Source organism: Lissotriton helveticus, chromosome 8 (genome assembly GCF_964261635.1).
Source record: "Lissotriton helveticus chromosome 8, aLisHel1.1, whole genome shotgun sequence".
In the NCBI taxonomy this organism is placed as follows: Eukaryota; Metazoa; Chordata; class Amphibia; order Caudata; family Salamandridae; genus Lissotriton; species Lissotriton helveticus.
Window position 1 is genome coordinate 1,338,830,403 of NC_136069.1, and position 498,276 is coordinate 1,339,328,678.

General features: G+C 45.7%; 1 protein-coding gene across 2 annotated transcripts; it reads left to right on the plus strand.

Moving 5' to 3' along the window:
* The first annotated feature begins 91,951 nt into the window (after positions 1-91,951).
* On the plus strand, positions 91,952-485,716 carry CCDC181 (coiled-coil domain containing 181). 2 transcript variants are annotated; one of them, XM_078658319.1, is made up of 7 exons: positions 91,952-92,086; positions 186,059-186,197; positions 367,405-368,364; positions 384,873-384,956; positions 422,206-422,352; positions 466,623-466,777; positions 472,170-485,716. In XM_078658319.1, exons 2-7 carry the CDS (start codon positions 186,072-186,074, stop codon positions 472,330-472,332), a joined length of 1,635 nt encoding a protein of 544 aa, XP_078514445.1. In that variant the 5' UTR covers positions 91,952-92,086; positions 186,059-186,071; the 3' UTR covers positions 472,333-485,716. The 2 variants fall into 2 exon arrangements, with proteins under 2 accessions (XP_078514445.1, XP_078514446.1); XM_078658320.1 differs by lacking the exon at positions 384,873-384,956.
* Positions 485,717-498,276: the final 12,560 nt, after the last annotated feature.

Genomic DNA, 498,276 nt, shown 5'->3' on the forward strand with positions numbered 1-498,276 from the left:
TCACTTATGTCCCATCTTGTTCCTACGGGAAGATAGGCTGGTATCACATGGGCCCAGCCTCCTCCATGTTACTCTATGGAGCAAGATAGCCTTACAGCAGTGAGCACACAAAATGGCTGCAGCCCACTACCAGGGCATGTTACCTGCACTAGCACATGCTCTACCTTATCCATACACTGCACCCTGCCCAGGGGGGTACCTTGAGCCTTCCATAGGGGTGACTGATGTGCACAGACAGGGAAGGGTTAGGCCTAGCCAGTGGGGACACTGGCCAGGCTGACATGGCAGTCACACAGGCTCTGCGCTGGCAGGCCTGAGTCACCATTTTAAAGCTACTCATGTGGGTGGCGCAATCTGCGCTGCAGGCCCACTAGTAGCATTTGTCATCACCAGCCCTGGCACACACAGTGCCCTTTACTAGGGACTTCGTGGTGATACAAATATGCCAATCAGGTATATTCAAACAATATCACAATTTACAGAGGGAGCACTTACACTCTGACACTGATCAGCAGTGGCAGAGTGTCCAAAGCATCTTAATCAGCAAAAACGAAATCCAGCACAGCATCAAAACACATGAGTCAGAGGCAAAAAGATGGGGGAAGAACCACGCCAAAAGGTGTCAGGTCTAACACGTGTCCCCTCCAGCTGAAAGTGGGGAGAACTACCCAACCTCTTGGGAGTCCTCATCACTAAGGCGGAAGAATCTGGACAGACCGTCAGCATTGGCGTGTTCTGTACCAGGGCGGTGCTCCACCGTAAAGTCCATCCCCTGTAGGGAAATGGACCACCTCAACAATTTTGGATTCTCACCCCTCATCTGCATTAACCATCTGAGGGGCCTGTGGTCGGTCTGAACACGGAAGTGAGTCCCAAACAGGTAGGGCCTCAGCTTCTTCAGAGCCCAGACCACAGCGAAAGCTTCTCTTTCTATGGCACTCCATTTCTGTTCCCTGGGGATTAGCCTCCGGCTAATGAAAGCCACAGGTTGGTCTCCTCCCTCATCATTGATCTGTGAGAGTACTGCTCCCACGCCTTGCTCTGAAGCGTCAGTTTGCACAATGAACTCACTGGAAAAGTCAGGTGCCTTAAGCACCGGTGCTGTGCACATGGCAGTTTTGAGGGTGTCAAAAGCAGTTTGACAGGCCTCAGTCCAATTCACTTTCCTGGGCTGATTTCTAGATGTCAGCTCTGTCAAAGGGGCCACAATGGTGCCATAGCCTTTGACAAACCGTCTGTAATACCCGGTGAGACCTAAGAAGGCTCTCACCTCAGTCTGGGTCTTGGGGGGTTCCCAAGCCAGAATGGTATCAATTTTTGCCTGTAGGGGCGCCACCTTGCCGCTCCCCACCTGGTGTCCCAAGTACACCACCGATCCCTGCCCTATCTGGCATTTACTGGCCTTGATAGTGAGGCCTGCCTTCTGCAGAGCCTTCAACACTTCAGTGAGGTGTTGCAGGTGTTCCTCCCAAGTGGAGCTGAACACAGCAATGTCATCCAGGTAGGCTGCGCTGAATTGCTCCAGCCCTGCCAGTACCTGGTTGACCAATCTCTGAAATGTGGCGGGAGCATTTTTCAACCCAAAGGGCATGACACGAAACTGGAAGTGTCCTTCTGGCGTTGAAAATGCTGACCTCTCCTTTGCCCCGTCAGTTAAGGCAATCTGCCAGTACCCTGAAGTTAGATCAAAAGTACTCAGGTACTGGGCAGCTCCCAACCGATCCACCAGCTCATCCGCTCTGGGGATGGGGTGCGCGTCAGTCTTCGTGACCGCATTGAGCCCACGGTAGTCCACGCAGAACCGAAGTTCTGGGGTGCCACCGGGGGTAGCAGCTTTCTTAGGCACTAAGACCACTGGGCTAGCCCAGGGGCTGCTGGAGGGCTCAATAACCCCAAGCGCCAACATCTTGGAAACTTCTTCCTTGATGCTAGCTCTGACCTTGTCAGCCACCCTGTAAAACTTCTGTTTCACAGGCATGCTGTCTCCAGTGTCCACGTCGTGGACGCACCACTTGGTGACACCTGGGGTCAGGGAGAACAGTGGGGCGAACTGACCCAAGACTTGGCGACAGTCCTCCTGCTGTTCTGGGGTCAGGGTGGGGGAGAGGACCACACCATCCACTGACCCATCTTGCTCCTTGACTGCCAGGAGGTCAGGGAGAGGATCACTATCCTCCTCCCCTCCAACATCTGTAGCCATGAGCATAGTTACTTCAGTCCTCTCAAAGTGGGGTTTGAGGCGGTTCACATGTAGCACTCTCAGGGGCTGCCTGGGAGTCTTCAGGTTAACCAAATAGGTAACCTCGCTCTTGCGCTCCACCACCTCATATGGGCCAGACCACTTGTCACGGAGCGCACAAGGCTCCACTGGTGCCATCACACACACCTTCTGACCCGGTTGGAACTCAACCAGAGAAGTGTTCTGGTCATACCACCTCTTCATTTCCTCCTGGCTAGCCTCCAGGTTCTCTTGAGCGAGCTTCCTGAAGCGCTTGGTCTGGTTGCGAATGGCCAGCACATAGCTGAACACATCCTGAGGGGTTTTCCCACAAGTTTTCTCCCACCCCTCCTTCACCAGAGCCAGAGGCCCTCTGACAGGGTGGCCATACAGCAACTCAAAGGGACTGAACCCTAAGGATTTCTGAGGCACCTCCCTGTAGGCAAACAACAGGCATGGCAACAAGACATCCCATTTCCGCCTCATGGGCTCCTCCAGGCCCATGATCATGCCCTTCAATGTGCGGTTGAATCTCTCAACCAAACCATTTCCTTGAGGGTGGTAAGGAGTGGTGAATTTGTATGTCACCCCACACTCACTCCACAGGGACTTCATATACTTAGAAATGAAGTTTGTCCCTCGGTCCGAAACGACCTCCTTCGGAAATCCCACCCGGGAAAAGATCCCCATCAGGGCACGGCCCACCACTGGGGCGGTGACTGTCCTGAGCGGAAGGGCTTCCGGGTACCGAGTGGCATGGTCCACCAAGACCAGGATAAACCTGTTGCCTAGGGCTGTCTTGGGATCCAGGGGCCCCACGATGTCAATGCCCACCCGCTCAAAAGGGGTGCTCACCACGGGAAAGGGTTGGAGGGGGGCCACGCGCTTCCCTCCACTCTTGCCACTGGCCTGACAAGTCTGGCAAGACTTACAGAAGGCAGAGACGTGCGTCTTCATCTGGGGCCAGTAAAAATGGGTGACAAGCCTGTGATAGGTCTTGTCTTGCCCCAGATGTCCTGCGAGAGGCACGTCATGAGCCAGACCCAGTAGGAAGTTCCTGAAGCGCTCCGGTACCACCAGCACACGGGCTGCACCGGGCTCAGCGAACTTAGGCTCACTGTAAAGTAAGTCATCCTCCCAGTAGATCAAATTGTCCTTGGACCCCAGGCCTATGGCCTGGTCGGCAGCCTGCTGCCGCACACCAATGAGAGAAGGGCACTCCTTCTGAGCCTGGCAGAATTCCTCCCTGGAGGGACCACCCTCTTGTTGCCACTGGGACAGCTCAGGCAATTCCCCTAGTTCGGCCACCTGCTCCCCTGTAGGTTCCGGGACATCCCCTTCCGGGTCTGCCTCCTCCTGGACCGTGGGAACAGTGGGGGCCGGTTTCCCGCGCCCTCTACCCCTTCCTCTCTTGGCAGGTCCCTGGGCCATTGTTCCAGGCTCCAGTTCTGCTAGACCGCCCTCTCTGGCTGTCATTGCACGGGTGGACACACAGATCCACGCAGGCAAACCCAACATCTCCAAGTGAGTCCTGTGCTCCACCTCCTTCCATGGGGAGCTCTCCAGGTCATTACCTAATAGACAATCTACAGGCAAGGCATCACTTACAACAATCTCCAAAATACCGGAGACTCCTCCCCATTCAAATGGAACTTTCGCCAACTTGCAGTAGCGCACTGAACTGTCAGCTGCCACCACAGGCCGGAGTACCTGGGGAACAATTTGCTCTTCAGACACCCACCGACACCTGACAGATGTCTCGCTGGCCCCTGTGTCTCTCAGAGCCTCCACCTCCTGTCCATTGATGGTCACCTTCTGCCCGTATTTCTTAGTGTTTTGGGGCAGCAAGGTTTCCTGGGCCATCTCTTGGTCTCCTAGAGAGACAAGGGTCATCAATGCTAACCCCTCCTCCCCACTAGAAATCAAATCCCCTCCCAAAGCTACACTGGCTATCGCCGGAGCTGGAGCTGGAGCACCAGTGGGTGCAGATTTCTTCTTTGGACAGTTTGGAGCAATGTGCCCCACCTCCCTACATGCATAGCAAGTGAGGGTCTTCTTGTCCTGCGGGCCCTTATGGGGCCAGGACTTCTTAGACTTGGGGGGTGGAGACACCTTCTCCTGGGAACTACTTTGGGGCCCTTTAGAAGACTCCTTTTGATTACCCGTGTCCCCCCCACTCTTCTGCTGGGGACCCTGTACACCTTTGGCTGGGGTACTTACCACCCCCTTGTGGACCCTGGTGCTAGTCCACCGGTCCGCCTCTTTAGCAAGCTCACTGGGATCAGTTAACTTACTATCCAAAAGATGCTGGCGCAGCTCTGGGACACATAAACTACTTAAGTTCTCCCTACTAATCAAGTGACACAACCCCACATAATCAGTAACTTTGCTGCCCTTCATCCAACCTTCCAGTGCACGCGTGTACATACTCACACACTCCACCCAAGTGCTTGAATCAAGCTTCTTGAAGTTCCTAAACTTCTGGCGGTACTGTTCTGCAGTGAGCCCATACCTGAGGCACAAAGCCTCCTTCATGGCGGAGTAGGATAAAGCATCCTTTGCATCTAAGGGTGCCAAAACATCCCTCCCTGAGGCCTCAAAATGCTTCCACAATCCTGCTCCCCAATTCTTCTCAGGCACCTCATTCATCTTTAAGGCAAGTTCATACGCTCTGAACCACGCATAAATATCCTCACCCCTCTGATAATTCTGTACCAGATCCTTTGGTATGTATACCTTACCCGCCTGTACTGGTTGTGCGCTGCCACCATTAGAACTGGACCCCCTCTCTTTATATTTGAAATCCAATTCCTTCATGCTCCTCTCATGAGCCAATTGGAGCTTCTTCTCCTCCAAAGCGAGAGCATGCCTTCTCTCCTGCGCCGCTCACTCCTGCGCCTCTTTCTCAACTTCTAGGCGCAGTCTCTTCTCATCGGCTTCTGCTCTGAGCTTCAAAAGCTCAATCTCATGGGCCCTAGCTCTCTGATTCTCCTCCACCTCCTCTGGAGAAATAATCCTACTGGAGTGGGTGCTACCGGCCCTAGACGCTGGCTTCGCCACTGGCAAATCACTAGGCAGAAAAACAATCTCCTGTGCGCCAACCTCTCCAATAGTAGCTTCTGGTTCACCATGTTTGGCCTCCCACCAGGCCCTCAGAGATGTCCGTAGCTCTTCCTTATTTGCGCCGCCCCTTACTGGGCATTCAAGCTGTCTGCAGACTTTTCTCAGTTGCTCCTTGTTATAGGTGAGCAACTCGTTGATGTCAAATTCCACTTCCACTTCTACATTCATGCTTTGCGCGTTCTGAGACATGGTACCTCCTACCCTTTTTCAACTAAAAAGGTTTCACCAAAAAGAAAAAATCTTGCGCAACCTGTTCCGCTAAACTAGACTAGTGATGTACAAGAAATCACTGCAGGTCAAGTGCAATTATTAGTTCAAAATCCGCACCGCGAGCCACCAATGTTAGAACCGGGAGTCTCTGGTTGGCAGAGGTAAGTACCTTAGCCCAAGTAGGGACCCCTGGTCCCGGTCAGGGCGACGGAATAACCCTCTGAGATAACCCCTGCTCACCCTCTAGGTAGCATGGCGCGAGCAGTCTAGGCTAAACAGAGGCAATGTGGATAACATTTGCACTTAACACAACAATAATCCCCAATCCACCACAAACTGAGACCACACAGGTAAGTATATTTTATAAAAATATATAACTTTATCTAGTTTCAGCAAGGTAAATAAGGCAGTTGCATGATAGTCACGTTGTCAGCAATGTAGCACTTAATCTTAATGGTTGCATTTAGTCAGGAAGTTTCTGTATATAAAAGAAATATAGTCTCAAGTCTCTAGTCCCTCGGTATCAAAAACGAGTAATACTGATTGACTTTATATTAGCTCTAAAAACGAGCAAGGAAAACAAGGTGGATGCCAACATGTGCCAGAGGAATCATCCCCTACCGCTGAGAAGCCTAAGCGCTACAAGCGCGTCTCACCCGAGGGCCGGGGGGGACTCCTTTTCCCTCCCCCGGCACTTCTCCTGCCTCAGGTGGACCTCGCTGGGGAGCGCTCACTCACGCTCGGGCCCGGCCGGTCTCAGCAGGCTCTCCGCCTGCTCTCAATCCTTCAGGGAGCGGCGGGGAGCAGAGACGGCAGGCCGGGTGCTCGAGCACTTCTCCAGATCCCTCGGCGAGGTCGGGTCAGTCTTCCCCGGTCCCGGCGGTGATCACGGCAATTCCTCGGCTCTCGCAGCAGCTTCAGCGAAGCCAGCCAATCCCGTCGCGGCGCTTCTGCCGAGCCCCCAGTGACGTCACCGCAGCTCTGGGGGAATCGGCCAATCCGGTCGCGGCACTTCTGCCGAGCCCTCCGCGACGTCACCGCAGCTTTGGGGGAATCGGATAATCCGGTCGCGGCACTTCTCTACCAGCCTCCGGCCACAGCCAATCACCGCACGGCCCCTTCGTGGATGCAAGCAGACCCTCGAGGTCGATTTCAGGGCCCGGGCCCGCGGCGGTGATGATGCGGGCAAGCGGAATTAACCCGCGCTGCGCTGGGGGAGCTTCAGAACCCCTCGGCCCCCACGAGCACGTGTCGATGAACACGCCGATCTCGGGGCAAAGCAGGCAGCGATCAGCGCGGCGCTCTCAATCAGAGCAGAGAGCAGCCAGCGCGCTATCCGGGACACACAGCCAGGCTTAGTCGAGCAGTCCCCGATGTTCACTGCACACAGCAGTTTCACGATCTCCTCGCCACCCAGCAGCTTCAGGGGGGGGCACAGCAGAGTCTTGCAGTCCTTGGGCAACCTTTATGTCCCTGGGTTGCAGACAGGGGGCCAGCTCTTCTCAGGCCCTTGGAGATTCAAGTTGCAGACACAGCACACAGCAGAGTCTTGGCATTTTCAAGTAGGCAGGGTCACAGCACACAGCAAAGTCCCTTTCTTCTCCTTAGCTTCCAGTCGGACAGCAGAACAGGTCAGCCCTTAGAGCACTCAGCAAGGCAGTCTTCCTTTAGTTCTCTAGCTGTCTTCCTTCCAGCCGAGGTTCCTTCTTGGTTGCAGAATTTCAGAATCTCATCTTCTGTAGTCAGGGGTCCTTTCCTTATACCCCTCAATGTCTTTGAAGTTCTTTGAAGTCTTTGTGCATGGAGGCCCTTAGTCCAGTCTAAACCAGTTCTGGGGGTTGCGGAGCACCGAGGTGTCTCTGGTTTTCTTCTTCCTATCAGCTTCAGGGCCAGAGGTGTCAGTTGACCATCAGGAGAGAGCTAACGTGGGGGAGGTAGGCAGGCGCAGCTCAGCACTTATCAGGCATTCCTTCCTCCCTCCTCCCAGGCAGGCAGATGTGCCCTTTCATCCCCGGGATGGCTCGACCCTCTCCTCGGGGGCTCTGCAGCCCCCCTGTCACACCCAAGCATTCCACAAACCCAGGCACACTGAAAGGTTTAGACAAGAGAACAGCCACTTTCTAAAAAGTGCTATTCTCCAACACAGGATTTAAAAACACCCTTCACTAAAAGATGTGTCATTAAATTCTGAGTTCAGGGATATCTTTCACTTATGTCCCATCTTGTTCCTACGGGAAGATAGGCTGGTATCACATGGGCCCAGCCTCCTCCATGTTACTCTATGGAGCAAGATAGCCTTACAGCAGTGAGCACACAAAATGGCTGCAGCCCACTACCAGGGCATGTTACCTGCACTAGCACATGCTCTCCATACACTGCACCCTGCCCAGGGGGGTACCTTGAGCCTTCCATAGGGGTGACTGATGTGCACAGACAGGGAAGGGTTAGGCCTAGCCAGTGGGGACACTGGCCAGGCTGACATGGCAGTCACTGATTGCACACAGGCTCTGCGCTGGCAGGCCTGAGTCACCATTTTAAAGCTACTCATGTGGGTGGCGCAATCTGCGCTGCAGGCCCACTAGTAGCATTTGTCATCACCAGCCCTGGCACACACAGTGCCCTTTACTAGGGACTTCGTGGTGATACAAATATGCCAATCAGGTATATTCAAACAATATCACAATTTACAGAGGGAGCACTTACACTCTGACACTGATCAGCAGTGGCAGAGTGTCCAAAGCATCTTAATCAGCAAAAATGAAATCCAGCACAGCATCAAAACACATGAGTCAGAGGCAAAAAGATGGGGAAAGAACCACGCCAAAAGGTGTCAGGTCTAACAAACATGTAGGGGCAGATTCCGTTGATGCAAAGTCACCAAAATTTACGAAAACCCATGCAGTATGTACTTTCTAGTCCAAGAGGTTTTTGCACTGGGAAGTCCCCTGAAAGTAACAAAGTGGGGCGTTCCCGCACTACCAACGGTGGTTTTTCATGCCAAGCTCTATCTACTAACATTTATAGACAAAGCATCGCACCAACAAATAACGCCAGCTCGAGGCCAGTCGGGAATTAACTTGGAGAAATACTTACACATTCCCCGAAACGTTTCAGATTGCATATGTGCTGCACTGTATAGGCACAAACAATGTTTGAAAAGTTGTGAAGTATGGAGAGGGGTAGAATGGAATAGGGTGGATTGAGGTAATACAGGTATTGTATTGAAAGGTTAACTTTAATTACACAACCTGGACTAGGCATCATGGACACACCTTTGCCCCTTGGTGCGGGTACCAGGCAGACTGATCTCCGGCAGAGGGGGGTGACAGCAGCTGCGCTGTTTCCCCCCTTGAGCAATGTAGCGCTGCAACACTGGTTGCTGCACTGCTCAACATTTAATAAATCTGCCCCATAGTGTCAGTTTGAGAACAAGAACAATGTTGAGTGGTCAGTGTTTCAATTTTTAGTGCAGCTGTACAGATGTTCAGAACCCTTAATGCCTTAATTCCATAATTTTTTAAAAGATGCAACTTTATTGATTATATCCTTTTCATCTTCTTTCTTGGAATTGTTGATGCAGTGACACTACCAGCAGCTTCTTTAGCTATCATTTCTTTTGAGCAATGCTCTTTATGTATATCCATTGTGTGTATTGTAACGTAAACCGTTTAATGTGAAGCGCCATGAGTCCTTCTCAGATATTGAGGCATATGTACAAGGAAATATCAGAGTACGAAGCTGCGCCAAAATGTAGGGATGCGCCCTATTTACAATACAGTGCACCCCTGTGTATTCCCTAGAGCTGGTGCTAAAATTAGCTGCCTAGCGCCAACGCAGGCACCTTTTTACAATAGTGCATGGGTGCCTGCTTTGCAGGTATGATTGTTTATGTGCAGGAAGGTATCCCTTCCTGCACATAAACAATCAATAATGGCAATTTATCACTTCTATGTGTGCCACAGAATGCAGCATACATAGAAGTGGCAAATCATAATTATTTAATGATTGTTCATGTGCAGGAAGAGACATCTTCCTGCAAATTAACAATCATTCATGGCGTTTTGCTCTTTATATTTGTGCTGCAGAATCAAGCACACATAGAAAAAGCAAAAACAAGGAGATATTAAAGTATTTCTCCTAGTATTGCCATTCTAGCGCCTGCACTTGCATGGTGTTAGTTTCTTGGTGATGCTTGAGGTTTACACATCCATGTAAATCTGGGGCAGCGTCAAAAAGCAATGGGTGTTGCAGTAGAACACCCGCAGCAACACCCCTTGTACTCCCCTTTCACACAGATACCTGCAGGAAAGGGTACCATATTTACAAAGCTGCGTTAAGCTACAAAAAGTTGATAAACGCCACTTTGTAAATATAGAACAGGGCATTGCGCCACAGGAACGTTGTTAAAAGTTACGTTCCTGTGGCGCGGTGCCCTTGTGAATATGCCCCACTGTTTGCAAGTATGTAACAATTTCTAAAACAAATAAGTAAATAAACCCACTACACCTTTTTGCTTTATCAATGAAAGCAATAAGAAACTATAATAAAATACGACGATTTGAATGCTTGGACCCATCCACTCATTGGGATTTGAATTATATTTGAGTAAACTCTCACAGTAGCACATCTTATTCCTAAAGTTTTACAAGAGAAGATCACAAGTGCACAGCTAACAACAGTGACACAGCACAAATTCTATTTACCGGCCTCGATTTGAACCGTGATACCCTCAGCCTTGGTCAGATGATCCTAAATATATAACAACACTTATCTAGAGTTACAAACCGCTGACACTCATGAGACCAGAGAGCAAGATTGTTGCCTCGAGATATTCTGATGAGCTGATCTTCAGATGCTGACTGAATAATAGAAGCGGTGACTGTCTTACACTCCCTCTTTCTATCTTGGTCTAACAGCAGAACAATTGGTGTCTATTCTAAAACCAGTGCTTTCACTTTCTGGCTTGGAAGGGTCAGACAGATTGTTCCCGTAGAGCAAAGTCACATTGTATGTTCCTTGCTGCTTGCTTTGACTATTATTTACCCTTATGTGATGGTGGGGCACTAGGCATCCGCTTAGTTCCCTTGTGACATGAAGTAGGTCACGCATTCATACAGACCACATAGCAAATTCAGAGCCCTCATGAGCGAGATTTTTTGAAAATAAGTCCCTTGCATTGTGTACATGTGTGTACCACACCCCTGAGTGACCTGAATGCATCTGAAAGTGTAACCTGATGTTTTGTTAACCTAACACGCTTATCTCAAGTGTACACTGAGGCCTGTCCAGAGTAAAGCCAAGGTCCAGAACCTGTTGTGTGACCTGGAGGGATATACCAAGTGTGCCTTCTTCAATGGCATGGGACTTCTGTCCAAATCCTGGGCAGTTGCTGCCGGTGCAGGTAAGCACTGTGTGGTGGTGGAGCGGGCGGGGGAAAGTCAACAGACAAGGTTTTATTTACTTATTTAATTTGACCTATTCCGTTGTCTGTCGACTCACCCCGCTCCGCACCCACCCCATCGCACTTACATGCGCTGGCCTCCACTGGTCCTGGGTTGTTGACATAAAGCGGTGGTGGCGGATTCTTCTCAATTGGTAGTCCAGGGCAGACCTTTTATTGCTTCCAGGGGGAGTTTGGCCTACTGGCTCCAATCATGTAGAGTTTCACTGAGATGTATCACTCCGACCCTCGTGCTAACATTCAGATTGTGTGTCAAGTAAATGCGTGCCGGGTGTATGTGTGCAACACATTTGATAGAAAGAATCCGTGCGGAATGAGTCTGACTGCTGGGATCCGGGTGATATGAATGGACGTTCTTAAACAAGGCACAATATGGAGGATGGCATACAGCTTCCTCAAAAAGTGGAAGCATAGTGTCTGCATTCCTGAAGCTAGAGGGCAGATACCCAGACAGTGAAGTGAGCAGGATGGAGATAGTACAGCCCTTAGAAATTTTGTGAAGGACCTTTTTGCAGGGGGTTACTGATGAGTCCTTCCTCAGAAATTCCATTTGGTAGATGCTAGATGCGAGGGGGGTTTCAGCAGTTTCTTTTGTAAAAGGTAAAGAAGCTTCTGGGCAAGGACCACCCCTTTTCTTTGATTACAGCCAGGTGCAGAGAATTCACACTTAAATGTGCCCATGTTTTAGATACTCTGGCTTGGAGCAAGCATCACAACTACCTGCTGTGAGAGCTATTACTTTGTACAAAGGTTGTATTTGCATTACAGTTAGTGTTAGAAATGTGGTTTAATATTTGGTGTGGTTGTGCGACCTTACTGTATAATAATGACACAAATCCATATCCAGTGCACATAGGTTTGTTTATAAAACCTTAACTCAGTCTTGGGTAGCTGTGGCACAGAGCAGTCAGGCCTTGTCAGTGGAACAAATGTAAACCATTAAGAAGTACCAACACAGTAAAATAATAAGAAAACATGGAACAATAAAAATCCAACAATAATTTATCTGAATAAGTTCTATTTTTATCTTTCAAAAGACACCTGAATAACAAAAACCTACTGGAGAGATCCAAAGACCTGTTTTTGAAAAGAAACAATAAATCACACCTTTTTCACACCTGGAGTCAGATTGAAAGAAAACCCAGGACAGAGATGTCTGACGAGTCCTGGTTAATGGCCTATACCCCTGGAGGCATAAGTAAGAAAGCACTTCTCAGGTGTCAGAGTGCAACTCAATACTCGACAATGGGACTACTAGCCTTACTACAGTAAAAACAACAATGCAGGGTTTTTACTGTCAGGAAATGTAAAAAACATCCTTCTTTTTAATATAATGTACCCTGCTATTAGTGCTCGTTAGGTCTACCTAAGGGGGAACTTACAAACATGAAAAAGGAAGGGCTGAAATTTTTCAGTGCCTTGAGGCTCTGACGGTGAGTAGCGTGCTTCACAATTCCCTAATTGATTGATTGAAATGGTAAAGTGGAGTTAGAAATTTAGACACCGCTTACCAGTCTGCAATGGCAAGCTGGGAGTCCTGCTTAGCTTTGTCACACACACCGTGGCCCACTAAGTGCTGCAGTCAACAAGGAACACTTATCTTACAGGCCCTAAGTACAGTAATTACCATATACTAGGGACCTCTCAGTAAGATAACTCAAGCTTATTGGGTGTAAACAAATGAAACATATGCTTTAAAGGGTCAGAGCACATTCACTGAGGCCTGCACAGAAGGCTTTTGTGTATTTCAGAGCCATTACACTAGATTCCAATAGTCAAAATGAGGGGGCAAAAAGTGGGGGTGAACCTGTAAAAAACTATTGTCTTACAGCCAGAAAGTTAAAGTAACATATTTTCCCTTTGGAACCACAGATCACCACAATACTTTATCCACTGTTATTCAGCCACACATACACTTGTCAAGGTCTCACACACCTTACATACATAACCCCAAGCCTAAGTAAATAAGGTACCTAGAAATTAAAGACTAAGAGACTCTAATTGAACTGTAAGGGTAAGTCAAACATTAGGAAAGTAACGTTGCTAGTATGAACTCTTTCGCCTCAAGATCAACCAAACTAACATATGGGCTGCCTAACATGGAGGTTTCTTTGTAAAGTTTCACCTGTCACTTTTGTATCCATGACTTGTATGCCAAAAAGATACCATGGATATTTGGGGCACCACAGAAATCAGGAATAGGACAAACGAGGTGATGGAACACTCAGCTAGTACCTGTGTGTGGGATCATCGAACCCCGTATTGAATTTGCATCAGTGTGTAGTATTATGTTTTGCAGAAAAATAAAAGTACTTCTCTACAAGAACTGGCCTGGACAATGAATTATGTCTATTGGTCAATTGCTGTGCTCTAGGTTTTCGGCCCTGAGAAGCATTTGACGGCTCGCCCTTGTTACCCTGAGTTGGGTGTGGAAGAGGTGTATTTTGCCCAGTTTGCAGAATCCTATTGTTGAACGTGGGCCTCTCTGCAAGGTCGTCTCCAAAACGTTTGCCTTCACCCCTTATGTTTTATGAATTTTTTTCTGTCGGCATTAGGACTCTGTGCACTTTAACACTGCTAATTAGTGCGTAAGTGCATATGCCCTCGCCTCTAAACATGGTAAAATTGGCTAACTTAAATTGCTTGTACCTGGTAAAGTGGCACTACATGTACCCAGGGCCTGTAAATTAAATGCTACTAGTGGATCTGCAGCACTTATTGTGCCACCCACCTAAGTAGCCTTTTACAAGATGTCTCAGCGTGCCACTGCAGCCTGTGGTTGCAGTTTTATCAAATTAAATGTTTTGACAGGCCTAAAGCTTCCTTTTAAATACATATAAATTACCCCTAAGGTAATCCCTAAACAGCCGATAGGGCATGGTGCATTCTATTTCATGAAGTAGGACGTGCTTTTAAGTTTTACATGTCCTGGTAGTGAAAAACTCCTAAATTCATTTTTCACTTCTGTAAGGCCTCCCTCTACCATAGGATAACACTGGGTTACCCTTTTACACTTAATAAGTGCTAGCGTTTGAATGGGAGCCAGTAGAAATGTCACATCTGAACTCATATGACTTGTAATTTAAAAGTATCTTTAATGGTAAAGTCAGATTTTAGATTACCATTTTGAAACTGCATCTTTTATAAAGTTGGAATTTTCCCACCCTAAACGTTCTGAGGTATTCTTGGAGTTTCCAGCTGCATTAAGTGGAAGCAAGCGGTTGTTACACCAATCCTAAAAAAGCCTACCCTAGACCCTAAGAAACCCGAAAATTACCGCCCAATCTCACTGCTGCCGTGGCCTGCTAAAGTTACCGAAGCCCACGTGAATAGGATCCTGGCCGACCATCTTGCCAAAGCGAACATCTTGGATCCCACGCAAAACGGATTTCGCTCAGGCCACAGTACAGAGACCGCCTTGCTTTATATGGTAGAACATCTGCGCTCTGTACTGGACACCGGACGAACAGCGGCACTCCTGTTGCTCGATCTGAGTGCCGCCTTCGATACGGTGTCCCATGAGATCTTGTTGCGGCGGTTAGAGGATGCTGGGATCGGGGGTATGGCTTTAGGGTGGTTCCGCTCCTTCCTTTCCAACAGATCTTTCCAGGTCACGATACCACCTGGTAAGTCCACCTCGCACCCGCTCACTACGGGTGTTCCACAGGGATCTTCACTGAGCCCCACTCTTTTTAATTTATATGTGAGTCCGCTGGCTGCGGTAGTCAAACGCTGGGGCCTGTCAATGGTGTCCTATGCGGACGACATGCAGCTGGCGGTCACACTAAGTGAGGACTCAGCTGTGGACGCCTTGAATTTCCGAGAGGGGTTGCGCGCGGTGTCCAATTGGATGAACCAAAATTGCCTCCAATTGAATACAAAGAAAACCGAGGTGATGGTGGTTGGGAAGCAACCTGGACGGTGGAGTGATAACTGGTGGCCCCCCGAACTAGGAATGATTCCGGCTCCCGTTATGGAGATAAAAAATCTCGGGGTATGGCTGGATACCACACTGAGTTTTACTTGCCAAACTAAGAGGGTAGCTGCCTCTTGTTTTGGTATACTCAGGGGCATCAGGCCAGTGCTTAAGTTTTTCGATGCCCCTACTAGACAGCTCGTGGTTCAGGCCTCTGTGCTGTCTAGGATAGATTATGCCAGCGCCCTCTTGGCAGGTACGAACAAGGCAGAACTCACACGGCTGCAGCGAGTGCAGAACTCCGCCGCAAGAGCGGTATTAGGACTGCCTAAACGCTGTTCAGCATCCAGAGCATTGCAATCACTCCATTGGTTGCCTGTGGCTCGCCGGATCGAGTTCAAGGTGCTCTGCCTAGCTTTTAAAATTTTGAAAGGTACGGCACCACCTATCTTGATGAACTTACTGACCCCTTATGTGCCCTCTCGTTCCTTGAGGTCGATGGGGCAGAATTTGTCTGTTGTTCCTCGCTTTCTGCTAAGCAGGATGGGCGGCCGCTCATTCCGAGTAGTGGCGGCGAAACTGTGGAACTCACTTCCCAGTGAAATTCGAGCTATGGAGGACTTACTCCTTTTTAGACGTGCTATTAAAACTGTCCTTTTTAACTAACTTCTCTGGATTCAGGTGCGCTCAATGATGTTGTGTTGACCTTTCCTTGGCGCCAGGACGCCCCTTTGCTGGGGTAGCTGTGCGCGGTACAAAAACCTATAACATAACATAACATAACATGTGTCTATTAATTGCTTCCCCATCAGGAATGTGTATTAGGGCCAGTCAGACAACAGTGCAACCTGTGTGTATCTAAAAGAGGGGAGTCCAGCCAGAATAGGAAGGGCACAGCTGTTCCCTGCCCCACTTATATTTCAAAGGGCTGCCTCCAGCACACTCACAAAGGAACTTGACACCAGCCTTTTGTCACCATAGACCTCTTGGAACCCTGGGCAGGGGAAGGAAGGAACTTTCCAGACCAGATGTGGACTAGAAGTTTCCCCCACTTCAAAGGGTGGCACCAGGTATAACTAGTGGACCTTCTGAGCCACTCATCAGTACACTCCTGTACCTGTAGACATTACAGAAGAAGAACTGCCTTGTTCCCCAGAGGAGTGCCCTGCTGCTTGAGGCATGCCTTATTCGTCTGAGGACTGCCCTGCTGCTACCAGATGACTGCCCTGCTGCTTGAGGCCTGCCATGTTCTTCAGAGGACAGTCCTGATGCTTGAGGCCTGCCCTGCTCTCTGAGAAGGAAGACTGGACCTGCTCCCTTCATCACAGGCTAACCTGAGTGACTCCAAGGGTCAGTTGTCTGACCTCCTGTTCTGAGTTACAGGGAAAACACAAGCTCCAGAGGGCTTCCTGCAACTGCCTAGCTATCCTGCTGCAAATGGACCTACATGAGCTGTACTGGCCTCTGCTGAAATGAGTTCCTCATCCCAAAAGGTGCATCCACAAGTCCTGCCCCCCTAGCTGGCGTCAGCTGAGCTCCTCCCTTGAAATCCTGACGTTTTGAACTTTGTGAGCCAGGCTTTAAGAAGATACCTTTTACACCCAAGTAACCTTTTCGCTGTCTCGCCCTCACTCCATTGCAGTTGGCTTCAACTTGTAACTCTGTCAAAATCTAGCACAATCAGATACCCACAGTTCGTGCTTTTTGCTTCTTGGCGCTATATGTGCATAACGCTTTAAAATTGTATATCTCCAGTTCTCCTAATTGGATTTTTGTAATTCTGGTCTCTTTTAATATATTAAATTTTACTCTATTTTTGTAAATGGGGGGGGGGGATTTTAATTGTGTCGTGTTTTCACTTTATTACTGTTTGTGTGCTGCATAAATACTTAACACAGTGACTCTAAGTTAAGCCGCCTGACTGCTTTTGTGCCAAGCTAACAGAGGGTTAAGCACAATTTAATTTAGCGACGTTTGCGGTTCACCCTGACAACAATTGTGGTTGCTGCTTGAAGGGGTTTTACCCCCTTAAATCAAAAAAAAAATTCTTACACATAGTATGATGGAAACCAGGACACCAGAGTCAAACAACCCCCAAATCCCCAAGTTTGTGGATATGTAGCTAGTTAGTCCTGTGATCCCTGAATGGAGTCTGAACAACAACAACTCTGTAATAGAGAATACTCTGTTGTAACACAGCCGATTCTTGTGATGCATTTATTAGAAACTATTTTGATCGGCTGAATCCAAACTGAAGAAATTAAAATTAAACTCCTGATTCTTCTTCTGTGGGTAAGAATCAAAATTTAACAGCCACTTGTCATATATCCGACTGAACAACATACATCATTCTTGAAGGGATAAATAAAGTGTATTTGATAATGTCACTGTGAAAAATATAACATAGAAATCAACTTGAACTGATCAGATTAAATTGTTCATGCTCCTAAATTCTAGGCCTTGAGAAAAGAGGCTTCTCCTACAACACGTGTAGGCTGCCTTTTGCTGTTTATGTGGACATTGTAGTCGCGAAAAGATGAAGTACGCCTTATAAATCTTATAATAAAGAATGTGGTGAACAACATAAGAGAATTTAGAGAAACAGGTATTGTTCCATTTAATTGGATTTCTACAAGATCTCCTAAAGGATACCATTCATTAGAAACTAGCACTCGCTTGTTACAATAGTTAAACTCACAGGTGTGTCAAAGCACTACTGTAGTAAAGATTTACTCACAATACCATCATGGCAGAATCATTCCAGATACTTTTATGGAATAACAGCCAAAAGCACGATTGAGGCACACTTATTTGCAGCACTTGGGTGAAACATTCACTGATAGAGTTTGTCGCATAAATTAGGTAAGACATATTTGTATCATGGAGCACCCTGGCTTTAAAGCCTTGGTCATGTAACACTCTGCTGTCTTACCTATTACCCTGGGCATCCTCCAGGGCTCTGGTGACATTTAGGCTGTTGTGTGGTTCTCCTTCTGTGCGCCTATGCAGCATTTCCATTCCTAGTGGTTGGTGTGGTGTATGCACACCATCGCATTTGGGAGATGTCATTTGTGGGCTAAACGTGATGATTCCCCAAAATAGGTTTGTGTACTTTGGTACAGCAACTAGCTGCTGACTGCTTGCTTTCAAAATAACATACAACACCATCTAGTGGGAAAATGCTAGGCACGCACCTATTTCTCAATGAAGTTTTCCTATGTTGTCCTGTGAAATACAATCGAGTGAGAGAAACCTAAGTGAAGACACTACTGTTTGCTAAATCCTTTGTGCTCTAAATTCCTCCTCCCCGTCATTTCCGCCTCAACCCAGCGCTTGGACGCCCACGGGCAGCAATCGCGCTCAATAAATATATTTTCATTTCATTTCATTTCATTTCATTTCATTTCATGTCAGTTTGGCCAGACTAAGATGGCCGTCCAAATTGACAACTACTTACACGTGACAATCCACCACTCCTCCTACACCCTCCCATGGTCCGGCCGCTCCCTGCGCATGCTGGCTCAGCCAGCAGCTGAAAAATAAAATGATATTAAGATATAGTTTTATTTTCCAGCTGCTGACTCAGAAGCAGTGGGGCGAGGCCATGCTTTGAGCTGCTCGCCTTCCTCATGCTCAATAACCTCTTTGCACATCATTCACTTGTTTCTTCTCATGTTTTATTTAATTTCTTGCCGCTTATTTAATGTTCGTTTTCCTGTGCCACTTTGGTTTGTTTTCCGCTGTCCTTATTTTTGTTTCTGTGAGAGTTTTTTAAGCTCTGCTTTATTTTTGATTCTCCAAGAGGTGGCGCGTTGGCTCGTGACACCTTTTTATGAGTTCCTTTTCTTGTCACCTGTTTTCTTGGGGTGCATGCAGAGTGAGATCCGGATCGAGATGCCCCCTTACTACAATTTCATCATGAAAAGATAAGGGCAATCTAAGGCCACTGCTTATCATTTTGTGTTAAATGTTTACAAAGCAGATTTTATTCCTTCCTTTGACGGGACTAAATCACAGAACGTTTCAGGGTGGACAGATTCCTGAAACTGTTTGGTAAAAAGCCTTAAACTTCTAAGTTTGCAAGTGTTTGGTAACTTTTGTAGGTCGGCCCTGTTATGTATAGCCTATTGTGTCCATTCCTGGACACCATATGTTTCTTTATGCGTGTCCCTGCGAGGATACCATACGGATGTGTTATCACCAGCTGTCCGTTATGTTTGACAGTTGACAGCTGGTGATCGGGTGAACAGCTGCTTCAGATTACGCTCCGTGCCGGAGCCTGTGTTGGCCTATGACAATAAAGAATCAAAAATTAGCTAGCATTCGCGCCAAGAATTTTCAATTCTATTAAGGACACGGAGGCGAGGATTATGCTTCTCATTCTTTACTGCAAACATCACAGCAGCCAATGAAAATGCGTATTTTCATTAAATAACAATAAACAAACTACATTTCCCATCATGACATGTATATAGGCATGCCCCCATAGTCCATAAGGACCCCTTGCGTGCGGCCATCTTCCTCTTTCTTTGTAGCGAACAAGTCCAAAATAACTTGAATAACATCATAACTCCTCCAACATGGAAGAAAGAACGTCCTCTTCAGGTTGAATATCCTGGCAGTCTTCTGCGTTTAGTCAGATTTCTTGTCTGATCCTGAAACAAAGGAGATGAAACCGTAACCACCGAAAACAACTGGGTGGGCAAGCTGTTACACATAACCAAGCCGGGTGGGATAATCCTCGCCTCTGTGTCCTTAATAGAATTGAAAATTCTTGGCGCGAATGCTAGCTAATTTTTGATTCTTATACAGGACCGGAGGCTTCAGATTATGCTAGTTTAACGCTCATTGAAAACAACAGAGGTAATATCCCCCACCGGCTTATAATAATAAGTCTTAAAGGTAAACTCTGAGGACCGGTCTGCGCTACGCATAATGTCCTGAATGCTGGAACCCAACATAAAAGATTGTGACGCCATAGCGCCTCTTACAGAATGAGCACCGAATATGGTGATGTCAATGCCAGCTTCTTTCATAACATAACGAAGCCATCTGGCGATGGTGGCGGTCGCCACCGCTTTAAAAGGTTTTTGCAATGCAATTAACAATTGTGAACAGCCCTGAGGCCTGATGGCCTTTGTGCATTCCTCATATGTCTTCAAACATCGTACCACACATAATTTCTCATTATCATTAAATGCATTATAACTAATATGACGTGACATTGTTTTGGTGCGTCCTGTAATGGTAAAGGAAACTCCTTCCGGAGTAAATACGCTACCTGTAACGTCCAGAGCTTGCACATCCGACGAACGTCTGCATGCTGAAAGGCAAAGTAGCATGGCCAATTTGGCTGATAATTGTTTCCTAGATAAAAGCGTGTTGACAGGCCATCCGTTAAACAATGCTAGAACCAGCGAAACATCCCACAAACCTGTGTACTTGGGTTTCGGTGGGTTGGCCACCCGAATACCTTTAAGCAACTTGCACACCACTGGGTGCATGCCTATCGGTTTCCCGTCTATCCGGGCATTGCCCGCTGAAATGGCGGAACGGAAATTGTTCACTGATCTATAAGCCAATCCTTCCGCTGCTTTATCCGATAAAAAATTCAACACGTGGGGTAAGTCTGCCCCCACGGGATCCAAGTGTCGTTCCACGCACCAATCCACCCAGTTTTTCCAGGCCGAGGAATACCACTTTCTTGTGGATGGTGCCCAGGCCTGTTTGATAAAATCGGAAGTCCTGCTAGAAACCCCTGGCAGTTGCCACTGTTCCCTGAAAGCCTCCAAGCCATCAGCTGAAGCCTGCCTTCCACTATCAGTGGATGTCGTTCCTGATGAGGGCCCAGCAACAGCAATTCCGACTCCGGAAGGAGTCTGGGGAGGTCGCAACTCCACTGCAATAACTTGGGGAACCTCGACTGGGACGTCCACCATGGCGTCATCATAACTATCTCTGGCCGTTGTCTGATCACCTGCGACATTACTCTGGGTATCAGCATGAAGGGGGGGAAGGCATATTGAATTGCCTTCGACCTATCCTGAAGAAAGGCATCGGTCGCATTCGCCAGAGGGTCCGGCCTCCAGCTGAAGAACCTCGGGAGTTGGTATGTTAACCTGGAGGCGAAGAGGTCTGTCTGGAATGGACCCCAAATTCTCTGTAGCCATTGAAAGACCTCTGGAAGCAACTTCCAGTCGCTGTAGTTCCTGAGGTACCTCGAGTTCCAATCCGCTACTTGATTGGACTGGCCCGGAAGATATTCCGCTATTACCGATATTTGATTCTTCAGGCAATAATGCCAAAAATCCATGGCTATCTGCACAAGAAGCGACGACCTCGTGCCGCCCAACTTGTTGATGTACCTCACTGCTGACACATTGTCCATGCGCAGGAGGATACAACAAGAGGTCTGCCTCGGGGATAACGTCCGAACGGCGAACGACCCTGCGAGCAGTTCTAAGCAATTTATATGCAAGGCAAGCTCCTGTGGAGATGTCTCCGCAGTGCGCCCCCCAGCCCCACTGGCTGGCGTCAGATTCGATTATGACTTCTGGTTGGGAGCCGAAAATCGCTCTTCCATTCCAGGCGTCCACATGGCCTAGCCACCATTGTAGCTCGGTCCGTACCTCCTCTGATAAAGGGATGATGTCCGAATAGGACAGTCCCTTCTGAAGATGCCTGATCTTTAGCCTTTGCAGGGACCTGTAGTGAAGAGGGCCCGGAAATATTGCTTGGACAGATTAGGCCAAAATCCCTACCACTCTGGCGATAGCCGGGAGAGTTACTGTCTGGTTGTTCAACAACTTCCGGATCTCCTTCTTGAGATCCTTCAGTTTAGCCTTTGGAAGGCACAGCTGGGCCGGCGTCGAGTCTATTGTGAAACCCAGGAACTCTATTACCTGAGTAGGAATGATCACTGATTTCTTTGGATTGATGACAAACCCTAATGTTTGCAGCAGCGTCGTCGTAAGGGCGAGGTGCTGCAGAATAACCTGTTGACTCTGTGCCATTATCAGGATGTCGTCCAGATAAATTATAAGACGTATCCGTCTCTCCCGTAGATGAGCCACAATCGGCTCCATTAACTTGGTGAAACACCAAGGAGCTGAGGAGAGCCCGAAAGGCAGAGCCAAATACTCGTACCATTGGCCGTTCCACCTGAACTGTAGGTACCTGCGATGCGGAGGGAAGATGGGAACGGATAGGTAAGCGTCCTTGAGGTCTAACCTGACCATCCAGTCCCCTTCCTGTAGCAAGTCCATTAAAAGATGGATACCCTCCATCTTGAAATGATTGTACGTTAGAAACTGATTGAAATCCTTGAGATTCAGAACCAATCTGTTTCCACCTCCTTTCTTTTGAACTATAAAGATGTTGCTGCAGAAGCCGTGAGGCCCTTGTACGACTGGAGCTATCGCACGCTTTTGCAGCAAACCCATGATCTCCGCCTCTATAAAACTGCGATCTTGTTGGGAAAAATGGAGATCTGCAGGCATATTTGACTGAGCAGGACGAGAATAAAACTCTAAGTGAAAACCCTGCACCGTCTGTAACACCCAGGTGTCCTGTGTTAAATCCTGCCACTGCCGAAGGCTGTGTTGAGTAAGACCCCCCAATGGAAGAAGAGAAAGGTCTGTAACGCTCACCTGTGTTCTGTTGAGCCTTGAAATTCGCCCTGTTGTTGGTGTTGGACTGGAAGCGTCCTCTGTTGAACCTCCCGCGGGATGGGTAGAAGGTCCCGCCTCTGGTGGAGTTGTAGTCGCTTCTGCCACAACCAAAGTCACCTCTGTGGGAGCCTTGGGGACCACCACGGCCTGACGAGAGACCCCCGCCTCGTCCGGCCCTGTTAAAAACACCTTGGCTAAGTGCTCTTTTGATCCCTGACTGTGCCTTATCCAAGGCTGTGAAGGTCCCTACGTACTTCGAGACGTCCTTAACAAACTTGTCGCAGAAGAGCTGACCTGCTGCTAGGGGCCCTGGCTCTGCGTCCACCAACTCGGTCAGATTACTGTCCATCTTGATCAAGAGGGATTTGCGCCTCTCGAATGATATGGCGCAGTTTGCGTTGCCAATGAGGCATATGGCCCGCTGGGTCCATCCTGCTAAAATGTCCGGATCTACCGGCTTGGACGATTCCTTGGCTGCTAAAGCCATCTCGAGAATCTTGGCCAAGGGGCCCACCACATCCAGCATCTTGTCCTGACATCCTCTCCATGCTCGGTCTAGACCTCGCTTAGGATCCTTAGAAATTTTTCGCAGAAAAGTCAGGAGGCTAGCGTCTATTTCAGGCTTTTCTGCTACCTTGTCCGGGAGATCCGGACGTGGACACTCTGATCTCAGGCGATTGCGCACCTCTCTTGGGAAACTCTTCCTAAGGTTTTCGTGAAGATAGGCCAAGACTGCGGTGGGAGGCACCCAGTCTGAGGATCTGGGGTGCATAATATCAGAAGGATCGAAGGTAAACCGTGTATTTGTAGGTATAGTCGCAGCCGGCTGCGCCGTTCGTGCCTTCTTCGGTGGAGGAGGCTCCTCCGAGGTATCCGTGTCGGTGTCAGTATTTGTGGTAGTAGTGTCTGTATCAGTGTCTGCGTGGGCCCTAAGCTTGGCTTTGGCCTCACCCTCCGAATAGGAGTGGTCGACTGCCCCACTGGCGGGCAACACAGAAAGTGCTTGCGCATGTGGCCACTGTGCAGCGTCCGAAGAGCCCTGACTAGATGTAGAAGCCTCTGCCTTCTTCTTCTGAGGCTTTTTATCATAGCCGTGCTTCTTAGCGAAGCCTTCGAGCTGCTTCCTAATAGTGCAAAGAGCTGCCGGCAGGGCTTGCTGTACCATTTGTGGGACCGTAGTCTCCATAGCCCTGTTCACAGAGGACTGGACCGAGGCGTCCAAGGCATTCACCAAATTGTCCTCCAAGACAGCCTCCTGCTGCCCGTCATAAGTCTCCTCCTCCGCAAACTCTTCTGGGCATTCTTCCCATTCAGCCATGTTCAGGCGTGAACTAGCATCCAACTTTATAGAATGGTATGAATCCCAGGGTACTGAGTCCCTTCATTTTATACACAAGGAGGGTCAAGGGGGGGGTCAGCCCACCAGCACACAAGATACAGTTAACCTAAGATCCCCTCAGCAAAGCTGTAATCACAAGGATCAGAGATCCAGGCCAATATCACCTTACAGAGAGTGTGTGCCCACTCTTTCCTGGCCAGAATTATGCAGCCTGGTGCAGGCGATCAGTAGGGCAGAGCGAGTACCGTTTTTGAAAGGTGCTCGTCAGTAGGGGTTTTGCGCCGTAGACACGCCGCCCAATCGCGCCTGAAACAAGCCCAAAACGAGCCCAAAATTCAGCGCTTTGGGGAGCGCGCTGCAGCTGTGAGCCATCCGGCAGCGTCAGCGTCACCGGGCGATTAGGGAAGCCCTTAGCGCATGCGCGAGTAGCGCGCCTCAGGTCGGAGATCGGGGACTGAACCGGGAAGACAGGCTCTGTGAGGAAATTGAGGTAACGGTCTGCCCCCGGTCAACGACCGCTAAATCCACACGCTAATAGCGTGAACCAAGTGCCAAAAGAAATGCAATGAAGCGGCGCTAAAGCGTCTGGTTTACCCAGCGCTCGCCTGTAATAACACCCGTCCCTCAATCGGAGTAGAATATCATAAGATCACAACAGTGCTAAATACGTAATAATAAAGTAGTAAATCGTTTTATCCTTAAATAGATAATTCAATAAGCATACAAACAAGCTAAACAGCAGATGGAGGGAACAAAGTGCACTTATCTCGCTGTGAGCAGCAAAGAAAGTGGAAGATGGCCGCACGCAAGGGGTTCTTATGGACTATGGGGCGTGCCAATATACATGTCATGATGGGAAATGTAGTTTGTTTATTGTTATTTAATGAAAATATGCATTTTCATTGGCTGCTGTGATGTTTGCAGTAAAGAATGAGAAGCATAATCTGAAGCCTCCGGTCCTGTAATAGAATTTGGCTGAACTTGTTCCAGCTTGGAGTTCTTTACAATGGTGACGAGGGCCAACACCGGAAACCACCTTCAAAAATAAATTAATTAATAACAAGAAGGCAGATCTACCGGAAAATTAAGAAAAAAGAAAAATAACTGTGGAAAAGAAGATACAAGGAATTCAACCTGCAACAAAAAAAACATCGGAAAAGTTACAAGCATAAAGGTTCGTAAGAAATTTATTTAAAAACAAACGTGGATGGTGACATCGTGATATGTGAAAGAAAAAAATAGAGAGTGATCAAAAAAAAGAAAAAAAAACGGAACGCAAATATCAGGAATTAATGATATGCAGACAAACCTATGAGGATGTTTTGAAACCGCACTTGCAAGAGATCGAAAAGCAAATACTACGATCTAAATCACTTCAGAAGGCTTGTGGCAGTTAAACGATCTTCAAAACTGTCAGCTGTGGGAAAACGTCATCAGCAGATGCAAATTGCGGCGTGACACGCTACGCAGGGAATCATCAAGCAACTGGAAGGAACAAAGGTTAGCAGTCTAGGTCAAACGTGACGTCAGACGCTAAAAACGTGCAGCCATTTTGAAGACTGAAGAATAAGTAAACAATCGGTCAATTTCACACATTGGAGACTCTGCGCATAAAAGTTTATCCTCATTACGATTTCAAAGAAAAAGGAAAGAAACACGGATAAAGCGCAAGTAAGTTCAAAGAAATACAAAAGTGCATATTGTATGAAAACATGGCAAAATAAACTTATAAAATGTAACAAGACATTTCAGTTGGGAGCAAGTACTCCGTGCTATACTCAAAGCAACAACAAAAAAACAAGAAATAAAAGGTGCATGCACTCTTACTTCAATAAGGAACAATACAATAAAATATTACAGTATAACCCAAAATTAGACTACAAATAAAGGGAAATAGAACTTATTTTATGTACTCAAAAGGACAATCTAGTACAGAACTTTTCTCCTCCATAGCAACATCTCCTAATCACTAGTTAAAAATGGCATCAGGTTACTTATGGAATCTATTCCCTCCACAGTCATTCCTACCAGGCAAGGATGAACCATTACTCAAATGGGAAGAATGGAGGGAGTATTTTGAAATTTACATATCGCAATTCGAAGATGACGGTGAATTTACATTAAAAAAAAATACAAACTCTTATTACATTGCCTAGGTGCCGGTGGAATAAAAGTATATAACAACATTAACAAAAAAACAAGAGGGGAGAGCGAGGATGATGTATATAAAAACGCAATCGACGACTTAAATAGATACTACAAACCAAACGTGTGCGTAGGAGTGGATAGATATAAGTTCTTCCACAGGAAGCAAGGTAAAGATGAATCAGTGGATGATTATGTGTCAGCACTTAGAAACTTGGCATTGAACTGTCGGTTCGGCGACTTGCATGACGAGTTCATCAGGGACCAGATTGTGATGCAAGGATCTAATGAAAACATCCAGGACAAATTATGGGCAAAGGGAGAATACCCTCTCCAAAACATGATAGACATGGCTAGGAAATCAGAACTAACTGGTCGTTGCGCAGAAGCTGTGATAGCGGAATGCAGTGAACAAAAAGAGAGTGCAACAGTCAACAGAGTGATGCAAGAAAAGCGTACACAAAGACAAACCTGGGGTAACAAGACAACCAAACCAGTATTCAACAGACAAACTAGCAGTAAAAGGAAACGTTGTTATAGGTGTGGCAACATATCACACTGGGCAGACGACAAAAAATGTCCAGCCAGAGGTGTGAAATGCATGTTCTGTGGAGTCATAGGACACTTCCAAAAGGCATGCAGGAGGAGAAATACATGATCCGTTAAACTCATCGACGATGAGGGTACTTGCCACCAAGAAACTTCAGATGAAGAAGACGTCAGTATGTGTGTGCTTAGTATTGAAGACGGACAAGTAAACAAGGTCACTACAAGTAAGACCACGAAGACTAAGAAACCAGTCTGCGAAATGACAATCCGGAGTGTAGGGATCAGCATTGTCACTTATTCAGGCTCACCCTACACGATTGTAAATAAAAAGGTATGGGAAGAAAAGTTCTCACCTCGTATTGGAGACCACCTAGAAAAGGCAGACATAACTATAAAGTCATTCACAGGTGAACCCATCAGTGTGTGTGGATTAAGAAAGCTCAAATTCACTTATAAAGGGAGAGAGTCCGATGGAAAACTGTATGTAGCAGCCGTTGTTCCATCAGTACTAGGATGGATGGATGGATCAGGGTGATCTAGGGAATCATCCTTGATCCCAGCAAGTCTGACCCTGTCCTAGTTGTAAAAAGCATGGACGACTACAACAAGACCTTGTTGGATATGTACCCTAAAGTATTCAATGGTAAGATTGGAGCATTAAAGGGATATCAACACAGGATCCAAGTAAAACCGCCGGCCATACCTGTCATGCACAAAACAAGGAACCTTCCATTTCACAATTAGAAAAACTACTAAAGGAAGGTATCATAGAACAGGTGGAAGCCAGTGAATGGGTTGCTCCTTTGGTCTTAGCAAAACGCCCCAACTGCAAGCTTAGGTTATGTGTGGACCTGCGTGACCTAAATCAAAACATAGTCGTGGAACAATTTCCCCTTCCCAAAATAAGTGAAATGCTGACGTCAACAAAGGGGATCAAATGGTTTTCAACGATAGACTTAAAGTCAGCATACCACCAGGTACCACTAATTCATGACAGCAGAAACCTCACTGCTTTCGTCACACCCTTTGGGTGTTTCCAGTTCACAAGGGTGCCATTTGGCCTAGCATCCGCGGCGGCCATGTTTCAAAGACTTATGAGCAATATTTTCAAAGGAATTTCAGGTATACTGATATTCCAAGACGACATCCTCGTAATGGGAAGGACTAGTGAAGGACACAATGAGAAAGTAAAACAGGTACAGGGAATATTGGAGGAAAAGGGGCTCGCTGCAGAGTACAGCAAATGCAAATTTGCCCGTGATTCAGTGGTTTACCTGGGACATGAGATCAAAGGTAATGGAACCAGCCCAAAGAAGGACTTACTTGATGCTATAAAGAATTCGCCAGTACCTAGAAACAAGGAAGAAATGCGGTCTTTCCTGGGTCTTGTCAAATTTTACACAAAATTCATCAGGAACTTTTCGAGTAAGACCTACAAGCTACGACAATTAATGAAAATGAGAAGCAAATGTGAGTGGAACGAAACCTGCCAACAAGCATTTGACACACTAAAAAAAGAATTATGCAACGCAATGCCCTTGCAAGGATTCAACCCTTTACTCAACAATACCATCACAACAGATGCAAGTTCAAAGGGACTAGGGGCAGTCCTAACGCAGAAAGACAGTAATGGAGTAGAATACACAATTGAATTTGCATCACGATCATTGATCCCAACGGAGGAAAAGTTCTCTGTCATCGAACGGGAGGCATTGGCGTGCGTATGGGCACTGGAACACTTTCGCAACTTTGTGTGGGGAAACCAAGTCACCCTATGCACTGATCATAAACCTCTCAGCAAGGTCTTCACGACAAAAGGCCTGTACAATGCCTCCCCCAGGTTAGCACGATTATCCATGCGCCTTTTCGATTACAATTACAACATACACTACGTTCCAGGGGTAAAAAACGTTGTTGCAGACTTTCTGATCAGATTACCAGTGAAAAGTAGGGAAACAGAAACATCAAACAAGATAGAGGAGTACTACATAGCCAGTCTAGAAGAATGTTTCCAGGGCATTTCAAAGGAAGAGTGGCTATCTGAACAAGAAAAAGACATTGACATACGCCAAGTAATCAATATGATGGCAGGAGGATGGACAAACAAAAACAACCTATCTGAGACTCAAAGACATTTTTATGAAGTAAGGAATGAACTGTCCCACGAGAATGGTTTACTTTTGAGATGGGGAAGAGTTGTTCCTCCTACCACTCTTACAAAGAAAATTTTGCACCTATGCCATGAAGGACAGTTAGGCATAGTAAAATGTAAAAACAGAGTGAAAGAAAACTACTGGAGGCCGGGTGTAAGCATAGAACTAGAAAGGACGGTCAGAGAATGTAGCATGTGCTTACACTCAGACAAAACCCAGATAACTTTCAGCCCACCTCTCCACCCCATCACTTGCCCCGCTATGCCTTGGGAAAGGGTGGGGGTGGACATTATGGGACCCATACAGGAACTTGATGAACAGTGGTATATAATTGTCATCATAGACCACTTTACAAAGTGGCCCGAAATTAAGTTCACTACCAGAGCTGATTCAAGAACGGTGGTAGAGTTCTTAGACAGAGTATTCATACGAGAAGGGCTCCCAAAACAAATTGTTAGTGATAATGGTCCACAGTTCGTATCTGATGCCTTCAAGGCATACATTTCTAGAAATCAAATAGAGCACAAAACCACATCAGTGTACCACCCATCAGGAAATGGTGGAGTGGAACGCTTCAACAGAGTTCTCAAGGGTATCATACAACTGTCCAACAGCAACAGACTGAGTTGGAAAAGAGAGATCCTCTAGACCTTGTGGGCCTACAGATTCACACCATGTGACACCAATGGGCACAGTCCATTTGCACTCATGCGAGGTAGGACACCACTCACCAAAGACAAAGTGGGGTGGACATTAGCAGCCAAAAGAGTGCACTGGTCTGCCGACCAGGTGAGGAAAAGAGTTGAGCGAGCACAGCACGATGTCAAAACCTGGTATGACACTAAACACAACTGCAAGTATGTGCATCTCTCTGTAGGAGACATGGTAAAGGTAAAGAAAAGTGGGCACATAGGGAAAGGGCAAGAAAAGTATTCCCCGCCCCTTACGGTAAACGAGGTGTATTGTAATTCTGCTCTTTTGAGCGATGGAGGAGTGTGGCACTTCTCTGCTCTCTCTCTGTGCAGATCATCTCCAGCACGGACATGACACCCCCTAAAGAATCGGGCAGTGAACAGGCATACACCAGTAAACGCGGCTATGCACTATCAGACTCTTCTGACGGTGAGCCTGACCTCGAAAATGTCAACCCAAGAGTTGAGACACTAAACAAGGCGACATCCACTACAATCCACAACACAGCCACAACTCAAAGCACAGACACAAGTAGGGTAGTAAGATTATTGCCTCCCATTCCAGAATGAAATCGGTCTCCTCAGATTGCTACAAGCAGATGTGGTAGGCGCGTGTTACCACCTTTAAAACTCAGTGACTATGTTTTTGATTAAGCCTAGGCTTTTGACTTAGATGTAATGTTCAGCATTATGGTTATATTTCCTTCTTCCCTCTTCCCTCCTACTCCCTTTCTGTTCTACATTCCTTCGGGGGAGGATGTGTTATGTATAGCCTATTGTGTCCATTCCTGGACACCATATGTTTCTTTACGCGTGTCCCTGCGAGGACACTGTACGGATGTGTTATCACCAGCTGTCCGTTATGTTTGACAGTTGACAGCTGGTGATCGGGTGAACAGCTGCTTCAGATTATGCTCCGTGACGGAGCCTGTGTTGGCCTATGATAATAAAGAATTTGGCTGAACTTGTTCCAGCTTGGAGTTCTTTACAGGCCCACACCGAAATTCCGACAGTCCCGCCCTCTCTTGTGACGGTATGTGCTTACTTGAGGCCCATTTCACAAAATCCAGTGGAAAATTTCCACTGCATGTTTACGCCTTCATCTGATATATAATTTTCATTTTAAAAACGTTTCCCATACGTGCTCCTGGGAAGTTACTTATGACTTTTTCCCAGTAGTACGCCTAGAATTGTGGGGGGAATTCCATTTTGGTCATTGGAAAATCCCTGACCAAGTGCATTCGCAATGACTTTTTAAAAATGTTCCCACATGGATTTTCTTCCCCAATAGAGTACCCACTTTTCCTACTCTCCACCAATTTGAGGGTGTGTCTCAATCTTACCTTCATAGTGATTTTTCACTTATCCTTCATAGGAGTACATTTCCAAACAAATCCAGGACAAGACAGTGCAGGCAAAAGGTCTGTGAATACCCAGAGGCACGTTTGGGGTTTTTCACAAATCCCTGAGGGATTTTCTACCCTTGAACAGCCAGGAAGCAGATTTACTCAAATGTGAGTACATTGTTTTAAAAGCAGAAATCAACTTTTATAAAAATACCAGGCATGGATTTTTGCCCACAAAACTGAACATAGGCGTGCCTAAGTTCAACCTATTAATGTAAATAGCTTTCAAAATTAGACCCATGGAAATTGTGCTAAAATGGTGAAAGTCTTTGCGTAGTAAATACTGTTTACAAATGTACGTTCAAAGGAACTTGGTGACACTGAGGTGCAGAAAAACATAAATGTATATTGCCCAGTATATATTTTGCCCAGCTTTTGTTAACGTCCCGTACACAGCTTCTACAATATGAGCTGGGATCTGTGTAGTCAATATAACCAATATACTAAACCATACGTTGACCTACATTGTGGGGTAGCCAAGCGTTACCACAACTTACAACACAGATAAAACAATTCAAATAAATTCAAGCTGCTGATACTATTGAGCTGTTAGAGTGACACCTCTTGCTACCTAATTCCCGTGCCCATACCACATACACCCTGACTCGCTAGAGTGCTGGAAAATAATTTCTCTGTACGAGGCTGAGTTGCTAAAACTAATGAGACGCCCACATTGTACTAAGTGTTACAAACAAGGGTGATTTTCACCGTTTTTTGTCTTCCATATGGAGGAAACGTGAAGGAAACAAAATGGAGACCGCCATCGACAGCAACATTAGCGCGACACCGACTCCCAGTGAGGGGGATAAACAGATATAAACTTGATCCCGATGACTGTCCATGTCAGAAGCCTGTTGGAGATGCAAAGATGGCACTGGCTCCTGAGGACACATGTTCTTCTCCTGTAAAATGGGTCAACTGCTATGGGGAAAAATTAACAACCTGTTACAGGACATCTTTGGGACACAAATCATGATCGATTTCCTCAACTACATTGGGGTCAACATATAGCACTTTAATCTCAGAAATATCTGAGCAAGACATACAGCTATTAGACCTAATTCTGTTGATGGCCACCAAGGTAGTACAGATGGAGTGGCAATTAAACTCGGTAGTCCCCTACAAAAAGGGTGGAATATGTTATGCTCTCCTAGAAGTGCCAGCAATATAATATATTCAAACTACATTCCACCAACGGCTCCAGATGCCTAGTGGATTCCCTAGACACATATCTACAGAAATGTAAACCTCCTTAGTTGGTATCAGAAGACAAAACCCAAGACAAACACCCAAACTCCTCCTCCTTGGCCGCCAGATGGTACCTAGATGTGGATAAGGAATTCTGACATCCTATTGACCTTACACACGTAAGCACTTTCCCTTCCCTTTCTTCTCTGTCCTAACTCTTCCCTCTTTTTCCTTCTCCTGTCCCTATCTTCATTCAGTATTCAGCTTTTAGTTTTTTGTTTTTCTACTTGGGCAGGTAGACTTCATCTGAGGGATATTTGCTGTCTTGATACTATTGGGGAATACCTTTAACCCACTTAGTGGTGCTTCTGTTAGGGCATAATTCCTGTCATAGCTTCATATCCTCACACTCCCCACTCTGAATGTAACATTTCATTTTAAGGATATCTTACGTTGCTCATAAAGTACTGTTTGTAATATACCAAGATAATATGATATGATGTATACTTTCACCCCTTGAGAAGAGTATTATGTTCGCTATTACCATTGTAATGTCAGAAAATTCAATTAAAATGTTTGGAACAGAAAAAAAAGAAAGTGAGAGCAAAACAACATTCTAAACATAATTGAAGTGAGTAGACTCCAAGGCGATAAATAGTACAAGATTCTAAGTGTTTATTAACACTACAAGTCTCCAAACCCTTATCTCATGTCCCTGTCATTCTCCAACTGTCATTCTGTCATCAGCCTCACACCAATATTCTAAATAGGCTTCCAAATGGATCATTAATTTTAAATGGAGATTAGGAGGAGGGGTGAGGGGGGGTAGGGGAAAAGCAATGATTAATCTAAATTGCAACAGATCTCCCTTCCCAGGAAGGGGAAATATCAAGGATTACAACAGTGAGAAGCCAAATAAATATACAGCTAAACCAAGGGGATTCTGAAAAACTATTTGTGAAATACTACAACAGCTGCACAACAATCTTGAAAAACTCACAGAAGATACTAATGGAGTGGCAGTTTAATACAGTTCATGATCTGCTTGTCAGTTGGGAGGGGGGACAATTACTAGAACTTTTCCTCCTGACAGTGGATTTAACCAGATGAATAGCAAGTGATAGGGAGGATTTACTTCCAGCTACATGCACCCCAGGACACTTGGCCAATCTGTCCGTGCTCCAGGCTTGCCTGTCCTCCAGAACTACCACATTCCACTTGAGCTGTTTTATCCTCAATTATTTAAAAAAAAGGCATAAAATGTATGAAAATGTTTATGTTGTTACTCGATGTGGGGTACTCTTGTGGTTCCCAAAATCCGGACCCTGTGGTTTTCCCGATATCGAGGTCCAATACCCGTGTCACAAAATCTCAACGTAACGAGACGATTTTAGTGTCTACGAACCGATAATGATTAGGACATCATTCCTATGTATTTGCGTTACAATCGAGGGTTGCCAACACCCCTAAATCACAGTTTCCGTCCCATCCCTTAAACTCCATTTTGTGAACGGCATCCATCTTGCATCTTGCCCTCATGATAAGTCAATTAAAGGTCGAGCTTGATCCAAATAGACACGTCCACCTTTCGTGACTTTCCCCTGACCTGTCCCAACTGACTCCACTGTCTTCGGCCAAACCTGCTTAGGCAGCTCCTCGCCCAGTGGCCGAATACGATAGCATCTACGCATAAACATTCCACGAACCATTCACTACATACAGCCCATGTTTCCTTCAAACACGCACCTGTCCCCGTATCTTGTTTATGGCCCTTTTATGGCTGGGTTGTACCTTCCTTTATTGGTGGTTCATCGATATCTGATGGGAGTTCCCGGTCCAACTGGGTAATCTATCAGCAAACTGGACATCTAAAATATGGGCTTGCTTACATGACTTCGCTCTTTGTATTGTTGTAGAAATATGTGTGTTGCCATACCATAAACTCAAGAATTCTTGCTTGAAGCCATATATTTGATATATAAGGAGACGGCTGGTTCTGTAAAAACGAACAGTCTCCCAAGAACCTACTCTCTGTGTGGTGTACTTCTGGGACACGTGTTACTTGGTAGCTACCAATAAAACTTGATCTTTGACTGCGACTAGAAGACTACGTGTTTCTGTGGTCCGGAACAAGGGAACTCAGAGGTCTTCGGGTGTTACCCCCTGACACCAGCGGGTTCCTAAAAACCTGTTACCTCAGTTGGCGCCAAACGTGGGGTGATATCAAGCGGTGACGGTCCAAGCCAGATGTTCGTGAGGAGCTTCGTGTGAAAATTCCGGAGGACGGCCAGCCACTTCAGTGACCCCTGTATGTCGACGTGGTTCCGAAGGTCTTTGCTGCGAGGTTCCCCGCGTCCCGACGGCTACGAAGGACTGCTGCCCTGACTATCGCCTTGTTTTGGACCCAGTGATCCTTGGTAGAGCGAAACGATAGACGAGTCTTCTAGCGACGTCATCGATCTTCAAATACTTCAGTTAAGTATAAGTGGAGCGTCTCCTAGTCCTTAGTTTGTTCTTAGTTTTTGGTATCCTTGAGATACGACTTGATTTGGAACTTGCAAGCCCCAAAGCCGAAGGACTCGTGTATTCACGAGAAATATCGTAACAGATAATCCTTTGAAGTTTGAAGCTAGACTAGCGAGCGAAGATGCCTGGTTTTAGCAGACTTAGAAACTTGTTTTGTCTTGGTTGTAGTAAGGACTCCCGATTGGAGGATTCCTGTCCGGTCCCTCCAATTGGAACTCCAACGTATGAACTCTATGTAAAGCACGGCGTAGGTCCTATAACATATAACGAGGTATGGATAAAATACACCCGCAAGGATGGTGTTTTAAAATGGCCCCAATATGGTAGTTTCGACCAAGAAATATTAGATAACTTAGAGGTCAAATTGTTCAAGAAGAAAGCCCGGCCGGCGATGTTTGACTCTTTCCGCTTATGGCGCAAGGAAGCCAAACAGAAAGAAATAAGATTAGCCAAAAAGAATAAAAGAGGTATGTCAATGGTGCAAGCTGCCGTTGCATACAGAGATAACGAGGAAGAGCAGGAGAGCGAACAGATGTTTAGGAGCAAGAAGCTAGCGATAGATAAATGTTACCCGATGTTGCCAAATAAGGGACAAGGTCAAAAGGAAGGATCCGAGAAGGATCCATTAATGTCCCACCTATTAAATTCTCCGCCACCCTATGCACAAAATGCCACAGCACCTCCGCAACCTTTCGTTGCACCTTTGGTAGCTGTAATACAGGCTCCTTTACCGCACTCACCGGCTACTCTTCAGCTGGCTCCTGTTTCTTTGGCACAGCCTCCTCAAGGCTCGCCGATCACATCTACTTCTCCTACCGTCCCTACTAAAATTTCGCCTAGTGCACCTTCTAGTCTCTCTGATACTCGTTCTACGAACATTTCTGTTTCTGCTTTGCGTGACTCTGTTCTACTACCAGCTATTCCTCCATTTTCACCTTCCGTCTGGCATAAAATGGCCAGCATTGTTACTAACTTTCCTTCACCACTTTTTTGGTCGCCTAAAACGACCCCTAACACGGAACGAAGACAATTACGAAGCCAAATGCCTGATTATCAGGAAAGGGAAACATTGAATAAGTTAGCACGAAATTGGGCTATGGATACAGCGAGATATGATGTAGAGTCTGTCATGAACGTTTTCCGTCAATGGGATGAACCAACGCAAAGATACGTCTTTGAGCAGATGTGTGTTTTCCTGTGTGAGGATTTGGAAGATAATGGTCAGAAGAGCAACCTGCAGGAGTTGTGTAGGTTACGATTTAAATTTGGGGAGGGTATGATAGTTGGTCCCGACGTTGAAAGAGCAGTAGAGATATTATTATCACATCGAAGTACAGGTGGTAATTCTGGGTCATCCTCTGACAGTGGTACGTATAGTAGGAAAAGAGCGAGACAGTACCCTATGAGAGAGGTTCCTCCGGTTTGGAGGGAAGGTGATGCAAACGCCGTTCCACCGGTTCTGCCTCATTTCCAGCGTGTTTGGGTACATGTCCCCTGGAAAAGATCCGAAGTTTTAGCGCTCAAGCAGACACTACCCGATCCCCGTAAAAACCCGACTGGGTATTATAAGGAGTTGTCCCAAACTGCAAGCTCATGTATAATGAATTTAGCGGATATAGACATGTTGTTTGGGAACATTGTTCCACATCCTTTATGGAGTAAGATACGTCATACGGATCATGACCAAGAATTAGGTGACTCATGGGCAAACATTGCGACTACAGATGCTAGACAAGTCGGTGGTTTCAAGCCTGAGCCGTTGATAGCTGAACTTCCTGGTAGAATTATTGCATACATGAAGACAATTATGCCTGAAGTACGTGTAAACTGGGACAAGCTATCCGCGTGCAAGCAGAAGAAAGACGAGAATGTGTCTGACTTCTTTACGAGATTTGAGGAAACCTTCACTGACCATAGTGGTCAGGATATGGCTACCGAGGGTGGCCAAAGACTGTTTGTAGACAAGTTTGTACACAATTTGCTTCCTGAATTGTGTGCTAAACTAAAAGACTCAGAAAGTGCTTGGGCTGTCTCTACGTCAGCGCAGATTCTAGCAACAGCCCAGTACTATGAAAATAGGCGTAAAGACGAATTAGACGAGGCAGACAAAAAGACGAAAGATTTGAAAACTAAAGTTCTTCTCCAACAGGCCTATCAGCCTCGTATGGCTAGCCAGCCTAATTATCAACAGAATCAGCAGTACTCTAGAGACGCGCGAGGAAACGAGCTTTCCCATCAGCGTCCTACGTATGGCCCGAATCAATGTGCGTATTGCAAAGAAGAGGGTCATTTTAGGAATAATTGTCCGGCTCTTGCACGACGTTTAAACGGTGCACAAGGTGTAAGGGGGAGAGGTGTTCAGCATGCCTCTAGAGGTAGAGGCCGTGGAAATTTCACTCAGAATGTAACTTCTTTCCCGCCTCAGAAATCCATGAATAGCTTTGATCAACAGGGTAATTCATCGTCCAAGTCAGCTCAGTACTATGCTGACGACTATTACACCGAACACGACAATGAGGGTAACGATCGCTAGGACAGCCACGGACAAAGAGAGGGAGTTGTTTCAGTTCCAGTAGATCAGGATGGACCTTATGTCGAGGTAATTACCTCAGGAGTGTCAGAGCCATTTCTGCTGGATACTGGTGCTAGAAAAAGTTCTATTATGCACTCAAAACTTCCTGGCGCACCTTTGTCTGGCGAAATGAATGTCTCAGTAGGCTTCTCTGGCGCCCCTGTTAGAAACCCGATCTCTAGTCCTATTTCCCTTTTTGTTGTGTGGAAAAGTAAATTTTGCCATGTTGTATGTGCCTACGTGTTCCCCATATTATGCTATATGTGCATGATCGATATGCATGTATACCCCTCTGATCGATTAAAGACGCAATTACAGTTGTGTCCATCTCTAGTATGCCAGTTTCCAGTCCTCGTGAAAACAACGAATATTAGGCTTATGTAAACCTACGTTGCCACATTTTACGGTGTGCACGTTAACTCATTGAATTGTCCCCGTTTCTAGGCCTCAAAAGGGCCCGGACACCAGATTCAGCTCCTGTCTCCTGAACCCTCTCCGAGGAGCGATACAGCCCCCACCTGCATCCCTGACCCTTCGCTTACTTCATGCCTCGCAGTGCCCGGCCCGGCCTGGCTCTGCCTCCCAGTCTGCCAAGAGTATGTTATGTTTCTAGTTATCAGTCCAGCCCTCCTTCTCTGCATTCCTAAGCTACTGCATCGCATCAATAGTTTCCGTCATGGTCTAGCCTTTATGTCTCCATGTAAGAGAAATACTGTATTAATATTCATAGAATATTCCTCGTACACGCAATACATGTAGAATTATGCATGCATCAGTCCTAATGTCTAGTAGCCTTTGCCCTGATAACTTTTGGATTCTATCAATATGTACTCCAAACACCAGATACCAGATATGCCTTAGGTACATGTCGCTCTGACACTCCAGACTTTAGTCTCCTCTTCTAGCGCAGAAGTCATAGCCCCCAGTTCTCCCTGGTAACACGTCATTGCCCGTTTGCGCGCACCACTAGGTTAGAGGTCCCAGCTGCTCAGGTAGCCCCCTCCATGTTTCCGCCCCGTTTATGACACTTCTGTTACGTTTACATCACATGTCTATGTATACGCCCTGTACACGCCTTCTTGTTACATCATTTTGCCCTTATCTTTCGCGACTGCTACGAGTCACGCCTATTGCTACGCCTACTGTATTGAATGTAATGCAATTGTTTTGATATATATACTATGAACTGTTACAAAAAGTTACCCAGTTTCCCTTGTCCCTTCCCTGGCAGCTGCCATCCCGTACTATTGCAGGCTGTCCTGTTCCTGTCCTTTATGCCTGATTAAAGCCTGTAGACTCAAGATACCTCGAATCCTGACTCTTATTTATTGAGCTATCTGTTTCATTCACTGTATTAAAAAATAGAACCGGTAATTAATTATTTATTTACCACATAATGGCGCCCGAATAGGGACTTGCCCTTTCCCCACGCGCCGGCGAAGCCACGCAGGCCCCCTGATCCTCTGCAGCCGTGACGGAACTCTACTGCGCACCGGCAGATATTTCTGCTTCAAGTATCCCTCAGGTCCACGGAGGAGACGGAGGTTGCGGTCCAGCATCCAGACGAGGCGGTAAGGAACGCGGCGAGTCCCGACCAGAGCCCAAGCCGAGAGTCCAAGGTCCGAGGTATCCGGAGGCCCACCTGTAACTGAAGTCCGAAGTTCGTAGTCCGTCGTCGTAGCAGTCCAGTCCAGTCCGAGGCCTTCCGTTCTTGCTGCCCGGTGAGTACCGTTGCTGGGGTAGTATCTAGACAGGGTCAATTCATTTGTCTCTGGTCCGTGGGTTTGGGTACACAGATCCAACACGAAGTGTTCACCTAGGTGGACGCGGGTCCTGACGTGTCTCTTTATGGGACCGGTAAGTTTCGCGCTGTTTTAGCAGTGCATCTAGTCATTCTAGTAAGTTCTGTTCTCGAGAAATTCATGTGTTCTGTCCAAACTGTTATTCTAAATGTTATTCCATGTGTTTTCAATGTCGTGGTATGAGTGATTTGTTTTTCCAGTTATTATTGTGTTTATCGTGTATTGTATTGTGTCCAGATTCCAGCCTAGACAATGCCTCTATTCTCGAAATTACGTCAGTTAAAAACCAGAAAAGGGTTATTAGAGGAAGCAGTTCCTGTCCCGCCTAGGGACAGTCCAGGTCATTTTATGTATCATAAGCATGGCTTAAGTGCCATATTATATCTAGACTTATGGGTGGATTACACCAAGGAATTAGAAGAGAAATATAGATGGCCCGTATCAGGTACGTGGGATGCCGAGTGCATCATGCGAGTAGAAGAAGCATTATGGAAAAAGAAATCCAGACAGTCCCAGAAAGATGCCATCGAGTTATGGCGCAAAGAATCTCATAAAAGAACCGAAAAAGAGATCAGAAAAACAGAATTAAGTAGGGAATCCTCAGAAAGAGCCCAAGAAAGGGAATTAATCGAAGTAGGTGAACAAGTTAAAGCAGAACAGTCAGACCGACAGAGAAATGCCCTTATTAAGGGTATGTATCCTCTTCTTGCCGAGGGCTTGCCAAAAGCAACCCCGGAAGCACCATGTAATTTTCCGCCGCCATTAGTTCCGACTAAGCTACGTCACAAACCGACCGCAGCTGATATATTTCTCTCGTCCTATTTGGACGACACAGTCCCAGCCTATGCTAATCCTGTTCCGCCTGCTCCTGTAAATAATGTAATTCCTGTTCCTCCAGCCACCGGGGCACCCGTTGCAGCACCTGTCACGGCACCCCCGGTCCAGCCTACAGTACATGTACCCGCCACATCAGTCACTCTGCCCGCACGTACAATGCCTGTCGACGATTCTAGTCTAGGAGCAACGGGGGGAAGTCCTCCTGGAACCCCGCCTCAACACAGACGTCTGACGCTACTTGAACTACATGAACGAGCGTTACAGCGTTCGCCCAAACTTCAGTCCGTTGCAGATATCAAGCGAGCCCTTACCGAATGCCGTTATGATCCAGTCCCAGGCGATGATGATATGGTCCTGTATTCATTGCGTGTAAGACGGGTGACCGAATATTTGGACACCCTGCCGAATATGAAAGGATATCTAGACAGAATATATCGTTTTATCCGTACCGGAGTAGATCCAGAAAGTATTGGCGACGCCATGGTTCAAAGAAAAGTCGAGACTCAGCTCATGCTTTTAAAGTTTCTAATTAATTGTTTAATAAGAGAACAAGATTATCCGGATAAAGATCCGGAAGAAATGAAAGTCCTGACCAGGTGGAGTGACCATATAGCCGAGGGAAGACACAAGACACAGAACTGTATAGAGAGTATGTACAAGAAAATCCGTAGGGAAATAATAAAGTTACACGAGAAACGAGAAGCAGCACAAGTAACCGAGAAAGAAGACGACTCTGATAATGAAGAACTAGACGACGAGAATCCCTCCAGAATAGCGTATGTAGGTAGAACTAGACTTCCCGACCGACATTCACGCCTAGATCACAAGAAAGTTTTCCCTCCTCCAGCACCAGAACAAGGTTCTCTTGAGCAAGTATTCCAAGCTACCAATCACATTCTGAAATCACGAATCGGTTATAGTGAACTTAGTACCATGCATGAACAAGAACTAGCCCGATCAGCAGTCCGGTGGACTACTGATTCTACCACTTTTCCAGACGAAATAGTGGCACAAATGTTTCTGAAACTGCCCCCAGCCGAGCAGCGACTGGTGGGTATGTATATGATCCAGCACCTCATTACACTGTATGAGGGACAGCATTCTGATCCAGGTCCGCTACATAATGTATTGAACGAGTTACTCCAGTATAGATGGAGAGGTCTAGGTACTGATTTAATTAGTATCATTCTAGAACAGCGCCACAAATATCGAACGTTTCTGAATCCGCATTTTGTTCATGTCTCACCTCCAGAAAGTAAATCATTTTACATAGATAGACAGCATCCGTTACGAGAAGTACACCCAGTTAGAGGAACGGGTGGTGAACTAGAACGAGTATTTGTTTACACCCCTATCACAAAGATGGAACTCTTAGAGATGAAAAAGTTAATTCCTTGTCACGACAAAGATCCAGCAGGGTTCCATCGAGAATTAAAAGACATGCTCCGTATGGGAGAATACACGTATCCTGATATCATTAAAATGTTAAAGGTCCTGTTGCCCGTAGGGGTATATGAAAAACTCAAGGAAAAAGAATGGGAGGTGGGAGAGAAAAAGATCGATTGGACAGCTTTAGAAGCTGAAGATAATTCACGAGTACCAGGTACCGGTCTTGGGGGTAAAGTTAAAGAATTGCCCGAGTTATTGATACAGGTTTTGCCAAGATTACTAGCCACGAAAAAGGAAGATTGGGATGCAATCTCAGCTTGTAAACAGAAACAAGATGAAGACACTAGTGATTTTTATTCTAGATTTGAAAAATGTTTTATTATTAACAGTGGTCTGAAAACAAGTAGTGAATCGTACCCTCATCTTTTTGTTACCAAACTGGTCGAGAATTCAAGTCCACAAGTTAAAAATCGAGTATTGAAAGTCGAAAGTAGTTGGCAAGCTAATACTCCGTCACAGATGTTACAAATGCTCCAGTATCACCAGAACAGAATCAGGGAAGAGCAGGAACACGTAGGCACGAAAGAAGACGTATGAAAGACACGAAGATGAAAGTATTAGTTGCACAATCTGTTCCACAAGACAGTCAGAAGAGGGGTCCGAATCAAGCCAGTCATCCTGCAGCTCCCGTTAAAGGGACTTGCAATTACTGTAAACAGCCAGGTCATTTTATAAACGAGTGTGCAGTTCTGAAACACAACATAGCTACTGGTAAGACTAAAGAGAGACCACGTCCGCCTAGACAAGAACAAGTTTCACAGACTTCTCAGCCACCACAGAATGCACAACAGACAGTCACGGTACCGCAGCCTATAGCTGCAACACAACACGTTACACAGCAGATGTACCAGTACGCACAGTCAGAGTATCCAGATTATCAGCCATATTCATGAAACAGCCTAGAGAGGGAGGTAGGCTTGCCTCTCATCGAGATACCTGTAGATCAAGAGGGTCCCTATGTGCACAGTCAAGTATTAGGGAAAGACAGAAAGTTTTTGATTGATACAGGGGCAAGTAGGACTACCATCAGTCATGACGAGGTTCCAGGGGCTCCGCTCTCAGGCTCTAAAAATGTTTCCCTTGGATTTTCAGGAAAGCCAATTGTTAATGAAATTTCGAAACCAGTTACTCTAGAAGTTGGTCCATTGTCCCGAACTACTGATTTGTTACTCACGAAGTCTTGTCCAGAAAATTTGTTAGGCATTAAGACATTGAAAGAATTAGGAGCAGTTATTTGCTGCTCCCCAGAAGGGGTCCGATTGTTTCTGAGAGACTTTAAAGGTCATTATGTATTACGTGATTTTGATCCGAGATTATTGAATGTACCACAGCAGTTATGGGCGCAAGGTCCAACTGATGTAGGTTGTATGCATATCACACCCCATCGTGTGACTCTCAAACAAGGTGTAGTTTTGCCACGAATCAGACAGTACAAATTGCCACCTGAGGCTGTAGCAGCCTTATCCAAAATTATTGACGAGCTTATTGCTCAAGGAGTGGTTGTAGAAACTGACTCCAACGTATGTAATTCTCCTATCATTCCAGTTCTGAAACGTACTGATCCAAATGCACCTCCAGTATATCGATTAGTGATTGATCTTCGGGAGCTTAATAAATGTATCATACCCCAGTATCCAGTAGTCCCAGATATTTCATCCCTTTTGACAGCCATTGATTCTGAAGCTACGTTCTTCACAGTTATCGATCTCAAGAATGCATTTTTCAGTGTCCCCATTCATCCAGACAGCCAGTACCTTTTCGGTTTTTGTTTAAATGGAAGGAGCTATAAATTCACGCGAGCTCCTCAAGGTTTCACAGAAAGTCCTAGTATTTACAGTCAAGCACTTAAGAGACAACTAGACAATATCCGCATGCCAACTGACACTGCCCTGCTCCAGTATGTCGATGATCTACTGATCACAGCCCGTTCTGAACGTGACTGCGAGTGTGCGTCACTTACAGTTCTGTATTTTCTGGCCGAGCAGAGGCACAAGGTGTCCCCTTCCAAATTACAATTCTGTGTCCAGCAAGTGGTATACTTGGGACACTTACTGTCCAAGTGGGGTAGGCAGTTGACACCAGACCGTATCCAGTTAATAGCGAGTCTTCCACAGCCCAAGACACAGAAGGAGGTACGAGCTTTTATCGGCCTCACTTCTTATTGCAGACAATGGATTCCTCAGTATGCATTTCTAGCCAAGTCACTGATACAGTTAACGACACAGGAGGCAGCCGTATCGACTGTCCTCCCTTGGACCCAGGAACATACACTTGTATTCAATGAATTAAAGAAAGCCTTATGTCAAGCACCTGTTCTAGCGACACCAAACTACAGTAAGCCTTTTACACTTTTTGTTACAGAACGTGATGGTACTGCATTATCTGTTCTCACACAAGATCAAGCAGGACAATACAAGCCCTGTGCTTATTTTTCTAGCACATTAGATCCAGTAGCCCAGGCTCTGCCTGCGTGCCTCAAGTCAGTTGCAGCCACAGCTCTAGCTATCAGACAAAGTGATTCCATAGTATTAGGACACTCCCTGACAGTACAAGTTCCACACTCCGTGGAAGTTCTTTTAAACCGAACACAGACTCAACACTTGACAATTGCACGTTTAACAGGTTATGAACTGACACTGTTCCAGCCACACATAGAAATCAGACGCTGCAACATTCTAAATCCTGCTACACTGTTACCGTCGGTTACTTCAAATCCTGCCACACATGACTGTGTGGAAGTTGTTAACACTATGTTGGATCAGGGTCAGACGGCGGCACTGATCCTTTTGGATCTTAGTGCCGCCTTTGATACGGTGTCCCATCAGATTCTCTTACATCGTCTGATGGAGGCTGGAGTTGGAGAGATGGCACTTGAGTGGTTCCGCTCTTTTCTTAAGGATCGAGGTTTCAAAGTGTCCACACCTCCTTTTGTCTCTGCTTCACGCCCTATTCTTCAGGGCGTTCCCCAAGGTTCGGCTCTTAGCCCCACTTTATTTAATTTATATGTTCAGCCTTTGGCGGAGGTAGCCCATAGTTTTGGTCTTTCCTTAGTGTCGTACGCTGATGACACGCAGCTGGCGGTGGCACTTAATGGTGACTCCAACATGGACGCCCCCACCTTCCAGTCAGCGTTAAAAGCTGTTTCTGGCTGGATGGCGAACAACCGACTTCAACTTAATGCCTCTAAGACCGAGGTCATTATTTTTGGTAAGGAAAGTGGACTATGGGGAGATCAATGGTGGCCTACTGATCTTGGCCCTGCTCCCACCCCCGTGAGTGAAGTCAGAAACCTCGGGGTGTGGTTTGATGATAAGCTTTCTTTTACCTCCCATACTAAACGCGTGGCTGGCGTATGTCTAGGTACTCTGCAATGTCTGAGACCTATTTTAAAATTTTTTGATGCTGAGACAAGACAGATTATAGTCCAAGCTCTGGTTCTTACCAGATTGGACTACGCCAACTCTCTGTTTTTGGGTTTAAATCAGGCCGAACTATCCCGCCTTCAGAGGGTCCAAAATGCGGCGGCTAGGATGCTTGTCGGCCTCCCGAAATTTGTCTCAGCTCGTCGAACTATTCAGAATCTCCACTGGCTACCGATTGAGCAAAGAGTTAAGTTCAAAGCCCTCTGCTTAACTTTTAAAATTCTTAAACTAGCTTCCCCTCCTATTCTCTCACAGACTATCCTGCACTATGTCCCTGCTAGAGCTCTTCGCTCTGCTGGATTGAACCTCGCCATGGTGCCGCGTTTTAAACGAGCTAGAACGGGTGGACGCTCGTTCTCAGTGCTGGCGGCTGCCCTCTGGAACTCTCTGCCAGCTCTACTCCGTTCAATCCCTGACTTGTTTCTTTTTAGGAAGGCTTTGAAGACCTTCCTCTTTTCCACAGTTTAGTCTTGTCTTCTTGCCTTCGCCTTCTCATATGTGTTGTGTTATCCAATTCTCCAAGCGCCGGGACGCCTCTTGGCTGCGGCATCCGTGCGCTATACAAAATAAAATAACATAACATAACATAACACTATGACAAAGCCAAGACAAGACCTGACAGATATTGCATTACCTGACCCCGACCTGACACTTTATGTGGATGGTTCATGTATGAGAACGAGTACAGGAGAACTAGTAGCCGCGTATGCAGTGACTACTGACACTGAAGTTATAGAGACACATCGTATTGACACCCTGTCTGCTCAAGCAGCAGAGCTAGTAGCTCTGACCCAAGCCTGCATACGTGCTAAGAACCTGAAAGTAAACATATATACAGATTCACGTTACGCATTCGGAGTTGTACACGACTTTGGAGTGCTCTGGCAGGAGAGAGATTTCATGACTTCTCATGGAACCAAGATTCAGCATGGTCTCCTCATTCAAGCTCTGTTAGATGCAATACATTTACCGACAGCTATCGCTATCATGAAGTGCAAAGCACATACGAAAGTCACTGACATCATTTCCCAAGGTAACGATCTAGCAGATCGAACAGCCAAGCTTACAGCTCAGACTCCAGACATTCCAGTTAACACGACACAGACACTCACTCCAGATCAGACTACTTGTATGACAGTTAAGGACCCTACACAAGATGTCATAGACATACAGTTACATGCTACTCCTGAAGAAATAAAGAAATGGTCCGAACAAGGAGGGGTCCAGACAGATCAAGGATGGTTGACGAAGGGAAAAGCCACATGGTTTCTCCCCGACTCTATGGTTCAAGTCATTATTAATACCGCACATAGTCCAGCACATCTAGGAGAAAAAGCTATGTTAGACAGTATTCAGAACCTTTGGTTCAACAAGCATTTACGAGCTGCAGCCAAGCAGAAAGTCCGTACCTGTATGATATGTTGTCAGTTCAATCCAGGTCAAAGTGTCCCGGTGGAACAAGGCGGATTCCAACCTCCTGACCACCCTTTTGAAGTCCTCCAGATGGATTATATTCAGATGGAGAGATGTCGAGGTTTCAAGTATGTCCTCGTAGTTGTATGCGCTTTGTCCAGGTGGACAGAAGCATATCCGGTTCCAGATTATACAGCCGCGACCACTGCCAGGCAGTTGGTTCGTGAGTTCTTTCCCCGCTATGGACTCCCTAGGGTCGTGTATTCAGATAACGGCCAACCATTCTCATCTGAGCTCATGAAACATGTTTCCCTTCTGTTAGGGTACCAGTGGAAGTTCCATTGTGTGCGCCATCCTGAAGCAGCCGGTCTCGTAGAGAGACATAATCAGACTTTGAAAATCCGCATTGCAAAAGTATGTAGAGAAAAAGGTGTAGACTGGCTAGTAGCTCTGCCAGTTGCTCTGTTCTATATGAGGATGGTTGCACATTCCAGATCAGGTCTGTCCCCGTATGAGGTCGTATTCGGCCGCCCCCCAAACATGTGGGGTACACCTAGACCCCGCAGTATTACAGATGTTTCCAGTAATATGCTGACAGATTACCTAGCTTCCTTGATGTCTGCCCTACACTCTTGTCGTTCACAGGTTGCCGCCGCATTTCCAGACAACACCGAGGTGAAACCGCATGAAGTCGTTCCTGGTGAACATGTTTTGGTCCGCAATTTGGATCGTTCAAGTCCGCTGGAGCCCCGTTGGAAAGAACCTCGAATGGTGTTGTTAACAACAAGGACCGCTGTCAAACTTGAAGGCAGGAAGGGGTGGGTCCACCTCAGCCATATAAAGAAGTTCCATGGATTACGACAAAAGACATTTGTTAAGGACTGCCTTGTTCCTAAAGACTGCCTAAAAACAGACTCTGAACTCAAGCCTCCCCTGTTAGAGAAAACTCCGCAGCAGGAGTATAAAGAAAAATTAAGGTCTAGTAAAATAAGTCAGCCAGTTTAATTGTCTAAGTCCCTCTCGGGTGAAACGGTTAGACAGGTTCCTGACATGTATGAGATAGACCCACACAGTGAGAGAGTTAGTCAAAACTCTAAAAGATGTATCATCGTTCTATTCTTCTTGTTATTTTTGAGTCTTATGGTTACCTGCACAAGTTATGCTTTACATTTATGTTTTCCAATTTCACATGTACATATGTTTTCTAATGCTACAATAGAGCACACATTTAGTGATCTGCCTCCTCACGAGCTATCCTATCGTCTTGCTATGCGCAATAACACATTCATTCGAATGTTACACTATTCACACCAGACCAGCAATGCCACTAATTGTTGGGTGTGTGGTCGACTCCCCCCTTTCCAGACACCGAAGGGAGTTCTGCCACTCTTTCCTTATCCGTTTTCACATAATGGTTCGTGTGGAGCATGGTCCACGTTAACGTCATCCTCCAATGATATGTCCCTTCTGAATAGAACATGTTTTCCAGACAAGCAGGGTCTCTCCCATAGAACAGGGTTAGATCTAGAAAATGAAGTATATGATTTAGGTAATTATTCTTCGAATTTTATGGTCCTGAATGTTCAGTCTGATACTACTCCAGATTTGCCTGCTATTTCAGTACTACCAGTCAAAGGCGAATTATGTGTCAGAAAACATGGTTCCGCACATGTAGGACATAGTGATTGTACTACTATTGTCAAGTATAGTGACAGTGGGAAATCTATTTTCAAAGCCTCACGTCATTCTTATTTTGTTTGTGGTCAGACCGCATATGTTCGTCTGCCCCTCGATTGGGATGGAACATGTTACATTGCCTTCCTACTGCCACCAGTTTTTCTAGCCCCATCCGATTATCACAGAAACACACATCTAGTACACGTCAGACCTAGAAGGGAGATCGAGTCCCCAATTGTCGATCAAACTGAAACTACTCTAGAACAGTATCAAGACTTCAACAAAGGTTTCTTTTTCTTTATAGGACCTATCCAGAATAGTAAGTTAATACGTAGGTTAACCAGAACCCTTGAAGCTGTAGTGAATGAGACTACTTCTGCTCTAGGTAACTTAACTGAAGAGCAATCTGCTATGAGATTTGTCGTGCTCCAAAATCGTCTCGTTCTTGACGTCATCCTGGCCGATAGAGGAGGAGCATGTAGAGTCATCGGATCTAGTTGCTGCATTTTCATTCCTAATAACGCGCCGTCTGTTTATTCAGCTATAACCAGACTTCATAAAATTGCCCATCAGTTACACCAGAATCCAGGCACCTGGACATGGTCCGGTTGGCTCTGGAGTATTATATCTGCCTGGGGATGGAAAGTATTGTCATTCCTAGGTATTGCAGTAATGATCATATTCAGTTGCTGCCTCTGTATACAATGTGGCCCTGTGATTTGCGGCATGTGCGCTACCTCTTGTATTCCTAGTCCTAAATCCCGTTCCAAGACAAATCGAGACGAGCAAATGATGCTATATGAAATGATAGATGGTATCATGAATATTGATGTTTCCTGATGGAAACGTAGGGCACAAGGAGGGAATGTGGAAAAGTAAATTTTGCCATGTTGTATGTGCCTACGTGTTCCCCATATTATGCTATATGTGCATGATCGATATGCATGTATACCCCTCTGATCGATTAAAGACGCAATTACAGTTGTGTCCATCTCTAGTATGCCAGTTTCCAGTCCTCGTGAAAACAACGAATATTAGGCTTATGTAAACCTACGTTGCCACATTTTACGGTGTGCACGTTAACTCATTGAATTGTCCCCGTTTCTAGGCCTCAAAAGGGCCCGGACACCAGATTCAGCTCCTGTCTCCTGAACCCTCTCCGAGGAGCGATACAGCCCCCACCTGCATCCCTGACCCTTCGCTTACTTCATGCCTCGCAGTGCCCGGCCCGGCCTGGCTCTGCCTCTCAGTCTGCCAAGAGTATGTTATGTTTCTAGTTATCAGTCCAGCCCTCCTTCTCTGCATTCCTAAGCTACTGCATCGCATCAATAGTTTCCGTCATGGTCTAGCCTTTATGTCTCCATGTAAGAGAAATACTGTATTAATATTCATAGAATATTCCTCGTACACGCAATACATGTAGAATTATGCATGCATCAGTCCTAATGTCTAGTAGCCTTTGCCCTGATAACTTTTGGATTCTATCAATATGTACTCCAAACACCAGATACCAGATATGCCTTAGGTACATGTCGCTCTGACACTCCAGACTTTAGTCTCCTCTTCTAGCGCAGAAGTCATAGCCCCCAGTTCTCCCTGGTAACACGTCATTGCCCGTTTGCGCGCACCACTAGGTTAGAGGTTCCAGCTGCTCAGGTAGCCCCCTCCATGTTTCCGCCCCGTTTATGACACTTCTGTTACGTTTACATCACATGTCTATGTATACGCCCTGTACACGCCTTCTTGTTACATAATTTTGCCCTTATCTTTCGCGACTGCTACGAGTCACGCCTATTGCTACGCCTACTGTATTGAATGTAATGCAATTGTTTTGATATATATACTATGAACTGTTACAAAAAGTTACCCAGTTTCCCTTGTCCCTTCCCTGGCAGCTGCCATCCCGTACTATTGCAGGCTGTCCTGTTCCTGTCCTTTATGCCTGATTAAAGCCTGTAGACTCAAGATACCTCGAATCCTGACTCTTATTTATTGAGCTATCTGTTTCATTCACTGTATTAAAAAATAGAACCGGTAATTAATTATTTATTTACCACAGTTGGCCCCTGTGAATTAGAAGCACCCCTCATTCTTACAACAGGTTGCGGTGAAAATTTGTTAGGATTGGATTTGCTAAAGAGGTTGTACGCGACTTTGTACTGTTCTCCCTCGGGAGTACAGCTTACTTTAGGGAGAAAAGTCATTTCTCCAATGTACTTGTCAAAAGAAGGTATCCCAACCGAATTGTCATCACTTCCAGATATACTATGGGCTAATGGTTCCAACGATGTAGGTCGTTTAGAGATAGCACCGTATGTCATAACTTTGAAAGCAAACGTCAGATTGCCACGTATTCCCCAATACAAAATTTCTAACGACTGCGAACAGGCATGGTTAACGATCGTTTATGATTTGATCGATAAAGATGTTATCGAGGAAACAACAGGAAACATTTGTAACAGTCCAGTTTTACCGGTCTTGAAACGTACTGATCCTTCACAGCCCCCTGTGTATAGGTTTGTGATTGACCTCCGAGAAGTAAATAAGGTAGTTATACCGCAGTTTCCAGTCGTCCCCGACATTACTGCTTTATTGACAATGGTTCCAGCTTCAGCAGCTTGGTTCTCGGTGATTGACCTGAAGAACGCTTTCTTCAGCATCCCGATCGCCGAAGAGAGTAGAGACCTTTTCGGCTTCAATTTAGGAGGACGAAGCTTCCGCTTCAAATGCGCTCCTCAAGGCTACTGCGAAAGTCCATCAATATTCAGTCAAGCTCTGAAAACACAACTAGACACAATTGTACTGCCAGATGGGTCAACATTGATTCAGTACATAGACGATCTACTGATCGCTGCAGACACTGAAGAGATTTGCAAGGAAGCTACGTTGTCGCTATTACGTCACCTATGTGACATGAAGCACAAAGTCTCCCTTTCAAAACTGCAATTTTGTCGACAAGAAGTAACCTACCTAGGTCACATCTTATCGAAGGAGGGAAGGAGACTGACACCAGAAAGAATACAGGCAATCACAGAACTAAGTGCCCCAAGGACACAGAGAGGTGTTCGAGCTTTTTGGGCATTACATCGTACTGTAGACAATGGATACCGAATTTCTCACTACTAGCCAAACCCTTACTGTCACTACTCCGCAAAGACACGCCTAAACCTATGCCTTGGTCTGAAGATTGTCAGACGAGTTTCCGCGAGTTGCGCGATGCATTGTGTTCGGCTCCTGTGTTGGGAAACCCCAACTACAGTAAGCCTTTTACATTGTATGTCCACGAAAAAGAAGGTTGTGCATTATCAGTCTTAGTGCAACTCTTTGGGGACAAACAGCGCCCATGCGCGTATTTTTCGGCAACTCTGGATCCAGTGGCTAAGGCACTGCCAAGTTGTCTAAGAGCAACAGCCGCAGCAGCTGTCTGCATTCGACAGTCTGCTGGATTAGTCATGAATAACACTTTGATCGTTATGGTTCCGCATGCAGTAGACATTTTACTAAATAGGACAAAGACACAACACCTTACTAGCGCTCGACTATCCAGTTACGAACTTACCCTGCTAGCAAGTCACATCCATATAAAGAGGTGTGATACACTCAATCCCGCTACGCTATTACCCATCCCGACAGAGACAGACAAGATTGACAAGCATGACTGCTGTTTCAGGACAGAGGAAGAGACAAAAGGGAGAGTAGACTTACAGGACACTCCCCTTCCCGAATGCAATGATACTCTATGGGTTGATGGTTCATGCTTCAAGTTGCCGAATGGTGATACGACTACAGCATATGCCGTAACGACGTTACACACCATTGTAGAGACTGCACGCATTCCCCACAGTTCTGCACAAGCTGCAGAGTTGATAGCGCTTACTAGAGCATGTGTGCTGGCGAAAGGAAAGCGAGTGAATGTGTACACTGACAGCCAATATGCCTTTGGTGTGGCTCACAGTTTTGGGAGATTATGGCGTGAACGTGGGTTCCTTACGTCCCATGGTGCAAAGATACAACATGGCCAGCTAGTCAATGAGCTCCTTGAGTCACTCACCTTGCCCCTACAAGTCGCCATTATAAAATGTAGTGCACACAGAAAGATTCAGGACGATGTTGGCCGTGGGAATGCATTTGCAGATGAGGTTGCGAAAGGAACTGCAAGGAACACAAGAGTCGGATGTATGTCATGGGTCCCGCTAGATGGATTGCTGATGTAGGAATGTGTGAGGACTGGTGTGAAAAAAATCCTAGGACATCTAAGAGGACAGTGTGAACAATCAGGTTAGATCAGTGGTCAAGAAGGAATAATTGAAAGATTAACAATGTTTATATAAAATATATATTTTTAATCAGTATTCTTAAAAATCATATTGTGTATGACCAAAAGGTCAAACCAATTGATAAGGGTAAAAGATGCTTCAATTACATACAGTTTTAATAAACATATAACATAAAACTCATATTCAATACAATGAAATTTATACACAAAAATACACGTAGTAAATCAAATAATAAAAGAGCATAAAAACTCGACGCGCGTTTCGGCAGTGAACCGCCTTCTTCAGGAGACACAGAATAAGTCCTGAAAATACATATATAAAAGGAAAAATATATATTAAAATATAATCCATATATATATAATCTTTTATTCACCTATCAGCTAATATATAGTTGGTGCAAATGGCTAAAAAACATGTTAAACAATATCAACATATCAAAACGACATTCCTTACTATCTAACTGACCCTACTTCACAATTTGTTCACTCAGTGCCAATGATTAGCAGAATGGTATCTGGCGATTGTACAGTATCTGACTGAGCAGGAACTGATCATAGATTGATCATTTGAAACAGGACCCGTCATATATCACAGGAGAACATAACTGATGACATCTTCATTGACAGCCATATATTTGCTATATTCAGAACTTTACATTTCGCCACCCCATTGGTGGCGGTTATAGATATATTGTGGATCGACTCCTCATACATATTTAGAGAGAATACAGTTAAAAGGCTCTCAATACATGATAAATTACTTACAACATTGGATGCTCTATCCATGCAGTAACAATGATGGAAGGTGAAATCCTCTGCAATTTTTGATAATTTTTGATAAGACTAGTGTGGATTAAGGATGGAAGTAGTCCTGGTAATAAAAGAAGGGACATAATTGAGAAGGGAACAAAAACTAAGATAAATTTATTAAAAATCGAGCCAGATGGGTCAAATGCACTGCGCAAGACATGTGGATAGCCCTGCAGTTTCAAGAAATAGATACTAGTATGGGAAACAAAGAAAGGATGGGAAATTTCAGTGTAAGAGAGCCTGTAGGTTGTAACACATTTAGTTACTAACTATTCATTTAAATGGCTATGGTTATATATTTACCTGATCTCCACAGTAATATTCTATAAGTAGAGAATGCTGCTAGGGATAAGCGATGTCTTGGACAGAGGCAGCAAGCTCATTCCTGTTCCAGATGTTGCTTTATCTAAATTCCAAGCACACTCTCATGGCTGGTAGGTGGGCGAAAGCGGGCGATATAAAGAAAGGAAAGAGAATATCGAGCGGAAGCTAATCAACGTTGTGTCTATATTTATATATATGATAAAAACTACATATTATTCTGGCCCAACACAGTTATAGTATTATGTTCGGGTGCGCAATGTAAATACCTGAGTATTTCCAGATGGAGCAGACGATGTATATAGCGAAACGGTAGATTGTTCTAAAAACGTTGATAGCAGTATTGCTGGTAATACAAATAAAAAAGAGCACAAGAAATAATATAAGAGGTAGGGAGACATGAGCTTGCTAATTGCTAGTAATGTCTTAGTTATTGCAGACTATATCCATTCATTGGAATTATATAGCGAAAGAGGATGTTAGGTGTCTCAGTTACCTTTGAAATATAAGCGATGTAAATGGTATCAATCTCGGTGCATATCGCCAGGTATTTGATGACTTGAAGAAAAGGTAAAAGACGTCTCTGCAAATAGAGTCACGATTGAGGGTCAGTTCAGTTAGAATCTAATTCCGTGATAAAGTATAATGCAAAAAGTCGACGAGCGCCCAGCGAAACGGGATTCCTACCTTGAATGAGTAGACGATAGACGGACAGCAGGGTGGTGCTGCTCCGACGCTTGTGGTGTGGGGACCCGACCTCCACACGAAAAGAAGATAGCCGCTGGGTAATTGGTATCCGATTTAAAGGGAATTCTTGGCGCGAAAATACCGGCATCGCTGCTGATGCCGATAGATCTAAAGGAAGGACTAATAGGGAGATAGAGGTCCTAAGCGTGTCCCAATCTAAAATGGCGCCTAAACACTCTCGGGTTTTCAATCATTTTCGAGTTTTCAGTAGTTTCTAGTATGATAGCGGTTCCCTATTTGATGGGTATATAACTTTTATAGAGCCAGGTCTTATTAGGCACAGTAGTGAGCTATTTGGAATATTCTTTTCAAAATTAAAATGGTCCATTTTGGTCAGCGATGTTGGTCCTATTTATCATTAGATATACATCTGTAGTGTAAACATATATCCATATATAGAAATGGGGGGCTAATATGAAAGAAACATAATTTACTACATATGTTTATCATTACTGATGCTGGTTAGTTTAAAGGTAGGACTAAGTAGAAGAGGGTGGTTTAACATGTATCCTATTTCAAGATGGTGCTAGGAAACACTCGAGATATCGTTCCATAGAACAAAGCGTCTCCATTAATCGGAGATATATGAGGTTTATTGGTCTGAATATTGTACATACCAATAGTTATGCAAGAGCCCTCAGAGTTTACAATGTTATAAATCCCAAAGATCGTTCAAATTAGGACAGATCCAATATGACTCTTTATTATTGGTCATGTCTATCAATAGATATATATGTATCAATTATATAAAAACCAACGCGAGGGGAGTGATATGGATCTCAGCTGATTCCTAGTTAGTAGCATAGAATGATTACATGATATTAATCATGTCTTTCATAAGATCAATATGTGTAAGACGCATAGGTATTAAGAAAAACCGTCGTAAGGAAGATATAGCTTTCTAAATAGGCCCAAAAATTCCTAGTTTCATGGCAAATTCGCAAGAAGGTGACACAGCAAACTAACCTAGAGGTGACTCAAAACAGGGTACTAAAGGATGGCATTCTCCCAGGGAATTTCGGCATTAAGGCCCTTCTTGAAAGTTCCCAGGGAGAAAATCCAAAAGACCTCCCTTTTCTTTCTGACTTGATCACCCCCTTTGTTATTTGGGAGTCTAATTTTTTCCAAAATTCGCCATTTAAAGTCATCTGGAGCATGGCGATTTTCATTAAAATGTTTCACTAAAGGGGCTAGTTGTTTATTTGTACGAATAGCTGACCTGTGTTCTGTAAGCCTGGTTTGGACCGATCTTGAGGTTTCGCCTACATAACCAAGCTGGCATGGGCACAAAATAAAATAAATACAGTTCATAGTTTTGCAGTTCCACATGTCTTGGGCAGAGGTCCGACAGCCATTATGTTAAAAAAACTCACCTTCAATGATGTTACTGCAGGATTTACAAGATGAGCATTTGACAGTGCCTCTAACAGGAAAGTTGTTACTGATTGATCTTTGCAGGAATTCTGATTGAACATTACTTGTCGTAAAACGAGAATGTACTATAAGATCTTTAAGGTTTTTGTTTCTCCTATGGGCAAAGATAGGCTTATCTAATTTACTACTGGTGGGGTTTGAATTAAGGATATGCCAATTTGAGTTGACAATGTGTCTAACTGTATTGTCAAGAGTGGAATGTTTTGTGATACATACCAGTTGATCATTGGTTGCGGGTGGCTTTGTTCTCAGGAGATGGTCGCGATCGTAGAATCTCGCTCGTTTATACGAGTCTCGTATCAACCTATGCGGGTACCCCCTATTTAGAAATTTCTGTCTCATCACTTTGGCCTGGATATCAAAGTCTGCTAAATTCGAACAATTTCTCCTGACTCGGAGAAATTGGGAGAAGGGGATACTCTCTCTTTGGCACCGCGGGTGGAAACTCTTGAAATGAAGAAGAGTATTTCTCGCTGTCGATTTAATGAACAAATCAACAATGAGTTTATTGTTTTGGTTCTTAATGATTATATCTAAGAATTCGACCTGTATTTCGCTATATTGAGCAGTGAATTTGAGGTTCACATCTGTCAGATTGATCCATTCAAGAAATTCATGGAGCGAATCTCTCCCATTGGTCCAGATAAAGAAGATGTCGTCTATATATCTGGACCAATGGGAGATAGATTCGTAGAAAGGGGCTATCTCATTGTGGATGAATCTAGTTTCAAAGGCTGCCATATAAATATTGGCAATAGAGGGGGCCACAGACGCCCCCATACTTACGCCCTTGACTTGGCGAAATAGGGAATTTCCAAACTCAACAATATTCTCAGAGAGGACAATCTGAAGCAGGTCTAGTAGGAAGTCTTTAGGACATAAGATGTTGAAGGTGTCAATAAACCAACTAGTCGCTGACACTGCTTCCTGCTGTGGGATGTTGCTGTACAGTGCCTCAATGTCCATCGTGACTAACAGGTCTTTATTGGGATCAAATGGTAAATTTTCTATTTTTGATATCATTGATCCTGTATCTCTAATATAAGAAGTGATTTTGGGCACGTGAGGACGTAAGTAGGAGTCAATAAACTTAGAGAGTGGTTCTGTATTGGTGCCTATCGTGGACACGATGGGTCTGTAGGGCGGATCTGTTTGGTCTTTATGAATCTTGGGCATGCCATAAATGCATGCTGTTTTATGTTGATGGCTGTTGAGGTAGTCAAATTCTTTTTGGTTGATATCTCCCGAGGTAAGTGCTGTTAGTGTAAGATTATGTATCTTTTTAGATGTGTGAGGACACCATTGAAAGCGTAAAATTAATACAAGCCGAGGCCACTGAGAACGAGATGAATGAATGGAGAGAAAGCACAGGTAGATTGGATGCGAATGGTTGTTGGGTCGAACTATCGGAACACCAGCGATGGTTACTACCTAATGCATACGTACTTGCAGTGGTAACGATGGCTCACGGAATGGCACACATCAATTCGAGAGGAATATGTAAACTATTGGCCCCAGTATGGCCCCAGTATGGCAGAATAGCAATATCCCAAAGTACGCAGAAAACGTGGTCAGAAAGTGTATGGTATGTTTGAAGTACAATCCCGGTAGGGGAACGCCAACTCCAGCTGGTCATTTTGCGCCTCCAACGTACCCGTTCGAGGTTTTGCAGCTAGATTTCATCCACATGGAGAGGTGCAACAACCTGAAATACGTTCTCGTTGTTGTTTGCGCCTTTTCAAGGTGGGTGGAAGCGTACCCCCTTAAGTATAACACCGCCTTATCGACTACCAAAGCCCTTGTCAAAGAGTTCTTCCCTAGATTTGGTATGCCTAGAATTGTCTGGAGTGATAACGGAAGTGAATTCGTAGGATGCGTGATGAAGAGAGTGTGTGAGTGTCTAGGCATACACCAAAAATTCCACGCTGCAAATCACCCCCAATCAGCTGGATTAGTAGAGTGCTACAATGGCACTCTAAAACTCAAACTAGCCAAAATCCAAGCCAGTACAGGTCTTAAATGGCCTGATGCCTTGCCTCTAGCACTTTTGTCAACCAGGACGACTATCCACTCCAGGTTAGGACTTAGCCCCCATGAAATCGTGTTTGGCCGCCCAGCCAACGTCTGGGGCGTGCCAAGACCCAAGAAACTGAGCGAGATAGAGCACCCCGTACTGCTTGACTATTTGTGCGAATTGACAACTAAATTGCGTGTTTTACACCAACAGGTTCACAGTTCTTCTCCACCAGCCTCTGACGATCCAGGTCACCTCATCGAACCCGGTTCGTGGGTTTTGTTGCGGAATTTTCAGCGCACCAACAACGGACAACCGAGGTGGACCGGACCGCACCTAGTACTACTTTCAACAAGATCTGCTGTTCGGGTTGAAGGCAAGAAAAACTGGGTACATGGGACCCACTGCAAACGGGTCCCTCTACCCCTTCCATATGACCGGTGGGTCAACAAAGGACTTGCTGACTCTGAGACAGAATCCGTACCTCGCTTCATCCCTTTCAGCGATGCCCGTTTGAAAGAAACTAGTACCGAAAAGGAGAGTGATCATATTTTGCAAGGACTTGTGTCACCATCTATGCAATTGGACACTACTGAACCTGAAACGCTGTTTGAAGATCACACCGTACCTGGGAAACGACGATACGACCTGCGGTCTAAACAAAAGAACTAATAAAGTGTGATCTAATGTAATTTCCTTTTCCCCCTAAGAACTATTTTTGAATTTTCAGCTCTCTCGTCCCAAGGGAACTAGCTCATTTTTGATTTTTCGAACCGCCATCCGGTTCTGCTGCTAGGGTCGCGGTTGAAGTCTGGGGAGTGCAACTGGGAAGTTCTAGGTCCACGGTTCTGATTGGTCCACGGGAGTTACCCCGGACTGAGCAGAGCGCGCTCCCTGGGAGAATCAATCAACCACCGCGGGCAGCAACTAGAGGATGGAGTTTCCAAGGGTAGAGAGACCTGTCAGACTCACGAACTTTGAAAAACAATTATGCACGATACTGTCCAGAAGGAGATTCCTGATATTATGTGTTTTAATGTTATGTAGCACACTTGTGTTTTTTACTAGTTATATGCTATTCGTTTTTAAAGTTACCTTTTCGAATGACACCCAGACACCACCTCCTCCCACTATTTCTCCACACTACTTTCACCCTTTACCTGAACACGAGTCTGCCCGAAGACTCGAATTTGTAAACAACTCTTTCATCCAGCTTCTACACCAACACCAGTCCATAATGAACACGTCAAACTGTTGGATATGCGGACTTATGCCACACACAACCGATAAGGGGATCCCATACTTCATTTTGCCCTTTAGCTACTATGGTTCTCTGTGGGCTTTCCAGACCCTGTTCTTATTCGCCCTAGAACCATACCCGACCCGTTCCGCTGCGAGCGATTCCAGTAACAAGGCGCTAATCGCAGGGATAAGGAACATGAGTAGGGATATCGACACCTATCTGACAATGCCCAAAGATGAACTGAGTCCCTACTCCCGTTGGAATGTGACTAAACATGGGGTTTACCTGGTCAAGAGCCAGGCAGCAAAGAAATCTCGCCCAGTTTGGATAGTTCCCCACCGAGGTCACTTATGTTTACAGGGTATTGGTAGGAACCCCACAGCACAGTTAGGAAAGAGCATTTGCACGGAAACATATGTATTTGCTTCCCGAACTTCCCCGATACTCTTGGCAGCTAAAGGCACGTATTTCGTTTGCCACGACCAAGCCTACATCGCATCCACCAACTACACCCTGCTGGGAGACCTCAACTTCCACCTCGACAATCAACTGGACCCCAACACCACATCCCTCCTGGACAACCTCCACAACATTGGACTCCGCCAGATCGTGACCGAGCCCACGCACTCAGCAGGACACACCCTCGACCCCCTCTTCACTACAGGAAACTCCATCACCTTCAGCCACACCACCGAACTCCCATGGACCGACCATCGTTGCGTCCACTTCACCTTCAGAACACCCACCATCCACAGACACCAGCACCTGCTTCCACAAAGAAACTGGACCAAAATCACCGATGACAAGCTCACCTCCTCACTCAACAACTCCACCCCAACCATCGCGGAAAACGACGACCCCAACACCGCAGCCCGAACCCTGCATAGATGGATCTCGGACAGCACCAACACCATAGCCCCCCTCAAGAAAAACAACAATACCCGTGCCAAGAAAGCCAGATGGTTTACCACCGAACTTCGAGAGTCCAGGCGCACATGCCGCCGCCTCGAAAAGGCCTGGAGAAACACCAAATCCACAGAAGCCCACAACAACTTCAGAGCCGCCACCAACGCCCACCATCAACTCATCAGAGAAACGAGGAAAAAAACGATTGAAGACAGAATCTCCACCCACGCACACAACAGCAAGGAACTCTTCAGCATCATCAAGGAGTTCGCCCAACCCACCAGCGAGTCTACCGACATCCCTCCCTCACAAGACCTCTGCGACAAACTCAGCATCTTTTTCCACCACAAAATCAAGAGCATCTACGACAACTTCGACGAAGACAACCAACACACTGAACCCTCACCAACCACCCCGACACCCGGAAACCAGCGATTGATGACTGGACAGCCCTCATCACCGAAGACACACTGAAGACAATGAAGTCAATCCACTCAGGGGCCCCCACAGACCCCTGCCCCCACCACATCTTCAACAGAGCCGCCAACACCATCGCACCCATGCTCCGCCAAACCATCAACCGCTCCCTGGCGACCGCCTCATTCCCCGACGACTGGAAACACGCCGAGGTCAACCCCCTCCTAAAGAAACCCTCAGCGGACCCCACCGACCTCAAAAACTACAGACCCATCTCCCTGCTCCCGTTCCCAGCGAAAGTCATCGAGAAAGCCATCAACAGCCAACTCGCCACATTCATTGAAGAACACAACATCCTCGACTCCTCCCAATCCGGCTTCAGAAAAAAACACAGTACGGAAACCGCCCTCCTCGCTGCAACAGACGACATCCGCACCTTACTGGACAAAGGAGAAACAGTAGCCCTCATCCTCCTCGACCTATCAGCGGCGTTCGACACAGTCTCCCACCGCACCCTAATACGCAGACTCTACGATGCAGGAATCCAGGACAAGGCCCTCGACTGGATCTGCTCCTTCCTCTCCAGCAGGACGCAGCGGGTCAGACTCCCCCCTTTCCTCTCGGACCCCATACCTATCACCTGCGGAGTCCCCCAGGGCTCCTCCCTCAGCCCGACGCTCTTCAACGTCTACATGGCTCCACTTGCCCCCATCGTCAGAACCTACGGACTCAACATCGTGTCATATGCAGACGACACCCAGCTCATCCTCTCCCTATCCAACGAGCCCAACACCGCCAGACGCAACTTTCGAGAAGGCATGGAAGCCGTCGCCAAATGGATGAAAAACAGCTGCCTAAAACTAAACACCAACAAAACAGAAGTACTCATCATGGGCCCAAACCCCGACGCCTGGAGTGACACCTGGTGGCCCACCGCCCTCGGAAACCCGCCAACCCCCACAGACCACGCACGCAACCTGGGAATCATCCTGGACTCCGAGCTCAAAATGGACCGTCAGATCAACTCTGTCTCGTCTTCCTGCTTCCACACCCTCCGCCTCCTTCGTAAGACCTTCAAATGGATCCCCCTCGAACACCGAAAGACAGTCACTCACGCCCTGGTCACCAGCAGACTCGACTACGGCAACACACTCTACGCCGGAATAAACAAAAACCTCATCCGCAAGCTACAGAACATCCAGAACGCCGCCGCAAGACTGGTCCTCAACCTGCCAAAACACTGCCACATCTCCCAGCACCTGCGCACACTCCACTGGCTCCCTGTCGAGGCGAGAATCACCTTTAAGATGCTCACCCATGCACACAAGGCCCTCCACGGCACCGGACCAGCATACCTGAACAGCCGACTCAAATTCCACGCACCCCAAAGGACCCTACGATCAGCCCAGCTTTCCTACGCTGTGGTCCCCCACACCAGAAAGACCAGATCGGGAGGCCGCTCCTTCTCCTTCCTCGCGGCCAAAGCATGGAACGCCCTTCCGCTCCACCTCAGACAGACAACATCGCTCCCCATCTTCGCAAGAAACCTCAAAACCTGGCTCTTCGACAGACCCCCTCCTTGATGGAATGGAACCTGCACCCCCCCAACCCCCCCCCACCCCTAGCGCCTTGAGACCCTTACGGGTGAGTAGTCGCGCTTTAACAAACTCCTGATTGATTGATTGATACACGTGGTTGCCCCCTGATTTCTCAGGTACATGTTTTATTTAATTTCTGCTGCCTCCTACCTACACGGCCCGAGCAGATTACCACCGGACAAGGACAGCTAGAGGTGTCGTGAGTAAAGACGACACCGCGGGTCAGGAATTCGCTGACTTCGCAAAGGGTTTTCTGCCATTTTGGGGGCCTATGGTGAACAGCAGGAATATTCGCCAGTTAGCGAGGGTAGTTGAATCCGCCGTGACTACAACGGCCGGAGCACTTGGCAATTTGACAACAGAGCTTCAGTCGGATCGACTTATGACCCTTCAGAACCGAATTGCCTTAGACATTATACTCGCCGATCGTGGTGGTGTGTGTAGAGTCATCCAATCCAGTTGTTGCATTTTCATCCCTGATAACGCACCAACAGTATACCAGGCCATCTCCAAACTACACGAAATATCTGGTTCCCTTCACATTGAGAAAGGGGATTGGTCCCTGCCGGGGTGGTTCTGGGAACTGATCACTGCCTGGGGATGGAAAACTTTGATTTTCATTGGGATGATCTTGGCACTTCTGTTCATGTTTTGCTTGTGTATACAGTGTGCTCCTGCACTATGTGGCCTCTGTGCTACCTCGTGTGTACGGAAGCCTGTGTCACAGGACGAGCTGAGTAACAGAATGATGCTCCAGCAACATCTCCACGAATTTCTTCATACCGATTTGGACTCAGATTAGCATGAGTTATTGCCTTATATGAGGGCAAAAGGAGGGTCTGTGGTTCCCAAAATCCGGACCCTGTGGTTTTCCCGATATCGAGGTCCAATACCCGTGTCACAAAATCTCAACGTAACGAGACGATTTTAGTGTCTACGAACCGATAATGATTAGGACATCATTCCTATGTATTTGCGTTACAATCGAGGGTTGCCAACACCCCTAAATCACAGTTTCCGTCCCATCCCTTAAACTCCATTTTGTGAACGGCATCCATCTTGCATCTTGCCCTCATGATAACTCAATTAAAGGTCGAGCTTGATCCAAATAGACACGTCCACCTTTCGTGACTTTCCCCTGACCTGTCCCAACTGACTCCACTGTCTTCGGCCAAACCTGCTTAGGCAGCTCCTCGCCCAGTGGCCGAATACGATAGCATCTACGCATAAACATTCCACGAACCATTCACTACATACAGCCCATGTTTCCTTCAAACACGCACCTGTCCCCGTATCTTGTTTATGGCCCTTTTATGGCTGGGTTGTACCTTCCTTTATTGGTGGCTCATCGATATCTGATGGGAGTTCCCGGTCCAACTGGGTAATCTATCAGCAAACTGGACATCTAAAATATGGGCTTGCTTACATGACTTCGCTCTTTGTATTGTTGTAGAAATATGTGTGTTGCCATACCATAAACTCAAGAATTCTTGCTTGAAGCCATATATTTGATATATAAGGAGACGGCTTGTTCTGTAAAAACGAACAGTCTCCCAAGAACCTACTCTCTGTGTGGTGTACTTCTGGGACACGTGTTACTTGGTAGCTACCAATAAAACTTGATCTTTGACTGCGACTAGAAGACTACGTGTTTCTGTGGTCCGGAACAAGGGAACTCAGAGGTCTTCGGGTGTTATCCCCTGACACCAGCGGGTTCCTAAAAACCCGTTACCTCAGTCTTGGGTGTATTTCCAACACAAAGCAGCGGTATCGTCATCGATAAACTCACAGCTAGACATCTCGTAGCCAGGGGCAAACAGGTACTTGAACAGTTCATCAGGATCTGTTATTAAGGTCGTTTTTGAAAGGTTCGTGCGCTGCGCAAATTTTCCCCATAAGGAGTTGAGACAGAGTTTGGCTAACTGCCGGCGTGCAGGATTGACCTCTATCAGATGGGGGCGTAAACGGATACCCTCGTGAGCGTAGTAGTCATCGATGTATTTCTGTTTTGCATCCTGACTAGTACACCATTCTGGATACCCTGAGGCCTCCTGTTTGTCTCTGAGAAACAAATTAATGTAGGGGGCAAAGAGCTGTGTTGTGGTGCTCTTAAAATGCCACACTTCCTGTACTCTACCAAGCCTGTACCCTTTCTCTAAGGCACCTCGATGCTACACCAGGTCCCTGTGAGCATCCTTTGTTCTTCGGTTTGTCTACAAACGTCAACCTCTTTAAACATCGCACATGTTCGACAGAGGGGGAACATCAGCTTACCAGCGACTCTGCATGGTAACACCGGAAAGTAAAGCTGCTTAGGAGGATAGATTTCACATTTGACAAGCCCAAAGTATTCGTATAGGGGCTTAAAATCCCTATAGATGATGGTGGGGTGACCCATGGGGTACAACTTCATTTTGTTCACAAAAGGGTACAGATTGGTGAAATCATAGTAGTGTATTTTCTCACCCTCACCAGTTGCCTTGTACAGTTGTATTATTTCAAGGAACAGTGGTCCCTAACACGTAGAAGATGGTTGGAAATAAATATAGATCAAGATTGATATCTATATAATCTGCCCAGCCGGACAGGGTTTAATAACACAAATACAGGTATAGTCATTCAATTTGGTACAGTATCAAAGTGGGACACAGCCTGTGTCCTATTACTGTATAGAGACAATTGTGACATACACGAACGAGTGAGGCAAGAACAGGCAGTCTGCATGTATTCCAAGTTTTTGCAGACGAATGCTACAAAGAGTACACTGTTGTGATTTAACCAATGATACAATCAAATCATCTAGTGTAAGGTGTCGACAAAGTTTCGATCCCCTTATGACATAGCGGGATCATCATCAGGACATTCAAGATTCATGCCTTTACATACGCATTGGTACGAGGTGTTCACGTCAATGAAGGTCAACTGTGAATATTACAGTAGCAGAGACCGCAACCGCAGGTCTGCTGCAATACGGGGAACTGGGAAGTAGCCCCGGGTTTCGTTGTTGGTCCAATTCCACAATGGGATTCAGGGTGTCGGTCCGATTCCACGATAGGATTCAGGGTGCCACGAGGAGCCAATGTTCCCTTGAGGCACAGGGTCAAGGCTGATTTGCATATGGCCATGTCTGACCTGGGGTGGTGTGGAGTGCAAAAAACGATGGATTTAGGCCCAGATCTCTGTACTGGGGTGAATGTATGACATTGTTCTGCATTCTGTCCATCAATTGTTGTTTTTGCATTTGTCACCCCGAGTGGGATGGGTATGCTCAGACATGAGTCCCATGCTCTCCACACCACTGGAGTCAAGCTATCCAGGCTGATGAAGGCTGATAGCCAGAAACCGGTCTTTGGATGCTTGATTCCGGTCCAGGAAAGACATGGCTTGGCAGTTCCGCCTGGACTGTTCCCATGAGGCATAGGGTCAAGGCTGATTTGCATATGGCCATGTCTGACCTGGGGTGGTGTGGAGTGCAAAAAACGATGGATTTAGGCCCAGATCTCTGTACTGGGGTGAATGTATAACATTGTTCTGCATTCTGTCCATCAATTGTTGTTTTTGCATTTGTCACCCCGAGTGGGATGGGTATGCTCAGACGTGAGTCCCATGCTCTCCACACCACTGGAGTCAAGCTATCCAGGCTGATGAAGGCTGATAGCCAGAAACCGGTCCTTGGATGCTTGATTCCGGTCCAGGAAAGACATGGCTTGGCAGTTCGGGCTGGACTGTTCCCATGAGGCACAGGGTCAAGGCTGATTTGCATATGGCCATGTCGACCTAGGGTTGTGTGGAGTGCAAAAAACGATGGATTTAGGCCCAGATATCTGTACAGGGGTGAATGTATGACATTGTTCTGCATTCTGTCCATCAATTGTTGTTTTTGCATTTGTCACCCCGAGTGGGATGGGTATGCTCAGACGTGAGTCCCATGCTCTCCACACCACTGGAGTCAAGCTATCCAGGCTGATGAAGGCTGATAGTCAGAAACCGGTCCTTGGATGCTTGATTCCGGTCCAGGAAAGACATGGCTTGGCAGTTCGGGCTGGACATTTCCCATGAGGCACAGGGTCAAGGCTGATTTGCATATGGCCATGTCTGACCTGGGGTGGTGTGGAGTGCAAAAAACGATGGATTTAGGCCCAGATCTCTGTACTGGGGTGAATGTATGACATTGTTCTGCATTCTGTCCATCAATTGTTGTTTTTGCATTTGTCACCCCGAGTGGGATGGGTATGCTCAGACGTGAGTCCCATGCTCTCCACACCACTGGAGTCAAGCTATCCAGGCTGATGAAGGCTGATAGCCAGAAACCGGTCCTTGGATGCTTGATTGCGGTCCAGGAAAGACATGGCTTGGCAGTTTGGGCTGGACTGTTCCCACGAGGCACAGGGTCAAGGCTGATTTGCATATGGCCATGTCTGACCTGGGGTGGTATGGAGTGCAAAAAACGATGGAATTAGGCCCAGATCTCTGTACTGGGGTGAATGTATGACATTGTTCTGTATTCTGTCCATCAATTGTTGTTTTTGCATTTGTCATCCCGAGTCGGATGGGTATGCTCAGACGTGAGTCCCATGCTCTCCACACCACTGGAGTCAAGCTATCCAGGCTGATGAAGGCTGATAGCCAGAAACCGGTCCTTGGATGCTTGATTGCGATCGAGGAAAGACATGGCTTAGCAGTTCGGGCTAACTGTTCCCATGAGGCACAGGGCCAAGGCTGATTTGCATATGGCCATGTCTGACCTGGGGTGGTGTGGAGTGTAAAAAACGATGGATTTAGGCCCAGATCTCTGTAGTGGGGTGAAGGTATGACATTGTTCTGCATTCTGTCCATCAATTGTTGTTTTTGCATTTGTCACCCCGAGTGGGATGGGTATGCTCAGACGTGAGTCCCATGCTCTCCACACCACTGGAGTCAAGTTATCCAGGCTGATGAAGCTGATAGCCAGAAACCGGTCCTTGGATGCTTGATTCCGGTCTAGGAAAGACATGGCTTGGCAGTTCGGGCTGGACTGTTCCCATGAGGCACAGGGTCAAGGCTGATTTGCATATGGCCATGTCTGACCTGGGGTGGTGTGGAGTCAGGGAGTGCAAAAAACGATGGATTAAGGCCCAGATATCTGTACAGGGGTGAATGTATGACATTGTTCTGTATTCTGTCCATCAATTGCTGTTTTTGCATTTGTCAACCCGAGTGGGATGGGTATGCTCAGACGTGAGTCCCATGCTCTCCACACCACTGGAGTCAAGCTATCCAGGCTGATGAAGGCTGATAGTCAGAAACCGGTCCTTGGATGCTTGATTCCGGTCCAGGAAAGACATGGCTTGGCAGTTCGGGCTGGACTGTTCCCATGAGGCACATGGTCAAGGCTGATTTGCATATGGCCATGTCTGACCTGGGGTGGTGTGGAGTGCAAAAAACGATGGATTTAGGCCCAGATCTCTGTACTGGGGTGAATGTATGACATTGTTCTGCATTCTGTCCATCAATTGTTGTTTTTGCATTTGTCACCCCGAGTGGGATGGGTATGCTCAGACGTGAGTCTCATGCTCTCCACACCACTGGAGTCAAGCTATCCAGGCTGATGAAGGCTGATAGCCAGAAACCGGTCCTTGGATGCTTGATTCCGGTCCAGGAAAGACATGGCTTGGCAGTTCGGGCTGGACTGTTCCCATGAGGCACAGGGTCAAGGCTGATTTGCATATGGCCATGTCTGACCTGGGGTGGTGTGGCGTGCAAAAAACGATGGATTTAGGCCCAGATCTCTGTTCTGGGGTGAATGTATGACATTGTTCTGCATTCTGTCCATCAATTGTTGTTTTTGCATTTGTCACCCCGAGTGGGATAGGTATGCCCAGACGTGAGTCCCATGCTCTCCACACCACTGAAGTCAAGCTATCCAGGCTGATGAAGGCTGATAGCCAGAAACCGGTCCTTGGATGCTTGATTCCGATCGAGGAAAGACATGGCTTGGCAGTTCAGGCTAACTGTTCCTCTGAGGGACAGGGCCAAGGCCGATTTGCATATGGCCATGTCTGACCTGGGGTGGTGTGGAGTGTAAAAAACGATGGATTTAGGCCCAGATCTCTGTACTGGGGTGAATGTATGACATTGTTCTGCATTCTGTCCATCAATTGTTTTTTTTGCATTTGTCACCCCGAGTGGGATGGATATGCTCAGACGTGAGTCCCATGCTCTCCACACCACTGGAGTCAGGTTATCCAGGCTGATGAAGCTGATAGCCAGAAACCGGTCCTTGGATGCTTGATTCCGGTCTAGGAAAGACATGGCTTGGCAGTTCGGGCTGGACTGTTCCCATGAGGCACAGGGTCAAGGCTGATTTGCATAAGGCCATGTCTGACCTGGGGTGGTGTGGAGTGAAAAAAACGATGGATATAGGCCCAGATCTCTGTACTGGGGTGAATGTATGACATTGTTCTGCATTCTGTCCATCAAATGTTGTTTTTGCATTTGTCACCCCGAGTGGGATGGGTATGCTCAGACGTGAGTCCCATGCTCTCCACACCACTGGAGTCAAGCTATCCAGGCTGATGAAGGCTGATAGCCAGAAACCGGTCCTTGGATGCTTGATTCCGGTCCAGGAAAGACATGGCTTGGCAGTTCGGGCTGGACTGTTCCCATGAGGCACAGGGTCAAGGCTGATTTGCATATGGCCATGTCGACCTGGGGTGGTGTGGAGTGCAAAAAACGATGGATTTAGGCCCAGATATATGTAGAGGGGTGAATGTATGACATTGTTCTGCATTCTGTCCATCAATTGTTGTTTTTGCATTTGTCACCCCGAGTGGGATGGGTATGCTCAGACGTGAGTCCCATGCTCTCCACACCACTGGAGTCAAGCTATCCAGGCTGATGAAGGCTGATAGCCAGAAACCGGTCCTTGGATGCTTGATTCCGGTCCAGGAAAGACATGGCTTGGCAGTTCGGGCTGGACTGTTCCCATGAGGCACAGGGTCAAGGCTGATTTGCATATGGCCATGTCGACCTGGGGTGGTGTGGAGTGCAAAAAACGATGGATTTAGGCCCAGATCTCTGTACTGGGGTGAATGTATGACATTGTTCTGCATTCTGTCCATCAATTGTTGTTTTTGCATTTGTCACCCCGAGTGGGATGGGTATGCTCAGAAGTGAGTCCCATGCTCTCCACACCACTGGAGTCAAGCTATCCAGGCTGATGAAGGCTGATAGCCAGAAACCGGTCCTTGGATGCTTGATTCCGGTCCAGGAAAGACATGGCTTGGCAGTTCGGGCTGGACTGTTCCCATGAGGCACAGGGTCAAGGCTGATTTGCATATGGCCATGTCGACCTGGGGTTGTGTGGAGTGCAAAAAACGATGGATTTAGGCCCAGATATCTGTACAGGGGTGAATGTATGACATTGTTCTGCATTCTGTCCATCAATTGTTGTTTTTGCATTTGTCACCCCGAGTGGGATGGGTATGCTCAGACGTGAGTCCCATGCTCTCCACACCACTGGAGTCAAGCTATCCAGGCTGATGAAGGCTGATAGTCAGAAACCGGTCCTTGGATGCTTGATTCCGGTCCAGGAAAGACATGGCTTGGCAGTTCGGGCTGGACATTTCCCATGAGGCACAGGGTCAAGGCTGATTTGCATATGGCCATGTCTGACCTGGGGTGGTGTGGAGTGCAAAAAACGATGGATTTAGGCCCAGATCTCTGTACTGGGGTGAATGTATGACATTGTTCTGCATTCTGTCCATCAATTGTTGTTTTTGCATTTGTCACCCCGAGTGGGATGGGTATGCTCAGACGTGAGTCCCATGCTCTCCACACCACTGGAGTCAAGCTATCCAGGCTGATGAAGGCTGATAGCCAGAAACCGGTCCTTGGATGCTTGATTGCGGTCCAGGAAAGACATGGCTTGGCAGTTTGGGCTGGACTGTTCCCACGAGGCACAGGGTCAAGGCTGATTTGCATATGGCCATGTCTGACCTGGGGTGGTATGGAGTGCAAAAAACGATGGAATTAGGCCCAGATCTCTGTACTGGGGTGAATGTATGACATTGTTCTGTATTCTGTCCATCAATTGTTGTTTTTGCATTTGTCATCCCGAGTCGGATGGGTATGCTCAGACGTGAGTCCCATGCTCTCCACACCACTGGAGTCAAGCTATCCAGGCTGATGAAGGCTGATAGCCAGAAACCGGTCCTTGGATGCTTGATTGCGATCGAGGAAAGACATGGCTTAGCAGTTCGGGCTAACTGTTCCCATGAGGCACAGGGCCAAGGCTGATTTGCATATGGCCATGTCTGACCTGGGGTGGTGTGGAGTGTAAAAAACGATGGATTTAGGCCCAGATCTCTGTAGTGGGGTGAAGGTATGACATTGTTCTGCATTCTGTCCATCAATTGTTGTTTTTGCATTTGTCACCCCGAGTGGGATGGGTATGCTCAGACGTGAGTCCCATGCTCTCCACACCACTGGAGTCAAGTTATCCAGGCTGATGAAGCTGATAGCCAGAAACCGGTCCTTGGATGCTTGATTCCGGTCTAGGAAAGACATGGCTTGGCAGTTCGGGCTGGACTGTTCCCATGAGGCACAGGGTCAAGGCTGATTTGCATATGGCCATGTCTGACCTGGGGTGGTGTGGAGTGCAAAAAACGATGGATTAAGGCCCAGATATCTGTACAGGGGTGAATGTATGACATTGTTCTGTATTCTGTCCATCAATTGCTGTTTTTGCATTTGTCAACCCGAGTGGGATGGGTATGCTCAGACGTGAGTCCCATGCTCTCCACACCACTGGAGTCAAGCTATCCAGGCTGATGAAGGCTGATAGTCAGAAACCGGTCCTTGGATGCTTGATTCCGGTCCAGGAAAGACATGGCTTGGCAGTTCGGGCTGGACTGTTCCCATGAGGCACATGGTCAAGGCTGATTTGCATATGGCCATGTCTGACCTGGGGTGGTGTGGAGTGCAAAAAACGATGGATTTAGGCCCAGATCTCTGTACTGGGGTGAATGTATGACATTGTTCTGCATTCTGTCCATCAATTGTTGTTTTTGCATTTGTCACCCCGAGTGGGATGGGTATGCTCAGACGTGAGTCTCATGCTCTCCACACCACTGGAGTCAAGCTATCCAGGCTGATGAAGGCTGATAGCCAGAAACCGGTCCTTGGATGCTTGATTCCGGTCCAGGAAAGACATGGCTTGGCAGTTCGGGCTGGACTGTTCCCATGAGGCACAGGGTCAAGGCTGATTTGCATATGGCCATGTCTGACCTGGGGTGGTGTGGCGTGCAAAAAACGATGGATTTAGGCCCAGATCTCTGTTCTGGGGTGAATGTATGACATTGTTCTGCATTCTGTCCATCAATTGTTGTTTTTGCATTTGTCACCCCGAGTGGGATAGGTATGCCCAGACGTGAGTCCCATGCTCTCCACACCACTGAAGTCAAGCTATCCAGGCTGATGAAGGCTGATAGCCAGAAACCGGTCCTTGGATGCTTGATTCCGATCGAGGAAAGACATGGCTTGGCAGTTCAGGCTAACTGTTCCTCTGAGGGACAGGGCCAAGGCCGATTTGCATATGGCCATGTCTGACCTGGGGTGGTGTGGAGTGTAAAAAACGATGGATTTAGGCCCAGATCTCTGTACTGGGGTGAATGTATGACATTGTTCTGCATTCTGTCCATCAAATGTTGTTTTTGCATTTGTCACCCCGAGTGGGATGGGTATGCTCAGACGTGAGTCCCATGCTCTCCACACCACTGGAGTCAAGCTATCCAGGCTGATGAAGGCTGATAGCCAGAAACCGGTCCTTGGATGCTTGATTCCGGTCCAGGAAAGACATGGCTTGGCAGTTCGGGCTGGACTGTTCCCATGAGGCACAGGGTCAAGGCTGATTTGCATATGGCCATGTCGACCTGGGGTGGTGTGGAGTGCAAAAAACGATGGATTTAGGCCCAGATATATGTAGAGGGGTGAATGTATGACATTGTTCTGCATTCTGTCCATCAATTGTTGTTTTTGCATTTGTCACCCCGAGTGGGTTGGGTATGCTCAGACGTGAGTCCCATGCTCTCCACACCACTGGAGTCAAGCTATCCAGGCTGATAGCCAGAAACCGGTCCTTGGATGCTTGATTCCGGTCCAGGAAAGACATGGCTTGGCAGTTCGGGCTGGACTGTTCCCATGAGGCAAAGGGTCAAGGCTGATTTGCATATGGCCATGTCTGACCTGGGGTGGTGTGGAGTGCAAAAAACGATGGATTTAGGCCCAGATCTCTGTACTGGGGTGAATGTATGACATTGTTCTGCATTCTGTCCATCAATTGTTGTTTTTGCATTTGTCACCCCGAGTGCGATGGGTATGCTCAGACATGAGTCCCATGCTCTCCACACCACTGGAGTCAAGCTATCCAGGCTGATGAAGGCTGATAGCCAGAAACCGGTCCTTGGATGCTTGATTCCGGTCCAGGAAAGACATGGCTTGGCAGTTCGGGCTGGACCGTTTCCATGAGGCACAGGGTCAAGGCTGATTTGCATATGGCCATGTCTGACCTGGGGTGGTGTGGAGTGCAAAAAACGATGGATTTAGGCCCAGATCTCTGTACTGGGGTGAATGTATGACATTGTTCTGCATTCTGTCCATCAATTGTTGTTTTTGCATTTGTTACCCCGAGTGGGATGGGTATGCTCAGACGTGAGTCCCATGCTCTCCACACCACTGGAGTCAAGTTATCCAGGCTGATGAAGCTGATAGCCAGAAACCGGTCCTTGGATGCTTGATTCCGGTCTAGGAAAGACATGGCTTGGCAGTTCGGGCTGGACTGTTTCCATGAGGCACAGGGTCAAGGCTGATTTGCATATGGCCATGTTGACCTGGGGTGGTGTGGTGTGCAAGAAACGATGGATTTAGGCCCAGATATCTGTACAGGGGTGAATGTATGACATTGTTCTGCATTCTGTCCATCAATTGTTGTTTTTGCATTTGTCACCCCGAGTGGGATGGGTATGCTCAGACGTGAGTCCCATGCTCTCCACACCACTGGAGTCAAGCTATCCAGGCTGATGAAGGCTGATAGTCAGAAACCGGTCCTTGGATGCTTGATTCCGGTCCAGGAAAGACATGGCTTGGCAGTTCGAGCTGGACTGTTCCCATGAGGCACAGGGTCAAGGCTGATTTGCATATGGCCATGTCTGACCTGGGGTGGTGTGGAGTGCAAAAAACGATGGATTTAGGCCCAGATCTCTGTACTGGGGTGAATGTATGACATTGTTCTGCATTCTGTCCATCAATTGTTGTTTTTGCATTTGTCACCCCGAGTGGGATGGGTATGCTCAGACGTGAGTACCATGCTCTCCACACCACTGGAGTCAAGCTATCCAGGCTGATGAAGGCTGATAGCCAGAAACCGGTCCTTGGATGTTTGATTCCGGTCCAGGAAAGACATGGCTTGGCAGTTCGGGCTGGACTGTTCCCATGAGGCACAGGGTCAAGGCTGATTTGCATATGGCCATGTCTGACCTGGGGTGGTGTGGAGTGCAAAAAACGATGGATTTAGGCCCAGATCTCTGTACTGGGGTGAATGTATGACATTGTTCTGTATTCTGTCCATCAATTGTTGTTTTTGCATTTGTCACCCCGAGTGGGATGGGTATGCTCAGACGTGAGTCCCATGCTCTCCACACCACTGGAGTCAAGCTATCCCGGCTGATGAAGGCTGATAGCCAGAAACCGGTCCTTGGATGCTTGATTCCGGTCCAGGAAAGACATGGCTTGGCAGTTCGGACTGGACTGTTCCCATGAGGCACAGGGTCAAGGCTGATTTGCATATGGCCATGTCTGACCTGGGGTGGTGCGGGCTCAGGGGTATTTTTTTTTTTTTAAAAGCGGCACAACATGGAACTCGGGCCACAGAGCCCGCGGGACACCAGGACCCCTCACCCTGAGCAGCGCCTGCCGCAAGCGGGCTCGGGGGTATTTTTTTTTTTAAAAAGCAGCGCAACATGGAACTCGGGCCACAGAGCCCCCGGGGCACCAGAACCCCTCACCCTTAGCAGCACCTGCCGCAAGAGGGTTCAGGGCTAATTTATTTTAGAAAACCGGCACACTCATGGCCCATCAACACATCGTCTGGACCCTGATACCCTGTGGACTCTTATGGACCCTGACCACCTGTGGACTTCTAACAGTTTTTAACCGGCCTGGACAACTAGCAGAAAATGATGCTGTCTGAGATAGTTCACCGTCAGTATAACCATAGGGTGAGTACAAACCTGTATTATTTTATTTATTTTATTTTGTTAGCTCTGGGACCCTTAAAGCAGTAGTAACCTCTGTAAAATGCTTCTATATGCTGTAAAATACACGTTTCCCTCTGCAGGTGCCCTCCTAAGGGCTATAACATTATGCACCTTAAATACAAACCCTGCAAACTCTGCGCCAGCCCAACAACTCCACCCCTATTAACATTAAATGCCTACACACATAGCTTTAAACTCAATGCATCAACAAAGCCTTTATTCACTTCATATACCAGCCCAATATGATGTAAACAGCCTTTAAAACTTGAGTTGCAAACATTTACACCCTCTAGCAGTACCCCCATTAAACAGACCCCATATGACAAAATGTTTCTATGACCTGCATAACCTTAAGGTCAGAACCAGGCGCCACAACCAAAACCAGCCTTTATTCACTTTAAATACATTTACATTACAATTCACGTCTTTTAAAAAACTTAATTGTCGCCATTATTCACATTAAACATATCACAGACCCTTAAAGATTAACAGTTTACAAACCAGCCTACATAGTACTATTTAGCATTTTTTTTAAAGTACAGCTTTGTTAAACCTGAATGTACACCCTAATACTTTAAATAACCCTTAAACATCCATCATTGCGTCATCCCTTATATACCTCCATTACAGTGTAGCAAGCTGCGTCAATCTGGGAGAAGTTGATCTGCTCCATTCTGGCCTTAAGTTCCTGGGGTTGGCTCTGTGCAGCAAAACAATCCAGGCAAGTCGCTCCCCAAGGGTTTTTGAAGGGTTGCTTGTGCAGGAATCCTTAAGGTACAGCAATACAATCCAGGCAGGTCACTCCTCAAGGGTTTTTTGAAATGGGTGTTTGGTCAGGAATCCTTAAGGTGCAGCAAAACAATCCACGCAAGTCGCTCCCCAAGGGTTTTTGAATGGGTGTTTGGGCAGGAATCCTTAAGGGGCCTTTTTATACTTGACCAGGCATGCTAATTAGCAGCCCCACACCCTTTATGGCTTGATGGAGGTTTAGAACGATGTCATGGGGGTCTTTGGGTGTGAACCTTTTCTATCCTTGTACAGTATAAGCAGTACAACATTTTATTACTTTGACAGCTATTACTCAAACTCAAGGCCTATCCCAGGAACAGTAGGGTTAGACACAGGTGCTTTGGTGGCCCTCGCAAAACTCTCTACACCTTCTTGACACTTTTTATAATGGGGCTCAGGCGTTAAAGCTGTTTGGTCATTCTCCTGGGAAGGTGGGATCCCGGGAACAAGATCTATCTCCAATCCTAAACCCCACCACCTGGCATTTTTTTTTTAAGGCCATAGTTTTTCCTGCCAGACCTGTCACTTTTAAGACCAGCCTGTCAATTGTCCCGCCAGGCATGTCCCTTTTGGGACTAGCCTGTCACTTTTCCTGCCAGGCATGTCACTTTTGGGAACCCTGTGCTTTGCGGTGTGTGTGAATTACATCCTACCAGCTGTCCCCCTGTTTCAGGGTCTCATGGGAAGCTTTGGCTCTACATGCCACCTGTCTTTTTTCGCATCTCAAAGCTCCTGGGTGGCTGTGGTTTATTATTTTATAAGGGGTTTGTATTAACCTATTTTTTGAGAATTGCCATAGGAAGGTTTGTGAGGACCCTTTACCACTTTGACACCTACATGCCATAGCCTTCCTCCCAGGCCCTGGGCTGGGGATTCAGGACTGCTCCGCAGCTGTTCAGCCAACAGCTGTCTGCAACCCCCAGTTTTAAACTGTCGCGATTCCCCGGCCGCTGATATACACTGACTGACTCAATTGCGGCGAACGATCCACCAGAAACTACATGCATGCTGTGCGGGTCACGTCGTACGTGACGTCGCTGAAACCCGGAAGCGTATTTGAGGAGGGCTCCGAGAGGACGCAGTGCCGATGATTCCAGTTCCGCGGCTCCTGCAGGCTCCTTGGTAACTCCGGTGATGCGGTAAGAGTTTTCTTGCCCCAGTTCAGCAGTGTGCTGCCTTTGGATACCAGGGCGAGATTATTGACATCCATTATTGGTCCACCTGAGTCCTTGGAGGAACGGTGATTCTTCCCAGGATAATGAGAAGGTAGCTTGCTCCTCTGTTGGTTGAGACCAGTTCTCGGGTCTCGTGCAGAGGAGATACTTTGGTTGAACACCTCTGTTGGATGAGACCGGTTCCCAGGTCTCGTGCAGAGGAGTTCCTTTTATGTTATTTTGTTGCTTCAAGTAGTACTCCAGTGGAATAGGTAATTTCGCTGCGAGACTGAAAGGGGGTCTAGGTACTTTGGGAACATAGATCCTAGATTAAGAGTATCTTATGCGAAAGAATCCGAATATGACTTTCATGCATTTACCGTCTTTGTGAAACAACATTAGGAACAAGAGATTATTGTTCCTGGTGCACAACCTCATAGCAATTTTTTTGTTTTGTTTTGTTTTGTTTTACTTCAGGAGAGAGATCAGAGAGGGTATGTTGCCACTTTTGGCTTGGCGTTAATAGCACATCATTCAAACACCATTGGTAGGTGTCAGGTGAATCTTAACATGCAGTATACACCAATGTAATGTTACCTTCATCCTATGTATATGTGACATGCCTTTTTGTCTTGCTCACCCTAAATACAGGAAGTGATCCCGCCACTGCCCTCTGTTCTCTTCTATGGTCTAGGTCTTACTTATCTTTTGTTTCAGGTGAGGTTAGAAAAGAGGGCTACCTCACATTCTAGCTGTTGTTGTAGTTAGCTGAGAATTGTGAACATTGTACTTACCCTGTGTACCTCTGTCTTCTTCAGATCTACCTCCCCGCAGTCCCTAGCCTTTCCTTCCCCCCGCTTGATTACCCCAAAAGTCTGCGTTGTTTCCTAAGACCGGACTTGGGGTTGTCTAGAGGTGGGCCCCTTATGAGCATCAACACAGCCCTGAGGATTACGTGTAGGAGCCTGACCGTATCATCGGCCCACGAATGTATTTCCTCCCGGTTGTGTTGATAGTAAGGATGGCCATCTTAGATGATGTGATGGCTGCTTTGGCACTAGTACAGGCTGAATTGTCCGCATCTCGGCAAGAGACTGCAGCTCTACAGACGAGGGTGGATTTATTGCAAAGAAACCCTTTTAACTTGGGTACCCCGCAGCCGGCATCAGTGGTGGTGGAGATGTCTTCCCAGGTCCCTTTGGCTCCACCAGAAGGGTTTCACAGGGATAGAAAAACGGTTCAGGTGTTCTTGACCCAGGTGTTGTTACACTTTACGTGCAAACCCAAATCATTTTTAACTAACCAGTCTAGGGTGGCCTTCTTGATTTCTTATTTGGGGGAGAAGCAGCGCAATGGCCGGTTCCCATAGTTAGGGGGGATGACCCTATGTTATACGACTGGGATAGTTTTCGAAATGATTACGAAAAAACGTTTGATCGTAGGGCAGAGACTTTTTCGGCCGAGAAAGACTTGTTTGAACTCAAACAAGGATCCTCGGATTTGGTGACTTACCTGAATCATTTCAGACAGCTAGTAGCCGAAACCGGCTGGCCCGTGGCTAAGCAATCCGTGATATTCTACCAAGGCCTCATGGAAGAATTGAAGGATGTGTTGGCCCAAATAGAACCCCAGCCACGTACATGTGCCGCTCTGATAGAACTAACACTCCGATTGGACCATCGCATGAGAGAATGGAAGGGTGACCACAAAAGGAAGGAGAAACCACCCCTCTCCATCGATCGCAGTTATACCATAGAAAAGGCAGACAGTAGACCTGAACCAATGTAAGTGGGAACGGTGAGAGCTTCTCTGACACTCAGCGAAAGAGACCATCGACGCAAGCAAGGCTTGTGTTTATACTGAGGCAAGAAGGGTCATTTCCTTAGGGAATGCCCTGTAAAGCCTAAATCAGGCCGGTTTCATTCCGGTCAATTGGCCACTGTTACTGCAGATAAGGCGGCGGGAAACAACAGTGCTTGAGTACATTGGAAGGGAATTCCTCAAGCGAAACCTCTATCCCTTCAATCAACCTTGATGTGTTTAGGGATTCAGAAAATTTCTTTATCCCTATAGAACTATGTCTAAAACATGAGAACCAACCCCTCATAGCCATGGTGGATTCGGGAGCCACCGGCTGTTTTATGGACAGAGATGAAGCCAAACGATTGGGATTGCCGCTTATTAAAAAGACTACACCAGAATTGGTGTATGCATTTGATGGACAAGAGCTCGAATCTGGTCCTATTCTTTACCATACCCAAGAATGCGAACTTACGTATGATGGTTGTCATCGGGAACTTATTACCTTCAATATCATTCAAGCCCCCCATTATGGAGAAATATTGGGGTTACCTTGGTTACAGAAACATGAACCTGTTATCAACTGGGCCAATAAAACATTGCTATTGCAGTCTGAGTTTTGCCAAGAACATTGCCTCGTGGTGTCCACTCGACCTTCGTTGGTGTTAGCCACCACGCATCACGTCGCTACGGCAGCAGAAAAGGAGGTAGTCCTTCCAGACCACTATCAGGCCTATCTCGAAGTCTTCAGCGAGGTTAAGGCAGAGGAGCTCCCTCCACATCGGGATTACGATTGTCGCATTGACTTGGTCCCAGGAGCGGTGGTACCGTGTGGTCGTATTTACGCCCTTACTCAACCCGAAAACCAGCACTTAAGGAGTTATCTGGACAAGCTCTTGGATTTAGGGTTCATTCGCCCATCTCGGTCACCGGCAGCATCTCCCCTGTTCTTTATCCCTAAGGCCAACAGGGAATTGAGGTGCTACATTGACTTTAGGGCATTGAATGCCGTTACAATCAGAACCAGTATCCTCTTCCCCTGATCCCAGTGTTGCTGGAACAAGTACGGGCGGTAGGCATCTATACAAAACTGGATCTAAGGGGAGCTTATCACCTTGTGCGCATGCGCCAAGGTGATGAATGGAAAACCGCCTTTAAGACACGGTATGGACTTTTTGAGTACCTTGTAATGCCCTTTGGGCTCTGTAATGCCCCTGCAGCGTTTCAATTTTTCCTCAATGAGGTCTTGAGGGAATACCTGGACATATTTGTAGTCGTATACATTGACGACATCCTCATTTATTCAGCCACAGAGGAAGAACACATTTGTCATGTTTGTCGAGTTTTGAAGGCATTGCAGATGAACCACCTGTTTTGTAAGCTCACTAAATGCGACTTCCATGTGACGACAGTAGAGTTCCTGGGGGTAATGCTCACCCCTTCTGGTCAAGTCATGGCAGAAAGGAAGGTCAAGGCCTTAACGGAATGGCCGCGTCCTAATAACATCAAAGACATCCAAAGCCTGTTGGGCTTTGCAAATTTCTACAGATTTCTACAGCATTTCTCGAACTTGGTGGTGCCCCTGACTCGCTTGACTCGGAAAAACACACCGTTTGTTTGGACATCAGAAGTACAACGGGCATTTGATCTTCTGAAAGAAGCATTTACCATGGCTCCTGTCCTTACTCATGCCAATCCTGAATTGCCATTTATCATGGAGGCAGATGCTTCCGAAATTGCAATCGGTGCGGTGCTATCACAGAGACACGGGACAACAGGATACCTCCATCCCATCGCTTATATGTCCCGAAAACTGAACTCAGCTGAACAAAACTACACGATAGCCGAAAAAGAGCTATTGGCTATAAAGGACGCCTTCATGGAATGGCGGCATTGGCTCATGGGGCATCTCATCAAGTCACGGTATTCACCGATCATCGCAACCTGCAATTTATGCGAGCAGCAAGACACCTCACTCCAAGACAACTTAGGTGGATGTTGTTTTTCGCTGAATTCAAATTCATAGTCACCTTCTGCCCTGGCATTGAGAATAAGAAGGCTGACGCGCTCACTCGTCGGGAAACCTCCTTGCAATCAGAAACGATTCCTGAAAGAGCGATCAGAGAACCCAATAATGTGTTATGCGTCGTACAGACCGATGACTTCCTGCACCAGATAAGGAAAGGGATACAAACGTTTGAATGGAGGAAATGGCTCAAATATCATCCCGAGTGGCGACTGTATCAAGGCCTTCACATGAAAGGAAGACAAGTTCTGCTGCCAAATGTAGCATTGAGGAAAGTGGCTTTCAATTGATGTCATGATCTTCCCTGTGCAGGCCATATGGGAGGATCAAAAACCTTGGAAAAGATGTTGAGGCAATTCTGGTGGCCTGCTATTCGTCCTGACGTACTGTCATGGGTACAGGACTGTAATACCTGTGTGCAAATGAAGACAGACCACCGCCAAGCATAGGGTTTACTCCAAATCATGCCGACGCCGGGGATGCCATGGCAAAGGATTTCAGTTGACTTTGTGGTAGGGTTGCCTAAGGATCAGGGAATGACAGCTATCTTAGTTGTCGTGGACTACTTATCCAATATGGGTCTTTCATTGCATGTAAGCAAGCCCCCACAGCAAGTCAGCTCGCTCATTTACTGCTAACTCATATAGTTCGTCTCCATGGTCTTCCTCAGGTCATTGTGTCTGATAGGGGGGGCCAATTCACAGCTAGGTTCTGGAAAACCTGGTGCACAAAACTACAGATTTCCTCCTCCCTTTCCACAAGTTTCCATCCCCAAACAGATGACCAAACCGAAAGGTTGAACCAAACGCTTAAGCAGTACCTGCGGTGCTTTGTCAATACCACCACTGATGCCTGGGTGGAATGATTGTGGGCGGCAGAAATAGCCTTTAACAATGTGTTCACTCATCCACCAAATATACCTCTTTTTTCTGCACTTATGGGTTTAATCCCCGGTTTACACCTTTGGTCTTGCCTTTAACTGATGCCAAAGTACCTGAGGTAGGCACAAGCTTGATACGCATTCGGAAGACACTAGTTGAGGCTAAGAAAAACCTAGTAAAGGCCAAAGAGAGGTACAACTCACACGCAGACAAACACCGCAGGCCCAGTCCGACATATAGACAGGGGGATTGGGTATGGTTATCAACCAGGCATATCAGGTTTCGGAAACACAGTGTGTTTAACCCCAAGTTTATAGGCCCTTATCGGGTAATAAGGCACATCAATCCTGTAGCGGAGAAACTGAAGCTCCCTGCGCATTTCCGGATTCATCTGGTTTTCCATGTGTCCCTGCTGAAACCTTCTAGAAAGCTGGTCAGAAAGCCTCCCAGTCCAATATGGGTCCAGCAGGATCAGGAATACGAGGTTAAGGGTATCTTGGATTCCAAGAGGGTGCGGGGTAAGTTGTGGTACCTGGTCTCTTGGAAGGGCTACAGTCGGGAGGAGGACTCTTGGGAGCCTGTCTCAGATGTGCATGCTCCTAGGTTGGTGGCCAAATTCCATAGGCTGCATCCGGATAGACCTTTCGGCAGTCAGTGATTGTCGGAGGGGGGATGAACTGTCGCGATTCCCCGGCCGCTGGTAGACACTGACTGCCTCAATTGTGGCGAACGATCCACCAGAAACTACAACTCCCGGCATGCTGTGCGGGTCACGTCGTACGTGACGTCGGGCAAACCCGGAAGCGTATTTGAGGAGGGCTCCGAGAGGACGCAGTGCCGATGATTCCAGTTCCGCGGCTCCTGCAGGCTCCTTGGTAACTCCGGTGATGCGGTAAGAGTTTTCTTGCCCCAGTTCAGCAGTGTGCTGCCTTTGGATACCAGGGCGAGATTATTGACGTCCATTATTGGTCCACCTGAGTCCTTGGAGGAACGGTGATTCTTCCCAGGATAGTGAGAAGGTAGCTTGCTCCTCTGTTGGTTGAGACCAGTTCTCGGGTCTCGTGCAGAGGAGATACTTTGGTTGAACACCTCTGTTGAATGAGACCGGTTCCCACGTCTCGTGCAGAGGAGTTCCTTTTATGTTCTTTCGTTGCTTCAAGTAGTACCCCAGTGGAATAGGTAATTTCGCTGCGAGACTGAAAGGGAGTTTAGGTACTTTGGGAACATCCTCCTTTAGTGAATATAGATCCTATATTAAGAGTATCTTATGCAATAGAATCCGAACATTACTTTCATGCATTTACCGTCTTTGTGGAAACAACATTAGGAACAAGAGATTATTGTTCCTGGTGCACAACCTCATAGCGATTGTTTAGTTTTGATTTACTTCAGGAGAGAGATCAGAGAGGGTATGTTGCCACTATTGGCTTGGCGTTAATAGCACATCATTCCAACACCATTGGTAGGTGTCAGGTGAATCTTAACATGCAGTATACACCGATGTAATGTTACCTTCATCCTATGTATATGTGACTTATGTCTTTTTGTCTTGCTCACCTTAAATACAGGAAGTGATCCCGCCACTGCCCTCTGCTCTCTTCTATGGTCTAGGCTTTACTTATCTTTTGTTTCAGGTGAGGTTAGGAAAGAAGGCTACCACACATTCTAGCTGTTATTGTACAACAACTCTCAACCTGAGCAACTCTAGAGAATATACAAAGTCCAATCAAAATAGCTTTCCAAAGGTTATGTTGTTTTCTGTATCTTCTTTATTTTCTCCAAAATAGATTAAGTCACTGGATACACTGGGTACAAATCATCAAATTATCTTCATGTACAAAATAGCCAACTGATCTTTGCCAACACGTGTTTTGTCTGGCTTTACAGCCAATTGACTTCGTCAGGGCTAAAAACAGATAGAATATACACTCAATTACCTTTTGTAAGTAAAACGCCAAATTTTTCATAGTACATTTTTTCTTGGTTAACAAGAATAGTAAAGATGACAAAAGAAATGAAAAATTGAGCAACTGATTATGACTAGGATAGACTTACAGGGAAGTGAAGTCTAGTGATGAATACTAATCAATAAATGGATAGAACCCTACGACTCCCAGTTTCGAAGATATCAAAGTGGTAGTTCGTTCAGGCTTAATAAGAAGGAGAAGTAGTAAGATAAATTCAACTGATGAAATGATAGATCAGATACTACCTCCACCAATGAAATAAAATAAAAATAAAAAAGTCCCTAAAGAAGGGGAGAAAACTGTGATGTGAATTTGATAGAACTGTGTGAACAAAAAACGTATCTGGATCATGTGAATACACCATTCTCGCGTGACAAGAGACCGATTCTTCAATTCCTATTAACATGATTTATGCGTAACTTACCAATCTCAATATCTTTTAGATAAGATCTCTTAAAAGATGATATTCTCAATATCAAGTTCCTATTGGGAAAAGTTTAATAGTATAACGTTTAGATTGCTGGTTCATTACAGTTGGAAATACCATATTTAGTTAGGTTCCGAAAACTACATGTTTAGCATACACAATTTAACTCTTTGAATGAATAGAATTAAGAAAATTAGTGCATCTCGATTGATACTGAGCAGTAATATATTTTATAAAACAAATAAATAGATTACAGCTTATATACATTTACGGTATCATATTTTAGGTGAAGAGTTTTAGATTGTGTATGCTAAACATGTAGTTTTCGTAACCTAACTAAATATGGTATTTCCAACTGTAATGAACCAGCAATCTAAACGTTATACTATTAAACTTTTCCCAATAGGAACTTGATATTGAGAATATCATCTTTTAAGAGATCTTATCTAAAAGATATTGAGATTGGTTACGCATAAATCATGTTAATAGGAATTGAAGAATCGGTCTCTTGTCACGTGAAAATGGTGTTATCACATGATCCAGATACGTTTTTTGTTCACACTGTTCTATCAAATTCACATCACAGTTTTCTCCCCTTCTTTAGGGACTTTTTTATTTTTATTTTATTTCATTGGTGGAGGTATTATCTGATCTATCATTTCATCAGTTGAATTTATCTTACTAATTCTCCTTCTTTTTAAGCCTGAACAAACTACCACTTTGATATCTTAGAAACTGGGAGTCGTAGGGTTCTATCCATTTATTGATTAGTATTCATCACTAGACTTCACTTTCCTGTAAGTCTATCCTAGTCATAATCAGTTGCTCAATTTTTCATTCCTTTTGTCATCTTTACTATTCTTGTTAACCAAGAAAAAATGTACTATGAAAAATTTGGCGTTTTACTTACAAAAGGTAATTGAGTGTATATTCTATCTGTTTTTAGCCCTGATGAAGTCAATTGGCTGTAAAGCCAGACGAAACACGTGTTGGCAAAGATCAGTTGGCTATTTTGTACATGAAGATAATTTGATGATTTATACCCAGTGTATCCAGTGACTGGATCTATTTTGGAGAAAATAAATAAGATACAGAAAACAACATAATCTTTGGAAAGCTATTTTGATTGGACTTTGTATATTCTCTAGAGTTGCTCAGGTTGAGAGTTGTTGTTGAAAACTTTTTTGGCATACTTTGTACACCTTTTTGTTACAACCCATGGCAGGAGTTGTATCTCTACCTTAGAGCATATGCTAGATTGGCTTACAAGCAATAGATTTTGATGTACACTAATTTTGCGTAGCGTTCCCTACTGCCATAAAATTGTATATAGCTGTTGTTGTAGTTAGCTGAGAATTGTGAACATTGTACTGACCCTGTGTACCTCTGTCTTCTTTAGATCTCCCTCCCCGCAGTCCCTACCCTTTCCTTCCCCTCGCTTGATTACCACAAAAGTCTGCGTTGTTTCCTAAGACCGGACTTGGGGTTGTCTAGAGGTGGGCCCCTTATGAGCATCAACACAGCCCTGAGGATTACGTGGAGGAGCCTGACATAAACATGCCCAGACATTTCCCTCCTACATGCACGCACTTTTCTACACACTTTTAAACACATACACAATTACCCCTGTTTTGCAGATAGACCTGTCACTTTTGGGACTAGCCCTACATGTCACCCTTTTTAAGACCAGAATGATTGCTGCCAGCAGTTTGCGGCCAGACAGTGATTGCTGCCAGCAGTTTGAGGCCAGGAATGTCATTTTTTTGGGACCAGCAGTTTAAGACCAGACCTGTCATTTTTTAAGACCAGACCTGTCACTTTTAAGACCAGCAGCTTAAGACCAGACCTGTCACTTTTGCGGCCAGAGTTTGAGGCAATGGTATCCCTACCTACTACTCATGTTTAACAACAACCAATGAAAAACATAGACTGGCGGGATGCAGGATTCATGGCATCCCAGACCATTGTAACAAAATCAATAAAGCTAAATGTAAGCTAAATATATACACTCTTACAAACCTTCATTCTTTATAGAAAACAAAACAAGAAAGAAAAATACATGAAATTAACAAAACAGTCTACACGAAAATCAAACACTTAAGCAATAAATAATATATAAGAATTGACATAATGAAATGCTTAATACAAAACAAAATCATTGTATTTGTTAGTTAAACCCAAAGTCATGGTAGCTCTCGTATTGTATACATCCAAATGGTTAGATATAGAACCGTCCTCCTCATTACACATGAACGACTGAATAATGAAGTCATTTGTACTATTGACTTCATGTCCACCTACTGATTCACAGCCAAAATCAGGATCACACAAATGAACTGGACCTGAACAAACATTCTCATTTATGTGCGCTAATTTAGAGCAAATCCACCAAGATCTATTGTTCAATAAAGGTGAAGTTCTGCCTACTTTTATCATTTTCAAAAGTTTTGAAAACGTTGACTTCCATTTGAAACATGCCAAGGCAAGTTGATTTTGACCCAATTTCCATTGCGTAACAGATTAGAAACATGTTTAACATTTGTGTTCATCGCCTTGATTTTAGTAAACACATTCTTTCTTACCTCATCATAAACACTTTTCTTGTCAACAATAGATGATTTATTTTGAAACCAACTAGGATTTGAACCCTGCTTTTTTTCTCCCTTTGAGTAAAAAGAATGGTGAAAATGGAATGGTACAGCGAGGTGTGCAATAGGATGAACAAACCAATTTATCAACATGTTCCTTGACATCAGTTCTTGCCTTAAGTGCTAGTGTATTCCTTCTACTAAGGTCTTATTAAATCTTTCCATGAGACCGTTTATATTTGTTGAATATAATGCAGAAATGTTATGTTTGACACCAACATTTGTCAAAAGATTTAGCAACTTCAACGATGAAAACTGCACACCGTTGTCTGACGTAATGGCACCAGGATATCCTTCTCTTCTGAAACATTAATTTTGACAATCAATCACTTCATCAGTGTGTGGTATCTCCCTGGAGAGGGCACGCTCTGCGCAGTGCAACGCGCGAAGGGACCTGGCGCATAGGTAGCTGCCTAAAATATTGAGTACCCTTCGGCAAGCTGTGAGGCTCAAGTGACTCAGACTGGCGCGTAACCGGTGTGCTACCACCTCTCCGTCAGGGAAGTCTCTTCTGCATCGGAAGCACACGCAGCTGGCGAGCGCACGTTTGGCTGCTCTTCTGTCACCTCTGACGGGGGTGTAAATAGGCACGGCAGGCGAGACGGATCATTACCTCACGTTATTGATACCCTGCATGTGCTTTGGCAGAGACATCAACTGGTTACATCGAGAACTGTTGGTGGTTTCAGCGGTGGGCAGTGGTTGTGAATGAAGGAGTTTTTGCCACCTCTATTGGAACAGTGCCGGCAGTAGGGAGATAACTTCGTGTTTTCACACCCTGAACTAGTGGTGACTCTTTATTTCTCTGCCTACATTTGGTCATGTGCTGAATACTCTCTGTTCCATGGTGCAAGGGCCGCACAGGACATATATGCAATTGTGTTATTATACTGCTGTTTAATATTTTCACTGAAAATTCAATGTCCCTTTCACCTATTCTTGTGGATGTGGACTCACAAGTACCTCTGTAGTTGGTTCTTAACAATTGTAAGTACAATATCCTTTTGATCCAGAGGGTTACATTGCCATAGCAAGTTAGTGGCTCTTAGTAGTGTTCCCTGATATACCTTCGTAGTACAGGCTTATTGTGCTCACCTACTACTCCTCAAGTCACACAAGGGGGTTAGTGCAGGCTTACAGGTTCTAAGCACACACTGAGACCGTTTGGCTTTAAACATGCAAAGTGTGACCCCTCCACCCTTTTTCTTAACCAACCCAGGTGACCCCACCATCCTATGGAAAAAATGGAAAAAAGTTTTTTTAAATTACGCCACTGTGTGTGGGCCTAACTTAGGGTTAGAGAGGAAGGTTGCTTTGTTAGCCTATTACCTGGGCGCAGAAGGGGAGGAAGTCCTAGATCATCTTCCGGATTTAGGGGCACAGGAGGCAAGAGGACTGAATGAGTTTGAAGTTAGCCTGAAGAAGTTAGATCTGCACTATCTCCCTAAGACTAGCACGATCATGGAGAGGTACCACTTTGGGAAGAGAGCACAGAAGGAAGGAGAGTCTATAGAAGATTTTGTGTCTGAATTGAGGAAATTGGCCGCCACGTGCAAGTTTGGGGGAGCGAGTGAAGAGAGGATTAGGGACCAGTTTGTCTTGACCTGTAGGATTGAACGAGTGCGTGAAGAGCTATGGCTTAAAGATGACCCGCCGTTGAGAGAGGTCCTCATCATAGCCAAACAGGTAGAGCACATGTTGCAGTGCGTCAAGGAGATTAAGCAGGATGCAGGGGAGAAGAAGAATGATGACAAGACCAATGTCAGTGAGGTGGTGTCTGAATGTGAGACTGTGTCTGTAGTTAAGGGTCAGAAGGCAGTGAGTAAGGAACAGAAGGAAGGCAGGCCTGGAGGTTTATTCAAAGGTACCTGCTACAGGTGTGGTAAACAAGGCCACTTAGCCAACGACAGGGAGTGTCCCGCCCTCCGATTCACATGTAACAAGTGTGGTAAGAAAGGCCATTTTAAACAATACTGCAAGAGTGGGCAGGGGGCCAGTCGTCAGAGTAGAGACAGAACCAATGTGGTGTGCGACGAGTTTGTGGTGCAAGTGAAAGAGTTGAAGGCACCTGGACCCAGAAGCCCCATGTGTGCAGAAATTACCGCACAGGTTGACGAAGATCAAGTCTATAGTCCCAAAGACACCATAAGAGTAGGAGAGGTAGAGCTAGAAGCATTGTTTGACTCCTGTTCCAGGATAACTATTATTAATGCCAAGGAGTTCTCACGCGTGTCTAAGGGGAGGATAATGTTGAAGAGGTTAGACCTGAGGCCAGGAGGGTATGCGGGGCGCCCCATCTCCATGAAAGGGTACTTTCTGAGCAAAATTTAGTACAGGAATAGGTCTACCGTGTCTAAAGTATATGTATCCACTGTAGGAGACAACATTTTGGGGTGGCGAGCTCAGAAGAGTTTGGGTGTGTATCTCAATCCCAACAGCAATCCCCAGATTTTGATACAGGAAATAAAAGAATGTGGGTCAGACATCACCAAAGAATTTGAAGAAGTGTTTAGGGAAGGGCTTGGTTGTTTGAAGAAGTACTGCCACAAAATTAAATTGAAGTCGAATGCCAAGCCTGTTGTGGCAAAAGTCAGAAGACTCCCCATAGCCATCCAGGAAGAGGTCAGATCCGAATTGGAAAAACTGTGTGAGGCCGGAGTAATTGAACCGGTGGAAGCGACTGAATGGTTGGCGCCCATCGTGGCAGCGAAGAAGAAGGATGGGTCAGTCCGGCTCTGCATTGATTTGAGGGCTCTCAATAAAGAGGTCGTCGTTGACCGATACCCCTTGCCGAACATCACCCAGATGATGAGCACGCTGGAGGGTGCCAAAGTGTTCTCAACCCTTGACCTCACCTCGGCCTATTTCCAAATAAAACTTCATGAGGAGTCTCAGGAACTCACTGCTTTTGTGACACCTATGGGCGCCTACAAGTTCAAAAGGATGCCGTTCGGTTTGGTCTCGGCGGCTGCCGTGTTCCAAAGAATCATGGGCAACATCCTGAAAGGCATCCCAGGCGTCATGTGTTACCAGGATGACGTGCTTGTCTTCGCTAAGAACCAAGTTGAGCACGATGAGAGGCTGAGATGTGTGCTGAGGAGGTTTTTGTCCCAAGGTCTTACTGTAAAGAAGAACAAATGTGTCTTCAGTTGTGCTGAGTTGGATTTCCTGGGTCACAAGATAACAACAGAAGGCATACGTCCCAAGGCAGAACTGCAGAACACCATCGTGAACCTGTCACCCCCCAAAAGCAAAGACGAGATCAAATCATTCATGGGGATGTTGGAGTTCTATGGAAAGTTCATAAGAAACTTGGCAGGCAGGACTTACGCCATCAGGTTATTGCTAAAAAAGGATAACGAATTCAAATGGAGCCAGGAATGCCAGAGCGAATTTGAGGATGTAAGGAGGGCTCTTGCAGAAGCTCCTAGTTTGAAATCGTACCTGCCCGGCCGGGCAACGATCCTCACCACTGATGCAAGTGCTAAAGGGTTAGGAGCTGTACTCACCCAGAAAGGCGTGGAAGGAGAAGAGACCGTAGCCTTCGCCTCGAGGTCACTCCAGAATTCCGAGAACAACTACTCAGTCATCGAAAAGGAGGCATTGGCGGTATCATGGGCTGTTGGAAAATTCAGAGACTTCCTGTGGGGTACGCAGTTCACCCTCCGAACTGACCACAAACCGTTGGTAGAAGTGTTCAGCAAAAAGGGTTTGGATGCTATCTCCAGCAGAATAAGGCGTTGGGTGGTCAGTCTCCAGGAGTACACATTTCATGTCGAGTATGTCCCTGGGACGCAAAATCTTGCAGCTGACTGCCTGTCCAGACTCGTCAGCGGTGTAGAAGCAAATGTAATGCGAGAGAAATCTGATGAAGAAGAAGAGGGATACATGGTTGAGAATGTCTGCGCCATTCAGAAGGCGTTGGGTGAAGATACGTGGAGAAAAGCGCAAGAAGAGGACAAGATCATGGAGGAAATTTGCAGAAGAGTGAGGGATGGTTGGAAGCACAGTGACAAAAGAGATGAAAAAATGCGTCCTTTTCAGGCCGTCAAGGACGAGTTAACCATTGTAGACGGATGCCTGTTCAGGGGGACTAGGCTCGTGCCACCTGCATCTGTGAGGGACAACCTGATCGAGATAGCTCACGAGGGACACTTGGGTATCACAAAGACCAAGCAAAGACTCAGGGAGAGCTACTGGTGGCCGAATATGGACCTGGTCACCGAAAGGAGAATCAGGGAGTGCATCCCGTGCTGCAATAGTGACAAGGTATTGAAGCAACAGACGCCACCCATGGTGTGTAGGCCGCTCCCGTCAGAACCTTGGAACGAGTTGGCTTTGGACATCGTAGGCCCGATGACTGGGGAGCTGCGGACACCGTACATTCTAGTGCTCATGGATTTGTATTCTCGGTGGCCGGAGATAAAACTCGTCAGTGAAGTCACAACCAAGACTGTCATCGGATTCTTACAGGAGGTATTTATCCGAGAGGGGCTCCCCAGCAACATCCTCACTGACAACGGTGTGCAACTGTGCTCAAAAGAGATGGAAGACTTCCTAGAAGAAAGAGGCATCAGACACAAGCGATGCGCTTTATACCACCCAGAGGCCAATGGTATGGTCGAACGTTTTAACAAGACCATCAAGGAGAGCATCCAGCTGGCAAAAGCAAGTGGCATAAGTTGGAAAGAAGAACTGTGGAGACGCCTGGAAGCTTACAGGTTCACCCCGCATCAGACGACGGGCGTCACCCCGTTCGAATTGCTCCGCGGGAGGACACCCAACACTAAGCTCGCTCCAGGGTGGATGGAATGGCACAAGGGGTGGTCAGACCGCGCCATAGAAAAGGATAGTCTGAGGAGGCAAGAACGAGCCATGAAATCGAGGAAAGAAGGTTATGACCAACGCAAGGCCACACGGGAGGTTGAGTTCAAAGTAGGTGACAATATCAAGATCAAAGCTCCCACCGGGAAGGCAAGCTGGTCAGAGTACAGCAGTCCCACGAAAGTCACAAAACTTTTCAAGAATGCAGTCAAAACCCGAGAGGGGAAAATATGGAACCTAGGGAGAGTTGTAAAGTACCACCCTCCAATAGAAGCCACTGAAGGTGCAAGGGAGGGGGAGTGTGGTTCCAGACTAGATAGTGGTTTCACTGTTAGGAGGCCGTCAGGTGTCCCTCACCCGGGCCACAGGCCCAACAGGAGAGTGACCAGACCTCCCAGGCGTTTTGATCAGTATGTGATGATGTAACTATTGGCATTCCGCCTTGAACAAAATGTAATGTTGTAATTATTACTTTCCTGCCTAATGTAAGCTTTTCTCTGTCTTGTTTTCTGCACATTGCCTTATCTAATGTTTTCCATGTCCGCAGGGAAGGGGGATGTGTGGTATCTCCCTCTTCATTCCCCCCCGGCGGCTCTGTTTACCTTGGTACTGCTCGCGGTGACATCACTCAGAATGTCACCGCGACCAGCGTTCGAAGGCGAGCGCCGGGGACACACTGAGGCGACATCGTACCTATAGGCTGTGGCTGAGGTCGCAGGTTCTCTGTACTTATTTCAATAAACATTCTGTTCACTCACGTGACGGCTCCGACTGTCATTTGAAGCCGTCACCACACAGTGTTAGGTTTTATAATCCATTTATACTCCACCCGTTTGGAAAAATTATCAATGAGCACCGACACATACGACTTTCTTTGAATAATACCTTAATATGGTCCCAGCAAATCAATTGCCAAATCCTTCCCCAGCTCTTCTGGTAAACTTTTCAGAATGACTCTACTCTTCTGCAATTTCAAAACGCTATCTGAGTTTGACACAAAGTGCAATTTTGATATATGCTACAACCTCAACATCCATTAATGGCCACCAGAACACATCCCTCAAATTGTAATAGGGCCAGACTGCTCCCATCATCTTTGCCAAAATGTGATAGCAAAGATGCGATAACTTCCAGAATAAAGTTGCAGCAGAGGTTTGGAGCACTCACACAAGAGACACAGGGTCTACAACAGTTTAGAATCCCTACTGAATTTTACATCAATTGAGCTAAATGCAAGCTAAAATATACTCTAATACTCTGTAGTGTATTAGAGTATATTTTAGCTTAACGAAGAAGTGATTGTCGAAAAGTCGAGATCCACCAACGAACCGAAGGCCCGCTTTTCAAGGAGCCCATTTCAGGTCTCAATTCCACCCTTACAAGGCCATCAATGCATACTTGTTTTAAATATATTTGTCTAAATGTCCTGCAGATTTTCCCTTCTGCACGCGCACCTTCTAACTAGAAATTAGCATCACAATAGATACATGTTCTTGCGATTCGTGCGCTCAACGAATCGTCGCCTCCGCTCCCTCGCGCTCTCAGAGCTCGCGAGACTCTGCGGCCACTCTGTCCCGGATCGCGTCACGTTTCCAGGGCGACCGGCGGCTTTGAGTGGAGCCGAGCGAGTGGCAGCTGCGCGGGGGTGAGGGGAGCAGAGGCGGAGGAAGAGCAGGCTTAGGAGCCCGCCGCGCGCGGTACCCGGCGGACCCTAACACCCTCAGCCGGGGGACGCTCGGCCAGGTTGGTATCTTAGGTGGCAGAGAGGCTGTATACTGCTGAGAGGGGTCTGTAGCTGAGAGCTCACCCGTTTGTCATTCATCACGGTTCACCTGTCTGGGCCGCGGGGCACAGACAGGTGATGCTCCAGCCGGGGTTGAGTGGAAGTACTGAGGGGCGCCTTAGGCCACCTCTGTCGTCTGTACTGTCCAAAGCGGTCTGTGACTCAGACAGCTAAGGGTTCCCTGGCAGCTAGAGCACGGCCCCTCTTATACTATGTGTTTTTTTCAGGAATTAACGAGGGTGCTTATATAACGACTGGAAGAGTGCCCCAGTATTATGACGGCGTGCTTCTTCCTGGATAGAGGCTCTGGTGTTTTCTGCACATAGAATTGCTGCTCTTTTTAGAATTCTTTTCTCTGTTAAATGTAACATTAATTACAATGTGCCATAACTGCATTACTTTTTATGGTTTGACTTGACAGCGCAGCTGTCACTAGCAATTATGTGAGCATCATTAGATAGGGGCTTAGGCTCCACCAATATGGGGTGACTTAGCAGTACATGTTTTGATTGGGCAGAAGTTGTGTCCTTACGCAAAAAGGGCTTGCCCTCCACACAGCTCTGTGATCAGTATGGCCTGGCTGGACAGCTCAGCTGTCCCCAGAGAATTGTGTGAGAATCACCAGGAGGGGATTTTTGGCACAATCCACATCTCCGGTTTCATGAGTACAGACCTTGTTTGCGTCACAAAAAAAGTGCTTGCCCTCCACACAGTTTGATCATTTTGTTTATCCAACTGCCTGAGCTTGAATTTTCAGGGGCACACAAATGACATTATAATGCTATTAAGGTGTCATGATAATAATAATAATAATAATCCATATTTGTAAAGCACTTTGATACCCTCACATGTGAGTAGCACACTTAAAATCTCCCTTATTCATTGACATATCACCTCCTAAGGTTTCAAGGCGCTGGGGGCTGTCGGGGAGATTACGGGCCAGATGTAGGAAGGGTATTACCGGTCGGTAACGGCCGAAATTAACTAATTTCGGCCGTTACCGACCGGTAATAGGCTTTTCTGATGTAGGGGCCGAAATTAACGGTTCGGTAATTTAAGGAATCGGTAAATTACCGATTTCTTAAATACCGATTCGGTCAATTACCAAATTCCTAATGTAGGGAGCACTTAAACGAGTGCTTATCCCATGTTAGGATTCGTTATTTACCACCAACTTCAGGTTGGTGGTAAATAACGAAAACACCCCAAAAAACAATTGTATGCAAATTGCTTCAGTGCCATGTTGCAGACATACATGCCCTTAGGGCATGTATGTCTGCAACATGTGCACCCATACACAATTGAGGGGTGCAACAGGGTGTCAAAGTGACACTCTGCCACCCTTCAATGTTTTCCCCCTTTTACTGAATCGGTATTTACCGATTCGGTAATTGACGTTCATTCCTATGGGCCTCCAGGCCCTTAGGAATGAATGGCAATTACCGAATCGGTAAATACCGATTCTGTAAATACTGAATCTTAACGATTCGGTAATTTTTACCGAATGATTTGCTACATAGCATTTACCAATTCGAAAATACCGAATCGGTAAAATTCGGTATTTTCGAATCGGTAAATGCTATTTACCTACATCTGGCCCTAAGTGAGCTAGTGCGCCGAGTCACTTGGTGCTGAGCTGCCGCCGGTGATCGAACTGTGAGCCCTGCACTCTAGAGTCAGCCGCTGTGACCACTGCACCACACTTCTCCCTATAGACGACTAGATAATTTATGCTGTTTTTCTCTTGCAGCAGCAATGGTGGGAGGAGGGCAGTCATTAACCTACATATTTTTATTTTAGGTTTGGCTTGACAGTGCAACTGGCACCTGACCTTCTAACCTACACTAATATTATTCGAAAGTTTTTTTCTTCCACACAAATACATGTCCCTTCCTGTGCTATTTACTTATAATGCTTCACAATACCATACAACATTCCTTTTTAAAGCCCGACCTGTCATTGTCAATGCTTGTTTATTTATTTGGTGTGAAGCGACCCATTATGAATGACTGTTGCGTTCTCAGTTGCCCCTTCCTCAATGACTGCAGCAATGCTAAACACTAAAATATTATGGAACACAAGCCTTCCCAACACTACAGACACTCCCAAACTATATTCCTGTTTTTTTGGCTGGCTCATTGCCTGTATAGAACGACACACAGGACTCTTTTTCAATGTTACAAAGGATAGTGCAATTTATGTTTTAAGCAGTCTTAACGTTGATCTGCCAGGTATGTTCGAGAATTGTTTTGGTAGTGTCGCTGATATAACGTTCATTTATCTCTTAAGGAAGATGTGTGTTTGGATTAACCGAGACTGAATGCTGCTAGTTGAATTTCTAATTCCATACAGTCCCACTACTTTTATATCCAGTTTCCTAGTTACATCACTCTCCATTTTGTTCTTAGAGCAGGGTCTATAAATATTCTATTCAGTGGTACTCCAGGAAGTTAATTGTTACATTGTGAGTCATCCTCACCCCTGTGCACTCCTACCATTCTGATTACAGAACCTCTACTTAAAAAGAACAATTTCACCTTGGCCTCTGCTAGAATCCCAAACAGGGGACTGTCATGTATACCTCGCAAGAGCTGTGATGCTGGAATTCAGACATGTAGTATGACTCCATTGATAAGCAGCAAATTGAGCTTTGTAAAATATTTCACAGGAGTGTTACTGACTGTGCCTTCTTAGGCTTGGCCTTAATAAAAATAGATACTGTACATGTTACACAATATATCGAATTTGGGATAGTCTACCTCCTGTTCCTTCTTTTACACAAAGGTATTCTTCAATTACTTAAGGTAATCCACGGATCCATGTCTCCTATTGAGCTGTTTGGTAGTGAGGGATTCATATTCCCTAGCAACTACTGTCTAAATGTTCAGACCAACCTTTATGAAAGGAGAGTACTGTTTGTCTTTCCTGAAGTACAAATAATCGTGTTGTTTGTAAATTGCATTTTTCTTATGTTTACTCATGCATTTCATCATTACATGATCCTTTTAATTCTTTTTGTACTTTACATTTGTGTTTCATTAATGGGGAATGTGGCATTAAATTCTCCCTTCCATGTTGTAATTGATTTAAATTAATACATTCATATTTTTTTGTAGTTAATTTGATTACAAGTCTCTTGGGTAGTTCGGAAAATTCGATGTGTTTCCATTTGGTAAAAATCTGATTGTGAATAATGGTATTCCTAGTTATTGATCAACGTCTAATGCTGCTTTGAGACATTCCAAATCCTTAGAAAAATATGGAAACATTTGGAATAAATACATTTTCCGATCTCTTGGGGAAAAGAAGTCAAATCTACAGCGAAAACGTAAGAAATCAAACTATATCAAACCAAACACAATCAGGTTCAGTTTTTATTATTACTGTATAAGGTTACAACGTATTGTAGCAAGACACCATACATTAACATTTGTAAGAATCAGTTCATATGGAAAATGTATAAATAGCAGTACATATTGCTGCCATCATGAGTTAGTCCCCTTCATAATTAACTATAAAATTATATCAAATGTAAAAGATAATTATATTTTGAAGAGCAGTACCTTTGAAAAGCAGATAATCGTCACAGCTGCTGTTAGTCCAAATTAAAGTTAGCTCCCCGCAATTACAACTATTTATTGCACTGAACTTCCATTGAATCACATTTTATTGCTTAGAAACTAAATAAAGAACGCACACCAATAAAGCATACTGTCTGTTGTCTTCATAGTTGCTGCCATGTTAGGAAATCCTTGGAATGCAGGTCACTCTTTAGATAGCGCATGCACGAATATAACAACACTGGATAAAACCACTGAAAATGCATTACTACAGCAGTAATAGATCAAATTAGGTTCTCTTATTTTTAACACATTCTTAAGGATTGTCGTGCAAGGTGTCTTAGATGTAACCTTACGAATCCTTGTCTTACAACATTGGTGAAGATGGGAACGTTGGTTATAAAATGTTGAGCTCGCTACAGTGTCCGAACTTTCACATAAACCAATAATAATTGTAGGCCCCAGTACAGGGGTTTTGTCAATGGCATTTCTATTCTTTTACTTGTTCTAGTGTAGAGCCCTTGATAACCCATCATTAACTACATTTCGTTGGCAAAACATCAATTTGTTTTGTTTTATTCATATTATTATCCAACTAGTTCTTCACCAGTTTATCATTGTGATGCTGTAGACCAATAGGTGTCTGGTTTAGGATAACAAAGTCGTCTGCATACATCGTTACAGGGAAGGAGAGTGATCATATCCTCCAAAATTTGCAGAAGTATTGTAGACTGTTTTAAAGTCAAGAGTAAGTAAGCCAAGTACAGTCTAAATTGAGTGGTTGCAATTATACAGCCTTGTTTTCATCCATTACTCTCCGTTATCCCATGTGCAGCTGTACCATCCTTTCAAATGCCTGAATTAGGTTCAAGTGTTCTACATTTGATCATAAGGTATCAACTTTTACCCACACCTTCATGACGTATCTGTCAGATGGGTTACTGACCTAATGGTAGCAGCCAGCTGAGTACCTTATGCATCGTTAATCCATAGTTGAAGTTAACTTTTACTCACAGGTGTTGCGTGCTGACGGTGTCAAATGCTGTTGAGTAGTTTATCATGAAGCAAAACACCTTCTTGCCTAAGTAGGTTGCCTTCTTAGCCAGACATAGTAATACCACTATGCAGTCCACTGTATGATCATGATAATTGAAATATGTAGTGTCTTAGTCCTCCCACATGCACTTTTCTCCTGAGCCCCAATTAAGCACTTTCATTTCAAATTCTCTGCTCTGTCCCACACATCTGATGTCTGCTACCTGTGTTTTAAAGCCAGTCATTGTATCCTCCCACACCTTGCATCATGTCCCTAGTGATAGTGGGTTGATGAGAGCTTCCTCTGGGTAACTTAGGCTGTGTGGGTTCCCTGCAAATCTGCATAATGCTAGTGTCCACCGTTCGGCTTAGCTGCAACCCACCTCAGCTGCAATTACAATAGGTTAGTATCTCAGTCTGTGCCAGAAGTGTTGGTGACCTATGCTATTAAGTGCTGCTGAGGTCAAGCCTCCTTGGCCATGGTCATTCCTCATTACTTTTCATCATGTTTTTGTAGGTTTTGACTCTGCTGGAAATGCAATGCAGGCATATGTCTGTGGTAAGTTTTGCAGTGATCCAAACCTTCAAAACTATAACAAAAATAATAATCTGCAGGACATTTTAAAAAATGTTCAAATTCTGCTGGAAAAACAAAAACTATTTTCCGCTGAAAATGGGTGCTTCAAATTTGAACTTTCCTCACTCCTCACTTACACAGCTAATTGAGATTAATGTAGTAGAAGAGGTTGAAACTGGAATTTTGAATTTTTTTAAGCCACCCTTGTTTTAGGAGACAAGGAACCTCATGTACAGGGGGTACATTATTTATCCAGGATCAATCCATTTGATAGTTCTGGGAGTGAGAGCACAACTGTCTGACAGTCCTTTTGTTACCAATGCTTTAAAATGTGCAGGGCTTTGGGTCAACTTAGAGGAGCTCATGCTTTTAACTTTTGACAATGTTTTGTTAACCAATCTGGTTCCTCTGTCCTGGCAGAGCGCATATATTGCCCCCATCCTAAAAAGGGGAGCAGGAAAGATCCAGCAAATATTGATTGATAACCCTGCTCGATGTGGATGCAATTGTTTTTGCCTCTTTAGTCCTTCAAGATCTCCAGGACTGAGCCTGTCAAGCCAATATAATTCCATGATTCCAGACTGGGTTCCATAAAAACACAGAGACAACGGATAGCATCATAGTACTGGCTCTCCTAATCCACTTGAAATTGACCAACTAACATGTGCTGCATGCCTGCTTTATAGATTATAAAAAGTTTATGATAGCATTGATAGGGCAAGGCTGTGGCAGAAATTAAGCAACTTGGGTCTCCCAACAAAAATATTCAATGCTATCATCGCAAATTGAACTAAGCGAGGAAGGCACCTTGTCTAGCAAAGTTACCATTAATAAAGGGCCAAAATAGGGATCTGTTTTAGCTCCTCTTCTTTTTAACATACTTCCTGCGGACCCAGCATCCGCTCTGACAAATACAAAATCGTGCCCCCAAGACTGAATAACCAGCCTTTATCTGTCATGCAGTATGCTGATGATTCTGTTCTGTTAGACAGGGCCGGACTGGGTACCAAAACTGGCCATGGCAAAGTGCTCGGCCGCCCCCCCGGGGTGGGGTTGCGAATGCACTCTTTGCCAGGGCCTGTTTTCAGACGATTTTGTTGCAGGGCCAATTTTGCAGCTATGCTGCTAAAACGGCCCGTAACAAAAACGGCCCCCAGGGGCCCAAAACCGGTCCCCCACCAGTGCGGCGCACAGGGGGATTGCCCGGTGCCCGCAACGGCCAGTCCGGTCCTGCTGTTAGACTTTTCAGCCACTGGACTGCAATCCTCACTTAACAACTTGCCCGTTTATTGCAGTACCAACGGGTTAGAAATAAATCCTGGAAAAAACGAAATGGTCACTTTTATAAGACTACATGAGCATCACTCTTGGTGGTGGAAATTTAGAGACCACATCATCGATAAGATAATCACATATAAACAAAACAATGAGTAGCTGGTGGCCTGGACCTTGATAATGAAGGAGAGTCTGTCCACTGACCTATTCTAAAGTGAAAACGTGTTGAGGAGAATTACTACCTCTAGTGCATGGTACTTCCTTAGATGAAAAAGTACCCATCAGTCATCTCTCGGTTCCGCCCTTGTCATCATTTGGGATTCCTTTCGCCAAGGAGAAAGGCCTTGCATTGATAGTAACAGCTAAGTGCGTAGATGAATCTCCCAGTGTGGCTACAAGTATGGGTGATGTAACCTAGTGGAGGTGACTGAGAAGCAGTGCGTGAAATAGTGGGTGAAAACATGAAAAATGTGGAAAAAGTATATATAAAAATTGGATAATAGAGAGCTAAACAATTTTATTAGGTGTCTCTCGTATTTCCAAATCTAAAAACCAGTGCGGGATCACAGCAGTTTTAAACAAATATCTGCTGTATTGATGTAACAGGTCAACATGTTTCTGCAGGTAATGGACCTCAGGAGGTGTCCTCTGCTTTCTTCAGGACCATAGCTTCGCTACTGCATAGTGATAAAAGTAAAGTGATCAGATCAATTAAATACACTTAAAGATATCACCTGGACGTCTTTGTAGAATAATCGTCCTTACTAAAAGGTAGGACGTAAAGGCTGCGCCTCACCTGGCTGCGGCTCAGGTAGCGAGAGCACCGCTCTTCCCGTCGGTACTCTGAGCGTCCCTCATCAATACAGCAGCACACCAGTGACTTCTGATAAAATATACTCAGCCCTGCACCTTGGTTAACATTTTAGAATTGTACTCTTTTTAAATTTTAAACATCCAACATGTACTTGCCTTACCTGAATTGTTTGTTCCAGAATCATGGACTCTGTGTTCTAAAGATTTGAATTGTTTTAATTAACTATCAAATGAAGATATTTATTATTATCTTCATGCTATTAATTTTCCCATTCTACAATGTATGAAGCTGTTCCATTGAATTGCATGAGGGACTATATTACATCTGAAGACATCTGAAAAGTACTCTGTCATCATACTCTTTGTTAAATTAGAAGCTTTATCTTCTGTGTGCATACCATACAGAAAGCAGTACTGTTTTTTGCTACTTTTTTTCAGCACTGGCAAGGTCAGTAAGGCTCTGGAGCGAACTGTTCTTTTTAGAACATGACCAAAACTGATTTGCATGTATCTGTTTGTTGTCTTGGGTGGCATAGTGAGCAGGGAAACCTTTAGCCTTTTGCCAATGGTTGAAATTAATTCGGACATTCTATTGAGCACTTTTTTTGTTTTTATAAGTGAGCAGGCTTAAGTGCACCAGGTACGGGCAGACAGGAGTCATATGATCTCTGTGCCACTGGACACAAGTTGTATCCCACTGGAAAGGCCTAAGTGGCTGAGAACCAGCCTGGGGTTGCTTGTATTCCCGTGTGAATGGGACCCTGGCTTGGCAGTTTGGGATAGAGCGTGATCAAGACTGATTTGTTTGTGGTTGGTCTGTCTTGAGTGGCATGGTAGGCAGGAAAACCATGAACTGGAATGTGGCTGAGATTAATTCAAGTTTTCCAGACCTGATTTATTTGTTCTTTTAAAACAGACTATATGAAGCCACTATGCATTTGGATATTATTCAATGATATAGGAAAGCTTCAGTTCCGATCTGATAAAGACAGCCAATAACTGGTCAGTGGAACCGACCATTATAATCTGTACAGAAACAAAGTGTGAGGCCCTTCAGGACATGGTGGCAAACATAAGGCCAGCTAACCGCCATCTGCAAATATACTGTAACTTGTCTAGACTATATTACACTGCACATTGTCTGTTTAGACATGGTTTGATAAGTTTATTGGTATGTCTCGGGTACATCACTCAATGCAATTTTATGTCATCTGTTTGTACAGCATCTAGGGCCTTCAAAGAAATAGAATTATCTGTGCCTGATCAGGTCGCCCACATGTAGCACCTCCCACCTCAGGCCATTTATTGGTGATTCTAACTGTCGGTATTTCTCTGGATTAGTGTAGCACCACAGTGATAGGCATGACCATATGCCAGCTTAATATTTATTTGGGTAAAATAATGTTGCCAAAAATATATGCCAATATCTATCAGACTTTTGTCCTTAAACGGTTTATCTCTGTTATCTCTGTTTCCCATCAGAGCCTCAGGATAGGGAGCGTTTGTGATTGTTAGTTTTAAGTATTTTGTTTCTTCCGAGTCAAGTCACCTTGCTAACCACTCCAGCTTGGCTGATAAATAATTCGCACCCAGAGGGTAAGCATGTTGAGTGACAAGGGATATAGTGCTGAAAGGGTGTTAAAAGGAAGCTTTGACTGGTCTTATAGATTGCTTAATGTAAAATTAGGATGCCTTAAATAAAATACATGTAGATGCAGGAAGACAGTGTAGGGATCCTATAAGACTGGATATATGTTCCCTGCTTGGAAGTCCTAAAACCAGTTCCTCAGCCATGTTGTGTAGTACTTGTAATTGATCAGTACTCTCTTTGAAAAGTCCACGATAGACTGTATTGGAATAAATCTGCCAGGAGAAATGAGAGCCTGTATGGATTAGAGACAAAACATGGGGACTAGAAGAAGAATTTGAAGGTGTTCCCATGGCTAGATAACCTTTGGAAGCAGGCTTGCTCAATTGGAGTGAAAGGATACATGTTGACGATGATCAACATTTTTCCCAGTGTCCTGGGTTTAGTGCACCATGGCTTGAGTCTGCCATCTACATGAGTATAACTACAGGACTGACCAAACAAGGGATTTGTCAGTGTTTAATTTTAAGTGATTGATAAGCATCCAGATAGCAAAGTCTTTCAGGCAGTTCTGAAACATGACTTGGGGTATGGATGAGTCCAAATGAAAAGACAGTATCAGTCGGATATCATCTGCATACCAATACAAATTAAATCCTTGAAGTGGAATAAGCTGAGCCAGTGGGCTTATTGAGACAATAGAGACAATAAACAATGTGGGGCAAGAGAGACATAAGACCTGATTTCGAGTACGGTGGACAGATTACTACGTCACAAACTTGACAGATAGCTCGTCTACTGTATTACAAGTGCATTATATCCAAAGGCATTTGCACTACGGCGGATGGGATATTGTTTGTGACAAGAGTACCCCTACGCTAAACTCTAAATCAGGCCCTTAGAGTTTATATTGCCCGACAGCTCTTTTATTTCATTTCTCCACCCTAAAAGTTTATGCTCATGGTTATCTTAATTCGTTTATGTGGCTCCCAGCATTATGACTTTCAACTCTGCTCTTCCCAAGGACCCTTTGCCAAACCATGATAAAATAAAAAATTGAGTAAAATGCTCCTATTTAACTATACCTTAACCTGAGTTGGGGATATATACTATTTTGTTGGATTAATAATGTTATTTGATGTAGTACGCAAAGGTTTTTTTAAATGTTATGCTCTGCTGTAATGTTTGATGCAAATCTGTGTATGTTCATTCTTCAGTTGCTCTGATTCTTACCTGGAGTTGTATCTTGTTACACTTGTCCATTCTATTTTTCACAAGTATTTTATAAATTGTTCTTTGATACATTCTTCTGAGTCTTATTGTGTGTCTGTTTTATTCTGTGTTGTTATTTAAGGGATTATGCAAGGAAACAAATAAAGCAGAGCTGGTTTGAGCAGTTTTGTCAGGGCTGCATTTGGTTCCCCAGTCCGGCTCTAGGTATAAACAGGCAGAAGTATTTCTGGAAAAATTGTAGCTGTAGTATTAAATAATAGGAACTCGGTTCTACATGAATTTATTTGATAACCCGGCAAAATTAGTGAAAGGTGCAATTCAGCCTAAAGCCATTGTATATTGTCTTGCTTTCCTGGTAGGAATAGTGCCATAGCATAAGGATACAGCTTCAATTTAGCCATCCCATTAATTGGTTGCATTATCATCTGAGATGTTCAAATCGCCATTAACAGTGGCTCTAGAAACATAAAAAAGAATGGGTGAAAGTGGACTCCTCTGTCGTGTACTTCTGATAGTTAATACAGATACTCGGAGCTTATTTTAAATGAAGCAGAAGAGCCCGTGTAAAGTGACCTTATTAACCTGGTGAGGTGGGGTAAAAGACGTATCCCATTCAGAATTGTGTAGAAACGGTCTCACTTCTCGAGGCCAAAATCCTTCTATGCATCTAATAATAAGATAACTGCATATTCTTCTTAAACAGTGAATTGATCTGCAGTTTAATAAAATATTCTGATTTAGGAGGAATGTTTTATTTGGGAATAAAACCATTTAGATCTAGATAGACGAACTTGGACTCATACATTGTTAGCTTGTTAATAATTAATTTAGCCAAGACTTGACGATCACTGTTTCAATATGATAGCTGGATAAGAAGCTTTTTTTTCTGACAGTGTTCCAGGCTTTAAACAGCTAAGTATTACCCCCAATTTAAATGCGGGAGGGTCGCTGCCACCCATTGAAAGAGTATAATTTAAGTTTTTATCAGGGTAACTAACTGTGTAGCAAATGCCTTTAAAAAATTCAACTGCTTGGCCATCTTCAAGTCATATGTTTACATTTAGGAGATCTGCTATTATATCTGTGATTTCCAGTTCAGAAAATACTGCACCAGGAAATTACTAGTCTCTGCAGGGAAACAAGGGATTGTAAGTTTATCTAGACATTTTTCAATTTCTCTACTTTAAATACTGTGTTTGGAATGGCAATGAGCGCTATAATATTGTTAAAGCACTAGTTCTATGTTTTCTTTTCCTTTAGCCAGGAGGCCATTATTATGATTGGTTATAGCCGATATTTCATTTCAGGTTTACCTCTATTTAGCAGTCCAGATGACTGCATTTGTGTTCCCTTTCATTTTTGCCCTACTCTACCCATATTTACAATATTCACTTTCATTCACCTTTTCCCTAACATGCTTTGTCCTTCTTTGTCCTTCTTTCTACCAGACTGGATAAACCCCTGTTCAGATTAACATAAGAAAGTTTTTGATTTCCCCAAATGCTGCCTTTTTTGTGTATGCATTGTTGCAGCATATGAAATTATCATCCCTCCTAGTGTGGAATTGAATGCTTCACAAACTAGCAAAACAGGAAAGCCAATACAGCACACCAATGCGTGTGTTCAAATAGATCAAGTAAGTAGATCTTTGTTACCAGTTAATCAGTCCATATAGTTCTGCAATTTTTCATAACTGGTATATACAGGACACGAAAGGCATTCCACACAATTCTTATCGTAGAGAGCGTATCCTTTATTAGTTCACTTTTCAAAATTGATTCCCAGCAAACAGAGCAGGCAACACAAGTCTGTACATGTAGGTACTAAGACTTTTTCAAGGCTGGAAAAACAGACATTAAACCAATCAAATAGAGTCCATATGGGTCGTCAATAATACAAATATTAATACAATTACAATGTTAATAAATAACTTAATGATGTTAGCAAAGTTAAAAATATTTCTCCAAATAAGACACTCAAAAATAAACTCTTCATATTAAAATAATACAGTACTTCTTATTACCACTGTATTGGAACCATGGATCTAAGAACAAAAGACAACTAGAGTAAAACTACATGTCTTTCACACATCCGACCTATTTATCAAAAAGGGAAAATGAAAGAAAAAGAGAAAAGAGCAGAGCAAGACACATAACACCAAAGTAATGGCACCAAAAGACAATAGGAGTGCACCCTCACTAACCCAAAACTTAATGTGTAACATATAATCACACCACCACCCATACTGTGTGTTAATTTAGAGACACCAACAATTATAGTACACCTGAAAGAACCTACCTAAAAACAGTCCACATTTGTAATGGGAAATGATTTGATCAGTAGACAATCCTCTTGATAAAGAAAAGTGAATTAGAAATATACTTTCTATAAAGAGAGATATGGATTGTATTAACATACAGAAGTTATAAATGCAGCACCAGTACAATGTTGGTGCTAAAACCCAAGAAATAAGAGTGTGGTAAATGTTTCCCAACATGATAATGTGTGGATCATTGCTGATATAGTAAAGACAAGGCAAAACAATATTATAATGCAAAACAAAATAATTTTGTATAGACAAAAGTATATTGAATGGACACACCATTGAGTATTTACGGGTGCCTAATCTAACAGAAGTAACTAAAATGATCGGAGCTCATGAAAACATGTTATTAAACATAACCCCAAACCAACAGTACCTACAAGTTAAACCAGTTGAGATGCAGTATCGAAGGTCCAAGACTCACCCCAAAATAAAACACTGTGCTGTACATCTGATATTGACCAGTAAAATGAAGGACTTCAAAAAGTAACAGGTACAACCTGAAACAGAAGTACGTGAAAAGGAAAAAATTTAACAAAAAATCTTTAACCAACAGTACAGAATATAATAATACATCTCTCCCCCCCAAAAACCAAAAGGTCACAAGTATGACCTAAAGCAAAAGTATGTGAAAAAGGAAAAAAGAAACGTGATCCCTAACCAAAAGTACAATATATAATAATAATTCTCTCACCCCAAAACACACTCCAGAATCAGATGCCTGGGGAGCACTGTAATTCCATCCAAAATAGTTAGCAGCGGCAATTGGATGTGAGCATGTCATACAAAATCATTGCGAAGATTACGAAAAATGAAAACCACGATTAGGAAAACGCCCAAAACAGAAAATATAACCCTCTATCCGGCTAGCTATTACTAGCATATAACAAAAAATGACACAATCATCAAAACTCACCAAATATAGTGTAAAAATACTATAGTGAAGAAGTAAAGTACTCAAGGGCAATCAATGGGGTCAATATCGTAGAGCTCAAATCATGGCAGTTTGTCTACGTATGTAAAAGCATATGTCTAAGACACCGTGGGTCAGACAATAGTACGTCCTGAGCCTGCAAAGATCAACATAGTTTCAGTCCCGTTGATTCTATGTGTTGAGCTAATGCTAAAAGGCATCTTAAACGAAAAAACGAGAAGCTTACCCGTTCCGATAGTAAAAAGCCGCCCCAACCCCACCGTACGTATCAGCGCTGGCACGAAAATCCAAACCTAGCATGCCGGTGCCGATCCCAAATAAAGGTGAAACACAGAAGTCACGTGATCACATAGTGCGTGTGAGCCATGCACGTCATTGTTCTAAATCTAATAACATAGAAGTACAGGGGTAAAGAGTAATAGCGTTAAGTAAATCACTGAAAGCATTTTGTAATATGTGACATCAAGGCAAGGAGCGCAAATCAAATAAAACACTAACTCCTAGACTGTATATACGTACAAATATGTCAACATTTTAAATGTAATAAAAGAATTAGGTAAACAAATATATAAAAACCTGTGAACTGCAGATATCTCAAAGACCAACGTTCTCAGCAGCATGTAGCAAAATGCACCATGGCCACCAAGACGCCCATTCGGGTAATACACACCGAAATTAATAAAAGAAAGCGAACAATGTGAGTCACTCAAATAAGGTGAGCCACCATATTGGAATTGTAAAAGTCATGTATGGCTAGAAGAGTAAAAGGATGCCAAAAATAGTGGCATACCTCAACTACAAATTGAAACGTCATATGACACTGGGTGCACCAATGTTGGACTATCAGATAATGAGATGCCTCCAAATAGGAGCATGTAGTTCCTATGTTCTAGCAAAACTAGAACAAAAAGCAGGGGAAAAGCAAATAGTATCAGTTGTGATGCACAAATGTTTAACACTAAAGAATGTGACTGCGTCAAAATGGTAAACCATAGAAGGAGCAGTTAAAGTCCCATTCCCAAGAACCATAAGAGACAGAATTAAAAAAGGAAGAAAGATTATCTAGCACCAGGACCAGAGATCTAACCAGTCCCACTACATCAATATATATTGATACAGTAACATGGGTAGATGTTAACACAGTAATCCAAATGCAGAGGATATCAGTACATGACAGCAAGACCCAAATATATCCATTGTCTCCTAATCATTTTCATCATATAAGTTGTTAAAAATACAGTGAAAACCAGTACGAATCCACAGTAAGAGCAATAAATATATATGAGGTTTGAATTACAAACAGTTTGATTATTGGTATTACCACTCCAATGGTAGAATTTCAATCGCATAGAAATACATGCATTTTCCTGTCAGTATTGAGGCCCCGATCGACTGACCTCCATTTAATGAGCCGCTTGGATTCCAGTTTCCTAAGGGCAGCAGTCTTGTCGTCGCCCCGGGGATCATCATCAACTACAGCTATACCATGAAAGCTCAAGCGTATCACTTCTGAGGACTTGCGTTGAGTTTTATAGTGTTCCGCTATTGGGTATGTGGCAGTGTTATTACGAATTGCTCTGATGTGCTCTTGGATTCGATCCTTGAGTGGTCTTATAGTGCTACCCACATAGATTAAATTGCATTGACACACTATACAATATACAACATATTTAGTGTTGCTATTAATAAAATGCATGATGTTGTGTGTTTGGTTGGTATTATACCTAAAACTAGTGATCTTGTTTTGTACAAATTGGCACACATTACACATCGTGCATTTGTAAAAACCTTTCGGTTTAGCTGGCAACCAAGTGTGAGATGGTTCTTTCCTGCTATAACCAACTTGGGAGGGACTCAAGATGTTTCTCAATGTTTTGCACCTTACATATGGATCCAAGTCATGGTCCAATCTCAGTAGGTGCCAATGTTTAAGCAGCGTTCTAAACACCTTTTTGCTTTGAGAGTGGGACTGTGTAATGACAGCTATTTGTTTCCTTTCTGGTTTGTTTCTTTTTTTGACATTGGGTTTAAGAAGCTCTGTACGTGTCAATCTGTTAATTCTGGGGTGGGCTTTAGTCAACGTATCCCTATTGTGCCCTCTATTCATAAATCGTTGTTTCAGACCTAACAATTCTTGTTGGAAATTCTCATTGGTACTACAGTTTCTTCTCAGGCGTGTCATCTCTCCATATGGGATCGCCTGTAGTTGAGAGACATGGTGTGCGCTACTGGCAGTAGTAGTAGAAGTACAGAATCACATGCCGTTTTCTTTCGAAAAAGTTTTGGCACCAACTCCTAATTATCTACAAAGAGTGTGACATCCAAAAAATCAATCTGTTCCTTACTGATGTTATATGTGAAACTAAGGTTGTTCTCATTGTTGTTCAAATGTGCAATACAGTCCTATAGGGTGTTGTTATTGCCCTCCCAAATCATCAGGATGTCCTCTATAAAACGACCCCAATAGATTATGTGGATAGTCAAGTCAGATGGGCAAGCTCTCCAAATAAGTTGTTCCTCATAGTAGCCCATATAGATATTGGCAAACGAAGGGGAAAATTTAGAACCCATGGCTACACCAGAGTGCTGTCTGTACCAATTGTCATTATGTTTGAAAAAATGATTATCCAAAGTTAATCTTGTGAGTTCAATGACCATTTTGGTGTGGTCATAAAATATTGCATCACGTTTGGATAAAAAGTATGTGAGAGCTTCCATTCCCTTATCGATTGGAATGCTAGTATATAATGCATTCACATCCAATGTCACTAGGGTGAGTTGTTCTGTCCAGACAAAGTGTTCCAATTTATTGAGCAATTAATGCTGGCAATTTGCGTACAATCGGTTGCAAATATACGTCAATATATTCAGATATACGTTCCGTGGATCCCCCTATGCCAGAAATAATAGGTCTCCCTGGTGGAGCTGTGAGATTTTTATGAATTTTTGGCAGAGTATATATATAGGCAGCTCTAGGAGTTGGATTGAACATGTATTTAAATTCGTTATCCGATAAGAGCTCCAAGTTGAGCCAATAACGTAATGTAGTCTCTATCTTTCTGTTCGTATTATGCATAGGATTGTGTAAAATCATGGTATAGGAGTTGCTATCAGACAATTGTCTCTCAATTTCCCCAAGGTAGTAATTCTTATCCATAATAACAATAATGTCCCCTTTGTCAGCCTCTTTTATAGTTACGTTAGAGTACTTAGTCAGTTGGTACAGGGCATTCCTCTCTTCTTTGGTCACATTATCCTTAAACCTAATAGGGGCCTGTGTTAGTCTATCCTCCAATTTATAGAGATCATTAGTTACAGCCTTGTAAAAACAATCTATCTATCTATCATGTTGTCAGGGGATAACACTGGTGTGAAAGTAGATTTATTTTTTAAGCCACTGTCCATATTCAAATAGGTCTCAATATGCAGATCTTGAAAGATTTCTTGTATACTTGGGACTGTAGCTTAATCCCTTCCTCAGTGCATCAATCTCTTAGTTACTTAATGGTTGTTTGGAAAGATTCACAATGGAGAGATCATCATTCATATTGGTCACAATAGTGTCCACAGGAGGCAAGCTATCATTAGATGACACACTTGAGTTGACAATCAATTATTTTGTGTGCGTCAAACTGATCTTGTTACCCTCTTGCTCCCTTTGGAGTCTGTTTTTTCTCCCCCACCCCAGTTCTTTTTTTCCAGGGGTTTTTTGGTTGTTGAAGCCCAGTCTCGTCCCTTTTCTGTATCTTTCTAGCTTCGATAAAAAAGGAGAAGAACCTGTAGCATTGACCTCATTAGGTATAGGCATTGACAATGGTTCACTTTGAGCCTCACTATTGTCACTTGTGATGCTCGAGAGATCAGACTTGCTAGCTGACACTTGTACGTCAGTTCTTTTCAGACTCAGATCTTTTGTACCTGCTCTAGGTTTAATCTCGTCAAATTTCTTGGCGAATGTGAAGATACGTCCATTTTTAAAGTCGTTTTAATTTCTCTTTAACTTGCGGATCTTTTTACCCCTGATGTATGACTGATGAGCACTCAAAACTTCTTTCAGTATCTTGAAGTTTTTTTCTGTTGCTTCCACTAGATTTATTCTTTTGATCTCATCCTCTACCTGTTCTATACCATTTAACAATTTTGCTCTTTTCCTTTCAGCATGATGGATGAGTATGTCCATCATGCCAAATGATGACGACGATATAAGATTTTCCCACTTTTGTAAGAGATCAGAGTCCAAATCCTCAAACGTAGGAAATATAATAACTCTCAATCCTCTAGGCACTTGCTTCAACTCTATATACTTCTTCAGAGTTGTAAGGTCCCACCATCTAGAGAGTTCAGATTTACGTAATCTCTCTAGTTTAGTGAATAGTTGTTTAACGGCCACATGCATCATTGTAGGATTTTGCATTTCCTAAATTGTGAAAATTAAGGAATCGCAATTTAGGAATTGCAAAATCCTATGCATCAACAAATCCTACATTTTTTTAGGATTTCTTAATTTTCGGAATTTGCGATTCCTTAATTGCGAATCGCAATTAAGGAATGGCATTACATTGATTCCTATGGGCCTAGAGGCCCATAGGAATCAATGCCGTTTTGCATTTTTTTTTTTGCAATTCACAATTTGTTGATGCATTGCAAGGGTGCAGAGGGGGGTCCAAAGGACCCCCCCCCTGCACCCCTGAAATGTATTTTAAAGTGCATGTTTCACACACACATGTCCTAAGGACATGTGTGTCTGTAACATGAAAGTTTAAAAAATGCATTTTTGAGCATTTCCATAACTTTTCGCAAATTACCACGAGGTTCAACCTCGTGGTAATTTGCACCCCCTAATTGCTAATTTTGGCAATTTGAAAAACAATCATGCATTGCTTTTAAGGAATTGCAAATTTGCGATTCCTTAAAAGCAATCGCATTTTTGGAAATCGTTAAAAAAAAATAAAAAACAAAAAAATAGCGATTTTCACAGTTGTGAAAAAAAAATAGCGATTTTCACAAAAATGTATGATGCATCCCAAAAACTTATTTAGGAATCGCAAACGGCCGAATTTACCGATTCGCACCGTTTGCACTTCCTAAATAGGTTGATGCATGTGGCCGTATGTCCCTGTGGTCTTTCTTCTAATGTAGGGCCATCATTGGATTGAATACCCTGTCCTGTAGAGATATCGTTAAACATTTTATATCTTTCATCATCGAATGATGCCATTTTGTCAAATATGACCCTGTATCAATCTCACTGATAAAATGCATGTTCAGTTCACGCCTACAAATGAATTGAGTGCCGGTATACACTTTAACAAACTTTCACAAACTAGGTAGTAGTGTTCCCTAAGAGGGAAACCGCACATCAATAAGAAGTGGTGTAAAATATATAACAGTAACAGGCGTGAATATTATATGAATTTGCTGTATGTACAGCAGGGTACTTAGCTGGCTAAGGTCACCCACTAACCAAAGGTGCAACCGGCATGTAAAACATGCATATACATAGCAAAACAGGAAAGCCAATAAAGCACACCAATGCGTGTACTCAAATAGATCAAGAAAGTAGATCTTTTTTATAAGTTGATCAGTCCATATAGTTCTGCAATTTTTCGTAACCGGTATACACAGGACACGAAAGGCATTCCACACAATTCTTATCATGGAGAGCGTATCCTTTATTAGTTCACTTTTCAAAATTGATTCCCAGCAAACAGAGCAGCCAACACGTGTTTCGTATGTACAAGTAGGTACTAAGACTTTTTCAAGGCTGGAAAAACAGACAATAAACCAATCAAATAGAGTCCATATCTGTCGTCAATAATACAAATATGAATACATTTACGATGTTAATAAATAACTCAATGATGTTAGCAAAGTTAAAAATATTTCTCCAAATAAGATCCTCAAAAATAAACTATTCATATTAAAATAATACAGTAATTCTTAGTAACACTGTATTGGAACCAAGGATCTAAGAACAAAAGACAATCAGAGTAAAACTACATGTCTTTCACACATCCAACCTATTTATCAAAAAGGAAAAGGAAATAAAAAGAGAAAAGAGCCGAGCAAGAAATATAACACCGAAGTAATGGCACCAAAAGACAATAAGAGTGCACCCTCACTAACCCAAAACTTAATGTGTAACATATAATCACACCACCACCCATTCTGTGCGTTAATTTAGAGACACTAACAATTCTAGTGCACCTGAAAGAACCTACCTAAAAATGGTCCAAATTTGTAATGAGAAATGATTTGATCAGTAGACAATCCTCTTGATAAAGAAAAGTGAAATAGAAATATACTTTCTATAAAGAGAGATATGGATTGTATTAACATACAGAAGTTATAAATGCAGCACCAGTTCAATGTTGGTGCTAAAACCCAAGAAATAAGAGTGTGGTAAATGTTTACCAACATGATAATATGTGGTTCATTGCTGATATAGTAAAACAATGCAAAACAATATTATAATGCAAAACAGAAGAATTTTGTATTGACAAAAGTAGATTTAATGAACACCCCATTGAGTATTTACTGGTGCCTAATCTAACAGAATTAACTAAAACGATCGGAGCTCATGATAACATGTTAATACATATAACCCTAAACCAACAGTACCTACAAGTTAAACCAGTTGAGCTGCAGTATTGAAGGTCCAAGACTCACCCCAAAATAAAACACTGTGCTGTACATCTAATGTTGACCAGTAAAATCAAGGACGTCAAAAAGTAACAGGTACAACCTGAAACAGAAGTACGTGAAAAGGAAAAAATTAAACAAAAAATCTTTAACCGACAGTACAGTATATAATAATCTCTTCTCCAAAAAAACAAAAGGTCACAAGTATGACCTAAAACAAAAGTACGTGAAAAAGACAAAAAGGAACTTGATAACTAACCAACAGTACTCTCGAGCGCTCGAGCCTGCCCAGGCGAGGTCGCCCCACTTACGCCGCTCCTGCCTGCTGCTGCCAGCACGCTGCCCTGCTGACGGCTGCGCACTTCCTGCTACCTCCGTTTTCGCCGCTGTCTGCCATCCACTGCGTGCCTGGTTACCCCTCAGTCGCCTGTTGTCACCCCTTTTTTTCTGTACCCTGCTGTGTGCCTTTTGTCTCCCCTGCCCGCCGCCTGTTTACCCTTTTTCCTTCTGTACCCCTCTCCCCCGCTTAGGCTGCCCTCCCCCTCCGGTGTGCTCCCTCTTGCCGCCTTCTTCCCGCCACTGCCCTCTGGCGTCTCCGCCCCCCCTCCTGCCCATTGGCCGCCCCGCTCCCGCCACCCAGCTGACCCGCCCTCCCGGCTCCTCACTTAAGGGGTCCCAACGCAGGGGTAAGGAGTGACCGCTCGAGCCTGCCCAGGCAAGGTCGCCCCACTTACGCCGCTCCTGCCTGCTGCTGCCAGCACGCTGCCCTGCTGACGGCTGCGCACTTCCTGCTACCTCCGTTTTCGCCACTGTGTGCCATCCACTGCGTGCCTGGTTACCCCTCAGTCGCCTGTTGTCACCCCTTTTTTTCTGTACCCTGCTGTGTGCCTGTTGTCTCCCCTGCCCGCTGCCTGTTTACCCTTTTTCCTTCTGTACCCCTCTCCCCCGCTTAGGCTGCCCTCCCCCTCCGGTGTGCTCCCTCTTGCCGCCTTCTTCCCGCCACTGCCCTCTGGCGTCTCCGCCCCCCCTCCTGCCCATTGGCCGCCCCGCTCCCGCCACCCAGCTGACCCGCCCTCCCGGCTCCTCACTTAAGGGGTCCCAACGCAGGGGTAAGGAGTGACCGCTCGAGTCTGCCCAGGCGAGGTCGCCCCACTTACGCCGCTCCTGCCTGCTGCTGCCAGCACGCTGCCCTGCTGACGGCTGCGCACTTCCTGCTACCTCTGTTTTCGCCGCTGTCTGCCATCCACTGCGTGCCTGGTTACCCCTCAGTCGCCTGTTGTCACCCTTTTTTTCTGTACCCTGCTGTGTGCCTGTTGTCTCCCCTGCCCGCCGCCTGTTTACCCTTTTTCCTTCTGTACCCCTCTCCCCCGCTTAGGCTGCCCTCCCCCTCCGGTGTGCTCCCTCTTGCCGCCTTCTTCCCGCCACTGCCCTCTGGCGTCTCCACCCCCCCTCCTGCCCATTGGCCGCCCCGCTCCCGCCACCCAGCTGACCCGCCCTCCCGGCTCCTCACTTAAGGGGTCCCAACGCAGGGGTAAGGAGTGACCGCTCGAGCCTGCCCAGGCGAGGTCGCCCCACTAACGACGCTCCTGCCTGCTGCTGCCAGCACGCTGCCCTGCTGACGGCTGCGCACTTCCTGCTACCTCCGTTTTCGCCGCTGTCTGCCATCCACTGCGTGCCTGGTTACCCCTCAGTCGCCTGTTGTCACCCCTTTTTTTCTGTACCCTGCTGTGTGCCTGTTGTCTCCCCTGCCCGCCGCCTGTTTACCCTTTTCCCTTCTGTTCCCCTCTCCCCCGCTTAGGCTGCCCTCCCCCTCCGGTGTGCTCCCTCTTGCCGCCTTCTTCCCGCCACTGCCCTCTGGCGTCTCCGCCCCCCCTCCTGCCCATTGGCCGCTCCGCTCCCGCCACCCAGCTGACCCGCCCTCCCGGCTCCTCACTTATGATGCCCCCAGAGCGACCGCGCAGCGGACGCGCGCAGCGGGAGCACCGATTGAGCGCCGAAGGTGCGCCAAAGGTAAGCCCGTCTGCGCCCGTCCGCGCCTGGACCGCGCCCAGTGCCAGGACCCCTGGCCCCCACCGACGGAAGCCGACCCGACGGACCTACGATGCCACCGAACTCAACGCACTCAACACCGGCCGAACCCCGGGTTGCTACCGAGCCACACCGAGACGCACCCACGGACCCTTCAGCTGCCACTCCTGCAAGTTCACCTGCAACCGGACCCACGCTACACCAGCACCCACCAAGCCGAACCACAGCAGCACCCACCTGAAGTGCATCCTGCTCAACACCCGCTCCGTCCACAGACACGCCGTCGAGCTCTGGAACCTGCTCGACACCACAGCCCCAGACGTCGCCTTCCTCACGGAAACCTGGATGAACGCCTCCTCAGCGCCCGACATCGCCATCGCCATCCCGGACGGCTACAAGATCATCCGGAGGGACCGCGTCAACCAGACAGGAGGAGGCATCGCCATCATCCACAGGAACACCATCCGCATCACGACCGACACCGACGATACCCTCGCACCCACCGAACACCTGCACTTCCAGATCCCCGTCAACCCCAAGACCACCCTCAGAGGCACCCTCATCTACAGACCCCCAGGACCACGCACACAATTCAGCGAAGACATCGCCGACTTCATCAGCCCACACGCCCTCCCCTCCGCCGACTACATCCTCCTTGGGGACCTCAACTTCCACCTGGAGAACAACAACGACCGCAACACCACCACCCTGCTGGACAACCTCGCCAACCTCGGACTCAAGCAACTGGTGACCACCCCACCCACTACGCCGGACACACACTCGACCCGGTCTTCTCTTCCAGCAAGGACATCGCCTTCAGCCACGCCACGGGACTCCACTGGACGGACCACAGCTGCGTCCACTTCAGCTTCAGAAGGACCACATTACACCATCACCAGCAACAGGTTCCCCACAGAAGCTGGAACAAGATCACTGCAGACCAGCTCGCTACTTCCCTGAGCAAGAACCCTCCCACCAGCACAACGAACCCCAGCCAAGCGGCCACCAACCTCACGAAATGGATCAGCAACTGCACAGACGACCTCGCCCCCCTGAAGACCCCGCCGAGCAGACCCGGCAGCAAGAAAGCCCCATGGTTTAACGATGAACTCAAGAGCTCCAAGAAGAACTGCAGAGCACTCGAGAAAACCTGGCGCAGAGACCCAACACCGGACAACATGACTGCCCTCAAGCTCACCACCCGAAAACACCACCAACTGATCCACGCCACCAAGAAAACCGCATTCAAGGAACGACTGGACAACAACGCACACAACAGCAAGGAACTCTTCAACATCGTGAAAGAGCTCTCCAACCCCAACGCCGGAAACAACGACATCACCCCTTCGCAAGACCTCTGCAACTCCCTCGCCTCCTACTTCCACAACAAGATCGCGGACATACACAACAGCTTCAGCACTCAACCGACGCACGCCACGACCGAACCACCGCCCCCCCACCACCACCCTCCGCGCCTGGAACCCGATCAGCACCGAAGACACCATCCGCACGATGAACTCCATCCACTCCGGATCTCGGACAGACCCCTGCCCTCAACAAGTCTTCAACAAGGCCGACGCTGTCATCGCACCCCACCTGCGGGACATCATCAACACCTCCTTCGACACCGCCACTTTCCCGGAGAGCTGGAAGCACGCCGAACTCAGCGCTCTACTTAAGAAACCATCAGCCGACCCCACCGACCTCAAGAACTACCGCCCCATCTCGCTGCTCCCGTTTCCGGCAAAAGTAATCGAGAAGACGGTCAACAAGCAACTGGCCGCCTTCCTCGAGACGAACGGTTCCCTCGACCTCTCGCAGTCTGGCTTCCGGGCCAACCACAGCACCGAGACCGCCCTGATCGCAGCTACCGATGACATCCGAGCCCTGCTCGACAACGGAGACACAGCGGCCCTCAACCTCCTGGACCTCTCCGTGGCCTTCGACACTGTCTGCCACCGTACCCTAGTACAGCGCCTCAGCAACGTCGGAATCCAGGAGAAGGCACTGGAGTGGATCATCTCCTTCCTCGCCGGAAGGACACAGAGACTCCGCCTCCCCCCGTTCAGATCGGAGGCCACCGAAGTCATCTGCGGCGTTCCTCAAGGCTCCTCGCTCAGCCCAACACTCTTCAACGTCTACATGAGCCCCCTCGCAGCCATCGCACGCCAGCACAACCTCAACATCATCTCCTACGCCGCCGACACCCAGCTGATCCTCTCCCTCACCAACGACCCCGCCACCGCCAGAGCCAACCTGCACGAAGGGATGACAGACGTAGCCAAATGGATGTCGAACAGCCGCTTGAAACTGAACTCGGACAAGACGGAAGTCCTCATCCTGGGATCATCACCCTCCGCCTGGGACGACTCCTGGTGGCCCCCCGCCCTGGGCAGCGCACCCAAACCCACAGACCACGCACGCAACCTGGGCTTCATCCTGGACTCCTCCCTCTCCATGACCAGACAAGTCAACGCCGTCTCCTCGTCGTGCTTCAACATCCTGCGCATGCTACGTAAGATCTTCCGATGGATCTCCACCGAGACCAGGAAGACGGTCACCCAGGCCCTTGTCACCAGCCGTCTGGACTACGGCAACTCCCTCTATGCCGGAACCACCGCCAAACTCCAGAAGAGACTCCAGCGGATCCAGAACACCTCAGCACGACTCATCCTGGACATCCCCCGCCGCAGCCACATCTCCGGACACCTGAGAGACCTGCACTGGCTCCCGGTCAACAAGAGAATCACCTTTCGGCTCCTCACCCACGCACACAAAGCCCTACACAACCAAGGCCCAGGATACCTCAACAGCCGCCTCAACTTCTACGCTCCCAAACGCCAACTTCGATCGACCAGCCACGCCCTCGCCGCCGCCCCCCGCATCCGAAGAGCCACCACAGGAGGAAGGTCCTTCTCCCACCTGGCCGCCAAGACTTGGAACTCCCTTCCGACCCACCTCCGCCTGACCCAAGACCACCTCGCCTTCAGGAAGCAGCTCAAGACCTGGCTGTTCGAGCAGTAGCGGACCCCCTCCCCCCAGCGCCTTGAGACCCTCCGGGTGAGTAGTGCGCTATATAAATGCTTTGATTGATTGATTGATTGATTGATTGATACAATATATAATAATAATTCTCTCACCCCAAAACACACTCCAGAAGTCAGATGCCTGGGGAGCACTGTAATTCCATCCAAAATAGTCAGCAGCGGCAATTGGATGTGAGCATGTCATACAAAATCATTGCGAAGTCTACGGAAAATGAAAACCACGATTAGGAAAAACGCCCAAAACAGAAAATATAACCCTCTATCTGGCTAGCTATTACTAGCATATAACAAAAAATAACACAGTCACCAAAACTCACCAAATAGAGTGTAAAAATACTGTAGAGAAGAAGTAACGTATTCAAGGGCAATTAATGGGGTCAATATCGTAGAGCTCAAATCATGGCAGTTCGTCTACTACAAAAGAAAACATCAATGACGAATTGTCCCAATACTCCCGAAAGTATATGTGAGTTATTAACCCGTGACCCAAAACTCACCGCTAGGAAATTATCCTGCTTGAAGAGACGAGATCACGTATGTAAAAGCATATGTCTAAGACATCGTGGGCCGGACAATAATACGTCCTGAGCCTGCAAAGATTAACATAGTTTCAGTCCCGTATATTCTATGTGTTGAGCTAATGCTAAAAGGCATCTGAAACAAAAAAACAAGAGGCTTACCTGTTCCGATAGTAAAAAGCTGCCCCAACCCCACTGCGCGTATCAGTGCTGACACAAAAATCCGAACCTAGCATGCCAGTGCTGATCCCAAATAGAGGTGAAACACAGAAGTCACGTGAGCACGTAGTGCGTGTGAGCCATGCACGTCATTGTTCTAAATCTAATAACATAGTATTGCTAGAAGACACGCCATCATGTACAGGGGTAAAGAGTAATAGAGTTAAGTAAACCACTGAAAGCATTTTGTAATGTGTCACATCAGGGCAAGGAGCGCAAGTCGAATAAAACACTAACGGCCTGATTCATGAAAAAGACAATCTGCGATTCTCAAATAGCGATTTACAGCGAATCGCAATTTGAAAAGCGCAGATCGGCATTCATCATAGTTAGCGAGAAAATAAAGCGATTCGCACACGGCGCTAAAAGCGTTAGCGAATTACTAAAATCGCTTGAAAATCGCAATTACCCTCAAAATCCGTGTCGATTTAGCGATAGCGCAAATAGCGAGATCGACAAATGCGATCTTGCAAGTAACGAGATCGCAAAAACGGGAAGTCGCATTTCGAGCACAGTGATGACATCACAACCAGGAAGCAGGCAGTTCCCACCCCCATTCAGAACTGTGAGGCTGATCTCGAGGCTGCAGCTGAACAGAGCTCCTTCCAGGACACCTCCAAACTTGCAAATCCAACCCATTTGTGACTGCAGCAATGCCAGAGGACCCAGCACCAGGGCCCAGTGACACCGGGCGCAAGAGGAAGCTCAAGTTCTCTGAGCAGGAGTTGGAGCACCTGATTGAGGGAGTGGTTGATAACCACTTCAAACTATTTGGGAAGGACTCCAGGAGGGTGCTGGAGATGGAGAGACGTCGAATCTGGCTTGGGATAGCTGCTAATGTCAACGCTGTGGGCGTGACATACAGGTCACTGGATGAGCTTAAAAAGAGGTGGTACGACCTCCGAGGTCGTGCCAAGGAGAGGGTGGCAGAGAGGCTGGGCGAGACCCAGGCTACTGGGGGCGGAGATCCTACAGTCCCTCCCAACACCCCCATGGAGGACCGCGTGGAGGACACTCTGGAGCCAGAGGCGTGCATAGGGGTCGTCAATCTGGACTCATCCCGACCCAGCCAAGACAGCCAAGGTAAGTGGCATGCGACTGCGACCCTGTCCCCTAACAATGGCCATGGCCCTATAGCCTCCCATAATAATCCCAAGTCATGCAAACCATGCACATTAGGTCATGCCCAAAAGCATTGTGGGACATGTAGTCTGCCCACAATGTACAAGAACCCCAATGCAGCCTCACATGTCCCAAAGTACGCAATGCCAAAGCCAGGCAGGGAATGTCATCCAGCATGCATGTAGCAACCGCACGTGTGACAGATACATGCAATTAATGTACGTCCAATTCCCCTCACAGGTGGCGCTGACAACAGCAGCGACAGCGACAGGCTGCTTATTGACGAGGCACCAGAGGATGCCGAGGAGGTGCCAACACCGACACTTCCTGCACCATCAGGCGCAGCACCTCTCCCCGCAGCCAGGGCAACACCAACTGCGCCAGCACCACCAGGTGCAGCACCTATCCCCGCAGCCAGGGCAAGACCAACTGCGCCAGCACCATCAGGCGCAACACCTATCCCCGCAGCCAGGGCAAGACCAACTGCGCCAGCACCATCAGGCGCAGCATCTATCCCCGCAGCCAGGGCAAGACCAACTGCGCCAGCACCATCCGGCGCTGCACCTTTGACAACCACAACTCCACCACCAGCTGGACCATCTACATCTGGTGCAGCTACTGTGGTCACAGTGCGCACACCCACTATGGACAGCCAGCAGAGCAGGCATGGCAGGGCTCGCCACCAGAACACAGCACGCAGCGGCAGGAGGGGGATGGCTGTGCGCGTGCCAGGCCTGAACATTGAGCGCCGGATGCTACGCATACACCAACTGCAGGCACGACAGCAAGGGGCTATTCAACTGCAGCTAAACAACATTGGCCGCAATGTGGCCAATGTGGGCGAGAGGATTGAGCGCATGACGACAGCCATGGAGGCCAACACTGCTGCGCTCATATCGCAGCGTAACTCCGCCCGCCGCCGCCACCGGCAGCTTCTTACGCAGCTGTCAGCCTACACCCGCTCTAACTATATAATCGGGAATGCCTCCTCCCAGCTCTCACGACGGTCCCTGGCGCAGCAGCAGCAGTTGATCCAATGCGTTGAGGATGTTGGACGAGTGTTGGAGCAGGTCACCACTGCCGTGCTGGCACTCCATCCTACTGGGCCAGGCAATGGGGTGGGGGGGACGACACCAGTGAGGGCACCTCTAGTGTCAGCAGCCTGTCTGCCTCACTGGTTGGTGTGTTACGCCGCAGCACCAGGCCCACTGCAGGGACACGTGCCGTCCCAGAGGAAGAGCCAGAGAGGCGTTTGGGTGTTGGGTGCTGCGCGCCGGAGGCGCAATTGAGTTTCATGTACATTGGCTGGGACATGCTGCTGATACAAGCATGTCCAGTGTTTTGTTAGGAGCAGTATGGCGCAATACTGCTAGCATTTGATGAATGGAGACATAACATTATTATTGTGCATTTAACAATAATATTTATTCCTGCATCATACATCTGCCTCCTGTCATTATTTCCATTGGCATGCAATTGTGATTTGTTGGGTGAGGGGAGTGGGTGCATTAGAAACTGTTCATTGTGATGTGGTTGCGGCGTCTGTGTCCTTCAGCTGGATTCTCCCCGGATGACGCACATGTGCAGGTGGCCGGTCGTCCCCTTCCGACTCACTGCCAGAGATCTCTACAGGTATCCGGCGCTCGGTAGCAATGTTGTGTAGTATTGCACACACAGCCACAATGCGGCAGCACACATCAGGACTGTAGTACATGGCCCCACCAGTCTTGTGCAGTATGCGGAATCTGCTTTTCAGTAGCCCAAATTATTATTATTATTATAGAGGCTTTTGTAGCGCGCTCTATTACTAAAAAGTATAGTATCCTGGCGCGAGAGAAAAGGGAGACAGATCGTATTACATGCGGAGTTAGAGAGACATCCATTAGGCAGTGATGGTAAAAAGGTGAGTTTTAAGGCCTTTCCTGAACGCCATGATGGATGGGGATGTTCTCAGATGAAGCGGAAGAGTATTCCAAGCTCTCGCTGCTCTGACAGAGATGGATTGGCCGCCGAGCCTGCTATATTTAAACTTTGGCACAGTCATTTGGTGGAGGTTGCTTGATCTAAGAGGGCGATTGGGAACATAAAGGGAAAATCTTTTTCTCAGATAAGCTGGACCCATTTGATGAAGTGCTCGGTATGCTAGCACGAGGATCTTAAATAAGATCCTTTGAGCCACTGGGAGCCAGTGAAGATCTCTGAGGGGTTGACGGACACTAGATCTTCTGGGTATGTTGAACAGCAGCCTAACCGCGGCATTTTGAATTACCTGGAGGCGGTGGATCAAATAGGCTGGGAGTCCGCAGTAGAGGGCATTCGCATAATCCAATCTGGATAGTATGAGAGCGCGAATGACCGTCTCCTTGGCCTCTCTCGGGAGCAGAGGGAGAAATCTGCGCAGGGTTTTGAGGGTGGAAAAGCAGATTCCAGTGAGTTTTTTCAGGTGGTCCTCAAATCTGAGATTGTTATTAAACCAGACTCCTAAATTTTTTGCAGGTCCACCAATGGATTTGGGACATGGGAGATCGGTGGGCCAGAGGGAGTCACTAAAGTTATCTGGGAAGGAGCCATACAGCAAGATTTCCGATTTACTCTCATTGCATTTGAGCTGGGCACACGCCAGCCAGCAGAAAACCGATGATAAACAGAATTGGACCCTCGACGTGTCCGAGTTGTTTTTGGGCCAGGTAAACAGAAGCTGAGTATCATCGGCATAAGCCATAATTTTGGCTCCTAGCTGTTCCGCAAGATAAATGAGGGGAGTCATATATATATTAAAAAGCAGGGGGCTTAGAGTAGACCCCTGTGGGACACCAGTAGAGAGTTTTTTGGGAGAGGAGGAGAAAGGTGGCATCCACACTTGCTGGGACCTGTTATCCAAGAAAGATGATAGCCAGCCAAGAGCTGAGCCCGTTATGCCTATGGCTGCTAGTCTGGTGAGTAAGAGGGAGTGAGGGACCGTATCGAAGGCGGCAGAGAGGTCCAATAAAATCAGAACCGCTCTGCCACCTCCGTCCAGACATTCCCGAATGGCCTCAGAAACCTCGACTAGAGCCGTTTCTGTGCTGAAAGCAGCTCTGAAGCCTGATTGCGCAGGGTGAAGAGCTTGAGAGCTTTCCACAAATTTGTTTAGCTGTGTGAATGCAACTTTTTCACATATCTTTGCCAGGGCCGGCAGTAATGATATGGGCCGGAAATTGGCAGGGGCCTTCGGGTCTAGGCCATTTTTTTTAAGAAGTGGAAGCAGTTTGGCCTGCTTCCAGCATGCCGGAACAGTGGCGGTGGAGAGAGAGAGGTTGACAATATGTGTCACCTCTTGGCCGACTGTATTAGCCAGGCCCGCAAGGACTCTGGCCGGGCAGGGGTCAGCGGGGGATCCTGATTGTAAAGTAGCGAGAATTTTAACAACCTCTGTTGTATCCACTGGAGTGAAGAGAGTAAACTGGTCCGTAGAGATGGGCATAATGGGGGAAGGAATAGTCATTGAAGCTGGAAAGTTGTTACATACAGTAAGCAAGTCATCTTGGATTTTTGCAATTTTGTCCACAAAAAACACAGAGAGTTCTTCACACCATTTTTCCGAAGAGGCTAGAAGAGGTTGAGTGGCACAAGGGGAAACAAAGCTTTTAACAATGGCAAAGATTTCCCTGCTGCTGTTGTTGGCCTTGGTTATGCGTCCGTTGTAATATAAACTTTTTGCTGATTTAATTGCTGCATAGTACCTCTTTTGAGCCGTTCTTAGTTCTTTCTTGGCCTCAGGGAGATAGGCTAGTCTCCAACGTCTTTCAAGTTTTTTACAACCTGATTTAAGATCGCGGAGAGTATTGGAGAACCACGGCTTAGAAGGGGTGGAGCGCACTCTACAGACACGACCTATTTTAGTTGAAGAAGCAACGCCGCCTTCAATCCATGAGTTGAATGAGCTAACGGCTGACTCAATTTCGGAGGGAAGTGTGGGGTGAGAGGTGTCAAGCTGATCGCAGAGCCTAGCTATGTTAATTTTCTGTGTGTGAGCAGCAGAGTGATTGGACTCAGCGGGGCGGGACAGGGGCCAGGTGAACCTTATCAGCATATGGTCAGACCAATTTACTATCTCAGGGTCAGACATATTTATGTCGAAGTTGGTACATAATAGGTCAAGAACGTGACCCCCTGAATGGGTGGGAGCTTTAATCCACTGTTTTAGCTGGGCCATCGCCAGAGCATCGTTTAGCCGAACTGTGTCCGGTAGATCTAGCTGATCCACGTGAATATTAAAGTCTCCCAGAAGGAGATATGTGGGGTATTTCAGGGCACGTGGGACTATCATGTCCTCTAGTGCCTCTAGAAATTTTCCTGCGTGGCCAGGTGGCCGGTACACCAGAGATCCACCTAAGGTGAAATGTGCCCCCAGAGTGAGAGAGAAGTGGAGCACCTCTGCATCAACTGAGGGGCCCATAGGATCCAGAGACAGAGTCCACTTATCTCTAAAAATGGCTGCTATACCACCTCCTCTGCCTAAGGGGCGATCTTGTCTAATGATTTTAAAGCCAGGTGGAATAGCCAATTCAATCACTGGATTGCATGACTCATTAAGCCACGTTTCTGTGACAAAAAGGAGATCAAACTCATTGTCACTTAGCAATTCAAATATGTCATTGAAATGTTTGACCAGTGATCTAGCATTGATCAAACCAGCCCGAAGACATGTCGAATCGGTGGGAAGCTGGATATGAGCAGTTAAGGTAGGTTGAAAGCGAAATTTGCATGCCTGGCAAATACGCTGAGATTAATCAGCCAGGTCCCAGCCATGCAAGCAGGGGCAAGAGTTAGCACTACATGTTAATAGATACTCACGAGTGTAGGAGACACGCGACCGATCAGCGACTGGGGGAGCAGCAACAGGGGGGCTGGCGCTGGCCACGTCCGGGACACGGACGGGCGCAGACGGGCTTGCCTTAGGCGCGCCTTCGGCGCGCAAACGGCGCTCCCGCTGCGCTCGTCCGCTGCGCTTGCGTGGGACACACATTTATGGAGAAAGAGGGTGGGCGTGGCCTATCGTGTGGGCGTGGCCTCGCGTTTCCCAGCGATGGCGTCCGTGTGCCGATTCCCTTCCCAACAGCGCTAAGATCCGCTGAATGTGGGTGTCTGCTTGGCAGGGGAAATAGTTGGAGTGGCTGGGGGTAAGTGCACAAGTTTAAAACATACAAGTTATTCACAGTTTTCAATTTTAAAAAAAGCGAGCGTGAGGACACCTCCGGCTTTCCGCCTCAGAGGTCAATCAATTCTATGGCCGGCGCTTTTACTCAGCGTTTACATAGAATGGGCGGTGGGCGTGGCCTATCGTGTGGGCGTGGCCTCGCGTTTCCCAGCGATGGCATCCGTGTGCCGATTCCCTTCCCAACAGCGCTAAAATCCGCTGAATGTGGGTGTCTGCTTGGCAGGGGAAATAGTTGGAGTGGCTGGGGGTAAGTGCACAAGTTTAAAACATACAAGTTATTCACAGTTTTCAATTTTAAAAAAAGCGAGCGTGAGGACACCTCCGGCTTTCCGCCTCAGAGGTCAATCAATTCTATGGCCGGCGCTTTTACTCAGCGTTTACATAGAATGGGCGGTGGGCGTGGCCTATCGTGTGGGCGTGGCCTCGCGTTTCCCAGCGATGGCGTCCGTGTGCCGATTCCCTTCCCAACAGCGCTAAAATCCGCTGAATGTGGGTGTCTGCTTGGCAGGGGAAATAGTTGGAGTGGCTGGGGGTAAGTGCACAAGTTTAAAACATACAAGTTATTCACAGTTTTCAATTTTAAAAAAAGCGAGCGTGAGGACACCTCCGGCTTTCCGCCTCAGAGGTCAATCAATTCTATGGCCGGCGCTTTTACTCAGCGTTTACATAGAATGGGCGGTGGGCGTGGCCTATCGTGTGGGCGTGGCCTCGCGTTTCCCAGCGATGGCGTCCGTGTGCCGATTCCCTTCCCAACAGCGCTAAAATCCGCTGAATGTGGGTGTCTGCTTGGCAGGGGAAATAGTTGGAGTGGCTGGGGGTAAGTGCACAAGTTTAAAACATACAAGTTATTCACAGTTTTCAATTTTAAAAAAAAGAGAGCGTGAGGACACCTCCGGCTTTCCGCCTCAGAGGTCAATCAATTCTATGGCCGGCGCTTTTACTCAGCGTTTACATAGAATGGGCGGTGGGCGTGGCCTATCGTGTGGGCGTGGCCTCGCGTTTCCCAGCGATGGCGTCCGTGTGCCGATTCCCTTCCCAACAGCGCTAAAATCCGCTGAATGTGGGTGTCTGCTTGGCAGGGGAAATAGTTGGAGTGGCTGGGGGTAAGTGCACAAGTTTAAAACATACAAGTTATTCACAGTTTTCAATTTAAAAAAAAGCGAGCGTGAGGACACCTCCGGCTTTCCGCCTCAGAGGTCAATCAATTCTATGGCCGGCGCTTTTACTCAGCGTTTACATAGAATGGGCGGTGGGCGTGGCCTATAGTGTGGGCGTGGCCTCGCGTTTCCCAGCGATGGCGTCCGTGTGCCGATTCCCTTCCCAACAGCTCTAAAATCCGCTGAATGTGGGTGTCTGCTTGGCAGGGGAAATAGTTGGAGTGGCTGGGGGTAAGTGCACAAGTTTAAAACATACAAGTTATTCACAGTTTTCAATTTTAAAAAAAGCGAGCGTGAGGACACCTCCGGCTTTCCGCCTCAGAGGTCAATCAAATGTCCGCTCAATGCAATTCCTTGTGCGTATATGTGCTACATTGTAACGCCGTTGCTGTGGTGTTGCAGGGTTGAGGTATGGGGTGAGCAGGTATTCACGGAGGGCGTAGCCACTATCACCTGCATGAGAGGAGCAGAGGGTGAGTGCATGTGCAGCGCAGATACTACATCACAGTGTGACATTGTGGGGCAAGTGTACTTACCAAGTAGGTGTCCTTCACCAAAGTCTCCCCTGGCCAGTCGTGTGTGGAGGCCGCTGTGCCGGAATATGAAGGAGTCATGTGTACTCCCCGGGTACTGTGCCACAATGTCCGTGATGTATGTCTTAGCATTGCAGACCATCTGGATGTTGAGGGAGTGGTAGGACTTGCGCTTGCGGTACGGCAGATGTGGATGTGAGTACAGTCAATGCATCCTATTACATGTGGGAACTGCGCAACATTGTAGAATTGCTGCTTGGTCACATCCAAATCCTGTTGGCTGGTGGGAAATTTGATGTGCTGGTGTAGCTGGGTCAGCATTGCGTCAAGGAAACTGTGTAGGCAGCGGGACATGGTGGGCTGGGATATCCCCCCAGCAGCCGCAACTATCCCCTGGAAGCTCCCGGAGACCAGGAGGTGCAGGCTACACAATACCTGGACATGTGTAGGCACGGCATTGGTCCGCCTTGTTGGGTGCTGCATCAGGGGGTCAAGGTCCTGTATTAGCTTGATAATCATTGCCCCATTCAGGCGGTACTTGGCATATATTTGCTCTCTGGTTTGGCCCAGCAGGGTGACCCGCTGGCGGAATATCCTCTCCTGGATTCTGCGTCTCCTCCGTGCTGCTCGCTGTAGCCTTCGCCGCCTGACCACCATGTACAGTCCTGGCATTGTGAAACTCCTAATGCTGCTGCTGCTTCTACTTATGTGTGTTTGGTCAGGCCTGCACCTGTTACTGATTGGGCAACGTTTTTTCGAGAAAAAAAAATTCCATGGCTTTGATGGTTACCACCTGCTTTGGGTTGTCCTTAACCACTTGGCTGCTAAGGCACATGATGCTCTTCCATTGACTTTCCATTGAAATCAATGGAAACTCCATGACGAGTTACCCTTGTCATTAGCACTGAAGGGGTTAATTTGCGCCTCGCAATAAGCGATTTTGGGGTTTTTCTCTAATTGCGATTTTTCATGAATACCGAATGCGATTGTATTGCGCAATCGCTGTTTTATTCCGAATCGCTAATGCTCTCCTGCCGGGATTCTGCGATTCTTTTAGCGATTTCGCTATTCTGTGATGAATGCCGATTTTGTTAATTGCGCTCGCAATAGCTTTTTCGCTGCTATTGCGAGCGCAATTTCGCTTCATGAATCAGGCCGTAACTCCTAGACTGTATATATGTACAAATATGTCAACATTTTAAATGTAATAAAAGAATTAGGTAAACAAATATAAAATATAAAATGACGTGCATGGCTCACACGCACATGTTTCACCTTTATTTGGGATTGGCACCGGTATGCTAGGTTCGGATTTTTGTGCCAGCGATGATCCGTGCGGTGTGGTTGAGGCGGCTTTTTACTATCGGAAAGGGTAAGCCTCTCGTTTTTTCGTTTAAGATGCCTTTTAGCATTAGCTCAACACATAGAATATACGGGACTGAAACTATGTTAATCTTTGCAGGCTCAGGATGTACTATTTTCCTGTCCACGGTGTCTTAGACATAAGCTTTTACATACGTGATCTCGTCTCTTCAAGAGGGATAATTTCCTATCAGTGAGTTTAAGGTCACGGGTTATTAACTCACATATACTTGCAGGAGTATTGGGACAATTCTTCATTGCTGTTTTCTTTTGTAGTAGACAAACTTAATATTTATATTATTGACGACCCATATGGACTTTATTTGATTGGTTTATTGTCTGTTTTTCCAGCCTTGAAAATGTCTTACAGCTAGATTCATCAAGCTTAAATCCGCTCGCAAAGGGGCAGATTCTCAGAATCTGCCCCTTTGCGACCGGTATTTTTGCATTTGGGATGCATCATCCCAAATGCAAAAATCGCTATTTAAGAATTCACTAAATTGCGATTCTTTGCATTTAAGGAATCTCAAATTGAGATTCCTTAAATGCAATGCATGAAAGTGAAAAAAATAGCGAATTCGCTATTAGGGCACGCAAATTTCCATTAAGTACAACTTCATGGTATTTGCAAAAACTTTGAAAAATGCACTTTTGTGCATTTTTCAAAGTTTCATGTTGCGCACACACATGCCCTAAGGGCATGTGTGTGCGCAACATATGTGCACATATCAATTTCAGGGGTGCAACAGGGTGTCCTTTGGACACCCCTGCACCCTTGAAATCGCAATCTCAATTTGCGAATCGCTAATTGCGATTAGCAAATTGAGATTGTCTTCCCACTCATTCCTATGGGCCCCTAGGCCCATAGGAATGAAAGGGGAGATATTCCTTAATTGCGACTCGCAATTTGCGAGTCGCAATTAAGGAATTATTAGAAATCGCTATTTTTTTAGTGATTTCTTGATGCATAGCATTTTGCTATTCCTTAATAGCGAATCGGTATTTTTCGCTATTAAGGAATAGCAAAATGTGTTCTTGATGAATCTGGGGGTTAGTACCTACTTGTACAGAAGAAACACGTGTTGGCTGCTCTGTTTGCTGGGAATCAATTTTGAAAAGTGAACTAATAAAGGATACGTTCTCTATGATAAGAATTGTGTGGCATGCCTTTCGTGTCCTGTATATACAGGTAATGAAAAATTGCAGAACTATATGGACTGATTAACTTGTAACAAAGATCTACTTACTTGATCTATTTGAACACACGCATTGGTGTGCTGTATTGTCTTTCCTGTTTTGCTATGTATGTGCATGTTTTACATGCCGATTGCACCTTTGGGTAGTGGGTGACCTAAGCCAGCTAAGCACCCTGCTGTACTTGCAGCAAATTCATATAATAATCACACCTGTTACTGTCATATATTTTACACCACTTCTTATTGATGTGCGTTTTTCCCTCTTAGGGAACACTACTACCTAGTTTGTGAATGCTTATTGGGTGAGTTATTATTATCGAGAAAAAACACTGTGGTATAAAATTCTGTATGTTCACAAGCAAATCTGGGTCTTGTATTAGATGTGCCCTCAATGTTCCTTGAGTACAAACTCTTGGGATATCTGTGGTACTCCTACAAATTCACTTTTATTCTCAGATCTGTTGGTGGGCCTTGCTTCTAATTTCTGTGAGGTTGTTTATTCAAGCCTGAGATGCTGACACAGAACCATGACCGTTTTCCAGCCCGACTGTGGCCCGCCTGCATATGACATAGGCCACCGGGAGAAGTAGTGCTGCAAGTAAACCTGGCAGCAACTCCCCACCTGAAGATCTGCTGCATCGGACCCACATAAGCTGCTTCCTCTGAGCAAGAGCACCAGAATGGGGAGCCTTCGAAATTGACCTAGATTTTTTCAGGAGCCAGTTCAACTACGGAAACACTCCGAGACTGAATTGTGGGTCACACACCGGAAATAAAGCCACTCACTAAGCCTCAGTGAGCCAGCACCTGTATATATTTCCTGTATTCCTGGGGCTATTTCCGTATTCATTAAAATAATCATAGCTGTTTCTTGTACCCCTGAAATGACAGCACAATCTATCATGAGCTCAACACTTTTGCCATTAATTACAAATACTTCCCTGGGTCTTGTCCCCTTGCCTTTCGTCATGCTGGTTCCTTCCACGCAAAGAATACGATCATCACAGACTTTTGCACCACACTCTTTTGCACCACACTCTCATCTACAGTAGCCACTTTACATTTACTACCTTCTTTACAAACAGACGCAAAGTGGCCCCTACAACTGAAATGTCTGTGCTCCTTATTCATTGCTACACATTTCTTACAATGTGCAGTATGAAATTTGCTCCCACAACAGTGATTTGTTTTGTTAAGTTGCTTATGTTTCCCAAAGGTGCTACTGGATTTAATTGCCCCCCCCCTCCGACTCACTTTTGGACACATTCGACACTTCACCACCGGCAATTTCCTTTTTCCTCATCTCCCTCCTGCACAATTGTGATTGCTCCACAACTTTGGCCACATCCATAGTGTCTTTCAAGGATAGGTTCTTAGCAGCCTATAGCGCTCCTGAATTGTTTTGATTTTCAATGAACAAACAGTTGGTCGCGCACAAGCTTGTAAGTCATTGCCCCACATTTGGATAGTTGTCTAAGCTTCGCCACAAATTCATCAATAGTTCAATCTTGGCTTGAGGACATGCATAGAATGTATATCTATTCACCACAAAATTACTTTCTTTCGCAAACCGGTGGTCAAAATGTTTCTTAGCTTCAATATACACATCTTCAATGTGATCCCCATTAGGTTCTGTAGAGTTATTTAAAAACGTGCTGACCCTCTCTACATAGAGTTTTCAAAAGTGAAGCTTTCTTTCCCAAAGCACTAAATTCCTGCCCATCCAGTCTCAAACATCTCTATCCTGTCCTCCCACTGCACACTTACTTGACCTGGTTGAGCTAGAAAGAGAGGTGGAGCATTAATTGCACTCTGTGTTTGCATGATGAAATAAGGACACTCTAAAGAAAACCTACAAATAGCACCCTTACAAACAATGCTGAGAATCTTGTGACACAGATAATAGTGTACCAGTCACATAAGGTGTGAGTTTCACAGTGTAGAGCTAAACCCCTGATGCCTGATACACACTTACACAAATTCCTTCCTTTCAACTGAGTCAATTGGTGTAGACCAGGTACATAATAATACTCTGAATACGGCAACACAAGTAACAAAAATAATAGCACCACCACATAAGTTCAAAGGAAGCCCTGTATTGCAGTCAGCAATGTGAAAATAGGAATAAGTGTGCACATCACCAATACATCACAAAAGTAGGATGGAGCACAATTACTTACAACCAGCCAAATCAAGATAAAGGGTGATCAATAGCTGCATCCAAGAACCATTTATAAGGTGTGCCAATCAACCAGATGCTCATAGCAGTGTGCGTGTCACCTACAACACGCTGGATTGACTGAAATGATTGGAAACATGCAGCGTAATTAACCATCTGTTTTAACAACAATGGTAGTGCCATGCGTGACACTGGCCAAATGCTCGATCCACATACTAATTTCTGTGTCTATATGGCGTGCTCTCGGCTGTATTTATGTATAAGCTTGTGTGTTGCTGTAATTGACTCCAACGACTTCCCATTTCAAAATGCCAGTGACGCGATCATGTCAGAACGTAGGCGTTGTTGCAGTAGAATGCATTCCTCCAAGATGCTGCTACTGCAGTGCGCGCAAGACCAGGCACTTTCCTCAGGCTCGTGCCCAACTGACTCGAAACCTGTGTTCAAGCTAAGACGGGTTCTCAAACCTCCAGCACAGCGGTAAATTAGCCACGATGAGCAACCTCAGCAAGTCATCCATGCAGACCACCACAACCGTGCCAGTTTCGGTGTTCAACGCTGCTGGGTTCAAAGTGCTTCACAACATTGCAGGGAATGGCTGGCTCACTCGTCCCCAATTCTTGTACCCCCGAAATGACAGCACTGTGGACCGGGGTAAGTTAGAATGTTTATTGAGTGGATATTATCCCTAACAGAAGTGTAGCTATCCTTCAGCCAACGCTGGTGTTACTGACTTCACTGGAATGCTCGCGGGTAACATGGAACACAGAATGCTGGTTAATTCCACACTCCATGTTCCTACACAAGGTTCATGCCTTACAAGCTTACTCAGCATAACACTTTTGAACTCTTGTATACCAATCCAAACAATTGGGGTTACTGTTCCTGATAAGACACAGTTAGTGTCTGTCAAAAGTAGAGAACAAAGAAAAGAACCACTGGGTATCTAGGTACTATGCTACTCAACACGAGACAGTCACAGGGTATGTTTCTTGTTGCCCTCACACATCCCAAGGGATGTTATGCTTCATCATTTGGCGGTGCTACTCGTTGGGCCGGCGCTGCAATGCCCTACGCTTCTCCGAAGGTTCACTTGAGCGGATATCTTTTTATTTCGCCATTTGATGAGAGTGAGAGTGTTGTCTTAATGGGGTCGTGAAAGGTGAGTGTAAGATTAAGTATTAAAACTGGCTAGGGGATATCCCAAACCTCTTTAATATGTTAGTTCCCCTGTCAGAGTAAAAGCAAACATAGGATGTTGTTACTAGCGGGGTAGTAATGTCCCCTAGTAACTAAAAGTTTGACATGTTTTGCGCCTAGAAGTGGTCAAAGTGATCCTTGGTGCTTCAACAGGACCAGAAAAAAGTTTAGTCAACCCCAAATGTAATCTTTGATAGCGCGGTCCCCCTTTGTTTTGTTAGTGGCAGCACCTGCGCATCGTGGTTATCACCGTTGGTTCGAACTAGAATGCTGAAAGTAAAAGAGAGAGAAACTGACCAGGGCTCAATAGCCATCGACAGAGAGAGCACTACTTCTGGCACTCATAAATGTGTGTCAACAAAATATTATATCGAAATTAGTACATGTCAGTCACAATGTTATTGGAAAGTACTCCATTTAAACAAAACACTAATATTCCAATTCTTATGCCAGACAACAAAAAAGTTTACTTCATCCAAGATTCTTCTTGACGCTTCCTTTTATTCTGAAGCGGAGTACAAGCTCTTGTGAAACTTTGTTACACGAAGTACAACCTCTTGACAATCGTAAAAATCAGTCCCAATGCATTTCGGGTGTCTTCAACACCCTTCGCCAGGGGCTATCTACAACAAAATATTTACATTATGATACATGTTGTGTCTTGCACATCAAGATCATAACTCAATAATTCTCACAATATCCAGGGAGAAAAGTCCAAAATCTTAAAAATAAATAAAACAATAGTAGAAAAAAGCATCCTGATAGTGCCATTACAAAGTGAATAGTCCTCACCAACTAAAAAAAAAAGTAAAATAAGAAAAATGAACTGATAGAAAAGGCATCACATCACCGACGGTGCCGTGAATCATGTGGTTAGTAAATTCAGTGTGCTTATACACCCGTGTGTCCAAGTCTTGCATACCATGACTAATCTGAAAATAACTTACCTCTTTTCAAAATAACGCATTCTCCTCAAATGCAATGTAGGCTAATAACACGTCCTTCAATGTGTGATTCTATGGTACAGTAAAAATCACTGCTTAGTAAACCTCATCATAAAGGTGTCAGCATAACTGTGAGCCCCTGCAATGCCCATGGAAGTTCCATTGGTTTGTAAAAAGAACTTGGCAGGAGAAGTTCTTTTTACAACCCAATCGAAATTTAAACAAGAAAATATCCTGAATGATCCATCTTGGACGGATCATCTCATCATATACCGCAGGTATATTGATGATATATTCATCATTTGGCAAGGCTTAAAAATTGATCTAGAATACAAGCTTAGTGGGTTGAATGACATAAACCCTAGGATTCAATTTACGTATACACTGCATCAACAGAGAATCTAATTTTTGGACGTAGAGCTGCATGGCACGGATATCTGCACAAAGGTGTACAAAAACCCTACAGACCGCACCAACACGCTACTTTTCAGTAGCTTTCTCCCTGAGACCTTAAAGAAATTCTTCCTTTTTCTCAATTTTTCAGGTTAAAACGTATATCATCAGCTAATTCTGACGATCAAGAAGCATTAGTAGAATCTAAAAAGAACTTTTTGGATCGGAGTTATCCCTCTGAATTAGTGGAAACCTCAGCAAGAAGAGTGGAGGGAATTTCAAGAGACTCTTTGTTGAGAAAAACGGGGAAATCACCGAACAAAAGGGAAGTGTTTGTTTCCACATTTTCAACACAATCACTAGAAATTAAGAAAAGAATTTTAAACCGTTGGGATCTGCTACAAACAGAGCCCAACTTTGGAAACCTTTTTCAAGATCCCCCCATTTTTGCATATAAGAGGTCCAACAATCTTCGGGAGCCATTGACCAAGAAAACTACCAATGACATGGAACAACATAAGGGAATGCAGCGATGCTATAACTGTTCGCATTGCAATAATGCCATCTTAGGCAATACCATAACACATCTATGGTCAGGGAAATCTATAAAGTTAAGATTCACCGCTAATTGTAACACTCAGCATGTGATTTAAGCAATTCGCTGTCCATGCACATTATACTATGTAGGGAAAACTGAAAGATCACTTAGGATTCGCATGACTGAGTACAAGAGCAGGATCAAAACTAGATCGCGGAAGTCACCATTAGCCAGTCATTGGCTAGAGGCACACCACACTATAGCCCAACTCAGGTTCACAGTACTGGAAGTAGTCACACTTTGCAATGACAGAGACATGACAAAATACATCACGCAGAGAGAGACTTTTTGGATACCATGTTCCCAAAGGGACTGAATGATAAATTGGAGTCATCATGTTTCTTGTAGCATGACCCCCTGTAATTGGAATCTTGCTATGACTGGTCATTATGTATTATTAGTTTGTTTTGTTTGAGCTATATTTTAGTGAACAGTAGTATAAGACATTGTTCTGACTGGATTTTCCTATCAGGCATCATATTTCAGTATAGGTAATAGACATTAGCAAGCACTGAACCACTTTTATAGGTGAATATTTTAAGGAGAAATGCTATGAGGTCACATATATGTTGATGATTGATTTGTTTCTAAATGTTGACTATTTTATTTATTCTTAAATAGGGTTACTGGATATTTTACAAGGTCCTTTCTATATTCAATAATCTTTCAAAATATTTGTAATAGATTCAATATGTTGCATTTATTATATGTCTTATATTTATGTGTTAACACATTGAAATGATGTATGGATTCTCAGTAAGCCGCATGTTTACTCTCTATTTTGTTATGTATTGTGCCATGATTCAGAAAATTCCGTATTAGCAAATGCATATGAATTCGCGTTCCATTGTTATTACATATCAGCATGAACATACTAAGTTTTAAATAATTGTGTAAGGTCATATGTACATGAAATCATCTTATATGATGGAGTTGATAACGGGAAGTTATGTTACTTCCAACAGGGTTTACCTTGATCAGGATATTGGACATGTAAATAAGTCTACATACTATTTGTTGGAAGTGACTGCAAGTTTACATTAACACCACCATATAATCACTTCTACCGGGTACTCTTTTATACTTGACCACCGTGGTAGACCTCTTTACAGTTCATTTTTACAGTTCATTTTTCTTTTTTCTATTCTTCTATTACTCAATACTAACCCTTTTTTACTATGACTGTCAGGTTTTAAGAAACATGTTATGTTTTATGGGCATGTTTTTTCAATATTACAACATATACCAGCGATGTAACGGACACTAGGGATATTAGTTGATTTTTCAATATTACAATATATTTCTGTGATGTATCTGTCACTAGAGATATTCGCATACTACTTCCACATTTAGTTCAGAAGTGGGAAGCACTTCAATTCACTTCACTTCACTTTTCGGACATCCAACATGGCCGCCGGATGTTGAGGATAACGCTGGATCGGAACAAGTCAGTTCTCAGTTTCTATGAACTCACGTAGTTTGTGACGTCTGAATTACATGGACGCTCGCAAGAAAGCTTTAAACTCGGCTGAAATGCAGGAGGTCTTTTGAATGGTTCACGAGCGCGTTCTGGGGGAATTTTCCACCACAACTAAGACAGCCATCGGGTAAGCCATTGACTACAAGATTAAGGATATAGGGAGCTGGGTGAAAGGATACTTACCTCGCCATTCATATTCATATTTTATGCAGGTAGAGTCCGGGATTACATTGCATCTTTCGTTTCACGTTGAGAAAAAGTTTGGTACTTCGACAACAGGTGAGATCAGTGGACATTGATATATCACCCAGTAATGCATTATCGTTACTTGGCATTGAGGGGACACTTATACACATAGAAATCTCACTACACGTTTTCATCATTTTCAGCGACTATTTCAAACTTTGAAGACTCCTTTACTGCAGTCTTAGTTGATTGGATAATTTACTGCCGCCAACACAACTCATGAACTCATGAGGCAGGTGAGACCGCGTTTAAGAGGGAAATATAATTGTAAAATAGCATAAGTCTTACATTACTAAGGAGTGATTTTTGCTGTAGCATAGAATCACACATTGAAGGACGTGTTATTAGCCTCCATTTGAGGAGAACGTGTTATATTGAAAAGAGGTAACAGTTAATTTCAGATTAGTCATAGTATGCGAGACTTGGACACATGGGTGAATAAGCACTGTTGGACCTGCGATGGGCAAGCCCAGCACAAAGGGGGTAGCTTGGCTCAAGTGACAAGGCAAGTGAAGGCTGTAGTGTTAAGCCGGCTCTGACCCAATAATAACTCCTTGTACATCCACACCAAAAAGAAGGACACCACACAACTGCTGTAGAAAAATACGATTCCTTTATATAAAAGTTCTGTGTTGTAAATAGGGTTGACTGGGAAAGCACATATACATTTCTTTTGGTCATACAGTTCTGGTAATAAATAGTATTAATAAATAGAATAACTTCAGGAATGAGTATCACAATAAATATCAAAATAAATATCAGAATAAATATCAGAATAAATATCAGAATAAATATTGGTTCATTTAACTAAACAACCACATGTTTCTTCTGGTATCGCTGCCACCAATTACATACTTTAGAATCATTACATCTGCAATACGTTTCAAATGGGAAAGATAACTCTTACAGTTTATGCTGTTTTTAATGACCAGGTATACGGCTTCTCTGAGCACAAAATAAGGTTTGGGACTCTTTAATAATCACTCAAGGCGTATGCGCGTATATCTAAAAGGCAAGGAAACACAGTAAATACATCATTTGCACTCGGCGGTCACCGGAATAGGATCTCTGCTTTGCCGGTGAAGTCTATGCGCGCCTACGGGCTTTAGCACCACTTGAGCACAGGCGGCACCAGTTCAAAGTCATTAGACTGACGAACGGGCTGCCGGAGAGGTCACACAACCTTCGCGCACAGTCAAATGAATGCCGGTTCACAGTTCCTTCACAACGCTGCATTCACTATGAAGAAACGGGCCCACCTCACATCGGCTGCAATCAAGATACGATTCAGTCGGGCACAGCACTCCTCTCGTTAGCGACGGGGCTCTCAGGGGCTCCACGGACCTCCCTCCGACTTCCGCACACAGGGTGGTTCCCGCCCACAGCTACAGCTCCCGGGTCACTGGGGAGTGGCAGAGACGCTAGTCCCGCCCAACGAAGGCCGGCCTTTCCCCGCCCCGGCGCACCACCTCACCTTCAATCTGCGCAGGCAGCGATCTACGCTGGTGGGGCTCGAAGACGTCCGAGCTCCCCTCTAGAGGCACCTGTCGCGAAGGGGGCACAGCTGACGATCGCGGTCGCGGCGAACTTGCTCTCGCCTCGCGACTCGTGAAATCTGTCACAGTTCACCACCGGGGGGGGCCGGGAGGCACACGAATCTGGCCACAGTCTTTGGGGGCAATGAGGTACTCGCTGGGCAGGCGCTGAAGGCGCTAGATCACTTCTCACGTAGCTGACTGGAACGCCAGTCAGACACAACGCCAGCAACCCTTTGCTGCTCTACTGCCTGTGCTACCAGCCACCTCAGGGGTCAACAGGGCAGGTGTCAATCTGGTGTCAAGTCTGGAATCTCTTCTCTAGTCTGAACAATCTTCATCTAATCTCATCATCTCCATCTAATCTAAAATGCCCGCCAGGGACTGGGCCTTATATAGCCAGTGCCCTGGGGTACTGGCACGAGCCAGAAGGTTCTAGAACCTTCTCTGGCTGTGACAATGACATGGCACTCTTGAGGGGTATTTAGGACACTCACAGCCACCGTACTGGGGTTCTAGAGAAGCCATTTTGTGTACCTGAGGAAAATAAAGGAATTCCTGTCAGAAATGCGTGCCAAACAAAGGGCGCCAAAACCTCAAAAGGCCAGGGTTCATGAAGGCTCCAATGGGAGTTACTTCACATGAGGAAAAAGGGTGTCCATCATTTTAAGTTCATTTACACAGGTTGACAACCCCAGCTTGTAATGCCACAGGTTTGGGCCAGGCGCCTTGTAAATAGGTACCACAAACCTTGTGAGCAACTGGGCGTCAAGGAACATCCATCCCCATGAGACAACACATAAAAAGTCCTGGTAGACAAATAAAAAGCGACACATTTTGGGAGGTACAGGGGAACAAAAGAAATCATAGTGGTGAGGGGACTCTCAGAAGCAGACGGGTCTAACACGCGCCCCCCCCCAGCTGAAAGTGGGGAGAGCTACCCAACCCCTTGGGAGTCCTCAACACTAAGGCGGAAATACCTGGAGAGATCGTCTGCATTGGCGTGGTCAACTCCGGGCCGGTGTTCCACCCGAAAGTCCATTCCCTGTAGGGAGATAGACCACCTCAACAGTTTGGGATTTTCCCCCTTCATTTGCATGAGCCAACGAAGGGGACGGTGGTCTGTCTGAACAAGGAAGTGTGAACCAAACAAATATGGTCGCAGCTTCTTCAGTGCCCAGACCACCGCAAAGATTTCCCGCTCGATGGTACTCCACCTCTGTTCCCGGGGAAGCAGTCTCCGTGACAGAAAGACCACGGGTTGATCCAGACCCTCTTCATTGAGGCGCGATAGCACCGCCCCAATGCCAATGTCGGATGCATCTGTCTGGACAATGAACTGTTTTGAAAAATCTGGAGCCTTCAGGACTGGAGCTTTACACAATGCTTGTTTCAGAGTGTCGAAGGCTCGCTGGCAAGCCTCCGTCCAAATGACTCTCCTGGGTTGCTTTTTGGCCGTGAGTTCTGTAAGGGGTGCCACGATAGTGCCATACCCTTTCACGAATCGTCTGTAGTAACCTGTGAGGCCCAGGAAGGCTCGGACCTCAGTCTGGGTCTTGGGGGGTTTCCTCAGACCCTCGAGGCTGGGACATTCCCTTTGTCCCTTGCTCAGTTCCTCCCTGGATGGTCCTCCTTCCACTCGCCACTCAGCGGGGATAGGCAAGTCCTCCAACGGAACCATGTCCTCCTCCGCGGACTCCGGGTCCACCTCCACAGGTGGCCTATCCGTCTCACGGGGCATGGACATCGAGGCAGGCTCCTCCTGTCCTCGGAATGTTCCCTCATCAGCAGCTGGGTGGGCCATTGTTCCAGGCTCCAACCCACGCGACTTCTCATCCCGAGCAGCCGCAGACCTGGTACTCACACAGGCCCAATCAGGTGTACCCAGCATCTCAATATGAGTCCGGTATTCCACCTCCTTCCAAGCATTGTGCTCCATATCATTGCCCAGCAGACAATCGACTGGCACGGCGGGGCTTACGGCAACTCGAAGTGAACCTGCAACCCCTCCCCACTCAAAGGGAACCTCGGCCACAGGATAGTGGCCCATTCTGCCGTCAGCCATCGCGGCTGGATGAAGTACGCCTGGAATCACCTGCTCTGAGGACACCAGATGACTCCTTACCATAGTCATACTGGCTCCTGTATCTCTCAGAGCTTCCCCTCCATGGCCATTGATGGTGACCCATTGCCCATACTTGGTAGTATTTGAGGGCACCTGGATCTTTGGAACCATCTCCCGATCACCCAGGGACACTAAGGTGACACCCGCCCACTCCCCCCCTTAACTAAGGGCATCTCCTCCCCGAGCGCTACACTAGCGACTCCCGGGGCCTTTCCTCCAGTGGGAGGGGGTGGTCTCTTTGGGCATTTCACGTCTCCCTTATAATGTCCAATACCACCGCACTCATAGCAATGGATAACCCTTGGCTGCTGACTCTGGCCAGGATTAGGGTTCTTCGGCGGGTTAGCCTTAGAAGTGGAGATGAAACTTTTCCCCTTAAAGGTATTTTGGGGGCCTTTGGAGAACTCCTGCTTCTTGTTATCTCCCCCCTCTTTCTTCTGGGGAGCGCCCTGTCCGGACTTCTGAGAATCTCCTCCCGTCCCCTTCGTGGACACTCGGGTACTTGCCCAAATGTCCGCCTCCTCAGCAAGCTTACGGGGGCAAGTAAGTTTGCTGTCTACCAGGTGTTGCCTCAGCTCGGGAAGACATTTCTCGAGTAGATGTTCCTTGAGTATCAGGTCGTACAACCCTCGATAGTCCTCCACCTCATTACCTTGGACCCACCCATCTAGGGCTTTCTTAGCAAAATCCAGGAAGTCAACCCAATTCTGTGAGCTCAGCTTGTGGCTGCCCCTAAACCATTGCCGGTATTTCTCGGGGGTCAACCCAAACTTTCTGATGAGCGCCACCTTCATGGCGGGGTAATTTACCTGTTCCTCCCGGTCTAGGGCAAATAGGGCATCCCTACCTGTCGGAGGCATGTACCGGTATAATCCACCACCCCAATGCTTCTCATGGATCCCATGGGCTCTTAAGGAGACCTCATAGGCTGCCAGCCACTTGGCTATGTCGTCTCCAGCGGTATAACTGGCGACTACGTCCTTGGGTAAATGGGGCCTGGGCTCCCTGGCAATTTCCTTTCATTCGACACCCTTCGGAGTGATGTTAGGGGCCTGGAATTCGAGTTCTCGTAGCTTGAACTCGTGTTCCATCCTTTTCCTTTCCATCTCCAGCTTGGACTCATGTTCCAACCTCCTCCCCTCCCTCCTTTCTTCCAACTCCATTTTTGCTATTTCCCACCTTAACAGTCTTTCCTCTCTCCTGTCAGCTAACTCGGTTTCTGACAACCCTCTCGATGACACACTGCTGCCCTCCCGTGAGGTTGCCTTGGGGCTGATTGACATCTCACCCACCCCCGGGGGACATTCCGCAGTCCTATCAATGACAGTACCTCTGTCCGATTCCTCCTCCTCCACCGTTCCCTCCGTGTGTGCTTCCACCCATGCTCGCAGACTAGTACGGAGCTCCTCTCTTTTGGCCCCTCGCCTGACAAACACTCCCCTCTCCTGACAGAGATCCTTGAGCTGTGCCACAGTATAGGTCTCCAGCTCTGACATTTCGAATTCCATCTTGTCAGTGAAAAGTGTGGACAACCACCCCGAAGTAGGTGACCAGGATAAGAACCTTGAGGGTCACTTCCACCCACCTCCAGGAAAGAATTTGGAAAAAACAAAGCGTTGAATTGGAGGGCCGCTAGGAGAAAACTCTGGGTGTGTACCTGTGGTGCACACAGAATTATTATGGGGTTCAAAACAAGCACGGCTCGCAATCCCACCCGCTGAGCACCAATTTTATGTTGGACCTGCGATGGGCAAGCCCAGCACAAAGGGGGTAGCTTGGCTCAAGTGACAAGGCAAGTGAAGGCTGTAGTGTTAAGCCGGCTTTGACCCAATAATAACTCCTTGTACATCCACACCAAAAAGAAGGACACCACACCACTGCTGTAGAAAAATACGATTCCTTTATATAAAAGTTCTTTGTTGTAAATAGGGTTGACTGGGAAAGCACATATACATTTCTTTTGGTCATACAGTTCTGGTAATAAATAGTATTAATAAATAGAATAACTTCAGGAATGAGTATCAGAATAAATATCAGAATAAATATCAGAATAAATATTGGTTCATTTAACTAAACAACCACATGTTTCTTCTGGTATCGCTGCCACCAATTAAATACTTTAGAATCATTACATCTGCAATACGTTTCAAATGGGAAAGATAACTCTTACAGTTTATGCTGTTTTCAATGACCAGGTATACGGCTTCTCTGAGCACAAAATAAGGTTTGGGACTCTTTAATAATCACTCAAGGCGTATGCGCGTATATCTAAAAGGCAAGGAAACACAGTAAATACATCATTTGCACTCGGCGGTCACCGGAATAGGATCTCTGCTTTGCCGGTGAAGTCTATGCGCGCCTACGGGCGTTAGCACCACTTGAGCACAGGCGGCACCAGTTCAAAGTCATTAGACTGACAAACGGGCTGCCGGAGAGGTCACACAACCTTCGCGCACAGTCAAATGAATGCCGGTTCACAGTTCCTTTACAACGCTGCATTCACTATGAAGAAAAGGGCCCACCTCACATCGGCTGCAATCAAGATACGATTCAGTCGGGCACAGCACTCCTCTCGTTAGCGACGAGGCTCTCAGGGGCTCCACGGACCTCCCTCCGACTTCCGCACACAGGGTGGTTCCCGCCCACAGCTACAGCTCCCGGGTCACTGGGGAGTGGCAGAGACGCTAGTCCCGCCCAACGAAGGCCGGCCTTTCCCCGACCCGGCGCACCACCTCACCTTCAATCTGCGCAGGCAGCGCTCTACGCTGGTGGGGCTCGGAGACGTCCGAGCTCCCCTCTAGAGGCACCTGTCGCGAAGGGGGCACAGCTGACGATCGCGGTCGCGGCGAACTTGCTCTCGCCTCGCGACTCGTGAAATCTGTCACAGTTCACCACCGGGGGGGCGGGAAGGCACACGAATCTGGCCACAGTCTTTGGGGGCAATGAGGTACTCGCTGGGCAGGCGCTGTAGGCGCTAGATCACTTCTCACGTAGCTGACTGGAACGCCAGTCAGACACAACGCCAGCAACCCTTTGCTGCTCTACTGCCTGCGCTACCAGCCACCTCAGGGGTCAACAGGGCAGGTGTCAATCTGGTGTCAAGTCTGGAATCTCTTCTCTAGTCTGAACAATCTTCATCTAATTTCATCATCTCCATCTAATCTAAAATGGCCGCCAGGGACTGGGCCTTATATAGCCAGTGCCCTGGGGTACTGGCACGAGCCAGAAGGTTCTAGAACCTTCTCTGGCTGTGACAATGACATGGCACTCTTGAGGGGTATTTAGGACACTCACAGCCACCGTACTGGGGTTCTAGAGCAGCCATTTTGTGTACCTGAGGAAAATAAAGGAATTCCTGGCAGAAATGCGTGCCAAACAAAGGGCGCCAAAACCTCAAAAGGCCAGGGTTCATGAAGGCTCCAATGGGAGTCACTTCACATGAGGAAAAAGGGTGTCCACCATTTTAAGTTCATTTACACAGGTTGACAACCCCAGCTTGTAATGCCACAGGTTTGGGCCAGGCGCCTTGTAAATAGGTGCCACAAACCTTGTGAGCAACTGGGCGTCAAGGAACATCCATCCCCATGAGACAACACATAAAAAGTCCTGGTAGACAAATAAAAAGTGACAAATTTTGGGAGGTACAGGGGAACAAAAGAAATCATAGTGGTGAGGGGACTCTCAGAAGCAGACTGGTCTAACAAGCACACTGAATTTACCAATCACATGATTCACAGCACCGTCGGTGAGGTGATGCCTTTTCTATCAGTTCATTTTTTTAATTTTACTTTTTTTAGAGTTGGTGAGGACTATTCACTTTGTAATGGCACTATCAAGATGATTTCTTTTACTACTGTTGTATTTATTTTTATTTTTAAGAATTAGGACTTTTCTCCCTGGATATTGTGAGAATTGTTGAGTTATGATCTTGATGTACAAGACACAACATATATCATAATGTAAATATTTTGTTGGAAATAGCCCCTGGCGAAAGGTGTTGAAGACACCCGAAATGCATTGGGACTGATTTTTACGATTGTCAAGAAGCTGTACTTCGTGTAACAAAGGTTCACAAGAGCTTGTACTCCGCTTCAGAATAAAAGGAAGCTTCAAGAAGAATCTTGGATCAAGGTATCTTTTTTTGTTTTCTGGCATAAGGATTGGAATATTAAGTGTTTTGTTTAAATGGAGTACTTTCCAAAAACATTGTGACTGACATGTACTAATTTCGATATAATATTTTGTTGACACACTCATCACACTCATTTATGAGTGCCAGAGGTAGTGCTCTCTCTGTCTAGGACCTTTGAGCCCTGGTCAGCTTCTCTTTCAGAATCTGTGGGAGGGTGGAACCACCACAGAGCAAGCACACCAATTGTGATTACTAGAATATAGAGGTGAATTGAGTGCATCATTGCCTTTTCTTTCATATTAGAAAGTAAAAGAGAGACACACATGGTACACAAACAGACACAGAACATTAAAGTGTTAGGTTATGTCCAACTATAGATTTCTAGTCGGTAGCATATATGAAGTATAGACTCACTGTTCTGACAAAAACCATCATAGGGTTTGGTGATGTCCAACTATAGATTTCAAGTCGGCAACATATATCCAGTACAAACTCACTGTTTATGCATAAACACATACCGAACATGTACTTTCACAATTCGGCGCCATCATTAATTTCAAGGTCATCGCACCTCTCATGTGTTTCATGCACATACCATCCTCTTTGGGGTGTGTGGGGAATACTATAACACTCACATATCCCTGTTTTAAGCTAGTATCACACACGATTCAACACTAGTGGGTCGATTCCGATCCAGTAAAAAAAACGTCCGTACGAATAGTATCCGGAGCCCTCTCTGTACGACTCGTACACACGCCGTACGACCTGATGAGTACGATCCAGACCGGGGCATCAGGACGCAATCCGTACGGTCCACGTCAGGTAAGGGCGATTCATACGGAAAAGCGCACAATCACATACACACCGTACGGTGCGTACCCCCCATGATCGCAGGGATACGCCCCGTACACCCAGCGTACATGGGGTACGGTGCGTACTCCTGCGATCATGGGGGGTACGCACCGTACCCCATGTATGGTGAGTGTACGGGCGTACCCCAGCGATCATGGGGGGCACGCACCGTACCCGGGGGGGCAGTTCCGTACCTGTTTTGGAGCGAACTCTGCTTTTACGGCTGTTTTCAGCTCCCGTAAAAAAGGGTCGTACAGGTGCTACCCGACACGTATCGCACTTGCTGGGTCGTATAAACAAGCCGCGAGCCGTACAGATGTCGCGTACAGCGGGTTCCGACGGAGACTCGTACGGGGATTCAAGTCGTACAGTCTCTGTACGATTCGTACGGAGTCCGGCTCCTGGTACGAATCGTACTTCTTCGTACGTACGCGGGACGTTGCAGGGTACGATTCGTACAGGAAAAACGCTCCAAACGGCTATTCGGAGCGGTTTTTCCAGATTCGGAATCGACCCGTAAGTAATAGTATAACAGTGAACATGCAAATTTTGTCAAGCAATAGGTCGTGACATAGTCTTACCTAATTATTACTGACAATAGGCTTCATAGGCTATCACACGGTGGCCAGCACAGTTACGGGCTGGGAGTGTCAATAGAAAGGGGTGGGGGAGAGAGATAGAGGAGAGAGGTGAAGGCCGATGTTAAATATATTGCTTGTAACCTAACGAGCAGCGGTTTTCAGGTCTAGACCCCTGCTTGGGGAGGAAGGGGAATCCTATTTACGTTTTTGCCTGGTGCCCGATTCACTGCACCTACCCTTGTCCATGCGTGCCTGAATGGTGGCCGGACGGTTAACTGGATTTCGTAAAGTATGTTCCTTGCGTTGCCTGTCTTCCGGGTGCCTGGATTCCTATGGGCGTGGCCCAAGTCAGTGTGCATGACCACGCGCCATCTTTTAGTGGAGCGAAGTGTTCCATTTTCCAAAAATCCGAATACTGGGATTCTAACATTTAAGCTAATAATTTTGAAGAGCGGGGCTCTAACGCGGTGATGTCAGGATATGCTGGCATTACAAATGTTATGTAGTAGTATGTCTGAAGTATATGCTTATTCAAAGTAGAATTTGTTTACATAATTCTTTGCTCGATCTCTCATATATTCCAGACTTTAAATTATGTTTGTGGATCTATAACATGTCAGTTCTAGATAAATAAAAAAAATCATACCATGGTGGTACTATCAACTCCAAATACCACATTTGTATCAGTGATTAGGATAAATCTCTTGGGGCAGAGTGTGGGCAATCGTGAGTGGAGCCCAGTCATAGGTGGAGGTGTCTATACTTGGTGTAGGAAGAGTCTTCCACCTCTGATAGCATATGACTCATTGTATTATTTTTTACATGAGTTACCTACTGGAGAGTAAGTGGCAATCATCCCTAATGGTTAACATGGGAAGATATGTCATGTTATTCCAGTATGTCCCTCATGGTTGGGATACAATAAGGATTTCATAGCCCTCTTTCTCTATATTTCTGATGCCGAAATCCCTAATGTCTGCTGTAACCATGTGTTAGGGTGGGTTATAGGTCGCCCCACGGCATATCCACATTTAGTCCCTTCTTGTGTGTCTGAAGACGGTGTACCCATTGTTGTTCTCTTCTAAACAAGATAGTAGCCCTCAACGTTGGGGCTGCCTCTATGATGCTCCATTTGATGTCTTCTTTTCAATGAAGTGGTTGCACATTCAGGTGGGGACACGTCCACATCAGATCGTACTAATTCGGACCTTGACCGGTCTAATGGTCATCCCTAGATAGAGTAATTCACAAAGGCAGGATATGAGGTATACACAGTTCTTGGTTTTACAGTTTGTATGTTGTCTCTGTGTTCAGGTGAATTTCAGAGTTTTCATGTGTCTTGTAGATTCACAAGCATTGCAGTTGCTACAGGGGTACTGTCCTGTTACCGGAGGGAGGGTCCACAGGGTTTTCTCTACCGGGCTTTTTAGGGGGCACGGTCTGCTATGTACCAGTTGATCTCTTAGATTGGAGGTTTTCTTGAAGGCAAATCTAGGTCGTGCCATATTCAGATTGTCTGTGGACAGGCTTTTCCGGTGTTTTAGTACAATACTTTTGATTTTATTCGACAGAGGGGTGAAGGTGGTGACGCAAGTCATGATATTGTCATTCATTTGTGAGTTGTTTTCCAGAAGTGCTTCCCGGTAGTAACATGGAACACAGAATGCTGGCTAATCCCACACTCAATGTTCTTACACAAGGTTCTTGCCTTACAAGCTTACTGAGCACAACCCTGTTGAACTCTTGTATACCACAGGATTACTATTTGTAGTATTGCATGATGGTTGAATAAAGTACTTTTCTTGTTGCATTTTCTTTGTGTCTTTATTGATTTTCTACAGGTTATTCATAGTTCAAATTTTGCCAGATTTATGCAAAGTATCACAGTCACATTTACTAGAACAACTCTTCGTGGGGTACTAAGCAGTACTGTATACAAGTGTCATAAAATGTAAGGAGCATTGTGTGCATGCCATTGAATGATATTGACACTAGAACCATTAACATTTTTCTACATATAAACTGCAAACTACCTAAAATTATTCGATCATATCTAACTTACGCATGTATTGTGGATTTGACCATATGTGGACAGGAGTAATTATTTGTGTATGGACGTATGTGATACAGAAGGGAGGGGAGGGGGTACCGCGTATACCGCCTAAACGTGGATATATGCTGATCTAAGTCCATACTTGGCTATATCTGTTGCAAGGCATGCCATATATGCAATCATTTGACTGTATGCTGTGTTTGGTGTGCAGAGTGAAGACATGCCTCACCACATGGTTGTACTGGATGCATTCAATCTGGCCTCTATGAACGACAGATACTCGCGCCATTGTATAGGAATAGGACTAGTCTTTCTAGGTTCACGTGGAGTATTAAGTGCCGGTGCTGTATACTCCGCAACTAGTGCCCTGCTAAGATCCAGGAGCCAAGTGCATGTAGTAGGGCCAGAACGGACTTCCACGTCATAGCTATTCAAAATGTTGCCAATTCAGGGCCAAGTCTAAAAATGTATTAAGGTTCTTACGTGCGGCAGAGCATTTAGTAATACCAAGTAGAAAGTGCGGACCCTGAGCAGTTATTAAGGCGACTGTCACTTCCGCTAGTGTCTCTGCCATCTCATTCCAATATGTACCAAGGAGCCGGTAAGTTCAAACCCTATGATGAATTGTTGCTTCTGAGGCTAAACAGCGAGGGTAAGCATCAGTAGAGGTAGGGTACATGCAATCCAGTCTATGTGACGTTAAATATGTGTGGTGTACGTAATTGAATTACGCATACCTCAGTCTAGCGTTCGTAGATATGATTTTAGGATAACCTATAAATTGTAAAAATTGCTTCTCAGTGATAGTGATTGACAGCCGAGTCCCAATATATGCGAAGTGATGCTAATAGGGATGTAGGGCCGGGTCTAAGTGAGTTATAAATCGCTGTCACCGCATGTTTGCCCCTTCCATGTGTGAGTAGAGTCTGCAGTATCTGCGATGTGGCGGGTTCTGTATGGTTATTCCCCCACGTTTGGAGGAATTGTTGCGATAATAACGCATGGAGCACGAAAGTCTCCTGTGGTATCCCGAAGTCTTCTATTAACCCCTCACGATTTTGCAGCTGCGATTCTGCAAATAAGTTGTCTCAGGTGTCCAGTCCCGCCGCTCTCCAGGTCTCTAACTCCCGATGTCTACGACAAGTAAATGAGCCCAGAAGAATCTCCAAAGGTAGATTTGGTGCATGTGGTGTAGGCTGGCCTTTAGGCAGCACACATCTTAACCAGCTGCGCCTAGCCGCCATCATTAGCATGTTACCCTGTTTCCTCTGCAGTATAGTTGTGGGTCACGAGAGCCATTCCATTATGGCTGATTGTCGCAGTGGCAACGCCCAAAAGGTCAGCTCTGTAATGCTATCACCCACGAGCCAACTCATTGGTCATTGTAGTTGTGCTGCAGTGTAGTAAAGCTCATAATTCGGTGCACCCAAGCCCCTATCTGTAAGTGGCAGGTACAGTTTATAGAGTGCCACCCTGGATCTTGATCCCACCCCCCATATCAGAGAAACAAGAAGCGACTCGAGAGCTTTAAATATACTCTGTGGTATTTTATGAGGGAGGACGGCAAAGAAAAACAAAAGCAGTGGAAGTAAAAGCATTTCGGAAATAGCCACTGGACCCATAGGGGACAAGGGCAGGCTCCGCCAAAATGGAAGGGCTGTGCGAGCTCTAGTAATTACTTTATCCAGGTTCCATCTATGATATCTGAACAGGAGTGATACATTTGTGCACCTAAATATTTTAAAGTGTCAAATGCCATTCCAATACCGGGTCTGTCTCTGGTCTGGTGAAAGCAATTTCATTGGGAAAATTGCAGACTTGAACCAGTTGACCCGAAGACCTGAGTCCTGAGCATGGGTGTCTAACAGTCTCATCTGCTCTTACAGAACAGTGACTTTGCCACGCAGGTAGATTAGTGCGTCATCTGCATACAATATGCCATTACCTGTCTGCCTAAATGCCCCAGTCCAGCACCCATTGGCGCAGTTTGCACACCAAAGGCTCCATGGCCAATGCAAATAAAATGGGTAAGAGGGGACAGCCCTATCTGGAACATCGCTCTATTATGAACAGTGGGGAGATGACGCAGCCTGTCTTTACTCTCGCATGCGGTTTCGTGTATAATAATCGCACCCATTGCAAGTATTTAGGGACAATGCTGAATTTTCTCAACACATCCAATAAATATTGCCAACCCAAAGTATCAAACTTCTCGTCAATATCTAAGACTGCTAACCGAGGGGTTTCAGGTTTTGTACGGGCCCAATCTAGCAATTTAAAGAGACAGCGCAGGTTCAGGCCAGTCCTTCTCCCTGGCATGAAACCATTTTAGTCTTCATGTATCACTGCTCCCGGGCGCCCACACGTTTCCAAGCCTGTCGGGGACCTGCCGAGGTAGTGGGTGGAGGATGTGCAAATCCATTTTGATCTATCCATGACCAGGCCTCCTCAGGTGTAGAGCAACAAATACGCAGTTTGACTGGGTACTGCAATGCATATTGTATCTCGTGGTCTCTGAGGCATTGTTTGACTTCTATATAGTATGATCTGCGGCTTTACACCGTCGGGGTGTAATCTGGGTAAATGTGTACTGTTGCATTTTCAATCTGCCAGGGACCACAAGCCCTGGTCGCCTGGAGGATATGGTCTTTGTCGCGATAGTTTAACAATCTCGCTACTACTGGCCTAGGAGGATTATCTGGCATGGAGGGCCACCAGGTACTCTATGTGCCCTCTTTATTGAAAATAATTTCGTGGTAGTGCCTTGGAGCATATCTGCGAAGGATCTATGACAAAATATCGATTACAAAAATATCTACCTACAAAAATATCGCAACAAAAATATCGATTACAAAAATATCGACATCCTATCTCTAATAGGGTAAGTACCAAAATATCGAAAAAATATATAGATGTCCAAAATATCGTTATTAAAAAATATCATTTTTTATAAATTGAAGTAAATGTAATATAAACAAAATAATACTTATAAATGTAATAAACATAGTTAAAAATATATTGTAATATTTAAAATTAATAAATAATGAAATAAAAACAAATAATAATATAGATATAATACATAGTATATACTTCATTAATAATAACTCTAAAAAATTATTTGAATAACTTATAAATAAATAAAAATATAATAAATTACAAATACATGTACACACATAAAATAATAATATAAATAAAAATTAATAAAAATTTAAAACAAATTAAAAAATGTAAGTAAATGATGGATAGGGTAGGGGTAAAAATTACTATTCCCACTCCAGAGAGTGCAATAGTAGGGAAAGTGTTGGATAGCGTAGGGGTAAAAATTACTATTCCAACTCCAGAGAGTGCAACAGTAGGGAAAGTGTTGGATAGCATAGGGGTAAAAATTACTATTCCAACTCCAGAAAGTGCAACGGTAGGGAAAGTGTTGGATAGCGTAGGGGTAAAAATAACATACTTATAAATAAATTAATATTTTAAAATAATAAAAAACTTAATTATTAAATAAATATAAACCATTTACAAATACCAATACATAATTATTAAAAACATGATTAGCAATAAATAATTAACAAAAAAAAATAATAAATACCAATTAATAATAATTACCAATTAATAATTATTTAACAATAATATAATTAGGGCTCCCGGTTTTATGGTATTTATTTTTTTGCCATTTCCGTCTGTATTTATCCATATTTATTCTTGGGGCATTTTTTCTGTATTTATCCACATTTATTTTTGCCACAAGCAAAAGATGACGCTACAGCTAGTATTTTTCCACATTTATTTAAATTGACAAATTCAGGAAAGCAGTTAAAACCTATCTTTTCCCATTGCCCTATTAAAAGCCAGCTTATTTCCTAGTTGCTGTCTGTTGTGTTACCTTGTTTGATATAGCGCCGGGACGCCCCTTTGCTGGGGCAGCTGCGCGCTCAAAAAATTTGATTAACATAACATAACAATGCACACACGCGCTCGGTTGTTAATGGTCAACACTACATTCATCTGAAGACTGCCATTTTCAGAATGTCCCAAATATGCTTAAAAGTGCTATGACAAGCCATTTGTCTCAGAGCCTTGCAGTTTCTGTCATCTGCAGGGTGCCACATCCTCTTCACCACTGAACACCATACTGCCCCATTGAGAGAAACTCACACTGCCTTCAGCTACAGCCCATTTGTGCCCCGCTATAAACACCTGGAAGCAATTCAATTAAAATTATGCTCTATACTACAGTAATATGCTGCCTGAAAAAAAAGTAACAACATACTGGAAAAAATCAAACACTCATTGGGAATACAACTTAACGCTTTTACACTAATTATTCAGAAATCAATGAGTGTTTTTGCTTGAAAAGCAAACAACATGAAAAGAAAAGTAGCGCTTCACTGGCACACTCTGTAAGGTGGCGCTAATGTGTTGAGTGTAAATAAAACCAATCTGGCCACTTTGCGACCACTCTGTCTTGCTTTATTTAGTTATGTATTTATTGGTTGTATTTTCAGGGTGGGAGGGCTAATAAAAATTTCTGGGGGGGACCAATTCTTCAATAAACTGGCATGTTTTTTCCCCTGTCAGCTCGGGACACTTTTCTCTTAGTTCCGCTCAGCATACCAGGCTCGTTATTGCACACAGGAGAGTTTTGAAAGGGCGTGTATTTTAAAGTTCTTGAAAGTTTGCAGTCCTTATGGAAATTCGAACTCTCACTGGAACTGAATTATTAATCCTGTTCCCGATCTCTTTGCTTCGACTTCTTGCCACCAGTGCCTGGCGGAGATGGTTTTATTTATTTTTATTTATTTTATGCGTTTTTATATAGCGCAGACATTACCCGAAGGTGTCAGGGCGCTTCACAATAGAACAGTAATGATACATGAGGAGAAAATTACAAGTGAGCATGTTACAAAAGCACACGTTACGTTACATGTGGCAATAGTGACAATGGTTCATGTGTTCCTGCTTTGCAATGATGCTCTGCTAAGACATACATAACGACTGTCACAGCCTCTGTTTTGCATTAGGTTGTGTACCTGCCCTGGATGAATAACAAATACCAGAAAAGCGTGGTACCAATTAGCTACAGCACCGAAGCAATTCAAACATTCGATTTTTTTTTTTTAAACATGTTTTTATTGTTGCATCAGCAAGCATGATAAAACAGGAAGAATCACCTGCTGGCGTGGCGTCAACATTCAGCCGCGGTCAGCAATTCACGCAACTTTTTGCAATAAAAAACTGGTCAATATGGCATTTCATCCACTAAACATCACAGATCTTTTAAACAAATATTCAGGCTAGGACACAGAAACTAAACTCCGTATGGGGGACGGAGATGAACAAGAGATATTTGGGTCCCAGCTATGGGGGACGTCGGGTCGGGGTCCGAGCAGTTCGCAGGGTGGTGGTGCCAGGAAACTGGGGGGACAGAACTGTGGGGGGGAGCATGTAGGCGGGGCTGAGTTGATGGGAGGCGCGGTACACCGGGTTCGGCACAGGTAAAGAGGGGGACGGTAGCAGCCAGTGATTACGGGTGTGCTCAGACGGGCGGGAGGGGGGAGGGGGGAGGGGAGGGGGTGGGCGTAGGCGGGACATCAGCGCGTGTGGCCTGCCGGAAGCCATGTAGGAGCATGGCCCAGTCCATAGAGATGGGGTTTTTACGTGCTCCCTTGGCCTCCTCCTCTCGGATGGTGTCTTCTTCTGCCGCCGCCCATTTACAAACTGCCCCTGTCCACGCCGCTATGGGGGGACCTTCCGGAGATCGCCAGTGCATAGCTATACATCTGTTCGCCAGGAGCAGCGCCAAGGACACAAAGCGTTTGTGTGTAGGGGCCCGCTTAGATATGTGAAAAACGCCTAGCGCGCTGGATTCCCAGGAGGTTAGAGTCGTGAGGCCTGTGAGGTCTGTCAGCGTGTCGTGCACCGTCCGCCATAGGGGCTGGAGGCCAGGTCAGTCCCAAAACATGTGGCGAAAGTCTGCATCGGGGGATTGACATCTGGGGCACAGGAATTGTGAGGCGGGGAAAAACTGTTGCAGTTGCGCTGGTGTGAGGTAAGCCCTGTGTAGTATGTAATATTGGATGTTTTTGAAGCGGGCGTTTCTGGAGACTCGTTTCGGGGCCTCGAGCGCCTTGGTCCATTCCGAGTTGTGTAACGCGCGCCCGATGTCCTCCTCCCACGTGGCGCGTAGGGCCAACAGGGGGGTGTACGAGAGTTCCCTGATCGATTTGTAGAGCCAGGTGACCAAGTGGCGTCCCACGCCCATGCGCAGAATAGCGTGAATAACTGGATGTGTGTCCAGTTCGCCCGCTTGAAGGTTATGGTAAGGGCGGAAACCCTCGAGCAGCTGTCGATATCTGAGGAATTGACCTGGGGGGAGTTCGAATTCAGCGACTGGCGGTCAAACGGTTTCAGTTGACCCTCCTCAAACAGTGACTCCATGTCCGTGACGTCGCGGTGCGTCCATTCTGTTAGCATAGGAGCCGAGAAGTAGAGTTCCCGCCTGGGGCAGCCGACCAGCGGTAGTGCCGGGGAGTATGGAGTCCTCCCGGGGGAAATCCGGTGGATCCGCATCATACACCGGCGCGCCATCGTGACCTGGAGGGGATATGTACGGCGAGGCTGGGTGCCCGGGAGGAGGAGACGGAGCAGCTCCGGGGTCGTAATTCTACCGGTCTGGGTGCCAGTCTCCTGGGTATATCGGTCTGCCGTCCAGTACGACAGCCATTGGAGCTGTGCCGCCAGGAAATAGGACTCAAAGGAGGGGGCTCCCAACCCACCTTGTGTTGTAGGGAGTTGGAGGGTTTTCAAGGCCACTCTGTGTCGACCCGGGCCCCAAATAAGGGTGCCCAAGAGTGAGTTGAGGTCCCGGAAGAAGGATCCAGGAGGCACAACCGGTAGGTTGGTAAAATGATAGAGGAGCCGGGGTAGCATTATCATTTTAGCCAGGGCTATCCGCCCTATCGGGGCGAGCGGGAGCTTAGCCCAGAAGGCGACAGTCGGTCGGAGGTTGGCCAGTGTTCTGCGATGATTACCATCGAAGATGTCGGCCGGAGAGTGATACAGACGGACACCGAGGTACCGGGGGGCCTCCGCGGACCATGCGAGGCTATGGGTCCCCAGTGTAACGTCTCGGGGTGGCAATTCCGGGTGGAAGGGGTAGATCGTAGATTTGTCCCAATTCACTCGGAGGCCCGATGCTTCTGCGAATTCAGCGAGCGCCACTCCAATGGGGGTAAGATCCATTTCAATGTCCTGGACATAGATGAGGAGGTCATCTGCGTACATTGAGACGCAGTGTGTGACGTCTGCAAGCGGGATGCCCAAGTGTAGTCCTTCCCGACGCAGTCTAATCCCCAGCGGTTCGACCGCTAGGGCGAAAAGGAGAGGTGATAGGGTGCACCCCTGCCTGGTGCCCCGTCGGACTTCAAATGCAGGGGAAATGTGTTTCCCAATCCTGACACGCGTCTTCAGATCGGTATATAGGAGGCGCGTATATGCTGTGAGTGTCGGGCCAACGTTGAGACGGCGTAGGACCGAAAAAAGGTACGGCCAGGTTAGGGTGTCGAATGCCTTCTCTAGGTCCATAATGAAGCAAGCGGCGCGAGGGAATCTATCCCGCACCTGGTCCTGGACATGGAAGACCCGGCGGATGTTCTGTGAGGTGCTTCTCCCAGGAACGAAGCCGCATTGGTCGGGGTGGATCAGTGGACAGACGACTTGTGCGTATCTGTCGGCCAATATCTTTCCGAGGACCTTACAGTCCGCTGATAGGAGTGTGATGGGGCGATACGAACCCATGTAGCGGGGGTCCCTGTGGGGCTTGGGGAAGGTAACGACCACTGACTCTCGCATGGAACAGGGAAGCACCCCCAGGTCAAGGGCTGTTGTGTACACCTGAGCCAGGCGGGGGACCACCAAGGGGGAGAACGTCAAGTAGTATTCGAGCGGGAAGCCGTCTAGCCCTGGGGCTTTATTGCGGGACAGGGCCCGTAAGGCGTGGGTGATATCTGAGGGTGCTATTTTAGCGTCGAGCGCATGCTTGTCTGCGTCCGATATCGTGGGCAGCGGCAGTGGATCGAGGAAGTGGTCCATAGACGACGGGGAAAGCTGCGTCGGAGTCCCATACACTTGTGTATAATAGCGCTGGAACGCCAGGAGGATCTCTGTTTGAGAACGCACAAGCACACCCTCTAGGTTGACGATGTCCGTGATCGGTTTGATCTCGGTGTCTTGCTTCGCCATCCAGGCTAGCAACGTCCCAGTTTTGTCCCTGTCTTTGTGGACTCTGGCGGCATAGGCCCTGAAGTTATATTTCCTGAGATCAGCACAGGCCGCCTGATAAGTCGATTTCGCCTCAGCTGTGAGCACGGCGTGCTCCTCCGAGTCGTCGGCTTGTTTAGTGAGTGCAGCCAAACGCTGTTCTGTGGTTGAAAGTGTTCGTTCCAATGTGCGACGAACCCCAGCGATCTGCTTGATGCATTCCCCTCGGGCCACAACCTTAAACGCATCCCATTCTACTAATGCCGATGACGCAGTGTTCGTGTTGTGTGAGAAGTATTCCTGTATGCTGTTTTTGTGTGAGTCCCTGAACACCGGGTCTGTCAAACAGTCTGCAGGGAGTCGCCAAGTGGGGACTGGTGGGTGTGGGGGCCGCCAGGTCAGGCGTAGTATGTGGGCATCATGGTCCGAGATGATCCGACCTAGGTAGTCTGAGGAGTGTAGTTTGGAGAGGATTGGTGCAGAGCATAAGAATCTGTCCAGGCGAACCCGGAGGTTATGGGGTATCGAATGGAAGGAGTAAATGCGGGCATGGGGATATAAGTGTCGCCAAGCGTCGGTAAGCGCCCAGTGTGTGGTCCATGCTCTGAACAGCTCCGCCTGCCTGGGGATTGGGGAGCGCGCGGGAGGGGGGTGGGAACGGTCCAGAGAAGGGTCCAGCGTGCAGTTGTAATCGCCTCCCAAGACCCACGGGACTGTAGTGAACTGGGCCAATACTCCTGTGAGGTGATTCCAAAATGCATCCTGTTCAGTGTTAGGGGCGTAGATGCTTCCTAGGAGGATCCCCTGTCCGTCCAAAATCCCCTCCAGTAGTGCATATCTGCCTTCCTTGTCCACCACCCGTCTAAGTGTTCGGAAAGGGGTTCCCGGTCTGACCCATATTAAGGCGCCGCGTGCGTATGCTGAGTATGTTGTGGCACAGAAGGTCCCTCGCCATTTGGCCTGTAGCCTGCCTAGTTCAGTAGTATTGATATGCGTCTCCTGTAAGAGAGCAACATTAGCTGACATTCGCTTTATGTAGGAGTAAACAGAGTACCGCTTATTGGGTGTGTGGAGACCCAGTACATTGAGGGTGAGGACGTTAACGTCCGAGCGCGGGCCGTCATTACTATGGGATCGTGCTTGCGAGCGGGGCCCCCCTGGAGCATACCCCGAGAGTGTGGTCATGTGCCTCGTGGGTGCTCCTGCGCGCCATGCTTCCAGAGGTTTGGTGGGGGAACTGTCGGGAGTAAAAACAGATAGAACTAAGGGTGGGAAACAGTCCCAATACAAGAGATATGTCACCGGAAGATGGCACATCCAAACCAATGTCCCACTAGGGGAGAAATATAACAGGATTCTGCGGGGGTGGCAGCATGTGTTTCCGCTGGGCTTGTGCGCAGATCGGGCTTTTGTAGGAGATGTGAGGATCGCGCGCGAGCGCACATAGGTAATCAATTATGCAGTATTGGTCTGCAAATAGCACACAGAGCGATCAAAAAAAGAGGATACAATAGTAGTCAATCCATCCTTCAAGAGGGGGCGCCAGGTTGCCCAGCCAGGGTAGCGTCCACCATGTGTGTGACAAGGAGAGGAGAAGAAATCGGGCCAATCCCCGACATCGTGCCATCGCTGTCTCGGTCTTTCTCCGGAGTGAACAGATGTGGTTGGCGTTCAAGGTCCGGTGCTAATGGGGAGAGGTGTAGATCTGTCACCGCTTTCAAGGCGTCCAGTGCGTCTCGTCGTTCCCGCATGATTTGCGTGAGGTCAGGTGAGCCCGCTGGGGAGGAGGCTGGGCTTTTGGACGAGCCCGTCTGGGTGCGTTTCGTGCCTCGTCTCCGGGATCGGTGCGAGTTGTTGGTGTGTTCCCGTTGGGGTCTGGCTTTTGGGATCAGCGGGCAGTGGAACTCAGCCCAATCCTGTGCCTCCTCCGCGTTGGCGAAGAATATAGCCTTTCCTTTGTGGAGTACCTTGAGGCGAGCCGGGAACAGTAGGGAGTACTGGAAATCGTTCGCGTGAAGGCGTCTTTTGACATCCAGGAATGTGGACCTCTGTTGTTGGACTTCACGGGCATAGTCTGGGAACACCATGACTTGTTGGTTTTCTACCTGCAGGGGACCCGCTGCCCGGGCCGCGCGAAGCACCGCGTCGCGGTCTCGGAAGTGTAGGAACTTGGCCAACATAGGACGAGGAGGGAAACCCGGCTTCGGTGCCCGGGCGGGGACCCTGTGGGCTCTCTCGATAGAGAAGAAAGCCGAACGTTCCGATTTGGGGGTGAAAGAGCTGGTCCATGATTCCATGTAGGTTAGGGGGTCCGAGTTCTCAATACCTTCCGGCAGTCCAAGGACACGAATGTTGCATCTCCTCGAACGCCCCTCCAAATCAACCGCTCGTTCCTCAAGGGCCGCCACGCAGCGCAAGACGTCCTGCATGTCTGCGGCCTGAGTTTTCACCTTGGGTTGTAGTGCGGCCACTGTCTGTTCCCCCTCTTTCACTCTATCCACCAGTTTGCGATGATCGTCGCGGATCAGGTTGATGTCGGTCGTTAGAGTTCCCAGTCGCTCCTCCATCGAGAGTCGGGACAGTTCAATGGCCGCCAGCACCTGGTCCAGTTTCGCCGACAGCGTGGGGTCCGTGTGTGGGGGGTTGACTTGCGTCCAGGCCCGTGTTTGCGGCATGTTCTCCGGGGCCGTTTCGGGGACGGTGGTTGCCTGTTGGCCTCTTGGTTTCCCCATGGGGCCGGTGGTATGGATTTCGTAGCTCCATGAATTAGGGGAATAGCGGGCTGTCGGATATCAGTGCGTTGGGGCAGACTGTACCCACCACAGCGTGGCGTCGAGTAGTAGACACGTGCTAGCAAAGAAGACAGTTGGTGTCTAGACGAGGTCTAGCAGCTCCGCAGGTCTAGTGGATCAGACGCCCAGGGGGGGAAAAGCGGGCCAGGAGGGCCCAGAGTCGGAGTGGACCGGCAGTCCGTAGCCACTGATGCTGGAGGGGAGGCTGGGGTAGGCTCTTGCCCGTCCGTGTGTCCAGCAGGATCAAGGGGCGTAGTTTTCCAGCAGGCCTCTTCCAAATTAAGGAGTCCCCCCCCCCCTCCGTCGACCACGGCAATGCAGTGTGGGGGGCGGTGGAGCCCCGACCCTCTGTCCGGTGCACAAAGCCGAGGCCAGGCCTGGGGTGAAGAGGCAAGGCTCCAGGGGCCCCAACGTATAGGAGGGCTGTCTTCGGCGTGGCGGGAGGCCACTGCTGAGCTGGGGGAGCCATCGCACTTACAGCGGAGATCCAGCTGCACACACCATGGCTGGCACCGATGTCTTCCCGGGCGCCATCTTAGGGTCAGGCACCATGACTCGAGGGTTCCCTCCAGGCCCAGGGATGCCTCGGTCCCTCCGCCCGGGGGGTGAAAGGGCAGGCACCCCCCGACGGGTCTCAGATGATGCAGGGGGTTGCTGGGGCGCCGGAATCAGTGCCTCGGGTGCGAGGGGGGGGAGGGCTAGCACTCACCGCTCCCCGAATGTCACGGCGGTTCGCCGGGTCCGACGCCTCGGAACCGGCACCATCGAGTCACGGAGACCGCCTGGGTTGACGCGGAGGCCGGGTCAGATGTCCCTCAGGGCCAGGCGCAGGCGGTTCAGGGGCACAGAGCGTCCGTCACCATCCAGGGCACACCCGAGGAGCTCCGGCGTGTAGCTGGGTCGGGTCCACACTGCGTCGGGTTGGCCACGTCTCCCGACCCGGGCCCTCGCAGCGGCCGGTAGGTCGTGCCCCCTAGGTCCCCGCAGCAGGGGGATCAGGTCTACAGTGGCGCTGGTTTCATCGGAGCCGAGCCGCGGGCGCCATTTTACAGCTTGGCGCGCGGCTCCGGCTAGAGGCGTCTTCGGGGGTTCCGTGTGACAGCGTGGTCGGTATCTCCTCAGGAGAGGGCCGCTGGATGAGGGGGACCCCGTGCGTCGATTTGCAGAAGCTGGGGCTCCCGGCGATCACAGGGACAGGGCAGGATGCCAGCCCGATCGCGGAGCCTCAGCAGAACACAGCCGCCATCGTGGCTCGCTTAGCCACGCCCCCTTCAAACATTCGAGGTTGTCCCATATATTCTGGTGTGCCGCTAATTGGAAAGCTAACTACGAGTTCCAAAATGCTAAATAAAAAAGAGCTACTCAAGCCTGCCATGGCACAGCTCGACTTGTTAAACTGTCTTTTAATAGATTGGAAAATAAAGGCATTTTATTTGGATAGCAGAAAAAGGCAGTTCATCTGGTGACCTCTGAACCCGTCTCTCTCATCTGCTATAAATCCAATTGTGCAGGTACCATCGAAGTGTTGTCACCTCATCTAATGCATTTAAACATGACAGCAACTTTAATTCCATGATGGAAAAGCTTGGCTGGCCGTAGTAATGAAAGCAGCACTCAGTCTCCTACTTATTGTCTGTCTTTCTCTTTTATAGGTAATCTTTTGGTGTCTTCCTGTCTCTTAATTTCCTTTCGATCATTGTGCTCCCAGGCAATCGGCAGAGTGAAGAGACAGGCAGGGGTTCTAAGAAGGGGCGAAGGGGCGAAGGGGCGTAAGAACAACAAAGCCTTATTAACAAGTAATTGGTCCTTCAAAGACCTGTGAAGTACTAGGGTGTGCCGGGGAAGCTGGTCTCAGCCCTGGCTGACACCTCTTAACCCTCTAAGGACGGGGAGACACCAGATGGCTGGGGGTGTGATTTTACTGACGTCAATGAAGACCTCACTCTAGCGTTGTTACTGAAGGCTGGTCTGCTTGAGCACAGCGCCGCAAAATGTACTAGTATTTTCCCGTTTTTACATATAAATACAGATAAAGGAAAACTTGTTTTCCGTCTGTATTTATATGTAAAAATCCATTTAAACGGAAAACCGGGAGCCCTAAATATAATTAACAAAACAATTAATTAAAAAACATTATTACTTAATTACATTTAAATTACTTCCCACCCTATTCTCCTATAAACCCATATCCCACTACAGAACATTATTATCAATTAATCAATTAATACAAATTAATTACCAATTAATAAAAATTAATTACCAATTAATTAAAATTCATTTATAATTCATAACAATTAATTAATAATTAATTTAGTATAATTAAATGACTTCCCACCCTATTCCCCTATAAACCCATAACCCACTACAGACCATAATTATCAATTAATAAAAACTAATGATCAATTAATTAAAATTAATTACCAATTAATTAAAATTAATTTATAATTCATAATAATTAATAATTAATTTAGTATAATTAAATTACTTCCCACCCTATTGCCCTATTCCCCTATAAACCCATAACCCACTACAGAACATAATTATCAATTAATAAAAACTAATGATCAATTAATTAAAATTAATTACCAATTAATTAAAATTAATTTACAATTCATAATAATTAATAATTAATTTAGTATAATTAAATTACTTCCCACCCTATTCCCCTATAAACCCAAAACCCACTACAGAACATAATTATCAATTAATCAACTAATAAAAATTAATTACCAGATAATTAAAATTAATTACCAATTAATTAAAATTTATTTATAATTACTAATAATTAATAATTAATTTAGTATAATTAAATTACTTCCCACCCTATGCCCTTATAAACCCACAACCCGCTACAGTACTAAAATACAAAATGTACTTAAATTACATAAATAAAAATTTAAAACATAATAAATACATAATAATATACATAAAAATAATATAAAAATCGATATTAGTAACATCGAAATTATTAACATTGGTATCACTAACATTGATATTAAAAACATCGATATTACTAATATCGATATTAAATCTATCGATATAACGTACCTTCTATATTATGTCCCTTCGATATTTAAACATCGACATTATTGTATGTCGATATTTAAAAATTGATATTTTGTCTGCGTACCATCTGCTAAAAGACAGGACTCTAGGTACAGGTCCATGCTGGGCCTCTCCGCCCGTTCCGACAGCCCCATGATGCGGATATTGTTTCTGTTGGATCGGTAGGGATTGAGCCTTGTCTAGTCGGGTCTTCCCCATCCTGCTTATTGTTTTTGCAACGTTGTGTTAAGATGTGCCTGTATGGTGTTATTACACAAAGAGAGAGTTGGGGTGCTGCACCAGATTTACAAAGCACACAAGAGAGTCGCAGGTTACTGCTGTGGTGGTGTAACATATTTGATTATAATATATGGTGCAGACACTCACTGGCGAAGGAAGTATAAAACACACCTACTTGGTGGACTGCTATTATTGTTCAAGTGGCAGTCTTCTCTGGTAGCACTGAGGGTTGTATAATTCTGGGACTGCCTCTGATTGTGTAATGCCAGGGTAGCTGTGGTGTCAATACTTGTGGGGTGGTTGTCCACTCAATGATAATCAGCCAAATTGCTGTGACCCGATCAGCAGCCCTGGAGGGACCGCAACGTGTTTGGTATTCAGGAAGGCACAAAGTCTATGTGTGTAGGTTTGCAGTGTCCAGCAATCCAATGTTAAAGCAATTGTGGGCGTTCTGGTGGTGGAAGACCACAGAATAAGGCAGGCCCACGAGGGAATGTCACATTACCTCGCTCGAGGTCCGCGGTTTCAGGTCATCGCAGTGTCGGGCCTCCACTGCAACATTTGCTGCAGGCAAACTCCAGCGATGAGGGTCAGCATGGTCTCCTGAAGCGTTCCATGATATTTGCGCTTCACATAGCAAGCATATGCAGGGTATACACAGGATTTTTGGGCAGGCCATATGCGGAGCTCAACAATGCGCATCCGCACACGTTGCCATCTTGGGCAAGCCCCCCACTTTTCTTGTTAAATTAAAAGCACTGCCTGGCTATCTGTTAGTGAGTGGTATTGTGTGACTTGTTGAGGTCTAAGTCTAACCCCCACTCCAAATACCTGGTTAAGCCTTTTTGCACATTGCTACTATATTGGTCAGATGCTAAAGTGGTGTACTTGGTGTTCAGTTATGAGTGTGCCCTGTAGGTTGGCCTCGGGATATCGGTGGCAAACAAACTCATTCACCTATTTAGGACCAGTAGACCAAATTTGCCTAGCCTCCCTGAACTGGTATGACAAAATATATGACTTTAAGGTGGTGCTTCCCAAACATTTTAGAACCGAAACCCACTTTTTAAAACAACAAACTTTTGTAAACCGCTTAGCTTTAATGAACATGAGTATGGGCGATTTGTTTATGTAACTAAAGCATTGTGTTTTAGTACACTGTCATTTACAGACCGCACATTTTCCACTGAAATGGGCTCTAAATTTGTACAGGCATACAGTTTTACTGCTAAAACTATATTGCACACAAATGATAATGAAATGAAATTGCGTTTCAATGAATATTTATCATTAGTGCATCACCATGTTAAATATCTTGGTTTGTTTTGATCCTATTAAAATCTCAGAATTACAAAAAACAGGCTTCATTTTTCTTTGCTTTCCTAGTTGCTGAATGTCTACTGTTCATTTACAGGTTTTCACATTTTGTTTTGTATTATATAAAATGACTTCCTTCAGCCTTTCCTTTTAACACTCCCTGTACACAGCAAGAGTGTCACATAATTAACTTTACTTTTCTTTCTCTAACTGCAAAGTAAAAGGAGTTTGTAAACACTAATCCCATGTTAAACAAGCATTTGCAATGCAATAGGTCTCGCATTTTTGAAAGTTTGAGCTGTTGGCATTGTAAATGACAATGCCGTTTATTTATGTGTTGGTTTTTAAAACATAAATAAAAGGCATTGCCATTTACACTGCCAATAGCTTAAACTTTCGCAAATGCGAGACCTATTGCAATGCAAATGTTTGTTTATAGCGGATTCCAGCTGACTTTACCTCCTCTGTGATTCGCAGGATTGAATTGGTCGCTTTTTTAATGGCTCTTAAAGCTGAAGTGCAGTCTGGGTTGAACCAGGATTACTTGCTTTTAGGTGGCCTATAATGTCTTACTAGTCAAGCAGGTGTCTCACAAATTGCTAAGTAACTATCCCGAATTTTATTGGGATCATCTTCTGATGAGAGGCATTGAGAGATATCCTGACTGGCATCTTTGACCAAGTCTTAGAACAATTTACTTGGGTCAATACGATCCCACTCTGTTCGTACTTCCTGTCCCGGGGCAAAAATGAACTGTAAGGTGCAATAAGGCAATATCCCCCCCTTGCAGCTGGACATCAAAACATAAGATGATGGGGCTGAGATCGCTATGTGGTAAGGGACGCACTTCGTGGTTAAATAATTTCCGTGTAAGATTTTTGGAAATTATTGCAAAGTCAATCATGCGGGTGCTGCCCTTACTCCTGCCCACAAATGTCAGGACATGTGCTATATTTTGTGAGATAAAATAGGATGAAAATGACATATTATTTATAAGGATGTTTTTATTTAATACTTCCCCATAAGCAGGTTGTTTAAAATGACTTGCCTCTTCCCTTTCTCCATCTGGACTCTACAAATGTAATTATTACTATAGTAAAGTCCACATTTGTAAAGCGCACAATCACCCGTAAGGGTCTCTATCGCTGGGGGCCGTCGGGAAGATTAAGCGAGCTATTGCCCAGAGTCACATGGTGCTGGGTGTCACAGCGCTCATAATGACACACCGACACAGGAGTAACTTTTGTGCTTCCTTCTTTATTCCCTGCCAGCCTCACACTGGCTTACAGACTACTTGCTTCCTGTTACCTCACTTCCTCTTCCTGCTGCTTGCCTGTCCTGTCTCAGCCTGAGGGTCAGGCGGGACGACGCTACATCTCCCCTGTTTTTCAAAGTCTTACTACCTCTACATCTCTTCAACCAGACGTCGAGGCTTTCTTATCTGACGCTGCGGTCATTCTCTGTGTCCGGGTGTTGGACTGTGATGAGTCGTGATTTCAACCATTCGTCTGGGACTGTGGTGACTTTGGTCACTGTTGTCACTCTGATTGGAGGAGTCACTTGAGGGTAAATTTGACACGGTCTCTTGGTGGCCGCGCCGGTTGCATTTTCTGAAGTGCGAGACGTTCCTCGTTATCTGCTTGTGGTCAGCTTTGGCTGTGACCATGGTTCCTTTCCTCTTGGTGACTTGCATGGGAGTGTCGAGGTATCGACTGTCTGCTTTGGCTCGCCGATCGCTTCACACTATGACCCAGTCTCCTTCATGTATGATGGAGTCCTTGGCATGTCTGCGCTGATCAGCATACGTCTTCATCCTATGCTTCTTGGTGTGGTCGATGTCCACAAGGGTGTTGTGGTCAACTGTGACATTTCGTCGTTGAGGATTTTCGTTCAGCATGGGCAGTCTTGTTCGGGGTGTTCTTCCTAGCATTACAGTTGCTGGGCACTGTTCAGTGGTGCTGTGCGGCGTATTTCGATATGCTCTTAGTACTTCGTTTAGTGTCTGCTGGATGTCTCGGCGAGTCAGTTCTGCTTGCTGAAGTGCCCTCTTTAATGTCCCCATAAATCGCTCCACCATGCCATTTGCCTGTGGCCACAACGGAGTGATTTTCTGGTGTTTGAAGTTAAGATGGGCTGCGAAGTTTGTGAACTCATGGCCGTTGAAGGGGGGTCCGTTGTCTGTCTTTACTCGTAATGGGATGCCCCAGGCCGCGAATATCTCATCGAGCACTGGGATCACAATCGTTGCTCGAGTAGATGATATTAGTTGTGCGAAGGGGAAGCGGGAGTATTCATCCATGGCAACAATGATGTATTGTCCTGATTGCAAGGGGCCGAAGAAGTCGACTGCAATCTGTTGCCATACTCCGTCTGGTAGCTCTGACATTTGTAGTGGTGCAGGCGGTTCTTCTCGGCTGACTACTTGGCATGTGATGCAGTCTTTTAGCGTTGTCTCGACCATGTGGTCCAGGGTGGGGAACCAGACTCGTTCTCTCAGAGCTTTCTTGGTCGCATTGATGCCTCTGTGCCCTTCATGTGCCAAGTTGATGACCCCTTGGCGCAGTTTGAGTGGAATTACGATTCTCCCCCCTCTCAAAAGAAGACCATTGTCGCTGATGGAGAGCTCTTCGCGCACCCGTTGAAAGGCAACTAAGTCTTGGCGAAGGTGAGCTTGTTCAGAGGAGGATTGTTTCGTGTCTCTCCAGGAGTTGGAGCGAATCCTGGTCATCACTGCTTGAATGAGAGGGTCAAGTGCGGACGCTTCCTGGATGGCCTCAACAGGGACTGTGGGAGGACAAGCTGCGTCAACAACAAAGTGGAGGTATTCGTCGGCCACAGAGAGAGCAGATCTGGCTCCTGCAAGCGGGTGTCGTGACATGAAGTCAGCTGGGTTTTCAGCTTTCCCGGGTTTATGGATAATGGAGAAGACGTAGTCCTGGAGACGAAGTCCCCACCGCTCAATGCGAGGTGGCATTTTCGCATTGGGGTTGCCGAAAATCGTAATGAGCGCCTGATGATCCGTAATGATCGTAAAATGTTTGCCATACACAAAAAGGTGAAAATGTTCGCATGCCCACACCACAGCTAGGCTTTCCTTTTCCGGCTGGGAGTATGCTTTTTCAGTATCTGTGAGACTGCGGCTTGCATAGGCAATGATGTGTCGTTGCTCTGAATCTTCACGGTATTAGGCCAGGATGGCGCCCAGGCCTACAGGACTGGCGTCCACCGTGATTTCAGTTTTCTTCTTCGTGTCAAAGTACGCCAGGTTGATGGCCGACCCCACAGCTTGTTTGATCACGGAGAACGCGTGTTGGCACGCATCTGTCCATTCGAATGGCTGTCCTTGGCGAGTGAGTTCACGTAGCGGGTAGCTGATTGTGGCGTAGTCGCGGATGTAGCGCGCGCAGTAGCTAGCCATGCCAAGGAACGAGCGTAGGTCTGTGACATCTCTAGGTTTCTGGGTGTCGGCCAGGGCCGCTACCTTCTCGGGATCCGGTCTCATGCCCTCCTTCGAGAAGATGTGTCCGTAGAATTTTAAGGTGTCTTTGTGGAATTCGCACTTGCTGGCATTGAGGGTTAGATTCGCAGTCATCAGTGCATGACACACTCTGTCCAGGGCCGTGTCGTGTTCCGTTTGATCCTTCCCAAATACCAGCAGATCATCACTGTAGTTGAAGGCATTTGGGATGCCTTGGATGACTCGCCTGATGGCCTCTTGGAAGATCTCGGCAGCCGAGGATATGCCAAAGTTCAGGCGTTTGTACCGGAATAGGCCTTGGTGCGTGGTAAAAGTCGTGATGTATCTCGACTTGTCGTGAAGCTCCAGCTGGTGGTAACCTTTATTGAGGTCTAGTTTGGAGAATACTGTGGCGCCATTCAGTTTGGTAATCATGTCACTGATATGCGGCCCAGGGTGGCGTTCCCGCTCAATAGCGGTATTGGGCGCGCGCATGTCGACACACAGCCTGACTTTGTTGTCTTGCCCCTTTTTCGGGACTACCACGACTGGCGATACCCAAGGGGTGGGACCCGTCGTGCGTTCTATGATGTCTGTTCTGAGGAGATCTTGGAGCTCATCATCGACGGTCTTTTGTAGATGGAATGGCACCTTCCTGTGGTGCTGAGCAATGGGTGTCACGTTTTCGTTGATGTGAAGTTTTACCTTGAAGTGGTTGAGCTTCCCAAGGCCTTTGAACAGGTTGGGGAATTTCGCCACAATGTCTGGGGTGTCCTCCGTCATGTAGAGGAGTTCCACGAGTTTGAGTCTTTCTGCCGTGGGTAGACTGAGGAGACAGTCGGCCAGGTCTGGCCCTTCCACTACATGAATGTAAGTGTCAATTGACCGGTCCTTAAACGTGAGAGTGGTGCGGAAGCGGCCTAGACACGGCAGTGGCTTGCGTGACATCCACGTGAAGACGCGGACAGCTGCTGGTTCCAATTTGGGCTTGTGTTTCATGCTCTGATGTTCTAAGGCACAGATATAGTTCAGGGAGGCTCCAGAGTCCAAAACAAATTTCGCTGGGTGATCTCCTATCAGGATGTCGAGTTTTGGGTACCGTTTCAGTCGATCCGGGTCTGCAACCATGCATATGTACTCATCACGATCCGGGGTTGTTACCATGCATATGTATTCATCACTGTCTTGTGATGTGAGGGTGCGTGATGGCGATTCACTGGAAGTGTCTCTGCGTGAGCGATAGGAGCCTGTCACGTGACGCCTGGTGCTGTGGCTACTTCCAGAGCGGCCTCTTGACTGCGGTGAATAGGCTGACTGAGCGCTGGAGTTGGACGAGCTGGAGGACCTTCTCCCTCTCTCTTTCACGGCTCGGGCATGATGCCGTGACTCATGTCCTTTGGTTGATGACCTATGGCTTGGTTGTTTGGCTTGGCATGCAACCTCAAAATGATTGTCTCTTCCACATCGGTGGCATCGCTGCCCGATTGCTGGGCATTGACCTGAGTGCGGGTAGTCCTGTCCGCATCTATAGCAGGTGGATGTGGCTTTTGTGGACTTCTTGTGTCGTGAGTTTCGACGTGACGGTTGGGACCTGTGAGAAGTGGACGAGGACTTGTTGCCCTTGGATGACCTGTGAGCTTGAATGCGCAAAGCGTGATCTTTGTGATCCGATGATTTCTGTGTTCCCATTCGCTTCGCGTAGTCCTCGGCCTGGTCATTGATTCTTGTCAGTTCCTCGATTTCGTCTAATGTGTATGGTTTCTTTAGGAGTCTCCGGCGCAGTGTTTCAGATGAACAGCCATCAATGATGCGGAGTCTCGGGGCATCTTCTGTTTTGAAATTGTCGAAGTCGCAGTATCGTGCAAGTCTCCGGATGCGCATAATGAAATCGCTCATGCATTCATCTTTCTCCTGCATGGCAAGGTTAAACGTGTGGCGCTCATAATCCACATTGCGTTTGTGGAGAAAGCGTCTGTCAAGGGCGGCTTTGGTTTCATCATAGGTGGCAGTTGCCGCGTTGGGTAGTTCTTTGATAATTTGCGCAATGTCTGGACCAATCAGATTTCTCAAGGCTACAATCTTTTGCTTGTCATCTTGCACTAGGGAGCCAACCATATAGTCCTCAAAGTCTTCACTCCACGTTTTCCACGACGGACCCATACTGTTGCCTGGGGTCAGTGGTAGTGGCTGCGGTTGACGCATGAATGAGGCTCCAATGGGTTTATTCGCCATCGTGGGCACGTTGGTTGGAGGAGCTGGCCCTCCTGTACTGGGAGCTGGGCTTTGTGGCCTTGTCGCGCCGGACGTATTGGGAGCTGTACTGGCAGTGTCGGAGGAGCTATCCGGGCCCTGGTCGGACATCTGCAGGTGGTGGGCTCTTGGTGGCGCTGGCTGGCTTTATTTATTAAGTATTGTCCAGACTGTACTGGCGTGCTGTTGGTTTCACGCTGTATTTTATTCTTTTCCGTGGCTCCTTGAGCTGTTTACTATCGTGGCTGCTGTTTCTTATTGATGTTTATTAATTCTTTGTGGCTCCTCGAGCCGCTTACTAGCTTGGCTGCCGTTAATATTGGTATTTATTTCCAGAACCGAGTGGCGCCTGACTTCAAGATGGCCGCCATGGACACTGCGTGGCTCTGCTTATGGGCGGGCGCCTGGCTTCAAAATGGCCGCCGCGCAGGACAGTATGCCTCGTGTCTTGGTTTCAGGCAGCGCGCGTGGTGGGAGCGGCAGGGTTTGAACTCACCCTTGCTCCGCGCGCTGTCCCCGGTTCTCTGATTCTGCACCTCCTGGTCGCGCTGGGAGTCGGGCACTGTTCTCCGGTGCCGCGCGGACTCGGCTGCAGTCTTCTGGGATCACTCGGTGAGGGGGGAGCACGCGGTGAGCGCACTCTGGCATATGCGCCTTCCTTCTCACATGCGGTGGTCGGGTTTGCTGGCGCACGCGTTCTCGCTTCTTCGCGTTGCTCCTCAGCGCTTCACTTGGGCAGCAGCTAGGTGACTTGTGGCTTTGGCGGATGATGATTCCCGCTGCAGGGCTCGGTGGTCGGCAACATGGGGTGGCTGAGCGATGGGCTGCGTGTGGGTTTTGTTTCATGGATATCCCATCCTCGTCGCCAGTGTCGCAGCGCTCATAATGACACACCGACACAGGAGTAACTTTTGTGCTTCCTTCTTTATTCCCTGCCAGCCTCACACTGGCTTACAGACTACTTGCTTCCTGTTACCTCACTTCCTCTTCCTGCTGCTTGCCTGTCCTGTCTCAGCCTGAGGGTCAGGCGGGACGACGCTACACTGGGCTAACCTGCCGCCGGAGCCGGGGATCGAACCGTGGTCCCCAGATTCCAGCGTCAGTCGCCCTGGCCGCGGCGCCACACCTCTCCCATGCGTACACTGCTCATCATTAAAATCACCCACCCACATAATTGCGTATGTAGTTTGATCTATTATTTGTTGTGAACTGGATTTCCGTATTGTGTCCGGGGCCAAACAATCTTGTCCTCCCTCAATTGCTGCTGTGTTGGGCAGTCAATCGTTTTCAGTAAGAGTGGAAAGGGCTTCAAAACGATTTGCTAGAGTTAAAGAGGGACCAACAATGCGGGATAATGTTCTCCTACATTTTGGGCGAAATGCCCTACTATCTGATTCAGTCATTGGAGGGCAGAGGGCAGTAAAAGTGTCCTAACGGACATTGTGTTATGTCATTTCTGGTAATATCATAATTTTGCTAATTAGCAATTTTGAAATCCTACATGTTTGTGGTCACACAATGCTGGCAAGTGTGGAAAAAAACGGGAGCAAACAAGTTTCGTGTCAGTGTTGAGGAGGAAGCCGTGGGGAGTACTGACAGACGGGTGAGGTGGCAGAGGGAAGCCCCCCAGCCTCACCGCAGGGTGAGGGATTCCATAAGGGAAAGTAAGAAGGCGCCATCTAGTGGCGGTAAGGCATGACTGCAAAAGGCTCCATCACCTCCTCGAGGGGTGTGGCAGCCCCGCGTGGGCAAAGTTCCATTGTTCTGGGACCACCCAGAACCCCCTCACTGCTCCCCCACTGTTACCATGGCGTTCTTTAGTGCACCCCCACAGCGTCCCTCAATCTAAGAAGACAGCAATTGGTGTAAATTGCGCACCCGGTAAATACCGATTGTAAAGCGTGTGGTATTTTATGGAAGGGCTCTCTGCGCCTAAATTCTGATTGGTCCGCCTCTGAATGTGGCCAACACCCTAATGGCACTTGATCCTCCCCGCTAGAGAGTGTGTGTTTTTTTATGATATTAGACATCCTTTATCTGATGAAAGTCTGTGTGCGCATTTTGCACCAGGGTTGTCCTCCGATTCTAACACAGATGGGAGTTTGTTCCTTAGTCAGGATTTGCGCTTCTCTTACAATAAAGTGCTTAGTATTGCGAGTCTCGGCCCCTCGCGTTGACTGTGCTTGGGGCCCATTCTGGGCCCCCCAGCCGCCTCCAGGCTACACCCCAGCCGTCTCCAGGCCGCAGCCCACTCCCTCCATCGTCTCATGGCGCAGCCCACGCGCAACTGGTAATGGAAATAAATGCGACAGATGGACACGGCATTACAACCCCATTCATCTCTGTACCATTCGCTGGAGTGTGTAAAGTGTCACTGTTATGTCCAATTAAAGCCTCTGTAAATACGTGTCTTGTCTGAGATCACAGCGGCGGCAGACTGCTGCGCAGTGACTGAGGCGCCGAGCTCTGCCCCAGAGGCCCGGGTGCCAATGAGCTCTTTAGCATTAAAGGTGGCCGGATCGAAGGCGCTGATAGCGCATCCAACGCACTTTCTATTTATACACCGCCGGTAACACCGGGCACTGACAGCAGAAGCGACAGAGCTGTCTGCAGAGCTCGGGGCGGACATGGCTCCGGCTCATTATGGCGAGGAGCACAGGGTGCGCCCTCTGCAGGCCTGAGGCCTGGACGAAGTGTGAGGGGAGGGGGGCACTGGCAGGAGAGGAGGGGGCTTCAAGAGAGGCAAGCGCAGTCTCTGTCACTTAACACAACTGCATGACTCACAGGACGCTCCGAGGCTTCACCTGCAGAGGCAACTGAGAATACAGGGGCAGCTTTCATTTAAAAAAAAATAAGGAGGAAAGAACTGACCCCGCTCTCCTGGGCAGACTTGGAAAATGGGAATTGTACTTTCAACCAGTGGTGCACGCACACCGCAGAGGAGCAGGGCCAGGAATAGAAAGTAGTGGTGTGCGCGCACCACAGAGGAACGATGGGAGGGAGCGCGGCAACGAGCCGAACGCGCGCTACTGCCCGTGCTGACCACCGGTGGGAATGGGCGGAGCAAAGGCGGGACATGTGCCCGCCTTTGCCCAATCGCGTGCCGTTTTTTTATTTAAAAAGCACGCAAAAGCCAATGCCAGACAGGGAAAGCAAAACCACAAGCACAAGCGTGTGGGTAGCTTTCTGAAGCCTGTACAAGAGGTCTCGCGCTGCGCACTGCAACGCTAGGCGCGAGACCTAAAAATAGACAGGACTTTGTCACATGACACAGCCTCACATTTGACCTCGATCTTTGAAGAGCAGTAAATGTGACAAGATAAATACAGAACTTAAAGGCATCTTTATTTATTGCTTCGACTTTCACGACCCACTAAAAGCGGGCTTGCAACTTACCAGTCGGTTGCATCCCGCGGTTTTGAAAATGCTGGTTTAAGGGGTAGATCTCTTGCACCATTAATGTTACCACTAACCAGAATATTGAAGAGAATGACCGCAATTACGACGACTAACCAAATAATTATAAACTAATCACACATTGTATATAATACAACAGCATAAAATAGTTGCACATTTCACAAGTAAAATCATGAAGCACAAGCACGGCCTGTGATTCAAGCTTACATTAAAAGTGACACAGTCACATCCCTCTTCCATGCAGAAGTTAACTTGTGCCCTTCTTGATCCCTAAGTAGCTATTATCCTGTGGTCCTACCAAGGGGGTCTAAGCTGTTTCGAAACAAAGAAAATATAGCAGATTAATAACGTGAACATACAAAAACAAGCATTGGCAATGCCAATAAGTCTGGTGTTTTCGCCTCAAGCCTTTTGGTAATTCTTGTTTTGTCTTGGTTTTTGCAAAATGTTATTGTTCTGTAAGCATCTGGGCCCTTATCAATGTAAAAAAACAAAAGCATTGGTCAGCAGGGAGCTACTTAGTGTGTGGATGTGCTCGCTGTGAAGGGAGAGTTTGCCGTAACTCATAGTGGAGACAGCCAGTGGCTGAAATGAGATGCCGTATTGCCTCTTGACTCATGCTGGAGAGGGTGGTTGAAAAATGTGAATGACACAACTGCAGACCAAAGGTTGAATTATGGCTGAAAACCTCATAAGTAATTAAGTTATAAACATAATTTTAGTAAAAACAAAAGGTGTTGGCTAACACAGATGTAAAAAAAAAGCCACTTGGTCTGGCACTGGATGTTCGCCTCTTGCCTTTGAAAAAGAAGGCAAGAAAGAAAGAAAGAAAGCAAAAAAAAGAAAGAAAGAAGACAAGAAAGAAGGAGAGGAAGAAAAAGAATGCAAAGAAGAAGTCAAGAAAAAAGTCAAGATAGTAAGACGGAGAGAAAGAAAAATGTCAGGAATGAAAAATGGCATGAAAGATTGAAAGAAGTAAGCAAGTAAGAAGGCATGAAACAAAAAATTAAAGAAGAAAGGCTCAAAAGGAGAAAAGAAGGAAAGAGATAAAAGGAAAGAAAGAAAAAAGGAAGGAAAAAAGAAGGAAAGGAAGCTGGACAGATGAAAAGGGGGAGGAAAGGAAGGACAGGAAGCAGGCACAAAAAGAAAGAAGGTGAAAGAAGGAAGGAAAAAGCTAGACAGATGGAAAGAAAGAAGGCAAAAGAAAAAATAAGAAGGCAAAAGAAAGAAAAAGGAAAGAGGAAGTAGGTGAGAAAGAAGGAAAAAATAAAGAAGGGAGGAATGGAAAAAACAAAGAAAAGAAAGAAGGAAAAAGAAAGAACGAAAGAAAGACGGCAATAAGGATAAAACAAAAGCAAGAAAAGAAAAAATTAAGGAAAGAAAGAAGGAATAACTTCATGCAGAACAGTTTCAAATGGGCACAATCTGGTAGTCTGTGAAATATCAGCAGTCAGATAAATAAACAAAGCCAACTCCAAAAGGGATTTACAACAGCATTGTCAGGAGACAAGAACTGATAAAGCTGGAATGTGTCTCACATCAAAACCTGCCTGTTATCACATCAGGCTGTAAACACTAATGCAATCATAAAGTAAAAACAAAAACACTGGCACTGAAGGGAACTACCTTTTTTTGTGGATTTGCTCCTTGTGAAAGAGCAAAATGCAATCACACAAAGTGAAGTTAACCAGTACCTTAGGTATTGTATTGTATTGTAATTGCATTTATATAGTGCTTACTACCCCTGACGAGGCGTCGAAGCGCTGACCCATTGCCCCAGACTATATGCTTTAGTGGGCAGAAGCAAAATGTGAACTAGTGGATGAGGAGAGGTGGCTGAACACCCCTTTAAGTAAGTACATTATATATATATTTTTAGTAAACTTATATGGTCATGTCTAACGCCAGACTTAAGAAGCAAAATTGAAAATTTGAAAACACTTTGTAAATCATAAGGAATTTGAAACTGAAGGCTACAATTTAAGTTAGTATCCTTAGCTTGACTCCTGGAAACAGCAAAAATACAGCAAACGGAATCTGGTATGGACATCTGGCCCCGTAGTGCAGATAGGGTGTGCTTTCCATGTATGTGCCACGGTGCACCTTAAGGCATGTGCGCCGGGTGCAACATGAAAGGTGTGCCATAGCAGGAACAATGTGCAGCCCTCTGGCAGCTGTGAACTTGCGCTTTCCCCAGGGGAGCACATTCAAGATAAATACAAAGCAGCTGTTTTAAAGCTGCTCTGTGTTTCTCTGTGCAGGCGGCAACCTGCTGGCACTTTTTAAAGAGATTAGAGATCCCCTTGCAGGCAGGTGCAGTGAGTAACTACACCCGCCTCCCTGGGGATGTCTGGGGGGGTCCATGGGATCCCCTTTCATCCCTTTAGAGGGCTATATTTAGAAAGCGCACTGAAAGCGTGCCGCCTTCTAAAGGCATGTTCGCCTCTGTGCCCACGTCAGTAATATGGCACGGGCGCAAAGACAAAGAGATTCCCTCATTTGCATGAGGCCTTGCCCGTGCAAATTAGGGAATGCCCTCTAATGATAGTACTGCCGCTATATGTGAGCCAGCGCTTGCTGTATTACAGAAGGCGCTGCATAAGCATTTGCGGTCCTTTCTGTAATACCAAAGTACCCCGTGGTCACGCAGAGCGGGTGCAAACACCTATTGTGTCCCCGGGGCACTTGTGTAATATGGCCCCCGGTGACCTCAAACAGGGCCGGACTGGCCGTAGCGGGCACCGGGCAATCCCCTGGTGCGCCGCATGGGTGGGGGCCGGTTTTGGGCCCCTGGGGGCCATTTTTGTTACAGGGCCGTATTTGCAGCCTAGCTGCAAAATCGGCCCTGTAACAAAATCGGCTGAAAACCGGCCCTGGCAAAGAGCTCGGCGGTACCCCCAACCCCCTGGGGGGGGGGAGGCGAGCACTTTGCCAGGGCCGGTTTTGGTTCCCAGTCCGGCCCTGGCCTCAAATGAAGCACTGGTATATGGCAAATAAAAGAGAGCATGCATTACGAGCAACCAAAGCAACGCGACATGCTAGAATCTACCATAGCACTTTATCTTTTAGAAATAAAACGAAGGGCCATATTCAGAGTTTGGCGGACGTGATACTACATTACAATTGCAAAGGATGTCCTGTTCTCCGTATTGCAAGTTCATTATTGGCTATGTCATTTGTAATTCAGCGAACAGGATATTCGCCACTTTTTGATGGAATATCACATCCGTCGAACTCTAAATAAGGCCCTACATTTTGAAATTCTCCGAACTTCCAGTTACATTTAAGATTTTGATATTTGTTTATTTATTTGGTTGGAAATTTTATTTTTGTTTAAATAATTTTTATTTTCATATACAAAAGGCAAAGAAAGTAACAACGGTATACCATACATTCCTGTTACAATACGTCTGGAAGGATAAACAGCATTGATTAGCATTCATAAGCAAGTATGGTGGGAGACCTAATGAGATATATCAAGATCTGGATTTAGAGTGCTGTAAAAGATGCTGCGATGGTGTACTTTGAAGACTGTTTCAACAGGAATGTAACATGGCAAATTGAGTGGCTCATGGGAGGAGAAAGATAGGACTATAGGGAAAGCTAGATTGAAGAGGAAGAAACAGAGGCAGGGGAGGGGAGGACTGAGGGAAAGGGAGGCTATACTGGTTGGGCTCGCATTTAACACTGGGGGGTACCATCGTTCAGGTGTATATGCCCTTCTAGCGGGGAGAGAGGCCTTTATTAATCCTTAGAGTAGATTTAGAGCTTGGAGCAAGTTCAGGGTGGTTTACTTTTCTTGTAGGTATTTTCCTAGGGCATACCCCAGACGCCTGGGTCTGGCAGGGGGTGTATTTTGGAGTACAGTATATTGTCTGGTCCCCGGATCACGCATAGTAAGTACCACAATTTGTCAAAAGAGCTTGGGGATGTTGTTTTACAGTCTGTGAGTATAGTCTTAGTCCCCAATGAGATGAGGAGATCCACTAGTAGTGAATATTTCCAGTAATTTCAGAGGAAAGGGGATTAGCGTGGATGCCCAGTGCTGTCATTAAGAAGTCAATTTCTGTTGCTGACCCTGATATTTTCTGTATCAGTGACTGTATTCTTGACCATAGTGGGTGAGACTTTATACATGTAAGGAACAAGTGTTGTAGGTAACTTGTGCCTTCCTTGCATCTCCAGCATAAGTCTGAATCTCTAAGCTCCAGTTCATGCCATCTGGAGGGGGTCCAGTTACTGTTAATTGACGAACTTTGACTATGCAAGAGCTGGTGTGATTTTTCCAGAAAAGGGGGACTGCCAAATATTACCCCACACCTTGTCTGTGAAATCCACTTGGCATGTTAATTGTATGTTCGATCTCCATTTACGGGAAAGAGTCATTGTGAAAAGGTGTTGGATGTGTCCAGGAGTTTGTATACATGTGAAGCTGTATGGCCCTCTTTTCTGAGTTTCTCGAGGGTTCCTGGTAGGTCTGGGTGGTGTGGAGGCTTCAACCTGCTCAATGCGTCTTTCAATCTCAGGAATCTATAGAAGTCTATGTTTGGAAGATTGAAACTCCCCTGCAGAGATGAGAATGGGATGGGGTTTGCACATGATCCCAGGTCATTTATCAAGTTAATAGCTTTTCTAGCCCACGTTTCCCAGAAGACTGTTTTTCCCTCTTTTTTGATTGCACGGTTATGCCATAGGGAGGCTATTGTTGCACCATATGCAAAATGATTTAATTGTTTGTCCAGTAGTAGGAGAGAGGCACCGGTATCCAATATGTTACATCTGGAGAGTTCTATGGGAAGTTTAGACAGATTGTGTATTGTGAGGGAGGAGTAGAGAGGTATAAGGTAGGTTAACTCAGATTCTATGGCAAGCCAAGGGAGAGAAAAGCCCTCTTGTGAATGTAGCCACCACGCGCCCTGTGAAATCAGAAATGCCTTTTGATAACGGGGGTAACCCGGAAGGTTTGTATTGCCAGAGAGTTTGTTCTTCTTCAGAGTTTTCATGGTGATTCTCAGCTTCTTGTCTTTAAACAGGAAGTCGGAAATGGCTTTATATACTGATTTAAAGGAAGGGAAGAGGGTGACCGGGAGCATACTTGAAGCAAAATTAATCAGCAGGGTGATCATCATCATCTTGATGGTATCCACATGTCCCCACCAAGTGATGTTCTTCGGGGACCAGGTGTACAAGAGTTCTGTGATTTTGGTGAGTGTTTTCTGCTCATTGATATCAACAGAGTGTTTCTGGTCCGAGCTAAACCAAATGCCCAGGTACTTGATAGCTTTCAGCTGCCAATGTAGACCGAGGTTGCCAATTAACGATTATGTACAGTGGACATTTAGGGAGAAAACCTTGTTTTGTCTTTGTTTAGGGAGTATCCTGCCACTAGTGAATATCTCTCAATTTCTTGAATGATGGTTTGAGTGAGATCGGTCTGTAGTTTTTAATGTTTAGTGGGTCCTTCCCTTCTTTTGGTATTACCGCAATTGTAGCTTCAGTCGCTGAGCCAGTAATGCACCCAGAGGAGGCGTACTGGTGAAAGACAGCGTGAAAACGACCCGAGATCCTGCCGCTAAAGGTCCTATAAAATGTGGCTTTCCCGGTTTTAAGAGTCTGTATTACAGCTCTGATTTCATCTTCAGAGATCGGTTTATTAATGGCGAGGGAGTCGTGCTGTGATAGCTGAGGGAGGTGGCAGGATTCCAGATAATCATTAATTGCAGAGGAATTATGAATTGTAGAGGTTGGCGTAAAAAGATTTGAAGGTATCAAGAATGCCTAGGGTTGATGACGTGATCACACCATTGATGTTTTTATTGCTGCTATGATATTTTGGTTTTTAGTATACCTTAGATAATTGGCCATGGTTTTCCCTGCTCTGTTGTTATGGCTTAGTTTCCCTGGGTTCACTACATCAATGCATTTTACACACTCTCTAACTAAGGATTTTGTTGTATTCGTATTGTAGAGATCAAAGTTTGTTTAGGATCGCTGACCCTTTTGTGTGCCTGAGCTGTGAGCTTAGTGAACGGATCTCCGTCTGCAGCATATTGAGGTGGCGGACATGAGCTGGATCAACTTGCCTCTAGGGTGGCTTTGAGGAAGTCCCATCTAGGGGGGGTTTCATTGAGGAAGTTTTCAATTGCTTTTGTAATTTCTGTTCTGCTGTTGGGGCCATCTAGTAGTTTGTCATATAAGCGCCATTGTCTCGGTGGCAGGGATAGGATCATTGAGGGACAGTTGCAGTGTTATGCATGCATGGTCGGAGACCACTATTGGTTCGATTTTTTGGAGTGCGGGTGAGTTGCGGTAGGGATTTGCTCACTAGAATATAGTCTAACCTCAAAAAGAGTGGTGCAGTGCTGAGTAGAATGTATAGTCAGATCCTTTGGGGTTGTATAGTTGCCATATGTCTACTAAATTATTGTTGTTCTAGCAGACTTTCATCTGTTTCTGAAAAGTATTGCCTATACATTTATGTGCTGAGATCCTGTCTAGGTTCCCATCAATTTGGAGGTTGAGGTCTCCACCCAGAATTACACCTAAGTTGTCAGGGAGTTCCGAGAGATGGTTTTCTAGGTCTTTCCAGCAAGTAAGGGCCTTGTCACTAGGTGCATATATGTTAACAAAAATACATTCTTGCACTCTTTTTTTTTTACTTTAGAAATGAGCGATCTATCCTCCTTGTTGCGAGTCTGTGATATAACTGAAATATCTGCACTTTTTAAATCAGAGTTATAACTTTTTTTTTTGCGGGGCAGGTGAGCAGCCGATGTATGTGACCCAAGTTCTGTAAATTTTGCATCAACTATGGATTGTAGGCAGGACTCCTGAAGGAGAATGTTGACTCCTTTGAGTTTATTGCAATAGTCCGCCATCACTCTGCATTTTATGGGTTGAGAAGAGATCCAATGGAGAGAGAGAGAGAGAGCAGAAGGAGAGAAAGAACGAAGAGCCACACAGATAAAACAAACAAAAACTAAAAATCGCATCCCCAACCCATCCTCCAACCAACTTTAGAAATGGGCAAGGGTGCACTTCCCCACTCTTCGTGTAGTTGAGACTCTCTCGGCCATGAGCAAGCCTGCCCCAAACTGACTGGATTGCTACACAGTCCTGCTGAACATTGTAACAGTCAAGACATTTTTGAGCTAGGAAATTAAAACAGGAACATCAGTGCTCCATTGACAGCACAAAGCCCCACTATTATTGATAGTTGTTAATTGTATTTGATGGTCCAATAGAACCCCTTTGTGGCTCTGGTCAATATGAGTCCGGTAGGTCCTTATGGTGGGCCAGTTACATGGTGAGGGAATTGACACTCGGGGTACATCTATATGTGAGCCCCTCCCATGTATGACGGTTGTTAGTAGGAGTTGAGAGGGAGTTGGGGATCAAATCTTAATTCCGTCAGCTACTTAGCGCAAGGGGATCTGTTTTTGGTAGTGACCGCTGAGGGGGGAGTCTTTTTTTTTTATAGCTTTTTATTGATGCAGGCATGGCAAGTATAGCATACAAAATCAGATTCGCATTCGAGGTAGCAAGACAATCATGACACAGGATTATTAACTTTGGTCTCATAACACATAGATCCCTTCTCATCACATTAAACACTATACAAGAGATGGTTACAGTATGATGGGATCTCATTCCTCTATACTGGGAACTGGGTGCCTGGACCTCTACCGGTGGACAAGGAGCCCCTCGTGCCACATTCCACTTTTCCCATATCTTAGTCCATTTATGAGGGCATCCTCTACTCTCATAAACAACCCTCTGCGCCTGCATGCACCAGTCCATATCAAGTCTCCAGTCTCTCAAGGTTGGTGCCACATCTGATCTCCACACCTTCGCAATATTGTGCTTCGCCACTATAAAGCCCAGTGTAACCCAAATTTGTTCTCCCACTGTAAGGTTTGTTTTTTCCCAAACATTTAATAAACACCATTGGGGTGTCCTCCCCATCCGTTTCCTACGCATCGTGAGCAGACATGGGGTAACCATGCCCTAGAGTTCTTGTGTCTTCAGGCAGTCCCACCATAGATGCAGGATCGTGCCTGTCTGCCCACTCTTTCTTGGACATTGTGTAGAGGTGTTTTTACTCATTTTGACCAATGGGATGGGTGTGTAATATATTCTGTGGAGAATCTTTAGCTGGACCAAATTAAATCGGGAGCGTATGGACACCTCTCGAGGTGATACCAGAGCCTACATCCACTCTTCATCAGTAAAAGGTCCCATACCTCCCTCCCATTTTGTCCGGACTGTCTGTAGGGTGTCGGGCGAATTGTAGAGCAATTTTCAGTATTTCAATGAGATCGCCTTATCCTTAAGGTAGTCGTCTAGGAGCCGATCCTCCAGTGGGGAGGGTTCTGGGAGAGTTGCCCCAAGCGGAATTGCTCTTAATAGGACGTGCCATATACTGAGGGGGAGTAATGAATGCACTGTTACTCATGTCCCACGGAGGTAAATAATATCTTAGACGATCCTCGCAAGGAAAGTCCGACATACTTCCACATGTGGGAAGGAGGAAGCAGATTCTAACCACAGTAACTTTCACTAGTATCCGTGGCAAAGTGATTAAGATCTAATTGTTAATAAAATATGGTAATCATTACAACAAAAACAGAATAAATGCAGATCGACTGTACATATTATGACATACCCAAACCATGTGACTGTAGTCATCTTCTTTATAACTGAAGGACTCTTCGGCCAGTCTTGAGCATTGTATCTGTGTGCCCAAGAAGCAGTGTCAAGGCCGGTGAAACATGTAGAGTATCTGCCTGGTGAGGTTGAGTTATATGTTTGTGGGAGCAGGTGTTGATGCTCCTAGGAGGTTTTGTAGTTCAGTCAGTTCTGAGAAGAATAGCGTCATACCCTGCAACACAGTTTGGAATTTGGAGGGGCCAGAAAATCCAAACTGGATATTGTGGGCTTTAAGAGGCTGACAGAGGGTTAGGAAGCCCTTCCTAATGGCAGCCGTCTCGTTTGAGTGATTTTGTGTGATGTTGATCTTAGAGCCTTTCCAGACTATGTGCTGCTCTTTCCCCATATGTGCCATTATGACTTCGGAGTGGCGTTAGCGGAGCGGTCTGCAGATCATAGTCCTAGGTCTCGAGGATGCGTTTAGAGGGCCACTGCGAGGTCAGGCCCATTGGTACTTTATGCGCCCTTTCTATCTCAAAGTCTTTATTGAATGTTATTCCCAGTGTTCAGGGGATCCATGCTTCCAGACACTCAACACAGGAGTTGGCGTCATCTTCTGCATTTTCTGGAAGCCCAAAAATACGCAGTTTCCCTCTGCGGTCTTCAAATTCTGATAATTCTTTGGTGAGAGACTTGATCTTGTGGTTGCAGTGTCCAGTCTTTTCTTCTCGGTCTTTCAGGAGTCCTCCAGTGTACTAACTCTTGTCTCCACTTCTGTTAGACTCCCCGTCATGCTATGGAAGTCGTTCCTTAGTGCTTGGATATTGTGGTACGTGGCATATGTGTTTGTTTTTGTTTCTTGGGCTAAATTGTGGAGGGCTCTGAGGCGTTGCAATATAATTTCTAGGCTAGCTCCCTGATGTGAGTTCGGCTTGATTGGAGATTCCGGTAGCAGAGGCTCTGCCTTTACATGATTTGGATTTGCCCTGCTCTCTTTGGGGTCTCTGCTGTCCTTGATTCCTTTGCTTCTATTATCCACTGTTGCGAGAGTCACCAGGCAGTTGCGGTTGTATGCAAGATCTGTGTCACTAGTTAGCGAAGGGAGTGCTTTGTATAGTCCGGAGTTCTGAATTTTAATAACATTTTATTCTTTGTACATTTGCTTGATGTACACTGTTATCTGTGTGTATTATTTTGAGGTTCCAATCATAGAAATTGCTACGGCCAGGTTGTTCAGCTTCCAGTAATGATTCAGTGGAGACCACAATAGTCAAAAGTCTGGGAACTGTTGCCTAAAGCAATATAAAAATTACAAGGATGTGGAATTCCTATAGTCCGATGCCCAGGACATATTGTTTGGGGTCAAGGACAACACATTTTCATGTACATTTTTGTCCTTGGGACAAGTAGGTCTGACCCCTGCACAAACTCTGGCTGCCAGTTTGCAGTACCACATTATGGATCAGGGAAGGGCACTGTCTGCGTTAGCCTCTTCCGTGCTCATGACGAGCCCAGCTCGTCATGAGGCACGGTTGCGCTGTGCTCATGACGTCGTCATAACCCGCGGGGATAATTCCCCCGCTGTGCTGAGCGTTCCATAGAAACGGGCGTGGTCATGACGAGCTGAGCTCGTCATAAGCACAGCGCCACTGTGCTGCGTGACGAGCTGAGCTCGTCACGAGCACTGGGGCGCTGTGCGGGAGCTGCTGAGCAAAAGTTGTTTTTGGTCTCAAAAAGCACACACTGCCACAGTTACTGACACTGAACAAAACTACTTTGTGTGCCGATATGCTCCTTGTGAAATAGCAGAATGCTGTCACTCACAGTGAAGCCAGACAATACGGAGAGAGAGACAGAATTTAATGAACTTCAAAAGGTCACGGTCAACGCCAGACCAAATTTGGGGCCCAATTATTAAAGAAAGTTTCAAAAGTGCACCCATGGTATATGTCCTTGCATTAAGCGCAGCTATACGGCTTTTGTGAATTCCCAGGAATTTACAGAAGTAGGTCAAGAAATAGTACTCCTAGAAAATAACTGTGAACTGTGTTTTAGCATGAGCAAATATGCATGTGTAGATTTGCTCATGCAAAAATCTGAGTGTTTGCAAGTTCACTTTCCCTCCAAACACTTTTTTCCCAACTCTGGAAGAAGGTTTACGTCTGCTATTGTCAGGCGTAAATTGCCAACATTTCTCAGTATGGTACAAAAGGGGGTGGTGAAGGACGGAGTATCTGAACCAATAAAACACTCAGACCCAGTCAACAGTTCTGGGTTTAATCCATCACCATTCTTTAGCCCACCCTGCCATCACAGTTCAGACATGGCCATATATGCAAATCAGTCTGACCCTGTGCCTCATAGGAACAGTCCAGCCCGAGCTGCCAAGCCATGCCTTCCCTGGACCAGAAACAAGCTTCCTAGGACCGGTTTCTGGCATTTCAGCCATCTTCAGCCAGGCTTGCTTAAATCCTGTGGCAAGTGAGGAAGGGACTCACGTCTGAGCATACCCTGCCAACTTATGGCGAACAAAGCGGTACAAATGGGGGTGTTGATGGACATTTCTCAGTATGGCAACAGATTAGCGAAGAGTACTTGAAAACCCTTGAAAGATGCAATTTAGTAGGTTTGCACAGACTCAAAAAGGCATTCTAACCCTGGAAATATTGCAACCCCAGTATGTAGATCTGCGGAAACATGGGAACATAAGGGGATTGCAAGTATTCAAACACTACTATGGTATGAACCCTGGCATAATCAGAGAGGCTATATCAAAGCTCTTATATAATGAGATTGCTGCCACAATTTGTTGGTGCACCACATGACAACAAAGGGACAAGTGGATTATGTTACAGGACAAGTAGATTTATGTAGCAACCTGCCCCATGGACAAGTAGATATTTTATTCAATTCCACACCCCTGAAATTAATTTTGATAACAGCACAGCACAAAATTAGCTATGCTCATATTAGTTCTGCTGAAGAAAATGATGCAAATGGAACGTGAGGCAAAAACAAGAGCAAAACATGAGTAGAAATGTAACCCTCGACCAGTACATTTCTACTCATTTGTTGTCACAAAGCATGTTAACTGAACTTAATATTGGCCTGACGAGCAGAATACCAGGCATATCTACTTGTACAGAGATGGAGTGGTGTAAAATAAACAGGGGAGAAAAACAGAACAAAACTGCAACCCATGTAAAATTGGTCCGTATTCTGCATTTGCCCCAATTATAGATAATTTGATCTTGTGTTTCAAATAATTTTATCTCAATCAGTTAAGTCATATTTCACCTTTTTTGACTTGTACCTTAAGTAGGTTAGAAATTGATGAAATAAGAGGGGAGTGTTGAACTTTTTCAATTTTATGGATGTTCTGCAAAGGATATGGATTCAGATGTATGTACAAAAACCTTGTGCTTCTGAACACCCCGTCATCAAGAAATCACAGGGATTTCAACCTCAGAAGGGCTTTTCGCAACTTACAAAAGCCATTTTATGAGTTAGGAAATATGTTTTTAAGAGCAGCACATCTCCCTTTAGTGGAGCATGGGGTTTTTAGAGAAATATTTTCCTTTTCAGAAAGCATATTCGGGGGCCTTGCGAGACACCCATCTTTGCATTTGCAGGCAATCATAGGTGATCCCAAATTGCCGACCTGCCTAATTAATATTTATTAGGCAAATCACTATGCCACCCCCTGGGAATGAATCATTTGTGACGTGACCTATTAATGGGAAACATCCTTTACAACGCAACTTTTACCACGCAGTGCTATTACAACGCAGGTTTTACAACGAAAACCATTACAACGCATTGCGCTGGGGGGCGCTCTAGGATAGGGAATAGATTTAAGTTACTATCCAACACCTTCCCTAGTGTCCACGGGGACTGGAGTTGGAATAATAAATTAAACTATTCACTATCCAGCACCCCAAAGCGCTATGCGTTGTAATGGTATGCGTTGTAAAAAACGCGTTGTAAAAGCATGCGTGGTAAAAGCATGCGTTGTAATATCATACATCCCCTATTAATACATAGTTTGCATCGAAAATGACATCTCTGTTTGCAAAACAGTCTGGGCCTGATTGCGATGTCACTCGGAGTTGCCTCCGACTGACATCGCTGCGGATGCGGAACCAACCAACCTCCAGTTGGCAGTCCCGACACAACAATTAGGATGCGCCCACACATGGTGCAGTCGCAAACTTCCATTTTACAATGGGAGCTTGTCCAGTGGTCCCAAACGTCCCACAGCATAATCTCCCATTGTACAATGGAAGTTTTTGAACATTCCTGCACCGTGCGTGAGGTGCCTGCCGTGCGGTGCAGGGATGTGAAGGGAGGCACCATAGGTGCCCCCCAGGGCCACAACCTACGGGCCAGGGGAGATGGGGGCCCTGCTAGGGGCCCCCAAAGTCAGTTTGTAACAGCCTTTCAATGTCGGAAAGGCCGACATGGAAAGGCTGTCGGAAACCAACATCATAATCCCTACGGCGGGAACACTGTACCTAAGAGATTATGAGAGGTTTCCGACTGGCCAGCTCAGCCCGTTGGAACCAGTCAGTGTCCCAGGGGGCCATTTTACACTCCCACTGCAGACATTGTAATTTAGCGGTCGGAGTGTAAACTTTCCATGTTGGTCGGAAAGCCTCTGGCCAGCATACATCAAAAATGGCCCTCTGCGTGTAATTTACACATCCTTAGTTTGTGTGTGAAAGGGGATCATACATCCGACCTCCAATGCTAATAAAGTGTGCATAACCATGACCGTAAAATTTGTTTCAAACGTAGAAATTATTGACCTGTGTTGACTAACTTCACACATCCACTCACATGTGTAGTCCAGGGGATTATTCAACATTTGTCGAGCCTTTGTCATAAATTTGCAAAGTTCTGATCAAAACATGATTTTTCAATTCCTAGGCGTAGTGTAATGTAACCTTAACTATATTTGTTGTAGCATTCCTGTTCAAAATATACATGTCTTTTCTCTTTTAGTTTCACTTTAACAACAATATCCTTGCTAAAAGTGCTAAAATTAAAAAAAACATTTTATTGAACACAACTTTAATTTTAGAGAAGGATTGTATACTGTAAACATCAAGGAATAATGTTTTACTTGGAGCGTGCTTCAGTTCCTTGTTCCTCTGACCTTGAGTGTCCTCTTTCCTTCTTGCTGGCAGCCTCCTCTGTCTGCAGGCAGCTCACTTCACCTGCAGTGTTCTCACACTTCCACTTCACCAGCCAGTAGAGAATCCAATACAGAGCATGTAACAGAGACATGGCCTGCGACCACCTTACCTATGCACATAGAAATTTTATTTTACTTTTTGGTGCTGCTCTAGGCAGGTGAATCTTATTTCGTTGCCTTTTACCTGTCACCCTATAATTGACTCCACCATCGTCATTCAGCCTGCTGTTCACCCCATCTTGCTGATTTTATACACTCACTGACAGTGTATTTTTGCATACCCACGTTCCTTTTAGTTAGTTCAGATGAGGCCTGAGCCAAACTTCCATCCAGTGTCCACATTGCCGTCGTTCACCTTTCCTTTAAGAAACAACCAAAACCTATTTTGCTCTTAAATTTACTATGTAATTTCCCTCTGACTTTCTTTGATCGGGTTATTTTCACATTGCTGTGATCTTAGTGCTAGGGCACCCTTTTCTGAATAACAGTGCGCTTTATAAATTATACATAGTCAATCAATCAGTCACTCAGCAGAGAATCAGCACGACATGATCAAACGTTCAAATGTACATTGTCTACAGGCCTTTAAGTTACATGTGTGTGTAATACATTTGTGCCACCTACAGGGTGATTAGAAGAATGGCCCAAGCAAGTAAAAATGAAGAGCCAGGCGAAGCTGAAGAAAATGTGGACTATGAAGATGATTTTGAAAAAGACCTCGATTGGTTAATTAACGAAGACAAAGACAACAATCAGGACACCGAGGTATTTCTTTCGTATTAAAGTTGTCCTTTAATAAGATCATATTTTAAATACCAAACATTCTCTCATTAAAACAAAAATTATATTAAAAGTAAACTATTTTGAGGATCAATGTGGTGCCCTCCACGACCCTTCACTGTTTCTAAAGAAAATAGCAACTCTCTTAGTCTACATAGAATGGTGCATACTACTTTGAATAGGATGTTTTTAAACAAAAATCTATTTATGATTTTAAAAACGTTACAAGCAACATCACAGTAGTGAAAGCATACGAGTTTCAGTGTAGTAGTAGTAATTTAGTGTTTCCGTGCATGCTGAAGGAAAATAAAACACAAAAAGAGCAGCGCGTTCTACACAACGTATAATGGTTGTATCCATGCATAATTCCATCAGATAACTACATGACATGTACAGCTATTACAACCGTTTCAGACCACGAGGGTGAATATATACTAACTGCCGGTTAGTGGGAGAGGGGCGGTTTAGCGAGGGCACAGTCGCACTGGAGCAGAAAAAAATCCGTGTCTGTTTCATCATTTCATCTTGTGCCAGTTTCTGTAAATTCATGCGTGCCGGTTGCCAAATGTCCTGGTGGTAGGCGGTAGTAGCGAGGCATAGAACTTGCTAGTGGTATCACAGAACATGAGACTCTTGAGCCATTGTGCAATAGTGGAACAGTGACCACCTCCCCGGCAGATCGCCACCTGTCGTTGGGCAACAATAATGCTATCGCAGTAAAGTGAGGGATGCTCTTAGGAACAGTGGCGGCTGGTGACATTTGAAAGTGGTGAGGCGTAACTATATTGTCCTAATGCACTGCAGCGAGCGAGCGTAGCGAGCAAGCCGGAACAACTTACGGAGGGTTCGGGGGAGAAAATTTTGAAAAAAGAGTGGACAAATGGTGCATTTTCAAGCAAATTTGAGAAAGCAGGAAGGTTAATAAAGCAATTGTGAAAGTTCAGTTATTACATTAATAAAGAGATGTCATATAACATAGGTATAGCTGCTTATTCAGTATGTGTGTCTTTGCTCTCCCTGTGCCCTTACATATCACTCCTCTGTGTCTTTGCTCTCCCAGTGCCCTTACATATCACTCATCTGTATCTTTGCTCCCCCTGTGCCCTTACATATCACTCCTGTGTGTATTTCCTTTGTCCGTGTCCTAACATATCTCTCATCTGTGCATTTGCCTCTCCATGTGCCCTTACATATCACTACTGTTTGTTTTTGCTCTCCCCGTGTCATTACATATCACTACTGTTTGTTTTCCTATTCTTGTGCCCTTACATATCACTCCTGCCTGTCTCTGCTCTCACAGACCCCACTAGCTGGACACAGCAAGAACAATTGTCACAGTTCAAATACAATTTACACCAGGGAGTCTAAAATCGGAGCAGTAAATTCCATAAGTAAATGGTATTATTGCTGGTGGTATTAATCTTTTACATCACTCATAAAAACAAATAGCATTGTATCTCGATGCTTCATCATCATACCTGATATACACCGCCACTAAACAGCAGAAGTGCGAGAATCCCTAACCGTGTCCCCAACAATGATCGTACATGTAGCAGCAGCATATTGCTTCGATTTGAAAAACGAGCTGCCCCATTGAAGGAAGGAGATGTCTCACAGAACAGTAAATCTGCCCTCGCGCTGCGTACACCCAAAGCTGCAGGAACGCCAGAGCGCTTCCTCGCAAACAACCGCAGCATCCATTAGTCTTCACAAATTTGTTTTCTGGCAGCAAGTAATATATATGTGATTACAATTACATGATGCCTTGAAAAAACATGTCAGGCAGCCATGCCAAAGCCGTAATTGCACAACAACAGGCATTTAAAGATCCTGCGCACAAACCGATCGAGGGGAGAGCAGAAGAGATGATCGTGGCAAGGCTCAGCACTGTGGAGTGTTGTTTGACATGGCACAGTTACCTAATAAGGGGTGTGTGATGATGTAAACACTTTCTCATGCAAACACCCCTTCAAAGACAGTTGCTTCAGGAACCTTGCTGTTGTTGGCCCATCTCTAACTATGGTAATTCTGGCTGTGAGTGTGAAGCCCTGACCACCGCAACTGGTTTTAGCCGGGCCAGCAGAAGACGCTGGTAGCGGCATACCGGCTGCTGAGAAAGAAATATTTCTACTTCTTCATTAACCAGTATCAGATAACAAAGCAAAAATCTCATATTCAAAAAACTGTGCCTGTTCGCGCAAGAGATAAGAAGGAGGGGGGTGCGTGCAGTTATTTCTTGAGCATTGTATGATTAACAGCCACAGAAGCCGTCAGTGCATTGTTTATTTTAGAAAGCACTATATCGTGATAAACCAGTTCAAATGTCACTTGTGCTGCTTCTCCTTATTTATTACATATGTGCGTCTGTTTGCTATTAATTAGAGAGTGGCAGAATTCTCTACAAAAGAACAATCTGTGGCTTAGGCCCTCATTACAGAGATGCAGTTTCACTCGGAGCGCTAACTCTGAGTTATATTACTCCACCCACAATCACAGTGTCTCCAAGTGTGCCCCCCCCCCCCGCTCATTTTACTGCGGCAGGACTGTAGACTCTGGGCAGCAGCACAGTCTGCCACCCACAAACAGTCCCCCCCCCACCAGCAGACTAGTACCGACAGAAACCCAGGACTCCCACCCAAGCCACCCGCCTGACTGCAGCTCTCCAACTAAAACTTTCTGCCTGCTTGGAATTAGTAGCAGAAAAAGTCCGTAGTTTTCTCCCTGGAATGGGGGGAAATTCATGGCAACAAATCGTGTCTTTCACCCGGTATATTAGGTTTTGAGCCTACCGCAAATTTGCTCCTCGCTAGTCGCTACCCCCCCTCCCCGCCCCCGATATTCCAGCCAACTTCTAATGAGTATTTTAGTTCACTCTGTCATCTTCTGGCTGGAGGTTACTTTGAAATCATACCGGCGTATACCTGGTCGGAACGGACGAAAGATTCAGCATATTGAAACTCGCTTCTGCTCATAATTCCTCTCTGGAATCATATCTTTCTATAAACATTGGGGTTACTTCAAACCATTATATTATAGTTTATTACCTCCTAACTTACCTATACCTTCCCAAGTTCCCGCCTTCAAGTTCCGACTCCCGCCGTCCTGTTTAACTCCCATGGTGCTCGATGTCGTCACGCAGAAAGGCTGCAGGCAGCCTGAGCCTCCCTCCACCACAGCACAGCGCTGTGATTGGTTCGGCCGGCTGCCCCAACACCACGTGATTTCTCTGTTTGCTGCAGCATACAGGAGCAGGGAGAGTGGGAGGGGTTACTCGAGGGCAGGGGGGAGCGGCTTGCCCGCTGTTATTAATGCAATTAATACTGTCTGTTTGGACAGCCTCAGAGGCTGTTCAAACAGACAGTATTTACAACAGTGGGAAAGCCGCTCCCCCCTGCCCTCGAGTAACCCCTCCCACTGTCTCGAGCAGGAACTTCATCTTTCTCGACGTGCGAAAAGGCAGAAACAAATGGTAGTTCTCTACTATTTGTTTCTGCCTTCTCGCACGGCGAGAAAGCAGTGGGGCGGCGCCCTAACGCCCCCATGGAGGATCCGCCACTGCTTAGGAACATTTCGGACGTACCCCAGCAGTGCCAGCAATGGATCCGGGGCAAACTTAGTTTCCACCATCTGAGATAGTTGTTAGAAATTTCTGTCCAGAAGTTACCCATATGCATGCAGGTCCAGGCGAGATGGAAGACATCACCATCTTCCGTGTGACACTTAGGGTGTTTAGAAGGACAGAGAGGATCTAGCTTGGCCATGAGATGAGACTGGGTGTGATGTAGGTACATCGAAGACATTTAAAATGTATCAATGTATGTCTATGAATAGGTGAGATTAATTTAGTTTGCGGACAACAGAAATACCAGACGTCGTCTGGGAGTGGGCGGCATATATCTGCAACCCAGGCCTCCCTCAAGCATTCATCTGACACTGGCAATAACGCAAGACACGTCTTATACAGTTTAGAGACCAAGTGGCCTCCCTCCCTGTCCTCTATGAGGCTTGTATGGGGAATGAAATGTACTGGGGCAATGGGGTAAGAGGGAACCCAACAGATCCGGCTCCAGGAATTTTTATTTGGGTGGGCCAAGGGTGCATTTGGGTGGGCCGCTGTGGGCTCAATTTTTCGCATATATGTCTGCGCAGGCCAGCTTCATGGCCCTCCTTTTTCTCTTCTTAATCTTACAAGGCTCAGCAAAACTCGCTCTTTTCCAAATCTCTTTCTAAATATCACCCTCAAATAGTGTTTTTTCCATGTAATGTTCCTTTGATGGGAAGAGGAGGTTTCTCAGGTGGGAGTATTAGGCAAGTGACACTTCTCGGGCTCCGTCTGTGCGAGCCTTCAGGGAGAATCCCTCTTCATTACTACCTCCACCTGACCCCGGACTCTGCAACGCACGCCCTTAAAGGCTTGATTATCCACTACTAGTCTCCAGTGCACCTTATCGCACAGCTGACCTTGGCCTATATCAGGCACCATTGGGCTCCACTTTAATTTTTCCCGGTAAAAACATTAGTAAAATCACCTTCAAAATTAAAATATTGAATATAGCAGTAAATATATTTAGCACACACTTTAAAGTATGTTCCACAGTAAACCTTATGACCCGACTGCTAATTAAATAAACAAAAACAGAAAGGCCATGACAGGGTCGGCTGTAGTGCTGATTTGAAAGTCTTTTTTGGTGCCACACCAATTACCTCTTTCTCCGTAAATACCTTTACTACCACCTTCCAACAGTGCCCCTCATCCCTCCATGTCCCCCCTATTGGCCTCCTCCTCGGATTCCCCACTGCCACACGCCACAAGTGCTCCTCATCTCTCTGTAGCCCCTCCCCCTCATGACCTCCTCCTTGGATTCTCTCATTGCCACCCTCCACCAGTGCCCCTCATCTCTCTGTAGCCCCTCCCCCTCATGACCTCCTCCTCAGACTCCCTCACCACCCTCCACCAGTGCCCCTCATCTCTCCCTAGCTTCCCCTCACCCCATGACCTCTTCCTCGTATTCCCTCACTGTCACCCTCCACCAGTGTCCCTCATCGCTCCATAGCCCCTCCCACTACCTCCTCCTCGGATTCCCTCACTGCCACCCTCCAACAGTGCCCCTCATCATTACGTAGCCCTTATCTCGTATGCATTTAATTTGTTGTATAGCGCTACTCATATCAGTGTAGTGTGTGTCAGTACTTTACACCACGCACACATTATACAGAGACAATGAATCATACAAGTATGTAAATCAGTCTACAGGGAATGTCACATAAGCCAATGAGGATTACAAGGTGTATGAATCACATGTCATCCATACTGGTGGGCAGTATATTTTAAGATGGTTTGGTCTGGGAAAACACAACCTTAGGATTTAAAGAGTATTCCATGGGGGTCAGCTTTACTGATAAAAATGTATATGTGCCCCAAAATACTAATTTTAGCAACATTAGAATACAGAAAGACTGAGGAAGTTCTAAGTATATCACAAAACATAAAAAGCGAAGTTCTAACTATACCATTCATGTTTGAATGCAGCTATTTGGTGACAGTTCATTGGTCACTGTCCTATGTTAGGATTGTAACTTCTGAACTGCAAGTAACACAAGGATGTCTGTGACAAAGGCAGTAATCCACTGAACTTCCACATAAAATACAGTTCATCTGTATTTAAAAACTTCTAACAGACAAATGATTGCTCTCCAGCAGGATCCTTAATCACCAGCGTTATCTGGGCATTTTGTATTGTCTTATTGTTGTCCTGCATCAGCCATAATATTGATACAAACTGTTCAACTAAAGCACACACAAAGTATTTGTCCTGCTGGGCCTGTGCAGATTTAAAAAAGAAAAACAAATAGTAACACATTTTCTTACCTATTCCATAAAACAAACTTTGTGTCACAGCCTATTGTGATAACCAGCTGCAGGGGTCAGGAAAGGTAAATAGGAATAAACAAACTTCTGTTCTCCTGCACTGCATAGAAAAAGAAATATCCACACAGCAGAACAGTAGGCAAAGGTGAGCCTTGTCAAAGAAAGGATTTGTCGCCTTTCGCTGTGTGGAGATGAAGGGGTGAAAAACGAAACAAAGCCTTGTTAACATATCAATGGTCTTTGAAAGACCTGTGAAGTACTCGGGTGCAGCTGCGATAATCTCAAAATCTGTCTGTGTGGGTGTGCGCCTGGGAAACTGTCTCAGCCCGGCCGCACACAGACAGCCCTTTGAGCCCAATGCCGTTCCGCGCCTGCCTTTAAGGCCTCACTGCGAGCGCCAAGCCTCCTGTTTGCGTGGGCCAGGCTCATGTTTGGGTGGGCCTGGCCCACGACCCACTCGCTAGAACAGGGCCTAGAACCCAGGTGCCCATTGCACTTTGGATACGATGTAAGATAAATCTGTAAATCAGGGTAGCGGTGGCAAAGCACATGTCCTCTGCCCAGGAGATAGCGTGGCCGTCAGGAAATAGATCAAATGTTGTGCGCTATGCATAGCGCAACAGTGTGTTTTTAACAATGGCCTCCGTAAGTGGGCGTAGCCATCGGTTATCAGCAAGTGGCAGTGAGGGGTCCTGTGCTACGCCTAACAGGTGGTGGACAGTGGTTGAATATCTGTAGGGTGTAAAGATATGTCAACTGGGAATATGGCGTTGAGCGTGGTCTCTGAATTCAAAAAGGTTCACCAAGTGCACTCCTGTTTTCAAAATGTATTCGTTATCCAATGTTTTTCAAACTTCAAATCTTTAGCGTGCAAACCGGAACCACTGCCTGCCCGAGTGCCACGTATATGTAAACACAATAGAAGCTGGAGTTAAGTTACACTCCACCGCCGGATGCTGCACAGCTTTTTGCGTGATTAATCACCACAGTGACAACTTTATCCACATTTCAACGATTTTATTTTCATTCCATGTAATCCAGTAGATATTCGTTCAACACTTATTTCCACTTTTCCACCTTTCACATATGCGACCTTAATGTATTCAACAATTTCTAGTGCGCATTTATGCCGATCCGGGCCTTTTTCTAGCGCATGACGAATCCATAAAACATCCAGAAGTTCATAACTTTACCCAATGCATTTTGGGCTATTTATAGCCCTTCTTCAGGGGTTGCCTTTAGATTTAAAATATTGACATTAGTTTATATATTTTATGTATTCAGACCTCTGTACAACGATCATTCTAATGCATCAAACCATTTCTGTCTCATTTTAAATAATCAAGGTTTTCCCTCTATATGCACTGAAAATGCGCCAAAAAGTGTACCTGAAACAGCCTTCCCCAACACCCAGTCTGCTCCCATGTTCAACCTCATTACCCATCTTGGCAACCCACCTCGATCTTTCCCTTCTCCTAGTTTAAAAACAACCTTTATGTTAATACATCCCCGTCAACAAAATTACAAAAACGTCCCTGTACCTTCCACTTGACACAGCGTGAGTCTCCTTCTCCCCACAATCTTAACTCGCCGAATTCAGCACGTTACACCTGATTCCCTTTCACATTATATCCCTTGGCTCCAGCCCCCTCCGAGCGTGGACCAATCTGCTGATCTCCCAACCTTAAATACTACACGTTGAGCGTGGTCTCACCAGCAAAATCTCTCTCAGCACACTGATGGGTACGCCCGAGGTCACTATGGTACCAGTAATATGCATACTGACATTGTGCAACTAAATTATAAAGATGCAGGTGCGGCACCCTGAACCCCCCTCTCATACGGGAGGACCAATGCACACCGACTCACCCTAGGTCTGCGGCCTGCCCAGACAAGGCGCAGGAGAAGGCTTCTCAGTGTGCTGAAGAAGGTATTTGGAAGGGGGATGGGTATATTCAGGAATAAAGAAAGAAATCGGGGTCATGCCATCATTTTAATAATAGAGTGGTAAATTTATCCATCTCGCTATCTGCGATGTCAACCTGTCAACGGGAGGGCCGTAATTCAATTGGAGGACTTGGTCCTTATCCCGATGAATGTGAATTTTAAGATATTTTACACCACTGCAGGGGGTATATGCAGTGAAATTGTGATGTCACCGAGGTCAATGGAAACAGTTCAGACTTCCCCTGATAAATTTGCAATAAGGAATAATGGCCAAATTCCTGAATGATTGGGTCAAGATTCGTAGCAAGGTGTCTATGAAAAACTAAAATGTTATCGCATATAATGAAAGAAGTAGTGGACCAGGGCCAAATTGCAATCCATGCTGTAAGTGCCTATCCTTTAAGTGCCGTACCAGCGGGTCCATGGCTATAATAAATAAAAGCGGGGATAGAGGGCACCCCTTTCTGATAGATACATCTGCCAGTGGATTCCTCACCTTGTGAATATCCCCCTTGCGTCAGCAACATCCGGAAATTCTTTTGTAGCCTCGCGCTGACGTGGACTTGGACGACATCATAGAGACACGGCATCGCACGCGACTCCGCTGACGTCACCGACACTACAATAGGCCCACGCCGGCGCGATGACATCAGTTCCCTTTTTTCCGCGTCATCGACGCTAACGGTTTCGGGAATCTCAGTAGCCAACTGGTGACTTTGTTACTTTATTATTCGCTTTCTGTTTCTTTGTTTCATCAAGATGTCAACAAAGAAGACCGGCTTCAAGCCCTGCAGGGAGTGCGGGAAAATGATGTCCATTACTGACCCACACGAGGACTGCATTTGGTGTTTGAGCTCTGACCATGATGTGGATGGATGTTCATCTTGTTGGAAGATGAACCCGAAGGCCCTGCGGGAAAGAGAGACCAAACTCCTGGTAGCGAAGCTGAAGCCTGGCAAGGGAGGAACATCTTCGAGATCTCGCTCTCGAAGGGCGAGGTCGAGATCGAAGTCACGATCCAGGTCTTGAGAGGATTCGTCTTCGAAGTCCGCTTCAGATCATGCTTAGAAGTCAAGAAGGAGACATAAGAAGAAGAGGCATGAGTCCCGACGTCATTCCGGTAAGGAGTCGGGCCCGAGGTCGAGGTCACCGAAGAAGGTACGTTCCAAGGTGGTTACGATGGATGTCTCGGATCATGAAGGTGAGGCCTCGCCTTCGGAGTCGCAGGTACAGTCGCCGACTCGAGCTTCGAATCCGTCTCCGGCGCCGTCCCAGGCCCGAGAAGAGGAAGAGGTTCATGTGGATGAGGATTTTACGCCTGTCGAAGAGCCGAATCCGAACCCTCCACAATACCAGCCTGAGGGCCTTCAGCCATCTTTCCCAGCCCCCGGCCAGGACCCATCAGCGTTTTTAAACGCTATGTATGGTGTCTTTTCAAGGGCGTGGTACCCCTCTGGCGCACCTTCGGGTCCCATGGGTCCTCTGGCCTTCAATTTAGGAGTCCCTCACTCCTATCCTCCTGCTCCATTCATGCCCTTCATGCCGGCTCCGACGCGTCCATGGCAATACCCGGCTGCGCCGGGGTCATCGATGCCGGTTCCGGCGTCGCCCGCTCCAGATCGACCTCGAGAGCATCCCACTGGGCCATCGAATTCGATACCGACGTCGATTCCGGCTCCGTCGGAGCCGTTGCTGGATCCGGCTGCGAAGCGTGTTAAGGAGAGGTCCAGAAGGGAGGCACAACGCCTTTTGGAGGAGCACATCCTTTGTTCAATCACCCACCCACATCAAAGGTCACACGCTCGATCAGATCTGGTCCCTGAATTGCCCTGTGGAATCCCTTTCAATTACACCCTGCCCATGGTCTGATCATCACTTGATTTCCTTTTCTCTTCCCATTCACTCCCCTACCAAGCCCCCCTGCCCCAAAAACACCTGGGTTCGATCGTGGGGCCGAGTTAACCTAGACAGTTTCTCCTCCCTTCTTAGTTCCTCCCTTCCTTCCCTGCACGGCCTCTCCACCTCTTCCCAGGTGGATGCCATAGATAAATGGCTCTCCTCTGGCCGCGACTCCGTTGCCCCGCTCAAACGCATTACCTCCAAACGGGAGAAGGACGCCAATCGATGGTTTACCGTCGAGCTTAAAACCATCAAATTAAAAGTACGTCGCGCAGAACGGGCTTGGAGAAGAAACTATTGCCCCATTCTGAAATTGGAGTATACTAACACTCTTACCCAATATAAAAAAGCTATCTTGGAGGCTAAAACATCATACTTCTCCTCCAAAATCCTAGCCGCGGAAAACCAGTCCAAGGAGATATTTACAATCGTTCACGGCCTGGCATTCTCGGATAGAACAACCCTCAAGCCTGCCCCGTCTGAAGAACTTTGCCTTTCCCTGAATGACTATTTTATCAACAAAATTACCACCATCAAGGCCAACATTCCCCCCCCTCCCCTTCCTTTGTGGACCCTCAATGTCCCCCTCCCAAGGGCGAACTTACCACTCTCCCGCCCATCACTAGAGAAAGTTTGGCCGCCCAAGTGTCTTTGGTCAAGTCTGGCTCTCCTCTTGACCCTTGCCCGGCCCATATCCTCCGTCACATCTTTGTTACCTGCCCGGATCCCTCCCTCCACCTTCTAAATAGCTCCCTTGCTCAAGGTGTAGTTCCCAATTCTTTGAAATCAGCGATAATTGTGCCCATTTAAAAAAAACCTGGGGCTGATCCTTCTGTCCCCGCCAATTTCCGCCCCATCTCCCTTTTGCCTTTTCTGGCTAAGGTACTCGAGCGTCATGTCACCCGCGCTCTGAGCTCCTTTGTGGAGACGCATGGGGTCCTTGCCCCCCGCCAGGCCGGTTTCCGCCCCGCTCACTCCACGGAGTCCGTTGTCATCTCGGTCCTGGACAACCTCAGGGAGGGTATGGACACTAATCAGCATCAGGACCTTGTGCTCCTCAATCTTTCAGCCGCCTTTGACACGGTTGACCATACCATCTTGTTGTCCCGTGTCGAGGCGGCGGGGATCGGGGGGACCGCCCTGGTCTGGTTGTCCTCCTTCCTGAGTGACCGCACCCAGGCTGTCCGTCTGGGTGATTTCACGGCGGACGTCCGGGGAGTGCAGTGCGGGGTTCCCCAGGGTTCTTCCCTCTCCCCCCTCTTGTTCAATCTTTATCTCGCCCCTCTTATCTTTTCCCTTCAACAGATGGAGGTCGCCGTATTTAATTATGCGGATGACCTCCAGCTTGTTTTCAATCTATCCTCTTCTCCCTCTTCTGTGCTAAATTTTCAATCTGTCATGCTTCATATCAGGGACTGGATGAGCCACAACCACCTTAAACTCAACCCTGATAAGACCGAGTTGGTGTTAACGGGTGGTTCATCCAGCCCCTGGTCCTCTCTCTTCTGGCCTCCCTCTCTTGGCACTTCCCCTGCTCCCTCCTCCTCTGTTAAAACCCTGGGTATAAAAATCAATTCACAACTCACCCTTCACTCCCAGGTTAGCTCCGTGGTATCTTCCTCCTTTCTTTCCCTGCGAACTATTCGCAGAGTGTCTCGCTTTTTCACCTTTTCTGCTCTTAAGCTTATAATCCTGGCCATGGTGGTGTCCCGCCTGGATTACGGCAATGCTTTATATGCCGGCATCCCCGCCTACAGCTTGCGGCGTTTACAACAGATTGAGAACCAGGCGGCCCGCCTGGTCTTCAATCTCCCCAAATTCCACCATTCTACCCCCCTCTTGAAATCTCTACACTGGCTCCCTGTGGGTGCCAGGGTCCAATTCAAGCTTGCAACCACGACCTTTCTGGCTCGACTTGGATTGGCTCCTGCCTTTATCTCGTCCGAGATCGTTCCATACATTCCTACTCGGGAACTTCGCTCGTCTTCTCAATCCCTCCTCACTGTTCCCCGTTTCCGGAGAAAGAAGTGGGGTGGATCTAAATTCGCCACCCTTGCCCCGACCCTTTGGAACTCCCTTCCCCTTGAACTTCGTACCATTACACAGTACCCTCAATTTCGTAGGCACCTTAAGACTTATCTGTTCAAAAAGTCTTTTGACTAATTTTCCCCTATCCCTTTCTGCCTACTAGCTTTGGATCCAGTTAGAGTCAGCGCCAAGAAACCGCTGGTATACGTGCGCTATAGAAATAATTTTAAATCAAATCATTAAATCAAAGATATATAGAGTCACATCCTGATATGGAGGAAGGTGAACTGGAGGATGACTGTTTTGAGGATCTAGCTGATGCTGGTAGCCTGGATTTTTCTCCAGAGTGGGGGTTACCATCCGGTTCTGATGCGCCTTCAAAGGACGTTCAGCCTTATCATGTAGTGATGAGGAAGGCAGCAGAACTTCTGCAATTGACTTTACCAACAGTGGAGTTTAAGTCCAATCTTCTTACAGAAGTTTTACATTCACCTAGCTCTGTGGTGGAACCATTGCTTCCGTTTAATGAAGCCTTAACGGAGCCTATTATGGAGGTGTGGAAAAAACCACTGACAGCTCCTGCAGTATCAAAGAGTGTGGCAAGAAGGTACAGGGTTGCACCTGAATACCCTGCTTTTCTGACGTCTCATCCATCACCTGAGAGTCTGGTCATACAAGCAGCCTGTTCCAAAAAGAATGTGAGTGCCTTTCCTCAGGTTCCCGGTGATAAAGAGGCAAAGAAACATGATCAGGTGGCTAAAAAGACCTTCTCTTCTGCGAGTATGGCGTTGAAGTCAATAATGCCACTTGCCTTATGGGGAGGTATGTGCATGCCCTTATGGATACTATGCGTACTTTAGCTCCTAAGATTCCTGATGACAGCAGGAGGGATTTTGAGGAGGCGTTATCAGACGCACAGGCTGCGGCTCGCCAAGTGATACAGAGTGGTCTGGACACTGCAGACTCGGTGGCACGTATCATGGGCACTGCGGTTGCCACGAGGAGATCGGCTTGGCTGAAATCTTCAGACTTTTCGGCAGATGTTCAAGCGGCTTTGCTGGATCTGCCGTTTGATGGATCTGGTCTCTTTGGCAAGAAGGCTGATACGGCCTTGGAAAGATTTAAAGACAGTAGAGCAACTGCTAAATCTTTAGGGCTTCAAATCAGAGGTTCTTCAGCCAAGAGGTTCAGAGGTTTTGGACGCTCTTCCTTTCGCAACTTCCAGCAAGGTCAGAGCAACAGCAGCAGCAGCAGAACACCTTGTACAGATCTTATAGGGGAAAGCAAAGAGCTAGGCCTCGAGGTCGTCAAGCCTCTTCCTCCTCTACCTCCTCTAACCCCCCAGCCTCAGAAAAGCAGCCCTAGATCCGCCATTCAGGATCATGTGGGTCCGGTGGGGGGTCGGCTTACCTACTTTCTACGGGATTGGGAATCGGTTACGTCAGATCTTTGGGTTCTCAATCTCGTAGAAAATGGGTATGCCCTTCCCTTTCGGGAATTCCCTCCCAATTACCCTCCTTGCCAAGGTTTTTGTACGGAGGAACATCTGTTACTTCTACAGGAGGAAGTACAGACTCTGTTGAGAAAGGGTGCGATAGAGGTGGTCCCAGAGCAGGTAAGGGGTCAGGGATGCTACTCCCGGTGTTTTCTGATACCCAAAAAGGATGGCAGGCTTTGTCCGATCCTGGATCTCAGGATCTTGAATCCTGAACAAGAGAAATTCAAGATGCTCACCCTTGCTCAGGTAAGTAAGTAAGTAAAGCTTTATTCGATTTAAAAATAAAATCATAAAAGCACGACAAATACATCAATTCAAATTTCATAAACATTATTAAAAGAATAAATGCTTACTACTACATATTCATTTAAAAACATGATATCTGGGCTGCAAGAAAAACCGTCGTTAAAATAAGTTTAAAATGCAGTATCAACAAACAACAGCAGGGGGTGTCGTAGGACCCAGAGGGGAGATGTTATGCCACATGGATTTACGATACTTTATGACTGATCTTAAAAAACACGAGACAACGAATATTACATGGTCATCTTCTAATCTTAACAATTTTAAAAAAGCTGGCCTGCAGTTTCTTAAACCCCACCGTTTTAGTAAAGGTTTCAAATATAGTTTTCTGGGGTTAGAATAAAATGTGCAAAAGAACAATATATGGATGTTAGATTGCACCGCGATTTTATCGCGGGGGCAGATCAGCTTAGTGGGCGACCAGTTGTTCACGTCAGGTAAGGTTACCATACGGTAAAAAATCCCAAGACGCAAGCGGGACAAAAGCATTCGGTGGAACGGACTGGGATCAACCTTCAAATAAGTTTGCAAACCTTCGTTGGGGGTAATTTCCTGGAATTTTTGGATGGTATGTTTAAGTTTTTCACGATTCCATCTCACAGTGTCCAGGTGGGTAATTATTATTTTTTTGAGAGCTGATCTGGGGACATCCTCCATGGATCTTGGATTTTCAAAATATTCCAGGAGTCCTAGTTCTGTTAGTAATAGTCTTACATAAGATAGCCATCTAAAGTTAGCAACCCCGTCTAAGGCTAAGCAATCTTCTATGAGATCCCTGTTGAAACCAGCTTCGTGTGTTGTCCACACCTTGTGCCATAGAAGAATTGGAGACATCTTAATGATGTCACTCAGGTGTTTAACGCCTGTCTCAATGTGCGTCATAAACGTAGATGTACTTTTGGGTACTCCCAATAAATAGCAGATACATTGGTTTTCGCAGCACTGCAGGGTGAAGTCCTTCTCGATACCCCATAAGCCGACACCATAGGTAGCTGTGGAAACGCATTTGGCCCGGTAGATCTGGATCAGCTCCTTGATTGGTTTCCCGCCTAGTCTATCGGAAAAGGCGCGCAAGGCACCTATGGTGCGAGTGAAAGCCAGCTTTCTGGCTGCAATCGCCGGCTTCCAACCACACCTCCTGTCAAACAGGACCCCTAGGTAGCAAAACCTATCAATGGTAGCTAATTTTTGTTTGTCCAGAAATATAGTGCAAGGGGCCCTATTAAGTTTTCTAGTGCATGGCATGGTGTATGTTTTAGATATATTTACTCTAAGGCCTCTCTCCTGCATATAACCCGCAAACTTGGTAACAGCCCTCTGTAGACCTACTTGAGTCTGAGACATTATTGCCGCATCATCGGCGTAAAGGAGGATTGGTGTTTGTAATCCTTTCACAGTAGGATAATCATTTGGAAAGAGGGAAAGATATTGTCCCACTGAATTTATATAATACGTAAAAAGCCGTGGGGCCAAAATGCAGCCTTGTCTTACCCCTCTTGACAGTGCAAATTTATCCGTACACTCCCCCTGTTTGCCGTATCTCACTCTTGCCCCGGAGTTGTTATACAACTCCTTAATGAAGGTGATTATTCGGGCATCAATGCCCAGATCATCCAGCGTGGACCATAATAATGTATGGTCCACGCAGTCAAAAGCGGAGCTCAGGTCCACAAAGGTTGTAAAGAGTGCTCCGCCTCTTGCCTGTGTGTACTTGGAAGTAAGGAGGGACAGGTTTAGGCACTGTTCAAGTGTCCCTATACCTTTCCTAAACCCATATTGCAAGTGTGACACAACATTATTGTCTTCCTCCCATGCTTGGAGTCTTTTTAAAGTGATCCTTCCTGCTACTTTCATTAGGCCATCCAATAAGGATATTGGCCTGTAGCAGGTCGGATCATCCCGACTGCCCTTCTTAAAAATGGGAACCACTATGGCATCCGACCAGGTTTCAATGAACCCGTTTCGGTTTCCCATATTCAAAACATTAGTAAGCAGAGGGGCCCAGAAATCCGGTTCGGCCTTATAAACGTCTACCGGGGTACAGTCGGGGCCTGCTGCTTTACCTGGTGCGCTTTCCCTAATAGCTTCTTGGACTTCTCCTAATGTGAAAGTTAAGTCTATCGGAAATGGATAAGGTGGGGAATGTGTGCCTCTACTATTAACTGTGCTTTTATCCACAGTTGATCTAGACCCTGACAGTAAAGAAGTATCTGCTATGCTTGGTTGATTATATAGCTGCCTGAAGTGGGTTAACCATCTTTCAGCAGTTATAGCGAGGTCTATTTTGTTTCCATTATCCCTCGGTTGGTATAGGGTTTTGACCAGCCTCCAAAACTGAGAGCTATTTTTCTGTGTAGAAGCTTCTCTCAGTGTTTCCCAAGCCTGCTTTTTTAAAGCCAGTCTTCTTTCTTTCATTGCAAGTTTGTATAGTTTCCTGGCCTCACGAATTATATAAGGGGATCTTGGTTTCAGGGCCAGTGCATCTTTTAACGCTTTTAATGCTTTTGTGCACTTCCCGTTAAACCAACCTTCAAGACTAGTGGAATTTTTTTGGGGAACACGGGTCAGCAAATTTTTAATGTGGTATAAGATATTAGCAAAGGCTGACATAACAGTAGTGGGCTCCCCATGTTCCTCCAAACATATGTTCACATCCGCTGCACAGTAAGTGATCAGCTTTTGTAGGAACATACTAGGTACAATTTTTTCCCATTTTATCACGTAGCCATTAGTTTTGGTTAGGTCGACCTTATATGGATACGTGCAGGAAATTCCCATATTTTCAGAACGCCCTTTTATGTTTATACCAATTATCAGAGGATAGTGGTCGCTAGATACATCTTTTCCGACTTCCCACGAGGTTATAAACCCTTGGTTAACACGAGTTATGAGTATAAAGTCAATAGTCGATTTGCAACCCCTTCCAAAGAAGGTTGGCTCAAAAGGTACGGGCAGAGCACAATTCTGATTAGCAAAGGAAAAGTCGAAGTTAAAAACAATACCATTTAACAACGTCCCCATCTTTGTGTGGACGAAATGTATCGGTTCCTCCCCCCCATGGTCATCCAAACCACAGAGGCCTGAATCGGTGTGTGGACAAATAGTACAGTTAAAGTCACCGACCCAGATTATTCTTGCCCCCTTCAGTAGGTCGACAGCTCTAGCAATATGCCGCAACATATTAGACATGGTGGACTCCATTTCACTATTAGGCATGTTGTTATAAAAGTTCACCAATACGATTTTCCCATTCTGGCCCCAATTGAGAGATAGGATTTGGAAATACGTGGTGGAAAGCACTTTATTAACCTTTACCTCTGCAGATGTTGAGACATATATACAAAGCCCACCCTTGTTGTGACCCAGTGCTGACAGCTTGGCCGGAGAATGAATGGTCTGATACCCTAGCAAGTGTAGTTCTTCATAACACCATGTCTCTTGAAAGCACAGGATATCATGCTTGTGTATGACATCCAACCAAGCTGTGTTGGTGGCTTTACTAGCTAACCCCGCAACATTCCATGATAGGAGAGTGTTGGAGTAAGGTGCCCTGCTAGTAACCGCAGGTAAACCGCCTAAGCTCGTTGGGGAATTTTGCAGTCGCGAGGAAGGTATGTTTATGATGGCAGAAGGGGTCCTAGGAGTAACGATGGAACAATTCTGGGGAATTAATTGAGAATAATAAGGGACGACGCTAGTCATCGTAATATCTCCAGATGGATTTTCCCCCAACCACATATTAGCCCTAGTCGCCTTGGGTGGGCTTACTAGAGGATTTTGGGTAGTGGTAAACTGATGTTTCTGGTGCCCCTCGGACCTCTTTTCTATGGTGATAGGCACATAATGTCATTCATTTTCATCCCATTCAGAAAGAGGGTGAAATAGGTTAGCCAGAGGTATACTCCAGGAGTCCTTAGGGTTGTAAGATTGAGAGTTATCCCAATAGTCATGAGAAATAGAATTTTGATATTTTGGCGGTTGATAGATTGGCTGGCAAGGTGGGAAGCGAGGATCGTAAATGAAGTCATGAGGGTTCTGGCCCCTTGTCATCACTGGGGGATCTATTCTATGGGGAACGTGGGGTCTGTGACTCTTGGATTGAAAAGGGGTGAGCCTAGGTTGAAGGGAAGATGGATTGTGTCCCATGTGGGGACCTTGAGCTGGAAACCGAGGTTTTGAGGCTCCATACGAACCTTTTGGATACCAATTGTTCATGTGGTTGGGAATTCTATTCCTCGGTTGTAATTTATTAGATGGTAATGGCTTCAGCATAGATTCAGGGTAGAAATAACCTAGGTTGTGCGTTAAAATCCCCCCCTCACCCGTCCCGGGAAACCAATCACTGATGAAAGTGACTAGTCTGTGATCTTTGAAGTTGACTTTGATCACATCACCGTCTCTATCCTTAGGTCTAGTGCCTACCCAGTTGCATCGCCTGACCGATACGATATCGCCGTTTAGGTGCGAGGGGAGTGGTCTGTTTTTCCGCAGCCAGTAGATAACCTTGTTTTTTAAATTGTCCTGATGTTCTTGCTTACCAGCTGGCGGAGGCAGGACCCCTGTTAATACAATGACATAGTTTAGGCTCTCTGGTGGTAAGTCAGCGATGTCCCTTGATCTTCTTTTAGCGTTATAAGATGTAGTAAGTGGAGGCTTTATATTATTAGAATGAGTATTATGGGTCCCTGTGTTTTTGCTTGTGATGTTAGTGACTGTGGCAAATTTATTTTTAAGTTTGTCATTAGATTTATTATCCTGTACTGGTTTAAGGGTCCCAGATATCGGTGATGGGTTTACTTTAGGGGTACCACTCCATGTCTTAAGTTGTTTAGGCGCTTTTGTGGACTGGGTTATATTGCTAAGAGCATGAGGTTTACCGGACGATATACCCTTCTGCTCTTGAAGGATTTGATCAACACACTCACCTAATCTAATAATCCTTTCTGAAAGGGGAAGGATCAGGGCCTTTATGAGACAGTCAATATCATTCAATAACCCTGCATAACTAGGAACAGATATTGAATTAGGAATCGTGTCTTTCATAGTGTCCGATATTCCATCCTTTTGGGGAGTAGTAGGCTGGGTATGTGTTGGATTTGTAGGATTAGTGGGAGGAACAATTCTCCTTTTTAGTACGCACTTTCTTCTTTTCTTCCTCGGCGGAGAGCCAAAGGAACCCTTAGGATGTTTATTGGGGACCTTGGTAGATGATCTTAAAGGCTTTCCATCGGGAATATTAAGGGGATGTTGGTCAGACCCAATTGGAGTAAATACGGGAGAAGGTATGCTTTTATCGTAAAGAGGAGTTGGTTCATTTTGAGTGGTACTTAAATCTATAATCTGTGTGGCTGGTGACTGAGAAGGAATAGAGTCAAAAATAGTTATGGTGTCCATCTGGTCGGGGGACTGAGTTTGGAAAATGCGAGGGATATCTTCTATAAAAGAAGAAGTATTAACAAGATCTTTAGGTGTAGTTAAATCTATTAGGGGTCCTATAACTGTATCCTGGGGCTGAAGTGGTCTTTGTTTTAACTTCTCGATGGAGAGACGTCGCCCAGCTCGTTTCTCTGCGAGAGTAAGCTCCCTGTCTGCTTCATTCTTTATTTTAGCAAAAAATTTGTCCAGGGGACCTAAAAGGGAAGAAGAAGACCCTGACGTTCCTGGGACAGAATTTGCCTCGGAGCTAGGCATCTCGTTGGAGGTGGAGCTAATAATATCCTTTGCTAGAGCACAGCAGTGGCCGGTACTACAATGACAGGGTCAGATCAAAGGCACACGAATAAAGCTCTACAGGCAGAAATGATAGAAAAGGGACAAAGAGAATAGGCCCAGCCCGGCCTCCTTCGGCCCCGGACGGCCACAGACGGTCCCGCCCTTGTCCCGGGCTTCTCCCGGCGCGCTCCCGCGCGCTTCCGCGCCGCGGGGTTCACCAGGTGATAATGTACTGCCTCAAGGGTAGGGGGAGGAGCCTGCAGGGAGAGCGTCCCAGCTGGTAACTATTGGGAGTTGTGGGCGCTCCTGGGACTTGTATTCCTGCGCCCACAACACGTTCGCAGCCCTGCAGGTCCCAGCACCCAGAGTCAGAGTTCCAGCGGTCACGGTGATACGATGAAGCCGCAGGCGCAGCGGGACCCGCGCAGCGGGTACCACAAGCAGTATCCAAGCAGTGTCCAGGGAAAACGAAGCAGGTTCCAAGGGACGTCACGCCCAGCGTGGAGACAACAGCAAAGGAAAGGCAAATCCGGCGATGAAAGGAAAGGGGAGGCTTTTCACCGCGCCAGGCACCAGGGAGGAGCCTGCAGGGAGAGCGTCCCAGCTGGTAACTATTGGGAGTTGTGGGCGCTCCTGGGACTTGTAGTCCTGCGCCCACAACACGCTCGCAGCCCTGCAGGTCCCAGCACCCAGAGTCAGAGTTCCAGCGGTCACGGTGATACGATGAAGCCGCAGGCGCAGCGGGACCCGCGCAGCGGGTACCGCAAGCAGTATCCAAGCAGTGTCCAGGGAAAACAAAGCAGGTTCCAAGGGACGTCACGCCCAGCGTGGAGACAACAGCAAAAGAAAGGCAAATCCGGTGATGAAAGGAAAGGGGAGGCTTTTCACCGCGCCAGGCACCAGGGAGGAGCCTGCAGGGAGAGCGTCCCAGCTGGTAACTATTGGGAGTTGTGGGCGCTCCTGGGACTTGTAGTCCTGCGCCCACAACACGCTCGCAGCCCTGCAGGTCCCAGCACCCAGAGTCAGAGTTCCAGCGGTCACGGTGATACGATGAAGCCGCAGGCGCAGCGGGACCCGCGCAGCGGGTACCGCAAGCAGTATCCAAGCAGTGTCCAGGGAAAACGAAGCAGGTTCCAAGGGACGTCACGCCCAGCGTGGAGACAACAGCAAAGGAAAGGCAAATCCGGCGATGAAAGGAAAGGGGAGGCTTTTCACCGCGCCAGGCACCAGGGAGGGGCCTGCAGGGAGAGCGTCCCAGCTGGTAACTATTGGGAGTTGTGGGCGCTCCTGGGACTTGTAGTCCTGCGCCCACAACACGCTCGCAGCCCAGCAGGTCCCAGCACCCAGAGTCAGAGTTCCAGCGGTCACGGTGATACGATGAAGCCGCAGGCGCAGCGGGACCCGCGCAGCGGGTACCGCAAGCAGTATCCAAGTAGTGTCCAGGGAAAACGAAGCAGGTTCCAAGGGACGTCACGCCCAGCGTGGAGACAACAGCAAAGGAAAGGCAAATCCGGCGATGAAAGGAAAGGGGAGGCTTTTCACCGCGCCAGGCACCAGGGAGGAGCCTGCAGGGAGAGCGTCCCAGCTGGTAACTATTGGGAGTTGTGGGCGCTCCTGGGACTTGTAGTCCTGCGCCCACAACACGCTCGCAGCCCTGCAGGTCCCAGCACCCAGAGTCAGAGTTCCAGCGGTCACGGTGATACGATGAAGCCGCAGGCTCAGCGGGACCCGCGCAGCGGGTACCGCAAGCAGTATCCAAGCAGTGTCCAGGGAAAACGAAGCAGGTTCCAAGGGACGTCACGCCCAGCGTGGAGACAACAGCAAAAGAAAGGCAAATCCCTTGCTCAGGTTCTTCAAGCGCTGCTGGAAGAAGACTGGATGGTGTCGCTCGACTTGCAGGATGCGTATTTCCATATTCCAATCCTGAAGTCGCACAGAAAGTATCTCCGTTTTACGGTGGGGTCGCAACACTATCAGTTTGCGGTCCTTCCTTTTGGAATTAATACTGCACCTCGAGTCTTTACCAAGGTGATGGCGGTGGTAGCAGCACATCTCAGAAGGTCGGGGATTCCAGTATTCCCCTATTTGGACGACTGGCTGATCAAAGCGGAGTCGTCAGAGAAAGTGCTCCAGCATCTGCAGGAGACAACTCAGTTGTTGTACCGGTTGGGTTTTTCGATAAATGTACCCAAGTCTCACCTGGTGCGTGCCCTCCCAGCGCATCCTGTTCATAGGTGCTGTACTGGACGCGACTGTATGTCGCGCATTCCCTCCACCTCAAAGGATTCGCGACATACAGGAAAGGATTCCTTTATTCTACAATGGAGCGGTTGTTCCAGTCCTGAAAGTCCTTCGGCTGCTCGGTCTGATGGCTTCATGCATTCTGTTGGTCAACAATGCACGCTGGCACATGATGGTACTTCAGTGGTGCCTCCGCAGGCAGTGGTATTAGCACAATGGAGATCTCAGGGAGTCAGTGAGGATCTCCGGAGAAACTGCAGCAGATCTGTCTTGGTAGAGCGTGGAGGGCAATCTGTCTCAAGGAAAGCCCTTTCATCTGCCTCCATCGGTTGCCACAGTGATAACGGATGCCTCCACTCTAGGGTGGGGTGCTCATCTGGGGGATCTGGAGGTCAAGGGTCTTTGGTCTCCAGAGGAAAGGTTGCTTCACATCAACCTTTTAGAGTTGCGAGCCAAACGTTTGGTACTCAAGGACTTCCTCCCTTCCCTTCGCGGTCGGTCGGTTCAAGTCCTGACGGACAACACTACTGCGATGTGGTATGTCAACAAGCAGGGAGGAGTGGGGTTGCAGTGTCTCTGCAGAGAGGCTCTGCGCCTCTGGTCCTGGGTTCAGGACCAACGGATTTGTCTGATGGCAAATCATCTGGCCGGAGTTCTGAACGTGTGAGCAGACAGTCTCAGTCGGCAGTTCTCGGCCGACCACGAGTGGAGGCTTCACCGGGAGGTGGTTCGTCACGTCTTTCGGATGTGGGGGACTCCTCAGGTGGACCTGTTTGCCGCTCGCAAGAATGCTCACTGCCCGTCATTCTGCAGCCTCCAGTTTCCGATGCAGGGAGCCTTGGGGGACGCGTTTCAGTTGAGTTGGGGCTCACAACTCCTTTACGCGTTTCCTCCCATACCCTTGATTCCTCGGGTTCTGAGGAAGATTCGCCAAGACCGGGCCCAAGTTATTTTGATCGCCCCGGATTTGCCAAGAAGGGTGTGGTACACAGACCTTCTCCACCTCTCCTCTCGCCCGCCGCTCCGTCTCCCGTTCAGGGCAGATCTCCGCTCTCAGATGGAGGGGCAGGTTCTACACCCCCACCTCCAGACATTACACCTTCATGCCTGGAGATTGAACGGGGCAACCTGAACTCCTTTTCTCTCCCACACGATGTGGTGGATGTCATATTATCAGCTAGGCGTGACTCCACTTAGTCCATTTATTCTTACAGATGGGCTAAATTTGTCTCTTGGTGTGGGGAGAAGTCCGTTGACCCTTTGAAAGCCCATTTATCCGATATACTACAGTTTGCTCTTTCTTTGGCGCAGTAAGGTTTTGCTGTTGCTACGGTGAAGGGCTATCTTTCGGCATTATCGGCATTTCTCTGTTTGCCGGACCAGCCGTCTCTTTTTAAATCTCCTGTAGTTTTGAGATTTCTGAAGGGACTCGCAAATAAGTTCCCTCCTACTCATTTTATTGTTCCTCAGTGGGATTTGAATCTTGTATTAACCTACTTGATGGGTTCTCCTTTCAAACCCTTACACAAGTGTCCCATGAAGCTTTTGTCTTTTAAGACTGTATTCCTGGTTGCGATCACCTCGGCAAGGAGGGTAAGTGAGCTTCAAGCTCTTAGTTCCAAGCCCCCGTTCTTGACCATTCATGCTGATCGAATGAATCTTAGGACCAGGGCTGATTTTCTCCCTAAGGTGGTGTCTCCCTTCCACTTAGGTCAATCTATTACCCTTCCTACCTTTTATCCTCCCCCTCACCCTTCTAAGGAGGAAGAGAGGCTACACCAAGAGGGCGGTGAGTTTTTATATTGATAGAACTAAAGACTATCGAATGGATGACCAGCTCTTCGTTGGGTTTGCTGGCTGCAAGAAAGGAAGAGCGGTACATAAAATAACTCTTTCAAGATGGATCATCCTCTGTATAAAGATTTGCTACTCTTTGGCTGGTAAGGATCCTCCAGAGGGTATTAGAGCCCACTCAATTAGAGCTAAGTCTGCAACATCTGCTCTTTCTAGAGGTGTGCCTGTTGAGGACATTTGTAGAGCGGCTACTTGGGCCTCCCTCCACACTTTCGCAAAGCATTATTGCTTGGACACTGAGGTGAGGAGGGACGGCCACTTTGCGCGCTCTGTCCTCCAGGATTTTCTGGTTTAGGAGAGTGGACACCCTCCTCTGGGAGTGGGGACTGCTGTGGGACTCTAATCACAAGGTGAGGAATCCACTGGCAGATGTATCTATCAGAAGAACAAGTTACTTACCTTCGGTAACGCTTTTTCTGGTAGATACAGTATCTGCCTGTGGATTCCTCACTGACCCACCCGCCTCCCCGTTGTCCACTCTTCTATACCAGAGTTGCTATAATGTTTTAATTTTATTGTCGAGGAGTGGTTTTATTCAAATGTTTTATTGCATTTGCTTCACACTATGTGTGTTACCTTGATTTTGTACTGCGTATACTGTGAATATGTCTACAGTCATTGGTCCGTCCGTGTGCCTCGAAGGCACGGAAAAAAGGGCGGAACTGATGTCATCACGCCGGCGTGGACCTATTGTAGTGTCGGTGACGTCAGCGGAGTCGCGTGCGATGCCGTGTCTCTATGACCTCGTCCACGTCGGCGCGAGGCTACAAAAGAATTTCCGGATGTTGCTGAATGAATGAAGGTGAGGAATCCACGGGCAGATACTGTATCTACCAGAAAAAGCGTTACCGAAGGTAAGTAACTTGTTCGTCTGGTACCTCTTACTAAGGTGAACCGAAAGGTCAGAGACCCATTGACCCAGATGCATGCCATCTGCTGTGAGTAAAGGAGCATAATGAGGAATATAAACCCCTGCGGGAGGCCAAGCTTCCAAATTGTTGCCAACAAAAAAGGGCACTCGACGGATCAAATGCCTTTGCAGCATCTAACAAGGCAACTGCCTGCCAGGGCATCTGGGGATATCCTGTTCAGTACAGAAAACAACGTGCGTAGGTTGACAGATGTAGACAAATGTGGAATAACCCTGTTTGGAGGGGAGAGACAATGGTCTCATGGAGAAGAGAAAGTCTAGTGGCGAGCAGTTTCGCAAGGACTTTATTGTCGAAATTCAACAGTGATAGTGGACGGAAGTATTGGCAATCCTTGGGTTCCTTCCCGTGTTCCACCAACAGAACTATAATTGCCTCCCGCAAGGTAGGGCGAAGAGTCCCCACTTCAAGTGCATCTGCGTACAGCTCCAGGAGAGGGAGTGCCAGCAAATGTTTATACGTTTTATAAAAGGCTCCTGACAGGCCATTATAGCCCAGGGCCTTTGACCCACCCATGGAGTCTATGGTGGAGACAATCTCTTCAACTGTTATTGGTTCACTAAGAAACTACTGGCTGCTGCAGGGAGGACAGGCAGAACATTGCCACCCCAGAGAGCTATTTAGTAAGTTTGTGGTCCTCTCCTACATTTCGGGAGGTATAAAGTCCAGTATAGTAATGCAACAGTTCCGCCAGGACCTCACCATTGTCTGAGGTCTGAGTTCCATCTGCAAGAGTGAGTTCGGGAATACAGTCACTGCCCCTTTGTGGATGAAGCAGTCTAGCCAGTTTTAACCATGCCGCCTCGCCCTAGCCTGCTTCCCAAGGAAGTTCACCTCCGGTTCCACTAGTTCATGAAACTCCTCCAACTTTAGAGCTCCGATTCGCAGATGGGTATTATCGAGTTCTAGAACCGCAGCAGCGTCTACCTGACGTAAACTCAAACCGCTCCAAGGAATGGCGAATATCACAGAGTATACCACACTGTTTAGTTTTTGTCACCCCGGGGATATAGGCCTTGAAGGCCTCCCAAAGGGTGGCCCGTGTGGAGATGGTGCCTTCTTTGAGAGCAAAATAGTTAGTTACAGCTGAACAGAGTTTGTCCCGAAACACTGAGTCTAAATGAGCCTGATGGGGAATTCTCCAAACGTTCTCTACCTCCCCCCCTCCCCCTGGGAATGGAAAAAACAGCATTATGGACACAGGAGCGTGATCCGACAACATACAGGGAGGCATTTCACTTCACCCAGCCATGGCAGGAATGATTTTGATAGGAGCCAGTAGTCTAGGCGGGACCAAGTACTGTGTGGTGCAGAGTAGAAGGTGTGCCCTGGCTTAACCCGTGGCGATGGCACCATGCATCTCTAGGGGAATATGTGGTACAGATATCCTGTAATACCCGGAGTGCACAGAGCTTCCCAGCTGCACCACTCGCCATCGAGCCACGGGCAGGATTAATGCATAGGTTAAGGTCGCCCCCCAACAATGACATGGTCAGTATCCACCATCTCCAGTATAGTCAATATCTCTAAAAAAAAATCTGTTAAGTCTACCGTCGGTGCGTAGACAGATAGTAATAGCACCTTCTGGCCCGCCGGGTTGCCTGTGACTGCGACATACCTCCCCTCCTTGTCACCCATGCAGTCCACAGGCACAAAGGAAACTTAACGATGAATTAAAATGCAAGCCCCGCAGGAATATGTGCTATGGGTAGAAAAATATCTGTGCAGGCCCCAAGTGGAAGCATAGGACAAGGATGAGCTAAAGGAGAGGTGCGTCTCCTGTAAAAAAGCCACCTTTACTCCATGCCAAACTAGGTACTGTAGTACTAACTTGCCCTTATAGAGGTTTTTGATACACCTAATATTCTAGGCTATAAAAGGAACCTTCACCCGCCTGGTCGTCCTGTAATGAGACATGGGCTAGTCTTATGACCTAGGTGTAGAACCTGTGTGCATGCAAATCTGTCATTAAGAGCCCTTACCCTGTTCCCACCCCCCATCCATCCCATGGAAAAAGGAGCCCAGTGAAACCCCATATTATACCCAAATAACAATGCAAACAAATACCCTTAGCAGTGTACACCTTGGAGTGTGGGCAATGCCTCGACAGCAAATCTCCATTAGTGCATTCTAAATAGCAACTATAGTACTGGATTAGGAATGCTTCTAAAAGCAATCTGGAACCATCAGTTAACTAGCATAACCATAGCAGTGGAGTATAGCTTAGCATTTATAACATATCAAACTCACCACTAGGCAAAAATAAACAATTATCCTGGGAGTGAACCTTCCCCAGGTCTGTTCCCCAATTATTCCATGGGGAATAAATCTGAACTGTTAGTAGCATGTAGGTCCAGGCGAGAGCGCCCAGGAGAGTTACCAGTGTCCAGACGGTGGTCCTTGGCAAATGTTTTACAGAAAGACAGGACGTCTGCAGGAGCGTCAAAGAAACGGGGTTTACTGTGTACATCCAGCCGAAGGCAGGCTGGGTATAGCATTCCATAGCGTAGTCACAGTCCACTAATCGTGGCCTTCGCCTCCACAAATATGCGACGACCCTCCTGAACTAACCGGGTAAAGTCAGGGTAGAAGGATATAGTGGATCCTTGATATTGAATCTGGCCCCGCCAGGCAAAGTGCAGTGACTCTGGTGGCGATAGGCAATTACCGGTTTAGCAGCCGTTTTCGGCCGCTAAGCGGCGATAATTCTATCGCTCTATTAGCAAGCTGTCGGTAACTGATGTTAGCGACAGCTTTTAGGCGATAGCGAGCGGTTTGGGGCCCGCTTTGCATGACAGCGATATTTATCGCTAATGACATGCAAAGTGGGCATACCCAACCTGTTAGCGATTGAAAGCAGTCGCTAACGTTGCTATCGCCTATTAGCAAGGCAGGCGTAGCGATAAAAATATTCCCGCTATCGCCAAAAAACAACGCCTGCTCAGACCAGTTCTTAGCCATGTTATCCAATGGGAGGTGGATAACATGGCTAAGAGCATTTCGTCGCTAATGCGTGAATATCGCTGTATTCTCAGCGATATTTACGCATTTCGCCGCTATCGCTGGATATTTTAGCACAATGGAGAAAAACGTTGCTAATTGCATGTTTTCTCCGCTAACATATCCAGCGATAGGCAGCGATAAAAAATATTGTCGCTAAGCCTATTTAGCGATAATTACCGCTACTTGTTGGTAATATTCCCCTCTGTCCCTGAAATTAAGAATTCGGGCGATTATGGGCTGTGGTGTCGCACCTGGCGGTGGCCTGGGCCCAATGATCAGTTCTACCAGCAGCTTTTCTAAAAATAGATCCATCTTGCCAGTAGCATTGGATTATGCAATGCTAGTAATGCTGAGATTATTAAGGCACAACCTGGCCTCTAGATCTTCATTTTTCATAGCCACTGTCTGGACCTGCTGCTCCAGTTTCTCAATCTGTTTTAAGTTGATGTGGATCCATCTTCCAATGTGGAGTTATGCTACTCTGCCTCCTCAAGCCGAGCCTGATGCTGGTTGAGGCGCTCATCCATGCCTTCCGATCTGCCGGTCAAGGCATCAAAATGGGCGTCCACAGCCCTCAACCCCACACGTATCTCTGTCATCTAGCACCCCAATTCACCGGCCCCACAGTCCGCCAGTAGGACCAGACAACAGAAATTGATTTGATTTGATTTAAAATTATAAAGCGCACAAATGCCCTAAGGCGTCTTGGCGCTGAGTCAAGTGCACTAAGTCTGGGACTGCCCAAGATAGAATTAAAAAAACACAGTTGATGGACAGAATGTAGAACAATGTCATACATTCACCCCAGTACAAGGATCTGGGCCTAAATCCATCGTTTTTTGCACTCCACACCACCCTTGGTTACACACTGGCTATATGCAAATCAGCTCTGACCCTGTGCCTCATGGGAACAGTCCAGTCCGAACTACCAAGCCATGTCTTTCCCAGACCGGAATCAAGCATCCAAGGACCGGTTTCTGGCTATCAGCCTTCATCAGCCTGGATAGCTTGACTCCAGTGGTGTGGAGAGCCTGGGACTCACGTCTGAGCATACCCAGCCCACTCGGGGTGAAAATTGCAAATAACACATGTGATGGACAGAATGGAGAACAATGTCATACATTCACCCCAGTACAAGGATCTGGGCCTAAATCCATCGTTTTTTTGCACTCCACACCACCCTGGGTTAGACACTGGCTATATGCAAATCAGCTCTGACCCTGTGCCTCATGGGAACAGTCCAGTCCGAACTACCAAGCCATGTCTTTCCCAGACCGGAATCAAGCATCCAAGGACCGGTTTCTGGCTATCAGCCTTCATCAGCCTGGATAGCTTGACTCCAGTGGTGTGGAGAGCCTGGGACTCACGTCTGAGCATACCCAGCCCACTCGGGGTGAAAATTGCAAAAAACACAGTTGATGGACAGAATGTAGAACAATGTCATACATTCACCCCAGTACAAGGATCTGGGCCTAAATCCATTGTTTTTTTTATTTTTTTATTTTTGCACTCCACACCACCCTGGGTTAGACACTAGCTATATGCAAATCAGCTCTGACCCTGTGCCTCATGGGAACAGTCCAGTCCGAACTACCAAGCCATGTCTTTCCCAGACCGGAATCAAGCATCCAAGGACCGGTTTCTGGCTATCAGCCTTCATCAGCCTGGATAGCTTGACTCCAGTGGTGTGGAGAGCCTGGGACTCACGTCTGAGCATACCCAGCCCACTCGGGGTGAAAATTGCAAAAAACACAGTTGATGGACAGAATGTAGAACAATGTCATACATTCACCCCAGTACAAGGGTCTGGGCCTAAATCCATCGTTTTTTTGCACTCCACACCACCCTGGGTTAGACACTGGCTATATGCAAATCAGCTCTGACCCTGTGCCTCATGGGAACAGTCCAGTCCGAACTACCAAGCCATGTCTTTCCCAGACCGGAATCAAGCATCCAAGGACCGGTTTCTGGCTATCAGCCTTCATCAGCCTGGATAGCTTGACTCCAGTGGTGTGGAGAGCCTGGGACTCACGTCTGAGCATACCCAGCCAACTCGGGGTGAAAATTGCAAAAAACACAGTTGATGGACAGAATGTAGAACAATGTCATACATTCACCCCAGTACAAGGATCTGGGCCTAAATCCATCGTTTTTTTGCACTCCACACCACCCTGGGTTAGACACTGGCTATATGCAAATCAGCTCTGACCCTGTGCCTCATGGGAACAGTCCAGTCCGAACTACCAAGCCATGTCTTTCCCAGACCGGAATCAAGCATCCAAGGACCGGTTTCTGGCTATCAGCCTTCATCAGCCTGGATAGCTTGACTCCAGTGGTGTGGAGAGCCTGGGACTCACGTCTGAGCATACCCAGCCCACTCGGGGTGAAAATTGCAAAAAACACAGTTGATGGACAGAATGTAGAACAATGTCATACATTCTCCCCAGTACAAGGATCTGGGCCTAAATCCATCGTTTTTTTGCACTCCACACCACCCTGGGTTAGACACTGGCTATATGCGAATCAGCTCTGACCCTGTGCCTCATGGGAACAGTCCAGTCCGAACTACCAAGCCATGTCTTTCCCAGACCGGAATCAAGCATCCAAGGACCGGTTTCTGGCTATCAGCCTTCATCAGCCTGGATAGCTTGACTCCAGTGGTGTGGAGAGCCTGGGACTCACGTCTGAGCATACCCACCCCACTCGGGGTGAAAATTGCAAAAAACACAGTTGATGGACAGAATGTAGAACAATGTCATACATTCACCCCAGTACAAGGATCTGGGCCTAAATCCATCGTTTTTTTGCACTCCACACCACCCTGGGTTAGACACTGGCTATATGCAAATCAGCTCTGACCCTGTGCCTCATGGGAACAGTCCAGTCCGAACTACCAAGCCATGTCTTTCCCAGACCGGAATCAAGCATCCAAGGACCGGTTTCTGGCTATCAGCCTTCATCAGCCTGGATAGCTTGACTCCAGTGGTGTGGAGAGCCTGGGACTCACGTCTGAGCATACCCAGCCCACTCGGGGTGAAAATTGCAAAAAACACAGTTGATGGACAGAATGTAGAACAATGTCATACATTCACCCCAGTACAAGGATCTGGGCCTAAATCCATCGTTTTTTTTTTGTTTTTTTTTTGCACTCCACACCACCCTGGGTTAGACACTAGCTATATGCAAATCAGCTCTGACCCTGTGCCTCATGGGAACAGTCCAGTCCGAACTACCAAGCCATGTCTTTCCCAGACCGGAATCAAGCATCCAAGGACCGGTCTCTGGCTATCAGCCTTCATCAGCCTGGATAGCTTGACTCCAGTGGTGTGGAGAGCCTGGGACTCACGTCTGAGCATACCCAGCCCACTCGGGGTGAAAATTGCAAAAAACACAGTTGATGGACAGAATGTAGAACAATGTCATACATTCACCCCAGTACAAGGATCTGGGCCTAAATCCATCGTTTTTTTGCACTCCACACCACCCTGGGTTAGACACTGGCTATATGCAAATCAGCTCTGACCCTGTGCCTCATGGGAACAGTCCAGTCCGAACTACCAAGCCATGTCTTTCCCAGACCGGAATCAAGCATCCAAGGACTGGTTTCTGGCTATCAGCCTACATCAGCCTGGATAGCTTGACTCCAGTGGTGTGGAGAGCCTGGGACTCACGTCTGAGCATACCCAGCCCACTCGGGGTGAAAATTGCAAAAAACACAGTTCATGGACAGAATGTAGAACAATGTCATACATTCACCCCAGTACAAGGATCTGGGCCTAAATCCATCGTTTTTTTTGCACTCCACACCACCCTGGGTTAGACACTGGCTATATGCAAATCAGCTCTGACCCTGTGCCTCATGGGAACAGTCCAGTCCGAACTACCAAGCCATGTCTTTCCCAGACCGGAATCAAGCATCCAAGGACCGGTTTCTGGCTATCAGCCTTCATCAGCCTGGATAGCTTGACTCCAGTGGTGTGGAGAGCCTGGGACTCACGTCTGAGCATACCCAGCCCACTCGGGGTGAAAATTGCAAAAAACACAGTTAATGGACAGAATGTAGAACAATGTCATACATTCACCCCAGTACAAGGATCTGGGCCTCAATCCATTGTTTTTTTGCACTCCAGACCACCCTGGGTTAGACACTGACTATATGCAAATCAGCTCTGACCCTGTGCCTCATGGGAACAGTCCAGTCCGAACTACCAAGCCATGTCTTTCCCAGACCGGAATCAAGCATCCAAGGACCGGTTTCTGGCTATCAGCCTTCATCAGCCTGGATAGCTTGACTCCAGTGGTGTGGAGAGCCTGGGACTCACGTCTGAGCATACCCAGCCCACTCGGGGTGAAAATTGCAAAAAACACAGTTGATGGACAGAATGGAGAACAATGTCATACATTCACCCCAGTACAAGGATCTGGGCCTAAATCCATCGTTTTTTTGCACTCCACACCACCATGGGTTAGACACTGGCTATATGCGAATCAGCTCTGACCCTGTGCCTCATGGGAACAGTCCAGTCCGAACTACCAAGCCATGTCTTTCCCAGACCGGAATCAAGCATCCAAGGACCGGTTTCTGGCTATCAGCCTTCATCAGCCTGGATAGCTTGACTCCAGTGGTGTGGAGAGCCTGGGACTCACGTCTGAGCATACCCAGCCCACTCGGGGTGAAAATTGCAAAAAACACAGTTGATGGACAGAATGTAGAACAATGTCATACATTCACCCCAGTACAAGGATCTGGGCCTAAATCCATCGTTTTTGTGCACTCCACACCACCCTGGGTTAGACACTGGCTATATGCAAATCAGCTCTGACCCTGTGCCTCATGGGAACAGTCCAGTCCGAACTACCAAGCCATGTCTTTCCCAGACCGGAATCAAGCATCCAAGGACCGGTTTCTGGCTATCAGCCTTCATCAGCCTGGATAGCTTGACTCCAGTGGTGTGGAGAGCCTGGGATTTACGTCTGAGCATACCCAGCCCACTCGGGGTGAAAATTGCAAAAAACACAGTTGATGGACAGAATGTAGAACAATGTCATACATTCACCCCAGTACAAGGATCTGGGCCTAAATCCATCGTTTTTTTGCACTCCAGACCACCCTGGGTTAGACACTGGCTATATGCAAATCAGCTCTGACCCTGTGCCTCATGGGAACAGTCCAGTCCGAACTACCAAGCCATGTCTTTCCTAGACCGGAATCAAGCATCCAAGGACCGGTTTCGGGCTTTCAGCCTTCATCAGCCTGGATAGCTTGACTCCAGTGGTGTGGAGAGCCTGGGACTCACGTCTGAGCATACCCAGCCCACTCGGGGTGAAAATTGCAAAAAACACAGTTGATGGACAGAATGTAGAACAATGTCATACATTCACCCCAGTACAAGGATCTGGGCCTAAAGCCATCGTTTTTTTGCACTCCACACCACCCTGGGTTAGACACTGGCAATATGCAAATCAGCTCTGACCCTGTGCCTCATGGGAACAGTCCAGTCCGAACTACCAAGCCATGTCTTTCCCAGACCGGAATCAAGCATCCAAGGACCGGTTTCTGGCTATCAGCCTTCATCAGCCTGGATAGCTTGACTCCAGTGGTGTGGAGAGCCTGGGACTCACGTCTGAGCATACCCAGCCCACTCGGGGTGAAAATTGCAAAAAACACAGTTGATGGACAGAATGTAGAACAATGTCATACATTCACCCCAGTACAAGGATCTGGGCCTAAATCCATCGTTTTTTTGCACTCCACACCACCCTGGGTTAGACACTGGCTATATGCAAATCAGCTCTGACCCTGTGCCTCATGGGAACAGTCCAGTCCGAACTACCAAGCCATGTCTTTCCCAGACCGGAATCAAGCATCCAAGGACCGGTTTCTGGCTATCAGCCTGGATAGCTTGACTCCAGTGGTGTGGAGAGCCTGGGACTCACGTCTGAGCATACCCAGCCCATTCGGGGTGAAAATTGCAAAAAACACAGTTGCTGGACAGAATGTAGAACAATGTCATACATTCACCCCAGTACAAGGATCTGGGCCTAAATCCATCGTTTTTTTGCACTCCACACCACCCTGGGTTAGACACTGGCTATATGCAAATCAGCTCTGACCCTGTGCCTCATGGGAACAGTCCAGTCCGAACTACCAAGCCATGTCTTTCCCAGACCGCAATCAAGCATCCAAGGACCGGTTTCTGGCTATCAGCCTTCATCAGCCTGGATAGCTTGACTCCAGTGGTGTGGAGAGCCTGGGACTCGCGTCTGAGCATACCCAGCCCACTCGGGGTGAAAATTGCAAAAAACACAGTTGATGGACAGAATGTAGAACAATGTCATACATTCACCCCAGTACAAGGATCTGGGCCTAAATCCATCGTTTTTTTGCACTCCAGACCACCCTGGGTTAGACACTGGATATATGCAAATCAGCTCTGACCCTGTGCCTCATGGGAACAGTCCAGTCCGAACTACCAAGCCATGTCTTTCCCAGACCGGAATCAAGCATCCAAGGACCGGTTTCTGGCTATCAGCCTTCATCAGCCTGGATAGCTTGACTCCAGTGGTGTGGAGAGCCTGGGACTCACGTCTGAGCATACCCAGCCCACTCGGGGTGAAAATTGCAAAAAACACAGTTCATGGACAGAATGTAGAACAATGTCATACATTCACCCCAGTACAAGGATCTGGGCCTAAATCCATCGTTTTTTTTGCACTCCACACCACCCTGGGTTAGACACTGGCTATATGCAAATCAGCTCTGACCCTGTGCCTCATGGGAACAGTCCAGTCCGAACTACCAAGCCATGTCTTTCCCAGACCGGAATCAAGCATCCAAGGACCGGTTTCTGGCTATCAGCCTTCATCAGCCTGGATAGCTTGACTCCAGTGGTGTGGAGAGCCTGGGACTCACGTCTGAGCATACCCAGCCCACTCGGGGTGAAAATTGCAAAAAACACAGTTGATGGACAGAATGTAGAACAATGTCATACATTCACCCCAGTACAAGGATCTGGGCCTCAATCCATTGTTTTTTTGCACTCCAGACCACCCTGGGTTAGACACTGACTATATGCAAATCAGCTCTGACCCTGTGCCTCATGGGAACAGTCCAGTCCGAACTACCAAGCCATGTCTTTCCCAGACCGGAATCAAGCATCCAAGGACCGGTTTCTAGCTATCAGCCTTCATCAGCCTGGATAGCTTGACTCCAGTGGTGTGGAGAGCCTGGGACTCACGTCTGAGCATACCCAGCCCACTCGGGGTGAAAATTGCAAAAAACACAGTTGATGGACAGAATGGAGAACAATGTCATACATTCACCCCAGTACAAGGATCTGGGCCTAAATCCATCGTTTTTTTGCACTCCACACCACCCTGGGTTAGACACTGGCTATATGCGAATCAGCTCTGACCCTGTGCCTCATGGGAACAGTCCAGTCCGAACTACCAAGCCATGTCTTTCCCAGACCGGAATCAAGCATCCAAGGACCGGTTTCTGGCTATCAGCCTTCATCAGCCTGGATAGCTTGACTCCAGTGGTGTGGAGAGCCTGGGACTCACGTCTGAGCATACCCAGCCCACTCGGGGTGAAAATTGCAAAAAACACAGTTGATGGACAGAATGTAGAACAATGTCATACATTCACACCAGTACAAGGATCTGGGCCTAAATCCATCGTTTTTGTGCACTCCACACCACCCTGGGTTAGACACTGGCTATATGCAAATCAGCTCTGACCCTGTGCCTCATGGGAACAGTCCAGTCCGAACTACCAAGCCATGTCTTTCCCAGACCGGAATCAAGCATCCAAGGACCGGTTTCTGGCTATCAGCCTTCATCAGCCTGGATAGCTTGACTCCAGTGGTGTGGAGAGCCTGGGATTTACGTCTGAGCATACCCAGCCCACTCGGGGTGAAAATTGCAAAAAACACAGTTGATGGACAGAATGTAGAACAATGTCATACATTCACCCCAGTACAAGGATCTGGGCCTAAATCCATCGTTTTTTTGCACTCCAGACCACCCTGGGTTAGACACTGGCTATATGCAAATCAGCTCTGACCCTGTGCCTCATGGGAACAGTCCAGTCCGAACTACCAAGCCATGTCTTTCCCAGACCGGAATCAAGCATCCAAGGACCGGTTTCTGGCTTTCAGCCTTCATCAGCCTGGATAGCTTGACTCCAGTGGTGTGGAGAGCCTGGGACTCGCGTCTGAGCATACCCAGCCCACTCGGGGTGAAAATTGCAAAAAACACAGTTGATGGACAGAATGTAGAACAATGTCATACATTCACCCCAGTACAAGGATCTGGGCCTAAATCCATCGTTTTTTTGCACTCCTCACCACCCTGGGTTAGACACTGGCTATATGCAAATCAGCTCTGACCCTGTGCCTCATGGGAACAGTCCAGTCCGAACTACCAAGCCATGTCTTTCCCAGACCGGAATCAAGCATCCAAGGACCGGTTTCTGGCTATCAGCCTTCATCAGCCTGGATAGCTTGACTCCAGTGGTGTGGAGAGCCTGGGACTCACGTCTGAGCATACCCAGCCCACTCGGGGTGAAAATTGCAAAAAACACAGTTGATGGACAGAATGTAGAACAATGTCATACATTCACCCCAGTACAAGGATCTGGGCCTAAATCCATCGTTTTTTTGCACTCCACACCACCCTGGGTTAGACACTGGCTATATGCAAATCAGCTCTGACCCTGTGCCTCATGGGAACAGTCCAGTCCGAACTACCAAGCCATGTCTTTCCCAGACCGGAATCAAGCATCCAAGGACTGGTTTCTGGCTATCAGCCTTCATCAGCCTGGATAGCTTGACTCCAGTGGTGTGGAGAGCCTGGGACTCACGTCTGAGCATACCCAGCCCACTCGGGGTGAAAATTGCAAAAAACACAGTTCATGGACAGAATGTAGAACAATGTCATACATTCACCCCAGTACAAGGATCTGGGCCTAAATCCATCGTTTTTTTTGCACTCCACACCACCCTGGGTTAGACACTGGCTATATGCAAATCAGCTCTGACCCTGTGCCTCATGGGAACAGTCCAGTCCGAACTACCAAGCCATGTCTTTCCCAGACCGGAATCAAGCATCCAAGGACCGGTTTCTGGCTATCAGCCTTCATCAGCCTGGATAGCTTGACTCCAGTGGTGTGGAGAGCCTGGGACTCACGTCTGAGCATACCCAGCCCACTCGGGGTGAAAATTGCAAAAAACACAGTTGATGGACAGAATGTAGAACAATGTCATACATTCACCCCAGTACAAGGATCTGGGCCTCAATCCATTGTTTTTTTGCACTCCAGACCACCCTGGGTTAGACACTGACTATATGCAAATCAGCTCTGACCCTGTGCCTCATGGGAACAGTCCAGTCCGAACTACCAAGCCATGTCTTTCCCAGACCGGAATCAAGCATCCAAGGACCGGTTTCTGGCTATCAGCCTTCATCAGCCTGGATAGCTTGACTCCAGTGGTGTGGAGAGCCTGGGACTCACGTCTGAGCATACCCAGCCCACTCGGGGTGAAAATTGCAAAAAACACAGTTGATGGACAGAATGGAGAACAATGTCATACATTCACCCCAGTACAAGGATCTGGGCCTCAATCCATCGTTTTTTTGCACTCCACACCACCATGGGTTAGACACTGGCTATATGCGAATCAGCTCTGACCCTGTGCCTCATGGGAACAGTCCAGTCCGAACTACCAAGCCATGTCTTTCCCAGACCGGAATCAAGCATCCAAGGACCGGTTTCTGGCTATCAGCCTTCATCAGCCTGGATAGCTTGACTCCAGTGGTGTGGAGAGCCTGGGACTCACGTCTGAGCATACCCAGCCCACTCGGGGTGAAAATTGCAAAAAACACAGTTGATGGACAGAATGTAGAACAATGTCATACATTCACCCCAGTACAAGGATCTGGGCCTAAATCCATCGTTTTTGTGCACTCCACACCACCCTGGGTTAGACACTGGCTATATGCAAATCAGCTCTGACCCTGTGCCTCATGGGAACAGTCCAGTCCGAACTACCAAGCCATGTCTTTCCCAGACCGGAATCAAGCATCCAAGGACCGGTTTCTGGCTATCAGCCTTCATCAGCCTGGATAGCTTGACTCCAGTGGTGTGGAGAGCCTGGGATTTACGTCTGAGCATACCCAGCCCACTCGGGGTGAAAATTGCAAAAAACACAGTTGATGGACAGAATGTAGAACAATGTCATACATTCACCCCAGTACAAGGATCTGGGCCTAAATCCATCGTTTTTTTGCACTCCAGACTACCCTGGGTTAGACACTGGCTATATGCAAATCAGCTCTGACCCTGTGCCTCATGGGAACAGTCCAGTCCGAACTACCAAGCCATGTCTTTCCCAGACCGGAATCAAGCATCCAAGGACCGGTTTCTGGCTTTCAGCCTTCATCAGCCTGGATAGCTTGACTCCAGTGGTGTGGAGAGCCTGGGACTCACGTCTGAGCATACCCAGCCCACTCGGGGTGAAAATTGCAAAAAACACAGTTGATGGACAGAATGTAGAACAATGTCATACATTCACCCCAGTACAAGGATCTGGGCCTAAATCCATCGTTTTTTTGCACTCCACACCACCCTGGGTTAGACACTGGCTATATGCAAATCAGCTCTGACCCTGTGCCTCATGGGAACAGTCCAGTCCGAACTACCAAGCCATGTCTTTCCCAGACCGGAATCAAGCATCCAAGGACCGGTTTCTGGCTATCAGCCTTCATCAGCCTGGATAGCTTGACTCCAGTGGTGTGGAGAGCCTGGGACTCACGTCTGAGCATACCCAGCCCACTCGGGGTGAAAATTGCAAAAAACACAGTTGATGGACAGAATGTAGAACAATGTCATACATTCACCCCAGTACAAGGATCTGGGCCTAAATCCATCGTTTTTTTGTACTCCACACCACCCTGGGTTAGACACTGGCTATATGCAAATCAGCTCTGACCCTGTGCCTCATGGGAACAGTCCAGTCCGAACTACCAAGCCATGTCTTTCCCAGACCGGAATCAAGCATCCAAGGACCGGTTTCTGGCTATCAGCCTGGATAGCTTGACTCCAGTGGTGTGGAGAGCCTGGGACTCACGTCTGAGCATACCCAGCCCATTCGGGGTGAAAATTGCAAAAAACACAGTTGATGGACAGAATGTAGAACAATGTCATACATTCACCCCAGTACAAGGATCTGGGCCTAAATCCATCGTTTTTTTGCACTCCACACCACCCTGGGTTAGACACTGGCTATATGCAAATCAGCTCTGACCCTGTGCCTCATGGGAACAGTCCAGTCCGAACTACCAAGCCATGTCTTTCCCAGACCGCAATCAAGCATCCAAGGACCGGTTTCTGGCTATCAGCCTTCATCAGCCTGGATAGCTTGACTCCAGTGGTGTGGAGAGCCTGGGACTCGCGTCTGAGCATACCCAGCCCACTCGGGGTGAAAATTGCAAAAAACACAGTTGATGGACAGAATGTAGAACAATGTCATACATTCACCCCATTACAAGGATCTGGGCCTAAATCCATCGTTTTTTTGCACTCCAGACCACCCTGGGTTAGACACTGGATATATGCAAATCAGCTCTGACCCTGTGCCTCATGGGAACAGTCCAGTCCGAACTACCAAGCCATGTCTTTCCCAGACCGGAATCAAGCATCCAAGGACCGGTTTCTGGCTATCAGCCTTCATCAGCCTGGATAGCTTGACTCCAGTGGTGTGGAGAGCCTGGGACTCACGTCTGAGCATACCCAGCCCACTCGGGGTGAAAATTGCAAAAAACACAGTTCATGGACAGAATGTAGAACAATGTCATACATTCACCCCAGTACAAGGATCTGGGCCTAAATCCATCGTTTTTTTTGCACTCCACACCACCCTGGGTTAGACACTGGCTATATGCAAATCAGCTCTGACCCTGTGCCTCATGGGAACAGTCCAGTCCGAACTACCAAGCCATGTCTTTCCCAGACCGGAATCAAGCATCCAAGGACCGGTTTCTGGCTATCAGTCTTCATCAGCCTGGATAGCTTGACTCCAGTGGTGTGGAGAGCCTGGGACTCACGTCTGAGCATACCCAGCCCACTCGGGGTGAAAATTGCAAAAAACACAGTTGATGGACAGAATGTAGAACAATGTCATACATTCACCCCAGTACAAGGATCTGGGCCTCAATCCATTGTTTTTTTGCACTCCAGACCACCCTGGGTTAGACACTGACTATATGCAAATCAGCTCTGACCCTGTGCCTCATGGGAACAGTCCAGTCCGAACTACCAAGCCATGTCTTTCCCAGACCGGAATCAAGCATCCAAGGACCGGTTTCTGGCTATCAGCCTTCATCAGCCTGGATAGCTTGACTCCAGTGGTGTGAAGAGCCTGGGACTCACGGCTGAGCATACCCAGCCCACTCGGGGTGAAAATTGCAAAAAACACAGTTGATGGACAGAATGGAGAACAATGTCATACATTCACCCCAGTACAAGGATCTGGGCCTAAATCCATCGTTTTTTTGCACTCCACACCACCCTGGGTTAGACACTGGCTATATGCGAATCAGCTCTGACCCTGTGCCTCATGGGAACAGTCCAGTCCGAACTACCAAGCCATGTCTTTCCCAGACCGGAATCAAGCATCCAAGGACCGGTTTCTGGCTATCAGCCTTCATCAGCCTGGATAGCTTGACTCCAGTGGTGTGGAGAGCCTGGGACTCACGTCTGAGCATACCCAGCCCACTCGGGGTGAAAATTGCAAAAAACACAGTTGATGGACAGAATGTAGAACAATGTCATACATTCACCCCAGTACAAGGATCTGGGCCTAAATCCATCGTTTTTTTGCACTCCACACCACACTGATTAAGACACTGGCTATATGCAAATCAGCTCTGACCCTGTGCCTCATGGGAACAGTCATGTCCGAACTACCAAGCCATGTCTTTCCCAGACCGGAATCAAGCATCCAAGGACCGGTTTCTGGCTATCAGCCTTCATCAGCCTGGATAGCTTGACTTCAGTGGTGTGGAGAGCCTGGGACTCACGTCTGAGCATACCCAGCCCACTCGGGGTGAAAATTGCAAAAAACACAGTTGATGGACAGAATGTAGAACAATGTCATACATTCACCCCAGTACAAGGATCTGGGCCTAAATCCATCGTTTTTTTGCACTCCAGACCACCCTGGGTTAGACACTGGCTATATGCAAATCAGCTCTGACCCTGTGCCTCATGGGAACAGTCCAGTCCGAACTACCAAGCCATGTCTTTCCCAGACCGGAATCAAGCATCCAAGGACCGGTTTCCGGCTATCAGCCTTCATCAGCCTGGATAGCTTGACTGCAGTGATAGAATTCAGGCTATGCTGAGAAGAGCCAGGTTTTTACGGCCTTTCGGAATAATAGCAGTGAAGGGCTGTTCTTTACTGAGAGTGGTAACTGGTTCCAGGTCTTAGCGGTATGCAGTAGAAAACATCTCCCTCCCCACCTCAATTGCTTGAATCTGGGAGTCTTAATCAGCTTTGCATCGCTTGATTCCTTGGCGGTTCATACTGTTTCAGTTTCAGCCAGTGGAGGCTTCTTAGTCTGTGGGCCACCGACTCGGACCTGGGGATGGCCAGAACTAACCTAGCTGCAGCGTTTTGAAGGCACTGAAGTTTTAACAGCAGATGCTTTTGTAGCCCAGCATACAGAGCGTTCCCATAGTCCAACCTGGACAAAGCCAGCATGGTTCCCAATGTTTTACAGGTTTCTATGGGAATAAGGGGCAAGAGCCTTTTTATCAACTTCAGAATATACCACACCGAGGAGGAGAGTTGGCTAATCTGGGCTTGAAACGTTAATTTGGTATCAAATACAAAGCCCAGATTCCTAACTTTGTCCACCGGTGACGGGCATTCGCCCAAACTGTCAGGCCATCATTTATGCGACCAGATGTTGGGCTCCGCCCCCAGTAGCATGACCCCAGTTTTATCACCGTTTAATTTTAGACAGTTTAGTTGCATCCAACGGTTGACTTGTTCCATGCAATTACTAAACCTGTCCGCTGTATCCTCTACGTTGTTGGAAATTGAAACCACTATTTGGGTGTCATCGGCATAGGAAACGGGAAGAAACCCACAGTTTCTGATGATGGCTGCTAATGGGGCAAAATATATATTAAAGAGGGTGGGGCTCAGGGAGGATCCCTGTGCCACCCCCCAAGGAGACTCAAAAGGTTTAGATGTGTACTCCCCTAGCTTAACTGTAAAGGTTCTCTCCCCCAAGAACGATGATAACAATGCGAGTGCTGAGTCATGCACTCCCAGCTCTGCTAGACGGGTCAGGAGTATACCATGATTAATGGTGTAGAAGGCTGCTGTTAGATCTAAAAGAAACAAGGCAGCCTTCCAACCCGCATCCAGTACACTCCCGAGCTCCTCTGCTGTCATAATCAGTGCTGTCTCCGTCCCGTGTTCCTCCCTAAACCTGTACTGTGATTGATCTAAGGCATGGGTAGACCTGAGAAAACCAGACCGCTGTTTATTCAAAAGATTTTTCAGCACTTTGGCCGGAAAGGGTATTCTTGAAATATTTTTTCTCCTTGAGTTTATCTTTTTTATGGGGGCAGCAATTAAAATAGCAGATTTAATCCAGGTGTTTACTTGATCGGTGGCTGTGTTACTGTCTGAATCTAGTTCCGGTATGGTCATAGAAAGTTGCTCCTGTAAATTGGGTATGTCGATTTTAGCCCAGTCCTGGTAGGTAGTATGCCTTGCCTGGGTATCCCTTGTTGTTTTTACTTGTTCTATCGTCAAGGAGAATTTTATGACTTTGTGGTCCGACCATGGGACTGAAATTATTTCACCAATTTCAATATTAGTATTGGAGGAAAAGATCTCAAAATAATAATAATAATAATAATAATAGGGAGTCTTATAAAGCGCCTGGTTACGCGCCCCGGCGTGTCCCCGCGCTATGGTGAGATGGCTACAACAGGATCCAAAAGAAGGGAGGACGGAACCAACTACTGGACATATAAGTAGGTTTGAGTTTAGACCGGAACCTGGTCTCCGAGGGCTCAAGACGCAGTTCGAGCGGTAATTTGTTCCATTTGAACGCTGCCAGGTACCTAAACGATCTTCCCCCCCATGCACGCTTTTTTTACCTTGGGAATTTTCACTAGTCCCGACCCCGCAGATCTTAAGGCACGGGACGGTTGATAGCGCGCTATCAAGCTCTGTAGCGGTTGTGGCGCCCTGCCATTCAAAATGCGATGGCAGGTACAGAGTGCCTTGTACTCCACTCTGCTCCTCACCGGGAGCCAGTGGAGAGTCTGAAGTGCCACTTTTGAAGATGCTCTCTTGGGTAGCCTCAGGATCAGGCGGGCCGCAGCATTCTGCAATACCTGAAGGCGACCAATGCTCTTCTCTGGCGCCCCAGATACAGCAGATTCCCATAATTCAGTCTAGCGGTCACCAATGCATGCACCAGTGTCTTGCGTGCTTCAGTTGGTAGAAGCTCCAGTACTTTCCTCAATGTTTTCAAGACACCGAAGCAAACACCGACCACGCGACTGATTTGGGATCCAAAGGTGAGACCTGCATCGAACCATACTCCCAGGTTCCTGGCTTCCTGGCAGGGCGTCGGTGCCATCCCTAGGCAGGATGGCCACCAGGCCGACGACCACGCCGACGAGCACCTCCGTCTTGCCGCCGTTTAGCTTCAGACAATTGGTGGACATCCAACCAGCAAGATCTTGCATGCATGTTCTGAAATTGTCCGCGGCAAGACAGGGAGCACACCATAGGGAGATGACCAGCTGTGTGTCGTCGGCGTAGGACACTATTCGTAGGCCATAGCTCTCAACAATAGTTGCAACAGGGGCAACATATAGATTAAATAAAGTTGGGCTCAGGGACGAGCCCTGGGGCACGCCCTGGCCCAGAGTGACCACTCTGGAATAACAGTCCCCTTGCCTGACTTGAAATCCACGATCTGCCACGAAGGACTGAATCCATCTCAGCGCTGCACCTGATATTCCCCCTTTATTCAGACACTGTAGCAAGGTGGAATGTGCTACAGTGTCGAAAGCAGCGCTGAGGTCCAACAGGATCAGGGCCATAGTTTGTCCCTCATCTGCACCCTGCCTCAGGGTCTCCGTTGCCATGAGTAGGGCCGACTCCGTTGAGTGGCGGGGCCTGAAGCCGAACTGAGTGTCATGGAGTAAGTTCGCTTCCTCCACATGTTGCATCAGCTGGCCATTCACAACCTTCTCAGCCACTTTGGACATATAGGGCAACAGAGATATTGGTCGAAGATTTTCTAAAGTCCCAAAACTAATGTTTGGTTTCTTTCGGAGGGGGAGCACGACTGCTTGTTTCCAGCCACTAGGCAGCAAGCTGGTCCTAAAGGAAAGATCCAGGATATGCCTTATATAGGGTTCCAGAACCCCTAGACTGTCCCCAAGCCATCTAGGTGACATGGGGTCATGAGGAGAGCCCGACTTCACCGATCTACAAATCCCGATTAGCTCTTCAGGGGAGGGGGTGAGGAAGCGGGTTAAGGCACACTGGTCCTCTGCTCCCCCCGGTGCTTCGGCGGTCTCTGCCCCCGTGGCGGGTTGGCCCGGGAAAGATGTGTAAATCTTTGCAACCTTATCCGCGAAATAATCCGCTATATGGTTGCATGCTTCCACTGAGCAAATCTCCGGTCCTGCCGATGATTTTATGGTCGCGAGGGACTTATAGATGCAGAAAAGCTCCTTAGCAGAGTTCTCTGCCTCCATAATCCGCTCTGCGTAGAAGTCCGTTTTCGCCTTCTTAATCATCCTATGATATATTCGCCTTTTATCCAGATATGTCTCCCTGGCCTGACTCTCGAAGGCTATCCTCCACTGCCTTTCCGCTCGTTTGAATTCTGCTTTTGTGAGCCGCAATTCTTCATCAAACCATGGTGCCATTCTCTTAGTGCGGCTGCCAGCCGTGGTCTGACAGAGCGGGGCAGTGCAGTCCAACGCCTCTGTAATGCGTTTATTAAAATTGCTATTGGCCGTTTCAACATCCTCCCCACCTGGCTGGCCTCCTGCTAACAGTGCCTCGTTGAATCTTTCCCGGGAGAATTTGGCCCATTTCCTGCTCTGATGGTTCATGGGTGCCTGATTAGGCCCTTTAGTGTCTGAGATATAAATCGCAAACGGTACAAGGAAATGGTCCGTCCAGGGAATCGGTACTACCGGAAATACCTCAACTTCTCCCCAGTTCGCAAATATAGGGTCCAGCAAATGGCCCTGTTGATGGGTGGTGGTTAGGACTTTCAATTCTAGCTGCAAGGCCTGGATTTCTTTGCGAAACTCCTCGACCCCTTTGTCTGCCCGGCAGTTCAAATGAATGTTGAGGTCCCCCAACACCATGAACTTATCCCTACGCAAAGCAGCCTCAGTGATACCTTCCACTAGGCTCTCCGTGAACTTGGTATAGGGCCCAGGTGGTCTATAAATAAGGTAGCCCTTAACCGTGGTGCCCCCATTGATTTTTATGGTGAAAGTGCCTGCCTCGCTGTCCTGGACCGAAACTGGCTCCATTTGACATCCAAGGCGCTGTTTGAAAATAATAGCAATCCCCCCTCCTTTCCCAACAGGCCTGTCTTGCTTCACCATCGAATAATTATCAGGCATTGCCTCAATGATGTCCGGGTCAGAATGTGTGTCCAGCCACGTTTCTGTGAGGAACAGCAAGTCAAATTGCTTATCCGTAAGCAGATCAAAAACATCACGCCTGTGCTTACGCAATGACCTCACGTTCAGCAGTCCACAGGATAGATTAGCTCGTTCACAGGTGCCCTCAGTACCAGTTGTAAATCGAAACGGACAGCATCCACACCCTACTTTTTCTCCCACCTCTATGCTATGTAAACATAAGTTGGGGATATCTGTGCGGAGGCTGAGAAGTTGATCCCTGGTCCAGTGAATTCTGCCTCCTGGGCCAGGGGTTATCGCCCTAGCCCGCGGCTGGCCGCGGACGGGCGCAGACGGGCTTAACTTAGGCGCAAATTCGGCGCGCCTTCGTCGCGCCCGCTGCGCTCGTCCGCTGTGCTGCCGGGGTGGCATTCGCCTTAAGTAGCCCGCAGCCTGTCTGCCTCCCAAACACTGGACCGCTACCCGGCACCTTCGCGCACCGGAAGTGGCTGTCTCTCACCTCCACGCCCTCCGCACAACGGTGCTAGCCACCTCGTCGGACCGGGGCGCGAAGGAAGGGCGAGATCAGGCCCCCCGTGTGCGTCCACTAAAGGTAAATCTGGAGGTGCGGGGAGAATTCAGGAACCGCGCTCTAGGTTGACAGGACGAGATGCCTAACTCGCTGTCTCGTCGTCCGCCCCCAAAGCTCCGTTAAAAATTGCACATTGCAACAGATTAAAACACCAATAAACAATGCAGCGTTTAAAAATTATTCAGCGCGCTGGCGCCACACACAGCAGTAATGGGCCCTGCCACTGCCCTCTCACCACAACGCGGGGCGGAACTCCAGGGCCTTAAGTAGCCCGCAGCCTGTCTGCCTCCCAAACACTGGACCGCTACCCGGCCCCTTCGCGCACCAGGATTACACTCATCCAGTGTAATCCTGATGGACCATTTGTGTCAGGGAGCAGCTGGCCATTGTCTCTGAAATTAGTATCGTGTTTTTGTCTGTGTCGTTTTCCAGGTGTAGGTTAAAGTCTCCCAGTATAGTATAATCTGCCCCTTTTATACTGGATTCAAGGAAAGGGCCAAGAAGTTGTGTCAGGGGGGTTTTCGACTTTGGCGGTCTGTAAAGTAGAAGGCCTTCAAAAGTATAGTTTTTAGTCATAGCAATCTGGAATGATAAGGTCTCGCCGTCTGGGCTGCTACCTGTAGCTGAGCCCCAAGCCTGTAGGTCTTCTTTGCAGATGATGGCTAGCCCTCCACCTCGTTGTCCTTTCCTGTCTGCCCGAATTATCGTGTAACCCCCAGGGAGAGCTAGTGCCAGATCTACGTCTGAGGCTTCGTCTGCCCAAGTCTCTGTAATATACAGCAGGTCTAGGTTGTGAGTTTCAGTTAGGTTAGCTACTTCAGTATTGTGTTTCACTAAAGACCGTGCATTGAGTAGGGCTGCTTTGACAACTTTATTGACCTTCTTACCGGCGTGCGGGCAGTGTTCGAGTCAACGTTTCACTCAGTGTATAATTGAAGGGAAGTTGACAACTCGAGCAATGTTTAATTTCAGACAGCGGGTTTAGTATCGGGCAGTGTGGATTGGTCCTAAGTTTAAGTATTTCATTGCTGCTATAAACTAACCTATCTGGGTTTTCCTTAATTTGGGTAGGGTTCCTGGCCCTAGGCCCGGGCCAGGCACGGACGGGCGCAGACGGGCTTGCCTTTGGCGAGCCTTCGGCACACCCGCTGCACGCGTCTGCTCTATCATTGGTTTATGAAGGGTGTAAGGCGTGGGCAACTAGCCCGCTCACCACCCGGAAACGGCTCCCTCCCCGGAAGTGAGTGCTGATAGCGCCCTTCCGTACCCTCCGTACAAGCGGACCGGGGTGCACTGGAATGAGAGCAGCGAGCAGTCTAAGGTACGTGTAACAGACAATTTTTAAGTGCATGCTAAAATCCGATGTATTGCAAATTCAATCAACAGGAAAGTTTAAAAAGTTAAAAACATATCAAGCCTATCGGTGGCAGAGCTACGGCAGTCCTAGGCAATCAGACTCCGTGTCTGCTCTGTCACCGCCTTATGATGGGTGTGAGGCGTGGGCAACTAGCCCGCTCACCACCCGGAAACGGCTCCCTCCCCGGAAGTGAGTGCTGACAGCGCCCTCTGCACCCTCCGTACAAGCGGCACTTGCCGTAATGGACCGGGGTGCACTGGAGTGAGAGCAGTGAGCAGTCTCAGGTACGTGTAACAGACAATTTTTAAGTGCAGACTAAAATGAATGAATTAATTAATTTATGATTTATACCGCGCTCGAATGCCCGGGGGCGCCCAGGAGCTACAGCGGAGGAGAAATACCAAAAAGTGAGAAATCAGTGCATAAAAAGGCAAGTTTTTATCGCCTTTCTGAAAGAGAGAAGAGTTGTACTGTTCTTTATGGATAACGGCAGTGTATTCCACAATTTGACAGTGTGGAAAAAGAAACTGCTTCCTCCCCAGCTCACCCACCTGATTTTAGATACCTGAAGTAGTTTGCTCGTGGCAGAACGAAGTGTTCTATTTGGGTAATACCATAGTAGATGTTTGCAGCTGTCTACAACGCGTCACTAGAAACAATACGATCAGGAAAGTCACAGATTTGCACCTTTTTTCACCGTTCACAAAAGAAAAATGTCTCCACACACGTTAACACTGAGTCACCTACAGTCACAAGTTGGCATGTCCTCCTGTCACTATTGGTGACACTACCAAGTCACATCTGAATACACTTGCAACGTAAATATGATCGCAAATGTACTCTCTATGTTTTAATCCAGCCCTGAAGATTCGCAGTCTGTTTCCCTGCGATGAAACACGTGTTGGCCTACCTAAAGGAACAATAAACGAAACTCTTTCGTACCAACAACGGATTACATCCTGAATTTCTTTCCCTATTTTGTCTGAAAAATGATTACCAACAATTGATCTACTTGAATGAGTTGGATGTTGTTCTAATTTTTCCCTCATACTGAGCAAATTGACAGTGTTGTTACCATACACCTTAATTACACTTCTGTACAAGTGCAGGGGCATTGTGGTTTTCTTCTTGTTCTAGTATGTACCAAGCTTGGTCCATCGTGGAGCGGTTGTGAGGTTTTACCGTTCGCCCCATTGCCTGTACCAACTATTGAATACCTTTGTTTCGAACTATAACTTTACGGACACTCTGGTTGTGCGCCTTGTAATTCTGGAATACCCATAAAAAACCCCTTAGTTGCCAGTACCATAGTAGATGTTGTTTCAAGTATTCAGATGTTGTTTCAAGTATTCAGGTCCTGTCCCCTGGAGGGCTTTGACGGCCAAACATAAGGCCTTAAATTCTGCTCTTTTTGTCACTGGCAACCAGTGAAGATGTTTAAGGCTCTGGGACACCGACTGGAACTTGGGGATGTTCAGCAGCATCCTGGCAGTGGAATTTTTAACCCGTTGAAGCTTAACAAGATATTGTTTTTGAAGACCCAAATACAGGGCATTGCCATAGTCCAATTTAACTAAGGCCAAAGATGTTACCAGTGTTTGAACAATAGATGACGGGATATAAGGTTTCACCTTCTGAATCAGTTTTAGGGTTAAATGTACCTGGGAAGCAACCTTATTAACTTGTGATCGAACCATAAGACCGTCATCAAAAATTACTCCCACATTTGTGGCCTTTTTTACTGGGATAGGAGGAATTCCCATTGACTGAGGCCACCATTTCTCAGACCATATAGAGTGATCTGAGCCCAAAAGAAGCACCTCCGGTTTTACTTCCGTTCAACCTTAGGCAATTTGTACTCATCCAGTAGTCTACAGATGTCATACATTGATTAAAACGGGCTGCTGTCTCATCTGGATTCCCAGAAATAGAAACCACAATTTGAGTATCGTCAGCGTAAGACACTAACGAAAAACCAAACTGCCTAATGACATCTGCTAAAGGGGTAACATATAAGTTGAACAGCATAGGGCTCAAAGATGAGCCCTGCGGAACCCCATATGGAAGTGAAAATTGCTTCGAACATTGGTCGTCAATCTTAACAAACTGGCACCTATTATTAAGGTAAGATTTAAGCAGACTTAAAGCCAGACCTGAAACTCCCTGCCTATGTAGCCTCAAGATGAGAATGTCATGGTTCACGGTGTCGAAGGCCGCCGAAAGATCCAAAAGGACCAGGGCAGCCTTCGCACCTGAGTCCAGCGATGATCGAAGCTCCTCTGTTGCCTTGACCAAGGCTGTCTCCGTACCATGCTCCTCCCGGAAGCCATATTGCGTGTGATCCAGCAAGTTCTGTGAGGCAACAAAGGACGTAAGTTGGCGGTTCATGATCTTGTCCAACACCTTAGCTGGGAACAGGATCCTGGCTATAGGTCGATAATTACTATGAACACCAGGATCCAAACCAGGTTTTTTCAACAGGGGAAGAATAGAGATCCTCTTCCATGTCTCAGGGAAAATGCCAGAATCAAAAATCTCTTTAAAAAGCAAACAAAGTTGTTGGCTGATCTCCTCAGCGGCATAATGAAATATTTTTGGGGGACAAGGATCAAAGGGAGCTCCTGATTTCACCTGTTTGACTATTTGCAAGATCTGTTCTATATTTGGGGGGATAAAGGCAGCCAAATCCGATGACGTGCAAATTCAATCAGCAGGAAAGTTTAAAAAGTTAAAAACATATCAAGCCTATCGGTGGCGGAGCTACGGCAGTCCTAGGCAATCAGACTCCGCGTCCGCTCTGTCACCGCCTTATGAAGGGTGTGAGGCGTGGGCAACTAGCCCACTCACCAGCCGAAAACGGCTCCCTCCCCGGAAATGAGTGCTGACAGCGCCCTCTGCACCCTCCGTACATGCGGCACTTGCTGTGACGGACCGGGGTGCACTCGAGTGAGAGCAGCGAGCAGCCTCAGGTACGTGTAACAATTTTTAAGTGCAGGCTAAAATCCGATGCAGTGCAAATTCAATCAGCAGAAAAGTTAAAAAAGGTAAAAACATATCAAGCCTATCGGTGGCAGAGCTACGGCAGTCCTAGGCAATCAGAAATGGCGACTCTGTTCCCTCTGCAGCAGCATCCAATCATGGAGACCCATCCAGAGCACCAAGGATCATAAGGTAGGCCTCTGCTCCGCAGCCCGAAATGGCAGCAGAAAGGGAAAGCACTGCCATGCCATCCAAATGGTGCCCACTGTGCTTGCTCTGAGGTCAGGGCGTATGTAGCGGCCACAAGCAAACTCACTGTCGGGGGAAGCACGGCACGAGGATGGCCGCAAGGACGTTCGCACAACGGCAGGGCCAGGCGGATCTCAGCAGACCCAGCCTCAAGCCCGCTTGCGGCCCCTGTCGCCTCGGGGCTTCCGAGGCAGTGCAGGGCCGCACCACACACGCGCCGTCCCCCGCCCATCGCACTCCTCCAGAGGTCCCGGTAGGCGTAGTTCATGTCCGCCACACCACAGAGAGGGTAACAGCGATAGTGAATAGCAAGGATAGATCCAGCTGTAGCAAAATCGGGGACCCCTTCTAAACGCTACATTTTCAGGCCAGGGAAATCTGGAACTCCATCCCCCCCACATCAGAACAACCACCTCCTTCCCGAAATTCAAGCTCTTACTCAAAGCCCTCCTCCTAGAGCGCTTTCAAACGAAACGATAAGATGACAAGATACACCGGAAATAGTCCGACACCTCACTAAAACTTCGCAGTGTTCTAAAACCGCCGTCTCAGAACTAAAAAATGCCGGAAGCACCCGTCATACCTCTTCTGGATCGATAGACACTCCTCTCGCTATTAGCACGTTAACTTCTTTATATGAAACCCCGCAACCCCAACCTTTGTGTTCGACCACAATATCTGTATTGCATACATGTGTTCGACCACAATATCTGTATTGTTTACATATCTATAATGCTCATAATTGTGCAAGTTGCGGATTCTGTTTATGCCATTAATGCTCATAATTGTACGTGCTGTGAAGCGCTCTGATACCCTCGAGTCCAGCTAGTGCAATACAAAACTTCTAAATAAATAAATAAATAAATATAGAAAAAGACTGATTATGAAAGTTTTGTACACCATAAGAAACAAAATAATTTCAATAATTACATCAAATGTACATAGTACAAATTCACGTATATAGATGTACATGGAATAAAGAACAACCCCTGGACTAACTCATAAATACATCCATTTCTCACAAGGAGCTTAACATAAATTTTTTAACCGATTTTGTTAGGGCCCGCTCAACCGGCGCTTATGTGGATTGCCGTTTTGGAAAATGAAGCAGCCTCCTTGTCACAGTCGATTATTAAAAACTGCTTAAGTTGTGATAAATATCTAGATATCCCATGGCTGAGTGGTGTGCTGGATAGTTTGCGTAGTATAAATATGGAAAGCCTTTTTTGAGATCCAACACTTGTGGCCTTTGTGGCGAAAAAAGAAATGCAGAATACCCTGTACTCCCTATATAAGATCGAGCGGGAGGAGGTTGAGATCAGAAAGACTACTATGCGCAACTACATGGCCATTGAACGGCACAGCCACCCACTCCACAAATATTTATTGCTATCCATGAGCCGTTGGGAGATCAGTTTGCTGTTTCGGCTGAGAGCTGGTACTATACGCTTTTTACTCTGCTTCCCATTCGGCTATAGCCCTAATTTTATCCCTAATTTGTGCCCATGTGACGGGACGAGTCAGCAAACCATTATGCATTTTATATATTCCTGCAAATACTATACCAAATATTTTAAACAGTATTTATGTCCCTATTTTTATAAAAACAGACCAATCAGTCGGGAGGTAGCATTTCGCCTAATGATTGAATTGGATGATGTGCATCTTACCTTTCGTACTAGCACTTTTTAGGGCTCGGACTCCTCCCCACTGTAAGTGGGGGGAGGAGTTTCGAGAACTAATGTTAAAGAAGAAAAAAAAGAAGTATCTCCTAGGGCTTTGGCCGAGACAAATTCCACACATTCCTTAGCGTGTTCTGTCATCTGGCCAGTGATTCGTCTTCGTTGTGTTGTCGTTTTAATAGGCTTGAAGTGATAGGGTAAATTTAGTTTTGTTCCGCCATCTTGGGCATATTTCGTTCGTGCTCGCGCAAAGAAGTACATTAATTATAATTAGGAGCTGTCAGGGTGGCCGTGTAATGCATTCCAGATGGTGTGCGCGCGTTCACCATCTAGCAGTGTGTTGATGTGCTTGCTGCAGAGCATTCCATGTAATAGCAATTTAAAGGTCAGAAATCAGTTTATATAGTAGGTTATGCAAATTGTTAAAGTAATTACGCACAAACACACCTGATGTTTCTAAAGAAAATGTATATCTTACAAACCCGTTTCAGAACTTCCTTCACGTTTTATTGACTTGTGATGTAGCACATTGAATGTTTCTTTGTTCTTCCTAATTGGCTCCGGACTCTAATATGATGTGATGTTCAGACTGTTTGACCTCCGATTCGTGCTTTTATTTGTTGCTGTTTTATTTAGCGTGAGCTCGACCCGAAGGTAGTGAAGCGATTTACATGAGCACCAATCACACATTCATTTTTTTGTATGCACAGGAAGAGTAAGCGATTTATCCAAAATCATAGGATGTTGAGCCGACGCCTCAGACTGGAAACCCAGTTTCAAAGTCGGCAGCTCTGGCCCTTACGCTACATCTCATCCTTTCAGCACGGACACAGATAGGATCTGATTGTCAATGAAGTAATGTATGTACAGTTGGATCGTACTAAAAGGAAGCTTAAGAGCTATGACTTTCTCCCTATGGTCGGCGGCACAGTGAAGCAAATGCTGCCTGTTCACTGCCCTGCATGTGCCTCATGGTTGGCACACTGCATCATGACAGTCTGTTTTTTTTGTTTTCTGGAGACAGCTTGGAATCTGGAATGGCAGGAAAATAGCTACTGGAACCAATATATAGCTGATTCTCACCCAGTGGTAGTACTGGTACGTTGTTTATCCATGCTGCTGGTGGTCTGCGTGTTTCCTGATAGCCTGTGTGTTGTCTAACTGGCATATATTGTGAATGCTACTTGACAGTTCTTTGCCCGGCGGATAGGTTTTTTACCCTGTCTGCCAGTCTGCAACCTGCCCCAGTGCTTTTGATTGGATATTTTCTTACTATTTCCTTCCGCTGTCCACACCCTCAGCTTACCCTTCCAGCTGCCCTATTGGTTTAAACCAGATATTCTGTTTATCCTCTTTATAATCTTTAATATTATAAGACCCCCCACGTCCCCCCGAGCGACCTCGAAATTGTCTAAACGCGGCAACGCCCCCTCCTTACTTACTCATGTGTAATACTTGACCTTCACTAGTTACGTTACATTTCTTGTGTGATTGACCGAAGGTGAGGCTAATCATAACTAAGTCGTAGCAATGCTATCATGCCTTGTATGAGTGGGGACCTCGCCATCATTCCAGTGCACTGCGGCATGAAGTCTCAAGCTTTCCTATTCATGCACATATAAATGGTGTGGTTTGTTTTCATATTTCAAAGCTAACAGAGTAGTGAGTGCAGAGTAGTGAGTGCAGAGTAGTGAGTGCAGAGTAGTGAGTAGTGAGTGCAGAGTAGTGAGTGCAGAATAGTGAGTAGTGAGTGCAGAGTAGTGAGTAGTGAGTGCAGAGTAGTGAGTGCAGAGTAGTGAGTGCAGAGTAGTGAGTAGTGAGTGCAGTGTAGTGAGTGCAGAGTAGTGAGTGCAGTGTAGTGAGTGCAGAGTAGTGAGTGCAGAGTAGTGAGTGCAGAGTAGTGAGTAGTGAGTGAAGAGTAGTGAGTGCAGAGTGTTGAGTGCAGAGTGGTGAGTGCAGAGTGCAGAGTAGTGAGTGCAGAGTAGTGAGTGCAGAGTAGTGAGTGCAGAGTAGTGAGTGCAGAGTAGTGAGTGCAGAGTAGTGAGTGCAGAGTAGTGAGTAGTGAGTGCAGAGTAGTGAGTGCAGAGTAGTGAGTAGTGAGTGCAGAGTAGTGAGTAGTGAGTGCAGAGTAGTGAGTGCAGAGTAGTGAGTGCAGAGTAGTGAGTGCAGAGTAGTGAGTGCAGAGTAGTGAGTGCAGAGTAGTGAGTGCAGAGTAGTGAGTGTAGAGTAGTGAGTGTAGAGTAGTGAGTGCAGAGTAGTGTGTGCAGAGTAGTGAGTAGTGAGTGCAGAGTAGTGAGTGCAGAGTAGTGAGTAGTGAGTGAAGAGTAGTGAGTGAAGAGTAGTGAGTGCAGAGTAGTGAGTAGTGAGTGCAGAGTAGTGAGTGCAGAGTAGTGAGTGCAGAGTAGTGAGTGCAGAGTAGTGAGTAGTGAGTGCAGAGTAGTGAGTAGTGAGTGCAGAGTAGTGAGTGCAGAGTAGTGAGTGCAGAGTAGTGAGTGCAGAGTAGTGAGTGCAGAGTAGTGAGTGCAGAGTAGTGAGTAGTGAGTAGTGAGTGCCGAGTGCAGAGTAGTGAGTAGTGAGTGCAGAGTGCAGAGTAGTGAGTAGTGAGTGCCGAGTGCAGAGTAGTGAGTAGTGAGTGCAGAGTAGTGAGTGCAGAGTAGTGAGTGCAGAGTAGTGAGTGCAGAGTAGTGAGTGCAGTGAGAGCAGAGTAGTGAGAGCAGAGTAGTGAGAGCAGAGTAGTGAGAGCAGAGTAGTGAGAGCAGAGTAGTGAGTGCAGAGTAGTGAGAGCAGACTAGTGAGTGCAGAGTAGTGAGTAGTGAGTGCAGAGTAGTGAGAAGTGAGTGCAGAGTAGTGAGAAGTGAGTGCAGAGTAGTGAGTAGTGAGTGCAGAGTAGTGAGTAGTGAGTGCAGAGTAGTGAGTAGTGAGTGCAGAGTAGTGAGTGCAGAGTAGTGAGTGCAGAGTAGTGAGTGCAGAGTAGTGAGTAGTGAGTGCAGAGTAGTGAGTAGTGAGTGCAGAGTAGTTAGTAGTGAGTGCATAGTGAGTAGTCAGTGCAGAGTAGTGAGTGCAGATTAGTGAGTAGTGAGTGCAGAGTAGTGAGTAGTGAGTGCAGAGTAGTGAGTGCAGAGTAGTGAGTGCAGAGTAGTGAGTAGTGAGTGCAGGGTAGTGAGTAGTGAGTGCAGAGTAGTGAGTAGTGAGTGCAGAGTAGTGAGTAGTGAGTGCAGAGTAGTGAGTGCAGAGTAGTGAGTGCAGAGTAGTGAGTGCAGAGTAGTGAGTGCAGAGTAGTGAGTGCAGAGTAGTGAGTAGTGAGTGCAGAGTAGTGAGTGCAGAGTAGTGAGTGCAGAGTAGTGAGTAGTGAGCGCAGAGTAGTGAGCGCAGAGTAGTGAGTAGTGAGTGCAGAGTAGTGAGTGCAGAGTAGTGAGTAGTGAGTGCCGAGTAGTGAGTAGTGAGTGCAGAGTAGTGAGTGCAGAGTAGTGAGTGCAGAGTAGTGAGTAGTGAGTGCAGAGTAGTGAGTGCAGAGTAGTGAGTGCAGAGTAGTGAGTAGTGAGTGCAGAGTAGTGAGTGCAGAGTAGTGAGTAGTGAGTGCAGAGTAGTGAGTAGTGAGTGCAGAGTAGTGAGTAGTGAGTGCAGAGTAGTGAGTAGTGAGTGCAGAGTAGTGAGTGCAGAGTAGTGAGTGCAGAGTAGTGAGTAGTGAGTTCAGAGTAGTGAGTAGTGAGTGCAGAGTAGTGAGTGCAGAGTAGTGAGTAGTGAGTGCAGAGTAGTGAGTAGTGAGTGCAGAGTAGTGAGTGTAGAGTAGTGAGTAGAGTAGTGAGTAGTGAGCAGAGTAGTGAGTAGTGAGTGCAGAGTAGTGAGTAGAGTAGTGAGTAGAGTAGTGAGTAGAGTAGTGAGTAGTGAGTAGAGTAGTGAGTAGTGAGTGCAGAGTAGTGAGTAGTGAGTAGAGTAGAGTAGTGAGTAGGACATCACAGGCAGCAGCTGTGCAAGCTTCTTACACTCACAAGGAGACCACAGGCAGCTGAGTTGCAAGCTTCTCCCACTCACAAGAAGGACATCACAAACAGCAGCGGTGCAAGCTTCTCACACTCACAAGAAGTACATCACAAACAGCAGCGGTGCAAGCTTCTCACACTCACAAGGAGACCACAGGCAGCTGAAGTGCAAGCTTCTCCCACTCACAAGAAGGACATCACAAGCAGCAGCGGTGCAAGCTTCTCACACTCACAAGAACGACATCACAGGCAGCAGCAGTGCAAGCTACTTACACTCACAAGGAGACGACAGGCAGCAGAGGTGCAAGCTTCTCACACTCGCAAGAACGACATCACAAGCAGCAGTGGTGCAAGCTTCCCTTACACACTCACAGCAGGTACTGTGCCAAGGCAGCAGCAGCAACAGAGCAAGAGTCCCTTACAAAGAACAGGCACAGCACAGAGATGCACAATGCAATCTTCTCATACTCACAGGCAGCAGCGGTGCAAGCTTCTCACACTCACACGAAGGACATCACAGGCAGCAGCTGTGCAAGCTTCTCACACTCACAAGGAGACCACAGGCAGCTGAGGTGCAAGCTTCTCCCACTCACAAGAAGGACATCACAAGCAGCAGCGGTGCAAGCTTCTCACACTCACACGAACGACATCTCAGGCAGCAGCAGTGCAAGCTTCTTACACTCACAAGGAGACCACAGGCAGCTGAGGTGCAAGCTTCTCCCACTCACAAGAAGGACATCACAAGCAGCAGCGGTGCAAGCTTCCCTCACACACTCACAGCAGGTACTGTGCCAAGGCAGCAGCAGCAACAGAGCAAGAGTCCCTTATAAAGAACAGGCACAGCACAGAGATGCACAATGCAATCTTCTCATACTCACAGGCAGCAGCTGTGCAAGCTTCTCACACTCACAAGAACGACATCACAGGCAGCAGCAGTGCAAGCTTCTTACACTCACAAGAAGGACATCACAGGCAGCAGAGGTGCAAGCTTCTTACACTCACAAGGAGACCACAGGCAGCAGAGGTGCAAGCTTCTTACACTCACAAGGAGACCACAGGCAGCAGAGGTGCAAGCTTCTCACACTCACAAGAAGGACAACACAGGCAGTAACGGTGCAATATTCTCACACTCACAAGGAGATCACTGGCAGTACACACCACATGAACACACTCCATAACACATAGCAACAATACATTGGCATTTACAATGCCATTAGCTCAAACTCAAATAAATCCGAGCCCGATTGCATTTCTAATGCTTGTTTAAAATTGGCAGTTAGGGCTCGAAGATCTATGATGGACCCATGACACTGCTATAACAAAACATTCTCCCTTTTTATATGTATGGGTGCGCCGTATAATGTATAATGAATTGTTTATATGTTTACACCAGTCATTTTAATACTTGTATATTGGAAATACTTAAATATTTTTAACTGTTTGGTTATCTGCTGTGATGTATGTGTTTTGTTGTGCTTTTATGGGTACTATGGTACCCGAATAAAGTTGAACTGAACTGAACTGAACATCCGTATCACAATCAATCAAGCACATTCATACTCACACAAACTTCATACGAACAGCATCTGAACAAGGTGGGGGTTATGTATGACAAAAAACCTCCACAACCAGATTGAATCTTATGTTCAAAGCACAAGGCTGAACATAGGGTCGACGCACGTTTCGGCGGTATATGAAGAGTAGTTAGACCACCATCATCAGGACCTTTCCAGATACCCACATATATTTCACAGCAACCAGGGGACCTAAAATAACATATGAAAAAGTTGCTGTTGTGTGCCCATAATTTGTCTAATCATTTGTTGATTGGACCAGACATAAAAGTATTTTGTACACAAAAGTCGAAACCAAACCACCAATGTTCCTGCTCCCACTACTCACCAATTGGGGCATGAAGATCATAAATACCAACATTCACTTGAGGAAGATAAAGTGACAACATTGATAGACAGAAAAAACAACAAAATACCAACCACCAGTGTTAAAAACTATGGCAAGCCTCCACTCTCTAGTGCCAAGCCACTCACATCACAAACAGAGTGTTTACCAGCCCCTAACACCTCGATAGATCCTTAAAGCCATGCACAGTCAGATGCTTTATTACTAACCATCTCCTCATAATTAATTACAACAGAAGAAGAGATGTAGAATCAGGACTAATGTCCGCTATTCATGCGTTCCACTTATCAATTGAATCACCTTCCTATTGTTATAGGGAAATGCCGGCGCTCTTTCTGTGTAGATAATAAATTATGCCATTACCAATGTGTCCGTAGATAAAGTTTCTCGAAAAATATATTTTTACTTGCATTCCTAACTTCCTTACTCAAGGTGATTTCTCTTGACAGTGCACACTTCCTTGTATTTATTCCTAGAGACCAGTACAAGATTAAATCAAAATATTCTAGATAAAGGGAAACAAAATTGTATTTTAGTGAAGCTCAGAAGAGCATCCAGAAAGTAACCTTGGTATTAGATGCCTAAATTTTACTGCACGATTCCAGATATACTGACCAAAGGAATATAATAGAAGAATATGTACGGAAGCCTTTCTTTCATTTCTGTTCATAAATTTACTTTCCACGTTTTAGTTTTCCGGTTTTCCTCGCTAGTGTGAGAATATTCTGCACAGCAAATTTTGCTTGCTACAACAATAAAAAGAGAGAGCATCCACTTTAGATTCTCATTACAGTGGCTACATGTTATTTCCTAGTTGTTACTCGATACTATTCAGAGCGATACCAGGCGGTATAACATAATATGCACCTAAATACATATCCCTTCATAAAAAAGTATCTTTAATTTATCCAGTATTAGGGGTATCTTTCATAGATTCACATGCCTGAATTATTCCCTGTCGTCGGAATGGGAGTCCCCGGTATATAAATAAAGTAATGTCCCATAGACATATAGATAAATAGGCCTAAAGGCCTCACATTAGTAACCTAAAAGAGCCAATCAGCTGTCACCTCCCTCTAGAACCCTCCTGGAAAGAGCCTCAGTCCCTCAGATTTTCTACCGCACGTTGTGCTAAGGGGGTCTCCTCTGAGCTCTGCTCAGGTTTTTCTTCACAACTGGTTTCCAGAGTTCTTTGGTGTTTTATTCTGTTCCATCTGTGATTGCTGATAGCATCATGGATGACACACCAAAAAAGGGTCTTTTTAGGTCCTCTGGTTCCTGTGGAAAGAAAAGGCTGCATATAGATGACCAACATCAAGACTGTCTGTATTGCCTGTATCCAGACCATTCTTCCAAGGACTGCAAGGTTTGTCGTACCTTTTCCACTAAAACCCTCAAAGACTGTGACGGACGCCTCTTAATCTGGCTCCAGAGGCTAAAACACAGGGACAACCTGGAGTCTTCTGAGGAAAGTGAAGGTTCTTCAGTCTCTTCCAAATCTTCACTAAAGAGACTAAGGGTGGCTTCTCCTAGCCCTACGGTACCTCCTCAAAAGAAGACATAAAAAAAGTCTTAAGAGGTTGTCTTCAAGGCTACTTCTGTAAAGGTTTCCTCTCAGGAAGGTCCCACCTTCAAAAAGCCTGTCAACGACGTCTTCATCGTCAAGGAGAGCTATGTCTACTGCATCGAATCTATCCACATCGCCGACGACGTTTTCTACATCGATGACATCGACGTCATTGTCCTCGTAGACAACTACGACCCCATCGTCGAAGGCAGGTAAAACTGTATTGTCGACGATAAGCATCAAGAAAACGCCGTCGACGTCAAAGCACCCGTCGACGCTGCACTCGCCGACGACGGAATTGGCGACGACCTCGACGCCGAAGCCAACATCGTCGACGTTGACACCATCGACGAAAACGTCGTCGACGAAGGTACTGTCGACGAAGGTACCGTTGAAGAAGTCTCCAGTGATGTCTCCACCGTCGACGATGGCCCCGTCGATGATGAATCCTCCAGCTTCGACACCCGTCGACGCTCCGCCGTTGACGACCACACCGTCGACGAGCTCGTCGACGATGATGGATTCAGGTCTGCAAAGTACATATGTGCACCTAAAGTTCACAAAAAAGGCGCTGACGCCAGCTTTAACATCGCCAAGCAGAGTCCAGCCACTGCCTCCAGCATGTCTTCTTCAGGAGGAGGATTCAGATGAAGGGGACATGTTTCAGATGGCGACAAGCCCTTAGGAGCTTCATGTCAAATTCTCTGAGTTCGGACAAAGAAGAGGATCAGGAGGAGGAATATCATCCACCACCACATCCAATGGTTTGCCTTCCAGCCTCTTTAGTTTCAGACTTGCGGTACCTCATACAAGACTATAAACAGGGGTTTCCAGAGTCTCCTGCTCCTCAGCCTTCCACAGTATCTCCCTCACCAAGAGCTCGGTACCTCCGGTAGTACCTCGCTTAGATAAGAAGTATAGGGCGCCTGATACTGCACCGGCGTGTTTAACAGGACACGCCAAGCCGGATTTGGTTATTACACAGGCGGCCCAGAAGAAGTCCAGAAATCCTTCTGCCCCGGTATCAGCCCCTCCAGATAAGGAAGGCCGAAGATTAGACAACATTGGGAAGCGGTTCTCGTCAATGTCTGCAGTAACAGTGAAGGCGGTACTGTAGTTACCATCCTACTTGTCAGAAGGATTCAATCCCCTTTGGGGAATTTCTTCGCGTCCGTCGGAATTGCACGAATATGGAGGATTTCCACAAATATGGGGATGCTTTGAAGAAACGGTTACTAGATCGTGGAGGGCGAAATATTAGGATCGAGACACCTTGCTGCAAGGCATAAAACGTGCACCGCGTGATCAGAGCACATGCGTTATCAACCATTCTTCATTGAATTATAAAATTAAAAATGTGATCAATAAGAACTGGAGGATTTTGAACACGGATGAGAATGGTATCCAACTTCAGCAACCGTTAGTGGCATACAGAAGAAATCGTAATTTAAGAGACTAGAAACAAATCCCCTAATATTCAGCATCAAACTACATTCACTGAATTAACTTTGGTATTGGGAAACCATAGGTGTGGGGCATGCCATGTCTGTGATGCAGTGCTAGTAACTGAATCTTTTAGCTATAGGGACAAAAACGTTAAACTCAGGTATCTTACAATTTGCAGGAGCAGCAATGTTGTGTATATATTATTCTGCCCGTATGGTTTGGCCTGTATAGATGAGACTGGACGTGAATTTCGTCTCAGATTCAGTGAACACAAATCTGCAATAAGGACAGGAAGAACTAAAGCACCATTAGTACATCATTTTCTGGATAAACAACATTCAGAAATGGATTTGAGATGGTGCATTATAGAAAACATACGGAGTAAAGCAGGTCAACCAACAGAATTGACATGCAAGAAACGAGAAACCTTCTGGATTTTTCATCTGGACAGTGTAAAGAAGGGTTTAAATGAAGATATAGCGTGGCACATTACTAAAGTCTGATTCCTTCCTTATACTTTAGTTATTGTGTAAAATTTGTTGGGATGAAATCGGGGGGTGCTCTTATCCGGATACCAATGAGATCAGTGAGATAGTAGTCACTCAGGGCTCCGAGTGTTTTCTGTGTAGATCTAATAAGAAGGAGAAGGGGTTTTAAGTTTTAGCCTCCCCTGTGATTAATCTTGTGCAAAGCAAAGAATAGTAACTTTTAAAAGGTAGTGTTATGGGTGTTACGCGCGCCCTGCGCTCCTCCCATGGAGGCCTATTAAAGGTCCCTAGGATATGGAGGGCCCGCATGGGAGGAAGATCATTCCGCTACCTGGTGGCAAAGTGCTGGAACGCCCTACCTTTCAACCTCCGCCTGGAGTCTTCCGAATCCAGTTTCCGTAAGAGGCTAAAAACATACCTATATACAAGATAATCGAGCAACTCCACGATTCCTGTCTACGTGAGTTCTTCTGTTTCAGCGCGGGGACACGCCATCTGAGAGTAATCCAGGCGCTTTATAAAATTCCCTTATTATTATTATTATTATATTTTGTATGTAATGCCGATAGTCTTAAATATATTTTTTTTTAAAAGGAACTAACCTCATCTAAAAATTGCGTTCAAATTAATTGGTAATACTTTAATTCTGCTAAATTATATTTTTGATGGAGGTTCCACGTTTTTAGACTTTTAAACTGTATTTATTGTTTTAACTACTAGGAAAAACCTCTATTGGGACCACGATTATCACCTTTAATTATGTCGGAATGGATGGGCGCGGGATTGAAAGATTTGTTTTATATTGTATGTAATATTTTATGGAGGCGTGTTGATAGGGTGCGGTGGCAGACTGTGTCAAAGGCTGCTGATAGGTCCAGGAGGATGAGGGCGGCTGTTTCTTCTTTTTCCATCAGGGTCCTGATGTCGTCAGTGGCGGCAATGAGGGCGGTCTCGGTGCTGTGGTTGCTGCGAAAACCGGATTGGGAGGGGTCCAGGATATTGTTGTCTTCAAGGTAGCGGGTTAGCTGTTTGTTGACGATCTTCTCTGTTACTTTCGCCGGGAAAGGGAGCAGGGAGATGGGCCAGAAGTTCTTGAGGTCTGTGGGGTCCGCCTTGGGTTTCTTTGGAAGGCGTTGATCTCTGCATGCTTCCAGCTTTCCGGGAAGGTGGCTGTCTCGAAGGAGCAGTTGATGGTTTTCCGGAGGTGAGGCACGATGGAAGTGCTGGCCTTCTTGAAGACGTGGTGAGGGCAGGAGTCCGATGGGGATCTGGAGTGGATGGAGTTCATGGTTTTGATGGTGTCTTCGTCGCTGATGCTGGACCAGGTGGTAATCGCAGGGGCGGTTGACTCGGTAGTGGGAGCGGGGGGGTCGGAGTTGAAGCTTTTGTGGATGTCGGTGATCTTGCGGTGAAAGAAGGTGGCCAGGGAGTCGCACAGGTCTTGTGATGGTGGGATGTCGTTGGTGTTGGAGCTGGGGTTGGAGAGTTCTTTCACGATGCTGAAGAGCTCTTTGGTGTTGTGTGCGTTGTTGTTTAGGCGGTCCTCTTGGCGGTCCTCTTGGCGGTCCTGATGAGTTGGTGGTGTCTGCGGGTGGCGCTCTTAAGGGCTGTGTGGCTTTCTGGTGTTCGGTCGTGGAGCCATTTCTTCTCCAGCTTCCGACAGGTGTGCTTGGAGGTCCAGAGGTCTTCGGTGAACCAAGTGGCTTTCTTGTTGGTGTGGTTGGTTGTGGAGGTCTTGAGAGGGGCTAGGGTGTTGGCGCAGTCGTTGATCCACTGTGTGAGGTTGGTTGCGGCGGTGTCTGGGTCGGTGGGTGGTCTCCGGGCGAGGTTGGTCGTCAGTTGGTCCTCGGTGACCTTGCCCCAGCAGCGGCGCGGCAGCTGTTGGGTGCGGTGTTGTGTGGTGGGTTTCCTGAAGGTGAAGTGGACGCATCTGTGGTCGGTCCAGTGGGGTTCGATGGTGCGGTTGAAGGAGACGTGGGGGCTTGCAGAGAAGATGGGGTCCAGTGTGTGTCCGGCAGCGTGGGTGGGTGTCGTGACGAGCTGCTTGAGTCCAAGGTTGGCGAGGTTGTCAATCAGGGCGGTGAAGTTGGTGTCGTTGTTGTTCTCGAGGTGGAAGTTCAGGTCCCCGAGGAGGATCTAGTCAGTGGAGGCGAGGGCGTGGGTGCTGATGAGGTCGGTGATGGTGTCGCTAAACTGTGGTCGGGATCCGGGAGGTCTGTAGATGAGTGTTCCTCTGAGGGTGGTGTTGGGGTCGGTGTGAATCTGGAAGTGCATGTGCTCGGTGGTGGTGTGGGTGTCGTCGGTGTTAGTTGAGATTCTGATGGAGTCTTTGTGGACGATCGCGATTCCCCCTCCTACTCCGTTGTCGCGGTCTTTGCGGGAGATCTTGTAGCCCTGTGGGAAGGCTAAGGCGATGTCGGGTGCTGAGGTGGCGTTCAGCCAGGTCTCCGTCAGGAAGGCGACGTCGGAGGCGGTGGAGTCTAGGAGGTCCCAGAGTTCGATGGCGTGCTTGCGAGCAGAGCGGGTGTTGAGGAGAATGCAGTGGAGGTGGTTGGGTTCTTTGGCTGGTGTTTTTGTGGGCTGGGTGCTGGTGTAGCTGCAGTTGCAACAAGTAGTGCTTCCCACTGATAAAGTGGAAGCATCCCCTGATGCACAGCTATAAAATTCTACTGGGAATGGCCCAGAGTTCCTCTGAAGTTTATAAAAAACAAATTTTCAATGTTCATATGTCTCTTTATTTGTCAAAAAGGTATTTTATGATTCAATTCATCAGATTCATCGTTTAGAATGCATTTCAATTGTACTCAAGTCCAATGCATTTCGGTCATTTAGACCTTCATCTGGGACCACATGAGCTGAAACAAGGTATAACAAAATGCCATGTCAGAAAAAGTATATATATAAGGAATAATATAAAAAAAAAAAGGGTACATGCTGTTCATTTATATCATGTTAATTGTGGTGACTTTCTGTGCATTTCACCCAAGTGCAAAACCAGCTTTTGTGTTATCGTGACATAATAAAATCGGAAAAAGCCCATTCGGGCACTCACATTTTTTGTAATTGATAACCATTAACGTGTTATGCTATTGCCATGTTAGCGAAACTGTCAAGAAAAACATAAAAACAACTTTGATATCGAGCCTCCTTGCGCACACACGATAGTTTTAAAAAACTCTGCAGTTGCGTCAGGTGAAGGGTCCTTGGGTGCGTTTCGGTAGCCCGGTAGCAGGGGTGGGCTCGTCCGGTGTTGAGTGCACGGAGGGTGCTGGAGTCGTAGTGCAGTCTGGCGTGGCGGGGAGCGTGGGGTCCAGGGGTTCTGGCGCTGGGCGCGGTACAGGCGCGGATGGGCGCAGACGGGCATGCCTTTGTCGCACCTTCGGCGCGCCCGCTGCGCGCTTCTGCGCTGCGTCCTCCATAAATGGCGAAGTAGGAGGGAGAAGCAGCTGGGAGGCGGGAGCGGGGTGGCCAATGGGCGACAGAGGGAGTGGGTACAGAAGAAAAAGGGGCGGCGCCGCAGGGGAGCAGCACGGGGAGCGGGGGAACAGAAGCGGGAAACAGGCACGGGGAACACGGAATCGGCAAACTTACTGGCAACAGAACAAAAATACAGGAAAACTTGCAAACAGGCACCCAGCTGGAAAGAGTGCGGGAGAAACGAGCACTGGGGCGATCAGCACAGCTCAGGAGCGTGGCAGCAGCTGAGAGCTCGCGGCAGCAGCGGAGGGGGCAGGAGTCCTGGGCACCCACGGGGGGGAGCCGCGCAGTGTGTGGAGCGACCGGCCCTGCAAGCAGGGTCAAGGGTCACAGCTCACCACCGCGCGGCGACCTCCATAAATAGCCAAGTGGGAGGGAGAAGTAGCAGGGAGGCGGGAGCGGGGTGGCCAATGGGCGACAGAGGGAGTGGGTACAGAAGAAAAAGGGGCGGGCTGCAGGGGAGCAGCGGCGGGGAACAGAAGCGGGAAACAGGCACGGGGAACAAGGAATCGGCAAACTTACTGGCAACAGAACAAAAATACAGGAAAACTGGCAAACAGGCACTCAGCTGGAAAGAGTGCGAGAGAAACGAGCACTGGGGCGATCAGCACAGCTCAGGAGCGTGGCAGCAGCTGAGAGCTCGCGGCAGCAGCGGAGGGGGCAGGAGTTCTAGGCACCCACGGGGGGGAGCCGCGCGGTGTGTGGAGCGACCGGCCCTGCAAGCAGGGTCAAGGGTCACCGTGCACATTTATTATGTATATGGTTAACAGCCACAAATAAATCAAAAGAAACAAAAAATATTGTCATAGCATTCTCAACTCCCACACACCATTTAAAGGCGATTTGAAAGTATTCAACCACGTGTCTAAACTGACAAGAAATACAGTACAGGCGTTTCCTTGGTAATTCATGACATAAGTCTTATGCCACAAGCCACGGTGTTTATGTAGCACCTACAAAACCGTGCTGAAGAGTCGCACAAGGAAAAACAAGTTTGAAACAAACTTTCCCAATACTTAGAAAAAACTCCACGCCACCAGATACTAGGATGCGTGGTGGTGAGACCTCGAGCTTTCGGTACACCCTGAATCTCACAAACAGCTGCACATAACGATGCCATCAAGCACTACATAATTTCTTCTCGCAAAAGCTTCCAAATCAGTCTTTCGGATTTCAAATCAGATCCATAAAGGTAATGCAATACGCAGCTGCCCTTAGGAAATGCTATTAAAGTTGAGTCTATGTAATTGCGCTGTGAAAGCGCAAATGCTGCAAAGCACGCCACGCACAGACGCACGCACCACCTAGCATAGTGGTGCTTCAGAGCAAAAAAATAAATAAAAAGTAAAAAGATTGAAATAGAATTAACACGATTCAGGGCAGTTAACGTTTATTTTTAATTCTCAGTGAGCGCTTGGATGTCAGCTGCTTCTTGGTTTTGTCAATGACGCTCTTTCACGTGGGCTCTGATAGGCTCCTATAACACGCAGCTAACATATAGTACGTGCACATGCCGGCAGCCACCGGTTATAGTAAAGTGTTCCCATCAGCACCACCAGCCTGTTTCAAAAGGTCACATGGGGTACTTTTAAATCCCACAATTTGTACATAGGCAGTGTGGCAGTCTGGCCCAGAATAGCAACTCTTCAGCACGCTTTTAAAAGCTTAGGCACCTACATAAGTAACTTGGACTACTTGTAAGAGAAAATGTCCTTGGGTTTCTTGGAAGTCCATCCCTCGACTGTGCAGGAAAAACAGAAAGCTGTGCCACAGCGGTGACCGTTCTAGACGTCCTGCAGCAGGTGGACGTCAATTTCACATCGCCAAGGATAGCAGGTTGTATATGTCACTGTATAAAGGCCAACCATATTGAACTAAATCCATCACATTCACTATATCAACATACCAGTATCTTGTTAGGTCATGTATATGTTTACAATTCTCAAATACACCTAGACTTCTGATGTATTGGTTAGATTGATGTAGCGGATGAGATATCTTTCTCATGCAAGATATAGCACATGCCGTTTATTGACTCTCACAAGGCCATCATCTGTGACCCCTGCCTTTTTCTTTGGTTCCCTTTGTAATGCCCTTACTCTCATTATTAGAGGTTAAGAAGACCCAGTACTAACAGAAAACAAACAAGGCCCTGGTATCCCTGCTTATTTTTTCTAGTTTTCATTCCTTGTCTATTCCTTATCCCCTAGAGGCTGTCAAGGGGCAAAGGGTGGAACAAGGGTTCTGCCTTATGAGGTCATTAGAGAAATGCTCCTCCAATTATGTTTCCTGGTCTGTAGCAATAGTATGTTTGTCGAGACACTATTCAGTACCATGCACAGAATAGAGACTAGCGATGAGCCACTATCTGAGAAATAGTGGTAAGTGAGAAATCATGCCTGAAGGGAATTAAGAGCCACGTGTACAACCATTTTATTTTGCGAATCGCAAATTGTGATGTTTAGTGAGTTGTAAAATAAAATGTACTAATGTGCTCACACACATTTTCCCAATTTAATTTAATTTAATTAATTTAATTTATTTTAATTTAAATAGCATTTGTAGTGCGCAGCTATGCCCAGTGGGCGTCAAGGCGCCTAAGTCAAATAACAGGCTGTTAGCAGACAGGAACAGGGCCTACTGATATGCATTAATAAAGAGTTTTCAATGACTTCCTAAAGAGGTCGAGGGAAGGCAATAGTTTAATTTCCAGGGGGAGTGAATTCCACATCTGAGGTGCCAGTATGGAAAAAGCTTTACTCCCCCATCTAGCCTTCTTGGCTCTGGGGATTACTAGTTGGTTAAGCTCACTGGAGCGCAGGCATCTGCTCGGAACATATCTAATGAGTAGCGCCCCAAGAGCATCAGCTGAGCCTGCGGTTAGAGCCTTATATGTTAGGCAGAGGAGTTTAAAAGTGATCCTTGAAGGAATGGGGAGCCAGTGGAGGTTCTTCCTCGCTAAGGTCATAGATGCCAACCAAGGCAGAGCGAGAGCAAACCGAGCTGCCGCGTTTTGAATAACCTGCAAACGCTGGAGCAGGCCCTTATTGGCCCCGGCGTACAGTGAGTTGCAGTAATCTAGCCTTGAGCCAACAAGGGCGATCACCGCCTGTTTCCGAGCTTGTGGGGACAGATAGTGCACGATCCTTTTCAGGGTCTTGATGACACCCCAGCAGGTAGCCACCGTTCTGTTGACCTGAAGCTCCATAGAGAGCTTAGTGTCAAAGATGACGCCAAGGTTCCTGGCAGATTGTGTAGGTATAGGGCAGTCACCTAAAGAAGGAGGCCACCAATCACCCGACCACATGCCCTGGTCTTTGCCAAAGACCAGGACCTCTGTCTTATCCCCGTTCAACTTCAGGGAGTTGGAAATCATCCACTCTGCAACAAGTTGCATGCAGGCCCTAAAGTTCGATGCGGTTTCATTCACAGAGTGGGTCAGGGATACCATGATCTGCGTGTCGTCGGCATACGACACTACCTCCATCCCCTGAGATCTTACTAGTCTTGCAAGGGGGGCCACGTAGATGTTGAACAGGGTCGGACTCAATGCCGACCCCTGTGGCACCCCACATTGCAAAGACTTGGCAGGGGAGAGGTACTCACCTAGCATGACACGCTGCTCTCGTTGATGTAAAAAGGAGCTCAGGAGACTAAGAGCCGGGCCTTCTACTCCTGCCTCCCTTAACCTAGATGTTAAAGTAAGGGGAGACAGGGTATCGAAAGCTGCTGAAAGATCTAACAGCACCAGTACGGTGGTTTGACCCGAATCCACTTTTCTGCGTATGTTATCCATGACTTTCGTCAAGGCAGACTCTGTGCTATGTAGCTTTCGAAAGCCATGTTGGGACCCGTCCAAGAAGCCCGAGGTATCAAGGAAATTTGAAAGATGAAGATTCAAATGGGTCTCCAACATCTTAGCAGGGGCCGGCAGCAAAGAGATGGGTCTAAAGTTCTTCAATTCTCCAGGGTCTAAGGTGGTCTTTTTCAGCAGCGGCTTTACAATGGCTTTCTTCCAAAGTGACGGAAAAATGCCCTGTTCCAAGGCTCCATTCATCACTTCCAGCATCGGAGGAAGAATGATCTCTCTGCAGTTCTTAAGTTGTTTCAGAGGAACTGGATCAAGTGGGGATGAAGATTTTGTTTTGTCCAACAGACTGTTAAGATCCTCTAAAGAAAGAGCAGGAAAATGTTCAAAGGACTGAGGGGAAACTTTATTCCAAGCTTCCAGTCGTTTAGTTTGAGAGAAATCCTCAGAGCTAAGAGAGTTCCTCTGCGACTTTAGAGCTATGTAGATATCATCTATCTTTTTGTAAAAGAAGTCTGATATATCGTTACATAGCTCCTGGGAAGCAACTACCGGGTCAGGCACCTGGAGAGAGCACAATGAGTCAACTATATTAAAAAGCTCTTTAGAAGAGGTTAAGGTACAGGTTAAGTTGGAAAAATAGTCCTGTTTTTCCTTAATGACTCTATTTTTGTACTCTCGTAATAGAATTTTATAGCCTTCTCTGTCTTTGGGATCCCAAGATTTACGCCACCCACGTTCCTTCTGTCTGCATTTTTGTCTGAGAAGCCTCAGATCGGCGGAGAACCAAGGGGCAGTTGGCTTCCGTCGAGCTGCAGATTTCAAGGAAGGAGGGGCTAGTTCGTCAGCGGCTCTAGTAATAGCATCAGTGAGTTCTTGAGCCGACTCGTCCACCTTCCGCTCAGTTGATATATTGATGTTAAGAATAAAAGGGGCTAGAGCCTCATTAGTAAAATTTATGAAGCTCCTTTTAGATTGTTTTTTGCCAATGCCCACAGTAACATCAAGGCAATGCCAATGCCAATGGGGTCACAAATGACCTACCTCGTTAATATTCATGAGGTAGGTCACAATTTGAGACCCATTAGGAATGAACTGAGCTCACAGGGATGGTGCCTGCTGGGGTCAGCAGACCCCCATGTGTGTGATTGCCTTTTGAACAAATCACTTAAAAAAAAAAATGCAGCCCATTTTCCTTAAAGGAAAACATGAGGCATTTGAAAAAGAATAATTAAATGCTTCTTTTTTATTTTTTAAGAGTATGCAATGGTCCGTGGGATCACTGCCTGCTCTTACAAAATGGTGGTGCTCACCTTCACACAGAGGAAGGAGTCCCTTGGGGACCCCTTCCAGTTTACGAATGGGTTACCACCTCCTTCAAGGAGTCGGTAAAGTATGAATGTTTTGTGACGCATTCCGGTTGCAAAATATTCATTCATGCCCTTCGACTCGTTATTTGGAAGGGACACTATTGTCACGGCCCTTCCAAATAGCATTTCGCAAACCCTATTTTGCGAGGCGGTAACGGGTTACCAACTTGCAAAATAGGGTTGATACATGCTATAAGCCGTCTTAGCGGTCACAAACCGCCTGATTCTCCATTTGTGACCTCTAAAAACAGTCATACATGTGGCCCTAGATTCTCGTCTTTGCTGTTTTCTTTCTATCCTTTATACTTACTCTTCCAAAGGAGTGCGTCAATAGTGTTGACTCTGGCCCCGGGGAAACAGGGTAGAGTGGCAAATTTATTGGGAAATCTGACGGTGCACTTATCAGTTGGTTGATCCTACATCTGCATATGTTGGTAGCTGATGAGGCTAAGAGACTGATGCCTGCTGTGTCCCCCAATGTGAAATTGTGTTTCTGGGTGAGATTCCATTTGATTTGGCTTTGTATGGTACCTGCTTGCTTCACTGATCTTTGAGTGCCTCTTTAGTACTCAGTACTCAGATTAAGTATTTGTTTGTGGACACGGTACCAGAGTTCCTCCTGTACCTTAAGTGCCAGAGTAGGTGGGTCGCTCTCCTGACCCAATGTCTTCATCACTGCCTTTATCCAGCGGTTGCTTCACTTGTGTCCACGGTGAGACAAGGGTTTTACCAAGTTGGTGTGTGTTTGTGGGTTATGGGGTATAAAGCTATGGGTTTGAGGTGAGGCCTAGGACTTCCAAATAGAGATTCTATCACATTTCTATTTTCCTCTTGCTTCCATCTTTTTATTTTCTCACATTCGTTGTTTTCTAGACACCCTCTCATCCCCTTATTACACCTTCACTCCTCCAATTGCATTCTCTTTGTTCTCTTCTCTCATCTCCAGTTTTAACTCCAGTTGTCTCTCCTATCGTATTATAGGACAATGTGTTTCTTGTGCGAGTAAGAATGCGCGCAATACTAGGCAGATCTGTTCTGGACCCGCAGATTTAGGTAGTGCGAGTATCACGTGAAAGACCTATTTATTAATCTCCTGACATCTTGATCTTCAGACGCTTATCGTATCGTGAATACGACCCTTTCTTTGATATTTCTCGATGCACAAACTTATCTATAGACACAGTATGTATATTAAAGATACTTTTTTACGAAGGGATCAATCAATCAATCAATCATAAAAATTTGTATAGCGCGCTACTCACCCGTAAGGGTCTCAAGGCGCTGAGGGGGGGGGTCGCTACTGCTCGAACAGCCAGGTCTTGAGTTATTTCCTGAAGGAGAGGTGATCCTGGGTCAGCCATAGGTGTGTGGGGAGGGAGTTCCATGTCTTGTCTGCCAGGTAGGAAAAGGATCTTCCTCCGACTGTGGATTTACGAATTCTTGGGACGGAGGCGAGGGTGAGGCTGGCGGATCGGAGCTGGCGGGTGGGTGTGTTGAAAGTGAGGCGGCTGTTGAGGTACTTCGGGCCCAAGTCGTGGAGAGCCTTGTGTGCGTGGGTGAGGAGTCTGAACGTGATCCTCTTGTTGACGGGGAGCCAGTGCAGGTCTTTCAGGTAGGCGGAGATGTGGCTGCGGCGCGGGATGTCCAGGATGCGTCGTGCTGAGGCGTTCTGGATGCGCTGGAGTCTTTCCTGGAGTTAGGCTGTGGTTCCAGCGTAGAGGGTGTTTCCATAGTCCAGACGGCTGGTGACGAGGGCCTGGGTGACCGTCTTCCTGGTTTCGGTGGGGATCCATCGGAAGATCTTTCGGAGCATGCGCAGGGTGTTGAAGCAGGATGATGAGACTGCGTTCACTTGCTTGGTCATCGTGAGGGAAGAGTCCAGGATGACGCCCAGGTTGCGTGCGTGGTCCGTTGGTTTGGGTGCACTGCCCAGGGCAGGCGGCCACCAGGAGTCGTCCCAGGTGGAGGGCGATGATCCCAGGATGAGGACTTCCGTCTTGTCTGAGTTCAGTTTCAGGCGGCTGTTCTTCATCCACTCGGCGACGTCTTTCATCCCTTCATGCAGGCTGGTTCTGGCGGTGGCGGGGTCGTTGGTGAGGGAGAGGATCAGCTGGGTGTCGTCAGCATAGGGGATGATGTTGAGGTTGTGTTTGCGTGCGATGGCTGCGAGAGGGCTCATGTAGACGTTGAAGAGGGTTGGGCTGAGTGATGATCCTTGTGGTACGCCGCAGATGACTTTGGTGGCCTCGGATCTTGACGGGGGGAGGCGGGGATCTTCCAGTGAGGAACGAGATGATCCACTCCAGTGCCTTCTCTTGGACTCCGATGTTGCTGAGGCGCTGCACTAGGGTGCGGTGGCAGACAGTGTCGAACGCTGCAGAGAGGTCCAGGAGGATGAGGGCCGCTGTTTCCCCGTTGTCGAGCAGGGATCTGATGTCGTCAGTGGCTGCGATGAGGGCGGTCTCGGTGCTGTGGTTGGCTCGGAAACCGGACTGTGAGGGGTCGAGGGATCCGTTCGTCTCGAGGAAGGCGGCAAGCTGTCTGTTGACGGTCTTCTCTATGACTTTGGCAGGAAAAGGGAGGAACGAGATGGGGCGGTAGTTCTTGAGGTCGGTGGGGTCTGCTGTTGGTTTCTTCTGGAGGGCGCTGAGCTCGGCGTGCTTCCAGATCGCCGGGAAGGTGGCGGTGTTGAAGGAGGTGTTGATGATGTCTCGGAGTTGGGGTGCGATGATGGAGTCGACCTTGTTGAAGACGTGGTGGGGGCAGGGGTCGGTTGGTGATCCGGAGTGGATGGTGTTCATCGTGCGGGTGGTGTCTTCGGTGCTGATCGGGGTCCAGGCGCAGAGGGTGGTGGTGGGGGCGTTGGTTCGGTGGTTAGGTGCATGGTAGGTGTGCCGAAGCTGTTGTGTATATCGGCGATCTTGCGGTGGAAGAACGAGGCGAGTGAGTGGCAGAGGTCTTGAGAGGGGGTGATGTTGTTGTTTCCGGCGCTGGGGGTTGGAGAGCTCTTTGACGATGCTGAAGAGTTCCTTGCTGTTGTGGGCGTTGTTGTCCAGTCGTTCTGTGAATGCTGTCTTCTTGGTGGTGCGGATCAGCTGGTGGTGTTTGCGGGTGGCGTGCTTGAGGGCAGTCATGTTGTCTGTGGTATGGTCGTGACGCCAGGCTTTCTCGAGGGTGCGGCAGTTCTTCTTGGAGTTCTTGAGTTCGTCGGTGAACCAGGAGGCTTTCTTGCTGCCGGGTCTGCTGGGAGGGTTCTTCAGTGGTGCGAGGTCATTTACGCAGTTGGTGAGCCACTGTGTGAGGTTGCTGGCTGCTTCGTTGGGGTCCGTTGTGCTGGCGGGAGGGTTCTGGCGGAGGGAGGTGGTGAGCTGCTCGGTGGTGATCTTGCTCCAGCTCCTGCGAGGAATCTGTTGCGGGTGGTGGTGGGTCGTTGTTCTTCTGAAGCTGAAGTGGATGCAGCTGTGGTCAGTCCAGTGGAGTCCGGTGGAGTGGCTGAAGGAGATGTGCTTGCTGGAGGAGAAGACGGGGTCAAGCGTGTGGCCGGCGTAGTGGGTGGGGGTGTTCACCAGTTGCTTGAGTCCGAGGTTTGCGAGGTTGTCCAGCAGGGTGGTGGTGTTGCTGTCCTTGTTGTTCTCCAGGTGGAAGTTTAGGTCCCCTAGGAGGATGTAGTCAGCGGAAGGGAGGGCGTGCGGGCTAATGAAGTCTGCGATGTCTTCGCTGAATTGTGTCCGTGGCCCGGGGGGGTCTGTAGATGAGGGTGCCTCTGAGGGTGGTCTTGGGATCGGTGTGTATCTGGAAGTGGAGTTGTTCGGCGCCGGTGAAGGTGTCGTCGGGGTTGGTCGTGATGTGGATGGTGTTCTTGTGTACGATGGCGATGCCTCCTCCAGTCTGGTTTACACGGTCCTTTCGGGTGATCTTGTATCCGTCCGGGATGGCTATGGCGATGTCAGACATGTATTTAGGTGCATATTACGTTATACTGCCCGTTATCGCTCTGAATAGTATTGAGTAACAACTAGGAAATAACATGTAGCCACTGTAATGAGAATCTAAAGTGGATGCTCTCTCTTTCTATTGTTGTAGCAAGCAACATTTGCTGTGCAGAATATTCTCACACTAGTGAAGAAAAACCGGAAAACTAAAACGTGGAAAGTAAATTTATGAAAAGAAATGAAAGAAAGGCTTCCGTACATATTCTTCTATTATATTCCTTTGACAGTATATCTGGAATCGTGCAGTAAAATTTAGGCATCTAATATCAAGGTTACTTTCTGGATACTCTTCTGAGTTTTACTAAAATACAATCTTGTTTCTCTTTATCTAGAATATTTTGATTTTATCTTGCACTGGTCTCTAGGAATAAATACAGTGAATTGTGCACTGTCAGGAGAAATCACCTTGGGTAAGGAAATTAGGATGACAAGTAAAATTATATTTTTGGAGAAACTTTATCTACGGACACATTGGTAATGGCATAATTTATTATTTACACAGAAAGAGCGCCGGCATTCCCCTATAACAATAGAAAGGTGCTTCAATTGATAAGTGGAACGCATGAATAGCCGCCATTAGTCCTGATTCTACATCTCTTCTTCTGTTGTAAGTAACTATGAGGAGATGGTTAGTAATGAAGCATCTGACTGTGCTTGGCTTTAAGGATCTATCGAGGTGTTAGGGGCTGGTACACCCTCTGTTTGTGATGTGAATGGCTTGGGACTAGAGAGTGGAGGCTTGCCTTAGTTTTTAACACTGGTGGTTGGTATTTTGTTGTTTTTTCTATCTATCAAAGTTGTCACTTTATCTTCCTCAAGTGAATGTTGGTATTTATGATCTTCATGCCCCCATTTGTGAGTAGTGGGAGCAGGAAAATTGGTGGTTTGGTTTCGATTTTTGTGTACAACATACTTTTATGTCTGGTCCAATCAACAAATGATTAGACAAATTATGGGCACACGACCGTGACTTTTTCTTATGTTATTTTAGGTCCCCCGGTTGCTGTGAAATATATGTGGGTATCTGGAAACGTCATGATGAAGGTGGTCTAACTACTCTTCATATACCGCCGAAACGCGCAGCCTTGTGCTTTGAACATAAGATTCAATCTGGTTGTGGTGTTTTTTTTGTCATACATAACAGCCACCTTGTTCAGATGCTGTTTCGTATGAAGTTTGTATGAGTTTGAATGTGCTTGATTGGTTGTGATATGGATGTATTTATGAGTTAGTCCAGGGGTTGTTCTTTTTTCCATGTGAATCTATATATGTGAATTTGTACTATGTACATTTGATGTAATTATTGAAATGATTTTGTTTCCCATGGGGTACAAAACTTACATAATCAGTCTTTTTCTATATAAAAAAATACAGAATGAAAATAGAAAGTGAAAATTAAATTGTATAAAGTATATAAAGAAATGAAATAATAAAAGTAATATAAATTAAAATGCCAAGTGTCACTGTTGTGATTCTATGTATTACTTAGCCCAGGAGAGATTAAGTCACTAACATAAGTGATAGGCCACGAGGGAGCATGTTTAGTGTTCTATGGATCCTGCTGTAGTCATTATCTGGGAATCAGGGGGATGTGCTGGCGGAGCCTCAACGCCATGCAACCATCTTGGTCGCTAGCTCGACCTCACCCCCCTTGAACAGGATCTTGGAAAGAATAACCCATCTGCATCTGGCTCCCCAGCCCTTAAAGCGTCACAAATTTTGTAGAGGATCAAATTCCCTCTGAACGTGGTAAGGGTTTTAAGAGGGAGCACACTTTGTATTGTTCAGTGTCGTCAACAGCTAGAAATGTTCCTAGTACCAAAGTGAGTCCAATTTCCTTAGATCGTAGGCTTAAAGGTGCATGTTAAACTATAAAATCTTCAGTATAATATGATAAAATAATCAGTTTTATTTTAAAAAGGCTCTGTGATGGAAATATATGTTAAAACAAAACTAGAATAGAAGTCTTGTTGCAAGTTTAATACGCTGCTAAAATTGCTCAAATGCAGTCCTGTTTACCTCTAACTTATACAACTGGGAGGAAGTTCAATGAGCAAACATTTTAAATGACACTGAAAAAAAGATCTTTCCGGAAATGCATTCTTGGAATCTATGCTGTTAGTGTGCTTACGAAAAAAGGAGCTAAATTAATGACTCCTGCATTCCTAATATTGATGTTCTCACATAAAAAAAAATGTGATACAGCGCGAACCCAATAATTTGATCAGGTATAACCTTTCAATAAATCATATACATTTGCCCATACACATTCACCCAGATCCCTGGGGCTCTGGTGTCAAGTTTGTTAACTTGTCTCAATTTTTACTCTTGCCTTTTAGGTTAAACTCTAAACATTTGTATTATTTATGCAATCCTGAAATAATCATGATCGACTTTTCATCTACTTGGTCGGTGAACCAACTAGTTGAAGAGTTGATGGTAATGGGATTTCTAATGAAACATCAAATCAAATAAACTGACCAAAATATTTAGAGACTCTCGGTGGGATTTCATCATTTTATCTAGTAATTCAAATTGCTCATATCAATTATTACATAAAATCAAATGCTGGAAACCTTGTGAGAGAGAGCAAAACTTATCAACAGATATCATGATATGTTGCAAAAGAGTGGACAGATGAAGAGACATCACATGCAAGTAAAAAAATATCGATTTAAACTGTCAATTCAGAGGGATAGGTGAAGAGACAGAGGGTACAGAGACAAGAAATACGACTGCAAAATGATTCTGCAATGCTAGATCAGATTAAATACAAACCCAAGGGATCTCTAAGGGAAACCACCACCCAGGCCTAGATAGTAGTAAGGACCCCTGGTACAAGAGTCAGGGATCAAGGACTCAGGAATCAGTACAGGGACAGGGCAGGAACAGCTAGGCCTCTCTGCAACCCGACGATCAGCGGCACATTCCTCACTCGGACACCTCAGCCAATGCGACCTGCAGCAGCGTGACCTAACCACACCCCCAAAACACCTATTCATATACCCTAAATTGCATGTTAGTCCCACAATAGTAGCTATGTTCAAAATTTTAAGCTAAGGGATTGGATGAGTACGGTGGGTGGGATGTCACCCATAATGATATCATTCTACTCTTGACCACACTAATGTTCTAAACATTTTTTTATACAGTCATCAATTTCAGCTTCGATCTCTTAGGTACATAGGAAACATTTAATTTACAATCAACTTTTTCAACAATTTAGTTTCCGTTCACACGGAGACACTGGCTTTGGCATCTTGACATATGTTCCGTCCTTCAGCAGGTCACGCTTTCTCAGCTTATTCAGTAGCTCAGTCATGCGGTTACATGTTTTTTTTATCATGCACACAATTCCACCCGCCTTAATATGGACAACTTTAAAAAGATGGAGGATTCGTCCATTACTGGAAAAACGGGAAACAGACATTTATTAATGATGTAATCATGTAATTTTCACTGTTTACCACCCACCATAGCTCTACTTCATGTTATCGGTTTTCCCATTATAGGCTAAGCAGGAAAGCAGCATTATTTATTTGGATAAAGGAGCACACGTCATGCTTTTTGCTACATATTCATGCAGCCTTGCCGTGCAAAAACTACTTATTTCATACTATACACAACATTATTACATTTCCGGTCATTTACACATTGATTCTGGTTAGTTCATGCATGTTGCAAAGCATAGCTTCCCTCGTGTAGTGTAAATGTGCACGTTAGTTATTCTAACACTACTTTGTTAGTCCGTATTATAGCGAAATCCTGCTCCATCGAATGCATTCATGCTAAGAAAGCCCACATTGGACTAAGAAGAAGCATGTCAGTTTCAATGAATTTGACCAGTCCCATTCCATACCAAGTTACCACAAGAGGAAATAAGGTTTCAGATTGTTTTAACTTAATTTCTGGAAGTATAGCATGCCCACTTATCAGGATTAGGTCAGTTAACAAAGGTGCACAATGCAGAGGTTATTAGAGGTAGACAACATGCAACAAAGTCTTAAAGAGCTGTGTCTGAGAAAGATAGGCTCTGTTGTTGGCTGAGTGCTGGCTGCATTTTATCTATGCTCTTACAGTTTACCTAGACCTTGAATTGAATAGTGGGTAGCTGACGATGAGAGAGGATGTGAGAATATAATATAATCATGTTTCTAATGCAAGTGCCATCCATTGTCAGACACTCACCTTCTAATCACCTCATGTTTTAAGGAGCAGGCTGGTGCCATTGGTTTGTGCTTTTCTGTGGCAGGAATTGGAGTACTTAGCCTTAAAGTGACGTTTGGGAGGCTGACATCTGCACCAAGAAGCATGTGGAGAAAATCCACCAGTGGTGTTTTCTCCAGCTAAAAGGGGGGTACAGTGGATCCTCTGGCAGTGTACATTGCCACTATATGAGAGTTCTTCCGGGTGGAGGGCTACATGTACACACTTGTGCTTTTTTCCAGCAGAGCCCTTTGATGGCTTTGTCTGTGGTGATAAGAGTTTTTTTGAGTAGCCCTCTACTAGTAATGGCAGCACTGGTGGTCTGTATATGGGACCGTAGTCTTGTGAACGAAACATGTGGCTGGACAAGGAGCATAATAGAAGAGCACCTACTGCCTGAAAGAGTTCAATTACATAAATGGGGCCCTGTCAGAAGTGAGCATGGTTCAGATTTGATATCCTGGTATTGGCTGTCATAGCCTGAGATGCAGAATGAAATAGGGGCTCTGGCTATTGGCAAGAGATACAGATCATTCGGTACTGACCTATCACAGGTTACTGTAAATATCCTTTCTCACTGACTAAAGTTTGTTTGGTGCTTTGGGTGAAGAACTCCCTGCGACAGTGTGCAAGGGCCATTGGATACTTTGGGGCAGCCTTCATAACCATGCACAGAACTGTCTCGGTGACACTCATGTTCATGCTTTCCATATATTGCCAGAGGTGCTCACGAATGTGCTAGAACAGCACAATCCACCTTTTCTTTTATCACTTGCAGTTGATATTTGTGGGATATATGTCTGCAATTGCATCAAGATGTCCACATACGCTCCACAAAAGTGGCTGCATTGATCTGAGCATACTGAAATCAATAGGTGTTTTTACTAGGGGGAGATCAGTAGTGAGTAGCACACATAAAGACTAGGATGCAGCATGCTGACTATGAGACCAAAGTCTATAATGGACCTGGACACTATATCAGACATAAACCATTGATCGAGGACGGTAATAAGACTTCAGGAGCCACACATTGTTTAAATGTTATCTCAGGAGAAATTGTATTGTATTGTTTAAAAATGTATATAGCGCAAACTGTCACCCTACGGGTATCCCGGCGCTGAGATTTAAAATAAACCACCACAAGCCTCGACCAGTTTATCAATGTGGAAACAGAATGTTCAACCCTTGGGAACAACCAGGTTTTCAGACTTTTCCTAAAACATGTCAGGGACTCAGCCTGTCTGATGTTCTGGGGCAGCTCGTTCCAAAGGCGTGCGGCCACAACACCAAATGCTCTGCCTCCCGTCCTGGACTTCTTGAATCTGGTAGTCACTACCAGATTTGCGCTGGAAGAGCGAAGCTGTCTCTTGGGCTTATACCAAGTAAATTTCTCCTGCACCGGTACTGGGCCCAATCCATATACTGCTCTAAACACAATGCAAAGGGATTTGAAGGAGACTCTTTCCTTAATCGGCAGCCAGTGAAGATCCCTCAAGGCCTCTGCCGTAGAAGACCTAGCTGTCTGTTGAGCACCAGTTTTGCTGCTATAGACTGGACTCTCTGCAACCCCTGCAAGATGTATTGTGGTACTCCCAGATACAGGGAGTTGCAGTAATCCAGTCTACTCAGAATTATGCTCCTTACTACAAGAGGTCTAGTTTCACTAGGCAGTAGCGGGAGAATCTGCGAAGCACAGCAACAGGGAAAACAGACACTGGCTGTTTTGTTAGCCTGTGACTCCATCTGGAAGTTATAATCTACCAAGACCCCCAAGTTACGCACCGTTCTGACCGGAGCCAAGGGTCCATCCTCGGGGGTGAGTTTAAACTCCAATGGAAGATATTGAGGCATTCTAGTAGTGGAGCAGTATACCACCTCTGTTTTTCCCCCGTTGAATTGCAGGGAGTTCTTCCTAAGCCAGCTGGCGGTTTGACGCATACATCCCTGGAACGTTTCCATGGACACCGCTTGGATCCCTTCCAGGGAAAACATCAATTGGGTGTCATCAGCGTAGTTAACCAAGTCAATTCCAAAGGTCTTAACAAGCAGGGATCAAAGGACGCAGGTAGATATTGAACAGGATGGGGCTAATCACAGAAACCCTGCGGCACCCCCTGGCGCACCGGAGACTTGCTGGAGGTGAACAGTGTCATGGTTACGACCTGTTGTCTCCCTGATAGATAAGATTTCAGCCACTTCAAAGCCCGTCCTTTCACTCCTATATTTTCCAGTCTTTCCACCAGTACTATATGGCTCACCCTATCGAATGCGGCCAACATATCCAATAGTACTAACACAGAAGTATTTCCATTGTCGGCACGCATACGTAGATTGTCCATTACGGTTGTCAGAGGTGTTTCAGTACCGTGGCCTGGACGAAAGCCAAACTGGTCCCTATCCAGCAGATGGTTATACTCAAGATAGCAAGATAAAGATTTGCTGACTTCTTTTTCCAGAATTTTAACCGGGTATGGCAGGAGGGAGATGGGTCTGAAATTTGCCTGAATTGTAGGGTCCTGAGAGGATTTCTTAAGCAGGGGAGTCACCACTGCCTGCTTCCATACCTCTGGAACCACTCCTTCTTCCAGGGACTGGCAGCAAATCTGCTGCAGCCAAGGGAAGATTTCTTGCCTGAATTGCTTCCAAATCCCGTGTGGAAGAGGGTCTAGGGGCCAGCTCGAGGAGACACTTTGGGCAATGCTATTAAAGAAATCCTCTGTGAGAGGTTGAAAGTGCTCCAGAGAAGTTTCTACCCGAGATTTCCCGCCTAGCGTCTGCTGGTAAATCATCCTGACCGCTAATATTGCTTGGATCAAGCAATCTCCTTGCAAAGTTTTTGCGATGTGACCACCTTATTGCTCGTACAGGCGGGACTGGAGAGGTCCCTGAAGATATTAAAAAGTGCTTTCGTACTATTAGGCGCTTGCAGAATAGATTTGGTATAGAAATCTGCTTTTGACCTGGAGATAGACTCCTTGCACCAGGCCTGCGCCAATTGTAATTCTTTCTTATCCAGCTCTAAGTATGACCTTCTCCATTTCCTCTCTGCCTTCTTACATGTAACCTGCATTAGTTTAAGCTCCTCACTATACCAAGGGGCTGAAACTTTCCTCCTATTCTTAAGTCTGTTTACTGGAGCAAGCAGGTCCAAGGTTCCACTTATGTAATTGCAGTACGTTTGATAGTTATTTTCCACTGAGTCATTAGGAGCGAAGAGGTTCTGATTAAAAATTGACAGGTCTGTTTTATTTCTTATTACCTTGGTCCATTCTCTTCCCTTTCGGTACGTCAAGTACTGGTTATTATTATTTACTGGACCAGGCAGCATAATCCTAAAATGAATTAAAGAATGATCCGTCCAGCTTTGAGGCAGTATATCAACCACCTCTGTCTTGGTCTGACTGGCAAACAGGAGGTCTAAAACATGCCCTCCTTGAGGGGTTGGCTGTCGCACCAATTGGTACAAACTGAGATTCTCACATGTTTGCCTTAGATCTCTCAGATGGTTGCCTAGGTTCCCATTGTCCCATAACTTGAAAGCCCCTAACAGAATAATTATTGAGTGTGTTAAGGTTAGATTAATGATGGTGTCAAATAGTGTTTGACATTGGGTGTCTAGACCTGGAGGTCTATAACAGACCATTCCAGTTAATAGCCTACCTTTGGCCTCTTCCAGCGAGAAGCCCAGTAGTTCGATCCCCGCAACATCGTCTACCCGTAATGGTGCAAATTCCAATTTTTCTTTAAAAATCACCCCAACCCCCCCATCTCTCCCGACAGCCCTTGGTTTATGGAACATTTTATATCCGTCTGGACAAGGAAAGCCCATTTCTACAGGGGAATCAATATTGGTCCAGGTCTCTGTTAGAAAAAGGGCATCCAAATCCATGTCCTCTAGCATATTAGATATCTCTTGATGATGCTTTATCAAGGACCTGCTATTAATCAAACCACAGTTTAAGATATTTTTATCTTGAGCAAGGGCAGCTTGATATTTCTCCCAGGCATCCTTCTCACCGATATTGAGCAGTTGTTCCCTAGAGTATCTTGTCCTCTCTTGATCTTGGCTCGAACAAACAGCATGGCTAGCGCTGAGTGCGACCGGAGCGCGGACGGGCGCAGATGGGCTTGCCTCTGGCGCAATCAGCGCGCAATCGGTGCGCCCGCTTGCATTGCCTGTCCTAAATAGGCAGGCATATGCTAAGCAGCCAAACACTAGAGCGCTAACAAAGATGGCACTGGAAGGAGAAACGAGAGCCCCTGATTCCCGCTAAAGCAGCAAGATGTGGTGTGTAATTTTAAAGTGCGGGTAAGAAAACTGCAATTTTAATTCGATTTAAAAACTTTTAAAACCAGTTATCAGCAAGATAAATAATATTGTCAGCCCCCTCCTGTTCTCAATAGCGTAGAAGCGGCAGTCCTGAAGGCAGAACACTAACAGCTTTACAGAAATGCTTTCCCCCACGATCAAACAGTCAGCGCGTGATGTATCGAGCGGACAGCGTGTGATGTAAGGTATTAGGAGGTATTAGAAATGGGCCAAAATTAGAGGGAGTACCATCAAGTTAAAACGGAGAGGGCCAAATATAACTATAAGGCACATACTCACAACAAGAGCACCTTAGAGGTGGTGGCAGATATTAAGGACCCCAAGCACATGCAACGGGTCACGCACGTTTGCTCATAGTATACTGGTATCCAACACTATGGTTTAGCTGACAACTCTAAACAGTCACATGGAACCATCCTTATCAGACGTATTAAACAAACCTTCCCTCTTAGTATATCACATTGAACTGGGTTGTGGTGGTCGTAGCTCAAGAGATATTGTTTTAGGGTTCACTTCTGATAGTTCCATTGCAATCAGGGATGACACCTAGTCAAAATTTACACATTTTTCACACAGCACTAAACACAAACTGAAGTTGCTCTACTGTGCTGAGCAGGATAGTGCCATAGCTGCAAAGATATGGCACTATATTCCCCCCCGTCCAAGGCTGGCTCACTTTATGCTGCTATGTGCCAATCACAAACCCTTACACCATAGTGCAGGGGTGTGTGCATGAAGTCTAGCATAGGTTTTGGAATGAAGGGGTGCCCTTAGAGTCCAAAATAATATGCCTAAGCATGGTTTAATGCTTTGACGTGCTTCCAAAAACTTTTGGTTGCATCCCCCTGGGCACTCCTTTCCTAATCAAAGGATTCTCTTGTTTTTTCTTCTTCCTCTTCGTAATAATCACATTAATTCATGGATTATGTTCCCAAAAATTATTTTTATTTTACTTTTTTTCAAAATTCATTTCATTTCAATTTTCTTTCCATAGCATTCCAATTGTATTGTTTTGTTTTTTTAAAAATCTTTTTATTAACAGCTTAGAACAAGTGATCTCTGCTTCTATTTGCATTAGCGATCGAGCCCCTGGCAGCGCGAGCCCGGCAGGGACGACACTATGAGGGGGTGCTGCTGCGTGGTGAACCACATTATATCTCCCTGTATGCTGATGACCTCTTACTATACCTGGCTGACGTGGAGGCCTCAGTGCGAGGGGCCCGAGCCCTCCTCCGGGAGTTCGGTGAGCTGTCAGGGCTGCAGGTTAACTGGACCAAGACTTGTCTATTCCCACTGTCTCCGAATTGCACCCGGCTCTCGGCGCTGGAGGGCCTACGCTGGGAATCGGAGTGCCTACCGTATCTGGGTGTCCATATTTATCATACCCACTCGCACCTTTATGAAGGAAATGTAGGCAGAGCGCTGAGGGGTATCAGAGGCAGTATGGGGTTTGGCGTACCCTTCTGCTATCAGTAGCGGGACGAATAGCGCTGCTAAAGATGGTGGTTGTCCCGCGGCTGCTTTATTTCTTTCGCACACTACCAGTGTGGATTCCGACTTCCTTCTTCAGGGCGTTACGATCAATGGTGATAGGGTTAATTTGGGGCTCTGGCAGAAGACAAGTGGCATTGAACACCCTGCTCAGACCGCGGGAGGAAGGGGGACTGGCGGTACCAGATTTCGAGTGGTACTACCTAGCGGCACAGCTGCAGTGGTTCACGCAGTCGGTGGCACGGGAGTTTAGAGGCCCAGACGGACCACAGGGCAGAATTATTCAGCGCCATGTCCTGTCCTTTATAGTGCTCCAGCAGAAGCTTCGGCTGGATCAACTCACTCCCGAGGAGCGTACCATTCGACAATGCTGGCTGCGTAGCCAGAAACGGGCGGGAATCCCCATCCCATATGCGCCGGAGATCCCTCTGGGCATGTGCACCGCCTTCCCGCATGGCGGGGATTGGTCGGCACTAGCGGGATGGGAAGAGCGTGGAGTCCACATGATAGGGGACCTGTTGGAACCTAATGATGTCAGGTCACCTAGGGTAGCCTGGCCTAGGGTGAGGCAAAAATCAAAAGAGGCACATGTGTAAAGGTTGCAAACCACCCAGCAGAAATCCAATGCAATATCACTCAAAAATGACGCTACACCAATGTTTGGAAAAATACGAGCTTGTTTATAAAAATATTCTTTGCTCTCTTGTCCTCAGAAATCACAGTTCAGTCTATTACATTTATCCATGAAACTATTATGATTTTCAAAGTTGCCAAATCATGTCATTAAGCAGTTTTTCAACTTAACAGCACATTACATTTAGTCATGAGTTTAGTAAATTCCTCAGGATTGCCAAAACAATCACACTACTTGGCTTTCTAACATTGCATCACATTACAGTAGTTCACAAGAAGCAGTGTCTACACTTCCCTAGAAAAGGTTTGCACATTTACTCCCTCTCCACCACTAACATCCAGAAGAATTGGTGAGCCTTACTCACTTTAGTTGCCCTATAAAAGCTCCTCACCAGATCTAACAAAAGTAAGGGGGAGGGATTGGTATAAAGTAGTCTAATCACAGAGGAGGAACATCCTGCATTGAAAATTATGTCTCAGTAGTTTCTTACAAGAAGCTTGATGGCATTCCCCAGTACCAGCCCAATCCTTGTTTGGCCAACTGGAAGTCTTTGTTCCTTTGAAGGAGACTCTATGGCCTCCAACGTTCCCCTCAAAACCTCCTTACTTCATTTGTGTTGGGCCCCCCCGTGGGCCTGTGTCTCTGTCTGGCAGGGGTGGAAGGAACCAATCTTCCCCGGCACTCGATGCGGTCCTTCGCCCCTCCTCCCCTGCTCAAGTCCGCTCCTTCTTGTTGGAGCTTAGGTAGAGAAAGGGGTTTCACAAGCGGAGAAGCGCCAGTGCTCTCTTCCCGCCCGCTTCCTTGGGGATCTCCCGTCAGCCGATCCGCGACGTATCCCCCGCAGCGGTACTACCGCGCATGTGCTGGAGACTAGCGGACCAAGACCGGAGTCTGCCCCAGCCGCCTGCCGCTGGTAGTGGCTCTCCCGCGGGCCTGCTCGCTCCTAGGCCCCTCCTGACAGGGAGAACTGAATCCGCCTGGGGCATGCGCAAAGGCGCCCGACTTCCGCACAGCCAGTCCCCTTTTCCCCAGGTCAGTGGCGCCGCCTCACCAACGCGGCAGGTGCCCCAGGGGTCCTGATCACGGCTGAATCGGCGCTGCCACTAGGAATCCGACACCCCTCTCCTTCCTCTGACTCACGAGTGGAAAAGGTGATTCGCCGGCTGCACGACAGGTAAGGGACCTCAGGGTCACAAGGGCAGTAACCTACTTTAACCCCCAAGGAGATGGGTAATAGAGATGGATCTCCTCGCGTATAAGCTCCCAGTTCTCTATCCTTATCAGGGACCTACTATCTCTCTGTACTGGACAGGGGCTGGTGAAAGGGGGGCACTCAGTTCCGTTCTCACAGCAGGGACCTTCGCAGTTCCACAGTCCACTGGCATTAACCCCTTCACCTAACTGTCCAGGGTTAGCAAGACGAAACTAACTCGGCTAGGACAACAGGAATGGGGGGTTGGTGAACCCAGACAGAGGGCAACCCTTGTAGAGCAGTCCACCCTTCAGGACCCTACCCCTTCCAGACCTCAGCCTTCACTCTAGCTGTTCCTCACTAGCAAGACAAAATGGCTGTCCAGCATTCCGCCTTATATAGGCTGACCCTCAGAGGTCCAGAAGGGACCAGAAGGTTCTGGAATGCCCTATTCTATCCTATGGGACAGGTTCCAGGTATGTCAGTTATGACAGTTGGTAGCCACCATTTTGTGACTCCCAGGAAATTCCTGTCAGGAAAGGCCTCTAGGCCTGAGGTGAAAAATTAGGAGGGCAAAAGAGCACCTATCCCCTAGACCAACACCTTGAAAAATCTAGTGGACACAAAAATAAATAAAGGCATGAGGGGCAAAAAGGGGACAAAATAAATATTAAATTGGAGGGACTACGCAAAAGGTCAGACAGGTCTAACACGCGTCCCCCCCAGCTGAAAGTGGGGAGAGCTACCCAACCCCTTGGGAGTCCTCATCACTAAGGCGGAAATACCTAGAGAGACCGTCTGCATTGGCGTGGTCCACTCCAGGTCGGTGTTCCACCCGGAAGTCCATTCCCTGTAGGGAGATGGACCATCTCATCAACTTGGGATTCTCCCCCTTCATCTGCATCAGCCAACGAAGGGGTCGGTGGTCAGTCTGAACCAGGAAGTGCGAGCCAAACAAGTATGGCCGCAGCTTCTTCAGTGCCCACACCACCGCGAAAGCTTCCCTCTCGATTGCACTCCACTTCTGTTCCCAGGGAAGCAGTCTCCTGGATAGGAAGACCACAGGCTGATCCAGGCCCTCTTCATTCAGTTGCGATAACACTACCCCAATGCCATGTTCTGATGCATCTGTTTGGCCAATGAACTCCTTGGAGAAGTCTTGGGCCCTCAGGACCGGTGCTGCACACATTGCCTGCTTCAGTTTTTCAAACGCTTGCTGACAAGCTTTCGTCCAAACTACCCGTTGAGGTTGTTTCTTTGAGGTGAGCTCTCAGAGGGGCGCTACAATAGTGCATACCCCTTCACAAAGCGAAGGTAGTAGCCTGTGAGGCCCAGGAAAGCTCGGACCTCAGTCTGTGTCTTGGGGGGTTCCCAGGCCATGATTGCCTCAATCTTTGCCTGCAGGGGCTGCACTGTCCCCCTACCCACCAAGTGTCCAAGGTACACAACCGACCCCTGCCCAATCTGGCATTTGCTGGCCTTGATTGTCAATCCAGCCTGTTTCAGGGCCTGGAGAACTGCTTGCAAATGTTGCAAATGGTCCTCCCAACTGCTACTGAAGACAGCAATGTCATCCAGGTAAGCAGCGGAGAAAGCCTCCATTCCGGAGAGGACCTGATTCACCAGCCGCTGAAAAGTGGCAGGGGCATTTTTGAGCCCAAAGGGCATCACACAAAATTGGAAGTGTCCCTCAGGCGTGGAGAAGGCTGACCTTTCCTTTGCTCCATCTGTCAAGGAGATCTGCCAGTACCCTGAAGTGAGGTCAAAGGTACTTAGGTATTGGGCAGCTCCTAGCCGGTCAATTAACTCATCCGCCCTAGGGATCGGATGGGCATCAGTTTTTGTAACTGAGTTCAGTCCCCGGTAATCCACACAGAACCTCAGTTCTGGCGTGGTGCCCGGTGGAGCGGCTTTTGGCACTAGCACCACCGGACTGGACCAAGGGCTGTTGGAAGGTTCTATAACTCCTAGCTCTAGCATCTTGGCAACCTCTCCATGGATGCTAGCCTTCACCTTGTCGGACAGCCGGTAGGTCTTTGACTTCACTGGTGGGCTGTCCCCTGTGTCCACATCATGGGTACACAGGTGAGTCCTTCCCGGGACAAGGGAGAACAACGTAGAGTACTGCTCCAGTATCTGGCGGCAGTCCTCCCGCTGTTCAGGAGTTTGAGTGGGAGAGAGAATCACTCCCTCCACTGATCCATCCTTTTCCTGAGACGAGAACAAGTCCGGGAGAGGTTCGCTTTCCGCTTCCTCTCCCCCATCAGTCACCATCATTAAGATGACCTCGGGCCTCTCATGGTGGGGTTTGAGCCGGTTGGCATGCAGCACCCGTAGGGGCTGTCGAGGGGTCTTAAGGTCCACCAGGTATGTGGCCTTACCCTTCTTTTCCAACACTTCAAATGGACCTGTCCAGCGATCCTGGAGGGCACTAAGCTCTCCAGGCTCCATCACCCACACTTTCTGGCCAGGCTCCAGTTCCACCTGGTGAGCATTGTGGTCATACCACTCTTTCATGACTGCCTGGCTGGCCTCCAAGTTGTCAGAAGCTTGCTTCCACAACTTCGCCATTTGGCTCCTGAAGGCCAGTATGTAGCTCACCACATCCTGGGGGGGTTTCCTGGGAGACTTTTCCCAACCATCCTTCACCAGGCTGAGAGGACCGCGTACAGGGTGCCCATACAGAAGTTCAAAGGGGCTGAAGCCCACTCCCTTCTGTGGCACTTCCCTGTAGGAGAATAGCAAACAGGGTAGGAGGACGTCCCATTTCCTCCACAGGCTTTCAGGCAGACTTCTGATCATGCCCTTCAAGGTCTTGTTGAACCTCTCGACCAGTCCATTTGACTGGGGGTGATAAGGAGTGGTGAACCGGTAAGTCACTCCACACTCCTTCCACATTGCCCGCATGTAAGCTGACATAAAGTTGGTCCCCCTGTCAGACACAACTTCTTTGGGGAAACCCACTCGGGTAAAGATCCCCATTAGGGCCCTAGCCACCACAGGTGCAGTGACAGTCCTCACAGGGATTGCCTCTGGGTACCGTGTGGCATGATCCACCAGAACCAGGATAAACCTGTGACCAGCTGTTGTCGGTGGATCCAATGGCCCTACAATGTCGATGCCCACCCTTTCAAAGGGGGTTCTAACGACTGGAAGTGGTTCCAGGGGAGCTTTCAGCTTCACCCCTGTTTTCCCACTGGCTTGGCAGGATACACATGTCCGACAGTAGGTGTTGGACGCCACTTTCATCTGAGGCCAGTAAAAGTGGAGGACAAGCCGAGCAAAGGTCTTGTCCTGCCCTAAGTGTCCTGCCAAGGGTATAGCATGAGCCAATTCCAGCAGAAAGGCTCGGTATTGTTGCGGGACTACCAAGGCCCTTGATGAACCAGGTAAGGGTACCTTGGGTTCACTGTAGAGGAGTCCACCCTCCCAGTAAATATGGTAGTGTCCCGTAACATCACCTGCTGCCTGGGCTTCAGCCTGTCGCCTCAGTCCCTCAAGGGTAGGGCACTCCCTCTGCCCCTTACAGAATTCCTCTCTGGTAGGCCCTCCCTCCACATGCCACTCAGCAGGGATGGGTAGGTCCTCTAGAGAGACTACTTCCCCCTCCACGGACTCCTGGTCCACCACCGCAGGTGGCCGATCTGTCACATGGGGTGTGGAAGCCGAAGCAGGCTCTTCCTGTCTCCGGGTCTGTCCCTTTTTGGCAGCGGGTTGGGCCATTGTTCCAGGCTCCAACCCAGGCGAACTCCCTCTCCGGGCAGTCGCAGACCTTGTGCTCACACAGGCCCAGTCAGGTGTACCCAGCATCGCAGAGTGCGTCCGGTATTCCACCTCCCTCCAAGCGTTGTGCTCCATATCATTCCCCAGCAGACAATCAACTGGCACGGCAGGGCTTACGGCAACTCAAAGTGAGCCTGCAACCCCTTCCCACTCAAAGGGAACCTCAGCCACGGGATAGTGGCCTATTCTGCCGTCAGCCATCGCGGCGGGGTGGAGTACATTGGGAACCACCTGCTCTGGAGACACCAGTTGACTTCTCACCATAGTCATACTGGCTCCTGTATCTCTCAGAGCCTCCCCTCTCTGGCCATTGATGGTGATCCATTGCCCATACTTAACAGTATTTGGGGGCACCTGGATCTTAGGAACCATCTCCCGTTCTCCCAGGGACACTAAGGCGACACCCGCCCACTCACCCCCCTTATCTAAGGGCAACTCCTCCCCGAGCGCTACACTAGCTACTCCCGGTGGTTTTCCTCCGGTGGGAGGGGGTGGTCTCTTTGGGCATCTGACATCTCCCTTATAATGTCCAACACCACCACACTCAAAGCAGTGGAGAACCCTTGGCTGCTGGCTTTGGCCAGGATGAGGGTTTCTGGGCGGGTTAGCCTTAGGGGTGGAACCTGTTCCCTTTCCCTGGAAACTGTTTTGGGGACCTTTTGTGAACTCCCTCTTTTTATCTCCCCCCTCCTTCTTCTGAGGGGCGCCCTGTCCGGCCTTTTGGGAATCCCCTCCAGTCCCCTTTGAGGACACCCGGGTACTTGCCCAGATGCCCGCCTCCTCTGCAAGCTTCCGGGGATTGGTCAGCTTGCTGTCCACCAGGTGTTGGCGCAGCTCGGGAAAGCATTTCTCGAGGAGGTGCTCTTTCAAAAATAGATCATACAACCCCTCATAATCCTTCACCTCACTGCCCTTTACCCAGCCCTCTAATGCCTTTCTTGCATAATCAAGGAAGTCCACCCAGTTCTGGGTGCTTAACTTGTGGCTCCCCCTGAACTTCTGGCGATACTTTTCTGGGGTTAACCCAAACTTCCTGATCAATGCTAGCTTCATGGTGGGGTAGTTAGTCTGCTCCTCTGGCTCTAAGGCTAGCAAGGTGTCTCGACCAGTGGGAGGCATATACTTATACAACCCACCCCCCCAGTGCTTTTCCTGGATCCCGTGGGCTCTTAAGGAGACCTCATAGGCAGCCAGCCAGCCATTTGGCTATGTCATCCCCCTGACTATAGCTGGCAATTATATCCTTAGGCAGGTAGGGTCTGGACTCCCTGGTTGGTTCTCTGGTTTCGCTGCCACCATTTGGAGTTGGAAAGGGTCCCCGTTGCAGGGCCTGGAGTTCTAACTCTTTTAGTTTGAATTCATGAGCCATTCTCCGCTCTTCCTTCTCCTGTTCTAACCTCCTCCCCTCCCTCTTTTCTTCCAACTCCATTTTTGCTATTTCCCACCTTAACAGGCTATCCTCTCTCCTGTCAGCTAACTCGGTTTCTGACAACCCTCTCGATGACACACTGCTGCCCTCCCGTGAGGTTGCCTTGGGGCTGATTGACATCTCACCCACCCCCGGGGGACATTCCGCAGTCCTATCAATGACAGTACCTCTGTCCGATTCCTCCTCTTCCACCGTTCCCTCCTCATTGCGCGCTTCCACCCAAGCCCTCAAACTGGTCTGGAGTTCCCCCTTCTTGGCACCACGCTTAAAGAACACTCCCATTTGTTGACAGAAATCTTTTAGCTGGGCCAATGAATAAGTGTCCAGTTTTTCCAGTGCAAATTCCATTTTGCAACAGGCAACACAAGGTTAAGCACACAAAAAGAATAGAGTTGCAAGGGCAGCCTGAAGCTACCTCCACCCCCCCCACCAGGAATAAATTTGGAAAAAGCAAAAATAAAAATTAGGAGGGCCGCTAGGAGAAAACTCCAGGTGTAGGTTAGTGGATTGCACTCAATTACTGCAGAGTAGTTGCAACCACAGTCAACATCCCACCGCTGGACACCAATTTGTTGGAACCTAATGATGTCAGGTCACCTAGGGTAGCCTGGCCTAGGGTGAGGCAAAAATCAAAAGAGGCACATGTGTAAAGGTTGCAAACCACCCAGCAGAAATCCAATGCAATATCACTCAAAAATGACGCTACACCAATGTTTGGAAAAATACGAGCTTGTTTATAAAAATATTCTTTGCTCTCTTGTCCTCAGAAATCACAGTTCAGTCTATTACATTTATCCATGAAACTATTATGATTTTCAAAGTTGCCAAATCATGTCATTAAGCAGTTTTTCAACTTAACAGCACATTACATTTAGTCATGAGTTTAGTAAATTCCTCAGGATTGCCAAAACAATCACACTACTTGGCTTTCTAACATTGCATCACATTACAGGAGTTCACAAGAAGCAGTGTCTGCACTTCCCTAGAAAAGGTTTGCACATTTACTCCCTCTCCACCACTAACATCCAGAAGAATTGGTGAGCCTTACTCACTTTAGTTGCCCTATAAAAGCTCCTCACCAGATCTAACAAAAGTAAGGGGGAGGGATTGGTATAAAGTAGTCTAATCACAGAGGAGGAACATCCTGCATTGAAAATTATGTCTCAGTAGTTTCTTACAAGAAGCTTGATGGCATTCCCCAGTACCAGACCAATCCTTGTTTGGCCAACTGGAAGTCTTTGTTCCTTTGAAGGAGACTCTATGGCCTCCAACGTTCCCCTCAAAACCTCCTTACTTCATTTGTGTTGGGCCCCCCCGTGGGCCTGTGTCTCTGTCTGGCAGGGGTGGAAGGAACCAATCTTCCCCGGCACTCAATGCGGTCCTTCGCCCCTTCTCCCCTGCTCAAGTCCGCTCCTTCTCGTTAGATCTTAGGCAGAGAAAGGGGTTTCACAAGCGGAGAAGCGCCAGTGCTCGCTTTCCGCCCGCTTCCTTGGGGATCTCCCGTCAGCCGATCCGCGACGTATCCCCCGCAGCGGTACTACCGCGCATGTGCGGGAGACTAGCGGACCAAGACCGGAGTCTGCCCCGGCCGCCTGCCGCTGGTAGTGGCTCTCCCGTGGGCCTGCTCGCTCCTAGGCCCCTCCTGACAGGGAGAACTGAATCCGCCTGGGGCATGCGCAAAGGCGCCCGACTTCCGCACAGCCAGTCCCCTTTTCCCCAGGTCAGTGGCGCTGCCTCACCAACGCGGCCGGTGCCCCAGGGGTCCTGATCACGGCTGAATCGGCGCTGCCACTAGGAATCCGACACCCCTCTCCTTCCTCTGACTCACGAGTGGAAAAGGTGATTCGCCGGCTGCACGACCGGTAAGGGACCTCAGGGTCACAAGGGCAGTAACCTACTTTAACCCCCAAGGAGATGGGTAATAGAGATGGATCTCCTCACGTATAAGCTCCCAGTTCTCTATCCTTATCAGGGACCTACTATCTCTCTGTACTGGACAGGGGCTGGTGAAAGGGGGGCACTCAGTTCCGTTCTCACAGCAGGGACCATCGCAGTTCCACAGTCCACTGGCATTAACCTCTTCACCTAACTGTCCAGGGTCAGCAGGACGAAACTAACTCGGCTAGGACAACAGGAATGGGGGGTTGGTGAACCCAGACAGAGGGCAACCCTTGTAGAGCAGTCCACCCTTCAGGACCCTACCCCTTCCAGACCTCAGCCTTCACTGCCATTTCACGAGATGCTGAGTGCCTTTGATTTGCCGAGGGGAGACTTTTTATTGCATACTGCCCTAGTGTCGGGAATCCAGAAACATTGGAAGATGGGCCTGGTGGAACCCCCCACGTCATTAGGCTGCCAATATGTTACGATGGCCGCTGGCACTTTCAAGGCTATCACCTGCTTATACAGGAGATTGGCACTGGAGGGACTACCACCTCTGGATAGGTTGAAGGGGCGGTGGGAAGAGGACCTCGGCCAGTCGATACCGGAGGCGACCTGGCCGCAGCTCGTGCGGGGGGCCTGGAAGGGCACACGCAATGTCCGGTTTCAGTTGGTCCAATATTTTACGCTGCACAGGGCTTATCTGACGCCGGTCAAAATTCAACAGGTCTTTGGGGGAGCTCATTCAATGTGTCCTCGATGTAACGCGGAAGGGGCTGACTTTGGTCATATGTTTTGGTCTTGCGCGGGGCTGGGTGCTTACTGGACCGATGTCGTGGCATGTCTGAACGGGGTAACAGGGCGTCAGATTGAAGCAGGCATGGGGACTTGCCTTTTACTTTGGTTTCCACACACACCTGCCACAAAAATCACAAGCAAATTCTTCGACCTGGGGCTGATTATAGCAAAAAGGGAGCTCACCATGCACTGGAAGTCCAGAGGGGGTCCCAGCTTTCTGAGGTGGCGAGGGAGCTTCCAACAATGGGCAAGTAGCGAAGGGACTGTTAGACTACAATTAGCCAGACGCACTTCTAATGACAAGGCGCTGGATGCGGCCAGGGTGTGGGGCATGCTGGTAGTAGACCTTCAGTCAACAGTAGAGGCGGATGAGGGGGATGGGGCGGATGCACCAGCGAGTCAGGCTCTAGAGACTGGGGTGGGGAACACGGGGGAACACAAATTAGATGGGGCCAACTAGAACCCAGCACCTCACCGCGGAAATGCGCTGTACCTAGGTTTGCCAAAGGTATTAAATAACAGACTGGAGGTGGTTCAAAATGATGCGGCAAGACTTATTTTCAAACTTTCAAGGAAATCACATGCCTCTCCGCTGCTGCGGAGCCTTCACTGGCTGCCAGTGACGCAAAGGTCTGTCTTTAAAAGTCTCTGCATAGCCCATAAATCCATCTATGGGCAAGCCCCTGCTTATATCAAAGAAAGGCTGGAGATTTACCAGCCTGAAAGAAGTCTAAGGTCTTCTGAGGCTCAATTGCTCGTGTGCCCTCGGTTTAAACTGGCCACAAAAGGCAGAAGATCTTTTTCGGTTCTGCTGCCTAGGATCTGGAATAAACTGCCTGAGGTTCTTCGTAAAGATGGAAACCGGCTCCACTTTAGGAAGACCCTAAAGACTATCTTATTCAGAGCAGCGCTGAGCCCAGTATAGTCTCCACTCGTTCCCCCATTGCTGATTAGGTTGCTATGTTTTGTGGTCAAAAGCGCCCTGAGACCTGCCGGTGATTTGGCGCTATACAAACCCACACTAACAATAACAACAATAACAATAACAACAATAACCGCATGTGATGGTTTCCGCGTTTTGGGCCGGGGGGAACGGCGAACCTGATAGGGAGACACGGAATGCCTTGCACACTTACTTGGGGTTGCCGGACTCCTGAATGGATGTAGCTGTGTATGACCTCGGGAAGGAGTTGGGTACTGGAGCATGAGAAGTTTTTGCCAATCCATAGGAGGGATAGTGGACGGCACACTGACATGGGGGGGTGGGAGTAGAGGGGGAGGTGGGAGGGGGACTCAGATAGGGATGTGGGGTACGGAATAATGTTGATTTGCATTCTGAAAACGGACCCATTGCAATGATGGTCCTACTGTACTGAATGTTTGTAGGATGATTGAAGAAAAGTTAATAAAAATCTGTTACCAAAAAAAAACAGCTTAGAACAAGTGATGGTCAACACAAGATTGCAATATATTTGTTACAGTGCACCAAAAAGAACACAAAGCCGACCGTTCGCAGTCCATTTTAGAGTGAGTAAATTAGCCTATCCGGAACCAGTCAAATTTCCGTCTCCCCGTCTACGATTTGGGGTTGGGGGGGTTCACAGATGTCCCCTCTGTATTCGTTCCAGTTTGACCACACCGCCCCCCCATTTCTTGGGACACCCACATGCCATGTACACTGTCTTCTCCTGGAGCATGCACCAGTCCATATCCTTTTTCCATGAGCCAATTTTTGGGGGCTCGACTGCCCCCCATAGTCTAGCAATGTTTCGCTTTGCCACCGATTGTCCTAGCGTCACCCATAACCTCCCCCTTGCTGGCAGGTCCGTGGGCTCCCATATGTTTAAAAGGCACCTCTTAGCCTCCAGTCTCAGCTCCGCCCCCACACTTCTTGCATACATCACATCACACGTTTCCAGTAGGTCTGTAGCACTCGGCACTCCCATACTATGTGAAAGAAGGTGCCTACCTCCCCACATCCCCTTCTATAGAGACCGTCCTCACTACGTCCCATCAGCTTCAGTCGTGTACCAGAGACATAGACCCTATGTAATATTTTGAGCTGAATGAGTCGGAGCCTGGCTGAAATAGCCGCCTCCTTAGGGGAAGCAAGCGCGCTCCTCAACTCCTCCTCATCTATTTCCAATCTGTCAGCCTCCCACTTCCCTTTAAGGGCTAGCAGCGGGTCCGGTGAATTGTTGACTAGTTTTTTATATGTGAGGGAGATTGCATGTTCTGGGAGGTGTCCATCTAGCAGCCTATCCTCCAAGCGGGAGGCTTTTGGGGGTGTGGTCCCTGATTGAATATTCTTTTGAAGGGAGTGCCTAACCTGCAAGTATCGGAAGTACTCCGTTTGTGTGAGTTCATAATTTGCTTGAAGAGAGGCAAAGGACTTAACTTCATCCAGACCCCAAAGGTTTCTAACTTGAGAGATGCCAATTAGATCCCAGGTGCAAAATCCCTTGGAGCGGCCCAGATTTCCGAGCTTCTCAGAAACCCATAGTGGGGTGGCCATTGTGAGGGTATTTGCCCATCCCAGTTTACGCTGAACTGTGTGCCATATTTGAATCGATTGTTTTGTTGGCCCTGTGAGTGAATATCTACCCGGTTTTGAGTAAGGCGCCGCCTCAAAGTTGCCACCTGGAAGGAGCCATCGGTCCATACCATAGCCCGGGTCATCGCCATCGCAGTATGTGCCCTGGTTGATGGCCGAGAGGTGTGCGGCCCAGTAGTACTTACGTATGTCCGGGAGCGCTATACCCCCGTCAAACCATCCGAGTGTTAATTTCTGTAGGGATATCCTGGGTGTGCCTGACCAGAGTAGATCTCTTTGTGCGGCTTCAACGGCTGCAAAATATGACTGTGGGACCAGGTTGGGGTAATTCTATAGGGCATAGAGAAATCGTGGCAATGTCATCATTTTAAAAAGAGCTGCTCGGCCCAGCAGGGACAGTGGGAGTTTCTGCCACGTAGCGGAGTCTCGTCTAAACCGCTGTAGAGGCGGCAGTAGATTACTCTCATACCCATGGTGGCTTTGTCTTTAGATATAAAGATTCCAAGATATTTAAATCCGTCCGTGGCCACCGTGATCAGGCAGTCTCTGGGAACAACCCAATTGTATTGTTAATCATTGGTGCTCCAATGCATTTCGAGCTGATAGCCCTTCTTCAGGGTGCATATCTATAATAGGATCATTGCACACATAACTTTTCTATAAAGATTTTACAAATTGTTCAAATAATGTTGTTAGCCTCCTATTTGTTATGAACCTGCTTGTTTTGTCATCATGCATTTGTGTTCCTGTAGTCGTGTGCCCTAATTTAGTATACTGTGCTCAAGGGAGATTATAGTGTCATTTAGCGCGACCGTTTCATGACATTTCTGCATTCAGTATACTGTGCTCATGGGTGATTATGGTGTTGTTTAGCGCAACCGTTTTGTGACCTTTAGGCATTTTACCGTTAGGTTTACTGTGCACATGGATAATTATAGTGTCATTTAACACAAATGTTTTGTGATCTTTATGTGTTATAGCATTAGGTATTATGGTGTGCAACACGTGTACTTACAAGTCTTTGTTGTTCCTCACGTTCTGGAATTTAAAAGAAGCGGCTCATAAAAAAACTGTAGGAATCGGCTAGAATTAACATTCTACAGTATAGTTAACATTGCGCGATCTATAAGCGCCAAAGCCACTTACTGGATATTGATTTCAGAGTCTCCCGGGCGTTTTACAGTCGGCAGTGTTATAATGTACGGATTATCCCCGAATTCGGATTCTTATGTTGCTTGCAATTCTTCATTGTTCCTCGCGTTCTGCAATTTGAAAGAGGCGGCTCATAAAAAACTGTACGAACCGGCTGGAATTAACACTGTCCAGTGTAGTTTACATTGTGCGAGCTGTAAGCTCTAAAAGCACTTACTGGATTTTAAATTTCAGAGTCTCCCGGGCGTTTTGCAGTCGGCAGTGTTCCAGTGTCTGAGTCATTCCCGAATTCGGCGTCTTGTGTTGCTTCATTCTCGCAAAGTTTATACAAATGATAAAAGGACTATGTGTATTTCACATTGGCCATATTGGATGGGGGTTGTATCTGTGTGATGTGTGTATGAGAGGGTACGCGACTAGTTAGGGATCTGAAAATCTTGTTTTGTGTTGTACAGGCTATAAAAGAGGTTTGTTCACACATTATTTGAAAGCGCTTCATTTTAAAATCATTTCATTTTAATGTTAATTGCCACTCAGGCAGCTACCAGCGTTCCGTGGAGCTGAACACCCTCTATAGTTACAGTTCTAATGTTACATGTTTCCTTAATTCTTAAATTCTTAAACTCTTTTTCTGTGCCCTTCCACAACATGAAGATATCATCTATATATCGTAAAAAAAGTTTTATGTTGTTTTTCCATTGAGGTTGTGATCAAATGTGTTCTTCTTCAAATTTCTGTATGAACAGGTTAGCATACGCCGGCGCTGTACAATTGCCCATGGATGTACCTGTCAGTTGGAGATACCAGTCTTTTTTGCCATTGGAAGTAACTTTGGTATAAAGTGAAGTGTATGACCTCCATGAGAAATACCTGCATTTGTACTTCTAGATTCGTCTGTGTCAATGCCTGTTCTATTGCTTCTATGCCCATTGAGTGCTGGATGGTAGTATAGAGTGATTTTACATCTGCTGTACATAAAATATCCTCATCTTTGTCGATGGTTGTATGTTGTAGTTTCAATAAAAAGTCTGTAGTGTCCTTGACATAGGTGTTTATTCGTCTAACGCTTGGTTGTAAGTATTTCTCCAAAAGTTGCCCCACAGGTTCATGCACACTTCCTCGAGTTGATACTATTGGTCTAAAGGGCGGGTCTTTCATGTTCTTATGGATATTTGTAACCATATACATTGTTGGGCTTTTTGGGTTCTGTGTAATCAAGAAGTTCTTAGTTCTTTCTTTGATGAATCCTCTGTCATATGCTCCGTTGACTATTTCTTTTAGGAGGTTTGCGAACTCTGTGGTAGGGTTCCCCTCCAGTTTCATGTATGTTGTGTTGTCAGAAATATGTTCTCTGGCTCTTGTTTAATAATGAGGTGTGTTTATGATCACGAGTGCGCCCCCTTTGTCAGCTTTTTGGTATGTGATCTTTGGATTATTAGCTATGTTTCTTAATGTAGCCAAACCTTTCTGTGTGATGTTCCTAGTTACCTTTTTGTTATAATTCAGTTTCGATAACTCCTGTTTTACTAGATTTTTAAAAAGATCTAAGGTTTTGTGACTCACTGGTGGCATGTATGTGCTTTTGTTTTTTAATCCACGCAGTTGATCTGGTTCTTTCGATGTTTCATCTTGTAGGATATTTTCAAAAAAATTCCTCAAACGTAATTTTCTCATTAGTTTAAAAAGGCTCACTTTCAGTTCCAGTTGATCCGTCTTTGTTGTTGGGACAAAAGATGTACCCTTCTGTAGAAGTTTGAGCTCATTAGGTGTTAGTTTGTAGTCTGAAATGTTTACAACTAGGTTTCCTTGGGTTTTGTCTTCTTCTTGTCCTTCTTCGGCATCGTTGTGCTCCTTGTATTTGTATGTTCTTTTTCTTTTTCCCCTCCTGGGTTGCCTCTTTCTTGGTGGTCTTGCTCTAAAAAAGCCCTTCCTGTGGTGGATTGTTGTTCTGAATCGTTCGATGATGTAGGTTGTTGTCCGTTGGTGGCTGAAGTTGGTGTTTTTTTGTGAGAAGTTTTGAGTAGTGTTCTATCTGTTGTCTCGCTGCCTGATGAGGATGTGTCCGTTTGTTGTGTATATGGGCGATTCCTATGTCGTTGGGCATAGAGTTCTGCCCACGTGTAAACTTCTCCCAGTTTATAGTCCTGTGTGTCCCTTCTGAATTTCCTTATTTTTCGTTCAGTAAATTCTTGTGAATGTTTTGATATTTGTTATTTTATATCTTCTAGAGTTTTTGACCAATCCTCTGCTGACATCTAATTGGTGAGTTCATTCGTAACTTCCACTATCTCTTTTGATAGATCCTCAAGGATATTTGTCAGTTCCTCTACTTTCAATAGTATTAGATCAAGCAAACATTTATTGAGAATCGTGTACCAGCGTTCTTGAACTTCTGGGAAATTTTTGCTTAGTGATGGCTTGAGTGCTATCCTTAGTCCGCGGGGTATGCGTTGCACCCGGTGATATTTTATTAATGTGCTTGCGTGAAGCCTCTGATTTATCTCTCTCTCTCTGAGAAGTATATGAGTTGTTTGATGTTCTGTTCCTTGGTCCGATTTGTTTTTCCCTGTGTGGTCTCTTCATGTATGAGTGCATAGATTCTAGATGCTTCTTCATTTGGAAATGCGAAAGTTTCCGCTCTTAAATCTGTTGTTTTTGTAATTTTATAGTATGCCATTTTTCGGTTGGGTTTGCTGCTTGCAGGTTGATAACAAATAGGAGGCTAACAACATTATTTGAACAATTTGTAAAATCTTTATTGACAAGTTATGTGTGCAATGATTCTATTGTAGATATGCTCCCTGAAGAAGGGAGATCAGCTCGAAATGCATTGGAGCACCAATGATTAACAATGCAATTGGAATGCTATGGAAAGAAAATTGAAATGAAATGAATTTTGAAAAAATGTAAAATAAAAATAATTTTGGGGAAACATGATCCATGAATTAATGTGATTATTACGAAGAGTAAGAAGAAAACACAAGAGAATCCTTTGATTAGGAAAGAAGGAGTGCCCAGGGGGATGCAACCAAAAGTTTTTGGAAGCACTTCAAGGCATTAAGAAAATGAAGTACTCAGAGGACGGAAAATGGAGCACCCAAAATCTAGGTTAAAAAAGGTCAAAATTATTAAAACAAGCATCAAAAACCTACAACTAATAACAAACTGCAAGGGTTGTGCGCAAGCTGTAAGCAGTAGTCCAGTGTAAGCATTGCTTTAAATGTTTCCAAGTTTGTGTGTGTTTTGTACAGTACATCTCAGATGCAAAGTTAGAAAGCTCTGGAGAAAAGAACATTTTATACCTGCCTTGAGGAGGTGTACATTTTTAGCACAAAGCCCTGTCTACTTTTTTAGTAGATAGACTTTGCGTCAAAACCCATGAGTGATGTCCTCAACTCATCCATTATCAGTGATTTCTTGGAATGTTCATGGTCTCACCCATTATATAAAACGAAAGAAAGTCCTCCCATACTTGCACTCTAAACGTGTAGACATTGCTTTACTGCAGGAAACACATTTGGATGATGTGGAATCTAGTAAGCTCAGCAGAGATTGGGTTGGTAAAGTTATTCATAGTAGTGTTTCTAAACCTGATCCCACCAATCCTAATCCTGTTCGTAAATGCGGTGTAGCTATCCTTTTCCGGAAGTCACTTCCCATCACAATTTCCAAGACATGGTCTGATCCGGAGGGTCGATATGTTTTTGTCAAATTGAAATTTGGGAACTCTTTCATTTGTCTCGGCTCTATATATGCTCCACTTGGTACCAATAAACAAATTTTCCTTCGAATAAATCGCCTTCTCACAGAAATAAATGCCTCCCAATTTCTCATTGGAGGGGATTGGAATTTGGCTCCAGATCCTCCCCTAGACAAAACAGGCTGCCTTGATACTGTTAACGCTTCAGATAGAGCCATTTTGCGTGATATTCTCGCCAACAATGGTCTTGTTGACCATTGGAGGCTAAGCCACCCGCAGGATAAAGAATATACGTTCCTTTCTTCTACCCATGGCACATTCTCCCGTCCCTACTATTTCCTTCTTTCGCAAAAGACAGTTCAATTCGTTACAGAATCGAGGATTTTGGAAGCAGCCATATCCGACCACTCTCCTATTCTTTTGTCTCTCGATTTAGGTCTCTCTAATCCGGGACGCAAACCATGGAGATTGAGCATTAACAAATATAAAACACCTGCAGGTAAACCTCTTTTACAATCACATCTCCAGAATTATCTCACTATTAATAAGGATTCAACCTCCTCAAAGAGAACGGTCTGGGCAGCTGCAAAGGCGACCATTAGAGGTCAACTGATGCGCGATGCTGCTCATACTAACAGGAACAACGCCGCCAAACAAGTAATCTTGAGCACGACATTCACCGGCTTTCTCACTCGTATATCTCAAATCCTACCCTCCAGAATCGTAAATTATTGGAACAGGCACGAATGTCTCTTAATAGTCTTTTTACTTCAAAGGCTGAATATGCCTTGCAAAAAATGAAAGGACGACAATATGAGCAGGGGGAAAAAGCTGGTTGGTTGCTAGCTGCGCAACTGCGCCAGAGGGAGGCTGCTATGGCGATTCCTGCTATTAAATCCAGTTGTGGCGACGTACTTACTAGGCCACAAGAAATTGTTGAAGAATTTGCTTCCTTTTATAGATCTCTTTACTCTCCAAGCACTCATATAGATAAACTCAAAATGTCCAAATTTTTAGATGCGATACATCTTCCACGACTTTCAGATGACGGTAGGGCTTTACTTGATGGGGTCATTACAAAAGATGAGATTTCTTCAGCTATAACTGCCTTACCGTACCATAAAGCTCCAGGAGACGATGGTTTTCCTCCTGAATTTTATAAATGGACTGGCCTGAGCATGATTGATACCTTACATGCCGCGTTTCAAGAAGCCGTTGAAGAATCCTCTTTCGGATCTCTTTCTAACAAAGCAATTATAGCTGTTCTACCAAAACCTGGTAAAGATCCCTTGTTGTGCGGTAGTTATCGGCCTATATCTCTCTTGAATTCTGATATTAAAATACTAGCTAGCATTCTTGCATCGCATCTTCGTAAAGTTTTACCTTCTTTAATTCATAACTCACAAGTAGGTTTTGTTCCAGGTCGTTCGTCTCGAAATCATCTCCGTACCTTATCTCATGCTTTATGGTCAGCTAAACATCTTGCAGACGATGCATTACTTCTTTCTCTTGATGCTGAAAAAGCATTTGATCGCATTGAATGGGAATATCTCTTTACAGTCATGCAAAGGTTCGGTTAAGGCGATCAATTTATTGATAAAGTGAGTCTGCTCTATGATAGCCCATTGGCTCAAGTCAATTGCAGATGTTTTCTGTCTACCCCATTTCCAATTCGACATGGTACTCGTCAAGGTTGTCCACTTTCCCCTCTCCTTTTCCTCCTAGCAATGGAACCTTTGGCTGCAGCAATACGACAATCTGCTGAAGTAGTAGGTGTCCCTCTTCCAATTGGCCATTCTAAAATTTATTTATACGCAGACGATATTCTTCTTACCCTTACTGATCTTCCCCGTTATCTTCCCGCCGTCCTCCAAATTATCAATGATTTCTCTTCTTTCTCAGGTTACAAGATAAACTGGGATAAAAGTGAAGTATTACCCATGTCCATTGGTACTACGCAAGCAGCAATCTCTGTTTTTCCTTTTCATTGGCAACCATCCCGGCTTAAGTACTTAGGAATATTAATTAATAGAGGTTTGGATAATGTGGTCACGGATAATTTAACTCCTTTAATCACGCAAATGCAAAAAGACTTTGATAAATGGAAAGCTTTGGGATTATCTCTTTGGGGGCGGGATCAGGCGGTTAAGATGGTTACTCTACCACGGTTTCTTTATGTGCTAGGTATGCTCCCTCTCCACATTCCCCTAACTACTCTTCGATCCATTGACTCTAAAATAAAACTTTTCATTTGGGGTACGGTTAAACCACGCCTTGCTTTGGCCAAATTAAAGGCTCATCAATTTCATGGGGGTTTAGGTCTTCCCTCCATTGAGCATTATTCACTTGCCCTTCATATTTCACAACTCACTTTTTTTCCACCCAAATCTAAAGATATACCCCAATGGGTTCCAATTGAACGTCACCTTTTGGCTCCTGGTTCCGGTTTGTCCCTTTTATATGGTCAGGGGACCAGTTCTTCCGATCCTAAAAACCCTATCTTATCTGCAATGCATAAATCTTGGCAGAGAGGTCATCGTATACGTAAATGTCAAGTCAAGTCAGGAGATTTGTATAGCGCGCTACATACCCATAGGGTCTCAAGGCGCTTGATGAAAGGTGGGGAATTACTTGTCGAATATCCAAGTTTTAAGTTGCTTTCTGAATGCTAGGTGGTTCTGAGTAAGGCGAAGGTTAGTGGGAAGTGAGTTCCAGGTTTTAGCTGCCAGGTAGGAGAAGGATCTATCTCCCATGGTGGTTTTGTTGATGCGAGGTACAGTGGCAAGGGCTTGGTTGGAGGATCGTAGCTGACGGGAGGGGGTGTAGAAGGACAGTCGTGTGTTGAGGCATTCAGGTCCAAGTTCGTAAAGTGCTTTGTGTGCGTGGGTTATGAGGCGGAAAGTAATCCTCTTATTTACGGGGAGCCAGTGGAGGTTTTTCAGGTGACCAGAGATGTGTTCTTTACTCGGGATGTCTAGTATGAGCCTGGCTGAAGCGTTCTGGATGCGTTGGAGTTTTTTCTGGAGTTTTGCGGTGGTACCGGCGTATAGGGTGTTTCCGTAGTCCAGGCGGCTCGTGACCAGTGCGTGGGTGACCGTTTTTCTAGTTTCGGTGGGGATCCAGCGAAATGTTTTTTTGAGCATGCGAAGAATGTTGAAGCAAGATGATGAAACGGCGTTGACTTGTCTGGTCATCGAGAGGGAGGAGTCCAGGATGACGCCCAGGTTCCGTGCGTGGTCCGTCGGGATGGGTGCTTTTCCAAGGGCCTCTGGCCACCAAGAGTCATCCCAGGCGGAGGGGGAGGTGCCTAAGATGAGGACTTCTGTTTTGTCTGAGTTCAGTTTCAGACGACTGTGCTTCATCCATCCGGCAACTTCTTCCATTCCTTCGTGTAAGTTGGTTTTGGCGGTGTTAGGGTCTTTGGTGAGTGAGAGGATCAGTTGAGTGTCGTCAGCGTAGGAGATGATGTTGAGATTGTGTTGGCGAGCGATGGTCGCAAGGGGGCTCATGTATACGTTGAAGAGGGTGGGGCTGGGTGACGATCCTTGTGGCACGCCGCAGATGACTTCAGTGGCCTCTGACTTGAATGGTGGGAGGCGGACTCTCTGGGTTCTTCCGGTGAGGAACGAGGTGATCCATTCCAGTGCTTTTCCTTGGATACCGATGTTTCTGAGGCGCTGAAGAAGGGTGTTGTGGCAGACTGTGTCGAAGGCTGCGGAGAGGTCGAGGAGGATGAGGGCGACTGTGTCTCCATTGTCCAGAAGAGTTCGAATGTCGTCTGTTGCGGCGATGAGGGCGGTCTCCGTGCTGTGTTTGGCTCGGAAGCCGGACTGTGAGGAGTCGAGGGATTTGTTGGTTTCGAGGAAGGCGGCGAGCTGGTTGTTGACGGCTTTCTCGATGACTTTGGCCGGGAATGGAAGAAGCGAGATGGGGCGGTAGTTTTTGAGTTCGGTGGGGTCAGCAGTGGGTTTTTTCAGAAGGGCACTGAGTTCTGCGTGCTTCCAGCTTTCAGGGAAGGTGGCGGTGTTGAGGGAGCAGTTGATGATATCTCGGAGGTGTGGTGCTATGATGGAGTCTGCTTTGTTGAAGATGTGGTGGGGGCATGGGTCAGTTGGGGATCCTGAGTGGATGGAGTTCATCAGGCGGATGGTGTCCTCAGTGGAGATTGGGTTCCAGTCGTTAAGGATGTTCAAGGGGGGTGAAGGTCCTGCGGAAGGTTGAGTGGGTTGGTCTCCGGGTCGGTTGTCGAAGCTGTTGTGGATGTCTGCGATTTTGTTGTAGAAGAAGGAAGCTAGGGAGTCGCAGAGGGCTTGGGAGGGGGTGGTGTCGTTGGAGTTGGCTGATGGGTTGGTAAATTCTTTGACGATGTTGAATAATTCCTTGCTGTTGTGGGCGTTGTTATCTAGTCGGTCTTTGAATGCGGCTTTCTTGGCAGATCGGATTAGTTGGTGGTGTATGCGGGTGGCGTTTTTGAAGGCGTCCCTGGTGCTGGTGTTTGGGTCTTTTTTCCAGGCCTTCTCGAGGGAGCGGCAGAGTTTCTTCGATTTCTTAAGATCATCGTTGAACCAGGAAGCGTTTTTGCTGCCAAGTTTGCTTTGACGTTTTTTCAACGGTGCTAGGATGTCAGCGCTGTTGGATAGCCATTGGGTGAGGTTCATGGCTGCTTGGTCGGGGTTAGAGGAGTGGGCGGGGGGGTTTAGAAGAAGCGATGAGGAGATCTGGTCGATGGTGATTTTGTTCCAGTTTCTTCGCAGGGTGGATTGAGGATGGTTGTGGATTGTGGTCTTATTGTAGGTAAAGTGAACGCAGCTGTGGTCCGTCCAATGGAGGGCTGTGGTGTGACTGAATGAGACATGTTTGCTGGAGGTGAAGATGGGGTCGAGTGTGTGACCTGCAATGTGGGTGGGGGTAGTGACAAGTTGTTTGAGTCCGAGGTTGGCAAGATTGTCCAGAAGGGTGGTGGCGCTACTGTCGTTGCTCTTTTCCAGGTGAAAATTGAGGTCTCCCAATAGAATGTAGTCCTCGGAGGGGAGGGCGTGTGGGGTGATAAAGTCAGTGATGTCTTCGCTGAATTGAGTGCGGGGTCCTGGTGGCCTGTAGAGGAGGGTGCCTCTGAGTGTGGTCTTGGGGTCGGTGTAGATCTGGAAGTGGAGGTGTTCGGGGCTGGCAATGTTGACGTCTGAGCTGGTTGAGATGCGGATGGATTTCTTATGGACGATAGCGATGCCTCCTCCTGTTTGCTTGATGCGGTCCTTGCGGATGATCTTGTATCCTTCCGGGATGGCAATGGTGATGTCTGGGGCTGATGAGGCGTTCATCCATGTTTCTGTTAGGAAGGCGACGTCCGGTGAGATGGTGTCTAGTAGATTCCAGAGGTCGATGGCGTGTCTGTGGACCGAGCGGGTGTTGAGCAGGATGCATTTTAGGTGGTTGGTGTCAGGTCTCTGATTGGTGTTGGTGGATGAGGAGTTGGTTTTGGTGCCGTCGAGCTTGCAGGAGTTGCAAGAGAAGGGTCCATGGGTGTGTCCAGGAGCGGCTTGGACGCAGTTGGGGGAGCGGCCGGGGTTAAGGGCTAGGAGGGTGGTGGCATCGTAAGTGATGCGAGTGGGCTGGGTATTCCGGGAACCAGGGGGTCTGGCGCTGGGCGCGGTCCAGGCGCGGACGGGCGTAGACGGGCTTACCTTTGGCGCACCTTCGGCGCGGCCGTAGCGCGTGTACGCTGCGCGTGGGACCATCTGACTCAAATGGATGGGGGGGGGCGGAGCGTGGGAGGGTCAGCTGGGAGGCGGGATCGTGGAGGCGGGCCAGGGGATAGCACAACAACAAAATGGAGGGCAAAAATGAAAGTTAAAGCAGCGAGGGCACAGCACAATGCTCGTCAACAGGCAACCAAAGGCTCCCAACTCCAACAGAATACCTCCTGCCAAAGCGCCACTCACATAACAACCAACGTTGAAAGCACAACACAGCAATGATGTCCAAATGATAAACACAGAGCGCAAAGCAGATAAGTACAACCAGGTTTCAAAAGTGCCAAACGACAATCAGCTCCAAAGCGCAACTGCAGAAGCTAGGATACACGCGGTTTATTTCGCAGTGAATGAGGCACAAAGCGCGATGAAAATACGTGAAAGTGAAATAAAGTTTTCAAAGCGCTGCGCGAGCAAGAGCTTCAAAGCGCGATTATTCTCTCAGAGGCTACAATACCAGGCGCAGTCAGGAAGTCGCGGGTGCAAGGGGCTTCAGCTACGGTGCAGGTGTTGTTAATGAATCTAGCAAGAGAGCGTGGGGGAGCGACCGTTCAGGAAGGAATCCCGGCGGTCACCGGGAGTTCACGTTAAAGCTCCTTTATGGCTTAATTCAGCTATTCGTATTGGTGGTCGCACTTTGTCCTAGTCTTTATGGCAAGAAGCTGGTATCAATTCTATAGATCAACTTTTTCATGATGGCACTTTAAAGCCCTTTTCCCAACTTAGCGAGGAATTCCACTTACCACCTACACAATCCTATAAATATATCCAACTTCAACAAGGTATTACAAAGCACTTAGGTTCGCCTCCGGAATTACTCTCAGTATCTCCCATTTTGTCTTATTTGCAGTTATGGCGTAATCTTAAAGGTGTGACCTCTGGTCTTTATAAGATGTTTCTGCATCCTTTATTTTCTCAACCTCTCTCACAAGCTCTTCAGTTGAAGTGGCAATCCCGTTTATCAGTTGCATGTTCCAACACTCAATGGGATCACATTTTAGAAGGGCTACATAAGGGGGTTCGGGAAGCTCATCTAAAATTCTGTATTTTCAAAATCATCCATGAATGGCATTGGTCTCCTGTTAAATTACACCAAGCTAAATTGTTATCACATACCTCCTGCTGGAGATGTTCAGCTTCCGGATGTGATATTACGCAAATCATTTGTGAATGTCCTCGTACTAGATCCTTTTGGCTTTTTGTACGTCAGACATTGGCTTCTACAATGTCATTACCTTTACCTTTTACACCTGCTAACATTATTTTACATGCCTTTCGAGGTCTCCCGCAACTTTCTAAACCGCACATTCGTCTTCTTCATACTGCTTTGGCTACGGCCAAAATTTGTATACTGCGTCACTGGAAATCCCCCTCGTCCCCTTCTCAGGAAGAGGGTTGGTGGCAATGATGCAAACAGCTGTACATGAACGCACAATTTATAATTTACAAGATAAGTCTTCCATTTTTCTCCAAATTTTGTCTCCTTTCCCAGAAACCACTGTTGACGATGACTCTGCTTCTACTCCTTCTTCTTCTACAAATATTGTTTATGCTTAATTCTATTCTTTACATGGTCCTTTTCCTATTACTGTATCTACTGATGCCCTTTTCCTTTCCTTTGTATCAATTCTCCTCCTATTTGTTTTGTTACTCTGGTACTCTTTTTGTTTCTTTTCTTTTCTTTCTTTCTTTCTTTCTTTTTTCTTCTCTTTTTTCTTTTTTATTATTCTTCCTATTGTTACCATATATAGGATTATGGAATATATGTTATTTCTGTTCCCTCATATTTGTTATATCCTATGTTAGTTTTCTTCTCATTTGTATTTACCATTATATTACTCTGATTTATTGCTGCATTTGTACTCGTATTTCCATCTTTAATACACGAAAGATATCAAGGGTCTATTGCGGCTAACAATATCAGCGGTACCTATCTTTTGGTATCCGTAAATACTTATACCAAGCGGTTATAGTAGTACTTGTCTAGGAGAGAGATATAGGAAGTGAACAGAAAGTAAAAAGAAAATCCTAGATACCTATCAGCCCACACATTGGCGGTACTTCATCATCTGGGTTGAGAAAGAAATTACTAGACACTTCCTCAGGAAATTCCTGGAGGATAGCTAGTATCAGATCGTATGTTCGAACCGTCAACCACAGGATGGAAAGTATTATAGGGCTGAGGGGACAGGTTGCAGTGTAAAGAAAATTGTGAAAAAAGTGTAAACACAAATGTATATAATAGTGACTTAAAAATGCCTGTGTTGATGTCTAAGAAAGCTTTATTAGATGTGACCATCAAAACGGCATGTTAAAAAACAGAGCAAGAATAGTGTTTAACAAATTAACTATTCACCATAGATATCAGTTGGTCAACATGTTTCAGCCCTTGCGGGCTTTCATCAGGACCTATGGCATACACTACTGCAACACTTACCACGTAACGTGATAAACAGTGAAGATTATAAAGACCTACCAATTGTGAAGTAGTCTTATATCTTGATTTCCAAACCTCTCCTGTAAGACAAGGAAAAAGAGCATAGAACATACACACAGCAAAGCAGATGTCTTAGTGACAACATATCTACAGTGTTTTTGTGTAAAAATGTCTCCATTGTTTATTGTTTTATATTATTTTCAACTCACCCAACAATGTAGGGAGGAACAGCCTCACCTCGCCTGGCAATCGCTCAGGACAAAAGAGGCCACGCACTGGAAAAATAGAAACATAGGACAGTCTATGTGACTTCGATTGTAATGATGTCAGTGTGTGGAAGTGGTTTTAGACGACATCAAAATCTTCAAAATTTGGAAAAATAGAGACTTAGGCAGACATGCAAAGGCTCTCGCTAGATGACTGGCAAACTCGAATTTTTTGGCAAAATCAATTTTAATTGACAGATTGCTCTGTGTTTTAAATGCAATCAGATGTACATCCAGAAATTTGTAGCAGCTTCTTTCTGGAATAAACTACATGATGTGTAATGACATAATTTTGGCCTCTCCATGAATATAGTAAAGAGAGCAGGCCAACTAGTACAAAGACAAATACAAGGACTCCCCATAGTGAAGCCAAAGAGAGACTTAGCATCATGACTTATCTAAAAGCTAAAAAGTGAAAAGAAACTTAAAATACAGCCGGACACAGCTCCCGCTTACCTCTCCGTCGTTGCCTCGGTCTGGCATCTGAGCCGAGGGGGAGGTAGCGAGGCTGTTCAGCGCTGGGAAAGAAAAAGTGTCCAGGCGGACCAGAGAGAAAGCTTTCAATTCGTAATGGCAAGCTGCTGATTGGTTAGGCGTCTGCATTGTTTGTCATGTTTCAGTCACGTCGACAAACGTCCTGATTGGTGCAGCTCATCAGTGGGCAGCCAATAAGAACTTGGTTTGATATTGCGCTATTGCGCTATTGGTGGATGCTTCCACCGGAAGATATCGTAAGTATTTCCTTTCCGCATCGTCTAGAAGAGCAAAAGTGGACCTACGTGAAAAAAATTATGAAGGTGTGTCCAAACCCGGAATACCCATAGGACAAGCTGTGTGTCGACAAAGTGAAGTGACTCAGCCTATAGCAAGTGTGCCCTGAGTTGTAAACACGGAAGGGAAACGAAAATACTGTTGTGTTTCTCTTATGTGACACTTAGGAAAATCCTTGTCATATAAAGCTAGGGCGTTTGATGCACGCACCTTTCGCTGTTTATGACATCGTCCATAAAAATATATAAGTGCGTACCGGCGTTTTAAAGAGATGAAGGTGTGTCCCGAAAGGGGATACCCATTGGACAAACTGTATGTTGGAAAAGACGGGGTGACTCCGCCTATAGCGAGTGGTAATGATTCAGAAAAGGGGGTGGTGATGAACAGAGTGCCTGAATTAAGCAGACCACTCTTACCCAGTCCAAAGATCAGGGCTTGATCCATCACCGTTTTTTAGCTCACTGCACCATCCCAGCTCAGAACTTGGCTATATGCAAATTAGTCTGTTCCTGTCCCAGTGCATGATGGGAACAGGGCAAACCAAACTACCAAGCCAATTCTTGTACTGGGAAGGAAACAAGCTTCCGGGGACCGGTTTCTGCCATTTCAGGCGTCGTCGGCCCGGCTTGCTTGAATCCTGATGGTGCAATGAGCAAGGGACTCACATCTGAGTATACCCTTCCACGCTTATGGTGGACAAAATGATTCAGAAAACGGGGTGGTGATGAACAGAGTGCTTGAATTAAGCAGACCACTCTTACCCAGTCCAAAGATCAGGGCTTGATCCATCACCGTTTTTTAGCTCACTGCACCATCCCAGCTCAGAACTTGGCTATATGCAAATTAGTCTGTTCCTGTCCCAGTGCATGATGGGAACAGGGCAAACCAAACTACCAAGCCAATTCTTGTACTGGGAAGGAAACAAGCTTCCGGGGACCGGTTTCTGCCATTTCAGGCGTCGTCGGCCCGGCTTGCTTGAATCCTGATGGTGCAATGTGCAAGGGACTCACATCTGAGTATACCCTTCCACGCCATAGGCACGACACGCCCTTGGCAGCTAAAAAGACACACTAATTGCAACAGCGAAAAAGTTATTTATCAGATTACGTGCCCATGTGCTCTTCGTTACATAGGCATGACAACGAGGAAGATTAAGTTGAGAATACAGGAGCATAAAAGTACCATCAGGCGCAACAAACAAGCGACTCGCCTGACGTCTCACTTCATCGACAAAAAACATTCTGCAGATGAACTGGAATGGCTAGTCTTAGAACAGCCCTTTATACCACCATATGTGAGCAATATTTCTCAATTTTTGTTTAAAAAAGAACAAAAATGGATTTTCAGACTTAAATGTGACAGTGAGGGATTGAACGATGACATACCGTGGCTACAGATATGAGGCACCATCGGAGTCTTCAGTTACAAATTCGTTGCAGGACTAAAAATACCCCTCCCTACAGTTTTAGTTCACATACAGCGAGCTGTGGATATGTATGTGCTTCACATGAGTCACATTACTGTTCCCGAAATATCTTGTCTCCCCCCTTCTTTCTCCATACCAGGCTGTGTGAGTTACATTAGACTAAGACAATCAGTCTAAAAACATTACTACTGTTCTAGGTACTTATGTGCGAGACCAGTGTCAGTGTGTTCTGTACTATAAGGCCAGTGGTCATATCCGCCGGACACTAAGAGCATCTTGATAATCTGTAGATCACATGCTCATACGATGACTTCTCTAATAGAAATTATATTGGGGCACCATCCTGCTCATTTGTCTAAACAATCCATACAAGAATCTGAGTGTTTTCTTGACACTATGAGCTTAAAACTAGACGAATGTTACAAACAGAGAAAGGTATACACACTAAGAGCCTTAGATATCCGTGTTGTGCACTTTTACATAGCGTCATACCAGGGAAACTAAATAGCAATTCTGGCTTTCTTTCCTGTCTACCACTCGCTATAGGCGGAGTCAACCCGTCTTTTCCAACATACAGTTTGTCCAATGGGTATCCCCTTTCGGGACACACCTTCATCTCTTTAAAACGCCGGTACGCACTTATATATTTTTATGGACGATGTTATAAACAGCGAAAGGTGCGTGCATCAAATGCCCTAGCTTTATATGACAATGATTTTCCTAAGTGTCACATAAGAGAAACACGACAGTATTTTCGTTTCCCTTCCGTGTTTACAACTCAGGGCACACTTGCTATAGGCTGAGTCACTTCGCTTTGTCGACACACAGCTTGTCCTATGGGTATTCCGGGTTTGGACACACCTTCATAATTTGTTTCACGTAGGTCCGCTTTTGCTCTTCTAGACGATGCGGAAAGGAAATACTTACGATATCTTCCGGTGGAAGCATCCACCAATAGCGCAATAGCACAATATCAAACCAAGTTCTTATTGGCTGCCCACTGATGGGCTTCACCAATCAGGACGTTTGTCGACGTGACTGAAACATGACAAACAATGCAGACGCCTAACCAATCAGCAGCTTGCCATTACGAATTGAAAGCTTTCTCTCCGGTCCGCCTGGACACTTTTTCTTTCCCAGCGCTGAACAGCCTCGCTACCTCCCCCTCGGCTCAGATGCCAGACCGAGGCAACGACGGAGAGGTAAGCGGGAGCTGTGTCCGGCTGTATTTTAAGTTTCTTTTCACTTTTTAGCTTTTAGATAAGTCATGATGCTAAGTCTCTCTTTGGCTTCACTATGGGGAGTCCTTGTATTTGTCTTTGTACTAGTTGGCCTGCTCTCTTTACTATATTCATGGAGAGGCCAAAATTATGTCATTACACATCATGTAGTTTATTCCAGAAAGAAGCTGCTACAAATTTCTGGATGTACATCTGATTGCATTTAAAACACAGAGCAATCTGTCAGTTAAAATTGATTTTGCCAAAAAATTAGAGTCTGCCAGTCATCTAGCGAGAGCCTTTGCATGTCTGCCTAAGTCTCTATTTTTCCAAATTTTGAAGATTTTGATGTCGTCTAAAACCACTTCCACACACTGACATCATTACAATCGAAGTCACATAGACTGTCCTATGTTTCTATTTTTCCAGTGCGTGGCCTCTTTTGTCCTGAGCGAGTGCCAGGCGAGGTGAGGCTGTTCCTCCCTACATTGTTGGGTGAGTTGAAAATAATATAAAACAATAAACAATGGAGACATTTTTACACAAAAACACTGTAGACATGTTGTCATTAAGACATCTGCTTTGCTGTGTGTATGTTCTATGCTCTTTTTCCTTGTCTTACAGGAGAGGTTTGGAAATCAAGATATAAGACTACTTCACAATTGGTAGGTCTTTATAATCTTCACTGTTTATCACGTTACGTGGTAAGTGTTGCAGTAGTGTATGCCATAGGTCCTGATGAAAGCCTGCAAGGGCTGAAACATGTTGACCAACTGATATCTATTGTGAATAGTTAATTTGTTAAACACTATTCTCGCTCTGTTTTTTAACATGCCGTTTTGATGGTCACATCTAATAAAGCTTTCTTAGACATCAACACAGGCATTTTGTAAGTCACTATTATATACATTTGTGTTTACACTTTTTTCACAATTTTCTTTACACTGCAACCTGTCCCCTCAGCCCTATAATACTTTCCATCCTGTGGTTGACGGTTCGAACATACGATCTGATACTAGCTATCCTCCAGGAATTTCCTGAGGAAGTGTCTAGTAATTTCTGTCTCAACCCAGATGATGAAGTACCGCCAATGTGTGGGCTGATGGGTATCTAGGATTTTCTTTTTACTTTCTGTTCACTTCCTATATCTCTCTCCTAGACAAGTACTACTATAACCGCTTGGTATAAGTATTTACGGATACCAAAAGATAGGTACCGCTGATATTGTTAGCCACAATAGACCCTTGATATCTTTCGTGTATTAAATATTGTTCAGTTGGGGGACAAGATATAAGTAGGTCTATAAATACAGATTCCCCTTGGACCCTAAATTAAAGTTTGTTGTTCGATATTCGTATTTCCATCTGCAAATTTTAATAAAAAATGTCGACACAAAAAAACCATAAGTGGTTGCAAGGCAATGTCCATATATATATATATATATATATATATATATATATTGACACAGAGTAGTGTATAGCGTTAATTTACATTATTTCAGGGCTACTTTCCAGCACGAAACACTGAAAAATAAATCCCAATTCAACGCTTTGCGGTGGTTTGCATCACTTTTGTGACACAAACCCACCAAGCAGAGTTAGTAAGTCTGGATCATAGTCTTATACAATTATGCTGGCAGCACCAAAAGAGATGAATTTTCAGGGAATCATACCACAATGCGGCGGAGAGAGTCGTTAAGGCTGTAAATACCATTAAAGGGAGAAATTTTCATCATGTGACATAAGTTGAACATTATTATTATTATTATTATTATTATTACTGAGTTTTATATCGCGCCTGGTTACCCTTGGGCATCCCCGCGCTCTTCCAGAAAAAAACAGAGGCACCATAACAAAAGACAGAGGCATTAGGCAGGGAGCAGGTGGGTCTTTAAAAGTTTACGGAACCGTAAAAAACTCGTTTCAGAGCGTAGGGATAACGGAAGGGCGTTCCACAAAGTTGCAACGTTTATGGAAAATCTTCTGCTGCCAGTCCTGGCCTTCCTTACTCTCGCAACTTGTAGCAGATATTGGTGATCCGAGCGCAAGGTACGAGGGGCCTTATAGGGTTGGACCATCTCCCGTAGGATAGGTGGCCCATTGCCCTGCAGGATTTTGTGGGCCATGCAGAGTGCTTTAAAATACACCCTCTCTCTGATGGGAAGCCAATAAAGCGCCTCTAGCGCCGGACGGGCAGATTGGCGCCTGGGCAGATCCGTCAAAAGCCTTGCAGCAGCATTTTGTACTTGCTGCAGTTTGTTTAGGGTTGTTACTGGAGCCCCCAGAAACAGCGCGTTGCTGAAATCCAGCCGTGAGATGATGAGTCCCTGGATTAGCAGCCTCCTCGAAGCCATCGGGAGGAGAGGTAGGATCTTCCGGGCAGACCGGAGCAGACCAAAACACACGCCTGCTGTCTTTTTAGCGTGGGTCCTAAAAGAAAGGTCCTGCTCTAGCCACACCCCCAAGCTCTTAATCTCCTGTTTGGGGGTGGGTGCCACTCCCAGGCAGCTGGGCCAGCTGCTCGATGAGAGGGAGGGAGGGGAGTTCCCCAGCATCATCAATTCGGTTTTCGAACCGTTAAGCTTGAGTGCAGAGCTGCACATCCACATAAAGATCTGAGATAAACAGGTGTGCAGCCGGTCGGGTTGGTTTGCCGCCTGGGGGAGCCCTACCACCAACTGGGTATCATCAGCATAGCTGATGATCTTGATACCCAGTGGCAGCACCACACTCTCCAGTGGGGCCATATAAATGTTGAACAATGTAATGCTCAACGATGAGCCCTGTGGCACACCACACTGGAGAGGGACAGATGATGATTTCTCCTGGCCTTCCCAGACCTCAAACGTCCGGCCCTCCAGAAATGACGCGAACCATTTCAGGGCCATCCCGGAGACCCCCACCTCCGCCAGCCGATGGAGTAACACCTGATGGTCTACGGTGCCAAAAGCCGCACTGAGGTCCAGGAGGATCACTGCCACCGATCCCCCTGAATCCAAAATGCTCCTGGCATTCTCCACGACTGCGAGCAGGGCAGTGTCCGTCCCCTGACCGGGGCTAAAACCCGTTTGGGAATCACCCAGGAGGGAATTGGATTCCAGAAAACCCGATAGGCGCTTGTTCACGAGTTTCTCCGCCACCTTGCTAATGCCGGGGAGCAGAGAGATGGGCCTAAAATTAGCAAGGTCGGCGGGGTCCAGGCTAGGCTTCTTCAAGAGGGCCTTGACAACCGCTCCCTTCCAACTGGGGGGCACCACTCCTTTGGAAAAAGAAAGGTTTATAAGGTCAGTCACCGGGCCGCCGATGGTAGGGGCGACCTGCTTCAGGTATTTCATCGGTACGGGGTCTCGCGGGGACCCACTCTTCACAGTCGCCATAACCCCGAGAACTTCCTCCACCGTGACTAGACCAAAGGAATCCAGCTCCACTGACCGCGGCCCGGGTCGAGGCCCTGGGCTGCCACCCGAGTGTGTCTCCTGGGCTAGCCGAGGAAGAGATGCCAAGATGTTTTCGACTTTGGTCTTGAAGAAAGAAGCCAGTTCGGAACATTTCTCACGTGGGTTGTCGTGAGTAACCGGGGGTTCGGGAGTTTGCAGGAGTTCTCTGATAACCCTGAAGGATTCCTTCGAGGAGTTAGAAGAGAGACCTATTCTCTCCTCGAAGAACACAGCTTTCGCTGCCTTGATGGCAGATTTATAGGTACCGAGAGCCACCCGATATTCTGCCCGGCTGTTTTCACTCCAATCCTTCCTCCAAATCCGCTCCATCCTCTTGCAGCCCTTCCTAAGTGTTCTCAACTCTGGTGTATACCAGGGGGCTGATCCCACTCTTCTACCCCTCGTAAGTAATCTTTTCTTCGGGAGAGTGGCATCAAGCGAATTGGTCAGCCAGGTGCTGAGATTCACATCGGCTACCAGTGGATCAGACCCAAGGAGGGGCCCGGACGACTCCAAATGTGTTGCCCAAATGTCCACTGGAAGCCTAGACCAGGCTCTTTCAACCGTAAATACCCTGGGGGTTGATGCCACTGAGACATCAAGCTGCCATCGGGCCGGGACCATAAAGTGGTCTGTCCAGGGCAGAGCCAACGCGGGCAGTACTTTGAGGCGATCCGAGTTTGAAAATATAGGATCAAGCAGATGTCCCTTCACATGCGTTGCACCCGAGTTGGCCAGGCTGATATCAAACGCCTTAAGGTCGAACTGCAGATCTGCACCCAGAGAGCCAGAAGGGTCGTCAAAGTGAATGTTGAAATCCCCCAATGCCACAAAGTTGGCAGTAGAGGAGGCAAGGAGCGCGACCGTTTCAAGGAAGGAGTTGATAAAATTGCCCATAGTCCCAGGGGGGCGGTAAATAAGAAGGCCCGCCAAGGACACCGTAGGCAACAGACGTAGGGAGAACTGACAGCTCTTGCAGTCGCTCAGCCCTCCATCTTGAACCTTACACACTAACGTATCCCTGTAAAGGATGGCAATTCCTCCGCCCCGCCCCACAGGTCTGTCTAGATGGAATATAAGGAAGCCTGGTGGAAGTGCTCTAACCATGTCCGGGCCGGAGCATGAGGAAATCCAGGTCTCCGTTAGGAATAGAACATCCAATTTATGATCCAGAATAAGAGAGTTAATTTCGGTCGCGTGGTTGGGTAGAGAGCGACAGTTCAGCAAAGCTAATGATAACCCAGAGTTATCCAAATCCGGATTGCAGGCCCCACAGGGGAGGAACGGGTATCCGTCCACGTAAACAAAGCTACAAGTGGATGCAATTGGGGACCGCCAAGATAAAAGTTCATCCCTCCTGTACCTGATACGTGTAGGGGGTGGCTCCTGTGAGACAGGCAGGGGGACCAGCCCTAAGCCCGTCTGGGCCCGGACGGGCACAGACAGGCTGAACTCTGGCGTAACTCCGGCTTCAGTCCGGCGTCCCCGCTGCGCTTGGCCGCTGCGCGTCAACATGGCTACCTAAGTACTCTCCTAGCGAGGTAGAGAGAGGACTTCACCACGCGCTCATTCATTGAAGGTGTTCTGGCATTGTTAGGTGAACTAAGAACCCTCTGCTGTTTTATCAACATATAGGCCCCAACACTGTATGAACTAAGGTAATTGATATGGGCAAAGGTGAGTAGCTGTTCAAGGAGTTCAAGGCTTAGAAGTGTTTTGATCAGAACTGTTGGTTTTATGTTTGGCAGTTTAGTTCCCAAATTGGTGGTGCGTACTGTGGAGGGGATCATGTTGAGATGCATGAATCTTATGCTTATGACGGCAGAACATTCAGCACTCAGATGGCCCAAGGGGATAGGTGTGATATGGTCATCTGGATGCATGAAATGTAATACCAATGTTAAAAAAACATAGAAGACAACAAAATGACAAACAAAAGGCAGTTAGAGAAATCTTTGCTCTGACTCCCAATAACAATCCATGGTAAACAAACATCAACAAGTAAGAACAGCTAAAAGCATGTCTTTAGTCATTGTCACAAGGAAGAAACTTACAACTTGCAGCCTTTAGGGACATTGATGCAGATATCCATCACGTTAATGGACTAGTCGGTCCTATGTGGAACCCCTAAGAGAAGCAGCAGTGTGTGCCATATTATTCAGCACTTTCATAGTGGTCAAACATCTGTGAAGAAGAATGAAAAAGCCATGGTGAAGAAATATCTGAATTGTAATGGGTATTTTGATAAAGCATCACTTTCAAGATAGCGACTTCTAAAAGCACTTACATTGGAGACATTTTTCAGCCTAGAGGCTCCAAGAAATGTAATATTTTTCATGATCGTCTGTACATAAGTTTCTAATGGATACATCCTCTGTCCGATTCCTCACCTAAGAGTGTCTCCAATCATCAGAATAGAGCCAGATATTCTTTCATCAAGCGCCCTCCCAGGCTAGATGATTCTGTATGAGCGTTTATAGTTGCCACCAACATTGTGATATCTCTTCCATTTTTTCTGTGCTGCAGTGAAGCCAGAATCATTGGTTTGCGGGCCCATTTCCTATGTGTATTTCACCCAGTCTTTTAAATCTTTTTTGTCTTAAATCTTTTTGTAATTTGCTTAATAAATCCTCAGATTTTACGTCCTGCCTGAGTGTAGAAGGCACTTGGTGATCTGATCCACAGCCATCTTGCATATGATGCCTAGATCCAGTCAGTGATACAGGTCTTATGACCCATTTGACCTTAGAAAACTGAATGCCATTTTTTAGATCGCAGATGGGCTATTCATGGACCTTCGCTGACAGGAGAATAAGTCCAAATCTCAGCCACACTATATGGACCACTCCATGTTATCTCAGAGTTGTTACCTCTTAAAGAGGATCTTCCTCATGTTTAAAGTGTTCAGGGCTGAACTCTTACCCGTAATCCACATCCAGTTTTTCTGCTGTCCGAGGTAAAGGCGACCACTCTGTAAGCCACAATGTCACCACTTGCTGGAATTTGTCCGGGTCAGCAAGTAGAGGAGTGAGGAAAAAAAGGAACACTGCTTTGTTGTGGCGCAGCGTTCAAGCACACTGAGACTGTTAAATAGTAAAAGAACGGAAAAAGGAAATTACATTAAGCACCACATGACAGGAAATATAATGTATTAAGAAAGTCAGGAAAAAAAACAAGTGACGTACAACCATGATGGAAAGGGAAAATAATGGAGAACGAAAAACTGGAGTGGACTATTAGCTGCAAACCCTCAAGCAGGTAATTGGCATTTTAAAGTTGAAGTGACAAGGAGCAGCAGCCAGGAGCACAAGAGGAAACCCAGTGAGAGGCTCTTACAGCCCACAGCTGCAGGCTTCGTATGGCGTCTTTTGAGCCTAGGAACCAAACAGACCCCCGCAAAGTACTGTGGTTCCCAGGTGGCCGAGAAACCGTGGAAGCAACATCAAGGTGCCATAATCATAAAAATATAAACGGCACTCATATTCCTCCTTTCATTAGAATGCTCATAGGTGTCATCATAGGTGCCATTCTCTAGTCCTTGAGATCCTTCTCTTCATGTTCACTGACATTACCACCATTACCACCAGACACCTAAGCCTAACAATACTATGAGAAACTGCAAATTCAACAGATGTGTTTCTATACCCCAAACTCTAAATTAGAGCAGACAGATTGAATTAGGAAGGCCATGCTGAAGATTTTAGATGTGCACCCTAGCCTTATCTCAAATTCTCCTGGAGGTAGCTAGTGTCACTTTGCCTTACAAACAGTACATCCTCACTTAGTGGCTGTACTGGCAGCTTCAGGTCTGAGTTTGATATTTTGTACTCCCCTGTCTCTAATATCAGCCAGCAGGTTGTGGATGATAGTTTGCTTAATGCCCCAGCACAACACAATCATAATCTTTTCTGACAATAAGTCTCTGCTAAAAACATACCTATACTGTAATGATTTGCTTATTTTTGAAGTTTTGTTCTGATCTCGCTCAGATGTTGTAGGATTCAAACAACCATACCATGAAAGGAAGAGGAACGATAAAAGAAATGCAAAACAGCTATGTCTCGTTCTGACACAGGATATTACTCGATTTACAAAACATGAGTAGACTCTGCAGAATCCAAGGAGCAGGCACTTTAATGTAGAGGCCATTTTCAGTCTCTGCACTGGAAGTGCGAAAGAGTGCCTAGATTCCAGAAGCATACTTCTTTTAGAGAAGCCCTAGTGGATACTATTTCAGCAGATCATTTTTCTCTTGTAGTTTATAGACACTGTGGAGGTTGAATAAGTGCTGTTCGCTTGGCACAGAAGACCTTTGTCCCTCAAACACAAGACCGTTATGCACAGGTATCTGGGAATCCTACAGTGATGTGTTACATAAATAAATCAGCTGTGCAGGTATGGTATTTTTAGTCTATCCCTCCTCCTCCTCCTAGACCTTGCTGTAATGCACGGACATGCCCCCCCCATCTCTGCTCATGCATTTCATTCCTCCATCCTTGTCGCTTAGTACTTTACCGACCCCTTTTTTGGCATTCCGTCTATGCCTCAGCTTGTCCTTTAAATCAACCGTTAAATAAAATTATGTGCGACAGTTGCACGTTTCATATTTTTCTATTCCTCTCTACATAAATATTGGTAGATGGAGATTGACTGGTGGAAGATGCTAATAGGTTTGTTCCTCTCTCAAGAAAATAGCAGAGGGGGCCATCTTGCCCAGGTCCTTGTATAAAAGCCTAACCCATGATACACTAACTTGCCAGTTCTTGACTGTTGCCTGAGAGAGAGGTTCCTACTGTTATTTTGCTGTGTGTGGCTGCCGTCTTGCGGCAATTCCAGAACCTCGCTATAATCACCTGTTGGTGCCCCTTTTACAACCGCAGTCCTCTTCGCAGCTGTTATCTTTGTTGAGGCCAAGGTTCAGTTCTCTAAAAAAACAAAGAACAACGAAATGTGTTTCAGAACCCCGCCTTGTTCCATGAACCAAATCAGGACTACTCATCTCTGAGTCTTGAACACAGAAGAAATTTTCAGAGCCTTGCACTTCCTAGTGAGCTGCACAAGCCCCTGCAGAGTTAAAGACAAGAGATTAACCAGAGAGTTTTAGACTCTCTGACAAAGGACCTGTTTTTGAGTATGGCAGGCACAATCGCTAACACAACTGAGTACCCAGTCCACCAAACCTTCAGTTGGCCCACCGCATTAAGACGAAGGTGGAGCGTCGATGGAATACTTTTTTCTGACGGCCCAAAGGTCTGGGGGCCATTGGAGGAAGGACACTGCTCACCCTATTTTGAGTGCCATTACCACTAGGTACATTTTGGCGGCGAGGGCCAGGAAAAAAAACATACTGACCCCATACCCTAGGAGAAAGCTTCCAGGGTCTGGAGGGGTCATTAATTTTTTTGTTTTTCTAAAACAAACTCCCACTTTTAGAGTTTGTTTTAAAAAAAAGTAAAAAGTTTGGTGAACGGCCATCAAAACTGATGGTGAGCGTACACAAAACATTTAGTGCATTAAAAGGTATTGCTGTAATGGCGGCTTCCTTCAGTGTAATGAGATTACCACTGGACTGGCTGTCATCTTTAAATTTGGTTAGCAGTGGTCCATCTGGTTGGTGGTGGGACTGTCCTCTGCTAACCTGACAGACTGTTATCTGCCCGTCAAATTCTAAATCAGACCCCACATAAAGACTGCATTTAATTTGCACGAAAAGGTGAAAGTCTAGTTAAAACACGCATGTATACAAAGCCAACCTCTCGCTAATGGTAGTCTGTTTTGTTTAGTTCCTTAAGCCTGTAAAACATGGTTGTCTCACCTTACTGCAGGGAAATCATGATATTGGAAAAGGTACCCAAGAAGGATTATTGATGTGCACATGTATGTTTTGAGTTCTATAATAAAAGACAAAAGGGGGTCCCTGAAATTCTACAATAAAGGAGAGGACAACAGGGAACATATCATGAACAGCAACAGAGCACCTCTCCTAAAGAATTTATTTACTATATAGGTAATGCATCCTAACTCAAAAACATCATTGTCCCACTACAAAAACGAATTATTTAAATGTTATTTATCAAAAATATTTTATATATATATATATATATATATATATATATATATATATATATATATATATATATATATATATATATTCACTGAAAAAACCATAGGTTATAGACCATATATAGTTAGGAATTAGCATTTAGAAAACCTTATTTTACTCACACAAAACCATTGAAATTCCATATATAGTTAGTTGCACTAACTATATATCGCGCACCCGCAATCCACTGCTGATGATGTCACATATTACATCATTCATGACATGGTCAGTGACATCACTGATGACATCACTGATGACAACATCCAGTGATTATGTGTTTCTGTAAAGTTTAAATATGTTTTACATATTGAAGAATGAGTGGATGTATAAGTGTCTGAATGAAGGTTTTAGTAGGTGCGTGATTGACTGTATGAGTGAGTGATTAAATGCGTCTTACTGAATGCACGGGTTAGTGACTAAACTGTCTTAATTTGTGCATCATTATGTCTGTTGTGATGTAAACTGCTGCATGTGTTGATCATTAGCTATACGAGAGGCTATATGTGTTATTAATTGGTTGCCCAAGTATTTCTATGGGAGATTGAGTTTGTGTGGGGGTGGCTGGAAGGTGTGTGACTCTGTGCATAGATGTGTGAGCAGTTTATTCACTAGGTGTATGAGTTCAAGAGTGCATGTGGAAACAGCTACATGGGCAGTTGACTGTGTGCATGAGTGTATTGATGAGTGAATGGATATCTCAATGCTACATGTCATAGTAAGTACATATGTAAAACACAGTACATGTGAGAGTTGGCATATATAAATAACTGTGCATGAGAGCCACTGAGTGAGTGGTTGTATCGATCATTGTGAACTTGTATCAGGGATTGTATAAGAGAGTAAATATGTGTTAGTATATGTTTCAATAAGTAAGGTGTGTATAACTGTATAGTTGAAGAAATGGAGGTGAGATTGTTTCTTTGCATGACTGACTGGGTGTGTGAGTAACTCCATGGATGAGTGGCAGTGTGTGAGTGTCTGTATACACTGAGTGTATCTAAGGTTATATTAGAGTCTGAAGAGGTTTATCGTATTAGCACAAGAATGATGCCAAATGAGACGTCATCAGTGATGTCATCAGTGATGTCATTTGAGATGTCATCAGTGATGTCATCAGTGATGTCACTGACCATGTCATGAATGATGTAATATGTGACATCATCAGCAGTGGATTGCGGGTGCGCGATATATAGTTAGTGCAACTAACTATATATGGAATTTCAATGGTTTTGTGTGAGTAAAATAAGGTTTTCTAAATGCTAATTCCTAACTATATATGGTCTATAACCTATGGTTTTTTCAGTGAATTTTCAAGGTTTTGTAAATGCTAATTCCTAACTATATATGGTCTATAACCTATGGTTTTTTCTGTGAATTTCATTGGTTTTTTAACAGCTAATATCTGTAGCTGTAAAATGTATTCTTCTTTAAATCCCAAAATATATTTTATATGTTTATGAATAATTTTTTTTAAAAATATTTTTTTTTCTTCGTTCCCGCTTCGCGAATCGGGAAGCTTCCCGTTAGCTGACCTTGATGCCGCGAAATAGACCGCGAGCCGGTAAACGTTTCTTTACCGCAAGTGCCGCGTTAGAAAACAACATCGTGACGCCTCCCGTCCGCATGACGTTTCACGTTGTCGCGTGATACGTCATATGACGTGCTACGTTAGCGAACTGGTACGCGAAGCGAGTCGCAAAGCGCAGGTTTCTGGAAGCAAACCGGGAGGCCCTGCAAAGCGCTTAACGTAAACACAGCAAGTCATGTGACTTGGTAATAACACTTTTCATTGGTTCATTTCACTTTTGGTTTCCTAATGATGTAAGACTAGGTCATATAATCTAAAATGAACACTTTTGATTGGTTGAGAACTCTTGTTTTTCCCAAATGATGAAAATCCCTCCTTCTTTCCTCACTCTGACTTTCATCATTGTGAGAGAAAGACCCTTTGTGATCACTGAGCAATGGCTTCTTTAGTAGCTTCAGCTGGTGCTTCCCCACCACCTCCACCACATCCAAGGAAGAGTGGACCACCTGCTCAAGTTCTAATTCAACAAGAAGAAGAAGAAGAGGAACAGGAGGACGAGCACGAAGAGAGGCAGTTTTTGCCTGAGCAGCCCAGGACGTCTCACCGGAAAGAAAACTTCATTTGGCAATTTTTTAAAATTCCCAAAGGTCAGAAAAAAGTAAATGCAAGATACGTAACTTGCCTTATATGTCAAGATAGACTGTCCAGAGGGACCGACAAAAAATACAGTTTCGGAAACTACACAATGCATCGCCATATGACTAGGTGGCATCCTAACAACTACAGTGCTGCACAGTTTCGGAACGACCTAGATAATCTCCCTATTATGGCCAGAAGATCTGTTGTACCGGAAGTAACGGGACCAGAGGGCAGGGAGATGGTGCCAAATATACAAATGAGATTTGGTGATGTAAAACACATCTGCGCATTTTGCGATGGATTCATTTCCTACGGAGAAAAAAGCATCACTCTGATCAACAGAGCTATTGACTATCATATGCAAGTTTGTCCGAAACGCCCAAAATAATAAATACTTCTTTTTTTTGTTTTGTTGCTCCTGTTGAGCCCTTTACAATGAATCGTTTTCATTGCCCCCTCCAAGAAAAACCCAAAAAAATATAAAACTGTTCCGAAAAATTCAAAAACAGTAAAAAAATGTTCAGAAAAATAAAAAAAAAAGTTCTTTTCAGAACTACCTCCCCGTTATTAAAAAATTGGTACAATATTTGGAATTGTGCCAACCTCTATTTCTCTTAGTTCGCTTCCTAGTTCGCTCGCTGGTACGCGAACCGGAAGCGAACCAAAAACAGTAAGTATAAGGGAAGGAAACAGACACTTATGTTAAAAGAAACACAGCTATAAGGGAGTAAACTAGAGATACCATTACCCGTAATCCACTGCTGATGATGTCACATATTACATCATTCATGACATGCTCAGTGACATCATCAGCAGAGGATTGCGGGTTTTTTGGCAACATGCCTTATCCACGGTTTAATAACGCTGCCTTTTGCTTTATATAAGTTTTCAAATTGTATGAAATATATACCAATAGGTCGTTATGAACCTTTAGGTAGTGCTTTTCTTCATGAGGTCTGGTCGCTTCCATACACATACAGATGTTTCAAAGATGATCAAGAAGTTTATCTGAATGGAGAGGAATGCACTGAGACGCCAGATCATTCACTAATGTGTAGGCACATACAGTTACACGGTTCATGCAACAAACACCGACCAAATATGGCTTGCGTGTTGCAAGGCACGCCAGTTCCTGCTATCATCCCCACGTTCAAGTTGTTGGAAAATGGTAGTTATTTGATGCTCAATAATGAAGATTGTTCTGAGTTAATTAAAAGTATTCCTTTTATCGTAACAGTAAGTGAACGGGTTATTTGCTGCAGAAATGTTCTATTTCCTCCCAGACATGAACATAGGGAGTTTTCAATCTGGCCACAAATACCAACCTTGGGACACGTTTCAACGGCATGGCAAGAATAAGAGCTCTTTTGTCTCAGAGAGAGGTGGCCTTGAGTTCGGCCCGTGAAACTTTCGTACTTCACATAGCGAACACCCATACAGAGGTGCACACCCTTTTCAATTAAGATTTGCCTTTCAATTTCAGCAACATGTTTCCGACTATCTTTAACGCATCCTCCACAAAGTCCCTGGCACACTTTTTTAAAGTTGTTACCAGTGGTCTCGTGACTTCATTTGAGAAAATCTTTGGAGTCATCCCTGCTTCCTTTCATTGTATTTTCTGCACTCTGGTTCGTAGATTGGCATTTTTACTTGCATTACCAGCGGACGCTCTTGTGCTTTTTTACATTTTTAAATATGGATGTCCCTCCTATGCAACCTCCGACCCTGCAGCTGCTGACACTGTTCCGCAATCGCATGCTAGAATATTATGGCACAATGCCGTTGGCGATATTAAGCACGGCATATGGATTATCTTTTCGGTTCTCCTACTTCACCTGTGTCCAGCCTGTATTTCACTGCCTGACCTGTGATTTCGATTGGGCCATTGATTTGTGTCTCTGCGGACCGGTTTCTCCTGACGTCGACTTTAATCAGCTGATGACTCCTATCATTACTCACGAGTTGGTTTGTCCTGGCGAAAGGATTATGGCTGTGGCATTGATGCATGGACTACTTGGTCCCTGGAATTTACTGGCGGCAGCACAGTCTTTCTTGGAACAGAGCTTTCTTGAAAACCCACCGAGCTGTCCTCTGATGGTGATAGAGGATCCGGTGCTGGGAGAGCACGTATGTTCTTTTCCGCTTTTAAATTGGATGGCTGAACTGTTTTCGGATGAAGACGGTGACTTCCTATTGGAGGCTGTTGCAGCTTATTTTGCATACACAGTTATGTCATAGACCTTTTTCATGTTTGATATGCTGAGTACTAGCATTTCATTGACAATTCATTGACTTATTTGTCAAGTTTTTATTATTTACCTTGCCTATTGGCTTAAGACTCGATAAAGTACTTGGCTGTTTTATTTTTCTTTAGCATTAAATTTTCCTAGTTTTTAATGCTTTACCTTGCGGACCGTCCACATATAAACTTGCAATCTGCTCTCATGAGATGGCACTTCTATTATCTTATTCAGTTCGTTTCCGGATCATGAGGAGGTGTCATCTAGGTCCTGGATATCTTTACACCGTGTTAAGTTAGCATTGGCTCATTACCGGTTTAAACGCCATTTTTCCTTTTTTGCAACTTCTGCACACGACACTTAGTTGTTGCTTTAGCTTTCCACCTAGTAGTTCATCGTGGTTTACATGAGAATAATATGTTATTGGTCTACTATCTGCTTTACTTGTTAAACTATATCTGTACAGCGAGTGCTAAAGTTTCAAGAACAACACGATACAGAATTGTTATGAGGTCTGATCTCCACGACTTCATACTCATAACATAAGTGCAACTTCTGCCAATTCTGGGCATGAGGCGGGTTTTATATTGCTTTGCCGAACACACATACACAACAGTTGATGCGGTTCACATGAAGAGAGAGCTGGTGTATGCTGATGTGATTCCTTCAAATCTAAGACACTAAAGTATGGGCACGCCCTAAACCAACACAAAGAGACCTTCTTAGCAAATAATATAATATGTGTATTAGGGAGGGTGAGATATAAGCAGCCGCGGGCCGTGGAGGGAGTTACGATGGGGCAGGGAGGCGGGGAGGGGGAGAAGCAGGGTGGAGCCCTCTCTACCTTGCCCCTCCCCCTCCCCGCCTCCCTGCCCCACCGTAACTCCCTCCACGGCCCGCGGCTGCTTATAAGTGTTGCTAACTCTTATTCATTTACAGCATGTTAACATACTGTCACCATTCGCTTTTTATGTACTAGTAACTATGCTGGTAATTTTGCTACTGATAATATGTGTACTTGTATTCTCCACCCTGCTTCTCCCCCTCCCCGCCTCCCTGCCTCACCGTAACTCCCTCCACGGCCCGCGGCTGCTTATAAGTGTTGCTAACTCTTATTCATTTACAGCATGTTAACATACTATCACCATTCACTTTTTATGTACTAGTAACTATGCTGGTAATTTTGCTACTGATAATATGTGTACTTTTATTATCTAAGGTACTACGCCTGAGAAGACGGCATTAGTAAATAAACATTTCAAATACACATCTGTTCTTCTTAACTCCATGTTCTGGTTTCTAAGAAATCTATAACGACCGACTGTTCATGAGTTCCACGTATCCTGAGGTACTATAAGTTCATATTCTGGATTGTCTAAACATTGAGAGTTTGTTATATCCAATGTGACACTGTACCTAGCTTGCTAAGGAGTTTTTGATTACTAACGTGAGTTTTGGGACACCCTAATTCGCCGAGGTTCCAATCCTCTGTCCACAGTTCTGTGTGAGAACAGAAACCCTGCGACAGGGGCACCCCCGACCCTTGCTGGAGCTTCATCACACTTGCGATACAACTCCAGCAATGCGCCACCTTTACGGCACAGATACATCACGCATCTGTGCTGTTTTTGCCCCATGATGCGCCGCATTGTAAATGCAGCACACCATAGGTGACGGAACAGCGGCACAAAATGACTAACACATCCCTGGTGATGCGCCAGTCATCATAAATGTATCCCTATGCTTCTTATCTTGTTAGAGATGAACCGCCATATGTATCATCAAAGTTATTTGCATTTCCTAAATAGCGAACTTTAAGGAATAAATAGCGATTCTTTACCATTCCTAGTTTGCGATGAGCTATTTGCTAATTAGCCGAATGTAGCCCAATGAAGCCCAATGTAGCCCAATGTAGCCCAAAGATGGCCGCCAGACACACAAAAAAACAAATGTAGCCCAAATATCAGCCAGATGTAGCCCAACTATAGCCCAGTGACAGAATGACCAATCAGCTTCGCAAACCTCCGTTACGCGAAGCGGAGCGCTGTTACAGATATATATCTTTTTTTGAACGTTAATTTCTCAAAATCCACTGGAGCACATATATTGAGACCTAGCAAAGGCACATCGGGCTACCAGTCCCTAATATTTTGCCAAGTTTCGTGCAAATCCATTCAGCCGTTCAATTATTATTATTATTTTTTTTTTTTGCCCCGCGGGGCCCTTTTAAAACCTCCACATCAAACCTAGGGGGTCAGCGAGGATCTACTATGCCCCCTTATAGTTATTTCCCCCTTTGTTTTGACCTCCTCTTGTCTCTCGATCCTACCGAGAGACAAGATGGCGGCCGCTACGGACTGTTTGGAATGTTGACAGACGCCGGAGAACCAATCAGCTTCGCTTCACAAAGCTCCGTTGCGCGAAAAGTCCGCGAACCAGTGCGCTGCCCGGTCCGCTGTTACAGATATATATCTTTTTTTAAACGTTAATTTCTCAAAATCCACTGGAGCACATATATTGAGACCTACAAAAGGCACATCGGGCTACCAGTCCCTACAATTTTGCCAAGTTTCGTGCAAATCCATTCAGCCGTTCGGGCTAAAAGTGAGGCCAACCGCCCTATGGAAAACTCAATGTTAAAAACACGTTTTGGGACCCCCCTTTTTTCTCGGCCCCCACTGGACGAACCCCCCCCAAATTTTCAAGGGCTGCTCAGAAACAAAATGTGCCATTTTCCTGAAAATTTCAGCCAATTCCGTCCACAAACGCCAAAGTTATTAGACATAGAATTTTCAAAAAACCCATAGAGAAAAAATCCTAACTATATATACCTACTGGCGACCGCCAGTAGGTAATATACATATATATTCATCTGTGCAGATTCTTATCTTAACATCAATAGAAAATAAGGAAGCCCCAAAAGAACATAATATGAAAAGACATATTCAACAACCATACAACACCACATACCACAGAACCACCAATCTTGCCATACTACCAAACAATCCAGACAAACAAAATGTACACACTAGACACAATTATACATAAGTGATAATATACACAGAATACATAAATGAATTTACAAAGACCAGGCGCCGACGCGCGATTTGGAAAGGAGCATGAATAAACAATTCCTTCGTCAGGGCGCAGGAGAACAACATTCAGTCGTTTTGAGGTCTAGCCTATACAGCAAGTAGTGTAGGCAAAAGTTATAATTTGCCATTTGTTTGCCCACTCTGAATAGGGCAGGCAGAATATGACATAACTTCCAACTGCCCGACACAGCTCACATACTGAAGGTCCGCCCAACTCTAAATAAGGTGAGCAGATATTTAGTACCGCAGAAAGGGTACTCTGTTGCAATGAAGTACCCTTTCTGCTGCACCCTAAATCAGGCCCATAGTTACTGAAAACATATAATTAATATATCATTTTAAAACCCACAGATATAATGTCCAAAAGAACCACTTCAATCACATCTCAAGAAGAAAACTGTTATTGACTCCTATGGGATATACTTACAGTCAAGAGAGCACAACCATAGAAAATATGAATTGGAAATGTACAAAATAATATTTGAATACACGTTATGGGAAGGTTATGACAAAAACCGAAATTGTACAAGGCATTAGAGAGCAAAATTGCTTGCCAAACATTACAGATATTAAAGTTACAAATGTGTTACAAGACCTTAAGACAGCAAGCCCTGGTTTACAGGAGCCCCCAGGATGTGTTTTAAAAATATAATTCCAAAAGTTGCTGACTATACTAACGGGCAGCTCCTGGATATCCCAAATTTAAAAAGACTTGGATCCAAAAAAGTCACAACTCAAACCCCTGATGCCTCTAAAAACTCAAAGACATACATCTACCTGTTAATTTCACTACAACACATAACTAGGAACCCTTTTTTATGTATGACAACTCTGACATTGACAGAAGAAGAATTTATACAACAGAAAATAACTTGATAACCTTAACACAAATCAGCACATGAATGAAGGACAGCATGCCATTCACTAATCCCAGAAATAAACACAGTCCACAGCGAATACCTCAACACAAACAGACCTTAATTGTACACACTTTTCCCTAACTAAGGGACCATTAGGATGGCGGATGGACCTGCACCGAGGTGGAGGGAACGTCCGCAGGGGTGCGGCGTTCCCTCCAGTGCAATTAGGATGTGACCGCCACCCTGGCGGTCACATCCTCTATATTTAACATTACGGCGGGTGCTGCTTTAAGCAGCACCCGTCGCAATGTTAAATATGCATGCTTTGAATTTGCATGCACAAAGCGGCAGGCACCGCGCGGTGCCTGCCGCTTTGTGCATGCAAATGCAGGGGGGTTCCATAGGTACCCCCCCCATGTGCACCCCCCCCTTCACCCTGGGGGCCCGCAACGGGCCCCCAAAGAAATGACTGTATGCCTTTCCACGGCGGAAAAGCCGCCGCGGAAAGGCATGTGTTCTGCCCCATCCTAATATGGCTGGCGGTGTCTGATAGACACCGCCACCATAATAGAGCTTTTCCGCCGCGGTCGGAAGGCGACCACGGCGGAAAAGCGGCGGACGGGCTTGCCGTCCGCCGATGACCCCCCAGCCATCCTAATCTGGCGGGGGTTCTTTGGAGGCACCGCAGCGGTGAATCCGCATCCTCCGGGCTGGCGGTGGCTTCCGCCAGCCCGGAGGATGCAGATTCACCGCGAACCTAATCGGCCCCTAAGTGCAACCTACCAGTAACTACTGAGAGCCTGTTTACAAACCTGGCGGTCCATGAGCGGCAGTGATGGCCTTCCGACCGCCTTATTACCATTAGGGCAGTCGGACCACCATTGCTGCGCTGCAGCCACCAGGGAGCTGCAATTCCCTTGCTTTCCTGGGGCCACAACAAGCTTGACGGGCCACAGCGGTCCCGCCAAGCATATTATAAGTTTCCTTTCTGCCACAACTTTCATGGAGGTTCCTCCTACAGGGGTGTGGAATTCCTATAGCCCGACACCCAGGACACATAGTTTGGTGTCAAGGGCAACAGGTTTTTATGTTTATTTTGTCCTTGGGACAAGAAGGCCCAACCCACTGCAGCACAAACCATTTGTCTGTCAGTTTACAGTACTTCATTAGGGCACAGGGAAGGGCATTGTCTGCAGTTAAGGTAATATTTGTGTCCATATGTCAATGCTGTTCGAACTTGTATCTATGGTTCATTATTACAAAGCCATTATTGTTAGGGTGAGTGCTCTGAGGAAATGTTGTAAGCTCGGACTGCACTAATGAAAGGGGTTCCAGTATTAAAATGTGTACACATGTTTGAAAAGTTTGACAAGCTACTTATGATGCTTCCAGAATGTTCTCTGATAAGATGCAAATATTTGCAGAATCTTGAAAGCAAGATTGATGATTCTTTGCTTTCAAAATTAAAAATTCACAAACAAATGCAACTAGCAAAAAAAAAAACTTTTGCCAAATTACTGTGAAATTTTAGGCACCATTTATTTGAAGCTTCAGTTAGTTAAATGTGTTGATATATGCTAATATTTGCAGAAAAATATTCATAATGGAAAATCAGTGTAACCAATTTCAACAAGATTATGGGAAACATGAAAATAAACAAGCATTGGCAAAGCCAATAGGTCAGACATTCGTGGTCAGCCTTTTGGTTTTGTCAATGCGTGTCTTGTTTTGACATGTTTTTGTAAAACTTTATTGTTGTATGAGCTGCCCTACCCTCGCCATTATAACAACATTGGCAAAATACAAAAATATTTATTTTTGGTCTTAAAAAGCGCTCATTGCAACAGCAACTCCTGGCAATGAACAAAACTTTGCGTGCTAAAATGCTGTGAAAGAGCAGAATGCTGTCACACTGAAGCCAGCCTATAAAGAATGAGATATACTTTTAATAAAAACAAAAGATCTTGGTTAGCACCAGGCCTAATTAGATGACCAATTCTTAATGAAAGTCACAAATCGTGCATCTGTGATATATGCCCTTATATAAGTGCAGATTTAAGGCTTTCATGAATTCACATGACTTTATGAAAGTAGTCCTGGATATCATACTCCTAGAAAATATTTGTGAACTCCATTTTTGCATGCGCAAATATTCATGTGTAGATTTGCTCATGTTCAAAATCTGTTGAGTGTTTACAAGTTCACTTTCCTCCAACCAGTTTTTCCAACCTTGGAAGACGTTTTACTTCTGCCCTTGTCAAGGAGTACATTTCCAACCTATGGGTGAAAACCCCTAAAACATGCAATGTGCACAGACTCAAAAGGGCATTCCAACGCTGGATCTGTTGCTTACCTCTACCTCCAATCCCAGTATGCAGATCTTGTGGAAAGGTGGCAAAATATGGGAAGTACTAGTATTCAGACCTTACTATAGTATGGGCAGTGGCATAATCGGCGAGGCTATTATCAGAGCTCTTATATAATGAGATTGCTGCCATAATTTGTCGCCGCACTACACTGCACCCAAGGGATAAATGGATTTTGTTACAGGTCAAGTAGATTTCAGAAGCAACCTGACCTACGGACAAATAGATATTTTAATAAATTCCACACCCCTGCTCCTCCATGAAAACCGTAGCAGAGAGGAAACAAAGGGGGTCTCACAGGGCCATGGGGTACACACAGGGGGGCACAACATGTGCCGCCCTGTGTGCATGCACCCCAGTTCCCTCACGGCATGGACTTTGCAGTCCATACCTTGCAGGAACTGTTTTTGGCGTTCCCATTGCGATGCCCATTTTTAGAGGCACCACCGTGGGAAGATAAAAAAAGCCCACCACACACGAGTAACACTCGCAATCTTACGGGCGGTCCGACCACGGGTTTAGCGGTGCGGCAGCAGGATGAGGCAGACCTGGCGCTACACTGCCAAAATCGTAATCAGGCCCTAAGTCAAATAAAATTTCAAACTCAACTACTATCCCTAAAAATATTTGTTGACTTTGAACATGCAATGATTAGTTCCATTTTAAAAATATACCTGCCTACAGCTATACTGGGCTGTTTTTAGTGTTTTTTTGCGTACAAAAATTTGGTGTAGAGCAATCTTGGGCAAAAGCATCAGAGAGCTTTACATGAGCAAAAGATTACATCATTACACTATGTCAGATTATTTTTTTTAAGCACAAGGAGATTAGATGATTTGCCCAAAATCACAGGATGTTGAGCCTAATCTGGGACTCAGACATGGTTCCCCAATTCTAAATTTGACAGCTCTGGCCTTTTGGAGTACATGTCTCTATCACTTTAACCACAGTATTTAGAGAAAACTCAAGAAATATGCACTAAGGGCCTCATTTATAATAGCATCATTCTAAAATTGCAGGAATGCGCTGTATTTACATGAATACGGTTCATTCCTGTAGTGACCACTGCAACAGTGCTAAAAAAGCAGCCCAACTCCAACACAGGCACGCTTGCGCCCTGTTGCAAGTGTGCCTGTGTTGCGGTTAGGATTGATTTTGAGCAGGAAGGGACACCTTTCTGCACAAAATCAATCAATGGAGACTATTTCCTCCTTCCATTTGTGCTGCAGAATGCAACTCAGATAGAAAGAGGGAAAACAAAGAGAAATAAGGATATTTCTTCTTTTAGCGCCTCCCTAATGCCACACCTGCAGTGGGTTCGTTTCTGAGGCATTCCTAGGTTTATGATTCCCCATAAATCTGGGAATGCTTCAGATTCCATGGGTGTTGCGTGGAAACACCCACAGCAACACCCATGGAACGCCCCTTTCATGCAGTGTTCTGCATAATGTTAATGTTAATGTAAATAGTTTTCTAAAGCGCACAGCTGCCCCAGCGAAGGGGCGTCCCGGTGCTATCGGATCTACCTACCCAGAGACCAGAGAGGCAGGAAATGGCAGACCTGGCAGAACTATACGGAAGCAAAGAGGAAGGTTTTTATCGTTTTCCGAAATGCAAGCAGGTTCTCCATCCCGCGGATGGATATCGGCAGGGAATTCCATAGCTTGGCAGCTAGATAGCGAAATGAGCACCCTCCTGCCCTACTACGCTTGAACCGCGGGACAGTCACCAGTTGCTGACCTAGTGAACGCAGCTGTCGGGGGGGCACATACGGGGCCAGAAGGTCGCCCAGAAGTGCTGGGCTACTAGTGTTAATGATCCTAAACGATAAACAGAGGGCTTTAAACTGGATCGATCTAGAGATCGGGAGCCAGTGCAGCCCTTGAATAGTAGCCCCTGCCGAACAGTGACGGGGAAGACCTACCAGAATTCTGGCTGCGGAATTTTTAACCCGTTGTAGCTGCCTGATTTCTGCTTTGTTGGCCCCTAAAAGCAGAGAGCTGGCATAGTCTAGGCGGGTCAGGATGGTAGACTGAACAATTAACTGGCGTACTATCGGGTCAAAGAATTTCAGAAGGGGTTTAAGACCTCTCAGTAATCCTGTGCAGGTGGCAGCCACTCTCTTGGTGTGGGTCTGGAAGGCCAGCCTTTCATCCATCCAGACCCCAAGGTTCTTTACAACTGCCTTAGGCGTGGGCATAGGTCCAAGGGACAGTGGCCACCAATGTTCATTCCATAAGGCAGCCTTCTTTCCCACCAGCAAAACTTCAGTTTTGCAGGCGTTAAGTTGTAAATGATTTTCTGTCATCCATTGAGCCACTGCTATCATCCCTTCTCTAAATCTGGATGCCGCTACTGATGGCCCCTCAGCTAAGGTGATAACTAGCTGGGTATCATCCGCGTAGGACACCATCGTAAGGTCCCAACTTTTCACGACGGCAGCTTAGAGGCTGTACATAAAGGTTGAACAGCGCCGGGCTCAAGGCTGAGCCTTGCGGTACCCCCTGGCCAATAGAGTGGGATTGAGAAAGGAACGGCGGGGCTGACACGCGGAAGGATCTCTCCACTAAGAAGGATCTGAACCACTCCAAAGCAGTGCCAATAACCCCTGCTGCCTCCAGACGTTGAAGGAGGATATGATGAGAGACCGTGTCAAAGGCAGCGCTCAGATCTAATAGAATGAGCGCTGCACTTTGACCGGCGTCCAGAACATTCCGAAGATGTTCCGTGGTTGCAAGCAGGGCCGTTTCCGTGCTATGGCCCGGCGGGAAACCGTTCTGTGACGGCTCCAGGATGTTATGGGTACTCAAGAAACGCGATAGGATGTTGTTCACGTGGGCTTCAGCAACTTAGCCGCCCAGGGAAGGAGTGAGATTGGTCTAAAATTCTCGGGCTTAGAAGCATCTAACGTAGTCTTCTTGATAATAGGAGACACATAGGCCTCCTTCCAAGCAGCTGGGACTATAGCCGTAGCGAAGGATCGATTCAGTATGTGGCATAGCGGCTGCCGAAGCAGCAAGAGTGAATCTAAGAATTGCGGTGGCCTAAGTGGATCAGAAGGGGAGCCCGATTCAATTTTGCCCCCAGTCTAGTGAGTTCAGTCTCCGAGATCTCTGATATGGCTGATCACGTAGGGCAGGGGGCCTCCCTATCAGGCGTGTGAGGGGTATGAGGTGCCACAAGTGGAAAGGAATGGGAGATCTTTTGCACTTTTTCCACGAAGAACGTCGCAAGTTCTTCCCAATGTTGAGCGGAGGTAACACATGAATGAGCCACTCTGTTGCTCCTAAGCTCTCTAAATATTTTAAAATACATTTAGTCGGGTTGGGACTCTCCTTAATCTCATTCGCATAAAACGCCGCACGCGCTGCGCAAATGGCTTTATGTTAAATCTTAACTTTTGACAGGTAGATTAATTTCTCTCCTTCCAAGTATTCCCTTCTCCAGACACGCTCCGCTTTCTTACAAGCTTTCCTGAGCGTTCTCAGAGAGTCATTGTACCAGGGGCTCGAGCTGGACGTACGCCCCTTGACCCATTGTGCCGGAATCAAGGAGTCAAGTCCCTTTAGAATCTGGTCGCAAAACTCAGCATAGGCCTCCCCAGGGTGAGCCTTATCTCCTAAAGGGTTGGCCATGAGGTAAGCGTGGAAATCTTCTAGTCTAAGTTTATGCCATGGGCGTCTTAAGACCCTCTTACCAGTGTCGGGTGTATAGGCGTCTGGGATGGATAACCCAATTTCAATCAGGAAGTGGTCAGTCCAACCCATGGGCTTAGGCACAGCAATAATCAGGGCAGAAATATTAGAAAAAAACGGATCCAATATATGACCAGCTATGTGCGTAGCTTCCGTCACTAATTGTTCCATTTGCAGCGCCCCTGAGTCTGCTAACAAGGTGCAAATGGCACTATCCTGCAACATGTCAAAATGGAGGTTAAGGTCCCCCAAAACTGAAAAGTTGGCGGAACCCACCACCAATTCACATGTCGCATCCAGCAATCCCTCAATAAATTTCACCGCTGGTCCTGGTGGACGGTAAATATACAGTCCAGAGAGAGTGAAATGCGCACTTATGTCCACCCTAAAACGGGCGCATTCACAGTCTCTGATATTCTCTTTAATAAAGGAACAAGGATACTGCGATTTAAAAATTATCGTAATTCCCCCCCCCCCCTAGAGTCTCTATTTACTGTACTGATAGAGTATCCCACGGGGAGGGTAAGGCTAGGCATAACCACCATATCGTCCTTAAGCCAGGTTTCGCATAGAAAGAGAATATCCGGGAGCTCCTCAGAGGTAAAGTCAAAAACTTCCATATGGTGCTTGACCAGAGACCTCACATTGAGTTGATATATTTTAAGCTGTACTGGGTGGATTCTGTCCCCAGCTACCCTAGCCAATTCGGGGGTAGGTGTGCTAAAACTGCAAGTATTGCATTTCAAGCAGGTTTCCCCCATATGTGAAGTGAGCTTGCCGCATTGCTGTGCCTCAGAGTTAAAAGATAGAAGAGTTTCTCGCCCATAACCACGAAAGTCACCTGGCTTTTGTCCAGCGTTTCTGGCGAGAGGCGACGTCCTGGCGCGTCCTGGCGCGGACGGGCGCAGACGGGCTTGCCTCCCGCCCGCTGCGCGGACGATTGGTAGGATGCATTTAAGGGGCGGGAAGGGGGGGGGAGTGAGGAACAACTAGTCCGCCACCCTGCACTCGTCCGAAAATGTCAGCTAAAAAGGGCACATATTTACACGGCTACTTAAAATGCCTTTGCGTGGCCTCGTAAATATGCTACGGCACATTGAACCACCGGAGTGTCAAAAAAGTGACACTCCGGCAGCGCAAATGTTTCTCTAGGGCCTCGTAAATGAGGCCCTAAGTGTGACGCACTTAACAAACACCCAATTTTCCTACGAAATAAGAATATGATATCTCTAGCATACCTCCCAGCAACAGAGGTAGCAAACGACTACAACCTGCTAATAGAGTCACTCTACTTCCAAAAACATGAAGATGTAGTCACTTGATGGACTATTTTGAAGATCCTTGGGATTTCACATTCTGGTCATGGACGGCAACCCAAGTAAGTTTACCATGGCACAGCAAGCCAAAACAAAAATTGTGGTGGAATGGTGGCACAATGCCTTCCAAGGTACACTAGGCCGTAGCCACCCTACACAATAATTGATATCAGCCCATTAGAGTAGAACAATCTATAACCGAACTGCAACCAAAGTTATCAAAATAAACTAAATAAATATATGAAATACTACAATGCAAAGTGCAAATATTTACTAACAACCAAAATTGACCATACCTACAATCCGTAGCAAGAACACTACTGTAGACAATCCATATAAATAAAACACAACCGTAAATAACAAAACTGAACCAAAGTAATTTATTTATCAATATTACTTTAATAATGTTTACTAGTTAGGTAAACATTTTGATTTTGCTCAGAGCAAAATCCACACAAACGGAGAAGTACAATGTACTCAAATAAATATGAATACAAAAATTAATATATAGTGAATTCTAAAAATACCACCTCTTAAAAACATAACTACAACCAATTAGTAAAATACATAAAACACATAATAAACCATATTAGAACATTGGAATGTAGGGAGCTCCATTGCAGACAATGGAGTGCTCCCCGCTTCTTCGGGCCGGTAAAGGCCCGCAGAGCAACATTCCAATGTTCTACAAAGGCTTCTCGAAGTTCGAGGGGATTTATATCCCCTCGAGCTTCGAGAACCCTTTGTTTAATTTGTTAGAACATTCTGCCCTCTAGTGCCAGAATGTTCTAATAGCCTTATAGCCCTTCGTAGCAGGGCTATACGGCTATTAAAGTCCCGCTGTTTCGTTAAAGTCCCTCGCCTTCAGCTCGGGCCTTTAACGATTCAGCGGGCCTTTAATAGCCGGTATAGCCCGCTACGGCGGGCTATAAGGGTATAATATTAAAACAACTTTCAAAATCACTAAACATCTCCAATCCATTAGAAATACAATAAAGATAACTTACAGTTTGTTTCTGATGCCATGATCTCAAAGTAATCCACCAAAAACCAAGTCCACAAAAATAGAGAAAAAGAAAGCCCGAAAAATGCATAACTTCAAAGTGTAGGAAGCTTATTCAAAGGTAAAAATAATACTCCTTGGAAACTATTAAAACCTGAAACAATACAATTCAAAACCTACTTCAGGAACATTGAAAAAATAAAGGAAATTAAAAATAAATTGGCTAACATATAACTTACCATATTTCCTTTAAGAAAAACAAAAATGCATCCAAAAGGTAGGAGCAATCAAGGAGTCCAATAAAAACATGTAAATAAATAATCCCACAAGGAAAATAATCAAAATAACATTACATTTTATATAACATATGTGTATTACATTATACAAAAAACATTAAATCAAACATACATAATACATTAAGGTTCAATGCCCTACACATTCAATCTTACACTTAACAAGTAAACCACAACAAAAACACTAACCTAAACTAACCACAAAACAATGCCCCTAACTACAAAATCCCCCCAAATTAGCTTAAAATGTGTCTTTCCAGATCTGTAGAGCAGCAACAAGGAACCATGACATCACAGGGGCTGGAGTGACCAAAAATAAGTTTGATAGACTAAAAAATAAAGGTGGCAGTAAGGAAGAATGGCAGCATAAGCAACATTGAACAAAATACCAACTATTGATAGAAAACAATTAAAAATCAAAGAAGATATAAAAATGTATAAAACTGCAATAGTGTCAGTAAAAAAAGGCTGATGTATAAATAAAAGTAATGTTAAAAAAATAATGTGTTAAATTGTTTATTTAGTAATACAAATACGCTGCACCCTAACCTAAGTGGGAAAAACCTTAAACATCAAGGAAGTTTAATTTACTATTTCCAATCTATTTCCAATCTAATTTAAACTACATTGGGATAAACAATTGGCATTGAAGGGGTTAGATTTGCTATTCACACTCCAATCTAACATACATTTGGGAAAGCGTTGGGTATTGAAGGCATTGCATTTACCATTCCAACTCTAATTTAATCTACATTGGGTAAAGTGTTGGATATTGAAGGGATTAGATTTATTATCCTACTGCAGTCTAGCATATATCAGGGAAAGTGTTCAACCTTGATGGGTTACATTTACTATTCATACTTCAATCTCAGCTACATAAGGGAAAACATTAGACATTGAAAGACTTAGATTTACTATTCTCACTCCAGTCTAACATACATTGGGGGAAAACGTTGGACACTAAAGGAGTTGAATTTATTATTTCAAGTCCAAAATGAACTACATGGGGGAATGTGTTGGGCATTGAAGGAGATATATTGACTATTCCCTCTCCAATATAATCTACATTGGGTAAAGTATTGAACAATGAGGAGGTTACATTTACTAATCCCACTCCAATCCAAGCAGTATTGGGGAAAGCGTCGGGCATAGAATGGGCTACAATTACTATTCTCACTCCAATCTAAGCTATATTGGGGAAAGTATTGGAAATTGGAGTGCTTACATTTACAGTTTTCACTCCAATTTAACCTACATTGTGAAAACTGTTTGACTTGAATGGGGGCATATTTAATTTTCTCACTGCAACAAAACAAAAACAATGTACATTTAATATAAATTTGGCACAAATAAAAATCGTAATCAAAAATCTTTTATCTTTAAAATGAATACAAATATTGTAAAATAATACAATAATAAAATGTTAACAGGGTAATAGTCATACAATATGTTTGTATTAGCCTATGCTATTGAAATATTTTAAATTATGTAAAATTTTAACATAATAGTATTGATTACAAATATTTTATTTTTTATCATTACTGACAAATTAGATTTAGTAGTTATTTTTTAAAACATTTACATTTTTCAAAATATAACAAAATCCCTGAACAATGAATAAAACTTTTAGCTACATTTTAAAAAGATACTCATTTTTAAAGCATAAAATCACCAATACACTATACATTTTTATATAAACATTCAATTTCATACCCAAAAACTAAATATATAATAAGACTTACTTATATTTGATAAAGTATTTTAACAAATACATTTTTTTAAATTTCTCTCAACAAAAATGAACAGATACAAATATTTAAAACAAATATATAGTGAAAAATAACATATTTCCAAATGTATTTCTTTACAATTATAAAACATATTTGAAAACATTCCTGACCCTTTTTCATATAAACGCTAAATCCCCAACCATAAATAAAAGCTAAACTAAAAATGTAAAACTGCTTTAACAAACGATAAAAATGTCAGCAAAAGTAAACAAAATAATTATAAAAAAATACATATTATTGTTTATATTTAATCTTTAAAAGAAATGTTTTTTCAAATAAACTACTCACTTCTTACCACTAGAAAAACATGTGGCTCATTAAATATCATTCAAACGCAAAAAAGAGGGCCAAGGGAGGTTTTTAGATCAGCAGGTTTTATCACCCCAACATAACAATGTACCACACAAATAAACACCTGGATCTTTAACAAGAAAAAGAGGAAAATTTATGAAAATAGGGAACAGATTCAGGAGACAAGGGCAATCTAAATGGAAAGAAGTATTCCTTTTTTTAATCAAACTGTTTTATTTAGTTTAAAGGGTTTCAGTGCAGCACATTACATTGTCAATGATTCGTCAAGCTAACTGATACGATAAGCTAATGACAGTTTCAGAAGATTATAAACAAATAATGTATAGCAATTGAGACAATATAACATTTCTTCATTGGTGTGAGTCTTACACTTCTTTTCAAATAAAACATCCAAATGTCAACAGATACAGATAAATTCAACTTAGTAAATTAAAACCTCAACAAAATAAGCATGGCAGGGTTCAGCAAATGTGAAAAGAATCTAAGAGATGGGGGTGTTCTCCCTGTGGGAGAGACAATCGAGGGGTATCTCGCCTTCCCCCCACGAGAAGGGAGGGAGCTGGGACTGAGCTAAATCCGGAAGAGATGAATCGCTCTTATATGAGAAGAGGGGAAGCCTTCTTGAGAGGAACTGCATCAAAGGGCCCCACATATAGTCAAATCCCTTACTTGTTTCAGCCAGTATATCAGCCATGCATTCCATAACGAGGGCTTGCCAGATTCGTGAATACCATTGGGAAGTAGGTGGAGCTTCAGGTTTCTTCCATGCTATTGTTACGCCCATTTTGGCTGTCTCCAGTCATAGCCACAAACTAGAGCAATCTCCCAAGCTCTGGCGTTTCAGTGAGGGGTTGTGATGTCGCCCCTAGACTCTCAGTACAGGTATGGATGTACCCAGGGGTAAACACGTGGGGCCAATTGCAAGAAATACTCTGAGCCAGTTTTTGTGCTTGTGATGGCTACCGTGTACACGCATCTCCTGACGTCATGTCCGCGGTAGTCCTTTTTAATATAAGACTATCACGAGACCGGGACCATACCACACAGCCTGGTCACAGCAGGGGTGTAACACCAGGCTACTCTACTGAGAGGTGCACTTTGGGACTCCCTTACAGTCGCAGCTGTCACGTCACAGCTGCAACAGAACATTCCTCCCATAAACAAAAGTTTACTTCAACATTAGTCCATGAAAACTTTACGGCAACATTCCCACCCCAGATACTTAATACAAAAGAACAGTCTTACATGAGATAGTCTCTCAGCATCCTATTCGGCTCAGGGTTGCGTCGGAGCTGATACTGGGAACTTCCCCGTCCCTTGGATTTTCCTTCGGCCAATTCACTCTATGTCCGGGGCAAGGACTCTCCGGAACTCTCAGGGACTTCGTTATGTCCTGCCACCACGGTGTCAGGGTCCATTGATAAGCTGGGGTCCATTTCGAGTGGTTGTGATGGTGGAAATTGCAGATTCCGCCGTGAACCTGGGGACAGGCTGAGTCTCGGCGGGGAACCAGTTCCCGCTCTCCGTTTCTAAGTCCAACACAGTGGTCTCTGCAAGATGACACTTTTTGAAGTGGGAGATATTCCACGTTACGACCTCTCCTCCCCTCCGGGCCATCACCCTTGTGCCTTGCACTCTGATAACGGTCCATGGGTGCCTTTCATATGGGAGACGAAACCTTGACGCTGGCTGACTTTCTCATGCGCCCTCCAGCTCTGTTCATCTATCCTGCGATCATCCATGTGTGCCGGGCGCCAACGGGGATGATGGGGAATGGAGTCCGTGACCACTCGTCCCATTGACAGGTGTCCGGGGGCCAGGCCCGTCATGGTGTGAGGAGTATGCCGGTAATTTCTCAGGAATGTGAACAGGGCCAGCTACATGGGCTGATGGCGTTCATGTGCTATGAGAATGACCTTGTTTAATGTTCGCATAAATCACTCCACCTCCCCTTTGGCCTGCAGCTAGCGAAATGTGATCCGCTGATGTTTGATGCCCAGCGAGGCTAGATATGTTGCTAACTCTTGGCCTTGAAATAGCGGTCCATTATCAGTTTTGAGTTCTTGAACGATAGCATGCGTCTCTATCACCTTTTCTAACTTTGGGATTATCTCAGCTGCACTCAGGGTGTTGACAATTTCAATCTACGGATATTTAGAGTAATCATCGATGGCCACAAACGTATGTCTCCCATCCGGTAGGCTTCCAAAATCAAGACTGACACTCACCCACGGATGCGGGAGCCTTGGCTCGGTGATCATAGGAGCCGGTTTGGGACTTCCTCCAGTCACCTGGCACCACTGACACTCCCGGACAGCTGCCTCCACGAGTTCATCCATTAAGGGAAATCATACCTTGGTTTTCAGCCATGATTTGGTTTTAACCATCCCTTGATGCCCACTGTGGGCTAATTAAATGACTCTGGAGGTCAGTGATGATGGAACCACCAGCCTGTGTCCTCGCATGAGACATCCTGTGGTGTCTTCCGTCAGCTCTTCCCGGACATGATAAAGACTCTCCAATATTCGGCTGGCCTCTGCTGTCAGAATTTTCTATTCTTCCCTGGCTTTGTGCCAGTTGCCGTGTTTCACCGCTAGCTTGGCTCTTTGTAAGCAGTCATCTCTGTGAGTTTCAATCTTCAGGTTCTCCATCGAGAGTGGAATAGAACATGACCTTTCCGTGACACATCGGACATATTCCTCCGTGTCAGCGGCATCTTCCTCCTCTTGAGCCGTCGCTTTCCTGGGGTGTCTCGACAGATAATCAGCAGGATATGGACCCCAGGCGGGTATTCAATTTGACAATACTAGTTCTGCATATACATAGAGGTGGAAGTGGCGACACCCCCAGTGAATGTCAATAGCTTCCTTTTCAATCTTGGAGTACGTCTGCTCGGTGTCAGTGAGCAAGCGGCCAGCGAAAGCCACCGGGGCCCAGTCCTCTTCTGTAGTACGGCATTGCATTAGCACTGCGCCCAGTCCCTTTGGGCCTGCATCTACTGTGACCAGTGTGAGCTTCTGTGGATAAAAAAGCGCTAGGGTGGTGGCAGCGGACAGGGCATCTTTAATGTCCTGGAATGCCTTGGCTTGCAGCTCACCCAACACCCATGGAACTGAGTCCTTGGTGAGATCCCTCAGGCGCTGAGTGAGGGTCGTAAGATCTCTGATGAAACGCCCACAGTAGATTGACTGGGGCAGGTGGATTCTTAATGTCTCTGACCTTGTCGGGGTCCGGATTCTCTCCCTCAGCCGAGAAGGTATAGCCAAAGAATTGCAACTTGTTTTTTAGAAATTCTCACTTCTCTCGGTGCAATGTTAGCCCAGCATCTCAGATCCTCTGGAGAACTTGCACTAGGTGGTATTCAGGGATAGACTTGGCATGTACCATGATGTCATCACTCACGTTGATGACTCCCAGAATGTCCATGATCAGCTTGTGGATGACATTCTGGAATACTTCTGCAGCACTGGATATTCCGAAGCTTATTCGGGTGTATCTGCGTAGTCCCACATGAGTGGAGAAGGTTGTAATATTCTGGGATGCCTGCTCTGGGACCAGTTGGTGGTACCCTGACCGCAGGTCGAACTTTGAAAACCAGCACGCCCCCGCCATTTCTCCGATCAAATCTTCAATGGTCGGGGTGATGTGTCGTTCTCTTTTGATGGCTGCATTTGGCAATCTCATGTCGACACATATTCTAACGGCTCCAGGTTGCTTTGGTTTTCGGGCAACGACTATTATGGCGTTCCAGGGTGTGGGGCCGGACACCTTTTCGATTATGCCAGCTTGCTCCAGCTTCAGGAGTTCCTGTTCCACTAATGGGCGCAGATGGAAAGCCACTCGTCGGTGTTGCAAGGCTACTGGTTGAACTGTGTGGTCGATGTGGAGGTGTATCTCCTTTCCTCGATACTTTGCGATCCCTTCTAAGACCGATGCGAACTCGGTGAGTATGTGTTGGACTGACTCTTGGTGAATTCCGAATGCGAAAGACACGATACCTAGGTCCTCCGCGGCTCGACATCACAAAAGCATGCCTTGTCCATCCTTCGTGACGTACACCATGGTAGTCACCAACCTGTTTTAATGGGTCATCGTGGTCTTGAAGTTCCCTCTCATCTCCAGTGGCTTGTCCTGCCCATAAGCATACACGATTATTTGTGTGGGCTGTAGCTTGGGTGCCAGGTGCGTGGATTTGTAAAGAGCAGCGGCCATTATGTTGATGGTGGCACGACAGCCGTGACCTCTTGTGATCCTACCTGAATGCGGCATTGGGGCAGCCTCCTGCTTCGGCTCGACGCTGCTCCAATCATGTGCACCTTGTGTACTGCTTTTTTGTAGTCTTCATCCTCATCCATGTCGCTTGATTCACCGCCTCCTTCGGGTACCAAGTTAACCATTGGCTTGGGTTTTCTGTACTGCTTTGAGCAGCATACCTTTTTAAAATGATTGAAATAGCCGCAGCCAGTGCATTTCTTACCCTTCGCTGGACAGTCAGCTGCTTTGTGAGGTGGGCCTCCACAGTATCCGCAGTGTCGCTGAGTCCCCTGTGGGGCACTGGTGGGCTGCTTCTTGTTGCGCCGATCCGTCGGCCCCGACATGACTGCATTCACCGCTTCCGCTTTGACGGGCGACTGTAGTGCCGCCTCCATGTGTGCCGCTCTGGTGTTGGACAATTCTTTTGTGCGCCCGTGGGTTAGAATATCCGCAATCGGTTTGCCTGACTCTTCCAGGATCCGTTAGCGAAGCTTTGCCGAGGCACAACCTTGGATAATTTGCCCCCTGATCTCTTCCGTCTCATCTCTAAAACCACACGTGGAAGTCAAGTTCTTGAGTCGGGCATGGAACGTGTCGAGCGATTCGTCTGGTAGCTGTCTAGCCTGACGGAAGATCAAGCCTTCGTAATCCTGGTTGGCCATAGGTTCAAGATGGCCTGTGAGCACATTAATTAGGGTGTTGTGAGTCTTGAGTGTCACTTCTGCAAGCGTCTTTGGATGCGATGAATGTCCTTCCCTCTTGGTGAAGTAATATGGCCCTCTTCTGGTCTTTGTGCACTTTCGTGACCTCAAAGTATATGTTGAGGCGCTCCACCCACTCCTTCCATCTGGAGGCCTGGGCAGATGGGGATCCTTCCACCACAGACGGTTCAATTGGCAGGATGGTAGACATGGTGAGACTCGGCAGGGCCTTGTGTTACAGTGACGCTGCGCACTACCACAAGTGTACCTTCTTGTGGACTAGAAGCACTCCTCTGCTCTGTAACAGGGTGCAACTCCTGTAGAAATGTGAGACAGCGGGTACTGGACACTGGGAGTGCTGTGGCCGATAACACTACTGTCAGGTGGATGTGACTGCTAGGAGACTTTGCCTTAAACTGAGTGCTCAGTGGCAGCACTTGCAGGGACAGCAGAGCTTCTGGTAGCGTGGTGTGGGCCAAATGATCTTGCTGCCAGGTCACCGTATGCTGATACCACTCTCGCTGTGTTAGACCTGGCACCTTGGCGTGAGTCTCTCTTCCACTTTTTGCTGATGTGACTCAGATGTTTTGCTGGTGTTCGATGCTCAGGGCACTGCGCCACGGCCAATCCGTGCCGCAGTGCAAGTGCTCCCAATGTAAAGTGTATATGTAATTGATTTCCACAATTGGCTTATTTGGTTTACTGTCAGTCCCCAGTAAAGGGCACGAGGAGTGCCGGGGCTTGTAGATACAAATGCTGCTAGTGGGCCTGCAGCGCTGGTTGCGCCACCCACAGAAGCGGCCTCGTAAGATGTGTCTCGGGTCCGCCATTGCCGACCCCGCGAACAGTCCCGTACTGTCACGCTGACTATGCAAGTGCCCACACTTGCCAGTCCCTGAACCTTCCCTAACCTTCATATCAGTCACCCCTATGGTAGGCCTACGGGCAGGGTGCATTGTAAGTGTAAGGTAGGACAAGCCTAGAGTGTGGCATGTCCTAGTAGTGAATTACCGCCCTCTCCGTTCTTCACTATTGAAGGGCTACCTGTTCTCTTAGGCCAGATGAGCTGTCGGAACTATTACACGCTATAGCCCCGGCAGGCTCAGGGAACACGGTAGCACGTCGAGTTTAGTATGCCTGAACTCAGAATAATAAAATACTTCCTTTAGTAAGGTTTATTTTAATATCCTGTGTTTGCAAATGCTACTTTTAGAAAGTTAGCCTTTGCTCGCCTAACTTCTAGCCCGCCTCTGCCAGGATGTGTATCTGTTGTCTGGTTTGTGTGAGTGACAGGGCTGGGAGATTCCCAGGGACAGTCTGGGCCCCCAGGTGGTGGATAGGGTGCTTACACCAGGATGGGTGGGCGGAGTAGTCCTTGACTCTGAGTAGGGTTGTGCTCCACCACCACAATGCTGGCTCCACCTCCTGCGGAGCGCCTGATGTCTCTGCCCTGCACCCTGAAAGAAGACGGCAGCTTCCTGTCAACAGAGTACTCCAAAACCGGGTTGAACTAGGCTCAGGCCCCCTGGCCTGCAAAGACAAAAGAAACGCAGTATAAATATAGGAGCTCCGCTCCTTACAAATCAGATCCAGTTTTGACCATGACTAACCTCTGCCTGACTAGAAGGACCAAGAGAAGCTGAAGGACGGAAACCAGTCTGTTTCCCGTAAGACTGGCCTGCAGTGGTGCCTTGCTGAGAACGGAGAGGAAAAGACCAGAGAGGACTTTGTAGGCTTGTGCCTGAAACGATCTCCAAGGGCTTGACCGAGAGCTTGCCCCCTGAACGGAACCCCAGGACCATTGGGTTCTATCTGCTTGTGCCCGTCTGCTGTTGGGCCTTAGTTCTTATTGCCTCCCCGGAGTTGTGACTAGGGTGCCTTCGCCCCCTCCCAGGTCGTGACAGCTCGGAGCCTGGTCGCCCCGCCGTAGAGAGCCCCGCTCATCCCTGAGTCGCTCTCCGCCTCAGTGCCGGGCCGCCCGCTCTCCTGTCACCTCGCCGCTAACGGAGTACGTTGTGTACCTCTCATCTTCTACCACCGGAAACTGCACGGAGCGCATTCCATAGCCTCGGACGGTCTGTACGTCGTAACGTACCCGACTGTCTTGCTTTGCCCTCCTGCATACCAAGACTCGTGCCGCACCTCAAGATAGGCCTCCCCGTACAGTGGTACTGGAAGCCTGGTGCTGCACCCGTCTGTCGTAGAACACGACGCCCCTCACAGATCCACGCGTACGACCCGGCGTGCTAAGAAGTAGTACGTCCCGCAGGCCTGAACGGCGCCTCGCCCCGTGAGCTGCATCGACCCTGGATCGCCCCAACCCTCCACAGTCCTGCTCATCCACCTCGCACCTCGAGGGGGAGACCGAGCCGGAGAGATCCTCTGGAGAACCGTTGGCCTCTTCCAGCGTCCGCCCTCACCAGAAGCCGCGCCTGAAACGCCTCGGACTTCCACGAACAAGGTACACTTGAACTCCGTCTTGAGTTCATATCGGATCCAGGGTCCGCAACGTTCTTATTTCCCTGTCATCGTACCTTGCTGAACAACGAACATTTAAAGACTAAGCTTGCCTATTGTAATCTGGTGGCCTCCAATCATAAACGTTATTTGGTCTTGTGATAATTCTGCTTGAACATATCTTTTATATAAAGTATACGTATTTTTGATACAACCATACGACTGGTGTCCATTTGTGGTGGGTCAGTGGGTTTACTGTGTATGATCATAAATGCTTAACTTACTATCCCACTGAGGATTAGCCTTGTCTGCTCACGCCACACTACCTAGAGGGTGAGCAGGGGTTATTCGAAGGAATAGTTCCCTTGCCCTGACCGTGGAGCTGAGGGCCCCTGCTTGTCACAAGTGCCTACCTGTGCCAACAAGAGACCTCCGGTTCCAACATTGGTACCAGCGGTGAGGATTTCGGATTTGCATTTATGATTTATGTACAGTAAATTACTGATCACCACGTAGTGAGAGCAGACCAATAACGACCCACAGATTACGTCCTTGCCGAGAGATCTCCAATCTCCAAACCATGCCTGTTTCACTCCCCGTGAGAGCACCCTCTGTTATCTCTGGAATCGACGAAGTTGACTGGGAAGGGCTTGACCTGTTGGAACTTGATCAGTTGAAAGCCCTATGCGAGAAATTCCGAGTCTCCCAAGCGGGCTGCAAAACCAGAGCCCAGCGCATCAAGGCACTGAAAGCCTGGAAAGAGTCGAGAGAGCCAGAAAATCGGGTGATAGTGGAACCGCCCGAGAGCCTTGTCGAGGTGCAGGAAGGCCCGTCGTCAGAAGAGCTGGCGGACAGGGCCGCAACCAGAGCGCATGAAGTGGAGATGGCCAGATTAAAAGGACAGATGGCATTGGAGTAGAAAAGGCTCCAGCTGGAGCATGAGATACGCCTTAAAGAATTGGAGCTGAAAGCAAAGAGCTTGGACGCAGCTCCTGGTGGCAGCACAACGCCAGCCCAGGTAGAGTCGAGGGTCTACGTACCAAAGGATGTGGTGAAGGAGTATTTCAAGGGGGATGACATAGGGCAGTGGTTCCGAGCCTACGAGGTAGCCATGTCCTCCCACCGGGTCCCTGAGAGAGATTGGGGAGCGGGGTTGTGGCGACGGTTCCTGACCGAGGGGCGGGATACCCTACTAGATCTTCCTTCTGAAGAGTCCAACTCCTACCCGCACATGAAAGATACCCTGATGAATCGATTTGGGTTAACTCCTGAAATGTACCGACAGCGGTTTAGGAAGTGTGTAAAGATTTAAGGGGGTACGTATGTGGAGTATGTGACCTTTTTCTGCAGAGCGCTGGATGGTTGGGTGAAGGGCAGTAAGGTAACTGATTTTCAAGGGCTGCTTGATTTAATGGCATGGGAGCACTTGTCTGATAATTGTTTTCCTGAGTTACGCCAGCACCTGATCAATAGCAAGCTGTCCAACCCGAGGAAGCTTGCTGAGGACGCGGACCACTGGCTCAGCACCAGGGTCCACAAAGGTCCAGTGGGAGACTCAGCCAAAGGTGGGCAGGGTCCCCAGCAGAAGAGTGGGGGGGGCAGGGGAAAACAGAAAGGGTTCCACAAAGGCCCCCAAAGTAATCCCCAAGGGAACCAAGGGAAAAGTTCTCAGCCTCCTCCACCCCCGAAATCAACCGGGGCCCCGACACGTAAACCTGTTAAAAGAGGGCCCATCACCTGTTTTAGGTGTGGCGACCTGGGTCACGTTGCCTCTGACCCTAAGTGTCGCTTGTTCGTAAAACCCGCACCCACTGGTGCTCCCCCCGGCAACTAGCTAATGTTAATTTTGGGGAGGAAGTAGCCGTCCAAATGGGTGGGGATCCCGTTCAGATGACCCTAGTCTCGCTAGGAGACAGTGAGATGGTCCCCGAGAACTACCTACCCAATAACACTAAGAAATATGGGCAGGTAGTGACCATCAACGGTAAGAAGGCAGAGGCTCTTCGAGATATAGGAGCCAGTGTGACTGCAGTGAGGCAGCACCTGGTGTCTCAGGAGCAGGTAGTACCGCGCGCCTACTGTAGTGTTGTCAATGCGGACAATTCTGAGAGCCAGTGTCCGATGGCTCAGGTTCCCTTTGAGAGGGGGGGGGGGGTCTCAGGTACTCTGCAAGTCGCTGTGAGGACCTCCATGCCTGTAGATTGTCTACTAGGGAACGATTTGGAGAACTCCCCTTGGGGAAAGGTGGAGAAAACAACTCATCTGCGGATTGTGGGTCTACCCGACTGGGCGTGCGTGACCATGCGGTCCATGGCAGCCAGTAGGGGTGTTGAAGAAGTCTTGGAGCCTGAAGGAGAGGCCCAGGAACCGGCCTTAGAGAGAAGGCGCAGGGGGCGCGGACAGCCGGCTCCCGAAGTTCCCACGGCCCAGGAGGAAGCAGACCCCGAGGGGGATGCCCTGGAGCCTACCGGGGAACAGATCGCCGAACTGGGAGACCTGCCTGAGCTGACCCATTAGCAGCAAGAAGGGGGTCCCTCCAGGGAGGAATTCTGCAAGGAGCAGAGAGAGTGCCCTTCTCTCGTGGGTATGCGGCAGCAGGCTGCAGACCAGGCCAATGGTGTTCAGTCCGGAAAACACTTGGTCTACTGGGAGAACGACCTCCTGTATTCAGAGCCTAAGGCTGCTGAACCTGGGTCAGCCCGTGTGCTGGTGGTACCCCAGAAGTTCAGAGCCTTCCTACTGGGTTTGGCTCACGATGTGCCGTTAGCAGGACATCTGGGGATGGACAAGACCTATGACAGGCTTGTCACCCACTTTTACTGGCCCCAGATGCACCGGAGCTCAGACGCTCACTGTCGGACTTGCCAAACTTGTCAGGCAAGTGGTAAGTGCGGAGGGAAGAACAAGGCTCCCCTCCAACCATTCCCCGTCGTCAGCACCCCATTCCAGCGAGTGGGAATTGACATTGTGGGGCCTCTGGACCCCAAGACAGCCATGGGCAACAGGTTCATCCTGGTCTTGGTGGACCATGCCACCCCGTTCCCTGAAGCCATCCCTCTGAGGACAGTGACGGCCCCCGTGGTGGGAAGAGCACTGATGGGAATGTTCTCACGAGTGGGATTCCCTCTAGAGGTGGTGTCTGACAGGGGCACCAATTTCATATCGAAATATATGACATCCCTTTGGCAAGAGTGTGGTGTAACGTACAAGTTCACCACCCCTTACCACCCCCAAGGAAACGGGTTGGTTGAGAGATTCAACCGAACCTTGAAAGGCATGATCATGGGCCTAGAAGGACCAATTAGGCGTAAGTTGGACGTCCTCTTGCCATGCCTACTGTTTGCGTACCGAGAGGTGCCGCAGAAGTCGCTCGGGTTCAGTCCCTTCGAGCTTCTGTACGGTCACCCGGTCCGAGGACCTCTGAGTCTGGTTAGGGAAGGCTGGGAGCAATCTCCCAGGAAACCTCCCCAGAATGTATATAGCTACATGCTGGCCTTCCGAAACCAGACCAGGCGATTCAGACAACTTGCTGAGGCAAACCTGGAAGCCAGCCAGGAAGAGATGAAGCGGTGGTATGACCAGAATGCCACTCTGGTGGAGCTTCAACCTGGACAAAAGGTGTGGGTCTTGGCCCCGGTGGAGCCCTGTGCACTTCAGGATAAGTGGACGGGTCCATTCGAGGTTGTGGATCGCAAGAGTCCTGTCACCTACCTGGTGAACTTGCAAACTCCCAGGAACCCTTTGAGGGTCCTACATGTTAACCGCCTTAAGCCCCACTTGGAGAGGTCCGAAGTGGGCATGCTGTTGGCAACCGATGACGGAATGGAGGAGGAGACCGAGCCTCTTCCGGACCTCTTAGTGGCCTCCGAGCGAGACGGGTCAGTGGGATGGAGTTAACCTCTCACCCTCCCTGACCCCTGAGCAGCAGAGTGATTGCCGCCAACTGTTGGGGCAATTCTCTGACTTGTTCTCCCTGGTTCCGGGTATCACAGATTGGTGCGTCCATGATGTGGACACGGGAGACAGTTTGCCGGTAAAGCACAAGGCCTACCGTGTGACTGACAGGGTACGAGCCTGCATCAAAGAAGAAGTCTCGAAGGTGTTTGCTCTTGGGGTGATTGAGTCCTCCAGCAGTCCTTGGGCCAGCCCAGTGGTCTTTGTCCCGAAGGCTGCGACGCCGGGAGCCACACCCGAACTACGGTTCTGTGTGGACTATCGTGGACTCAATTCAGTCATGAAGACTGACGCGCACCCCATCCCCAGAGCTGATGAGCTCATCGATCGGTTGGGGGCTGCCCGGTACCTCAGTACGTTTGACTTAACGTCTGGGTACTGGCAGATCGCATTATTGAGGGGGCCAAAGAGAGGTCCGTGTTTTCAACCCCAGATGGGCACTACCAATTCCAGGTCATGCCCTTCGGGATGAAAAACGCCCCTGCCACCTTCCAGAGGTTGGTCAACCAGGTGTTGGTTGGCCTGGACGCGTTAGGTGCCGCCTACCTGGACGACAATGCAGTGTTCAGCGGCACGTGGGAAGAACACTTGTGACACCTGTGGGAAGTGTTGGAGGCTCTGCGCAAGGCAGGCCTCACGATCAAGGCAAGCAAGTGCCAGATCGGGCAGGGTTTGTGGTGTATTTGGGACACCAAGTTGGGAGCTGCCAGGTGGCGCCCCTTCAACCCAAAATTCAGACCATCTTGGCTTGGGAAGCCCCCAAGACCCAAACGGAGGTGAGGGCCTTCCTCGGACTAACCGGGTACTACAGGAGGTTCGTCAAGGGATACGGCACTATCGCTGCCCCCTCTACCGAGCTGACTTCGAAGAAGCAGCCCCGGAAAGTGATCTGGACTGACGCCTGTCAGGTAGCATTCGACACCCTGAAGACGGCCATGTGCACGGCGCCCATGCTCCTGGCACCTGATTTCTCCAAAGAGTTCGTAGTACAGACAGACGCTTCAGAGCATGGGATAGGGGCTGTCCTTTCACAGACGACTGAGGAGGGCTGGGATCCCCCTGTGGCCTTCATCAGTCGGAGGTTACTTCCACGGGAACAGAAGTGGAGTGCGATTGAGCGAGAAGCTTTTGTTGTGGTCTGGGCCCTGAAGAAGCTAAGACCCTACTTGTTTGGGTCTCACTTCCGAGTTCAGACAGACCACAGGCCCCTCAGATGGTTGATGCAAATGAGGGGTGAGAACCCGAAACTGTTGAGGTGGTGCATTTCTCTACAGAGTATGGACTTTACGGTGGAACACCGCCCTGGCATAGACCACGCCAATGCTGACGGTCTGTCGAGGTTTTTCCACCTTAGTGATGAGGAACTCCCTGGGCAAGGGTAGTTCTCATTTACAAAAAGACACTCCTTAAGTCTCAATCATGTGTTCAAAAATGATCATGTGCAGTGACACCCTACTACTCTCGAAACTAGCTCAGGTGTTATATGTCATTAAGGGGGAGACATCCCTTAAGGATTAGAACCCTCACTCACCCGAGGGTGACATACTTCATCATATGGGTCCTCCTTACCAGTGCAGAAAACCTAGTCGTCACTGGGAGCTACTACTTCAGAAATGTAAGGAAGGAGCTCAGAGATGTTTTCTGGGAGGAGGATGGGTACTAAACCCATATGTGAGGATGATGGGTGTAGTGAGGTGTGCAGCGCTGTGTGAACAGAACGTGAGTTAAAACTGTCTAGATGAGAATCACTGACATATGTTTTATTAATGTGTTCTCTCTGGCAGGATTAAAATGAAACAGCACAGTGGTATGGATATATAACCACTGTCACTTTGTGGTCAACATGTTTCAGCCTGTTGATCAAACCTTTGTATCATCGGCTTTCTTCAGGACCAGATATATTCGTGCTATGCAGCTGCAAACAGTGAAAAATAATAATAATAAAGTATGTACAACACCGGTATTCCTGTTTTTTCTTTCTTTGGTCAGGTTATACCTCAAGGTATCTATGGGAGACAAAAACCAGGAAGAAAAGGGGTTCGAGAGAATAGGGTACAAACAATAAATCACATGGTAACTTAAGCATTGTGCATAGTCACAATATCAAAAGTATAATAGTGCTGAATAGTCACAACCAATAAGGACTTACCCTCAATAGTAGGATAGCCCTGCCTCACCTCTACCTGACAGGCTGCTCAGGAAGGAGGCCCCGCTCTGTGAGAGGGAAAAGAAAGTGTTGGAGGTGTCAGCGAAATATACGCCACCCACACTTGTTCCTTATTTCCTTAAAACCACTGGGGCCAGAAATACAAACAGGTCAAGCAGTCACAAGGATCCAACAATCACTTCTTACAAGTGACTACGTTTTTTTAAGTGGCGTGGGTATCAGAGGTATCAAAGTGCTAAAGTGTAGAGCACTCAAGGAGGAGAAATAAGCACTCCATGGGGACGCTATTCCCTGCTAGACTAACAACAATGATAACACCCACCAAAACAACCAAAGCGAGTTATGGCATAAAAAGTCCAAGAACAAATCTCTGTGAGAATCACAGATGGACATACTATGTGTCAAACAGATACAAAGAAAAAACTCCCCAGAGTCGTTTTACCTGTCCGTCGGTACCTTGGTTCAGCAGAGAGCTCGCCCCGGGAGGTACCGAACAGGGCGGTGGATTCTCATTTATACGCCGCGGCATAATTGCCTGCCGCTGCGCGAAGACGGGGTCTTTAAACTTATAGTAGTCCTGACAGTAGCCTGTGTGTTCTCTATTGGGCATGTGTCGGTGACACTATTTTATCGCGCATGCGCACTCGGCAAAAGGCTCACTTCGGGTTTTTTGAGTTTTTTGTGAGTCTTTCAATTCCGAAATGCACAGTGATGCGGTACGCTTAAATTTCACTCGGGTCACTGATATACTATTGAGTTACGGGCGATCATATTCAATCATTCAAGGGTCACAGCCCGACCGCTACTATATTCACACATGCGCCGTCTAAACTAGCAAGGCGCATGCGTGTAGCCAGATCCGCTATCTAAGCCTGTGATGCTGTTTGCCACCTGTTTTCGAAAAAGGCAATGTGAGTTTTCTTGGGTTTCATGACCCATATTTGGGAAATGCCAGGTAAACGTCAAGACCCATAATAAGTCTGCACAACAAATATGTATTACACAACAAAGTGCCCAGATGTAAATGTTAATGTCAGAGAAGAGTGTGTGGTATAGCTGATGTAATGGATCTCCCACTCTGTAACCCTGTTTCAATACTATACTATCGGGCTTAAGCAGTCATATGCAGACACTTGAAACTAGTTAGGTTCACAGTGCATGTGATCACACTTTCCTTGTGTAATCATGATGTTTTTATTGAGAGCTGGTTTAAAGAGAGGCCCAAGGGATTTCATCATTTAGGCCTGTTCTGTCAGTTTTAAGTCTATAGACCCACTGTTGTTCTTTTTGAAATAAGAACCTGGAAGGATCAATCAAGTGTGGGGGAATCCATGGCTGTTCTAATACCACCCAGCGTAGATCAGTATCCAGGTGGCCTTTGTCCAAGAAATGATTGGTCATCTTGGTGGAACGTTTACCGCATCTAATCGTGCTTTTATGTTCTTGTATCCGGGTTTTTATTTTTCTAGTGGTCATCCCCACGTAGCGAAACTGACAAGGACACCATATTAGATAGATCAGTCGCTCGCTATTGCAGTTGGTATGTTTATTGATCTTCCAAGGGCGTGAAGTACCAATATCGATTTCTAGAGTTTTTTCTGTCTGTGAGCAGACTGTACATGTCCCGCAGGGAAAGTGGCCCACTACAGGAGGAAGATTCCATAGGGTTGTCTGGAATTTATTTGCCTCGTCACCTGTGGTCGTGTATGGACTAATTTATCCTTCAGATTTGCACTCCATTTATATGCAAATAGCGGACGAGGTAATACATTTCCAGCTGAGTTTAGAATTGGCCAATGTTTATTAATACTTTTCTTAACAGAGTTGGAGAAGTTCGAAAAGGTATTGACAAAAGTTAATCTTTGATTAGCTTCTTTGGTATTTGTTTTTTACAACAACGCTTCTCTGTTATTGTTGGCTGCTCTTTTTATGGATTTGCGTATTAAATGGCTAGGGTATTTTTTCACCATTAGATCTCGTGACAGAGCTTTTGCGTGTTTTTCATATTTTTCCAAATCTGTGCAGTTTCGTCTAATTCGTAAAAACTGCCCGAAGGGTAAGTTTTCACGAAGGGCTCGTGGATGGTAACTATGAAAAGATAAAAGGGAGTTGCATGAAGTGGGCTTCTTATATAACTCCGTTATCAGCTCACCATTATTCGGTTTCAACATCAAATCCAGAAATGGTAGATTTGTCTTGGAGAATGCCAAGGTAAACCTCAAGAAATCATCTTGGTTATTCACCCATTCGTGAAACATTTTCAGTGTCTCTACATCGCCTCTCCAGATGACAAAAATGTCATCTATGTACCTTTTCCAGGTACGTAGATGATTCAAAGGGTAGTTCTCCCCACATTTCAGCTGGAGGGGACACGTGTTAGACCTGGCACCTTGGCGTGAGTCTCCCTTCCACTTTTTGCTGATGTGCCTCAGATGTTTTGCTGGTGTTCGATGCTCAGGGCACTGCGCCACGGCCAATCCGTGCCGCAGTGCAAGTCCTCCCAATGTAAAGTGTATATGTAATTGATTTCCACAATTGGCTTATTTGGTTTACTGTCAGTCCCCAGTAAAGGGCACGAGGAGTGCCGGGGCTTGTAGATACAAATGCTGCTAGTGGGCCTGCAGCGCTGGTTGCGCCACCCACAGAAGCGGCCTCGTAAGATGTGTCTCGGGTCCGCCATTGCCGACCCCGCGTACAGTCCCGTACTTTCACGCTGACTACGCAAGTGCCCACACTTGCGAGTCCCTAAACCTTCCCTAACCTTCATATCAGTCATCCCTATGGTAGGCCTACGGGCAGGGTGCATTGTAAGTGTAAGGTAGGACAAGCCTAGAGTGTGGCATGTCCTAGTAGTGAATTACCGCCCTTTTCGTTCTTCACTATTGAAGGGCTACTTGTTCTCCTAGGCCAGATGAGCTGTCGGAACTATTACACGCTATAGCCCCGGCAGGCTCAGGGAACACGGTAGCACGTCGAGTTTAGTATCCCTGAACTCAGAATAATAAAATACTTCCTTTAGTAAGGTTTATTTTAATATCCTGTGTTTGCAAATGCTACTTTTAGAAAGTTAGCCTTTGCTCGCCTAACTATCTAGCCCGCCTCTGCCAGGATGTGTATCTGTTGTCTGGTTTGTGTGAGTGACAGGGCTGGGAGATTCCCGGGGACAGTCTGGGCCCCCAGGTGGTGAATAGGGTGCTTACACAGGATGGGTGGGCGGAGTAGTCCTTGACTCTGAGTAGGGTTGTGCTCCACCACCACAATGCTGGCTCCACCTCCTGCGGAGCGTCTGATGTCTCTGCCCTGCACCCTGAAAGAAGACGGCAGCTTCCTGTCAACAGAGTACTCCAAAACTGGGTTAAACTAGGCTCAGGCCCCCTGGCCTGCAAAGACAAAAGAAACGCAGTATAAATATAGGTTCTCCGCTCCTTACAAATCAGATCCAGTTTTGACCACGACGAACCTCTGCCTGACTAGAAGGACCAAGAGAAGCTGAAGGACGGAAACCAGTCTAAATCCCGTAAGACTGGCCTGCAGTGGTGCCTTTCTGAGAACGGAGAGGAAAAGACCAGAGAGGAATTTGTAGACTTGTGTATAACGATCTCCAAGGGCTTGATCGAGAGCTTGCCCCCTGAACGGAACCCCAGGACCATTGGGTTCTATCTGCTTGTGCCCGTCTGCTGTTGGGCCTTAGTTCTTATTCCCTCGCCGGAGTTGTGACTCGGGTGCCTTCGCCCCCTCCCAGGTCGTGACAGCTCGGAGCCTGGTCGCCCCGCCGTAGAGAGGCCCGCTCATCCCTGAGTCGCTCTCCGCTTCAGTGCCGGGCCGCCCGCTCTCCTGTCACCTCGCCGCTAACGGAATACGTTGTGTACCTCTCATCTTCTCCCGCCGGAATCTACACGGAGCGCATTCCATAGCCTCGGACGGTCTGTACGTCGTAACGTACCCGACTGTCTCACTTTGCCCTCCTGCATACCAAGACTCGTGCCGCACCTCAAGAAAGGCCTCCCCGTACAGTGGTACCGGAAGCCTGGTGCTGCACCTGTCTGCCGTAGAACACGACACCCCTCACAGATCCACGAGTACGACCCGGCGTGCTAAGAAGTAGTACGTCCCGCAGGCCTGAACGGCGCCTCGCCCCGTGAGCTGCATCGACCCCGGATCGCCACAACCCTCCACAGTCCTGCTCATCCACCTCGCACCTCGAGGGGGAGACCGAGCCGGAGAGATCCTCTGGAGAACCGTTGGCCTCGTCCAGGGTCTGCCCTCACCAGAAGCCGCGCCTAAAACGCCTCGGACTTCCACGAACAAGGTACACGTGAACTCCGTCTTGAGTTCATATCGGATCCAGGGTCCGCAATGTTCTTATTTCTCTGTCTTCGTACCTTGCTGAACAACGAACATTTAAAGACTAAGCTTGCCTATTGTAATCTGGTGGCCTCCAATCGTAAACGTTATTTGGTCTTGTGATAATTCTGCTTGAACATATCTTTTATATAAAGTATACGTATTTTTGATACAACCATACGACTGGTGTCCATTTGTGGTGGGTTAGTGGGTTTACTGTGTGTGATCATAAATGCTTAACTTACTATCGCCCTGAGGATTAACCTTGTCTGCTCGCGCCACACTACCTAGAGGGTGAGCAGGGGTTATTCGAAGGAGTAGTTCCCTTGCCCTGACCGTGGAGCTGAGGGCCCCTGCTTGTCACAAGTGCCTACCTGTGCCAACCAGAGACCTCCGGTTCCAACACGCTGCATCTCCCAGCGCAGCAGGATGTCCTGGCCGCAGCGCGACATGTGTACAGGCTGCAAATGAGACAAACCGATCCACAAACCGCTGCAGTGTGCGGAGCGCAGCGCCTGCTCCCGCAGCGGGGAGGCTCCTGACTTGATGCGTTGCGGATTTGATCACCGTCGGGCTCTGTCAGCCTGACCTCATGGGCACAAGCACAGCGGGGCTAACACACTGCATGTGGCCACCCCCAGCACCGTAACACAGGGGGACACGCCCATCCTCGTCGCCAAATGTGATGTTGCCCCTGGACTCTCAGTACAGGTATGGACGTACCCAGGGGTCGACACGTGGAGCCCAATTGCAAGAAATACTCAGAGCCTGTTTTTGTGCTTGTAATGGCTACCGCGTACACGCGTCTCCTGACATCATGTCCGGGGTAGTCCTTTTTATTATAAGACTATCACGTGACCGGGACCATAGCACACGGCCCTGTCACAGCAGGGGTGTAACACCAGGCTCCCCTACTGGGAGGTGCATTTCGGGACTCCCTTACAGTCAAAGCTGTTACGTCACAGCTGCTACATACAGTGGTCTCAGAGACTCAACAGGACACACTCCGGGTTGTCAGGGATTGCGTAGCCTGATATCTCCCTTATCGCGCCAGATTCTCTTTCCAGTAAGATTGAATGGAGGGGCAGTCCCACCAGACATGGTGAAAGTCTCCCATCATCCCACATCCCCTCCAGCATGTATCCGACGTGTTTGGAAATATCTTGTGTAGTTTTTCAGGGTAGAGATACCAATCATAGAGGATCTTATAATGTTCCTTCCTTATTATCATAGAGTGATTATACTTGTAGATATCCCTGCACAGCATGAGCCATTATTTATCCTCAATAGTAATTCCCAGTGTAGATTCCAAAAAGGACACATGATGGGGGACAGGAGTGCGCTTGGCAGGGAGCAAGAGCGCAGAGAGGAAGGAGATGCACCCTTGGGTCACCCCTGCGCCTCGTACAAAGCGTTCGATAGGGAGTAACTCCCTTTTAGCGGCAAGTGTTATGTGGTGTTGTAGTACTCAATGTTGTAACTGGATCTAGTAAAACCTCTCGGAGGGGGATACGTTAAAATTGTGACAGCAATAATCAAATGTTAAAATATCCCCTTCATGAAATAATTCTGAAATTGGGATGCATCCCCCTTCCGGCCATTTATTAAAGGGTCCTGGGAAAAGTGCAGGAGGGAATGCTATGTTATAATAGATAAGTGTGTGCTGTTTCCATCACCTACCGGAAGTGGCATGCTTCTTTATTGGGAACATCCTCGAACTGTGAGACCTAGTCACAGTAGAGGCTACAATCCCTCCACTCAGGAGGAGGATCTCAAATGATGTTTTCAAGACATAAGGTAGATGCCCATCTATGAGCTTGCGGGTGGTGAGGTGAGGTGAGCAGAGCGTGCAATTGAAGATGTGACAGTTACAACGGGCTTCAATGTATGCATACAGCTTTATCCGGGTGCTCCTGAGTCAGGATTATGGTTCTACAGCTTTTCCTTTATATAGCCCAAAATTAGTTCATTGTGGGGAGCATGAAAGGATACTTTGCCGCTACTTTTCTAAGTACCCTGGATCAAGTGTCCTTTTTCCATGTACCTGTTCTTCCCTGGTTTGTGAAAAGCCTACAAAATACACTTCTATCAATGGTTGTGATTGTATATTTGTTGGACTTCGATTCCTTCACGTTTTCAGGATGAGGGCCTCTGCTTGGGCCTCTGCTTTTTCTATCTTGTGTCGATTGATTTTGAAAATGATTTATCTCTTTTTTATTACATCTGCTAGAAAAGTTAGAGACCTGAAGGTTCTGTCAGCAAAACTTTTATATACGTTTTTTCTCTCTGATAAGATTATTTTGGGCTATACCTATTCTCCTTATTTCCAACAACATTGGTAGTAGTATTAATTTTCATTCAGATATTGTTGTCCACTTAAGCAAAATAAAATTACAACCAAATTATTTTACAGTTTCAGAATGATAAAATCATAAAACATTTTAAAAGCAACACAAATATTAATATTTAACATACTTTAATCGTATGATCAAGTCATTGCATAAGCAGCATTTTAAAACAGTCATAGTTTCTACTTAATTTCATTAATGAACAGTGCTATGGACATTGCCATGTTTTCAGTCCATAATGCAAATAAATGATCAAACCAGGTGAATAAAGACTGAAACCTGTCTCCTTAAGTAATGGCTTTGAACGCTGTTTCCTTTGAATCACAGTGAGTGACATACACCCAGAAAGTGATCAAGTTAATGTGCAGCCTTTTAAAAACAGCTGAGCCGAAGAACTTCACTTTAATGATGGAGTAAAACATCTAAAGATAAGAACAACAAATAACCTGTCATGTTTGTGCTTGCCCCACCTACTAGATAATCTATTACCCCACTTTCTTCCTTGCAAGCCTACTGCTTTCATGCACTGTAAGTCAAACATAAAATAAAATTCCATTATTTAATTCTATCTGAAAGCCTTCTTATTTATAACTAATTATTGCCCTGCCAGCACTAGTTGGCTATCACAATGTAGATCATTTGTTTGTCTACAAAGATTTGGGCTTTTGCCATAAATTCATGACTCATGTGTGTGTACAACCTCATAAATAGATCAGGCAGTCTACTGAGACTGACTTTACATCTGATTTTATTAACAACTTAAAAGAATTATCTTGAGTTTCCACTTGGTTGTTCTATGACCAAAGCCCTAACTCCAGCCTCAGAGTTTTTACACCTACTAATTTTGGTAGGTAAACATCTTCGATCATTAATCCTGAAATGTAATGTTATGTAGTCTCTTGGGTGCATAATATAATTGATATAACTAGAAGTACTGAATTCATTGGAGGTTGGAGTTGACTGGGAGGTAGTGCACGGTGATATTCAGATCTTACCATTCTCTTGGTGTAGTTCGGCACCTATGTTCTGTGATCATTTTAGATGAATGTTTGTATGGTCTGCTAGTCTCGTTGCTAATAATTTTCAGTATATTTATCCTTTGCAGCCACGATCAGGTGGACGTTGAACAATCAAAACTTTTTGTACATTATGAAATAGCCTCTTGTCTACAGGAGTTTAAAGAACACTCTGCAAAATCTAGTTTCGTATTTTTGATCTCAGAGAAACCCGTTGGACCATTTAATTGGCCTCCCAGAGCCGTTTATAAGCTATTCAGGATGGATACATGTTAGGTCTGAGGCCAGCTGCAAATTTTCCCGTAATGGAATACAATCTTTTTTAATTTACTGATTTCAACTTTTTTGGCAATAGATTATATACTTTGCAGTATTCTAAAAGCAACTTCAATATTATAGTTTTTTTAATTGGCCTGTGACATTTAGCAGCATTTCACAAGGTATTTTGTTTACCCATCATATAACCCATAAGATTTGAAAAATACAGATTTTCAGAAGTTGGGATTACAATTGTACCAAGAAATGAGCTTTCACTGCTAAACAAAGAAGTTTGATTTCTGTCGCGGGCCAACCTCCATTGGCTGGTGCATAACAAAATTTGGTTTGGGAAATACGAAGTGTTTTATTGGTTGATTTAAAAGTAACAATTACGCAATCAAGCTTGCCAAAGGAAGTCTGAAAAGAAATTATTAGACTAGAAATAAACACCTGGGCGAAGTAAACATTTTTACCAAGCTAATTTGTCTGAAAAAGGTTAGCGAAATGTACCACCAGGTATGGAATTCTTTTGCAATTTTCCCCAATAAAAAGTCAATTGGTTGAATTTATACATGGCAAACACTTGCTCATTTACAGTAACCCCCTAAATTACTTATAGCTTCTTTTGCATCTCTGTCAGTAGATCCATTTTAGAGAAGCTTAAAAATATTCCTTGTTTGGTTTTAGCTTTATTTTTTTTCATGATAGTCTGAACAAATGTTTCATGGCCCTAAACATATTTTCTAGATAACCTAGTTCTGGGAGAAAAACATGATTAGATCATCTGCATATAGAAACATCCTAATTGCTGCGGGGACATCATGGGACTGGCTATTTTCTTTTTTCTCTGGTTATAAAATGTGATACTGGTTCTACAAATAGTAGCACTGATAATGGACAACCTTGTCTGGTCCCCTTTTCAACCTTACCCTATAGAAGCTCCATCTATTATTGAATCTAACTGAGATCCCTGGTACAAAGTGACAAGAAGGCTAATGAACTCATACCGAAAGCCCATCGATTCAAGTACATGCTGTAAAAAAAACCAGTTTACCATGTCAACTGCCTCTTCTGTATCTAGGAACCACATATCCATTGGTATTGATTCGGTCTCAGCAGCATCAATTGTTACCCAACTATATGGCACATCAAAGGCTAAAATACTGCCTGAGATAAACTTGTTTGGTTAGACGGAGTGGGCTGAGCTGACTAATCCTTCTATCCATTCTAATCGCAAATATTTTCATGAAAATATATAAACTGCACTAACAGAGTATTTGGCCGACATAAACTCCTTAGGATCTTTTCTAGGTTTCTTAAATATAATCTGTTTACCTTACTTTAAGGATTGGGGTGGGGTATGGCCTTGGCATATCTCATAAAAAATGTTTTAATGTTGAATGAGGGTATTTGCGTGTATTTTGTAAATCTTGATTGGAAGAACATCTTCCGTGGGTGCCTTTGTAATTGGAAGCAATCATATGACCACTCTAAATTCATTGCTGGCTAGAGGTCAGTTCAATTCCTTTTATAGTCTGTCTATTCTAGTTTATTAAGAATTTCATTTCTATCTTGGGCTAATGGATTTAGTCTTTCTCTAAATAAATTGTGTACTCGTTCAAGAAAATGGGCTCTATTTTATTGGGCTAGGTTAATGTGGTACTGTTTTCAATGACTTTAATGTGATGTATTTGATTAAAAATGTACCTTGTTTTTAGCTCTCTAACCAAGAATCTACCAACCTTGTTATCATCTTCAAAAGTGTTTAACACTTGATTCCCAGCTATTTAAAATCAGTTTTTTTAATTAAGATACATCATACTGCAATGCCAGCTTGTTCCAGATTTTTTATTTTGTTAGAAATGGGGGTCTCTAGTTGGCAGTGGTAGGTACGTTTTTCCAAATTTGGACCCTTGCTTCTAGTCAGGGTAAGGGGGGATACGCACTTTAGATAACCCTGCTCACCCCCTGGGTAGATTGGCACGAGCAGACAGACTTATCCCAAAGTCAAATTGTAAAGTATTTGTACTCAAAACACACTGTGATACAGTAATAACATCACAAATAGACACCACACCAGTTTAGAAAGATAAAGTATCTTTATCTAAACTTAACAAGACCAACACGACAAAAAATCCAACATACATGTAATGAGAATATGACTTTTCAGAGGGTTTCAAGTAACTGGGTCCATATCAAACTATGGATGTGTGATTCTAGACAAAGTACCTGTAGATGCATCAAAATTCAAAAGGCCAAACAGCTGCAGCGAAGGGAAGCGTTACGAAACAAAGAGATGTGTCAGTTCCTGAGACCTTGGGGAGGCAATGCGACAGTTCTGCTGCATGCAGGAGAAGTGATGCGTCGAATCTGGTCCGTAGGGGGAAGTGGTGCATCAACTCCAACACGATTCTTGTCCGCGGGTGATGCGCTGGGAAAACTTGCCGCACAGGTGCAATGAGTGGAAATCTAGGATGCGTCAGCAATTGATGCAGCGGCATCAATTGGCCCTGCGTCGGTTTCTTCAGCCACGATCCCCCGATGCACCGGTTCCCTGCAGCCGCGACAGGCGGAACGTCGGTTCTGCAGCACACAGCGATGCGTGGCGATTCTTCTCGCACAGCCGTGCTGCGCTGGAAAAATAGCCGCAAGAAGAGCAATATGCCAATTACTTCAGGTCTTCTTTTCTTCCACCTCCCAGCAGCAAGTACAACCTCCAGAGGTCCACAACTGGAATAGGCATCTTCTGGCAGGTCAGAACTTTCAGCAACAGAGTTCAGGGGAACGTGGGGTGAAGTTTTTATGTCCCTGAGACTTCAGAACAGGAGGCCAGCACACACAGGCCATTGGAGATCTTCTTCAAGCAGGTTCATAGCAAAGTTCCAGTCTTTGTCTTTGCCTTGGCAGAAACAGTAACTTCAGGCCAACACCACAATGCACACAGCCAAGGGACCGTACTCCTCCTCACAGCTCTTCAGCTCTTCTCCTTGGCAAAGGTTCCTTTTGAGTCTAGAAGTAATCTAAAGTTTTGGGGTTTAAGGTCAACTACTTATACCCCATTTTGTCTTTGTTCTCTTTGTGCAGGGGTCTCTGAGCCCAGTCCAAACCAGTTCTGTCCACACAGAGTATGACCACAGGGGGTGTAGACAGCATTGTGCAAGAGAGACAGGCCCTGTTCAGGTGCAAGGAAATCTCCCACTACTCTAAATTCAGCTACGGTCTGTTCCACTCAGCTCAAGCCATCCAGGAAAGGCAGGCACACTTCCACCCCCCCAGTGGCTGTCTACAGTGAATGCACATACCCAGCGCCTATCACTCCAAAACCAGACAGTCAATCGACAAACAGGCAGAGGCACACAGAGGGGCCTATTCCGATGTCGGACGGACCTGAGTCTGTCCGACATCGGCCAGGAGCTGTAACCGACCGACCTTCTGTCGTCGGTTACAGCCCTGCTAGTACAGGGTTCGGTCTCATTTGTATACTTTACAATGCAAGCATGCATTCCAAGCGGAATGCATGCCTGCATCGTAGAAAGCAGGGGTGCAAGTCATCCCTGCACCCTGTGGCCGGCTCCCCAAGGTGCCTGCCACCGGGTGCAGGGATCAACGGAGATGGCGGCCTCACACCCATGGGGGGCCTGCTTTAAGGCGCCCCTGAAGCTTCTCTCATAAGTGATTTTCGCCTAAGGGTTCTTCTTTTTCCTGGTGATTTACCATATAGTTATTTTACTGCTGCATTACATTTGCTAACAATTATCACCGGGGTAGGACAAAATTGGCTAGTTCCTGGATTTTCATTTTAAAAGTTACCGTAATTAAAAACATCAGCAGTCACTGGCCCCTCTCACCCCACTTTTCTTATTGCAAGATCCACTCATTCCCTTTCCCTATCCACCCAAAGTAACATTGCTGTAGCATTGAGCATCTGGCTTCTGAGATCCATGGATAATTAGCCCAGCACCTGGGCTAGTTTTAGATCTTCATATACCTGGGCTAGTTCAAGTTAAGTGTGCCACGTGCATTAGAATAATATCAGCATTAGGCTGTTCTAGAAGCTGCATAAATACATTTCTTTTCTGTTTTGCATTTATTCAATTCACGGACACCTGTTTTATTAATGTTGTTGTGTTATTGTTTTCAAACAACTTCTAGGTATACTCTTCCTCAGCATTATATTTTATGTCTTTATTGCTGCCTGATCCATATTTTTGTAATATTGTAGTGATCCATTTCTCCCTCCATCTTTTCCCTTCACCCTACACCCACTTCCCACTCTCCATTTATGTGAGCCCACCTGCTCCCTCCTTAGCGCCACTCTTTCCATGGAAGAGAAGTGAGGGCTCTCTGCCCCAGTTCCCTAAATGCACTTGTGTTCATTGTTCCCTGTGAGATTTTCTACACATACTTTGTTGCAAGGGAACTTCTGATAAATTGTAGTCTTACAGGTAGATGCATCAAGCATTTTAGCGAGCGCAAACAGTGCGAATCGCAAAATTCGGCCGTTTGCGCCCGCAAAAATGGCATTTGAGATGCATCAAGGGTTCAGGCAATCGCAATTTAAGAATTCGCAAATAATTGCGAGTTCTCAAATTGCGATTGCATTTAAGGAATCGCAATTTGCGATTCCTTAAATGCAATGCATGAACCATTTCAAGATTGCGAATTCGCAATCTGGGGGCGCTATTTACCGCGAAGTCATACTACGTGGTAAATAGCAAAAACTTGGAAATATGCACTTTAGTGCATTTTTCAAAGTTGTATGCTACACACACATGTCCTTGGGACATGTGTGTGCGCAACACCAGTGAACATTACCATTTATGGGGTGCAACAGAGTGTCCTTTGGACACCCTGGCACCCTTGAAATTGCGGCACATGTGTGATTCGCTAATTGCGAATCGCAAATAAGGAATGACTCCCCATTCATTCCTATGGGCATTTAGGCCCATAGGAATGAATGGGAAAGCCATTCCTAATTTGCGAATTGCAATTAGCGAATCGCAAATAAGGAATCAGTAGAAATCGCAAATAATATTGTGATTCCTACATGCATCCCGTTTTGCGAGTCTTTAATAGCAAATCCTTAAAATTCGCTATTAAGGACTCGCAAAACATAACTTTGATGCATCTGGGGGATAGTCAATGATTTTTGGAAAAGTGGTCATCATAAAGATCGTGCCTACAAAATGTTCTGTATGTCCTTGTGCACATTCACTAATTTAGTTCTATTGGATCTACTAGGCAATACTATCATTCAATCAATCTTTCATGGGCGGCTCATCTCTGCATGCTTGACAAGAATATCCGAGCTATGGTTGTAGTCATGGAGCAGCATATTAGGTTCCTGCATTTTTAACCAGCCGCAGCCGCTGCAGGTAAAGCGGTAGGGCAGTGGGGGTGGCTGGAGGGAGGGGGGATTTTGAGAGACGACCACAAGGGGAAATGAAAAAAATAATTAATTTTCTCTCGTGGTCGTCTCTCGAAATCCCCCCCAGCCGGCCCGACTGCCCCACATATCTTACCTGCAGGGGCCGCGGCTGTTTTTAACCCTTTGGAGGAAATATCCGGCTTCTGAAATTTCAGCAGAAGTATGAAAAACCCCATGCCCAAGTGCTTTTAAGTGTTTGTGTTGCCCTAAAAATAATTATTTTATTTGGGAAATAAAGACCTCATCTGCTGCCTGTATTGTGCTGTTTCAGAAGACATGTCTGGAAAGATTTAAATTGAGTAGCCAGTTGAGGTTTTGAAGTATCATTGTGGTCAAGCTTTACCCAGGATTTCCTTTTTTTAACAATAACTTTACAAGTAGGCTATAATTGTTAGACGTTATGGGCCCTGTTTGGGTTTATTGAAGGGCATGTGATTGTGCTATTGTAAAACCATGATTAATGATTGTTCTTGGAATACTACCTCTTTAATGACTTCTGTTAGAAATTGCTCAAGACTTTTGCCCCCTCCACCTCCTCAAGGATTCCCAGAATTCTCAGGTTTGAGGGCCTGGCCCTGTTTGCAAGTTCTTTATTTATCCATGCAGTTTTATCAGCTTTTTTGGTTATTTCTTTGTTGAATTTCATGTGTGCTTTGTATGTGCCCTAATCTCTCTTTGCCTCTTTTTCCTGAGATTAATGGCTGTCAATGTTCATATCCTCCTCGTCCAGTTTGGAGGGTATCTGTTTTACTTTTTTGTTGGTTTCTTTTTGTACTGCAACAGATTTCTGTAAACTTAAAAGTTTTTCTTCAGAGTACACTGTATATTTTTGTCTCTGTTGCATCTGGTTTGTGAGTTTAAAATTATGGCCTTTCGTCCTGGGTCAAAGACTGGTCAAGACTGTTACTTTTATTTCTGATTTGCGTTCATCTTCATCTCCAATACTTCCTCCTAACCTCTTATACCCATCATTACCATCAAAGTTGCGGAAATTGTTTTGCTCATCCAGAATGAAATTCACACTTTCTGGGGTTATGGATTTTTGGCTTTCTTTTTCAGATCTACTTTCTTTAAGAAGACATTTTCGTTGTATTTCTTATGCAGTATCTCTGATGGGCCAGTCAATGATATTTGATGTGCAGGGGAATTTCTTTATTAATCGGACATTTTTGTGAGGCCCTTCATCTAGTTATGAGCGCAAGCTCCTCTGCTACTTTTGGGCCAAGTCAAATAAGCTTGGTATTCTTGGTAGTTGAAATCTCTTTATTGAAAATAGAGTCTCTTTGTGAGAGCTTTTACCTGTTTGGTTATTGCTCCGAGATAATAATGGAAGGCTGGTTCCTTGCAGTTGAACATTTTAACTCCGGCAGCATGCACTATCTCAGTTGCTTTATGTTCACTTATAAGAGGGTTGAGGACTGATGCAGAACCTGTGGTCAGAGGGACAGCATTATCTTTTTTGTCCCAAGGGGCTACTCTTCGTGTCCTTTACTTATTGTGCTACAGTAATAGGGGGCAGTAGTCAAGGTTCCAAAGGCCAAATGATGAGTGTTGGGATCTCATGCCATCCCAGATGTTTCTTTCTTACCAAAGAGAGAGATTTTAAAATCTCTAATGGTTTCAATAACTTCAATTTCTTTGGGCAGGGCTATGACCTGTAGGATGGGTTAGGAGTAAGGGAGTGTTCCTGTCCATCTTTCCTGTTTTAAGCTTCCTTTTTTGTTTTCTTCCCAAACATGATGTATGTCTTGGTGTTTCTGTCAATGTGGCTACCGTTCTCATAGTCAGCCCTTGTCTTTTCCAAGGACTGGAGTTGGGGTGTATATATATTTCGGCCCCCGTCTTTCCCTTTTAGTATTCCATTTTCCCTCAGAAAATAATTTCTGTTCCTATATTTTTGTTTAACTTTTTTCTTTTAAGCATTCCCCTTCCCCTTTGTTTGGATTTCATTGCTTCCTTCCCTGGTGCTCCTTGTGCAACATGTCTAATGAACTTGAATGATTGCATTTGATACAGTCTCATGCAGGGGAGTATGGCTTCCTTGTTTGTCTTGGAATTCCCACAGCTTTCTTCTTGTATGCGGAAGCTGCTTCTGTTATTGTTTTGTTGCAACAGAGAGGTGGTGTTTCTGGTCATCTAGTGCACAGTCCGCACTTTGTTTCTTATGCAGGTCTCTGTTTTCCCCATGTAATGTCCATCTTCCAGTTATTCACTGCTGTTTTCTTCTGGCTGTACTCCTTTGCTCCATTCAGGGCGGAGTCCTTGCTAGCTTAAGGCCCCCACCCAAGGCCCTCCCACCAAGTCTGCAGGATCACTCATCATGGAGCAGAAATCAACGTCTTGTGTCCCACTGCCTGCAGGCTCAAACACTGGGAGGAAAAGCATCATTTTAGTACTTGTGTTGCCCCCTTTTGAGAATGCACCACCATCCACCTCTATACCGCTGTTGCTGCTCCAAGCCTTCCTGGGCACTGTCTCCTGAAGTTGGAGCCTACTTCTCTGATTCAGGACCCAGGCCACCTGCAACAATCCCAGGCTCCTACAGTCATATAAAGCAGTAAATCTTCAGATGACAGACAACAGAGAGACAGCTTGTGTAATGTCAGCTCTTCCATCTTCAGACCTCCCCCTTCCACATTACATTACATCTAGTCCTTCCACATTAGGTGTGATGTGCCCTGCAGTCATAGCATTGACTGCAGATGTCAGACAGCACAATGCTGCACGCTGAACTCAGCCGCCATCTGTGTAGATAAGTACATGTATCTACTGTTGATACTTACATTGTATAGGCTGTAAGGGAGATCGTAAAAAAAAAGCTATTGAACAAGAATGGTGCAGTGGCAGAGCCTTGGTTCAGTGTATTATGAATTGTAATTCCCTCTAACCATTTTGACTGAGACCAAATACACATCTGACCCCAGTTTTCAGTATGAAATGCTATCACAATAGAGAGTAGACTTTCAGGAATTTCCTTGTTTGCTGTTTTCCTCTATATTAACTTCCAATCCACCTAGTCATTTAAATTGTACCTTACAAATACTTATACATCCCCTGTTTTTGGCTTTTTACAAAACTTAGCCAACAACAAAGATATGATAAAGTATTGATTGACCTGGTCTAAACTCAGCATGTTTAACTGGGATTAGTCGATTGGCCCTTGCTCATGCTTCAACCTCCACCCTCACCAGCAAATGGGCAGATATATATATTTTTTTGTGAAATTATTTTTATTTAGATAAAGAAATAAAGGGCACAATCAGTTTATCACAATATAAGTTCCAATTGGATGATCTGTTCCATTTATGCACATATACTATTCGCAATCCTATATACACAGTACTTAGAATCATTCTGTTCAAAGTGTAATTTATACAGCATTACCTTCAGCAGTGTTGCCTCCCTCCAATAAGTCATCTTCTTAATCAACTGATGGCATTTCGCAAATATCTCCCCTATAGGTATTCCATTTTCCCCATTTTTTGATCCATTTTTTGGGGCATCCCCTGTGCACGTGCACCTTTTTTTCCGCCACCCTCACTGTGTCCATGTCTTTACACCAGTTTGCTAGGGTAGGGGTGGCTGTTCCACCCCAGTGGCTGGCGATGTTTCTCTTAGCTATCATGGTACCCAGAGTGGCCCAGGTCTGTTCTATTAAGTTTAGATCTGTTGCGTCCCAGATATTAAGTAAACAACATCTGGGCTCCCTTGGAACTGAGTACCCATTCACCCTCGTAATTAGAGACAATGGGCAGATATTTTTGATGACACATGTATAATTGTGTAAGCCTCTAGGTCTTACGGACATACCTTCTTAAAAATGGGCTTAATCAAGGTCCCTTTTCAAACAGAGGATATGTATTTTTTCTTAAATAAAAATATGAACACAAGAATCATCCCTAAGTTCTGGGTTTATTGTATAGACTGCTTTGGATATAGCATCCTGCCCCGCCACTCTGATTTTCAAACCTTTAATCACTATCACTGTATCATTACGATTGATTCATAAGAAGGCACCATCTTCCTTGCTAATTAGTTCACATGAAATACTCTCCAGCAGTGGGCAGTTATACAAATTCTTTAGTTGCTCACTCCAATATTTCTCCTTAATTAGATTTATACATGTTTCCTCATCTCCGCGAAGCCACTTCCACCAGCTTCCAGAATGCATCTACGTCCTTAAACTGTATTAATCAACACTTTAAATTCTTTCCTCTACAATTTCCTACAATTTCCTTATATGGCTATCCATTCTTGAGGACTTGCTATCCATCCGCATTCTAAATTCCTCATAATTTACCTATGCTCAGTTTTATCCTCCATGTCGAATTAACGGTTTGAGGGACTATTTGAGTGGGTTTTAATGGGGTTCAGCAAAATGTGTGGAATATCCTTTCTAAGTTTCTTTCAAGGGTAAAAGCCACCCTGATGTCCTTCTGCAATCATCTGAAAACCTTCCAACTATTGTTGTCAAACTGAGGAAATATGCCCTATATTTTTTCTCATCCTAAGCTGGCCCTCTTCCCAGTACTGCTGTTTTAGCCCTTCTCTAACTGATGCTTACCTTTTTTTGCCATATTATTAATGTATTTTGTTATTTTGTTATGTTCACTGTAGAATGTACATCTTGATTGTTTTATGTAAAGTGCTGTCATAAATGATGGTCTGCACTACATAAAACGGTTCAAATAAATAACCTAAACCATAAAAATAAATATTAAACAATGTAAAAATAAAACAGACATTAAATATAAATGTACAAATACTTTAAAATGGATTTAAAGGTTTCAAAGATGGTGTGTGTGTTGAATACAGATGAATGCATAGTGAAATATTTTAAGTGACTGTGAAACAAACAAAGTATGCTCTAAATTTGAGTTTGGTGGAAACTAGAAATGCTCCAGTGATCCAATTTAGAGTTCCTACATATCAGCATTCTTTCAATGTAGTGAACAGGATATCAGCAGCGTTATGGAGGATGTTCTGCATCCACCGAATGGTAAATCTACCACATTTTGTTGGAGTCTGTTTATTGTAATTTTTATTTTACATGTTCATACAATAGCAGGCCAAAAACACTAGGCATGTCACCCAATAACATCACAATGCGATAATTTCATAGCACCAACTATTTGGATGAGTCGTAGTGATAAGGGGCATTAGGGGACCCGCGGGGCTTTGGAAACTCAGCTGAGTCCCGGGAAAAGATAGATTAGCAATCCATATGTGCGCACTTATATACAAAGACATTGGGATGACAACTCCTGCAGCAACAAACAGGAACGTTGGAGCCCAATGGAGTCATGTCTGATAATAAAAAGATAGCCATGAATTTGAATAGACTTGGAACAAGAATCCAGGCAAAACAACAGAACAGTTTCCACAACTTAACACATCGCCACCATCCTCCCTAGGTGCCATCTCCTGCAGAAATTACGCCATTAAGCCACTACCATTTATCCTGCAAGAACTGTGGGATGGGGGGGGTGCATGCGTGTAAGGTGTCCCAGTAGAAACGCAATAAGTGATATCAGTCTACAGCCTCTACCTGCTCAACCACTGTCTCCAGTTTTGCGCTGGGGGTACTGCCCATCAAGGAAGAATGACTAGATTGCAAATCAATTAAAATGGTGTCCCAATAAGTAGCAATGGGGTACTTGTGTAGCCCCGGTGTGTCTTCCCTTTGTAATGGCATGCTTTCGGCTTGCGCCCAGTTGAGCATGGAATGCTCCCAAGCCTCAACCTGTGGGGGCTCCAGGCTTTCCATCTACGGGTAATAAGACGTTTAGCCTCTATGGAGACCAGATCTAGAAAAGGGGAAGTAACCCTATGACTCTTCTGCCTATGAAACAGTCCCATGAGACATCCCTCCCATTTATGCAGGTTAGGGCATTCAGTGCAAACAGACAATTTTGCAGTGATTGTGGCCAAATATATATGTAAGCGGGGGCAAGACCAAATCATGTGCATTAGGTTAGCATCTATGAAAATACAGTGGGTAAGCAGCATCCTACCTGAGATAAAACCTGTTGATGTCGGCAGGTGCAAGGTAAGCGCTATGACAAATGCAAGCTGAATTAGTTTGAATTGGGCGTTGCATGGCACATGTCACAGGCTCTCAAATATGGCAGCCTATTTGTTCTCATTGCACGGTCAATCTAAATCCTCCTTCCATTGGGAGCGCAATAAAAGGAGTTGGGCAGCAGTGCGGGAATGGTGGGAGTCAGCGAACCATTATTTGAGGAGTCTACCCCTGCTCATCACTTGTAGGTATAGAATTGTGAGATGCATGGGCAGTTTGGTGGTCATGTCACCCCAGTGGCGCCCAAGCATAGCAAGCAATGTGCTGTGCAGTAAGAATTGTCCCAGTGGTAGGTGATCTTCCACCACCAGCATCTCAAACGCTGCCAATGCACCATCCCTGTATAGGTCCCCAACATGTGTATCCCCAACATGTGTATGCCTGCTGTATGTCATACCGTCAATTTGGCTGTCAATGTGGGACCCCCTGCCCTAGGCATACCTAGTAGAGTCAACCCTGGGACATAGGGGATCGTACGTTTAGTGATATGGAGGCACCTGCAGAAGCAACGGAATGCAACCCCCCAGCATTAGGGAGTCGGGCACTGGCATTCGGCTTGCAAGGGTGAAATAGATGCAATAAAGTGGGCAGGCCACAACCAGGGGCGATTGTGTCTGTGTCAGACAGACATAAACCCGCTAACCACTTCGCTACCCATTGGACTTGGATGGCAAGGTAATATTGTTCAAAATGCGGGGGAGCCAGTTCCCCCCTGTACATGGGTAGATAAAGTTTTGTCAAGGCCCCCCTACATCTCAACTTGTTCCAGATGAATTCACAGATCTGTTTGTCCAACGCACAAAAGAACGTGCTAGAGATTTGTATTGATTGATTCATGAAGAAATACAGAATGTGGGGCAAAACTACCATCTTCAAGTAACACTGCCTGTTACAGCCAGTGGCAGTGTGTGCCAGAGGGTCATCTGAATGCGTAATGATATGACTGCTCAAAGGACATTGCGGTCAAACAAATCAGCCAGAGAGTGGTAAACTCTCCACCCCAAGTATCTGAATGTATGTTGTTGCCAGTACAGGCGTGTCCCACTGAGAAAAAAAATGGATCGGGTATATCAGAGTTAAATAGAAAAGGACAAGATTTCTCCCAATTGACTCGCAATCCGGAAATGGTTGCAAACTGGACCAGGGTTGAAGCAATTGTTTCATGTATGTTGGCGGTATCCCAAATGTATAACAACATATCATCTGTATATAATGATATTGCACGTATCCCATCTCCCAGAAGGATGCCCCATTGCATCCCCCAATGGTGCATTACCAACACCAAGGGTTCATTGTCAATGAAACAGTAATGGTGACACTGGGCAGCCCTGTCTTGTCCCCCTTTAGATGCGAATGACTTCTGATATTAGAGGCCCTGTCTTAACCCTAATCATGAGGTTAGTATAAAGCAGTTTCACTAGGTGTATAAAGCGGTGACCAATACCGTAACGGGCCAATACAGTGAAGAGATATCCCCACTCTAAAGAGTCAAAGACCTTCTCAAGGTCTAAGACCAGGGATCCTGGACAAGGGCATGCTTATCGGGCAACAGTCATGATTGTAAAGAAAGGGCGCAAATTCAGGGAAGTTTTGTGAGCGGTGACAAACCCGTTTTGGTCCAGGTGAATCAAAGAAGGGACTAGGGGTGCCAGACAATCAGCAAGTTTTTTCGCCAGCTCCTTGTAGGCAGTATTGAGCATTGCAAGTGGTCTATAGGAGCAGATGTGAAATGTGTTTTTATTGGGTTTAGGTAAGGAGATAACTGTCTCCGCTCTCTGGGAGGCAAAAAGACTGCCAAGTAAAATGACTTCTTCGTACGTTGTTAACAAATATGGAGCTAGTTGGGATGCGTAAGCCTTGTACAGTTCTGCTGGCAAACCATCAGGGCCGGGGAATTTGCCAGTGGCCAAAGCAGCAATTGTCATCTTTATTTCCTCCAGTGTGAGTGGAACATCTAATTCTGCTCTCTGGTCAGCGGTAATGTGCGGTAGTGTCAGGCTTGCAAAAAAGGAGGCAAAAGTTCTCTGGTTCCACGTCCGCAGTGGACTGGTATACCTGTGTTAAATGTTGCGCAAGTTCCTCATTAATAGTACGCTGTGTATAAGGGACAGAGCCCATATCGGAGCCAAGTGCCATTATGGGCCACTGAGGCTGGTCCTGCCGGATAAGCCAGGCTAGGAGCAGTGCAGCTCTGTCCGACGTGAAATGCTTGCAGGCTGAGTGTGTGGCATAATTAAGTTAGCACCACCTTTCAAATAGTGTGAAGTGTTTGCTCTGCTCTTCCGCCAGCTCTTCTGCGGCACCAGTATCACTAGCAACACTGGTCTACAGATCTAGGAGGGTGTGTGCTAACTTTATAATGTCTGCAATGTTTGTGCCTCATATTTCCTTGGATGCCCAAACAGTGTCCCCATAGCTTTACCTTGAAGACCACCCATTCAAGTAATCTACAGGAGGCAGTACCAAAATTGTGGGTAAAGTAGTCCTCAATAGCTGTTCCAGCAGAGGCTTGGAATTGAGGATCATACAGCAATACAGGCTGGTAGGGATGGGTGGTAGCTCAGCCGCCCACTACAGTTGCAAGATTTGGGGGTTATGATCGGAGTCGGTGCGGCCCATGTATTCTATCCATTCGATGGAGGGAAGTAACAACGGTGCCCCAATCAGCCTATCAATTTGGACATGTAAGGTGTGAGGTTCTGAGTAAAAGGAATACACCTTTGTATTCAGATTCCGGAATCGCCACAGGTCGACCCGTCACCATTACAGGAGCCAGTTTGTGAACATTTGTGCATTGGAGGACGCAGTCATGCGAGGCAACGGGAGGAAGGAACAATCAAGGGTAGTGTCCTGTTAAAGTCCCCTACCCATAAGCCACAGAGTAGCAGCACTCTAACATGATATGGTATGGGAGAGCACATGAAAGAAGGCAGCCTATTCCGAGCTCGGGACATATATTGAACCCATAAATACGGTGCAGCCGTCTAAGCAACCTGATATTATAATGTAACGTCCCTCCGGATCCAGGATTGTGTCTTCAGCTACAAATGGAGTCCCTGCCTTGACCCAAATAAGTACCCTCAGGGCAGAAGTGGAATACTTGGTAGCAAACACCTGTCCACATCAGCATCGCTGCAGCTTGGTGCTCTCTGCGTGTATGAGATGGGCCTCCTGCAATCATGTAATATGTGTGGAGTGTTGTTTTAGGTATGAGTACACCGTGTAGCAGCATGAAGGCCCATGCATGCCCCTCACATTCCTTGTAAGTATATTAAAGCAGCCCATGAGTGATAGGGTATGATGCCCACAATGTGAACCCTGCATGGGGGCCGGTGAGTATGGGTCCATTCAACTGGTATGTAAGGGGATCTGATGGTCTATTTTGGAGCCAGTAAGAGTTGCAGGCCATAATCAAAATAATGAAAAACAACTTTAAAACAATAATACCAAAGTGCAGAGAGACAATTTGTTTATGCCCACACCATGTTAGAACCAGACTCAGCAGGAGTCAACCAGCCATGTAACTGATGGGTAAAAGGCTAGGCAACCAGATAAGAAACATCCCATACAAAGAAGGAGGCATGTGTAGGAGCCCGTGTCTAAGACTGTCTCAGCATTATACCATCACCAACGCAGGTGTATGGTGGGGAGTCCTTGGATCAGGCCAGGTATCCACCCCTTCAGTCAAGCAGCTAAAGAGAAAATGAGGCGAACACTGGCTCATACCCCACCCTTCCTGTGAAAGAAAGAGAAAACACCCGGATTACACATTGCAGCAATGAATGCAATAAATGACAGCTGACATAAACGGAGCAGAGATATCAGTACACAGTGGCCAGGTACTTCAGGCATCAAATAATATCAACCAACATCTGTGGCGTGACTGTGGGGAGCACCCATGAGTCTGCCCTGGAGGGCCATGTATGTGAGGAACCATTGTCACCCATAGATTTGTCTGAATTTCCATCCAGTTCCGAACCACGGCCAATCTCACTCAACTCTTCAGCATTCTTTAAGGCCTGGTGCCTCTCAAGAATGACTTGCTCCAAGTCCGGTGCATTTGTCATCTGAGGCGAGTGTCATGATCAGGGAGGTTTGTTGCGGCGCCTCTGAACTGCACCCCTATGTGGCAAGGCAACAGTTTGTTGTGTGCACTTCACCATCGAGTGCCCCGCTCCTTCCAATCAGTCCCATACATCCAATGGGGAGGTGAAGAAATGCGTCTTCCCCTCTTCCATCACCTGCAAGCCTCCTGAAGAGGAGGGCAGCTCTAATTCAAGGTCTTGGATTTGGGGTTTAACCGCAAGGGAGGAGCTGCCCTTTACCTGTACTCGCAGTGTTTAATCTGAAAAGAACGTTATCTTCACGTTATCCACCGTTATCTCCTCCAGCTTCCGTGCTTCCCACAAGACAGCATCCATGTCCTTGAAGTGTAATAAGCGGCACAACAATGGTCTGGGGTAGGAGCCCTGTGGCAGCTAGTGCAGCGGGACTTGTGGGCGCATTTCACCGAGAAGAACTGCGAGAAAGTATCCTGGGCAGCAGCTGTCGCAACCATTGCTCCACATACACTACAGCATCTGATCCCTCCGCACCTTCTGGCTTCCCTACTGCACGGATATTATTGCGACGAGAGCGACCGTCTGTGTCCTCCATGAGGAGCTCCAGGACCTCCTCCCACTTCAACGAGTCAAGTTCACAGGCTTTAGGTTGCACCTCTGCGAGGGTCCGCTCAGTAGTGTGCACCCTATTCGTTACTTTGAAGTGGTAAGCATGGAGCAGCATTAGATCCGTTGTTATCGCAACTATCCTGATTTCCAAGGATGTCTTCGGCGTCTCCATGGTGGTACCAATCTTGGCCCCTGCTGCGAGAACTGCATCCAGTTTGTCGCTTGGAGAAGGTGCGTGTGTGGAGCCATCAGTGGATTCAGACCCGCTCTGTAGCATATCCTGTTCCATGGAGGGCTATGAGGATGCGCCTTTTGTGCCCATGCACTGGCGCACATCACTCCTAGTGCCAACAAACCTGCTGGATCTAACTCTGCACTACAGGTCAGGCCCGCTTGCCAGCATCAAATAAAGGGAGGCACACGCCAGAATGAGCAGCCCCAAGCACACAGAAGCACAGTATAAGCTGGTGCGTAGAGAAGCCAGGACGGCGCTACACAGAGCCAGGTGGCGCAGGAAGTAGGACGACCAATCCCAGTGATTGTCTGCGTGTCTCCCCACTATCAGCACAGCAGATGTCAAGGTGCTCCAGACGAAGAGGGCTTGCTTACCAGATCTTATCAATGTCCATGAGCTTGGCAGCATGAGCAGCCCTGACAGTATGTACCAGGCAGGTACTTTGGGCAGGTTGTATTAGACGGTGTATGTAAGGGCAGCAGTACTCAGACGTGCACACAACTGACAATCAGGCATGGGGTAGTAACTGCCCAACCAAGCAATGCAGCTAGGCATGGCTGCCTATTTTGTGCTACCACAATGTCTTCAATGAGTTCAGGTGGGGAGCACTTTTCAATCGCCTGTCAGGGAGCACAGCATGGCAGTGTTTTTTTTTTTGGCAGGGTTCAGACAACTCCAGGCCTGTAACTAGGCCACTGCAATCACGCGCCGCCTCCTCACTGCACATTGATTCCACGCCCATCCTGTCAGGTGCCAGCAACAGTAGGGACCGCTTTAACCAGCAGCGGTCCCCGAGCCAAGGCCCAAACACAGCAGGTGGTGCACACACTCAAGAGGTCTCCTAGCGGTCTCGTTCCTCGTCTACAGTAACTAGGGAGAAGGGGCACACTCACCGCTTGTCAGAGTACTCCATTTCCTGCTCCCACCATGCACCCGTGTTGCATCCCCCCGCGGCCTTGTGGGGGCGGCTGAGGGTGTTCTGGTACCTCAGGTCATGTCCTGGTTTACTGCCACTCTGCAGTTCACTGCCGGGGGCAGCCACCTTCTTCTCCCACCCAATGCCAGTGATCAGAGTCTCAGTGCGAGCAGCGCACCGTTATCCGACTCCCAGTCGTAGCAAAAGAGGGGCCCACAGCAACGCCCTTTGCAGTGGTGCCCTCTCCTGTGGGCACAACGGGGAAGCCAGACGGCACGGAGAGGGCCTCTGTAGGTGCAGATGCCGGCTCCTTGCAGGATATTCACAGGATAAGCTGGGGTAGAGCAGAGCTCGTCTAGAGCACGTCTGCCATGATTGCTGCCTAAGCCACACCCCCAATTGTAAATCTACCCCATAGTCTGTAAACACTACTTAATGGTCTCCTGTAGGGATGGACTTCTTAAATGTCTTAAAAAGGAGCCATGAGGGGCAGCTACTGAGATTCTGAGCTCTTGTGGCATTGTAGTCTCGTAATTTAGCAAAGTTAAAAATACATCTGTAAGTCTTAGGATCCTCCTACATTGACATACTTTCCCCTGTTTCAACGTGATTATGCTCAAAGTTGTGTATATTATTTTTATCTAAATAATTGCTGATACTAAAGGTAATGTAAATGCATATTCAGTGAGATAACCCTAATCAGTTTGTGCATGCTGTTCTGTTCCCAGTAACATCCCACAACTTATCTTGTAAAATGATCTAAAGTGAGAACCGCTTTTTGTTTTAGAGCCAAGATGAAGATATTGATGCAAAAATTGACAAAGAATTGCAAGAGGATGAAAACCATGAACTATTGAAAGTGAACCAACAACATGATCCAAATCCATTGACAGAGGAAAATCTTTCAACGGAAGTCATCTCAGACTCGGGGACATTCTTAAATCCCCTAAACTCAGAATCACATTCCAGCTCAGAAGCAGCTCTGCAAGACACTCAACCAGATGACCTACCTCTACCAGATGGTGATTTCAGTGATCAAGATGAAGAAGCAAAACGCTACATTGCAGAAAAGATTGAAATGGCAAACCGGCTGCTGGAGCACGAGAAGCCAGTAGATGACAAAAGAGAAAGAAAACTAAAGTTCAAGGATAATCTGATCGATTTAGAAGTTCCACCACTAGAATTTGATGAAAACGATAGAGAATATAGTTACAGGGAAGATGATTCATTAAGTAAGATGTCAGACCTTAATATACATGATGAACTAAAAGAGGAAAATTCATCTCTTCTTCAAAATGACTCTAATGATGAGAACAAAGATGGAAAGATTCTCGTAGAGAAAGACGGAAAGTTTGAGCTCATGAGTTTACGTGATATTGAGAGCCAAAGCTTTTTACCTAAAATAGATGGTGGGACTAGCGTAAATGAAGCACCAATAATATCACCAAACTCCTTGCATGGAAATGCTCTTGGCAGTCCCACACCCAAAAAAGAGGAGAATCTAATGCTGATGCATTCAAGCACTTTAACACCACCGGTAGAAGTTGTTTCTTATTTACCGCAGCCACCACCTAATCCCAGAGGTCGACCAACCTCTGCCAACCATGCAATTAAAGGAAGAAGAAAATCTCCCAGAAGGGTGCAGTCTGCAGATATGCCACAACGAAATTCAACATTTTCACTTTCACCTCAACAAAAAGAACGGAAAGAGAAGATCGAAAAAATGAAAAATGAACAACGGAAAGAGGTGAGCATTAATTACATTTCATTTTTAATATATTGTCATATAGAAATGTGTCACCATTTGATAAGAGTACTCTACCATTGGCAACACTGAGTACAGGTGAGCGGTCAAATTACAGACATGGAAAACCAAGACTGTGACAACCTTTGTTAATGTTCCTCAAAAGTGTTTTTATGATGTGTGCTATAAAAATATGTTTACTACAGATGCATTTGTCTGGCTTTATAAAGTCCAACTGCACAGACTATCATCATTCCAGGTACATATGTATCTGTGCAAAATGTGTATATATTTAGGAATGGCATAGAAACCACTACAGCTGTCTCGTCAGCTCAGGTAATTAAAATCAAAATCTAAAGACAAAAACATTCATATAAACATACAGAATTGCAGGCAGGATTGCCCTACTTAAAATGATAATGCTGTCGATGTTTTATATTTATTTATTGTAAGAAATTGGCATATTGATTGAGGGAAGTGGAACCCCGTTCAGGCAACAACCACAATGCATGTCAGGGTGAACCACAAAAGTCAGTGAATGAACCTGTGCTTAATTCTCTGGTAGCTTGGCACAGAGCACATTTATGCAGCACACAAACTGTAATTAAGTGAAAACAGAGCACAAGAAAAATCCAAAAGCAATTTAAAAAAGGTACTTTTTAATAAATACAATGTAACTAAAACAACAACAATCCAATCAGTAGAACCAGAGATATTACATTTGAAAGTTTCAGGTAATTATAGCTCCTAAAATCACAAAGTGTTTCTTGCAGTCTTCTGGTTGTGCTAGAAAATCACATGTGCAGGCCGACCACAATGGAGCGTGAGGCAGATACAGGGACCTAGCTAGTCCATCTGAAAATATTACCGTCTCAAAGTCTGGTGCAATGAGTACAGTTTGTGGTGGAGAAGGCCGTGAGGACCAGATGGTCATCACTGTAGCACGCAGAGCATGCCTGGCATCGCAGTTGGTCATCGTTGAAAAGCAAAGATTCGGTGGGCGTTGCTGGCGGTCGTTTCTGGAGCTTCGCATTGATAGTCACACCGGGCTGTCGTTCCTGTAGTGCAAATCTCACGCTGACGGTCGTTGCTGACGATCTCTGTCCCACAAAGAGTTGGGTTCACTGGAGCTTCATGTTGGTGGTTGCCATGGCCTGCAGGATCTCGGCAAGAATGGACTTTAAGCAGCAGGGCATTCCTCTGGGGAACAAGACAGTCCTTGTTCTGTAATGTCTACATATCCAGGAGTGTACTGAAGAGTTTTATGAAGGACCACTATTTATACCTGGTGCCAGCCTTTGAATTGTGAGGATTGCGTATACTACCCCCACATCTCGTTTGGGAAAGTTCTTCTCTTCCCTTGTCAAGACTCCAAGAAATCTGGGGTGATAAAAGGCTTGTCTAAGGTTTCTTTGTGTGTGCTAAATGTAAGCCCTTTGAAGTGTAAGTGGGACAGGGAACAGCTCCACGCACAGTCATCCTTGCAGGAGGGTCCTTCCTGTCCACATCAATAGGGTAATCCAGTGCTAGCCAATGAGTAATAGGCCTTGCAGTAGAGAAAAAAGACTTTAGGAGTTTTTCACTACTAGGACATGTAATACTTGAACACACGTATCCTACTTTTTAAACACAGTGCACCCTGCCCTATGATCCTTAACGGCCTACCTTAGGGATGACTTGTATGTATGTAAAAGGAATATTTAGGACTGGCAAAAGCTTTATTATGTAAAATACAAAGAAACCTGGGGGTCTGAAAAAAGAGTCAACTATGTACTCTAAACTCGTAAGACTGGATGCCACAAATGTACAAGGTAAATAACCATTGAGTCTTACACAGAATAGGTAACCCAACGCATCCAACCACTAGCAAAAGTAGGTGAGACCCAAAGTCCAGAGATGGATTCCCATCAAAATCTTGTTAGTGATCTAATGTCATCATCTGGTCATCCAAAGGTTGGTCTGGTGTGTCTCTAGATCATTGAGACTGCTTCCAGGCCCACCATATAGGACTGGGATCAAGCCCACGATTACCTGTAGACCATGCGTGTGATCACTAAATGGGACCAAGTGCAGTGCAAAACGTGAGTGTGTGTAGGGTAAGGATTAAAAATAGAATAGAGAACGGACAGCAAGGAAACTTTAATAGCTGTAAGCCTCTTTCTGATTAAAAAACAGAACAGCGCAAAAAAGCAGTGTAAAGAAATAACTGCTTGTGGGCTGACATGTTTCTGCCATAAAGGGGGGGCTACCTCCCAAGGCTTTCTTCAGGGCCTCTGTTCTAATAAAAAAAAATTTGCAACTGCTAGTGCGAACTACAAACATAGAAAACCATATAAACTGTGAATAAAGTAAAAACATAAAGGATATGTGTTCCTATTCCTCCATGTCAAATGGTGTATCGTTCACCTACAATAAAATGCAAAATGGTATAAGTACATTGGGTATAACTCTATATATAGATCAAAAATTAAAATGTAAAGGACATCAAAGATTCCTTACTCACCCATAATGACTGGGGTTATTACCTCACCTCGCCTGGACCAAGTTCAGGATAAGGGAGGCCACACTCTATAAAGGTAAGAAAAAAGGATGCTCACATTTGAGGGAAAAGAAAGAAACTACTCCTTTCCACAACTCAAGAGTACCTTATAGCTGTCTTAGCTTAAGAGCTCATCCTAACAAACAGCTCCCTCCTAGGCTCACCCACAGTCTCTCTGACTACGCAATCAAAATGAGGAGAGAAGTGCTCTCTTCCTTCTATGTCTGCCTTAAACCACGAGGGTTTGATGAATAGACCAGTAGATTAATCCATTGCTTACCTCTCCGTGGTTACCTCAGACTGTTCCTGAGGTTGGGGGAGGTAATGGGCGAGGGGCGGAGGATGTCTTCATAAGGCATATCTTTCAGGATCAGCTACCTGTTTATCCAACTAGCTTAAACCATATGATAACTAGTGGCCAATCAGAGCGCTCATTGTTCGTTCTATCGAGCGTTCTGTCTACTCGTTTCTTACACGTCAGCTAGTGTTAAGAAACTTAAGAGACTCACCCTATGGAGTAAAACTGTTGCAAGCTCCATACTTCTTAGATATGTTTAGCACCTGGACCGGAGAGGAAACGCATATCGGCGTAGCATAATCTCACAGACTGTCCACAACCTAATCTCGCTAGAGGGAGCGGACTACAGATTGGCGTCATATCTTTGGGAATTGTAGTTCTATGTTTTCAAAAACGGGAGTTCGATACCTTAGTGTGTCATTTGAAAGAGTAAACTTAGTAAATTTAGTAGGCGAAAGGTCTTCTCTTAGTATGTCCATGCCATGCGTGTTTCAAAGAAGCTGTTGCGTGTCCTAAACAGGCATGCTGTCTCTTGAATGGCTTGATCCCAGTCCTATATGGTGGGCCTGGAAGCAGTCTCAATGATTTAGAGACACACCAGCCTAACCTTTGGATGACCAGATGATAACATTAGATCACTTACAAGATTTTGATAGGAATCCATCTCTGGACTTTGGGTCTCACCTACTTTTGCTAGTGGTTGGATGCGTTGGGTTACCTATTCTGTGTAAGACTCAATGGTTATTTACCTTGTACATTTGTGGCATCCAGTCTTACGAGTTTAGAGTACATAGTTGACTCTTTTTTCAGACCCCCAGGTTTCTTTGTATTTTACAGTATGACCATTAGGGGATGATAGCCTGGGCAGGTCTTAAAACTCCCTTAGACCCTCCACTCCGCCTTTGTGTTTAGTAAAAGCTTTATTATGCCAGCGTGAAGTGTGAGTTTTAAACTGCACTACAGGTTGTGGGCAGGACTAATACATGTTTTAAAAGGCTATCTACTTTAGTGGATAACACAATGAGTGCTGCAGTTCCACTAGTAGTATTCAATCTACAGGCCTGGGTATAGGGCATACACATAGATTAAGTGTGCCAAGCCAAATCTGCAATGTTCGAAGGAGAGAGCACAACCACTTTGAATATGCGATGTTAAAACGCATGCAATACATCGCATGCCATTACAACTTGGTCTTTACAACAACTGCATTATTACATCGCATACCATTACAATGCAAGTTGTTACAACGACTTGCTGTAGGGGGCGCTGGATGTTGGAATAGTATAATTTACTATTCCAACTCCAGTCTGTGCAAAAGTAGGGAAGGTGTTGGATTTTAAATCCAACACCTTCTGCCCCCCACAGCAAGTCGTTGTAACAACTTGAGTTGTAATGGTTTGCGATGTAACAATTCGGTCGATGTAAAAAACGCCTTGTAATGGCATGCAATGTATCACATGCGATGTGAAGGATGTCTCCCGTTTGAGGCACCTCGATCAGCATTGATTGGGGTTTTGCTTGAGTACGTTGGTGAATGCAGCTTCGAGGATGCTTTACGGGAATGAACCTTCGCTGGCAGCCCAGAGCATGACTTTCGATACTGCTGGAGGCAGTCATTCACCTGCGGGAACACTCTGCTATCAAGTGCAGGTGAGATGGAACTGTTGCAGCTGCTCCTCATATCCATGCTGTAAGCAAAATGTGTGTACAGGGATTGGGGGGCGTGTCAGAGCTGCCTGGAATGTGCTTAAGCAAAATGCTGTAACTCACACAGCTCCGCAGCACTGTTAGGGAGCTTCCGGACCCTCTCTAAAGCAAAAGAAAGAACATGTATATAGTTTTTTGTTTGTAGATGAAACAAAGAATTATATGTGCAAATCCAATTGTTCCTGGCCATGAAGGAGCCTACTTATTAAGTTTTGCTTACGCTGTGCTTGTGATTAGGTTTTGCCTGCACCACCCCTTATATTGCACACCTGCTCACCAACGTAAAACTTACCAAAAAACTGTTTTATTAGTAATCACATAGGGCCTAGGCAAAACCTAATGCATTTACCAATGCTTGTTGAGGTTGCTATTATACAGTGGTTCTGTGTCATTGTAGCTTCCTGCAATTTGCGTGCTTTATTGGGTGTTAATTTCTTTTTGGCACCTTCATAAAAAGTCATGGTAAAATGCATGGTGCAACTGAAAAGCTTGCGTTAAAAAAGACACTAGTAAAACAGCCACATCAATTAATGGTCTTTTTTTAAGTTAACTTTTTTGTTGGAAACAAATGTGTCAATCTGTTTTCTTCTTTTTTTACTTTGTTGCAAATGCTTACAATAAAACAATGTGAAAAATGAAAAACGTAATCACCGCACCAGTATGCCAAGGCGGACCTGTTTCCTTTGCCATTACTTGTTTTAATTGCTATAGCGCTGGCAGGGAACAGGGGTGGAGGGGCGAGGGGCTGGGGGACAAAATACAAAAAGAAAATACCACTTACCTCCTCACTGCTTCTGTCGCTCCATCGGTGTCTCTTGTTTCTCCGGCGAGTCGCGGAACCAGGAAGCACACATGCTCCCCAAAGCCAATTACAATGCTGCAATGCAGCGTTGTGATTGGCCTGAATGCCGTGGTTCGGTTCTCAGACGGGGACAGGGAGCCTGTGCATGGTCCCCACCAGGCTGTGGATTACAGCCTGTTGGGGGAACATGTATGGTGCGCATGACTGTTTGGCCGGCCCAAGACGGCAGGCCAAACCGTCATGCTCATTTGGAGTGTACAAACCACTCCTGCCCTGTGCCCGCAGCCCCGCCCTGCCCTAATGGAGCCCCGAACCTACGAAAAATAAAATGATAATAATGACATTAGTATCATTTAATTTTTTCTGCTCTCAGAGCAGTGGGGCGACGCTCCTCTGCCTTAGCGGAGGATCCGCCCCTGGCCATGAATGCTAAATTTTCATTCTCTTGTATGTACTTGCAAGTTCTCAGTATTTTTAAGTTAGAGACTTCCGCTTGAATCAGTTTACATTTAGTTTTCAAACATCATATCAACTCTTTGGATCTCATTATGTATAAATACCATCCATCTGAGCAGACAGTGTTTCGTTGTGCTCCGGGAGAGAGAATCTACTTAAAGTAATCCGTCTCCATATTGGTTATTGAGATAATGGTTTCCAGCCTGGAAAGCTGTTCCACCCTGGCTCCCCGGAGACAAAATATTTGGAAAAAGTTACCGCCAGGTAAATTGTGAAAAAGGGAGCTAGGTTTGTCTAAAACAAGGCAGATTTGAAGCAAAGCGAAAGAAAATAAGGCGGCATTAGAGCCAGTGCTTTAAATGCGCTTGTCCTCACTACCGGCACTTGTTAATATTTTTCCTTCGAGTACAGGAACTTCTCCTTGGCCAAAGAGAGTACCAGCACTCACACACACAGGCATACCACTTACCACTGCTGGCAGGTGCCACTAACACTTAGCCTGTCAGAGAAGAGCATTGAAGCTCAGACAGCTGAGCATCAGTAAAGTCCGGCGATCTGCTGTGGAAATATCCAGCTAGGGCTTATTTGCATAGTTTCGAGGGACCGGCGAATTAGATGGCAGAATTAAGAATTTGAACAAACATTGGCAACGTCAAAAGTCTGGCTTATAACTGAAAGTGCCACTTCATTAACTGTTGAGTTTGGCTCTACAGTCCACCTCATCGTATGTCCACTCGGTCACTAATCCGAGCAACCAATCATCCATTCATCCATCCACTGGCGATCCTTAATTTATCCACTCACACAGTCACAGTAAAAGTCACAAATAAAGTCAGCAAGCATTTGCAAGGCAAATTAAAAGAAGAAAAACGAAAAATTGTACCACATAAACATGGCTGCCATGTGCTTGCAATTCAGAATAAGTAAAAAACTTAAATATAGCATTGAGCGGCCATCATGACAAAGTGTGTAGTGATTAATTGCTGTGCCAATCCAGGTTAGCTGACGTTACTTCTAAATGTGGGCGTCGTCTTGGAACGGTAAAACAATGATACACTGTGAAATATACCCTTCAAAATGGTTGCCTGGTTTAGGAGCAGCGACCACTCAGAATGTGATTTACTGCAGATTAAATATGCAGTAAAGAAGGGGCCTGGTAGCCTTGCCTGTGAAGCTGCTGGGTTCTCCAAAGTAAAAAAAAAGAAAGACAAAGGGGACCTATAAAAGGAGAAAATGCAAAACGAAAGTGACTGGCACAGAAACCCTGGCACTATAAGCACACTCAGTTTCAGGCGGAAGTGCACATGTGATCAGACAAAATGCAATCACTCATAAGTCAGTACAGCCAGTGGCTGAAGTGGACTGACCTGCTACTCCCTCCATGCTATATGGTGTCATGGGAAACAGCCAGTACAACGCGGCCATTTCCACGAGTAACCATAACCACGCATGCATTACAACGCATGCGTGGTTACGACAAAAAGCTTTTGCCACGCATACCTTTACTACGAGATACGTAGTAAAGGCATGTGTGCAAAAGGTTACAAAAAAAAGGGGGCCTCCTCCACCACAAAAAAACTACGTGGGTTTAATAAGGAGGGGTTGGGGGGTCCCCCCCCCCCCAAAAAGAAAGAAACTCACCTGATTCCGAAAGATGAAGAAACTGAAGAGAAAAAATGTGGAGGCAATCGGCATCGTTAGAGGAAACGGAAATACATTTCCGTTTCCTCTTAACGACATGAAACGTCGCCTCAGAAGGGCTTGGAGTGGAGAGGACGTGGAGAGGTAAGGAGGAATGAGGGGGTGGTTTCGCAGAGGAAAAATATAAGGGTTAATTAACAGTGATAGGAGATATCCTTTAACATAAGAATGCCATTAACATGCATAGTTTCACAACAAAAATCGTTGTAAAAGTGGGCGTGTTAAAGGCATTTTCGTGGTAAAGGGTATGCATGGGAAAGGAATTTGCGTTGTAACGCATGCGTTGTAAAGGCATGCGTTGCAACGGAATTTGTTGTACCATCATACAACCGGTGTCTTGGGCAGAAAAAGAATACGAAGGACATTCAAAGAGACCAATGACTGAAAAAGGCTGGCCCAAAGTCCCTCTATGATTGTAAACAGGTGTCTTTATTTTTTTGCTTTTTTTTTTTTAACAGCTTGGCAGACAACCAAAGATCTAAAAAGTTCTTTAATGCACACCTTGTTAAATGCTAGTTTTCTACCCTCAATACTTGTCAGACGGGGGTAACAAACATCAAAACCTTTGCCTCCTGCAATAATCTGTCAAATTCCATGTAGCAAAATTCCTGTCCACAGATTTTAGCATTGGTTGATTTAAAAAAGTTACGTCAAGTACCTTAAGTGTGTGAACTAAACTTTTAAAGTTCGATTTTTATTACACAGTGCTAAAATCTGTAGACAGCTGTTTTGCAACCTGGAATCTGACAGATTATTGCAGAAGGCAAAGGGTTTGATGTTTGTTACGCCCTTCTGACATGTAGTGAGGGTAGAAGCCTCAGTGCATCAACAGAGAGATAGACGGTACAGTAATGATCACGCTTGCAGACGTGGAGATGAGAGTTAAGTTGGTAAAAACTATTAAAAAAGCAGGGGTGATGCTGGTCCCAGACAGACTTCTTTTTTTTCTTTACCTCAGCCCAAGGCACTCTGATGGAAAAAAGCCCACCTAGATACAAGGAAGGAGATGACCATGAAGGGTATCATTGCCTTAGTTGGCTACCCACCGAAGCAGAGCATGAACTTAAGTAGGGAAAGTATCAGTGACTTAGGTTAAAGTCAACAAGCCTGTAGGGGTGGATTGTTATTATGCGGTGTTAAAGCCTGTAGACATGTATTTTGTTACTAAGAATCTCACAGATTACTGTAGCAGTCAAGGATTGGTGTTGATTATCCTCACTGACAAACTCTTTGGGTACAAGATTTGTACTATGAGAATCCCTGTTAAGTTCTCTTAAAAGTGGGTGTATATTGTATTAACAACTATAGTTGTGTATATATTTTTAGTTTATGACTGTATGCAAGCGTTTGCCTTGTAGGAAAGCCTATGTTTATTACATTAAGCCTGGGATGGTTCTGGTGACATGTCAGTGATTAAGATTATAGGCCTGACTGTGTCGCTGGGAAACATTAAGTCAGCCACCATGGGTCTGGTCTATGTATTATGAAAAGTTACAACAAAGTCATTACTGTACCGTCTATCTTTCTGTTGATGTACTGAGGCTTCTGTGTTACACTATGCACCCCTTTCACATTTTGGCGAAGAATTCCAGATATATATCAAGTAGTTCAGTCAGAGGCATACACAGTCCTTTGTTTAAATCTGCACCTTGCAGTGTTGCTCTTTGAAGGTTGTCAAGCGCTCAGTTGTTTACTCTAAGATGTTTATTCGGTCAATCACCCAAGGCTTAAAATTCTCCTTAAAGGTCTCTTAGTGCTACCATTATCTCTTCATCTGACTCTCCATAGAATGCATTTTCTTTGCTGGTAAGTCTATTCTTTTTTACTCTTGCCAATGTGTTGGAGAGTCCCTCTCTACATTAGTCTTTTCTCCACCATTTTGGAACACATTCTAGTGAGTGTTCCTAAAGTGTCCTGTCGCCTGAGGTAAGCTCCACTTATTTGAACTATCTTTTAAAATGGAGCAATCTTCCTTGCAGGTTTTTTGTCATTGTGTAGGTGTGTCTGGTGTTTCAAACAAAAACAGTTAGGTGTGTTATAGAGACAATATTTCCACTTCTTTATGTGGCTTGGCCTTTTTCAGTACTCTTTGGTATTTTGACTTGTAGTATCATGTCAGCAAGAATGTCTGCTACCTTTTTTTGGTGGTCCGGAGTGTTTACAGGCCCAGGATATCCTAGAAGACAGGTGTTCCCCTACCTAGACGACTGGTTGCTAAAAGCCCCCTCCAAGACCTCAGCCAGGAATTCGGTGACAGCCTGTACAAAGCTGTTCAAGAGTCTAGGTCTTACCCTCAGTAGGGAGAAGTCAAACTTGTGTCCGTCCAAGAACATCAATTTTCTAGGAGCCATGTTGGACACATCCCTAAACAGGGCATTTCCGTCACTCGAAAGGCAAACCAAACTGATGTCTATGGCCTGTCTACTTTTAAAAAGAAGGTCACTTTCAGTTCGCCTCTACAAGTCCCTTCTGGGATCCATTTCGTCCTGCATTCCTCCAATACCCCTCTGCAGGCTACACATGCGTCCTCTCCAGAAGCAATTTGACTAACAGTGGCATCAGGCACAAAGGATCTTTCGAGGACATAGTCAAGGTCACTACTCCAATGAGAGAAGCTGCTTCATGGTGGATTCACATTATTCTATTATGGAGTACAAATTGATGTGAAACTTTCACTTGTATCGTCTATTTATATCAAAACGTCATTAACATATGATGAAATATGAAGAAATTAGACTGTTTTGATTACCCTTTGGATTGAACCAATTAAAAACTACATCGTTGATACCACACATGAAGTACTGTTAAATACTTACTAATGCATTTGTGTGCATCAAGAGTGCCCAGGGATAGCCCTTACCCTCTGTAAGGCTTTCTATGTTCATATTATCCAGCACCTTTTGAACCAGGAGGTGATCTCCCGGAGCACCTATAAATATTGAAATTCTACTTGACTTTTTGGTCTACATTGTTTATTTTGGAGTGCAGAGGTTCCAATAGACATTTCTTTGGATTCACAAGGAGAGCATTTCCCAAGGTCTCTCCTTCTTGGTCACCCCAGCTCCTCAGATAATCACAACAGATGCATCCCCGGAGGGTTGGGGAGCCGTCTTACAAGACCTCCAGATAAGTGGTCGATGGCAACAGCATCATCGTCATTTGCACATCAGTCTTCTAGAACTCAGGGCAATTTTCCTAGCCCTACAGGCATTTCTGCTGAGAAAAAAAAATCATCTGTACTGATTAGAACAGACAATACTACAGCCATGCATTATGTCAACAAACAGGGTGGCACGAGAGCCCGTCTGTTTTCTGTGGAAGCTCAGGGTATCTGGTAATGGGCGATCCTTCATGGGGTTTCACTGAAAGCGGAGCATCTTCCAGGGAATCTCAACGAGACAGCAGATACTCTAAGCAGGCTATAGTCAGTCTGCCACGAGTGGGAGCTGGACCAGAGGACACTGGATGACATCTTCAGACTGTGGGGCAGACTGTCCATAGATCTGTTTGTGACACCGGAAAACAGGAAATGGCAGTACTTCGCAAGCTGGCCTCCCGGTCCGGGATCCTGGGGGAGTGCGTTTTCGATGGCATGGTCAGGCGCCTTTGTCTGCGCTTTTTCCCCATGCCTCTTCTCCCGAGGCTTCTCAGGAAATTAAAGGTGGAACCCTGCAAAATGACTCTCATAGCAGCCTCCTGGCCTCGCCAGTACTGGTACACGGAGCTTCTTCTTCTATCAGTGCAGCATCCGATTGCTTTGGATCTTATCCCGTCATTATTGACGCTGTCTCAGGGCCAAGTACTACATCCGGATCCCAAATCCCTGCAATTATCAGCATGGCTCCTGAGCACAGAGAGTTTCTCGACCTAAAGCTATCTGCAAAATGTAGAGACATCCTTTCCCAAGCTTTCGCTTGGAGTACAAACAAGACAGTCCGCATGAAGTGGAAAAGATTTTGTCACTGGTGCCAAGAAACGGGAGTTCATCCATTCTCTTTGGCTCATGAAATCCTCCCTTACAACCTTTCTTTGGCAAAATGCTCATGCGTCTATTAAGGTTCACCTCGCGGTCATCTCTCGTTACAGGAGAACATCTTCAGGCCCTTCTCTTTGGGCAGCAAGAATAATTAAACAATTAATTAAGGGGATTTTTTGAGTCTGAGATTAAGCCTCCTCCACCACTGTGGCACCTTAACGTGGTCTTGGCTCAGCTCATGAAACATCCCTTCGAGCCTATCCATAAGGCGGACTTGAAATTCCTGTTATGGAAGGTGGCTCTTCTTCTGGCTATTACATCAGCTAGAAGGGATAGCGAATTGCAAGCACTCACTATCCCGTAGCCTTTTCTTCAGTTAAAAAATGACTCTGTAGTGCTCCGCACTAACCCTACGTTCATCCCCTTGGATTTTCACTTAAACTAACCTGTGGTTCTTAAGACTTTTTTCCCTAAACCTACAACTCCGGCTAAGAAATCACTTAATTCTCTAGACATTCAGTGTTGCTTGAAATTCTATCTCCAAAGGACTAAACACTTTAGAAAGTCACCTCAACTCTTTGTGGCTTACAGTGCTCTTCGTAAGAGGTTCCCCCTTTCTAAACAAGGAATTCAACGTTGGATTTCCAGCTCTATCCAGTATTGTCATCATTTAGCTGGAAACCCTATACAGGCTAAAGTCTGTGCTCAGTCCACGAGGGCAGTCTCTTTCTCTACAACCCTTTTTGCTGGGGTATCTATCTGGGACGTCTGTAGACCAGCCACCTGGAAGGGTATCCATACCTTTACCAGACATTACTGCTTGGATTCTTCCACGCAGCAAGACACTGCAGTGGGCCAAGCAGTCCTGAGGAATCTGTTTCAGTAGAGGTGAGCTTTCCCTCTCATCCTCCCTTCCTTTTTCTTTCATAAGATCTTTGCACATTCTTTGATAAATGTATTGTTTCTGGATATATTCTGATGGCTTGTAAGCTTTGATGATGCCTCTTGTTTGTTTCTCTACTTCTTTAAATTTTCCGTTGGATTACGCTTAATATAGTCTTGAGATTTTATGAAATCTAAGTTTAGGAAATGTTTTCCTTTCTCTAATCTTGTCTGTGCATTATTTACAGTTGTTCAATATAATAAGAACAAAAAGTGTGCTCACGACTGCTAGCTACTTTGATTCAAGCATGTGAATCTATGAAAGTTCTAATACTGGAGTAAGAAAACAAGTTACTTTACTTCTCCAGTATTGGAAACTTTCATAGATTCCCATGCAACCCACCCTCCTCCCCTGGGAAAGCTCGACCTTCTGCATCTTCTTGGTTACCCTATGGCACTACGGCTACCAAAATCTGAAGGTCTGAGGTTCTCTTAGGAGGGTTCCAGAGGGTGAGGATGACCTGATTGGCTGTTCATTTTATGTGGTCTCTTTTACAAAAAGAGGTGGATATGTTACAAAAATGGAATGGGCCTAGGCCTGGTTTCTAGTTTGTAATAGCTTTGCATTGCTATTTTTATATACCGGAGACTCCCATCTCGACGACGGGGAATGATTCAAGCATGTGAATCTATGAAAGTTTCCAATACTGGAGAACTAAAGTTACAGGTAAGCAAACTTGTTTTGATAATAGAGTCTCCCTGAGCACTTCAGCATAAAGATCAAAATGAATGTACATACAAATCCCACTAAACAATATCAATTAAAGTGCCAACAGTACAAATACATTTACTACAGTGTCCACATTTGTAGATCCGAATGTGAGATCCAAAGGTAGTCCTCTTCAAGTCCAGAGGAATCTTCACTTCTCAGAATAGGCAATTTTACAGTTCCAAGATTTAATAGTTGTCATCAAAGAATAAACGCAGCCATTATACAGTTCCAAAGTTTTAGTTGTTGTCATCACAAAAAGCAGCCAATGCAGCCAACACGTGTTTTGTCATGCAAAATTCAAATGCATCTTAACTTTCTCATGCATTTATTAATTCATGGATACATAACGTATAATTTGGATTTAAAATGAACCAAAATTCCAAAATCAAATATCACTGTACGTCCTAATGGCTGTAATGTCCCTGCAAGTCTGCTTTAGTGCTTGAGGATCCAAAAATATCAATTTCTCAAAGAAATATAGTCCAATACAGAGGTCTTATAATGTTCTAAAGTCCATTCTGTAATCTTCCAAAATTTTATATCAAGGATTGTAGTCCTCGTTGTCGTAATCACAAAATCGAAATAGCAGGAGATACACGAGTAAGTGTTTCGGTTCCCGTTCTGTGCGCTCTCTCCTCGAGTTCAAGGCAAGCAACTTGTTTTCTTATCTCCCACTAGTCTTAACTCTGGGTCTTTTCTCTGGCTCGCTGGTGGTAAACGGCCCTCAGGGGTGGTTCACACCAGTAAAGAATGGGCCCTCGATTTGGAGCCTCAGGCACACGCCCATAGTTTGGCTACCGGTTAGCCCCCCTCAACCACGGACATTTTTTAGTGGGTAATTCTCACCTATACGTGGTCATAACATACTTCAACATATAATTGAAACAGCCCATTCTTACTTCCTTTTTTGCAGAGTAAAATTGAGGCAAAAAACGTTCACCTTGATGAGTTCCTGAAGTGCATGACATTCTGAATACAAATGAGACATGACTAGACTGTTTACCTGGGAAGGATCAACCAACCATTCCTAAACAGTTCTACTTGTAGCCAGTAGCCAAACGAGGTTTCATCCTGTGAATATGCTTCATTTACACTAACAGCCTTTCTTCTAGTTATTTAATTAGCATATAATATCGTCAATGATCTAACTTTAAACAACCTCAGTTTTGACTGCCCCATTGTCGTAGTTCCTACAAAGTGGTTAAGTGAGAAAACCGTGATTAGATTCAAGATATTCGCGATCTGTTATGGACACCTATAATGGAGCACAGCTACTCCATTTTTTTGTGAATGAGTAAAATCACCTCATTTGTTGAAAGTCCTAGTGCATAGTTGATGATATTTGTATCTGTTCTCCTTTGTTTTTGTTAAAAGAATGATCTCAATGGGTTCTGCTCATTTCACTTGAGGTCTTAAAGAGGTAAAGTATCAGGATTATGAGCTGTTTTGGATCACTTGTTTAAAAACATATATGCTTTTTGAACACAATGGAAAAGCCTTATGGTGAATGTACACCTCCGAAGTTCTTAAATCGTGTGCAAATCGTGTCCTTAATAATAAGGTGAATATTCTACTAGACAATCATTGATCCTTCTTGGCGAACATATGATACTCCTTCACTCTACACAGAAATTGCAGTATATCCTTTTCCTTCTCATGGGGTCTGTTTTTAGCCTGTAATGTGCAACGACACAGAAATATTTGGATGAAATTGTTAGATGTGGACACTAGCGACTTTCTATCTCAATTTACTTCCTCCACACATTGAGTAAATCTAGGCAGATCATTTTAATGCCCTTCTTAAGCCAAATCCCTGTTTTCTGCCATTAATGAGAATGCCTATTAGCATGTTAATCATCATATTAAACGCATTACAGAAAAAAATGAGTGGTTCGAAATCAAAAATAAAAAGAAACAGAGGCATAAAGTTAGCATATTGTGACTACTTGGGACAGACTAGGACATGAAACATTAGTCAAGGGAAGATATCTGAATTCTGGCGGAACAACGAAACAAGAGCTTGCTCCAGGCCCAAATAGATGACTTTACAACCACAGACCAAACTGTGATCAATAATCAATAGTACTCCCTATTGGACTTTCTTAATGTTCATTGTCGAACCACTTAACCGTTGACTTAAATTAACGTTTTCTGTTAAGTGCTAAGTGTAAGGTTCTTTAAAATAGGGTTAGAGTTCCTAACAAAAAGATGTTGCACCAACATGCTCTAGCAAACTGCAGCCTCATTTCCAGCTGTTCAAATGTGAAGAATCATTGGGGCGTTCTCGTTTTTTACTTGAAAACAAGCAAACCCCATGGTCTAAACTGCCTGCATCACCAAATGCCTTTTCTGACGTTTTTGGACTAATTATGCTAAAATGCCACAGTTTTCTCAAAACTTTCTTGAGGCAAATCATGACAGTTCTCTGACAGTTAACAAGTCCCCTTTCAAGTTGAGGCTACTTGTTGAAATTGGGGAAGGTTGACGCTCCACTACTTTTGAAGAGCACAGCTATTGCTCATGCACACCAAGAAAATCTAATTTTCATTAAATGCTTGACTCCTATTCGCGCCCCTTTAGCCCACCCTATTTTCCCGGTCTTTCTTAAATTGGTGAGTATCTGTACTCCTCTTTTTGGTCTGACTTGACAGTTTATCTGCCGTCGGACCTTATATTTTCAAAAGAAAGAGGCCTTCAAGAAGCATTAGTGAAAATGGGGCTTTGGCTCCACCCACATGTTTATCAACTTGAGTACAGCATTTGATTGGGCACACGAGTGCTTTCACTGAAAAAGAGTGCTTATATTGCACTTTATGGCTTGTTCGTGAATGTATGCTCATACAACAGGCCTGAGTTGATTATGGTGCCAAATCAATGGCCAAAGCTATAGGACTGATTTGTTACTATAAAGGCAGTGGCCCTGACATGTTTATTGTGAAAAGCTTATGTTAATGCCAGTTATGTTAATGCACTGGATTAAAACCTGAACACAGTCATTTTGATTCATTAAACCTCACAGATTACCGTAGTAGGCAAAACTCTTGGTACTGGTTTACCCCTTTGACAAACTCTGAGGGTAGAAGATTTTCTCTGTGATAATCTTTTTAGGTCTTCTTAGGGGGGATTGTATCCTCTATCTTTAAATATAGTTTTGAACATATTTGCTAATTTATGACTGTATGCTTTGTAGGAAAACTTATGCTCAATACAGTAGGAGTCAGCTGGTGATAGTGATAAGTCAGTTATAAACTGTTATGTCAGATTTCATTGGTGTGATCTGTTTATTATGGAAAGTTAGAACAACCACGGATGGGGGCAAGGCATCCAATGCGTTGGACTCAGATGCCAACTCTGTTTCTACTCTGTACCCTGCCTCAGATGCTGAGCAGCCGCAAATCCCACCTCGCACCGCTGATGACCTGGGATGATGGTGTCTTGTGGACAGTGAATATTTCGCATTTGGTAACTATATGGGGTGGCCTTGATGGATGGGCAGTCTGTTTGTTTATTTTTGAGATTTTACTGTTTATAAAGGCACAGTCCCTTTGGACAACTGATTGGTGTCCCACGGAGCTCGGCCCTTCTCCCTTTCCAAAAAATACAGCAAGATATTTAGGCATTTTGATAGACAATAAACTATCGATGAAAGAGCAGGTGATAGCTACTTGTCGCACGTGCTTTGGGGTAATGCGCTTCATTAAGCAGGTATTCCAGTGACTTCTGGTGTCCCTTCAGAATACCCTAGTCCAGGCGTTTATAATCAATCCCCTGGATTATGGAAATGCGCTAATCGCAGCATCCAAATAATCCCTTGTATCGAAAATACAGGTGGTGCAAAATACTGCTGCCTGACTGGCTAATAAACAGCCACCGGGCACACCGTCAGTCCCCCTGCTCAGAACCCTTCATTGGCTACCCAAAAAGAAAAGGGAAATCTTTCAACTGCTCTGTCTGACCTTTAAAGCTAGGTCAGGCAAAGTACCAAGATTTCTGCGGGATAAACTAGTCCCCTATCTTCCTGAAAGATACCTCAGATCAAGTAACCAGCTTCTCCTACACCCATGACGTATTCAAACTCTAAAATACGGCGGTCAATCCTTTTCGTATCTTGCGCCCCCATCATTGGAATAAAATCCCCCTTCATATAAGGGCATGCACCGAGTTTTCAGGCTTTAAAAGACATCTTAAGACCTGGCTTTTTTAGTGGCTAATTTCTAGCTGATTTGCTATCCAAGTAACGGAGATGCTTCTTCGAGGTCGAGTCGTTGCACTATATCAAGTTATTGTAACATAATATTGTTTGATCTTTAGGCTATATCCAATGAAGCTGGGGTGGCATGTTGAGGCCTGGTGCTACTTTTTCTCCGAGGCAGCCATCACCCCACAGGGGTTCACTGTGTGACACGTACACGGTTCTTTGGTTTGGGTTTTTGGTGTTTGAATAGTGGGACTGTTGCCTGTCTGTCCTAGGGAGGGAGAGAGGGGGGCAGAGGGAAGTTAATGCTTGTGTCTGAGGAGTCTTCTGTGTTAATGATGGGGTGATTGTGGTGGGGGGGCCTTCCTGGAGGGGCACAACCTGTGCTTATATTTTTCAAATGGCATGTAGGCTGATTGTTTGTAAAATGATCTAGAATGTTTGAGTCCTTAATATGTTATGTTATGTTATTATTTTTCTTGTATAGCGCACGGCTACTCAAAAAGAGCGTCCCGGCGCTTTAAGTAAGGTGAACTGCAGCACAATAACATAACACGGTAAAAAAAGGAGGGGAAAAGAATACAGAAAAAGCAAAACAGCGGGACGGCCTACTGGCTAAACAGCCAGGTTTTGAGGCCTTTCCTAAAAACAAGTAGACTGGTGGCCCCCCGGAGTGTGAGCGGCAAGGTGTTCCACATCTGTGGCGCCAGCAATCCAAAGGAGCGGCCGCCCAGGCGGGCTTTCTTCACTCGCGGGACAACCGCCAGGAACAGAGATTCTGACCTCAGAGAACGAGCCGGATGGTAAAAGGCAAGTCTCTTCTGGAGGTACTTTGCTCCCACCGCATGGAGAGCTTTATAGGCCAAAGTCAATGCCTTAAAAGCAATCCGTTTGCGGATGGGAAGCCAGTGCAGCGTCTGTAGCAAACCCGCAGCACTTGCTCGTCTGTTCAAGCCAAAAATCGCCCTTGCGGCAGCGTTCTGCACGACTTGGAGCCGCTGCAACAGATACTCTGGTAGGCCCAGGTAAAGAATGTTAGAATAATCTAACCTAGAGCCGACCAAAGCCTGCACAGTCAGCTTCCTATGCTCCTCCGATAACAGTGGCAGAAACCTCCGCAGCATGTTTAGGAGGCCGAAGCACATACCCGTCACCCCGAGGATCTGGGCTTTCAGCGTTAGCCCCTTATCCATCTTGACCCCCAAGTTCTTAGCAGTTTGGGAGGAGCATGACGGGGGGAACATATTAATGGGCCACCATGCTTGCCAGTCCGGCTCCGTATCGCACCCAAAGAAGAGTACCTCGGACTTATCGGAATTGCACTTGAGGCTGTTCAGATGGAACCAATTAAAAACAGCCCCAAGGCAATCCCGGATACTCTCCCCATCAAAGTCTCCTCCACTCTTACAAGAGAAGAGGAGCTGGGTGTCGTCTGCATAGGATACGATCTGGGCCCCAAATGACTCCGCCAACACCGCCAAAGGGGCCATAAAGATGTTAATAGCATGTCCAAGCGCAATGAGGTTCAGGCGAAGGTTTCAAGTTGAGCTGAAAGAGACCCACCGCACTGCTTCAGAGGGTGCGACACTGGCATTTGACTTTAACCACCTATTCTGCTTTCACCAGGGGGGTTTGTCATATGGATCAGGCCTGGTGGGCAGTTTCAGGTATTAGAGGAGAGGATGTGGTAAGGAGGGGAGCTAGGCAGGGTTGAGTGGTCATTTAGGAGATAGACATTTAATGCTGGTCAACATTTATGCCCCCAATGCAGACCTACCTAGGTTCTTCGATGAGCTATCATTGGTCCTGGCACACTTCACGACTGCCCTATTGTTGGTTGGGTGGATTTCAACGTGTGGCTGATCCTTCTCTAGATAGGTCCCTTCCACCTTTGCGGAACGCCAAGAAATTGGCCGATTGGATCCAGTGTTGGGGTCTGGTGAATACCTGGCTCATGCGTCATCCTGTTGAGCGTGACTACACTTTGTACTCACACTTGCAAGACCTGCATGTGCGCCTAGACACGTTTCTTTGCTCCCCGGTAGTGCATTCGCAGATTGGGCACTTGGAATATCGGCAAGAAAGTTGTCCAATGATAACCCTATCCTTATTGTCCTGGCCAGGACACCTGCTCGCTCTTGTATTCTTAGCTGGCACCGTCGGAGTGAAAACTTGGAGGACCATGTGTTCTGTAAGACTATAAGGGTTGAATTATCGCAGTATTTTACAGAAAATATGGGGGCAGCTATGTCAGCCCTGGTCAAGTGGGAGGCTTTCAAGATGGTTATTCAAGGGCACTGCATTGCCAGGTGGGGGTAGTGTGGTGATTGCCGCAAGAGGAGACGCAGGTCCAGGAAGGCACTCTTTCGAGCTGGAACACCATTGACACACTGATCCCTCTATGCATCGCTCCTTGTTGTTAGAAAAGGAGAAGCTGGCGGCATTTGTGGGGAAGCTCCGCTACTTTGCCTATAGGGAATACATGGTCAGGGCCCATACGGAACAGGTTGCTTGCCTAACTGGCTAATTCCGCTAAGCTGGGCTCGCAGGTCCTGGAAATGTTGCAGGTGACGGACCCGGGATTTATGATCCGGCTGGTATTAACAAACTATTCCTCACATAATATACTACCTTAAATGCCGCTGTCTCTGATCCTATTCTTGGACCAAATGCCTTTGTTGGCTGTGGTACCAAGAGCTGCTGAGGAGCTGGGGACAGATGTCTCATCTCCGGAGATTATAGCTGCATTTCGGGCCATGGCCTATGTTGAAGTACCAGGATCAGACGAGCTGCTGGTGGAGTTTTATGGCGCCTATGGTGCTCAACTGGCCTCTTGACTTGAGGAGGTCTAAAGGGTGGCATGTGCGGCCTGGGAGCTGCCCCCTACTACAAAGTAGGCTTTGATAGCCCTCCTCCTCAAATTGGGTGCTCCCCCGCAGGTTATGGCATCGTATCGACCTCTGTTGATGCAAATGTATTGACTTCGAAGGTAGATACTCTTTTGGAAGGCTCTCCTCTGGGGAGAGGGTAGCGGTCGCCAAAATGGAACTTTACCCCAGCTGTTATATCATTTTGCTACCCCGAGGCATATTTTGGGAACTGCATTCTATGCTCATTGGTCTCATTTGGGGACGGGCCGCTGCTGTGTGGCTCCTGTGAAGCAGCAGCGCCAGGCTCAGGACAGCGGTCCCTGACTTTGAGGAGTATTATCTGGCAACCCAATTCCAATAAGTTAGTGGATGGGTGGCCGGTAGAATAGGGGGGGGGGCACTGCAGAAGAGATGCCCTCCGCTGTTGTCCTGACTGTCGCAGCTCTTGCTTGAGCCTAAATGAGTTTGGGCTGGTAGCTAAGTAATGCTGGATTCAGTATTGCAGAGAGGTGGAGTGGCTGGCCCATATTGCCCCGCCCTGTCCCTCTGTTAGTTGGGGCGCTTTTTCTTGGAGGATAGCACTCGATTAGGAGAGTGGTATCGGATTGACATTGCTCGGTGACTTATATGGGTCTGGGATCCTGGGGTCCTTTGAGGAATTACAGGCTGCGAATGACTTGCAGGCGGGTCACTTCCTTTTCCTTGGCGTGTCACTGCTCTCATTCGACAGCAGTGGCGATGTGTACAAGTGAAACCAACCACACTATAGGGCTGTCATGTCCTCTGCACAGCAGCGGGCAGACATCACGCAATCACAGGATTGTACAGAACGCTGAGGGCAGACTCTAGCGTTCCAGTCCTCAGGGACACCTTGGCGGGTGACATTGGCACCCCTGTTACTGATGCTGACTGGGTTACAATTTTGGCCGGAGTTCTCCAGCATCTCCAGCAAAGCGTGGTTTAAACTGATCAGCTTCTACTATATTCATAATGCATATCTTACCCCGAAAGGATTAATAGTCTGTCCAGACTGCTGTAAATGTGGCTTTGTGCATACAAGCATGTATTATATGTTGGGGAGTTGTCCCAACTTGGGGGAGTTTTGGGAGACGGTGGTTGCACTTGCGAACGATATCACAAAGCATGATTTGCCTATTTCCCCTGTGGCATGCTTGCTGAGGTTGTTCTAAAGGCCAGCTAAACATAAGGTCACCACTAGATCACCACTAGATCTCTCCTTAATCCTAGCAAAGTGCCAAATCACGCTTAATTGGAAAAGTGTGAGGGGGCCACAGGTCTCCAGGTGGCGTGTGGACTTTCTCCGATGGGCGGAGTATTCCCAGGAAGGCAAAGTGTGGAAATGCCCTCTAGAAGTGGCCGGGTCTGGACTACTTTATTGGAGGATTTGCTATCATAGGGAGCCAGCTCAATAGCTCCCTCCCCCACACGCTCAGGAGGCCGAAGTGCCTTAGGATCTCCCTTTAGTATATCCTTGTTGGGTCTTCCCCCTGTCTTTCCCCCCTTTTTTCCTGAATCTCTATAGAGCTATTATTGCTCCCTGAGTCGGCCTGTTGTGGCTGCCCCCCCCACACACACACACTCACATTGCTCGACACTGATACTTCCTTGGGAAGGTTCTCCCGTGTTATTGTATGCTTTGTATGAACATTGAATGATTTCTTCAGACCAAGCTGGGGAGTGTTGGGGTGTTTGGGTAGTAGGTTATGGTTAGATGACTTCATTACCTGACTGTAGACGAGATGGTTCTTATTGAAATGTATAATTTTGCTACCAACTCCTATACGGAGATTGCCATGTCCCACTCAATTGTGTACTGCTGTACTGTGGATTTAATGCAACCTGTCAATAAAATATGTTTAAAAAACAGAAAATAAAAGGCAAGGGTTCTTGTGTTGCTTATCCCCTCTGACAGACCCTGGGGTTATATGATTCGCCCTATGAGAATCCATGTTACACCCTCTTAGAAGGAGATTCATATCGTTTTGCTAACTATAGTTTTGTACATATTTGCAAGTGCATGACTGTATACCTGTTGGATGTTGCATTTTTTTAAAACTTTCAAGGGTAGGTTGTTAATGCACTTTGATAAAGCCTGTAGAGAGGATGGCTTATAATAGATTGCCATAGGAGGCAAGGGATTTAATGTTGGTTATCCCTCTGACAAAACCTCGGCTAAACTTGTACTGTGATAACCTTGATCGATCCTCCAAGGAGCTCAACTGTACTTTTGTACACTTTTGTAATTTAATTTTAAGATTGTATATTTGAAAGTTGCTGGTGGGAAATGTTATGCTAACTACAGTAGGCCTGAATTGGTTATCATGACAAGCCAGCAATAAAATCATACGGTCTGATTGGTTAAATGGAAAGCGTTTTGTCGGATACTACACGTATAATCTGTTCATTATGAAATGTTATGAAAAACACAGTAAGCTTGGCTTATTGTGAACAACAAATGCTAAAGCCAATAGGCTTTTTTAGGGTGCTTTGTTATTTTACCGTGCTAAAGCTAGTGGACAGATATTTTCTTACATGTATTCTCACCATTTATCAAAGCAGACAAGGGTTTTGGTGTTTGGTAGCCACTTTGACAAACACTGGGTGTAGAAGTTTGCACTGTTAGAATCCTTTGTATATTGTTTTGCAACTATAACTTTGGGGCATTTTTATACTTTTATGACTGTATGCTTTTTTTTTGTTTTAATTCTTTTTATTAAAACAAAGCATCAGCAAAATACACAGTACAGAGGAGTAATGTCGCATTCAACACATAACCCACGGGGGTACTGGACATAGGAGTACATACACGTCAGAATCCATACGGGGATGGGGATACATCAAAAACAGCGTTCCTGGGTGGCACACAAATCTCTCCTCTATATATATTCCAGGGCCCCCTTATTGAAGCCCACTTTCGAGGGCGGCCTCTTGCTATAAAAACAGTTTTTTCCCGCAACATGCTCCAATGTAAGTTATTCTTCCAGATCTCAAGGGTAGGAGGCTGTTCTGATCCCCATTGCTGGGCATTATTTATTTTCGCTATCATGAAACTCAATGTAACCCCCTGTGTCTGTGCGGAGTTAAGGTCAGTAGGTTCCCATATGTTAAGGAGGCACCTCCTCACTTCTGGTAGCAAGGAGACCCCCAAAACCTCATGAATAGTTTTGTGAATCTTACGCCAATACTCAGCAATATATCGACACTCCCAGATAACATGGAGGAACGTCCCCACAGGACCACATTTCCGTCTACACAGTCCGGTATCAGACAGACCCCTCCGTACAAGGTGGGGCCCCGTAACATAGACCCTGTGTAATATTTATAATTGAACAAGTCGCAGCCGTGCAGGAATGGCAACCACTTTAGGAGAAGACACAGATGACTATATGCTTTATTGATGCATTGAGGGAAAGCTTATGCTCTGTATAGCAGGCTTGTGTTGGTTAAGGTTTGAAGCCAGTTTTAAGGTCCATAGAACCAACTGGATCACAGGGGGAAAATGATGTCAGATGTCAAAGGTCCGATCTGTATATTATGAAAAGTTAAACAAAGGCTCTACGGCTATCTCATGCATTGTTAAAAGCATGTGTTACAGCCTACACGTTTGTAATGGTAGATTGTTATTGCATCATGTTAAAGCCTGTAGACAGATATTTTGTAACAACGAGTCTTAGAGTTTACCTTAGTAGTGAAGTATTTTGGTGCTGCACCCCCTTTGACAAACCCTGGGGTTAGAAGATTTGCACTGTAATAATCTTTGCTGGACCCTGTGAGGAGTGCCTGACAGGTTTAGTTGGTCGCAAGACCCTTAAAACAAATAAATTCGTTAACTATATATACATACAGGGCCAATAGATCAGCTTCATTCTGCCGCTGATCATTTAGAGTGTCATTCACATTCCGGTTGTGCCTATTCCAGCAAAAAGCACGGGCCAGTGGGAATAGCCCACTTCAGCTATTGGCTCTATTGCTCAGTAAGTGACAACATTTTCCCTATCACAAGTCTATATCCATCTGAAAATCAGCACCCTTCAGGGCCATCCTTTAGTTTTGCACTTTCTCCTTATATAGGTTCTCTTTTATTTCTTTCATCCGTTTTTTATTTGGTGTATTTTAGAGTGTCTTGCAGCCCCCCAGACAGTGCTACCAGGCTGCTTGCTGCTCATTTAATCTGCGCACATCTTCCCATGTTGCTATTTTCTCTAAACTGACTGGCCAACTTGAAATTGTCCATAGTGAATCATTGTTTTACCATTCGAAGATGTCAGCTCTCTAGGATGGGTAAAACAATTGTACCCTATTTACAAAACCATTCCACGATGGGTTCCATTGCAATCTTTACTGAGCACCCATCTTGGATTTATAATGTGCATAGTGTATCATTGTTTTACTGATCCAAGATGGGTACCACGTTGCCTCAAAACGTGGCAACCATATTGGTACAATCTACAATAAAATTGCAGGATGAACTTTCTGCTATGTAGAATTTTATTTTTTATTTCAAGCATATGACATGTTTGTTAGCTGCATGTTTTCTTTTTTATACTTCTAGTTTATCTTGTATGTGATTGTTGAGGTTGTGTCTGTTGAAACCGGGGCTACCGGCCCATCTAGGGTAGCACGGCACAGAGCGAAGACATTCAATGCAGAAGGCAATTGACGTACTTGTGTATCACTCATTACAACACCCCAGTGCAAACCCACCAAAAATGACACCACACCATCTGAGTTGAATAGAAAATATTAAGGCTTTATTTCTTTTTGGTAAGAAAAAGGAAAGTTGATAGTCACGTTGTTTAGGAATTTGGAACTTTAGACATTTCTTTTCAGGATAAAAAGTACATCAACTGATTAGCTCATTACATTTCTTTGCAGTAATTTAGACACCTGGTTTCCATTTACTTTTGACTTAGCAAACAACAGACAGGAATAACACAGCTAGAACAAATATAGCATGTTTCCAGTTAAATTAAACCGGTAAGTACATCAACTGTTATTGTATTATCTAGATATAAACCCTCACTTGAAGCATCCATAGTCAAATACGATCCTATTTTTAACCAGTTTCTCCATCAATTCGAGTTTGGGCAAAGAGGTGCTGTCTCTTCTTTACTCCTGGGCCTGAAATTGACACTTGACAGGTCTTATTTTCAAAGAGGGGCGTGAGGTTGTAACCCGCTCCCCTAACTGAGGAGTGTCAAGAAGTGCTTGAGGAGAAGTCTGGTTCTTACACTCCCTCGTTCCAGGACAATCTCCCATTTAGCCCTCCCCTCCCTGATACCTCAGCGCCCTTCCGGCGCCCGCTCCAAGCCGTCCAAGAGCTGCGTCTTCTGGACGATCTTTTCCTCCTCCCGCTCAGGACCGAACTTCACCTGAGGTGGCAGAGGACACCGCTAACCTACAGGGCACTCTTCCCGGGAGGCTTCACAGCGCACGGGCCTCCGCGCTCTACTACCCTGATCCACCGGAGTGTCAGCCCGGCTGTACGCAAGGCCGCGGCAGTCTCTGACGCAGTAGGAACCTCCGGCTTGCTAGGGGAGAGAGGAGACGTGCCGGGCGGAAGTCCGGTTGTCAAGTGACCCCGCCCCGCGTCTCTCTCTTCAAGCTGGTAGCGCCCTCCTTCACCTCTTGCCTGGCGCAGAATTCACCCAGGCAATCTCCTCACACAAACCAACGGCGCGATGACACCGGGCAGCCCTGATACCCAGCCCCCAGCAGGTCGTGCAGGTTGGGAAAGGGAGAAAGGAGGGGGGAAGTCTCACAGGCACTGACAAAGGCTGCTCTGAGTAAATTAGGCTTTAAACATCACGAGCAGGATCTGCACTCTCCAGTCAGGCCATACAGCGACCCAAGTCACAACCCCAGATTCCACTTCACTACAAGTTGTGGTAAAAGTCTTTTCCCTTCCACGTTGCCTCAGTACCACCCCCTCACGTTTCTAGGGTCAAGGCCAGGTCACTCTCACCAGATGCTGGAGTAGATTAGTTCTTTTTAAGAGTGGCCACACTGAAGCTTGGTTCTGGCAATCTCTTCACAGGCAGGGCCAGATCCACAGGAAGGAGGGCAGCTCCCACAACCAACTTGCAGCCCCTTGAAGCAGTCAGATTAGCCTGAGTCGCAATCCCCCTCACACTGTAGCCTGAACTCCAGCCAGCCCAGTCATGACAAAATGGCCGCCCAGTGTCCTCCCTTATATAGCCTAGGCCCAGGTCACTAGAATGGACTGGAAGGTTCTGGAACCCTCTAATGTTATCCTATGGGCCAGAGCTCTGAGGTAACTCTAGCAGGCATCCATCTTAGGAACCCCCTCTATCTACCATTTTAAGAAGGTGCACCTGTACCACAGCACTGGTTAGCAGTGGTGGGGCACCCGGAGACCTAAGGCCACACAAAAAGGATTGGTTTAAAAAATAATGGGAGGCAGAAAGGGACAAAAATAAGGTCTAACAGTGTCTGTGCTTTATTGTGGGTGATGAATGAATGGATGCATGAGTGCAAGGATTTTATGGCAAGACAGGAGGAAAGCAATATGCATAATCTTTTATTAACACCTCCTGAGCAGCAACACACAACTTAAAAGCTCCCAGAATGGAACTTAAGACATCACAAATACAAAGAATGTTCAACTCATACAAAGACTCTGCGTCCTCCATGTTCTTCCTCTTTTGTTGCTGCTTCTGAGCAAGTTAAGTATATTGAGTGTTTTCGATGAGTGCTCGTTTGAGTCTCGGAGAAAGAGTGTGGATTACCCAATTTAAGGGTATCATGATTGTGCGTTGGTTTTATGTTCGTACATTTGATCTATTTGAGTAGGAAGACATTTTTAGATTTATTGGTTGGGTACGAAGGATTATTCAAGTAATCATATAAGGTTATTTTTTTAAAGGACATTTTGCGAGTGATTTGTGAGTGATTTAGTCAAGCGAGTGGGTAGTTCACATTGAAATTAGATGCTACTTACCTTACGTTTGAAAACGGGTTCTGCACGCGCTTGGGCAGGACATGAAGGAATAAATAACAGAAGAGAGGCACACTCTGGTGCGCAGGCGTACATGGACCGCATCGTTATGTGTGGTCGGTTCGCTTTCTGAAAGGAAAAGATGTAATGCTCAACATTAAGGCCTCTTTTCAGAGGCAGTTGAGGTGAGATGTTTCTCAGCAACGGAGCGTTTCCTCTCAGATGTTCATTACTGATTCATGAGTATGATCATTTTTGTCTAACAGAAAAGGAGAAGGATATAGCACAGAGTTTATTGTTTAAAAGAGGAAGGTTTAAAAGAAATACAAATAGAGGTGTTTCAAGTGGCAGTTTTTTTTAGGGGAATATTATACTTTTGACACAGAAAATCAAACAAACATGGATAATGCTCAGATGAGTGAGGAGGCAAGAGATGACACATTAAGGAAGTTGGTGAGTGAAGAGTTTAAGGCAGTAGTCCAAGAGACATTTAAACAGATTTTAGGGAAAAGAGATAGGAAGGTTATAGATGAAGAGGAATATTTCTCAGTATCAATGAGTCTGAAAATAGAGGTCCTGATGGTAAGTGTTTACAGAAGAAAAGGCCTTTAGAAGATTTAAGAAGAAATAAAGGAGGCCCAAGTACCTCGCATGGTTCAAGTGTCCACGGCGACACACGGAAAAGTCAGCAAAGCGCCGAATTATAGTAAACTCATGTTGATGAGTTTGAGACTCAAGGAGAAAGATCCAGTGTAAATCTAAATGAGTATGTCCTAGATTTGGAATACAAAGATGAGTATGAGAATGAGGAGAGTGTATTGGGCTCCGGGCGTAAAGAATTGTCTTCTATTAAAGATCCGTTTGGGGATAAACTTTTTGAGCCACATGAGATAAGACACCCCAGAGGTAAGTATTGATGAACCCATGCGGCATGTGTCTCAATATATTAAATCTAGATTGCGGCAACCGCTGGAGAGAGAGGAACGCAATCTAATGGAAGCCGAATTCTCAAGACCAGTGATTGAGGAGAAGGTGACTCAAACACCTAATTAGACACAGATCTAATCACTTACATGTTCAAGATGGGAATAGATCCGAAGAAGGGTTTGGAAAAGTCACTTAAGATTTGTCAAGACAAATTGCTTGATATTTTGAGACCTAATGCTAGGATTTTGACACAGTTGACGAGTCTTTTTTAAAAGAGTTGGGTATGGATTTATTACTTTTAAGAGGATGGTGCCAGAGAGCAATTTGCTTCATTGGCAATGCTAATGCAGGGTTTCTAGCAGAAAGACGTAGAACCTTATCATTGAGAATAAACCCTAAATTGAGTGAGTTGGTGAGAAGAGAGTCAACAGATGAAGCGAAAGGTTTATTGTTTGTAGAGGGACTGGTTAGATCCTTATATAAATATGTGAAGACTTTTACAAGTCTTGATACGGCACAGTTTTCTATGAAAAGGGTTTTTCAAAATAACAGTTTTCATGGAAGGGCTGGTAGGAGAAGGCAAACTGCTGGCTGAGCAGATTTTAGAGCCCAATATCAAAATTCACCATATCAAGGAAATGGTGTATACCGATGACAGCCAGGCAATGGTCAGTTCTATCCACAGAGAGGAAGGAATCAGGCAAGGCGTGGCGTACGTTCAAGAGGACAAACCTATGGGCAAGGGCAAGGACAAGGTGACTACGAGGAAAACCTTTGGTTTTACCCCTTCAAAGGTAGAAGGAAGATTGAAATTTTACAGAGAGCAATTGGAGAAAATAACCTCAGGAGCTTGGGGTCTGCAATCTATAACAGGATATTTGATAGAATTCGATTCAGATCCAGTTTAAATGGAGGAACCAAAAGAGTTGGTATTTTAGGTGGAATTGCAGAAAGTAATTCAAAAAGAAGTAGATCAGATGTTAGAAAAGGATGCTATTATTCAAGTGGAAGAAGAGGAGAAAGGTTTTGTGAGTACCTTGTTTGTGGTGGAAAAAGGACAAGGAGTGGAGGCCAGTGATAAATCTCCGGAATTTGAATTAGTATGTAAGATATCGACATTTCAAAATGAAGGGGATATATTTTCTGAGAGATTTGTTGCAAGATTTAGATTGGATCGTGAAGATAGATTTGAAGGACGCTTATTTCACCATTTCTATCTAACAGTCAGCTGTTCTTGCAGTTCAGATGAAAGACTCAGATGTTTCAATTTCAGTGCCTGCCGTTCGGATTATCAGTGGCACCTTGATGTTTCCCGAAGGTGATGTGTCCAGTAGTAGGTTTTTGTAAGAGAAAGAGGAATGAGGTTGAAAGTTTATCTGGACAATATTTTACTGATGAATCAGGATGTGGATATTATTTTGAAAGAATTGGAAGTGATGACAGAACTGTTAAAAGGTCTAGGATTTGTGACAAATGTGGAGACGTCTGTGATCATTCCTTCACAGAACATCAATTGCCCCAGTATTGGAACTTTCATATATTCCCATGCTTTGTATCATTCCCCGTCGTCGGAATGGGAGTCTCGGTAATAAAAAATACCATAGTAGTAGGTACAAAAGAGAAAGGAAAGGCCTAGGCCTCATTCCCTTTTGTAACATATCAGCCTCTTTTTGTAAAAGAGACCAAATCCTAGGCATCAGCCAATCAGAAGAGCCTCACCCCTGGAACCTTCCTGAAGGAACCTCAGAGCCTCAGATTTTCTACTGCACGTTGTGCTAGGGAGTCTCCATTGAGCTCTGCTCTATTTTCAACTCTTTCAAGTAGATTTCTACAGTTTTTTCTTCAGGATTTCTTCAGTTCTACTTCAGAAATCTCTCCTTTTCATCAGGATGTCTGAAGTTGAGAAAAAGAAAGCTCTTTTCAAGCCCTGTTCCACCTGTGGGAAGAAGAGGCTGTTTGTGGAGGACAAACACAAGGACTGCATTTACTGCCTTTATCCGGGTCACAAGGCAGAAGACTGCAAATTTTGCCGCACTCTCTCCACCAAGACCTTGAGAGATCGTGCTGGAAGACTGCTTACATGGCTACAGAGGCAGAAGGAGAGGAAACATGGAGTTTCCAGTGATGAGGAGGAATCGTCTTCATTTACTTCCTCAAAAAGGTCAGTGAAAAGGGGTAGAGGTTCCCCATCTTCCTCTGTTGGGCGCCCCTCAAAGGCTTCAAAAAAGACCCCCAGAGAGTCTGATAGCCGGGGTTCAGAAAGCCCCCCCCACCGCAGTGGGAAGGATAAGGCAGAACTGGTTTCGCCTCCTAAGGGTGAGAAGACAGACCCAGCCTTCAAGAAACCCTCCTCACATTCTTCAGAGAGGAGTTCTAAGTCCTCTACGACGAAGACATCGTCGACGGTGGGTCCGTCGACGAAGAAAACGTAACCCAAAATTCAATTGGTCCCATCGACGGGCTCGTCGGCGGGAGGATCGTCGACGAAAGCTTCGTCGTCGTCGTCAAAGGTAGCGCCGACGGCAGCGTCGACGAAAGGTACGACGACGACATCGTCGACGAAGACGTCGTCGACGGCTTCATTAACATCGTCGACGAAGAAACCATCATCGTCGACGGCAGTGACGACGACGGCGTCGTCGACGGTATCGACGACGGTGGTGTCGTCGACGAGTGCATCGACGGCGACAACAATATCTACAACGTCGGCGGGCTCGTCGACGACGACATCTGTGATTCCAATATCGTCGACGAGAATATCTCCGGCGTCGACGGAACCATCGACGATACTGGCTACGGAGAGACGAGTGACGATTTCCTTAACGAGGATCACTCCGGAAATGACATCCCCGGGAAAGGTGACCACTTTACCGCCAACTTTGTTGTTGGACCAAGGAGAATCTGAGGAAGACGGACAGGATGCTTATGACTATGCCAGTAGCCCGTCTCAGCTACTAATCAAGAGTCAAGAGACAGATTCGGATGGGGCGTATGACCAAGGAGAAAGAGAATATCATGAAGTGGCCCACTCTAAGGGCTATGTGCCACAGGACATGGTTTCAGTACCTACAACATTCCTGCATGACCTACACAAGATGCTGCAGGACTACAAGTCGAAAGCGGAAAGACCAACACCACGTAGGTCTGCTCCTTCGACACCAGTCAGAAACCCCTCATCTGTAGTCCCTTTGGTACTTCCGGCACGGACGCCATCTCAGCCTCAGCGGCCGAGGGGGATGATGATGATGAATCATCTGATGGTAACCAAGACTCGGATCATGATAGGGATGAATATGATGACTACATCATCCCAGACCAAGCTTCACCTCATCAGGACTTGGTAGATTCACCTCCTGCTGACATCTGCAGTTTTCACCAGCTGATGGAACGTGCAGCGGGAAGATTTAAGCTGGCAATGCCCGCGGAAACCACGGAATGTTTCTTATATGACTTCAAAGAAACACACCGCAAAACAACAAGATCGATTCCAATTGTGGATCATTTGTGGGATGAAGGTTTGAAAGCTATGAAAAACCCAGCGACGGTGGTCCCTGTACTACCGCGTCTGGATAAAAAGTATAAAGCACCAGATGATGGACCTGTAGCGCTAACGGGCCATCCAAAACGTGACTCTGTCATCTCACAGGCAGCACAGAGGAAGTCGCGGAACCCCTCTGCTCCATTAACGGCCCCTCCTTATAAGGATGGGCGACGACTTGATAACACGGGCAAACGGTTTTCATCGATGGCTAGCCTACTAATCCGTGCCTCCAATGCTTTGGAGATATTAGGACGATATGATCGCCAATTATGGTGCGATGTAGCCCCATATCTGGAACTCCTTCCACCGGAGTCACTGGCGGAAGCGAAGAAGACTTTACAGGAGGGTGAGGCGGTCTCTATGGAAATTATAGACTGTGCCATGGACATCGCGACAACGTCCTTTCGGGCGTTAGCAGGAGCGGCAGTGTTAAGACGCCAAGGGTGGCTGATGGCGACTTGGTTTAGACCGGAAATTCGGAACAATGTCCTTGATTTGCCCTTTGATGGCGAGGCATTATTTGGGAAATTAATAGACGATACTCTTCAAGGGATAAAAAAGGACACGGAAACAGCCAGGTCGCTAGGTACCCTCCAGTATCGAAAATCTCCCTTCAGGGGTTCGAGAGGCAGAGGAGGTGGTTATAGAGGTTCATACCAGCAACAGTAGCAACGCTATTCTTCAAACAGCTCAGGATACCAACAAAACCGCCAGTCATACCAGCAACGACAGGGCCAATCTTCGGGTTACTCGAGGCCTTACAACAAGGGCAAGCAGGCTGCCCGTGGACGGGACGCGTCCAAGCGCCAATAGCGGCCTCCTGGCTCTGCCTACTGTTCCCTCCTCCAAGAAGTCATCAGTTGGAGGCAGGGTGTCAAAATTCCTTCAAAATTGGTCCAAAATAACATTGGACCGTTGGGTGATCAACATCATAAGGCGAGGACATACTTTGGAATTTATGGAAGTCCCTCCACCCAGGCCCCCGGCAGCCATTCCATCCAAACATCTGCGTCTCCTAAAGATCGAGGTACAACAAATTCTCCGCAAAGGGGCGATAGAGCCGGTCCCCTCCAAACAGCGGGGCCAAGGTTTCTATTCCAGGTTCTTCCTGGTGAGAAAGACGCTGGAAAAGTGGCGCCCCATCTTAGACCTCAGGGAGCTAAATACCTATCTCGTCTCCCTATCCTTCCGGATGGTATCCCTACAGGACATATTGAAGATGATCAGCCCGGGGGATTTCATGGCCACGCTCGATCTGGAGGACGCGTACTTCCATGTCCCGATTCACCCAGCACACAGAAGGTTCCTACGCTTCACAGTAGCCAAGAGCCATTTTCAGTTCAGAGTTCTGCCGTTCGGTCTTCGCTCTGCCCCAAGGATTTTCACGAAGGTGCTGGCACCGGTGGCAGCTTTTCTGCGAAAGAACCACTTCCAGGTCTTCCCTTATCTGGACGATTGGTTACTGAAGGCCCCGTCCAGAAAGTTAGCGCAGGACGCTGTGCAGGCTTGCACCAATCTGTTCAAGAATCTGGGACTCACTTTGAACAGAGAGAAATCCACGCTGTTGCCCTCAAGAAGAGCACGGTTCCTAGGAGCAATGTTAGATTCAAGGCTCTCGAGGGCGTTTCCTACTCAAGAGAGGATAGAGATGCTGCAACGGTTGGCACGAAACCTTCGGGGAAAAAGGTGTCTTTCTGTACGCAGCTACAAGTCGCTGTTAGGGGTGATGTCATCATGTATTCCCCTAATTCCACACTGCAGGCTGCGGATGCGTCCCCTGCAGGAACAACTGGACCTCCAATGGAAACAAGTGCATGGATCGTTCGAGGACAAGGTGGTTGTCACTCGAGAGATGAAGGAGGCAGTGATTTGGTGGTCACATCACGACAATTTGTGCCAAGGTCTATCCTTCGCAAGCGTACCATCTCCTCAAATACTGACGACGGATGCGTCATTGGAGGGATGGGGAGCAGTGATGCAGGATCTGCAAGTCAGCGGCCATTGGTCTCCTCGCGAGCAAAAACTGCATATCAATCTGTTGGAGCTGAGAGCGATCAGGCTAGCTCTTCAAGCCTTTCTTCCGCGACTCCAGGGTTCGCAAGTCCTCATCAGGACGGACAACACCACAGCTATGCATTATGTGAACAAAGAGGGAGGAACGAGATCACTCCTCTTGTCGCGGGAAGCTCAACAGATATGGGAATGGTCAATTCTTCAGAGAATTTCACTAAAGGCGAAGCACTTACCAGGAGTGCTGAACGAAGGCGCCGACAGACTGAGCAGGTTATCCTCAGTCAGTCACGAGTGGGAACTAAAACAGCAGGTTCTGGATCGACTATTTCAGACATGGGGCACACCGGAGGTGGACCTTTTTGCAACGCCAACCAACAAGAAATGCTGGTCATACGCCAGCAGGTTCCACCATCAAGGATCATTGGGCAATGCCCTGTCGTTAGCCTGGACAGGGAGGTTTCTCTATGCGTTTCCGCCAATTCCCCTGATTCCACGCCTCATCAGGAAGATGAAAACGGAACCATGCAAAATAATCCTGATAGCTCCTGCATGGCCGCGACAATTTTGGTACACAGAACTACATCTGCTGTCGCTAGTCCCTTCATTGCGGCTGGAGGAGGTTCCGGATCTTCTGACCATGTCCGAAGGACAGGTTTGGCATCCAGACCCAAGATCATTGCACCTGACTGCATGGCTCCTGACCAGCGAGAATTCATGAATGTCCCTCTTTCCAAGGAGATCAAGGACATCCTTTCCCAGGCAAGAGCACCTTCAACAAACAAGACATACAGATTAAAATGGAAAAGGTTTTGTATGTGGTGTAAGAAGGAAAAGGTTGATCCTTTTACGTCACAACCTCATCAGATCTTGCCTTATCTACTCTCGCTAGCAAAGTCTAATCTGACCCACTCTACGATCAAGGTCCATTTGGCGGCAATTTCCAGATTCAGGAGAGCTGACTTTGGTCCTTCATTGTGGTCTTCAAGAATTGTCAAGCAATTCCTCAAAGGCCTGTTCAGGGTCTATCCACCAGTGAGACCTCCTCCTCCAACTTGGCATTTGAACTTGGTCCTGGCTCAACTGATGAAGGGACCATTTGAGCCAATTCACCGCTCAGACCTGAAATATTTGTCATGCAAATTGGCCCTACTCTTAGCCCTGACATCGGCTAGGCGAGTGGGAGAGTTGCAGGCCCTTACTATCCAGGGGCCGTTTTTACAGTTCAAGAAGAACACGGTCATCTTGCGGACGAACCCAAGATTCATTCCTAAAGTTCCTACAGACTTTCACTTGAACGAACCAGTAATTCTAAAGACATTTTTTCCAAACCCAGTCACTCCAGCAGAGAAGTCATTGCACACTCTGGATTGACAACGATGTCTTAAATTCTACTTGGACCGTACCAAGGAATTTAGAAAGACTTCGCAATTGTTCATCGCCTTTGGTGGTCCAAGCAAAGGTCTCCCTCTGTCCAAACAGGGGATCTCCAGATGGATTTCAAGTGCTATTCTGCATTGCCACAACATAGCAGGAAAACCTCTGGTGGGCAGGATACGTGCTCACTCAACGAGATCAGTGGCATCCTCAACGGCCCTCTTTGCGGGGGTACCTATAAAAGACATTTGCAGGGTTGCTACCTGGAGCAGCGTGCACACTTTCACTAAGCATTACTGCTTAGAGTCATTGCAGCAGGATGATGCAGCAGTGCGCCAGGCTGTCCTGAGGAACCTCTTCCAGTGATTGGTGAGCTTTCCTTTCTATCCCACCTTCCAGTGGTAACACATTTTGTGATTTCATTTGTGATGATATACAGTACTTATTTACAAAATGTGTTTATGATGGTTTACTGCTTGCTATTCTGATACAAAGCATGGGAATCTATGACGCCCTTGGGGCTAAGTCTGCGCAAGATAAGATCCTTTTCATTCATTCATTCATTCATTCATTCATGAAAGTTCCAATACTGGGGCAAGAAAACAAGTTACTTACCTGTAACTTTGGTTCCCCAGTATTGGTAACCTCCCCGGGGAAAGCTCAGCCTTCAGCAAGTAGGGTGTCTAGCACACAACGGCTACGAAAATCTGAGGCTCTGAGGTTCCTTCAGGAAGGTTCCAGGGGTGAGGCTCTTCTGATTGGCTGATGCCTAGGATTTGGTCTCTTTTACAAAAAGAGGCTGATATGTTACAAAAGGGAATGAGGCCTAGGCCTTTCCTTTCTCTTTTGTACCTACTACTATGGTATTTTTTAGGAATGTCTGACAAATTATCGAAATACAGAATATCATAGTACACTAATATCGGAACAAAAATATCAACTACACTATTATCGACTTCCTATACTTAACTATAGATATACAAATATATCGGATACTTTATATCAATATACACAAACATCATTTTCATTTATATCGACTACTTTGATATCGGTATACATAAATATCGATTTCTGAAAAATACATACACATTAAATAAAATATCGACATCAAAAATATCGTCAACATTAATATCGGTTTTACAGATATATCGACAGTTTATATACATATATTTGCACATTTATTTAACATATTATTATTTTATTTGCAAATAAATACACACTACTTAATTATACATTTTTATTTTTCTTATAAAATATTCTTAACTTTTCTATATTATCTATTATATAACCTACACATAGATAATTATTGTCTGCTATTTTTATAATTATATAATTATCTTTCTTTTTCCTTCTATTACATAATACTCACAACTGAAGTTCAAAAATACTAACTAACCAATCAAGACACAGATTTTTTAAAACAACCAATAGGAAACTAATTACTAATGACACTCCTCTATATAAACAATTAAAGCCAAAACACAAACTACTTGCTAAAAGTCACGGAAGGAGATACATCTCTGGATGAATTGCAGCTCACCTACAAGAACATCACGACTATCAACATATAATCAAATCTTCCAAGTAAGTACATAAATTAAACACTAAGTAAATAGCTGCTACTACATTACTTACCTGCTAAATACCCAGTGCTCCTTTCCTATTACTACTACTGAACATGCTAATAATTTATATATACAAATGTTTTTATAGATACTACAACTAGAGAAAATTCTACTAAAAACAACTGTGAACAAGATCAAAAATATACAGATAATAATAAGTAAGTAAGTAAATTGTCACTTTTAATTTACTTGTAAAATATTCTTAAACACAAACAAACAATTAGATTTATCACACATATGTACTTTTTTCCTCCAGATTCTACTACTGAAAACTACACTACAAATGAACAAAGAACACTATTCCTATTTCTACATTAAATATTACTAAGTAAGTATTTGTAAACTGAAATCAATGTGGTACAAACAGACAAACATTAGCACTTGTTCTAATTAGTTGCTATTATCTATTTTTTTACACAGCTAACACTACAGATAAATATACTGGAAATATTCAGATCTCCGAAATAGGAATACCAAAAATACAACTCACTAAGTAAGTATATTAAAGAACATAATTAACTGCTAAGTTGTTGAAAACCTACAAACATGGTGAATGTTGTAACACATATGTACCTTTTTTTTTCAGATAACACTACCAACTACTCTCCACAAAAAGAACATACAACTATACAGGAAAACCCTACCTAAAACAAAATAAGTAAGTATCTTGACAATGTAAACTAAAATCCTACACTTATTAGGATCCACTTTTGTATTAGAAATTAGCTGTAACATTGTAAATATACACAAAATTGAGTAATAATATTGTCTTTTTATGTTTTTCCTAACAGCTCTAACAACATCAGAAAACAGTATCCACAACGAAAGAATAAAGCATATCAAAATATTTCACTGATTTCTAAAACACGTAAGTATATACATTACTAATAATCACTTACTTAAAATTATAAACACATTTTCCTTGACATTAACTATTATATATATATTTTCTAGATATACAAACAACAAAATGACAGAAGGAGCAGAATTTGTAACCAGCCAGAAAGGAAAGCTATTACTGTGCTACATGGGTTACACTTATACACAAGAAAAGCAATATGGCATGAAAGTTAATTGGAAATGTTGTAAATATTATTCTAGCAAGTGTTATGGAAGGGCAACAACAAGAGAAGCTACTGTACTGTATACTAGGGAACACAATCATCCACCAAATGTTACCGAAATTGAAGTTAGAACAGCATTGGAAAATATAAAAGAGGCAAGTACAGGTTCCCAAAAACAAACCGTCATTTTAAAAGAAGCAATTCCTAAAATCCCTAAAACTGCCACAACCCAAATGCCAAATATTCTTTCCCTAAAAAGAACTATAGCAAGAACTAAAAAAGCTACTACTACTACCACACCAGCTCCCAGAACATATCATGATATCAATTTAAATGCCAACCAAATTATAACTTTAAACAAGCAACCATTTATAATTTATGACAATGAAAACAATGACAAAAGACTTATTATTTTTGGGACCAATATGAATCTAGTAAAACTTCAGCAAAGCCAATATTGGATGATGGATGGGACTTTTAACATCTGTCCCAAACCATTTTTCCAATTATACACAGTGCATGGCCTCTACCAAAACTGCAACATACCACTACTATATGCACTACTACCAAACAAAAATAGTTCCACATATATGGAATTATTAAATATAATTAAACAAAAAACTAATGATTATTCTCCAGAAAAAATTATTCTAGATTTTGAGCAAGCAATGCTTTCAACTATCCTAAAAATCCACCCCCATACCTGCATTCAAGGCTGCTACTATCATTTAAACCAGTGTCTATGGAGACATCTACAAAAAACGACCTTAAGTGTAGAATATGCTACTAACTCATCTTTTGCATACCAAATTAAAAAACTCATAGCACTGGCTTATGTTCCCGAAACAGACGTAGCAGAACACTACAACATTCTTATAGACAGCCCCTTCTACAAACAAAATGAAGCTAAGTTGAGTCCATTTCTGGACTACTTTGAAGACACCTGGGTAGGCAGACTCCATAGATCTGGCCACAGAAGAAACCCCAAATTCCTAATACCCTGGTGGAACGTTTACAGAAGCACCTTAAATGGAGAATCTAAAACTAACAACGCAGTAGAAGGTTGGCACAATGCCTTTATGCAATCAACTGGCAGAACAAAACCAACTCTAGAACATTTTATTAAGTGCCTACAGAAAGAACAAAGCTACCAGGAATTCAGAATGGACCAATCCATAACTGAACTAATCCCAAAAACATCAAAACAAAATAAGCAAATGCACAAATACCTAGAAGAGCAAGTGAAATTATACCCTAGTACAAAAGGCATTGAATACTTAAACATCATTGCCAAAACTCTACTCTGAATAAATAACAACACCAAAGCAATCCCTAAAACTATCACCTAAATATGCATAACTATTCTAACTTTATGTTTAAAAGTATTTAATGTATGCAATATATAGAGATATTAATCACATATATGCACACATTAAATAAACATACCAACTATTAAACAATGCAATATTAATAATCACATTACCCACCCACAAAAGACCAAAAATAAATGACTTACCAATCATGTTTTAAATCCAATAACGTCCTTCTCCACCAAAGTAATCCAGGTAGTGCAAATGTAACCCAAAATAAAATGCAAAAATACAACTGTTCCAAAAAAAACAAATCCACGGTGTGAAGAGCCATCGAATAACCATAAAAAACCCGAAAAATAGTAAAAAGTTTAAGAAACGCTCCAGGAAAACCGAAAACTTAAAAGAAGTGTTTGCAAAGCAGTGGTTAATAAAACCAACAAACACTTCCTTTAAAAAAAAAAACGGAACTTCCGATATAGCGAACACCTATAACAAAAACATAGAAAACAGACATTCCCACCCATATTAACCAACACATAAATGAGTACTAACATTAGTAAAAACATTATTTGGCTAGTACATAAACTTAAAACTTAGATAAAGTTACTCTGTAAACAATCCTATAACAAAGCAAAAGTAAGTGTATCTACCACATGGAAATAATCGTTATAAAAATCTAAAACACAACTCACTCACATATAAGAACACTAAATAGAAGCACACTACTCTCAAAAGTACATTAAAATACACATAAAACATATAAAATAAACCTTACCTGAAGCGACGTGAAGTCTCTCCCAACCGCGAGCCGCTGTTCATCCAAATGACCCAAAACGACCTAACCCGGTTACAAAATAAAGAACCCAAAAGTAATAAAATAGTCCAAAGTAAGAAATATAATAGAAATTATTTTGACAATTACCTGAAATCATTTAAAAATTGCTAATATCGGGGAGGAGCCTAGCCTGCGAGCGCGATGGTCGCCTTTTAGCTCGGCTCCGTCGGCCCTCCGGCCAACCTCGAATATCCTGTACTTTATCCTGTACCGTGACGATGCTTCTTTACAGCTACTGAAACCTGATGGTTTACCCCTACTCACCGTCTGGTCCGGAGGCTCCTGCGTGCTGTGGGTCCGCAGTTCTGTCCGCGAGAAGATTGGGGCCTCCGGGTGCTTGAGACCGGGACCTCGCCTGCGGGATCCGACCGGCGGTGCTGAGACTGCCGGCCCCGGCCGAGAGAGAGAGCCACTGGTGGGAGCCGTTGTGCGTATGCCCCGGAGTTCCTGGATCGACCCGATTGCGGACCGTGCGGTTGGAGGGGGGTGAGACGTGCCGGGGCTGACTGTGTGGAGGGGGCCCCTTCGCCTTTGTTCTGCCCGGCGGCCCTGGACCCCTCGCTTGGCTTTCGTTTGTGGGGCCCGCCGCTATTCCTGCGGGCCCCCCCCCCCCCCATCGAGCGTCTACCCTTTCTGTGCCAGTGAGGCCGTTGCTGGGAACCCCCGGAGTCTTGTAAAGTCCTACATTTGGGAACCGTTTGGAGGCCCACGGTGGAGTGCGGGGCGGCGAAACTCACAAGATGGCTACCGACACCGTGGGGGATGCTCTGCCTTGCACCGCAGAACTTTGCTGGCCAGATCGCACTGGGGCCTGGGCGTGTGCTCGTGAACCCACGCTCCGAGATGTCCTGGATGCCTTGTTGTCCTTATACGCTGTCCTGGCTACCGATGCCTCTACCGACTCCATCCGGCCCGCCGCCATTTTGGGTCGACGCTCCTTCATGCACCTCTGTCGGCCTGCTGCCTCCATTGTCCTGCCCCCTCTGGCTGCGCGAGGGTCGATGCCGCTGTACTTCGGTCGCTTGATGGCCCGGTGGCTTTTGAACCTCCAATTTTTCACCACCCGGACTTCGATGACCTGCACACGACGTGGAGACCTGCTCCTTCCCGGGTAGTTGGGAACTGTGGCGAACTGCTGATTGCTTTCGCTTCGATGGACTCATGTCTATATCCTGGAGGGGTGCCTTTACACTGTCGAATTGCGAGACTGGACACCTGCTTATTTTTGCCAATCCTGTTGTTGCTGCTACAATTGACTTGTTCTTTTGAATTTTCGTATCCCATTGACTTGGCAAATCTCCCTGCTCTGCGTTACTGCCGTAATCCCAGTCACTATTATGATTGCTCTGTATTGGATGGTCTGCACCATGTTGTCCTTTACTGGGTTGGTTTCGTGGTTAGGAAGGGCTGGGGGTGAGTAGCACAACATTGATAGATCGCTGGTTTGCCTGTTCGCTGTACTATCGCAGGTACTCTCGACATTGTGAGACTTTACACCACGAAATTCCTCCTTTCACCCCCCCGCGGATTATTGATATATGTGAAGATGTAATGTTGATCGGGTAGTTATTCATCTGATGGTCGGGGAAGGGCCACAGCCGAGTGTGTTTGTTTGTATCCTCTGGCTCCTCCCTCTCGTATTATTTTGTTTTATGTTCCTTCCTTTCCTTTCTTTTTTGTCTTTTTATTCTTCTCTCTTTTCTACTATATTTCGGGTTTCGGATTAGGGCGACAGGCACGCTGTTGGGAGGGTAGGCCGTAGCCTTCTGCAGGGGTGCGGGGTGGGACGGGTGGGCGGGGTCTTTCAGAAGTTTATTTTCTTGGTTCTATGGCCCTTTTCTATCCCTTTATAGGGGTGCCGCCTCTGTCCTCGCTTCTCTGGCATGAGTGGGTTGGAGTCTGTCGCTATGCCACTTTTATCAGTTCTGATGTTTTCCGTTGCGACTCCATACCCTTCTTCTCACCAGCCTTTTACTTTCTTCTGTGTTATTAACCGCGGGTGGCGTGGCCCGGAGTGGCGCCTCTCTTGCACGCAGTGTTTCTCCTATTATTTTCTTTTTCCTATTCCTTTTTCCTCCCTTCTTCCCGTTCTTGTCCTTATTGGATTCCTTCCCTCAGTGTCCCCCCTATTTTCCCCCCTCTTCCCCCCTCCCCTTCTCTCCCCCCCCCCTTCCCTACCCCCCCCTTTTTTCCCCGGGCTCGTATGGCGGGTTGGTTGAGTTAGTCCAATTTATCCGCTCCCTTCGCGTTTGTTAGCGTATCATGGGGTGGAAGACATGAGATGTCGATAATACTTGTATGCTTTTCGTATATTCTGCATTTATTTTGTATTGCGATGACCTTGTGTTTTCACTTCCTCCCCCCCCCCATCTTTTCATTCTGGCGAGGGTGTACTCCTGTACATCGGGTTTCCCGTTTCCTACACGAACCTGCCACGAGCCTTGTCCCCTTATTATAAAATGAACCTTCATTGCTCCTGAGACTGGGCCGTTAAAGTTGCGTGTCCTTTCCTTTACAATGTTTTAAATATGTTCGCTTGCCTGCCGATTGGTCTTGTGTTGATTACTATGACTTTTGATCGCTTCTTGAATTGTAGCCGGCCAATTTGGTTGTGGGCCCACGACTGTATATCTTATCAATGCAAATAAAGGTTTTCAAAAAAAAAAAAAAATTGCTAATATTTGCTAAAAATGTTTACTTTTTTGCTAGTATGAAATTATTTACAAATATGTATAAAAAGTAAAAAAATAAATATTATGAAAAAAATATTTATGACAACAATGTATAGAAATGTAAAAAAAAAATGTCACACAATGTTTAAATGTGCTAATTATGTTTACAAAAAATATCCCTTTTTCAAAGAAACAGAAATGTAAAAAATGTAAGTGTTTAAAAAAGTATTAATAATATTATTAATATTATTATTAATGTTTTATTTTATGTACTATATAATATGTAATACTATAAAAATATATATTACATATTAAATATAATCATTTTATTTTATCTTCTTCTGTAAATTTTATTGTAATTGTGTTTGGAAATTATTATCAGAAATATAAATGTTTCATAGAAGTGAATTAATTATGATTTAAATTGTTATCTCTGCTAAAAATACAAAATATAATAAAAAAAAATTTACAAACATCTTGAACATTTTCTATTTTGTTATTACTATAATCTCACAATATTATTATTGGCAAAATCCAATTAGGTAGAAGATATTAATAACATTTAACTTACTATTCCCACTCCAATCTATATGAAATTTTAATTGATGCTGGACACTAATTTAATAAACATAATTATTCCAACTTCACTCTACTTAATATAGAAATAGTTGCTAAACACTAAAAAAACATTACTTACTATTCCCACTCCAGTGTACATTAAATAAAAGTAGGTGCTGGACACTAATTAATTAATAATTACTATTCCAAATCCAGTCTACATTAAATTGAAGTAGGTGCTGGACACTAAATAATTAATAATTACTATTCCAACTCCAGTCTACATAAAATTGAAGTAGGTGCTGGACACTAATTAATTAATAATTACTATTCCAACTCCAGTCTACATTTAATTGAAGTAGGTGCTGGACACTAATTAATTAATAATTACTATTCCAACTCCAGTCTACATAAAATTGAAGTAGGTGCTGGACACTAATTAATTAATAATTACTATTCCAACTCCAGTCTACATTTAATTGAAGTAGGTGGTGGACACTAATTAAGTAATAATTACTATTCCAACTCCAGTATACATTAAATTGAAGTAGGTGCTGGACACTAATTATTTAATAATTACTATTCTAACTCCAGTTTACATTAAATTTAAGTAGGTGCTGGACACTAATTAATTATTAATTACTATTCCAACTCCAGTCTACATTAAATTGAAGTAGGTGCTGGACACTAATTAATTAATAATTACTATTCCAACTCCAGTCTACATAAAATTGAAGTAGGTGCTGGACACTAATTAATTAATAATTACTATTCCAACTCCAGTCTACATTTAATTGAAGTAGGTGCTGGACACTAATTAAGTAATAATTACTATTCCAACTCCAGTCTACATTAAATTTAAGTAGGTGCTGGACACTAATTATTTAATAATTACTATTCTAACTCCAGTTTACATTAAATTTAAGTAGGTGCTGGACACTAATTAATTAATAATTACTATTCCAACTCCAGTGTACATTAAATTGAAGTAGGTGCTGGACACTAATTAATTAATATTTACTATTCCAACTCCAGTGTACATAAAATTGAAGTAGGTGCTGGACACTAATTAATTAATAATTACTATTCCAACTCCAGTCTACATTTAATTGAAGTAGGTGCTGGACACTAATTAAGTAATAATTACTATTCCAACTCCAGTCTACATTAAATTGAAGTAGGTGCTGGACACTAAATATTTAATAATTACTATTCTAACTCCAGTTTACATTAAATTTAAGTAGGTGCTGGACACTAATTAATTAATAATTACTATTCCAACTCCAGTCTACATTAATTTGAAGTAGGTGCTGGACACTAATTAATTAATAATTACTATTCCAACTCCAGTCTACATAAAATTGAAGTAGGTGCTGGACACTAATTAATTAATAATTACTATTCCTACTCCAGTCTACATTAAATTGAAGTAGGTGCTGGACACTAATTATATTATAATTACTATAATTTAGTTAAGATATTTTTAGTAAATGTTTTATATGACACTACCACCCTTATCCCCTATAAACACAATTACCCTCTCATAATGATTTTGATGTAATATTGATACATTTTTAAAAAAAATATTTAAATGTTTAAAAATTCTTGTATCATCAATACATATGATTATTTATAATTTATTATTAAAATATTACAAAAAAATTATTAATTGTAATAACATTTTATTAATTTTTATAGATATATTTTAAAACACTCCCCGCCCTTATCCCCTATTAACCCATTAACCCACTCCTAAAACTAGATATGTTTATTTCATAATATTTTTATTTACAAATATAATATTAATATTTAATGTTTTAAATGTTTTAATATTTTTTTTACATATATTTAAAAACACTCCCCACATTTATCCCCTATTTACCCAATAACCCACTCCTAAAACTAAATATTATTTTTTATTAATATTTTTTTAATAAATGTATTACATTGTAATAATAATTTTTTAATTATATCTTAAAACACTCCCCACCCTTATCCCCTATTAACCCAATAACCCGCTCCTAAAACTATATAAGTTTTTTTATTACTATTTTTATTAATAAATATAATAAAATAAGTTAATAATCATTTTTATTTTTATATTTTTTTAAATATATTTTAAAGCACTTCCCACCCTTATCCCCTATTAACCCAATAACCCGCTCCTAAAACTAGATTTGGTTTTTTATTAATATTTTTATTAATAAATATAATAAATTACTTAATATTTTATTTATTTTTGAATTTTTTTTTATTATATTTTAAAACACTCCCCACCCTTATCCCCTATAAACCCAATAACCCGCTCCTAAAACTAGATATGTTATTTTAAATATTATTTTATTAATTATATTTTATTTATATTTTAGTATTTAAAATGTTTTGATTATTACTATTTTCTAATGACATTACATATTTTTACTACTTTAACTTTTTTTCCCCCACTATAAAACGATATTTTCTATAGTCGATATTTTGTCTAACGATATTCTTGCTTTCGATATTTTGTTATACTTACTGATTACGATATTTTTGTATTCGATATTTTCATATTTCTATATTATCTACCTTCGATATAAAAACTTCGATATTATGTCTTGTCGATAATATTTTTTCGATATTATGTCTGATTACCATTTTTTATTACCGAGACTCCCATTCCGACGACGGGGAATGATACAAAGCATGGGAATCTATGAAAGTTACCAATACTGGGGAACCAAAGTTACAGGTAAGTAACTTGTTTTCTTTTCTTGGATTTGTGGTGGACACAAAAGAGAGTTGTTTACGTTTGCCAGAGAAGAAGGTAAGAAAGATAAAGCAAGAAGTGATTTCTATGCCAAAGAGGAAATCTATAAAGTAAAGATAGTTGGCACGAGTGATCGGTCTTTTGTTGTCTTCAATTCAGGTGATTTTTCCACGTCCACTACTTTACAGGTCGCTTCAGCGATTGAAGGCACTGAGGTTGGCAGAAGGTTTTTGGTACGGAGATGTTGTTCTTTTGAGCAAAGAGGCGAAGGAAGAATTAGTTTGGTGGAAGGAGAATTTAGAGGCTTGGAACAGGAAGGCAATATTTGGCGCTCAGTCGGATTTTTTACTAGAGAGCGATGCAAGCAATTTAGGTTGGGGTGCATCTTGCTTAACAAGGAAGACAGGTGGAGTCTGATCCCTGAGCGAGAGAGTAGAACACATAAACAGTTTGGAGATACAGGAAGGTTTGTTAGCGTTACAATGTTTTCAGAGAGATTTGAAAGGGAATTCAGTTCTTCTGCATATGGACAATGTAACAGCGGTTACGTATGTAAACAAGTTGGGAGGAAGCAGATCAAAGAGATTAACAGAATTGGTGAAAGAGATATGGGAATTCTGCTTAGAGCACAAAATAGATTTGAAGGTGGAATATTTTCCAGGGGAGATGAATGTAGATGCAGATTGGTATTCCAGCAATGTAGTAGATTACAGTGACTGGAAGCTGAACAAGGATATTTTAAGGAAGATTGTAGAAGTATTTGGGCCCTTGGAGGTAAATTTGGTGCATGGGAAAGGATTTGGAATCAGTGGAGGCGGATGATGTAGAAGTGGCTAACTTTTTGGCTAATTTATTTGAGAAAGGAATGTCTTATAGAACAGTGGACTGTCATAGATCTGCGGTGGCAGCGGGGCATTCTTTGGTACAAGGAGTATCTGTGGGGAGAAGCCCCTTAGTATGCAGAGTCATGAAGGTTATCGGCTTTAAGAGACCTCCTTTAGCAAAATAGAAGACGTTATGGGATGTTGATTTGGTTTTGAAGTTATTTCCTGATTGACCAGGCAATAGGTGTTTGGAGATAAGGGCATTGTCATGGAAATTAGCAACACTTCTATGTCTAATTTCATTTAGAATAGTTTCAGATGATAAGGCTTTAGAGGTGTCTAGACGTTTGTATCAGCCAGATTGTGTGTTTTTTTAAGTTTGTAAAGGAACAAAGATTATGTAAGGATCCATTTTCTTTCCGAGGTTTATGATACTCCAAACCTTTGTGTGGTTCGTTGTATGAAAGAGTATGAGTCACATATGTTGGATAAGAGGGGTGATCAAGTGGAACAACTCTTATTATCTTATGTTAAACCACTTAGACCGGTAAGTAATGTGACTATTGCAAGATGGGTGGAAGTGACTATGAAAGAGGCAAGTGTTGACATGTCCATGTTTACCACTCACCGTGCAAGAGATTCGATGGCTAGTAAGGTATGCATGATGGGGGTAGAATAGAATAGATCTTGAAGGCTGCAGATTAGTCTGCGGCTGAGACATTCAGGAAGTTCTATGTTAGGAAAGTTGATCATGTTGCAAAATGTGTTTTGCGAAGCTTTGAACGTGCATAATAAAAGACTCCTGTCTTGCCATAAAAAGACGATTCTTATAGGTTTACATATAGGATTACTGAATAAAGAATCGAGATTTTATTGAAGACAGGGAGGCTAGCATTATCCCAGATAATCCTGGGGAATTGGGAAGGAATGCTTCAATTTTGTATTAAGATTGTATTAAAAATATATGTTTATATTAAAGATTGTTTATTTCAGGATGTTTTCTCAGAAAGGGTTTATTTTTAGTTTTTTTATTCTTTTACAGATATGTAGAAGTATTACAGTGGAAAAGAGTCTTTATATGAGTTGAACATCTATGGTTAAAATCTTGATTCTTTATTCAGTAAACCTATAATAATCGTTATTGGTGACAGAGTGCATTAATGTTGACCTGAACATCTGAACTCACCATAACTAAACACTGACTTTCGTTTGTAAGCCAGACCTGTTAGCACTGTCAGTGCTCGTTCTCATTTAAAGCACTGATTAGAGCGCGGACAGGCACTAAATGGAAAGGGCTAAGGAAGAGGCATGTGTAGCTAAAGGAGTAATAGGAGCATATGAGTGCTTACAGTGATAAAGGAAACACTAATAAAGCTGATAAAGGGGAGAGAACCATAATAACAAAAAAGAAAAGAGAATAAAATTGCATTCAAAGTGTGGGGCTTACTTCCGTTTTAAGCAAAAACACATTCACATCAAATGTAGATTCCATCCAATTGGTTTAACTCAGTAACCATTTATATCTGACCAGATGTTTTTCACTCTGATAAATTGTAACTCTTTTTATAAAATCAAATCTTTTAGCTAGCCACCTCAACTGGTTGAAGTTTTACTGCAAACCTTAATTTCTGGATGCCAGATCCGTTCTCAAATGCACAGTTAGGTCAAACTAGTCACTTCAACTTGTTCATTAGAAAATAGGTTTTGGCATACACTGACACAGTCACCTGAATTGTAGTCTACTTTGTATACAGTTTCCAGTAGTTTAGAATGAGGAGGATTAAGATACAAGAGTTTTATAAAGTTACTTCCCTTAGTAATTCTTGTTGGTCTTAGTGGTTGTATGGCACTACATTACAGTCAACCTACTAGAATAGTCCATCCACAGTTTAAACTAACTACCACTATATGAAGGTAAGTATAGACTTGCTATTCATAATTCCACATCTGCTTACTTTGATGATATAGTGGTAGTTGATTGTGGATACAGTATTTTGTTGATTGATATTTAAACCTTGATATAGCGACCTACCACCATCTTTGTCAGTTGTTTTCTAAATATACCCGGCACTTACCTGTTGTACCTGCTTTAGATCTGGAGCAGGCTTTTTAAACTTAACAGGTAAACATAGAATTAAAGTGGAGGTTTGTGGGGCATATGTGGTCAAGAACTTTGTAAAAAGCTACTCAAGTGCTGTTAATTAGCAGGTACATTATTTAACATTATAGATTCACATTTACAGCTTTTAACAGCCATCTTTACCTCACCTAGTTTTTCCAGGTTCTAGAACACCGGACCAGGTTTTACTTGCCAGTAATTCCACCTGGTAAAACCGCATTAGGCTTTTGCTGCCGCAGCAGCCAAAAGTTGTCACTGAGAAACCTTTTCTTTTCTTATCATTTTGTTTGTTGATTTAAAGGAAAACATGGTGAGAAGACATAACAAAATTAAACATGGCATCATTTACAGCTTAGCATCACACCCAATCAAAGCAATCAGCAATTTAAATACATACATGTGACTTCGCCTAGGTCCTTGCTGACGAGGGGTAATTTAGCCACATACCCCATATTTTCATATGTTTTTGGGGACAGCTCCTGGATCTGTAAATGTATTCCTCCACTCTGGCACACCAGTGCATTCTATGTGCCCATTCCTGTATAGGGGGAGCTCTAGCAGAGTGCCAGTGACTGGCTATATCATGTCCTAACGACTAGAACTCCAGTTGCTGCTAGGGTTCGGGTAGCCTGTGGGCCACCCCATTCTTCCATTAGTCCCAGAAGGGCCATTCTGGGAGCAGCTAAAACCGCTCTGCCACCACCTCCTTGAGAATTAAGTGGATACAGGACAAGTATCCCTGAATAGTCGTACATATCCACACTGTATGATAAAGGTTACCCAACTCAGTTCTACATCTAAGACAATTAGGATCAAGTCCCTACTTCATGAGCTAGGACTAGATGGGCTGAAGTGTGCTCTATATAGATATTTCAGCTGAATGTGATGCAGTCTCATAGAAATCGCCTGTATCCATGGAGCCATTCTTGCCTTAAACCAATCCGCATCATATATAGAACCAACATCTTGCACCCACCTGTCTCTCAACGCCACCAAATGTAGGGTATTAGCTACCAATATATGGAGATGCCCTTGCTCTTTATAGCTGACAGTATGATTGAGCTTAGTGGATTATGGCCGGGGTGTTTTGTGAGGACACCTCTGAGTCCCTCCAACCTGTGATGTAATTGTAAATATCAATAGAATTGCATGTGATGCATATTATACATCCACACCAAATAGGAGAAAGGTTGGATTTGGCTCCCTTCACAGACATATCCAAGCAGGGAGATGCCGATAAGGTCCCATGCTCTAAAACTAGCCATCTTTGCCATCTCACCATGTGCCTTCCCATAGTGGCATTTCAGCTGTCTAAAACCGTCCCACTTGAGCCATCGTTGTGCACATTGCCAGTAGGCCAGGGTTGTCCCCGTAGTCCGGGTGCGTGCACCATATAGTAAGTGTAGAAGTCCATGCGGCTGTATGCACTATAACTCTGCCGCCGCTATAGAGTCATCTCGGTCTGAAAATATTCAGTCATTCACTGGGATGGTTTGGCTCGCCTAATAATATAATTGGACACCTGCTAGTACCAAATTCCCTTCATATAGTGATAACACACACTTCCTATATGCTGTTCAAGGTTGCTTACAATCCCAAAGAAACTGTAACATTGCTGTTTGTAATGTTTGGAAAAAGGAGGGTGGTATTTCATATGCGAAGTTCTGAAGGGTGTAAAGTAGCCGGGGAAGAGAAATCATTTTAAATAAAGCCCCTGCTTCAGTATCCCATGTTTTATATAATACATACAAGCAAAGGTATTACATTTAAATCCCATGCCTGCTGCTTATCAAGAGTCGATTGCTTGCCCAGATACTTAAAATGGTCTGAAGCCACTGCAAGCCTATCGATTTCTTAAGCTCGGCATGATCACCAGTCACTGGGAAATAAGTAGACTTTGCCCAGCCCATGGATAAGCTCAAAGTTTCCCCACAGATTAGCAAAATGAGCATTAAGTGAGATAGAGACTGTGGGGGATCACTAATATGAATCAGGAGATCGTCAGCATATAATGGAAACCTGTCCTCTTTCAAAGATAGCTGTAAGAACCGGTGCAATTGTGCATCACGGCAGAGCTACTGCTCTAGGTGTTCTGTTGTTAAAGCAAATGGAAGAGGTGACTAGGAGCACCCCGATCTGGTGCCCCTCTTTATATGAAAGGTTTCGGCAAAATGTGCCATTAATCCTTTTGTGTTCCCAGGGTTCTGTGTACAGTAGTTAAACGAATCAGCCGAAAACTGGACCAAAATTCATCCTCTCCAAAAGGCACAGCAAAAAGAGTCAAACTACTTCTTGAAATCTATGGAAACTAGAGCTCGCTGTTCCCTGCAATCCAGGGACCAGGCAGAATGGTTATAAGTTGCCTCAGACAGAGTCTCATGCTGTGTCACCCACATCCTTATCAACATCCATGATGAGTTCAAATCACCCATGAGGATTATGGCATAATGGAACCATAAAAATGGTAAAGGTCCGAGTCCAGTGTTTTTTTGAGTGTGCTCTGGCTTGGAAGAGTGTGGCCTTGATGATACGTCACTGCCATCCTTGTTGTCCCTTCCATTCTGGTTTGGTGCACTGTCCACCTTGGGGTTCTCCACTGTGTTGACTCTGGGTCCCCGTCTCCATGAGCCCTGACGTTTCCAATTTCGGGGGGGTCCAGGTGCTGCCCTGCTGGGCAGGAGACTATGCCTGCGCTAGACTGCCAACGCCTGGTTGCCATACCTCCAGCAAGTCCCAAACTTCTTGGGGTGTCTCAAAGGAATGTGATTTCTTTGCATGCAAGACAATTTCACAGGGAAAAGGAGAATGTATCTAAGCTACATCGCTTTTAGCTTCTGCTTATTTGCTGCAAAAGATCTCCACACTTGTTGCACCTGCAATGTATAGCCCAGGTATATGCTGACATGGGCCCCCTCCAGAGTGCGTTCTAGCTGAGTCCGAGACTGGCAGAAGATGGCCTCTCTGTCACCGTAATCGAGGAATTAGGTAATTAGGGACCTTGGTGCCACCCCGGACCTCAGAGACCATGGGGCTCATTTTTAAATCAGGTCAGCAGTGAACCCACAACCCAGAACCTGAGCAAGGCAGCCAGGAAATGTTAGGGATGTGCTCCTTCATACTTTTAGGGCATCCCCATGATTCGGAGATTGCCCCGTCTTGACCTTCCTTCAGAATCCTCAGCCCTCCATTCCAGATGGCCCACCATCCACTTCCGATGGACAGCCTTTGCAGTCAGTGTGTGCATAGTGTATTCCGCACTTAAAATTCTAGTTTCCGTCTCTGTAACTGTGTCTGCTATTTTCCTACGGTCTTGGTGCAGGCGCCTCACCTCAGCACCTACACTTCCGATCTGAAACCCCAACATTTTTTGGTGTTGCAGATGGCTTGGAGTATTTGTCCCGAGGATATTTGATCCTGGGAGGATGGCTGTCTGCTCACATTGCCCATCAGCCTGCTGGGGGCCAATCGATGTCCTGGAATATTAGCAATTTTATTCTGCTGCTGGGCCGCCACTGCCTGTAATTTCCCCATGCTTATGAATAAGTGCCCCGGGGGCCCTTAGAGTCTGTGGAGCTGTATCAATGGGAGGTATATGTGTGAGGTCAGTTTTACAGTTCACAGTGTCTCATCTTGGCACAAAGAGTCTCCTGAACATATGCTCCTAGGTCACAGCATACTCTGGGGGCATCTGAAAGAAAAGGACCCCAATGTGTGGATGTGTTAGGTGATGTATTGGGCCCAAGTTCTCTGACACAGTATGTCACGCAACCGTCCCTTCGGACCTGCAGATAGCAAAGCAGCACCTCCGGGGCAATGGTTGTGGTGTATAGCTTGTGGTTTCCTGGTGGTCCGGCCACGTGTCTTAGCAGGAGGAGCTGTTGGCTGATACAAGACCTCAGAGGGCTCTTGTGCTACCCCCACATGGAAGATGGTTTGGGGCTTGCAACAGCGCTCCCCTGAAGAATATTGGGTCATCAGCAGTGCGATCGGACCATGGGCCCCAAGAGCTGCTTATCTGGATGTCCGAGCCCTCCCTCGACACAGAGCTCAACAGGGCCTACACAGCCAAAGCAGCAACCAGAAGTTTAAGGGCTCCAGTCCCAGTGTTGGGTATACGAAGCAAAGCCACCGGCCTCCCTCTTGAGATTGCCTGCTGGACCCTCATCAGAACCTCATCTCCTCTACACCACTGGCTGCTTAAGCCATCAAGCCTGCCCACAGTGTCAGTGCCTCCACGTCTCACTCTTTGCCGGGGCTCAGAGTGGAGTAGCCGAAAGGCATGGCAGTCTTCTGCTCTCACTGGAAATCGCCGCAACTCAGAGGCTGCAGGTAGGTCAATGCTCTATGGTCAGAGCATCTCTGTCTCACCCGCCACACAGACGGCTCAGCCACGCAGAGCTTCCTCCAGTGCGGCGGACCAGGCAGGCAACTGCGGTCAGCTGAAAGTTTTCAGCAGTGCCCGCAGGCCAACTCAATCGTGTGGGTATGCCAGATCAACATATTGGACAGGGGGGCTCAGCGGAGCTCCTCTAGAGTGCATCTGCCATGTTGTGCGCTTGGTTACGCCCCATTCAAGGTACGTTTTCCTTTGGCAAAGTGGGAGTATGCAATGCTCTCCACCTGTCACATCTATTTTCCTTTGTCTCCTCTTCCCTTCCTGCCCCACCCCTTTCATTTACCCTCCCGCACAAGAAAGCCATTGTTTCGATTTGCAATTTACATACAGCAGTTGACAAATGGGAGCATTAGGCCCCTCTGACTAGAGACTACCATGTGGAATTTCATACGCTAATTCTCTGTCTGCATAGTTTTCCCGATGCCAAGGGGTCTAACTCATAATAGGCAGAATTCCATGCAGAGATATTGGCCAGTAACAGTGAAACCAGCCGCTGGTAATCTCCGCATAGAATTCTACCTAATTTGTAATCAGGGCCTTCGAAATAAGTATTCTAGTTTGTGAACTAATATTATTGAAAGTAACGTTTGCTGTAGTGCGCAGTATAGCCATAAGTGAGTACTGTTAGTAAAGTGAATCTTAATGATTTTCCAAAAGATGGAAGCACGCAAAAGAGAAGAAGAAGAGCAAAAAAGAAAAGAGAATGAAACGGCATTCAGAGCTTGGCTTCACAAGAAAAAAGAGCAGCTTTTTGAAGAGAAAAGAATACAGGAGGCTAAAGAGATGGAAGAGATGAATAACAGGGTAAGTGAGATCAATTTTATTTCTGATATTTCAGTTGACTTTTCAAGGGGCATTGGAAAGCTTACCAGTAGTATTGTTTGCATGATTGCTTCATAATTAAATTGTCGAAATTCATTCACAAAATATCTGTAGGTGCTACTGATAGGTAACATCTTTTTAATGTTGTCGAACTCCGCGGTACTCATTTTATCAACCTCGAAAGGCTTAAAGACTGTAGGGACCTTTTGGGATATGGACCGATGACCGATAAACAGATTCCTACATTGGGTGTATTATTTCACTAAGCCACGAAACCTAACTAAATGATTCCTTCTTCATAAACTCATCAGAGATAAGGTACATAGCTCTTCTTGATGCTGCCCAAAACTGCCCTTGTTATTTATTGGAAGTATCAGCAGCAGCTTCCATTGTCTTCTTCACTCTCCAGGCGAACCCAGATTATGAACAATTTTGATCAGCAAATTAGCACAGGCCAATAGCAAATTAATGTTTTTCACACACAACTGAAACAATTGATCAACAACTGCATGGTGGCCGACCACAAGGAATTAGGAAAAGTTATGTGCAGAGATAATCCAACACTTCGGTCTTCAGATCTCTGCAGACTCGTACTGAGAACTTCCATCATTTAATTCTTTGAAGGGTCTGAAAAGGACTACTGAGGATCTACATTACATAATGAATTAACTGCTTGCAGGAAGCCCAGTCACAGTGCCAAGGTGTGCAAGGTGTCCAATCCTCAAAACAGAAACAACAGAATTCACATCCTACTCTTGTGGAGCCAATGACCCTAAGATGAATTCCCTACTGTAGGAGGTATCGACACGGTGCTAGTCGCATCACAAATGAAAGTCCACAACTTAAGAACTAGAGATAACTCCACTTCAATGGCATGATGTAATTTTGTAGATTAACACCCAATCCCCAGTTGCACTGCACCTCAATGAAAAGCTACATGCACAGTAATATCATTTATACACCCAGAAGGCAATTTCACATCCATGAGTGTGTTGGGGAGGGGGGGAGGGGGGCTACCATACCTCAGATTTTCTACAGCATGTTGGGTGAAGGGAGTTGACCTGAGCTCTGATCAGTTTACTTCAGAAAAATCGGTATTCTGTTGGAAGACAATGTCTAACATCAATTGACTACAATCGTACTGAACAGCAAGTTAGAAACATTTAAAAAAGGCCTCTTCAGGCCTTGTAGGAAATGAGACTACATTCAGAAGACAATGGCTCCTTTGGCCTGTGGATCTTCATGCCAAGAATCAGGACGAGAAATTTATGAAAGGCAAATATTTTCCTTCTCAGGCCAAAGCCTGAGAAACATGCAAAGTTTGACCCAGTAAATACCTTGCAGAATATGAGCTTGTTGGGCAAGAAGTACAGTACCACAAGGAGATCAGGCAAGTCCAAATGCCTTTGATTAAAGACCTAAGGTTTATGTTGGCTCATTATTACAAAATGTTTCCACGACCTTCAAAGACCAAATCACCAAACCAACCAACCTAGCGAGGGTACTGGGGCTGCGAGCTGCTGAGGAGATAGGAGAAAGCACGAACCGTTGCGCACTGCTTATAGCCTTTTAAAAAATAATTTGGAGCGCTTTTAAGCGTTTTAAGAATTTTACCGCATTTATATTCTGGGGGCTGTTTTAGAAAGGGGAATTGAATTGGCAGGCACACTGACACTCTATACACCCTTACCTCTTATATTTTGAGCCTCAACCCGCTTTGTTTGATATTTCACTCGGCGGTGGGCGCCATCTTGGGTGAGGAAGGCGAGGTCAGCGCTCAAGTCGGGCCGGCCTCCCGCCCTCCCACAGTATTTAGGTGCGCCCTGCCCAGCGCTCCCTGCCCTACAGTAGCTCTCCCTAGCGAGGGTACTGGGGCTGCGAGCTGCTGAGGAGATAGGAGAAAGCACGAACCTTTGCGCACTGCTTATAGCCTTTTAAAAAATAATTTGGAGCGCTTTTAAGCGTTTTAAGAATTTTACCGCATTTATATTCTGGGGGCTGTTTTAGAAAGGGGAATTGAATTGGCAGGCACACTGACACTCTATACACCCTTACCTCTTATATTTTGAGCCTCAACCCGCTTTGTTTGATATTTCACTCGGCGGTGGGCGCCATCTTGGGTGAGGAAGGCGAGGTCAGCGCTCAAGTCGGGCCGGCCTCCCACCCTCCTCCTCCCTATATCATGTGTCATCCAACCAAACGGCGCAGCGGGCTGGCGCAGCGGGCGCGCCGGAAGCGCGCCGAAGTCGAGCCAAAGTCAAGCCCGTCTGCGCCCGTCCGCGGCAGTCCGGGGCTCGGGGCCACAACCCCTGGTCAAATACAGAAATACTCCTCAACTGAGTTATTGTCACTTATACCCTCTACTAGCATGGGACCCGTCCTCCCTGCTTATGTTTTAAAACGTGCTGCCACCTATGGTATCCTGAGACCAGAGTTTACCATCGCTAAAACTCCACTGCCTAGCCTCCCCGATTGTTTTCCACCCCCTCCTAACCCTAAAACTATCCTCAAATGCTCATACCTCAACACCAGGTCCATGGTTAAGCACCATTTGGACATTTTTCTTTTTCTTCAAACTGAGCAGCCTGATATTTTATTCCTTACTGAGACTTGGCTGAATGCTGACTCCCTACCCGATATTTTGGCAGCGGTCCCTTCAGATTAATACATTCTGCATGTGGATAGACCCGCTGACAAAAGGGGCGGGGGGTCGCCGTGATCATACGCAAGTCTCATAATGTCTCCCTTCTACCATCTTTGAACCTTATATGTTCAGATAACCTGATTATCAAACTGGATAACAATTGCGGCACTCTACTTATGATCCTCATTTACCGCCCCCCTCAAAATATGCCCAGTTTTGCGGCTGCTTTAGCAGAACAGCTTGCCCCCTTAATAATTTCACATAAAAAAATAGTGCTGCTAGGTGATCTTAATCTTTGGTTGGACTCGGCGGAGTTAGGTACCCAGGCAGCTGCACTGAAAGATGTCCTTCTAGATATGAACCTCACTCAGCAGATCCACCTCCCTACTCATATAAAAGGTCATAGCCTCGACCAAATTTGGTCTCAGAACATCCCTCTGGCCATTAACTCCATCTTGCCTTGCATCTGGTCGGATCACTTCATGATCAAATTCACCTTTACCTTTGAAAATAACAGGAAACCTCCTATTCAGACAGGAGGCAAAACTAGAATCTGGAAGAATGTTGATACCTCGGCTTTTATTGGCACTTTAAGATCTTCTTGTCCTCTTTTAGATCAGGACACTGAAGAAATGGAAGCAGCATTTTCGAGGTGGCTACTTCAGGCAGCCGATGTCTATGCTCCTTGCACCAACTTTCCCCGCTCTCGCCCCAATGACGCTCATAGGTGGTTTACACCTCTTTTGAAAAGTCTTAAACTTGGAGTTCGTCAGATGGAGCGCAAGTGGCGAACAGACTATTTAGAAATAGACAGAGTTAACTATTGCAAGACACGAAAGGATTACCAAAAACTGCTTCAGGAACATAAAACTGACTACTTCTCCAAAAAGATCCTTAATGCTCACAACAAATCCAAAGAGTTGTTTAACATCGTTGAGAACTTGAGTGCTAGTGATAGAACGTCTCTCCCGGTAGCTCCTACTCAGGAGCTGTGTAACTCGCTAAATTCTTTTTTTTCGGATAAAATCAGTGCTATCAAACAAAGCATCCCTATTACTCAGTCCCCGCTTTTATTGACTGACAATTTTCACAACACTGCGACCTTGAGTTCGCTTCCCCCTGTTGACAGCACTACGCTGCTCAAACTCCTCGCCAAAGTTACATCAGGTTCTCCTGATGACATCTGCCCCCCTTTTATCCTGAAAGAAGTGGGAGCCAGTATTCCGGAGGGTATACTCTCTTTACTGAATGGCACGCTCTCTCAGGGTAAAGTCCCTGAAAATTTTAAAAAAGCCCTTCTTATTCCATTGTTAAAAAAAGTAGGCGCTAATCCGCAGGACCTGCAAAATTATAGGCCCATATCCCTGCTGCCTTACTGTGCCAAACTTTTGGAGGCTCATGTCTGTAACAGCATCTCCAAGTTTTTGGAAGAATCAGAGTATTTTGCACCGAATCAGGCTGGTTTCCGCCCATGTCATTCCACCGAGGCGGTCATCCTCTCGGTGCAGAATACTCTGAGACGGAATGCGGATGAGGGAATACATCAGGCTCTGGTGCTGCTGGACCTCTCAGCCGCTTTCGACACGGTCGACTATAACATCTTGGTCGACCGTGTCGAGCAGGCAGGTCTCATGGGCATGGCATTGAGCTGGATCCGCTCATTTATTACTGGGCGCACTCAGGCTGTCAGACTAGGACCTTTCACTGCCCCCACCATATCTTCTACTTGTGGAGTCCCGCAGGGCTCTTCGTTATCACCCCTGCTTTTTAATTTATATCTACGCCCCCTTTTGCACTCCCTTAGGAGGGCAAAAGTAACAATATTCAACTATGCAGACGATTTGCAGTTGATTTTCCCTTTAAACACCAAGGATGCTGTGGTTGAATTTCAAAACACTATGTCCCACATTTTAAAATGGATGAACTGCAGTCATCTGAAGCTTAACCCTGGCAAGACCGAATTGGTCTTGCCGGGACTGAGCGCCCTCAGCTGGAACCCCAGCTTCTGGCCTTCCTGTATGGGAACTCCTCCATCTAAGTCATGTTCGGTCAAGAGTCTGGGAATACACATTAGCGAAGACCTCTCCCTTAAAAAACAAGTCGGAGCAGTTGTCTCAGCTAGTTTCTTCCAGCTGAAGAAAATCAAGAAAATTGCCAGCTTCTTTTCCCCGGCCGCTCTCACTCAGATAGTCATCTCCCTGGTTCTGTCCAGACTTGACTTCTCCAACAGTCTTTACCTTGGCATTCAAGCTGGAGAGCTCAAACGCCTTCAGCTGGTTCAGAATCAGGCCGCCAGACTCCTCCTGAACCTCTCGAAGAGGCGGTCTGTAAGATCCGGCCTGAAACAGCTACACTGGCTGCCTGTGGAGCAGCGTGTGGCGTTTAAAACAGGGTGCATTGTATTCAAATCTCTGCATGACTCTGGCCCCCTTTTCATCAGAGACATGTTTAAGAGATATACTCCCTCACGTAATCTCCGTTCTATTCATAAATCTCTTCTGACTGTTCCATCTTACAAGAGGAAGCGTCTTGGAGGCAGCTGCTTTGACCTTCTTGCAGCTGGTTTTTGGAACTCCCTTCCCCTCCATCTGAAACTGAATGACAACATCCTCAGTTTTAGACATTCCTTGAAAACCTGGCTTTTCACTCAGGCGCACTGTTGAGCTGCTCCCCCTCCCCTGTGAACCTGCGCTAGCTCCTTCCTACAGCGCCATGAAGCCCCCGGGCGTACGAGCGCTTACAAATACCTATTAACATTAACATGCAACAGTTACCTGTTGCATGGCCTCCTCCTACTTCTACTTCTCACTCTATTCCTTATTTTCCAAGATCAAGATCACAACCATCACAAACTCCTCAATCAAAGACAACACTCCCACCAGCCGGCAAAGATACCCATTCTGATGATGAAAGGGAAGAGGGTGTGGTACATGATGATCAGGAAATGGGTTCAGAATTGGACAATTACATAGCACTAGTCCCCCACTAGATGTTCGCATGCAGCTGATTCAACACCACGTGATATTGGTGGCTTTTACGCACTTTTGGAAAGCGCATCCAAGAGGTTTGACTTTACAGATCACAGTCAGACAATCTTCTTCTGGTCTGTATGATTTTAAGGGCCTTCGCAAAAGTCTGTCAAAGCTATCTGGATAGTTGACTTCATCTGGAATGATGGTTTTAAAGTAATGAAAACTCCTGCTACAGATTCAGCTGCTATATCCCATTGGGATAAGGAATATACAGTTCCTAATGATTCACTTGCCTGTCTGATTGGTCCTCCCAGAGCTGACTCTGTGGTGATGCAGGCTGCCCAGCGTAAATCAAGGAATCTTTCATGGCCATGCTACACTCCACCAAAAAGTGAAGGAAGGCGTTTCTTTAGACAAAATAGGGTAGAGATTCTCTGCCATGGTGGCACTCAATGTGAGAGCAATCAAATCCTTGAGGATCCTCGGTTGTAATAATAGGCAGATGTGGTCGGACATCAGTACTTTTTTTATTAACCACATGTCGGGAGACAAAATCAATGTTTTTCAGACCTGAGGTCCAAAGTAAGACTTTGGACATGCCCCATGATGGATAGGCGCTTTTAGGTAAGCATGTAGACGATGGACTGCAGTCGATCAAGACTGACACCAACACTGTAAGATCTCTCTGCATTTTCCAGCAGTCACCAGCCCTATCAAGAGCTAGAAGCAGAGGGCAATTAACATGTATAGGCACCACCCCAGCGTGCTGACCTCAGTTCCTTCTTCTCCTCACCATCGGTGCAGATTTGAACAAGCGGCTCTTGAGCGCTTAAAAAAACAATAGGGCCACCACTAGGTCTTTGATGCCCAACATAGTCCAGTGACTGCTGCATTCCTCCCCTTTCCTGGTTACCCTAGGGGCAATCAGCTGCATCCTTTTCCCCCTACCCACCACAGGCAGCAGGCATCAAAGTCCTTTTGTGGATGACGCGGCTATCACAACCCTCGTGGGAACCACAGCCAGAGGTCAACCCACTCTGCCTCCCACCAGCAGCGGCAACATCAAATCCTTTTTAGTTCGCCCTCATACCATTATGGGCACTTGGTTGGTGGCAGGATTTGGAACCACCTGCCCTAATGGTGGGAAATCACTTCAGACAAATGGGTGCTTCAGATTGCCCAGCAGGGCTATGCCCTACCTTTCCAGCAGACTCTGCCACCTTTGCCTCCCTCCATTGATCGGCTGATGGAGGAACGGAGGACCACCTTTCGCTCTTGCAACAGGAAGTACTATCCCTTCTGGTCAAAGGAGCTATTGATCGGGTGCCAGAATCAGAAGTTGGTCCTGGCTGCTGTTCCCACTACCTGCTGGTGCTGAAGAAGGATGGAGGTTTCTGTCCTATCCTCGGCCAATGCCCCTTCAACTTCGACCTAAAAAAGAAAACAATTCAAGCTACTCACTATGACTCAGGTGCTGTTGAGCCTCGACCCTACAAACTGGACGGTAGTGCTGGACTTGTAGGATGCCTTCTTCCATATCTGTGTCCTGTCTGCCCACAGATGTTACCTGCAGTTCACAGTAGGCCAAGCACATTATCAGTTTGCTGCGCTCCCCTTTGGTCTTACCAGTACCCATCGGGTGTTCACCAAGGTGATGGTGGTGGTTGCAGCACATATGTGGAGGTCAGGGGTTCTAGTCTTACCCTACCTCGACGACTGGCTTTTGAAGGCGGGATCACCCTAGGCAGTTGTCTGCCACCTCCAGGCTTATTCTCTGGAGTAGCGAGGCCAGGATATTTGGTCTATAAGTCCAATATTTCAGCCTCTATCCTGGAATTGGTGAGACTGATTCTGAGACTGCTGGGTATCATGGCCTCCTGCATCCTGCAAATAAAACATGCCCCTTGGCATACGCGGGCTCTGTAGTGGGATCTGAAGTCCCAGTGGGCACAGCATCAGTGGAATCTCTCCAACCTGGTCCAGATATCAGAGAGAACTGCCAAAGATCTGCAGTGATGGCTCATGAACCCCTCTCCCTTCTCCACCCGGAGGTACCATCAGGGAGGGGTGATATTAGTGGAATCAGCTCCATATGATCATGTTGGACTGAACTGTGAGCGGTTCACCTGGAATTGAAAGACTTTCTTTCTTTCACTCAAGGGAAGGCTGGTTCAGGTATTCTCAGAAAAACACCACCATGGTATTGCAGCTAGCAGGGTGGGGTAGGGTTGTGGATTCTGTGTCAGGAGACCTTGTGTCTCTGGACATGGTTGGAACTCCAGGGCATTTTCCTGGTGGTTCAATATCTGATGGGCTCTCTTAGTGCCAGAGCAGACAAACACAGCCATTGATGCCTTGTTTTGAGGTGGTGCAAGGTCTCTTCAGAGATTGGGAAGAATCTTGGTCAGATCTATTTTCTACCATAGAGAACACGCAATGGCAGCACTTCTGCTTACTGGGGTTTCATAGGCGGCTCTCGCTCATAGACACACTTCATCTTGACTGGGGCTCAGGACTCCTGTACTCCTTTCTGGAGAACTGTCAGAGCAGGAAGGCTGCTGTCTATCATACAGATTTTATCTTCGAACCACTTTGATTGTATCGTCTGGTTCGGCTTGCTGCTAAAAAGCTTCAGTATATTACATGCAAATTTATAAGCGTGCTGGGCGAATATGGAATATACTGATAGTATTCCTATATAAAATAGAACCTTTATACAAAAGAAAGTTTTTATCAAAACCCCACACCAAAACAACACGGTGCCTCTGACGGAGATAAGAAAAGAACCTATCCAATAAAAGAGGCCTTATCAAGGAAACATTAACTGTGGCAAGATGCTTAAACTCTGCTGATTTTGTAATTGATTAAACATAATCCACCTAATATAAAGATTTTATGAACAGTTTCTGTCCTGAAGAAGGTGAAAGTATTGAATTAACACCGAAACGCTGCGTTGACTTTTTTTTTACTTTATGTGTGATACAAGATTGTAACCAGTATTGGGAGGCAAACCATTAATGATATTGGATTGATTATGTAATGTATTTTTGTTTTTATTGCTAATTTTTTAAATAAACCTTTTTAACATAGTTTGTGGTCCAAATAGAAGTATATTTTGAGGGATTGATGGTCGCTACTGTGGCATAGTGAATAGAATATAGTTTTCTGAATAAAAGGCACAGTCTATGTAGTCAAAGGACTTGAAGCATAATCTGTTCCATAATACACTTCCCGCTAGCGAGGTATTTTGTCCTCTTAAACATTAAGATATAGGAACTCGTGTGTGTTTTTTAGTTTTTATATATGTACCCCCATCCCTTTGTTAAACATAGGGGTATCTCCCTTCTTTTTTAACTTTAACTCCTTTCCGCCGATACCACTCCTGTCCAGGCTTCTCAAGAAGATCAGGAGCAACTGGGCCCAAGTCATCTTAGTCTTCCAATTAGGCTTATCCTCCAGGAGGACCAGCTGTTGCAGCAACAGCTGAGTTTTGCATCTGAACCATCGTAATCGCCATCATGCGTGAAGATTGAGCTGTGGCAACTGAACACCTTTGGCCTTCCTCCAGAGGTGGTTGAATCATCTTGGCAGGCGGTGTCCCTCATAGAAAACTGTCTACGACCGGTTGTTGGGAGCGATTTGCTGCTTGATACAGTGCAAACCAGATTGACCTCCTCCAGGCCAAGGTATCTGGCTTTCTGTTGTTTGTTCCTTTGCCCTGCAAGGATTTACCTTGGGCCTAGTTAAAGGTGGCATTCCCTTTCGGCTTTCCTAAGTTTGACAGATCAGCCCTCATTGGTTAAGTCACCACCTATAATGCAATTTTTGAAAGGCCTACAGTAGATGGTTCCTCCTTCTCCTTTTGTCATGCCCCAGTGGGACCTTAATCTGGTCCTGACTTATCTGCACTCTGTTCAAGCGTTTTCATAGCTGTCCTTTACAATTCCTTACCATTAAGACTTTGTCCCTCATCGCCATCACCTCGGCATGGCATGTGAGTGAGCTATTTGTGTCAATCAGCCACACACTTCCTTCTTCCCAGACAAACTGGTTCTGCCGACACACGCATCCTTCCTGACGATAGTTGTGACGCAGTTCCACATCAGTCAAACCCTCACCCTGCCGGCGTTCTAAGCTCCTCCTCACCTCTCTTAGAAGGAGGAGAGACTTCATAACTTGGACCCCATGAGAGTGCTGAGCTTCTATAAAGTTTGTACCAAAGACCATTGGGTGGATGATCAGGTCTTTGTGAGGTTCCCTGCAGTGAAAAAAGGCAAGGCAGTGCAGAAGAGAACCATTTCCCACTGGATCCTGCTCTGCATTAGGATCTGCTACTCATTGGCAAAGAAGCAGCCTCTTGAAAGTCTGCATGCTTTATCTACCAGGGCTGAAGCTGCTAGACATGGAGTCCCAGTCCTAGACATTTGCCAGGCGATGACATGGGTATCCCTCCATACGTTCACAAACCATTATTGCCTGGACAGTCAGGTTAGCTGACAGGGACATTTTGCCCGCTCACTACTGCAAACTTTCTGGTTGGAGTTCATATTTAGACCCACTTCCAAATAGGTATTGCTTTGGTATCTGTTTATAAGGTGAGGAATCTGCGGCTAGAAGCCTTTATCAGAAGAACAAGGTGCTTCCCTTTGGTAACACTCTTTACGGTAGATACTCTGTCTGTCCGCAGATTCCTCACCTCCATGTCCTGTGGTTGGACTCTATCCTTTAATAAGATTGCAAGTCTAGGATTCTGCACCCTGTCTACTGATTTGCTTTTGGGGTTCTGAGTCTGGGGGTGCGGGCAGTCTCAAATGCAGCCAACTAAAGTGTACAGAAGTGGCGCCTATAAGCCCCGCACATCATTTATGAAGCGGAACAGCGTGAATGTGGAGCTGCAAGGCCCCACCTTCCAGCTCACTGTTCAAAAGTATCGGGATCCAGTCTGACGCCTGGGGAGTATTCAGACAATGAGGAATCTATGGATAGATAATCCATACCAGAAAGAGCGTTACCAACAGTAAGTAACTTGTTCTTCTGCACTACAACGGGTATTAACTTAACTACTACATCTGGCATGAGGAGGCCTTTTACATGCGTCTTTAAATGTGCATTTAGCAGCTGTCATAACAGAGTCCCCTACATCTGCTGGCATCAGAGAGCTTCTACAAACGTTTCCGGATCCAGTCTGCCTAGGAATATTCTAAAGTGAAGAATCTGGCCTGGGTATTGGTCATACCCTTCAATTTACATTTTGTACAGTTCCTTTATTTTCATAGAACTTATTATAGCCTCAACCAACTGTGGGATATGGGTAGGGCCCCAAACCCTAAATGTGACTCTGCAGTGGGAAATTTCTACTATATGATTTGGACATGCCTCATTATAGTACAGTACTGGCACAGGATCCATACTACCTTGGAAGGCATTTTTCATACCCCCAGCCCATGGCCATGGACCCCAAGGTGGCATTGCTAGGGATAAGGGAGGGCTGGGCAGACTTATGTGCACAGAGGACCTGCCTTGCTTTACACTCCAAAATAAAAGACATTCAGCACTCCCAAGATGAGGCACTCAGCAAAGCAAGAAGAAACAGTTGGTAAAGAGATTAATCACAAAATGAGGCAAAGGAACCTTCAAAAGGCAGTTTCAAAATAAAGTGTGAGGTTTGATTAACACAACACTCTCTAACACAAAACTTTCCCATATGTCACATGAAACAGGCAAAACAACATGCAAATATATATATATATATTTATATATATATATATATATATATATTCACTGAAAAAACCATAGGTTATAGACCATATATAGTTAGGAATTAGCATTTACAAAACCTTGAAAATTCACTGAAAAAACCATAGGTTATAGACCATATATAGTTAGGAATTAGCATTTAAAAAACCTTATTTTACTCACACAAAACCATTGAAATTCCATATATAGTTAGTTGCACTAACTATATATCGCGCACCCGCAATCCACTGCTGATGATGTCACATATTACATCATTCATGACATGGTCAGTGACATCACTGGGCTCTTTCCACTTCATTCATAGCAGTGGCAGCTTCATTTTCGATAAGAGGTCCTCCTAGTGGATCCTGACTCAATGAAGCAGAACTCTGACTGTCCTGAGAACTGTCTCTGGCAATCTCGGCTGCAATCGTTGCTTCCTGCTCAATTTCCACATTCAACATTTCTACATATTTGGGAAAAGCAGGACATTCTATGGTCTCCTTGGCAGCATTGAATGAGTCTTCGTAACAAAGGAAATCTCCAAGCAGTTCCTCTTCTGCACGCCAAGGCTTAAAAAGTTGCAAAAGTGCTAAATAGAAAAACTCCTTTTTTTCAGGAGATTCGCCACTCAATTTTCGATGGTTTATCAAGTGGCATTTTCTTTGCTTGACCAGACATCCCTCACTTCCTATTACAGCATACACTCCTTTCTCAGTATCTTCTTTGATGTTCCTCTTGAATATGTAATTTTGCAGAACCTCATACAGACAAACATTCTCGAGGTGACTGCTTCGATTTGGATAATATGTATCCAACATGTTGCTCTTCAAAATGTCGGTACTGTTTGGCTCCTTTTCCGCCAAATACTCAATTTCCCGCACAGGTTTCAGAACTCGATTACGCGTTGCAGCAAGACCAACACTCGCCCAAACGATACTCCTGGACTTGGCATAGAGACTTGCTGAAGACAACCGGTCAGAACATTCGTAAGCTCCGATTTCTCGATGCGACAACATCTTCAGACTGAAACTGTACAACTTCTTGCTGAGGCTCTTTTCATGGGAAATGTCCTCCCACATATCCTTCAATTCTGTCTTCTCTTTTTTGGTGATGTAAGATGTCACATACCGAGCCACAGCCATACAGTTATCAGCCACAAACTGTATATCCATGTTAGCATTCCACATGGACAAAATCACCGGGTTGTAGTCGTTGATGTACTTAGACTCTTCGTTCCTCTTCAAATTGTATGTGTTTTTAGGTGATTTCTTCATCACATTATGTCGCAGCGAAGACATCAAACTGTTCACTCTTCCTTTAGAAATCACCGATCGTGGAAAGCCGAACCGACATTTGGTGTAGAACTTGTCTTTGTTCCGGAATTTACGACGACAGTACTTTCCACATCGATGGCTTTGGAAACGTAGAACTTTTTCTCTTAGGCTTTTTTTCTCCTTTGCGTTTGGAACAGCACACGTAGAATACTGTTCTATGAAACTCATCACTGAGTCGTCTGCATCCGTTCCAAATTTAGGTGCATCCTTGATCCACAGCAACATATGTATATGAGGAGCACCTCTTGCTTGGTACTCCTTCCTCCAGAAGAAATCCAACACCTCTCCAAGAGGTGGATTCTTCTTATTCATGATGAAAGACATCATACCTTCAAATCTATGATTGAAGTACCTACATACATTGACTGGATCCAAAGAGCACAGTTCTCCGGGTGTCTTGAATTCGATGTTTTCTACGTTAGCATTTGCCTCTCGTAGAAATTCAAGTAAGTCTTCCCAGCCATACTCAGCACAGCTCAAAGTGAGGAACCATGTGGGAGTTCCTAAGTTCCTCAGCATACATTTTAAATCACCATGACGACGGTACCAGTACTCATTAGTACCACGCTGACACGCCATGAGATTAATCAGGTGAGAATCCAAAATACTGTCTTGGACATTGACTTTATCCATAAAGTCACTTGCCGAGATGTTTTGCATGTGTATACCACTTTTCAAGATGTGGTTCACTGCATATGACAGTCCAGACAGATCGCTTTCAAACAGGAGATGAAACAAATAAGGAATGCATTGTCGAAACCTAGGATCTCCTGCATACAATCGCAAAGTCCGGTATTCAGAAGCAGGAATTTGATGAGGTCGCTCATCATATCTTCCTCCCTGACCTGTTGGAAAAAGCTGTGGGAAACACCAAGCTTCCAAACTTTCCTCCCAAACACTAATGGGACTCCCTTTCGCTTGTTTCATTTGAAACAACTCAATAGCATTCCCCATGACTTCCTTGGAATGCAAAGGATGAACACTATAATGTTCATATATTTCTTCACTAGTACAGGGTTCTACTTTCTCAATTTGACCAGCACACAAATCGCTATCCTCTTCCTCACTTACTTCCTCTTCTGCAACATATACATTTTAATAGTATTTATTATATTTTTTCAAATACAATGTTGCCCTTTTGACTTTCCTAACATCTACTAAATCTTGCCATATTTTCTTATTCTTTGTCGGAACCCCATTAACTAAGATAACAAGAGGTTCCTCTTCCACTTTTTCTACTCCAATTGTGTTAATGTTTTTCTTCAAATCTAGAGGCAAATAAACAACTCTTCCCTTTAATCCTCTCTGTAAATCTGATGGAGGCAATTTCCCTGTCTTTGGCTCCATTCTTACAATAGCCTGAAAGGGATGGATACTTTGAATCAAAATAGATTCATAAGTATTTAAATCCTTCAATTCAGAAGGAATCTCAACCAATTCCAGATTATTATGAACTGCTCTAGCAGGCATCTGGTTTTGATTTAATTTGTTACAACAATAAGTACACACACGTTGATCCAATCCCAAATCAAAACAATTTTCTACCATCAAGTATGTTGTAAAATCCTTCCATTCACTATTATTTTCCCTTTCACTTTTTCCATATAAATCCACTAACTTAGTCTGATTCTTATAATAAGTGCGTCGACAACACACACAAGTGAAATTTGGCCTCTCACTTGATTTCACCTCAAACGTCGCAATTTCCCTCTGGAAATTATCTGTACTGGAAACCTGTACACCATCTTCCACATTACTCTCTTCTTCTTGGTCAATTTCAACATTCTCCTCTTTACTTCCAAAGTAACAAAACTCAATTTCTTCACATATATTCTTCACATCTATTTCAGAACCATGCAAAAGAGCAGCGCATAATTGTTTAAGCATAATTGCTGGACTCTTAGCATAATACAACATTCTAACTAATTTCCTCACTTTATTATGATGCACTGCTAGCATCCTGAAATGATGAAAAACACTCTGGCATACTCTCCTGGAAAGACAAGCCAGTGAATGACCATGCAAACCTATCACTTCTCTCACTCTGCAAGGATCTAATTCTTGCAACAACTTCATTTTCTGCTTCAAACTTTTCTTACTAAATGACCGTATAAAATCACAAAGCAAATTGATGGAATCCTGTCGTACACTGCAAATACTACTACACTTCCAGGTGTACACAGGACCCTTAGGACGTCTCCCTAAAACCTCATTACCTAACACCTCTTCTATCTCTGTTCTCACAAGTTTTTCTTTTTCAACAGGACAACCATCTTTCACTTCATAAGCTCGACCACTGGTGTCAACTGCATGCACCAAATCATTATCCTGGAAATAACTCTCCTCATTAAAAAATGCCTCAGAGCTTGAACTATGCATCCATTCTCCAGAAAAAACTTCACAAAAATTACTACGATTAACTATTCTCTTCCATCTACTATTTCTTTTGAAATCATAAATTACCTTGTTTAGCTTCCTAATTCTATTGATTGTCAAAATAAATAACTTACGTTTAATTTCAAATGCCTGATCAATAACTTTCTCAACTATTTTTTTTCTCTTATAAAAAACCACTTTCTGCTGACCTTTCTTAATATTTTTTAACAAATTCCCAATTATCCTGTTGCGGAACATTCGTTTACGAATATCCCTAAACTGTTGTTTCCTTCTACTTTCATGCATAGAGTTATCTCTTACTCTAGCAGTAACATTTCTCATTGGCCTTTCCTTACCATTTGAATTCTTTCTCCTTTTCTGGACTGAAACATTTTCTGTAGTAATATTTTTTTTACTACACATATTTCTTATGACTGTTTTTCGACTCTTACCCGGTGCTTTCTTGGTGACTTGACAAATCTTTTTGTTAGAGGACTGCTGCATTATTCCATGGTCCTGCTGTCTTTGACGTTTTGCAGCCTTTCTTACTCTTTCTTTGCTAGGCATCCTAAAATCTTGAAATAATCTGCAGTTGAATCTGTGGTAAAATATAATAAAAAATGTTATTAACCACTATTACCCAACAGTAAATTAATAACAGTCATCAAAAACTTAACACACTACTTAAGTATATAATATACTGAAGCCTATCTCCAATTTTTCACTGAACAGGACTCATCTCTTCTTAACCTTGGATAAACCTCACCTACTCTGTGTACCCTGCACATAATTAAATGTAAAGGGGCAGATTTATATTAACTAGCACATCCCCAGGGATGCACCAGTTAACGTGCACCGCTGCTCTGCCACCCACGGTGTGCCGCATTTACAATCAGATAGGACAAAGCTACATCAAAACCCTGCGCCTGCTTGAAGCAGGCATAGATCTTGACGCAGGTAGGCTGAAAGCTAAAGCAACAACTAAGTGTCGTGTGCAGAAGTTACAAAAAAGGAAAAATGGCGTTTAAACCAGTAATGAGACCATGCTAACGTAATACAGAGTAAAAATATCCAGGATCTACATCAGTTTGGGGTTCACGAACCTGGCAGGTACAAGGCACTGAGGCTTTCCACCGTGCATGTCTCATCCCAAAACATATGTGGTTTGTGAATGAAACAATTTCCCAGACCAAATGCTTTGGATTGGCTACTTCTAAAAAATTAAACACCCCTACTATCCCGGAGTTAGAGGAATATGATGGTTGGAGTAATTTTACTCGTTGTCTATTAAAGATTTACAGGCCCTACTCCGTAATTCTTCCTTTAACATTTCCAGTATAAATCCAAAAGGTTGACTGCTTTGGCAACGTGCCTTATCCACGGTTTAATAACGCTGCCTTTTGCTTTATATAAGTTTTCAAATTGTATGAAATATATACCAATAGGTCGTTATTAACCTTTAGGTAGTGGTTTTCTTCATGAAGTCTGGTCGCTTCCATACACATACAGATTTTCAAAGATGATCAAGAACTTTATCTGAATGGAGAGGAATGCACTGAGACGCCAGATCATTCACTAATGTGTAGGCACATACAGTTACACGGTTCATGCAACAAACACCGACCAAATATGGCTTGCGTGTTGCAAGGCACACCAGTTCCTGCTATCATCCCCACGTTCAAGTTCTTGGAAAATGGTAGTTATTTGATGCTCAATAATGAAGATTGTTCTGGGTTAATTAAAAGTATTCATTTTATCGTAACAGTAAATGAACGGGTTATTTGCTGCAGAAATGTTCTATTTCCTCCCACACATGAACATAGGGAGTTTTCAATCTGGCCACAAATACCAACCTTGGCAGCACATTTCAACGGCATGGCAAGAATAAGAGCTATTTTGTCTCAGAGAGAGGTGGCCTTGAGTTCGGCCCGTGAAACTTTCGTGCTTCACACAGCGAACACCCGTACAGAGGTGCAGACCCTTTTAAATACAGATTCGCCTTTCCATTTCAGCAAGATGGTTCGGACTATCTCTAACGCGTCCTCCACAAAGGGCCTGGCGCACTTTTTTAAAATTGTTACCAGTGGTCTCGTGACTTCATTTGAGAAAATCTTTGGAGTCATCCCTGCTTTCTTACATTCTATTTTTTCCACTCTGCTTCGTGGATTCCCATTTTTACTTCCATTACCAGCGGACGCTCTTGTGCTTTTTTACATTTTTAAATATGGATGTCCCTCCTGTGCAAGCTCCCGCCCTGCAGCTGCTGACACTGTTCCGCAATCGCATGCTAGAATATTATGGCACAATGCCGTTGGCGATATTAAGCACGGCATATGGATTATCTTTTCTATGCTGATGTGATTCCTTCAAATCTAAGACACTAAAGTATCGGCACGCCCTAAACCAACACAAAGAGACCTTCTTAGCAAATAATATATTATGTGTATTAGGGAGGGTGAGATATAAGCAGCCGCGGGCCGTGGAGGGAGTTACGGTGGGGCAGGGATGCGGGGAGGGGGAGGGGCAGGGTGGAGCCCTCTCCACCCTGCCCCTCCCCCTCCCCGCCTCCCTGCCCACCGTAACTCCCTCCACGGCCCGCGGCTGCTTATAAGTGTTGCTAACTCTTATTCATTTACAGCATGTTAACATACTATCACCATTCGCTTTTTATGTACTATTGACTATGCTGGTAATTTTGCTACTGATAATATGTGTACTTGTATAATCTAAGATACTACGCCTGAGAAGACGGCATTAGTAAATAAACATTTCAAATACACATGTGTTCTTCTTAACTCCATGTTCTCGTTTCTAAGAAATATATAACGACCGACTGTTCATGAGTTCCACGTATCCTGAGGTACTATAAGTTCATATTCTGGATTGTCTAAACATTGAGAGTTTGTTATATCCAATGTGACACTGTACCTAGCTTGCTAAGGGGTTTTGATTACTAAGGTGAGTTTTGGGACACCCTAATTCGCCGAGGTTCCAATCCTCTGTCCACAGTTCTGTGTCAGAACAGAAACCCTGCGACAGGGGCACCCCTCAACCTTACTGGAGCTTCATCACACTTGCGATACAACTCCAGCAATGCGCCAACTTTACGGCACAAATACGTCACGCATCTGTGCTGTTTTTGCCCCATGATGCGCCGCATTGTAAATGCAGCACACCATAGGTGACGGAACAGCGGCACAGAATGACTAACACATCCCTGGTGATGCGCCAGTCATCATAAATCTATCCCTATGCTTCTTATCTTGTTAGAGATAAACCGCCATATGTATCATCAAAGTTTTTTGCATTTCCTAAATAGCGAACTTTAAGGAATAAATAGCGATTCTTTACCATTCCTAGTTTGCGATGACCTATTTGCTAATTACAAATTACCCATTCATTTCCATGCAGCAGGAGGCCCATAGGAATGAAGGTGCAATTTGCGATTAGCAATTACCTCATCGCAAATTACGAATTTTTCCGACGGTGCAGGGGTGTCTCAAGAACACCCTGCTGCACCCCTGAAAAAGAAATTTGGGGTCATATGGCGCACATAAATTTTGAAAACATTCCTTTACCTCAAAAACGATTTTCAACTCATAATTTGAAAACACTGCACATGGGGAAATGACTTAAAATGTCCTTAAGACACATAAAAGCATTTTTTGATTGCCTTTGCAGCATGTTTCAGTCACCTTTAACATGCCTATGTAACGGAAACATTCAAAATCTAAATTTGCCATGCACAGGTGGGAGCATATTTACAAGCAATTTGCTCCACAGACAAACTTCTTACATTGAAATGGGAAAAATAACATCAGAGACTCTCAATTACCTTATAAAGAAGCAGACACCATTATGTCCTTCTCATCAATATTAAAACCATTGCTTTTTCTCAAAAACGATTTACAAGTCATAATTTGAAAACACTCCACAGCTCCTATGCACATAAAAGCCCTGTCAGTACTAATACTTCACATCTTCTCCAATTACAATTTCTCAAAGAAACAAAATCTATTTGTGAAACACTTGAGACAAAGCAACATTTGAAAAACACAACTTTCTTCATAATTTTCTCCTTAAAGCACACTATTTTCTATCTAAATTAAAGAAATCTTTTCTCACCTTAGCAAATACTTTGAGTTTCAAAACAGTCTCAGAAACACACCAATTTGTCTTCAGCAGAGCAAAAGGTATGCACTCCAGAGTCTGCAGCTATCAAAAGCACAGAAATGCTGTAATTCCTCACACATATCTCTCATGTCACCCAATCAAAACCCTTCCCTCACTTTTTTTCAAAGCAAAACCCTTCCCCCCTCTGCCCCCTCTCTGCTTTTTCTGCATAGCAACCACCTCTTGCAAGACCTCTCACACAACAATGTTGCAATTGAACTCTGAACTCTCAGTGCACCTGCATATCCAGAGCATTCTTTCATTTAATGATTTTTTCTTCGCCACTCAAAATACATCTTTCAACGAACTCATCCATGCACACTAACTTTCTGTTTTCAGCAATCAAAATCCACCAATCACTCTTACTGCTTCATTAACACAGAAACTCCTCAGTTTTTTTCATTTTTTCAACTGCCATTTCATTGCCACACTTCATCTGACTGCAGCAGAACCTTCTCTCACCATGTTTTCTGTCTGGATTGTTGGACATAGTTACATATATTGGGCTCAAAGGTACGCTGAAAACAGGAATTTACCTAACCTCAATTTACAAGATGTGGAAATTAAGTGGTTTGGCCACAGAGGATTAAAATGTCACCAATTGATACCATTGGTGAAAACCTTTATGCATTTGCCAAAACCTGACCTGTTAATTGTGCACTGTGGAGGTAATGATTTGGGCACTTTGACTGGGGTAGGTCTGGAAATGCTTTTAAAGGACACCTTTGAGCAATTGATGGCACTTTTTCCTCAGACTGCCTTGGTATATTCAAATATATGCCAAAGACAGAAATGGAGGTGGTCGAACCAATTTTGTCCACAAATTGAGAAGTCGAGGAAGCATGTAAACAAATCTGTTTCAGCTTACATGAGAGACCATGGAATGGGCTCCCTGTACAACAATAACTTGCGTTACTACATGCAAGATATCTACAGAGGAGATGGAGTTCACTTCTCAGATGAGGGCAACAGAGTTTTCACTCTGAATTTAAGAATGTGCATTGGTACCTACTTATAAGTACCTAAATGTACCATAAACCCAAAAGCTCTTCTCAGAGCTACCCTACATCTGATCACTCACAATTATTATTTTACTCTAACTTTTTTCACTAATTTTCAAGAAAGTACGCTCCCCAGAACGCTTCCCGGTTCGCGAACCGGGCGCACTCCACGCAAAAAAACTAAAAAACTGTATATTTTTTTTTGCCCTGCGAGACCCCTTCAAAGCCTCCACATCAAACCTAGGGGGTCAGGGACGATCTACTATGCCCCCTTATGGTCATTTGCCCCTTCGCTTTGGCCTCCTCTTGTCTCTCGATCCTACCGAGAGACAAGATGGCGGCCGCTACGGACTGTTTAGAATGTTTACAGACGCCGAAAAACCAATCAGCTTCGCAAACCTCCGTAACGCGAAAAGTACGCGAAGCGGAGCGCTGTTACAGATATATATCTTTTTTTGAACGTTAATTTCCCAAAATCCACTGGAGCACATATATTGAGACCTAGCAAAGGCACATCGGGCTACCAGTCCCTACAATTTTGCCAAGTTTCGTGCAAATCCATTCAGCCGTTCGATTATTATTATTTTATTTTTTTTTGCCCCGCGGGGCCCTTTTAAAACCTCCACATCAAACCTAGGGGGTCAGCGAGGATCTACTATTCCCCCTTATGGTCATTTGCCCCTTCGCTTTGGCCTCCTCTTGTCTCTCGATCCTACCGAGAGACAAGATGGCGGCCGCTACGGACTGTTTGGAATGTTGACAGACGCCGGAGAACCAATCAGCTTCGCTTCACAAAGCTCCGTTGCGCGAAAAGTACGCGTCCTAGGACGCTGCCCGGTCCGCTGTTACAGATATTTTTATTTTTATTTTTTTTAAACGTTAATTTCTCAAAATCCACTGGAGCACATATATTGAGACCTACAAAAGGCACATCGGGCTACCAGTCCCTACAATTTTGCCAAGTTTCGTGCAAATCCATTCAGCCGTTCGGGCTAAAAGTGAGGCCAACCGCCCTATGGAAATTAACATGGGAAAAACGCGTTTTGGGACCCCCCTTTTTTCTCGGCCCCCCCTTGACGAACCCCCCCAAAATTTTCAGGGGCTGCTCAGAAACTAAATGTGCCATTTTCCTGAAAATTTCAGCCAATTCCGTCCACAAACGCCAAAGTTATTAGACATAGAATTTTCAAAAATCCCATAGAGAAAAAATCCTAACTATATATACCTACTGGCGACCGCCAGTAGGTAATATATATATAAATATATATATATATATATATATATATATATATATATATATATATATATATATATATATATATATATATATATATATATGTGTACATCATCACTGGCATGTTACCTCACGGTAAAAAAGAATGAAGCGCACTCACTTGCTGACAGAAATTCTGGAGATTTTATTCACAGATTTTCACCATGCCCAACGCGTTTCGCCTTAGCATAAGGCTTGTTCACGGGATGTAATATATATATATATATATATATATATATATATATATATATATATATATATATATTCACTGAAAAAAACATAGGTTATAGACCATATATAGTTAGGAATTAGCATTTAAAAAACCTTATTTTACTCACACAAAACCATTGAAATTCCATATATAGTTAGTTGCACTAACTATATATCGCGCACCCGCAATCCACTGCTGATCATGTCACATATTACATCATTCATGACATGGTCAGTGACATCACTGATTACATCACTGATGACATCTCAAATGACATCACTGATGACATCACTGATGACATCTCAAATGACATCACTGATGACTACATCCAGTGACTGTATAATTCTGTAAAGTTAAAATATGTCTTACATATTGAAGAATGAGTGGATGTATAAGTGTCTTGATGAAGGATTTAGTAGGGGCATGGCTGACTGTATGAGTGACTGATTAAATGTGTCTCACTGAGTGCATGGGTTAGTGACTAAACTGTCTTAATTTGTGCATCATTATGTCTGTTGTTCTGTAAACTGCTGCATGTGTTGATCATTAGCTATATGATTAACTGTATGGGTTATTGATTGGTTGCCCAAGCATTTGTATGGGAGACTGAGTGTGTGTGTGGGTGGCTGGGAGGTGTATGACTCTCTGCATAGATGTGTGAGCAGTTGATTGACTAGATGTATGGGTTCAAAAGTGCATGTGGAAACAGCTGTATGGGCGGTTGACTGTGTGCATGAGTGTATTGGTGAGTGAATGGATATCTCAGTGCTACATGTCAAAGTAAGTACATATGTAAAACACAGTACATGTGAGAGTTGACATATATAAATAACTGTGCATAAGAGCCAGTGAATGTGTGAGTGGCTGTATGGATCATTGTGAACTTGTATCCAGGATTGTATAAGTGAGTAAATATGTTTTAGTATATGTTTGAATAAGTAAGGTGTGTATAACTGTATAGTTGAGGAAATGGAGGTGTGATTGATTCTTTGCATGACTGACTAAGTGTCTGAGTAACTCCATGGATGAGTGACAGTCTATGAGTGTCTGTTTACACTGAGTGTATCTAAGGTTATATTAGAGTCTGAAGAGGTTCATCGTATTATCACATGAATGATGTCATCAGTGATGTGATCAGTAATGTCAAATGAGATGTCATCAGTGATGTCATCAGTGATGTCATTTGAGATGTCATCAGTGATGTCATCAGTGATGTCATTTGAGATGTCATCAGTGATGTCATCAGTGATGTCATTTGAGATGTCATCAGTGATGTCATCAGTGATGTCACTGACCATGTCATGAATGATGTAATATGTGACATGATCAGCAGTGGATTGCGGGTGCGCGATATATAGTTAGTGCAACTAACTATATATGGAATTTCAATGGTTTTGTGTGAGTAAAATAAGGTTTTTTAAATGCTAATTCCTAACTATATATGGTCTATAACCTATGGTTTTTTCAGTGAATTTTCAAGGTTTTGTAAATGCTAATTCCTAACTATATATGGTCTATAACCTATGGTTTTTTCAGTGAATTTCAATGGTTTTTTAATAGCAAATATCATAAGCTGTCGAATGTCAAGTACGTGGTAAGTGAAAACATTTTCGTGTTTATGCACACTGATCTGCTTTGAATGGTGCCCCCCCCCCTCATTTCTATTAGGAGTACTCTCTCTTTGCACATAGTGAAGAGTAGTTAACGCAGGCCTTTGCCCCCGTTGTAATACGTCGTGCCTGCTTCTCTCTCCATTTGATTGATTGTTATCCAAGTATTTACTGTTTTAGAATTGGTTCTCTTTGGCTCATTCTCTATTTACAAACAAACACAGAGTCGCAATACTCTGTTTAGTCTTTGCAGATAACGAAAAATCGTGTAAAAAAAAAAAGAAAAGGAATCGAGCAAAATCAGTAGGCCACTAATGGGATCTCTTTTTGACCTCGCTAAAATAGAAACATTAGGAACAACCCCTCATGACAAATACAAAACTAGTGAGATGAACTGAACTCCACACAATGATGGCTGCAAAACAGCTCGGCTCCGCCACCCACCCCGCCCAAAATAACGATAAAGAGCGGCTGCCATGATTGGTTGCGGAATGGCCACGACGGAGCTACGAAATGGTGCTGCTCTCATGCTAACCCCAGCTTCAGTCTGAAACATCCAGAAACACTGTAGACTACCAATTCGATCAGTTCCGGTAGCGCCCCAATGTAACCCGGTAGAGAAGAACTAGCCCTCCCCTCTTTGACTGATGGTTCTTGTTGCCTGTCCCTTCTGTTGTCATTTAACAGAACTATTTAGCCTGCTGAAAGGGGTTGTGTTCCGACCGCTGGTTGGTGGAGACATTTTGACTATATTCTGAACCTGCGTTGTCGCGTAATGCGTCATATGACGCGCCGCGTTAGCGCATCCGGAAGTCATCCGGGGCGCGCAGCGCGTAACGTAAGCATAACAAGTCATGTGACTTGTTAATAAAACTTTTCATTGGTTCATTTTACTTTTCTTATTCTAATGATGAAAGGCTTGGTCATATGACCTAAAAATTAAGCTTTTTATTACTTCCGAACATTATTTTTTCTTAAATATATGTTATAATGTTCCAGGCTAATGTACTTTCCCGGAAAATTTACAACTGTCCTGCAAGTAAAATATATTCTTTTTTCGAGAAAAAGAGCGTTTCTTCGTCCCATGACGGAGCCGTTGAGCAAAAGAGGGTCGACCTGCTGTCTTAGTCGCCGATACGCCTGAATATGAGATTCTTATCGATCACTTTATGTTGCAGGAGTAGAAAACACAACAGCCCTTGACCATTTATCTTTACTGCGTTCCTTCGTATTATACCTTTTACCCTTCATGTAATTGGTCTGCTTTATTTCACTTGCCTTTTAATGATTCTAAAACAGTGACTATTATTAAAAACTTTACCAATGTATATACTACTACCATGTTTTCTTTTAAAAACCTTTATTGTGAAAATTTCATTATACAAATACGAGCCTATAACCACGTGGGCCGGCCACGGAGCAAACTGTAATCGTATATGATGAGTAGACATTTACACTGTAGAGGAACGTAACGGGCGGGCCATTAGGTTGCAAGAACTAAGGTGTCTAACAGTTACGGAATCGGTGGACGTACATTTTATAATTAAAATACGACAGGGCCAGTTACAATAAAATTATCTAGATATACATTTGCGGGCAAGTACCATGGGTGACGTTAATTCGAACTTTCAATAGTACAGTAATCAATAACACATCAGAACTTAATATCAATAGGGATGTCGAAATATTCAATCAATTCTCGTCCCCGCCCGCCATGTGCTTCAAAACTGCATACGTATCTCGTGATTTCAAGGTTCTGCAACCAGTACACAACAAGGAGTTACGAGTCCCATTTATTCCGGCGCCATTTTGGGCGAGGACGGGCAGGTCCAGGATATAGTCAAAATGTCTCTACCAACCATCGACTATGATGATGTTCATATGCTGTATTTATTAGAGTAACACTCATCTGTCCACATGAAATTAATTTGCCACAATCTAAACATGTCATTTTAATCTTTCCAAAGTTCTTCTAAATATTTGGGACCGTTTCCCTTGCCTCTGATGCTGTCAGTGCCACTTCTTTGATGAATGTACTAGCAGGTCAGGGGTTCTCCTCCAAATCTCTCTTTTATGCAGCACTATAATTAATTGGTGCCACCTCTCCATATGACGATGCATGGTATAGTTACCATAACTATATTTTTTTTCGGTTCCTCTGGAGAGTTCATCGTGGCAGATGAAGCGTGTAACGTACCGGACATTTACCTTTTTTTGCATGTACAGGAAAGGAAAAAAAAATCGAGCGTCCGAGTTCTAAGGTGTCCCAGGGCCATTTTAGTGGACCAGGCCCAAATCCAAAGAACAGGCCGCCATTTTGAGAGTCCTGTTGCAGCCGCCTGTCGCTGTAGCATCAAGAGCAGCCGAAACTCAGCTGAATGGCAACTGAAACGGTAAAGGGGCGCCCCACTACAGCAGGCGAGCCTCCACCTGGGAAGGCCCGTTCACGTCGCCCCCCCCCCCCCTTCGGGCACCCCACGCCGTTATTCGGAGCAGTATTGTAGGATGGCCACACCAGTGCGGCAACTTGCTAGACATCACCTCGGTGGTAACCGAATCTCAGCCCCTTGTAGTGTCTCCTCTTCAGAAAATATTCTTGCGCTACCTTTGCCCCATTCACACATCGGTCCGCTACTGACGCCATCTCACAGGCTAATGGGGCGCCCCACGCCGAGTTTCAGCATTGTAGGATGACCACACCAGTACAGCAACTTGCTAGACATCACCTCGGTGCCATCCGGATCTTGGCATCTCAACGCCTAGTGGTATCTTCCATACAGAAAATATTGTTGCGCTGCCTTTGGCCCCATTCGCACATCGGTCCGCAACTGACACCATCTCACAGGCCAACAGGGCGCCCCACGCCGACTTTTACCATTGTAGGATGGCCACACCAGTACAGCAACTTGCTAGACATCATCTCGGTGCCATCCGGATCTTGGCATCTCAGCGCCTTGTGGTGTCAGTCAGAAAATATTGTTGCGCTGCCTTTGGCCCCATTCGCACATCGGTCCACTACTGACACCATCTCACAGGCCAACAGGGCGCCCCACGCCGACTTTTACCATTGTAGGATGGCCACACCAGTGCCACAACTTGCTAGACACCACCTCGGTGCCATCTGGAACTTGGCATCTCAGCGCCTTATGGTGTCTTCAATTCAGAATATATTGTTGTGCTGCCTTTGGCCCCATTCGCACATCGGTCCGCTACTGACGCCATCTCACAGGCCAACGGGGCGCCCCACGCCGACTATCAGCATTGTAGGATGGCCACACCAGTACAGCAACTTGCTAGACATCACCTCGGTGCCATCCGGATCTCGGCGCCCCACTGCAGATGAAGTGCCTCTCAACTATGAAACCACCACGGTGACATCCGGATCTTGGCGCGTTGTGCTGCCTTCGGCCTATTCGCACATTGGTCCGCTACTGACGCCATCTCACAGACTAATCGGGCGCCCCACGCCGAGTTTCAGCATTGTAGGATGACCACACCAGTGCACCTTACTAGACACCACCTCGGTGCCATCCGGATCTTGGCATCTCAGCGCCTTGTGGTGTCTTCTATTCAGAAAATATTCTTGCGCTACCTTTGCCCCATTCACACATCGGTCCGCTACTGACGCCATCTCACAGGCTAATAGGGCGCCCCACGCCGAGTTTCAGCATTGTAGGATGACCACACCAGTACAGCAACTTGCTAGACATCACCTCGGTGCCATCCGGATCTTGGCATCTCAACGCCTAGTGGTATCTTCCATACAGAAAATATTGTTGCGCTGCCTTTGACCCCATTCGCACATCGGTCCGCAACTTAGACATCACCTCGGTGCCATCCGGATCTTGGCATCTCAGCGCCTTGTGGTGTCAGTCAGAAAATATTGTTGCGCTGCCTTTGGCCCCATTCGCACATCAGTCCGCTACTGACACCATCTCACAGGCCAACAGGGCGCCCCACGCCGACTTTTACCATTGTAGGATGGCCACACCAGTGCCACAACTTGCTAGACACCACCTCGGTGCCATCCGGATCTTGGCATCTCAGCGCCTTGTGGTGTCTTCTATTCCGAAAATATTGTTGCGCTGCCTTTGGCCCCATTCGCACATCGGTCCGCTACTGCCGCCATCTCACAGGCCAACGGGGCGCCCCACGCCGACTTTCAACATTGTAGGATGGCCACACCAGTGCGGCAACTTACTAGACACCACCTCGGTGCCATCCGGATCTTGGCGCGTTGTGCTGCCTTCGGCCTATTCGCACATCGGTCCGCTACTGACGCAAACTCACAGGCCAACGGGGCGCCCCACGCCGACTTTCAGCATTGTAGGATGGCCACACCAGTGCTGCAACTTGCTGGACACCACCTCGGTGCCATCCGGATCTTGGCGCGTTGTGTTGCCTTCGGCCTATTCGCACATCGGTCCGCTACTGACGCCGCCTCACGTGCCAACGTATTTTCTCCGCATTTTATACTCTATGCCGCATAACAGGTCATGTGACTTGTTTATAAAACTTTTCATTGGTTCATTTTACTTTTGGTTTCCTAATGATGGAAGGCTTGATCATATGACCTAAAAACAACACTTTTCATTGGATGAAAACTTTTTTTTTTTCCCAAACGATGAAAGCCCCACCTTGTTTCTGGATGTTTCAGACTGAAGCTGGCGTCAGCATGAGAGCACCACCATCTCGTAGCTCCGTCGTGGTCATTCCGCGAGCAATCATGGCAACCGCTCCCCACCAGAAGCCTACAGGAGTCGGGGGCCCCCAAAACTTTTGATAAATCCTCAAGGCGGAGGGGACGCTTTCGAGAATGGGGTCCAAGACCTAGCAGACAAGCGTCCGATTTCCAAGGTGTCCCAGGGCCATTTCAGTGGACCAGGCCCAAAAAGGAAAGAGCCTGCCGCCATTTTGAGAGTCCTGTGACAGCCGCCTATCGCTGCACCGCAAGAGTGGGCGCAACTCAGCTGAATTGCGGCTTTTGACACAGTGGACCAAAAACGGACGGAATGGCAACTGAAACGGTAAAGGGGCGCCCCACTACAACAGATGACACTCCACCTGGAGAGGCCCGTTCACGCCGCCTCCCCCGGGGCGCCCCACGCCGTTATTCGGAGCAGCATTGTAGGATACCAAAACCAGTGCGGCAACTTACTGGACATCACGTTGGTGCCATCGTTCTGCTGCCTTGGAACTATTCGCACAACAGTTTGCTACTGATGACCCACCCCCCGCGACGCCCCACGCCGGAAATCTGGACGTTGTGCTGCGTTGGGACTATTCGCACAGCCGACCGCTACTTCGTTGTTTTTCCCTAAAAATGTTTATATGTTATTACTATTTTTGTTTTCTTGTATATATTTATAAATTATTAAAGTTTTATAATCTTACTACTTTGTCGGAGTCCTATATATTTTTAATGTGACACATAATTGTAAAAACTTTGATGTACAAAGAGTCATCCCTGGAATCTTCCGCTTCAGGCTCGGTCCCCTCCCCAATCACAATACAGGATGGTTTTCAGATAATAGGAACGCTTCTGCTGTGACGAATCTCATCGAGTGTGGGCCTTGATCTACTATAACTCCTTTGAAGAGGGGTGATTCTTTACAGCTGGGGCCATAAACTACATCTGCAGGGCTAGCTGATACCCTAGGACCAGCCTGGACAATCGGACACAGAGGAAAAGGAGTGTCAGAGGGTGCGGTAGTGAATAGGGCGAAAGGGAGGTGTCGGGCGGGCACAGGGTGTGATTCTCAGGGAAGAGCAGCGCAGATGGGGGGAGGTTTATTACCCATGCATAAGACAGAAAGCGGGGGTGACCACTGCCTGGGGGAGATGCTTGCGAGGGTGGGGAGCCATGCTAAGGATCGACAGCGTGCACAGAGTGGGTCTGGTCAAGGCATCTAAAATGGCTACCGTGCACGACAAAAGTGTGGCATTTGAAAAAAGACAAGATGGCGCAGACAATGTTTTTCAACACTTCCTGATTTCCTTCGAATCGAACGTTAACAGACGTTGGGGCATATTACCAAAGTTAAGCGATATTTATCCCTAACGATGCTTAGCAACGATTTTTTTACCGCTAAGCATCGTCAGAAATTATCGCAGATAAACCTTGCTATTATCAAGGTTTATCGCAAATACGATAATAAACGACCGCAATGCATTAATATCGCTGAAAACTCAGCGATATTCATGCATTACCGAGCTAATGCTCTTAGCCATGTTATCCACCTCCCATTGGATAACATGGCTAAGAACTGCTCAGGGCAGGTGCTAGCTTTTGGAGATATTCGCGCTTATCTCGAATATTTCCAAAAGTTGATAATAGGAGATAGCGATGTTAGCGACTGTTTCCAGTCGCTAACATCTTGGCATGCCCACTTTGCATGTCATTAGTGATAAATATCACTCACATGCAAAGTGGGGCCCAAGATGGTCGCTATCTCCTACTAGCCGTCGCTAACTGGTGTTAGCAACAGCTAGGTAATACAGATATAATTTTATCTCCGTGAAGCGGAGCGCTGTTACAGATATATATCTTGTTTTTGAACGTTAATTTCTCAAAATCCACTGAAGCACATATATTGAGACCTAGCAAAGGCACATCGAGCTACCAGTCCCTACAATTTTGCCAAGTTTCGTGCAAATCCATTCAGCCGTTCGATTATTATTATTATTATTTTTTTGCCCCGCGGGGCCCTTTTAAAACCTCCACATCAAACCTAAGAGGTCAAGGAGGATCTACTATGCCCCCTTATGGTCATTTGCCCCTTCGCTTTGGCCTCCTCTTGTCTCTCGATCCTACCGAGAGACAAGATGGCGGCCGCTACGGACTGTTTGCAATGTTTACAGACGCCGGAGAACCAATCAGCTTCGCAAACCTCCGTTACGCGAAGCGGAGCGCTGTTACAGATATATATCTTTTTTTGAACGTTAATTTCTCAAAATCCACTGGAGCACATATATTGAGACCTAACAAAGGCACATCGGGCTACCAGTCCCTAATATTTTACCAAGTTTCGTGCAAATCCATTCAGCCGTTCGATTATTATTATTATTATTTTTTTTTGCCCCGCGGGACCCTTTTAAAACCTCCACATCAAACCTAGAGGGTCAGTGAGGATCTACTATGCCCCCTTATGGTCATTTGCCCCTTCGCTTTGGCCTCCTCTTGTCTCTCGATCCTACCGAGAGACAAGATGGCGGCCGCTACGGACTGTTTGGAATGTTGACAGACGCCGGAGAACCAATCAGCTTCGCTTCACAAAGCTCCGTTGCGCGAAAAGTACGCGAACTGGAGCGCTGCCCGGTCCGCTGTTACAGATATATATCTTTTTTTAAACGTTAATTTCTCAAAATCCACTGGAGCACATATATTGAGACCTACAAAAGGCACATCGGGCTACCAGTCCCTACAATTTTGCCAAGTTTCGTGCAAATCCATTCAGCCGTTCAGGCTAAAAGTGAGGCCAACCGCCCTATGGAAAACTCAATGTTAAAAACACGTTTTGGGACCCCCCTTTTTTCTCGACCCCCCCTGGACGAACCCCCCCCCAATTTTCAGGGGCTGCTCAGAAACAAAATGTTCCATTTTCCAGAAAATTTCAGCCAATTCCGTCCACAAACGCCAAAGTTATTAGACATAGAATTTTCAAAAATCCCATAGGGAAAAAATCCTAACTATATATACCTACTGGCGACCGCCAGTAGGTAATATATATATATATATATATATATATATATATATATATATATATATATATATATATATATTCCGAAAGTTGTCGCTTTGGCAAAAGAGCAGTTTGCCAACAGTGTCCAGCAACAAAGAGTCGACCCAAAAGTGCTGGTGCAAGGTGGTTTTAATTACGTGAAGCCAGCGCTGCCGCCATGACGCGTTTCGCCTCCAGGGAGGCTTGATCACATGACAAACTACACATGGTTAGCAAAGCTTTTAAAGTGACAGTGCAATCAAATAAATCATAGGGATGGAAAAAATACTATATAATGAAACGCTACCCACGTGCAAATACTCAAAGAATGCAAAAAATAAAACAATTAATTTTTTTCAATGAGAATAGCACAATCCGTGAAATCATGTAAACTGATTTCCTAGATAAAGGAGCATATTTGTAGGGCAAAAAAAACATGATGAAAAACCAACAGAAGTATATACACGACAATTAAAATCATCTATGTACACTATGGGTATTATCTCATAATCATGTTATGCCCAAAAGCAAATGGCTCAGTATATGAGTTAGCAGCGTTAATCCAAAGCCATATGACAATAGATGTCAGAATAGAGCCCAAGTGGGCAAGTCACAATAAGTGTCTAACAGACAAGAAAAGTGCATGAAGAGATAGTGCAAATATAGCAATAAAGTGCAAACAATATGATTGAAAATTATCTAATGTTAAAATTCGTACCAATATATTTACAAACCCAGAACAACGAATATCACATTCATCCGGACAGGTCTTATGGACAAACTCCTAAATCCTAAAGGCAGGTATAAAGGTCCTCCCTGTCATTGAGACCATTAGGATTCTTGGTGTTAATCTCCAAGATGTATCTCGTCTCGAGGAGGCGGAGTTTGGCCTCACGGTCACCTCCCCTCCTCGATGGCTCGACACAATCAATTAAAAAGAATTGGAGTTTGTCATGAATGCCTAGATGTTTCTCCTGAAAATGCCTGGCAACCGGATAGTTCTGATCATGCCCAGTTATTGCACGTATGTGTTGGAGTATTCGTTTGTGGGCGGGCAGCTTAGTGCTGCCCACATATTGGAGTCCACACGGACACTCCAACACATAAATGGCGTACTCGGTTTTACAGTTGAGTCATTTAAGGATAGCAGTGGGATGTTGCTGAAAGGGGCTTTGGAAGTGGGTCCTGTTGGAGCCATATCGACAGGCTTTGCATTGTGGGCAAATCTTAAAGCCCTTCTTTGGTGCTCCCTAGGTTGCAGAGATCTTGGGTTCCAGAGTGTTACTGACCAAGGTTTTGGACATTGAGGGGGACTTTCTAAAAGTCAAAATAGGTTTGGTGTCTAATTTGTGACCAATTACTGGGTCACTACGGACCAAATTCCAGTTATTATTTACGATTTTACGTAAAGCCCCATGTTGACGATTAAATGTCAAAATGAGTCGTGGAGAACTCATTTGTCCATCTCCTATCACAGGAATCTCCAAATTTGTGTTCCTAGATTTAGAGATCAATGTCTCTTGTCTGCTTATTGAATTGGAGCACCTGACCGCTTTCATAATATTTTCCGAGGAATAACCCCTGGCCAAGAAACGTATTCTACATGCCTCCTGTGCAGCCGCACATTCGGCATCCGAGCTACAAATCCTCCTGATTCGGAGCATCTCCCCAAAGGGAATGCTCCGAATCAGGTGAGCAGGATGTTGGCTGTTGGAGTGCAGTATAGTGTTACCTGCACTGGGCTTTCGGTAGAGTCGTGTACTCAGGGTGGAATCCTTCACAAATATCTCCACATCCAAAAAACCAATCGATTCAGAACTTAAGTTTACAGTGAAATTAAGATTAACGTTGTTCAAATTAATCAAATCAACAAAGGCCCTGGCGCTATTCTGGTTACCTCTCCAAATAATAAAGACATCATCGATGTAACGCAAATATAAGACAATGTTATTGGAAATAAACTCTTGGTGCTGACAGGCGAGGACCTGCTCCTCCCACAGCCCTACGTGTAAACACGCGTAGCTGGGTGAGAAGCAGGCCCCCATCGCAACACCCCTTATCTGATGGTATATTGCGCCATTGAAAATGAAAAAGTTCTGTTCAAGGCACATTTTAGTCATATCGACTAGCATTTTATTATGTGCTGTTGGTTGAGGCAAATCCTTGTTAAGATAATAGTCCAAGGCCTTGAGACCATCCCCATGCCTGATCGAAGTATAAAGGGATGAAACATCCAAAGTCATTAGCACCATGTTGTCTTCACAATCAAATTCTGCAATTTTGCTTAGAAAATCAAAGGAATCCCTAACATATGATCTAAGGTTCCTGACATGGTTCTGTAAAAAAAAGTCAATGTATTTAGAAACATGTTCCAAAGAGCTATCTATTGCTGAAATGATGGGACGTCCTGGTGGTATAACACTGTCCTTATGAACTTTGGGAAGCAGGTAGAAGGAAGGGATTACAGGATGTTCTTCTTTTTTTTTTTTTTTTTTTTTTTTTTGAGGTATTTGAACTCCTCATGTGATAAAAGCCCTGCGCTTCGCCATATTTGAAGCTTCTGATGTTGCTCAATCCATGTATTTTTGACAATCTGGACATTACTCCTGCGGTAACATGACGTATCATTTAGTTGTAATTCCACTTGTTGGAGGTACATGTTTCTTGGCCAAAGGACCACGTTTCCGCCCTTATCGGCCTGCTTTACAATGATATTATGGTCCAATTTAAGTTTTGTGACCAATTGATTGTAGCATCGATTTTGTTTGGAGATGTAGAATTTCTTCTTGTTGATTGCGGTATATAGATGTTTTATATCTCGCACTACAATCTCCTGAAAGGAATCCAAATTGTCATGAGCCATGATTGGCTGAAAGATAGATTTGGGCTTAAAAGGTGTAATCCGTTGTCCAGTATGTTCTAGTGGAACTTCCCTCAGATTACCTGAAGAAGATTGTTGTTGTAAATCCCAAATGGTATTGAAGGTCACCTGGCTTTGGCTGCTGGAAAAAGTCGAACTAGATGCTGTTTCTGGCAGATTAGTTTTCTTTGGATGTAATTCAAAGAATTTTTTAAGTTTCAATTTTCTTGTGAATCTATAAAGATCCATGCGAGTATCAGCATAGTTCATGTTGCATGGTGGGCAATATGATAGTCCTAAATTTAATACGGCAGTTTCAGCAGGAGTAAGCTTCAAGTCTGTGAGATTAATTACTGATTTTGTTTAGTTTTGCGATTTCTCCTTTGGTTGCGCTTCCAATGGCTTTGTTTGCCCTGATTTTTGCCGTTTGATGTTCCTGATGCGGCATTTCCGGCGTTGCCAGCGTTTGTGGTTTGCCCGCTGTTTTTTGGAGCGCGGGCTTTGTGTGATCGTAAGGTTTTGCGTCGATCCTGACACAGGCAATCCACCTCCTGTGCCAAGGAGAGCTTGGTAAACCCCAAAGTCGCTTCACGGCTGGGGTCTGCCTCAAGATCACTTTCCACTGCTGAACTTAAGCTGGAAAAAGAGGTTGCTGGTAGCAAAATATCCTCTCTTGTTTGTTGGTTAGTCATATTGGAACGCGCTTTAGCTTTTACTGCGTCATATTTTTTCGCAAAGGTAAAATCCTGTCCATTCACATAATCGACTCTGTCTCTTTCAAACTTGATTGTCTTCCTTTTTTTTATTATTTATTCCTCCTTAGCCAGGCGAATCATCATATCAGCTCGCATTTTGTGGATAGCGTCAGTGACTTCTATTTTGGAGATTTCATCCTCTAGGGTATCGATTTTTATCTGAAGCTTGATGCGGTCACTCTCAGCGTATTTAACCAAAATACGCAAATATACTCTGGAGCAATCAAGGTTAGCCTCTGCCCATTCCGCTAACATTGCAGGGTCTGGGTCTTCATAGCTGGGAGCAATGGTGCTTCTCAATCCTCTGGGCACACGACCCACCTCCAGCTAACGGGAGAGAGACCGATGCTCCCACCATTTAGACTGCTCTGCACGCATCAAACGCTCTAGTTTTTTTAAAAGGTCTCTGGTTGTAGCTGTTCCCGTTTCCTGTAAAGAAGGTGTGGTACTTGATGACCCCCCAGCCGGGGAATCTAAAAACATGGATTCAGCTGCCTGTGCTCGATTGCGTAGTCTGTCGGCGGCCATTGTGTAAAGCGCTGTGAGTTGTGGCTAACGTATGAAAAAGGCACTAAAACGGCAACTTGGTAATAAGAAATAAATGTCCTACCAGTTGTCGCGCACACTTCTCTCTGCTGATTCCTGAGTGTTTTCCGGGGTTTCAAAAACTCAGCTCCGGTCCTTTAGCCAATAAGAACACAGACTCTGGTCACCAACCCGCTGAAACACATTCACCGTAAGGCAGGGGCGTTGCGGCTTTCTCCTCGCCGGAGATTGTAAAAAGGTCCCAGAATGAACCGGAACTGCAGTTTCCTGCCGCGTTGCCCTCGTTGAGAAAGGGTCTTACTCGTACCTGGAAAGCATAGGTACAACAGATTCCGAAAGTTGTCGCTTTGGCAAAAGAGCAGTTTGCCAACAGTATCCAGCAACAAAGAGTCGACCCAAAAGTGCTGGTGCAAGGTGGTTTTAATTACGTGAAGCCAGCGCTGCCGCCATGACGCGTTTCGCCTCCAGGGAGGCTTGATCACATGACAAACTACACATGGTTAGCAAAGCTTTTAAAGTGACAGTGCAATCAAATAAATCATAGGCATGGAAAGAATACTATATAATGAAACGCTACCCACGTGCAAATACTCAAAGAATGCAAAAAATAAAACAATTAATTTTTTTTCAATGAGAATAGCACAATCCGTGAAATCATGTAAACTGATTTCCTAGATAAAGGAGCATATTTGTAGGGCAAAAAAAACATGATGAAAAACCAACAGAAGTATATACACGACAATTAATATCATCTATGTACACTATGGGTATTATCTCATAATCATGTTATGCCCAAAAGCAAATGGCTCAGTATATGAGTTAGCAGCGTTAATCCAAAGCCATATGACAATAGATGTCAGAATAGAGCCCAAGTGGGCAAGTCACAATAAGTGTCTAACAGACAAGAAAAGTGCATGAAGAGATAGTGCAAATATAGCAATAAAGTGCAAACAATATGATTGAAAATTATCTAATGTTAAAATTCGTACCAATATATTTACAAATTGAAGAGGAATAAATTCATCAATATATACAAATACAGAAATTTGGAAACAGCAAACCCAGAACAACGAATATCACATTCATCCGGACAGGTCTTATGGACAAACTCCTAAATCCTAAAGGCAGGTATAAAGGTCCTCCCTGTCATTGAGACCATTAGGATTCTTGGTGTTAAGCTCCAAGATGTATCTCGTCTCGAGGAGGCGGAGTTTGGCCTCACGGTCACCTCCCTTCCTCGATGGCTCGACACAATCAATTAAAAAGAATTGGAGTTTGTCAGGAATGTATATATATATATACAATATATATATATATACAATATATTAAACAATATATTACCTACTGGCGGTCACCAGGTAGTTATAGTTAGACCCTAATTTCCATAGGAAAAGTATTTTTTGATTTGCTAATAACTTTGCTTTGTTTGACGAATCTTCGCGTAATTCTCCCAAAAAAAAGGTCTATCCAGGTTAGCTCCTATCCTGGAAGTTTGGGGGGTGATTCGTCAACCAGGGGCTGAGAAAAAAAGGGGGTCTCAAAAAGTGTTTTATCCATGTTAATTTCTATAGAAATTTTATCACAAGCTACAGCGCGAACTGCTGAACGGAATTACACCAAATTTGGCAAAAAGGTAGCGCTTTGTTCAGAAAGCGAACTGTTTTTTAAATGGTGTAAATCCGTTCAGAAGTTGTTGAGAAATTCCAAAAATAAAAGTCTGAAAATCAATTTCCCATAGGAAACTTTAGCCAAGGCTACAGCCCGAACTGCTGAACGGAATTACACCAAATTTGGCAAAAAGGTAGCACTTGGTTCAGAAACCGACCTTTTTTTTAAAATGGTGTAAATCCGTTCAGTAGTTGCTGAGAAATTCTAAAAATAAAAGTTTTGTTATCTGGGGCATCGGTGGGTTCGCGAACCCTCCCGACCATGAGCTTCACTGTGCTTAGCTGCCAACACTCCAAACCAGGAAGTGTTGGCAGCCATCTTGTGGCTCGGTAAGAAAACAATAGAATAGAGATTAAACAATAGAATAGAGATTAAAAAAGAAGAAAAGGGGGCAGGATAGAAACACCCTGACCCCCTAGGCCTCCTCAGGGAATCCCACAAGGAAACCGAGGCCCCAAAAAAATATATATATTTTTTAAAACATCCGAATGCACGCTGGGTGCGCGAATCCGGGCTACATTTTTTTTAATGAAGCAGGGGCTCCCCCACTTCATTTTAATGAGCCAAAGGGTGGACCAGGTCCGGAGGCAATCCTATATTTATATTGCGGGGGCCAGCAGGCCCCCGCAGCCCCGGGGACCGTCACCTCCCTGGGGCTTGTTTTGCAATTAGTGGGGGGCCTCCGAGGCCCTCCTACGCCCCGGGGACTGCCACCCCCAGGGCTTTAATTAAATATGCAGAGGGGGGCCTCGCGGGCCCCCCGAAGCCCCAGGGACCACCACCTCCCTGGGGCTTTGAAAATAGAGGGAGGGGGCTGTGCGACCCCCCTCCTGGAACCCTTGATGGCCCTGGGGACCACCAGCCCCCAGGGCCGGCTCATGCAATGTCCCGGGGTACCCACCCCCGGGACATTGCTGTTTGCTATGTCAGGGCGAGAGCATGGCTCCCGCCCTGTCATAGCAAACCCTGCTTTGCTTCATTGAAGCGAGAGCAGGAAAACCTGCTCTTGCTTTAACGAAGCAGACCAGATTGCTTTTCCACAAGGGGAGCTGCATGTTAGGAGCTCCCCGTGTGGAAAAGCAATGCCGGCTCCTGCAGGAGGCGAGGAGCCGGTGGAACCGTGGGGGCATTGGGGTTCCCCCCACAGTCCCCAGCGAAGAGGCCAGGCCTCGGGGGATGGGGTCCACGGGGCGAGAAGTGGACGAGGGAAGGGGAGCCATGCGGCCCCCCTTCCTAATTATTAATAAAAACATTCAAGAATTGAGCATGCCCTGGGGGATGGGGTCCTCGGGGCGAATATAAATGAATGGAAGTGGACCGTTTTTTAAAAGAGTTTAGAGTGGATCCTAACGGGGTGCTCAGCACGGCGCTCTAGTGTAAACACGCTGGGTACGCGGCTCAGCGCGACCCCCTAGTGTGAACGCACTGACTAAGCTGCTCTCAGCGCGGCCCCCTAGTGTGAACGCGCTGGCTGCGCGGCTCTCAGTGCGGCACCCGAGTACTTCACAGGTCTTTAAAATACCATTTACCTATTTACCTGTTAATGAGGCTTTGTTGTGTTTTCACTCCTTCATCTTCACTCTGCCTATGACTGGAAGCATTAGCCCCCCCACCCCGAAATTTTTATCAGCCTCCCCCGAAATTTGGCTCTAGTTGCGCCCCTGACTGATGTATGCGGCTCTGCCCACTCTGCTTACGCTCACAGAATTCCGTAGATTCTATCCGCTGTATGTCAATGATCCAGCTGTGGAGCTGGGAATATCTTTCAAACAGGATTCTGGGCCTTTTATTACTGGTACTCCACGGACCCAGCAGCTTGCTTTAGGGGATCCAGTGGAAGGGACTCCGGGGATCCAACAGTCAGAATTCCTTGATCCAGAGATCAACGACCTGGGAGGGTATCCACTGAACGAGAATGCAGTATACCACAATGAGAATTCCAAGCTCCTGGACTTGGTTTTAGAGGCATCCGTGCGATATTCCCGCTAGCCAGTGGTCCAGATTTTAGTGGGCTGGAACCCAGGGTACTAAAGCAAAGACTGTTGGGATCCCGTAGCAAAGAAGGCGGTCGCCTCAGGAACCGGCGTGGTGCCTACTCACGCACCGTGTGTAGTGTCGGCTCTCCCAAGGCTTGGTTTGAAATCCTGATGCTCCGCTGGGGTTGCCACTGGTTGGCAGCCAATTAGAGCCAAGCTCGTGCTCGGGGGATAGGCTCTGCCAACATATGTACTTATCCAATCACTCCGACAATCCCCAAGATCTTATAAATTCACTATACACTCTCCTTGCAGTACTCTAATCATCCAGTCTCTACCCATGTACTCATAGAATGACCCAGACAAAGTTACATAACTGAGGTCTTCCCCACTGCCAGAGGTACATGGTTGCATGCGCAGTCAACAGCACAATGTAATGTGGTAGGACCCAGGGCCATCATGCATACATAATGATCACACTGACACAGATAGAAAGATTGTGGAACTGGCTACGGGCACGTGCGCTCGGCCCCTTTTTATTACCAGGGTCACATGTCCTGTGACGTCTGTGCTGAATGCGTGTGGGGTGAGTGTAAGCCAGCCCTCAGGGAATGGTTGGTGCTGGAAACAACTATAACAGTGGTCATCGGATCACACACAGAGATTCAATCATAAAGGGTCCATGACTTGTGGTGCACTAAGGTAGGGGCACCAGATCTGAAATAACACACAAAAGATTCTATCGTAAAGGGTCCATGACTTGTGGTGCACTAAGGTAGGGGCAGCAGATCTGAAATCATACACAAAAGATTATATCATAATGGGTCCATGAGTTGTGGTGCAGTGAGGTAGGGGCACCAGAGATGAGGGTGCTCATGTGAAAAAATTGTTAATATACCTTCAGAATATTCCTGCTGCCTGAGTTGACATTTTTGCACCCGGTGTCTACAGCACGAATCATAAAGGGTCCATGAGTTGTTATGTACAGAGTTAGTGGCACCTGAAGAGCTCAGTATGTGCGCAGCCAGCGATGATGGTATGTCCTTGAAGACAGTATTGGATTGGATTTGTGTCAGACCTGCTGACCGCAATGTAGGCCGGAGGCAGCTTTCAGCAAGAGCCCACAACCACGTGGTGTTGACTTGTTGTGCACTGAGTTAGTGGCAACAGTGGCGCTTAACGTGTGCGCAGCCAGCGATGATACGTGGTTCGGACAGGCCGCACTAGGAGCAATGTCTTTTACCTAATTAACTCTCCCTCAATAAGGGCATGTGGCGGTGACTTGTGGTGCACTGAGTTAGTGGCATCAGAAGCATTCAGCTTGTGCGCAGCCAGCGATGATGCGTGGTGCAGACGGGCCGCACTGGGAGCAATGTCTGTTGCCTACTGGACTCTGTCATCTGCTATCGCGATTGGATCTGATTTGTGAGCCCAGTTGTCCGCAGTGTAGATCGAATGAAGAAGTCCACACAGACATCGAGGTATGCTTTTGTTCACTTCCTCTTGACAAAATCCGAGGACATAGAGTACAATTTACTCTGCAATTAATAAATCAAGACTGAATTTGAATTGTGAGCCCTGCGGACCGAAGTGTAGGTGTATGGAACTAAAGATGAAATATATATGTAATACATTGTTGAAATATATATGTTTCGGGGACTTTATAGTTAGTTGCCTACTGTGCTCTAAAATTAATTAATCAAGACGGAATTTGAATTGTGAGCCCTGCTGACCGCAGTGTGGGCCCAAAGCAGTGGTCAGCAAGGGCCCACAGGCACGTGGCATTGAGTTGAGCTGCACAGTTAGTGGCACCTGAAGCACTCCGCGTGTGCACAGCCAGCGATGTTGCGAGGTCCGGGCGGTCCGCACTTGTAGCAATGTCTGTTGCCTACTGGACTGCGTCATCTGCAATCGCGAGTCGATCTGAATTGTGAGCCCTGCCGTCCGCAGTGTACATCGAAGGCAGTAGTCTGTACAGACATAACTCTGTGCCGCTGGGTTCGCAGGGGGCCTGTGTCAAGGAGGCCGGCGGTCACGGCGGCGTCCTCGTGGCAGGATGAGGGCCGACGCTCTGGCAGACGCGTTGACCTTCCAGAAGTGAACCATGCCCAGAGCCCCGGCCTTATTTATTCACACTCCTACGCTGGAGTGGCGTACGTTGGACCATCCTACTCGGCTTCCGCTTACAGGGGGTGACGACACAGCTACATGACCGAGATTCCGGCCCCGGAGTCGGAGCTTTTGGCCCGGAGGTGGAGCTTCTGGCCCAGAGGCGGAGCTTGCAGGCTGGAGGTAGAGCTTCCGCTTGGAGGCGGAGCTTCCGGCTCGGATGTGGGGATTTAGCCATGGACGAAATCTCCACCTCCGGGCCGGAAGCTCCGGCCTGAGTGCGGGCGTAAAGTTAGTAGTCGTAAATCCATTCTGTGAATACCAAAAGTAGTAAGTGCATTCTGTGAATACCAAAGTAGTAGTATTAGGATTTTGTCTTAAGTTAGTTCTGTGAATCGGCCCCTTGAGACTACGCCCTATAATTTTTTTTTAATGTTTTCGTTCGATTCGCGCACTCAGCCGCTTTAAAAAAATATAAATCATAATAATAATTTTTGGGCCTGGGGGTTTTTGTGGGATCTCCTGAGCAGGCCTAGGGGATATGGGTGTTTGTACCCTGCCCACTTTTCTTGTTTTTTGATCTTTTTTCTTGTGATTCGCATGTAGCTACAACAAAGTCCTAATAAACACAAGGGCTAGTTTTAGAGTCACCCTATAAACCAACAGTGGGGACTTATCGCCGAGTTATCTGCACTTTAGCGCTGCAAAAGTGGCGAAAGAATTATCGACCCAATCTCAAGTTGGTGCACACTGCCACATTGCTTACAGGCTGACGGTACCAACACAACGGACAATCAACATCCTTCCGCAGACAAAGCTGCTGGCTGTGCTGCACCTGTTGGCCTCTGGTACCTTCCAACTAACAACTGCCAAAGTCGGAGGAGTCTCACTGCCAGCCCTACCTAACTTCCTCACACGTCTTGGATGCATGTCCACAAAAGCAACGTAGGGCCTCTGTATCCGCACCACCCGCTCATCCCAATTCGAAGTATTCCTGCACAACCAACCCCAACCCTAGCCGTTGCTTGACGCCTCTGTGCCCCAGATCCAAGATTGTAGTTACTGAAATGGGGGTACGCCAGGTCATGAAGTCTAGTAGTCAACAGTAGTGGAAAAACAGTACTTTATCAGAAAAACATGAATTAAAAACATCAAACTATGAGTGACATTCCCAACGGGGAACATCATCAGGGCAACTTGTGGATCGAAATAACTGTAGATGGTCCTGGAAATCCCAATACTCTGTATTCAGAAACCTGTTAGATAAATGAAGACAATGGTCAAGCGTTAGTATGGTCACAAACGTAATATGGTACACTGTATTGCACTTGGACAAACCGGAATGCTTACAGGTATGATCAATGCTGCACAAAATTACTGTAACAGAAGTTTGTGTGGTTGTAACCTTCGTAGGAATGCCCGACCCTGCGCTCCCAGACCTCACTGCTCACCTGTCGCCACCGGCGTGTCTCCAAGAGGGCCCACCACGTGCCGGAACAACCTCCTCAGCCGTCGCTGGATTCCGCGACACAGGCCCCAGCGCATCCTGCTGCACCGCGCCGAGGAGTCATGTCTGTACATCCAGCTGCCTTTGGCGTACACGCACTCCAGCCGAGTTCACAATTCAAATCATGTCTTGATTGCCAGGATGGTGTACCGAGGCCTACGCATCATCGCAGGCTGCACACCCGCTCAGCTCTGGTGGCACTAACTCAGTGCAGCTCAAGTCATCGCCATGTGGTGGGAGGCCCGTGTCGGCCAAAATGCCTCGGCTGCCACCAACTCTATGCCCCTCAAGTCATCGCCACGTTGCGGTAGGCCCGTGTTGGCCAAAGTGCCTTGGCTGCCACCAACTCTGTGCACCTCAAGTCATGAGCCCTTTATGATTAAATATTGTGGTGCGGACGTCATCATGTTACCTCCGGCAGTAGGGAATGTGATGTGGTAGGTCTCTAGGCCCTCATGCATACATAATAACCACACCGACACACCTAGATAGAGAATGGGAATGGCCTCGAGCACGTGTGCCTGGCCCTTTTTATTAGCAGGGTCACATGTCCTGGGACGCTTGTGCTGCATGGGTGTGGTGTGGGTGTAAACCAGCCGTGGTGGAGTGTCTTTGGCATGCTGACAACTAGACCTGTCATCAGCAGATCACTACAGAGAAGACCTGAGACATGTAGCGTTGTAGTTCCTTCCCTGTAAGCGGCGTGTGCTGGCTGAAACGCGCATCCTTCACGACTTTACCAATATGCGCGGTTTGAATCCGCACACCTACAGAGATAGGTACACGATGGGTGCGCGACTACACTTTTGTCTCCCCCAAAAAAATAATATATATATTTTAAGATTTGAAGAAAAGAGAAGACATTATATTATTTTAATAACAAAAAAAAAATTACAAAAACTATTTGTGGGATATTAAAGTTACAAAATATCACTTAATTTTTTTTTTAAATTACGGAAAAAGCCATAGGTTTAATGAACATTATAATTCGAAATTACATTTAAAAAACCTTTGAAATTCACCGAAAAAAAACAGGTTGTAGGCACATTATAGTTAGAAATTAACATTTAAAAAACCTTAGAAATTCACTGAAAAAATCATAGGTTTCAGGGACGTTATAGTAAGTTGGACATTTCTCTCGTACAAAACCATAGAAATTCCCCTGTTATAGTTAGTTCAGCTAACTATAACTCGCGCACCGGCAATGCACTGCTGATGATGTCACATATTACATCATTCATGACATGGTCAGTGACATCACTGATGACATCACTTATGAGCATCATGAAGCTGTTGACTTCGTCCTTGACACACTTTCACTTCCACCTCCACATATTACATGGTGCTATGTCACCCTCTTTTAAACCTTCAATGTTAGTGTTGATTTTAATGTCCTGTCTTCTTGATAATATAGATTTCTATTGCACTTCTTTCCCCCTTCTCTCAGTAAGAGCCTGGTTCTATCAAATCTGTATTTTAATTAGGCAATTTGTACATATGTTAAGAAGCAAATTTGTCTGAGATGTGAAGCTACACTATATAACTAACAAAGGCCACCAGTTGAAATTAGGATGTTTACGATTTGTTTACCCTTCAGGAAGATAACGTTCATTAAGCTAATGACAGTGTTCAAGCTGGGCAGTAGGAGATTTAGCTACCCATTGGATGAATTAGAAAATGTATTGGAGTGAAGTCGTTTCCGAAAATTTTGGAAAATGAATTTTGAAACTATTGCCCTTTGTGTAAGAAAGTTTCTTAAACATATTTGTGTTAACAGAATGGGGAAAGAGATCCAGACGGAGCTTATGAAGTATGGCTCAGGAAAAAACAGACGGAGCAGCTGAGAGAAAAGCAGATGGAAGAATTAAAAAGGCAAGAAGAAGAAGCAGACAGCATGCATGGAAAAGAAGAGTGTGAACAAGCATTCAAACAGTAAGTTGCTTTTTCTTATTGCAAATTGTAAATTATATGTTTATTGAAGCAGTGGTGGTTTTGTTATAACATAACTTTAGTAAAGTGGTCCCTGCAGTGTTTGATTGGTTCGGATGCTCCGTCCATCACCACCCCCTTTTGTACCGCTTTTGGCTGCCATAAGTGTGGCAGGGTATGCTCAGACGTGAGTCCCTTGCTCACTTTGCCACTGGATTCAAGCAAGCCGGGCTGAAGACGGCTGGAATGCCAGAAACCGGTCCTCGGAAGCTTGTTTCCGGTCCAGGGAAGGCATGGCTTGGCAGTTCGGGCTGGACTGTTCCCATGAGGCACAGGGTCAGACTGATTTGCATATAGCCATGTCTGAACTGGGGTGGCAGAGTGGGCTAAAAAACGGTGATGGATCAAACCCAGATCGTTTGACTGGGTGTGAGTGTTTGATTGGTTCTGATGCTCCGTCCATCACCACCCCCTTTTGTCCCTGCAGGTAAAACCTGCTTCAGTGTACGTATGAACCTAACAGTCCAAATGTAGAACAGTTATCGATAACAATGTAAATTATAGCCAGAGGGAGTCGAAATCTCAACCCTTATTTTGTTGCTAGGATTTAGGAGCAAAGGGTAAACTGGACAGGTTGGCTGAATAAGATGGGTAACACTTTATTTCGAAACTGTAGAATTTGCTGATAGTTCTGCTCATTCTACTTGTTCCAGCTCAAGCACTTCTTTTTCAGCAATGGCTAATCCAGGCCAATAAATATACTTTCTTCATGTAAAAGCAGTGTGTGGTTAGGATCTTTAAGCTGTATTGCAGACTAAGGGAGAGCACATCTGGGGATTCAAGTTATGTATTATGTTTTCTTCTTGGGATCTACATTCATAGTCAAAAGCACTGAATTGATCTGTCCATTCATGGAAACTACATGCAATCAACTTTTTGAAAGCATTTTTTAAACAAAACAAGGTAATGGTGACAGCCTATCGCAAGCAGAAGAGTGAAGAAAAAAAACTCTTTCTTAAACCTTTTTTAATGGAAGGATAAGACTAAAGAAGGTCAATGTAGCCTAGTAACATGGAAAACTGTCACTGCTCTATTAAGGAAGAGCACACCACAACTACCTGATGATGCCCAGCAGTTTTACATCCCGCTCAGTGCCTTTTTTCAAAAACTCTAGGTGCAGTCAGGAAATATACATCTCAACTTGTGTCATTTTACTTAAATGTTGTTTTCATTTTGCTATCAGTGGAGAAGTACATCTAGTTTTGGTCATTTGTCCTCGAAATAATGTAATATTTTATACATCCATTAAGAAGGCTGTTAGTATTAGGCAGAATGCATTGTATATTGGCAAGATGACTGAAATAAGTTAGTTTGCCTCTGGCGTCTGCTGCGCCTAAAACCATCTTCAGTATTGTTGGATAAGAGTGTCACTTGTGGCCAAGTGGATGAAGTCTTGGGACCTGATTACGAGTTTGGCGCAGTTGCGCCGGGTCTCCGCCTGCACAGCTGCACCAAACCCAGGCAAGGACCGCCTGCATAGTACGAGTTGAACTTGTGTATGGCAGACGGTCCTTGCCTTTCCCATAGCGGTGCCTAAAAAACAGGCATTGCAAAATAGTTCCAGCACGGCATTGATGTCACCTTCCATGCCGTCCTAGAACCTTGGGGGAATACAGACAGGGGGACACATGTTGTGTCCCACTGAATGTATCCCCATGGTGGGGGGGGGGGGTATGGGGGCCCTGTAGGGCCCCATTTGTTCCTCCACTGAGAGCCTTTTTATGGCGGTTATCCTGCCATTAAATGGTTGGCAGTGCAGGAACTCGTAATATGCTCAGCTGGACGGCGCTAGTCACACTGGGAATGTTACATTGTGGCTCACCTCCACCACCGCCAGGGAATGACTGTTCCCTGGTGCAGCCGGTGGGCCTCTCCCTCAACAACTTTTTAAGTCGTAATACTTTAAGCAGGCCACCGCGAGTCTGGAGGTCACAAGAATACAAGAGTCCTAATCAGGCCCTTAGTTTCTTGCTTTTAAGTATTGTTAGATGTTAGACTTGGCATCTGTTGGTGTGTTTCCCCAGGCTTTTTGATTCTGACCTCCCAGTTTTGAATCTGTGTTTTCTGGTTTAGTGTCTCTGCGCACTTTCTCACTGCTGTTAAGTGTTGAAGTGCAAGTGCTCCTGTTGTAAATTGTTGTTATGGAATTGTGTTTCCATGATTGGCTGATTTGATTTACTAGTCAGTCCCTTGTTGTTTATGACGCCGTGATAACCCCAGACGGAGCTATCGTCTTCAAGGAACTATATTTCAAGCCTATTTTGATGACTGAAGATTTCTAAGTACTGTGTTGTGGATTTTTATCGTTTTGGTCTTGTTATATATATATATTTTGATGACTGCACAAGCAAAAAGGGCAGCGGGCTGCCGCCAAGGACGGGACTTTGGCACGGACCCCAGCAGCATGAAAGGCTGACTGCTTGGGGACTATGGTGAAGCAAATGCGACAGACATCGCCCACCAAAGGGAAAGATCGGAGAGACTCCAGTGCTCTACACATACCAGCATGCCCGAGCCCTGACCATCAAGGTGTTCACCAGGGGGCATAAAAACTTTGAATACGCTGTAAGCGAAAGGTTGGTGCGCTTTGTAGTTTTGTCATGTCATGGCTGTCCTCTGATGAAGGTCAAGGTGATCGAAATATATTAGGAAAACGCCAGTTCAAAATAAAGCTTTTCTACACCATAATAGGTGCGGCTCTTACCTGTTCTATTGGAGCGAGGTTGGAATATATATATATATATATATAATATTGAATATTTTTCTAAAACTTGTGTAATGTCTGTTTGAAGTGTTTTCACTGTATTACTGTTGGTTATGTGCAAATGCTTTACACACTTCCTCTAAGATAAGCCTGACTGCTCGTGCCAAACTACCAAGGGGGTTATCTGGGGTTATTTTAGGAGTGTAACTCCCTTATCCTGACTAGAAGGAAGGGTCCCTACTTGGACAAAGGTGCAAACCCTTGCCAACTAGAGACCCCGATTTCTAACATTGGACACGGAGATGCAAGGACACGTGAAGTTAGACGAGAGCGGTTTCACAGAGAACACAGTGGGGTGGTTGTCTCCAGGGTCCCGGATATTGAGAACAGGGTTACTGCAGATTTTGGCGCATGGTGGCCAGTCACGGAAGGAGACGTCTGATTGTTTTCCCCTGATGAAGGGACAGTCATCCCGAAATGCATTGGGCGCCGATTTCAAATGCTCACATTGTATAACATATGCTATTTACGCGGTTAATTTTGTTATATCAATTATGGAAATGTAAACTATGAAATGTTATGTTGTATATATTTTTGTGAACATTCAATGAATAACTTTTAAAAACAAGAAAAATAAACTCTAGAGTATAAAAGGAAATACATTTGTTTAAAATGAATTAATTTGTGACGAATAGTCAAAATAGCTGTGCATTCTTTATTCCAAGTTGCCTATTGGAACTCGCCCACTGTCAAAACATTGGACATGTACATAGTTTGGGACGCTATGCAGATCATTTAGTTTTAAATGTGGTAACATTGGAGGGCATGGACAGCAGTGCAAAGAGGTGGTTGTATTTCCTCAGATCTTCCGGACGAATGCCATAACGTCCTTTATCATCCTTCTTCTGCACATGACAATGGCTGCTGCTCATGGTCTAAAACTGCCCACGACACCCGCATTAGTGAGATATGCATTTAGGACCACTGGGACCCCTCCTATGGGGTTTTTCGTCAAAGGAACGAGGAGTCCGGACCAAGCAAGATGGCGGGTGCACTGTGGTGGGCTGCTTTAGCAGTGAGGCGCAGATGACCAGCAAAATCCCCCAAGGCCCCCGACCCTCCAGGGACATTCAGACTTCCGCCAACCAGCCCAAAAGGTTTGTGCCATGTCTCTCTACTTTCTGCCTCCGTGTCTAGGATGTGGCCATTCAAAGCTGGGTGGCTCCTTCTCCGCTGTCACAGATAGGTATCAGAGCTATGGACTTTTATGAGGGGACATGATTGTGCAGTGCGGGGTGGCAGAAGCTGCTTCAGGCAGGCAATACTGGAGGTGGGACACTGCCTCCCGCTCCCCCCTCGAATAAACATTGATCCCAGTAGGGAGAATACTGGAGACCTGAGGGGGACTAAACAAGGAATGCTGGCAGAACCTATAAATGCTGGATCCCATGACAGGGACTAAACATTTGGCCGATGCCCGGGAAAGAAGAGGACTGAAGATCAGATGGAGCTCTGTCTCGTATATAGAATAGCTGACATTGACTACTATCTATAGGGGGTTACCTGGACTGGACTGCGAGCTCCCATGGAACGGTCAGAGGGTGAACCACCTTTTCCTCGACTGCGCTACTACCCTGATGGGGCTGCGAATTTGCCTGCTACAGAATAAGACCTTTAAGCACACTGTGGGAAGCCCCATTTTTTTTAGGCAACTGGTGAGTCTGTCTGGTGGACATATCGAGATCCAGACTTTCCGGATGCAAGCGTGACTATTCTGCAGTGCTGCCCCTCAAGATGATTAAGGATAAAATTAATACATTTGCTAAACCCATTCAGCCCAACATGGAACCCACTAGTGTTGCTGCCACTGTTGTCAACCCAAAAATACCTGGCAATAAGACAAATGCGGAAGGAGTCTGCTCAAATACCGAGATGATTTTTCAGGCCATTCATTCCAGCTGTTTGTCCCTCAAAGAAAAAATTGTAAGGTTGGGCACAGATGTGGCCACCCCAGGAAAAGACCTATGCAATACATCTGGGAGGGTAAAAATGGCAGAAAACTATATATCCTCACTATAAGACATGGATAAAACTCTGCACAAGACGGTACAGAAGTTACAAAACACCACATAAGAAAAGCGGTCAGAATTGAAGATGCGGCAGGCCGTTCCAGACAGAATAACTTGTACCTCACTGGTTTCCCAGAGGGCTGTGAAGGCCCTCAGCCAGAAAAATTTCCAGAGGCTTTGCTTAGGATCGCTTTACTGGCACATTGGGTCTTAACATGCTTCCTGCTCGAAAGAGCTCAGAGTCCACCGAGCCTTGATATAACAGCTCCTGCCTGGAGGCGGAGGACCCTCCAAAATTTGGCCTTTTTGCAAGAGGTTTTTTAGCTGGGAAAGGATTGCTTTCTTCCAGTTGTGTATACTTTGTGCCTGATTTTATAAAAAGACCCTTCAAGAAAGGTTTTTTTTTCGCAACATGATGCAGCTAGGAAATTTCTAGTCAGTAGCCATCTAGAGTTATTTTTTCATAAAATTGAGACACAATTGCCTTATCCCAGATAATAGCAACAGAATATTTCTAATTATATTGTAGGATGTGCTCATGTGTTATTTTTTATTTTTTCAGGTGGCTCAGGAGAAAAAGGTTACAGAAACGTGCAGAGCAACAGGCAGCCAAAGAACTATCTCGGAAGATGGTGATGGAAGCAAGGCGAGCAAGACAAATTCAGAATTTGCTGTACTCAATTTCCGACACTAAATCCTTAAGGCTCAAAGACCATTTTATTTAAAATGATTTTGCTGTTTGGAGAATATTTGTGTATCCTGTATGCTCATAATATTCATTCTTTTTAAATCTCCTTGAAAGGGAACCAACACTTCTTACTGCGAGCTGTCCTATTCCTATGAAGGAATGCATTTGCAGTTTCCACAAATAAAATATTTATGTCACTCCCCAAGGTTCTTAATTTGAAAATGCTATGAAACTGGATCACCAAATCAACACCCCCACACAAGCAAATGTCATAATTTTAACATCACTGTGTTGTGAGTGAGGAGTTAGCCGGTTTTGAATTTTAGTTTTATAAATATAGTTTCAGTCTGAAAGTTTCATTATAAAAGCAATATGTACTTCGTAAACAAAATATAGGTAAGCTAAAACATGCACAAGCCCCCCAAATTCACAAATGCAGAAAACCAAACTGTTTTAGTTCTGGCTGTGAACGAAGCGAATTAAAGCTTAGCAGTATCTTCAAGGCCAGTGGTAACCTGTAGGCTCGCAATTTCGTCAGTTTTAAAATATAAAAATAAGAAAGTTAGTATCCGAAGTCAAAGTCGGTCTAAGAGTTTGTAATATGTTCAATCCCATTTTTTGAATATAAATGAACACTAATTGTAATTGAATTTCTATATTCAGCTGCTCCACATTAGATCTTCCAAAATCAATAATTTCATTTCATTAGGATACTTTGGAACAAATATACGTAAAATATTTTGGTGTGTGGCAGCGCCGCAAGCCTTCTAGCTGTGCTGCCATACGTCAAAAGAAAAGGGCAGGAATGAGCCATATCTACAAGATACAAAAAAAACAGTTGATGGACAGAATGCAAAACAATGTCATACATTCACCACAGTACAAAGATCTGGGCCTAAATCCATCGTTTTTTGGCTCGCCATTCCAGTTTGAACCCAGCCATATGCAAATCAGTCTTGACCCTGTGCCCCATGAGAACAGTCCAGCCCGAGATCTACAAGATACAGAGCATTCCTGTCCTTCTTGCCTGCGCACAAATTGCAGCCAAACACCAATGCAGGTACCCTTGCACCATAGTGCAAGGGTGTCTGTGCTGTTGGCATGATTGATTTTATGCAGGAAGGGATACCTCACTGTACAAAAACAATCAAAGGAGGCGATTTCCTTGTTCTATGTGTGCTGCAGAATGCCGTACACGTGAAAAGAGGAAAAAACAAGGAGAAATGTAAACATTTCTCCTTCTAACGCCTGCTTTGACAAGGGGTTAGTTTTGGCACTGACCCAGATTGACGCTATGTTGCAAATCTGGGGCAGTGTTATAAACCATGGGTGTTGCGTGGAAACACCCACAGCAACATCAATGAAATGCCCCTTTCACGCTGACCATATTTACAAGGCCATGAAAAGCCATGCTGGGTGGGTTTGGGTTGCCTTGTAAATATGGACCAGCCTCGGGAGCATCACAGAAGTGACGCTCCGGCAGTGTAAAAGTGCAGCAGGGGCATTGTAAATATGCCCCTTTATTTCTTCACACTTATAGACCATATCGCAAACCCAAAGCAGCAGCACATACGAGAAAGAGTTTTGTTTGCATAAAATATTTTTCCAGTGCCTTGACTACCTTGATCTATTTGCGATGTTCCAGTGGATCCTGTCTACGCTTTTCAATTACTATGTTTATTTGAGCCATGCAAACCTAGAAAAATAATATTTTGAAAGTCTCAATGGGCCTTATTTATGAATGCCTTGCACCACTGTTGCGTCACTTTTCAGTGACCCTGTGGTGGCGTAATCAAAGCGCCACACTGCACCTTATTTACAAAGCCTGCGCCTCATTATTAAGGGTGGGCTGAGTTGGCTGAGTGCCACTTTGCAGAATTCCGCTCCGCACTGCCCCCTGCTGCCACCCACCCCGAGGCTGCTGCAGACTCACCTGGTCAGGCCGGTGCTTCCGTGCGCTGCGCAGTTTTCACAAGAGCTGCGCATGCGCAGTCTTCCCAAGAGTGACGTAGAGCGTCTAGGGAGTCGGACGAGCCTGGAGTGGAGAGAAGTGGAGACTGCCAGGAGGAGAGACGTGACCAGGTAAGCCAGAAAGCAGGGTGGGTAGCACGGCAAACTCCGCTACGCCACAAAGTCAGAGTTTTTTGCTAAACTTTGCATTCCCAGCGGAGCGCCGTGTTGGCAAAACTCCCCATACTATGCCAATACTCCATTGGCATAGTGGAGTATTGTGCCCAGGGTTACACATTATACCTACGTCAAGTATAATGTATGCAGGGTGGGCATTCCCCGGTAAAAAAACGCCCAGCAGAAGTGCAGTAAAATTTGAGATCTCACTGCGACACTTCTTCGACTTGACTACGTCAAATCCGTACGCCAGCTTCAAGCAGGTGTAAGGAGTTGTGTGGGGCCTTTTTCATGGGACTCGCCCCATGTGTTGTGACACATTGTTGGAGTTGCGTCAGGTTACAGACACACTCCAGCAATGCGCATTACTGCGCCACCAGATACGTCAGGGTTTCTAATTTTTCTGTGCAATCCTTGGGACATGCAGCACCGCACTGTAAATACGGCGCATCCACGGTGTCGCAAGGACGGCAAAATGAAAAGTGTTGCATCACAGTTGTTCCCCAGTGATGCAACGCTTTTCATAAATGAGGCCCAGTATCTTTCAATAATTTGGATTTGCCTCAGTTGGTTCTTGCCTAGATTCTAGTGTGTCCATATATATTCTTTTGTCCATTATATATTTATTATGTTAAATGACAAAACTGTCATTCGGGAAAGTGGTGGTTCTCAATTAAGATCAAGAACCAACAAAGAATATTTAAACCATATACAAATGCTTTAAAAATATCAGTTCAACTGGCATTTTAGTAAATGATCCAGCTGCCTAAAAACCACTGAAATACCTCAAACTGATGTAGCTGTACATTTTTCATTTCATAGAGATGAAAGGCTACCGCAGTTTCAATCACAGGTAATCCATATGCAGATGTAAATTACACGTATCATGCCCAGGACATGGGCTGTATTCCAGTCAGTCTGCATATTTGTAAAAGTGTAATTGCTTTCAGAGTCTGTGATGTGATGGAAGTTGCCATTAGTGAGAATAAAAAATGTCCTAGCTGTAGTAACGGAAAGTTTCAAATCTATGAAGGACTCTGAGGCAAGAATTATACATATCTCTCTTTATTTTATTTCACTGAAGCCTTTACAAAAGAACATCACAGAACTACTATTCCCATGAACCTTTGGGAATAGTAAACAAAAAGAAGATCATAACAGTGTGCACCAATAGTCAATCAAGTCCAGAACACAGCCAATCAGGACTCACATGCCGTAATATACATCATCACCATATCCCCACTGTCCTCTTTTGAAGCGTGAGCCAAGCGACCTTCCAGATTTAAGCATCCTGTCTGACGGAGTACGAGCCTAGGGAATATAAACAGGAGTGATTACCCGCCGGTCGATTTTGATGGAAAAACAATGTTAATAGCCAGTCAAGCAGAATATTGATACAGATAAGCAGAAAAACAAGGTGCAATCATAGTCAGACAACCTTTGCCTCTCCCATTCTTCACTTTGGCGAACTCTTTCTCTTTTTTGCTTTTATGTAAAAACCCTAGGTACCTAGCAGCCAGGGGGAGCGAGTCGGAATGCAACACTCCGGGGTAGGATAATCCTCTCCTCAGAGTCCTTAATAGAATTGAAACTTTCGGATACAACAGCTAGGAAATTTTCCATTGTATGTTGAGGACCAGATGCGAGGTTTATATATGTTCAAAGCTTGTCTACCACCAACTGAGCCACATCAAAAACAGGCTTGCAATAGAACCTTTTGTAGGTGGAACCAGTCTGCCACATTCATGTCTTCCAACCTTGCACCCAGACTAAAGGCCTTAGAAGGCATGGTTCCACGGGAAGAGTGAGCACCAAACATTTATAAAACAATGCCTGCCTCCTCCATCACCCCCCTTAGCTAACGGGCTATCATAGGGGAGGAGACTGCCTTGTGGGGTTTGCGTAGTTATATGAGAAGTTAACACTCACCCGGAGGTCTAAACTCTTCCGTCATCTCCTCATACGCCTTGAAGCACCACATCACACTTAGCCTCAGGGAAAGCCAGATAAGAAATCCCTCCGATATGGCACTTAGTGCGTCTGCTGACTGTGAAGGAAACTCCAGAGGTTCTGCCCATGATTTCTAGGGCTCACACGTCGGATACCCGTCCACATGAGATAAGGCAGAGAAGCATCACTAACTTCGCCAACAACTCCTTCTTGGATAGGAAGGTATTTGGTTGCCAGGACAGAAACAGGTTGAGAACCTGGTTAACGTCCCAGAGAACCGAGTATCATGGTTCCGGGGGAAAAGACAGCCTCATGCTTCTAAGAAGGGGGCATACAAGAGAATGTTCTCCAACCAGGGAGCTGTCAACTGGCACTAGACCAGCAGAGATGGCTGAGTGAAAGGTGTTCACGGAACGATAAGCCAAGCCGCCTTGGGAGGAGAGAAAATTCAACGTCGGAGGGTTGAGTGTGGCTTCGGGAGAAGCCGAACCCTTGATGAATGTGTGAGTACAGGGCGGTGTTCCCACTCCGGCCCGAGTTGAGAGAAGTACTAATGCAACTCGGGTAAGAAAGACGAGTCTGGTTACTCTGCATGAACCAAGTAAGGCAAAAATGTATTGTTTAAAGCGTTGACTATAGCCAAAGTATTGAAATTCTCAAAGCATACCTAGAGGGATCAGGACCCTAAGGAAGGCCAGAGGCCCGCTAGGATGATTGGCTGAAATATGTCGGTAGGAGCAGAAGGGGTGTTGGAGAGGTAACTTCTCCTACACAACCAACCATTATTTTTAACCCTGTCAAGTGGGACCATGAATAAAGTGAGTATAAAGGTTACCACTAAGACAGTTCCAGTATTTTCTTTTCTCTGCATTTTTGGGATCTCTCATTTTGGAGGACTATCTCATTTTCTTTCTCTTCTTTCTCAAAACAATCAGAGCTCCACCCTGAGTTTTGGTCTGCACCAGGGTAATTGTAGCGGCCCAATGATGAAGCATGCCACTATTTAGTGGGTGAGGGCAGTCTTTAACACTCCTGAAGGTTTGCTTTCAGATTCTGGTTTATAACTGATTTTCACCTTTTCTATCCTTCTCCCACTCATTTGAAATATACAATCACCAAGGGGATATTTTCCAGGTTTCCAGTTGGCTGTGTTTGCACAGTAATGGGCATAGTTCCTTCTCTTTTTGTGAGTTTAGAGAAAATTCAACACCTGGACAACATCGGCCCCCACAGGATCGCAACCCCGTCACACACACCAACTAATCCGTCTCGCCAAGCGGATCAGTATCCTTTGACGGTGCTTCCAACCATGGATTTGCGAGAAGGTCCTCAGCTTCTTGCATAAGGTCTGGGGACGACCATCGGCCCCTGAATTCCGTCATGCTATCAAGGTAAGGGAGCCCTTCAGCAGCGGAAAATCGCAAGACAAGTTCCAGAAGAACCAGAAACCATACTTGAGACCTCCAACTCGGGCTAATCATGACCACATCCACTCCCTGATGGCGTATGAGGGCAGATGCCCAGGTGATCATTGCAAAGGGGGGAAATGCGTAGTCCTTTTCCGGATTCCAGTCCTGCAGGAAGGCTGCCCTGGCTACCGCCATTGTGTTTGGCCACCAACTGAAAAAATGAGGTAACTGATTGTCCAATCAGGAGTCAAACAGATTGATAGAGAACAGCCCCCAAATCCTCTGGAAGGACTCAAAGACATCCGGGTGCAGTTTCCAAAGGCTGGAGTCTCACAAATTGCCGGAGTGCCTGTTTGCCACCTAATTCTGGGGTATGTAAGTACTCAGCCGTGACCGACACCTGGTGCTGAAGGCAGTATTGCCAAAAGCTGGTCACCAGATCTGACAGTGCCTTTGACCGCATGCCTGCCAAGTGGTTGATGTAACACACCGCAGATACATTGTCCATCTTGGGAAGGACTCATGACTGAATTGTGTCCTTGGTCCAACACTGGCCGGCAAAGGAGCCAGCTAGAAGCTCCAGGCAGTTGATATGCAGTTTCTGTTCCAGAGATGACCAAACGCCTCCTGTATAGAAATCTCCACACCGAGTGCCTCATCCTGATCTGCTGGCGTCTGCTTTGATGACAATATCCGGGGAAAACCCGAAGATCGCCCTGCCATTCCAGGCCTCCATGTGAGCAAGCACACTGCCTATCTCCTTTTTAGCTTCTTGTGAGAGGGCTACTCGTTGTGGGTATCTGTAGTCCTTGCACTGATGGGCAACCTCTAACCGTTGAAGGGGGCGGTAATGGAACAGGTCTGGGAATATCACCTGGATGAAAGAGGCAAGGAGGCTGACTACGCGGGTGATTTGTCGCAGGGAAACATGAGTCTTTGCCAGGGACTTGCGCAGCTTGTGTCATATTTTGGATATCTTGCATGGGGAAGGCTCAGAGTGGCTCTGAACGAGTCTGTACAAAACACAGGAAAGTGACTGATTGAAAGGGACCCAACAGAGATTTCTTGTCGTTGATGAGAAACCCCAGATCCTGCAGCAAATTGAAGAGACAATTGGCGTGACCATTGAAGCATGAGAAGCATGTCATCCAAATAGACGATAAGGTGAATCCCTTGATCCGAAGGTACTCCACAACCGGTTTGAGAACCATTGTGAAGCACCATGGTGCTGAAAAAAGTCTGAAAGGCTGGGTGGCAAACTTGTTTGTCTGGCCGTGCCAGCAAAACCTAAGAAACCAGCAGTGCATGGAAAGATCATGATGGCTAGATAAGTACCGTTCAGGTTCAGCAGCACCATCCAATCGGACAACCGCAGGAGGTCGTGGAGGAGGTGGCTTGTTCAGCAATAAAGCATTATGACCAATAACGGCACTGAATAAACAAAAACAAATATCAAAGACCTTTTTTTAACAAAGGGTTAACGCAAATATAGAGGTAAAGAAAGAATCTACTCAATTTGACTGAGAGCAGCAAAGAAAGAGGACTGTGGGGATATGGTGATGATGTATATTACGCCATGTGGAGTCCTGATTGGCTGTTTTCTGGACTTGATTGACTAGTGGCGCACACTGTTTTAGGTTCATTTTTTTTTCCTATTCCAAAGGTTCATGGCAATAGTAGTTCTGTGATGTTCTTTCGTAAAGGCTGCTGTGAAATAAAGTGAAGAGAGTTATGCATAATCCACGCATCTGGTCCTGACATAAAAATATGGATTTCATTGGTTTTAAAAAAAATCTTTTTATTATTTTTAAAACAAAGAAGAAAAAGAAATAGACACATCCGGTGCCATACATTCATACACAATAATGGATTGGACAGATAGTTTGACAGGATAGACTTGGAGCAACAGAAGGATTCCTGATGCGCCTGCGTTGATAGGTCTAAAAAAGATATTGCAACAATACAATCAAAAAACAGTTTAAGCACAAGCCATCCAATCCCGCCCACTCTGTATAATCAGGATAATAAAAGAAGCGAGGCCACCGGACATTAGAATTTAAAAAAAGGAAAGACTAAGGAAAGAGAAACAGAAAAAGGACACACCAAGAAAATAATAAACCCATCCCCCCCACCCTGCACCCCTGCATATGGCTTTCGCCTAACCCCAACTAGCAGCGTGCCTGTCGCCCCAACTAACTAGGTTCCAAAGATGGAAAAGAGAAAAACATGGGGGAGGGCATATACGTATAGGCTCCCAGCCCCTTTTCCCCCCTGCCAGAGAGGTTGCACCCCCTATAGTAAAATACAATGTATCAGAGACCATAGTAGAAGAAAATTGGGGGGAGCCATAATACACCGCCCACCCTCACGTAAGTCCAACAGTTACAGATCAAACACCCATTTGAGCCAAACCAACCGCCCCGGTCAATCCATCTCAGCCTTGACCCCTCCGAACCATCACATGAACCCCTCCCAGTAAGACTAATATGCCAACGAGAGAATCAAAGTGGAAAAGGAATCCAACAGGAATCAGTCCATTACTACTCGAAGTCAGTGAGTCCACGAGTACTGCAGTAGCACAAAAGAGCTCCCTCCTGGAAGGATAGTCTCAATGTAGTTTTTCCGGCAATCGTCCGGTCACCAAGACAGGAAAGTATGAAAACAAAGTGGAAGAATAGTCAACAACAAAAGGCTCCGGGAGGGGAACGTCAATCGATACATCCAGAGTTAACAATGATGGAGGGCTTAGCGATGTGCTCATAACTTCAGGAATACAGTTCTCAGGAGCATCACCCAAGGGTTTCGACACTTGTTTCCTCACGGAGTCCTCGCACAGAATCAAAATGGCCGTTGCTTGAATCGCAGCCGGTTGTTGTTCCTGCAGTGAAGCAGGGTCCGGTTCCCCAAACACCATCTCAGATAGGCCCGTATTCATTTTTTGTATCAGGGCATCCATATACGAATGAAACGCCCCGAGCGCTGTCAATACTGACTTCAGCGATAGCTCATGCTCCGTTCGGTCCGTCATCTCCGGCCCGGTACCAATCGTGATCACCTCCCCCGGTGACTCCGGTACCCCCGGGGGAACAAACAGGACCATGAACGGGCAGTGTCGGAGGGTGACTTTGTTATATGCGGCAGTAATCCGCTCGTCGACACCGCAGGCAAGCCCCCGACCCCCTGAACCCAGGCGGGAGCAAAAACCCGGGTCCGCGGGATGGGGACCACCACCCACAGTCGATATCGCACAAGTCACTCCTCCCTCATTGGTAAGTAGTCAGACGACCGCCAACAAATCCAGGGCGAAAAAGAAACCTCCACTTCGGTGGACCGGACCCTGCTTGAATCACTCGGCCGATGTTGTTGAACTGCAACCCGGCTATGCAAATACTCGAGGCCCCGGCTTCCCCGCTGGACTAGGCCACAAACTTAGACTCGACGCAACTCCGTCAAACAAGCCGATCAAAATTTCAAGATTATACCATCGGAGTGCGGAACAGTTCATCTACACGGAGGTAGGGCGTTAAAACAGGATAATGGACAGGATCATCCGGCAGGATACGGAGGTCGGCAGAGCCGGGAGCCTAAGCAGCCATCTTGTTTGCCAGCGTAGCTCCTCCCCCATGGATTTCATTGTTGATGTTGTCATTGGGGATGTCAAGTGTTAGATCATGTAAGCTGCACTGGGTGTTTTTATGGTTGTGTAGCTAATGTTAACTAGGAAACGTCAGCAGTTTTGCATCAGAATTACAACTTGTTCTTCTGATGAACTGTTATGTTGTTTATTTTCATAGTGTTAGCGAGTTACTCATTTTATCAGAGATCAATAACTACCACTTAAAAAGGGTTTATCACTGAATGTGTTTAGTATTCTTATGTTATACTTGGACACGTTCTTGTATTTTGCTACACATCTCCCCTGTGTGCAAAGCCAAGCCTGGTGGGCTCTGAGGGAAGGTCATGGCTTTCGGCCAAGTCCTCTGCTGAACCTTCCTGGAGTACATATATCTATTGGTCTTTGGGGGCAGGTAATAGACATCTGACACGCATGTGGCCAGCTTCCTTTTGTTCCTATATTTCTTTTTAGTGTCTTTCCTTCTCTTCAGGACCTCATTGTGTCTTTTTGGGCATCCAATATGAAGGAGTCTGGACAGATTCACAAATTATATGTATTCCATTTTCACCGGACTAGAGAGTCATGTCAATAGCGGATTCATAATCCACCAAAAACACCAATGGGAGAAAAGGAGTTTCAACCAATCATATTTCATTTTCAGTTGAAAGTTAAGTGGATGAACTGATTCCCGAATATACATACATTTTCTTTTAAAACACTATAGGAATTTAGACCAAAGCAATCCCAGAAAGCAAATTAGACCAAATGCAATCTACTATTCCAAGTGTGGTATAAATCTAGATATTCAGAGTTGTTTGCCTAGCACATCAGCAAACCTTTCAAGGCTATTTGAGTGGGTGTTACTACTTTTGTCTGCCTGCCACCGACCAATTTGCTTACAAAGCTTTCCAGGATTGATCATCAGTGTAAGGTTATTTTTTGTGCAGATTTGTCGAACTGGGGCAAATTTATTAGCAATAGAAAATTTGTTTTATCCAGACTTATAGTTGACCATAATGACAGGCTCGCCATATATATTAAATAACACTTCAAGGACTTTTCTCACAGCACAATATAATTACCGTCTAAAAGTAAAACTGTAGGTAATCCATTACATCATATGAGAAATGACTGGGTGTAAACTGCTTAGTTTTCCGTTAATCACAATAATTTTCTGGGTTCAAGCTAACAGACCATTGAGTGGGGAAGGTCTTTGAAAAGAGGAGTTTATGTAGGCCCAGCCTTATTCTGGTAATTAAGCTGTTCCTTAAGCCCTGACTCTTAAAAGATATGAAAACCAAATCACGACTCCAACCATATGCATATTTTTTTGCATTTCTAAGCCTAGGATTAAATGTCTAAAATATTTGGTAAAAAAACTTTGTAGTATAAGGCAAAGGAATTTGCCTTTTAATGTAAAAGATAGGAGTACTCAAGCCACAAGAAAGAGATTAGGTGATCACGGTGAAGACAGAAAGTGCTGGGTGATCTGTTTGATAATGATAACCACTGGAAAGGTTGTTGGCCTAATCACTTAAAAGGATGATTAAGAGGTCTAGTATATAAAGAGAACATTATCTGTTGAAACATGAATGAAATTCAAATGTACACTACTGCACTGAAAATTTCAAGTGATTCCCTCTTACATTTGAACATGAAGGGAATCCTGCATCCACACTTTCCATGCTCCAAGATCATGTAGTTAATTGGTTATTTTTCATTTTTAAGGCTGCATGTTTTAAAACAAATGAAAGGATTTGGTCTGTAATGTTGGATATAGATACTGGCAGACTAATTTTCTCTTTCTGAGATTGCAGAAAAAGCACTAGAAAAATGATGGACTTCTCCTGAGAAAGCTTCATTTGTAAGTGAAAAACAGATCAAATGAGTATACTAACTTACCTTGAAGACATCTTGGAGAACCAATTCCAAACATAGTAGAGCGAATGTTGCAAAACTTTGTCAGTGCTTATAAAATTTAGCCAATCATTTGACCGAATATGCTAGAAAGGCATGTCCAGCTAGGCCTTTGGGAATACTCATTAAGGAAAATAGTGTCATGCATGATCCTTACATATTACAGCAAGTGCTGATGACTGAAGTTCAAAGGGGATCATATATATATATATTTTGACTACACTTACTGCTTTCTCAGATCAGAATAGTGAAATCTGGATAAATTGCACGTTACAGTATAAACAATATTATTGATATCTGTTACACAAAGATAATACGGTGAGTCATATACATTACTAAAACAAATGTGATTAGGGAAGATGTGTATTCAAGCGTACGCAAATGGGTTACCCTGTTAAATACATGACAAATGTTTTAGTGCTAGTGGCCTGTGCCATAAGCAAGTTTAAGTTTTTTTTAACTCTTCGGTCTAATGTCTGATCTGACTACTCAAAACCAAAACCGATTTGTAATTATGCATGGTGTTATAATTCACAGTTCCTTGACACATCTTTTCTGATATCAAATTCAGATGCGGTAAACAGTGACTGCATAAATCTAACAGATGTGAACCAAATAATTAATTTGTGCCAGAGTTTGCTAGAATCAACAGCAAGATTAATTTTGGAGACCTGGGACTTCAATTTTTTACTGGTGTTTAATTTTATGCACGTAATGGTGAAAAGTCTACTGTGCTACGTACGTTAAAGCACTTATGCAAGAAACAGCAGGAAAATGCATTTTCTAGTGTAACCTGCAGGGAGGTTCTAAGCAACACCTCTGCCGAGCCCTACCCACCCACAAGCAAGAAGAAACGGCTACCATTTTCTCACTTGAATCACTGGGGTTAGGTAGATCGCATTGTGCGTCTGAGTGATGCCCAAATGTTGTCTGGAACAGACACTGTCATTGACACTCAAAGCAGAGGGTTGCAGTGCAACCACTGACCATACGGGCAGATAAGTCCTCTCCATTTTCCAGGAACAGCCACAACACCTGTCGAGACAACAACAAAATGTGCAAATGTGCAAGGGCCTGCTGCTCCAATCACACTGTTCTCTTCAGGAACATGAAAGTAGCCTGCCAAAATAAATCACATCTCTCAAGTTGACCCACGTCGGTAGCCTATCAACTGCTTTCCAGATCTTGACAAACTACTCCCCACTGACATGGAACAAGCTGAGATCTCAGCATGAATGGGAAACACTGTGTTAAAATTACTTGAAGCAAAAGGCAAAATGTAATTGGTGCTAGTGGAGTGCAACAATCCTCAAACAAAAATGTTTGACACTGGTACTTTTTCATAGAAATTAAGCAGTCTGAGCGTTTATTATTTAATGACTAAAACGCCCATGGCTCATGTGTAGTCTCAAGAGTATTTAATCAGGTGCAGAGCAGCATATTATAATGTACAACAACGGGCTTTAGTTTTAAGGCCAAAGAAACATTTCACGTTAGCATGTATTATATTTATTGGCTTTTTGCCTAATCTGTCTCTAAGTTGCAACCTGCCTCGTATATTTCTGCTCTCTCCCTTTTCACCTGGCACCTTCTATTCCCTGTGATCGCAAAAAATGAGGTGCAAACAAGAGTGCTGAAACAGCAACTTCATAGTCATTCGCCCTCTCACTAACACTGTGTGGGGTGAAAGTGGTGGGTAAGTATTCATTTATGGAGAAGGGTGTTTGTTGTTAATCCGTACCAGTATGTAATAAAATGAGTGTGAACATACAGTACATTGGAAAATTCCATGGCGAAAATTTTGACAGCTGAAAAGAATAGGGAGCAGATAACATATAATTTAAAGTAATCAAACAAAAGGAATAGTCTTTCAAACCTAGAGAGGAGTTCCACGGTAGCAGTATTTCATGACAGAAAAAGTAGATAGCTAAAAAAATTAAATTAAAAATTAAATGACAGCAAAAGTGTGTGTGCGCGTGTGTGTAAGAGAGAAATATTAACATTATTTATAGTAGTTGTGCATGCTAATCGGTTAATTGTTAAAGTTTAAAGTATTTTTAAATCCTGAGGTCAAGGCTAATGACCTTTTATTTTTGTATACAATATTTTTGAAAGATATTTAAAACGATTGTGTATACTTACCATAGTAAAACGTGTATCACAAGAAAAACAAAGATTTTTGTCTGATGAACACTTTTCAAATGACAGATAAGGTATTGTGTTTTTAAAATTTTAATTATATATTTGAATACTCAAAAGTGCAATATATTTGGACCAAATGCAAAAAACGTGTTTACATCTGTGCATCTATTGTGTGTCCAAAGACCTAGTGACTGGTTGTACATCATTGCAAAATCTTGTTTTGTGTGGATATGGTTAATAAACAAAATGAGTGCATAGTCGCCATGTGTCATTTGACTTTTGATTTCTGGTTCTTCTTGGTTGGTATATTTAATTGTTGCAGGATATGAACTATTGGAAACTTGTTTCTCCCACACAGCATCAACAGTTAATGTCAACAAAGGGTACCTTTTTCAGACTTTTCAGACTGACAGTATTTCGAAAGATGTCCGTTGTGGGAATGAGGCTAAAACCCTCAAACATGAGGAAGCAACATAGGGACACGTTTCATTGGATATTTTTCTTGCATCTAAAATTAAAATAACCACTATGCTCAATGTTGTGCTCCTAGGACATTAGAATAGTATGGGCCTGATTGACAAAGCCCTTTATGTGCGAAAATGGACACATTTACGCTTGACAGCTGTCCACAAAGGAATATATTTCGGGTGTAAATAGTTCTACTGCTGCGTACTCTCGTGAATATGGACAGATGTGCACACGAGGGTGGGAAGAAGCAAGTGCTTAATTTGAGCCAGTGGTTTCTGGTGCTCGGCACCGGCACTTGATTTGTCAACACCAGAACTTGTGGCAGTGTGCCACAAGGTAGCCTGCTGTCTGAGATGACCACAAAAACAGTCAATTATTTATTTGGTAGACATTAAAAATGACTATTAAAGTCGGAATTGTTACACTTGTAAGAGTGTGATAGTTAGTAGTTCTGTTGGTATTAGCATTGGCGTGTGGTGCAAGCTGCAGTGGCCTCCTGAGGAGAGCCCTGGCACTTAAATTAAGCACTGGAAGCAGGAGGTTAAAGGCATTGATTGCTTCAGAGTTTGTGAACACCCACAAACTGATACGTTTCTCAAATTCCTTTTAAAAAAAAAAAATCTTTTTATTGACGTGGGTTTTCAAACATTTACAGTTACATGTATCAGCATACATTACAGTTTGCACGTTCGTAATACATCAGAATGATTACCGTATCACTGAACATAATTACATCAGACAACTCAGAGTGTGTTGTGTGTAAACATCCCTAAGCAATTAGATACTGTGCTGCCTAGGCAGGTTGACTGTAATGGAGCTACCACATATAATGGTAGAATCTGTAACAATCAACTGTTCAAAGCTGAAGTTACTAAAACATGCCTGCACCCGCCACCCGCCACCCATATCAGGAGAAGCGTTGTGACAAATGAACATGATTGGGTTAGGAAGACTCCCCTACGGAAGCAGCGACTTGCAGTAGTAGAGGGTGAGGCAGCGGCTCCCTGGTGAGAGGATGGAATAGGTGCAGGATGTTCTGAAGGTCCCACGTGAGAGAGTTGTGTAGGGAATTGTTGAATCCAACAGGGTCAGGCTGCAAGCCGTCTAGTGAGTCTGATGGGGATAATAGTATGTAAATCCTGGTGCTTGTGTCAACCCTAACCCTAATTTTTATATGTTGCTGAATCCACTGCTGGGCCATGAAAAGTATCCTGTGTATTTTACTCTGCTAAGTGCTTGGCACTCTCATGCGTGAACTGCAACTATGTCATTGGATATTGCTCGAAGGATTCTGTATATGACTGCTCAAGTTTTGTAGAAAATTTATACATAAAGTTCTTAAAATAAAAAAGTTGCACGTGGAGTGGTGGTGTCCTCCAGTTGGCAACAAGTGAACCAATGGTCCACCCATTGCAGCTGCAAAGCCAGGTAGTACTGTTGAAAATTCTGTACTCCCAGTCCTTTCTGATCTGTTGATAGAGCCTGGCGAGAGCTACCCTGCATATTTCCACATGTAATATAAAGTCGCCTGTCAACCGTTCCAGAGTGTGGAAAAATGGCTTTGTGATATATAGATGTAAATCAACAAAATAGTAGAACAGGCACGGCAGCATGACCATCTTTTTAAGGGCTATTCGGCCCGACAAGGTCAGTGGCAGCATATGCCAGAAAAACATTTGTGCATTTAGTGTTGTCAGTACCTGGGTCAGATTCCCATCCATGAGATCTGCTGATGCTTGATAAATTTGGATTCCCAGATAACAGAATGTGTTGAGCTGCCAGGCCAGCCGCCCCCCTTAACCCGTTCCGTGCTCCGACTCGAGCACTACCTCCCTGGTGCTGCGAATGACCATTGACCGACCCAGCCACGCCCACTCATCAGAACGCCCGCACTGCGGCGGAATGTTTGCCACAGTAAACAGGTTAATCTGCAGGGCAGGGTCTGGTGTAATGCTACCACACCAGACCCTGCCCTGCAACATTAATAACAACATTTAGCTCAGTTAACTCTAAGGCCCGACACCTCTGCAAACCTGGTGAGGAGCTGTGCTATGGTTGCAGGGACTGCGTGAATGTCCTTATTGTGCAAAAGCATCTCAACTGCGTAAACAAAAAGAGTTGAGTCCATCACTGTGTGGAATGCCCCACTGCTGCCGTGGGCTACTGGCTCCATTGCCAGGGAGAATAGTAGCGGGGACAGCGGACATCCTTGGTGTGTACCTCTCTGAATCGGCATAGGTTCAGAGATAAGGCGATCCATTTTCACCCCATCTGTGGGGTCAGTGTAGAGAAGTTTGATCAAGTGAACAATTCCCGTTCCCATGCTCGGCCAGGGTGATTGACTCCAGAATCTGGGGATCACGGTTCGATGGCCGGGGGCAGATTAGCCCAGCACCAGGTGACTCTGGGCAATAGCTTGCTTAATCTTCCCGACGGCCCCCAGCTCCTAGAGACCCTAACGGGTGATGGTTCGCGCTTTACAAATGTGGATTATTATTATATCGTGAAAGCACTTTAAAGAGATAGGGCCTCTCTAGCGAGTTGAAGCCCTTCTCAAGATCAAGTACCATGCATCATGACCGTGGCCAGGTGTGTGGGGCTTACTCAAATATCTGAAAAATCAACGTAGGTTTAGGGAGATGCTTCTGGCCTGACCAGAAATCCTTTCTGGTTAGGGTGGACCAGTTGTGGTACCAGTGGGGCTAGTCGTATGGCCAGGATCTTCACAAGTAATTTGTAGTTATTACATAACTACTGGAATTTGAGGGTTTGCACTTAGGTCGACATTGCTTTTACTTGCAAATAACTCTCCACATGCTCTGTATACACACAGAATCGATCAGTTGCATCATGTGTGCAAGTAAGTATGATGTAATCTAGGGCTTTTAGGCTACCTCCAGAAGCGACAAATTGGGCCCACAGTGGCACGCCCGAATGCACCCTTGGCCCACCCAAATAAAAATTCCGGGAGCTGGGCCTGTTTAGGTAAGGTGCCGCCCTCAGGGCGGGCAAGCACATGATGTTTCACTTCTCTCCTCACCGGGCCTGAGGGGCAGAATCAATTCTCTGTGACTACTCTCTGCACACCCTAGGAGGCAGTTAGGCTCCATCTTCAAGCCTGCGGGGGCTCGCCACTCAGGAATCACCCATGGCCGCTAGCCCGCAGCATGAACACGGAGCTCTTATCAGGTGCCGGCTATCGCCCCGCACCATCGGCAAAGCGGGCATGGCCATCGACACAGCAGGCAGGCCAACACCACTATCCCCCTCCCCCATCCCCGGGAGCTAGCACCAGCCCCCAAACCCCAGTCTGGGCCATGGGGTTCCCTCAAGGCACTATGCACTTTCCCGCCCAGCACAGGGCCCGTGGCTCACAGACACAGGTAACTTGTTGAGGCGTGTTAGGCCACTACGACAGGACCCCCACGCCCATCTGGCGCTTCACCTCTCCTCCCGCAGCACTGTCTCCACTCCTAGCAGCACATGTAGCCCAGGCGCGAGGCCGATGGCAGCAGGGCCTCTTGATGCATAGCAGATCTAGGCAGTGCTTTAAATGGGCTGGTACTCACAGGTACTGAGTACCGGCACTTCTTGTTTTTATCAAGCTGAGTACCGGCACTTTTCCAGTGCCAATGAGAGATTAGGCCGATGCCTGAGGGACAGCTGTGTCCCGTTTATTTGGCAGCATGTTTGCCGTTTTGGCGTCTGTCTGTCTCCTTCAGCTGAACTGCCTGCTGAGTAGCTGCCGCAGGGGCAAGTGGGCGTTAGCTCCTAGATGGAAACTCATATTGTCATTAACCGCCCCCTGCCGGGCCTCCATGCTGGGTCGTCTTGTTATTAGTGTTTTGCACATTGGTAGCACTCTGCGCATGCTCTCGAACCTGCAGTTCTCACTGTCTGCCACTGCAAACTCTCTGGCCGTGGAGCCTTCTACCGAGGGAAGAGAAGGAGAATGGGATGAAAGAAGGTGAAGAGTGAGGGGGCAGAGATAGAGTGAGCAGCGGACAGTTTAAAGGGGGGGAAAATAGAGACAGAAGGGGTAAGTGCAGACCCAGATGGGGAAGAGATCGAGATGGCTATGGAAAGAGTAACAGAGGCACAGAGATGGCAGATTAGAAATAGAAAGAGTGATAGTGAAGGATTATAGGATACCTTTGGGGTAAAGAGAGTGGGGCAGTGACAGAAATGGATACAAATGGGAGAGAAGTGAGGGGGAGGGATCGAGAGATTAGAGATGTGAAGTTTGATAGAGAGTATTTGTCTTCTGGTTTGTGTGTGTTTGCCTGGTTATGTGTATGTTTGTGTGTAAGAGAGGAACTAAATCAGAGAGGAAGAAAACCAGGACACTCAGGAGGTATTTGAAAAGAAATACGCCTAATGCTTGTTATTAATGATGCTATGCCCAATCTCGCTCGTCCTGGTGCACATTGATAGTACTGTTGATGGCTTGGCTGCATTTAGGGTTTAGAAGCTCTTTGCATTGTTTCCAGAAGTACTTCACACCACCCTTTATTAGCATATGTACCTGTTGATTTGCACATATGGAAAAGTTTGAGACAACTGTCTAGGGCAAAATTAATACTCAATAGAAGTGTTTTCTATCATCATGTCCAGGCCCCACCTCTAACCCCTCCCCTAACTCAATCTAATAAGTACCTGCACTTATTTTTTTCCATTTAAAGCACTGGATCCAGGGATAGCTGAGTGGAACTCTGCTACGGTACGTCCGTCATCTTGGCCTTTCAGGGCACGCCCCATCCTCTCAGACTCCTTGTGGCCTAAGATTTACTGCAGCAAAGGGTCAAATTACAAGGGGGACACAGAGAAAGGGGTTTATCGAAGGAACAATTTTCCCCATGTAGAAAAAATAACATTTGTATGTTGGGCTACATTTCTCCAATGCAGAATTGCAATCTGGATTAAACTCCACAATATTGAAACAGCAGATGACGGTACATATTCTGACAGATTACTTGGATAATACATAGAGGAAGCTTGTTTCAAGATTTTTCATAGGTGGGCCGCTGTGTGTATGTATCAGACACGAACATGTTAGAAGGGCGTAGTTGCATCTCCTAAGCTAGGAAAGCACACTAGTTTATGGTGCTGAGCATGGTTGAGGGACAAAATGGTTAATCAGCAGTGACCCAGTCAAGAAAAGGAGATGGTGCCGGGTGAACAGGGGAATCCTGAAGACCCAGGTTCTCCGCCATAACTAGGAACTGAGGTGCTGTGGACATAGCAACTGGGAAAATAATTATCAGAGTGTTGTTTGGAGCCTACCCGGACGTGAAGTGACAGCTTTGGAGAGGGGAGACAGCTCACCTGATGCTGAGGTGTCAGTGAATCAGGTGCATCAAGTTTGCCCAAGTGAGTCTGGTGAAGGAAGGGGGTACTGCTGCCTCGACACTGAGGCCATCAGAGGGGAGCAGACCAGTCTTGCCCAGAGATTACACATATGGGTTCCCTCATGAGGCACAGGTGAATCTTTGTGGGCACACGAGGTGAAAAGTGTCAAATTTTTATTTCATTTGACTTCTGGCAAGCATGGATGGTTCTTTTAGTTTTCATGGGTTGCATGCAGGAGTTACATGCATTCTTTACACACAGATTTAGTGACTGTATCATTGGATTTACTTCGAAGTGTTAGGCTCACAGGGGGGAGCTAACATGCACATTTTTGATTGATTGCTATTCAAATGATGATGGTGGTGGTGAGTGTCATGAAAGAGAGATTATGGGTAATGTAGTTAGTAGTTTTTATTTTCAAAACAGTATGTAATACAAAGGATGATGTAATTCTGTATTAATGATGTTTCAGTAGAATGTTATTTTAGCTCATGTGCAAGTAATAGTACTGATGGGTGTTTTTTTACATCGTAGTTACCCCTGATGAAGGGAATTATCCCAAAATGCATTGGATATCATGTTAAAAGGAAGAGCCACGAGGAATGCTTAGCCCTCTAGTGTTGCTAAGAAAAGCCTGAAGAGGCACTTGTGAAACTGTTGTCAAAAAACATGGATGGAAATGGAATCAAGGAAAATTATTGGATAAAATAGGGAATACTATTGGAATAAAAATGTAATTAAATGGTTGAAATATTGGATAATTATACTTTTGACTATGCATCTTGTTGGGGGGACCTGCGAAGGCTCCCTTCTGTGACAACGCTAACTTACTTGCCAGGCCCAAACCTTCTCTTTTATGACATATAAATCACCCCTAAGGTAGGCCCTAGGCAGCCATATGGGCAAGGTACAGTGTATTTAAAAGCTACTTCAAGGGCTATCCCTCCCGTAGATTATCATGGGGATTGCCTTAAAACATATTTTAAGTGTTATTTGCCGTTAGGAGCAAATAGAAAATTGGAGTTTGGGGTCTCTGAACTCACAATATAAAAACAAATTTATTTAGGAAAGTTGTTTTTTAAAATGCAGAGCTTATGCACTTTAGCACTGGCTAGCAGTGGTGAAGTGCCCAGAACCTAAAGCCAGAAAAACTTAAGTTAGCAAAACAAGAGGCCAGGAGGCAAAAAGTCTAGGGAAACCGCGCCAAGGATGCCAGGTTTAACAAGTTCCCCCAGCTGAAAGTGGTGAGAGCTACCCAACCCCTTGGGAGTTCTCTTCACTAAGGCGGAAGAACCTGGAGAGACCCTCAGCTCTGGCGTGGTCTGTGTCTGGACGGTGTTCCACTGTAAAGTCCATTTCCTGTATGGACAAGGATCACCTCAACAGTTTGGGATTCTCTGCCCTCATCTGTATTAACCATCTGAGGGACCAGTGGTCTGTCTAAACTCGGAAGTGAGTGCTAAACAGGTACGGCCTTAGCTTCTTCAGCACCCACACAAAACAAAGGCTTCCCTTTCAATTGTGCATCACTTCTGTTCAAAAGGAAGTAGCCTCCTACTGATGAAGGCTACAGGCAAATCCAGGCACTCTTAATTTAGCTGATAGCACAGTCCCTATGCCATGCTCTAAAGGTGTCCTTCTGAGCAACAAATTCCTTGGAGAAATCGGAGGCCTTTAGCACGAGTGCTGTGCACATGGCTTCTTTCAGGGTGTCAAAAGCTTTCTGGCATGCCTCTGTCCAGATCACCTGACATGGATGCTTCTTGGAAGCCTGCTATGTGAAGGTGGCAACAATGGTGCCATATCCTTTAATAAATCTCTTGTAATAACCAGTGAGGCCTAAAAAGGGTCTCACCTCTGTCTGGGTCTTGTGGGGCTCCCAAGCAACAATGGTGTCAGTTTTGGGCTGCCGGGGATGCACCTTGCTGCCTCCTACTTGGTGTCCAGGTAAACCACAGAACCCTGCTCTATCTGACACTTACTGAAATACTTCCTGGAGGTGGTTCAAATGGTCCTCTCAACTAGAGCTGAAGACCGCAACATTGTCTGGGTAGGCAGCACTGAAGTTCTCCAACCCAGCAAGGACTTGATTGACCAGCCTCTGGAAGGTGGCAAGGGCGTTTTTCAAACCAAAATGCATAACACAGAACTGGAAATGCCCTTCTGGAGTTGAGAACGCAGACCTCACTTTAGCCGCTTCGGTCAAGGCAATCTGCCAATACCCCGACGTTAAGTCAAACACGCTGAGGAACTTTGCAGCTCCAAGATGATCAATTAGCTCCTCGGCTCTGGAGATGGGGTGTGCGTCAGTCCTGGTGACTGCATTGAGCCCACGGTAGTCTACACAGGACCGGAGTTCATGTGTGACACCTGGAGGGGCAGCCTTGGGAACCAACACCACTGGGCTGTTTGAGGGGTCAATAACCCCTAACACCAGCATCTTCGAGACCTCCTCCTCGATACTAGCCCTCACGTTATCAGACAACCTATACAATTTGTTCTTTACAGGTGTGCAATCCCCAGTATCAATATCATGGGCACGAGTCCAGGGGTAAGGGAGAATTAAGAGGCAAACTGCCCCAGCAACCAGCGGCAATCTCTCTGTTGATCTAGGGTCAGTGTGGAGGAGGGAGGCGGACACCCTCCACTGACCCATCCTGCTCCTTGGAAGATAGGAGGTCAGGAGAGGTTCACTCTCCACGTCCATCCAATCATCAGTAACCAATAGCCTGGTTATCTTAGACCTCTCAAAGTGGGGCTTGAGGTGGTTCGCATCAAAGGGTTCCTAGGAGTTTGATGGTCAACCAGGTAGGTGACATCACTCTTACGCTCCTTTACCTCATAGGTCCCAGACCAGCGGTCTTGTAGAGCACAGGGCTCAATCACCCACACTTTATGACCAGAATAAAACTCAACCAGAGCAGTATTCTGGCCACACCAGCGCTTTATGTCCAGATGGCTAGCTTCCAGGTTCTCTTGTGCGAGCTTCCAGAAGTGGGCTGTCTGATTGCGGAATACCAGCATGTAGCTATTTCCTAGGGTGGCTTCGTAGGAGCTTGCTCCCAGCCTCCCTTAACTAAGCTGAGAGGTCCTCTCACATGGAGTCCATATAGAAGTTCAAAAGGACTGAAGCCAACCCCCTTCTATGGAACCTTCCTGTAGGCAAACATAAGGCATGGCAGGAGGATGTCCCATTGGACCCCGCGGGGGCCCACGGAGAGGACGCTGAGACAACATCCACGGAACAGAGGCTGAACAAACGTCTTGATCAAATCCTAGACGCCATAACGGCAACAAAGGAGTCCCTCCATCAGGACATAACAAGTTGCAACGGGGCTGGGGCTTTTGAGAGCGGATCATTCGAAATTAGTGGATAGAGTCAAGGACTCTGAATTGATCCTTCAGGACCTCAAACCAGCGATGGTCACGGTAGAACGTAAATTGGAAGATGCACTGAGGAGACTCGAGACACTGGAAAAGAAGGCTGAGGATGCTGAAAGTCGTAATCGGCGCAACAACGTCCGGGTTGTAGGCCTACCCGAAAATATTTAGGGGACAGACATGGTTGCTTATATGGAGAACTGGTTCAAGACTACCGTCGCCCCAATGGGCCTCTCTCCTTTCTTTACACTCGAGAGAGCACATAGGGTCCCAGCCAAGCCGCCCGCGCCGGGCCGCCCTCCCCGCCCCGTGGCGGCCAGAGTCCTCCACTATAAAGACAGGGATCTACTGATCCAAAATGCACGCTCAACAGGTCCTTTCCAGGTAGACAATAGCGCTGTGACGATCTTCCCGGATTATACCCAAGAGATACAAAGGCGTAGAGCCTCATACTTGTCTGTTAAGAAAGAGCTTAGGGATGAAGGCATACAATATTCGCTGCTCTTCCCAGCCAAACTGAGGGTGATACTGGATGGGTCAACGCAGTTTTTCCTGACGCCTGAGGACGCTTGGTCTTGGCTAGAAAGGTACAGGGCAGGCACAGATCGTAGAACTAAGGGTGAAGGTGGAATGCCCAAGCCGCCGCGGATTCGCCAATCACAGCGCCTCCACAAGAAAAACAGACTACAAAAGGAGTTGCAACGTGCACAGATAGCGGCAGATAAACAGGGAGCTTTGGCGGCTACAGCGGCGATAACTGGTTCGCAGCAAGAGGACTCGGCCAAGGGGACGGAATCTGAAGAAGACAGGGGACGCTCTGGCACGGAGGTGTCGGAAGATGATAGTACCAAAGGCCCGGAGGTGACGCCCAGATCGGCTGATGATTTGTAGGTTGCTTCTCTCTGTTTCAGTCTCATGGCCAAAGAACTGAGCGTGGTGATATTGGAAGGCCTGGTAACAATTGTGAACTTTATTACTGTGCCTTATTATTGCGGGATGTTGAGGGCTGGGGGCTGGCGCGGGAGCTGCCACCCGCCGGGGTCGGACCACAACCCCATTGCCCTTAAGGCGGCCTTTAGTGGCTACTGCAGGATAGTACTGTGTGATTTGTTAGGGTAGTTTGGATGGGGACTGATAATGAGTTATTGGGACCTGTTCTGGGGGGGAGGGTCATGGAAGTTTTTCGGGGTGTTTTGTGTTTGGGGTTTGGCAGCGCTGGTGTGGGTATACGAACCCTGAGGGAGGAAGTAGACGGGGGAAGCTGTAATGGGACCATTACCTGAGTTGAAATGTATTACATGGAACGTACGTGGATTACATACTATGTCAAGGCGTCACAAGGTACATGCATATTTGATAAGGAGGGGAGTCCAGATAGCGTTGCTTCAGGAGACCCATCTCACTAAACAAGAATGTGTTGCGCTACAGAGGAGGTGGAGAGGTCAGGTGTTTGACACTGCTTACTCTGCGTTTGCCAGGGGGGTGTTAGTATGGGTGCGGGCGGGGATTCCGTTCAAGGCCGCGCATACTGTGATAGATCCTGAGGGTAGGTATGTAGCGGTAGCAGGGAGATTGTATGACAGAGAGGTGGTATTATGTAGCATATACGCACCGAACACAGACCAACCCCGATTTTTTGACGTCATTTCCGGGAAACTGGCACATCTTCTATCAGGCCAAGTGATTCTGGGTGGAGACTTTAATTCACTTACAGATGTAGCACTAGATAGGTCGCACCCCCGTTGGGGGACTCCCAGGTTCGCAAGATAGTGAAGAAGAGAGCGGAGTGGCAGAGCGGATGGGGGCTGACTGACATATGGAGAGTGCAGCACCCTGAGGATAGGGATTATTCCTTCTTTTCTGCTCTTCACGAACTGCACGTTAGAATTGACACTATCTTATGCACCCAAACACTGGCCCCCTTGGCGACACACTCAGAGTACTTGGCGAGGACGATCTCAGATCATAACCCACAGTTAGTATCCTTTAAATGGCAGCGCGTGAGGGCGGAGGTTCCCCCCTGGCGATTACGCCCAGACACTCTAGAAGACCAAGCCTTTAGAGCCGATATCCAGGAGGGTATTGCACAGTATTTTGCTGTAAATAAGAACTCGGCCTCTGCTAGAGGAATGGAATGGAATGCATTTAAAGTGGTGATGAGAGGGTTATGTATCAGTAAACATGTGGGAGAAAGGACAGTGGTGTTAAATGATATCAAGAAAGCAGAGGAGGAGGAGCTACGCAAGCAACCAAGATGGCCGCATAAGCTCCCGGCTCCGTCGACCTCCGTCGCTGGCGGACTTATCCTGAACTTCATCCTGACCTCCCGCCAGACTCCCGTGTGTCTGAATCGTTGCTGAGCCCAGGGGGGCAATCCCGGAGTTTTTATCGCCTTTAATGACGAAGTTACACCGTCTTTCATTTTTGGGCCTCCTCCAGTGTGTAAGCCGGGGCCTTGAGTACTGACCCAGCCGGGCTTCAGTTGAACAACATCGGCCGCGGGTGCCCGGCAGAGTCCGGTCTCATCGGAGTGGAACATATTCTTTATCCTGGTGGTGGTCCTTGGTCCCTGCGAATACTGGACGAACAGCGACGTGACGTGGTTGCCGCGGTGGGTGGGGGGCCAGGTCCCGGGACCCTGCTGCAGCCCTCGGGGTCCGCGGGTGGGGCCCCCGCTCTCGGCAGTGGTGTAAAGGTTGCCAAGCCTGTGAGTCGCCAGTCGCTTCCGTCCACTCCGCGCCTGTTGGTTTCCCCGGAGTAGCCGGCCTCCGGGGCTGAAGATCTGCTTTGCTATCGCCCACGCGGAGATGGATCGGACAATGTGTGGACCGACCCTGGGGACCGTAATGGCCGCCATCGGGGCTCTTTGCCTGCAAATGGAGGCTGCTCTCCACAATTTGACTGCACGCCTCGAGATTGTTTGTTTGAGACCAGACTCCAGCCTTGTGTTAGACCTGCAGCATACGCTTACTCCAGCGAAGCTTCATCTACCTCGAGAGGAGAACCCCGAATATGAGCTGAGACTGGTGCCGAATGTGCCCGCACGATTACAGCGGTACGTTACTGGAGCCCCTGAACACCTAGCAAGATCGGCAATGTCATCGCCGGCACAGGACTCACTTCTTCCTTCTCTTCTGGAGACCTCCACTAATATTTTTTGGATTGACTTTCGTGTATCTGATAGACTTCGAGACTTAACCTTTTTGACTCTTTCTGGCTATATTGATCTCCTTTTTCAACAACACTTTGACTCTTTTGCTACTATATTGGTTCTACTGGATGGGGTTTGTGCAATGGATCGTAAGGGCCAGGGCTGACTTTGACTTGAATTCGATACGATGACTTTCTTTTGGCTCAGCTGGGTTGTATCTGTGGGAGTGAGGGCCAGATGGGAATTTTTATTGTCTGGGTTTGGTGTGACTGCTATGATCGAAAAGGGATTTGCTGTCTCTGTGGTGCCAGGGGCTGGGCGGGACGGTCTTTTCTCTGTCGGTGGCTCCCCTATTGGTTTGCTTATTAGTCTGTTATAACTTGCTTAATACCGCGGTAGGGGATGTCTGCTTTTGGCGGGGGGGAGGGGAGTCCGGGAGCCTGTATCGTCTTGTAATACATCTCCTCCTCC

Coding starts and splice junctions, on each gene's coding strand:
- CCDC181 (XM_078658319.1), top strand. CDS start 186,072: ATGGCCCAAGCAAGTAAAAATGAAGAGCCAGGCGAAGCTGAAGAAAAT. Junction 186,198..367,404: donor ACAACAATCAGGACACCGAG/GTATTTCTTTCG, acceptor TTTTTGTTTTAG/AGCCAAGATGAAGATATTGA. Junction 422,353..466,622: donor TGGAAGAGATGAATAACAGG/GTAAGTGAGATC, acceptor TTGTGTTAACAG/AATGGGGAAAGAGATCCAGA.